The sequence below is a fragment of the Lissotriton helveticus genome, chromosome 1_2 (genome assembly GCF_964261635.1).
Source record: "Lissotriton helveticus chromosome 1_2, aLisHel1.1, whole genome shotgun sequence".
Taxonomy (NCBI): domain Eukaryota; kingdom Metazoa; phylum Chordata; class Amphibia; order Caudata; family Salamandridae; genus Lissotriton; species Lissotriton helveticus.
This window is the reverse complement of record NC_136058.1, coordinates 145,109,755-145,685,650: the sequence shown is the minus strand read 5'-3', so window position 1 is coordinate 145,685,650 and position 575,896 is coordinate 145,109,755. Positions and strand designations below refer to the sequence as shown.

Below are 575,896 nucleotides of genomic sequence, written 5' to 3'. Positions count from 1 at the left end.
TCTAGTTGGTTTTTCAAGTCGGACATACTCTTTTGGTCTTGAGGTGAACCAATTGAGGCTCCAAGCCTCTGCTCAATCTTTCCTAGTTCTTGTTCAAGGTTTTTGATTTTCAATCTGTAGATTTTACCCAGGTGGGAGGATCTATTTGTTATACAACCTCTCAAGTATGCTTTTAAAGCCTCCCAGACCGTACCAAGGGAAGCTGAGCACAAATTTATATCCAAAAACATACTTGTTTCGCTCTTCAAATATGTCACTTCCTCTAGATCTAATAAAATAGTGCGGTCAAATGACCAAGAAGGATGTTTGATTTGGGCTGAAAGTTTTAGAATAAATAAGAGAGCCGAATGATCCGTCAGATGAGAGGGAATATAACTAATACTAGTTATAGAGTTTTGGAGGCAATAGCTAAATAAAGCAAAATCAATTCTTGAGGTGTGTTTGTATTTTAAGTTTCTATAGGATATCCCTTGTTTATTGCCCGCTTTTTCTCTCCATAAATCTGCCAGGCCTATTTGTTCCATTATCCCCTTAACCCCTTCAGCGCGGGTGACAAAGCCAGCTCGTCATGGGCGTTACTTGCGCTGCGCGCATGACGAGCTGGCTTTGTCACAATCAAGCCATTTTTCAAATTTCAGCGCACGGCGGGAATTCGCGGTAGCGCGGAAGCGGTTAAGGGACTGTCTAGATTTAGAAGGGGCATGGCCTCTATGTCCGCTGTGATGGGTGGATTTGTCTAGTTTTGGATTTAGTATAACATTAAAGTCCCCTGTCCATATTATTGGATCCGAAGAGGTCGTTAAGTGGTTCCTTATTGTTTCCAAAAAGGACGAGTCATCTATGTTGGGACCATAATATCCAACTAGGTTACACACCCAACCGTTGATAGACATCTTGACTAAAAGCCATCTTCCACTTTGGTCTTCATTATAATGAAGAATCTGAACCTTTGCTGATTTTTTGCAAATTAGGAAAATTCCTCTTATGTTGGCGTTGTGATCAGTACTGATAAATTTGTCTATCCATCTCTGCTTTTTTAGTATTATGTTGGCCTCACTTTTTAAGAGATGTGATTCTTGGATGACAATGATCTGCGCTGGAGAGTCTCGTAAGTATTGTAAAATACGTTCTCTTCTCCCTCGCACGAGCAGACCATTAACATTCCAAGATAGGAACTGAACAGAGGTCATCCTCCAGCATCCACCCCTGCACTTCCCTGCCTCTCATTATTGTGTTGTTATCCCAAAAATGGCAATTTGGTCTGTTTGATGAAAAAACTTGTATTAAAAGGCCTGACTCCTGAGGATTTTTTTGAATTTTAATGCTTCCCCCCTCCCCCTTGGAGAACCCTCCCATACTTACTCCGACCAGATGTAGGGCCGGATTCGCATCTTACAACGCCTTCTCCTCCCACACCACGAAGTGCTCCCCCTGCCTCAACTGAAAACATAAACCTGTGCAGAAACTTTACATTTCTTTGCCCACTGACCCCCTTTTTTTCCCCTTATTTTATCATCCCCCTTTTATTATACCTTTTCACCTTTTCTTTTTCTTTTTTTTTTTTCTTTTCCTTTTCTTTTCCTTTTCCTATACCATCCTATAGATCTTATAAATCCTTGTGACTCCCCCCCTTTTTTTAAAAACTTGTATCTTCTTATAGTCTTTGAGCTAGCTCAGAATCAACTTCTGACTTACCGTACCTAACATGCTAGAAACTAGCTATAAGTCCCTGAGCCAGAGGTAGAATATGAGGCGTTGCGTAGAATGTTACAGGAAAATATGATTTCATAGACTCGGTTCTCAATATGTATCAATCGGTAAAAGTGAGCGGGGGGTATAAGGACAAGAGCGGTATGGTAGAGGAAGAAGAGCTTAATAGTTCTAATCAGTTAGAGTTTGCCCTGGGAGTGATTACAGATGGATTCCAAAAGTTCATCAGCCTCGAAAGGTGATCTGACATTATGCATTTTATTATTGTACATAATGCGCAGAAATGCAGGGAACCTCATCTGAACTGTTGCACCAGCCGCTCTAAATTTGTCCATCCTCTGGCCCAGTTCCCACCGACTATCCAGCGTGGTTTTGGAGAGATCAGAGCGAATTTCAATGGGGAAATCAGGACCTTTTGTAGATTTTAATTTAAGTGCGAGATTAAGGATTTTTTCTTTCAAGGCATACGTCAGGAAGTTTATCAAGATTTTCCTAGGTTTGGTTCTACCGGGGTTTAATCGGAAGGGATCGCGATGAATTCTCTGTATGTCTTTATCTAGCTCCTCTGCTGACTCCTCGAGGTTTAGGGATTCCTTCAGTAGTTTTATTGTATAGGTCTTAAGGTCTCCGCCTTCCTTTCCCTCCGGTATCTTCAGGAGACGCAAGTTGTTTCAACGTGAATAGTACTCTAAAGATTCCACTCTTTCTTTCATAGCATCCCCTTCCCTCCGTAAACTTTGGATTTTTGACTCGGCTGCCTCCAGATTGGCTTTCATCACTCCGACCGAACACTCCAATACTTCTGTTCTTTCCCCCAGCCCATCCACCTTCCTCTCCAGGACTTCGCAGGACGTCCGGATATCATTTTGATTTGCCTTAGAGATCAAGAAGTCATTTAGAATCTCTTCTCTCATTGAAGCTATTGAGGCTACCAGAGCTTCCAATGCGGACTCAGTATTGGTGGACATCTTTTTGCTAACTCCTTCTTCTTCGTCTCCCCCCGCTGAATTGTGTGTGTTTCCTGTAGAAATTAAATCTTGCACATCGCCTTCACTTTCCAGGGTGTTTACTTCTACATTCAGTGGTGGGGGAGACAGAGGTTCCGCCATATCGATTACTGGGGTAGGGATTTCAGGGACTCTGTTAGTATTGTGAATGCCCAAGTCTATTTTGGGTGACAGGCAAACAGAGGGAGTGCTTGTATTATCACTCTTATCCGGATTGCTAGCTGGTATCAAATCTAATACCTGAGACAAGACTTTAAAGAATGAGCGCAGAGAGGGGGTTATTCTCCCGGAACTGCAAGTCAAGTTTGAAGTCTTAGACCCCCCTTGGAGACCACCTTTGCTATTTTTTTTACTTCTTTTCCCCTTAGTTATAGGCTTCTGATTTAGCCTTCCTTTTGTTGAGTCTGTGGAGGTAGAAGTAGAGGGCTCAATTGTCGCCGCTTTTTCTAAAAAAGGGGATTCTGGGAGTTGTAGTGTCTTCTTGCTCACACTCTGTATCTTTCCCAACTTAACAATCGCGCACTTGATATTTCTGGGATTCGTTTCCCTGAGGGAGGTATCTTTAACCTTGACTATAGGATTAATTAGTTCTGAGGTCTTTAAGACCCCCTTCACTCCTCTTGCTCACAATGCTCTCAGCAGCTTCTACCTGATTCCCATTCTCTGTGGCAGTGTCACAAGCCCCTCCAGACGTGCTCCCCTGTTCAGGTCTGATTTGGTCAATAGAATTGAGTTCAACGACCCGTAGCTGCAGCAGTTGAACCTCCGCTCCCCCAGCACGACCCAGCCTACGTCTCAGCTGGCCCCGCGCCGAGCGTCCTCGACGGAGCTCCACGGCTGCTCTCTGCCACGGACCCTGAAGAGGCGGAGAGCTGCCGGGGGGAAGTAGCAAGGCATCGCAGCGACACATCCACAAGAGTCGCCGACCTCACAGACCCCAAGTGAAAGCAGGAATCCGGGCGATAAGGGGACGCGGTACAGGTCCTACCTCGTAACCCCTATTTTCGTGCTTCGTGCACTTCAAAATCTCAATGCCTGTTACGGCAGAGAACTATGCTCCCGCATTATGCCTCCGAAGAAGCAGAGCCAGAGAGAGCAACTCCGCGGTGCTGGAGATCGGCGTCTGACGCGCGCACCGCACTAGCCTGCGGCCGCCATGTTCTCCCGACCACCGAGGTCAGCCGAGCAATTGCAGGCTTGCTCAGGAAACAAGAGAGAGTAACGAAGAGATGGGAGGCGAGCACAATTTTGAATTTTGAATTTGGAGAAGCAGCGGGCAAGATTTTGGCCTGGAGGGTTAAGGCTGATCAAGCCAAAAACTATATAAGAGAAATCAATGTTGAGGGAGAAAGCGGGGCTAGGACATCTAATCAAGAAATCAGTATAGCCTTTAGGGAATTCTTCGAGGAGATATACAGGGAAGATATTCTCGACGACCAACATACAAGGGACCTATGGGTAAATCAGATATCTCTACCGTCCCTTTCATCCGCACAGCGTGAAGGGATTGAGATGGATATTTCCGAGGCAGAAGTGAGGAAGGTCATTAGGTCACTAAAACATGGTAAGGCTGCAGGCCCTGATGGGCTTCCAGGTGAATTATATCGTGCCTTGATAGATGTAATTGTTCCAACTCTAACAGCCCTCTTCAACGGTATCTTGAGGGGGGGACATGACCCCCCTCGATCTTGGAGTGAGGCCACTATAGTACTGATCCCCAAACCAGGCAAAGACCCAACTTTATGTGGGTCATATCGCCCAATTTCACTACTGAACAGCGATTACAAGATCTTTGCGTCCATTATATCATCTAGATTGGGTTCAGTAGTGGGGGGAATTATACATCAGGACCATAAGGGATTTATCGAAGGTCGCCAGTTATCCGATCTAACGTATGATCTTGTGGGGGCAATAGATATCGCCTCATCTTTTTCCCTTCCGTTGGCAACACTCACCTTAGATGCGGCCAAAGCCTTTGATAGGGTTAATTGGCCCTATCTTAGTGATGTCTTGAAGAAGTTCAACTTCGGTGAGAAGTTTTGTCGCACTGTAGCACTTATGTATAATTCACCATCTGCACGGCTCTTAATAAATGGTACACTGTCTGACTCATTTAAAATCACGAGAGGCACTAGACAAGGCTGCCCGCTTTCCCCCCTCCTCTTTAATTTGTACATTGAACCGTTTGCGGAATTTCTAAGAGGGGATGCACTTATTCCATCTTTTGGATTTGGGGAGTGGGAAAGGCGGGTAGCTCTCTATGCAGACGATATCTTAATTTTTACCTCAGATCCGGAGACTACACTCCCAGAGGTAATTAAGAGAGCCGAAGAGTTTGGTCGCATCTCGGGATATGAGATCAACCCAAGTAAAACCGACATCATGGCATGGAATATCCCCGATCTACAGCTGGATGTAACCAACTCAATGCGATACTTGGGTATCCGAATAGTACAAGATGTCGGCAAAATTGCCCAAGTTAACCTTGAGAGAGTGTTCAACGAGAGTAGGAAACTGTTAAAATCTTGGTCCAATCTTCCACTGACTATCCTCGGCAGAATAAGTCTGATAAAGATGTCTATCCTCCCTAAATTTACTTTTATTTTTAATACCATCCCTCTCGCATTCGACAATGCAATCTTGGAGAAGTGTCAGAGAGAGTTTAATTCCATTGTCTGGAACTATAAATCGGCGAGAGTGGCATGGAAGAAACTGAGGAGGAGGAGGGAAAAGGGAGGACTGTCTCTGCCTGACTTGCAGTATTATGCCTGGGCCTTTCAGCTGTCCCACTCCAGAATGCTTTTAAAAGTTCCATCTAACACATCTAATGGTGTCATGTTCAAAGCCATGTTGATTGGTGCTGATATACCAACTAATGGTTTCATGTTTAAATACAGGGATCAGAAGTACTTTAAAAAAGTGAAGTTAAAAACTCTTATGTCCCAGGCGAAGGCCTGGTCACAAATAAGGAAAAAACTAGGTCTGCCATATTTTTCAAATTTTGCACCCATTTGGGAATCTCCCGGGTTACCGCTTTGTCTGAAAGATAGGCTGGCAATCCCGCTGAGAGATGGAGGATTATTAAAATGGGGTGATTTGCTGGTAGGCGAATCACTGAGGTCCTGGGAGGAGTTACGGGACAACTGGCCTCAGAGTTTTCGAGGTTCAAGTTTATACAACTAGATAGTTGGGTCAAAGCACTGGCTAGGTCAGGGGTAACACTTGGGAGGAGCAGTATTATAGAAGAAAAGTTGGTTGAACGACCAGGAGGGGGTAAAGAAGTTTCGCAGTGGTACTGGAATCTGCTAGAAGAGATCGATGGAGAATTTATCCTTCCGGAACAACTGTGGGGAACAGAACTTGGGGTCCAAAGCATCGAAACCTGGCAGAAATCCCGCACCCTGTTATATAAGTGTGTTAAACCTGCATGGCTAAGGCGTAACCATTTCTTTACGATACACCGAGCCTATTTTACCCCTTTAAAACGGTCTAAATTCATCCCAGGGAAGAAATGCAATAAATGTAACTATATTGCGGCTTCGGACATCCATATGTTTAAAGAATGGCCTAGTATATTACAGTTCTGGAATGAAGTGAAAGTGACTTTGGACTCCATTCTTAATATCTCGGTTTCCATCACACTACCCCTGATTATATTCGGATGGGATAACAGTATAAAGGGTCATGCAAGGACATTCCTGTTCTACGCAATATTACTTGCAAGAAGAGAGATATGCAAGGTTTAGGTAGAAAACTCGGCACCAACACATGCAAATTGGTTGTCATCCCTGTATGAAACATCTAAAACAGACATGCTGAGATCATGCAGCTCACGTAACCTGACTTTTTGGAACTTTTTGGCTCAGTGGAGACAGTAACCGGGTTTTTTTTTTTCAATGATTATGCCATAATACTCCAAGAACTTGGCCCCTCCTCTCGGTTCTATGGCTGGTTCAACAGGTTTCAATACCAAGTTTGGAGTCATCCCCTCTTCCTCTTCGGGTCATCTCCTGCCGATTCTCATTAATCGCGTTTTCTGGTGCAGTGTCAACTTTGCACTTTGATTCAATACGCGCATGGCAGTTGGAGGCTAATTAAGAGGAGGGCTAGGCAAATGAGGATTAAAAAAATATATATATATATTCTCTTTTTATTACCTCATAGAGGCCCATCATGCACTGTAATTGAAAGTTGTTCTAAAAGGCTGGGTCTTTAAGAAAATATGTACATGATGCAATGCTTTAAGGGACACCCACTGTGTCACAGCTGTGCCTAGCAACAAGAGATTGCTCAGGCTGCTCACAAAGGTAATTTACACTTGCAAATAATTCACATGTATAATCTATTCTTACGCTTTGCAGAAACGTTACCATTTTTGGCTACTCACAAAATCTGAGCGTGACGTTTCTCAAAAGTGTAGACTTAAATGTCTCCACCCATTGGAAAAGGGGGTGGAGCCAAATTTTGAGTGTAAATTACCAATGCGTGAAAGAAACAGGAATATGTCCAGCACCCCACATGGTCAACACTGATACTGCAACACCATCCCATAGAAAATAACCTGTGACTGAGGCTTAAAATAAAATAAGATAGGAAATAATTTTAAATTAAATTACATTTTTAAAAATACTTTAAAATATATATAATTTAATGCAAAAAAATATCAAATGCAACATATTTATTATTTAATTCTATTTTAACATGCTTGGATGCCCCCTTTCTCTCCACAGTTGGAGTGCCTCAGGGCTTGGCATAGAGACCCTCCTTATTCGATGTTTAATTCAAATTCACGCCCTTAGCTTTGTTAGTTGAGACCTTGGGTAAGGTAATCTCATATGCTGATGACATCCAACTTCTTTTCACCTGTGGAAAGGGAGTTCAGTTCACTGGAGAGACTATTAAAACTGCCTCTCGGATGTGTTTCACTGGTTGTCCATCAAGCAATTGAAATGTAATCCTGACAAAACAGAGATGGTGTGTTTTGGCCCTACATCGCCAGACTTATGGAGGACCTTCTGGCCGAAGGACTCCCCCTCCCTGGCCCACAACAAGACACAGTAAAGAATTTGGAAATCTAATTTGACAGTGCCCTTTCCTTCCAAATATAAATCCAGGCACTGGCTGATTCCTATTTTGGGCTGCTACGCTCCTTGAAAAAATGTCTTCCTTTGCTGTCTGTTGAAGCTAAGAAAATGGTTATCCAGGCCTTGATAACTTGCAGATTGGATTATGGAAATGTACTATACTTAGGTCTTCCAGATTAGCTTCTTAACAGACTCCAAGTGGTGCAGAATTCGACGGGTCAAATCCTCCTCAATCTTCTCCAAAAACACATATGTCCTTGCATTTGAAGGCATTTCACTAGCTCCATATTAAAAAAGGGATTCTTTTTAATTCCCTGGTCTGTGTTCACAAAGCCCTGCACGATACTGGAGCTGGTTATCTGAGAGAGAGGATTTGTGACTATGTCCCTTCCAGAAACCCATGGTCCTCCTTTGATCCATTGGCTAGAGTTCCAAAAATGTGTCTTCTAGAACCTGTGGCAGGTCCTTTTCCTATCTTGGATCGGTCGCCTGGAATAAACTTTCTATGTAGCTATGTACCACAATTTAGCACTCCATCTTTAAGAAAAAAAATGAAAAACATGGCTTTTTCAACAAGTGTAATGGGACGATCAGTGTTTTGTGGATAGCCTTGAATCCAGGGCCGGGACACTTTTTGGAGTATCTGTGCACTATATAAACCTCATATCATCATCATCACCAATTAATGTAACATTCATTTTTTATTTAAATATAATTAAATTAATTTGAATTAATTATACACATCAGTTCTAATAATTATTAATGTATAAGAAAAAATAATCCTTTTTTCTAGGAATTCATTTTTTAATGTAAACTTCAGAAAAATACTTTAAATTTCATCTAGTGAAATTAATTAAAGATTTATTTCAAAAGTTGTTAACAGTGCTGTAGCATTTTTTCTTATGTGCTACATTTGGTAATTTAAATAAACAAAGCTTTTGAGTAGGTTAAAAATATGTACTTGTACCTCCTGCCTGACAACTTTTTATCTCTGAAAAAAATGTTTTGTTTCAGTTGATGCAAGGCGGCTATTTTTAGGACAGTAGATTAAAGGATGTGAAACCAAACTGGCTTTTGCATCCAGGACCATGAAGGAACTAGAGGTGAACTATAGTACCATCGGAATAGAGGCCTTAGCTTGTGTATGAGCAGTATAGATGTTTAAAAAATAATTATGGAGTACAAATTTTGAGTTTTTTACGGATCACAAACCTTTGTTTCATCTCTTGGGTGGCAATAACTTAGGGCAAGCATCAGCTTACTTGGTGTGATTTTTATTCAAATTTCAAGAGTATAACTTGAGTGTTAAGTATATTCAAGATGGGAAACTATAGGGCTGATTGCCCTTCCAGAATGGCATTAGAATACTTGGATTCAGATGAGGGTGATGATAAGGAATGCGTTGTGGCAACAATTGATGCAGTTCAAAAATGTAATAATGTGTATTCAAAGGCTGAATGGGTCGATGCTTGTAAAGAAGTTTCTTTACTGAAAAAGGTGGTGAAATACCTAAAATAGGTTTGGCCAAAATCTATGTGCCTTTCAGGTGAACTGAAAACCTTTGTGCTTCTGAGCTTTCTGTTATTGAAGAAATTTGCATGAGACTAAACATATTTGTACCACTTTTTGCCTTAAAATGGTTGAATCAGACTAGTACATGAGGATCACCTGGGGTTCCAATTTCTTGTATGAAACTTAGGCAGTACTATTGGTGGCCATCTCTGATTTCCAAGTATGAAATATAATTTATTATTTTCCAGTGTTTGACATCTGCTGAACATTGGAAATCCCAATTGATATTATTTACTGTGCCACTTCCCGTTAATCCTTGGGAAAAAATTGATTTAGATTGTTCAAACCCTTTCCATTTGCTTCCCATGGACAAAATGTCCTTGATGATTATTTTTCTAAGTGGATATACTTCCCGTTTGTGTATTTAGCTAATACAGATAGGTAATCACATTTTTAGACCAAGGAATAGATTTACAAAGGTTTCACACAACGCAGCACAGCAACCAAGAATGGTGGACTGTGTTGTGTGAGAGGGAGAGAGAAGGACAACGGCATGTCTACAAAGCTGACACTCTCCTCCCCTCGTCCTAGCATGGCGCACAATCAGGCAGCCAAACGTCACGCATACACAACTCATACACCTTTAAACCATAGTGCAAGAGTGTGTGCGTGAGTCTAGTATAAGTTTTGTACTGGAAGGATACCCTTTCAGTTAAAAATTCTATGCGTAGCCTAACTTTAAAATGTTTCCTACATTGGATGTGTGCTGTACAGTACAGCAAGCATACAAAGGGGGAAGCATAAGAAGTAATGTACTTATTTCTCCATTTTAACGCCTGCTTCAAAGTGGCATTATTTGTTGGTGCAAAACCCTGTCTAGTAATGTTAGTAGATAGGGTTTTGCATCAAAAAAGCATGCGTGCTTGCATGGGAACACCTATGTACCACCCATGTAACACCCCTTTGAAGCTAAGTAATGCAAAGCAGGACTTTTCACTGCTGTGAGTTTCTTCTAACCAACTTTCTAGCACAAGTATTGTGCTGGAAAGTAAATAACAAAAAAATATTTTGCACTGATACAAACACAGCTCAAAATGTTTGTAAATCTGGGCCCAAGTATTTCATGTGGAGAGTTCACCACAATACATTGTCATAGACAATGGCACTCATTTTACCTCAAATGAGATACAGAAATTCTCGATTATTTCATGACGTAAATGACAATCAGTGAGCTGTGCAGGGGAAGGACAAGGTTGACACTCGTTTTGGAAAACATGGCTTCTAGGCCCAAATTGAGGTCTAGTTGACAAGAGTCAGAAAACTGTGTTTTTATCCAACAAAGGAAATAATACTAAATGAGCATACATATGAATAATTGAGTATGAAACTGAATTTTGCACTTTGTCAATGATGCACAAAAATATAAATGCACAAAATCTTTCACAACTCCCCCCTCCCTGATTATTTTATATTCACTACAAAACATAAGTAATCAAATTAGTCAGAAATTATAACACAGTCTGAATCACTTTTTGCCTCTTTCGAGTTGATTCTTCCATCAACTTAAGCTGATTGTAAATGATATCCTTGGTAAGCTCCATTTAAAATCCTTCTCTTTTTGTCTTTAGTGATCTCCTTTGCCTTTTCACCCACAGTTAGAAACAGGTACTCAGGACAATTGCAAAAATCAATACAATTATTACAGGGGTTAAGATTAACCTAAACATAAACCTTCCCAAACTATCGAACCATTCGACATCCTTGCTAAACCCCTTTCCTATCTCACTAATGCAGGAGGCCACTGCTTCCCAGAAGCCAGTATTAGTTTTGTTTTGAACATATGCATTAATAACCCTACTATTATCAGGTATGAAGGTGCAGCTTTCCCTAACTTTCAATACCCTGCAAACACCGCCTTCCTTCGCATGGAAGTCAAGTCAAGTACTTTGCTAAGTATGGTAATGTCTAGCATGCAATTCATATTATAACCTCTAGGAATCACTAAAACAAGATAGCATGAACGTATCCAAATATATGGCAGATTGAAATAGAAATGCACAGAATCTTTCAAAATGTATTTGTAATATACTGTTTAACTGCTAACCATATCACTTACCTATGTAAGAATTTTATTCTTAGAATGCAGCTGTGGATTCTGAAACATGCTCTTATTCTGATCTCTTCAGTTTCCGAGTTGCTCTTGGACTTGCTGGTCATGTTTCTTGCCATGGGTTAGCTTTTTTGGAATAATGTTGTGGCATATGTGTTCCTCCTATATCACAGGTACTGAAGGGGTGTTAGATACTTCTCAAATTTAGATTTGAGGAGAGTATACCACCAGATAAAGTTATATCAAGACTCAAGGGCTTTGATGGCCTCTTTCACCATGGAATGGGTATTCCAATTCACTTGTCTGCCTTTCAGTCTTGCTTCCGCAGCCAGTGCCTCCCAACGTATGATGTCCAAAATATGTTGTACCCTAGATAAGGTTATATTGCTTCAGGACATTGTAGTTTTCTGGAGGGCCATTGAGGAATACAAATGGCTGTAAAGCAGGTGTTAGATAGATTGGGAAAGGCAGGCATGACTCATACGACAAGCGAAATGTAGATACTTGGTGGAGGAGGTGGAGTATCTAGGATACACTGTCTCAGCTGAGGGAGTAAGGCCACAGTCTAATTTGGGGGGTATCATCATGGAATCCCCCACACCAGCGGATAAAGACCTGTTGTTCAATATCCACCCACAGGCTTATTTACATGCCTGTTGGCCCGCTGGTGTTTTACTTTTTTATGACGCTCCTGCGGCGCAGAGTGCAGACCCATATCTATGAGGCCACACAAAGCCACGTTGGTGGCTTTTCATAGCCTTATAGATATGATGTAAGGTAACGCCGCACAAGTTGCTGAGTTACCTTACACTGCAACAGGGGAGCATTCCATCGTGCTGCAGTGAACTTTCCCATGTAACATCCTTGGGTTTTGATGCATTCCCAGTTTTACAAGGATCTGTAAACCTGAGGTGAAGCGTAACGAGGAGAAATATCTTTATTTCTCCTTGTTTTTTCCTCTTTCTATATGTGCTGCATTCTGCAGCACACATAGAAAGAGGAAAAAACTTCCATGTATTGTTTTTCCGTTTCTGCTAAAAACTATCCTGCCAACAACGAAGACACCCTTGCACCATGGTGTAAGGGTGCCTGCATTGGTGCTAGGCACCAAATTGTGCGCCGGCCCTGGCTAAAAGGACAGAATGCACTGTATCTTGTAAATACGGTGCATTCCTGCCCTTTCAAATTGGCATAGGGCAGCTCAGCAAAAAGACTTGTGGCGCTGCCCTATGCCTATTCATTTTAAATGAGGTCCTACATTTATTGAGAACCTGGCAGACAAGACCAAAGATATGTGCAACACATTAAGAATAAAGAGTATTAAAGGTAAAATGCTTGAGTGAGTGTTCAAGAGAGGACATTAAGGTGTCCATTGCCAATGCTAAAACACTCACATCCTTAATTGATAAGAAATGCCATGGTAGTTGCAATAGATGCTAGTGCCATAGTGTAAACCTGATTCTTCCGCATTACGTGCTAAAGGGAAGATAGTGGCTTTCACTTAGGAATCTTTGACCAAATCCAAAAGCAACTGTTCATTCATCGAATGGGAGGTGTTATGGTCACAATGGCCATAGAATACTTTTGAAAGTAGATTTGAGGTGTGAAAGTGAATTTGTGGACAGATAATACACCCCTATTGAAAGTATTGATGCCAGGAGGAGGAAGGCCGCTGAGAGTGACATGGGTTTGACATGGTTTTAAAGGAGGTAGAAGTATTAGTTAATGGAGGTTGGACAAGAGAGAGTTGTGCATTGGCAAAAGTGAGGCCATTTTTAAGGTTCTGAATGAGGCAATGGTGTGTATTGAGGCAGGACTGGCCGTACCGTGCATCGGGTTGGTTTTGCAGCAGTGGGGGCTGGATTTGTTACTGGGGGCTGGTTTTACAATGGTACTGCAATATCAGTCCCCAGTAACAAAAGCAGCAAACAAGTGTTTCCAGCCTTCCAGGGCCAGGGTGGGTTTGGTTTGAGAAAATTGCCTGGGCTGCTTTGGGTACCCAGTCCGGCCCTGTATTGGAGGCATATTGGAGGCATAATGATGCCAGGTTGTGTCTCTAGAGGAACTGTGAAGCAAGCTCATAGAGCTGATACTTGAATACCCAACCATGAAGAATAAGCATTGGCATAGCCAATAGGTCTCGCCTTTGGAACCTTATAAGTGTTTAGCCATACAACAGTTGATGTTGTTGCACCAAGGATATTGTGCTGCAGAACTAAATACTTATAAGTTCCCAAAGGCGATGCCTATTGGCTATGCCAATGCTTGTTCTGCCACGAGTGATGTTCACTCATGGGAAGTTCTAGAACACTGTGGACTTACAGGCATGACATACAGCGCATGCATGCACAGAGTCTGACAGTAATGCTTTCCTCCGGATGCTTGAGTAAAAATATATCTTAAACAAGTCAAAAACACATCAGTATTATTAAAACAGCCCAAAAACTTTGAATTAGATAGGATACTAGGAACTTGGGGAAAAGAATGTCATAGCCCAACTTACTAAATTAACATAAAAATTTAAATTAAAAAAAATATTCAGTCCATTCTAAAATGATATACAAACTATGTTGCTTTCAACTAAACACTAAAAAATAAAACAGTGGACATTTTTGACAGAATTTTCGGTTATATTTTTCTGTATAAGTCAGAGCGCAAATCATCATATTTGTTGTTGAGTTGGGGGAGAGTGTGTTTGTGATGGCACAGTCTCTGCTTTTTTTTTTATAATTCACCATTTATTTTATCATGTTTCCACTTATTGATTTTTTCAACTGAATAGACAATGCTGATGTGTTTGCTTTAATATTTTTATATTTATTTCAAAGTACAATATTTTTGTGTAAGCTTCTTTTGAGAGGCAATACTTGTAGACCTGCAAGTCTCTCATCTTATAAAAAGAGAAAATGATGCTTGCATATGTTCCTACTTAAAAGCATTTGCTCAAGTCATTACGTTGTCCAACGTTCAATGTGGTAGTCACTTGCTTAAAGAGCATATTACATACATGGGAGCGAAGTTTACAAAGTTATCGGCCAGGGACATGCTAGTTCATATGAGGTACATTGAGGCCAGATGACTCGCTGGAACGCAGGTGTATGTATTCATTTTTCATGGCACCAAAAATCAACTTTACCTTGAACTCGCACAGTAGGAAACAAGCCATCGTCACAGGAAGAGAGGTTACTCACACCTCTTATTTTCCGCTCACAGCGGAGGTACAAACGTCACTAAATATGTATTATTCAGGCATGTGTAATAGTAATGCACGTGTATATATATCTACTATATGCATGAAAGTCAGTTTTCTTGTCTGCCACTACAAACAAACCAGCACTGATATTAGAGGTGAGGTATAGGCTTATTTTAAGGAAATAAGGTATGAATTTATAAATATTCAGCTGGCATATACCTGCCATGCAAAATAACAGTGAGTGAGAAATGCAAAGATTGTTCTAACTAACGTCTGCACTCTTATGCTATAATTCTTTACAGATCGATCTATCCAAATGAATATCGTTCACGAAGCATCAAGTCAAATGCAAATATCAGTGGTACAGTCATGTGTACACACCGCAGGGCATTAGTACAGATTCCACCCGGTAACTCGGATCTTTGTAATCAATGTTCTATTTTCATTAGAGCTCCGAAGATGCCTTTTTATTGTGTGGTACACAAAAACAATTACGTTCAACTTTATCATAAATAGTCATTTGAAAATGTTGTTTGCCAATTATAAAGTTGCATGTATTTTTCACATATTAAAGGTAGTTAAGTTTTGAGGAAACACATAGTGACAAGATTTTAAAACAATGGGCAGAAACTCTTCGTTGGTGCACTGCCTAAAACCAACAAGTGCGGCCATGTGGGCTCAATAGTGGAAGCGCAACAAATGGCACCCTGTGCGCTGCTGCTCCCTCCCGGAAGGTGGATGCCTGGCATGCATGAGTTGTTTTTTTTTAAACATATTTTATTAAGTTTTATCAGCATACAAAGCATCCCAAAATACGTTTCATCCTTATACAACAAAACATGTCTCCACTGTATTTTCTGAATATATAAGAAAGGGACCCCCTGAAACTAGTGGCAAGTTCCTAGGTCAGGGTACAATATTTATAAAGACAGCAAATCCTAGGCAACTGTGGGGTCCTTAATCCCTTCGCTGCTAGGCCTTTTCCCCTCCTGTGCTGAGGCTTTTTTTGGCGTTTTGGAGTAGTGCGCGCTTAGGCCCTTGTAACTTTTTGACCACATAAGGTATCCACGCCAAATTTGCGTCCTTTTCTTCCAACATCATGTGGATTCTAAAGGCGCCCAGGGTTTGTGGATTCCCTTGGAGGGGTCCCATAAATTAACCAAAATATAGTGATTTTTTTGTTTTTTTTCAGAAAAATGGGAAAAACGGGCTGCAAATGAAAGCCTCTGGGTTTTCCCTGAAAATGGTATCACAAAAGGGTTTGTGGGGCTGAAATCTCCATTATCTCGCTTTCAGGGAATGACAGACTTTTGTCAGAGAACCGAAATTTTTCACTCAGTTTTGGCATTTTTCTGGGACATAGCCTATTTTTGCTATTTTTAGAGCTTTCCACCTCCTTCCAGTTAATGGTAGAAATGAGTTTGAAAGCAATAATGGATCCTGGAAATCTTTACATTTTCGAAAAGTAGACAACATTCTGAATTCAGAAAGGGGTCATTTGTCTAAATCCATGAAGGTTTCGTTATAGAAACTAACAGTTAGATATTGGAATATTTGAAATTATGTTGAAAAAAACAGCCTTTTGTCTCAACGTTTTCACCTATAACTTTTTCTAATTTTGACAGCTCTTGGAAAGCAATATACCGTTACATTTGTTAGACCTTCCTGGTTGTGGGGATATATAGGACTTGTAGTTTCACCAAGAACCCGACGAACCCAGATCCAAAAACTGAGCAGCAACTTGCAATGGTATTTTTTCATTTACTAGGTATAGTGCACTTTGTCTTGGAAAATGTATACATGGAATAATCTGTATGAAAGACACCTATGTATTTCTGAATTGGGTACAAATTATAGAGTTCATAAACAGTATATAATTGCACATTTTCAAAGTTGGGAATACTCATACTAGCATGAGAATTATTGGTCATTTGTCATAAAGATTTTTTTTTTACACAATGTCTTTCATTCAAAGGGAGAAATGCATGAAAGCTCAATTGGTAATAACAGTTGATTTACAAATCTGAATTACCCCAAGTGTCCCGATAAAAACGGTACCTCACTTGTGTGGGTCGGCCTTGTGCCTGCGACAGGAAACGGCGCAAAATGCAACGTGGTCACACCTAAATTTAGCAGTTACAAATTGACCCTTTTTTGGCAAAGTGCCTACCTGTAGTTTTTGCACCCTAGCTCTGCCGGCACCTAGGGAAACCTAGCAAACCTATACATTTTTGAAAAGTAGACACCCAGGGGAATTCAGGATAGGGTGACTCGACTGCCTACCCCCAGGTTTTGTTACCCAGAATCCCTTGCAAAGCTAAGATTTTGACAAAATAAACACATTTTCCTCACATTTCTGTGGTGGAAAGTTCTGGAATCTGCGTGGATCAACAAATTTCCACCCACCCAGCGTTCCCCCAGGTCTCCCAATAAAAACAGTACCTCACTTGTGTGGGTCGGCCTTGTGCCTACGACAGGAAACGGCACAAAATGCAACGTGGTCGCACCTCAATTTCCCAGTGAAATTTTATGTTCTTTGGACAAAGAGACTACCTTTTGTTTTTGAGCCGTAGCTCTTCCAGCACCTAGGGAAACCTAGAAAACCTATACATTTTTGAAAACTAGACACCCAGGGCAATTCAGGATGGGGTGACTCGTCTGCCTACCCCCAGGTTTTGTTACCCAGAATCCCTTGCAAACATAAACATTTGACCAAAAAAACACATTTTCCTCACATTTCTGTGGTGGAAAGTTCTGGAATCTGCATGGATCAACAAATTTCCACCCACCCAGCGTGCCCCCAGGTCTCCCGAAAAAAATGGTACCTCACCTGCGTGGGTAGGCATAGTGGCTGCGACATGAAACAGCGCAAAACGCAGCATGGTCGCACCTCAATTTCCCAGTGAAATTTAGCACGATTCGGACAAAAAGACTACCTTTTGTTTTTGCGCCGTAGCTCTGCCAGCACCTAGGGAAACCTAGCAAACCTATACATTTATGAACACTAGACACCCAGGGCAATTCAGGATGGGGTGACTCGTCTGCCTACCCCCAGGTTTTGTTACCCAGAATCCCTTGCAAACATAAACATTTGACCAAACAAACACATTTTCCTCACATTTCTGTGGTGGAAAGTTCTGGAATCTGCGTGGATCAACAAATTTCCACCCACCCAGCGTGCCCCCAGGTCTCCCAAAAACAATGGTACCTCACTTGCGTGGGTAGGCATAGTGGCTGCGACATGAAACAGCGCAAAACGCAGCATGGTCGCACCTCAATTTCCCAGTGAAATTTAGCACGATTCGGACAAAAAGACTACCTTTTGTTTTTGCGCCGTAGCTCTGCCAGCACCTAGGGAAACCTAGCAAACCTATACATTTTTTAAAACTAGACACCCAGGGCAATTCAGGATGGGGTGACTCGTCTGCCTACCCCCAGGTTTTGTTACCCAGAATCCCTTGCAAACATAAACATTTGACCAAAAAAACACATTTTCCTCACATTTCTGTGGTGGAAAGTTCTGGAATCTGCGTGGATCAACAAATTTCCACCCACCCAGCGTGCCCCCAGGTCTCCCAAAAAAAATGGTACCTCACTTGCGTGGGTAGGCATAGTGGCTGCGACATGAAACAGCGCAAAACGCAGCATGGTCGCACCTCAATTTCCCAGTGAAATTTAGCACGATTCGGACAAAAAGACTACCGTTTGTTTTTGCGCCGTAGCTCTGCAAGCACCTAGGGAAACCTAGCAAACCTATACATTTTTGAAAACTAGACACCCAGGGCAATTCAGGATGGGGTGACTCGTCTGCCTACCCCCAGGTTTTGTTACCCAGAATCCCTTGCAAACATAGAATTTTGACCAAAAAAACACATTTTCCTCACATTTCTGTGGTGGAAAGTTCTGGAATCTGCGTGGATCAACAAATTTCCACCCACCCAGCGTGCCCCCAGGTCTCCCGAAAAAAATGGTACCTCACTTGCGTGGGTAGACATAGTGGCTGCAACAGGAAACGGTTCAAATCGTACGGTGGTGAATTTACATTACCTCATTGCAAAACTACCTTGATTTTGGGGGGGGGTACCTGAGTTTTTGGCCCTGGGCTGGGTGGTATTCTTTGGAAAGTAGCAAACCCAAACAGTTCTGAAAACTAGACACCCGGGAGAGTCCAGGGAGGTATGGCATGTGTGGGTCCCCCAATGTTTTCCTACCCAGAACTCTTTGCAAACCTTAAAAATAGGTAAACATTTCCCACTCGGGAAACATTTTGGAGTGGGATCGCCGTGCCGGCAAAAATGTCCTACCACTCTGCGTTCCCCTTGTTCTCCCGAGTAAAAGGATACCTCACTTGTGTGGGTGCCCCAAAGCAGAACACGCCAAAAATGTATTTTGAAAAAAGTAGTTTTTAGTCATATTTAAGTTTTACAAATTAAGCACCCCAGCCTGAGTCACATGCCTTTGGCCCACCCACACAAGTGAGGTATCATTTTACTCGGGAGAACAAGGGAAACGCTGGGTGGTAGGACATTTGTTCCGGCAGCGAGATCCCACCCAAAAAAGTATGGAAAAGTGCGTTTTTGGACCAAAATTTCAGGTTTGCAGGGGTTTCTGTGTAGGAAAACATTGGGGGACCCACGCATGCCATACCTCCCTGGACTCCCCCGGGTGTCTAGTTCTCAGAACTGTTTGGGTTTGGTAGCTTCCAAAGATGCCTGCCAAGCCCCGGGCCAAAAGCTCAGGTGACCCCCTCAAAAAATAAGATTATTTGGCTAAAGGTAATGTTTTGGTCTCCACAGTATGAATTGGGCCTTTTCCTAAAGCAGCCGCTATGCCTACCCACGCAAGTGAGGTACCATTTTTATCGGGAGACCTTGGGGAACGCTGGGTGGGAGGTAATTTGTGTGAGCCCAGTGATGCCACGCTTTCCCACACTAAAACGTGTGAAAAAACTGATTTTTTCCAAGCAAAAAATGAGGTTTGCAAGGGATTCTGGGTAAAGGAACGTTGGAGGATCCACGCAAGCCATACCTCCTTGGAAGCCCCCGGGAGTCTACTTTTCAGAAATGTGTGGGATTGGTAGGTTTCCCTAGATGGCTGTCTCGCACGGGGCCAAAAACCCAGGTAACCCCTCTTGCAAAAGCTGGTGGACTTAACATTTTCACCATTGTTAAATTCACCAGCTTTTGCAAGAGGGGTTACCTGAGTTTTTGGCCCGGGGCTGGGTGGTATTCTTTGGAAAGTAGCAAACCCAAACAGTTCTGAAAACTAGACACCCGGGGGAGTCCAGGGAGGTATGGCATGTGTGGGTCCCCCAATGTTTTCCTACCCAGAACTCTTTGCAAACCTTAAAAATAGGTAAAAATAGCACTTTTCCAAACATTTTGGCGTGGGATCGCCGTGCCGGCAAAAATGTCCTACCACCCTGCGTTCCCCTTGTTCTCCCGAGTAAAAGGATACCACACCTTAACAGAGTTACTCAAAAGTCAAACATTCAAGCACGGCTATCTATTCCTCAAAGACACACACATATAGGTTGGATTTGGCACGAGGGCGAGTGATGGTTCAGTACATAAAATTTTATTAACAAGATATTTCAAAAAAATGAAATGCTCTGTCAATAAATAAATGCATAAAAACTGAACCAGTGACTCGCAACTCGTGAGCTGTAAAGCCATGACAAGGCACCAACAGTTTTACAGGCCATTCACGCACCTTTCATACCTGATACAAACCAGACCATTGACACCATCCGAATGGAAAAGCAACACATAACAACAATCACAATAAGGGGCAAGGTACACCCTACTGCAGAAAGAGAAAAAAAACAATTATTACTGCACACCCATCTAATCCGCAAGCACACACACATACTGGTTGGATTTGGCACGAGGGTGAGTGATGATTCAGTACATACAATTGGATACACAAGTAATTTCATCAAAAATGAAATACACTGCGTATAATTGAACGTATGATAAACTGAACCACTGACTCACAGCTCGTGAGCTGTAAAGCCACGTCAAGGCACCAACCTCTTTACAGGCCATTCATACACCTTTCGTACGCGTGACACATACAAAACATTCACACCGCCAGCCGCGGACCCATCACATTTCAACACTCACACCAACAAACAGCGCCATTCAAGGGCCCATCACTTTCACACGCCCACATTTCTGACACTGCAACTACACAAAATGATGGACTGTGTGGAGTGTCACTCAACTAGCAGTGTGTGTATTGACCAACAGAAAGTAACTACTCACACACCACCTGCCGAGCGCCAGTCCACCCACACCACCATCCAAGCACCAGACCATGCACACTGCCAGCCAAACACCACTCAGCGCACACCGACAGCCAACTACCACTCCACACACACCACCAGCCAAGCATCACTCCACGCACACCACCAGCCAAGCGCCACTCCACAAACACAACACCAGCCAAGCACCACTCCACACACACCGCCAGCCAAGCATCACTCCACGCACACCACCAGCCAAGCGCCACTCCACAAACACAACACCATCCACACACGCCGCCAGCCAAGCACCACTCCACACACACCGCCAGCCAAGCACCACTCCACTCACACCGCCAGCCAAGCACCTAACCATGCACTCCGCCAGCCAAGCAAAAATCCACGCACCCCCCCAGCACAACTCCAATCCATGCACTATGCCAGCCAAGCACCAGACCACGCACACCACCAGCCAAGCGCCATCCACTCACACCACCAGCCAAGCACCTAACCATGCACTCCGCCAGACAAGCAAAAATCCACTCACCCCCCCAGCACAACTCCAATCCATGCACTATGCCAGCCAAGCACCAGACCACGCACACCACCAGCCAAGCGCCAGTCCACGCACACCAACAATCCAAGCACAATCCTGCACACACCACCATCGAAATTAGAATTTTTTAAAGAAATACCACAAATCAAATGTAGAAACCTACAAATTCAAAAACTAAATGCTTTGCACTAATGCAAACCTAAAAGCAAACTAAAAAATATTACAGAAAACAGACCAGACAGTACACTTACAAGCTCAATGAAACTCCCAAAACTTCTTTTGTGTGTGGTACGATTTAAAACAAGCTGGCACACACAATCCAGGATTTGAAGGACAGTCAGGACAGTGCATACGAGACTCCCTCCGCACTTCTCTTCGCCAACAGACTCTACATCTTTTAGTGGGATTGTCTTTTGCAGTTGTGGGAGGAATGTATTCTGGAAAGTGGCGATCTTTCAGTCTAGCCACTTCCTCCACCACTCCAAATCTTGGCACACTTGCCTGTTCCACTAGTACAAGGCTGCCTATTATAGTCTCCTGAAACTTAACAAAAGGCATCTTTGACTCAGGACAAGATTTCTGGAAAACAACAAAAGCATTAAAGGATGCCAAGTGGAAAAGATGGATAGCCAACTTCTTGTACCAAACGTAAGCCTTTCGAAGAGCAGCATAAGGTTCCAACCTCTGATCTACTCTGTCAACACCACCCATGTGCCTATTATAGTCTAAAATGCACACAGGTCTACGCACTTCAGCAGTCTCACCCCGAACTGGCAGAGCTTCAGTGCTTTCGTCATGGATAGTAGTCAGCATGTAAACATCTCTCCTGTCTGAAAACTTCACAGCTAGAAGCTTCCCACATCGCAATGCAGTAGACTGTCCCCGCACAAGCCTTTTGCAAACAAGTTCTATTGGGAAACCTTTCCGGTTACTGCGCATCGTGCCACATGCAACAGTGCCCACTTTGGCCAACTCCTTGAACAAACGCACACTAGTGTAGAAGTTATCTACATATAAATGGTGGCCTTTGTTAAATAATCGTCTACCTAGTTCCCACACAATTTTCTCAGTCACTCCAAAAGTGGACGGACAAGCAGAAGTGTTAATGCTGGAATCCTTACCGGTGTACACCCTGAAATTATAAACATATCCAGTCTCACTGTCACACAGCATATACAGTTTGATCCCATAGCGTGCCCTCTTACTAGGAATGTATTGCCTAAAAACCAAGCGGCCCTTGAACAATACCAAAGACTCGTCCACAGCTATTTCTCTTCCAGGTGCAAAGATCTCAGGAAAACGATCAACAAAGTGATCAAGGACAGGCCGAATCTTAAAAAGACGGTCACAATCAGGGTGATCGCGTGGCAACGCTAAATCATTATCAACAAAATGCATCATGCGAAGAAGAAGCATATATCGATCACGAGTCATAACTGCTGGAAATATAGATGTTGCCATTAAGGGACTAGTGGACCAATAAGAAGACATTGATGGCTTCCTTAGCAAGCCCATCAAAAAATTTAATCCCAAAAACTTCTTCATCTCTTCAACATATGTGGGAGACCAATGGGTAGCTCTAGAATGGGGCTTAAGGCTGGCACTGTGGTCCCTCAAATACTGCTCTGCATACAAATTAGTTTGCTCCACAATCTCCTGCAAAAACTCATCATCAAAAAACAACTGAAAAAATTGAATTGGCAAAAAATTGTCAGTATTCACTCTACACCCTGGAACACCAGTGAAGTCTGACAATTCAGGCTGCACCATTCCAGGGGCAACCCAGACGTCATCACTAACATGAGGAGAAGAAGCCACCCTAGCCTGCAGGCCAGATACCTCTTGCTGCACTACATCAACGGGAACACTAGCATCCCCAGATGCCTCTTGCATCACTACACCAACAGGAATACTAGCATCCCCAGATACATTTTGCATCTCTTCACCAACAGGAGAACTCACATCCCCAGCTGCCTCTTGCATCTCAACATCAACAGAAGAACTCGCATCCCCAGATGCCACTTGCTGCTCAACAACAACAGAAAGACTAGCAGCACCAGATGCCTCATGCTGCTCTACAACAGGAAGACTAGCAGCACCAGATAACCTTTGGCGCACCACAGCAATGTGAAACCTTTTGGGCGCAGCCTTTACCACACTTGCCTGTTCCCGACGAGAAAAAAAGGGAAACCTTGAGGACCCAGGCTGCCGCTCACATGGCTCTTGCCTCTCTACCGGCACATCAATGTCCCTCTCTACCACAGGCACTTCATCAGCACTAGAAGAAGAATCATCATCCGATGATACCATGCGAAGAGAAAACTCACTGCCTGAATCTTCTGCACCTACCTCATGCTCCGAATCGGAGTCAGTGTCTGGACCATGGTCAGAGGAAGACTCAAAAAGCAAACTAACAACCTGCTTAGCAGTAATCCTGCGAGCAGCCATTATCCTTACAAATCAAGAAGACTACACACACAAGTGAACAACAACCTACACTGTGCAAAGTAAGAAGTAAACAAGGTAGAGTCTTCACACAAAAATCAATACACTCAAAAACAATTCAAATCTAACCAAATATAAGAAGACTCACCAGCACCTACTCTGCTGAAACACAGGAAAAAGAAAGGAAATTCCACTGGAAAGAAAAAAAAAGTATAGATTAGACAAAGTACACATCAAGCAGCAATACAAAAAAAAATTAACAATCAAGAAACACAAAGCCACACAAACAGCAATAACTTCACTTTTCATAAAAACACATTTATCTAGGAAAAATAGTACAAAAAACATTTACTTACCAAGCACATGCAACTACACAAGCTGCAAAACCAGCATTAACCGAACCACAACCTACACCAATACAAACAGCAAAAGCCTGGATCAAAAACAAAGAAGAAAAAAAAAATTTAATATATTTCACAAACAACATAACAAATGAATAAACAATACACCAATTTACCCCCAAAATCACATCCACACAGATGGGCCATCAAAAAGGGCAAAACGGACAAAAGTACGGGTTGATTTGCCCACCGGGGGGGGGGGGGGCCAGAAAATCTAAATTTAAAATCCGACCCACCTGAAAGCGACCCTTGCCCAATGGGTCACTTCCTACAATCTAAAATAAAATCCCTGGTGCTAGTGGGGGCATTTCCACCGCACAATCGCAATGCTGTGCGCGACCGTGAGCCAGAAATGCCCTGCAAAGAGACATCAGAAGAGAGGAAATTCACTTACCTCTCCCCTGATGCCTCTTTGCAAACCCCCCCAAATATCTCAAAACCAACCTAACACCTCCAGGCGCAGGAAGCAAATGGCTTCCCGACCGCCTGGGAATCCCTGAAGATGTTGGTGCGTGCTGTGCGCGCTGACGTCATCAGGGATTCTCATGGGGAGGGGGACAACAGAATTACTGTGGTTAACTGTGATGCTGGACAGAGGCACTTGCATCCTTGATTTTCACAAGCGCAATCCAAAAACAGTTCCTATGACCAGGAGCTTCTTTCACCCCATCTGCTGCTCTCATCAGTCTCTGACCATTTATACACATAAGAGGCATGTGAACTCACACAGAAGATCCCCGTTTGGCAACGCCCACCAACTAGCGGAGTGCACCATCTTTCCTAAATTTACCCACTATGATGGACAGCTCACTCAAGGGACCTGTGCACACATTGGTGCGATGGCATAGTAACACACACGGACACTGGAGACAAAGCAAGCGCTCGAGTTGCAGCACAAATTCAGGAAAACATTCATCAGCCCAAAAACATTTGTGACCTTCCCACTATGATGCACAGCTCACACAAGGGACCCCTGCGCACATCTGTGCAATTGCATAGTAACGCACACATGGACACTGGAGACAAAGATGGCGCTCGAGTTGCAGCACAAATTCAGGAAAACAATCATCAGCCCAAAAACATTTGTGAACTTCCCACTATGATGGACAGCTCACTCAAGGGACCCCTGCGCACATCGGTGCAATGGCATAATAACACACACAAAGGTCACTAGAGACAAAGCAGGTGATCGAGTTGCAGCACCAATTCAGTAAAACATTCATCAGCCCAAAAACATTTGTGACCTTTCCACTATGATGGACAGCTCACACAAGGGACCCCTGCGCACATCTGTGCGATTGCATAGTAACGCACACATGGACACTGGAGACAAAGATGGCGCTCGAGTTGCAGCACAAACTCAGGAAAGCAATCATCAGCCCAAAAACATTTGTGACCTTCCCACTATGATGGACAGCTCACACAAGGGACCCCTGCGCACATCTGTGCAATTGCATAGTAACGCACACATGGACACTGGAGACAAAGATGGCGCTCGAGTTGCAGCACAAATTCAGGAAACAATCATCAGCCCAAAAACATTTGTGAGCTTCCCACTATGATGGACAGCTCACTCAAGGGACCCCTTCGCACATGGCATAGTAACACACACATGGTCACTGGAGACAAAGCATGTGTTTGAAAAGCAGCACACAAAAAAAAACATTCATCAGCCCAAAAACACTAGTGAGCTTTGCCTAGGCAGCACAGGTGTGTTTTTCAGCCACTTCAGGTACACAAAAAATAAAAGAGATGAAGGACAGAGGCACTTGCATCCTTCAATAAAATCAGCACTACATTCACATTTTGGAAATGACCCCATCTGTTTTTTTTTTTGCAACAAATCAACATTTTTTCATACCAGAGGCATGAAAACAATTCAAAATTAATGTTACCCCAAAAAGGGGAGCGACCCTTCCCCAAGGGGCCGCTCCCCGAACAACGAAATTGTCCACAAAAGAAAAAAAAAAAAACCCCTACCATTCCAGCTGCACGATCGCACGATCGTGCAGCAGGAATGCTCTAAACTTGCAACGAGTGAAAGGAAAAGCCTTTCCTTTCACTCGATGGCCTTTTCTAAACTTTCTCCCCTGCCCCAGCCGCAAAACTAACCTCTGAATCCTCCGACGCGAAGGAAGCAAATGGCTTCCCTGCGCGTCGGTAAACAACAGGAACCCCCAGTGACGTCAGCGCGCCTCGCGCGCTGACGTCATTGATGACGCGGGCGGGGAGGGCAGGGGGAGGCAGGGGACGGTCTTCCCCTGCCATCTCAGCCGAAAACTAACGATCGGACAGACTCGGTGGGAGCGCTGGCACTTCCCCCGAGGGTGGGGCTCATGACGAGCTGGGCTCGTCATCAGCGTGCGAGCGCCCTACTCCATGACGAGCCCAGCTCGTCATCAGCCCCGAAGGGGTTAAGGATATCAGGTACAATGGCACAACAAAAATTGTGAGCACGACAGATATAAGCTAATGCAGTGTACAGGAAGAATTAACAATGAAAACAATGAGCAATATACAATTCATTTATTATAAAATATACATCACATAAATTAAAAAATGCAGAACTCATAAGTGTTATTGCAATTATTGACAGAGATTTCAACATATACTTTCAACCATGATGTTAAATCAGATATCATACATAAATAATAAAAACAGATACAGTTATAAAAAGCAACCAAGGGGGTTTGTTAATAGTCTCTACGCGCGTTTCGGCGTGACACACGCCTTCTTCGGGAGAACCACTTGAAGATTCTAAAAAGAAATGATATACGTATTACATAATAAAAAAAATATAATCCAGTACACTGCAATGGTTCACATATGCTACATCAAGTGAGATAGAGGCTAAGACAAAATTGTAAAGCTGGGAAGTGCTAAAAAAAGGAAAGGAATCCAATCACCAAGTTTAAGAATGTGACAATATAATGAAACAGGGAGGACAAGAAATGTGCCTCGAATAGAATATAAGATCCTGAAAAGTAAAAGATAAAGTTAAACACATGAAGTCCCAAAGTATTAATGTGATTGCAACTAAAAATAAAGGAACAAGAGTGGAACAAGAGTGGAACAATGACCACAATTGACCAATGGACCCTTACCTAAAAATTCATGGAGAAATATATTGGGTACCAGGAAGTGGATAACGTTATGTATGAAGCATGAACGGAACAATGTCCTTAAAGAAATAAGAAAACACGGATATGTTGTTACTGTGGGAGTGAGCAGATTTAATAATATGCTATGGCAGAAACTTGCACGACCTATGGTGTTACCTATCAGCAAAGCTGCTATTTGAAGAGCCAAGATTGATTCCCGGTCTGGCAGTGCAAGCATAAAGTGGTTGACAAAAGCACAGCAGAATGAATTGGAATTGCTCTCACTCCGCTCCCAAAACAAGATAAAAACTGCGGGGGAGATGGTAAAATTTGAATCGAATGGTCAAAATCGTTCTCATGAGCTTAAACTTAAGGTGTAAAACTAATTTAATAAGAGCCGGGTTTACCTGGTTACGTGTCCAAGGGTGGACTGCAAGAGGGCGATGAATTAAGCAGCTATGGAACTGAAATAGGCTTAATATAATGTAGTAGGAGTTTATAGGCAATGTCCGGGCAACGTTATAGTATCACCTCGGAGGAACCTGTCAAATCAGAGATAAGGGTAACATCAGGGATCTATTTCGATTCCACTTCATAATTAAGTAGGAGGTAGGATATACTGTTACCTTCACAGGATGTAGGTTCTAATATCGCGTAATGGATGTTAAGGGCATGGATGGCCACTTAAAACCAGCGTGGATGGCTGGAAAGAAAATAAAACAAGAAGTTACGCCTAGATGGATTTACTTCAGATGCCTATTGCGTGCTCTCTGTGGTTATTATTGGAACGGGCAACCTGAAAATATAGTATATGGCGTTATTCAGAAAATAAAGGAACCCGTTTGGATATGCTTCTTTAAATAGTTAACGGACCCATTAAGATATGCTTCCTTAGACAGGATGGCATGTACATTCTAATTGCAAAGAATGAACAACTTCGCTCGTGGTTTGTCTAGAATAGAATCGTGGCTTCTGGAATCCGAATGTACTTGCAGCCATTAATTGCACTCCTGAATAGGATGGACTGCCTAGTATACAACTACGCCGATGACACCCAGATAATCATCCGGCTGGATGATGGCCCGGGAGCGTCTACCAGGTTGCAGGACATACTCAAAGCCACGGTTAATTGGATGTCCGAGAACTCCTTATAAATCAACCCGGACAAGACAGAAGTGTTGCCTATTTCCATCTCGGGCAACCCCTGGAGCGAGGAATTCTGGCCTGTGGAGCTGGGTGTGCCACCGGAACCGGCGTCTGCAGTCAAAAGTCTGGGCCTGTACGTGGATGATAAACTTTCCATGAAAAAACAAGTCACCACGGTAGTGGGCACCTGTATAGGCCTGATGCGACAATTGAGGAAGATCTCTGCACTACTCTCATTTTCCACCTTGAGACATGTGGTTTCAGCCACAATCCTGGCTAGGCTGGATTATGGAAACTCCCTGTATATCGGTCTACCCCAGCGGCTGCTGGATAAGCTACAGGGGGTTATGAACGACGCAGCCCGGCTGGTTTACAAGAAACCTAGGACTGCCCACTCTTCCCCTCTGATGCAGGAGCTACATTGGCTCCCGATTCGGCAGAGGGTTGTATTTAAAGGATTGTGTATCGTACATAAGGCGCTGTATGGTAATGCACCAAGATACTTGAAATCCCGCCTGTTCCCTTATACACCGAGCAGGACTTTGCGCTCGTCGGACGCTACCCTCTTGTCCCAATCCCGGTTTAAATTGGCCACGGTGGGGGGACGTGCTTTCTCCAACACACTCCCAGCTCTGTGGAACAAACTGGCCCCAGAATTAAGGAAGGAATGCAATTTGTTATCCTTCAGAAAAAAGTTAAAAACCGTACTGTTCAAGCAAGCATGGAGTAGCCTCTAGGCGTTGGGTTAAGATCAAGTAAATACCGAGCCCCACTACGTAATCTGGACAAACAGCGCTTAGAGACCCCGGTGGTTATAACGCGCTATACAAATTAAATAAATAAATAAATAAATAACAAAGTTATTATGTTCGCTAGCACCTAAGGGGAGAGAGCTGCAAATGATAACAGAAGAACTTACTTGCCGCCTGAAGCACACAAAGCGTCTGGAGGGGTTCCGGTAGAAATGCCGATGGCCCCGCTATGCCGCATTATATAGCCTGTGTGAAATCGCCCTGCTACTACTTACAGCGACCTTGTCTCTGGTGGATGACGTCACACACAAGGGCCAGGGTGTAACGGATAGAAAACAACTAGACCGAAGACGGAAATGGAGGCTCAAGCGTGGACATAGATAATGGACTTCAGATTATTTTATATTGTATCTGATGGCATTCTCCCACGGTATTTCATTATTTAAAAATGTGGGATATGATGCCAAACTGAAAATCCAAAAAACTTCTCATTTTTTGCGCATGTGTTCCATATCGGTGGTATTAGCATGATTACAGTTTTCTATGATAAACCATCGAATATCTGTATGTTTATGCTTATGTTCATAAGCATAAACCTATGTGTGTGACGTCATCCACCAGAGACAAGGTCGCTGTAAGTAGTAGCAGGGCGTTTTCACTCAGGCTATATAATGTGGCATAGCGGGGCCATCGGCATTTCTACCGGAACCCCTCCAGACGCTTTGTGCGCTTCAGGCGGCATTTTTCTTTCCAGCCATCCACGCTGGTTTTAAGTGGCCATCCATGCCCTTAACATCCATTACGCGATATTAGAACCTACATCCTGTGAAGGTAACAGTATATCCTACCTCCTACTTAATTATGAAGTGGAATCGAAATAGATCCCTGATGTTACCCTTATCTCTGATTTGACAGGTTCCTCCGAGGTGATACTATAACGTTGCCCGGACATTGCCTATAAACTCCTACTACATTATATTAAGCCTATTTCAGTTCCATAGCTGCTTAATTCATCGCCCTCTGGCAGTCCACCCTTGGACACGTAACCAGGTAAACCCGGCTCTTATTAAATTAGTTTTGCATCTTAAGTTTAAGCTCATGAGAACGATTTTGACCATTCGATTCGAATTTTACCATCTCCCCCGCATTTTTTATCTTGTTTTGGGAGCGGAGTGAGAGCAATTCCAATTCATTCTGCTGTGCTGTTGTCAACCACTTTATGCTTGCACTGCCAGACCGGGAATCAATCTTGGCTCTTCAAATAGCAGCTTTGCTGATAGGTAACACTATAGGTCGTGCAAGTTTCTGCCATAGCATATTATTAAATCTGCTCACTCCCACAGTAAGAACATATCCGTGTTTTCTTATTTCTTTAAGGACATTGTTCCGTTCATGCTTCATACATAACGTTATCCACTTCCTGGTACCCAATATATTTCTCCATGAATTTTTAGGTAAGGGTCCATTGGTCAATTGTGGACATTGTTCCACTCTTGTTCCACTCTTGTTCCTTTATTTTTAGTTGCAATCACATTAATACTTTGGGACTTCATGTGTTTAACTTTATCTTTTACTTTTCAGGATCTTATATTCTATACGAGGCACATTTCTTGTCCTCCCTGTTTCATTATATTGTCACATTCTTAAACTTGGTGATTGGATTCCTTTCCTTTTTTTAGCTCTTGCCAGCTTTACAATTTTGTCTTAGCCTCTATCTCACTTGATGTAGCATATGTGAACCATTGCAGTGTACTGGATTATATTTTTTTATTATGTAATACGTATATCATTTCTTTTTAAAATCTTCAAGTGGTTCTCCCGAAGAAGGCGTGTGTCACGCCGAAACGCGCGTAGAGACTATTAACTAACCCACTTGGTTGTTTTTATAACTGTATCTGTTTTTATTATTTATGTATGATATCTGATTTAACATCATGGTTGAAAGTATATGTTGAAATCTCTGTCAATAATTGCAATAACACTTATGAGTTCTGCATTTTTAAATTTATGTGATGTATATTTTATAAAAAAAGAATTGTATATTGCTCTTTGTTTTCATTGTTAATTCTTCCTGTACACTGTATTAGCTTATATCTGTCGGGCTCACAATTTTTGTTGTGCCATTGTACCTGATATCCTTAAGGACCCCACAGTTGCCTAGGATTTGCTATCTTTGTAAATAATTATATATATATCCACTGTATTTTCCAACAGAACCCCCGATCCCACCCCCCAAAATAACAGTTGGTGTGGGTACTTTACAATTGGTCAACAATTGACTTGGCGCCAGTTAAATGGACATTGGTCTTAGCAATTGCGCATAGTTATTATCACATGTTCATACCGTGTACATTAATCCACATTCTCCCTTAGCGAATCCATGCCTGGCATGCATGAGCTGCTGAAAAGAGCTGACCGATTCCAAAAGGTCATCTCCTACAGCAGCGCATGTGCGCTGCCTAGGCGAGATCTAAAAATGGGTGAAAGAAAGGTCCTGGTGGCTTGGCCTTCATAGCGAAGTGACAAGAGAAGTGGAATAGAAGATGTGTGGCTTCGTTTCAGAGAGGAAGAGAATGTGGTGAGGTTGGGAGAGAGAGTGAGGGGTGTAGTGGTCCGAAGATGATGGGTGATGAGTGTAGGAGAGTAGGATCTGCTTCCTATGGTTACCCCCACTTTTTGCTGTGTTTCACTGGTTTTTCGACTTTAGTCTGGCTGTGGCCCTGCTAACCAGGACCACTGCCTAGCTGTTCTCACTCTAAATTGATTACATGTAGTTTAGGTATATACTAGATTGGTTACTGGGTCACCCTTATGAGTCCCTAGTATATGGTACCTTAGGTACCAAGGGCATAGGTAACCCAGAGGCCTACCAGGGGCTGAAGCATGTATTATGCCACCCATGGGAAGCCTTCCAAAATGGCACCCCAGGTCTGCACTTGCAGCCTGGGTAAGGGGGTGTAAGCACTCTTTACTGGGCTATAGTATACCTGTAACCACCATTTAAAACAGACACATATTATCCTATAAGTCACTCCTATGGCAGGCCTTGACAATCCTGAAGGCAGAGTGCTTGGTTTTGTGTGAGAGGGTGACATAGAATGAGCTGAGCCCCTCTGCAGCTTTCGGAATACCTTCCTTATAGCTGTTCTGTGATATAGCCATACCATATACTCTTAAGTGCAATATAATTCTCGCGGTTAATGCTAACTTTGGTTCCTGGTTGCCCCAGTGGTTCTACAGGCCATAGGCCTCACTTCTATCACTCACGTGGTTCTTATACCACTTTCTTAGTATATTGTTTGTGAGACCCCTAGGGCAAAACGTATACTGTGCTATTTACTGTGTGCTATTTAAGTTCTTGTATTGTACTTTTGCCTCTAGCCTCATAAAGAGACTAGAGGGGTTGTGTTTAGAATAAATACATATATTTTATATATATACCTGGTGTGGTGCACTTTCATTTGATCATTCAAGAGATTATAGACTGGTAAAATAAGCTGCTTTACATTCCTTCAAGACTTAGCCTGAAGGCTGCTCTCCACAGCTACCACTAGGATAGCTTTCTATAAGGTTGTCTTTAACCTACCATCAAGAAGGGATCGTTTGGACTGGTGCAAGGTGCCCACTAGAATAGTGGACAGCATATGCCAGGCCAACTTCTCACAAAGAGGGAATTAGAATAAAGAGAGAGGGAATGGAAATGAGGAGGTGCAAGTCAAGGGATGGAAATAGTGAAGGTGAAGCCTCACGGATGAGCAGGCGAAGATTGTGGGATTTATTGCTGAGGTGAAGGGAGACCGAGAAGGTCAGGGACTACCTACCCCACGTGTTCTTTCCGATGTGCCAGAATTGGTGTGCGAGAAACGTGCAAGATAATGGAGCGATCCAGCGGAGCTGGATAGGTTTGTATGGTGTTAATGTCTTTACTTTTGCAGCTTTTTCTGCCTTCCATCGGTATCTACGTTTCAGCACATTAGATGCACGTTCTGTTAAGCATGCCCTTGTATATAGGTTTATTTCCTTTAGACTTTAAGATACATTTCATCACTTTAGAGCCATATTTTGTTTTTATTTGCATTATAAATGAGAAAAAATATGTTGTATCTTTAGGGAACAGAGGAACACTGCGGTTCCTTCTTCCACGTCCTATGTTGATGTTCAACTGGGGAGAGCGTTCTGTGGTGGTTCATGTGGGAGCTGGGTGGCTTTTAGATACCACCACTGGCTGTGTCTCTATGAATATTTATTGTTGCAATGTCACTGTACACTTCTGAATTCAATACAGTAGTTGACTATAATGAAGAACCATTGATGCAGAATGTCAGAAGTTTCTTTTCAGTCTGAAGGACTGTCAGAGTTATCACAGATAAACAATTGCATTAACAATTTCATAAATATACACATATTGAGGGGACATATGCCTTCCCCCACGTAGCATTGACCAGGACGAAATACTCACCCCGTAACATGTCCTTACTGTGTATAACTGTGAATAGTGATGGTTTAATCTTGTCACGGCCCATAATAACACTGATCCCTCTGTATGATTTATTGTATGTCGATGAATGTTAATAAAAAGAATTAAAAAAAATCATAAATATAATTTGTACAAACAATATAATATAATTAAAACCTGATAATAGGAAGGGTCAAACGTCTTTGAAAATCGTTCATGATGTGTGTGCACTGCCAGGGAAGGAAAGCCTTAATGAATCTAATAACACAAAATAGATTACCAGCTGCCACATGCATTAACATAAGGAATTGTGATTCCTAAATAGCAATTCCTTATGCATGTTGGATTCGCAAAATAAATTGTGATGCCTAAACATTAGCTAACAGCAATTCGCAAATTGTGAATCGCTATTAGGTAATGTCACTCCATTCATTCCTATGGACCTATATGCCCATGCCTGGTGGTAAGTGGACAGTGGCAGTGTCCCTGCCGCTTTTACGGCGCGATTATCGGCGCTTGGGTGATTCTGGCTGACCTTTGTTTTACGGTGTGAGAGCTCTTTTTGAATCAGTTGGGGCTAGTGCGAGCGAGCGAGAGAGTGAACGCTCCCCCGAGTGCTGTTTTAAATATCTTTTTCTCCTCACATTTGTCTTTGGTTTTGGGGCATTCTGTACTTGCTCTGCTGAGGTCCTTACCTGAAGGCAGGCAGCTACAGCTTCGGCACTGGGAGGCGCTGGACTCGTCCCTCCTTCCCGCCTCATTCTGACGCCGGTGACTAGCACCGTTTGAGCAGAGGGCGTGGAAGGTCCGAGCCAGCTGCTTCCGGTTGCGACGGGCAGCGCTCTAGTTGCTAGGACGCTGGGGGGGATATAAGGCACTGAACCCTGGGCCCCCATGTGGTAAGTGGATAGTGGCAGTGTCCCTGCCGCTTTTACGGCGCGATTATCGGCGCTTGGGTGATTCTGGCTGACCTTTGTTTTACAGTGTGAGAGCTCTTTTTAAATCAGTTGGGGCTAGTGCGAGCGAGCGAGAGAGTGAACGCTCCCCCGAGTGCTGTTTTAAAAATCTTTTTCTCCTCACATTGGTCTTTTGTTTTGGGGCATTCTGTACTTGCTCTGCTGAGGTCCTTACCTGAAGGCAGGCAGCTACAGCTTCGGCACTGGGAGGCGCTGGACTCGTCCCTCCTTCCCGCCTCGTTCTGACGCCGGTGACTAGCACCGTTCGAGCAGAGGGCGTGGAAGGTTCGAGCCAGCTGCTTCCGGTTGCGACGGGCAGCGCTCTAGTTGTTAGGACGCTGGGGGGGATATAAGGCGGATGTGTAATCGGCAGCGCAGCGGACGAGTGCAGTGGGAGCGAAGAAGGCGCGCCGAAGTTGCGCCTAAGTTAAGCCCTTCTGCACCTGTCCGAGGCCGGGCACGGGCCAGGGCCTTGCCCTCTGCCCCCCCCCGAGAGGACACATACGCTGGAGCAGAGCTGACCTGCTGTCCCTCCGCAATAGGTGTGCTAGCAGCTCTTGTCTGCACGGTATGAGCGCGGAAATGAACTCTGGTTGTAGCCACTGCCAGTTTACTTTTGACCTGTCTAAAATGGCTAAAAGGGAGCATTACAAGCTGATCTGTGGCTTGTTGAATGTCCGGTCGCTACACAAGCACAGACTAGATATTTATGATCTCCTCAGGGAAAAACAATGGGATCTAGTTTTTTTCACGGAGACATGGCTGGACTGCGACTCCTCCCCAGAGGCCCTTGAAGCCATTCCGGAGGGTTATACCCTTGTAAGGCAAGATAGATCGAAGGGCAGAGGTGGAGGAATAACCATTGTTGCAAGGCAGGGTCTACGCTGCCTTTTGGAGCAGACTGTGGTCACAGATAGCGAGGCGGCTGCGTTCTCCATTCAAGTTAATGGGGGGTACACTGTGAAGTGCCTCTTAATATATAGGCCACCTGGCCCATCTGCCAGATTTGTAGACAGCCTGGTTGAAAGTGTTACAGAGGCAGCCTTGCGCACGGATAAGTTCCTGGTGTTGGGTGACCTCAACCTACACCTGGACGATCCTGTTGATAAGATGGCTGGGGACCTCTGTAAAGAGCTGAGTGCGCTTCAGCTCGAGCTGATAGGTGAACTTCCTACCCATCTACGGGGCCATTTGCTGGACCCTATTTTTGCCAACTGGGGACAGGTGGAGGCCCTGACCCCCGTACCTATCCCCTGGTCGGACCACCATCTGGTGCCCTTTTCGATCTCTATTCCGGGAGCTAGAGTACCGGAACAGGAAGTACTGCATCGCCCGAGACGGAGATGGGCTAACTTTTCCCTAGCCAGGTTCAATGAGGCACTCATGGTGGGGGATGGACCAGGGGGAGAGGATGTGGAGAAAGCCAATAATAACCTAGACCAGCGCATTTTAGATGCCCTGGACCAGGTTGCCCCGCTCGCCCGGATTAAAACAGAGGGACGTGCCTTGAAAACGGCATCTTGGTTCAATGAAGAGGTGCGCATGGCCAAGATCGCGTGCAAACGTGCAGAAAGGCGTGGAGAGTAGATTTCGCAATCAAGCTAGAATGGATTATGTTGTAAGTAGGCGCAACTACCATAGACTAATTAGAAAGGCTAAAAAGGTGTACTATGACACCAGGATTAGGGAAGCAGAAAACTCCTCGAAGGAATTGTTTTTAATATAGAGTGGATTGGTTTTGAGTGAAATGGTGTTGAGTGCATTGGCGTAGAGTGCAGTGGTTTAAAGTGCCATTGAGCACAGTGGCATAGAGTGGTGCAGAGTAGAGTGGCATAGAGTGGTGCAGCATAGAGTGTAGCGGCATAAAGTGCAGAGGCACAGAGTGCAGTGGTTCAGAGTGTAGTGACATAGAGTAGATTATTCAGAGTAGAGTTATGTGACATAGACTGAAGTGGTAAAGGGTAGAGCAGAGTGGTGTAGAGTAGAGTAGAGTGGCATAGAGTGCAGTGGCATACAGCAGATTGTTTCAGAGTAGAATGAAGTGGCGTAGAGTATAGTGGTGCAGGGTAGAGTGCAGTGACATAGAGCGGTGCTGTAGAGTGCAGTGTTGCAGAGTAGAGTGGCAAAAAGAGGAGTGGCATATAGTGGAGTAGTGCCGAGTAGAGTGCAGTGGTGCAGAGTAGAGTGGCATAGAGCTCAGTGGCAGTGTTGTAGAGTGTCATAGAGAGCAGTGGTGTAGATCATTAGAGTGCAGTGGCACAGAAGGGTGCAAAGTACAGTGGTGCAGAATAGAGTGGTGCAGAGAGCAGTGGTGTAGGGTATAGTGTTGCAGAGTAGAGTGGCATAGAAAGGTGTGATGTAGAGTGGTCTGGTGCAGATTAGAGTGGAGTGACTTGGACAGGACTGGTGTAAATTGCAATGGCAAATAGTGCAGTGGTGTACAGTAGAGAGGCATTGAGTGCAGTGTCATAGATTGCAGTGTTTCACAGTAGATTAGAGTGGCCTAGAGTGTAGTGGTGTAGAGTACATTGGTGTAGAGTGCATTGGTGTGAAGTACAGTAGCGTAGAGTGGTGCAGAGTAGAGGGCAGTGGCGCAGAGCAGAGTGGTGCAGAGTAGAGTGGCATAGAGTTCAGTGGCAGAGATCTCAGTATTTCAGAGTATCGGGTTGTAGAGTGCTGTGGTGTAGAGAAGAGTGTCATAGAGTGCAGGGGCATAGAGAAGGGTGGTGAAGAACAAAGTGCTTCAGAGAGCAGTGGCATAGAGGGCTTAGCAAGCCATGATGGCGGCTGTAGACTACTGAGGCTCCGTAGTCGGGCGGCCTAACAGCCCACTAATCCTCGTCTTTCCGGTCCAAAACCATCATCCCGGATGGCGGAACACCAGCGGCACCCGGAGCACTTCTGATACCGGGGAATCATGCGCTATAAGAACTGTTACTTGCACCTCGTCATTTCCACGGTTTTGCACCCAAGATGGCGGCGGTCTGCTCTGGACTGGGACGGGAGTGACAGCAGCAACCCGCCCGGACCCACACCCACCGCGCCTCACCCGGAGGGCGCGCGAGACCGGATCCGCTCACACGGCGATCCTCCCTGCCCTCGACTGCTGCTGCGACAAGCAACCCTGCCTGGTGCAGGTAGACTGCCGGTGTCGCCCCTCGGAAGCGACGAGGACGCCCAGGTGGCGAGGATCACCTCGGGAGACGGGTGCGGCCCTTGGGTCCCCTCCCCCTCCCTGAACACTCACGGCAGCTTTGGGGAGCGACGGCAGCTCATCTTTCCTTGGGGGCATAGGATATTCGGTGAGGGCTCCCGCGCCGCGACCTGCCTGACTACAAAAGACGCACAGAGACGACTTCGGAGCAGTCGACACCCTTGACGGCCCAGAGAGACGACCTTCGGGGGTGAGTGCTGCACGCCGCTACCTTCCCTGCACCCCCCTCCCCCTTGCGGGATCCCCTCGTCAGCTCAGACACCTTGCTGACAAGCCGGCCGTCACATGGACAATGCCTGACTTTAAGATGGCGGCTATAGCCCATTAATTTGAACTATACCTGGCCTCATCTCCGACCACCACAGAGGGCAGGCTTCTCCGGATCCACACTACTGGGCTAGAACTGACCAGTCCTTGAGGAGCAATCCTCCCCACCCTCTTTGTAGGTGTGAGAACGCGCTGAGAGGACAAGCACAGGGTGGGCTGCGCGGAGTGGGGGCCCCACTCGAAAGGTACGACTGGCGACACGTCGATGCGGCCCCCGTTGGGGCGCTGGAGACCTCAGGGCACACTACGCCCCGTACCAGAAGAAAGCGACGAGTCACGTGGTCCCCGCACGGGGGGTGACATCCCGACCCCACTCCGGTGCCCGAAGAAAACCATCGTGGGCAACACACCCCGGGACATCGCCATGGGGAAACTGACATTCACGCAACAGACGGCGGTTCCTGAAACGGCGCCGGAAAACCAACCCCGCGCGAGCGCTCTTACCAAGACGCCGGCGCCGGCGCCGCAACCAGACCCTACCATTTCCGACAAGCTAGACCAGGTCCTGGCTGCCATAGAACTCCCCAGGGCCTCCATGGAGGAACGCTTGGGCACTCTCACCACGGACATCACCCTAATCCGTGACGACCAACGGAAACTGGCGGATAGGGTCCGAGAGGGAGAGAAGATCTTAGCGTATGTGCAACCCACTTTGAAGACCCAGCGCCAAATGCTTCGGACGGCCATGGACCACTTGACTACAATAGAGGAGCGGGTGGACGGTTTGGAAGGGCGTTCTCGGCGCTGCAACATACGCGTGATAGGACTGCCGGAGGGAGTCGAGGGAGCACACCCCATCGACTATGTGGAGACCTGGGTGAAATCCTTCACTCCAACCAAAGATCGCACAGCTTTCTTCTCCTTCTTCTCCTGACCGGGAAACGGATATCTGGCAATGCCCCTCGCCCTCTGCTTGCGAAATTCCTTCATTTTCAAGACCGAGATGCGGTACTGCGGGCGGCCAGACGCGCAGGCCCCTGCAGGTCGAAAACCAACATGTCATGATCTTCCCGGACTACGCCAAGGCGGTGCAAACACTCAGGGCGTCCTTCCTGGAGGTGAAACGGCGCCTACGGGAGAATGACATTCAGTACTCCTTGTTATTTCCTGCTCGCCTGAAAGTAATCCATGAAGGTTCCACGCACTTCTTCTCCACGGCGGAGGAGGCCTGCGACTGGGCGGATCGCCACTGCAAGCTGGGATTGGCTGCGGCCCCATCACAGAAACGTAGTCAAAAGGCCGCAACAGGAGGCGAGTTCTGCCCCACACACAACAGCAGCAAAGACAACAGAACTGGAGGGACCCGGCTAACCGTCAGGAAGTAGACCCCCCGGACCTGGAACAGATCATGCAGGAACGTCGACAAGCCCTTCAGGCCGTGGCGGACCTCAGAGCTCCCCAATCGGAGGAAGATATCGAGGGGATCCCCCACCTTTTCTCATCTAGCAGTGAAGAGGACAATGCACTGATCTGTCACACAGCTAACTCCGTTACATTGGCCCCGATCACGCCATTGATCGCTGATTCTGCCCAGTAGGAGTATAACCGGTTGGAACCCGACAACATGCTCCGCTAGAGGACTTCTACCGGTGGGTACGCCGGCTGGGGGCCACCTACCATCCACGTCAGAACACGTTGGACACACCACAACCCGAATTGACGACCATTTCTCCTACAAACGCCCCGATCGGAAACTGCCTCGCAGGCTCAGCGTGCCACCCCTACGATTTAACTGTTCGCTCCCCGGTTCTAGGAGCGCAAGTTTGGACGTATCGAGCTTGCCGATGCGTCCCAGGTATTGGGATAACTCCCCCAGTTCGTTGTTCTGTTTACCCTGTTCTTTCATCCCTAACACCCCTCAGAAGACGTAGGAGACATGTACAATAGGACAGCCAGCACACCCGGGTGGGAATGGGCGGGTCCCTCCAGTAGATGCAACGCGGCTCAGCCATACTTAGAGTCCAGACCCTTCACCATCACGGTCACGCCCCCCCGGCACGGAGCCAACCAACCACACTCCTCAATGCAGCGCGCAGATGTTAACCTTCTCACCCTGAATGCCCGGGGCCTTCATACACCACGCAAGAGATATGCCACATACGCTTATATCAAACGCCAACATGCGCAATTTGCATTCATCCAAGAGACGCACCTCACTCAAGCTCCGGTCTCGTTGGCGCAGCACTATCTGTGCCACATCTTACTCAGCGTATGCGTGCGGCGCACTAATTTGGGTTCGCCCAGGCACCCCCTTTCAGGAAACCCGCAGGGTAGTGGACAGGGAGGGATGGTACGCCCTTTTGGAGGGGCTAGGGGACAGGCAACCCATCCTGCTAGGCAGTATATATGACCCAAATACTGAGCAGGATAAGTTCTGGGACTCCCTCTCTGGTGTGCTGGCTCCATTTGTGTCCCTCCCCTGGGTCTTAGGGGGTGACTACAACTGTGAACTCGATGTTGCACTCGACAGATCGCACCCGCCCCCTCCACACTCCCCGGCTCATGCACTGTCAGAGCGCTTCCGCCGCTGGGTTAATCACTGGATGCTGGCGGATGCGTGGAGAGCACATCACCCTCACACAAAGCTATACTCATTTCATTCCATCCCCCATAATATACGAGTCCGGTTAGACAGATTTTTATGCACTTCCTCCCTGATACCACAGGTCCAACACTCTGACTACCTGGGCCGGATAGTCTCCGACCACGACGCACACATATTACGCATTCAATGGAACCCGCCACACCCGCCACATGGCGTCTCCCGCGGGACTGCCTCACCGACCCGACATTCCGACACGACCATGCACAAAGTATTCAGGACTACTTCGCTTGTAACACCTACTAAAAAAATCTGGTGCAGACATTACTGACCTGGCCAACTTCAGGCCTATATCCCTGCTGCCAGCTTGCTCCAAAATACTGGAACGCCATGTCAACATCCAGCTAAACGAGTTTGTTGAAAATACGGGATATCTTCATTCATCCCAATCAGGCTTTCGCGCCAATTATTCCACCGAATCCGCACTCCTAGGGGTGACTGAGCGACTCCGACACGGTATTGATAGTGGTGAGACCTTTGCGCTTATCCTTCTGGATTTAAGCGCGGCTTTCGATACCGTGTCGCATTCCATTCTATTGGAGTCCCTTCACTCCCTTGGTGTTGCTGGATCTGCGCTTGCCTGGGTGACCTCATTTCTTAATGAGCGCACATTTCAGGTATTTTCAAACAAAGCTGAATCGGCGATCTGTTCATCTGCTTACGGCGTCCCTCAGGGGTCTATATTGAGCCCTCTGTTGTTCAATATTTACATCAGACCCCTCGCTACTATCGTAGAGGACGCCGGTCTGTCCATATACTCATATGCAGACGACACGCAGATTGTGTTTTCCTTGTCTGGCAGCAGGGTTCAGGACACCTCTGCCCTTAAAATCGGCCTTTCTCGTGTTGCGGCCTGGATGCAAGTCAATCTGCTAAAGCTCAACGGTGATAAGACTGAGGTTATTATACTTGGCAAACATAAAGATCTGTGGGGCCCTAGACACTGGCCCAGTGATATGGGTCCACTGCCTACCCCCGTGCCAGTTGTTCGTAACCTCGGTTTTCTAATCGACGAGAAACTCTCGATGCGACAACAGGCAACTAAGGTTGCTGCAATCTGCTTTAATACCTTACGCTGGTTGCAGAAGATCCTATGGATGTTGCCTGAGTCTACTCGAAGAACTGTTGTTCAGGCCCTTGTAATGTCCCGTATCGACTACGGCAATGTGCTCTATCTAGGAGCCGATAAAGCCACAATGAATATACTCCAGGTTGTACAGAACTCAGCTGCCCGCCTTTTGTGCAATATTCCACGAAGAATGTCTGCAACGCAAGCCCTGTGTGACCTTCACTGGTTAAAAATCCCTGACCGTGTGGCTTTTAAAACCTTGTGTCTTCTGTTTAAGATCCGTCAGGGTTCTGCCCCACTTACCTGCACAATCTTGTTCAGCCATATCAGCCCAGTCGTCCTCTCAGGTCATCAAATAAAGCCAATCTTGTAATTCCTAGAATCCGATTGGCAAAAATGGGAGGTCGCTCATTCGCCCATTTGGGGCCGAAGATGTGGAATGCTCTTCCGTTAGCGCTAAAAACAGAGACCAATCTTTTTGCTTTCCGCAAGAAGTTGAAAACTTTTCTGTTTTAGTTTGGTCACTGTTTTTGCTCCTTCCCTTCCTCAGCAATTACCTGTTTCTCTTCTCTAGTCTGTCCCTGGCGCCGGGAAACCCATTACGGGTAGCTGAGCGCAATATAAATTCAATAAATAATAATAATAATAACACAGGGTCCGCCTCCTCCAGACTGGTGGAATGGGACGCATATAAAGTGGTGGCCCGAGGGACGTGCATTCAGCAAGTTACAGGGGTCCGCCGCACGTTGGAACGCACACTTGTCGACACTGAATGCAGGCTAGCAACACTCACGAAACAGGAGGATGCGGACGGTGCAACGGCGGCTCAGGTGGCAGAAGCCAAAACACAGTACTCCACAGCTATAGCGGATCTGCGCAAATTTAACTTTCGGGCATACGCCACCCGGGTACATAAAGAACGGGACAAAACTGGTATACTACTGGCATGGTTGGCGAAACAGGATACTGACGCCAAACCCATTACGGAGATCCTGACGCCAGCGGGAGTCCTAGTGCGCTCCCAGCTCGACATTTTAAACGCGTTTCAACAATATTATGCTATGGTATATGACACCCCGAGGAACCTCTGACAGGGTGCGATCAGCCATTTTTTGGACCCCCTTCCGATTTCACACATCACAGACGCCGTTAGCACAGAACAAAGCGCCAGGTCTCGATGGCCTACCCCTCGAGTACTACAGCACTTTCTCTACCCTTCTGGTCCCCCGGCTAACCACTATGTTTCAGGACGCATTCGAGAGGGGAGAACTGCTGGGATCTCTTCGAGAGTCCGTCATAGTAACGTTCCTTAAACCGCATCGCGATTCCCAACAATTGTCCTCCTACCACCCCATCACACTCCTCTCTGCCAATTGCAAGATCCTGGGTAGAATTCTGGCTACCTGGTACGAGCAAATACTACGTCCCTTGATCCATCCGGACCAATGCGGATTCGTTCCCGGCACGAACACGACCCAGAACATCAGACGATTATTCCACGTTCAGGATCAGGTAGGGGACACCCTCCCGCACGCGGCCTCTTATAATCCTTGATCTTGAAAAGGCCTTTGACACCCTAACCTGGCCATACTTACTCGCGGTCCTCCGTCAAGCGGGGATAGGTCCCACCCTTCTGCGATATACCAACCTGTTATACACGAACCTCACGACCCGGGTTCGACTGGGTCAAAACATTTCCTCCCTGCTACCGGTCGGGAGGGGCACGAGGCAAGGTTGCCCCTTGTCCCCTTTAATCTTCGCCATGGCGGTGGAACCCCTGGCGATCCGCCTACGCCGTGAGGGAGCTACCTGGGGTATACCCATAGCGGACACGGTCCACTGCGTTTCCATGTACGCGGATGACCTCCTTCTATATATTAGAGATATCGCAGCGGATCTGACACCCATTTGGACGGCCCTGGCGGAGTTTGCGGAGGCGTCTGTCCTTCAGGTAAACTGGGACAAATCCACGATCTATCCCCTCCATCATTCCCTAACCCCCCGAGAGATACACATCGGTCCGCAAATGCTGCGCTGGAGCACGGGCGCTCCCAGTTATCTCGGAGTCCGCCTTTAACACTCTCCCACTGAGATCTACGAAGGCAACCACCGACGGGTGTTAGCGGGCATTCGGTCATCAGTGGATTTCTGGAGACGCCTTCCGATGGCACCAATCGGCAGGGTGGCCCTGGCCAAGATGATCATAGTTCCGCGTCTCTTATATTACTTTACGAAACTACCAGTCATCCCACCAGGCAGCTTCTTCCATGAGTTAGATGCCCTCCTCCGTGCGCTCATATGGGGGTCAGGCCGACACCGTATTGCACTTACCAAACTACACCTACCCACCACCCAGGGGGGCATAGGCGCCCCCGCCTTTGAATCGTATTTCCTGGCCGCACAGCTTCAGTGACTGTCGTACTGGACGGCGGGTCGGCACACTGGAGAGATCCACACTGTACAGGGCCCCATTCCGGCTCCTGAACTCCGACGGCTATTACTCCCAGGCACCAAACCCCGCCGGTCCTACCCTTTGCTGGTATCGGTGGCTCGCCGCTGTATGCTAAGGATCCACCGCATCGCGGCAGGGACCCCATGCTACTCCCCACGGCTGCCGCTGGTCGGTTGGCCAACCGGAGAGACTTACTTTACGCCCGTAAAGCTCCGAGCATGGACGGCAGGCGAGATCACAGAGGCGGAGGGGCTGTTCGCGGAAGGGCAGCTCCGCCCTTACGAACAGCTCATGGAGGACTATGACCTCCCCCCTGGACAGTTTCTAACCCACCGTCAACTTATCACCGCCTTTCGCCCATATTGTGATTTACGCCTCGGCGAGCCCGCGACACACCCAGGCCTTCACACTATCCTGCACATGGGCATAGGTCGACATCTAGTTACCTGGCTTTATAAGTCAATCAGCGAACTTGCGCACAAGCCCTTGCTCACTCTGAGAGCCACCTGGGAAGACGAATTTGGACGACAACTACATGACGGGGAATGGTCCAGGGCGCTGGAATTCCCTAAAAAGGTATCCAGATATGCGCGATTCAAGAACATTTAGTTCTACATCTTACACAGAGCATATCAGACACTGGCACGACTCCAGCGTTTCTACCCCGATACGCAATACCTCTGTCCTAGATGTCATTCACCCGACGCACACTTCCTACACATGTTTTGGAACTGCCCGACTTTACAGTCGTACTGGTCCACCATACTTGCCTCTATCCGCACACTCACGGGACTCACGGACTTAGACTCCTGGGAAGCAGTGGCCCTGGGAATATTTCGTAGACCGAAAACACACAAAGTACAGGTCCGCTTCGCTGCATTGTCCTTGCTTCTAGCCAAAAGAAACATCACCATGCACTGACGAGCAGCCCCGGGACCCCCTCTGGAAGCATGGGTTGGTGCGGTACAGAAATGGGCGCTTGAGGAAGAGGAACTCCTACGAGAGGAGGAAGCCAAGGGCCTTCGCAAACACCCTATCTCCATGGAGTGGACTATGCTATTACACCAGTTTAAACAAGTGCATGCGCGCCCAACCCCCGACACCCCCCAGTCACCTCCCATGATCCACACAGCACCTACAACACAATAAGATCCCTGGGTGGGGGTTATCGTCCGGGACGTTCCCCCCGATCTCCCTCCCCCTTGTACCTTGACGGGGAGAACACTCTAACCACTGACCGCTACACGCTCTCTACACCCCTCCCCCTCCCTGGCTTGTAACAGCTGCTGTCCTGACATTATACATTATTCAAGATCCTGCATCCCAGATCTGGTCTCCCCTCTTCTTCTTCTTCTTCTCCCTACCCTCCCTGTCCCCCCCACCCGCACCAAGCCCGCAGTTTGTTTCCCCTAGTTTTTTCTTTTCCCCCTTTGTTATTTTCCTTGAACTCACACCTGGACAATGCCAATTGTACTAGATTCCTACTCGTTCCAGGCATACTGACTTGGTCTATTTTGTTTGTCGAGTCCTCATGTGTATTCATCCCACTGGAACGCCACCAATTGTCTCTTGATGTAATGTGAGTACTATGAAAATGTTAATAAAAAATATTTAAAAAAAAAAAAAGAAAGCAGTGGCATAGAGAATTATGGTGCAGAGAAGATTTGAGTGGTGTAGAGTGCAGTGATTTAGAGTGCAATGGTGTTGAGTGGCGAGTGTGGAGTGTTGTAGCATGAAGTGGCATAGAATGCTGTAGCATAGAGTGTTGAAGAGTAGAGTATAGTGGCTTATAATGCAGTGGTGCACAGGTGTTAGCATAGAGTGCAGTGGCATAGAGTGCATTGGTTTTAAGTAAAGAGGTGTTGAATGTATTGGTGTAGAGTGGAATGGTTTAGAGTAGAACGGCGCAGAGTGCAGTGGCATAGAGTAGAGTGGTTCAGAGTAGAGTAGAGTGGCGTAGAGTGGTGCAGCATAGAGTTAAGTGGTGTAGAGGGCAGAGGCGTAGAGTGCAGGGTACAGAGTGCAATGGGGCATGGAGTGCAGTGGTGTAGAGTAGATTGTTTCAGAGTAAAGTGCAGTGGTGTTGAGTTGTGAAGAGTAGGTTGGAGTGGTGCAGGCTAGTGTGCAGTGGAATAGAGTAGTGGTGTAGAGTGTAGTGGCATAGAGTAGAGTAGAGTGGTGTAGAGTGCAGTGGCATACAGTAGATTGTTTCAGAGTAGAGTGAAGTGGCATAAAATGGAATGGTAGGGTTGAGTGCATTGGCTTAGAGTGCAGTGTTGCAGATTAGAGCAGAGTGGAGTGGTGTATAGTGGAGTGGAGTGGTGCAGAGTGGAGTGGCCTAGACTGAAGTGGTGTAGAGTGCAGTGGCAAAGAGTGCAGTTGTGCATAGTAAAGTGGGGTAGAGTGCACTGGCATGGAGTAGAGTAGTGCAGAGTAGAGAGACATAGAGTGCAGTGGCGTAGAGTGCCGTAGAGTGTCAGAGTGTAGTGGTGTACAGTGGCATACAGTGCATTGGCGTAGAGTGCTGTAGAGTGGCATAGAGTAGAGTGGTGCAGAGTAGAGTGCACAGTAGAGTGGTGTAGAGTTGTTCAGTGGCAGAAAGTGCAATGTTGCAGAGTAGAGTGTCATAGAATGCACTGGTGTAGAGTAGAGTGGCGTAGAGCGCATTAGTATAGAGTGCAATGGTATAGAGGAGTGCAGAGTGAATTGACATAATATAAAATGGCATAGAGTGCAGTGGCATGTAGTGCAGTTGTGTAAAGTGTTGCAAAGTATAGTGGCTGTAGTGCAGAGTAGATTGGCCCAGAGAGCAGTGGTGCGGAGTGGTGTAGAGTTCAGTGGCGAAGAGTTCAGTGACAGAGAGTGCAGTGTTGCAGAGAAGAGTGTCATAGAGTGCACTGGTGTGGAGTAGAGTGGCGTAGAGTGCATTGGCATAGAGTGCATTGGTGTAGAATGCATTGGTGTAGAGTGCAGTGGCGTAGAGTGGTTCAGTGTGAAGTGATGTAGAGTGTGATGGTGTAGAATAGAGTGGGGTAGAGAGCAGTGGCATAGAGCGCTGAAGAGTGGACTATAGTGGCATATAGTGCAGTGGCGCTGGGTAGATTGGTGTAGAGTGTAGAGGCATAGTGTGTTGGTTTTGAGCAAAGTGGTGTAGAGTGCAATGGCTTTCAGTGCAGTAGCGCAGGGCCAGCGGCGCAGGGTAGACTGCAGTGGAATAGAGTGCAGTGGCATAGAGTGGAATGGCGGAGAGTGGAACAGAGAAGGATATTGTGCAGTGGTGTAGAGTCGATTTTTTCAGAGTAGAGTGCAGTAGCATAAACTGCAGTGGCATAGAGTGCAGTGTCGTAGACTGCAGTGATGCAGAATAGAGTAGATTAAAGAGGATTTGAGTGGACTGGCTTAGAGTGCGGTGGCATAGAATGGAGCGATGGAGAGTGGCGTAGAGTGTAGTGGCATACAGGGCTTTGGCATAGAGTGATGTAGAGTGAATAGAGTGCAAAGGTGCATAGAAGTGTGGCATACAATTTAGTGGTGGAGATTGTAGTGTTGCAGAGCAGAGTGTCGTAATTGCAGTGGTGTAGAGAAGAGTGTCATAGAGGACAGTAGCGTAGAGTAGAGTGCTGCAGCATAGAGTGGTGTAGAGAGATCAGTGGTGTAGAGTACAGCAGTGCAGAGTAACATGGAGAGGCATAGAGTGCAGTGACATAGAGGGCAATGGTGTTGAGTGGCATAGCATGCAGTGGCGTAGAGTGCAGTGGTACAGAATGTTGAACAGTAGAGTATTATGGCTTATAGTGCAGTGATGCACAGTAGTTGGCGTTGAGTGCTTTTTCATGTTGAGTGAAGAGGTATTGAGTGCATTGGTGTGGAGTGGAGTGGTATAGGGTAGAGTGGTGCAGAGTAGAGTATAGTGGAGCAGTGTAGTGGCATAGAGTGCAGAGGCGTACAGTACGGTGGCAGAGAGGGAAGTAGAAAGGTGGAGAGTGCAGTGCCATAGAGTGCTGTGGCATGGAGTAGATTGTTTCAGAGTAGAGTGAGATGTTGTAGAGTGGAGTGGTGCAGGATAGAGTTTAGTGGCATAGAGCAGTGGCCTAGAGCGCGGGGCTTAGAGTAGAGGGGAGTAGAGTGCTGAGGCATCAAGTAGATTCTTTCAGCAGAGTAAAGTGCTGTGGAGTGGTGCAGGTTGACAAGTGCTGGGTAGAGCACATTGGCGTAAAATGCAGTGGAATGGAGTGCGGTGTTGCAGAGTAGAGTAGCATTGAGTGGAGTGGTGTAGAGTGGAGGGGGAACATCCTTTACAACGCAACTTTTACCACGCAGTGCCTTTACGACGCAACTATTACAACGCATGTTATTACAACGCATAGAGCTGGGGGGCGGTCTACGATAGGGAATAGATTTAATTTACTATCCAACACCTTCCCTACTATCCACGGGGACTGGAGTTCGAATAGTAAATTAAACTATTCACTATCCAGCACCCCTTAACGCTATGCGTTGTAACAGCATGCGTTGTAAAAACTGCGATGTAAAGGCATGCGTGGTAAAACCATGCGTTGTAATGTCATACATCCAGAGTGGAGTGGTGCAGAGTAGAGTGGAGTTGCCTAGACTGGAGTGGTGTAGAGTGCAAAGACAAAGAGTGAACTGGTGCATAGGAAAGTTGGGTAGAGTACATAGGCATGGAGCAGAGTGGTGCAGAGTAAGCTCAGGCGAAGTTTGTGGAGTGCCACTACGTGGAGATCCACAGAGTTGAAAAAAAACTCTGTAGAACTCCGCTCCGCTCCCCTCCACCCTCCCTAATTTAATTGTTTTAAAAAAAGGCACTTACCTGCTGTGACGTCTCTGGACTGTCTCCTCCTCACCGTGGTCTCTCTCTCCTCCTCATCCTCGCTGTCCTTGTCCATACAAACCCCTATGTTGTACGTCTTGCAGGAGGAGGGAGCCCAGAGACGCCATAGCAAGTAAGTGCCTTTTTTTCGTTATAATTAAATTAGGGAGGGTTGAGTGGCCGGCTAACTCTGCTCTGCTACGGAGTCAGACTTTGCCTGAACTCTGCGTTCTCAATGGAGCGCGGAGTAGGCAAAACTCTGGAAACTCCGCTGGCGGAGTGGAGTTCTCCTCCAGGGGTTAGTGCAGAGTAGAGTAGAGTGGCATAGACTGCAGTGTCATAGAGTGTTATGGTGGTGTAGAGTGTAGTGGTGTAGAGGGCATTGGCATAGAGTACACTGGTGTAGAGTGCAGTAAAGTGTCGTAGAGCAGAGTGGTGCAGAGTAGAGTACAATGGTGCAGAGTAGGGTGGTGCAGAGTAGAGTGGCATACAGTTAAGTGGCAGAGAGTGCAGTGCTGCAGAGTAGAATGTTGTAGAGAGCACTAGAGTAGAGTGGCGTAGAGAGCTTTGTTGTAGAGTGCACTGGTGTAGAGTTGTGCAGAGAAAAGTGACGTAGAATACAATGGTGTGGAGTGCAGTGACATAATGCAGTGGCATAAAGAGTTGCAGAGGAGAGTACAGTGGCATAGAGTGCGATGGTGCAGAGTAGATTGGCATAGAGAGCATTGGTTTTGAGCAAAGTGGCATAGAGCGCAGTGATGCAGAGTAGAGTACAATATGCAAAGCAGAGTGGACAGGTGCAGAGCAGAATGGAATGACGCAGTGTTGAGTGGAGTGGCTCTGAGTGCAGTGGCATAGAGTAGATTGTTTCAGAGTAGAGTGGAGTGGAGTGGAGTGGTGCATGGTAGAGTAGAGTGGCGTTGAGTGCAGAGTAAATCAGAGTCGCCTAGGGTGGATTCGCATAGAGTGCAGTGTTGCAGAGTAGAGTGGTGTAGATTGTTGTGTTGCATAGTAGAGTAGTGTGGGGTAGAGTACATTGCCGTAGAGTGGTGCGGAGAAGAGAGACGTAGCGTGAAGTGGCGCAGTGTGGAGTGGTGCAGAGCACAGTGCAGGGATGCAATGTGGAGTGGAATGGCATGGCATGGAGTAGAGTGGAGTAGTGCAGAGTAGACTGCAGTTGTGTGGAGTGGTGCAGAGTAGAGTAGAGTGAGGTAAAGTGAAGTATGCATGGTGTGGTAGTGTACTGCCGTTACAGACAACACATCTTCAATTGAAATGACCATTATTTTTGCACAGAAATACAATTTTACTGTTAATAGTACACAGCGCACAAAGGATAATGCGCGGACATGTCATCACCCAATGTATTGATTTGTTCTGATTGTTTTAAAATATTTGTTTCCAACACACTTCAGAATTACCCAAAAATTGTGCTTCATTTGTGCTTTTCTAATTCTGATATATTCTGAAATATCTGCACCGTTCATTTAGACATTTACCTTTTGTTGTGTGCTAAAAAAAAAAAAAAAACATTGTAGAGCCTTCCTCAAGCACATCCCCAGTAGCCAGCATGATTGTTGCATAAATCCTCTTACTTTGAACTCGGAGAAAGAAAAGTAAACACCAAGCTTGCTTGGAAGACAGAGCCTGAGATTTGACTTTGTCGTTGAATGCATAGCAAATGTGACAATATAGGAATAAGATTTAAAGATCTTTTTACTAGCACTTGTGGATGACTACAGTAAATAAGGTTTGAGCAATGGAAAGGAAGAACTGAAGCTGGACAGCCTAAACAAATAGAGCCAGCAAATAGAAAGTAGGCAAATGAGAGTTTCAAACCACAACCCAATGGTAAGCAATGGGAGGAATACATCCCCAAGGAAGCTCTCCAAACGTCCCTAAAATGTAATTAGCAACCCAGACAGTTGCATAGTAGGCTTTGATTTAAAATGCTAGATGGGGGAGGGAGCAAGGCCACGGGTATGGCATAAGCACTAATTAACTGCAAATAGTTTTGTAATTTTCAACCTCATGCCTCATTGGGCTAAGGGAACTCAAAAGTACCGAACAGGGGTTGGTGTACTTCTGTAAAATGATGTTACCAGGTCTATGAACTTTACATATAAGGGCACCATTTTCTCAAGACAATTAAAAATCTCCTGAATGTTTAATCAGTACTGCCTACTTTTTGCATAAACCAGCTTGCTAGTGTGAAAAAGCTTAGTTCTTCTCAATCCATAGTACTAGCCTGTTAAGGATCATTTTTCAGAATGGTTTTGAGAAGAAAGAATATGGCGACTAGACCTGCAATTTGCCAGCTTATAGTGACCTTTTTTCAAAGGACACTTTCTCTGCATCAATGCAGTACAGGTTCAACCCTTGCTTTGGTATTGACTGTATGAGAAAAGGGCCCTATATTTCTGCAATATTGTTATTAAAGTCCAAGGGAAATGTATCTAAACTTACAACTTTACCCGCTTTGTGGTTCATGAAAGCCTCCTTAACTTCCTCCAGGGTAAAACGTATTGGTTCAGAACATATTGCATTAACTTTAGATCCACTTCTATAAAAGAACCGTATAAAAAAGGTCAATGGATCCTCATAGCTTGGTAAACTTTTGTTAGCCCTTGGACCTCGGGAATATGAATTTTGAATGTTATTGACACAGCTCAAGTGTAGCTGGTTACAGTTTTCTACAAAGACAGTCAGGGGCAGATTTACAAGCCTCATGTGCCAAATTTATGTCGCCGTTGCTTCACTTCTATGATGCAGCGGCGGCGTAAACCATGCGCCATGTTGCGCCTTATTTACAATGTGACGCATCTAGGGAGATGCGTCACGTTGTAAAGCCCTGCGCCACATGAAAGCTGTGTTAGGTTTCATGTGGGCGTTCCAGCGCAGGGTGGGCGTTCCGTAGCAGGAACGTCTCGTAAAAGTGACACAGTGAAATCTACAAGATTTCACTGAGTCACTTTTACGTCCATGCTGCGTCAATACCCTACGCCGGTTTGAAGCAGGCGGAAGGAGTGAGGCAGCATGTTAGGCATAGGGCACCCCTGGTCATTGCTGGACCCGCGTTGCGCATGCGACACGACTCCAGCAATGCGCGCCCTTATGCCACAGGATGCGACACGCATCGTCCTATCCTTGCGCCATAGTGCGCCGCATTGTAAATGCGACGCATTTGCGGAGGCGCAGTGAGAGAATTGCGTATTGTATCTGTTCTGGCGCATCCCTGCTGATTTGCAAAGATGCTCCAGAACTCGTAAATCTGTCCCTCAGTCTTTGTGTCTGACAGTCCTTGTGCCGCGGAGCATTGTAAATCCTGGCATTGTTCCCTCTTTGTCATGATCAGAGACCTTCAGCAATTTCTAATCAGGGCAACCTTGCCCTCAGAGTCAGGCAAATCTTTATGCTTGACTACTAAATAAGAGCTCACCCTCCCACAGTAGACACTCTATGCCATGACTTTGATTGTCATTTGCTCTCAATTGTGGGTACAGTGAATTAGGTTATACAAAAAAAACACCAGTTCACACATTAATAAGGTGAAACTGACCAAGCTTAACTGGCTCAATGTTCTCAACAAAAAATACTTCAAGCATAGATCTCATGCAACTCAGATTGTAGGTTGATTAATTCCCATTTCAGATAAGTGGGTTATTTGAGATCACAATATCAACCAGGTCTGTCATTGATATGGAGGTGGAACGACAGTACAGTCCACTCTAATCCACTCCACTCCACTCCATTCCAATACACTCTAATTCACTCCAATACATTCCACTCTAACCCACCCCAATCAACAACACTCCAATCCACTCTAATACACTCCAGTATCCTCCATTCTAATCCACTCTATTCCACTTGACTCCAATCCTCTCCAATCCACTTCAATCCACTTTAATCCACTCCACTCTAATCCTCTTTACTCTAATACATTCAACTCCACTCTAATACACTCCACTCCAATCCACTCGACTCAACTCTAATCCACCCCACTCTAATCTCCACTGCTCTCCAGTCCTCTCGAATCCACTATAATTCAGTTCACTTCAATCCATTCTTTGCAACTCTTATTCACTCCACTCTAATCCAATCCCACTCCACACTAACCCACTCCACTCCACTTTAATCCACTCCACTCTAATCCACTCCACTGCACTCCATTCCACTTCCCTCCAATCCACTCCACTCCAATCCGCTCTAATCCATTCCAGTCCACTCCACTCTAATCCACTAAATTACAATCCACCATATTCCACTGCCCTCCAATCCACTCCACACCACGCCACTCTAATCCACTAAAATACAATCCACTCTATTCCAATCCACTCTACCCCATTCCAATCCATTCAGCTCCACTCTAATCTGTTCCAGTTCAATTCACCACAATCCCCTCTAATCCATGCTAGTCCAGTCCTCTATAATTCAATTATCTTCACTCTAATCTACCCCAATCCATTGTAACCCACTCTACTGTAACCTAGTCCACCTTAATCCACCCCACTCTAATCCACACTAATCTAATTCACTCCATTCTAAACTACTCCAGTTCACCTAATCTATGCAACTCTAAACCACTCTAATCCAGTTCAATTCAAGCCACTCCAATCCAATCTATTGCACTCCAACCCACTCAATTCCACTGGATTCCAACCCACTGTACCCTACACCACTCTAATCCACTCTACTCCAGTCCATTCTACACTAATCCACTCCACTCTAGTCCACTCCACTCTAAGACACTTTAGTCTACGCCACTCTATGATACTGCACTATGACACAATATGACACTCTACGCCACTCCACTCTATGACACTACTCTGTACTATGCCACTCTACAACACTCCACTCTACAATATTCTCCTCCACTTAAGCTACTCCACTCCACTCTACAACACTCTATGACACTCCACGCCAGTAACGTTTAGCCATTCTGGACCGCAGCCACACTAGTGTACAACATGGCTAAAACACATTGCCAACATCAAACAGGTCTTGCATAGGTGAGACCTAGTGGCTTTGCCAATGCTTGTTTTCTCTCCTGCTCTGCCAGTCAATACCTAAGAGTATACTTCCCCTTCCTACATTTTCCCACAATAAATAGCTGTGCATGTTAGGTGCTGGTGATCTGACCACTCTGTGTGTGTTCTTGGCCGATTGTGTCACGAGTCCACTGTTTCAAGCACTGCCATTCACATCTAAAAACACCTTGTAATAGACATGTTACCTTTAACAGTTTTCCTACCGCAGAATGATCCGAATACAGTGTCACCAGGCATAACAATTCAAGGCGATATTATATAAATCTAAAGAATTTCAAAGCTGATGAAAATCAATTTGGCTAACGGTCACCTTGACCAATGGTCAGATGGACCAATAGTCAATTTATGGTTTAACCAAAAAAGAACATCTGGCTGACATTCTCTCCTACACTCGCTTAGCTCTCTCTTCAGCAAACATACAATGATCCGTAAGGTCACTCTTCTTTTCCTTGATTCCCTCTTTTCTTGCCTGGTCCCGAATTTAACCATTAAACTTGCCTCTGGTTCTCCTTGGCCACTTAAAGCAATAGGGGGAGCTAAACAGTTGTACAATGAATCTACATATACATTTGGTATTACTATCCTCTCCCATCCCCCACTAACATTTGACACTCAAAAATGAAATATATTTGTAGCAGGTGGCTATAGGAGTCCTCTTTGCTTTCTTCTCTAGGGGTGATGAAGGCACATCCCCCCTAAAGCAGACTGTGTTTCTACCATGGAAGTGCGCCTTTCTGGAACCTTTTTACAGGGATCTCCACCCTGAAGTGAGTAAATGGCAGTGAGTGACCTCACCTGTTTGTGAGGAAAGTAGGTGGACATCAAGACCTTAACCAGGCAGGGCACCTGCTTGAAGAGAACACAACACCTGGCCCTTTCACAGCTACACTGACAACAATCAAGGTAAGCACTGTTCCAATAAACAAAATCCGAAACGTTTATCCTAAACAAACACAGGTTTATTCCATATACACGGAGCGACAATGTGAACTATGCTAACAAGATATCTATAAACAGCTTCCACGTCCCAACCCTATCCTAAGCATGTGACCAGTCCAAAAGGCAGTCCTTTGCCACCTCCAGCCAGAAATGGATTCCTCCCCAAGAGCAGGGCTCTATTTCAATGGTTTCAAATGTTCCTTGATGAAGATGTTACCTATGGAGTAAGCATTTCATAATGATGGTACTCAATAGTGTATGAAAGAGATGAGGAATGGGGTTCCTTGTTTTAGGAGCTACAGAACAAAAGCAGCAGTAATAGTTGTTGGATCTGTGCAGGTTGAGTGGGAAGCAGGTAATTTTTCATCTGGAGGCTGAAGACTTTTGTAGTGGCCAGCAGACATTACAAGCCAGAGATATCAATGACTTCATCGATGATGTAATTTAATATGTTATGAGTGATGTAATATGCAAGGTCATAAGCAGTGCACAGCAGAGGTGCAAGTTAGCTCAGCAAACTCTAAATAGTACATTTCAGTGTTTTATTTGTTGTTTAAATGTTAGTTTTTGTATTATTTCAACACCTAACTATAACGTTCAACCTTTGTCTTTCTTCAATGAATTTCTAGGGTTGTTTTAATGTAGGCTAAAATCCTATTGCCTTACCTAACTATACAGTCACTTTAAACTTTATTTTTTTTTTGTGAATGTCTGAGGTTTTTTTTTAACCTAAGATAACATATTTTTACCATAACTAATTATAACGTCACTTTAAACTTCTTTTCAGTGAATTTCTTTTTCAAATCATAATTTCCTAACTCCCTTGCTGAGCACAGCTTTTGGCCATGCCAGTGGTGACTAAGCCAGTGATACTCGGCCAGCCTGTGCATAAAAAAATAGGAATTTCCATTTGAGAAGACAAAGGTGGAAGCACCTTGGACAGATTCCACTTTGCAAATGAGTTACAACTTTCTTTACATCTCCCTATCCATCTAGACCACTCCAATGCTGCTTCAATTTAGGTGAATTTGCAAAGGAGGGGATGCTCTTTCATGCCTTTTTACAATTGCAATTTAGAATGAGTCAAAAGCCACATTCTCCGATTCGGAAAACCGTTTTAGAATGGCACATAGCAAAAGGCAATTTATTTGTTACAAACCCAGTGATTTTGCATATCACACAATTTGTGACCGCAAATGGCTTCATGCAAAGGCCCGTTGATACACAATGGATTAAGCACTACATAAATATATACTGTAATGAAGAATCGGATGGATACCAACCCTTCTATAAATTCTTTCCATTTTAAGAGGTGTTTGGCATCAGCGAAGGTCCAACTACTTTCTAAAGTTACCCTGATGTAGGCACTGTTCTATATTAGCCAAGACCTTTTGCTTTTACTAACAATTCTATATATATATATATATATATATATATTCCAGCTCCAACCGTCCCTGAATCCAAGGAAACGATCACGCACTCACGGGGGTATAGTTCTCAGTTGATTTTATTACCGGCTTTCTCCAACAAACAGACAAACGCGTTTCGGACTGTAAGTCCTTCGTCAGTGTCAATGCATGCAATGTTATCCAGCACATTATAAGCAGACCTCACTTCCTGTCACATGTGAGGGGAAAAACAGACACCATTACGTACTGTGTAAATGGAGCGGCCATTTATAAGTGGGTAATTCTCGTGCATGGTTCTATTAACACCATGCAAATTAGACCCCGGATTTATACTGATTCCTACATTCACTTAAATGGCAGTGAATACAATAATCTTGCCGTGGATCGGCAAATCACGGAATCCAGCAGATCCTATTTACAAAGTATTTACAAATTCCAACATACCAAATCAATTTATGATCACAGTCCCATTGTGCCGTGGGTTGTTTGTGAATCATCATTATTTGCATTTCATACAAAAACAAACCCAAGTCGGTGGTAAATCACAAAAATCTCGCCGTGTATCGGCATGTCACCGACTTTGGCAAAGCCAAAACTTCAGAAAATCTTAAACAAGCCAGATTAGCACTATGTACAATATATACAGTATATACAGTATAACCAAGTTCATCCCTTGTAGTCATCATTACATATTGCAACTTTTTATGCCATTTAAAGGGGAACAAAGGAAATTAGAAAAATATGGGGGAAGAGGGATAAAAACGGTGGGGGGAGAAAAAGAATTAGAATTAATTAATAGATTAAGCAAGTGGGAGAAAAGAAACACAAGAAGAGATTGAGAAATAGTTCATATTCATGTTCGAAGTACACAAAGAAACAATCTGACTAGCGCTGCAGGTGACACATGTCTGATGCATGTGTAAGAAAGACAACATGGAGCAAGTAATCATCAGCAGATGTAACTGCAGGTTCCAAAGTTCACATTTCATCCTAGACCTTCTGCATGTATACACTGGCTATGCTCCATAAGAAGGGGGGGAGGGCCTAGAGTCTAAGACTTAAGGCTATTTACCCAGATGGACACCTAATTCCTCTCCAATGTTTTTAGAGTCCATTTTGATGCTGCAATGCCAGTTTTTCCTTATGTCAAATAACATATTCAATTATCGTGGTTATGTAACCAGCAGTCACCAATGTCTTGTGGCAATTCCGCCCAAGTGGGCTTTCAGTTCCAAACAAAACAAAACAAAACAAATGCAGCGGGATTGCCACAAGACATTGGTGACTGCTGGTTACATAACCACGATAGATGAATTGAATGGACTCTAAAAACCTTTTTTGAATTATGCAATCTGATTACAATATGAATGAATTTAAACTACTACAAAATGGCGTTTCTGCTGGCTTAAGTTTAAGGGCAACCACGTAGTCCTTTGTTTATGTTTTGTTTTTGATTTGTGCACTATATCATGTGATGATCACTAACAACAACTGACCCGTGACCAAGGGACCGGAGGGTTCCGAAACGCGTCGGGGATTGTTTGCCATCGCTTTGTGAATAAAGCATTGCTTCAAGAAAACTGGGGCTCGGCGTTTTTCCTTGAGATTTTAAGGATTATTTGGTGCTGATATATAGATATATATATAGATATATATATACATTCATATGATGCTGCCCTAAAATTGAGGCGCATCACAACAGCGATGTTTCAACCTTTTATTCTCACAGGAGGCAGAAAGACAGCATCTCCCAACGTATTCTATGAACATACAATTTCTCTGTTGAAATAATTGTAACCAACATGCATATTATTTTGGACATGTCTTTCGATGCTTGACATAATCCAGATTGATGTGGGGTTCAAAGCACAAAAGAAAACGCAAAGCAAAAACCATTATTAGTCTGTTTTCCAGGTTTATTAAGCTATGCAACATGTGACGAGGTTCAAAGGGGGCACTGTCACTTTAAATAATGCACGAATGCATCTTGCCATTGTCATGTGATTAAGGCTCAAGCGAGCCAAAACGCGTAATGGCGACGAGTAAGGAACAATAAAGCAACGGTTTTTGCACGAAAACTAGGTCCGTGTCCATCTATGGGGCAAATCCAGAAACGCACAGAGGAGTGTGATATAATTGACCTGATCGTTCCACAAGGTCATACAGGGGCCCCCTTCTCGCATTGGTCAACGCTAACAGTGGAGCAGCACTTCCAGGGTAACCCGGAAGCATCTCAGGATCCAAAGAGGATACACAGCGCCGGACCCCCTGCAGCCCCGGAGAAGCTGCGATTGACCTGCGGAAGAAAGCGGACGTTTAGTAGGAGAACTCGGAGAAAGCGGAGAACCCAGCAGGTAGGAGTTAACCAGGTAATTGCAGGGTGAGGAGGTGTGCAGTTCGTTGTTCAGCCTAACAGTATTGAATGATGTGAGCAACGTAAAAAATTAGACAAACTTTCTTCATGTCGGCCGACGTGGTAAGAGAACGGGAGATGGCGGCAGCGGAGATGTTCTCCGATTCCCTCCCGAGTACAAGTAGAGTTACTGAACAAAATCAAGTGAACCCACAAAAAAATGAAAACAGAACAAAATAAATGGTGGGAGTCAAGGTCATTACAGCGATACATCGATAAGGAAAGGATACCTAGAGGTCTGCGCATCCTAACTGCACCGAGTTACAAGGAGCCGAACCCTGAGTTAATGAAAGAGTGGGCTGCATGTAACTTAGATTAGATTCATCACGCAGATCAACACTTATCCTCATCGAATACGCGGACATTGATAGAGCCAAATTATTAAAAGAGATTGAAGAAATCGAGGAGGAGCTGGAAAAATTTGACCACAAGGAAGATCAAAATAAATTAAGAGGCGATATGACAGTTCGTTTATAGCAGGAGGAGGATAAAATCAAAGCCAGAAAGGCATATAAATTCCAGAGAGACAAAAGTGATTATGACTTCGGGCAGATATTCACCTTTGCCAAACGCTATGACGCCATGAGAAAATCTAAGTTTCAGAGTGGGGGGGGGGGGACTACAAATATACCCGCAAGAACAGCCACCAACACGTCACAATCAGAAATCAGTTCTGGGGGAAGTGAATCAGAATCCGAAATGCTCAACGCAGCGGGGGTGGGCCAAAACGGATACCCTCCCCAACTGAAGAACTGAGGGGCATATTATCAAGGACCGGTGTTAAAATTATCACCGTTTTATCAGCAGGAAACTGCCGATAAAATGGCGATAATGGGCTTGATAATACACCCTTGGTAATTCCCATAGAAGCCCATGTTCTGATGTTAACATGGTCTCCTATGGGAATTAACAAGGACGTATTATCAAGCCCATTATCGCCATTTTATCGGCAGTTTCGTGCCGATAAAACTGCAATAATTTTAACACCGGTCCTTGATAATATGCCTAAGTTTTTTATGCGGAGAGTGGCGCTTAACATTACGACCAAGACTGCCCAGGAATCCGGAAGCCCAAATTTCAAAAGGAGGCAACAGCGTAAGGCAAGCGCAAGGAGAACAACCCAGAAAAAGAGGAAGGGGATATTGGAAAAACAAGCCATAGAATTGGATGACAACCACAACACAATTGTCAATCTTGCAAAAATTTATTTGACAACACAGGAAGAATACATCTTAAAACTGGGCTATCGTATAACAGACTGATGTTGACTATGCTACAACAAGAACAGATCTCTACAAAGAAGTACGTAAACTTAAATTGAAAAAATATTTCATAGTCAACAAAATAACCACTGAAAAAACACCTGACACAACATTGACATCAGGTGGGGCGGTAGCGTTATCACAACCAGATGAACCATGTTTACGAGTAATGCAAGAATTATATGACGAAAATGCAGTTGAGCTCACATCAGGCAATCTAACCCCGATACATGATGAACAGTTTGGAAATGTGACAGAGAAAATATCTAGCCCATTTAGACCTAAATCCTCGTTCAACCCCATTGTGATCCAGGATGCTGTTGATATTTTCCACAAGGCTGTAACTGCACAAATGGAAAATTTGAACAAATCTGTTCAACAAAAAACAAAAAAATGGAATAAAAATAATCAGCAATATAGAAACTTGGTCACCAAATTGCAACAGAACAAGAACATTGTAATTCGCAACAGTGATAAAGGCGGAAACATTGTGATTTGGCCCATTCACTGCAAAAGTATATGTTACCTACTGGCGGTCGCCAGTAGGTATATATAGTTAGGATTTTTTCTCTATGGGATTTTTGAAAATTCTATGTCTAATAACTTTGGCGTTTGTGGACGGAATTGGCTGAAATTTTCAGGAAAATGGCACATTTTGTTTCTGAGCAGCCCTTGAAAATTTGGGGGGGGTTCGTCATGGGGGGGCCGAGAAAAAAGGGGGGTCCCAAAACGTGTTTTTAACATTGAGTTTTCCATAGGGCGGTTGGCCTCACTTTTAGCTCGAAGGGCTGAATGGATTTGCACGAAACTTAGCAAAATTGTAGGGACTGGTAGCCCGATGTGCCTTTTGTAGGTCTCAATATATGTGCTTCAGTGGATTTTGAGAAATTAACGTTCAAAAAAAGATATATATCTGTAACAGCGGACCGGGCAGCGCTCCAGTTCGCGTACTTTTCGCGCAATGGAGCTTTGTGAAGCGAAGCTGATTGGTTCTCCGGCGTCTGTAAACATTCCAAACAGTCCGTAGCGGCCGCCATCTTGTCTCTCGGTAGGATCGAGAGACAAAAGGAGGCCAAAGCGAAGGGGCAAATGACCATAAGGGGGCATAGTAGATCCTCGCTGACCCCCTAGGTTTGATGTGGAGGTTTTAAAAGGGCCCCGCGGGGCAAAAAAAAAAATAATAATAATAATCGAACGGCTGAATGGATTTGCACGAAACTTGGCAAAATATTAGGGACTGGTAGCCCGATGTGCCTTTGCTAGGTCTCAATATATGTGCTCCAGTGGATTTTGAGAAATTAACGTTCAAAAAAAGATATATATCTGTAACAGCGCTCCGCTTCGCGTACTTTTCGCGTTACGGAGCTTTGCGAAGCTGATTGGTTCTCCGGCGTCTGTCAACATTCCAAACAGTCCGTAGCGGCCGCCATCTTGTCTCTCGGTAGGATTGAGAGACAAGAGGAGGCCAAAGCGAAGGGGGAAATGACCATAAGGGGGCATAGTAGATCCTTTCTGACCTCTTAGGTTTGATGTACCATTTTGCCAAGTTTGGTGTAATTCCGTTCAGCCATTCAGGCTGTAGACGTATGTAAATGTCCTATGGAAAATTGCATGGGGAAAACACATTTGAAAGTGTTGAAATTTAGAACCAATTAAAATGTTACTTTGGTTTTGTATTTGTGTGTGATGAAAGTTAATTGGTTATGTATATATGTCAAATGAGAGGAAACCACAGCCATTTTGTGATACTACTGTCTGAGGTACATTTGTGAGGAATTTTTGGTGGTGAATTTCTGGTGTTTGATTTACACAGTACTAACACTTCTCCTACTTTTAAAAAGGTGAGTTGTTAATTTGTAAGGGGAACTATGTTGTACACTTGAAGATAATTTGAAAAAAAATTCTGTTATTTATTTGCAGTCCTTCTGTTATACTAAATACTTGATAAAGTTAGTTTTATATTATGTATTACTAAAAACGATAAATGAAAGTGATTATTTTTTTCTGCAATTTACAGCAAGCAATTTCAAAATAAAATGGCTCACAATGAAGAGACCGTGGCAATTTCTTTTGAGTTGTCCACTACATTGATTGAAATTGAGAGCACCAATAATGAAATATTGTCACAAGGAGGAGATGACTTGTATGATTCCATTAGATTGATTGAAATGGACAGCACCAATAATGAAATATTGTCACAAGGAGATGACTTGAATGATTCCACTACATTGATTGAAATTGAGAGCACCAATAATGAAATATTGTCACAAGGAGGAGATGACTTGTATGATTCCATTAGATTGATTGAAATGGACAGCACCAATAATGAAATATTGTCACAAGGAGGAGATGACTTGAATGATTCCACTACATTGATTGAAATTGAGAGCACCAATAATGAAATATTGTCACGAGGAGATGACTTGAATGATTCCACTACATTGATTGAAATTGACAGCACCAATAATGAAATATTGTCACAAGGAGGAGATGACTTGAATGATTTTTTTGATCAATCTGTTGATGGCGAATTTATTGAATGTTTGGAGACCATAGAGTTACAAGAATCATCATTGCAGACTTTTCATGAGGAAATTGCTGATGAGGACATGTTACTAGTTCTTTCAAATTTAGAAAATTCTGAAGAATAAATTTATATTTAGAAATCAAAAATTGTTTGAGACATTATTCATTTTTATTTTTAATTTATGAGGTTGTAGCGAAGTGATTGTAGTATAAAATGAGACTTATAGTATAGAGTGCAACATTTTTATGTTACATGGTAAGTTTACTCATATTTACTTCCCTTCTGCCACTATATTATCTCCAATGTGTATTTGACATCTCTTCTTCATCTCCGGCCTCCTTTCTCTCACTGTGTGTCTCCGATGCATCTTATCGCTGCTATTTTGTGTAATTACAGAAGAGAGTAAAATAAAATAGTTCGGAACGTGAAAAGGGGGCAAAGTAGAGTACCCCTCACCCCCTAGGCCTTTTCAGGCGGTCCCAAAAGGATCAGTTTCTGCTTTCCTGAGAGATTATGGTATGAGTTCCATATACCACAATAATTTGCATTACAACATGCAAGATATCTATCTCCTATTACCAACTTTTGGAGATATTCGCGCTAAGCGCGAATATCTCCAAAAAGTAACACCTGCCCTGAGCAGTTCTTAGCCATGTTATCCAATGGGAGGTGGATAACATGGCTAAGAGCATTAGCTCGGTAATGCATGAATATCGCTGACTTTTTAGCGATATTCATGCATTGCGGCCGTTTATTATCGCATTTGCGATAAACCTTGATAATAGCAAGGTTTATCTTCGATAATTTCTGACGATGCTTAGCGGTAAAAAATTTGTTGGTAAGCATCGTTAGCGATAAATATCGCTTAACTTTGGTAATATGCACCAACGTCTGTTAACGTTCGATTCGAAGGAAATGAGGAAGTGTTGAAAAACATTGTCTGCGCCATCTTGCCTTTTTTGAAATGCCACACTTTTGTCGTGCACGGCAGCCATTTTAGATGCCTTGACCAGACCCACTCTCTGCACGCTGTCGATTCGTAGCATGGCTCCCCACCCTCGCAAGCATCTTCCCCAGGCACTGGTCACCCCCGCTCTCTGTCTTATGCATCGGCAATAAACCTCCCCCCATCTGCGCTGCTCTTCCCTGAAAATCACACTCTGTGCCCGCCCGACACCTCCCTTTCGCCCTATTCACTACCGCACCCTCTGACACTCCTCTTCCTCTGTGTCCGATTGTCCAGGCTATCACCTAGCCTTGCAGATGTAGTTTATGGCCCCAGCTGTAAAGAATCACCCCTCTTCAAAGGAGTTATAGTAGATCAAGGCCCACACCCGATGAGATCCGTCACACCACACGTGTTCCTACTATCTGAAAACCATCCTGTATTGTGATTGGGGAGGGGACCGAGCCTGAAGCGGAAGATTCCAGGAATGACTCTTTGTACATCAAAGTTTTTACAATTATGTGTCACATTAAAAATATATAGCACTCCAACAAAGTAGTAGGAATATAAAACTTTAATAACATATAAATATATACAACAAAACAAAAACAGTAAAAACATTTAAACAACGAAGAGACCGTGGCAATTTCTTTTGAATTCCTGATGAGGACATGTTACTAGTTCTTTCAAATTATGAAAATTCAGAAGATGTTGCCTGGGGGTGGGTCGTCAGTAGCAGTCTGTTGTGCGAATAGTTCCAAGGCAGCAGAATGCGCTGAAATCTAGATGGCACGAAAGTGATGTCTAGTAAGTTGCCGCCCAGCAAATAACGGCGTGGGGCGCCGCGGGGGTGAGTGAGTCCAGTAGGCACCACAGCTATTCTTACCGGCATTGCAGAATTACTGCTGGGGACAATGCCTGTGCTGTAGCAGGGTCACAGCAGAAACAAAAAGGATTCTGTTGAAGATGTTGTTGGTTTTCAATTTGAAAACAGTTCTGGTGTCAACTGCTATGCTAATGTAGTGGTTAATGTTTTGTTTTCTCTAGAAAATGTAAAAGAGGGGGAGGCAGTCCAAAGTTCCGTTAAAAGGGCAAAGGAAAGGATCGGTGGTTTGAACTATCAGTCAAAAAGGGGAGGGGGTGCAACAATTTTTCCTACCGGGTCACACTGTGCTTTCACCGGAACTGAGGTCTGCAGGATTCTAGTAATTCAAAGTGAGGCTGGCGCCAGCATGGGAGCGCCGACGTCCCGCGGATACAGTTTCGTCACTCCACGGGCGATCATGGCAGTCATTCCCCATCGGGGGTCGGAGACTCCCGCGGCTCCTCTAGAATCTTCAAGGTCGTGGAGGACTACGGTGGTGGAGTCAACCAGTGACCGGGCCATTTCTTTATGCTGGGCCCGCTCTTGCCAGGTCGACCGCCATTTTGAGAGTTCGGTAGCTACTGGCGATCGCGGGGTCAAATGAGCGGACGGGCTCCACCCTGCCGGGCGAGACGTTGCAGCATGGCCACAGTGGAAGAACCCTTTTCCGGGCGCCTGGAGCGCTGAGGGTGCAGCTGGGAAGCCTCCACCTGGGGAGGCGGGAGAGGCCTGTTCGCACCGTCTCTCCCTCCCAGTGCACCCCACGGCGTCTCGCTTGAGATTTGTTATGGCCGGACCAGGCGATGAGGACGAGGGGGGGGGGGGTCGGAGGCATGTGCAAGACATCCCCCCCCCAGGGTTGTCGCAGCCATTATTCAAGAAAGAAGAAGTGTCCCGTCCGTCTTCGGGCCGGGCTTCCGGTGGATGTCGGCCGGACGCCCCTGGCTCTGGCCCCATGAACGGGTTTCTTGGTTTATCGGCTGCAGCCGGATCCCGTCGGCCTCGGCCCCCCGACCGATGGTGGCCGGACCGGAAGAGCATGTGGCGGGACTACCTGCAACTCTCAAGGGCCACCGCGGCCGGACTGGGAGAGAGAGGGGAGGGTCGAGGAGACATTCCCCCCCCTGCAACAGTTCAGCGTTGTAAAGGCAATCCCCTGGCCGGGTCCCGCTGGCCTTGGCCTCTCCTCCGGCTACACCCTACGTTAGGATCTCCTGGCCGAGGCGTGGCAGCAGGACCCGCCTTATATGGGCTGCTCCCGGCTGGGCGTAGCGGCAACCCTGCCCCACCTTGGAAGTTTCCAGAGTGGGGGCGGATGTTCTACTGACTTGCATTTTCCCTAGTCTATCGATTTTTTTGGCGTGGCAGGCGGTGGGACAGCGAGGGGTGATTTGGTTTCTCTTACTGTTTTTCTGGTCTCTCACCACTGGCATATTTTAACGTTTTCTTGTTTCTAGGACATTAATAGGTTTTATCATTACGTTATGTTATCGTTTCTTTGTTCGTTGTTTAATAAAAGTTCATGTTCATCAGTGGCCTACTGATTTTCGTTTTCCTATTCTTTTCTTTCCAGATTGTTTCATGCTAAAGTTTCTGTTAACAGGATACAGTGATCACTTCGTTATTATTGCATATGTCCTTTTCACTAGGGGTGCTCTCTGGTCGGGCCAGATGACGTATCTCTAGTAAATGGTCCGGGTGAAACAGGTGCATCAATCAGTGGGGAGTAGATAGGCATGACAGATTACAACGGGGGAGAAAGGTCCGCATTACGTACCCTTTCACTATTTGCAAAGATTTTCCTACGTATATTTGCAAACAGGGAATACCTCCAAAAAGAACCAATTCCCAAACAGTCAATGTTTGGGGAAACAATCAATCAATGAGGAACGAAATAGGCACGACGTGTTAAAGGTTTGCGTTACCTACCCTTCACTATCTGCAAAGGGAGAGAGAATATTCCTATTCTTCCTCGTTTGCAGGCAGAGAAGATTCTTAAGAGAACCAACTTCGAACAATTCAATGCTCGATTCAAACAATCAACAAGGGGTACTGTGAACACAAATGAACGCCGCTTATGTACATACACATTGGTATTATCAACAGGTTGTTCCTAATGTTTCTATTTTAGGGAGGTCAAAAAGAGATCCCATTAGTGGCCTACTGATTTTGCTCGATTCCTTTTGTTTTTTTACACGATTTTTCGCTATCTGCAAAGACTAAACAGAGTATTGCGACTCTGTGCTTGTTTGTAAATAGAGAATGAACCAAAGAGAACAATCAATCAAATGGAGAGAGAAGCAGGCACGACGGATTACAACGGGGGCAAAGGCCTGCGTTAACTACCCTTCACTATCTGCAAAGAGAGAGTACTCCTAATAGAAATGAGGGGTGGGGGGCAGCATTCAAAGCAGATCAGTGTGCATAAACACGAAAATGTTTTTACTTACCACGTACTTGACATTCGACAGCTTATGATATTTGCTATTAAAAAACCATTGAAATTCACTGAAAAAACCATAGGTTATAGACCATATATAGTTAGGAATTAGCATTTAAAAAACCTTATTTTACTCACACAAAACCATTGAAATTCCATATATAGTTAGTTGCACTAACTATATATCGCGCACCCGCAATCCACTGCTGATCATGTCACATATTACATCATTCATGACATGGTCAGTGACATCACTGATGACATCACTGATGACATCTCAAATGACATCACTGATGACATCACTGATGACATCTCATTTGACATCATTCTTGTGCTAATACGATAAACCTCTTCAGACTCTAATATAACCTTAGATACACTCAGTGTATACAGACACTCACACACTGCCACTCATCCATGGAGTTACTCACACACCCAGCCAGTCATGCAAAGAAACAATCTCACCTCCATTTCTTCAACTATACAGTTAAACACACCTTACTTATTGAAACATATACTAACACATATTTACTCTCTTATACAATCCCTGATACAAGTTCACAATGATCGATACAACCACTCACTCATTCAGTGGCTCTCATGCACAGTTATTTATATATGCCAACTCTCACATGTACTGTGTTTAACATATGTACTTACTATGACATGTGGCATTGAGATATCCATTCACTCATCAATACACTCATGCACACAGTCAACTGCCCATGTAGCTGTTTCCACATGCAGTCTTGAACTCATACACCTAGTGAATAAACTGCTCACACATCTATGCATAGAGTCACACACCTTCCAGCCACCCCCACACAAACTCAATCTCCCATAGAAATACTTGGGCAACCAATTAATAACACATATAGCCTCTCGTATAGCTAATGATCAACACATGCAGCAGTTTACATCACAACAGACATAATGATGCACAAATTAAGACAGTTTAGTCACTAACCCATGCATTCAGTGAGACACATTTAATCACTCACTCATACAGTCAGTCACGCACCTACTAAATCCTTCATCCAGACACTTATACATCCACTCATTCTTCAATATGTAAGACATATTTTAACTTTACAGAAACATACAGTCACTGGATGTTGTCATCAGTGATGTCATCAGTGATGTCATTTGAGATGTCATCAGTGATGTCATCAGTGATGTCACTGACCATGTCATGAATGATGTAATATGTGACATGATCAGCAGTGGATTGCGGGTGCGCGATATATAGTTAGTGCAACTAACTATATATGGAATTTCAATGGTTTTGTGTGAGTAAAATAAGGTTTTTTAAATGCTAATTCCTAACTATATATGGTCTATAACCTATGGTTTTTTCAGTGAATATATATATATATGACGAGAGCACATGAAGAAGGCACACGACGAAACCGGTCTGCTAAGACTCCTGAATAAAATACCTGATTTTAAGTCCCGCAGTGTCCGGAGTGATGTTCTTAAAGATAGAAGAACAATTGATTTCATATTCAGCGCGGTTCCAGTAACGCGCACGAAGGACCCTCTCTTTAAGTGACCGTGGGCAAATTGGAAGAAAACTGATGTTTGCCGAAGGGTCGGAGAAAGGCCACGGTCCGCCCCAGTTTCCTTTGAGGCATTTCCAGCTAATTGAATCATCGAGCGCAGAGGGAGCGGAGAGACGCCGCATCTTGCCTGCGCTGAAAGCTGTGTTAGCTCAGAGGCTGGGGCTGAGAGCATGGGACAGAAAACAGTCACAAAAGTGTTTTAAAAGTGAAGCCTCATCAGCCTACTTCTGCATTGCTAGCCCGCTGCATCCCGGAACTGGTAGTTCCAAATACCGAAGCGAGCAAAAGCAATTGGAAGCAGGTGAGCCCAGCCGCCACTAGGAGGGAGGAGCTTGAATATTTAAAGAGTGAGGTGCATTCACTGACTAAGGACGAGAGCACATGAAGAAGTCACACGCCGAAACCGGTCTGCTAAAACTCCTGAATAAAGTACCTGATTTTAAGTCCCGCAGTGTCCGGAGTGATGTTCTTAAAGATAGAAGAACAATTGATTATATATATATATATATATATATATATATATATATATATATATATATATATAACCAAAAACGCCCAGAAGCTTGAGGCCGCACAGCACTGCAGGTGAGTAACAACTCTATTTAAACCAAGCAGGCAGCTTAACATCCCTTTGAAGTCCATGGCCTGGCGCGTTTCGATGCCACTGTTTGCATCTCCTCAGAGGCCGTGTCAGCGGAGGTGATTTGTGGTGACCGCATCTCCCCTGCGTGTTTCCGTAATAGGGGGCTTCAGTGCTCCTCCTTTGGTGGCAGTTCATTTTTAAATGCACGCTGGGATTTGAGGTCTCATTTTGCCAATTAACACCCTCTAGTGGGTTACCTCTGCTGCAGCTAATTATGGACAATTTTTCTCGGCCCTCCATTGAGCCTTATATATATATATATATATATATATATATATATATATATATATATATATATATATATATCACACAAACTCGACCCCCATGATCCCCCAGCAATCCGCCATGCACCGGAGGAAGGAAAGAGAGCCAGCCCAAGGATTTGCAGGTGAAAGAATATTTTATTCCATTTTGTCGCGACCTGCCAGCATAACGTTTCGGCCTGCCCAGAGGCCTTGATCACATGACGCTATTGAACGAGCAGTCAATTTTTAAAGTGCACAGTGCAATAGGAGCTGTTACATGATTGGTTAACAGATACCCACATCTACAGAAATAAACAACATACTACACAGAGGTTTGAACATAAATGTAACAATCCCATACATTTTAGTGTAGTTGGCTCAGAAAAATGTGTTTTATAAAAGGCGGAAAATAAATATTCACTGTCCTTTTCATTGTTATATAAAACGTAAAAAATATCAAGGAATACATTCATGGCAAAAATAGAGCACCTCAGTATTGATAAGATTAATCAAACAAAAGGGCAAAGCCCAAATGCGATAAAACCCAAGTGGGTAAGGTCTATATCAACCTGTACAATCCATAGATGTTGACATTAATAATCATATAGCCCTGCTATTATAAACAACATGTAACATTTGTGCAAAACAAGTGCAAGAAGAATAATTATAAGAGAACAGACTCTTATAATAAAAAAGATTTAAAACCGCATTTAGTTGTTTTTAAAAAGAACCCCACTGACACAGTGCAACTTAAAGAGGCTAGCACATGTAGACTTCCCCTTGTCAAGATGTACAAATGAAGAGGGAATTAGCTTAAAACTCATTATTGATTCTACAATCTACTAAGGTGCTACCAAGGTGTGGTGAGTTGGAGATTACAAACATGTATAGAAATCCTCACTCGCGTTGAGGCCCAGAGGGGACTTACAATCGAGATCCACAATGTTTCTTGTTTCCAGTGCTCGTAAAATGGCTTCTAGATTCCCGCCCCTTCTCAGGGGGGGAACTGCATCGATAACAAAATACTGCAGCAGCTGACTATTATTGCCATGACAATCCTTAAAATGGCGTGCGACAGGATAAGCGGCGTCACTGGTGTTGATGGCCCTTATGTGCTGGAGTATCCGCTTGTGGACCTGCAACGTGGTACTCCCAACATATTGCAGGCCACACGGACACTCCAGCACATATACCGCAAACTCAGTCCTGCACGTCAGCTGTCTGTGGATCCTACGGGGAGTCTCAGAAAAAGGTGTAACATATTCTGTACGACTCACCCCGTGTTTGCAAGCCTTACATGAGGAGCACTTCCTGAAACCCTTACTGGCCTGCAACCACGTGACGTTGGTAATTACCTCCGGACTAGATTTAACTAGAGCATCGCTCATGGAGCTTGCTTTTCTAAAGGCAATGTCAGGCTTTTTAGACATCAAACTGCCAATGATAGGATCATGGCAGACCAAGTTCCAATTCTTGTTAAGAATTCTACGGAGAGCTTGGTGCTGTCTGTTATACGTCAGAATGAGTCTAACTGGTTGCTTAGTATCTGTGGGTTTCACTGCCCGGGATTTTTTATAGAACAAGGCCTCTTTCCTTGGAATAGAATTTGCTTTCCGAATAGCCCTGTCTATCGCTGTCTTGGTGTAACCTCTGGCTAAGAAGCGCTCTCTACTTGCCTCCTGGGCTTGTTTACAATGGGAATCAGTGCTGCAAATGCGTCTGATACGCAGCATCTCCCCGTAGGGGATACTGCGTATCAGATGCGCCGGATGGTGACTTTTGGCGTGCAGCACCGTGACCCAGCTGTCGGCTCTTGTAAACAACAGTCTCCAAATGATTGTTACTCACCACTACCTCCACATCCAAAAAAGAAAACCTGTCTTGACTGATGTTAGATGTAAATTGTAGATTAAATGCATAGTTGTTGATACTATCAATGAAATCTATAGCCTGCTGTCTGGAACCACGCTAAATAAAGAAAATATCATCAATGTTCAACGAAGATGTCATGGAATGTACCATGGAGGACCTGCTCCTCCCAGTAGCCCATGTGCAAACAGGCATAACTGGGAGAAAAGTAGGCCCCCATGGCAACCCCTCTGATTTGTTGAAAATATTGATTGTTGAACATGAAAAAATTATTGTGTAGGCAAAAAGAAATCATAGTGATCAACGTTTTGTTGTGTTCATGCATTTGAATTTGTCTGATGCCCAAATAAAATGTTATGGCTCTCAACCCGTCAATATGTTGAATGCTGGTATACAAAGCTGAAACATCCAGTGTCACTAACCAGCATCGAGAGTCCCATACTACATTGTCGAATTGTCTTAAAAAGTCACCAGAATCTTGTACATAAGATGGTAAACATTTAACAAAATCCTGAAGAAAAGAGTCAATGTAAATGGTGGTATTTTCCAATAGTCCGCTTCTAGCAGAGATGATGGGCCTGCCAGGGGGGGTTTGAAGGTTCTTGTGAACTTTAGGGATCAAGTAAAAAACTGGCATTACCGGATGATCTCGTTTAAGGAATTTAAATTCATCCAGGCTTAACAAGCCTGCACTCCTCCACCCCATCAGGAGCGTGTAAAATTCCGCATGAACTTTTTTAACAATAGCCACATTACAATGTTTGTAACACAAACCATCATTTAATTGAAGGTATGCCTCTTCTAAATAGAGAGACCGAGCCCAGAGCACGACATTGCCCCCCTTGTCTGATTGACGGACACTGATGGTATTATCCGCCTGCAATTTCTTGACCAAATTGTTATAGCTGTTGTTGTGAGCCCAATATCTCCGTTTCTCTTTTAGTGTTGTGATGTACAATTTCTTGATCCCAGAGATAGTTAGTTCATTGAAAATATTGATATTGTCATGCAACATCAATGGTGTAAAAGTGGATTTGGATTTAAAACAAGTATGACTTGGTGATTCCAGAACCAACTGTTCCTCTGATGACCCCGTGCTCGGGACTTCATTCCGCGATGATGTCAAGTCTTGTAATAGTTCCAAGTCATTCGCTGCCAAACCAGGTGGAATTTGTTACACAAAAAGTATTTCTTCAATTTCAACTTACGCGTGTATTTATACAAATCAACTCGAGTCTTAGCGTAGTTGAGATCACAGGCTGGACTGAATGTTAATCCCAGTTATAGAATGGTTATATCAGCTTGGGTAAGGGCAACCTGCGTGAGATTGATGACAGAAGAGTCGCCCATAGTGAGATGGCTGGAATTGTGAGATGATGCTAATTCTTTTGATTCCATCTCTTTTTGGGATAGTACTTCTTTTTGGGTTTTTCTTGCACGGGCTGCTTGGCGTCGTTGTTGCTGCTTTTTCTTGTTTCTTTTGTTGCGGACTGATTGGGTTTCCTGGGTCGTAGTGTATCTCGCCTGTCTTGTCGCAGACAGTCCACCTCCTGCGCCAGCAAGAACCGGGTAAACCCCAATCGCGGATCGTTTCTAACTGCTTCTGTGTCCGACTCACTGTCGGGCACTGTACTTATATCTGATGCAGAGGACAACACATCCGATGCTGGCCGAGCCCCCAGGCTACCAGAGGCTGAGGTAGAGCTCATGGTCACTTTGGAGGCCTTAATGGCGTCAAATTTCTTTGCGAATGTAAAAATCCAACCTTGCTGGTAGTCGACCTTATCGCGTTGAAATTTGAACGCTTTGCGCTTCTTAATTATGTCCTCTTTCTTTCGTAACCTGGCCACCATGTCATCCCTAAATTTGGCTGATTCAACTTCGACTCCTAATTCCAATCTGCTTATTTCAATGTTCAATTCATCAATTTCTTGCTGCAACAAAATGCGGTCGCTTTCTGTATACTTCACCAATCCCACTCAAAGAATAGGTCCGACACCTGCTCGGTGGCAAAAGTTGAATCTAATTGCAATTCAAGCTGGAGACAAAGTTTTTCTGTCTTCTGAAATGCTGGCCCATCTTCCATGGCTTACGATTGCGCCATACCTGCAACGATCCATGTTGGGATTTTGTGCTTCCCGTTGTAAGTGCCAATACAGTGATCTGTGTACTCATACACCTGATGGTGTCCCAAACGTTGCTGGCCACGGAAAGCACACTTTCTCCAACAGGCCAAAAACAGGAGGCAGATGGTAATCCAACTCAAACCACCTTCACGCAGTGGAAACTGCTTCCTTTCTCCCCATATGGCACCAACATCCAGTGAGTATCATGTACCATCAGACATATATATATTACCTACTGGCGGTCTCCAGTAGGTAGTTATAGTTAGGAACTTGTTTCTATTCAAAAAAGCATTTTTTTTACAATATCTTTGACACTGTTTGACGAATCTGTGCAAAAGTCAAACCTAATGGCCCACTCACTTTAGCTGGTGTGTTGAACATTTCGGGGTGATTCGTCAAGCGGAAGCCGAAAAAAGGGGAGGGTCCCAAAACACATTTTCTCCATGATAATTTCTATAGGAAACTTTGGACACGGCTACAGCCCGAACTGCTGAACGGAATTACATCAAATTTGGCAAAAAGGTAGCTCTTCGTTCAGAAAGCACTCTTTTTGTTAAATAGTGTAAATCCGTTCAGTAGTTCCTGAGGAATTTAAATATTTCTCAGATATCCAAGTGGGGACGTGGAGGATTCGCGATTCCTCCTGATATCGTGTCGGCAATGTGATTGGCTGCCAACACTTCAAACCAGGAAGTGTTGGCAGCCATCTTATAACTCAGTTGAACAGAGTCACAAGAAAAAAGGTAAACGAATGGTAAAAAACAAGTAAAGGGGGCAGGGTAGAAACACCCTGACACCCGAGGCCTGCTCAGGGGGTCCCATAGGGACCCCTAGGGCCAAAAAAAGCATTTTATATTTTTTTGTCTTCGGTGAGATTTGCGTTGGATCCGCAAATCCGGCTGAAAATGTTTTTAAAAATGAAGCGCGGCCTGGTGCGCCTTATTTTCTTCAAGCCCCAGGGTGGGTGAGGTCCCAGGGGCAATCAAAAATAATAATGTGGGGGCCTGCATGGGCCCCGGCAGCCCCGGGACTGCCACCTCCCTGTAACTGCATGTTTGCAGCTCCCTGTGACCAATGAGTTGGCCAAGCCTCGGGGGATGGGGTGCCCGGGGCCTAAAATGGCCCGGGAGGGGGGCTGTGCAGCCCACCCCCCCTTAAAATAAAGTTATATTTTCAAAAAAGAAATGTCCAAGCTCCAGGCGATGGGGTCCTTGGGGCTGAAAAAGGCTAGGGGGAGGGGGCCCCACTCTTTAAAAAAAATTTTTTATTGTCCAGGCCTCGGGGGCTGGGGTCCCTGGGGCTGAAATCGGCATGGGGAGGGGGGGCGTGCAGCCTCCCTCCCTTTTTAATTACATTTTTTTTAAATGGGTCGGGCCCTAGCAGATGGGGTCACCGAAACTCAGAAGGGTGAAAGGGAAGGGGACCACACAGCCCACATTCTGAAAATACAAAAAAAAACAAAGCTGGCAACTCGCTGGAGGCTCCTACACTACTCTGGAAATGTGCCTTCTGGCTCGCTCTTCTTTGGGGGATGAAGTCCCCTTCTATTCTGAGGATCCTTAGGGGCCAACAAGTCCACCTGTTACCTCCAGTAAGCCCAACACAGTGGGATTGCTAAGAGGGGGTCAGAGGCCACATCCCTTTTTACACCACTCTGCGAACGCGCCTCTTAGCACACTGCTGGTGGGGCTATGAGGTCCCCTTGTGTCCTGAGGGCCTCAGGACTAAAGTGGACTTCATCCCCCAAGCAGCAGTGTGCCAGGAGGCGCGTTTGCAGAGTGGTGGAGAAAGAGGGTGTCGCTTCTAACCACCTCTCAGCAATCTAGCTGTGTGGTGCTTACTGGAGATAACAGGAGGGCTTGTTGGCCCCCAGAGACCCTCAAGAGGCAGGAGGATGTCATCGCCCTATCAAGAGTGCGCCAGGAGGCATGTTTGCAGAGTGGTGGGAAAAGGGGGTGTGGCCTGCAACCACCTCTCAGCAATCCCACTGTGTGGGTCTTACTGGAGGCAACAGGTAGGCTAGTTGGCCCTTAAGGACCCCAGCAGCGAAAGGGACTTCATCCCCCAACCAAGAGCACGCCAGGAGGTGCCATGGCAGAGTGGTGGGCAAACGGGGTGTGGCCTGCTATCAGAACACAGCAATCCTGCTGTGTGGGACTTACTGGAGTAATAGGAGGGGTAGTTGGCCCCCATGAATGTGCTTGGAGGCCAACTACCCCTCCTGTTACATCCTGAAAGTCCCACGCAGTGGGATTGCTAAGAGGTCTTCTGAAGCCACGGCCCCCTTTCTCCACCACTCTGCAAACGCACCTTCTGGCGCACTACTGGTTGGGGGGTTTAAGTCCACTTTACTCCTGAGGGACCATAGGGGCCAAGAAGCCCTCTTGGTACCTCCTGTAAGTCCTACGTAACAGACTTCCTGAGTGCTGGTTGGAGGCCCAATCCCCTTTCTCCACCACTCTGCAAACGCAACTGCTAGTTAAAAAAAATATAGAAATTCACTGAAAAAAACACAGGTTTCAGGGATGTTATAGTTAAAAATGATTATAGGAATAACAGGAGAAAACCCATAAACCTTGTTGGGATGGGTATATCGTGTAGGCAAAAACAATTCCCAACAGGTATTATGTAGAGACAATTTCAAATATGTATGCCAAAAGCATTACGGAAGAAACAGAAACAAGGAGTCAATTGATTTCGAAAAAGGTAGTATTATTCACCAAGGAAACAGAAAGGGAAAATTCTTTCATATGCAATTACAGTTTAAACAGCACTGTAAAGACCAGATCTTGTGACAACCCAGTGACACTTGGTACAAAGTGCTATGTACAATTGGTGAGGTGAATGTGCAAGTGCTTTAAAAACAGCATTGGCGACGCATTAAACAAAATATGTACATCAGTTAAAAGCTCCAAAGACAAGTTACAATCACTTGGAAAAACAATTATTTCTACAGGAGCATTTAAGCTTGATATGCGTCATATGATTCAGGCTGTATAGTCGACGGCGTTTCGATCCCCTTTAGTCGGGATCGTCATCAGGACAGAGTTGTCGATAGATACAGTGAGTGCAGCCAAGCAGGGATGCGTGGCTAGCGGGACTCCGAGACAACAATGAATGGTCGGGTGCTGCTCGCATTTACTGCCGGTAGTCGCCACGCCAGATGAGCCCCTGATTGCCTTCTGACGCCCTGATTAACTCAGACGCTGTAAACCCCACGTGCCGTCCCACCTCAAGCCGCGAGCAGCACCCGACCATTCATTGTTGTCTCGGAGTCCCGCTAGCCACGCATCCCTGCTTGGCTGCACTCACTGTATCTATCGACAACTCTGTCCTGATGACGATCCCGACTAAAGGGGATCGAAACGCCGTCGACTATACAGCCTGAATCATATGACGCATATCACGCTTAAATGCTCCTGTAGAAATAATTGTTTTTCCAAGTGATTGTAACTTGTCTTTGGAGCTTTTAACTGATGTACATATTTTGTTTAATGCGTCGCCAATGCTGTTTTTAAAGCACTTGCACATTCACCTCACCAATTGTACATAGCACTTTGCACCAAGTGTCACTGGGTTGTCACAAGATCTGGTCTTTACAGTGCTGTTTAAACTGTAATTGCATATGAAAGAATTTTCCCTTTCTGTTTCCTTGGTGAATAATACTACCTTTTTCGAAATCAATTGACTCCTTGTTTCTGTTTCTTCCGTAATGCTTTTGGCATACATATTTTAAATTGTCTCTACATAATACCTGTTGGGAATTGTTTTTGCCTACATAGTTAAAAATGAGCATATAAAAACCTTTGAAAGTCTCTGAAAAAACACAGATTTCAGGGACATTATAGTTAGAAATTAGCATTTAAAAAAACCTTAAAAATTCACAGAAAAAAAACAAATGTTACAGGGACGTTATAGTTAGGCTGACATTTCACTCGTACAAAACCAGAGAAATTCAGCCGCTATAGTTACCTGACCTAACTAGAACTCATGCCCCTGCAATGCACTGCTTCTGACCACACATATTACATCACTCATGACATGGTCAGTGACATCACTGATGACATCACTGATGACATCATCCACAGCATCTCTGGCGCACCCACTCATACCCCTATAGACTCTTTTATATACCCACTGCCTCTCCCACACAACTATTCACAGAGTCATACTAGTACTTACACACCCACTCACTGATTCATTGATCTATACACATATCATTCATAGACCCACTCACTCACTAATATAGCCATTGGCATATCCACTCATACAGCCATACAGGCATTCACATACTGAGTGAGTCACCCGCAGAACTACTCACACACCTAGACACTCACCTATACAGTCAATCATACAGCCCCTTACTCACCCAAACAGTTGCACACACACCCACTTACTTACTCATACAAATAGTAACACATACTTACACAGCTATACAATCACTGATAGAAGCATGCACTCATCTATATAGCCACTCTCACATTCACTCACTCACGCATACAGTCACTCATATAACCCCATCACTCACGTATACTGCCATTCACATACTAAGTTACTCACCCATACTGACACATGCACTCAATCCCCAACACAGCCATACAGACACCCACTCACCTGTACAACTTCTCACACATGCAATAGTAGCCCATACAGCCACTGACTCACCCACTCACTGATCCATACAGGCAGTCACACACTTCTTCACCCACAAACACAGACACCCAGACAACCGTAGACGTAGTCAGACAACCAATCAATCACCCATATAGCCATTCACGTCCCCACTAAGACACTTATACACCCACTTAGACATCAACTGACAGACATATACACACATTCACACAACCAGTCTCTAACCCATACATTCACTGAGACACCTAATCACTCACTTATAGTCAGTCACGCACCCATAATGTACAGCAGGAAGTACTTCATCCCATACAATATACTTACTTCAATGCTCTTTTAACCTGCCCTTTTCATTCATTGCTAGGTTGTTGTGTCTTTCACATTTTTATTCTGCCCACCAAAGTATACAGCATGGGGCAGTGGATCAGCCCACTTGCGCCAGTGGCCTAACCTAGCCATGAATGACGGAATTCAGCTCTACCACCAGGGGCACATCCACACAAAAACAAGTTCCCTTCTGCCTACATGTGCTTTTGAGAACAAAAAATATTTTTGCGCGTTTCAGTTTTTTTTTTATATCGGTGAAGGCCTGGCAGCTCCCACAACAATAACGTTTTACAAAAACCTTTGCAACACTAGATAAAGCAAAAGGGTGGGAGCTAGTACATAACATGTTGGCGTTGCCAATGCTTGTTCTAAAGGTGGTTTTGGAATGCAAATCACACATTTACACAGTCTTATTGCAAGACAGAAAGTAAGTTCAATTTACATATGAAGGATAAATGGCAAATACCTCAAACTCGAAATAGGGACAGCGTACGTGTCACTTTTGCCTCTAAAGCATTCAGTGTAAACCTGTTTTTGAAAGGAAAAACACGGTCACTTCCAAGAAGTTGTTTTTATATTTATGCACAACACGGCTTGAAGTGGTGGCATCATAGCTCGATTTAAAGCCAGGAACTGTTTCCTAAATACCTGGCATCTGAGGACAGGTGATTGTGTGTGTTTACATTTCATCAGCTGTGTTGTGCCTTGACTGACCTGAAGGACAGAGAGGAGGTGTTCATGGGTTTACACTGCACCTAGTTCAGTGCAGGAAATGGGGAAATGACGTACTCCCCGGCTGCAGCATTGTGGGTAGAAGATTCCTGGACTGTGAGGGCGTGCCCATGCGTTCACTCCACGAATCTGTTTTGACCCCTTTGTCACGGGTTCGAATCCCTGCAGGACCGGCTCAGTATTCCAACCTTCCAAGGTCGATAAACTCGGATAACAACAATCATCTATTACTCAGCACCGCCTTTCAGGGTGTATGGCGCTTTACAAATAAACGTTATACAGCATAGCTCGGTATTGCTGCTGTACTTGCAGAGGAACAGTCCCACCACCTTTCAGCAGGACTGCTGTACTAGTAAAGACAGTACCAGCACACATCTGCAGGGCTGGTGGACATTTAATGGACCTCCACTGCCACTTTTTTGCAAGACTCTCACACTTTTCATGGGGTGGTCACAGCACTTTGCTACAAGGCAGCTGTGCCTTATAACTAATAACTGTTAAGGACAGAAAGAGGGCCTATCTGTAGCTTTTACGTCAACACTCTCATGTGAGAAATTATGATGCAATACTAAATGAATTGTTAGTCTGGAAAGCTTTTCGCAATATATCTTTGGGGATTATTTACAAGGCCATTGCTCCCCGGTGCGTCACTTTTTCTGATGCACCGGCGACACAATGGGCTTGCGCATATATACAAGGCCACCTAAAGTCACCCTGCATCACTTTTCATGGCCTTCTGAATAGGGGCCTCTTTCATGCATTACTCTGCGTCACAGAGGCGTTCCCTGGGTGTTGCTGTGGGTGTTCCCACGAAACAGCATGGAACTTGACCCATTCCCAAATTTACAACATTTTGTAAAACTGGGAATGCGTCAGAATCCTGTGCCTCCCCAGGGGATGTGAAGGAGTTGCACAATCTGCAGAGGAAAATGCCATTAATGATTGTTTTTATGCATAAAGTGTCCATTCGTGCACAAAAAGAATCATCCTGCAAGTCAGGCACCCTTGCACCATGACGCAAGCCTGCCTGCTCTGGCGCACAGCAGGCAATTGTGCGCCAGTGCCACTGGCGTAACGAAAAGTGAGGGGGCCTCCCTGCACGGTACTTAGGGGGGCCCACTCCGGGCTCAATCAGGAGCTCTCCCGGCCAGAGTTCAGTGCTGAGGAGGCCCCTTGGAGCTTCCCCCCACCCCACCCCCCACCCCCGCCGCACCGCAGACAGCGGCGTTGCTAAACTTGTTATTATACCACTGTTTTCTAAAAGTATTTTACTAGATAGCTTCTGGTTATAATGAGAATTTCACAGCAGGATTGGATCTTGGCATGGGGTTTCCCTAAGGCGGTCACAGCCCTTCCCTGAAAGACGCCCATACTTTTAAAAAAGACAATGCATTGCTACAATCAACAATGATTTAGTGGTAATGTGCAAGTCAGTGCACTTTTACCATCAGTGCATCCAGCAGATTGTTGACCCAGATGGCGGAGCTTCGATAGGTGGAGGCCCCTGCTGCTCCTCGTTAGCTCTGCCAAGGTGGGGGGAGCTGTGCTAATGAACCGCTGGGTCACAGGTGGCGGCTCTGGTGAAGTTGCCTCCATGACCACCACAATAAAGGTAGACTTTCATTAAAAACAGTAGGTATATTGGTCCTATCGTGGTGGGTGTATATTTCAGGAGGCCTCAATTAGTGACAGAAATTCAATTCCTGTCACAGGCGTTGTTAGTGCACTTTCCATCGGAGGTCTGCCCTGGAATGCGTGATGTGCATTTTCACCCATGTAGGTACATGAGGGGAGAAGGACAACAGGGAGAAGAGCTGGTGAGTAGGTAGGATGGTGGGAGAAAGTATGAAACTGAGAAAAGGAGATGGATCAGGTGAAAGGAAGAGAGCAAGGCTTTAAGTAGGTCGGGTCTTGCCGGTGCTCAGCACCGGCCTTAAAAAAAAGCAGGTGCAGAGACGGGTCCCTATCGGGATCTCCATTTTTGCATTCACCCTTGGTGGAAAAAAAAAACGTAACTTTACAGCAGTACCACCCTTCACTGCCTTTGATGTAGCTTCAAAGAGACTCGTTATAGTGCTTTCACAGTCTCATCATTTCAGAACTAAAGCATGTTCCATTTTATATTCGACGGAGGCATAGATGCAGCTTTTTTATCTTATGCAACCACCAGCCACTGACAAAGCCAATAGTCCTGGCTTGTTGTAGGTGTAATGCTGCGTGTTGTCTATATATATCTGGATGCAATGACAGAAGCAGCAAAACACACAAGAGAAAGAGAGAGAGAGAGTGTGTGTGTGCCTCTCCCTCTAACTGTGTTTGCTTTCTGTCTCCCCCCCCCAACCTAGTGGTTGCTGATGAGACAACTGAAACCCTATAAGACGTTTCCCCACTCTTTTCTTCATGTTGCAGATGCTGCCCAGTTCTTACTTCCAATCACAGGCCAGTGTAGCATAGGATGTTGCCAGTAGACGTTGAATCCACAAAAGCACAGAATCACAAGAACATATGCGACTCGGTTTTTAAATAGGTCTCAACAAAAAAGGAGAATTACCTAGATAGTGGGGACTCTGATGTCCGTGTTAACTCGGTGTAGCAAGAATCCTGACATATTAAAATAGAATTGTATGGCAAGGCCTCACAAACCAACCTGGGTGTCATTCTTCATCATGGGTCCTCAACAGTTGTCAGAAATGTTTATAGTGACAAATGCGGTCCCTCATTAGCAGGGGGTACTTTTGGGAAAGGCGCGCAGGATCCAGAGTGCAGGGTTAAAAATCTCAGGCTCCTTCTAATGCAATTACCTTTATTGTAGACAGGTCAACAAGATAAATAAAATAAAACGTCGATGTAGAGGAACCATTATTTCTCTGGCATCATGTGTGAATCCACAACATCTACAATGGGGCATGGAGGAGTCCTTTGTGCTCGCCAAACCATGACCCCTGCCTCCTGATATTGCTGAACCTCTCAGCTGCCTTCGACACAGTTGACCATCCCACCCATATTTGTGACCTGGAGTCTAGAATGGGATTCACTGGAAATGTCCTTCACTGGTTGTCCTCCTCCCTTACCAACCAACACCAGTTTGTTCACTTGGGCACTTCCAGGTCTCAAATGGTCCATATCATCTGCACCTTGTCATCTTCATCCTCAATATGGTGTTGCCGGGGACTCTACTCACAGATTAGAGCATTAGTGACATCGTAAGGATTTTTGGGGACCTCGGCAAGGACTATTTTGAGGCCCTACGTTGCGAACAAATGAAATATGACCCAGGTTCCACAAATCCTTAAAATAACACTCGGTAGAGAGACAGTGAGAGGTAAAGGATGTTACAGAGAAAGAGAAAGGCTGAAATAGAGAAATAGAAGTGTGCTAGAGATATAAATCAATTTACCAGGGGGCCCTTTGGAAGGAGGGGGCCGGGATAATTGCCCACTTTGCCTCTGCCTTAAAACATCTCTGACAGCATCAAGATTCACCAGTATGCTAATAATACACATATAATGTTAAAAGACTCCTAAATTTCAAACATCCAGCACCTCAAACTCTGCCTGCATCTGTACTGCATACCTCAAGGTCAATCCAGCCAAGGCAGAATTCCTGTTATTTGCCAAGAACAACAAACAAAAAAACAGTACTAACCTGGCACAATGAAATCAACCTTGAGGGCTTGAAAACGCAACTTTCACTGACTACTAGTACTAAGTCACTTGGCTTCACCCTGGACACTAACTTCACCCTCAAGGAACACTTTCCCATAAAACAAGATGGCCTCGTACCAGCTCTCTCCTGTAAAGAAAGTGAAACAATTCACACGTACGGTCTCCTGCAATGCCAGGTTTAAATTAACACATTTCAACTTCTTACACCGCACCTATATAACATCGGTAGCCCTTAAATGCATTTTGAGTGACAGGGGGTAGATGCCCAAGATGCACTGAGGAGAAGGCAGGCTTTTTACATCTGGCATGGAATTGCCCAATGGTTAGACAGTTCTGGGTGGAGGTGGTGAGCGGGGTTGTCACGGCCAAGGGCATTCGTGTGCAGCTGGAGCCCTTGTACTGCTTATTGGCAGCTGTCCGGAAGCCCAGAAAAAAGAAGCTCCCGTATAAACTCTTACAATTAATGCTAGTGTTCGCTAGGCGCAGGGTAGCTATAACTTGGATGGGCCAGCGAGGCCCGGAAGTGTGCACATGTCTTAAAGATATCCGCGAGTGGTCCTTAGCCGAAGATGCCCATATGAAACTCGCCCGAAGGGATGAGGGGCTGCAGGATGACCTCACAGCCTGGCGCGAACTGTGCACTACTGGGTTGGCAGCGGGGGAGTCCTCTTTGCAGCGTACGGGTTCCAGCAGGGGTGGCGAATCAGATGAGGGTGAGGAACCTCTCCCTCAACAGAGGGGTGAGGACGAATAACGTTAGGATATCTTGTGTGTGTTGGGCACATGTCTCAGGCCCCTTCTTCATTGAATCATGTCTAGAAGAGCATTTGTATCCCGTAATGCGTTTCTTCCCGGATGCTGCTGCCGGTTCTATGTACCACTGTTGATCCGATGGTATGCCTTATACACTGTACCCATGCCAATTTGTTTTTGTTTTTGTTCTTTCATATGCAAGATGAAAAATAAAGTTCTTTAAAAAAAAAAGTGAAACAATTTCTTCTGGAAAGTGACTTTCAAACTGCTTTTTAAGCTTTCATCCGCTCTCATTTTTGGATGATGGTAACATCCTGCTCCATGACCTTTCACAGTCCACATTGGGAGGGCTTCCTATGCGTTGCAGCACATCCAATCCAGGGCCTGAAGTAATATGATCACATCACCTCTGTTCTGATGGAACACCACTGGCTCATCTTGTTGGGCCACACCATCTTCAAAACCAGCTGCATCATTTACAAAGCCAACAAGACCACCCCACTTATATTGCAGATACACTCACCATCTCTGGTTTCTCAGCACACCCACAGCCAGGACACCATCAGACTGCAGACTGAGAAGTGTAAAAAAATAATACAAGGAAGCAGGCCTTTTTCATGCATGTAGCCAGGATCCGGAACAACATCTTCATGTCCATCAGAACCACTCCACCGCATCTCCAATTTAGGAAAGAGTCGAAGATGCCCCTCTTTAAAGAACACTAGATTAAAATGCATTAATAGTTCACAAACCAGCTACCTCTCGAATCACTTGGTGACTTTATGCTTGTCTTTAACCCTGTACAGTGCTCCATAGACTTATGGCTAGGTTTGTGCTATAGAAAAAACATATATTTACATGCATACATACATGCAGACGGATGTATGACGGTACGATGCGGGCTATTACCACGCGTACCGTTACATCGCGTGTTTTACAACGCAAGTCGTTACCACGACTTGCGCTGTAGGGTAGGGACTTAGGAATAGTTTAATTTACTATTCCAACACCAGTCCCCGTGGATAGTAGGGAAGGTGTTGGAATAGTAAATTACCCATTCCTTGTCCTTGAGCGCCCTCCAGCGCAAGTCGTGGTTACGACTTGCGTTGTAAGAGACGCGTCGTAATGGTAGCGCGGGGTAACATCCGCGTCGTAAAGGATGTTCCCCCATGCAGACTGAGTCAATTCTAGCAGGCCATTCTGTGTGCCACAAAATATTTTACTTTACAATGGACAGACATTAGTATGGCCACTTACCCACAGGTGTAACAAAGAAGATGTGCTTTGTGACCATCCTTCACTTCCATTGCCCTGCTCAAGTAGAGCCCTAAGAATACCTCTCATTGACTGGAGCACATCTGAAATGAATCCACTTTTAAGGGATGTCTCATGGTGTCATGAACTCTGAGACATGGCAGTATTAACGGATGATTCCTCACCACGTTATCAGAGGAGCCGGGTGAAGAGTCACATGCTGTGCAAATCAAAATCAGGCGACATGGCACCCTCCACCCCTCCTGCATATATTCATGAAATATATTGCTTATATATTGATCATTTGAACATTGCAAGGTTTGGAGGTCCACTGAAAACAATGGAGTACTAAAAGGCTGGCTGTCATAGTTATGTAGCATAGTATAACGGTTGGTATAGCTCTTTTGTTCCAAAGTCAGGTGTTTGCTTTTTAGGACTCACCTGAGACAGCACATGCTCTGTCATTTGTGAGATAAAGATACTGCCCAGCTGGTAGTAAACACTGTGCACTGTTCAAAGTTGGTGTGCGCTTCCACCCCCTACATCTGTCATTTGTGAGACATTTTGTTTAATTACAGGTGGCTTAGAGTCTGCTCATTGCTTACTACTGGTTAACTTCATGAGCACTCTCATTTCCTTGTTTCTCTTTGGTCAGTGCATGTCGACTTCACTTCCTCTTTGTCTGTTTGTCCTTACCCTGGAGCACGGCCAAAATACTACTCACTTGACTACTGTCCTTCCACTGGTCGTGCTTCCAGAGCTACGTTTTTATTTTAGTTGTAACATTCCAAAAGAGTGTATGTATATGCAAGTTGTCTCCCCTTCCATTCCACTCCAACTTGTTGCTTGTAAACTACCGCATGTTGCTCACCCTAGAAAAGATCTTTAGGTACTTTTAAACCCCCAACTCCCTTGCGAACACACACTCCCACGGCCCACCTCTCCCTCCACCACTTCACACAGTACTGCTGTTACAGGATGCAGGACCTCAATATTCACTCTCAATATTATTATGTAGGGATAAAGGGCCTCATTTATGAGACTCTTTGCGCCTCCAGAACATCACTTTTTGTGACGTTCCGTGGCACAGAAGCCTGGGTGATATATATCAGGCAGCACTAAGCCACTCTTTTTGGCTTAATGCTGCCTGATAAATATCAGTTCCTTTAATGCAGTGTTCTGCGTTAAAGGGGTGTGCAATGGGTGTTGCTGGGGCGTTCCCAGCAACATCCATGGCCTTTTGACACTACCCCAGATTTACGAGAAATCATAAATCTGAGGCAGCACCAAAAGCTTACGCCTCCCAAGGTAGCGTAAGGGAGGCACAACGAGGAGAAATATCTTTATTTCTCCTCAGTTTTCCTTTTTCTATGTGTGCTGCAGCATAGAAAGAGGAAAAAGCCTCTTGTGATTATTTTTGTACAGAAAGGTTTCCCTTCCTGTACAAAAATAATCATCCCCGCAACGCAGGCACCCTTGCACCATGGTGCAAAGGTGCCTGCGGTGGCGCACGGCAGCCCATTGTGCACCGGCACAGGGGAAAAGGACAGGAATGCACCATGTCTTATAGATATGGCGCATTCCTGCCCTGTTTTTTTGCCGTAGGGAAGCGCAGCAGGAAGGCCTGCTGTGCTGCCATGGGGCAAAACCTCAAAAATGAGGCCAATAGTTTCCTGTATAGCGCAGGCATACTTGCATTTAGCTGATTTATAAACACAGCTGAATAAATTGAGGCTAAGGATAATTAATTGATCTGCCCATGGTCTTACATTGTAATCAAGCTGAAAAAACTAAGTTAATCATATATCGCTCCAGTGGTTCACATTTGAAGAATGCAACCTGCCTACATTCACCTACCCGTCATACGTCAATGAACCAAAAACTCATAAGGAGCGCTTTGTGACCCTGTTATGGAAATTAAGGGCTGTCTAAATTTTACAAACATAATAATTCCAGATCTGTAAAGTGTGACTTATCACCCCTAAGGGTATCCAGGTGCTGGAGGCCATCGGGGAGATTACGGTAGCTATTGCCCAGAGTCACATGATGCTGAGCTAAGATCCCGCCGGGGATTTTATCGTCAACCCTGAGCTCCGGAGTCAGCTGCTCTGACCGTTGCACCACACCTCTCCCTATACAAGACAATGATATACAAAACTGGGATTTACACATGCATTTTATTTACGGCATTTCAGTTTTATTTTTCAAATGCTTCAAAGCTGTTCAAGCACTTCAATGGGCTGTATGTATATTTTTAGTATGGTTTAGGATTTTAAAGAATAATATTATTTGCGACATGATTTTGAACAATGGATAAACAGCAAGGGGCCGATTTGCCAATTTTCAACACAATGCAGCTGTTGCGCTGCATGAAAAGGAGACATTAGAAATGCACCATATATACAAAGATATTGTGCATTACTGCTGTCTCCTTGCACTGGTGCAGTGTGTGCTGCCTAGTGCCAATGCAGGCACCTTGCACTATTGACACCCTTGTACCAAGGGTGCCTGTATTATGAGCAGGATTGTTTTTGTGCAAGAAGGGACAGCTTCCTGCACAAAAAACAACACATAAAGGCATTTAAGTTTTGCAATTTGTGATGCATTGTGCATCACACATAGAAAAAAGGAAATAATGAGGAGAAATAAAGAGGCGTACATTTTTGATGCATTTCCAGATTTACAACTCTTTGTAAATCTGGGAATGGGCCAAACTCCATGGGTGAATGAGTAGGAACGGCCACACTCTACACGCATGGAAAGCCTGCCTGCCGCAAGGTAATGCAAGACAGCGAAATACCCTATCTTGCGTAACATTAGATTTACTAAACCACGCAGAACCATTCAAGGTGGCTATATGCGGTGTAGTAAATCACAGCTAAGGGACTGACATGATGCAAGAGCACCTTACATGATGCAAGAGCAATGCCAGCCCTTAGTATATCTGGCCCCAATGTATAAATTGTTGTGTACATTTTATATCACTTTGTAGCTCACAATATAATTTCAGCAGGTACTGTGGCTGAGTACATTATTGCACCTGTGTAGAACATTGTGTATAAACTGTAGGCAAAACAACCAAAATGAGTATCTCCCAAAGTAGCCCTGTCAGTAACATTTAAAACAACGCAACGCACAAGAGATAGTTGAGAAGTAATAATCAGTGGCAGCTCCTCTGCTAAGGTGGAGGAGCATCTCTCAAATGCTTTTCAGCAGTGTAAAAAAAGAAAAAGAAAATTATAATTACACAAGGTATTATCATTTTATTTTTCTCTGCTGAGGCAGTTTAGCGGGGTGGGGCGGGGCTGGGCTGCTCCGCCCACACAGCAGGGGGTTGAGTGTTGGGCACTCTGTGAGTGCGCATGACGGTTTGGCTGGCCGTCTTGGGCCGGCCAAACAGTCATGTAGTCATGCGCACTTAGCATATTCTTCACCCAGGCTGTGCAATACAGCCTGGTGGAGAACATGCACAGGCTCCCAGTCCCGGTCTCAGCGCTGAACCACAGCCCTCAAATCAATCATGGTGCTGTTGATAGCAGTGTAGTGATTGGCTTAGGGGAGATTGTGTGCTCCTGCTTCCGTTTTGGCCAGACTCGTCTGGAAGAGACGTACAGAGATGAGGGAGGAGAGACACGGTGAAGAGGTAAGTACATATCTTTTTTTTCTTCACCCTTCCCCCCACCCTCTGCCCTCCACCCTGATCCGTTCCAGCTACCACTGGTAATAATATACACTTTAACTCTATAATCAAGAGTACTGGACCTTTTAGTGCTCTGCTGGTAGGATGTTTACATTAAGTAGGAAGCCTTATGTCTCCGGTATGTATACTGGATGTACTCAATGCTCTTCAACTATATCAATCACACCACCGTGCTCTGCTTTACTTAGGCATAGTCGTGTTGGTGATTGTTGAACATCCCTCGACAGGCCTTCTCTCACTGACCGAGTCGCGTTTAACGGATCGCTAGCTATCGATTATAGCGTTCATATCTTCTGCTTTAAGTCATCCAAACTCGTGGGCCTCACTATTTGGTATACCAGTGCACAAATATAGCGCCTACCTGGTTCTTTGGTCCCTCTGAGTGGTGCATCAACGTTTCAAATGAAATCAACATTTTCTGTTGTGTATTTTAGCAGACAATTACATTGTTTTACTAGGCAAACCCTTGCATAACAAGCATTTGCAAAGTCAATAGGTCTTGCCAACGCAAGGTATTAGCTTTGTCACTGTTTTTAGCATCCTGTACACGGCTGATTTTTTTTTTAGAAAGGGCTATGACGCAGTGCTGGCCACGTCATACAGCCACCGCGCTGCTGTACAACATAGCTAAAAACATTGTCAAAGCCAGTACCTTGTGGAGGCGAGACCTATTGGTTTTGCCAATGCTTGTTTGCAAGACTGCCCACCTTAAACAGCCCTAGAGGAATTTTATCAATTTACAAATTAGAGACTTCTCTAGAATGAGATGCTTACCACTCATTAAAGAGCTAAGAAAAAACAGTTAAAGTGAACTCGGATTCTTGAAAAGGAACTGTTGCGGGACAACAACGCAGTCTCAAGTTACTTACAACTTAATTTTCAAAAGAACATTGTGCTAAAAAAAAAAAAAAAATAAGATGTAAAACTCCTCCGGGAAACTTAAGGAACGTCCTCTCAGTTTTGAAATATATACCCTTGTGGGAGCCTTCTATTGTTTTCATATTTCTTTTCCCGAATTATAATAATGCTTGCAGGAGCTACACTCCTAAATTAAAACATGTTTGGTAGAGCCCCACAAACAGGATTCAGACCAATTGGAGGTGATGTAGGTAGAACCAAGCAGTGCAGCTGAAGAGCGGCACCTACCGGCCTCGAGAAGGAATGCGCAGTGCTACAAATGCGTAGGTGTGTGGACCGTTCATCCCACCAAAACGTCTTTACAGGTTTAGACTTAGAACTTGGGGGCTAATTTACAAGCCCCCAAATATAGAACTGTGAAATGTTGCTCTACTCGCCTGTTCACGAAGTAAGCACTGTAAGTTAGCCCGACAATACCTGTAGATTTTGGGAATGGTATTGGGTTCAGTGCACAGCCATCCATTCCACGCCGGCTTTGTGAGGCAGCTGAGGAGACCAACGGCCATATTTATAAACACGTATCACGCCAGAGCAGTATCACCAAAGGAGCGAAATGCGCCACAAGGTCTTGATTTGGGATTTACTTTTCAGCGCAAAACTTGTTTTCAATTGCAAAGTAGCAATAAAGTAACACAGAGTAGCGCTAGCACGACTTTGCACTCATTTGCAACAAGGGATCATCCCAGAGTAGTTACATTTGTGTTTTCATGTCACAACCCATGGATTATGACACAAAGCTCTATTTTTTAACATTTAAAACTTTGCATGTGCACTGTACTGTACAATTCAGTTACAAAAGTAGAAACATGTTAAACTTTGTCCAAACACAGTCCAGTACAAAACCTATGCTAGACATCACATGCCCACTCTTGCAAGGATGTGTACATGGTACAAGGCAGCCTAATGTGTTCCAGTATATGGGGAGAAACAACAGTACCATATCTTAGTAGATATGGATTGTTCTGCTGTCTTCCTTTAACACAAGGCAGCCCAAGGTTGTGTCGAAAGGTGGATATGTTACATTTGGAAGCCCACCAATGTTAGTATGAAAAAGATGGTAAAATTCAAGGTGGGTTGTGAGTTGCTTGTTGATGACCATCTCAAGCACTTTGGCTGGATAGGAGCAGGGAGATGGGTCCGAAGTTTCTCAGTTGATTCAAGTCCGAGTTGGGCTTCTTGAGGAGGGCATTGATTTCTGTAAGTTTCCATTCATTCGGGAAAGTAGCGGATGTGATGGAAGTGTTGATGATGTGGGTCAGAGTGGTGTTGATTCGTGATGTTCCCTGGTTGTAGAAGTGGTGGATGTATGGGGCCGTCGAGTAGATGGTCCTTATCATTGCCACGTTACCGTTTTTGGTGAGGGTTGTCCATTTAGTCAAGTGGTCATCATGCTTGGTGATGTGTAGGTTAGTTATGAGTTCCCTGGGGTTGGGTTGGTGTGCCAAGTTGCTTTAGATGTTTGGGTTTTGCTGTGGAAAAAGTTTGATAAGGTGTAGCAGGGTTGTTGGGATGCAGCAATGTTGTTGACAGTGGATAAGGGTGAAGTGAAATCCTTAACAATTGAGAAGATCTCCTTGCAGCTGTTGGAACTTCCTTCAATAAGGTCCACTATTGTTTTTTTCTTGGTGTCTCTTATTTGTGGGTGATAGCGTCTGTGTGCAGCCTTGTAGGTAGTTCTGACGGTGGTGTCGTGGCTGGCACGCCTTTTCTTTTCTAGCTGTTTACAATGTTGTTTAGTATCTCGAAGGTCTTCTGGTCTGCTTGTTTGATTTACTATGCTTGTTGGATTTGAGAGGTGTGAAGGAGTCCACAAAGTTCTTGATCCAATTGTTAAAGTTGTTGAAGTCCATGTCGAGGGCGTCTCTGGAGCTAGATTGATCCATGCTGCAGGCATTGAGCACGTTTGCATCTGTGATTTTGCCCCAGCTGTGGCCTGAAATACTGAACCTGGTAGGGTTGTTGACATGAGGTGTGCTGATTTGTAAGTGGATGACGGAGTGGTCGGTCCGTATGAGTGGTGTGGTGAAGTTTTATTTGATGCTTTCACCTGTGGAGAAGATGGGATCCAGTGTGTGTCTTGGTTCTGAGGAGAGCTGGGTGAGTCAGATGTTGCACAAGCTTTTGAGGACTGCTGTGGAGCAGGGGTCATTTCGTGCTTCCAGGCACAAGTTTAGGTCTCTGAGGAGAATGTAGGCTCTGAAGTTGATGGCGAGTGGAGTGATACAGTCAGTGATGAGGTTGGTAAAGGTGGCTCGTCGTCTGGATGGTCGGTAGGCAAGGGGTCCGTTAAAGGTGAAGTTTTCGGAGATTTTGCACCTTCACGAAGATCATGTGCCAGAGTTAGGAGAAACATGGGTTAATATTACTGCTGCAGATGGTAGACAGGCAGGAGGTGCTAAACCTGAGCCTTTAGTTGCAGAACTACCTGATAGGATTATTAATTTAATGAAAACTATGATGCCTCCTTTGGGTGAATTGGAACAAGTTAGCAGCATGCAAACAAAAGAAAGATGAGAGTGTGTCTGATTTCTTCACTAGGTTTGAAGAAACATTCATTGATCATAGTGGTCAGGACATGAGTACAGAAGGTGGTCAGAGGTTGTTCGTAGATACATTTGTTTTTTATTTACTCCCCGAACTTTGTAATAAGTTAAAGGACTCTGAGAGTTCATGGGCAGTTTCTTCTTCGGCCCAGATATTGGCTACTGCACAATACTATGAGAATAGAGACAAAGATAAGAAGGATAAAGTAGAGAAGAAGACTAAATAATTAAAAACGAAAGTTCTTTTACAACAGGCATATCCGCCTCGCCCTAATCAGCGTCAGTTTCAGCAAACCCCAGAGTTTCAGAAACCATTGCAGACGCCTGAGTCTTTTGTTCCGCGATTTCCGCTAGGCCCTAATCAGTGCGCTTATTGTAAAGGGGAAGGTCATTTCAAGAGTAGTTGTCCGGTCTTGCTACAACGTTTGAATGGTATGTCTGGTCTGACAGGTCGTGGTGGTTACCAACAGGTACCTAGGGGTAGGGGACGTGGTACGTTTCCTCACAATGAACGTTCCTTTCCCCCCAAGAATTCTGCAAATTATTTTGACCGACAGAATGCTACGAACATCCAGTCTGCTCAGTACTACGTTGATGAATATTATGTTGGAAGCGAGAGTGCTGGTTTTAAAGAAAGCTAGGACAGCCATGGACAAAGAGAGGGAGTAGTGTCCGTTCCAGTAGACCAGAGTGGGCCTTATGTTGAAGTGATTATATCAGGTTTGGCAGAACCTTTTCTTTTGGATACTGGTGCAACAAAGAGTTCCATCTAAACTCCCTGGCGCACCTTTGTCTGGCTTGACGAATGTTTCGGTAGGATTTTCTGGCGCCCCAGTTAGCAATCCGGTTTCTAGTCCTTTGCCCCTTTCTATTGGTCCTTGTGAATTGGAGGCTCCCCTTATTCTAACGACTGGTTGTGGTGAGAATTTGTTGGGTTTGGACTTGTTGAAAAGATTGCATGCGACATTATATTGTTCTCCGTTGGGAGTACCTCTTACCTTGGGTAAGAAAGTGATCTCCCCGATGTATTTGTCTAAGGATTGCCTGCCGCTGGAATTGCGTTCTCTCCCTGATACACTTTGGGCTACGGGTCCTAATGATGCTGGTCTTTTGCAGATTCCACCCTACGTTGTTACGCTTAAATCAAATGGTAAATTGCCACGCATTCCTCAGTACAAAATTTCCAGTGATGGTGAAAGAGCTCTTTTAGCGATTATTTATGATTTGGTTGAGAAAGGTGTGGTTGAAGAAACGAGAGGTAATGTGTGTAACAGTCCTGTTCTGCCTATTCTTAAGCGTACTGACTCTTCTCAGCCACCTGTGTATAGATTTGTGATCGACCTTCGAGAGGTCAATAAGATTGTTGTGCCATAGTTTCCTGTTGTTCCGGACATTACTGCTTTATTGACTATGGTCCCTGCCTCAGCTGCTTGGTTTTCTGTGATTGATCTGAAGAATGCTTTCTTCAGTATTCCGATCGCTGAGGAAAGTAGGGATATTTTCGGCTTCTCTTTAGGAGGCCGCAGCTTCCGGTTTAAGCGAGCTACTCAAGGTTATTGTGAGAGTCCCTCCATTTATAGTCAGGCTTTGAAAACTCAACTCGATACTCTTGTGTTGCCTTCTGGTGCTACTCTTATCCAGTACGTTAATGATCTGCTAGTGGCTGCTGATAATGAGGAGATTTGTAAAGAGGTTACTCTTTCTTTGCTAAGACATTTGTCTGACCTTCATCATAAAGTTTCCCCTTCCAAGTTGCAGTATTGTCGACAAGAAGTGACCTACTTAGGTCATCTCTTATCGAAGGAGGCAAGACGATTGACCCCAGAGCATATTCAAGCGATTGCCCAAATTACTGTACCATCCACACAGAGAGAAGTGCGTGCTTTCTTGGGTATCACCTCGTATTGTCGGCAGTGGATCCGAACTTTTCTTTACTAGCGAAACCTTTGTTGGCACTTACTCTCAAAGATACACCACACCCTCTTCCTTGGTCTGATGAATGTCAGAAGAGTTTTTCTGAATTGCGTAATGCATTGTGTTCTGCTCCGATGTTGGGTACCCCTGACTATAGTAAACCTTTTACACTTTATGTGCACGAGAGAGAAGGTTTTGCATTGTCAGTGTTGACACAACAGTTTGGAGACAAGCAGCGCCCATGTACGTATTTTTCGGCTACTTTAGATCCGGTAGCTAGGGCGTTGCCTGGTTGCCTAAGAGCTACAGCAGCAGCAGCTGTTTCTATCCGACAGTCTGATGGTTTGGTATTGGATAATACATTGATTTTGATGGTCCCACATGCAGTGGATACCTTATTAAACAGGACGAAGACTCAGCACCTTACTAGTGCACGTCTGTCAGGTTACGAGTTGACGCTTTTGACTAGTCATGTGCACATTAAGAGGTGCAACACATTGAATCCAGCTACATTGTTGCCGATTTGTGTAGAGACAGATGATCAAGAACAGGATGATTGTGTTCTTAGGACAGAGGAGGAAACAAAGGGTAGAATTGATTTGAAAGATACTCCTCTTTCAAACCCTGATGGTACCCTATGGGTAGATGGTTCATGCTTTAAGCTTCCGAATGGAGAGACGAATGCAGCATATGCTGTCACAACTTTGCACACGATTGTTGAAACAGCGCGTAGTGCACAGAATTCAGCTCAGGCAGCTGAATTGATAGCCTTGACTAGAGCGTGTGTGTTGTCAAAAGGAAAGAGAGTGAATGTTTTTACTGATAGCCAGTATGCGTTTGGCGTTGCTCATAGCTTTGGACGATTGTGGAAAGAAAGAGGATTTCTTACTTCTCATGGTACGAAAATCCAGCATGGCCAATTAGTGAGTGAGCTTCTTGAATCGCTTACTTTGCCAACACAAATCGCCATTGTAAAGTGTAGTGCGCATAAAAAGGTTACAGATGATGTGGGTCGAGGGAATGCGGATGAAGTAGCGAGAGAAACAGCGAGAGATTTGACGAGTCTAATGTATGTTGCAGGTCCTGCAAGATGGGTTGTGGAAAGAGGAATGTGTGAAGATACAATAGAAAGTGTGAAGATGATTCAGGCAGAGGCTACTGAGAAAGAATTGAGTACGTGGAGAGAGAGTACGGGAATGTTGGATTCGACAGGCTGTTGGGTTGAGTTGTCAGAGCATCGGCGATGGTTGTTGCCAGATGCGTATGTGCTTCCAGTGGTTACTATGGCTCATGGGATGGCTCACATCAGCTCAAAAGGGATATGCAAGTTGTTGGCTCCGGTATGGCAGAATAGTGGAATTCCCAAATGTGCTGAGAATTTGGTTAAACACTGCATGATTTGCTTGATGCATAATCCTGGCAAGGGAACCCCAACTCCAGCTGGTCATTTTGCTCATCCAACGTATCCGTTCGAGGTGTTGCAGATGGACTATATTCATATGGAAAGATGTCATAACTTGAAGTATGTCCTTGTGGTTGTTTGTGCCTTTTCCAGATGGATAGAGGCCTACCCCCTGAAGGATAATACTGCCTTGTCTACAGCCAAGGTTTTGCTCAAAGAGTTTTTCCCGAGGTATGGATTGCCGAGGATGGTCTGGAGTGATAACAGAAGTGAATTCATGGGTCAGATTATTCAGAAAGTGTGTGCGGGTTTGGGAATTAGACAGAAATCCACGCAGCGAATCACCCCCAGTCAGCAGGCCTGGTCGAGTGCTATAACGGCACGTTAAAGCTGAAGTTGGCCAAGGTGCAATGCTCTACCATTGGCACTTTTGTCCACAAGAACGACAATACATTCTCGCGTGGGACTTAGCCCATACGAGATTGTTTTTGGACGCCCGGCGAATGTTTGGGGTGTGCCAAGGCCAAGAGAATACAGTGATATTGAGTACCCTATGTTGGTTGACTATTTACATGATTTGACTGCTAAATTGCGTGTTCTTCACCAACAGGTTCATGATACCTTACATTCAGCTTCTGTTGACGCGGGACATGCGATCCAACCCGGCGACTGGATTCTGATCAGGAACTTCCAGAGGTCCAAGAACCTACAGCCGAGGTGGACTGGTCCTTATCAAGTGCTGCTAGCAACGAGGACCGCTGTGAAAGTCTTCGGGAAAAAGAGTTGGGTGCATGCCACCCACACGAAAAGGATACCTCTGCCCTTACCGTATGATCAGTGGGTCTGGGAAGGTGTTGCCGATTCTGAGACTGAAAATGTCCCGAGATTTGTGCCTTTTAGTGATGCTCGTTTGAAATGGACTCAGTCGGAACGTGCGGATGATGAAATTTTGCAAGAAGCTGTGCCGCCGCATTTGAGACTGGACACTACGCATCCGGAGATTCTTTTTCAGGATCAAACTGTGCCGAATAAAGAACATTATAGTTTAAGGCCGAGGTCTAAAAAAGGACAAATAAAGTAATATTTTTTTGTGTATTGTGCTCTCTCAGACAAGAGACTATTTTTCTTTTTGCTTTTTCGAACCACCATCCGGGTTCAGCTGTAGGGTCGTGGTATAAGACTTAAGGGGTGAACCGCGAATTGACGAAAGGTCTGTGGTTCTAGGTTGTCTAGGACGCCTGGACGCACACTTGAGTGAAGAAGGAAAATTGCCGCGAGCAGCACGTTAGAGGATGGAGTCTTTTGTACCTGAGAGAGATGTTGAGAAAATAGACCTTAAAATGAAATTATGTACATTGATACGTAGCAAATGTTTTATAATATCATGTTTTTTAATGTTCTTAAGTATTACGATAGCTTATGTGGGATGGATTGTCTATGCTACACAACAGACGTTTGCACCCACTTCCCAACCTATGCTTTCTTACACTACTGTTTCTTTGCATCAGTTCTATACGTTGCCTGAACATGAACAGACAAGGAGGTCAGAATTTGTCAACAACTCGTTCATACAGTTGTTGCATCAGCATCAGTTAGTAGTGAATACCACTAACTGTTGGGTTTGTGGTCTTATGCCTCATATGACCGATAAGGCTATGCCATATTTGGTTTTGCCTTTTTCTTTTAATGGGTCTGTGTGGGCTTTACAGACTATGTTTATCTATGCAAATGAGATACGCCCTTCACGTTCCCTTAAGGATAGTGCCTTGATAAAGGGAATAGTAGATATGATCCGAGATATCGATGCATATAATGCTATCCCTAAGGATGAGATGCAGGCTAATGTTGGTTGGAATTTGACCGGATATAGTACCAGCTTGACTGAGAAGGAGAGACGAAAAAGGTCTCCCCCGATTTGGATTGTGCCCATCAAGGTTATTTTTGTTTGCAAGGCACTGGTCGAAATCTGAAAGCTCAGCTAGGTAAGAGTGTGTGTGTTCACACCTATGTCTATTCGTCCCAGACTTCTCCACCGTTCGTACCAGCTAAAGGCACATATTTTGTTTGTCACGACAGAGCCTATACATGTTTGTCACCTGATTTTTCAGGTACATGTTATGTGGCGTTTTTGCTTCCCCCTACATATGCTACGGCTCTGGATTATCATAGAACGAGATATGGTAGAAGGGTCTTCGATAAGGAAGATACTGCAGGCCAAGAAGCAGGAGATTTCTTCAAGGGTTTCCTGGCCTTTTGGGGTGCTATGATCAATAGTGGGCATATACAGCTTGTGCGCGTTGTTGAAGCTACTATTAACGAGACAGCAGGTGCTCTTAGTAATGTTACAGCTGAGCTTCAAGCGGACCGCCTTATGGCGTTGCAGAATCGTATGGTTTTAGACGTCATACTTGCAGATCGAGGTGGAGTATGCAAATTGATCGGATCTAGTTGTTGCATTTACGTACCAGATAATGCTCCTACAGTGTACCAAGCCATCTCTAGGTTACATAAGATCTCTGAGTCTATCCATGTAGACAAAGGAGACTGGTCATTGATGGGATGGTTTTGGGAATTGCTGTCTAAATGGGGATGGAAGATTTTGACATTCCTTGGTATGGTTTTGGCCATCCTTTTCTCTTGTTGTCTTTGCATCCAGTGTGGTCCCGCCATTTGTAGTCTTTGTGCTACTATGTGCTTTAGGAGACCTGTCCCGAGAGAAGAAGAGAATAATAGGATGATGCTACAGCAACACTTAGCTGACCTAATGAAGATTGATATGGACCTAGATGCCCTTGTTCCCTCCCTCCCGCGCAGCCGAGTTGGACGCTGCAGCGGTAGCCCTCACACTCGCTTCCCGCCTTCAGCGGGCGCCCTCCCGGCCACGCCCACTTCTTGGCCACGCCCCCTTGGACACTATTTAGCAGCTGAGTGCTAGCTGACTCGCCACAGGATCACTCCCTGCCTTCCGCGGGAGCTTTTAGCAGCCAAACTTTATCAGCCCTGACTATTTTGAGTTCTCAGCGCCTGAGTGCGCTTTTTAAACCCACCCTCTCCTTACCTGTTCAGGGTCCTTGCCCTTGTTCCCTCCCTCCCGCGCAGCCGAGTTGGACGCTGCAGCGGTAGCCCTCACACTCGCTTCCCGCCTTCAGCGGGCGCCCTCCCGGCCACGCCCACTTCTTGGCCACGCCCCCTTGGACACTATTTAGCAGCTGAGTGCTAGCTGACTCGCCACAGGATCACTCCCTGCCTTCCGCGGGAGCTTTTAGCAGCCAAACTTTATCAGCCCTGACTATTTTGAGTTCTCAGCGCCTGAGTGCGCTTTTTAAACCCACCCTCTCCTTACCTGTTCAGGGTCCTTGCCCTTGTTCCCTCCCTCCCGCGCAGCCGAGTTGGACGCTGCAGCGGTAGCCCTCACACTCGCTTCCCGCCTTCAGCGGGCGCCCTCCCGGCCACGCCCACTTCTTGGCCACGCCCCTCGGATCTCACCTTCCACTCTCACTACTTAACATGTGCCTCTACCGTTCGCGCAGCGGACGGGCGCAGCGGGCGCGCCGTTTGCGCGCCGAAGGCGCGCCTAAGGCAAGCCCGTCTGCGCCCGTCCGCGACCGACCGGGACCAGGGGCCACAGATTCTGCTCCTCGTCTGGTGTATTCTTCGGCCCAACTTTCATCTTTCTCTGCCTCAATCCCTCTTTCCCCATCTATAGCTCTTCACTTATCCTCGCATGGCATTTACGCCCCCCCCCTCCCCGGTGTCGCCTTGCCTCCTTTGTCTTCTCCGATCTCCTCTCCGTCCCCCCCTCCTTGTGTTTCCCCTGTCTCCCTTAATGCCTCTGCTATTCTCCTGAACACACGCTCCGCCGTAAAAAATCAAACCGCTCTCTTCAATCTACTGGACACGGACCCCCCGGACTTTCTCTTCCTCACTGAGACTTGGTTTTCCTCTCATTCACTTCCTGACATTCTTGCCATTCTCCCTGCAACTCACTATGTCCTCCGTGACGACCGTCCAGATGGAAGACCTGGGGGCGGCGTGGCGATGATAGTCCGTCGATCCCTGCAATTCCAGCTTCTTTCGCATCCTGGCATTACCAATGTAGATTTTCTGGTGGCCCGCTCTCTCAACCTCCCGGTCCCCCTCACGGTGATTCTTCTGTACCGCCCCCCTCAGTACATGTCCTCTTTTGTGTCCTCTTTGCAGGATCTCCTGGCCACCCTGGCTGTAGACAATTCGTCGCTAATTCTGCTGGGGGATTTTAATTTCTGGCCGGGCGACCCGCAGGAGGACCCCCTTTCGAAAGACTTTTCTGCTACTCTCTGTTGTCTCAACTTTTCATCCCACGTCCTGACCCCTACCCACATCCATGGTCATACTCTTGACCAGATCTGGTCTCTCCGTTGCAATCCCCTGGTGTCTTCTATCTCCCCCTGTGGGTGGTCTGATCATTTTCTGATCTCCTTTTCAATCCCCTTAGGTCAGCCCGAGAAATCTACTTTGCCCAAGAACATCTGGGCTCGGTGCTGGAATAAGGTTGATCTTAATGATCTTTCCTCCTCTCTCTCTCTATCTGCCCCCGCTCTGACTGACCTCTCTGTGGAGAATCAGGCGGATGCCATCCACACTTGGCTTTCCGCTGCTTGTGATCTGGCCGCCCCTCTTAAAAAGATTCGATCGGCCCGTCCTCACGACGCCCATAGGTGGTTTTCCGATGACCTCAGATCTCTGAAGCTTGAGCTCAGACGGTCGGAACGTCGTTGGCGCCGCACTTATTGCCCCACTCTTCGCCTGAAATATAGGGCCCTGCTCAATATTTACAAATCCGCTATTTTAACAGCCAAATCCAAATACTTCTCGGACCGCGTTGCCTTTTCGGCTAACAAAACTCGCGAGATCTTTTCTCTGGTCCGTAGCCTGGCCACTTCTGACCGTGCTGGTCTTTCCCCTGCTCCTTCGCAATCCCTCTGTCACTCCTTGAACACCTATTTCATCAATAAAATAACCATCATTGTTCCTCCCCCTGATATACCGGACCATCCCCCCTTTCTTCCCCCGTTTTTGATCACTTCACACCCATCTCACCTGAGCTTTTTCTTGGCCTCCTTGCTAAGGTCAAGTCCGGATCACCGGTGGATTGCGCACCAGCGCGCATCCTCAGAACCTTATTCACTAGTTGTCCCACCCCCCCCCTAACCTTCCTCAACTCCTGTCTGGCTCTGGGTTCTGTCCCCTCTTTTTTCAAGTCTGCCATCGTGCTTCCCATCCTGAAGAAAGCTGGCCTGGATCCCTCCCTTCCATCGAATTTTAGGCCGATCTCCCTCCTCCCCTATCTAGGGAAGATTTTCGAGAGCCATGTAACATCTTGCCTCTCTTCCTACATCGAGGGGAATAACATCTTGGCCTCCCATCAGGCCGGCTTTCGACCGGGCCACTCCACTGAGGGCGTGGTCCTTGCGGTCCTTGACGAACTGAAGGGCAAGGCCGATGGTAACCTTCCTCAGGCCTTAGTCCTTTTGGATCTGTCCGCTGCGTTTGACACGGTCGATCATACTATTCTTCTTGACCGTGTCAGCGCAGCGGGCATTCAGGGCGTTGCCCTCTCTTGGATCGCGTCCTTTCTGCAGGGACGCTCGCAGGCAGTCCACCTCTCCTCTTTCTCGGCCCCTCCCCTCCCGGTCACGTGTGGGGTACCCCAAGGTTCCTCTCTTTCCCCCCTCCTCTTTAACCTCTATATCCGGCCCCTCATTTCCTCTCTTCTTGAGCTGGGGGTCTCAGTGTATAATTACGCTGATGACCTCCAGCTCGTCTTTGATCTATCCTCTCCCACTCACTCTCTTCCCAAGCTCAGGTCAACTCTTGTCTTTATTTCTCAGTGGATGAGCTTCAATCATTTGAAGCTCAACCCTGACAAGACAGAGCTTGTCCTCACTGGTGGCCCCTCTAACCCCTGGTCCTCGGCCCACTGGCCCCTTTCTTTTGGTCCTCCACCTTCCCCGGTTCCCTCTGTCCGGACTCTGGGCATCAAGGTCAGCAATGACCTCTCGATGCATGCGCACATTAGTTCTGTCGTATCCTCTTGTTTTCTCTCCCTCCGCCTCATCCGTAAGATTTCCCGGTTTTTTTCTGTTGATGCCCTTAAAGTTATCATCACTGCCCTCATCACATCCCGCCTGGATTATGGTAATGGCCTGTATGTAGGCATTCCTGCCTACGAGACCCGTCGTCTCCAGGCCATCCAGAACCAGGCGGCCCGTCTTGTCCTCCGTTTACCTAAGTTCTCTCACATCACTCCCGCCCTAAAAACCCTTCACTGGCTCCCCGTTCAGTTCAGGTCCCAGTTCAAACTTGCCTGTCTGGCCTTTCGGGCGCAGGCCCGGTCCGCTCCTCTCTTCATCAATTCTCTGATCTCCTCCCATGCCCCTCCTCGCTCCCTCCGATCTTCCTCCCTCTCTCTTCTTCACGTTCCCCGCTTCCGTAAGTCCCGCACAGGGGGCACCCGCTTCTCTGTGCGTGCTCCACAAATCTGGAACTCTCTTCCCCTCTCTATCCGCTCCATTCCCATTTTTTCTCATTTTCGGAAAGCCCTCAAAACTTTTTTCTTTCTTCAGGCTTTCCCGGGCTAATCTCTCTCGCACCAGTTAGGCAGATTCCGATGTGTTCCTCAGCGCCAGGAAGCCGCATGGCCACAGAGCGCTTTATAAATTTCTTTTTCATTTCATTTCATAGATTCAGATTAACATGAGTTTAGATTATTGCCTACGTAATGGCAAAAGGAGGGCTGAGGTTCTGTAATTCTCGAGCCTGACTCCATTTTCTGTTGCCCTCACGTAGGCCTGTGAAAGAGGCCCGGCGAACAAGTGGCCTGGCCTTCTGAGTTCATGTATACATTAACTGGGTTTCTTTCGACTCTAAAAGAACTGCAGAGAAACTGACCTCTTCACCTGAAACTGACATGACCGCCCTCAAACACGCGACCCGCAAGCACCACCAGCACATCCGCACCACCAAGAAGAAATCACTCAAGGATCGACTGGACAACAACACCCACGACAGCAAGGAACTCTTCAGCATCGTCAAGGAGTTCTCCAACCCCAGCACCGGCAACAACGACATCACTCCGTCACAAGATCTCTGCGACTCCCTCGCCTCTTTTTTCCACCGCAAGATTGCCGACATCCACAACAGCTTCGGCGCACCTCCCTCGCACCCAACCGTTGAACCAACGCACCCCACCGCCACCCTCTGCAACTGGACCACAGTGACCACCGAAGACACAGCCCGCACGATGAACACCATCCACTCCGGATCTCCGACTGACCCCTGCCCCCACCACGTCTTCAACAAGGCCGACTCCACCATCGCACCCCAACTCTGAGACGTCATCAACACCTCCTTCGACACCGCCACCTTCTCGGAGAACTGGAAGCATGCCAAACTCAGCGCCCTGCTGAAGAAACCCACAGCGGACCCCACCGACCTCAAAAACTTCCGCCCCATCTCGCTCCTCCCTTTTCCTGCCAAAGTCATTGAGAAGATCGCCAACAGACAGCTTGCCGCCTTCCTCGAGACGAATGGATCCCTCGACCCCTCGCAGTCTGGCTTCAGAGCCAACCACAGCACCGAGACCGCCCTCATCGCAGCCACCGACGACATCCGAGCCCTTCTCGACAACGGGGAAACAGCGGCACTCATCCTCCTGGACCTCTCCGCCGCGTTTGACACGGTCTGCCACCGCACCCTAATCCAACGCCTCAGCAACACCGGCATCCAAGAGAAGGCATTCATGTGGATCATCTCGTTCCTCGCCGGAAGAACACAAAGAGTCCGCCTCCCCCCGTTTCGTTCCGAGGCCACCGAAGTCATCTGCGGCATCCCGCAAGGATCATCACTCAGCCCCACCCTCTTCAATGTCTACATGAGACCTCTCGCAGCCATTGCACGCCAACACAACCTCAACATCATCTCCTACGCCGACGACACCCAGCTGATCCTCTCCCTCACCAGAGACCCCGACACCGCCAGAGCCAGCCTCCACGAAGGGATGAAAAACGTCGCAGAGTGGATGAAGAACAGCCGCTTGAAACTGAACTCAGACAAGACGGAAGTCCTCATCCTTGGACCATCACCCTCCGCCTGGGACGACTCCTGGTGGCCCCCAGCCCTGGGCACCGCCCCCAAGCCGACAGACCACGCACGCAACCTGGGCTTCATCCTGGACTCCTCCCTCTCAATGACCAGACAAGTCAACGCCGTCTCCTCCTCATGCTTTCACACCCTCCGCATGCTCCGCAAGATCTTCCGATGGATCCCGATCGAAACCAGGAAGACAGTCACCCAAGCCCTCGTCACCAGCCGGATGGACTATGAAAACACCCTCTACGCCGGTACCACAGCAAAACTACAGAAAAGACTACAACGCATCCAGAACGCCTCCGCCCGACTCATCCTGTACATCCCTCGACGCAGCCACATCTCTGGCCACCTGAGGAACTTGCACTGGCTCCCCGTCAACAAGAGGATCACGTTCAGGCTCCTCACCCACGCACACAAGTCTCTCCACGACCTGGGCCCCAAGTACCTCAACGACCGCCTGACCTTCCACACGCCCACCCGCCAGCTAAGGTCCGCCAGCCTCGCCCTCGCCGCCGTACCACGCATCCGAAGAGCCACCGCCGGAGGCAGATCCTTCTCCTAACTGGCGGCCAAGACATGGAACTCCCTCCCCATCCACCTTCGGATGACCCAGGACCACCTCGCCTTCAGGAGACTACTCAAGACCGGGCTGTTCGAGCAATAGCGGCCCCCTTCCCCCAAGCGCCTTGAGACCCTTCCGGGTGAGTAGCGCGCTATACAAGTGTTATGATTGATTGATTGATTGACCTCGCAAAGCCAATTTCCCTTGGTTTGATCCTTGTCTAAGATTGCCACTTAATGTTCAGGACCTCGTTAACCTTTAGTTTCCTTGCACATGTTTTATCTTGTTCAGCATCTATTACTGTTTCCTTTATGTTCTGGCATTACATGGGTTGTGCTTTTCAATTATAAATTTATCCGGCTTGCAAAGATTGAATTTGGGACATTCCTAATAATTAACTTTTGGGTTGGGTTACTGTAAATTGGGTTTTTGTTAATGTGATACTCAGTTATAAAATGTGCCCTATTGGTTAGAATTTTGCGCAGTGGGTGTACATTTATAATGAGAATATGGTGTATAAAAGGAGATGTCTTGCCTTAGTAATTTGAACAGTCTCCTAGGAATATACATTGTGATGTATTGTTGGGATTTCTGTTACTAGCTGCAGCTAATAATCTTGGTCTCTGACGCCACCCAGAAGTATTCCGTGTCTCTGTATACCAAGACAGGTGGAATCCGAAGATTTCAGGTGTGTCCCTGGCACCGCTGGGTTCTGACCCGGTTCTTCAGTGAGGCAGACTGAACGATTTTACTTCAGCCCCCTGTTATCATACTGTGAAAGGGCTAGGGACCTGATTACATGTGCAGGGCTAAATTCCAAACCCTTTGCAAACATGTGTTTGCACAGGAATTGGAATAGCGAGTTGTGTGATATTTTTAAAGCCCTTGCAGTTTTCCACTGATAAATCCAAGCAGATCAAACATTTTCATTCTAACTGGGAAAAAGGCTCATACAGTAGGCAAAACATGCAGAATTCAGTGTGTTAAATAGTGATTCCACATGGTATGCCTCATTTGCAAGTTAAAAAGTCAAAAGAGTTTATATTTACCACGTGAGGTAAATACCTCACTCTGGAGTAATGGTATTTACCATGTGTGGTAAATGTCTCACATATTCTGCTTGATCTGTAATGAGGAAATATGTGTCTTCCCCTTGCTCTTGCTCAGCCTGGCTACATCTCCTGAGAAGGAGACCTCATTGTCTCACGGACAATGGGAAATGCAGTGCTGGCTGGGGCACATCTATTCTTGAAACTAGGCTCAGCAGGAACACAGAGAATGTACATTCAAAGTGCACAGACAACAAAAGCAGCCATGTTTCATACAAATATTAAGACTGTCACCGGGAGACATTTGTTTAAATCCCAGCATCCCCGGGATTCTAGGCAAAATAATCTATGTCCCTGTACCTCAAGTCGATTAGTTGGCAAAACTTTGGGGAAAATTCCACACAGTTCAGTTTTCATTCTTTGCTGTAAAAGAAAATGTATTCCTTCAGACTGAGTTGATATTAAGATCCCTTGATACAAGGCCATCCACCTCCCTCATTGTGGCCCAATAGCTCCTATATTAGATCTGTGTCAATGTCTACTGTGAGGAAATGCTTCTTTTTGTATGGTCACCCCAGGTTTTCGAATAATGCTGCTGGTTTTTTGTCTCTGAGAGCGAACTGAAGCTTGCTAACCAGACCTCGGTGCCAGTGCCCTGACCCCAAAACGTGTATGTTACATTGTTTATTTCCAGTTGTCATAGGCTACCTGCAAGCCCCTAGCATATGGTACCCAGGGCCTGTAGGTTAGAGAGTTACTGATTGCGCCCCCCTAAGTGTGACAAAAAGTAAAAAGAGTCTCCCAGTCTGTCATTGCAGCCTGGAAGGGCAGTCCAACTTTGTCATTTAAAGACATGGCAAAGTCAAATGTCCCCCTGAGACATGTGTAAGTCACCCCTATGGGAAGCTTACCGAGCCCTAAGGCAGGGTGCAGCATATTCAATGGGTTGAGCATGTATTTACATGTTCCAACAGTAAAAACATGAAACTGAATGTTTACTGTGCAAAGACTTTGTGCCCCATTGGTGATTGCAGGGTTACACGCTGATCCCTTAGTTGTGCTAACTCTTGAACAAAGTTGATAATGCAATGTATCAAACAACTTGTTACATTAAGCCCTACTTGGTTCTCAAATCGAAATTAATCTAGCAGCTTACAGTGTGCAACCTTTACAAAGTTGACACTTTGTTACCTTCCATCTTCTGTGCTCCTAACTGTTGCACATGGAACTTGAACCTGAGACAGGTATCTGCCCTCCTGGGGAGATGTGCTAACGACTCCCAGGAAAGGAGGCAATAAGAGCCTGCACTGGAGAGAGGTGTTATCACCCTCCTGCTGGAAGCGACACAAGTTGAAGCCTCCTTTGAAGAGCACATTGGGAAGCCTTGGAAGAGGGGCAGACCCATTTTTTAGGCAGACTAGTTGGCACCCAGGGAAGTGAGGAGAAACCTGTTGTCAAACCCTTTTTTCAGGGGCATGTAGCCCCCTTGGTAGCCCACACCTGTGGGTTGGCCTACAGAGCTCTGGACGTTGAGAGAGGGGTTCTGCCATATTGGAAGTAGGCAGAATGGTGCAATCTTGGGATAACCAGATGCCACACTTCCCAGGAAGTGGTGATCAGGAAGGAGAGGACCTTGAAGATCATTGGCTACTGATCGCATCTACCCTGAGGGCACTTTTTGAGCATAAATACGGCAACCCTGGCACCCAGAACTCAGACCTAATCTGAACTGAAAGACGGACCAAAGCAAGACTGCCCTGCTGCACCGCGGAACTGCCAAGTGGGGATGCACTGGTGTGGACCGCACCTGCTGAACCTGGTGGCTAGTAAAGAAGATGGACTGTGGCTGCTGTGTCCTGGTCAAGGAGAATTTTTTCCCAGAGCCCAACCAAAGCCAGGAGACTCTAAAGGTCAGTTAGCTTACCTCCTGTTCTCAGCACAGGGCTGAGAAGCCTGCTGGAACAAGTTGGTGGATCAAAATCTTCAGACCATTGCCAACCAACGCTGTGCAACACAAGAAACAAGGACCTGATGCTCAATTTGCACCCGTTTGCTTAGGCCCAGAAAGTAATCAGAGTACACCTTGGTCACCTAGAAGCTGAGTTGTCGCCCAGAAGGATTTGGCTGTGAGCGATACCGGGCGACTGGTAGTCCAGTGTTGACTAGACTTCTACCAGCACCGAGAAGAGTTTGAGGGAAATCAACCCTGTGACTGCCTCACCCCCTTTGTGGACCAAGGAGTAGTCAAAGGAATACCACGTCAACTGCATCTCTTCCACAGCATCCTTGAGACTCTTAAGCCTACTTCAGCCCTTGCACTAGGGCACTTCCATAGGAATCCATTGATACAGGATAAAGTGCGTGGAACTGTCTGGAGACTGTTTCACCTGTAGAGGTAACTGATTTTGAGGACCTAAATGGTCCCCCTGACTTGGTCCCTACTGGAGTTGGTCGACTAAAGTGACTAAGTGGCTGCTGTACAACTAAGCCAACGCTTTAGTGAAAATGTTTCTAAGTTTCAAATTTGTGGAATTTGCCAGTGTTTGTTTGCAGTTAAGTGCAATACTTTGTTTTATACTATGTCTTCTAAATTCTACATCTTCGGAACCCTTCGGTGGATCTTTTTTATTGTGGTGTCTAAAAATACATTAAAAATACAGTCTATTTTTATAAACTGATGTTGGATTTCTGTTGTGTCTTGTCGATTTCTTCTTGAATTGTTTTGGTGCTGTTTAAATGCTTTACACTTGTTCCTTTGTGTAAGCCCTGGTGCTCAGAGTCACAGCTACCGAAGGTTGAGCAGAAGGGTGACAAACGAAACCTACTGGTTCTAAAGGGTTTGGTAAGTATATTACACAGTGAGGTCGCACAACTACACAATATATGAGAGAGAGAGAGAGAGTCTTTCGATCAGCCTTCTTCAGCCATTGATCTGTTTACTATTTCAATGCAAATCCGACGCTAAACCTGTTATGGGATTTAAAAAAACAATTGTTATTAACGTTGATTTGCATGTAAAAGTAACGCAAAGAAGCACAAAAGGCTGCTTTGCATTACTTTGCGTCAAGGGGGTGTTACAAGGGTGGTACATGAGTGTTCCCATGCAACCATCAATGCTTTTTGATGCTAAACCATAGCAAAAGCAGGCATTAAACGGGAAATATTTTAATTTCTTCTTGCTTTTCCGACTTTCAATGTGTGCTGTACTGTACAGCACACCTACAAAGTAGGAACAGCTTTTAAAATTGTCTATCCGTAGTATTTTGTACAGGAAGGATACCCTTTCGGTACAAAATCGATGCTAGACTCAGGCACGCATCCTATCACTATGGTGCTAAGATGTATGCCTGGTGCACAGCAGCTGAAATCAGCGCCATCGCTAGGGAGAGATTAGGAAAGTGCAATATCTGAATATGGTGCTCTCCTGCTCTCTCCCTGTCAGGCAGGGCATCTTTGAGTGCTGCGCTGCGTTGCCTGATACCTTTCAGAATCTGGGTCTGCCTCGCTGATCTGTGAACTACGTCATTTTGCCGTTGCACATATATACGTCTGCCTAAAAAGTAATCCACTTTGCTACAAGGCCTTGTAGGCCAATCTCTGCATTTAAAATGTATTTATTGTAATGATAGGTTCTTTATTACTTACTTTTTCCCAAAATTAATAAACATTTACTTTTTGCTACATTTACAATTTTTATATTTTGCATACGATTACAAAAAAATAATGATTCCCGACTTGTCAAGGTCGGTCCTATTGTGTTTACCACTGCTTGTTTTATTTGGACGGGCAAATATGTGTGACTTGCTCTTCGCTGTTATGAGGATATTTTGACAGCTGGTGGCGCTGTTGCCCTAAGAATGACCTTACCAGTCCGTTGTCACTTTAGGTGAGTTCTGAGAGCACACGTTTAGAATACACAGACACGATGTGTGCATTTCGAGCTACGCCTCCGTGTTCTCGTGTTGTCATGAAATGTACTTTTCTATGACGTTCAAAAAATCAAAATAAGCTCTACTAGAAGCTGCAAGACAACCCCCTTCCTTGGACCTGGGTGGCCGAGGGTGGTGGCCAAGTTTTCCACTTGCTCACGCGTGACATTTGTTTGTCTTGCGTTCACGTTAGGTCCCTATAATGAAGTAATGTATAGTGGTGACCCCCTTGAAGCAGAGTGATGGCCAACAAAGACCCTGTTAAAGGATCCGAACCCTCTAGAACGCATTTAAGGGTATTAACTACTTTTATTTCCATTTTCCAAAATCAGGCTATCATTTTTGAACGAGGTGGAGCAGGATGGGGAATGTTAACAGAAGTGTGTTCTCAGGAGATCAAACTTGGGTTGTGCCCTCTTTGCCGAAAATCCTAATGTAATTTATGCAATACGGTGACAGGAAATTGAGGGGTGCTGAGTTACAGCAGGCAAGGAGAAGTCAGCGTCATCGTTCTCTTAGTCCTTCAGATAGGGTGACCAACTGGCATAGGTACAAATTCAGGACGGTGAGTGTAAAAATTCAGGACAAAAATTCAGGACAAAAGGTCAAAATTCAGGACAAATCCACGGGACAAAAGGTACGTTTTACAGACACGTCAGAGGTGGTCGCGCAATAGTATAATAGTATATAACTAAGTAAATAAACAACCACCTAAGCACAAGTCAAAATAAGTTTATATTAAGTTGAGACAATCATGCACTTCACGATTTTTCAGTATGCCCTTAGCTTGCTGCCTTAGACGATTCAAAATGTGCATCTCGCTCCAGCAGGTATTAGTCACCAGACAATGGTGAACCACACCTGAATATAAGTGAGGCTGCTTTTATTGATGATTGAAAACTACTGGATATACAAGGAACTTTGTAGTGCCAGCCTCCAGTAACAAAACCCCTCCCCCCCTTTCCAGGCTCCCAGGGAAACATCCAATGCCCGGTCCGGCCAGTCCAACCTTGCTACCACCCTCCAATGGCGCCCCTCATCTTCACTTAGACCGTCTCTCAGGTGTATTTAATTTCTTTTATAGTGTTACTCATCCCAAGTATGTAGCGCAGAGTGTAGGAGTGCGTTACATCACACACACATTATATAGAGACAATGACTCATATTAACGTGAAAGTCAATGTATAGGAAATGTTACTTAAGATAATGGGTGCTACAAGGTGTAATCATTCTTTCATCCATCTTTCAGTCTTTCACCATTCATTCTGTCCTTCCATCTGTGCGCCCATCTATATCGAAACATATTCAACCATTTGCAAACCTATCCACCATATATCCTTCCATCCATCATTTCACTCATCCATCCCTCCATCCACCCTTTCACTCATCCATCCATTATTTATCTACCCACCCTTTCACCCCATCCATCCATACAGTCATCCATCCACTCTTCCACCCATCCATCTATTCACTCTCCCATCCAGCCATTTACCCTTTTACCCATCCAACCATCCATTCACTTACTCATTCATCCACCCAGTCACTTATCCTTCCACCCATTCACCCTCTCAGTCATTCATCCACCCTTTCTCTCTCCATCCCCCTTTCACTTATCCATCCATCCACCTACCCATCTACTCAATCATTCATGAATCCATCCATTGATCCTATGACTCATTCATCCTTTCACTCATCCAGCCATCCGTTCTCTCATCCATTCACCCTTTCACTTCACTCAGCTATCCATCCTTTAATCCATCTACCCCCTTTCACTCACTCATCAATCCTTACATCCACCCTTTCACTCATCCATCCATCCTTTCACACACCCATCCGCCCTTGTACCCATCCATCTATCCTTCCACCCATACATCCATCTATTTACCTTTTCTCTCATCCATACTTCCACTCCTTCACTCACTCATCCATCCATCCTTTTTTTATTATCTATCCATTCCCCCTTTCATTCATCCATTCATCCTTTCAGTAATCCATCTAGCCATTCTCACATTCCTTCACGTATTTACTCACCCACCTTTTCACATTATGAGCTGAGCCAGAGTTGCAGACAAAAGAGGCCCATCAAGAACGTCACCCTCGCTGTACTTCCTAAAGCAAGGGGTGGGGTGGGGTCGGGTTCACTATGCCCCTGCACAGAGGCAGACTGAAAACGTAGAAGTCATGAGTCATGCATAATGCACAGTGCCAGGATGTGAGGTGACTGTGACATGATGTTGTTTTCAGGGCTTTAAGTGGTGTAAAAAAACTGGTGGGTCTCTTTAAAGGGGGTGTTTGATGTAAATAAGAGTGTGGTTTAAAACACCTAGGCTAAAAATCTGTGCTTAGCATAGTGTTGCGCCCGACTGGTATAAGGGTATTTCTGTCATTGCCTCCAGATATATAATACAGCAAGTATCATTACACCAACAACAAGCCAGGGTGATTGGCTTTTTCAATGGTTGTTAGTTCCTTAAAATAAAAAAGCAGCAACCATGGCTTTGTTGAATATTATATTGAAAATACTTCAGTTCTAAAATGACGAGACAAGAACGATAACCCGTACTTTTTAACTTGTTTTACAGTCTTCTTTAAATGAACTGTTCTCTAACGTTGCAGCATGGGCATTTTACCTTTTATCGAACAGAATGCCCTGCTATACACTGAGGCAGAAGGGGGCCACCACATGCTTTAACACCCCAGACTGCCCCATGTATGTGGCAATTACCCGGCATACAGAATGACAATGGGCAGGTGGGGCTTGTGCTCCAGGAAGAGTGCGAGATGGCTACATCAGGGGGGGTGAGGCCTCTCACAGGGGAGGAGCGCTGCTCCGTGTGATGGCCAAAATTACGGACAAAAGGCGTCCGTAAAAGGCATCCTCACGGACAACGGACGTGAGGTCCCAATTACGGACGGTCCGTGAAATTTACAGACGGTTGGTCACCCTACCTTCAGACCAGCACAGTCGCCGAGAATGCGCTAATCTTGCCACTCGAACCTTGATTCAGGGTAAACAAGTAGGGGCAAATTTATAATCCCCTTATGCCAGATTTGCCTCGCTGTTGCGTCACTTTTGTGACACAGCGCTGGCGCAAAGCCGGCGCCATGCTGTGGGCTATTTACAACGTTACGCATCAAGGGAGATGTGTCACGTTGTAAAGCCCTGCACCGCATGTGGACGTTCCTGCACGGGGGGGGCGTTCCTGCGCAGGAACGCCTCCGAAAAGTGGCTGAGTCAAATCTACAAGATTTCACTCAGTCACTTTTCCATCCATGCTGCGTCAAAACCCTGCGCCTGCTTGAAGCAGGCGTAAGGATTGACGCAGCATGTTAGGGATTGTGGCAACCTGAGCCTTGCTGGAGCTGCGTCGCGCTTGCGACACAACTCTAGCAATGTGCCGCCTTTCTGAGGGGGTATGCGACACACATCTGCCCATCCGTGCGCCACATTGTAAATGTGGCACATCAGTGGTGGCGCACGGGTGGGCAGATGCGCCGCAACTCTTATGGTGCACCCCACCTGATTAGCAGAGATGCGCCATAAGTAGTAAATCTGCCCCGCAGTCCCTACAGAGTGCGACTTCATGTGGAGATAAGCTCCACACTGCGATGCCCAGCTGCACCCTCATAATGTTATACCGCCAGGAAGAAGGAAATTCATATAGCGCCTTGTTAAACACCACGGGCATATTATCAACGCCAGCGATAATTATTGCTGCCCGTGCTTAGCGATAATTTTATTATCGCAGGCTATCTCTGGAATGTATCGCCCTGGTACCACGTTATTAACAACGCGTTACTCCTGGGCGATAACAATTCCAGAGATAGCAAGGTTATCGCCGTTTTGCAGGGAACATCGCTGGTTTTCCAGCGATATTCCCTGCAAAACGGTGATAACCTTGCTTATACGACCCACATGGTCATATCAGCATAATCTCCCCAATGTTAGGAAATGGTACGTCTGCATTTTAGCAGACATTAGTTTTTGGAGAAAACAGCAGTTTTCTCCAAAAACTAAAGTGTGCTAAAATGCTGGGGCAGCCTTGTAAATATCACAATGTGAACATCAGCGATATTTGCAAGGTTGTCCATCTGGGGTACGCCCAGTGACGCCCACTTTGCATCTCATTAGAGATGCAAGGGGAGGCGTTGGGAAAATGGGTGCCAACATGTGATTATGCATGTTAGCACCCTCTTGTAAATAGGGTGATAGTTTTATCTTCGCTTTTTTGGCTTTTTAAGCCAAAAACGCAGAGTTAAAGCCCTAGTAAATATGCCCCCACCGTTTTTCTGCCTCTGCGTGGACATTTTCACGCAGGGATGTAATAAACATTAACTTCAGACCCCAATGAGGCACATTTGCTAATCAGCACCGGCATTGTATAGTACAGCAGATCTAGTCCCCCCCCCCACACTTTCTCCTCCTCGGACACTCTCACCTTCACTCTCTTTTCCCTCTTAACTCTCTCTCCTCCATTCTCCTTTCCCCTATTCCCCTCTCTGCCTGATTTTCTTCCCCTTTCACTCTCTTCCCTCCATTCTCCTTAAACTTGTCGCCTCCCTGCCACTGTTCTCTTGACCTTCTATGGTCCTTTCTCACAAGGATTCCAATTCTCTGCCTCTCCTCCTTATAAGCTTTCCTTTCTCTGTTTCCTCCTTTTCTCCCCTCCATCATCTCTCTCATTTCTGTCCGTTTTTTTCTGTCCCTCTTTCTTTCCTAATTCTCACCCTCCCTCAATCTGCCTACCTCCTCGCTATACTCTTTCCTTCCTCCCTCCAGTTAAGGCCTTTGCGCTTTCTAATATTGGATGGCCATGGCACATTGGTTCATGCACCCCTGCAGCATAGTAGAGGCACAGGTATAAAAGACACAAGCATTGGCAAAGCCAATAGGTCTTGCCTTTATAAGGCGATCGCCAAGCTCTCTTCTTTGCCAATTTTTGTCTGTAAAATATTGTTTGAAAAAAAGAAAAGAAAAAAACATTTCAAAATACTGTAGGAAAAGCAAACACACATATTATGGTATATTGCAGCTGTACATTGAGGTCAATATCTTCAATCTTTGTAGATGGAATGGTTTGTTATTTCACTCGGGTATCTCTGAAGAGAAATTAAAAAGTTAAAGGAAGATTCAAAACTTAAAGGAAGTGGGGAGGGGTGGAGAGCAACACAGAACATAGGATGGGCATTTGTTTGAGGGCTGGAAGCAGCACACAAGGGAGTGAGCTAGAAAACACATGCAGTTTCATGGAGTGTGGAATGAAAAAGAAAAAAGTAGTTTCCTAAAAGCAAGCAATGGAAGAATGAAAATTAGCCAGTCAAAAAGATCATAAAGAGGCTATGTTCCAGGAGAGGCACAAACACAAGAATAGGAAGGCATGCCATTGATTAGGAAGCAAGCAAATGAGAGTGACAATCAAGCCAAACAGTGGTAGGCAATGTGGGTCTTAGCCCACTGTAAGTTCAGAATAGGTCTTCCACAACATGACTCGGCGAGACCTAAAAAGCACAGCAGGCTACTGATCTTTGACTCAAGTAAAAAGACCCTCAGTTCAGACAAAAATGGAACCTTGTATTGAGATTTTTGATCTCTTCCTAGTCCAATGTAGATCACAAGCAAGCAGGGGCAAAATACACAGTCTGGGATGCATTTATCCGAAACCTGCATAAAGGAAATGGCTAGATTGAGGAAGATCCAAGAACTCACCTTGCAGCACCTCCTGGTGGTACTCCAGGTACTCAAAAAGAAATGATTTTCTTCCTGGAGTTATGGAGCAAACTTAGGGCCTGATTTAGAGTTTGTCGGTTTAGTACTCCGTCACAAACATGTCACCACACCAAGAAGTCAACTCTTCTCTGCTGCAGGCTTCTGTATTGGGTCAAAGACATTGGCAAGATACATGATTGCACAACTTTGAGGTGAGTGGTGGGGAAGTGAAGCACTGGCGCACCAAATCCATGCTCGACTACTCAGGTGGTGCCTCCTTCCACCCATGGCAGACAGTGAAGGCACCCCCCCCCTTGGGAGTAGCATCAGATGATATTCAAAATGATGCAGTGAGGATCTTGGGATAGACAATAAGGCAAGGACAGAGAAGACTACTGCTTGTGATCTGACTCAGGGAGACACTATCAGACAGCTGAGATCACTATGGTGTTCCAGTGCTCTCAGCAGTTTCACCCCAACATCTGTGGTATTAGGCAGAGAGAGGGCATGAAAATTGCTTCGACCAGCCTGGTTTTAAAGTAGGCCTAGTATGTAGCAGTGTAGAGAAATTCAAACACATACTGCAGGGGTGCTGGGTGGGTTGGGTCTTACTTGATGTTTTCTTTTCCTCAGTTCTATGGCCCTTTTGTATCTCTTTATTGGAGTGCCGCGTCTGTCCTTGCCTTCCGTGGTATGATTGGGGTGGGGTCTGTAATGTCGCTGTTCTTCTTTTTGTATTTTTGCTGCTTTCCATTGAGACTCCCATGCCCTTCTCGTTGTTGATATTGTTGCTCTTTTATGTGTTCCTTGCTACGGGGCGCTTGTTTAGGCACGGCAGTCTTCTCTTTCAGTTTGTGTTTTCCTTTCCCTCTCTTCTTTCCTCTTTCCCCCCCCCCTCCCTCCCTTTTTCCTTCTCTCCCGAGGTTAGTATGACAGGTTAGTCTTGGTGTTGTCGCTATTCCGGCCCCTTTGTTCTGTTTCCGATGTGCTACTGGGTGGTGGGGGTGCAAAGTTGTTCTTAATTATATACTGACTTGTGTTCACGGCCCTGTTTTTATACTGATATATACAGTGCTGACATTCCTGCATGGCTGCCCTTTAGCCGTTCTGTTACCGATGGTTTGATTTGGGAATCCGGATTCTTCTATATTGTCGCCGAGCCTGTCATACTCCTTATCGCCCTATTATAAAAAATAACCTTCTTTGCTCCTGTTTGCTGGCCGTTTGGATCCTCTCTCCTCCCCCCCCCCCCTTTTTAAGATTGTATTGCATACGTTTCTCTATGATTGATTCTGTAACTCCATTCTGGACTTCTTGACTGCTTTCACGTATTATGGCCGGCCAGTTTGGTTGTAGGCCCAGATTTGTATATCCTGTCTATACCAATAAAGGTTTACAAAAAAAAAAAGACAGTGACCAGAGACTCCTGCTGGCCCAAAACACTGTGGGAAGGCTGCTATTTTCCCTTCCCAAGTTTTGCTCGGTCTCCAGCTTTATTCACAGGCTGCACTGGCTCTCTGTGGATACATGAATTCATTTCAAGGTCCTGTGCACTGCACACAAAATCCTATCCCCTCAGGGGCCTTCCATTCTGTCCAATTTGCATCACCCTTATCTGCCCTCAGAGCTCCGAGCTCATCCAATCTCAATTTGGTATGTGTTCCTCGCGTCAGAAGAGCAAGTGCATGAGGCCGCACTTTTCGTGCCAAAGCACCTGCTCTCTGGAACGAACTTCCTTTGTCCATCAGGAGCATTCAGAACCACTGGGCTTTCAGGAAGGCCCGGAAGACCTGGTTGTTCTCTGTTTAACCTCACCTGTGATCCCTCTGCTTATCTTTCACAGCGGCCCTTTCTTGAGACTAGTGCTGGGACGCCCCATTGCTGGGGCAGCCATGCGCTTTACAAATATTTTATAACATAACATCTTGATAAATCCACATGTAGGTTATGATTCATGGGTGGATTCTGTTGAATGGAAGGATAGAAGGGAGATATCTTGCATCCATTAGTCTATGCACCAAAACAAGGACAGGAAACCTTTATGCAACACACTTTCCAAAACATCAGGGCAGTGATAGCTAAAACCAGAACCATGGTGGCACAACAATAATCTCGGAGCACGGCCTTAAATGGCTGACAGAGGATGGCCTGGTCAATGTAAGCAGAACACAGCACCATACAAAAGCAGAGAACACACACTTCTTGTTTGTCCCTAAGAAATATGCCAAGATCAACATGTTTCTGGCTGACTACAGGTTAGTGCTGGACGTAGACGCGTGGGTGTTCACCATATTACATCACATGCCAGTCTGATACTCGCTAGGAAAGTGTGTGGCACAGGGCCCGAGAGACCCCAGTTGGAAATTTAACAAGTGACATGCGAGAGACCCAGTGACAAAGGAAGCAGTCCATTCCCAGATAGCGGCGGTGCTCCATTTCAATCCTGAACCAGAATGTGCGATGCCTACAGTCTGGGATGCATTTATCCGAAGCCTGCATAAAGGGAATGTCTAGATTGAGGACGACCCAGGAACTCACCTTGGAGCACCTCCTGGAGGGAACTCCAGGTACTCGACATTCAGTCTAACAAGTCCACCTCATAGCGTGCTTGGGGTAAGAGTGTGCCCATTCAGGCCGAGAAGAAGACCGTAGGGAATTGAACAAGGCTGAGTACTCTCTGGTGAAATTAAACCAACACCTATATGAACAGGACAATAAAGCAGGCAGTGTACCAGCAGCAAAACATAAGGCGGGGAAAGTACAGTCCTTCATAGTAACTCTTAAAGACATACAGTGGGCTAAATATTACCAAGACAAACTTGAGATCTCTCAGCAGTACTATATTGCCAGGTATGAAGATGTGTTGACCCATATTCAGGAGGCGGAATCAGTGACCGTGATGTAGGAGCAAATAGATCGTTTAGAGAGCCCTATAATCACAGAGGAGGTGATTATGGCAGCCAGGGACCTTAAATCTAACAAGGCTTCTGGCCAAGAAAGGTGAGTGTTTGTATTGTCAACGCTCCGTCTATCACCACCTTTGGTTTTTCTTTGTTCGCCCTAAGTTGGCAGGGTATGCTCAGACGCGAGTCCCTTGCTCACTTTGCCACTGAAGTCAAGCAAGCCCGGCTGAAGACGGCTGTAATGCCATCAACCGGTCCTGGGAGGCTTTATTCCGGTCCAGGGAAGACATGGCTTGGCAGTTCGGGCTGGACTGTTCCCATGAGGCACAGGGTCAGACTGATTTGCATATGGCCATGTCTGAACTGGGTGGCGGAGTGAGCTAAAGAACGGTGATGGATTAGACCCAGATCAGTTGACTGGGGGTTAGTATTTGTACTGTCAACCCTCCGTCCATCACCACCTTTGGTTTTTCTTTGTTCGCCCTAAGTTGGCAGGGTATGCTCAGACGCGAGTCCCTTGCTCACTTTGCCACTGGAGTCAAGCAAGCCCGGCTGAAGACGGCTGTAATGCCAGAAACCGCTCCTGGGAAGCTTGATTCCGGTCCAGGGAAGACATGGCTTGGCAGTTCGGGCTGGACTGTTCCCATGAGGCACAGGGTCAGACTGATTTGCATATGGCCATGTCTGAACTGGGGTGGCGGAGTGAGCTAAAGAACGGTGATGGATTAAACCCAGACCAGTTGACTGGGGGTGAGTGTTTGTATTGTCAATGCTCCGTCCATCACCACCTTTGGTTTTCTTTGTTCGCCCTAAGTTGGCAGGGTATGCTCAGACGTGAGTCCCTTGCTCACTTTGCCACTGGAGTCAAGCAAGCCCGGCTGAAGACGGCTGTAATGCCAGAAACCGATCCTGGGAAGCTTGATTCCGGTCCAGGGAAGACATGGCTTGGCAGTTCGGGCTGGACTGTTCCCATGAGGCACAGGGTCAGACTGATTTGCATATGGCCATGTCTGAACTGGGGTGGCGGAGTGAGCTAAAGAACGGTGATGGATTAAACCCATATCAGTTGACTGGGGGTGAGTGTTTGCATTGTCAACGCTCCGTCCATCACCACCTTTGGTTTTTCCAAGAAAGTTTCTGCCCAGTATTCAACAATTTCTTTGGGCCTCCACTGATTGGATTCATGGTCAATTTGTTTACCTGGTTCATTTACTCTGAGGAAATGACTCCTTAGATGAGGGAAGCCAGGATGTTGGTGCTACTAAACAGAAAACAAAAAAAGGAGCCTGATGAAAGTGGCTCGTACAGCCCTATTTCTCTTCTCAATATGGATGCAAAAAGTTCTGAGAGGCATGCAGGGGATATTATCAATAAAACAATGCATTTAATAGATATTGTATACAAATGAGGAAAAGTGCTTTGTCCAATCATTATACGCTGTTAAGGCTTTTGACAGAGTAAACTGAAGCTTTCCGCAAATTGTTTGTCCACTGTTGCCTCAAATGGCATTGGCGGGTTACACTATCTCCTATGGAAAGAGACATGTGAATGGCAGTGATTCCCTGAGGGTCAAGACTGAAAGGAGAACGAGGCAGGGATGTCCCCTATCTATACTGCTATTCACACTCCATCTGAAGCCCTTGGAGAACAGAGTTGCCAGCGCTGCAGATATTAAGGGAATTAGACTAGGTCCTGACGAATTTAAATTGATACCTTATGCAGATGATGTCTTCGTCGGCCTACTAACCTGCTTCTCTCTGGGGCAGGTGATAATAGAATTAGAGCACTTAGGGGCTTTATCAGGGTTTAAAGATAACCATCAAAAATTGGAAGTGCTATGCGTGAAGCTGACTAGGAAGAAAAGGAATTAGCGTATGCTTTGTTTCTCCTTTTCAATCTACAAAATATGGCCTCACCCTCAAGACACTGAATCTTTATTGTTTGTGACAAAAAATAGGGTTTGCAAAAACGTTCACAATACCCTTACATGTATGCAATCCAACCTTTTATTTAAGTCACAGTGTCACTTTTTCATTGAACATGTAAAAAAGTAAAAAATCTCAACTACCATCCAGACACCCCACCTTTCATCCAGTGAAAAAATGTGGGAAGAGAGAGAGAGAGTCCCTCACGGTAGAACCGCCAACGGGGTTGCTGGCTGACAATTGCCAGTGTACCCACTTCTCATCATAGGTAACTCACTCTCTTTTAGTGAAAAGGGAATGAGAAAAAAGGAAAGAAAGAAAAAGACAATACAACATAAAACAGTGCTTTTTCTCCTTCACGGAAACCAAAAATAGTGATTGTGAGAAGTTGGACTGATATATGATGCTCACTAGTTCTAGTGATCACCTTGTATCAGTCCAAACAACCCTTATGGTGATTGGTTGTAAGTCAACCTTATAGACCAGCTATCCTAATGGTAGCATGGACAAAGCAGTCTTAGGCTAAACTCTTTTGGCATGTGAAGCCAGCTGTTTTACCACATATAACCCCTTAAATACCAGATGAAAGGACACCACACAAGTTGTTGTGAAAATAAACAATATATTTATTAAATAACAAACACCTCTGAACTCTTTATGAGGTCAGAGGGCTAAGCACATGACAATCTCCTAGGAAAAATACGATAAGTTGCACAAAATTACAATGGTGCCCTAGGGGCACGGCAAACCATATACTAAGTAAATGGCATAAGGAAATCGATAGAAGGAATGGAGCTGTCCAGAGGCTGTAGGATCGCTGGGACTACACTATCCTAACTTTAGGTAAGTAATAGGAGGCCCACGGGACGCGTGTGCAGAGTGTGAACTCACACGCGGGATGCGTAACAACGTCTATGGACAGTACAGTTCGAGAAAAAGGTGAGTACGGACAATCCTGACTGGTTAGGACTAAAACGACTGTGAATCTGGACACTAGGAGAGTTAATCTACCCTTGAGCACCGAAATGCTCTTGTTACCTCACCCACGGGCTGCGGGTGCATAGGTGCGAAGTCGTGTCGGGTTTCTGCGTTGAAGTCTATGGAGCCTGGAAGAAAAGATGCTGCAGGCGACCAGGAGGAAGATGTCCGGTGTGATCCAAGGGTGGATCAGGGATGCTGAAGACCTGAAAGCAGAGGGGACAATGTTCAAAGTCACTAACCAGTGACTGGAGTGGAACCAGGAAGGAACCAGATGTCGTCGTCGCGATCAGGTAAAGAGTGGACGCTTGTCTCTGCAGCCCCGTGGACCAGGAGGTGTCTTCGATGACAGGATGGAGGCACGAGCTGTCCCACGCAGGATCTCGCTGTCGGCAATGTCGGATCCGGATTTGGAGTCAACAGGCCTTGGCAAAGGCAACCCACGCGGTGAGTGGAAACGGCGTCTAGAGTGGACTAGGACGGTCCGGGGTGCTCCTCTTTTGGAAGGGAGCAAGGGCCAGTCTGGAGCAACCAGACCAGCAGTGAAGATTTCAAGGATCGTCGTCTAGGAGGTCACTAGCCAGCCGGCAAGTGACCAGACAACGCGTCGAGCAGCAAACAGGCAGAAGGGCCCTACGCAGATCTCGTGGATGCTGGAGGGCTGATCTTCGGTGCAGGAGCTGCTCGGGGCTGGGCTTCTCAATCCCCAAAGCACTTTGTCGAGTTTACCTCAGACGTCGTGCTGGAAGCGAAGTGCAGTTTCTCCAAGATGGCCAGTCCCACGTGTCTCGTCGCAACCACGGATCTCAGCTGTGCTGCAGATGTGAGTTGAGGTCGGAGAGGTCTGGGAATCCGGGTCTCGTCGGGCTCTGAAGTCTGGATCCTCGAGGAAAGATGACAAAGTGAAGCCGCTGGACGCTTGATGGTGCCTGCAGTTGCAGGGTGGACACTCCTTGCCCACAAGGGAGATTCTTCAGTCTTCTGTGGAGCAGAACGTCGAAGTCCAGAGTTTCTTCTTGTAAAGTTGTTCAGGATAATCTACTCTGGAATGGGACCAGCTCCTACCTTTATTCTCCTAAAGGGGGCTGTACTACGACTAGGTCCCTCCTATGGGTGGGACCAGGAAGGGGGGTGGTTACACCCCCTATCCTTTGTCTGGTTTCGCGCCAGAGCTGGGGCTGGAGTGCCCCAGCAACTGGTTTGAACCGGTGTATGCACAGGGCACCTTGTGTGCCCCAGGCATGTCTCATTCCTTTCAGGCCTGTCCTATCCAATACACAAAATCCTGACTGGGGTGGTGCTAGCACCTCCCAAGGCAGGAAACCCTTTGTCCAAGCCTCCCTCGCTGGAAGGACTCCCAGCAGCAGGAGGTCAGACTTGTGTCTGTGGTGGCAGCATCCATTTTGTGATGCCAAGGCTCGAGTTAACTTTAACCGGGGTTCACAGTTACATACATGTCGTGTCCCTCTAAAAGGGTGGAATGCTAGGGGGTAGTATTCCAATTCGTATGACACCTTACTCGACATGTTTTGATAGTGCTATACCAACGTTAGCAATAACCGCGAAGATTATAATGCACTTAAGAGTATATGGTATAGCGTTATCATGGAAACAGCTAAAGGACTTGGTTCCGAAAGCTGTAGACAGGCTCAGCTCATGCTAGAGCACCATCTCACATAATTCCAAGCACTCTGCCTTCAGGATTGATAAGGCCTGCCATAGGAGTGACTTATAGGAGTATATGTGTCCATTTTGGGGTTAGATATAGGTATACTATATCTACAGAAAAGGGTGATTACACCACCTTGCCCCAGCTGTCTTAGCAGCCAGTTGTGTCAGTTTGGATGGCCAGCCAAGGGTGGCATAATACATGCTGCAGCCCCTGGTAGGCCCTGGGTACACCTATGCCCTGGGTACCTAAGGTACACTGTACAGGGACTGATAAGGTGACCCAGTATCCAATTAGATATGTAGCTAAGGTACATGGAATCGATTTCAACAGAGAGAGCAGGAAGCCTGGGGTCCTGAATAGCAGGATCCCAGGCCAACTAAGTCAAAAACCAGCAAAACACTAGGCAAAAAGTTGGGGGTAACCCTAGTCAGATATCCACCTTCCTACAGTGATGGTCACTCGTGTAATAGTAAGCCAGGACAGACAACACTTACTATTGTGTATACACATATACCAACAGAACCCCAGTGAGAAATAATAACTGTGATTTTCACCATTAAAATTGCAGAGCTTACTGGCCGCTCACACTTTATTCTGGGCTGCAAGCTCTCCAAATTAAAAATGGTTCAAACTAAACCAATTCTAATATTTTATTGCCGTCGCCAACATGTTTCGTTGCTGTATTTTGCGCAACTTCATCAGGGCTAACAGGGGTTCATCTTCTCATTCTTTCACTTTTATATTTTTACAACACCTAGGGTTTGCGACGTTACAGCGTACCTGCACCCCTTTTCCTTGGGTCGAACGTGTCAATCATTGTGAAAGTTTTTGCAAACCCTAATTTTTGTCACAAACAATAAAGATTCAGTGTCTTGAGGGTGAGGCCATATTTTGTAGATTATGTTCTGAGTGGGGCGGCCTCTTCCCTCTTTCCCCCTTGGCTCCTACTATATTGACGTCTCCTTTTCAATCATCAATATTCTGGTTAGGGCTAATTTCCCACTCCTGCAGTAGAGAGTACAAGAGGTCCTGCAGCACGGGCATAAGCACTCACTCTCAGGGTTCTGCCGGATAACCGCCATTAAGATGGCGGTAATGCCTAAGATCCTCTTTGTGTTTCAGATAGTACCCCTTTGTCTAGACTCAAAACTCATTTCAGATCATACTCTGGCCAGCAAACCACTTTGGGAGGTGTTCTAGTTGTTGGGAGCAACGTCAGGCAAAATGCACTATCACTGGAGACACAAGCTGTTCTCAAGGTGGGGGCATGGCTTGTCAATGGACCAAGATGGGCGATATGTAGTGGAGCTCCGGTCCAAGTACACAACATCCGACCGTATCCTGGTTTCTGTGGGACAAATATCCTCTCTGGGAGCCAAAGGGGGCGAGAGAACATCCCCCCCCCCCCGCCCGACGCCTCCTCCCCCAGATCTGATCTTACTAGGGAGCGCGGAGCCGGAGCCCGCCAGAGGCTTGGGGCAGAGGCTGACGCGGTGCCGATGTGCTGCTACGGCCCTGCGGGCCCTGGAACTGACTGTGGCCTGAGGACTGGCCCTGAGCTTAGCGAGATGTGCTGCAGAAGGAAGCGGTGTGCTTGGCTGGTGGACCGGCTGGCGGCGTTGCCAAACTGATCCGGCGGGCTCGGAGTTGCACCGCACTCCAGCAGGGCGGCCAAGACCGCCATAATAACTGTTAGATACCAATCCCCTGGGGCAAAGTGGAGCCCATAATACAATCCTAGGCCAGGAGTGAGATTGGCCTGGAGATCCAACTGGGTAGCTGGCGGACCAGTGTGATTCACACACGAGCAAGGGCCTGGGCCTAGACGGAGCGTAACAGAGGTGAGCGGAGAGCCGGGCTCGCGGCCGACTGGTGGTAGCGGGGAGACAAGCCGACTCCCTCTGGTGCGGTCGAGCCCACAGGGATCACAGTTGGTATCAATTGTGAGGCCAGCCCACAAACACAGAGGGATGGCCAACGAGATAATGTGGCCCGAGTTCGGACAGTGGAGCTTGGCCTGGATAAAGTTGGTCGTGGGAAAAACCCAGCCGTTGTGAAGAAAGGCCTCTACAGCCTGAACATTTGAGTCATAGCTGCCAGAAATAGTTAGAGGCGCCTCAATGGGCAGTGGATTTAAGGGCCACTGACCCACTGGACCTTTTTCTTCCTTTATAGAGGGACCCTGGATTTGCAGTTCTGTCGTGGAGGTTGGGTGGGCCACTGGCCCAATTTTGCAGGAACCTGGCATCGGCCAGGGGAAAAATGAGGAAACCCAAAAGTGTGGGCCCTACCCAAACTAACAAAATGGATAACTATGCCATACCAAAGCCCCCCAAGCAGCTGGGGAGGAGGGACGGGTCGAGGTGCCCTCACTGACAGTCATAATGGCCGCTAAAGGAGATGTAAAGGGCACCCTAGAACCGAAAATTGACCAGGTGTCAAATGAAATAACTCTGATAATGGCAGACCTTTCCAAGTAGAGCGAAAAGGTTTCTACAGCGGCGATCCAAATTGCCCAGCTCCAATCCAAGACAAAATGCCTGGAAGAACAGGTGCATACACTCCCACAACAGGCCATGCGTATGGTCACAAGGTTGGAGGATCAAGAAGGGAGAGCAGGAAGGAACAACATACGGTTGGTGAGAGTTCCAGAAGGGGCAGAGGGGCCCAGCATTGATCTATTACTAAAAGATTTAACTGTGGATATATTGAAACCCCTTAGGCTATCAAAGTTCTTCTCAATTGAAAGGGTGCATAGGGCTCTGGTGCCACCCCAAAACCAGGGACGCCGCCTCGTACAATTATTGCCAGAATATTCAACCACCAGGACAGAGACATTATCCTTCAAGCAGCCAGAGAGAAAGGAGAAATACACTATGAAAACACTCTATTCAGATTTTTCCTGGATTTCACTTTACAAGTGCTGCGACAAAGGAGGAGTTTTGGACCCGTAAAAAATGGAATTGAGAGCCAGAGACTTGAAGTACATGATGCTCTTCCCAGCATGACTGCGGGTCATAGCAAATGGGAAAACCTGGCACTTCACATCTCCAGAGGAAGCCTGGGAGTGGCCAGAAGGTTGGCACACAGTGGGACGAGACAATGACAAAGATCTGATCAAGTAAAGGCGGTAAGGAGGGTGGAGCCACGCAAAATCGGCAATCCACAGCCTCAAGATACGAAAGTTCACCCATAGCTAAAAGGACACTGAAAACATAAACGGGTGAGCCATCACAGAGGTAAGACGGAGTGGGTTCGAGGGTTGTCCCCAGGAGGGACAATGCTCCAGACACGAACATTGAGACACTGGGGAAACTCTGATTGGGACAGCGGATGTGAAATTTCCCATATGGGGCACACAGAGACTACATCCAACATTGGACTTGGATGGGAGGGAGGGTAATTGTGTTTGTTTATTGACTATCTTGACGGGACGAGCAGCCCCCAATTGCATATATAGAGTTGTTATGCAAGTTTTGGGGCGACAGGCGCTCTGTGGGTTGGAGAGGTGGGGATGTCACAACCTTAAAAGCAGGCTAGCAGGGTGGGGGTGAGGATTGGGGTTAAGTTGTTAGTTAGGTAAGTAAAGTAAAGTAAAGTCCACATTTGTAAAGCGCACAATCACCCGTAAGGGTCTCTAGGCGCTGGGGGGCCGTCGGGAAGATTAAGCGAGCTATTGCCCAGAGTCACATGGTGCTGGGCTAACCTGCCGCCGGAGCCGGGGATCGAACCGTGGTCCCCAGATTCCAGCGTCAGTCGCCCTGGCCGCGGCGCCACACTGAAGGATTGTGCAATAGGAACAACAACAGATTGATGATGAGATTGTTACGATGGGAATATATGTCCAACATATAAGTAAGGAGTACTTGACTCAATACCTTCACACGTATGGGAGACTATAATTGAAGACAACCTCATTGAAAGTCTGGTCTTGGAATGGGAAACTAAAAAGGTCAATGGTCCTGCAATACATTAAAAGGCATGCACCAAATGTGGTACTCTTACAGGAAACACACTTGAAGGATAACTACTGTGAGGCACTGTATATGTAAGGGCATACTTTGCTAGCACATGCTGGGTACACGTCGGGTTCCAAGGGATTGGGAGTTCTCTGTAGGAGGCCCTTCATTCAAGGTAAAATATGGACAGACATGTTAGGGAGATTTGTGGTTGTTAGTGGGACCTGGGAAGGGAAGAGATTTAACTTGTTTTCGGAATATAACCCCCATGGAACTCAGGGCATCGTCACTGGAGGCATTGGGTCCCCTGTTATTGCACTTCCCGGAGGGCCAGCTACTTTTGAGAGGCGACATGAAAGACATCCTATCTGCTGAACTGTATGCGGCAAATGGCAGACCCCTAGAGAGAAACACAGGGAGACATGCAGGCCAGCTAGAGGGCTTTCTCAAGGCCAAGGGTCTGGAAGATATATGGAGGCATCAATACCTAACAATGAGGCAATATACTCACCTGTCAGCAGCTACCGGAAGCCTTTCCAGACTCGCTTACCTCATTACACAGCGCCCCGGGTTGGGGAAATTCGTAGACGCAATACACATTGCACGAGGTGTGTCCGATCATTCCCTAGTAGAGGCAAAGCTGACGGGCCCACCAAAAGACCACACACTACCTCCACGAGTAGACCCATGGTCTTTTAAAGATGAGGAATTCAAGGATGATATGAAAAAAGGGGCAGAGCAATTCTTTAAAGAAAATGTGGGGTCAGTTGACTCGAGGGTGACCCTCTGGGAGGTCTTTAAAACAGTCTTCAGGGGCAGAGCCCAAGCAAAATTAGGGGCCATAAGGAAGGAACAGCTCCTCAGATGCGCCACCCTTGAAAATGAAATAACAAGCATGGAGTCCCAAGTAGTAGGGGCAACTCCCAAACAGACCAAGAACGACAGCGCCTGTGTTTGCACCAGAAGGAACCACAAGACCTATTAGAGAGTGCCAGGGCTCAGGCATTAGCTACACAACATAAGCTCTATGGATGTGGGGGCTAAGGCGAATAAATTAATGCCCTGGTTGGATAAGAGAAAGAATAATGGTGGTTGGGTCCCAGGTCTGATCGACGAGGAGGGAAGTAGATACGAAACAGGGACGGACGTGGTCGGAGAGGTTTGCAACGTTTTAAGGAAATTTGCACCTCACAGTCAGCAAATACAGAGGAGGACTGCAGTGACTTCCTGTGAGATATCACTCTGTCACAACTGACAGAGGAAGATAGAAATAGGCTGAAGGGCGAGCTGTCAATTGAGGAAATTAAGTCAGCATCCCGGGCCTTGCTGTCTGGCAAGGCTGCAGGGCCAAACAGTCTTCCAGTGCAAATGTACAAATCCATGTTGAATATAACAGCTGAGCACTTGTTAGGTATGCTTGAACAAGCGAAACAAGTAGAAATACTACCACCAGATCAAAGTACAGCGGTAATAGTGGTGGTACCAAAAACAGGCAAACCACCAACGGAGTGTGGGTCATATAGACCAGCCTCACAGCTCAATTATGGGGTAAAGGTTTTAGCAAAACTTCTGTCCATGCGTTTGACTGACGAAATTACCTCTCTTATACACCCATATCTATCAGGGTTTATGCCACACAGAGGAAAAAGGCTGTATCTTAGGAGGCTGTTTGGAGTCCTCCATTTCATCGAGGAATTCACTGGAGACCAGTCTGTCCCTGGATGTGAGGATGGCCTTTTATAGTGTGGAATGGAACTATCTTTTTGCGGTCTTAGAGCGGTTTGGTATGGGACCCAAATTCATAGTGGGTTAAACTTCTCTACCAGCAACCATTGGCCAGAGTACTAGTTAATTCCACAGTGTCTCGGGTGCTCGCCTTGCAGAGAAGGACAGGACAGGGCTGCCCACTGTCCCCAATTCTATTTGCCTTGGCCCTGGAGCCATTGGCGGCATGGATTCGTCAAGATCTGGGGGATACCAATTGGGGAGGAGTGGGAAGAACTGATATCACTCTATGCCAATGACATTCTCCTATATGTTAGAAAACCGAGACAGTCGGTAGACAGAATACTACAAATTTTAGGAATATATGAAGAGTACTCAGGTTACCAAATCAATTGGGACAACTTACTGCGCTTCCCCTTGGCGGGGGGAAGACCTGGGCTAACATCCAGGTGTGCAGTGCCAATTGAAGAACAAGGCTTTAATTACCTTGGGATTTACATAACAACGGATGACCAGGAGTTTTATCGGAAGGACCCGGGGCGGCAGCTGGAGAGACTCATAATGGACATCAAACATTGGTGTACATTGTCTTTAACCATGATGGGCCGCGTGGTACTGTTCAAAATGATGGCCCTCCCCCCAACTATTATACGAAATGCAGAACAGAACATACAAGGCACTCCCCTCCTTTTTTTAAAGGGTGAATTCAAAACTACGTGCATTATTGTGGGGTGGGTCTGCGCCCCAGATTGCACTGTGCAAACTCCAGAGAGGGATTTATTAAGGAGGATTAGCAGTCCCCGATATTCATGGTCTAACTAGTTACAGTTAACAAATGGGTGTTTGGAGAGAGGTCGAACCAGCGTATAGAGTGGACAGACTGGCCACAGGTTTAAAGGGACCCAGGGCGATCATATATTCCAGACGAGCCAAGGCGGGTTTGCCAACTCACACCCGGACAGTGATAAAAGCATGGCAAGCAGCAACCAAATATCTTGGTTGGGAGGGGAGACTTATGGGGATGACTCCCCTCTTGGAGTGTGCCCGCCTGAAGGGAGTGTGTGATCGAAGAAGGGGCTTCACCAAGTGGGAAATGTTGGGCCTGGAGAACCTGAAGGACGTGTATAGAGGACAGGCATACATACCAATCAAGGCCCTACAAACTGAATATGAGATGGGAGAAGGGGAATGGCTAAGATCTATCCAACTGGGGCATGCTTTGCGGAAATATATCTGTGAGGGCGAGACTCTGGAGGATGCCTCAGCTCTAGAGGGCAGAATATTGACAGAACAGGTGCAGGAAAAACCATTTCCTTGCTGTACAGAAAGATAATCAACAATGCCTCAGATCCACTGGGCACACTGAGGAATACCCGTGGAATTTTAGTTCGTGTACTGAACATCATCTACGCCATCTTGCAGACTCACGTATGAGCATACACGACAGCCATTTTAGGTACCATGGTCTCCCCGTTCACGATCGCCCGTCAGCACACTTCCCTGAACCTTGCAAGCCTTCCCCGCGCCTCCTGGCTGCCCCCGCGCTCACATGCACAAGTCATGAAACCCCCCCCCCCATGACTCTGTCTCAGGGAATCACACCCCGGGCCTGACCAACACCTCCTTTCCGTCCATGAATACCCCTCCTTTGATGACCCCTTCCTCTGACCCCGACTGCCTGTACGAACCACTGGTCATCCTTTAGCCCGAGGATACAGTTTATTGCCCATTACTGTATGCACTCGCCTTTCCTGAAAGGAGCCACTATTGATCACGACCTCCCCATCCCCTGAGATTCGATCAGGCGCACACATTCCAAAGGAATCGGCAGAACACTCAGCTGCGTGATAGCCCCTCCCAATCATATGAGGGGAAAGGGCCTCTACTGTTGTCATGTGTTGGAATGGGCCGGAACTGGGGGGGTGCCGGTGATGTCGTTCTCATACTTCACAATGTCCCTGTTGTAATAAAGGACGTTCACATGTCTTAAACCAGTGTATAAAAGACCAGGTCTCAGAGCGGTTGAGAGAGCACCTCGAGACGATACCTTGTTGTCTGATCTGATGTGTTCTACTCCGACGGAATAAAACTTGTTTCCTGTCTCCAGCGCCTGCCTCTTCATTGAATAACTTCGTATGGTATTAGAGGCGTTTTACGCCAGGCAAATTTAACTTAGGAAACATCTACTGAGATCGCCTGACCATTTTTGAATTGATCTTTATCAATTGGCGTCCCAAACGCGGGGCCCATCAGCGACACGTGGATCCACTGGGAGAGGTCCCGACGACAGAGTGAACAACTGCAACGATCGGAAGAGCTCCTGTCCGATAGACCCTCGTCTGACAGCCGATCATCTGAACTTCACTGATTCCGAGCAGACCTCTCCCGAGTGATCTACGGTCCTGACTGGGAACCACCAGGAGTGCCGCGATAGCAACAGAGAGTAGAGGACGATCGGGCGCTGGAAGCGGAAGACGAGAAACTGTCCATGCGGTCCGGGTAAGGTCGTGACACACGACAAGTTGCGAAATTGATTGATTGATTGTTTGAAAATACTAGTATTACTTATTGACTGTTTCTGAGGAATTCTCTATTTGCAAACAAGCACAGAATCGCCATACTCTGTTTAATCTTTGCAGATAGTGAAGGGTAGGCAACGCAAGCCTTTAACACGTCGTGCCTACTTCTCTCCTCATTGATTGATTGATTGAATCGAGCATTGGATTGTTCGAAGTTGGTTCTCTTAAGGATCTTCTCTGTCTGCAAACGGGGAAGAATAGGAATATTCTCTCTCCCTTTGCCGATAGTGAAGGGTAGGTAACGCAAACCTTTAACACGTCGTACCTATTTTGTTCCTCATTGATTGATTGTTTGCCCGAACATTGACTGTTTTGGGAATTGGTTCTTTTCGGAGGTATTCTCTATTTGCAAATAGCGTAGAATAGAATATTCTGTCCAGTCTTTGCAAGTAGTGAAAAGATAGGTAGTGCAGGCTTTTGCCCCCCATTGTAATCCGTCATGCCTATCTTCTCCCCATTGGTTCATAGTTGGGTCAACCCGGACCGCTTATTAGAGATGAACCATCCAGCTCCACTGGAAGGCACCCCTAATAAGGACATGTTTACTAAGCAAGGACTAGTCGCTATAGCTTATAGTAAGTTATGGCATAAATATACAAAAAAGGATCCTAAAAATCAATGGCCACTGATAGGTTCATTTGATAAAAATAAAATAAAAACACTAGAAGCAGCTGTAAAAATAAACAAGGCAACACCCACTATGCTTGATAGTATTGGCATGTGGCGCAAAGAAGCAGAACATCGCAGGAAAAGAGAGGAAGCGAAAATAGTAAAAGAGTTACGAAAAACCGCCCATCTGGCCGCAAAAGAACTAGATGAAGAAATAAGAAGAAGAGAGGACGTTAGACAAACGCAAGAATCAGGACTGGCAGGCCAATGCCCTGTCAGGACCACCTCTGCGCTCTACCCGGAGATACCCTCCAAACAGCGAGCAAATGACGAGTTACTGCTCGGTCCTCCAATTATCTACATGCCTCCTCCTTATGCTCCCAGCCAGCCTCTAGCACAACACTCACCAGTTCAAGGTGCAGGTATGGGTGACCCTAGCGCTAGTGCCCCGGCTCTTACGGCCTTCGCACCAGCCGCATTGGTAACAACAGCAGATGAACATGAGACTAGCAGGCACCTAACAGCCAGACCAAATAGGTTGAGCAAAGATGAGCGGGATGGAATCGACAAGATAGCAAAAACATTGGTAGAACGGAAGGAGAGCGAAGAATATACGATGAATATGCACAATTCACATGCCGGTAGTCATAGACGGCATTTCATTTTACGGTTCAGCTACCACACCCTGAACGCGTATGAGGATAGGTACCAGAATAAAGGTCCTGCTAAATTGACGGCTCTATATAGAAGGGTCGATGTTGGAGATGGAACTGAGAGCGACGTGACGGACCTCTTCATGCAAACGCTTGAGGTCTTCCGCCACCTCGCGGAACAGAAACCAGAGGTCAAGATCACAGTCCCTCAGACGATTGAGCCCTCATTAGAAGCAGCCAACACGATGATGCCTATCAGAGAAGCCGCCCCCTATTGGGTTCCCCCAAGAGGTCAGGGAACAAACGATGATATCAACCACGCAGATGCAAAAGGGAGGGTCGTATACAACTGGGTTTACCAACCATGGGATCGGCAAGATATTTTAACTTTTAGGCAAACCCTGCCCGATTTACGAAAAAACCCTACAGCATTTTATACAGAACTAGGCACAGCCTTGGGCTCAACCATAATGACTCTAGTGGACATTGATTTGTTTTTCGGGTTGTGTCTGCCGGCTGATGTGTGGAAGCAAATCCGGAAAGCCGACCACACGGACCTGTTCGGACACACCTGGAAACAACTCGATGACCTAGATAGGCAGCGAGAGCCCGGAAAGAAACCTGTAAAGGACATACTGGAACTCCCCGACAAAATAGTGCAGAAGCTAAAGACGTTGATCCCAGAAAAGAAGGTAGACTGGTCGGTAGTCACGGCTTGTCGCCAGAAACCTCAGGAAGATGTATCAGAATACTTCTCACGATTTGAAACAGTGTTCTCCGACTACAGTGGCCAAGATATGACCACCGCAACCGGACAACACCTATTCGTGCAAAACTACGTAAAAGGGCTATCGCAAGAGGTCTCCCAAAAATTACAGACTAGCGAGAGTAGTTGGGGAGCCTCTAAACCTGCAGCTATCCTTCAGATGGCTCAGTACTACGAACACCAAAAGAACGAGAACGAAAGGGCAACTGAGAAAAAGAAAAAGGACTTAAAGGAACGAGTAATGATTGCTCAATTGCAAGGAGTGACTACAGGAAGGGAACGGTATAGGGGAAACTACCAGTCGAATGCCCCTAGGAATTCGGCCCCTAGAGACCGCAACCCCACACCTGGCGCTCCACGAACTGACCTCGATGAGGACCAGTGTGCATTTTGCAAAGAATTTGGGCATTGGAAGTCTCAATGCCTGGCCCTTTGGGAAATGATTAAAAATAAAGAGACAAGGGACATGACAAATGGCTCCAAAACTGGAGGGCAGGGACGAGGGCAGACCCGCGACACCACCAATGACCGATCTGGCAGACCAAACACATTTGACCGCCTCCGACAGAATCAGTGCCAACAGTCCGACTGCAACAATGCTCACGACTCTGCATAGGACTGCCAGGGGCAAGGGAGGGATCCAGTCGAGCTCTGTGTTGACCAGCAAGGTCCTTACGTCACTGCTAAGGTCCTGGGTACAAAGTCTCCATTTTTGGTAGACACTGGAGCGACACGTAGTGTATTATCAAAACGACTGATTCCAAGGGCACCCTTGTCTGGCTCACACATTACCTCGATAGGTTTTGATGGAACGCCCTCCACTAATCCCCTGTCTGTACCTATCTCCTTTGACCTAGGAAACAATCCCACTGACACAACATTTCTGCTCTCCTCCAACTCCCCTGACGCCATTATGGGTATTGATTTACTGAAACATTTCCGAGCTACTATTAGGTGTTCCCCGGATGGAGTCCGAGTCATCCTGTACGACAACCCGAGCATGTCCAGACCCTACCCCGCACGACATATGTACGCCATAACAGATGCTGACCTATCCTTGCTCGATACCCTACCCCTGTACCTATGGGCCAGAAACGACTCGGATGTAGGACGAATGATGATCGATCCTGTACACATAACTGTTCGACCAGATGCAATACTCCCGAAACTCCCACAGTACCGGATATCGCCCGAAGGCGAGAAGGCATTGGTAGCAATTATTCAGTCCTTGGTAGATGCAGGAGTGGTAGAGGAAGTGGTTAGTAATGTCTGCAATAGCCCTATCCTACCCATTGTCAAGAAACAAGGTGAGGGAGATGAGAAAGCGTACCGCTTCATCATCGACCTGCGAGAAATCAACAAAGTGGTGGTGCCACAGTACCCCGTAGTCTCCGACATCGCCACCATTCTGACTCTCATCCCGTCCACTGCCACCACCTTCACCGTTATTGATCTTAAAAATGCATTCTTCTCTATCCCCATCCATCCAGACAGCCGTTATCTCTTCGGCTTCACTTTAAAAAACCGTTCGTACCGATTTTGTAGAGCTCCCCAGGGCTACACTGAAAGTCCCAGCATTTACAGCCAGGCCCTCAAAAGACAGCTGGACGCCGTCCAGCTACCAGATGGAGTGGTGTTGATCCAATATGTTGATGATATCCTTCCGGCGGCCGACACCACTCCACTTGCAATCACAGCCACTATCCAACTCTTGCACTTTCTTGCGGAGAATGGTCACAAAGTCTCCAAAAAGAAACTGCAGTTCTGCCAGCCCAAAGTAACATACCTAGGCCATCTCCTGTCCAAAGAAGGGAGGAAACTTACGCCCGACCGAATCCAAACCATCCTAGACACCCCCGTTCCAAAAACGCAGAAACAAGTCCGCTCATTAGTGGGCCTTACTTCTTTCTGCCGACAATGGTTACCAAATTTCAGTCTCATTATAAAACCCCTACTTTCCCTGTTGGCCAAAGATGTTCCGTTCCCACTCCCGTGGACTCCCGAATGCCAAGCATCCTTTAAGGAGTTGCGGGATGCCCTTTGCTCGGCACCCGTTCTAGGAACACCAGATTACTCCAAACCCTTCTCCCTCTTCACTCACGAAAGGGAGGGATGCGCATTGTCTGTTCTAACTCAGCCCATCGGCGCCAAACAACGCCCTTGTGCCTACTTCTCTGCCACTCTTGATCCAGTCGCCAGAGCTCTACCTGCCTGCCTTCGAGCAGTAGCCGCTGCTGCTGTCTCTATCCGCCAGAGTGAGGGAATTGTGCTTTCAAACTCCCTCACGGTATTAGTGCCCCATGCAGTTGACACCCTTTTGAACCAGACTAAGACTCAGCACCTGACTAGCGCACGACTAACAGGGTACGAACTGACTCTACTTGCACCCCACATCACCCTGAAGAGATGCACGACATTGAACCCTGCTACACTGTTACCCTTGCCCGAAAATGACCCCGATGTACCCCCTATACACGACTGTGTGACCCTCACGGACGAACAGACAAGGAGTAGAGTTGACCTCCGAGACATTGCTTTTACAGATCCTGATGGAGAACTATGGGTAGATGGCTCTTGTATCAAACTCCCAGACGGCACCACTTCTGCTGCCTATGCGGTGACGACAGCTCGAACAGTAGTTGAAACAGCTCGCATCACACAACGATCCGCACAGGCGGCAGAACTAATTGCCCTCAAACGAGCATGTATCATAGCAGCAGGAACCACGGCAAACATTTACACGGACAGCCAGTACGCCTTCGGGGTGGTTCATCATTTTGGGCTCCTATGGAGGGAAAGGGGATTCCTGACGTCCCACGGTACGCCTATCCTTCACGGAGATTTAGTCTCCGCCCTGATTGAAGCAGTTCTTCTCCCCAGACAATTAGCAGTGATCAAATGCCAGGCACACAAGAAGGTGACAGATTTAGTTGGACAGGGAAACGCACTAGCCGACATCGCTGCCCGAACCACAGCTGAGAATAGGACAACGACACGCATGTATGTGACCAGGTCACAAGCAGAAAAATGGACTGACGCTAGGGAAACGATCAGGGACATCCAATCGGCCAGCACACCACACGAATTGACTGAGTGGGCGCGGGTGGGTCTGAGGGACGATGAAGGCTGCTGGCGGACAAAAGACACGAACAAATGGTTGCTGCCTGATGCATATTTGATCCCCATACTGACAATGGCACACTCCCCTGCACACATAGGCTCTGCCCCCATGATTGAACTCATTTCCAAAGTCTGGCACAACAACAAGATCCCCGACTCGGCCAAGCGCCTAGTCCAGCAGTGCCTTATCTGCTTACAACACAACCCCGGGAAAGGAACTGTGGTACCCCGGGGAGGGTTTGGGATCCCCGACCACCCCTTTGAGGTCCTCCAGATGGATTACATCCAGCTAGAGAGGTGCCAAGGCTTGAAGTACGTTTTAGTCATTGTATGTGCCTTCAGCAAATGGGTGGAAGCCTATCCGACCCGTGATAACACTGCCATGACTACTGCCAAAGTACTACTGAAAGAGTTTTTCCCTCGCTACGGCCTTTGTCGAATTTTATGGAGCGACAATGGCCCCCACTTCATAGCTGAAGTTATCCAACTAATCCTGAAGGGGTTGGGGGTAAAACAAAGGTTCCATGCTGTCTTCCACCCCCAATCCGCTGGCCTGGTTGAACGACACAACGCTACACTGAAACTGAAACTGTCAAAAATAGTGGCCACCACAGGACTTAAGTGGCCAGATGCCCTTCCACTGGCACTACTATCGATGCGCTCCACTCCCACTAAGCACCACTTGACCCCCTACGAAGTCGTGTTTGGGCGGCCTATGAACCTCTGGACTGCCCCCAAACCGACCTCCATTCACGACGTCCCCGACGTCCTGCTGTCAGATTATTTATACAAGTTAACTAAAACATTGTCTGTCATTCATCAACAGGTGCAGCAGGCCATCCCCGATGCTTCCAGGGGTCCCGGTCACGATATCCAACCGGGTGACTACATCCTAATCCGGAACTTTCAACGAACGAAGAGTCTGGAACCCCGGTGGACGGGCCCCTGGCAAGTACTGATCACCACTCGGACGGCTCTTCGAGTGGAGGGGAAAAAGAACTGGCTACATGCGCACCACTGCAAGAAGATTTCCTCGACCCTGGCCACGACAGACAACGTCAGCACCCAAGAAGAGCTCCTGAACAAAGACCGACCATCACTGAACTGCTATCCTGATACTGAGGCACTTGAACTTGCAAAACACTCTGATCCCACTGTGCCATCTCGAGAAGGGTATTTCCTGCGTCGAAAGGAGGGAGCTTCGGCTAAGTAGGCCACTGACTAAGTTAAAAATCTCAGAACGGTGACCCAAAGCAACCAAGGGTTACCCGGAGAGAAGCTAAACAAAGTCTGTGGTTCTGCCCACTACCGAGCACCTTGAAGATGAAGATGATGGAAGCGCCAGATAAGAAGATGATGGAAGCACCAGATAAGAAGACGTCGGAAGCAACAGGAAATACCCACTACAGGAACCCAAAGACTGACAATTTGCACAGATCAAAGACAATCGCTTTCTTCATTGTCTTCCTCTTTTGCCTCCTCCTCATGACTTCCTTCTGGATCTTGGAGGAAAGCACACCCGCTCACCAGATGTTGCCAACCACTGTCCAGCCAACCACGAAAGAGCACCACCTGATCACCCTTTCACCTCAGCTCCGAGAAAGGCGTAGGGAGTTCTGGAACAATTCCTTCGTACAACTGTTGCACCAGCACAACCTTGCTGCAAATGCCACGAACTGCTGGATCTGTGGGTTGCTCCCACATGCTACCGGACACTCCATCCCCTTCATCCCTTCTCCTTTCTCAGTTCACGGCTCCTGCCTCGCCTGGTTGATCCTCATGCAGGAAAGCCACAAAGACAACGCCACTTCTGGTCAGACAGTGTCACACTTCTACTATGGGTTCTGGCTGAACAAGACAGGAAAACCCTTTTGTCCTGCAATTTCAGGTTCAACCTTCCTTACGAACATCCCTGCCAAAGAAAGGGTCGAAATGCAAGTGCTCCACAATCCAGCCAGACCCACCTTCTCCCACCTGCGGAAACGAACGGCTGCTACCCTGACCGTGGCCCTGTCTGTCATCAACGTCACCGGACTCGTATGCCTCGAAGGACAAGGAACGCAGCTGGTGGGTCACAGTTCTTGTCGCATCACCAAAACATTGGTCTCAGCTGACCCCCCCTCCTTTGTTGCTTCCCCGAATATGTACTTTGTTTGTGGCACCAAAGCTTACACTTGGCTCCCAAGAGGCTGGAGGGGTACGTGCTACATCGCCTTCGTTCTTCCTCCCACGTATGTGGCTCCAGCCAACCACCACCGGCAAAAGCGCGCCGGAGATGTTGAACAAGCCGACTCCACCGGAGCACAGTTCCTGGATGCAGCGAAGGGACTTGTTCCTCTGTGGGGACCAATGGCAAATAGCCGCGCTATCCGACACCTGACTCAGGCATTAGAAACAACCATTAACATCACCACTGGCAACCTCGCCAACAACACGGCTGAGCTTCAGGCCGTCCGCCTGGTGGCTCTTCAAAACCGTCTGGTTCTAGATGTGGTTCTGGCCGACCGCGGAGGTGCATGCCGCATCATCGGCTCCAGCTGTTGCACCTACGTGCCAGATAACTCACCTTCAGTCTACAAAGCAATCGAACACCTCCACAGACTGTCCTCAGAGGTTCACCAGGAGCAGGAAGGATGGTCGCTTGGAGGCTGGTTCTGGGACACTTTGAAGAGCTGGGGATGGAGATTGTTCACGTTTTTATTGATACCAATCATGATACTATGTGGGTGTTGCTTAGGTATTCAATGTTTACCTCCTTTATGTGCACTCATTTCTAACTGTATGTGCCCAAAGACTTTGAACTTTAAACCTGAGCACATGAGTCCCCTATACGAGATAGAGGTGCGTGGTCTCATGGGGATTGATCCGAACTGACAAGCTGGCGAGACATGTTAAAGGGAGGACTATGGAATTTTAGTTTGTGTACTGAACATCATCTACGCCATCTTGCAGACTCACGTATGAGCATACACGACAGCCATTTTAGGTACCATGGTCTCCCCGTTCACGATCGCCCGTCAGCACACTTCCCTGAACCTTGCAAGCCTTCCCCGCGCCTCCTGGCTGCCCCCGCACTCACATGCACAAGTCATGAAACCCCCCCCCCCCCAAAGACTCTGTCTCAGGGAATCACACCCCGCGCCTGACCAACACCTCCTTTCCGTCCATGAATACCCCTCCTTTGATGACCCCTTCCTCTGAGCCCGACTGCCTGTACGAACCACTGGTCATCCTTTAGCCCGAGGATACAGTTTATTGCCCATTACTGTATGCACTCGCCTTTCCTGAAAGGAGCCACTATTGATCACGACCTCCCCATCCCCTGAGATTCGATCAGGCGCACACATTCCAAAGGAATCGGCAGAACACTCAGCTGCGTGATAGCCCCTCCCAATCATATGAGGGGAAAGGGCCTCTACTGTTGTCATGTGTTGGAATGGGCCGGAACTGGGGGGGTGCCGGTGATGTCGTTCTCATACTTCACAATGTCCCTGTTGTAATAAAGGACGTTCACATGTCTTAAACCAGTGTATAAAAGACCAGGTCTCAGAGAGGTTGAGAGAGCACCTCGAGACGATACCTTGTTGTCTGAACTGATGTGTTCTACTCCGACGGAATAAAACTTGTTTCCTGTCTTCCTGTCTCCAGCGCCTGCCTCTTCATTGAATAACTTCGTATGGTATTAGAGGCGTTTTACGCCGGGCAAATTTAACTTAGGAAACATCTACTGAGATCGCCTGACCATTTTTGAATTGATCTTTATCATACCTGGAAACAAGATGTTGGGCCAATCGAGTAGGAGGAATGGACAGAGGTGCTACAGGGCCCGAAAGAGGTGGTAATACATGCTAAATTCCGTTTGACACTATTGAAACATTTACATAGAGTGTACTACCCTAGGTCAGTGCTGCATCGAATGGGACATAGCGAGAGTACACATTGTCTTAGGGGGTGTGGGTCAGAGGGGACTTTTTATCACTTAGTATGGGAATGCCCAATCCTTCAGATATATTGGTGTAAAGTTGCTGAGTTGATGGCAGCGGTTGTGGGCATAGGTGTACCCTTAGAGCCAAAATGAGAATACTGGCTGAAATACGTACAGCAATGGTTGACATTAGCTCCTGTGGTTGCAAAACGGAATTTTGCAAAGAAATGGGGGGCAATTGCTATTCCGACAGTGGAAGAATTGAAAGATGACTTGGATTGGTGCTGGCAGGCAGAACGCACAGTATACAAGAGTAGGGGGTGCCCAAGGAAATGGGAAAATATATGAGGGCCTGGCAGACATAAAGAGTGCTATAGGGAGCTCACATTAAGTTACAATGGTCATTATCACGTATTAGCGTTGTAATGTATAATACTGTACAGACGATACCTTTTACATGTATAATCAAAAAAATTGACAGCACAATATAACTATTCCTCAGATTTACTGTTTATTGTTTACACACCAATAAAAAAGAGTTATACAAAAAAAAGCTTGGCTCTAGGCGTGGGACAGAGCCAATGGGAGGTACTGCTTCAGAATAAATACTATGGAACTTTAACTCTACACTTACCTGTTGAATTACAATGGATTAATCCCCTCCTGGGAACTTGGCTGTGCAACCGGGGGACGTTACCCGGTGGGTTAACGCATCTTTAGCTGAACCCAGAGTTTCACCTCAGGCTGAAAAGGGAAGCTTTTGGGCAATAAGTTACAGCCAGATGCATGAATATTTGGGTGGGGTGGGGGGAGTGCATAAAGGGGCCTGTGAATCCTACGGCCAAATGAGGCATGGATTAAGGGCTTGGAGAGGAAGAGAGGTTTAGATATGCCCCAGTCGGGCACTAGACGATGTACCCTGCAATGAAGGCCTCAGATAGTTGACACCCGCGCTATTCTTGAAGCTGCTCTAAAGAGTCTATAAGGATCTTATCGCTAGGATTTATCAAATATTGCTGGAGGGGCGATGATTTTGCTGGAGGGGCGCGGATGGCAACAGGAAGATTTCAACTCATGTAAGAAGAACTGGGCATGTACTTTTCAGACAAGCAATAGCAATGGGACATAATCTTTGCAGCTAATGGTAGAGGTATTTTGCATGCCCAAAGGAGTAAATCAGCAGAGAAGATATTCTTGTGGTGGCAATGGTCAAAGCAACGATTACACAAAAGAGACAGCAGGACGCCAGTCCACTGTTAGAGAGGGTGCGGATTGGGAGGCAACATTTCACATATATTGTTGGGCTACTCAGAGATACATTGATTTTGGTTGGGGATACTGGCAACAATAATGTCAATGTTAGGTATACAGCTTCTTCAGGCTCAGTGTGTATATTCATCTGGTGGATGCCGTGAATGTTGTGAGGGAGTTGGAGGCAAACCCGATCTCTGGTCGATGTGCAAGGTTTGTTGCAGTTGTCTAAATGGGGCACCACAATTGTCCCACAGGTTCATGATTAGTATAACAAACTGGTATATACTGTTAATTGAAAGAGATGAGACACACTCCAAGACATGGGAGCCACATTTGGGCTATTTTGCCACAGACCATGGGGATGTGATCAGCCCGATGTCCCTCAAGCCCCCCAGGTACTCCCATAGTAATGGATGAAGACATGTGAACCACTATATGTATATATAGCCCCACCCTGTGATATCTCAAGCTGGACTTATAATTGATGGACATTTCATTGTGCTGTAGACTGACCAGGAACGGGGGCAGGTGGATGAGTGCTCATGTTTTGATGTTCTCAAGCCTAAATCTCTTTAATAAAAATCTGTTAAGCACGAAACATATGGTAGACAGAGCTCAGTTTCCGCAGCATTTGCTGAGGAATGGCAATCATCTGATCCTGCTTTCTGACCTATGCTCAGTGGTTCAGGTCCAAAACATTCCCAGACTGGATTGTGGAGCAGTCGCGGCCGGTACAGGTAAGAGCGGTGGGGGAGGAGGAGGAGTGGGGGGAGGAGTGGTGCGGGTTGGGGGAAGTTGACAGACAAAAGGATAAGTTAAATTAAATTAAGAAAATAATAAAACCACTTACCTTGCGCTCGCCGCAGCGTCAAGTCGGCGATTCAGCGAGCGCAAGAAAAGTTGCTTTATTTTATTTTAATGTAATTTAACTTATCCTGACTTATCCTGTTGCATGTCAACTTCCCCGACCCACAACCCATTCCACCACGCCCGCACAACCCCTATTACCTGTGCCTGCCGCCACTGTTGTGGAGTACAATGCTTATTGCGGTAGCCTGTTAAATTCCATGCACCCAGCCCTTTGTTGACATTACGCCGGTCAATGTCTCTTCTCAATGGCTCCCAACAAGGCCATCCATCTGTATTTGCTGAAGTACATGTCTACTTCCTATCAACCTTGCTGTCTTGGAAGGCTGAATCGATTTTGTTGCCTAACTTTAAGAAACAATTGTTCGTGAGTCAATGATTCTCTGGAAGTGCCCCAAAGATCTGAGACTGCCCCCGAACGGAGATAACCCTCCTATATTGTCATCTTCTGAGCAGAGAGGAAGACATGTCCTAGTCAAGAAACATGTTCACTCTGCAATTGTTTTATTGTAAGAACTGACACTTAGTAAATTACCCACTGCCCTCCGAGGATAATTGAAGGTAAGTAAACAATTGAATTAATAAAATGAATTTCATAGCGCACCCTGCATCGCAAAATGTGATGCAGGGTGCGCTACGAAATTCGTTTTATTTATTAAATTGTTTACTTACCTTCAATTATCCATACTCTGGTTTTTAGCACCCCCCACCTTGCCCCTCCCGTGCCCCGCCTCTCCGCCCCACCGAAACTCCCTCCACGGGCCGTGGCTGGTAAATTAAGGTATCAGGTCAGACAGGCTCTAGGGATACCTTATTACAGCCGCTCTGCACCAATATAAAAATTCTTCTGGGACCCCTGTATGCCTTCTAGACAAGCTGGCAACACCTCTAATTGAAGCTGGAGTACACAAATGGGGTCAAATTATGGAGGAAAATGTACTGATCTCCTGGGTGGCTTTATTGAAAATCACGGAGGGCAACCTGTCTAAATTCAAGTATTATCAATTGGAAAACTGGGCACGGGGATTAGGGAAAGAAAGGAAAGGTAATCAAGACTAGGACGACAAACTACAAAGAAGATCATCGCAGGGAAAGGAAGTAGCCAATTGGTACTGGATGTTAGTGGACGCAGGATGGGAAGCCTTCACCTTGATGGGGGAGATCTGGAGGAGGGACCAGCCGATGCTGGATGTGGAAACCCTTTGGCAAGTATTGATTACTTATCTTTGGTCGACAACGAAATCCGCTCCTTTCAGGAAAAATCATTTGTTCATAGTGCATTGGCATTACTGAACGCTGAAGACGTTGTTGAATCTGGGAGGACGGGAGGTGAAGAAGTGCCCCAAGTGCGGTGAGGAAAAGGCAGATGATGTCCACAAGCTCTGGCTGTGCTCTCTGATACAGATCTTCTGACAAGATGTGGGTAAGTTGGTCACAGAGGTAGGAGGTCAAGAAGTTAAGGTAAGTATGGCACTGGTGATGTTTAGGGTTATAAACGCATGTTGCCAACCTTTGAAATTACTTAAGATACATTTGTACTGATATTGTTGACACAAAGGGAATCATGCTTGAGGTGGGTGCTTTTCACTCCCCAAGCTGTGTGGGAATGGTTAATATCAGTCCAGAGGGGGAATACCCTATATTGCAGTGGCCCCAAAACCAAGAAAACTAAATATTGGGATATATGGGAATCCTATCAAAATAGGAAGTGAGGTAAACACCTGGAGGTGTGGAAAGGAAATGGTCCAATGATTAAAACATCAATGCAATATTTTTGAATGGGAGTCAATAATGAAGGCCCATACAAGGAAGTCCAAAATTTCAAACAAGATTGCTAATGAGGCATACAAGCTTGTCCGAGGAGAAACATCGCTGGGGCTTCCCTTCTCCTTTTATTGTGAGAGGTGGAAGGCAAGTTTTTGCTGTTTCCTTATACCAAGTATCTTCTGCCTTCTTGATGGAAAGTTAGGAAAAATAAAAACAATTAAAAAAAGGACAGGATCAGATAGTGGAATTAAACAAAATAAATTATATATATGTGTCTATATTTTAGCCCTCAATAATATTTAGAAACACAGCCTGGCTTATCTAGTGTGCAAATCGTGGTGAATTACGCCGTCTCGCAGACACAAGCTTCGCTTCTAACTGTGGCTTTGACGACCTGCTCTCTCATTGCATCAGGATCACTGCCCAATGAAGGAACTTCAAAACACGTTATGCCGTGTACCCAGGACCAAAAGGAAGGCACCCCCAACTCCTTCACTGAGTGGTCTGGTATGCTTATAATATCTGGAGCCATCAGGGTTGACCTGTTTAACATCAAGTGCCTGTTTGCCTTCTGCTGATTCAGCTCTATTGTATTGTTCACCAGTGTATGAGTCTACAGGAAGGACACTCTATGGTGGACATGGACTCCACAACCCACTGTGGCTTCAACAACCTACTCTCTCCTCAGGCCATGATTGCTGCCTGTTGGAGAGACTTCAACTCCCTACACCATATCGCCTGAGGCTGGAAAGAAGCACACATTGCCCTCACCACATACTCCAGTGTACTTATAACATTCAGCAGGGTATAGGGTGCTCTGCCATAGATTATGTACCTAACTTTGCGTGGAGCTCATTAATTCCATTTGCTTACCAGTGCCCGAGTCAGGCAGGAAGGACAATCTCCTGAATTCCAAAGCTCACTACTGGTTCAACAACATGCTCTACACTTGCAGCAGGACCACTGTCCTATGAAAACTTCAACTCCCAGGATGCCGGTGGTTGGACATCAGGCACCCTATACCCTTGCTGCTTGCTTCAACATACTTCAGCATGCTTAGAACAACCGGCAGTATCAGAGGTGGGGCTCTTCTTTCCTTCCCTTAAATTGTTTTCCTTTTCCTCGTTGCCCACCACCGACCATGAAACAAATTCATGATAGTTCAAGTAAGGGGATTGTGACCCTATCTGTCTTTTGCTATAGGTTGCTGCTTGCCCTCTCCACTTTAATAAAGTGCATTGAGAACAGCATGTGCTGATGTACAAAGACTGTTTTAGTTGTAAGTCTGTATATCTTATTCTGCCTTCTGCTAATATTCTTGCATTTTAGGAGGATAATATCCGAGATAAAAACTAGTACAGCCAGCATTCCTGAAATTACAAGTATTGTCATAGTAGTAGCCGGCCCAGACACATCAATCATTGCTCTCTGGTGTACAAAACAAGTCAGTGGATCAGTGTCCCACAAACAAACACAAACATTTTCAGGAAACATCAAGCCAACCCACCCCAAATCACCTATACTCCCATCACCAGAGACAGAATACACCTACTTACCTCAAAACCCAGAAACAATTTTGCATCAATAGCCTTGGATAACCTTGAGAATAAAGTCATATTTCTTCAGTTCCCCCAACCTAAAGAGCTACAGATGAAACTCAAGGACTACCGGTCAATACTACACATTGTATATTTAGCTACAAAGAGGAATATTACTTCCTCTTAATTCCAGGTTTCTGGCAATATGTGAAGGGTGGTTGTAACATCGCAATGAAAACTGAAGTATAAGAAGCTAGGAGTTAGTCAGATGGGTGTCCTGCAAGTGCCAGAGGTAGAACACTTCTAGATCATCACAAATATTATTTCTTATCCTTCTTTCTAGGAAGCCCACTTCAGCAATATTGAAAAATAGTCCAATTAAATTACTACTAATAGTACTTATTCCCATAACAAACTGCAGTTGAAATTGTGGCCCTAGTAAGCAAACATCTCACCCTGCTTTTCTGTTTCATCATCAGCCAGTATTGCAGCCCTCCCTCTTCAACATGATGGAAAGAGTAAACCAGTGCCAATACAAAAGGGGTTGTAGTGTATTTATTCCAAAATATTTAACTGCCGTACAAAATGTGATGTATACAAAACTCAGAATAAATAGCTTCAAGATAAAAAAAGTAAAACAAAATCAGACTTTAAAAAAAGAAAATAAAAAATGTTCACACGCAACATGTTGCATAAGCTTTGGGTTCCAAACTTATGCTTCACACACACTCCAATTGATCACGAACGTTGTTAGCCATTTTTTCCAGCACATAATACATTTTTGTGAGGATAACAATATATTGTGCAATGGCATAACAAAGGCTTATGGTCCCCAGAAACAAGTTACCGGAAAATGAGCGAAGATGTAATTTCATTCATTCATCTACTTTATCTACCATTCAGTGTTTTACTGGTCGAATAGCTTTCCGAGCCCAAAAAGACAAATCACCACCAAAGGCATAATAAGCAGATCATGGCAATTAAGACATTCTAATAAAAACTACAAACAAAATGGCAAAGAAGTCATTACAACCTGCCTATTGAAAGCAGTACAGAGGTTTTTCCTGCACATTCAGTTCAAATGTACCATAGTGGCGCCAAGACAATAAAGCATTCATTTGTGCCTTAAAATAATGGTTAACAACAGCAAAAATCAATGTTGTTCAACTGTCTGCTCCAGTCCCACATACAGTAGAGTAGTGACTCAAAACTGTTGAATTTCCGGGCAGTGGTCTTGAGGGAGACTGTATATGGATCCTGGCAGTCGGACATTGTGTGATGCTTATGCAGCATTTAGGGGCCTGATGTACATAAAACGTTTGCAGTTGCATAGTCCACAATTCACAAAATCACAGGCGTTGCGATCACAAATAGCACTCACAATATACTAAACACGAGGAAGGCTTTTTTTTTTAACTCAAACATCTTTTGTGACACATTCTGTATCAAAAATAGTATGGGCATTATATATCAATGGATTGAGAATGCCACTGCGGTTAAAAATATTGATCAGTTATTGACACTCAACCTGGGGTAGTAATTAATTTACAGAGGGGAACTGGGGTATCTCCACCATTTGAGCGGAGGAGCGTTGCCCCACAAGCCGGAGAGCTGAAGAATAAAATGGTAATAAAGTTTATTTATTACCATTTTATTTTTCAGCAACCCGTCCCCACAGTGGCATAGCAAGAGGTAGCAGGGGGCGGTCCTCCCGTGCGGTACGACTTTTGGGGGCGGCACCCCACTCCCATACAAATTAAGGTAAGTCAATGTATTTATTCATTTATTTATTTTTGCCCCACCATCCTGGGTACAAACCAGCCACCAATTGAGGGGAAGTGCTCCCCATGGGATAGCTTCTGTTCTTGAAATAGTGACGGGTGCCTTGAGGGGAGAATGCCCTCAATGTTATTCCTCCCAAGTGAATATTTTTATTTAAAAGCATCCATGGTCTCTTGAAGGGATACTGGCTGCTTTAAAAAACTGTTCATGGAGAATAGAGGCCTTCGGTCTTCCTTAGGCTTTCATCCCTCAGTTCGTAGGGGATAGAAAAATGTCTCCTGCCTCATTAATATTCACAAGGCAGGAGGGTTTGTAATCTCCTGGAAATGTATTTTAGATTGGTCTGTACATTAGTCACATCACAAAATGAAGTCCTGTTCACAGGCAACTTGGGGGCACATTAGGATCGCGGTTTTCCCGCATCCACCGGGCCGGCGGAAGCCACCGCCGGCCCGGAGGATGCGGGAAAACCGCCGAGGAGGCACAAAAGACCCACCGCCAAATTAGGATGGCGGTGGGTCTCAAATTCGGTCCGCAGCTTTTCCGCCGCAGTCGCCTTCCGACCGGGGCGGAAAAGCTCTAACGTGGCTGGCGGTGTCTATCAGACACCGCCAGCCATATTAGGATGGCGGAAAACAGATGCCTTTTCACGGCGGAGAAAGGCATACAGTGATTTATTTGGGGGCCCGTTGCGGGCCCCCAGGGAGATTGGGGGGGTGGGGGTGCACATGGGGGGTACCTATGGTACCCCCCCGCATTTGCGTGCACGAAGCGGCAGGCACCGCTTTGTGCCTGCCGCTTTGTGCATGCAAATGCTAAGCATGCATATTTAACCTTGCGGCGGGTGCTGCTTCAAGCAGCACCGCCGCAATGTTAAATATTGAGGATGTGACCGCCAAGCTGGCGGTCACATCCTAATTGCACTGGAGGGACCGCCGTGGCCCCTGCGGACGGTCCCTCCTCCTCTAGGGTGGCGGACGGACGCAAGTCCGTCCGCCATCCTAATGAGCCCCTTAGTGCGCAATCAGCACAGTCAGGTTGTGCGAACCAGGTATAGTACATCAGGAACTTCGTTTCTAATTGGACAAGGACTACATTAAAAAGAGAGAGTCATTACAATTTTAGACAAACCTGCCAAATACGTTCCTTTAGACACGGGAGTGTAAGTGGTGAACCGTGTATGTACTAATATCATCACGAGAGGATGGCTTGATGGTAACAACAGCTGCCACATCAAAGGATCCTTCTCTTTAGAGGCGAGGAAACAAAAACAGTGCAGTTTCTTTACAAGCTTCATCTGCCCCCTCCAGCTGTCACATCTGTATTGTGCTTGGCTCTTGCATATTGGCTGCACTTGGGTTTTAGATATTTTCGTTGCAATTCTTCGGTGACAGAACCAGCAATAGGAAATGTACTGGTTACTAAACTATGCAATTCATTATCTATTACATTCGCTTTTGCCTGTGTCTGCAGAAAAGAAATATTATTTTTTAATACACTAGAATAGAAATTATGTTTGTAACCATTTCATGAGCCAGCATTTTCTAGGAGGTGGCTTATGGATGGAATGAGTGTTCCCAGTGCATATATGAAACTGGAAAGGTAAAGATGTTGTGGTTTTTTTGGACTGCAAAGATAAAACCTGGAGGAGGCTTGTTTGAATATTGTATACATGCATTATCAAGAGTTATGATGTCTGCCCACTCTCTATTTTACCGACGAGGAATCAGGCAATTCCACCAGTGTTGTTTCATGCCTTGGAGGCGGCTCTTTGGTAGGGAATGTTTCACAGGTGTAGTTGATCTGGAAATCTGCCACTTCTCGGCTCCATATAACTCAATTCAACTCTACTTTGAGTGCTTCTTTAAAACATTGATATAGTGGTAAAGTCCTACTTAAAAAGCAGAAAGACTACACAATGTTGCTTTGGCGAAAAGCTCTAGCACTGATGGGAGAGTAATCGTTCCATACTAATGAGCAATGTTCCTATACAAAAATAGACATTTAGCCAAAAGCGCCAGTCTGTCAGTAGAAAGGAGGATTAAGATTTCTGGATGGACTAAGGGCAGAATATAAATCATATATAGTTGTTTCTTTTGCATACTTGTGAAAGGGGTGAGTTTTGAGAATGTCATTTAAGTTTCAGTGCAAGAGGGTGAAGTTTCAGGGCATCCGATGATCATTTGTAGTTGGTATTGTGCTTGTCATTGTCCAGGTGCTTGCTTCTGCAACAGACTGCAATCGCTGCGGCTCCCTTGCCTCCTTTTGCATTTACCACGAAACACGTGTTGTCAACAGCGTAAGCTCCTAGAGTCCCAGAACCTCGTGCATAAGCGCTGCAGCCAGTCAGGGTCCAGCCACCATCGCAAGAGACGCTCACCTAGAATCAGAACGATGAAACTTGTTTAGTTATGCACACCTTAGAAAGTTCTTTCCCATTTGCAAATGAAGACTTACTTATAAAGTCCAGGCCATTGTACATAATGAGAGCGGGATTTAGCAAGCAGTTTACCACTGCCATACTCAGTGCTTTAAATGAAAATATAGAAGTGCAGGTACTCACTATTCAGAGTAACTGTTTGCTCCCAAGAAGTGCTGGTATGTGTATTGCGGCTGTGCTGAGAAGTGCAGGTACCTTTTCTTACAACGTAAAAAGTACAGGTACTCAGTAACGGACAGTGCCTGCCCATTTAAAGCACTGGTCTTAGTGTTTACGTTGTTAACAATACCCTGTGATGTGAGTAAACACAGGACACTACCATCATTGAAAATGTGAAATTAGACTATAAACATGAATACAAATCCTAGATCAACTATTTTATTGTACTAATCAAAAGGCATATGCACATGTGCTGTAGTGTGTAAGCCTGCAGAGGTCCAGACGATGAACTTTATCACATGACATTGACCATTTACCATCATGGGACTTCGAAAGCCTATGCATCTTAACATCTTAGTTTACAATTTTAGGTTACAATTGGACAAGACATCCAAACAGTGCACTGGATTGCTGTGTAAGATTTGAAGCGTGATAGACTATAAATGTAGAAGGCAGAACAAATTAAGCTTCTCTCCTAAGTGAAGTGGCATATCTGAAGATGATGACTTTTATCCATATGATCTGTGGATGACTGCCTGGATGCCTAAAAAGTGGAAACAAAATAAACAAGACCTCGCATGGAATTTCTGAATTCTTTTTTGCACTAGGTCAATCAAAGTAACACTCAGTTGATTGAACAGTTTAGACATTCATTACAATGTTCTTGGGTCAAGTCAAATACATTTTGCATAAATACCTTATTATACACACAGAGCAATATGAGATTGAATGCTTTCTATTGTGCACGTGACCCTGTCACGTGTGACTCAATCTGTGCAATCTAAAAACATCTGGATTCACATTCATATGTGCCAGTTCCACAATTATTCATGTAAAAAAAGGAAAGGAAAGGAAAGGACGCGGGAGTGAGAGAGAAAGTTTTCCAACAAGGTCTCTGAGAAATATTCGTGTGTATTTAGGGAAACTGTCAAAATTTCTGATACATATCCCAAGGGAAGGCTATTGGCTGCATGATTCAGGAAAAGAAAAAAAAAATTCTATGTTTAAATTGGCCTGATTTTCAGAACCCAAGATGGAAATCCCATTATTTGCCTTGGGGTAAATGTTGACACGTTTTGACCCTAGCTCAGTGGAGGGTCTCATCAGGACTTGGAAGTGGGTTCCTTCACTTTAGTTAATGGAATGCATTGGCTGAAAGAAGCTGAAATCATGAGCAAACTTGGACGCTGCGAGTATGACTCAAGGGACACAGGACGCTCTTTCACAATGTTTTTGCCTCTGCCGGAAGATGTTCTCGAGGTAATGCCCATTTCTTAACTCTCTTTTTCTGCTGGATTTACAGTCCTCACATTGATGCAGTGACTGATCAAAGAGTGTCTTGTCAGGCTGCTGGCTGGCAGGATTCCAATGTAAAAATAGCTAATTTATAACCTTTATATATATTACAAATGAGGCACACTTAAGTCTTTTAATTGTGCAATGTAGTGGCAGGCATGTATTGCCATAAGGTGAGAAAAGAAACCACTGCACATTTATTTTCCCTCGTGTGCATGCATGGCTAAAGTCAATCTAATTATTTAATGCTCTCTTTTAAATAAATATATTATTTTTTTCATAAAATTGACATAATTTAGCCACATAAATAAGAAAATTGTATTGTTATGCATCTTGGAACCACATTGTTTTCCATTACCTTTCCGAAGTCAGTCTGGAGATGCTGCAACACCTACCTTGTGGGTCACGTCCGCACTATATAAAACTCTATAAATAAATCCATAGTTCCAGCACCCCTCTTCACTTTCTCATAGTCACTCTAAGATATAGATAGTGAACGCCATGACAATAGCCTACAATAAAATTGACAGAGTTGACTGATGGCTAGTGTTGCACATTACAATAGGTTGTGTTTGGGCAAGCGTCTTGTGAAGCTGTTGGATGTGAGTAAAGCCATCATCTTCACATGACACTGTTTCGGCGCTACTGTTAAATGCCTGAGGAGATTGCAGGTAGTGCAGAACGCCGCTGCGAGACTGGTACTGGCACAGCCTAGGAGGGCTGCCTCTAAAAAAGCCCTTGATACTCTGCACTGGCTTCCAGTTAGGCAGCGAGTGCTGTTCAAGGTACTGTGTACTTGCCATCGCATCACTAAGGGCATTGGCCCCTCGTATCTGCGGGACCTTGTTACCAGCTATGTGCCTGGAAGATCCCTGAGATCCAGTGGGACAGGCCTATTGCGGGTGTCCAAAGTGAAGAAGGCCAGAATGGGAGGTAGATCCTTCCGGGTCGTGGCAGCTCAGAACTGGAATAAACTGCCTATAAATCTCTGGATGGAGACCTCTGAAGTCAGGTTTAGGAAGGCACTTAAGACCCACCTGTTCTCTAGTTAAACCTGGCTGAGCGCCATGGAGCTGGGTCTTTGCCACGTTATCTCACCTCAGCGCGGGGACACGCCGAGATGGCGTAACGATGCGCTTTACAAATTTCTTTATTATTATTATTATTATTATTTGATCAGCGACTGCGTTAGTGTGAGGATTGTAAAATAGACAGGAAAAGAGAGTTAAGAAACGGGCACCACATCAAAGTGAAGTTCTTCTAGCAGGTACAAAAACACACATTGGGTAGAGTAGAGCCTGTGTCCCTGGATTCATATCGGCAGTTTCCAAGTTTGCACATGATTTCAGTTTCGTTCAGCCTGTGCATTCCATTCACCAAAGTGAAGGTACGCGGTCCTAAGTCCTGAGGAGACCCTCCACAGAGTTAGGGTTGAAACGAGTCAACATTTACCCCAAGGCGAATAATGGGTTTTCCAACTTTGGAGCAGGAAGAAGTCCGATTCAAACATAGGAAATTATTTTTTGTTGCTCTTTTTGAATCGTGCACACAATAGTCCCCCCTTGGTATGATTGTCAGAAATATGGACGGTTTCCCTAAATATAAAAGACCATTTCTTAGAAACCTATCTGGAAACCTTTCTCGTTCTACCATCTTTCCCTTAATTTTTTCACAAGAATAATTGTGAAACTGGATAAGAATGTCAGTACATAGGTTTTTTAAATTGCACAGACTGATTCACGGGCAAAAGGTCACATGCATAATAAAAAGCATTGAATCATAGGTTTCTCTGGGTATGTAGATAACAAGGTATACATGTGAAATATATTTGAATTGACTCAAGAACGTAGTAATAAATGTTTATATTGATCAATCAAGTGAGTGTTCTTTTGATAGCACTTGTCTAAAAAAAGAATTAAAAAATTCCATGCAAGGTCTTCTTTGTTTCGTTTTCTCATTGGGGTCCAACCCCCTGTGTGTCAAGGACCCTACCCCTCACGAAAGAGTGCTTTATTCTGGATGTGGGAAAAAAATACCCCCGGAAGATTCCACAAGACACTTAGATCAAAGACGTGTAAAGATTTTATCTCGTGGAATGATTGGGTGTAACAACAACATGAACTGTGTACATTGATTAAAAGCTCAATAAGATGAATACGAAACATAAGCATATACTGTTAAATAATGTTGACATTTGAATAAAAGGAACAAAGGATTTTGAAGAACTCGGTGCTACTTTATAATGCATCTACCGACATATACATTTACAAATGATATGCTTTTGTACGAAGTAGCAATGGGGTGAAGTTCTTGCACCAGAGAGGAGTTTGCTGTGTATGTAGTTTGGGCCATCATGAACATGATTTCCTCACAGTGAATTCTACCACATCCTAACACTGTTCTTCTGGTCAGATCCCATAGGCAACATCCCAGCTACCCTTCGTGGTAGAACACTGACTGGGTTCAGTAAAGAACAGCAGGGTGTGCTGAGTAAGATAATCTGCCTTAAGTACTGTAGCAAGTGGCCTTGTATGGAAGGACCTTCTAAAACAAATAACGTAATGGAACACACATAAAATGTGATGAAATGCACATTTAATACTATCTTTGTAATGTGTTTGCTAAGTACTATGCAAGTAATGGCAGTGTGCGAATAGAGAATATATACACAGTAAAAAAGGATTTAGAATATTCACTACTCGCTTTACCTTTTCTGTGAATCCTACTGGAGTATGCTCCTTGACATGGCATTCAATACTGGGAGCATGGCAGCAGGATGCATGTGAGGTCACATCACTTTTCCCCACACATAAGTCTCTCTCATCTTGTTTGCTTACGATAGGCCGTACATTGTCACTGAAAGGGGCCGTAAGCGAATGGGAACTGCAACCTGTATCAAATGGAAGCAGACTAAAGTTATTAAATAGCAATCACAAAAGAAACCAACATACTCTGCCACTCAGTGGAGTATAATAGCATCACAAAACAGCAAGCATAAAAGAAAGACTTCGGCTACAAACATACAAAAAAAAGACATTGTTTAAAAATCTAAATCTAGGGTGGGGGGGCATGGTCTCGCTCTGGACCAAGATGGCGGCTACAAGCTGAGCTCCGCTACATCGCGGAGCTCGCTAATTGTTTAAAAGCCATAAATTCCACTGCCGAGCGAAGCGGTTGTGCTTTAGATGTTCCTGAACCAAGGAGGCATCGTTTGAAGCCGTCCTTCACTCTCTCCAGCTCCTGCCTGAGCATAGCTTCCATTGACTTTCCATTGAAATCAATGGAAAGTCCATGACGAGTTACCCTTGTCATTAGCGCTGAAGTGGTTAAGAAGACGGTAACCTCCTTGTCTCTTCCATACGAGCGACCGCCATTTTGAGCATGACGCTCGATTTCTTTGAATGCCTTCTAAGGTAAAACCAGAGCGTTAATATGTAGCACTTGGCAATGTTTTTTTTTTTTTTTTTTTTTTCTTTTACTACAATTTTTGCTCTCATCTCTTCACAAACTCTATCCTGCTAAAATAATTACCTTTTGCTGCAAACTGGACTATTTTTACCTGCTTTTTTGGAGATACTCATCTCCTGCTGTTCCTTCATAATTGAGCATGTATAATTCTGCTTAGATGACGTCATCAGTTTGACTTCTATTGATGTTTGGTCGTCTTGAGAGCATTTTTTGAGGGGTCAACTACTATCTTCCTCTGAGTGTTTTAAAACCAGCGCGTTAATATGTAGCGCTTGGCAATGTTTTTTCTTTTTCGTTTACTACAATTTTTGCTCTCTTCTCTTCTCAAACACTATCCTGCTAATATACTGACCTTTTGCTGCAAACTGGACTATTTTTACATGCTTCTTGGGAGCTACTCATCTCGTGCTGTTCCCTCATAATTGTGCATGAATAATTTTGCTCAGATGACGTCCACAGTTTGACTTTTATTGATGTTTGGTCGTTCTTGACAGCCTTTTTTGAGAGGTCAACTACTATTTTCCTCCGAGTGTTTTATTTAAATATTTTAAAAAACCAACTCCTGTCTGCTTTTAATTTCCATCGGAGAAGGTCAATTTATTCTTTTCCTATATATGGGCAAATTGAGGTCTCCATTGAAAGTGAATTTTCATCCTTCTAGACGATCAATGATGGCCAGTGACAATTCACCTCACGTCAAAGCCTCTTCGTCTAGTACAAAAACCTAAGAGGGCTAAGAATGACCCTCCCTCACCTATTTTGTCATCGCATGATCCTGTCCTTGACTCAATTCTCGATGAGGTGAGGGGGCTGAACACTTTCATGTCCATTACTAAGGACAAATTACAACAAATTGAAGATAGGTGGATTACAATAGAAGTAAAGGTATTTGACATGGAACAACGTATTAGTGATCTACACAATGTTTCTAACAAAATTCCTATTCTGGAACAGGCAATTAAGCTTCTCAAACTCCACACTGAGGACCTTGAAAATCTCAATCGATGCAATAATCATTGCCTTTATGGCTTACCAGAACATTTATAAGGTCCTGATATTCTCCTTTTTCTTAAAAAACTTTTGTCAGAGCTCCTTGATCTTCCTCTAGAACCTTCCATAAATATCCAACGTGTCCATCATTTGGGTCGTCTTCAGCAGAACTCTGTTCGATCTAGAGGAATTATTATGCTATTTTCGAAATTCACAGACCTTATGCGTGTCCTACAGGTGGCTAAGGTGAAACGTCATCCTGTTTGGGCTGGTCACACCATTTTTCTCTCTCAGGATATCTCCAATACTACTAATGCCAGAAGGAAGGAATTTCTTGCTCTTCGTCCTCAGATGAGACAGTTAAACATTCGTTATGGCATTTTGCATCCCTGCTAATGTAAAATTACTCATAATGGCTCCTCTCGCTCGTTTGATGATCCTGCTAAATTGAAGTCTTTCTTGCTCACTCTCACTTCTAGCTCTATGCATAGTTCTACTCAACGTCTTTAACTTCTCTCCTTTATTTCTTTCTTTTTTTTTTTTTAAGTTCAAAAAATCTTTATTTGGTCTTACACAAGGTACACAGCTGTACGCCTACAACCCTGGGGCCGGCAGCATGTATCAGAAAGAGTGTATAATAGAATGACACAGCCGTGTGGCCGACAACCCGGAGGTCCGGCGGCGAGTCAGAGATATATATAGCAATAGGCAATGAACTCGTGAAGAATAGAAATGACAAAGCATTTTTTTAACTGATTTTTAGTTTGAACAAGAATAAAAAAATAAAAAAACAACAAAGAAATAAACAGTGATCACTGCACCACTGCATCCTCCCTCCCGTCACCATACAATTATATTTTAGCCTTTATCATTGTGGCATACCTGACATCTCCAGTTCACTCAGGAAATTCCAGGGGTCGTGCTTTCAGATAATCAATTAAATAACACCAATAATCTTTAGGTCTAGAACTCGCAGGGAGTTCCTCCTCATAGGTCGTCAGTGTATCTTTGCAGTAAGTGAGGTCTTCCAACCAGTGCCGCAACGATGGATACCTCAAACCATTCCAGTGTAGGGAGATCCTACGTTTTGCCATTAACAGCGCTATAACACAAAACTTGCGTTTCCTCGCTCTTACTTGGGGGACAAGGCCCAGTAAACATACTCGTATCGAAAATTCAATGGGAACCTCTAGCATAACACTCAGAGCCTCCGTCACCCGAACCCAGTAGTCTGCAATTTTCGGGCACTGCCAAGCCAGGTGTATGAAGTCTGCATCTTCCATTTTACATCTTTTACATCTGAAATCTGCACACAAGCCGTATTTATAAAGTCTATGCGGTGTATAATGCATTTGGTGTAGATATTTATAGTGAATTATTCTTAAATTCCCATTTGGCGTCAGCATGTTAGCATGCATGTTGCGGACCAGTCTTCTATGGATAGTGGTTCTGTCATGATATTGCTCCATTTGTTTCTCGTTTTTCCGGTGTTACCTGCAATATCCTCTTGCAGTCTAGTGTACAGTCTAGAGACTATGTTACCTGGAGTAGGTGCCGTTAATATAAACTGCAGTGAGAACATTTGCTGGGGTTCTTCCGGATAAGCTTTATAGAGGTCTTTCATGTAGTATGTGAAATTAAACAGTAGTGATGGATTGCTGATATAGCTCTGTCCCTCCAACGGCTTAAATTGACCCTTCTCATATAGATCGCCCATTTTGTCTATCCCGGCTTGTTGTAGCAGTCTCATGCCAACAGCTTCTTGAGTGACCGTGAGCTCCGGGTGATGTGCCAACGGTAGGGCTGGCGCATACAGTGGAAGTTTACCCGCCTTTTTGCCCATCAGGTGCCAGGCTGTGTTGGTAGTGTTGATAGTGTTTATATCCCGAGTATGTAATGGTGGTCGTTTGTGCGGCAATATGGCCGATAAAGGGATAGGGTAAGCATCTCCTGTCTCAACCGCTATATGCGACATAAACGGTATTTCATGATACCAATAGTGCGCAAATTGCGCTTGTGCACAAAGGTAGTAAAGAAAGAAATCTGGTATTTTAAATCCTCCCTGTGCGTAGGGCAATGTTAACGTATGTAATTCAAGTCTGGCTTGTTTGCCTGCCCAGATGAGATTGAGGACTAATTTTTAGGGCTCGGCATCAAGCCCTATTGCAGTTGAGTTCGCTCTCAAGGGAGGACAGAGCGGTGCACGAGCCTACCAGGGTCTGTGGACGCGCACACACACAGGCAGGCAGGTACGCCCCAGACACACATAGACAGACAGACAGACACACGCACGCACACACACACACACACACACACACCCTCCCTCTCTGCCCACTCCCTCTCTGCCGCCCCCCACTCACCGGGCTCTTTCCCTCCAGCGGGTCAGTCACGGCAGCAGGCAGACTCGGTGACTTCTCCGGCGATCTTCAGCTGATGTGCACGCCCACGCTGCGTCACGTGCGCGCCCACCACGCTGTTTTCACGCCCGTTGATCCTCAGCTTGTTATATACTTTGGCTATGGACAATTAGACCACCGTTTTGCTCCGTCAATCATGTTTTCTTGGGCTGCGGTGTCTACAAGGCAAGGGGGCAGTGCACTGCACATGGATTTATCCTCGTCAAGCCAATCGGTATTGTTTAATTTTATTTCTTTCGATCAGCATGTTTTTTTGTAATCTCTGGGAGAGCCGACGCTGGGACTTGAACCCCATTCCACAGTGTCAAAGTCCGGACACGGAGTGAAAGAACGTGGCTGTGCAAGCTACCACTGGACCCACTATACTCAGTTACCATGAGGTGGCGATATCTGCCACTCACTTTCCTCACTGCACCTTTGTGTTAGCCACGATGATCATAATCATTTCTATCCACTTCCATAATAGGCTTGTATTTTCAAAGATATCCTCTAATACTGAAAAGAAATTAGGGCAATAAATATCTATACAGCAGCGTACATAAACACAAAATGTCATGACATTTTGCACACTGTTGCAGGTCCGCTGTAGTCAAGGAGATTGTCTTCTGAGAAGTGTTTACATCCTCAAAATGACTTTCCAGTGTAGAGGACCATTGGTGCACCTGCTTATCTGGCAATATGCATAAGGATTACTACCTATCTTACTAATATTTTATCTTCGTAAATAGTTTGTTCACAGTACATTGTAAATTGTTTTCACATCATGGGAGCTCTAAAAATTGAATTCTGTTCATCGCTTCTAAATGAGGCGCTTTTTTTGCATTCTTCGACAATGCTTTCAAACTAATTTCTGCTACTGCGGTAGATGGATGGCACTCCGGTGAATATTGTGTTGATCGGTATAGCTCTATAAGCCGTGCGCGCCCCTGGTGACCCTCACGCCCGACCCCAGGTCTGCCCAGTAGAACGGCGCTCACTTCATCCCTCTGTGAGGCAGAAGGTGAGTATGAGTTCAGAGTGCGCAGTGTGAAGTAGTGAGTGCAGAGTGAGTGTGCAGAGTGCAGAGTAGTGAGTGCAGAGTAGTGAGTGCAGAGTAGTGAGTGCAGAGTACTGAGTGCAGAGTAGTGAGTGTGCAGAGTAGTGAGTGTGCAGAGTAGTGAGTGCAGAGTAGTGAGTGCAGAGTAGTGAGTGTGCAGAGTAGTGAGTGTGCAGAGTAGTGAGTGCAGTGTAGTGAGTGTGCAGAGTAGTGAGTGTGCAGACTAGTGAGTGTGCAGACTAGTGAGTGCAGAGTTGTGAGTGTGTAGAGTAGTGAGTGCAGAGTAGTGAGTGCAGAGTAGTGAGTGTGTAGAGTAGTGAGTGCAGGGTAGTGAGTGCAGAGTAGTGAGTGCAGAGTAGTGAGTGCAGAGTAGTGAGTGCAGAGAGTAGTGAGTGCAGAGAGTAGTGAGTGCAGAGAGTAGTGAGTGCAGAGTAGTGAGTGCAGAGAGTAGTGAGTGCAGAGTGCAGAGTAGTGAGTGCAGAGTAGTGAGTGCAGAGTGCAGAGTAGTGAGTGCAGAGAGTGCAGAGTAGTGAGTGCAGAGTGCAGAGTAGTGAGTGCAGAGTGCAGAGTAGTGAGTGCAGAGTAGTGAGTGCAGAGTAATGAGTGCAGAGTAGTGAGTGTGTAGAGTAGTGAGTGCAGGGTAGTGAGTGCAGAGTAGTGAGTGCAGAGTTGTGAGTGCAGAGTTGTGAGTGCAGAGTACAGAGTAGTGAGTGCAGAGTACAGAGTTGTGAGTGCAGAGTACAGAGTTGTGAGTGCAGAGTAGTGAGTGCAGAGTGCAGAGTTGTGAGTGCAGAGTTGTGAGTGCAGAGTTGTGAGTGCAGAGTAGTGAGTGCAGAGTGCAGAGTAGTGAGTGCAGAGTGCAGAGTAGTGAGTGCAGAGTGCAGAGTAGTGAGTGCAGAGTGCAGATTAGTGAGTGCAGAGTGCAGAGTAGTGAGTGCAGGGTAGTAAGTGCAGAGTAGTGAGTGCAGAGTAGTGAGTGCTGAGTGCAGAGTGCAGAGTGCAGAGTAGTGAGTGCAGAGTAGTGAGTGCAGAGTGCAGAGTAGTGAGTAGTGAGTGCAGAGTAGTGAGTGCAGAGTAGTGAGTAGTGAGTGCAGAGTAGTGAGTGCAGAGTAGTGAGTGCAGAGTAGTGAGTGCAGAGTAGTGAGTGCAGAGTGCAGAGTAGTGAGTGCAGAGTAGTGAGTGCAGAGTGCAGAGTAGTGAGTGCAGAGTAGTGAGTGCAGAGTGCAGAGTAGTGAGTGCAGAATGCTGAGTAGTGAGTGCAGAGTGCAGAGTAGTGAGTGCAGAGTAGTGAGTGCAGGGTGCAGAGTAGTGAGTGCAGAGTGCAGAGTAGTGAGTGCAGAGTGCAGAGTAGTGAGTGCAGAGTGCAGAGTAGTGAGGAGTGCAGAGTAGTGAGGAGTGCAGAGTAGTGAGTGCAGAGTGCAGAGTAGTGAGTGCAGAGTGCAGAGTAGTGAGTGCAGAGTAGTGAGTGCAGGGTAGTGAGTGCAGGGTAGTGAGTGCAGAGTGCAGAGTAGTGAGTGCAGAGTGCAGAGTAGTGAGTGCAGAGTGCAGAGTAGTGAGTGCAGAGTAGTGAGTGCAGAGTGCAGAGTAGTGAGTGCAGAGTGCAGAGTAGTGAGTGCAGAGGGGTGAGTGCAGAGTAGTGAGTGCAGAGTGCAGAGTAGTGAGTGCAGAGTGCAGAGTAGTGAGTGCAGAGTGCAGAGTAGTGAGTGCAGGGTAGTGAGTGCAGGGTAGTGAGTGCAGGGTAGTGAGTGCAGGGTAGTGAGTGCAGGGTAGTGAGTGCAGAGTAGTGAGTGCAGGGTAGTGAGTGCAGAGTAGTGAGTGCAGAGAGTGCAGAGTGCAGAGTAGTGAGTGCAGAGTGCTGAGTAGTGAGTGCAGAGTGCTGAGTAGTGAGTGCAGAGTGCAGAGTAGTGAGTGCAGCGTGCAGAGTAGTGAGTGCAGAGTGCAGAGTAGTGAGTGCAGAGTGCAGAGTAGTGAGTGCAGAGTAGTGAGTGCAGAGTGCAGACTAGTGAGTGCACAGTGCAGAGTAGTGAGTGCAGAGTAGTGAGTGCAGGGTAGTGAGTGCAGGGTAGTGAGTGCAGAGTAGTGAGTGCAGAGTAGTGAGTGCTGAGTGCAGAGTGCAGAGTAGTGAGTGCAGAGTGCAGAGTAGTGAGTGCAGAGTGCAGAGTAGTGAGTGCAGAGTAGTGAGTGCAGGGTAGTGAGTGCAGGGTAGTAAGTGCAGAGTAGTGAGTGCAGAGTGCAGAGTAGTGAGTGCAGAGTAGTGAGTGCAGGGTAGTGAGTGCAGAGTAGTGAGTGCAGAGTAGTGAGTGCAGAGTAGTGAGTGCAGAGTAGTGAGTGCAGAGTGCAGAGTAGTGAGTGCAGGGTAGTGAGTGCAGGGTAGTGAGTGCAGGGTAGTGAGTGCAGAGTAGTGAGTGCAGGGTAGTGAGTGCAGGGTAGTGAGTGCAGGGTACTGAGTGCAGAGTAGTGAGTGCAGAGTAGTGAGTGCAGAGTAGTGAGTGCAGAGTGCAGAGTAGTGAGTGCAGAGTCCAGAGTAGTGAGTGCAGAGTGCAGAGTAGTGAGTGCAGAGTGCTGAGTGCAGAGTGCAGCGTAGTGAGTGCAGAGTGCAGAGTAGTGAGTGCAGAGTAGTGAGTGCAGAGTGCAGAGTAGTGAGTGCAGAGTAGTGAGTGCAGAGTGCAGAGTAGTGAGGAGTGCAGAGTAGTGAGGAGTGCAGAGTAGTGAGGAGTGCAGAGTAGTGAGTGCAGTGTAGTGAGTGCAGAGTAGTGAGTGCAGAGTGCAGAGTAGTGAGTGCAGAGTGCAGAATAGTGAGTGCAGAGTGCAGAGTAGTGAGTGCAGAGTAGTGAGTGCAGAATGCAGAGTAGTGAGTGCAGAGTGCAGAGTAGTGAGTGCAGAGTGCAGAGTAGTGAGTGCAGAGTGCAGAGTAGTGAGTGCAGAGTAGTGAGTGCAGAGTGCAGAGTAGTGAGTGCAGAGTGCAGAGTAGTGAGTGCAGAGTGCAGAGTAGTGAGTGCAGGGTAGTGAGTGCAGGGTAGTGAGTGCAGGGTAGTGAGTGCAGGGTAGTGAGTGCAGAGTAGTGAGTGCCGAGTGCAGAGTAGTGAGTGCAGAGTGCAGAGTAGTGAGTGCAGAGTGCAGAGTAGTGAGTGCAGAGTAGTGAGTGCAGAGTGCAGAGTAGTGAGTGCAGAGTGCAGAGTAGTGAGTGCAGAGTGCAGAGTAGTGAGTGCAGAGTGCAGAGTAGTGAGTGCAGAGTAGTGAGTGCAGAGTGCAGAGTAGTGAGTGCAGAGTAGTGAGTGCAGAGTGCAGAGTAGTGAGTGCAGAGTGCAGAGTAGTGAGTGCAGAGTAGTGAGTGCAGAGTAGTGAGTGCAGAGTAGTGAGTGCAGAGAGGAGTGAGTGCAGAGAGTAGTGAGTGCAGAGAGTAGTGAGTGCAGAGTAGTGAGTGCAGAGAGTAGAGAGTGCAGAGTGCAGAGTAGTGAGTGCAGAGTGCAGAGTAGTGAGTGCAGAGTGCAGAGTAGTGAGTGCAGAGAGTGCAGAGTGCAGAGTAGTGAGTGCAGAGTGCAGAGTAGTGAGTGCAGAGTGCAGAGTAGTGAGTGCAGAGTAGTGAGTGCAGAGTAGTGAGTGCAGAGTAGTGAGTGCAGAGTAGTGAGTGTGTAGAGTAGTGAGTGCAGGGTAGTGAGTGCAGAGCAGTGAGTGCAGAGTTGTGAGTGCAGAGTTGTGAGTGCAGAGTACAGAGTAGTGAGTGCAGAGTACAGAGTTGTGAGTGCAGAGTACAGAGTTGTGAGTGCAGAGTACAGAGTTGTGAGTGCAGAGTAGTGAGTGCAGAGTGCAGAGTTGTGAATGCAGAGTTGTGAGTGCAGAGTTGTGAGTGCAGAGTTGTGAGTGCAGAGTTGTGAGTGCAGAGTAGTGAGTGCAGAGTGCAGAGTAGTGAGTGCAGAGTAGTGAGTGCAGAGTGCAGAGTAGTGAGTGCAGAGTGCAGATTAGTGAGTGCAGAGTGCAGAGTAGTGAGTGCAGGGTAGTGAGTGCAGAGTAGTGAGTGCAGAGTAGTGAGTGCTGAGTGCAGAGTGCAGAGTAGTGAGTGCAGAGTAGTGAGTGCAGAGTGCAGAGTAGTGAGTAGTGAGTAGTGAGTGCAGAGTAGTGAGTGCAGAGTAGTGAGTAGTGAGTGCAGAGTAGTGAGTGCAGAGTAGTGAGTGCAGAGTAGTGAGTGCAGAGTGCAGAGTAGTGAGTGCAGAGTAGTGAGTGCAGAGTAGTGAGTGCAGAGTGCAGAGTAGTGAGTGCAGAGTAGTGAGTGCAGAGTAGTGAGTGCAGAATGCTGAGTAGTGAGTGCAGAGTGCAGAGTAGTGAGTGCAGAGTGCAGAGTAGTGAGTGCAGGGTGCAGAGTATTGAGTGCAGAGTAGTGAGTGCAGAGTGCAGAGTAGTGAGGAGTGCAGAGTAGTGAGGAGTGCAGAGTAGTGAGTGCAGAGTGCAGAGTAGTGAGTGCAGAGTGCAGAGTAGTGAGTGCAGAGTGCAGAGTAGTGAGTGCAGAGTAGTGAGTGCAGAGTGCAGAGTAGTGAGTGCAGAGTAGTGAGTGCAGAGTAGTGAGTGCAGAGTGCAGAGTAGTGAGTGCAGAGTGCAGAGTAGTGAGTGCAGAGTGCAGAGTAGTGAGTGCAGAGTAGTGAGTGCAGAGTGCAGAGTAGTGAGTGCAGAGTGCAGAGTAGTGAGTGCAGGGTAGTGAGTGCAGGGTAGTGAGTGCAGGGTAGTGAGTGCAGAGTGCAGAGTAGTGAGTGCAGAGTGCAGAGTAGTGAGTGCAGAGTGCAGAGTAGTGAGTGCAGGGTAGTGAGTGCAGGGTAGTGAGTGCAGGGTAGTGAGTGCAGGGTAGTGAGTGCAGGGTAGTGAGTGCAGGGTAGTGAGTGCAGGGTAGTGAGTGCAGAGTAGTGAGTGCAGGGTAGTGAGTGCAGGGTAGTGAGTGCAGAGTAGTGAGTGCAGAGAGTGCAGAGTGCAGAGTAGTGAGTGCAGAGTGCTGAGTAGTGAGTGCAGAGTGCTGAGTAGTGAGTGCAGAGTGCAGAGTAGTGAGTGCAGCGTGCAGAGTAGTGAGTACAGAGTGCAGAGTAGTGAGTGCAGAGTGCAGAGTAGTGAGTGCAGAGTGCAGAGTAGTGAGTGCAGAGTGCAGACTAGTGAGTGCAGAGTGCAGAGTAGTGAGTGCAGGGTAGTGAGTGCAGGGTAGTGAGTGCAGAGTAGTGAGTGCAGAGTAGTGAGTGCAGAGTGCAGAGTAGTGAGTGCAGAGTGCAGAGTAGTGAGTGCAGAGTGCAGAGTAGTGAGTGCAGAGTGCAGAGTAGTGAGTGCAGAGTAGTGAGTGCAGGGTAGTGAGTGCAGGGTAGTGAGTGCAGAGTAGTGAGTGCAGAGTGCAGAGTAGTGAGTGCAGAGTAGTGAGTGCAGGGTAGTGAGTGCAGAGTAGTGAGTGCAGAGTGCAGAGTAGTGAGTGCAGAGTAGTGAGTGCAGAGTGCAGAGTAGTGAGTGCAGGGTAGTGAGTGCAGGGTAGTGAGTGCAGAGTAGTGAGTGCAGGGTAGTGAGTGCAGGGTAGTGAGTGCAGGGTACTGAGTGCAGAGTAGTAAGTGCAGAGTAGTGAGTGCAGAGTAGTGAGTGCAGAGTAGTGAGTGCAGAGTGCAGAGTAGTGAGTGCAGAGTGCAGAGTAGTGAGTGCAGAGTGCTGAGTAGTGAGTGCAGAGTGCAGCTTAGTGAGTGCAGAGTGCAGAGTAGTGAGTGCAGAGTGCAGAGTAGTGAGTGCAGAGTGCAGAGTAGTGAGTGCAGAGTAGTGAGTGCAGAGTAGTGAGTGCAGAGTGCAGAGTAGTGAGTGCAGAGTAGTGAGTGCAGAGTGCAGAGTAGTGAGTAGTGAGTGCAGAGTAGTGAGTGCAGAGTAGTGAGTAGTGAGTGCAGAGTAGTGAGTGCAGAGTAGTGAGTGCAGAGTAGTGAGTGCAGAGTAGTGAGTGCAGAGTGCAGAGTAGTGAGTGCAGAGTAGTGAGTGCAGAGTAGTGAGTGCAGAGTAGTGAGTGCAGAGTGCAGAGTAGTAAATGCAGAATGCTGAGTAGTGAGTGCAGAGTGCAGAGTAGTGAGTGCAGAGTGCAGAGTAGTGAGTGCAGGGTGCAGAGTAGTGAGTGCAGAGTGCAGAGTAGTGAGTGCAGAGTGCAGAGTAGTGAGTGCAGAGTGCAGAGTAGTGAGGAGTGCAGAGTAGTGAGTGCAGAGTGCAGAGTAGTGAGTGCAGAGTGCAGAGTAGTGAGTGCAGAGTGCAGAGTAGTGAGTGCAGAGTAGTGAGTGCAGAGTGCAGAGTAGTGAGTGCAGAGTAGTGAGTGCAGAGTAGTGAGTGCAGAGTAGTGAGTGCAGAGTGCAGAGTAGTGAGTGCAGAGTGCAGAGTAGTGAGTGCAGAGTAGTGAGTGCAGAGTGCAGAGTAGTGAGTGCAGAGTAGTGAGTGCAGGGTAGTGAGTGCAGGGTAGTGAGTGCAGAGTGCAGAGTAGTGAGTGCAGAGTGCAGAGTAGTGAGTGCAGAGTGCAGAGTAGTGAGTGCAGAGTAGTGAGTGCAGAGTGCAGAGTAGTGAGTGCAGAGTGCAGAGTAGTGAGTGCAGAGTGCAGAGTAGTGAGTGCAGAGTGCAGAGTAGTGAGTGCAGAGTAGTGAGTGCAGAGTGCAGAGTAGTGAGTGCAGAGTGCAGAGTAGTGAGTGCAGAGTGCAGAGTAGTGAGTGCAGGGTAGTGAGTGCAGGGTAGTGAGTGCAGGGTAGTGAGTGCAGGGTAGTGAGTGCAGGGTAGTGAGTGCAGAGTAGTGAGTGCAGGGTAGTGAGTGCAGAGTAGTGAGTGCAGAGAGTGCAGAGTGCAGAGTGGTGAGTGCAGAGTGCTGAGTAGTGAGTGCAGAGTGCTGAGTAGTGAGTGCAGAGTGCAGAGTAGTGAGTGCAGCGTGCAGAGTAGTGAGTGCAGAGTGCAGAGTAGTGAGTGCAGAGTGCAGAGTAGTGAGTGCAGAGTGCAGAGTAGTGAGTGCAGAGTGCAGACTAGTGAGTGCACAGTGCAGAGTAGTGAGTGCAGAGTAGTGAGTGCAGGGTAGTGAGTGCAGAGTAGTGAGTGCAGAGTAGTGAGTGCAGAGTAGTGAGTGCTGAGTGCAGAGTGCAGAGTAGTGAGTGCAGAGTGCAGAGTAGTGAGTGCAGAGTGCAGAGTAGTGAGTGCAGAGTAGTGAGTGCAGGGTAGTGAGTGCAGGGTAGTGAGTGCAGAGTAGTGAGTGCAGAGTGCAGAGTAGTGAGTGCAGAGTAGTGAGTGCAGGGTAGTGAGTGCAGAGTAGTGAGTGCAGAGTGCAGAGTAGTGAGTGCAGAGTAGTGAGTGCAGAGTGCAGAGTAGTGAGTGCAGGGTAGTGAGTGCAGGGTAGTGAGTGCAGGGTAGTGAGTGCAGAGTAGTGAGTGCAGGGTAGTGAGTGCAGGGTAGTGAGTGCAGGGTACTGAGTGCAGAGTAGTGAGTGCAGAGTAGTGAGTGCAGAGTAGTGAGTGCAGAGTAGTGAGTGCAGAGTGCAGAGTAGTGAGTGTAGAGTGCAGAGTAGTGAGTGCAGAGTGCAGAGTAGTGAGTGCAGAGTGCTGAGTGCAGAGTGCAGCGTAGTGAGTGCAGAGTAGTGAGTGCAGAGTGCAGAGTAGTGAGTGCAGAGTGCAGAGTAGTGAGTGCAGAGTAGTGAGTGCAGAGTAGTGAGGAGTGCAGAGTAGTGAGGAGTGCAGAGTAGTGAGGAGTGCAGAGTAGTGAGGAGTGCAGAGTAGTGAGTGCAGAGTGCAGAGTAGTGAGTGCAGAGTGCAGAGTAGTGAGTGCAGAGTGCAGAATAGTGAGTGCAGAGTGCAGAGTAGTGAGTGCAGAGTAGTGAGTGCAGAGTGCAGAGTAGTGAGTGCAGAGTGCAGAGTAGTGAGTGCAGAGTGCAGAGTGCAGAGTAGTGAGTGCAGAGTGCAGAGTAGTGAGTGCAGAGTAGTGAGTGCAGAGTGCAGAGTAGTGAGTGCAGAGTAGTGAGTGCAGAGTAGTGAGTGCAGGGTAGTGAGTGCAGGGTAGTGAGTGCAGGGTAGTGAGTGCAGGGTAGTGAGTGCAGGGTAGTGAGTGCAGGGTAGTGAGTGCAGAGTAGTTAGTGCAGAGTGCAGAGTAGTGAGTGCAGAGTGCAGAGTAGTGAGTGCAGAGTAGTGAGTGCAGAGTGCAGAGTAGTGAGTGCAGAGTGCAGAGTAGTGAGTGCAGAGTGCAGAGTAGTGAGTGCAGAGTGCAGAGTAGTGAGTGCAGAGTAGTGAGTGCAGAGTGCAGAGTAGTGAGTGCAGGGTAGTGAGTGCAGGGTAGTGAGTGCAGGGTAGTGAGTGCAGGGTAGTGAGTGCAGGGTAGTGAGTGCAGAGTAGTGAGTGCAGGGTAGTGAGTGCAGAGAGTGCAGAGTGCAGAGTAGTGAGTGCAGAGTGCAGAGTAGTGAGTGCAGAGTAGTGAGTGCAGAGTGCAGAGTAGTGAGTGCAGGGTAGTGAGTGCAGGGTAGTGAGTGCAGAGTAGTGAGTGCAGAGTAGTGAGTGCAGAGTAGTGAGTGCAGAGTAGTGAGTGCAGAGTAGTGAGTGCAGAGAGTAGTGAGTGCAGAGAGTAGTGAGTGCAGAGAGTAGTGAGTGCAGAGTAGTGAGTGCAGAGAGTAGAGAGTGCAGAGTGCAGAGTAGTGAGTGCAGAGTGCAGAGTAGTGAGTGCAGAGTGCAGAGTAGTGAGTGCAGAGAGTGCAGAGTGCAGAGTAGTGAGTGCAGAGTGCAGAGTAGTGAGTGCAGAGTGCAGAGTAGTGAGTGCAGAGTAGTGAGTGCAGAGTAGTGAGTGCAGAGTAGTGAGTGTGTAGAGTAGTGAGTGCAGGGTAGTGAGTGCAGAGTAGTGAGTGCAGAGTTGTGAGTGCAGAGTTGTGAGTGCAGAGTACAGAGTAGTGAGTGCAGAGTACAGAGTTGTGAGTGCAGAGTACAGAGTTGTGAGTGCAGAGTGCAGAGTAGTGAGTGCAGAGTGCAGAGTTGTGAATGCAGAGTTGTGAGTGCAGAGTTGTGAGTGCAGAGTTGTGAGTGCAGAGTTGTGAGTGCAGAGTTGTGAGTGCAGAGTAGTGAGTGCAGAGTGCAGAGTAGTGAGTGCAGAGTGCAGAGTAGTGAGTGCAGAGTGCAGAGTAGTGAGTGCAGAGTGCAGAGTAGTGAGTGCAGAGTGCAGATTAGTGAGTGCAGAGTGCAGAGTAGTGAGTGCAGGGTAGTGAGTGCAGAGTAGTGAGTGCAGAGTAGTGAGTGCTGAGTGCAGAGTGCAGAGTAGTGAGTGCAGAGTAGTGAGTGCAGAGTGCAGAGTAGTGAGTAGTGAGTGCAGAGTAGTGAGTGCAGAGTAGTGAGTGCAGAGTAGTGAGTGCAGAGTGCAGAGTAGTGAGTGCAGAGTAGTGAGTGCAGAGTAGTGAGTGCAGAGTAGTGAGTGCAGAGTGCAGAGTAGTGAGTGCAGAGTAGTGAGTGCAGAGTGCAGAGTAGTGAGTGCAGAATGCTGAGTAGTGAGTGCAGAGTGCAGAGTAGTGAGTGCAGAGTGCAGAGTAGTGAGTGCAGGGTGCAGAGTATTGAGTGCAGAGTGCAGAGTAGTGAGTGCAGAGTGCAGAGTAGTGAGTGCAGAGTAGTGAGGAGTGCAGAGTAGTGAGGAGTGCAGAGTAGTGAGTGCAGAGTGCAGAGTAGTGAGTGCAGAGTGCAGAGTAGTGAGTGCAGAGTAGTGAGTGCAGAGTGCAGAGTAGTGAGTGCAGAGTAGTGAGTGCAGAGTGCAGAGTAGTGAGTGCAGAGTGCAGAGTAGTGAGTGCAGGGTAGTGAGTGCAGGGTAGTGAGTGCAGGGTAGTGAGTGCAGAGTGCAGAGTAGTGAGTGCAGAGTGCAGAGTAGTGAGTGCAGAGTGCAGAGTAGTGAGTGCAGAGTAGTGAGTGCAGAGTGCAGAGTAGTGAGTGCAGAGTGCAGAGTAGTGAGTGCAGAGTGCAGAGTAGTGAGTGCAGAGTGCAGAGTAGTGAGTGCAGAGTAGTGAGTGCAGAGTGCAGAGTAGTGAGTGCAGAGTGCAGAGTAGTGAGTGCAGGGTAGTGAGTGCAGGGTAGTGAGTGCAGGGTAGTGAGTGCAGGGTAGTGAGTGCAGAGTAGTGAGTGCAGGGTAGTGAGTGCAGGGTAGTGAGTGCAGAGTAGTGAGTGCAGAGTGCAGAGTAGTGAGTGCAGAGTGCAGATTAGTGAGTGCAGAGTGCAGAGTAGTGAGTGCAGGGTAGTAAGTGCAGAGTAGTGAGTGCAGAGTAGTGAGTGCTGAGTGCAGAGTGCAGAGTAGTGAGTGCAGAGTAGTGAGTGCAGAGTGCAGAGTAGTGAGTAGTGAGTGCAGAGTAGTGAGTGCAGAGTAGTGAGTAGTGAGTGCAGAGTAGTGAGTGCAGAGTAGTGAGTGCAGAGTAGTGAGTGCAGAGTAGTGAGTGCAGAGTGCAGAGTAGTGAGTGCAGAGTAGTGAGTGCAGAGTGCAGAGTAGTGAGTGCAGAGTAGTGAGTGCAGAGTGCAGAGTAGTGAGTGCAGAATGCTGAGTAGTGAGTGCAGAGTGCAGAGTAGTGAGTGCAGAGTAGTGAGTGCAGGGTGCAGAGTAGTGAGTGCAGAGTGCAGAGTAGTGAGTGCAGAGTGCAGAGTAGTGAGTGCAGAGTGCAGAGTAGTGAGGAGTGCAGAGTAGTGAGGAGTGCAGAGTAGTGAGTGCAGAGTGCAGAGTAGTGAGTGCAGAGTGCAGAGTAGTGAGTGCAGAGTAGTGAGTGCAGAGTAGTGAGTGCAGAGTAGTGAGTGCAGAGTGCAGAGTAGTGAGTGCAGAGTGCAGAGTAGTGAGTGCAGAGGGGTGAGTGCAGAGTAGTGAGTGCAGAGTGCAGAGTAGTGAGTGCAGAGTGCAGAGTAGTGAGTGCAGAGTGCAGAGTAGTGAGTGCAGGGTAGTGAGTGCAGGGTAGTGAGTGCAGGGTAGTGAGTGCAGGGTAGTGAGTGCAGGGTAGTGAGTGCAGAGTAGTGAGTGCAGGGTAGTGAGTGCAGAGTAGTGAGTGCAGAGAGTGCAGAGTGCAGAGTAGTGAGTGCAGAGTGCTGAGTAGTGAGTGCAGAGTGCTGAGTAGTGAGTGCAGAGTGCAGAGTAGTGAGTGCAGCGTGCAGAGTAGTGAGTGCAGAGTGCAGAGTAGTGAGTGCAGAGTGCAGAGTAGTGAGTGCAGAGTAGTGAGTGCAGAGTGCAGACTAGTGAGTGCACAGTGCAGAGTAGTGAGTGCAGAGTAGTGAGTGCAGGGTAGTGAGTGCAGGGTAGTGAGTGCAGAGTAGTGAGTGCAGAGTAGTGAGTGCTGAGTGCAGAGTGCAGAGTAGTGAGTGCAGAGTGCAGAGTAGTGAGTGCAGAGTGCAGAGTAGTGAGTGCAGAGTAGTGAGTGCAGGGTAGTGAGTGCAGGGTAGTAAGTGCAGAGTAGTGAGTGCAGAGTGCAGAGTAGTGAGTGCAGAGTAGTGAGTGCAGGGTAGTGAGTGCAGAGTAGTGAGTGCAGAGTAGTGAGTGCAGAGTAGTGAGTGCAGAGTAGTGAGTGCAGAGTGCAGAGTAGTGAGTGCAGGGTAGTGAGTGCAGGGTAGTGAGTGCAGGGTAGTGAGTGCAGAGTAGTGAGTGCAGGGTAGTGAGTGCAGGGTAGTGAGTGCAGGGTACTGAGTGCAGAGTAGTGAGTGCAGAGTAGTGAGTGCAGAGTAGTGAGTGCAGAGTGCAGAGTAGTGAGTGCAGAGTCCAGAGTAGTGAGTGCAGAGTGCAGAGTAGTGAGTGCAGAGTGCTGAGTGCAGAGTGCAGCGTAGTGAGTGCAGAGTGCAGAGTAGTGAGTGCAGAGTAGTGAGTGCAGAGTGCAGAGTAGTGAGTGCAGAGTAGTGAGTGCAGAGTGCAGAGTAGTGAGGAGTGCAGAGTAGTGAGGAGTGCAGAGTAGTGAGGAGTGCAGAGTAGTGAGTGCAGTGTAGTGAGTGCAGAGTGTAGAGTAGTGAGTGCAGAGTGCAGAGTAGTGAGTGCAGAGTGCAGAATAGTGAGTGCAGAGTGCAGAGTAGTGAGTGCAGAGTAGTGAGTGCAGAATGCAGAGTAGTGAGTGCAGAGTGCAGAGTAGTGAGTGCAGAGTGCAGAGTGCAGAGTAGTGAGTGCAGAGTGCAGAGTAGTGAGTGCAGAGTAGTGAGTGCAGAGTGCAGAGTAGTGAGTGCAGAGTGCAGAGTAGTGAGTGCAGAGTGCAGAGTAGTGAGTGCAGGGTAGTGAGTGCAGGGTAGTGAGTGCAGGGTAGTGAGTGCAGGGTAGTGAGTGCAGAGTAGTGAGTGCCGAGTGCAGAGTAGTGAGTGCAGAGTGCAGAGTAGTGAGTGCAGAGTGCAGAGTAGTGAGTGCAGAGTAGTGAGTGCAGAGTGCAGAGTAGTGAGTGCAGAGTGCAGAGTAGTGAGTGCAGAGTGCAGAGTAGTGAGTGCAGAGTGCAGAGTAGTGAGTGCAGAGTAGTGAGTGCAGAGTGCAGAGTAGTGAGTGCAGAGTAGTGAGTGCAGAGTGCAGAGTAGTGAGTGCAGAGTGCAGAGTAGTGAGTGCAGGGTAGTGAGTGCAGGGTAGTGAGTGCAGGGTAGTGAGTGCAGAGTAGTGAGTGCAGGGTAGTGAGTGCAGAGTAGTGAGTGCAGAGAGTGCAGAGTGCAGAGTAGTGAGTGCAGAGTGCAGAGTAGTGAGTGCAGAGTGCAGAGTAGTGAGTGCAGAGTGCAGAGTAGTGAGTGCAGGGTAGTGAGTGCAGGGTAGTGAGTGCAGAGTAGTGAGTGCAGAGTAGTGAGTGCTGAGTGCAGAGTGCAGAGTAGTGAGTGCAGAGTGCAGAGTAGTGAGTGCAGAGTAGTGAGTGCAGAGTAGTGAGTGCAGAGTAGTGAGTGCAGAGAGGAGTGAGTGCAGAGAGTAGTGAGTGCAGAGAGTAGTGAGTGCAGAGTAGTGAGTGCAGAGAGTAGAGAGTGCAGAGTGCAGAGTAGTGAGTGCAGAGTGCAGAGTAGTGAGTGCAGAGTGCAGAGTAGTGAGTGCAGAGAGTGCAGAGTGCAGAGTAGTGAGTGCAGAGTGCAGAGTAGTGAGTGCAGAGTAGTGAGTGCAGAGTAGTGAGTGCAGAGTAGTGAGTGCAGAGTAGTGAGTGTGTAGAGTAGTGAGTGCAGGGTAGTGAGTGCAGAGCAGTGAGTGCAGAGTTGTGAGTGCAGAGTTGTGAGTGCAGAGTACAGAGTAGTGAGTGCAGAGTACAGAGTTGTGAGTGCAGAGTACAGAGTTGTGAGTGCAGAGTACAGAGTTGTGAGTGCAGAGTGCAGAGTAGTGAGTGCAGAGTGCAGAGTTGTGAATGCAGAGTTGTGAGTGCAGAGTTGTGAGTGCAGAGTTGTGAGTGCAGAGTTGTGAGTGCAGAGTAGTGAGTGCAGAGTGCAGAGTAGTGAGTGCAGAGTAGTGAGTGCAGAGTGCAGAGTAGTGAGTGCAGAGTGCAGATTAGTGAGTGCAGAGTGCAGAGTAGTGAGTGCAGGGTAGTGAGTGCAGAGTAGTGAGTGCAGAGTAGTGAGTGCTGAGTGCAGAGTGCAGAGTAGTGAGTGCAGAGTAGTGAGTGCAGAGTGCAGAGTAGTGAGTAGTGAGTAGTGAGTGCAGAGTAGTGAGTGCAGAGTAGTGAGTAGTGAGTGCAGAGTAGTGAGTGCAGAGTAGTGAGTGCAGAGTAGTGAGTGCAGAGTGCAGAGTAGTGAGTGCAGAGTAGTGAGTGCAGAGTAGTGAGTGCAGAGTAGTGAGTGCAGAGTGCAGAGTAGTGAGTGCAGAGTAGTGAGTGCAGAGTAGTGAGTGCAGAATGCTGAGTAGTGAGTGCAGAGTGCAGAGTAGTGAGTGCAGAGTGCAGAGTAGTGAGTGCAGGGTGCAGAGTATTGAGTGCAGAGTAGTGAGTGCAGAGTGCAGAGTAGTGAGGAGTGCAGAGTAGTGAGGAGTGCAGAGTAGTGAGTGCAGAGTGCAGAGTAGTGAGTGCAGAGTGCAGAGTAGTGAGTGCAGAGTGCAGAGTAGTGAGTGCAGAGTAGTGAGTGCAGAGTGCAGAGTAGTGAGTGCAGAGTAGTGAGTGCAGAGTAGTGAGTGCAGAGTGCAGAGTAGTGAGTGCAGAGTGCAGAGTAGTGAGTGCAGAGTGCAGAGTAGTGAGTGCAGAGTAGTGAGTGCAGAGTGCAGAGTAGTGAGTGCAGAGTGCAGAGTAGTGAGTGCAGAGTGCAGAGTAGTGAGTGCAGGGTAGTGAGTGCAGGGTAGTGAGTGCAGGGTAGTGAGTGCAGAGTGCAGAGTAGTGAGTGCAGAGTGCAGAGTAGTGAGTGCAGAGTGCAGAGTAGTGAGTGCAGGGTAGTGAGTGCAGGGTAGTGAGTGCAGGGTAGTGAGTGCAGGGTAGTGAGTGCAGGGTAGTGAGTGCAGAGTAGTGAGTGCAGGGTAGTGAGTGCAGGGTAGTGAGTGCAGAGTAGTGAGTGCAGAGAGTGCAGAGTGCAGAGTAGTGAGTGCAGAGTGCTGAGTAGTGAGTGCAGAGTGCTGAGTAGTGAGTGCAGAGTGCAGAGTAGTGAGTGCAGCGTGCAGAGTAGTGAGTACAGAGTGCAGAGTAGTGAGTGCAGAGTGCAGAGTAGTGAGTGCAGAGTGCAGAGTAGTGAGTGCAGAGTGCAGACTAGTGAGTGCAGAGTGCAGAGTAGTGAGTGCAGGGTAGTGAGTGCAGGGTAGTGAGTGCAGAGTAGTGAGTGCAGAGTAGTGAGTGCAGAGTGCAGAGTAGTGAGTGCAGAGTGCAGAGTAGTGAGTGCAGAGTGCAGAGTAGTGAGTGCAGAGTGCAGAGTAGTGAGTGCAGAGTAGTGAGTGCAGGGTAGTGAGTGCAGGGTAGTGAGTGCAGAGTAGTGAGTGCAGAGTGCAGAGTAGTGAGTGCAGAGTAGTGAGTGCAGGGTAGTGAGTGCAGAGTAGTGAGTGCAGAGTGCAGAGTAGTGAGTGCAGAGTAGTGAGTGCAGAGTGCAGAGTAGTGAGTGCAGGGTAGTGAGTGCAGGGTAGTGAGTGCAGAGTAGTGAGTGCAGGGTAGTGAGTGCAGGGTAGTGAGTGCAGGGTACTGAGTGCAGAGTAGTAAGTGCAGAGTAGTGAGTGCAGAGTAGTGAGTGCAGAGTAGTGAGTGCAGAGTGCAGAGTAGTGAGTGCAGAGTGCAGAGTAGTGAGTGCAGAGTGCTGAGTAGTGAGTGCAGAGTGCAGCTTAGTGAGTGCAGAGTGCAGAGTAGTGAGTGCAGAGTGCAGAGTAGTGAGTGCAGAGTGCAGAGTAGTGAGTGCAGAGTAGTGAGTGCAGAGTAGTGAGTGCAGAGTGCAGAGTAGTGAGTGCAGAGTAGTGAGTGCAGAGTGCAGAGTAGTGAGTAGTGAGTGCAGAGTAGTGAGTGCAGAGTAGTGAGTAGTGAGTGCAGAGTAGTGAGTGCAGAGTAGTGAGTGCAGAGTAGTGAGTGCAGAGTAGTGAGTGCAGAGTGCAGAGTAGTGAGTGCAGAGTAGTGAGTGCAGAGTAGTGAGTGCAGAGTAGTGAGTGCAGAGTAGTGAGTGCAGAGTGCAGAGTAGTGAGTGCAGGGTAGTGAGTGCAGGGTAGTGAGTGCAGAGTAGTGAGTGCAGGGTAGTGAGTGCAGGGTAGTGAGTGCAGGGTACTGAGTGCAGAGTAGTAAGTGCAGAGTAGTGAGTGCAGAGTAGTGAGTGCAGAGTAGTGAGTGCAGAGTGCAGAGTAGTGAGTGCAGAGTGCAGAGTAGTGAGTGCAGAGTGCTGAGTAGTGAGTGCAGAGTGCTGAGTAGTGAGTGCAGAGTGCAGCTTAGTGAGTGCAGAGTGCAGAGTAGTGAGTGCAGAGTGCAGAGTAGTGAGTGCAGAGTGCAGAGTAGTGAGTGCAGAGTAGTGAGTGCAGAGTAGTGAGTGCAGAGTGCAGAGTAGTGAGTGCAGAGTAGTGAGTGCAGAGTGCAGAGTAGTGAGTAGTGAGTGCAGAGTAGTGAGTGCAGAGTAGTGAGTAGTGAGTGCAGAGTAGTGAGTGCAGAGTAGTGAGTGCAGAGTAGTGAGTGCAGAGTAGTGAGTGCAGAGTGCAGAGTAGTGAGTGCAGAGTAGTGAGTGCAGAGTAGTGAGTGCAGAGTAGTGAGTGCAGAGTAGTGAGTGCAGAGTGCAGAGTAGTAAATGCAGAATGCTGAGTAGTGAGTGCAGAGTGCAGAGTAGTGAGTGCAGAGTGCAGAGTAGTGAGTGCAGGGTGCAGAGTAGTGAGTGCAGAGTGCAGAGTAGTGAGTGCAGAGTGCAGAGTAGTGAGTGCAGAGTGCAGAGTAGTGAGGAGTGCAGAGTAGTGAGTGCAGAGTGCAGAGTAGTGAGTGCAGAGTGCAGAGTAGTGAGTGCAGAGTGCAGAGTAGTGAGTGCAGAGTAGTGAGTGCAGAGTGCAGAGTAGTGAGTGCAGAGTAGTGAGTGCAGAGTAGTGAGTGCAGAGTAGTGAGTGCAGAGTGCAGAGTAGTGAGTGCAGAGTGCAGAGTAGTGAGTGCAGAGTAGTGAGTGCAGAGTGCAGAGTAGTGAGTGCAGAGTGCAGAGTAGTGAGTGCAGAGTAGTGAGTGCAGGGTAGTGAGTGCAGGGTAGTGAGTGCAGAGTGCAGAGTAGTGAGTGCAGAGTGCAGAGTAGTGAGTGCAGAGTGCAGAGTAGTGAGTGCAGAGTAGTGAGTGCAGAGTGCAGAGTAGTGAGTGCAGAGTGCAGAGTAGTGAGTGCAGAGTGCAGAGTAGTGAGTGCAGAGTGCAGAGTAGTGAGTGCAGAGTAGTGAGTGCAGAGTGCAGAGTAGTGAGTGCAGAGTGCAGAGTAGTGAGTGCAGAGTGCAGAGTAGTGAGTGCAGGGTAGTGAGTGCAGGGTAGTGAGTGCAGGGTAGTGAGTGCAGGGTAGTGAGTGCAGGGTAGTGAGTGCAGAGTAGTGAGTGCAGGGTAGTGAGTGCAGAGTAGTGAGTGCAGAGAGTGCAGAGTGCAGAGTGGTGAGTGCAGAGTGCTGAGTAGTGAGTGCAGAGTGCTGAGTAGTGAGTGCAGAGTGCAGAGTAGTGAGTGCAGCGTGCAGAGTAGTGAGTGCAGAGTGCAGAGTACTGAGTGCAGAGTGCAGAGTAGTGAGTGCAGAGTGCAGAGTAGTGAGTGCAGAGTGCAGACTAGTGAGTGCACAGTGCAGAGTAGTGAGTGCAGAGTAGTGAGTGCAGGGTAGTGAGTGCAGAGTAGTGAGTGCAGAGTAGTGAGTGCAGAGTAGTGAGTGCTGAGTGCAGAGTGCAGAGTAGTGAGTGCAGAGTGCAGAGTAGTGAGTGCAGAGTGCAGAGTAGTGAGTGCAGAGTAGTGAGTGCAGGGTAGTGAGTGCAGGGTAGTGAGTGCAGAGTAGTGAGTGCAGAGTGCAGAGTAGTGAGTGCAGAGTAGTGAGTGCAGGGTAGTGAGTGCAGAGTAGTGAGTGCAGAGTGCAGAGTAGTGAGTGCAGAGTAGTGAGTGCAGAGTGCAGAGTAGTGAGTGCAGGGTAGTGAGTGCAGGGTAGTGAGTGCAGGGTAGTGAGTGCAGAGTAGTGAGTGCAGGGTAGTGAGTGCAGGGTAGTGAGTGCAGGGTACTGAGTGCAGAGTAGTGAGTGCAGAGTAGTGAGTGCAGAGTAGTGAGTGCAGAGTAGTGAGTGCAGAGTGCAGAGTAGTGAGTGTAGAGTGCAGAGTAGTGAGTGCAGAGTGCAGAGTAGTGAGTGCAGAGTGCTGAGTGCAGAGTGCAGCGTAGTGAGTGCAGAGTAGTGAGTGCAGAGTGCAGAGTAGTGAGTGCAGAGTGCAGAGTAGTGAGTGCAGAGTAGTGAGTGCAGAGTAGTGAGGAGTGCAGAGTAGTGAGGAGTGCAGAGTAGTGAGGAGTGCAGAGTAGTGAGGAGTGCAGAGTAGTGAGTGCAGAGTGCAGAGTAGTGAGTGCAGAGTGCAGAGTAGTGAGTGCAGAGTGCAGAATAGTGAGTGCAGAGTGCAGAGTAGTGAGTGCAGAGTAGTGAGTGCAGAGTGCAGAGTAGTGAGTGCAGAGTGCAGAGTAGTGAGTGCAGAGTGCAGAGTGCAGAGTAGTGAGTGCAGAGTGCAGAGTAGTGAGTGCAGAGTAGTGAGTGCAGAGTGCAGAGTAGTGAGTGCAGAGTAGTGAGTGCAGAGTAGTGAGTGCAGGGTAGTGAGTGCAGGGTAGTGAGTGCAGGGTAGTGAGTGCAGGGTAGTGAGTGCAGGGTAGTGAGTGCAGGGTAGTGAGTGCAGAGTAGTTAGTGCAGAGTGCAGAGTAGTGAGTGCAGAGTGCAGAGTAGTGAGTGCAGAGTAGTGAGTGCAGAGTGCAGAGTAGTGAGTGCAGAGTGCAGAGTAGTGAGTGCAGAGTGCAGAGTAGTGAGTGCAGAGTGCAGAGTAGTGAGTGCAGAGTGCAGAGTAGTGAGTGCAGAGTAGTGAGTGCAGAGTGCAGAGTAGTGAGTGCAGGGTAGTGAGTGCAGGGTAGTGAGTGCAGGGTAGTGAGTGCAGGGTAGTGAGTGCAGGGTAGTGAGTGCAGAGTAGTGAGTGCAGGGTAGTGAGTGCAGAGTAGTGAGTGCAGAGAGTGCAGAGTGCAGAGTAGTGAGTGCAGAGTGCAGAGTAGTGAGTGCAGAGTAGTGAGTGCAGAGTGCAGAGTAGTGAGTGCAGGGTAGTGAGTGCAGGGTAGTGAGTGCAGAGTAGTGAGTGCAGAGTAGTGAGTGCTGAGTGCAGAGTGCAGAGTAGTGAGTGCAGAGTAGTGAGTGCAGAGTAGTGAGTGCAGAGTAGTGAGTGCAGAGTAGTGAGTGCAGAGAGTAGTGAGTGCAGAGAGTAGTGAGTGCAGAGAGTAGTGAGTGCAGAGTAGTGAGTGCAGAGAGTAGAGAGTGCAGAGTGCAGAGTAGTGAGTGCAGAGTGCAGAGTAGTGAGTGCAGAGTGCAGAGTAGTGAGTGCAGAGAGTGCAGAGTGCAGAGTAGTGAGTGCAGAGTGCAGAGTAGTGAGTGCAGAGTGCAGAGTAGTGAGTGCAGAGTAGTGAGTGCAGAGTAGTGAGTGCAGAGTAGTGAGTGTGTACAGTAGTGAGTGCAGGGTAGTGAGTGCAGAGTAGTGAGTGCAGAGTTGTGAGTGCAGAGTTGTGAGTGCAGAGTACAGAGTAGTGAGTGCAGAGTACAGAGTTGTGAGTGCAGAGTACAGAGTTGTGAGTGCAGAGTGCAGAGTAGTGAGTGCAGAGTGCAGAGTTGTGAATGCAGAGTTGTGAGTGCAGAGTTGTGAGTGCAGAGTTGTGAGTGCAGAGTTGTGAGTGCAGAGTTGTGAGTGCAGAGTAGTGAGTGCAGAGTGCAGAGTAGTGAGTGCAGAGTGCAGAGTAGTGAGTGCAGAGTGCAGAGTAGTGAGTGCAGAGTGCAGAGTAGTGAGTGCAGAGTGCAGATTAGTGAGTGCAGAGTGCAGAGTAGTGAGTGCAGGGTAGTGAGTGCAGAGTAGTGAGTGCAGAGTAGTGAGTGCTGAGTGCAGAGAGCAGAGTAGTGAGTGCAGAGTAGTGAGTGCAGAGTGCAGAGTAGTGAGTAGTGAGTGCAGAGTAGTGAGTGCAGAGTAGTGAGTGCAGAGTAGTGAGTGCAGAGTGCAGAGTAGTGAGTGCAGAGTAGTGAGTGCAGAGTAGTGAGTGCAGAGTAGTGAGTGCAGAGTGCAGAGTAGTGAGTGCAGAGTAGTGAGTGCAGAGTGCAGAGTAGTGAGTGCAGAATGCTGAGTAGTGAGTGCAGAGTGCAGAGTAGTGAGTGCAGAGTGCAGAGTAGTGAGTGCAGGGTGCAGAGTATTGAGTGCAGAGTGCAGAGTAGTGAGTGCAGAGTGCAGGGTAGTGAGTGCAGAGTGCAGAGTAGTGAGTGCAGAGTGCAGAGTAGTGAGTGCAGAGTGCAGAGTAGTGAGTGCAGAGTAGTGAGTGCAGAGTGCAGAGTAGTGAGTGCAGAGTGCAGAGTAGTGAGTGCAGAGTGCAGAGTAGTGAGTGCAGAGTGCAGAGTAGTGAGTGCAGAGTAGTGAGTGCAGAGTGCAGAGTAGTGAGTGCAGAGTGCAGAGTAGTGAGTGCAGGGTAGTGAGTGCAGGGTAGTGAGTGCAGGGTAGTGAGTGCAGGGTAGTGAGTGCAGAGTAGTGAGTGCAGGGTAGTGAGTGCAGGGTAGTGAGTGCAGAGTAGTGAGTGCAGAGAGTGCAGAGTGCAGAGTAGTGAGTGCAGAGTGCTGAGTAGTGAGTGCAGAGTGCTGAGTAGTGAGTGCAGAGTGCAGAGTAGTGAGTGCAGCGTGCAGAGTAGTGAGTGCAGAGTGCAGAGTAGTGAGTGCAGAGTGCAGAGTAGTGAGTGCAGAGTGCAGAGTAGTGAGTGCAGAGTGCAGACTAGTGAGTGCAGAGTGCAGAGTAGTGAGTGCAGAGTAGTGAGTGCAGGGTAGTGAGTGCAGGGTAGTGAGTGCAGAGTAGTGAGTGCAGAGTAGTGAGTGCAGAGTGCAGAGTAGTGAGTGCAGAGTGCAGAGTAGTGAGTGCAGAGTAGTGAGTGCAGGGTAGTGAGTGCAGAGTAGTGAGTGCAGAGTAGTGAGTGCAGAGTAGTGAGTGCAGGGTAGTGAGTGCAGAGTAGTGAGTGCAGAGTGCAGAGTAGTGAGTGCAGAGTAGTGAGTGCAGAGTAGTGAGTGCAGAGTGCAGAGTAGTGAGTGCAGGGTAGTGAGTGCAGGGTAGTGAGTGCAGGGTAGTGAGTGCAGGGTAGTGAGTGCAGAGTAGTGAGTGCAGGGTAGTGAGTGCAGGGTAGTGAGTGCAGGGTACTGAGTGCAGAGTAGTAAGTGCAGAGTAGTGAGTGCAGAGTAGTGAGTGCAGAGTAGTGAGTGCAGAGTGCAGAGTAGTGAGTGCAGAGTGCAGAGTAGTGAGTGCAGAGTGCTGAGTAGTGAGTGCAGAGTGCAGCGTAGTGAGTGCAGAGTGCAGAGTAGTGAGTGCAGAGTGCAGAGTAGTGAGTGCAGAGTGCAGAGTAGTGAGTGCAGAGTAGTGAGTGCAGAGTGCAGAGTAGTGCAGAGTGCAGAGTAGTGAGGAGTGCAGAGTAGTGAGGAGTGCAGAGTAGTGAGGAGTGCAGAGTAGTGAGTGCAGAGTAGTGAGTGCAGAGTGCAGAGTAGTGAGTGCAGAGTGCAGAGTAGTGAGTGCAGAGTGCAGAATAGTGAGTGCAGAGTGCAGAGTAGTGAGTGCAGAGTAGTGAGTGCAGAGTGCAGAGTAGTGAGTGCAGAGTGCAGAGTAGTGAGTGCAGAGTGCAGAGTAGTGAGTGCAGAGTGCAGAGTAGTGAGTGCAGAGTGCAGAGTAGTGAGTGCAGAGTGCAGAGTAGTGAGTGCAGGGTAGTGAGTGCAGGGTAGTGAGTGCAGGGTAGTGAGTGCAGGGTAGTGAGTGCAGGGTAGTGAGTGCAGGGTAGTGAGTGCAGAGTAGTGAGTGCAGAGTGCAGAGTAGTGAGTGCAGAGTGCAGAGTAGTGAGTGCAGAGTGCAGAGTAGTGAGTGCAGAGTAGTGAGTGCAGAGTGCAGAGTGCAGAGTAGTGAGTGCAGAGTGTAGAGTGCAGAGTAGTGAGGAGTGCAGAGTAGTGAGGAGTGCAGAGTAGTGAGTGCAGAGTGCAGAGTAGTGAGTGCAGAGTGCAGAGTAGTGAGTGCAGAGTGCAGAGTAGTGAGTGCAGAGTGCAGAGTAGTGAGTGCAGAGTAGTGAGTGCAGAGTAGTGAGTGCAGAGTGCAGAGTAGTGAGTGCAGAGTAGTGAGTGCAGAGTGCAGAGTAGTGAGTGCAGAGTGCAGAGTAGTGAGTGCAGGGTAGTGAGTGCAGGGTAGTGAGTGCAGGGTAGTGAGTGCAGAGTGCAGAGTAGTGAGTGCAGAGTGCAGAGTAGTGAGTGCAGAGTGCAGAGTAGTGAGTGCAGAGTAGTGAGTGCAGAGTGCAGAGTAGTGAGTGCAGAGTGCAGAGTAGTGAGTGCAGAGTGCAGAGTAGTGAGTGCAGAGTAGTGAGTGCAGAGTGCAGAGTAGTGAGTGCAGAGTGCAGAGTAGTGAGTGCAGGGTAGTGAGTGCAGGGTAGTGAGTGCAGGGTAGTGAGTGCAGGGTAGTGAGTGCAGGGTAGTGAGTGCAGAGTAGTGAGTGCAGAGAGTGCAGAGTGCAGAGTAGTGAGTGCAGAGTGCTGAGTAGTGAGTGCAGAGTGCTGAGTAGTGAGTGCAGAGTGCAGAGTAGTGAGTGCAGCGTGCAGAGTAGTGAGTGCAGAGTGCAGAGTAGTGAGTGCAGAGTGCAGAGTAGTGAGTGCAGAGTGCAGAGTAGTGAGTGCAGAGTGCAGACTAGTGAGTGCAGAGTGCAGAGTAGTGAGTGCAGAGTAGTGAGTGCAGGGTAGTGAGTGCAGGGTAGTGAGTGCAGAGTAGTGAGTGCAGAGTAGTGAGTGCAGAGTGCAGAGTAGTGAGTGCAGAGTGCAGAGTAGTGAGTGCAGAGTGCAGAGTAGTGAGTGCAGAGTAGTGAGTGCAGGGTAGTGAGTGCAGAGTAGTGAGTGCAGAGTGCAGAGTAGTGAGTGCAGAGTAGTGAGTGCAGGGTAGTGAGTGCAGAGTAGTGAGTGCAGAGTGCAGAGTAGTGAGTGCAGAGTAGTGAGTGCAGAGTAGTGAGTGCAGAGTGCAGAGTAGTGAGTGCAGGGTAGTGAGTGCAGGGTAGTGAGTGCAGGGTAGTGAGTGCAGGGTAGTGAGTGCAGAGTAGTGAGTGCAGGGTAGTGAGTGCAGGGTAGTGAGTGCAGGGTACTGAGTGCAGAGTAGTAAGTGCAGAGTAGTGAGTGCAGAGTAGTGAGTGCAGAGTAGTGAGTGCAGAGTGCAGAGTAGTGAGTGCAGAGTGCAGAGTAGTGAGTGCAGAGTGCTGAGTAGTGAGTGCAGAGTGCAGCGTAGTGAGTGCAGAGTGCAGAGTAGTGAGTGCAGAGTAGTGAGTGCAGAGTGCAGAGTAGTGAGTGCAGAGTAGTGAGTGCAGAGTGCAGAGTAGTGCAGAGTGCAGAGTAGTGAGGAGTGCAGAGTAGTGAGGAGTGCAGAGTAGTGAGGAGTGCAGAGTAGTGAGTGCAGAGTAGTGAGTGCAGAGTGCAGAGTAGTGAGTGCAGAGTGCAGAGTAGTGAGTGCAGAGTGCAGAATAGTGAGTGCAGAGTGCAGAGTAGTGAGTGCAGAGTAGTGAGTGCAGAGTGCAGAGTAGTGAGTGCAGAGTGCAGAGTAGTGAGTGCAGAGTGCAGAGTGCAGAGTAGTGAGTGCAGAGTGCAGAGTAGTGAGTGCAGAGTGCAGAGTAGTGAGTGCAGAGTGCAGAGTAGTGAGTGCAGGGTAGTGAGTGCAGGGTAGTGAGTGCAGGGTAGTGAGTGCAGGGTAGTGAGTGCAGGGTAGTGAGTGCAGAGTAGTGAGTGCAGAGTAGTGAGTGCAGAGTGCAGAGTAGTGAGTGCAGAGTGCAGAGTAGTGAGTGCAGAGTGCAGAGTAGTGAGTGCAGAGTAGTGAGTGCAGAGTGCAGAGTAGTGAGTGCAGGGTAGTGAGTGCAGGGTAGTGAGTGCAGGGTAGTGAGTGCAGGGTAGTGAGTGCAGAGTAGTGAGTGCAGGGTAGTGAGTGCAGAGTAGTGAGTGCAGAGAGTGCAGAGTGCAGAGTAGTGAGTGCAGAGTAGTGAGTGCAGAGTGCAGAGTAGTGAGTGCAGAGTGCAGAGTAGTGATTGCAGGGTAGTGAGTGCAGGGTAGTGAGTGCAGAGTAGTGAGTGCAGAGTAGTGAGTGCTGAGTGCAGAGTAGTGAGTGCAGAGTGCAGAGTAGTGAGTGCAGAGTAGTGAGTGCAGGGTAGTGAGTGCAGGGTAGTGAGTGCAGAGTAGTGAGTGCAGAGTAGTGAGTGCAGAGTAGTGAGTGCAGGGTAGTGAGTGCAGAGTAGTGAGTGCAGAGTAGTGAGTGCAGAGTGCAGAGTAGTGAGTGCAGAGTAGTGAGTGCAGAGTGCAGAGTAGTGAGTGCAGAGTGCAGAGTAGTGAGTGCAGGGTAGTGAGTGCAGGGTAGTGAGTGCAGAGTAGTGAGTGCAGAGAGTGCAGAGTGCAGAGTAGTGAGTGCAGAGTGCAGAGTAGTGAGTGCAGAGTGCAGAGTAGTGAGTGCAGAGTGCAGAGTAGTGAGTGCAGAGTGCAGAGTAGTGAGTGCAGAGTAGTGAGTGCAGAGTGCAGAGTAGTGAGTGCAGGGTAGTGAGTGCAGGGTACTGAGTGCAGAGTAGTGAGTGCAGAGAGTGCAGAGTGCAGAGTAGTGAGTGCAGAGTGCAGAGTAGTGAGTGCAGAGTGCAGAGTAGTGAGTGCAGAGTGCAGAGTAGTGAGTGCAGAGTAGTGAGTGCAGAGTAGTGAGTGCAGAGTAGTGAGTGCAGGGTAGTGAGTGCAGAGTAGTGAGTGCAGGGTAGTGAGTGCAGAGAGTGCAGAGTAGTGAATGCAGAGTGCAGAGTAGTGAGTGCAGAGTGCAGAGTAGTGAGTGCAGAGTGCAGAGAAGTGAGTGCAGAGTGCAGAGTAGTGAGTGCAGAGTGCAGAGTAGTGAGTGCAGAGTGCAGAGTAGTGAGTGCAGAGTGCAGAGTAGTGAGTGCAGAGTAGTGAGTGCAGAGTAGTGAGTGCAGAGTAGTGAGTGCAGGGTAGTGAGTGCAGAGTAGTGAGTGCAGGGTAGTGAGTGCAGAGAGTGCAGAGTGCAGAGTAGTGAATGCAGAGTGCAGAGTAGTGAGTGCAGAGTGCAGAGAAGTGAGTGCAGAGTGCAGAGAAGTGAGTGCAGAGTGCAGAGTAGTGAGTGCAGAGTAGTGAGTGCAGAGTGCAGAGTAGTGAGTGCAGAGTGCAGAGTAGTGAGTGCAGAGTGCAGAGTAGTGAGTGCAGAGTAGTGAGTGCAGGGTAGTGAGTGCAGGGTAGTGAGTGCAGAGTAGTGAGTGCAGGGTAGTGAGTGCAGGGTAGTGAGTGCAGAGTAGTGAGTGCAGAGAGTGCAGAGTGCAGAGTAGTGAGTGCAGAGTGCAGAGTAGTGAGTGCAGAGTGCAGAGTAGTGAGTGCAGAGTGCAGATTAGTGAGTGCAGAGTGCAGATTAGTGAGTGCAGAGTGCAGAGTGCAGAGTAGTGAGTGCAGAGTAGTGAGTGCAGAGTGCAGAGTAGTGAGTGCAGAGTGCAGAGTAGTGAGTGCAGAGTAGTGAGTGCAGAGTAGTGAGTGCAGGGTAGTGAATGCAGGGTAGTGAGTGCAGGGTAGTGAGTGCAGGGTAGTGAGTGCAGAGTAGTGAGTGCAGAGTAGTGAGTGCAGGGTAGTGAGTGCAGGGTAGTGAGTGCAGGGTAGTGAGTGCAGAGTAGTGAGTGCAGAGAGTGCAGAGTGCAGAGTAGTGAGTGCAGAGTGCAGAGTAGTGAGTGCAGAGTGGTGAGTGCAGAGTAGTGAGTGCAGAGTGCAGAGTAGTGAGTGCAGAGTAGTGAGTGAAGAGTGCAGAGTAGTGAGTGCAGAGTGCAGAGTAGTGAGTGCAGAGTGCAGAGAAGTGAGTGCAGAGAAGTGAGTGCAGAGTAGTGAGTGCAGGGTAGTGAGTGCCGGGTAGTGAGTGCCGGGTAGTGAGTGCCGGGTAGTGAGTGCCGGGTAGTGAGCACCGGGTAGTGAGTGCAGGGTAGTGAGTGCAGGGTAGTGAGTGCAGGGTAGTGAGTGCAGGGTAGTGAGTGCAGGGTAGTGAGCGCAGGGTAGTGAGCGCAGAGTAGTGAGTGCAGAGTTGTGAGTGCAGAGTTGTGAGTGCAGAGTTGTGAGTGCAGAGTTGTGAGTGCAGAGTAGTGAGTGCAGAATGCAGAGTTGTGAGTGCAGAGTAGTGAGTGCAGAATGCAGAGTTGTGAGTGCAGAGTAGTGAGTGCAGAATGCAGAGTGAGTGTGCAGAGTAGTGAGTGCAGAATGCAGAGTGAGTGTGCAGAGCAGTAAGTGCAGGTGCAGAGCGGTGTGTGCTGTTGAGTGCAGAGTGCTATGTGCTGTTGAGTGCAGAGTGCTGTGTGCTGTTGAGTGCAGAGTGCTGTGTGCTGTTGAGTGCAGAGTGCTGTGTATTGGCAATGTAAATGACAATGTCATTTGTTTATGATTTAAAGAAAAAAAAAGAAATGTCATGAGCAATGCCAATAGCTCTTCCTTTAATGATGCCGAGACCATTGCATTGTAAATGCTTGTTTAATATTGCGAAAGACTTCCGCTGGCGGCTTAATGGGAATGTTATTAAACAATAGAGGAATTTAGGTAGAAGTACCATCTTCACTATGGCAGCCCTATCCGCCAGCGAAAGTGGCAACTTGTTCCAGGGAGCAATCTTTTCCTCTAAGTTGGAAATGACCCTCCCATAATTCGTTCGGATGACTAGCTCGGGGTCTCTATGGTACCAAATGCCTAGATATCTCGTGGGATCCTCCCTCCACTCAAGCGGGTAATCCAATGCAAATGGGGCAGTGCTATCTGATAACGCTAGTATTTGGGACTTGGACCAGTTGATTTGCAGGCCTGAATGCTGGCCGAATTTTATATATTCGCGTAATAAGGGGTTGAGGTTTTGGGCCGTATCTTTAACATAAAGCACCATATCATCCGCATACAAGGATATATGTAGGGGTCGCGTTGGGAATTGGAGTGCCGAGTAATGATGGTGTTGCCTAATCTTGCATGCAAGTGGTTCCAGTACCAACGCGAATAGCATTGGGGACAATGGGCATCCCTGCCTTGTTCCTCTGCCTATTATGATCGGGTCCGAGATGTAGCCATTCACTTTTATGCGGGCTTAGAGGTCAGTATATAGCATTGATATCCATTGCGTGAACGTGATCGGAAAGCCCATGCGCTGCAATACTGCATGTAAATATGCCCATTCAATCGTGTCAAACGCCTTGGCGGCGTCTAACAGGACCGCCGCAGCTTTGGTTTCAGGGGTCAGATAATGAGATAGTGCAAATAATGTACGTGTGTTATGTGTCGTGGACCTCTCTGGTATGAAGCCAGACTGATCCGGTCTAACCAGCAACGGCATCAAGGGCTTAAGTCGTGAAGCAATTACACTCGCAATGATCTTAGTATCTACGTTTATGAGTGACAATGGCCTGTACGAATCACAATGTTCTTGATCTTTACCCGGCTTCAATAGTGCCACAATCATTGCTTCACGGAGGGATGCTAGGAGAGTTTGTTTTTTGTGAGCATCTCCATACAGTCTTACCAGATGTGGAGCTAGCAAATCCGCAAATGCCTTATAAAACTCTCCTGTAAATCCATCCGGTCCTGGCGCTTTGCCGTTGGGAGGGCTTTTATGATATCAGTTACCTCCTCAACCCTTACTGGTCGGGATAAGTATGCTATATGTGCATCTGACAGCCATGCAATTTCTACATCTGCCATATATTCTAGTATGTCGGCCTTCAACACCGTGAGACGTGACTCATACAATTGACCATAAGTGGCTCGAAATTCATCTAGTATGCCCTACATGTCATATTTGACAGTGCCCGCGTGGTCTTTCACCTTGTGTATGTATTGTGGGGAATGTCCAGTGCAGATTTTTTGCGCTAGGGCTCTCCCAGGTCTGCCTCCCTCCCCGTATGCCCTCGCCTTCCAGCGTTTTGAGACATAGTTAAGTTCATCAATGGCATACTCCTGGTGTTCTGCCAGAACCACCTTTATTTCACCCAGTATGGAGGAGTCTCTGGAGTGTTCATATCGTCTTTCTAACTCACGCAGTTTGGATTCCCTAATAAGCAGTTGCCGTCTTATATCTTTTAGGATTCCCGCAGTAGTGCTAATACATTTTCCCCTAATTGTCGCTTTAAATGCTTCCCATAACAGCCCCAGTTCCTCAGTTGTTGGAGCCTTGAGTTCGAAATATTCCACTATAGCTTTGTGAATAGTGTCTGTGTATACTGAGTCTAGGAGTGCCGCGGCATTAAACCGCCAGGTAAATGGAGGGGGGGTGTAGTATGGCATTTGTAAGGAGAGTAGCACCGGGCTGTAGTCAGATAGTGTGCGCGGTAAGTGCTTAATGGAGGTTGTCCATAGGGATACCTCGCCCGACCCCAACCAGTAGTCAATTCTCGACCAGCAATTGTGCGCTGCAGTTATATGTGTGGCTTCTAAATGGTCTGGGTACCGTGTCCTCCAAATGTCAGTTAGCCGTAAATCTACCATAGCATCTTGTAGTGCCTCCAACGCCCTTTTATGTGGTTCTGCAGTATTTGGTGAGCGGTCTAGTCCATCCTTCAGGGCAATATTGAAATCACCCCCCCACACTAAGTGTGCTACATGTAAGTCAGAAATGGTGTGCCATAATTTAGTGTAGAACCCTGGGTCATCTATGTTCGGACCATATGTGTTTATTAACGCTACATTATGATTACAAATAATGCCAATCACTATGACATATCTACCTTCCGTGTCCTTTAGCACACTCGAGACCCTGAAGTTAACTCCCTTTCTTATGAGAATAATGACACCTCGTGAATAGGAGGAATAATTCGAGCTGTGTACCGCCTCAGCCAATCTATTACCTAGTGTTATTGACGCATTCGCTGCAATGTGCGTTTCCTGAAGAAATACAATATCCACCTGGAGTCTGTTGAAATAAGCAAATATTTGGTGGATTTTTGTAGGGTTATTCAGACCCCGCACATTCCAGGTGATTAGATTCAGTTGCGCCGGTTTCACTTCATTATCGAATACTATATTTGCAACACATTAACATGGTGACCCATTTCCGAAGTGTCTTATGACTTTGCAAAACATCAATTACTAGGTAGCCCATAACAACGTTCATTCTGTGTGATCTGGAGTTTGCAATGCGTCTCAGGTATAGTGATCTGTAAGTAACAGTCCCAAACGCCCACCCCCCTCCCCCCTCCCACTTCAGCATCCCAACCCTGCCAAAGCCATATCCCTGAATTAGTTAACCTGTAGAAACAACTTGTGTTGGGGAACACCCACATAGGGGGTCCACCGGGTGCGCACATCTCCATCCACATTGTGTATGTGGACGGGTGTACTGTCTTAATTAGCAAATGTGATCATAGTGCTGTACATCCTTGAATATCCCGTACGGTGACATTTCTGCAATGAGGTGTAACATCATACAACATTTCAACATTTGTCCATATCTGGCCCTATTGTCTGAGTGTAATCATCTCCCCCCAGTACAAGGTGATGTAGATCCATTGTCCAGACTCAGCTTGTCTGTCATATAAACAAAGTTAACACGAATAGTAGTAAGGCATCTTATGTGATTATAACTATAGTTGGGTGCCTGTGAGTTTGCACATAGTGATCTGCTCAGTTTTTGAAGCACCCTACCGTCTGGCAGTACAAAAAGACAGGTGTCAGCGACATTCCAGTGCAGGCCCACTGCGAATATTGTCATTAATACCGTTCACCCGAACTTCAACGACTTTCAGAGCATATAACAACTGTGAAACATAGGAATAACCTCATAAAGATGCAATATCCCTAAATACGTGTGCATTGGTGCCAGTTTTGTAACTAACGTGGCGTATGCTCTGATATGGGGTCCCATACAGAATAAAAATGTCAGAGTCCGCGGTCCCATTGATTCAGTGATTAAACATTAGTACCTGAATGGATTAGCTCAGACCTCGTCACTCTGCTGTTCCTCCTGTCCAGTCGCCTTCCGCCGTCGGCTTAGTTTTTTTATATACTCATGGGCTCATTGCGGCGTGGGGAGTATCGTAGAGCGGCCAGCGTGGGTTACTTTGAGTTTTGCTGGGTAGAGCATAGAGTATTCGACGCCCAGGTCTCGTAGCTTTTTCTTAGCTGGGTGGTATTCTTTGAGGGCCAGTTAGACTGCCATGGTGTGATCCGGGTCGATTTGGTCGAGGCGCAAGAAAGCGATTTGCACGTTCCACAAGGAATACTGATTCAGAAAAGGGGGTGGTGATGAACAGAGTGTCTGAATTAAGCAGACCACTCTTACCCAGTCCAAAGATCAGGGCTTGATCCATCACCGTTATTTAGCTCACTGCCCCATCCCAGCTCAGAACCTGGCTATATGCAAATTAGTCTGTCCCTGGCCCAGTGCATCATGGGAACAGGGCAGACCAAACTACCAAGCCAATTCTTCACCAGAAAGGAGACAAGCTACCGGGGACCGGTTTCTGGCATTTCAGCCTCGTCGGCCCGGCTTGCTTGAATCCTGATGGAGCAGTGAGCAAGGGACTCATGTCTGAGTATACCCTGCCACACCTATAGTGGCCAAAAATGATTCAGAAAAGGGGGTGGTGATGAACAGAGTGTCTGAATTAAGCAGACCACTCTTACCCAGTCCAAAGATCAGGGCTTGATCCATCACCGTTATTTAGCTCACTGCCCCATCCCAGCTCAGAACCTGGCTATATGCAAATTAGTCTGTCCCTGGCCCAGTGCATCATGGGAACAGGGCAGACCAAACTACCAAGCCAATTCTTCACCAGAAAGGAGACAAGCTACCGGGGACCGGTTTCTGGCATTTCAGCCTCGTCGGCCTGGCTTGCTTGAATCCTGATGGAGCAGTGAGCAAGGGACTCATGTCTGAGTATACCCTGCCACACCTATAGTGGCCAAAAATGATTCAGAAAAGGGGGTGGTGATGAACAGAGTGTCTGAATTAAGCAGACCACTCTTACCCAGTCCAAAGATCAGGGCTTGATCCATCACCGTTATTTAGCTCACTGCCCCATCCCAGCTCAGAACCTGGCTATATGCAAATTAGTCTGTCCCTGGCCCAGTGCATCATGGGAACAGGGCAGACCAAACTACCAAGCCAATTCTTCACCAGAAAGGAGACAAGCTACCGGGGACCGGTTTCTGGCATTTCAGCCTCGTCGGCCCGGCTTGCTTGAATCCTGATGGAGCAGTGAGCAAGGTACTCATGTCTGAGTATACCCTGCCACACCTATAGTGGCCAAAAATGATTCAGAAAAGGGGGTGGTGATGAACAGAGTGTCTGAATTAAGCAGACCACTCTTACCCAGTCCAAAGATCAGGGCTTGATCCATCACCGTTATTTAGCTCACTGCCCCATCCCAGCTCAGAACCTGGCTATATGCAAATTAGTCTGTCCCTGGCCCAGTGCATCATGGGAACAGGGCAGACCAAACTACCAAGCCAATTCTTCACCAGAAAGGAGACAAGCTACCGGGGACCGGTTTCTGGCATTTCAGCCTCGTCGGCCCGGCTTGCTTGAATCCTGATGGAGCAGTGAGCAAGGGACTCATGTCTGAGTATACCCTGCCACACCTATAGTGGCCAAAAATGATTCAGAAAAGGGGGTGGTGCCCGGAAGCTTGTTTCCTTTCCAGTAAAGAATTGGCTTGGTAGTTTGGTCTGCCCTGTTCCCATGATGCACTGGGCCAGGGACAGACTAATTTGCATGTAGCCAGGTTCTGAACTGGGATGGTGCAGTGAGTTAAAAAACGGTGATGGATCAAGCCCTGATCTTTTGACTGGGTAGGAGTGTTCTGCTTAATTCAGATACTCTGTCCATCACCACCCCCCTTTTTGAATCGTTTTGGCCACCACAAGTGTGGAAGGGTATGCTCAGATGTGAGTCCCTTGCTCACTGCACCATCAGGATTCAAGCAAGCCGGGCCGAAGACGGCTGGAATGCCAGAAACCGGTCCCCGGAAGCTTGTTTCCTTTCCAGTAAAGAATTGGCTTGGTAGTTTGGTCTGCCCTGTTCCCATGATGCACTGGGCCAGGGACAGACTAATTTGCATGTAGCCAGGTTCTGAACTGGGATGGTGCAGTGAGCTAAAAAACGGTGATGGATCAAGCCCTGATCTTTTGACTGGGTAGGAGTGTTCTGCTTAATTCAGATACTCTGTCCATCACCACCCCCCTTTTTGATCCACAAGGAATACTGGCGACAACTCCCCGTCTCCGAAGAGGTCTTTAATGAGATCTTCTACATAGTGTTCCATTTTCCCAGTGTTTGTCGACTCCGGAAGGCCCGCTATACGAACATTATTGCGGCGGGACCGCGCTTCCAGATCCTCCGTCTTGGGACGCAGTGCTTCCAACGTTTTCTCCATGTTGGCACAGGACTTAGTGGTGTTACTGGATTCATTCTCTACTGCCAACAGCCTTGTTTCCGCCTCCACTAGTCTCTCTCCGTGTTTGTCCAACTTGGTGGCCATGTTGTCCACTATTTGCGTCAGATTATCCAGTTTCCCATTAATTTCTTGTAGACTGCGCTGTATGGCTCGGAGCACTCCCTCCATACCGTTTCCGTCTTCTACATCATTGTCCCCTTCCGTCTCTGATAGTGCTGTGGCCCCTTTGCTTTGTTTTTTCGCCACAAACTGTAGCTTCGATTGTTGTTTCTCCAGCTTTCCCATCTTGCTTGCGTGGCGCGGTAGGCCCCAGCTTCTATTCGGAACAACGCTAATGGCGGACTGCACTCTAGTTTCTGACGTCACATGGATTAACCTTGTTCATTGGAGTCGTGACGTAATTGCAATGAAACAAAAGGCTGGCGGCAATGTCCAAGTCAACAGTTTTGCTAGCGGCTTACTGATAGTCGTTTATACACATGAGGCCGTATCGTCATTGCAGCCGGTGGCCTCGTGTTCCACTTCGCTCTAGGATTTGTGCTCCTGGTTGACCCAGGCGATGAACTACGCCGAGCTTCCCTTTAGTGGCGACGGGTCCATGGGCTGCGTGCCAGTGTTGTGTAGCGCTCCATTGAGAAGGCGGTCGCAGTTAGAGCACGATTTTGGTCAAGGGGGTCTCCGTTCTCGGTATCAAGTTCAGTAATGCAGGCAGGCATTGCATCTGGCACCGGATGAGGTCTTGTGTCTCTGCCACCTTCTAACCTACCCTCGTTAGTATCGAATACTTATAGCCTATGCCACAGATTTCTATAGGCTATAATCGTACTTGATGTGTCAGCTGCATTAGGATCTCCGAGCCGGCATTAGTGTGGTGCGCTGTGTATGAATTCGCCTTGGAGGCCCGATATCAGTGTCAGGTCGCATGTTGAATTTTATCCCACAGGGCTTGCCACTGTGTTAGTAGCGCTGCACTAAGCCTCAGCAGTTGCTCACATTAGTGGGACATGGGTGTAGAGCGTTTTGTATCAGGCGGCTTTAGTGCACAGCGGACATAGTCCATAAAATAGTTTCCACGCGCCTCTCATCTCCTTATCCCGGCCTCCGTCCCTTTGCGTTTCACCGTAGCCGCCATTTTGCCCACTACCAATGCCTCACGTAACGCATCCTTCTGGGTACTCACGGTTAGCGTGTTGTGTGCTAAGGTGACGGTCGCTATCTCCTTCAGCCCTGCTAAGTCCCAGGGAGTCCTCAGGGATCTCGTTAGGGCAGCCCTCATGCGCCGTGAAAGCTCTTCATGGCTCCGATTTCATATCGCGGGCGCCGCCATCTTGAAGCCTAGGTCGCGGTGTTCACTCTTTTGCCTCACGAGCAGCGCTTCAGGCGATTTTACCTCCCGCTGGTCATTGTCCAGGTGTTCCAACGTCGATATCTTTCAAAAATGCTTATATCTCTGCCAGCAGCACAGCGTTAATTGCAGTAACAGTCACCCGTCCGGCGGAGCTACCTCAGGAGCCAGCCATTCCGCAGTGCACCCTCTAGCGCCCCCCCCCCCCTCTCCTTTATTTCTTTCTAATAGATTTCCTAGGGCTGTTCCTATGTTCATTCCTTCAATTGCTCCTTTGCTGCTTCATCTGTTCTCGGCGCAGTTACGCTCCATGCTCATTTTGTTTACTCTGTTTCTTAGATCTGGATATCTTTCCTTGATCTATCTTTTTTTCTTCGTATTCTTTTTTCTTTCTTCATTCTTTCCTGTTTATTCTTTCTCTTTAACAATATGTTGCTTGATGCATGTGCCTATTATTTGTTGTGCTACATTTTGTTTTCAGGATTTATTTAATAAGTGGTGTCTTTCTGCTTTCAGCTGTTCTCCTGAAGTGTATCATCTCCATTCATGTATTACCCTCCCCTCCCTCCATATTGTGTAATGTTGTCACGTGGAATGTTTGTGGTCTTGGAAACCCAGTCAAAAGACAAAAGGTACTCTCTCATTAGTCTAAATTGAATTATCATGTTTTGTTTATTCAGGAAACGCATTCTAATGATATAGAGTCACTTAAATTGAAGAGACAATGGGTGGGTCAAATTGATTATTCTCCAGCCTCTAATCGAAAAGGTGGTGTTGCTATATCATTTCATAAATCGTTTCACGTACATATTTTATCTACGCAATGTGATAGTGATGGACGCTGGGTAATGGCTAAGGTTGTTATACAAAATAAAGAACTTGTCTTATTGAATATCTACGGCCCTGTTAAGTCAGATCCTGACTTTTGGAATTAAGATTTTACTCTCCTCTATTGATGGCCCACATATTATTGTTGCTGGGGATTTTAACCAATGGTTGGATCCTTTCTCTGATAGACAATCCAAATGTAAATTCAGTCCAGATAAAACCCATAAATCTTTTCAATCTGCCACTACCTCTCGTTCATTACATGATGTTTGGTGGACATGTATCCCTGGTACCCTGGAGTTTACTTTTTATTCTAATGTTCATACTCGTTCTAGAATTGATTATATTTTGGTTAGTAAACCCTTACTCCCATCTATTCAATCCTCTGAGATTTTTGCTCTTGATCTTTCCCTGAGTTCTCCAAAAGTTGGCTGTTGGAAGCTTAATAATTGTTTGCTATCTGACAATGCTTTTGTAACTGCAGCTACTACTTTTATTAATCAATTTATTAATAATCCTTTGGACACCTCCGTTACTAATACTTGGGATGACTATAAGGCATCCTTCTGTGGCTTTACTATTTCATACTCAGCAAAAAAGAAGAGAATTGCTAAGGCCAAGTATGCAATTTTACTAAAACAACTCAAAATGCTGGAACATAATTACTTTACTTCTAGAACTTCCTCTGTCCTCCATGAACTAATTAAGGCCAAATCTGCTCTTAACAAACTTGCCACAATTGATGCATGCAATGTCCTTCTTAAAAATCAAGTCTAAGTATCACGGAGGGCAAAATAAAGCTGGTAAGATGCTGGCCAACTACTTAAAAATTAAATCTGAACGTAAAAATATTGGCCCTATTCTTAATGATTCTACTAATATCCTAGTATCCTCTGATGAAGATATTGCTAATGCATTCCATGATTATTATCAGTCATTGCACACTGATGACACAAATTCCGCCACTCCTTTTTTTTGGGCCTCCCTAAACCCCCTTTGCTTCCTGATCAATTTGAATTACTAGAAAGAAAGGTCACCCCTCAGGAGATAATGGAAGCCATCAAATCCTTAAAAAAATCGAAAGCACCAAGTCAGGATGGTCTCTCTGTTGAATTGTTTTCCATTTTTTCATCTATTTTTGTTCCCAAACTCCTGACCCTTTTTAACTAATTTATTGCTGATTCGAAAGCTTCTGGTTCCTTCATGGAAGCCTTGATTGTTCTGATTGCCAAACCCGATAAAGGTCATTCCCTCTGTAAAAACTATAGCCCCATTTCATTAATCAATTAGGACTGTAAGATTTTTGCTAAAATCCTTGCCTCCCGAATTGAGAATATTATCCCACTATTGGTTAAGCTGGAATTGTTAAGGGCAGATTGGCTTCCGATAATGCTCGCATGTTTGCTAATGTTATCTCTTTTGGGAAGAAGTATAAATCTCCACTTGCAGCATTGTCCTTAGATGCTGAAAAAGCTTTTGACCGTATAAACTGGGAATTCATGTTCAATACACTCCAATGGTTTGGGTTTGGTCCAACTTTTATTTCTTAAGTAAAATTGCTTTATTCTTTTCCTCGTGCTAGTATTTTTGTGAATAACCATTTTTCTAAATCTTTCCATTATATAGAGGTACATGCCAAGGTTGTCCCCTTTCACCCTTGTTATTTGTTTTATGTCTTGAAACTTTCCTTGAACGTATTTGATTTAATTCTCGTATTTCTGGCTTTACACATAAAGCTATTGAAACTAAGTTGTCAGCATATGCTGATGATATATTAGTGTATATGTCTGATCCCGTTTCTTCCTTCCCTCCTTTTGTGGATGAGGCTCAGTTGTATTCCAGTATTTCTGGATATAAGTTGAACTTTTCTAAGACAGAAGTCTTACCCTTGAACTCTATTGGCTACCAATGTATGTTTAATAACACTAATTTTACCTGGTGTTCCACAAAAATCAAATATCTTTGAATTTAGTTCTCCAGTTTATCTGCCACCATTAGGTATACGTTTAATAGCCTAACAACCAAAATACAGTCACTCCTTCTTTTCTGGTCCCCTCTCCATTTGTCATGGTGGGGTAGATTGGACACTATTAAAATGATGATTGTGCTGCATGTCCTCTATACATTATCCATGTTACCTGTTCGGATTCCTGGAATAACAAACACCCCCGTATAGCTCTTATGAAACTCAAACGTCCCAAAATAGAAGGTGGTGTGCGCTTTCCAGATTTTAAATCCTATCATTCTGCCTTTTTTATTTGTCAATTTTTTACCTTAACTTATGTCTTTGCGGATATCCCTATCCCTTGTTGGATTATTTTCGAGCGTTCCCTATTAAAAGATTTTTCTTTTAAAAATATAACATATATGTCTAATTGTACCTTCATATTAGATAATCCCATGTTAAAATAAACTTGTCACTTATTATATAATATTTTTTCCAATGGTTTAGATTCATATCAATGTTTTTTGTCTTCCACTATTAGGTATAATAAATGTATCAAATATAAACGGAAATCATTTTATTACAAACACTGAAAGGAGAAGAGAATTATTTTTACTCATCAATTAATCCAGAATAATATCCGCTTCCATGAGCTACAATTACATTATAATTTACCTGATTCATTGTTTAATGAATATCTTTCAATATCCACAGCTTTGCAGTCTTATTTATCTTCCAAAAATTCCCCCTTAGCTTCTCCCTCGATAATTCCACCCTCATCGTTATATAGTATTTCCCATGACCATAGACCTAAGGATGCTTTTATTTATAAGATGTAGTTATCACCTATTACTGAACGACCTAAATCCCATATTGAATTACTTTGGGAAGCAGATTTATCTTTATGACTTCCTATTTCTTCTTGGGATAAATTATGGCTCAAGTTATTTAAAACTTCTATTGCCGCTCGTATTACTCAATCCCTATACTTTATTTATAATAGAGCTGTTAATACCCCTGTTTGTATATCCATTTTTTCCACTACTTCCTCGTCCCTATGTTGGTCCTGTTCTAAATCCACTGGGACTTTAATTCATCAACTTTACAATTGTTCTAATGTATTGAAGTTTTGGCAATCTGTTTGTGCTAAATGTATGAAGATATTTCATTGTAGTATTCCATTAGCCATACAAATGTTTTCCCGGTTCCCCGTCACCTGATTTTGATGTTTCTAATCATATTTCTTTGCTGTTTGACTTATTTATCGCTCTAGCATTTAAAGGAATTCTGTCATGTTGGAAAGATAACTCTAAAGTATCATTACTAACTTGGTGGAATTATATTTGTGATGAACATAGAATTGCTACTGTTTCTTCTATTACTCTTTCTCAGAAAATAAAATCTTACTTTGGCTACCTTTTACTTTTTATCTTTCTACACATGCACCTGCATCTTAAATTCTTACTTTCTTCTAATCTCTAATTTCTTTCTCTTCTTTCTTATATTTTCCTTTCTTCTCTATCTTTTCCTATCCTCTTATTTTCTTTTTCTCTTTCTTCACCTCTTTTTATCTGTTCCTCTTTTGAATTATTTACTCATGTTTTTCTCATATATATTAATTGATATATTTCATTCATAATGTGTTCATTGGATGAATAATGTTTCTATTTTTCTGAAATCTTAATAAAAAATTATTTAACAAAAAAAATCTAAAGCTTATATTTCCCCCTTATCACTACATACTTCAAACAGAAAATATAAGAATACAGTACTTTAAAACGTGCTCTAGAACTGCCTTAGAGATCCCTGACTGAGAAATAAAGGAAACTAAAACAGGAAGTTCTATTTAAGTATCATGTCCGGTCCTTTGCAGAGTCTTAAAACAAGAACAAAAATGTCGGTATTATTCTTTTGGAAAAGTGGAAATCGTATCCCTTGCTCCCTGACTTAAAGTAGCTTCAGTCAAGAATCGGGACAGTTTAGGAAATGGCAAAGGTCCCTGTCCTGTGAAATAAGTAAGAGAGGTGACCCACAGGCAACAACTAGCACAAATTAAGTACTGCTATTAATTAACTATCAGGTCCTTTTGCAGATACATTGTTATATGACAAAAGTTACTAAAAGCTGTCACAAAACAAATACAATTTACAGTAATGACAAGCCATTAGAATAGACTCTCAAACACTGATATCAAAGCTATTAATGTAAAGCTAACATCTTACCTGTCAAAATGTGTTCATCTTTTGAGCAGCTCGCAGTCACCCCAGTACCATCTTCGGATGGAGAACTGGAAGCAATATGACACTCAGCTTTTGGCCAAACACAACATCTCGCAATGGCATAGACTCCATCACCACCAAAAGCATTGTGAGCCACACACTGCTTCTTGCCTTCATGAACCTATAATTTTAGAAAAATTATGATAATAAAATAATGTCCACATAATATCCACACAATAATGTAAGAGTGTTTGGAGTGAACCAGGTGGCAGCTTTACAAATACCTACTATAGGTATATTCCCTAGAAAGGGCATAGTAGCCCCCTGTTCATTGGTGCAGTCTGGCTTGGGGCAGTAAGGTAGGGTTCTATATATGTTTGTGTAACACATTTGATGCATTTGACAATCCACCTGGCAATCCCTGCTTTAGAAATGTATTGACCTTTATAAGACTGTGCACATGCCACAAACAGTTGTTGTGTTTTGTGAAAAGATTTGGTTCTATCAATGTAGTAAAAAGCATGCTTCAGACCAAGTGTGTGAAGTGCCCTTTCAACTACTGAGTCTGGATGTGGAAAGAAAACTGGGAGCTGGATGGTCTGGTTAAGATGGAATGAAGAGACCACCTTAGGTAAAAATATGTGATTGGTTCCAAGAACAACCCTGTCCTGATGTACTTGGAAGAAAGATTCCTGCAATGTGAGGGCCTGTTGTTTACTAATACGTCTCAGAGACGTTATAGCTACCAGGAAAACAACCTTCCAAGAGAAAAAGTAAAAATAGCATGAACGTAGTGGCTGAAAAGTGGGTCCCATAAGTCTGGTGAGGACAACATTAAGATTCCAGTCTGGTGCTAGGAGTACACTTGGTGGAATGACATGCTTGAGGCCTCCATAAAAGCTTTAATTATATATGTTTTGCACAGATGCAGCAATGGTAGCTAAATGTAGCCAGATTGATGTTTAGGCTAACCCTGACTTTTGTAAGTGCAAGAGGTAGCACATAATGCCTTGCACCATAGGCATAAGAGGGTTTATATGCTTTGGAGTTCATCAGTAGACAAAACGATTCCACTTAACAGCATAGCAGGTGTGTGTAGCGGGCCTATGGGCTTTCCTAAGTATGTCCATGCCCTCTCGAAGTGTTTGATATGGCGTTCCCTTTCATGAGATGGCCACAGACCCTGGACTGTCATGTCGTTGATGTGTGCTCCCCAGCCGTCTAGAGATGCATCCATGGTGATGGTCGCTTGTGAAACTGGGTCTGCAAAGGACCTGTCCTGCAGCAGATTGTTGCTGTTCCACCACTGCAGAGAGGAATGGGTGCTGGCCCTTACCAACACTAAATCTTTCAACTGACCATACGCTTATGTCTTGAGAGGCATTCCTGAAGCAGGTGCATATGTAGTCTGGAATGGGGTACTTTAGCAAAGCATGAAGCCATCATTCCCAGAAGGCCCATTACCGTGTGAACTGGAAGTGAACAGAGAGGCTGAAAAAGAGAGAGAGAAGCTGCTGGAATGCTCGCACCCTTTGGGGGCTAGGGAAGGCTTTGCTCACTACAGAGTTGCGTACAGACCCTGAGAAGGGTTTAATTCTATAAGCGGCTCCGAGTGTGACTTGGTGGTGCTCACTGTGAACACCAGGCTGAGTGTGGATTAGGCATTCCTGTCTGCTTGAGCTCTTGATCACCCAATCATTGAGTAAGGGGAAGACGTGGGTCTCTCCTCTCTTGAGGTGAGCAGCTACCACCGCTAAACGCTTGGTAAAGACCATTAGGGTCATGGTGACGCCAAAGGATACTGATCATGAGATCCTGAAGGTGCACTGCATCTCCTCCCAATGGGCTCTGTCGTAGCAAGAAAGGAGGCCTACAGAATTGTCAATGTGTCAGTGTGTGACCGCACTTACTGTTGCTCTTTTCCCCACAGCATTGATCCACTTGCTCTCCTTGTCAGGAGGCGGAGCATCCCTAGTTGCCTGGGGTGCTACAATCTGCCCAGAAATCATAACCACTGAGGAGTCCAGTGGGACACGTCCCAAATATACAGCGGGTCAGAGGGCGCCAGCTTATATTTCCTTTTGTATCACCATACAAGCTTTCACTTACTCCTGTTCTCAGGGTTGGATTTGATAATCCTTTGAGCATTCGGAGGTTCTGGACAGAGAGTGCTGTCTTTGAAAGCGTTTCTACTATGACACCTCTGGGTGGCATATATATTTCTACTTTATGGTAGGCAGCTGCACACTGAATGACATTGTGATACTCCAAGGTGTCATCTAGTGGGGAGGAGGCCCTGACTGGGATATGTTCTAGGTCAGGGTCTGTCTGAGGGCCTAGATCCTAATTCTCAAACAAATCCTCGGATGTACCCAGATAAAGTTCTCAGCCGGGCAATAAGGGCTAAAACTGCTAGTAACGGAGTATAACTCTGGGGTCCCCTGTGGCGAAGGCATAGGAGGTGAGGGAGGTGGTGGTGGTGGAGGTGGCAGTGGGTAAGGAGGAGGAGGAGGAAGAGCAGAGGCTTCATCTTTGAGCCTTTTGGCAGGCAAGAGGGGCACAGTGATCAAGGGACTTCAGCAGTACAGGCTGAGTGATCGAAGGAGTGCAGTGGTATTGCCTGGGTGATTGCATGAGAACAAGGGTAGATGGCAGGGCCTCATCGAAGGCCCTCATCGAAAAGACCCTGCCTAATAAACAGTCTAGCAATGGAGTCAGTGCCTATGCACATTCACTACCAGAGGAGGAATCACCAAGACCATGTGTCTCGATAAGGCTTTTTCGAAGAAAAACAAGATGGAATCGTCCGAGCCCAACAGCAGATGTCAGGAGCATGTAGAGTACATGTGTATGTACAGCCACACATGCTACAAACAATATATAACTCTGCTAATTTAAAAAATATGGAAGCAAGTAACAGTTCAACAGTACCATCAAAACATCTATAATTAGTGGCAAGCTTGGTTGGGGTAAGGATTATAAAACCGGAATCAAATAAATGTGAAGTCATACACCTACAGCATAATAATATAAAAAATCAATGTTGAGATGCTAGAATATGGTGCCACATATTCTGATTATTGGATATGTTGTATTCACAGTTTCTCTGTCTCTCTGTAAACACACCTAAATACCAGTGATCTAAAAATGGAAAATAGATTTTTTAATACGATATTCATGTACCTTCTAGCCTCATGCTAAAGAGGATGGGATCCACCTGCCTATGCATCACAGGTGTGATATGAACAAAAAGAAATGTTGGTCTGTGTTTAACTTCCAGTCAGTCCTGCCCAAGATGTTATCGTAGACCATTTATTAATTAAAATGTATGCCCATCCAAATGGAGTATTCTTCTCTGAATGTGCTGTGGATGATTAAGACTACGTTCAGAGCTCTGTAGGGTTACACCATGTCCTGCACCAAGACAAAATACTCTCTCAGATGCATTTTGTGCTTTACTGCATAACACCTCACTCAAGCTTTAGCATGGACTCCTATACAGTGATGTATGTCAGAATACTATGTAAAGAACAGGAATTGCTAAAGCCAATAAGCCTTACCTTTGGGACCTATTGGCTTAGTCAATAGTTTTAGCCATGTTTTACAGCATCCCCAATGCTATGCAGCATGGTTAAAAGAAAAAAGCCTACGATGCAATTGCCTACATCATTTTGCTGGCGCGTGCACCATGCATGCACTTCCCTTCAAAATGACACAATCACTTTTTTTCTTTTTGGTTAATGATCCGGGTTATATCTGTAAATATAAAGGGAAAAAAGTACCACTGGTGTGGGAGCAATAAGGGGGCAGAAGCAACACGGATGGAGGGTGGTGTGGAATCAGTGAGTGAGGGGTGGGGAAAGCAACAGAGGAGCTAGGAAAGTCACACAAGAGTGCCGCAAATGGGGACAGTTTAATGTGAAGAGGGGGAGAAAGTCAAACAGGCACGAGAGAGACAGAAATGTGGAGGTGGAGGGAGACGACCACAACCATGAAAGCCATGCATAGTGGGAGAAGCCCAGAAGAGTGAATGCATCATGGAGAAGGGTGATGGAGAAACATATATGTAAGAGAGCAACATGAGCACAGCAGAGGGGCCGGAGAAGTATATGAGTAAACTTGGAGAGGTAGATGAGAGATACAGCTGGAAAACACATGCACTCTTATGGAGCACTTAAACAAAAAGAAAAAAGTAGCACCTGAAAAATTAGCAGTGGAAGGACACAAAGCGATGTGTCAGTGCTCCACTGGCAAGGACAAACACAATAAGAGGAAGTTAAGTCCACACCATGCTAATAGCTACTAGCTACTGACAAATTGTGTTATCTGGTAGGTGAGACCTAACAAGAAAGGTCAATGATGAAAGTCAAACATTGAAATCTAGTTTGATGAAAGATTGACTTAAGTTGATGCTGCATACCTCCATGTGCTCTCCTCTCCGCTTTCCGTTCTTGGAGAAACTGGAGCAGCTCAGCATTTCCTCATTTCCACTGCAGTGAGCAACAGCTATCGCTGCACGAGATAGACCAGACTGCTTTGACCAAACCGAACGGCAAAAGAGCTCCTCCTCTGGAAACAAAGAAACATTCCAAAACAGACTTTATTTCAAGGACAGACTTTATTTCAAGGACAGCAATTGGTATTCTGTTATTCATGGGTTTATAATTGTACAAGGGAAAGCAATGTTATATGATTTACATATTGATGTTAAGAATACAATCATAACCCAGTCACATACAATTGAAAACTAACGTCATATATTTGGTTCATACACAATGAATATACAGAGGGTTACTCAGCAACCCATGCTGGTCAAATGCTCACAGATCTTAAGACTCAAGGCTCCAATAAGACCTTTAGAGACCTTCCATCCCGATAGTCAAGTGCAAGTTAAAGATAGCCCTTGCATCAATTAAAAGAACTAGCACTTCTCAAGTTTACTTTAAAGTACCTTTTCACAATTTTAGAGGTCAACTCAAACTACAACATAATACAGCTGAAGAGCAGTTTAAGCCAATAAGATTTGTTTAAAAAAAGGATGAGTATCAAATGCCACTTTAAAGTAAGGGAATGTTAACATGCTTTAAAGTGCCTATGGCTAATTGTCTAATGATAATTGTGTATGATTAGAATATTGTAGCTTTATTGTGATCTGATGTCACAAACACACCGATTAATATGCTAATACAAGTACCAAAGAAACATTCAGTGACATTATTTAGAGCTCTTGCTTGGAATTACTGTAGCAAAAACGTGAATGAGCATGAGCGAAAGTCTGCATACTCCCAGCTACTAACTGTGCATTTATCATGGCTATAAAACCATTTATCAAGTTGGATGTATGCAGCTCGCTTTGAATAAATGTGGGGAATACAATTCTACTGTACCACTACAAAGGTTGGGTTTGACTGGCTTGTTTTAATGGGCGTAATTTTACAAATGGTTAATAATATCCCCTTTGACATCTCCAGGGAACAGAGAAATCAGAAAGCAACGAAAGTAAACAAGCATTGGCATAGCCAATAGGTCTTCCCTTTGCTCTTATAAGAGAATAATTACAATGCAAGAGTTAAGCTATTGGCCAACACATCTCTCTCAGTGAATGAGCACTTTTTGCTTTCTGTGCAGTGATATGGGATTGGCAGAGGTGAAGCGAATACTCCAATCCTAGGTTCCTTTACACAATTATGAGTCCCTCCCACTTCCAGTTGAGCCCAAAAATATATTCAACCATAAGATTGGCTGTCAGGCGATGCATACATGCTGCTATTACGAACAACGGTTCTGGTGGTGGTAACTTCTTTGAACAAATGTTTTTATCTTTCTTTACTTGTTCTTTTTTGGTGGGGCAGAGACTGCTGTTGTAGTTGGGTAGATCTGTCGAAATCAGTTCACAATACAGAGGGATAAAAGCATGCTTCCCTCCGCTATGAATGCTGAAAGTATCATTCACATTTTGGATCAGTCCACATTAGAGCAATTTAAAGATGAAACTATCGGCAAAGGAATCTATCTCTAGGATTTCAGATGAATGGGGTGGACAGAGCATAACAAAACATTCTAGATGTGGGGCAAACCCCAGAGAAGGGGAATTAAACATTTTCCATATATTTCAACAAATCTCACTCCACCACTCATCACTAACCTCGCTGTGTGAACACACACACATATATATATACATATAAAGAAGTTCCGGCCTGTTGGGGAGCTTCTCGCGTGGAACTACTGAAAGGCCCAGCAGTGTTCTATACCAGCGCTGACAAACCCAACTGGGAGCTACCAGGATCATGGTTAGAGAGGTCTTCCAGAAATGGAATACGGAGGAGAGGTGGAAAAACAAAGGCAAATATCCCTGACCAACTCATCCATAGTGCTTTGCCCTAGGACAGTGGGTGTGGGTACCTGGAGGTGAAGTTTGGGCACTTTGTATTTTCGGCTGTGGCAACATGGTCTATTGGAGTGAACCCCCACTTTAAAAGTAGGAAAGGTGGACTTGGGGGTGGACTTTCCACTCGTGGGTCTGTGGCTGCATCCGCTGAGCAGGTCTGCAAAATCACTGTTGACTCCCGGAAGCTATTCTGCCAAGAAATGAATGTGGTGGTGAAGTGCCCAGTTCCCTATGGTCTGAGACAGTTGTGACAGTTGAGACCATGCCCCCGCCCCCCTGCTTTTTGTAAGAAATACATGGCTAACATATCATCCGTCCGGACTAGGAGAACCTTGTGAGATAGTTGAGGAAGGAAAGCTTTCAGGACTAGGAAAATCGCCTAAAGCTCTAAGTAGTTGATGTGTAGGGATTGATGCTTGGCATCCGATAGACCTTGTACTGTGAGGTCTTGTAGATGAGCACCCCAACCTGTCTCTGATGCATCTCTGGTAAGAGTGAGGTGAGGGACAGGGTCCAGGAAAGACCGCTCTGGTCGCAGGTTGCTGGTGTTCCACAATTGCAGAGACCAGTGAGTGTGGTGCCCTATCAACACTAGATCTTCGAGGTGACCCTGTGATTGAGACCACTGGCCAGTTAGACATTGCTGTAGGGGACGCATATGCAATCTCACGTGGGGAGCTAAGGCAATACAAGAGGCCATCATCCCTAACAGACACATCACAGTCCGAACCATGAGAGATGAGTTGGTTTGGAAATGTGGGAGAGTTATTTGAAAGATCTGAACTCAAGCTGAATTGGGATTCGCCATCCTGACTGTGTGTTGAGGATTGCTCCCAGGTATGGTTTAATTTGGAGAGGTTAAAGGTGAGACATGGGAACCTTTATTGTAAACTTCAAGCTGTGTAGTAGATCCACAGTCAACTGAGTGTACTGTTGGCACTGAAGGTAGGTACTGGATTTGAAGAGCCAAATTTCCAGGTAGGGAATTATGTGAATGTTTTGCCTTCTGAGATGTGCTGCTACTACTGCCAAACATTTTGTGAATACCTGGGGTGTGTGTTACTCTGAAAGGTAGAACTTTGAATTGGTAGTCTTTTCCTGCTACAACAAACCTGAGGTATTTGAGGTATTTGCGGTGAGCCAGATGTATGGGTATGTGGAATAGGCATCCTTTAGGTCTCATGTTGCCATAAAGTCGCACAATTGAAGAAGTGGAATGGCTTCCTGTAGAGTAACCATAGGAAAGTGTTCTAATAGGATGTAGTAGTTCAGAGGTCTGAAGTCTAAGATTTGTCTTAGTGACCTATCTTTTTTTGGAATCAGAAAGTTTAGAGAATATACCCCTTTGTCTTGTTGTTGATGAGGGCCTAATTCTATGGCTCTTTGAAAAGAAGGGCTTCGACCTCTTGTTTGAGAAGTGTTAAATGATCCTGTAATAATCTGTGAGTGTGAGGTGGGATATTTGGTGGCGTAGTAATGAGCTCCAGACAGTAGCCATGTGGGATAATGGCTAATACCCAGTGGTCTGTGGTGATGGAATCCCAGACTGGGTGTAAAAAATTGTAGTCTTCTCCTGACAGGTGTTGTGTGGTCGGGGGGAAAAGGACTGGGTAGTCACTGTTTTGCAGTGGATGCTGCCCCGCGTGCGGAGGCACTCTTGCTTCTTCCGTTTATTATTACCACCTCTGAGGGAGCCCCTGAAATAGCCTTTACTGTAGGCAGATTGGTCCTGTTTTTGCTGACAGTGGAGGCATCTGTGGTTGTGGATTTATAGCCTCCCTTGAAACTTGAGCTACGAAAAGAGCCTTTAGGTGTAGTAGCCAGTAAGGCCCCAATAGCTTTAGCAGTATCTGTATCTTTTTTCATTTTATCTAAAAATGAAACAAATAAGTACACTTGAAACAAGAGATTACTTTGATTTTATCTCCTAAGGAGCACGCTGGTATTGATACCTCTAGTGACTGTATATGAGGCATCTAAGGAAGACCTGATAGAATTATTGGTGATGGCTTGACCTTCTGCAACAATTTGTTGCCCTCTTTTATGATGATCCTCAGGGAGATACTGTAGTAGCTCCTCCATCTCATCTCAATGGGCCCTATCATAAAATGCTAGAAGGGCATGGGAACTGGCAATGAGCCAGTGGTTAGCTGCCTGCGCTGCTACTCCCCACTGCATCAACACATTTACTCTCCTATTCAGGAAGTGGCATAGGCCCAGTTGCCTGGCTATTAGTGCTTTTACGAGCAGTAGTGAGAACTATTGAGTCTGGTGGTCCCTGACTGCGCATAAAGAAGGGGTCTGATGGAGCTGCTTTATATTTCTTAACTACCCGTGGGGTAATACCTCAGACACGTACTGGCTCTTTGAAGATGTTGTCAGTGTGTCATAGCATATTAGGAAACATAGGCAAGAACTGTGTATCTTTGTGAGTGGATGAGGGGGTATCAAAGAGAAAGTCTTGTTCCAAAGGCTCCTTGTGTAGCTCAACCCCATGGTAGTTAGTTGCTCTAGCAATGACCTGTTGGTATGCACTAGTATCTTCAGGAGGGGTGGGCTGGATAAAGATCTGGATCATCAGGTGTTATAGGATCTGTATCGTATGAGTCCCAGGGGTCTGGATTCCCTAATGGCTCTATCATACCCCCAGTGTTTGATCTTGGTGATCCTGGAGGTGTAACATCAAGAGGGTCATTATGCGGAGATGTAGAAGAAGAACGAGGGGATGGTAGAGGTGATGAGAAAGGTGGGGGAGGTGGTGGGGGAGCAGGATGAGGTGGTGGGGGAGCAGGATGATGAGTAGGCCTGGCAGTCTTGTCCTTTGACCTGTTTTTGAGATGAACAGGAACATCCAATGCATCCTCAAAATGTAATTGCCTCTTTGGGGAAGGAGAGGCTATTATTTGCCTAGTGCCTTCTTGAATCTGAATTTTCCGTAGTCTAATGTCAATTGTTTCAAGGATAGGCTTCACCGGAGACATGGAAACCAAGGAACGCTTCGAGATTTTGGTCTCAGACGATTTCGGGATCAAGGCTTTCAGAACTGAGGAGTGTTTTTTGATCGACACCGAGGTAGCTGTGGTTGGTGCCTGAGTTGGTCCTGAAGGTTGGGTGGAGACCAAAGCATGCAGTTGATCCGAGGAGGTCAACACTGAGAAATTAACCTTAGTGGAAATGTTCGGTGCCTGGCCCGGGGGCAGGGCATCTGAAGTGTCTTTTCGGATCCGACCATGGGGCAGTGGCGGTCCGACAACCTCTAGTATTGGAAAGTGTGAATGATTTAAAGTCTGCTAGGGTTTTCGAGCAGGGTCTGGGGCAATAGTACTCACGCGCTCTAATTCCTTCTCTGCGTCAGAACTGGAGATTTCTTCGACGGAGAAAGCCCCTTGTTCTTCCTCAGCAGCATACTCTTCTTGGTTATGCTAGCCGGCCCCCTACCCCCAAATATTGAAAGTGTTGTCTTTACTTTGACGAGACATTTCCAACCGATGCGTCCTTTAATCCCAGAGAGTCTTTTTTTAACGGAAAGACTTACAGGAGTCTCAGTCGGACTCACGGAGATCGGGTGAGAGGCAAATGTTCTACACCAAGCGTTGATGAGTGTGCGGATATTTGGAATGGCACTGCAGGTAAAATTGAAAAGGTGTTCGTTCCACCAGGAACACATCTTCAGCACAACTGTGCATGTGCGGATATTTGGAATGGCACTGCAGGCAAAATTGAAAAGGTTTTCATTCCATCAGGAACACATCTTCAGCACGCCTGTGCATGCGAGAGGTAAGGCCCGAGATGGGCGGCACTCTGAAGGCCGATCGATCGGTGCCCGAACAAACACAGTTTTTCAGCGGCGCTGTGATGGAAAAGCGCAATTGAGACAAACTCTACAGTCGAAAACAGAATAGGACCAAAGACTTGCACCGAACGAAGTTCAACACAGAGGCTAGGCACACAAGTCTCAACCAGACTGCGGAGAGAAAACAATCTAACAAAAGAGTCGATGCCCATGAGCAGTACCACAGAGAAGGAGTCACTTGATCATGTGATTTGAAAAATAACTTGCACAACTCTGAATTCAACACTAAATAGCAGGAGTATGCAGAGGATGTGCATCTACAGACACACATGTCATCGAACTACGGACACTGAAGCTGAACATACACCCACGGTGTAACACAAGCAGGGAAGAAATTTAAAAATAGTGCCCCAAATAACAGATAAGCAACCAAAATGTAAAGATTGAGTACTTGGTCCCTGCTCCGTGGGAGGAAATGAAAGACAAAACGGAGGGACACAGAGGCCGGACTGACCACTAGCAAGCAAGGATTTTTAAAGGACATCAAAACAAACAAATGAAAAGCAGTGGGTGGGCTGTAAGCCCAAATAGTGAATACAGCATGTCTCAAAAATACAGCACATGCGCTGCCTAGGCTCAACCTAAATAGCATGGTCACTCTAGTGGCATCTGTGGTAGAGATGTGGAATGGCACAGTTGGTGGCCAAAGCTGCAGCAGCGTTCGTGGGTAAGTGACTGATGAAAGTGACTTGAAGAATAGTGTCTGCATTCAAAATCATATGGTACAATTATTGTTGATTCCAGGATCAGCTTCTATGGATATACATTCACTCAGGCACATGATCTAGCACTATCCTTACCACAAGATTAATTTTAAACCAGAGACACTCAACAAAGAGCAGTGCATTCCTTGGAAAGTTTGGTGCAATTTTGTAAGAACCAAAGAATTCCTGTGCTACTCTGAAGTGTAGCCTCAATGAAACATTTTAAACAAAGCAGGTGCCAGCAGAAATATCTGGAGGGGTCAACTTAGGGCACGTGCTGATCTGAGGCTGGTTAGTAAACATCTGTACTCCCACAGTGTCACCTCCCTCCTTCCTATTGGCTGTACATCACCTGCAGGCGACCCTTCTGAACAACAATCTACCTTCGTTTGCAGAAGACAATATAATGGATTTCTGCTAGGAATAATTTAACAAAGATTTTCTGATAAGTGCCTTAGGACAAGCCCGATGTTTTCCACCCCAGTTACTCCACAAGACTATTTTATGCAGACTTTGCACCTGACACCTATTGGCTTACAACATGGTTTACATATGTTTGGGGTATGTAACCATTTAAAGATTAACATAGGTACTAAAGTAATGGTGTCCTGATAGTGGCAAAGTATAATTTTCCTGAACACTAGCTGAATACCCATTTGAAATAGCTACACAATACTGGTATTTAGGCAAGCTTTCTCTATTAACTTGCTTAAAAATTACTTTGATTCCATCATTGCATGTGCAAGGGTGGTTGCTGGGGCTTTGGGGAAACTACCTGCTAGAAGACAATACAAGTTCTAAATTAAAATGAAGAGTTACAAATACTGAATTGTTACTCTACAAGTGTGGAATTCTACAATGGAAGCATCTATTCAAATTTCAATTAACTGAAATGCACATTTGGAAGTGTTGGCTAAGACTGGCACAAGATACCCCTGGGTACTACTTTTAAATACCATGCAAGAACAGTGATATACTAGAACGAATCTAGTAAGTCAAACAAAAGGTCCCAGGCACGTAAATTTAAGGTCAATCTGAGGCTTTGAAGTTCAGTTTGCAAGAGGGCCACAATGCTGTGGGCAATATATCTTGGAAGAAAATAATGAATATGCTACTTACCAGTATGCATCTGTTCTTGGCATGTAGGGCTGCTAACATTCATATCTTAGCATTAGATCGCCGCCTAGTGTTGGGCTCGGATGATTGCACATTGTTGTCCTGGAAGAGTCTTCGAAGTATCCTGAGATAGGTGGCTCCTCCCCTGGACTACAGTGCGCATGGGCATCGGCTCCATCCCCAGATTGTTTTTCGCCATTGTGGCAGAAGATGGAGTGAAAGTGTAAAGGATGTCCATGCTAATGAATAAATACAATAGTATATCTGCAGCTGCGACAGGCACCGGGGAGGAGGGCGGGCGATATGAATGTTAGCAGCCCTACATGCCAAGAACAGATGCATACTGGTAAGTAGCATATTCAGTTCGAGGCATGTGGGCTGCTAAATTCATATCTTAGCATAGAATACATAGCAGTCCCTCCATCAGCGGCGGTTGCCCGTGCCAGCTGCAGAAACCTGAAAAAGTGTCTTGAGAACAGCCTGTCCTACAGCTGCTTGCTGCTTGGAGTGCACATCAACACAGTAGTGTTTTGTGAAGGTATGTGGTGTGACCCACGTGGCTGCTCTGCAAATATCCTCTAAAGGAATGTTCCCTAGGAAAGCCATGGATGCCCCCAGTTTGCGTGTGGAGTGCGCTCTGGGGGGTATTGTTAAAGTGCGCTTGGCTTTTTGATAACATATCTGGATGCACTTAACAATCCACCTGGCTATCCCTGCTTTGGAAATTGGGTTGCCTTTGTGTTGTGGTGCGAAGGCAACAAAGAGTTGTTTTGTCTTTCTAAAGGGTTGTGTTCTGTCTATGTAGTACATCAACGCCCTCCGTACATCTAAGGTATGGAGCATTCTTTCCGCCACCGTTTGCGGGTTTTGAAAGAATGCTGGTAAGTCAATAGTTTGGTTAAGATGAAACTGTGACACCACCTTAGGAAGGAATTTAGGGTTAGTGCGTAGCACTACCCTATTTGGGTGAATTTGAATGAACGGCTCTTGTATGGTGAGCGCTTGCAGCTCACTGACACGCCTCAGAGACGTAATAGCTATCAGAAAGGCCACTTTCCACGTAAGGAATTGGAGCTCACACGAGTGCAGTGGCTCAAATGGTGGCCCCATCAGTCTGGTGAGAACGACGTTGAGGTTCCACACCGGAGCTGGTGGTGTTCTTGGGGGAATGACTCTCTTCAGACCTTCAAGGAAGGCTTTAATGGCGGGCACTCTGAAGACAGAGAGGTGCTGCCTGTTCTGAAGATAAGCCGCTATGGCTGAGAGATGTATCCTAATGGAAGTGTACGCCAGATTGCACTTGTAGAGATGTAACAGATAGCAGATGATGTTGGGAATAGATGCATCTAGTGGGTTGATGTCATTGGACGTACAGTAGATGACAAAACGCTTCCACTTAGCAGCATAGCATGCTCTAGTAGTTGGTTTCCTCGCCTCCTTGATGATACTCATGCATTCTGGAGGTAGGTTAAGGTATCAAAACTCTAGGACTTCAGGAGCCAGATCGCCAGGTTGAGCTGTCGTGGATCTGGATGCTGAATGTCTCCATGGTTCTGCGTCAAAAGACTGGGCGTGAGGCGCAGTCTTTGATGCGGCACCACTGAGAGTTCGAGGAACGTGGTGTACCATGCTTGTCGTGCCCACGTTGGAGCAACCAGGACGAGAGTCATGGAGTGCTGCCTTAGCTTTCTTGCGACCAGCGGTATTAGAGGGGCTGGCGGAAAAGCGTATGCAAATTTGCCTGACCAGTTCATCCATATCGCATTCCCCTGCGACTGTGGGTGAGGGAACCTGGCGGCAAAGAGTCGGCATTTTGCGTTCTCCTTTGTTGCGAACAGGTCTATCTCCGGATGACCCCACTGCTGGAAGAACGGGTGGAGAACAGAAGGGTGTATCTCCCACTCGTGCATCTGATGGCTGTATCTGCTGAGCAGATCCGCCATCTGATTGTCCTTGCCCGGGAGGTGTTCTGCCATGAGGAAAATGTTCCTCTGAATGGCCCACTTCCACATGCTCTGAGCCAGATGAGACAGCTGTGGCGAGTGGGTGCCCCCCTGTTTCTGAATGTAGTACATCGCGGTCATGTTGTCCGTCCGGACTAGCACGACCTTGTTGCTCAGATGTACAATGAAGGACTTGAGCGCCATGAAGATTGCCATCAGTTCCAGATAGTTGATGTGCATCTTCTGTTGCTGCGTCGTCCATAGTCCCTGCACTGTGTAAGTGAGCACATGTGCTCCCCAGCCCTGGAGAGATGCGTCCGTCGTCAGGACAATCTGCGGCACGGGCTCGTGGAACAGTCGGCCCTTGCAAAGGTTGTGTGGAGTCCACCAATGCAGAGAGTCGTATGCCCGACTGGTAACCAACACTAGGTCTGTCAATTGCCCACGAGCCTGTGTCCACTGATTCGCTAAGCACTCCTGGAGCGGGCGCATATGTAACCGTGCGTGAGGGACTATGAAGATGCAGGAGGCCATCATGCCTATCAACTGCATGAACACTCTCGCTGGCAGGGAGTGTCGTGGTCTGAATCGTTGGATCAGCGACTGAATGCTGTCGATTCTGACTTGGTTTGGCTGAGCCATGGCTGTCAGGGTGTTGATCGTAGCACCCAGGAACTGCCGGACATGTGCCGGCTGAAGATGCGATTTTGGGTAATTTAGGGAGAAACCCAGATCGTGAAGAAGGTGAATTGTAGTCGACATGTCTGCGGCGCACTGTTGCTCTGACTTGGCTTGTACGAGCCAGTCGTCTAGGTAGGGGTAGACATGGATATTCTGCCTCCTGAGGTGCGCCGCCACTGTCGCTAGACACTTGGTGAACACCCTCGGGGCCGTAGTGACTCCGAAGGGTAGGACTTTGAACTGGTAGTGCCTGCCTTGAATAGTGAACCTGAGGTATTTCCTGTGTGACGGGTGTAGTGGAATGTGGAAATAAGCATCCTTGAGATCTAAGGTCGCTAAGAAGTCTCCCTGGTTTAGCAGGGGAAGAATCTGTTGTAGTGTAAGCATATGGAAATGCTCTGACAGTATGTACCGGTTGAGGGGACGTAGATCGAGAATGGGCCTGAGAGAACCGTCCTTCTTTGGAATAAGGAAGTACAGGGAATATACCCCTGTGCCTTCCTCCCCCACCGGCACGAGCTCGATTGCGCCTTTTTGCAGCATCGCCACCACTTCCTGCTGCAATAAGTGCAAGTGCTCTGCGGACATAGGCCTTTGCCTCGGTGGGATGTTGGGTGGAGTGGATGTCAGCTCTAGGCAATAACCATACTGGATTAGTTGTCGCACCCACCTGTCTGTGGTGATGTTTCTCCAGACGGGCAGGAACTGCTGCAGTCTCCCCCCGACAGGTGTTATGTGGTCGGGGGGCAGTGACAGAAAGTCACTGTTTGCTCGGAGTAGAGGTGCGGGAGCTGTTGTTTCCTCTGCCGCGACCTCTGTTGCTGTTATTCCTATAGCCTCCCTTGTTCTGTTTAGTGAACGAGGATTGCGCCCCACCTTTGGAGAACTGGGATTGTTGACCCATCTGTCCTCTGGTGACTCCACGTGCACCTGAGCGACGAAAATTGCTGCCACGAAACTGTTGGGACTGCAGGGCCCCCATAGACTTAGCAGTTTCCGTGTCCTTCTTTATTTTCTCTAGGGTGGTGTCAACATCCGGACCAAACAGACTATCAGGATTGACTGGCTGATTCAGAATTGTTGTTTGAATATCCTGCTTAAATCCTGAGATGCGTAGCCAGGCTTGCCTTCTCAGCATAACGCTAGTGTTGATAGCCCTAGCAGCTGTGTCCGCAGCGTCAAGTGCACACTTGATGGCTGCGTTTGATATTAGCTTTCCTTCCTCAATAAGCATTTTGGTGCCTTCTTGGAACTGTGGGGGCAGGTGTTGTATAACCTGTTCTAGGGTGTCGTAGTGCGCCCTATCATAACGCGCCAGGAGCGCCTGTGTATTTGCGATGCGCCAAAAGTTTGCCGCCTGTGCAGCCACCCTTTTGCCTCCTGCCTCAAGCACTTTGGACTCCTTATCCGGGGGAGGAGCTTCACCCGTTGTCTGGGAGTTGGCACGTTTCCTGGCATTGGCAACCACAAGAGAGTCCAGTGGCAATTGTCCCCGGATGTAGACGGGGTCCGCAGGTGCAGGCCTGTACTTCTTTTCAATGCGAGGGTTGACCACTCTCGCCCTCGTAGGCTCCTTAAAAATGTCCCCAGCATGTTTGAGAACACCTTTCAGCATAGGAAGTGTCTTTACTGTCCTTTCAGATATGGCAAAGGTGTCAAAAAGGAAGTCTTCCTCAACCGGGTCGGCATGCATGTCCACATCATGATTGGCTGCCGCCCGTTCAATTAGTGCATGAAATCCTGCTGAGTCCTCAGTCGGGGATGCACGTGCATTAAAGGTCTGCGGGTCTTGGCCCACACCTTGGGTGTTCTGGTCACCAGTGTCGTCGTAAGAATCTGGTTGTACATCAGGTTCATCGATAGGGAAATTGTACTGTTCATCCTCATCATATTCCTCACCCACAGAGTGTTCTGGGGAGGGAGTAGGGCTCCGTCTTGGAGGAGGCTGAATCGGTTCCGTGAGGCCTGAGGCCTCAAGGGGCACCCTCTTCTTTTTCAACGGGATGACGTAGGGGTCCACCGGCTCCGAAGTGATCTTCCGTTTATAGAGTGTCAGCTTGCCGGTGGCAGCATCGATGAAATGCTCTGAATCGTCTTCCGATTCGAGTACACGACGTGGAAGAGGGTCAGGCAGCGAGGAACCCTGTTTCGGAGCCGATTTCGTCGAAAACGCTTTCGGCGCCTCCTTAGGTGGCAAGAGAAAAAGGAGTTTCCCAGAAGGCTTAGCCGGAGCGTTCATTTGCGGCTGCGGTGATGGCATCGGAGCCGATGGAGCAAAGGCTTTCTCCCTGATTCTCTGCAGTGACTCCGCAATGGGGGACGGTACACTGCCAGTGGGTTTCGTCGCCGACAAGGATGCTTTGAGCGGTCCCTCGGATCCGACGTCCTCGCGGGCCTTGTGCGGTTTGGGCGCGGAAACCGTCTTCGGCACCTCCGAATCTTGAGGCCTGGGCGCAGACTTCTTGGGCGTAGCCTCTTTGGAGCCGACCTTGGCGGGCTTGGACGGCGCCGGAGCCGCTGATCCGTGCCGACCATCTTTCTTGGGGGCCCCTTCCTCGGGCGTCGGTTTCGATTTCGGAGCATCGGAATCGACAGACTTCCTCGGCTTCTGCGGACCGGAGGTCGACGGAGCCGACGGGGTGACGGGCACCGACTTCTTCACAGGCACGGCAGCCATCTTAGGGACACTCGAGTCCTTAGGTTTCAGTTTCGATTTCGGGTCGGCCATTTTAGGTGTTGACGACCCCGACGGTTTCAGTTTCGGTTTCGAAACAGCGTGCCCAGCAAGTGAGTCCGTAGCCGGGCCCGAAGGCGGGGCTGTGGCTTGCGGCAACGGGTCCTGGGTAAGGCCGACAGGCGATCCCGTGTCCCGGTCGGTATCCTCGTAACCTTCGGGGCAGAGCTCGTCTGCAGAGCTATCCGCCGCGGCCCCATATATCTCATCGTCGTCTCCTACCTCTTCGACGTATTCGAGGACCTGACCCGCGACTCCGTCGTCGTCTCCCGGATCCGCCTCGACCTCCGTCTGTGATGGGGAGATTTGTAGAAGGTGACCCTGGACCTCTTCTTCCGGGTCGCCGAAGATGTTCTCCGGATCTGGGGCCGCTTGCCTAGCCTCCAAGCGCACCGCGCGCCGAAGCTTGAGAGTTTTCTTGGAGCGGAACTGTGCACAGGCCTTGCACTTGCCGTCGTCGTGGTCCGGTGAAAGGCACTTGTTACACACGGGGTGTAGATCGATGTGTGGGTACTTGGACCCACAGAGCGGGCAGTATTTAAACGGGCTCCGCTCCATGTCCGTAAAGGCTTGCTGTCGTGTCGCGATGAGAAGGCCTCAAAGTTTAGAAAGCGAAGAAAACTCCGCTTATTCCGGCTTCAAGAGACGGAAGACTCGAGACCGAGCGCAGACAATACCGACGCAAGAAAATCGAGGCCTTTTGGCCGGTAAAAGATAGTATTACTTGGTTCCGACAGTAAGACGTCGAGACCACATCCGAACCCAATGGCGGAAAAAAACAATCTGGGGATGGAGCCGATGCCCATGCGCACTGTAGTCCAGGGGAGGAGCCACCTATCTCAGGATACTTCGAAGACTCTTCCAGGACAACAATGTGCAATCATCCGAGCCCAACACTAGGCGGCGATCTAATGCTAAGATATGAATTTAGCAGCCCACATGCCTCGAACTTAGGAATTTATGAAAATAACAAAGTTATGAATTAGACCAGCCATCTTGAAAAATAAATTATATTTGCAATTAAGAACTGCTGTACCATATTACAGCATGGATATTCAGTCTCATGTAACTGGAAGGTGAATGTTGTAGCTAAGGATATGTCCACCACCAAATCTGGAAGTAGTTGTGCCTTGGATGACTACCTTTGATCAAGATCTAAAGTGTCCTTTATGTCAAAAGGCCACTCAAACCCTGATTCAATGTTTTGTAATTCTGAGATAAGTTGATTGATTATCATAGACCGGTGTTACTACCAACTTTTTCAAAATGGCACGTGTAGTGTACAGGAACTTGAATATAATGAAATTTGGGTATATCCAGTTATGCTTTAAGTCAGAAAAGCTTTTTACAATATTTCACGGATTGATTAAAGGGAGTTTTTTCTACATTGTATTTTATTGTATATTTGTAGGTTTTTTTAAATGTTTACATTGCCTACATTGACAAAAACTGAACAAATAAGTACACTTGAAAAAAGAGATTATTATGATTTTATGACTTTTATATGAACTCTATCGATGCTCATCTTGGCAAGGAAATGAACTTGATAACAACATTAAGGCTTGTCAATGAAATAGAAACAGGTAGACTAGTTTACCTCACTAATTTTATCAACTGCACATTTCTCTGGTTTTTCCCCATGCCTTCTCTCTCAACCCTAATTTAATTAATTCTGTATTCCATCCTCCCCTTCCGAAAGGGCTTGGTTTTACTTTGATCAAATTCATCTGGACATTGCTTCTTTTAATTATGATTTCCTTAAACTGCAATAAATATACTACTGCTCTCAATATGTCTGAAGACAAGACAGGTGCTCAGTACTGAGGGAAGCATAATGTTTTGATCATTTTAAGAAGGCTCTTTGCTCCGGCAGTGCCAGCTTAACTTTGTCAGAGGCCTGTATTTGGTGTACTTGACTTAAGTACTTATAGGGTTTAGTGCTCTTGGAGGACGACCAAAACCTTAAAATGTAATTACTGGATTTACTGGAAAGTATAGTTAAGCTACAGGGTTGTAAAGCTTGCTAAATTGCAGAAAGACCTGCAATTTAACATGTATTTAAATACATTACAGCTTGACAGACACGTGTAACAGTATTCAGAGCCTATCTACACAAGGAATGAAGTTGTGGAGCTTCTTATGACATATGAACGGACCTGGATGAGATTTATTTGCTTTAGTTTAAAGGGAACCAGCTCTTTTACTTAATTGTTTTCACTGAATGAGGTCTAATAGCTAGTGCTGAAACATTTCTGTGTTGAACGTGGAGTACTTGATAAAAGGAAACTGCGATTAATTCCAGGTGTATTTCTCAGTTAAATTAGTAGGCCGGGTTTGCTTCATGATGCTTGCTGGATTGCACAAATTAAAGTTGTACATTTATGGACAGGTTGTCATTTTAGCTACTGTCCAGTCCCATCAGAAGAGGGGCAATTGTACCTCTAACAGGATAATGTGGGTGTCTCCATTCAAGGGATCTTAAGATTCCATTGTCAGTCAGTTCTTAAAAGAGGTTAAACAGACAAAACTGATTTTTTTAAATACAGATTAGTAATAACTATTTATACATCTGTCCAATCCCTAAGGACTATCAGTTTTAAACACACTCTGGCCGATTGTCCACCTGTCTACCAAGGGGGCTGAGGCCACTGTGGGATATCTCATTATTGCATTTGTTATATATTTTATGTATTGGTCTATTCAATGTATAGTTTATTTCCCCCTCTTAGAATTTGGTATATCCTGTTAGCGTGTTCCAGATTAGAATGTAATAATTCAAAGAAACAATGACAGTTGCGTTGGTGGAACTGTAGCTTGACTGTGGCTGGAGTTTCTTCTTTGATTGAAATACATTTCTATTTGGAACATACATCTATACTCAGTGGTGCTTATTTGAGAATAATTTCACATACAGGCTTCACAATCCTGGAAAACATCCATCTTCCAGTTTTAGCATTTTGAGAGATCTCCGCCTGCTCACGGGGTTGTCTGTGATATGAAGAAAGGTCCCGCACCTCCTTCCAGCTCTCAAGTTTTGCTGAGCAGGTTCCATATTTGAAGCTCTCACTCTGCAAACAAGGGAGTCTTCAATAGGTCAATGCGAGAGTCACTATGACCCAGTAGTCCTTAAGTGGCCAAACAGTAGTGTCAGGGGTTACAATTGACTGAGCCAGCCGAGACTCTAGCTACAGTAACCCAGCAGTTCCCCCGCCTCTAAATGGAGTGGAAGAACCACAAGGTTAGTATGGCGGAAGAACTGCTGTCTCACTGCATTCCTCCAGCTCTGCCAAACCCTAAATAGGCCCTGAGTCTGCTATTGATGCACTGATCCAGCTGGGAGGCTGCCTTTTACTCTTGAAACAGAACCGTTGAGCTTAAAGAATCTAAAATTCTGCAAAACCTGAATCATATACATGTATTTCCTAGAAACTTCAGGAGAATAGGTAGTTCTGAAAAAGCGGGATCGGAGATGGCATCTGCATTCTTCAGATGTCAACATCACTGATTATTCTGAGAAAAATGTATGAAGGAAGGCCAAAGAGCTTATTATTACATTGACCCAAGTATAACTACAATTCAATTTGAGGTCATTAATCATTCAATCGATTCCCAAAAGAACACTGCCATATAAAATTAAATTGAGAAAAGCACGAACATAAGTCCCTACATGATTGTCAAAATCTGTAGCACTCATAATGCCATAAGTGGTAAATGTATTTGGAATACGAGAACTGATTACTGTGCTTATCTTGCTGCTCTAAAACCTACTCCGTATGCAGAAGATGTTTTTCCAAGTGAATTTTACAAAGGCTCTTAAACCTTAGGTGTAGGTTAGGTACCTCAGGTTCATGAGTTTGTTGCCCACTTACTTGGTTGTTGTGCACTCAGTTGGCCAATGTGTAGGCCCAATATTCCATAATGATCTTAAAATAAGACAGTCTATGTGTGATGATGAATTAAGGATCTGGTCCAGGAATCAGGTCACATTGCATTGATACAAGAAGATGGAGCAGCATACTTAGCCCAATTTACCTGTTGAGAGTTTTGGAGGAAGTCCTGCAATTCTGTTTGGTGTGATTAACCTCTGATCCTCGGGAAACCAAGCTTCATTTATCACATTTTTTGTGGAGAAATGGATTAATCTTTGCCTTAACTCTGACACAGTAAGGCTAGTCTCTCCATTCAAAATCATGGCTGCAATACCTAGGAGAAAATAAATTTTGTTTAAATACAGTTATGCAACAGTTTTACCTTTGGCTACAAATAGAATTCTAGTTATAATGGGGCATAGGAGTGGTGTGCAAACAAATATAGTAATGACCATGCATTTTGAAAGCAAACTTGCTTTTTAATACAAGGTTGATCTTGGGAAAGAGTCAGACTTGGAAGGGGCTAGAATCCGCTCATAAAACCAATACAAATGTATTTATTTCTGGCATTTCAATTTAGTGTCTGCTCCTCAGTGATGGTTCTACTTTTTTCCTTTTTAAAGTAGAGACATTGGCTTCCTGCCCATCATCCCATCTTGGTTTGAAGGATGATTGCCTTAAACTACTTCTTGTATCTCGGTGCTGTGTTTTTCACAAACAGTTTAGGCCATACACAGGTCATGAACTGCCCCCTGTTTTGATGCCTCCGCTTCTCAATGCACAGGTCCTTTTGCTTCCTCCATACACTCCCCAGTATGTTCTACATGTGATGTCCACAGGAAATAACTACTTCTCCTGCTAAAGTCCATCCTAATCTGGCTCCTGCTATTCATCACCAAGAATCAAAGGCTAATGGTGAGAGTCCAATGAGTCTATTTTTGCGCAATACACCTTACCCTAAGACCCTGTAGAAGCCTTTATCTGTATCACTGAGGAAGCCCCAAACTTCGCTCAAATACCATTTCATGTCAAGGATGTAGTTTTGGCTCAACAATGAAGCAAAAAACCAATTGTGGTTCCCTGCAGCAGGGCTTATGTTTTCAAATTACCCGAACTACAAAAAATGCAAAAAAAGCTTCCAAGGGATGGCAAGCTGCTGAGAGGTATTGATGACAGGGCCGGACTGGCTACCGGGCAGTTTGGAACAGGGCCGGACTGACTACCGGGCAGTTTAGAATGCCGCCGAGCTGATGGCTGATTTCACTGTGGTGGGGGCTGATTTCGTTCATGGAGACCTGCGTTTGCTTCGAAATAATTAAAGCTAAACGAATTTTGTTTAGCACACGCAGGTCTCCATGAACGAAATCAGCCCCCAGCTCAGCAGCATTCCAAACTGCTTGGTAGCCAGTCCGGCCCTGTTTTGGAATGCTGCTGAGCTGGGGGCTGATTTCGTTCATGGAGACCTGCATGTGCTAAACAAAATTCGTTTAGCTTTAATTATTTCGAAGCACACGCAGGTCTCCATGAACGAAATCAGCCCCCACCACAGTGAAATCAGCCCCCAGCTCGGCAGCATTCCATACTGCTTGGTAGTCAGTCCGGTCCTGATTGATGACTAGGCTTTATTTACTGAGTGTGACCATTACCCTTATCAGGAGAACGTCAACCTTTTTAAAATACCCAAAGTCCCTACCTCCTCACACTCGCTGTAGCCGATCTGTGTTGAGCTCTGTGACATTTAAAGAACCCCTTGAAATTGCCTTGGGCTGTGTGTTGCACATTTACATGACGCGCCCTATGAAATTCTGGGGCCACTGACCACTAGTAGGCTCAGTGTCAATGAAAGCAGGTTGGCAAGGGCGACTTTCAGAGTTTTTTCTAATCCAAATTGGTGTTAAAAGCAAAACAAGTAACAGAAAACCTGCTGAGGTGGTTGGTAGACAGTTTGCTTATTAAAAAAAGAAAGAATAATGGTACCTTTGTTTTTCTTCTATGAATTCGAGCAATGCATTAGACAAAGAATATGTCAGACTTATATGGGGTGTTACTTCTTGCTACTTTGTCAAAAGCTACCTCAGTAGCGGTTAGGTGCTAGGGCAGCTGGAAAGCTGAACTGAAGATTGATTAGTCAACCAATGAGATATGAGGACAGAGACTATATGCTCAGGGAAATGGTAATGAGGATCAGAAGATGTCAACTTTAAATTTGAGAATTTTTTAGCTCCTGCTGTTGTAGCACTTCTCAGTCACTCTTTACAAATTATGTGTTCTGTCTTTTTCTTATATTCTATTCACGTAGCGGTAGCGTTCTCAGGCAACAGCCTTACTTCGCGTTGTGGAAACACTGGACCTCAGTCCGTGTGACACAGATAATGACCCCAGTTCTCATTAAATCTGTCCAGATCTCTGTACTGGGGTGAATGTATGACATTGTTCTGCATTCTGTCCATCAATTGTTGTTTTTGCATTTGTCACCCCGAGTGGGACGGGTATGCTCAGACGTGAGTCTTGTGCTCTCCACACCACTGGAGTCAAGCTATCCTGGCTGAAGACGGCTGAAAGCCAGAAACCGGTCCTAGGATGCTTGATTCCGGTCCAAGGAAGACATGGCTTGGCAGTTCGGGCTGGACTGTTCCCATGAGGCACAGGGTCAAGGCTGATTTGTATACGGCCATGTCTGAATTGGGGTGGTGTGGTGAGCAAAAAAACGATGGATTTAGGCCCAGATCTCTGTACTGGGTTGAATGTATGACATTGTTCTGCATTCTGTCCATCAACTGTTGTTTTTGCATTTGTCACCCCGAGTGGGACGGGTATGATCAGACGTGAGTCCCGTGCTCTCCACACCACTGGAGTCAAGCTATCCTGGCTGAAGACGGCTGATAGCCAGAAACCGGTCCTAGGATGCTTGATTCCGGTCCAAGGAAGACATGGCTTGGCAGTTCGGGCTGGACTGTTCCCATGAGGCACAGGGTCAAGGCTGATTTGCATATGGCCATGTCTGAATTGGGGTGGTGTGGTGAGCAAAAAAATAATGGATTTAGGCCCAGATCTCTGTACTGGGGTGAATGTATGACATTGTTCTGCATTCTGTCCATCAACTGTTGTTTTTGCATTTGTCACCTCGAGTGGGACGGGTACGCTCAGACGTGAGTCCCGTGCTCTCCACACCACTGGAGTCAAGCTATCCTGGCTGAAGACGGCTGATAGCCAGAAACCGGTCCTAGGATGCTTGACTCCGGTCCAAGGAAGACATGGCTTGGCAGTTCGGGCTGGACTGTTCCCATGAGGCACAGGGTCAAGGCTGATTTGCATATGGCAATGTCTGAATTGGGGTGGTGTGGTGAGCAAAAAAACGATGGATTTAGGCCCAGATCTCTGTACTGGGGTGAATGTATGACATTGTTCTGCATTCTGTCCATCAACTGTTGTTTTTGCATTTGTCACCCCGAGTGGGACGGGTATGCTCAGACGTGAGTCCCGTGCTCTCCACACCACTGGAGTCAAGCTATCCTGGCTGAAGACGGCTGATAGCCAGAAACCGGTCCTAGGATGCTTGATTCCGGTCCAAGGAAGACATGGCTTGGCAGTTCGGGCTGGACTGTTCCCATGAGGCACAGGGTCAAGACTGATTTGCATATGGCCATGTCTGAATTGGGGTGGTGTGGTGAGCAAAAAAACGATGGATTTAGGCCCAGATCTCTGTACTGGGGTGAATGTATGACATTGTTCTGCATTCTGTCCATCAACTGTTATTTTTGCATTTGTCACCCCGAGTGGGACGGGTATGCTCAGACGTGAGTCCCGGGCTCTTCACACCACTGGAGTCAAGCTATCCTGGCTGAAGACGGCTGATAGCCAGAAACCGGTCCTAGGATGCTTGATTCCGGTCCAAGGAAGACATGGCTTAGCAGTTCGGGCTGGACTGTTCCCATGAGGCACAGGGTCAAGGCTGATTTGCATACGGTCATGTCTGAATTGGGGTGGTGTGGTGAGCAAAAAAAAGATGGATTTAGGCCCAGATCTCTGTACTGGGGTGAATGTATGACATTGTTCTGCATTCTGTCCATCAACTGTTGTTTTTGCATTTGTCACCCCGAGTGGGACGGGTATGCTCAGACGGGAGTCTCGTGCTCTCCACACCACTGGAGTCAAGCTATCCTGGCTGAAGACAGCTGATAGCTAGAAACCGGTCCTAGGATCCTTGATTCCGGTCCAAGGAAGACATGGCTTGGCAGTTCAGGCTGGACTGTTCCCATGAGGCACAGGGTCAAGGCTGATTTGCATATGGCCATGTCTGAATTGGGGTGGTGTGGTGAGCAAAAAAAACGAGGGATTTAGGCCCAGATCTCTGTACTGGGGTGAATGTATGACATTGTTCTGCATTCTGTCCATCAACTGTTGTTTTTGCATTTGTCACCCCGAGTGGGACGGGTATGCTCAGATGTGAGTCCCGTGCTCTCCACACCACTGGAGTCAAGCTATCCTGGCTGAAGACGGCTGATAGCCAGAAACCGGTCCAAGGATGCTTGATTCCGGTCCAAGGAAGACATGGCTTGGCAGTTCGGGATGGACTGTTCCCATGAGGCACAGGGTCAAGGCTGATTTGCATATGGCCATGTCTGAATTGGGGTGGTGTGGTGAGCAAATAAAAGATGGATTTAGGCCCAGATCTCTGTACTGGGGTGAATGTATGACATTGTTCTGCATTCTGTCCATCAACTGTTGTTTTTGCATTCATCACTCTATTTACTGCTATAAAACATCCCCAACTGAAGCCTTCATTTATTACTAAGCCCTTAATTTAGTGGTAATCCAGTGCTTTTTGAAGAGATGGGGAATTACTTATCTGTAGAAGGGATACGACAGATTTATTTTGCATGTCCTGTCTTTTTACTAACACGAGTTTTCTGGTAGCAATCTGTGACAGTAATACCTTGCAGTACCCTGGTAATACCTTTCCTGCTTATAAATTGTGACAATGGTAAAAAATGATTGTTAATGCAAATTTACCACTTTCCTCTAAATGCATTGCAGAACTAGTTTCTATTCATTTAGCTCCTGTGCTCTACCAATACCCCGTGGCTATCCATAGACTAAATTCCAACTGGCTGACGACCAGGGATTAGGCAAAGGGCAGTCCATATCCATTGACAGTAGGCTGGGCTACTCTCTGGTGGCACGGAATGCCAATTCATTTAATTTGAGTCCCACCATTTAACGTACTAAAACAATATATCTTAAGTGGACTCAATAGAAACCTTTTGGAACCTGTAAACTGGAATTTCCTGTAGTTGTCATTTTCTTTCTTAAATTGCGCTAAATGTGTTTAGTTTGTGCAAAGAACTTCACCTTACTTTGTTTTGTTCACTCAGACAAAACGAAGCAAAAAAAATAATAATCAAATAAGCAAGCAATAAAAAGTAAATAATTCTCTGTAAATTATGGACATGCCTTCTAAATGTATTTTCTGAGACAGCATATATGAAATAATTACCAGCGACATGTGCTGCAGCTTGCGAGGTCCCGCTCTTTGATGTAAAACAAGTGCTGCAGTCACTGGATGCGCCTATGATGTCATCACCTGGTGCAAAGATATCGACGCAGCGACCATAGTTTGTCCCAAGTGGTCCCATATTGACCGGCTGATCCTGGAAGTTCGTTGCTCCAACTGTGATGACCTAAGTATTGTAAACGTCACAGTAGCAGTATTAGCACAGCAGCAGTGCCCAAGAGCAAACACTAATGTGTTAATAAATCTAGGCCTAATTCACAGAGTCTGGAAGACAGAGCAAGTGCTTTCTGCCCCACCCACCAAAGTGCTTATGCTAGATATGACCTACAACACTCAAAATACACTACCGGTGCCCCAAGGAGTTAGCTGTGCATTATACCACTCTGGATCTATTCCATTCGAGAACCTGAACAAGAACTACATTTTTTTTCTCAACAGCCATTCTTTCAGAAACCTAATGCCTCTGTGTTGTTAGTAACATAATCCCAAGCGCAGCCTGAACAATTCAATGCACAGCGACATCATCAGGGGGTTTGATGTCAACACTGGGGGTCTGACTCTCAAAGCCATTTTGGACTGTAAATAACAATTTACAGTTAAAAATGCCTTCATTTCCACCTGTCAGGAATTCACAGAAGAATTCCCACCACTGTAAAAGTTTCACTATAACAGATTTCTCCGGCATGTGTGCAGAAAATTCTGCAGTAGATGATCCCAAGTAAAGAGTGGGGGTTGGGTGGACAAAGGCATGGTATGCCTTGCAAGCTTGTGAATGCCAACCAGCTAAGAAGTTTGTTGACATTCATAAACGTCATTCCAACCTTTCCCACCATAGAAATGGTTGGGGTTTTATTTCTCAAAAGGCTTGAGTCCCCCCGCCCCCTTCCAGACTGGGAAGGAAAATGGATCACCTCCAAATATGGACAGGATGTAGAGGAAGGGGTTTCTCCACTGGGAAATGCTTGCCTTGTGGACAAACATACAATAGTATTGTTCAGTATCATATTGTTTATACGAGAGCTTGTGTAACATGTCATATGACATTCCCAGTAATAGGACTGGAGACTAATGTCAAAGGTATTACATCTGCATCTGTTCGTAAGGGTACTGAGAGAGGTGCAGATGTGTGCTATTTGTTGTGAATCGAGTCTTGAGAAATCGCCACTTCGAAATTAAACAATGAAAAAGTTTCAGTTCCTAAAAAAAAACACTTTGAAAATTCTGAACTAAAAAGGAAGAATTACAAAACTATGCTAAGTAAAAAGGGAACAAGGAAGTATGGGGGGTACCAGTTGTAAGTTAAAACATGTGAAAAAAGGAAAAGGAAAGTAAAAAATAATAAGATTTAAAATGGGATGAACATGATACAATAAAAAGGAGTGAAGAGGAATAACACAAGTTGTGGTTGTGGGACTGGTGTGACTCCTGTGAGGAAAAAAGACATAAGAAAGAAAACACAAAGGAAAACACCATATTAAAAATAAAAAGAAGACTCAACCTAAAGAAAAACATGAAATAAAGAAACAGAAGTAAAAATATGAGTAAAAAATGAATTTATGTGGAACATTCCATCAGGATATCATTCAGTAAGGATAAAGTGTAACTACCTCTGGTTCAGATGCAGGTGAATACAGGCAAGCGTCATCCTTGTAATTTCCCGCTGCAGCAATCATAACCACTCCGTTCCGCACCATGAGCCGACAAGCAGCGTTCATTGTGCGGCTGTAACCACCAACAAAAGGAAGCAGAACCACCAATGGGCTGTATGGCTGTTCAAGAAGGGTTTTCCTGATAAATTCTAGGCCTGTTGGGACGGTACAGAAAATCAGTTTTGAGAAGTTTACCTTATAATAATATTCTACTTGAATTGATTCTTATACATTAAATATTGATTCATAAAGAACGTGAATGTTCTACAGTACACCAGTATACATTTACAGATGGTCAACATATGGTAATACATTAAACATGTTTCTAGAAATATTGGTTTGAAGCAATCGAAGATTAATGGAAAGGGATTTATGGAAAACTTGGTACAAAAAACTGGTCTATTCTAAGTGCATCATAATAGACACACTAGTGACCTAGTTGCAATCCTTTTCTTCTCCCTAATGTCAGTGCAACACCTCAGCCCTCACTGAATGTAGCGATGATCACCCTCTAAAGTAGTGACCTATTAGAAGAGTCATCTGAAAGGTCAGAGGATTCACAGTAAAGTGTCATATGTGGAGCCTCTAACTTCTGTAGGAGCAGAAATACAGACATGTCTGGGCTTCAACCTTTCCCACAGATGAACAAGGAACTGATTTAAGGCACTGCATTCCACAGTGTCTGGTGTTTAACAGTTACGTGTGACTACCAATTACATACAACTCAGTGGTCCACTTTTAGCGGTAGGGGGTCACCTTCCAGCAAGTAGGGATGGCAATGCTGATCCCCTGGACCTAGCCCCGCAATAGTAACAAAAAAGTCATCCTTGTGGATGCAGACAGAACCATCTAGTATCCTATGTCAATTGTCTTGTGTTCAATTAGCACCCACAAATTTGCTGAGACTCTTTTGCAGTATTTGTTAGAATAGCCTTTCCTGAAGAAGCCATTTCTGACCCTGGATCCCAGTTCATGAGTGGTGGACATCGTTTGGCAGAGGGTTGTACCACCATTTAAGAACTATTTGACATCCTAAGGCAAACAGACTTTGCTATAGGTTTAATGGGACCCTCTAAAGAATACTGAGCACATTTGGCGAGAAGTATGGGGATCAGTGGAAGAAGTATATATACTACCACATGTTTGCCTAAAGGTAGGTGCCAAAGGAGTCCACTTCAATCATTTCCCCATAACAATTATACAGTACCCGACAATTCAACCAAGATGGGTTGGGAAGTAAACATTGATAACAACCTGTGGCTATTAATCACTTTATCCTAATTTTGAGGAAGCTCTAGTAGGAGTCGATGTCCTTGGCTTGCCTGATGGATGCCGATCAGAAGGTTGGTAAAATGGAATTTCCTAGTCTGGTGCTTTACAGAGAGGCAGGAGATCTTAATGATAGTTCTGGTAAGGAAGCACAAGATGGCAGCTGCCAGGGCAGTGTTATGTCCAAATGGAAAAGGACTCCACACACCTGGTGTGTAAGTTATGCCTGTTGTATTGTAGGTGGTTGGTGCTAATAGGTAAATCCTCCTGAGTGAGAGGACGAATAGAATATTTGGTTTGCGTTGCTTCCTGGACGGGAGGACGTCTCCAATTGCAGTCTTTTGAATTTTTAATAATGTAATCACTCTTCAAAGGTTTTGATTTCACATAAATGTTTTATTCATCCTTGGTCATCTGTGTTATAAAACTTTCCTCAGTGATATAACATTGTATTCCATTGATTCACATTTTAATTTCTCATGCCCAATGCATTTCGGGTCCTGCCCTTCATCAGGGGCTTATTATCTGCAAACATAAAGGACATTTCTGGTATGATACTCTGTACATCCATTTTATAAAAAAATGCATCGTGCAATATCCTGACTTTTATAGTGATTATATAGTGTATGTTCTTGACATGCTTTGTGGTGATTGTGAAAAGCAATAAAATTACCAAGTGATATATTGCGGTGGTGTTTAGTAAATCAACACCAACTTGTTATGATAACAAGAGATGTACAAGTGATGTAACTGCTGAAAGAAAAGCGGGAATCGGTTAGTGAGCTGCTAGAACAGGACACAAAAACATGGTCAAGAAGATCATTGATGCTAGTAAAATAGCATCACGAGAGAACAAGCAAGGTGCACACAGTACTGATGTGAACATGATGAAGCCTTACTAGTGTCGTACTGAAGTAGTCCTGCTGGTCTGTTAAAACAAGGGCTTGAAGAGGAAGGCATCATAACCCTTAATTTTTGACAATTGTAGCAAGGACTGTAACTTTGTTCCCTTACATTTCTTTTTAAGCTCTCTGAGATTCTCATGGCAATGTTGCTGCGTGTGAGATCTACTTTTAAGGATTTGTTTCCTAGCCATACTGGTGTAGCTTAAAGGTAAGGACCAGGATATGAGCGCTGGTGATGCAGGAATATCTCACTCTCATCCTTACCGGACCTTCCCACAGAGCGCTGATGAACATAAAGAGGGAGGGTCATATGATTTTCCAGATGGGACTCATCACCAAGTGACAAAACAAAAGATCCCCATTTCAGCTCCACCATGGAGTTTTGTAGGCATTACTAGAACATGAAGCTAAATGAAAGTGTTTAAGACTGTCTTCACTTGCTGCATGGGTCTCTTTAAGTATCAGATTGTTCTTTGGCTTGAAGAATGTTGAAAGGCCAGCTACTGCCTCTAGATCACCCTCAGTCTAGATCAGAAATCAAGCATTGAGTCTATTGCAATGTTGTTGATGAGGATAATACAAGAAGAGAAGTAACTAGAAACACAGAAACCTGCTAGTTTCCTTTGATGGGAGCACTGAGGCTCTAATTACCAATGACCAGTAACTGCCAACAGTAACTGGGCACAGTAGTTCCCACAGCGGGGGTACTGGTAATACCAGGGCAAGGGTCAGTCACAAGTTGATCCTCAGTAGGCACATGTGGGCATGGGGAATTTCATGAGAAATCTTATTATCACTGATTTCAACAATTCCAACCATATATTCCACGTCTTAAGCAGGTGGCTTTGCTCATGGAAATCCATGATTTATTACCACACCCAAGAATGCCAGGTGCAGTAATACTACACAACAGGTAACACTGATTTAGGTGAAAAGTGAAGTTTTCAGCTGAGTAGGAATGAAAATCGATACATAACGGGGGCTCTTTAAGGACGTACGGTAGGTCCAGACCAGGTCATGGCTACTGCAGCATGGCCTATACCTTAGACTATGAAACCTAACAGTGTGGTTAGCAAAAGAGCTCCCTGTCAAGCACTGTAATGAGACTAATGCCAAGTCAGGGAAGACCTTCATCACATGTGCTTCCGATATTGGCAAGGGAGGCTTGTCATTAGTCAGAGCTCAAGGGATGGGAATTACAAATCAATCTTGCACTTGTCCCGCAAGCTTTTACCTACAATGCACAAGAGGACAATTGCTGATAAAGAATATTTCCCAACGGTTTGGGGTCTAAGAAGACTGAAGCTATACACCAAAGCCACGGCATTTCTTGTCCAGACCATCCACGTCACTCTTCAATGTTCTGAATGGTGTTATGGGGTCTCTAGAAACCAATGCCAAAGCTGATACAGATCTTGAGGGGGCATCCCAACTACAGACCTGGTCTGCTGAAGTCAGAATTCGGCTCAGTCACTTTTAATCTGGGAATGACATGTCAGCAGGTTGGGAATTTTTGTTTGAAATCTTTTGCTGAATGGTTAGCAGTTTGGCTGCCTTAGTGGCAGGTCTATATGAAAACTATACACTTAGAGTGTGGTCTCTCATTTTACTTAAGGAGTATCTAATAATGGGAAAGAATGCTGTAGTGCTCTTAGGCTGGAGACATGAAGGGATTCCCTCACCTGAATGACTGAAATGTAATGGTACCAGTTGATTGTGCATCCCTTGGAATGTGTAAGTTCTTGTGCTGAGAGTTACACTCCCTTATGCCAATTTATAAGTTCATGCCAGAATGATCCACAACATGTTCCCTAGAAGCCAGAACTCATTGGTTAATTAGATTAATTTATTATACTACCTACAGTGAGGATGAACTTCGAACCTCTTAGAGTACAAAGTCCCCATTATTAGCGGTAGGCGCTATTTTGCCAAAAAGTTCTTCTGATTATTCTGTATTTCGATCAATAGGTACATTTTTATTGTCTTTGCAATTACATTAAAGATGTTAGCCCTATAGGTGAATCTCACTGATTCTGGGCCACTAGAGCCAATAATCGAAAGTCACTCTACAATCCACCAACCTATTTGAACACAAGGGGAGAATCTCACCAATTTAGTATTTTGTCCTCGCCTATTTTCCATTTAGAGCTTTTGAGAGCCTGCAAAGGTTACTGAGAAATGCAGTGATGCGAGCCACAGTGCACATCCACCATTCAAACCAGTGATCACACCTCGCTGGTGTGATAATCCTACTTGTGAACTTTTTGTAGTTCATGTTAAGATTTCTTAGGAAGTCCGGTGTAGATGCTCTTGCAATAACCCCGGTGGGACATGTCCACTGCAAGCACTAGTGAGAGTTTCTGAAAGAGTTGGAGGCCAGGCAAGATTCTTTTGAGAAGCCACAGGTGCCGACGGTCTGATTTAACTAGCGTATATGTGGCGTAGAAAAGTGAGATCACTGTCAAACCACAATGCCAAATTTTGGGCTTGTTCTATAGACAGAGGTATGCATTGAGTGATTTGGGCAAGGTTAATGGAAGGAGAAAGAGGATTACTAGTCAAAAAAGCAAGATCTTACTCTTGTCCCAAATCAAGCATAGTGAGTTTTTCTACACCCAGAGCTGGCGCTGAGATACAGGGGATCACATGTGGAGAACAGCTCTGCAATGGTCTTTGAGCTGGATGAATGTGTGCCTCATTGGCATGTAATAGCTGTTATGGAAGCTGAAAATTTTCACAACCCGTGTCCTGTAGACACTCAATAGCACTAATAAAAGTGCTCATCCCTGGATTACTTCATGTTTGATATATACCTTTCTAGGAGAAGAAAATCTCATTGTAACGTGAGCCAGGCTTCTTCTATGCCACCCTTTGTCTATTCATACCACCTATTCACTCATTTGTGTACCCACCTGTCTGTATCTATGTCCCTGTGCAGTGCCACCTCTAAGATGTATACCCCAGGTCCTCGTGTGAACCCTTTTCACTTGAATATTATCGTTGGCCCTCACCTCCCTTCTACAAAGCAGAAGTCTGAAGAAATGATTGTGCCATATTCACTGCCATTTGTGTAGGGTTGGATCTGCAGCTCAAGGAAAAGCATTTGACAAATGTCCATGATAAAATATGTGGGCACCAGCCAGAATTCTGGCAAGGAATGTGGAACCTCTTTTGCATGTGCCACCATAGTATCGCCATTTTGTAAAGCACACATTCACAGCCAACAGTTGTTGGCCACTGATAACAGTTGTTTACTGTTACAAGGCTGATTGGTGCTCATTTTCTGAACCTCAAAGGGATGAAAGGCTAAAAAGCCCTACTGGTATTAGAACTTGCAGCCACACAGTTAAACATAGACTCCTGTAATATATGTATTATTCTACCAGACAGGCATCGCAAATAAAAACCAAAGCACACATCACCTCAGCTCTCGACTCGTACTTTCAGATCTGAAAGGTGATGTTCCCTCTTTAGCTGTGTGAAAGTATGTGCTCTCTGATGCAATAAAGAGGTGTGCATTTAGGCACATAAATGTGAGGTTACCCTAATATAAAAACGTTTTGGGGACTGATCTAGAGCGGCTGGGCTAAAATGGGAAACCCACGTTAGGGACGAATATAGCCATGCAGTGAACCCCAACAGAGTTTATGGGGAACAGGGGGAAGCTGTGTGATTATCATAAAGAAAGAACAAGAGAGATTTTAGGTGCTGGAATTTTGGTTGCACAACACCTCTGAAGATGGTCTCAAAATTGCAGGTCGAAACCGTAAGTCAGCATTTAGGAACACCCACACATAAATGATTGGCTGACAGACGAAAAGGTGAAAGCGCAGGACTAGCACTTGGTTACTCTGGCCTTCTCACCAAAATGTTACCCTCTTGGAGTTTCCTCCTCACGTGGAACCTGACTTTTCAGCCCTCAAAAGCAGCACCTGCAGAAGTCAGGCAGCCATGTGGGTCCATAAAGACAAGGGTGCTTAGTAGAGCTATTGGCCCTTCACATTAACTGAATAAATAAGCAAACCAGGAAATAAAACTGGCAGCCAAGCACACACACATGCAAATTCCACTTCTGTCATCAGACATTCGAAACTTGATAGGCTGGAAGCCAATCACACCATAAACATTAGCCAATCACTGTCATTCACAAACCTCGCCCTACATTATCCCTGCAGGCTGTTTGAGAATTGTAGTGAATATGCGCGCCAACAAGATCATCCAAACTGTCAGACAGTCTAATAATCCCCCTATTGAGCAGTGCATAAAATTCTGGCTTTAAAAAGAAAGACAGGAATGAACATGTGCACCTCTGACTTTGACAAACATTCATCTGATTCAAAATCACATGTGGGTAACGACATCTGGGTGAGGCTTAAATGAGACTTTTGGCTTAGGTAAGTCTTGGGGACCCTTTCTGTAGAACCATAGGCATGCATAGGCATACTTTGCATATTTGCAAGTTCAAGTTTCAACTTGAACCTTGAGTATATTTGCAAAATAGACATTCAACAGTTTAGGTAGAGATGCACAGACAACCAATTGGAACATGAATATATTTTAAACACTATTGTTTCTTTGTTCACATAGTGTGCCAGGCAAAAAAAGATCTTTTCACAAACATTTGTTACACTTAACTGAAATGGAGTCCACAGGGAAGCATATTCATTTCTAACAAAAACAAGAAAGTGTGCAGCTTTCTAGACGCCGCAGCAATATTATTTGATATTAGACCCCTTTGATAGTACCACTCACCTGTAAGGGTTCCACTGACAGTTCCCTTGCCTTGGCAGTTCAGCACTCGCAGACTACGGACATTCGCTCCTTTGGCAACCCCAGCATCCCGACCACTAACAACTCCGGCCATGTGGGTCCCATGGCTATCACATTTACCGGCCTGCAATAAGGTACATGCAGTCAGATCACAGGAGTAAAAGTGGAGAATGTAAATGAATATCATATCATGCGTATTGTTTTCTCACGCTGGCCGAGAAGTGTATTCCCAGTCTGCACTTGTGTCAAGAAGAGCTTGTTTATGGACACTGGAATTGTATTACTGAGCCCCTTCCTCCCTTTAGGAGGCAGAAGATGTTACAGGAAACCCTGTTAAGCAGCAAAGCAATATCAATGCCCACCACTCCTAGGGTGGGAGCTTTGGAAATAGGACAGGTAGGAAGAGTAGGAGTCCGCTTAATTAAGTTCAATGTTAAGTTAACCAAGCATTACTACTTTGTCCTCTCTTCTTCGTCCCAGTTTTCAGATATGAGGATACTGTAGTAATGTTAGCTTGACTATGCAATGGTACCATGAGTATGTCATCACAGTGCTCCAGACTTGCTGATCTTAGAATAGCCTGAGTCAGTAGCTGGTGTGGTGTGTCTGTCCTTTGGGAGTCACAGAGTTGCTGCTGAATAAACTGTATCTTCTATCAAGATTTTACTGACTCATCGTTTTTGTCACACAGAATACAAAAGCAATTTAAAAAGGTGTTGGTATAAAACAAAATGACAAATTCTCTAGTCTGCACATGTGCATATTTATTATCAAATAAAGGAAATAATAAACCAGAACTGAAAAAAACCTAAAAAACAGCAGCACAAATGACAGCCCATCATTTTGAGCTTGTAGTGCTGAATAAAGGTGCATGTGGCAGCCCAAGTAGCAACTCTGCGCATAACAACAATAGAAAAACCATCGGCAACCATCCCACAGCAGTCATTCTTCTAATAGAATGACCCAGCACAAGAACTGGAATTGTAATTTCACCCATAACGATTGGAAGGCATACCCAATGGCTAACAATCAATGGTTTATGACCCTGGTTTGAAAAAAAAAACCTTGGCTAAAGAAAGCTAGATATGTATTCTAAGTGAATTTGCAACTCTCCCATCATCTAACCAATGCAAAGAAGGTTCCTCATCAGCAGACGGGTATAGATAAGGCATGACAAACTCCTAAGTAAGAGGGTAATCAGAAATCAGCAAAGATCTAAAGAAGAAAGTTAGGATAAAGAAGCAAGACTGAGCCATCAGGTAGAAAATGAAGAATATGTGCAGATGATAGGAAAGTCGCCATCTCACCCTGTCTACAAGCAGCAGTAATAATTACCTTAGCTAAAAAAGACACTTAAGGGAGCCATCCCTCAAGAGCTCAAAGGGTAGGCTGAATAACTTTTAGAACCAATGTAAGATCCCAAGGGAGATTGGGGAATAATATCAGGCTGTGCCAAAGCAAGGCATCTTAAAGTAGGTGAGGCTAGTTCAGGTAACAAGCTCAGATTCCCCCAGGAGGAACACAAAGGCTTAAAGTTCAACCAACTGAAAATGCAGGGTAGGGAATGCTAAACCTAAAAGAAAACTGTGATGTTCAAACGTAACAATGCAATGTTATGTCTGAACATGGAATGCAGAAATGATGGAATGTTGGGTGCCTTTGAACTGCAGTGAGTTGGTGAGTGCAGTAAGAAGGTCACGATGTGTATGATGGCTCCAGCAAAATAAAAACGTTATTCCTTCTTATTTGGAAGTATCCAGCTCCTTCTCTGCCACAGCTTTGTTGGCTACGAGCAGGATACAGCAGAACTCACGCATCTGTAACCGCAAGAGTTTGCCCTGTTTAAGCCTGCCTGCTTTTCATGTCTGATGATTAGCGGGGGGGCCTTGTATTTTTTTGGGTCTTGTTGGAGGCAAATTTCAGCAAGAGTAGCCTTTTGTCACCACGACCACTAAACTGATGCGCATGCCCGGGTAGTGTTTTCAGTTACATCATTTTGGACTATGGTGTGCTTCGCATAGTAGACATGCATTCCAAAGAGGTTCATTTAGGCAGACATTTTAGTTAATGAAGTGAAGCACTGTGAAAGACTGGCCCACTGTGTTTTGGAGGTCTATTGATCACAGGCATTTTCACGGGTAAACAACCTTTACAACAAAACTTTTACAACGCACTACCATTACAACGCGGTCATTACAACGCAAACCATTACAACGCATTGCGCTAGGGGGCGCTCTAGGATAGGGAATAAGTTTAATTTACTATCCAACACCTTCCCTAGTGTCCACGGGGACTGGAGTTGGAATAGTAAATTAAACTATTCACTATCCAACACCCAAAAGCACTATGCGTTGTAATGGATTGCGATGTAAAAACCGCGTTGTAAAGGCAGGCGTTGTAATAGCCTGCGTTGTAACGTCATACATCCATTTTCACGTAGTCTTCAATGGCAGCCATATTACATTGGATATTTATTGTGGCATACTCAAGTAAACTGATTTATATTCAGGGTCATATTCAAGTTAGTTATGTAGCCAAGATGACTATCACCTTATGTCCCATTCAGCCATTTTAACCAAAATAACATTGGGAAAGTAAACAAGCATTTGCAATGCAATAGGTCTCGCATTTGCTAGAGTTTAAGCTATTGGATTGTTAATGACAATGCCTTTTATTGATCTGTTTTGAAAACCAACACATTAATAAAAGGCATTGCCATTTACAATGCCAATAGCTCAAACTCTCGCAAATGCGCGACCTATTGCATTGCAAATGCTTGTTAGTTGATGTTGTCAGTGGGCTTTAGAGAGCGCCAGGATGCATAGGGCTTTCTTTTGGGAATCAGGTTTTGTTTGGAGGTATTGGCTTAAAGTCCTTTTTATATGATTTTACTCTGAATATCGAGAAGAGTGTTGAAGACAACGACACAATGGGACTCCGTTACTGATGAGATCTGGGCAGATTTGGGTTTGCCAGAGTGGGGCACGTTGGGGGAAAATAGGAATGGTGAGATGGGCTTTCTCCACATTCAGAAGTACTTATGCTCTGGGAGCATCCATTTTCTCACCTGTACAAGATGTATTATAGAAAAAAAAGTCCACCAAACAAGCAAATTTTCTGTACTTGAACGTGGACTTCACAATCTGAAGCCTCAGCAAAGCCTGACGTGAATCCAGAAATGAGATTTGGAACTATAAACGTTCACGTTTCGGGGAAGTGACTGCAAATGTTTTGTGAATCAACCCCCAATTAGAATCTTTAGGAAAGAATCAATACTCCCATTACAGCTACCTAATGTAATCAACAAAATCTGGAGAAGTACAATAAATACAGATAAACCCACCAATAAGCAACTCCAGATACAGGCATCTTTCAAAACACAAGCAAACTAGGATGGCATATAGGAGGTTCCTTGAGGAAAAGATTTCAAAGGCTTCCTTCCAATTTCAAACACATAACCACTGCGGAAAAGCGCAAAGTACATACACGGTAATAAAAGCACCTCAGAGGACAGTTGTCCACTAAAACACCGACCACACCGGGACACCACATGATTGCTAGGCAAGAGGCCCCACATATAACACAGCAGGCAGACCTCCATGGTAACATAGCCCGAAGTTGGAAAGTACAAGATGTGGGTTGATGGTCGAAGTCACACAAAATATATTATATGGGACCTACAGAGAAACTCCAACCAACTACACCAAAACTGCAAGAGTTTTCACTCTCTCTCCCTTTCATCTTCCCTTCATCCCTCTTAAGCACTCCAAGTCAGGATAAGAGCACTTCTGTGATCACACATGCCAACAATACGATTGACACACAAGATCTGATTGGATGTAAAACATTGTTCACACCATGCACTCCCATACAATGTAGCATACAACTCATCTGATAATGCCCTTCGGCACGCTGGAAGCAGCATACAGCACTATACAAATGTATGTTCAGTTACAAGTGAAGCACAGAAGGTAGGACTGATGAAGGAAGACCTCCCCACTAAAACAGACAACAAAGTATAGGGATAAAAGGCATGAAATGAATAATCAAGAAGGCAGACTCAAAATTATTTCTGCTTAACTGAAATCACATGAAATGTAAGGGGTCTTGGTAGGCAAACCCCACACCAAAGCAGTCCTCCCAGGAAACCGAGCAGAGGGGAAACCGCACGAGACAAAGAGGTCCATTGGAAGACAAACGAGCACAAAAAGGAGGCACGGCGAAGGTGAGAGCTACTAATGGCACACAGCTATTGGGAAGCCAAGATGTAGCGAGGACGCGGGTTTAAGTAGATAGGCAGACTGTTCATCCTGACTAGAACAGCATGTCATGTAAAAAAGCTCTGGGGATTGCAGTTAATTCCCTCCAGTTTGATGAGTGAACTGCTTTCCTCCAGCACCTCAGACCCTGGTGGGAAGAAGGGCTCAGAGTTTCTCCCCCAACACTTGAGACTGGCATCTATGGTTAGGAAAAATGGTGCAGGGCGCACATGATCTATTACCTTGGAGAGGTTGCTAGGAAGGAGCTAAGGCTCAGAAGATGACAGGTGCACATGCACAAATAGATCTAACAAAATCAGACACTTCACCTGTCTGTAGAAACGGGTCCCATCCTCCTCTGGGACATCTTCAAAGTCCGTCACAAAAACCTTCCCTTCAATTTCCCGGTGGTTGCTCTGGATACTGGTGTCCAACAGATACACCTCCACCAAGTCGCCTTTGTCTATGCAAAAAACATCACATATAAGACATTGCTCTGGCTTCATAGGCACATTAGTAGTCCTTTTAGCTTACATATACATATGCATGGTTGCTAATCAGCACCTTATTTTAACCCATAAAAGCCTATATTCAGTAAGCTATTGCAGGTGCACATAGCCTGCACATCCATAAATGTATGCTGCACACATCTGCATAAACATAAAGACGTCACGTGTACTTGTGCATCCACAGATGTACATAGGCAATTCATTTAATGGGCTCTGCACCCTTTTGATATTTATCACTTTTACACAACCTATTGCAAAGAAACTAAGCACTTCTAAGTACTGCATGCCATTGTGGGTAACTGAGAGGACCTTCCAGTGCACGTGTACAGCACGCAAAATGCCCAATCTTAATAAATAGGTGATATTAGCAGTACTAAAGGATTGCCTGTAAAGGCAACCCACTGTCTTCTTTGGGCGTCCGGTATTTTCTTTCTATCATTAGACTGAGCTAACAGCAGACTTCTTGCACTAATTTATTTATTTTTATAACTTATGTACTGCGTGCAAATGAAAATGGTGTTCAAGTAGCTAGTGATTTTGTAGCATTACAAAGAATTATGTATTGCCTTTCAGCCACTTCCCTAACAACTTTTCAAGTCAAACATGATGGTGGCTTCCCAATCTAACTTTCACAGCTTTAAAAATAGCAAAAACGATTCCCTATGATTTCAACAAAGGAAAGGCAGGTGTATAGGGTTGCCGTACAACTGCTTCATTCACAGTGTTTTATTCTACATTAGCACTTTATCTTTGTACCTCAAAGGAGGTGAAGTTAGAAAGAAGGGGGCTGAATCACTGTGCTAGCTACACTTTGATTGGATTGGAATGACTTGATAGAGACAACGGAGGAGCGCAAAGTAGATTGCCAGCCAGTAGTCCAAGGGCTGATTTTCTTTTCATGACGGGATCACCACCATGAAAACTGTGGTGGTGAGGATATTCGTAATATGCTTGGCGGTGCCGCAGTAGCACCTGCAGCAAATTGCAAGGCTCAGACTGCTGCAGGACCACAAGGGTTCGCAGATCCCTTTGGGGAGCAGTGGTCCCATGGCAGTTCAACTGATCAACTCGGAAAACGGCAGAAGCCGCACCACCACCAAATAACTAGGCAAAGAATGCCATACAAATTGACCGATTAATACATTATTTTATTCCAGGGCACCATGATGCCCAATATTGCCACTCTCAGAGAGGCCTTGGGATCAGTATTGAAAATGAATTAAAGGTCAACTCAGTTCAAAGATTGAATGCATTTTTGCTAGTTGTGAAGCTTCATCATTACAAAATCCCAAATCTATAGCTTCTTTTGTATCAGTAAATATATATTAACACTAGGCGCTCAACAAAAAATACTGTCTACCAAAAGTTTTGAAGGCAGTTTGTAAAGTGAAGAAAAGTTTCAAGGAATATTGTTTAGCAGAGTTTTTAATGTGAACTTAACTGAATTACCTGCTAATGTTTTGAGACAGTGAATAGGACGATAACTTTTAGAGACTTCGTAAGGTGTCAGATCAAGTGTAAACGTCAGAAAGATTGGGAGAAGCATTTGAGGGAACTACTTATTTATCAATTAAGGTGTCAGATCAAGTGTAAACGTCAGAAAGATTGGGAGAAGCATTTGAAAGAACTACTTATTTATCAATTAGATTTCAAAATTAAGGTCATTGGTGGACCATCCAATATCATTATTCTTAAGTCAAAACTCAATCCTCGATTTTTTTTTTTTATTAGTTTATTTTGCAAGTTTCATAACAAGATCAGATTGCGACCCCAAAACTGAATTCGAATTCCCCCCTCCCCCCGCAGTTCAAGGCAAAGAAATTTCCGCTTAACCTTAATCAGTCTTCCTACTACATTAGAATGAATACACAGCCGTTTAGCCAACAACCCAGTAAGCAGGGCAGGCGGCGATCCAAACACATATCGCATCATTTTCGAGGACCAAAATAGGGAAGAGTAACAGGCAATGATGTGTTATTTAGCAGCCAACGGGGGGGGGGGGGAGGGGTGGGGGGGTAAAGGGGGGGGGGGGTAATATAACAGTGCAGGGCCAGCGCGGGGTGCCACCTCTAATGCGCATCGCCAGTTGCCGCCTCTTCCCCTCGGCGCGCCAGGTACGTTTGGTAGAGTCCCCAGTAATTTTTAGGCCTACTCGTGGGGGGGAGCAATTCACAGTAGTTTTCAGATTGTGTACAGCAGTACACCATTTCACGTGCCCATCTTGTAGGGGTGGGAGCAGGGCCTCTCATCCAGGAACACGCAACTACTTTACGCGCGATCAGCAATCCCATGCCCACCAGCCGTCTCACTGACACAGCCAAAGGCTTCGTGTATCCCAACAGGGCCATCTCCGGGACAGGAGGTATGTCAACATCTACCGCAGCGCTAATTTCAGCAAAAATCTTGTGCCAGAATGCGCTTACTGCAGGGCATAGCCAAGCTAGATGGAGGAACCCTGCATCGGAGGCGTGGCATCTGTCGCAGTCCGCTGTAGCTCTCAAGCGTCTTCAAGCCATACCGATGCAGCCTGGCAGGGGTGTAGTAGATTCTGTTTATGTATTTGAAATGTATGAGCCGGTGCCGGCCATTCAGTGAGAGTGTTTTGGTAGCAGTACAACAGTATTTCCACATGTCATCCCCGATTGCCATGGAGAGGTCCGACTGCCATGCTAGCCTCGCTTTGGTGTATGTGTGCTCCCTGTGTGTTTGTGCTATTGTATACAGGTTGGACTGTAGTTTCTGGGGAGAGGAGGCCTTAAGTACGTATGTGAGCTCCCGTACCTCCGGTGGTTCAGCCATTTCTCCCCCTAGTAGCTCAGAGAGCGCATGTCTGACTCTGTAGAACTGGAATTTCAGCAGCAATGTAGGAGATGGCAGGTCTACGGTCACCTGGCCCCAGGTTTTCACTGTTCCCTCCACAAAGAGATCACCTGCTGTCTTAATGTTAAGGTCCAGCATGGCGGCCACCACCCCCTTTTCACAGAGTGGGGGCAACCAACGCACCCAGTCAATAGGCATAATGGGGGAGTACAATAGCGCTCCCGCCTGGGCGAGCAGGAGTCTGGACCATGCATGGTTAGTAGCAGTCAAAGAGTCAAGTATGCCAGTCCTGCGGTCAGTGGCTTCAAAAATTGTGTGGGGAAGTGTGAGGGGTTTGGCAAATAGTGTTTCGAGTGTAACATGTGGGATGTCACGAGCTCCATGTATCCAGGTGTGCAAGTGGGTGGCCTGCGCCACCCTGTAGTACAGTTCAAGGTCAGGAGCCCCAAGGCCCCCCATGGAGTATGGTAGAGTGAGTAGTGACCAGGCGGCTCGGGGCTGCCTCCCCGCCCAAGCCAGTCTCGTTAGTAATTGTTGCAGTCTCTGGAAGAATACTCTCGGGAGAACCATGGGGATAGTAGAAAATAAAAAGAGGAATCTAGGGAGTACTACCATCTTCATTATGGCAATTCGTCCCAGCAAGGAAAGGGGGAGTTTACACCATGCGGCTACATCGTCCTCCAGTCTGCTAAATGCAGTGCCATAATTTGCTCTAAACATAGTTTCTGGATCTATGTGCAGCTGTCGTGTATTTCTATAGGTTCTGATTCGATCCCCCTATTCCTGACCCTATTCTGGTTAAACTTACTAGCTAGTTAACTAACAGTCAGCCCATGAGGCAAGAAATCCCCCATGATGCAGATACCGTTATCTGACGCAGTCACACTACGGCACAGGAACGTGTTATCTGATTAGGTCATAACGCTTGAGATCTAATTAGACAAGCGATATTCCTCCAGCCCCTGATAAGGCATACGACGTTCTCATAACAAATCAAACCTATGACAACCTGGATAATCCGTGCGGCCATTGTTTTGATTTCACAGAGAACTTTAGTAAAGAATGTGCTAACGAGCAAGTCGTATGACATCTTTATTGACGTACCTATGTCCATCCTTACGTCAATCTCGGCACCTTTAAGGTATAAATATTGCCGACCTTGCCCTATGCAAACACACGCGTGGTGACAAGACGGAGCAGCCATACTTGCCGAAGCCGAGAGCAGAAGCAGACCCCGCAGCCAGCAGCCCCGCCTTCCTGACGCGCTGAGAGACGCGCTGCTATCTCAAGCCGAGAGACCCAGCACCGGCGCTTCTGGGCAGCCCTCGCAGGCAGCCTGGAATATCGAGAGCACCCCTAGATATCTGATCGTGTCAGTCGTCCATTGGAGCGGGTATTCCATGGTGGCCAATTGAGTACACGGGGTCAAGGGAAAGGCTAGTGATTTAGACCAGTTTACTTTTAGGCCTGCGAGGGCTCCGTATCGGACAACCTCCCGGAGGACAGGCGACAGGTTATTGTCAGGGTCTCGGATATAAAGCAGGGTATCGTCGGCATACATAGACACCACTATCTGATAGGTGGGAAAGTTCACGCCCCTGGCTCCATGGTATTCCCGCAGGGCACAGGCCAGCGGTTCAGCCACAAGTGCAAATAAGAGCGGCGAGAGTGGGCATCCCTGCCTAGTTCCTCTCGTAATGGGGAATGAGGAAGTGACGACGTCGTTTAGCCGTAGCCTAGCACGAGGGCGGGAATACAGGGCTCCTATCATTTGCAGGAATGGTTGTCCCAGGCCCATCTTTGTCAGAACTTTGCTCATGAAGGACCATTCGACAGAGTCGAAGGCCTTTTCCATGTCCAGGAATACCGCTAATGCCTTTCTGTCCTGCCGTACGTGTTGGAGCACCCCCCAGTACAGTGCGACTATTGTATGTCAGGTTTCTACTAGGAATAAACCCAGCCTGATCAGGGGCGACCAAGGAGGGCGCAAGCAATGCCAGTCTGGTGGCTAAAATCTTGGCAAAGAGCTTAGTGTCTACGTTCAGCAAAGACAGGGGCCGGTACGAACTGCAATGCTCCTTGGGCTTGCCCGGCTTCAGTATGGCTATCAGCAGTGCTTCCCTCATAGATTCCGGCATAGAGCCCTCCACACAGATGTCATCAAAAAGGGCCGAGAGGTGAGGAAGGAGCTGGTCCTGGAAAGCCTTATAGAAGGCGGCCGTTAGGCCGTCCGCACCGGGGCGCTGCCCGACCTCATGGCGGATAGGGCGTCCGTAATCTCGTCTTTTTCTATAGGCTGCATGAGGAATTCCCTTTCGGAATTCGATAACATTTGGATGTTTATATGGCCAAGATAATCATCTATTTCATCCTCGAGGAGTCCGCCCTGAGACGTGTAGAGGTCGGAATAGTAGTCCCTGAAGGCGCCCGCAACCTCATTGGGGTCAGAGATGAGGTCGCCATCAGTCGATTGAAGTTCTATAAATGTGTGCCGTTTCCTAGGCCCTCCAATGATCCTGGCTAGCAAAGCACCTGGGCGGTCCCGCTCCCCATAGTTCCTGGCCGTGGCGTATTTCCCCATGTGTTTTATTTCTCTGTCTGCTTCCTCGTGATACTCGGTGAGTAATCTATTGATGTCATCCATCACCGGTCCCTCCTCCTGTGTTATCTGGCTGCGCTCTAACTCACCCAACTGTACTTCTAGGTCGGCTAATCTCTTTCTAATGGATCTGAGTATACCAGAGTGTTTTGACATGGCCACCCCCCGTATATACACTTTGAACGCTTCCCAAATAGTTTGAAAACTAGCCACTGAGCCTATGTTAGCCTCGAAGTAAGTGTCAATGGCCTCTGCCAGTTCCCCTCGAAACACCGGGTCCAGCAGCGAGTATGGCGGGAATCGCCACGTGAAGGGAGGGATGGTTTTGCTAGGTGCCAGCAAGTCCATGAGTATAGGGGAGTGATCAGACAATGTCCTTGGTAACACCCTACAATCTTGAACCGTACTCAATCTGCTCGAGGGCAACAGCATGTAATCTATCCTGGTGTGGATGTCGTGATAAGCTGAGTAGTGGGTGTATCCTCCCTGGTGTGGAAATCGGGATCTCCAGACATCTTCGAGGCCCAGGCAAGTCATAGCACTCTGCAATGCCGTCGCGGCCGCAGACGGTTTGCGGTGAGGCCCCGATGATCTGTCCAGTTCAGGGTTAAGTGTGAGATTCATATCTCCCCCCCAGAGCAGTAAATTCGGGTCGTGTTGGCGCGCTCTGGCCTCCACGGCACGATAAAACTCCGGAGAGTCAAAATTGGGGCCGTATGTGTTAATGACAACGAAAGACATTCCAAGGCCTGTGCATCTAGACATAACGAATCTCCCCTCGGGGTCAGATTCCAGGGTCTGTTGTGTTAGTGTGGATTTTGGGTTAAGCCATGTCATCACCCCTCTAGCATGAGTAGTGAAGCCCGCAGTTGCAGAGTTTCCGCCTAGGCCTCTGTACTTTAGCATCCCACTGTTGTTCGGGAGGTGAGTCTCCTGGAGCAGCGCAATATCTACATAGTGGCGCTGTAGGTAGCTCAGTACCTTCCTGATCTTTCTGTGGTCGTTAAGCCCCCGTACATTCCACGTTAAAATCCTGAGCTTGGGTGGCGGCGTGTGAGCTGTGCTATTCGGCTGTTCCGTCACGAGGACAGATTCCAGAAATTATCAACTCATGTGTAGCATGTGCATACTGTGCGTGTACTATGTAGATCAGAGTTAATCGTCTTGTACCTTGAGTAGCTGAACAGGCCCATCCCCAACTTCCCCTTCCCCCCTCCCACAGTAGACCAACCCCAACTTGGCCTAACATGACAATCCCAAAACTAGCGTAACAGTCCCGTGTGTGACACGGGAAGCTCCCAAGGGAGCTGTGGGTGCTAACAGCGCCGGGGCAGAGGTCGCCTGTGTAGGAGTCAGTAACCCAACAAGGTCACGCAGTTAGGACAGGCCCCAACTCCATCGCCCGGTGCAGTGATCGAAACGAACCTCAGTACTACAAATATCAAACTTTTGAAATGGCAGGGTCGCCCCCGCATACAGGTTATATCACACACTGATCAGGCAGCGATCCCCAACTTCAACAACAGGCGTGTTAGCATCGCAGATAGTTCAAAACAGCATTAAGTCAGAATTTGATACTCATACAGTTTGGAATAGTCTCACCAGAAGGTCGTGACCAGAAGTGTTCGGAGCCGGGAAAGTGAGATCCCCGTCTGGGTCGTCTCTGGGATCCCCGGGATCCTTACGTTGGATCGGCGTGAACGGGCCTCCAAGTCCTCCGATTTATCCCATATCACCTGAAGTATCTTCCCGATTTGCTGACGATCTTTGTCCAACTCCATTTGTGCCTCCTCCACTTCAGTTAAGCGCCTCTCAGCAATGTCTAGGCGCTCCGAGTGTTTGTCGACGCGTTCCGCCATGCGGTCCATCCGGTATGTGAGCGGGTCAATCTTGGCGCCAATAGATGTGATGCTGTCCTGGAGGCCCTTTTCCATAGTAATCAGCAAGTCTTTAATATCAGAATAAATTGTGCTGTCCTTGTCTCTGGGCATGGCCGCACCGCCGGAGTCCGAGTTGTCCGTTGATTTTGTGCGGCGGCTCTCAAAGGGGAGCTTGGTCTGTGATTTATCGCCTTTGCCCATGGCAGCGCAGACAACTGTAGCTGTGTGTCGATGGATCCCCGCGTTCAATGTGGCGCGCCTGGGAGAAAGTTCGGACTGCAGATCTGTCCGACGCGCCTCTCAGCAGTTCCGATTGAGAGCCAACCCTGGTTTCAGTGAGTCCCCAGGCCTCCGCAGTGAAGGGTGCCAAGATGGCCTCTAAGATGGCCGCCCCTCGTGGTCTAGCACTCACCAAGTGGAGCGGCAAAGCCAAAGGATCTGGCAGGGCCGTCGGGGAAAGACAAGCAGAGAGGCGCGAACACCCAGGCTCTCCTCTCACGACAACTCCACCGGGTAATCTCTGCTCCCCAGCGGAAGTCCGCACTGGTCAGAGCACCAGCGGGACGGTGCAGGTGGGCAAGCACGAGTGTCTGGCGTCCAGGGGGGGAGGGGAATGGCAGGATCGAAGGTTGCTCCCGGTGAAAGCTGGGCTGGGGGCCTGACTCACCGCCATAGCAATCGCCAGAGCGCCGGCGCTCCAGGTGTCCCAAGTGCTGGCGGGTCGTAGAGGCAAGTCTCCGTCTCCCTTCGCACGTTCTGCAGTGGGCGCCGGGGTTGTCTCCGGAGGTCGGGAAATTCGCCGGGCTCGATCCTCGCCAAAGAGCCGCACGTCGTGTGACGCAAGTCGGGCTGCGTGCACCCCAGAGCCGCGGCTTCAGGGCCTAGTGGGCACCACTCTATCCCGAGGGTTTCTTGGGCAGCCGCAGGGTAACCGGGGGGAATTTTCGTGGCAGCCGGCAACCAGAGGGTTTCAGAGCAGCGGGGGCGTGATTTCGACCCCTGAGGTCCGTGGAGATTTAGGATTATTACAGGATAAGTCGGGCGATGGCGCGGAGCTCTAGAGTTATGCGTCCGCCATCAACGCCGGCAAGCTCTGCCCCCCCAAAACTCAATCCTCGATTATATGTTTATGTCATCTTCTCTAGATTCTTGAACACCAGTCTTACCCTTACACTTAATAATAGAGAAGAGTATTATGTATAAAGTTAATACTTACCTTGCCTAACAGCATTTTCTATAATAGCAAACGTATTTTTCCCTACTGTTGTTTTATTTTGCACATAAGAAATTGTATTTAGCACAATAATAATCACTTTTCCTGTATGGACAAGCCTAATGCCCATCTTGACTAAGAGCGTACGGTGTATTTTGTATTACAGTCGCCTTATTTTGAAACAAAAGAAATTGCTCTTTGCACATTGTGAATTGTTTAACCAATGTCTATCTCGCTTAATTGAGCATGGGATAAAAATAACTGTACCTGTAACACTCCCGTTTAACTTTACACATAAGTGAATTGCATTTTGCACATTGATAATGCTTACTTATTCTGTTTCAAAATATGATCGATTAAGTGTATTTTGTTGCAATAATGGGTCTAAGGCAAGGTGTCCCTCTGCTGACGTGAAGCAGGAGTGTTTTTAACATTTTAAATATCGATCAGATAGTGGGTAAAATTAGTACTTGCTGATTTTGAACATCTTTTATGGGGGTGGGTTAAGTTCAGTAATCTTTTTTTATTGTAAACTAGCAGCCCGTCCCGACGTTGTCCGGGTATGAAATAGAATGTGTGTAATGTGTGTATTTGGCATGGGCAATTTATTTTAAAATCACGCGGTAGACAACATTTTTTGTTTCATTAGAATAGGGACGGAGAAGGCCCAGCTGCAGCCCTGGCTGATGTTAGCAGGCGCGTGTAATGTCGTTGAATGAGAGAGTTATCAGCCGTGGGTCAATCTGTTTAATGACAGAGTTGAGTGACAGCGAGTAGGAGAGGCTGCAGTAATTGTCCCCGCAGACACGCTCATTTGCGTGTTCCCCCGCTTGAGGCCCAGCTGCAGCCCTGGTTGATGTTATCAGGCGCGTGTAATTAGTGTACTGATTCGCAGCCTGAGCCCGGCTAGAGCCCTGGTTGATGGTAGCAAGCGCGTGTAATTTCGTTGAATGAGAGAGTTCAGTAACAGCGCACAGGAGAGGCTGCAGTAACATTACTTACCAGGCCTCCAGGTGAACGCAATTGTCACGCCCCCAGCACACGGCCACAGCAGACGATCTTCTGATTAATGTACGACCCACATGGCATGAAGGGCGGAACGTAGCACACGCCCCCAGCGTTTCTAACACCCCAAGCGTGCCCCTTGATGCGGCGCAATTGCGTTCACATGGCATGAAGGCCAAACACACGCCCCCCAATGTTTCTCACGCCCCCAGCGTGTCACTCCCCCAGCGTGCCCCTTGATGCTGCGTAGCAACGTAATTGGCACTTGTATGTACGACTCACATGGCATGAGGGCGGACAAACGCCCCCAGCATTTGACACGCCCACAGCCCACACCCACAGCACAACACAGACACGCCTACAAGGGACTACTTTGCTAGCACGGTTCTTTTACCTTTTAAATGTATAGAGGAGTTGGCCTCACGGCTAAGGCGCTTGACCTCGGACCTGGGGATCTGGGTTTGAGTCTTGGTAACAACGCCAAACATCCTGTGATTCTGGGCAAATCACTTAATCTCCCCGTGCCTAACAAAAATGAATGTGTGTCCTCATGTAACGTAACAGGTGCTATGTAAAGTGCTCTGATACCCGATTCAGTTAGGTTCAAGTTTGCGCTATATAAAACTCTGCAAAAAAAATATATATATATGATGGCCGTCTGCATAGCCTATGTCCTTCTGCTGCAACTGCCCTTTACAACACTGTATTGGGTGTTGTGATTGGTGCTGTGGTTACTGAGATTACCTGCCTCAAAGGTTTGGGCTCTCTCTTTATAATATTAGTATGGATGTATAGGTTTTGAGATGACTGGAGTTTCTTTGGTATAAGTTTGTATATGAACTGTTTGTATTGCCTAGTTTGGTATGATAACAAACTGTAATAAAGCTCAAATTCAATTGTTTCAAGAATTGAGAGCAGCCACTACCCACAGGTCATATCATTTAATTTTCATACACAGAGGAATAGGACAATAGGATGAGATAGGTGAAGAAATAAGTGTAAGTCTTTGTTTTTTTAATGTTTATTTTATTTCAATGCCCCTTCTTTCACTGTCCATACCCACCGACCTCTGCCACACGCGGCCACCCTACAGCTTTAGGTAGGCAGTGGACGCCACTGCCAAAGTGATTTTAAGATCATCCTCGAACCAGAACTTTACTGCATTTGTACCATGTCCCAACCCTCTCAAAAAAGAAAGAACCCCATGTGCAGAGATTTTATTCCTCTGACTACTCACGTTCTCCTTCCTCTCCTCAAACCAAAAATTCGCAAACTTGATCTATTTCTGATAACCCTCTTGTAAGTAAAACCACTCTGTGGCCAATAAATTATAATTTGAATATTAGTTCATTAAAATGCAATTTCATTCACTGTTTGATTTTTGTCTTTAGTTTTTTGTCTGCCTGAGTCACTAGCCTTTGTTTTTCCAAAGCCAATTCAGTGCACCTGAATAATATTATCCTTTTGGCTTTGCTGCTTGCTTAGGTACATAATGCCTTTTACTTTATAGCTTTAATTAACTTACTTATAATATTTTTTTAAGTATCTGCAATGGCAATGACCCCTGTATTCTCCTATCAGTGTTTTGCAGACACCTGGGGGCAGATTTACAATAACTGGTGCATCCCCAGGGATGCGCCAGTTATTGTGCGCTGCAGCTCCGCCACCCATGGTGCGCCGCATTTACAATGCGGCGCACCATGGGGCAAAAATGCCACAGATGCGTCACGCATCTGTGCTGTAAAAGTGGCGCATTGCTGGAGTTGCGTCGCAAGCGCGACGCAGCTCCAGCAATGCTCTGGGGGCCCTATCTGTTCAATGCTGTGTCAAGCCTTACGCCTGCTTCAAGCAGGCGCAGGGTTTTGACGCAGCATTGATCTAAAAGTGCCTGCGTGAAATCTTGGCGAGGCGCACCTGCGCCGGAACGCCCACCCTGCGCCGGAACGCCCACAGGTGGCGCACGGCTTCACAACGTGACGCATCTGCCTAGATGCGTCACGTTGTAAATGGGTCGCAGGGATGCGCCACGTTTACGCCGCTGTTGCGTGATGCAATGACGGCGTAAACGTGGCGCAAGTCCGACATAAATCTGCCCCCTGATACTTCCTCTGTAACATATTGGTGTGATCCTGTAGAAACCTCCCCACATTTCGTCAGATCTTGGAGCGTTATGCTGGAGCCATCTATGCATGGTATTCATATATAAATCAGTACAAGGCTGGTCAAATTCTGTGTGGTGACAGTCAACCTCTGCCAACACTGCAAAGCCAAGAGAGCACACTGATGGCTGAGGACCTCATTTACATGAAGCGCCCTCCCACTTCCTTTGCCAATGAGGGCCAGCATGGGTTGAATCTTTGGGGTGCGCTGCATCAGCAGGAAACAATTGTATAGAAAACACCAAAATAATACTTCCCAATAAATATTGAGGGCTGCCATCTTTATGAAGGTCTCCTAACGTCAAGGACCTTTTCCTTTGTACGTGCTGCCTCTACCACTGTTTATCACTTTGTGGCCTCAATGTGTAACACAGTGGTGGGTCACTATTTCCATTGCTATATCTCGCATCCATGACCTACACATTGCAAGATTGAGGGCCACATGCATCAAGCAATTTTGTGTTTGCAAACAGGCCGATTCGCAGAATTGCAAATGCAAAAGAGGCTTTTCCTATGTATCAAACCCTATTTTGTGATTAAATTACGAACTTAATAATTAATATTAATGTGGTAGGTAGATGTGCGACCCCCTAGGAATCGCTAAACAAAACTCTTGGAGTTTCATACATTAAGAATAGTATTACCTAATTGCGATTCGCAGAAAATCGCAATTAGGTAATCAAAATTCATGATATTGATACATTTGGACCTAAGTATTTAATTACTATTCTTAATTAGGCTTTCACTTGTTTTCTAAGGTAAATACAGGTAGAGTTAAGGGAAAAAAATCAAATACTTACGTTGCAATGTAGTATTAAGATGATGTTGAGGATGATATTGTTAACCTCGATATAGTGACTTACACCAGTTTAGTAGAATCCTTAGGTGTGATAGCTAAGTTGATACTTGGCTTATTGCAAGCAGGCCTTGCTACTAGTTGTCATATGTACCTCTTTTCCAAGGATCTTAGGACATCCCACTCAGCTCTCTGTTGAGAAGCTGCTAAGTTGTCCTTGTCAACATACAGCAAATGGAAAGCTCCTTAATATCACTAGTGTCCATTTAATAAAGATAACAATGCAGCTATCAATAAAAATGTATACGACCTTGTTGGCTTACAAAGTAATCTGATATCCCTGATTTGCAGACAAATCAGTCCTATTTCTAATGCCCCTGGCTTTGACAGTGTTTGTTTAAATATGGGCCAGAAGGAAGCTGATAAGATGCGCACAATAATCCACAGATTGTAAACTCCACTGTATACTTGTGCCAAGTAGCATCTGTTTCTTTCCTGCTCCCTGCTATTCTCTCTTGTTGTCTTAAAAAGATTTCAAAAAGAACTGAGCAATGGAACATCTAAAGCTGGCCTGTGAAGACCCTGCAACTATGTTGGTATCGTGGCTCGATACTATGATAACATCCTTTTCCCAGAAAAGCTGGAACGTCTTCAAAAACAAATGCACTTTGTTAATAATTTCTTAAAAATCAAAAAATCAATACTGCTGTGGGGTTTGCAATCTGATGAAACAGTAAATATCTCCCTCGCCAGCAAGAGGCAACCAAATGTATGAATGTGGCCACCTTCTTTGATTTTGTAAGGAGAGATAACCTCCTTTCAGTGGATGGAGGACAGATCAATTCAAGTGTAAACATGCCACCAACATTCAACTAGAAATGCAGACTCCTAGCAGAGCCGTGCAAACAATCCCACGTATACACTATGGATCCCTGGTCTCCACCTGATCTTTAGCTGATCTCAAATACAGGAATAAAAGGCTGTTCCTACTTGGAGGGTCATACTGGTTGGCGGCGTGCTGCGGGGGGATAATTCTGTCCAGGTTCCATGGAACACTCTGCGCAAAAATGAAAGAGTCTTCTTCTATGTAGTCCACATGTGGCAACTTCAGGGCCTACAATAACAAGAAAAATCAAAATGTTTATTGTCATTTACTGAGGAAACTGCCTAGGAAGAGCATTTATCACTTAGTTAAATTCTTTCAACTTTAAATTAGAGTCTACCATTAAAACACACATTTTAAATTTGTTAATAGGTTTGTTGAGTAAGATGTTTAATATTGGAGAGTGCAGGGCAGATTGAAGCTATGCAAATTAGTTAAAATGTTTTTGCTGATGGACTGAAAAGCAGAAGTCCCTTATGCAAAAGTGCACACAGGAACCGTCCAGCACAGGCATACATAACCAACCACAAAGGTGGCAGTTGAGCTTAAGAAGTCCAGAATAAAAGGAAATGTTTATGACTAACTGTTCAGCATGGGTAAAATTAATTTAGATGCACATACACACACATATAGGAGGTAGCAAGCAACTGGAGGAAAAGTGACTGCTTTATTAAAATATTTAGGTCACCCTAGCGACGTTTTAGCTTGCGCTTTTACTTTGTGTACATTGCTTTATTATTTACCCATTTACAATATTGGTGACGTTTTTATTATTTTATAACAAGAACTGCAATCCTGCGAATTTTTCTTCAAACAATGGAAAACCACTTCCCCTACGAACCAAAAATCCCCTTTATGGTAGTGGTATAACATTTCCCCTCCCGCCAACTTTTATGTGGCTGTAGTGAAAAAACAATTAATCCCTGCCCCCCCTCCCCCGAACATTCTTTGGGTGCATATTGGACCCCTTACCTCCTATCATTTGTATTGCTAGTACAGTTTAGCAATACAAACTAACTTTTTCATTTTTTTTCACGCTCAACAGTTACTTTCTGCACAGAAAAAACAAAATGTGGCTATATGTGTAAAACGAATTTCATTGCGTGCACTGCATCACCAAATATGATGCAGTGCGCGCAACAAAATTCGTTTTATTTATTTATATGTTTACTTACCTGTTAAATTCCATAATCCATACATTACTACCCCCCACCCTGCCCCTCCCCCTCCCCACATCACCGCCCTGCAGGAACTCCTACTGCCGACCGCGGCTGTGAGGGAGGTAGAGTGGTAGAGTGAGGGTGGTAGAGTGAGGGTGGTAGAGTGGTAGAGTGAGGGCAGTAGAGTGGTAGAGTGAGGGTGGTAGAGTGGTAGAGTGAGGGCGGTAAAGTGAGGGCGTGAGGGCGGTGGAGTGGTAGAGTGGGGTTGGTAGAGTGGGGGCGGTAGAGTGAGGGCAGAAGAGTGGTAGAGTGAGGGCATGAGGGCGGTAGAGTGGTAGAGTGAGGGCAGTAGAGTGAGGGCATGAGAACGGTAGAGTGGTAGAGTGAGGGCGGTAAAGTGAGGGCATGAGGGTGGTAGAGTGGTAGAGTGAGGGTGGTAGAGTGAGGGCGTGAGGGCGGTAGAGTGGTAGAGTGAGGGAGGTAGAGTGAGGGTGTGAGGGCGGTGAAGTGAGGGCGGTAAAGTGGTAGAGTGAGGGCGGTAGAGTGAGGGCGGTAGAGTGGTAGAGTGAGGGCAGTAGAGTGAGGGCGTGAGGGCAGTAGAGGGGTAGAGTGAGTGCGGTGGAGTGAGGGTGGTAGAGTGGTAGAGTGAGGGCGGTAGAGTGAGGGCATGAGGGCGGTAGAGTGGTAGAGTGAGGGCAGTAGAGTGCGGGCGTGAGGGCGGTAGAGTGGTAGAGTGAGGGCAGTTGAGTGGTAGAGTGAGGGCGGTAGAGTGAGGGCGGTAGAGTGAGGGCAGTAGAGTGGTAGAGTGAGGGCGGTAGAGTGGGGGCGGTAGAGTGAGAGCGGTTGAGTGGTAGAGTGATGGCGGTAGAGTGGTAGAGTGAGGGTGGTAGAGTGAGGGCGGTAGAGTGAGGGCGGCAGAGTGAGGGCGGTAGAGTGGTAGAGTGAAGGCGGTAGAGTGAGGGCAGTAGAGTGGTAGAGTGAGGGCGGTAGAGTGGAGGCGGTAGAGTGAGGGCGGTAGAGTGGTAGAGTGAGGGCGGTAGAGTGGTAGAGTGAGGGCAGTTGAGTGGTAGAGTGGTAGAGTGAGGGCGTGAGGGCGGTAGAGTGGTAGAGTGAGGGCGGTAGAGTGGGGGCGGTAGGCTGAGAGCGGTAGAGTGGTAGAGTGAGGGCGGTAGAGTGGTAGAGTGAAGGTGGTAGAGTGAGGGCGGTAGAGTGGTAGAGTGAGGGCGGCAGAGTGAGGGCGGTAGAGTGGTAGAGTGAAGGTGGTAGAGTGGTAGAGTGAGGGCAGAAGAGTGGTAGAGTGAGGGCATGAGGGTGGTAGAGTGGTAGAGTGAGGGCGGTAGAGTGGTAGAGTGAGGGCAGTAGAGTGGTAGAGTGAGGGCGGTAGAGTGGTAGAGTGAGGGCAGTAGAGTGGTAGAGTGAGGGTGGTAGAGTGGAGGCGGTAGAGTGAGGGCGGTAGAGTGGTAGACTGCGGGTGGTAGAGTGAGGGCGGTAAAGTGGTAGAGTGAGGGCGGCAGAGTGAGGGTGGTAGAGTGGTAGAGTGAGGGCATTAGAGTGGTAGAGTGAGGGTGGTAGAGGGAGGGCGGTAGAGTGGTAGAGTGAGGGCGGTAGAGTGAGGGCGGTAGAGCGGTAGAGTGAGGGTGGTAGAGTGAGGGCGGTAGATTGGTAGAGTGAGGGCGGTAGAGTGATAGAGTGAGGGCGGTAGAGTGAGGGCGGTAGAGCAGTAGAGTGAGGGTGTTATAGTGAGGGCAGTAGAGTGGTAGATTGAGGGCGGTAGAGTGAGGGCGGTAGTGTGAGGGCGGTAGAGTGGTAGAGTGAGGGCGGTAGAGTGAGGGCGGTAGAGTGATAGAGTGAGGGCGGTAGAGTGAGGGCGGTAGAGTGGTAGAGTGAGGGCGGTAGAGTGGTAGAGTGAGAGTGGTAGAGTGAGGGCGGTAGAGTGAGGGCGGTAGAGTGAGGGCGGTAGAGTGATAGAGTGAGGGCGGCAGAGTGAGGGCGGTAGAATGGTAGAGTAAATGTAAATGTAATATACTTGTAAAGCGCACAGCTGCCCCAGCAACGGGGCGTCCCGGCGCTGTATAACTCTGGGGAACCCGTCCTGGCTTTCCCTGTGGGATGGTCCCTTGCTGGGAGTCCCCAAGGTGGAGCCAGGCATCCCCGGAATTGGTGGGGCCGTTGTGGAGATTAGGCAAGCTAATGCCCAGAGTTGCAGAGTGGAACCCCTGATTATAGTAAGCACTGAAGCGAGAATTATCGAGTCCGCTGACCAAGGTCCACGACCCTGCCGCGTCGGGAATTGAACCCTGGTCCCGGGCTGACTTCTGCTCTCAGGCCTGCTGCCTCTAACCAGTGAGCCACACTACTCCACTGAGAGCAGTAGAGTGGTAGAGTGAGGGCGGTAGAGTGAGGGTGATTGAGTGAGGGCAGTAGAGCGGTAGAGTGGGGGTGGTAGAGTGAGGGTGGTAGAGTGAGGGCGGCAGAGTGAGGGCGGTGGAGTGGTAGAGTGAGGGCGGTAGTGTGGTAGAGTGAGGGCGGTAGAGTGGTAGAGTGAGGGTGGTAGAGTGAGGGCGGTAGAGTGAGGGCGGTAGAGTGAGGGCGGAAGAGTGGTAGAGTGAGGGCGGTAGAGTGGTAGAGTGAGGGCGGTAGAGTGAGGGCGGTAGAGTGAGGGCGGTAGAATGGTAGAGTGAGGGCGGTAGAGTGGTAGAGTGAGGGCGGTAGAGTGGTAGAGTGAGGGTGGTAGAGTGAGGGCGGTAGAGTGGTAGAGTGAGAGTGGTAGAGTGAGGGCAGTAGAGTGAGGGCGGTAGAGTGAAGGCGGTAGAATGGTAGAGTGAGGGTGGTAGAGTGGTAGAGTGAGGGCGGTAGAGTGGTAGAGTGAGGGTGGTAGAGTGAGGGCGGTAGAGTGGTAGAGTGAGAGTGGTAGAGTGAGGGCAGTAGAGTGGTAGAGTGATGGCGGTAGAGTGGTAGAGTGAGGGCGGTAGAGTGAGGGCAGTAGAGCAGTAGAGTGAGGGCAGTAGAGTGAGGGCGGTAGAGTGTTAGAGTGAGGGCGGTAGAGTGAGGGCGGTAGAGTTGTAGTGTAGTTCCTATATTTCCAACAGGCTCTGCGGATTGGAATAATATAAACTATAGATTTGACGTAGGATTGAGGTCGACTAGGTCTCTATCGAATATATTAGACTTAATTGTGAGTGCCAGCTAGCTCAGAGGTCACTAGAAACGTTCTTGAATAAACAAGAAGGGATTTGTTTCTGACAACCGCATAAACATGACAACTTTGTTTCCCAAGAATAAGAAATGTATCTCTAGAGTCGCGCAAACAATAGATAGTTATTTCACTCAGGCAATCGTGCATGCTTCGTCTCACCAGAGGTGCAGAGAAATAGAGAGACGGGCGTTTTCAATAAAAAGGTATTTATTGAACAGTCTTCTTTCTGATGCAGAAGAAATGAACTGCTACAATCGTAATACTGGTTGCAAAGTATAATGCGTACAGTACGAAGAGTATTATAAAATGATACTGTAAAAGCATGATATGGTTTCTAAGCGATAAAATACATAGAATACATACATTAATAAATAAAGACTAAAAGTACTCAACTGGTGCTTCTAAAATACGCCTACCCCAGTGTACCTAACCGAGGTCTAGTACAAGGGAAGAAGTAAGTGAGGTGTAGCTTAGTTTCAGTATTCTTTGCCAAGAATCTATCCAAGATTTCTCTAAGGGTCTAATGAGCTCCGTACCTTGAATTTGGAATGAAGGAGGTCTGGTATCTCTCTCTCAGGACTCGATTTCCCAACAACCCGCAAGGGTAGCTTGGAAACACTGGAGCTGGATTTTCACGGCAAGAGAAAAGACAGCGTCTCTCCCAGTGGATCTGCTGGAGGGTCGGCTTACTTCGGCACTTGCTTCGGCAAGCTGTGTCGTGTAGGTAGATAGTTGAACTGCTCCAAACCACCGTGTGTTTAGCCTGGGCAAGTGTGGGCATATTTATACCTTGAAGGTGCCGAGTTTGATGTAAGGTTGGACATAATAACGTCATCAAAGACTCAGTTCTTTGAAAACTCAATGAGTTCTTGGACAAATCAATATTCAAGCAAGGGGAAGTCCCTGACTGCTGAAGGCGGGTTTTTCCAAGAAATCATTGTGGATTTTCGGAACTAGTGGAAGTAGCCATGCCGTATTTGGACTGCATAGGCTAAGTCTAAATATGGTTATGATTTCTCTGCCTATATAAGGATAGGGTGATTTATACCTATATATGGGCATGAATCGGGAAAATTACACTAGGGTCCTGAATTCATATACAACAGAGTGAGGGCGGTAGAGTGGTAGAGTGAGGGCGGTAGAGTGGTATAATGAGGGCGGTAGAGTTGTAGAGTGTGGGTGGTAGAGTGAGGGCGGTAGAGTGAGGGCAGTAGAGTGGTAGAGTTAGGGCGGTAGAGTGGTAGAGTGAGGGCGGTAGAGTGGTAGAGTGAGGGCGGAAGAGTGAGGGCGGTAGAGCGGTAGAATGAGGATGGTAGAGCGGTAGAGTGAGGGTAGTAGAGTGAGAGTGGTAGAGTGAGGGCGGTAGAGTGGTAGAGTGAGGGCGGTAGAGTGGTAGAGTGAGGGCGGTAGAGTGGTAGAGTGAGAGTGGTAGAGTGAGGGCGGTAGAGTGAGGGCGGTAGAGTGATAGAGTGAGGGCGGCAGAGTGAGGGCGGTAGAATGGTAGAGTGAGGGCAGTAGAGTGGTAGAGTGAGGGCGGTAGAGTGAGGGCGGTAGAGTGAGGGTGGTAGAGTGAGGGTGATTGAGTGAGGGCAGTAGAGCGGTAGAGTGGGGGTGGTAGAGTGAGGGCGGTAGAGTGAAGGCGGCAGAGTGAGGGCGGTAGAGTGGTAGAGTGAGGGCGGTAGTGTGGTAGAGTGAGGGCGGTATAGTGGTAGAGTGAGGGTGGTAGAGTGAGGGTGGTAGAGTGAGGGCGGTAGAGTGAGGGCGGAAGAGTGGTAGAGTGAGGGCGGTAGAGTGAGGGCGGTAGAGTGGTAGAGTGAGGGCGGTAGAATGGTAGAGTGAGGGTGGTAGAGTGGTAGAGTGAGGGCGGTAGAGTGGTAGAGTGAGGGTGGTAGAGTGAGGGCGGTAGAGTGGTAGAGTGAGAGTGGTAGAGTGAGGGCAGTAGAGTGGTAGAGTGATGGCGGTAGAGTGGTAGAGTGAGGGCGGTAGAGTGAGGGCAGTAGAGCAGTAGAGTGAGGGCAGTAGAGTGAGGGCGGTAGAGTGTTAGAGTGGGCGGTAGAGTGAGGGCGGTCGAGTTGTAGTGTAGTTCCTATATTTCCAACAGGCTCTGCGGATTGGAATAATATAAACTATAGATTTGACGTAGGATTGAGGTCGACTAGGTCTCTATCGAATATATTAGACTTAATTGTGAGTGCCAGCTAGCTCAGAGGTCACTAGAAACGTTCTCGAATAAACAAGAAGGGATTTGTTTCTGACAACCGCATAAACATGACAACTTTGTTTCCCAAGAATAAGAAATGTATCTCTAGAGTCGCGCAAACAATAGATAGTTTTTTCACTCAGGCAATCGTGCATGCTTCGTCTCACCAGAGGTGCAGAGAAATAGAGAGACGGGCGTTTTCAATAAAAAGGTATTTATTGAACAGTCTTCTTTCTCATGCAGAAGAAATGAACTGCTACAATCGTAATACTGGTTGCAAAGTATAATGCGTACAGTACGAAGAGTATTATAAAATGATACTGTAAAAGCATGATATGGTTTCTAAGCCATAAAATACATAGAATAGATACATTAATAAATAAAGACTAAAAGTACTCAACTGGTGCTTCTAAAATACGCCTACCCCAGTGTACCTAACCGAGGTCTAGTACAAGGGAAGAAGTAAGTGAGGTGTAGCTTAGTTTGAATTGAATTGAATTGAATTGATGATTTGTAAAGCGCGTTGGCTACCCAGGGGCGTCCCAGCGCTATAGAAAAGAGTGAGTTGGGCTGGAGAGGCTGGAGTAAGAGAAGCTGAGTGAAAAGTTAGATTGGAATTTTGCTGAAGAGCCAAGTTTTTAATAGTTTACGGAAGGTGAGAAGGTTAGGTTCCGATCTGATAGGGAGGGGAAGGGAGTTCCAGATCCTAGCCAGGTTGTAAGAAAGCGAGCGGCCTCCACATCTAGCCTTCCTAATGCGTGGTACTGAGGCGAGGTGGGAGGTCGTAGATCTGAGTGGGCGGGAGGGTAGATAGGCTTTCACCAGGGGGGAGTTAATAGAGGGGCCTGTACCCCAGTAGGATCGATGTGCGATGCACATGCTCTTAAATTCAATTCTGGATCTCACCGGGAGCCAGTGAAGATCCTTCAGTCTGGCTCTGACTGAAGTTCGGCGGGGGATATCCAGGAGGATTCTTGCCGCACAGTTTTGAATGACCTGGAGTCTGTTAAGTGTAGATTGTGGGGCCCCCAGATATAGGGCGTTTCCACAATCGAGACGGGAGAGGATCAGGCCTTGAACCATAATCCGTCTTGAATGGAATGGAAGGAGGGGGAGAATTTTGCGGAGAAGTCTCATCAGCCCGAAGCAGGTGGCAGCAAGCTTGGTGGCTTGGTAGTTGAAGGTTAGAGTGTGGTCGAGCCAGATGCCTAAGCTCTTGATTTGCTCCTTGGGTTGCGGGGGGCTTCCTAAGCAGAGAGGCCAGATGGGATTGATGGATTTCGAGATGTTATTTCCAAGGAGCATTATCTCTGTTTTGTCCCCGTTAAGTTTGAGACAAGAGCTAGACATCCAAGTATTTCAGTATTCAGTTTCAGTATTCTTTGCCAAGAATCTATCCAAGATTTCTCTAAGGGTCTAATCAGCTCCGTACCTTGGATTTGGAATGAAGGAGGTCTGGTATCTCTCTCTCAGGACTCGATTTCCCAACAACCCGCAAGGGTAGCTTGGAAACACTGGAGCTGGATTTTCACGGCAAGAGAAAAGACAGCGTCTCTCCCAGTGCATCTGCTGGAGGGTCGGCTTACTTCGGCACTTGCTTCGGCAAGCTGTGTCGTGTAGGTAGAAAGTCGAACTGCTCCAAACCACCGTGTGTTTAGCCTGGGCAAGTGTGGGCATATTTATACCTTGAAGGTGCCGAGTTTGATGTAAGGTTGGACATAATAACGTCATTAAAGACTCAGTTCTTTGAAAACTCAATGAGTTCTTGGACAAATCAATATTCAAGCAAGGGGAAGTCCCTGACTGCTCAAGGCGGGTTTTTCCAAGAAATCATTGTGGATTTTCGGAACTAGTGGAAGTAGCGATGCCGTATTTGGACTGCATAGGCTAAGTCTAAATATGGTTTTGATTTCTATGCCTATATAAGGATAGGGTGATTTATACCTATATATGGGCATGAATCGGGAAAATTACACTAGGGTCCTGAATTCATATACAACAGAGTGAGGGCGGTAGAGTGGTAGAGTGAGGGTGGTAGAATGAGGGCGGTAGAGTTGTAGAGTGTGGGTGGTAGAGTGAGGGCGGTAGAGTGAGGGCAGTAGAGTGGTAGAGTGAGGGCGGTAGAGTGGTAGAGTGAGGGCAGTAGAGTGAGGGCGGTAGAGTGGTAGAGTGAGGGCGGAAGAGTGAGGGCGGTAGAGCGGTAGAATGAGGGTGGTAGAGCGGTAGAGTGAGGGTAGTAGAGTGAGAGTGGTAGAGTGAGGGCGGAAGAGTGAGGGCAGTAGAGTGGGGGCGGTAGAGTGGTAGAGTGAGGGCGGTAGAGTGAGGGTGGTAGAGTGGTAGAGTGAGGGCAGTATAGTGGTAGAGTGAGGGCAGTAGAGTGAGGGCGGTAGTGTGGTAGAGTGAGGGTGGTAGAGTGAGAGCGGTAGAGTGGTAGAGTGAGGGCGGTAGAGTGGGGGCGGTAGAGTGGTAGAGTGAGGGCGGTAGAGTGAGGGCGGTAGAGCAGTAGAGTGAGGGCGGTAGAGTGAGGGCGTGAGGGCGGTAGAGTGGTAGAGTGAGGGCGGGAGAGTGGTAGAGTGAGAGCAGTAGAGTGTAGAGTGAAGGGGCAGAGTGAGGGCGGTAGAGTGAGGGTGGTAGAGCGGTAGATTGGTAGAGGGAGGGCGGTAGAGTGAGGGCAGTAGAGTGGTAGAGTGAGGGCGGTAGAGTGGTGAGTGAGAGTGGTAGAGTGAGGGCGGTAGAGTGAGGGCGGTAGAGTGATAGAGTGAGGGTGGCAGAGTGAGGGCGGTAGAGTGGTAGAGTGAGGGCAGTAGAGTGGTAGAGTGAGGGCGGTAGAGTGAGGGTGGTAGAGTGAGGGCGGTTGCGTGAGGGCAGTAGAGCGGTAGAGTGGGGGTGGTAGAGTGAGGGCGGTAGAGTGAGGGCGGCAGAGTGAGGGCGGTAGAGTGGTAGAGTGAGGGCGGTAGTGTGGTAGAGTGAGGGCAGTAGAGTGGTAGAGTGAGGGTGGTAGAGTGAGGGCGGTAGAGTGAGGGCGGTAGAGTGAGAGCGGTAGAGTGGTAGAGTGAGGGCGGTAGAGTGAGGGCCGTAGAGTGGTAGAGTGAGGGCGGTAGAGTGAGGGCGGTAGAGTGAGGGCGGTAGAATGGTAGAGTGAGGGCGGTAGAGTGGTAGAGTGAGGGTGGTAGAGTGAGGGCGGTAGAGTTGTAGAGTGAGAGTGGTAGAGTGAGGGCAGTAGAGTGGTAGAGTGATGGCGGTAGAGTGGTAGAGTGAGGGCGGTAAAGTGAGGGCGGTAGAGTGGTAGAGTGAGGGCGGTAGAGTGAGGGCGGTAGAGTTGTAGTGTAGTTCCTATATTTCCAACAGGCTCTGCGGATTGGAATAATATAAACTATAGATTTGACGTAGGATTGAGGTCGACTAGGTCTCTATCGAATATATTAGACTTAATTGTGAGTGCCAGCTAGCTCAGAGGTCACTAGAAACGTTCTCGAATAAACAAGAAGGGATTTGTTTCTGACAACCGCATAAACATGACAACTTTGTTTCCCAAGAATAAGAAATGTATCTCTAGAGTTGCGCAAACAATAGATAGTTATTTCACTCAGGCAATCGTGCATGCTTCGTCTCACCAGAGGTGCAGAGAAATAGAGGGACGGGCGTTTTCAATAAAAAGGTATTTATTGAACAGTCTTCTTTCTCATGCAGAAGAAATGAACTGCTACAATCGTAATACTGGTTGCAAAGTATAATGCGTACAGTACGAAGAGTATTATAAAATGATACTGTAAAAGCATGATATGGTTTCTAAGCCATAAAATACATAGAATAGATACATTAATAAATAAAGACTAAAAGTACTCAACTGGTGCTTCTAAAATACGCCTACCCCAGTGTACCTAACCGAGGTCTAGTACAAGGGAAGAAGTAAGTGAGGTGTAGCTTGGTTTCAGTATTCTTTGCCAAGAATCGATCCAAGATTTCTCCAAGGGTCTAATCAGCTCCGTACCTTGGATTTGGAATGAAGGAGGTCTGGTATCTCTCTCTCAGGACTTGATTTCCCAACAACCGGCAAGGGTAGCTTGGAAACACTGGAGCTGGATTTTCTTGGCAAGAGAAAAGACAGCGTCTCTCCCAGTGCATCTGCTGGAGGGTCGGCTTACTTCGGCGAGCTGTGTCGTGTAGGTAGATAGTCGAACTGCTCCAAACCACTGTGTGTTTAGCCTGGGCAAGTGTGGGCATATTTATACCTTGAAGGTGCCGAGTTTGATGTAAGGTTGGACATAATAACGTCATCAAAGACTCAGTTCTTTGAAAACTCAATGAGTTCTTGGACAAATCAATATTCAAGCAAGGGGAAGTCCCTGACTGCTGAAGGCGGGTTTTTCCAAGAAATCATTGTGGATTTTCGGAACTACGTATTTGGACTGCATAGGCTACGTCTAAATATGGTTATGATTTCTATACCTATATAAGGATAGGGTGATTTATACCTATATATGGGCATGAATCGGGAAAATTACACTAGGGTCCTAAATTCATATACAACAGAGTGAGGGCGGTAGAGTGGTAGAGTGAGTGCGGTAGAGTGGTAGAATGAGGGCGGTAGAGTTGTAGAGTGTGGGTGGTAGAGTGAGGGCGGTAGAGTGAGGGCAGTAGAGTGGTAGAGTGAGGGCGGTAGAGTGAGGGCAGTAGAGTGAGGGCGGTAGAGTGGTAGAGTGAGGGCGGTAGAGCGGTAGAATGAGGGTGGTAGAGTGAGAGTGGTAGAGTGAGGGCGGAAGAGTTAGGGCAGTAGAGTGAGGGCGGTAGAGTGGTAGAGTGAGAGCGGTAGAGTGAGGGCGGTAGAGTGAGGGCGGTAGAGTGAGGGCAGTAGAGTGGTAGAGTGAGGGCGGTAGAGTGAGGGTGGTAGAGTGGTAGAGTGAGGGCAGTATAGTGGTAGAGTGAGGGCAGTAGAGTGAGGGCGGTAGTGTGGTAGAGTGAGGGCGGTAGAGTGAGGGCGGTAGAGTGGTAGAGTGGGGGCGGTAGAGTGGTAGAGTGAGGGCGGTAGAGCAGTAGAGTGAGGGCGGTAGAGTGAGGGCGTGAGGGCGGTAGAGTGAGGGCGGTAGAGTGGTAGAGTGAGGGCGGTAGAGTGAGGGCGTGAGGGCGGGAGAGTGGTAGAGTGAGAGCAGTAGAGTGTAGAGTGAAGGGGGCAGAGTGAGGGCGGTAGAGTGAGGGTGGTAGAGCGGTAGAGGGAGGGCGGTAGAGTGAGGGCGTGAGGGCGGTAGAGTGGTAGAGTGAGGGCGGTAGAGTGGTAGAGTGGTAGAGTGAGGGCAAGACACCTTCCCCATATAGTATGAAGACTCCAACAGAGCATATGGTCTTCACGGCGGAAGGCCTATAGTAGAAGACACCGACAACCATGCAACGAAAGACAGCAACACAAACGCGGTGGCATCAATCACTGTACAGTTACTGCCACATCATTTACCAAACCAATTGTGCATTCAGCGTTGTCAAGGCAGATCCTGTAACGCATTAGTGCAGCACGTGCGATATCGTGACGAAAATAGCTCTCAGGCAGGGCACCTCGCTTGTATGAAGAGGGACTTTTACTAATTAATCATTCTGCAGTTATTACTTTATACACATGTCTAAACCACTCTAGGAGTGCAAGACTCTTAACCTCTCACATTGCAGGCACGTTAAACTATGAGTTTGCAGCGGCTCTTACTTTTTATTAAGCATTGCTATGTTTTAAATTTGAATGTTCTGATTTTCAAGAAGTTCAGTGACCCACTGCACAGGCTGATTTAACGTCTCCCAATTATTTTCTGAGTTATGGCCATAAATGCATTTGTCTGGTAAATGCCGAATCTAATCAGCCTCTTAAAATACCTAAATTCAAATATGTGGGAGGAATGGTTTCAAATATTTCTGACACGTAGCTTGCCAAGTACTGAATACAAAAGTGTGCAGCAAATAAAGAAGGAATGGGCAAGTACGAATGGTTTCCTGATCGGTCACCTTCTAACACTGTAAAGAAGACACTGTTTTCCAGCAAGTGAACATAGCCAGTTAGAAGCAAGCCACAAGACCATGCTCTTCATTCAGTTAAGAATGCGTAACCCATGAAAATACACTGCGGCGGGTTCTCACCCATGGTGAAGTGCAAAGTTTTTCTCGAGCCCGTAGAAGAGTGGTTTTATGCCTTAAACCATGCAATAAATTACCCCAGTAACACGATGTGCAGAGGGCACTGATTAAAAAAAAAAAAATAGAGGGGGAGCGCATTCCTTTGAAGTCTGATGGGGCGGGGGGCGGGGGGCGGACACCAAAAGGGTTTCAATTCACATGGCACGCTTTCAGTTCAGGGGCACGCTTTCAGTTCAGAAGTGACAGTGTTCATCTGGGAGGTCAAAACAGAGATTTGCAAGCTTTTAAGGCATAACTTCACTATGTATAGGAGCATAGCAAAATAGCAGAGCATAGAGAGCGAGGCTGCTCATACCCAGTGGATTTAGGAATCCGTTACATAAAAAAAAAAACAAGTGTGAGAGAGCTGAAAGGAGTGGGGCTAAGCTGCAGCCTCAACAAGCTCTCTGCATTGCTGTGGCGGGGGCGGGGGAGTGCATTCCTTTGAAGTCTGATGGGGGGCAGGGGAGCGGTTTGGGAGCTGCTTCCTTTGAAGTCTGATGCCGAGGCTCAGACAAATGGTGTATGGTGTGCGATATGCGATGTAGCTGGTGATGTGCACGCGCCTGGCTCACATGAACTGTACCTAATCCGCAGTTTGGGTAGACTTTTGAAAGTCTCTTACTATAATCTCGCCGAACAATGCTTACGCATTGGTTCAGCGAGACCTAAAAACAAATAGTATGCCTGCTAAATTGTAAGTATTATAATGGTTTTAAACACACACAAAACAAGTTTAATCTTTTTGTTATTTGAAAAACTGCACAATCTTAAAGCAAAGATTGTTATATAAAATGTATGCAATAAATCATTGTCCGCCTCAAGAGATGATGTCAATATTTCTAGACGTAAGGAGCACGGACCCCTGATCTAAAGCATATGTGCTCTTCCTAAGCACAGCAAGCAATCAAAAGCAGGAAACAGGAACATGCTATTCTAGGGGAAGTGAGTACACTTCTAAAGGGAACACTGCAAATGCTAATGAACTCTGCTAGGCCCAATCAAACACTATTTACTGTACAAAAGCCAAGGCAGATACAAAAGCATGACGATTCAAGAGCCTCATTTAATTGTTTTACATTTTAATATGCCTACCAGGCATAGCTAACTTGATTTAATGTTATAATCTGTTAATTTTAAGAGATTAACTAAATAGAACTGAGAATATGCAAGAGTATTATTAAAGAGTATCATACCATATCTAGCTAATCACTGCTCATCTGGACCATAACGTTAAAGAGCATTCTTACAATAGCCAGCAAATCACTGCTCATCTTGACCAGAACGTTAAAGATTATCTTACCATAGCCAGCAAATCACTGCTCATCTTGACCATAACGTTAAAGAGTATCTTACCATAGCCAGCAAATCACTGCTCATCTTGACCATACCATGGCCGGCAAATCACTGCTCATCTTGACCATAATGTTAAAGAGTATCTTACCATAGCCAGCAAATCACTGCTCATCTTGACCATAACGTTAAAGAGTATCTTACCATAGCCAGCAAATCACTGCTCATCTTGACCATGACGTTAAAGAGTATCTTACCATGTCTAGCAAATCACTGCTCATCTTGACCATACCATAGCCGGCAAATCACTGCTCATCTTGACCATACCATAGCCGGCAAATCACTGCTCATCTGGACTATAATGTTAAAGAGTATCTTACCATAGCCAGCAAATCACTGCTCATCTTGACCATGACGTTAAAGAGTATCTTACCATGTCTAGCAAATCACTGCTCATCTTGACCATACCATAGCCGGCAAATCACTGCTCATCTGGACTATAATGTTAAAGAGTATCTTACCATTGCCGGCAAATCACTGCTCATCTTGACCATAAGGTTAAAGAGTATCTTACCATATCTAGCAAATCACTGCTCATCTTGACCACAAAGCCTGGAAATAGCACATGAAATACATGGATAATTTTTGTCAGGTAGCCGTGCTTCGCGGCGCGTGCTTGCAGTCTTCGAATGGTCCTCTCCGTCTGGGATTTGTGAGTGTCCTCCTTAAGTACAACAATGTACTGTCCAGAAAATCGCCACTCATCCTGTATTGAAAGAAAAGTAAGCATGTTTAGGTTGATGTTTACATGAACACACTCTGCATTTACTTATGTTCATTTAAATTGTAACATCAAGATTAAAACTCAAACAAATTGCTTTCCCTCCTTTTTTCTCTTCTCTTGTCTGTCTCGCCCAGATTTCCATGGCTTATGACGGGAACTTGGTGTTGCTGTCAGGATAGTAAGGGGTGTAAGAGACCTAATGCATGGCCAGACTATCACAGAAGATGACTTGGCGAGTAGAATGAAAAGAGAATCATTAACAAAAGGGAGTTGTGGTTGGAAGTACCGGGACTTCCACCTTGAAGACCCACCAAGAGGTGTGAATCATAGGAAAATCTGCATCTTTTTTTTCTGAAGAGTTGTATATTTTTGTGGCGGAACAACACACTGCTGAATGTATATTTATTTGAGCTTCCAAGAAGAGTGGACTGCAGCAAATATTTTTTTGGTGCAACTTTTAAGAGCAGAGGAGAGCAGAGCACCAAGGGTTCAAAGGTGAGCTTGGAACACGAAAACTGCATCTTGGGAGGAAGCACAAAGGGTGAATATTGAAACCAAGCAACTTTGGGTTGCTGCCTTCAGCTCTACACCATCCAAGGGAATGTTTGTGTATAGACATCTCCACACACATACATTTCCATCTATGGATTGGAGGTTAATATATAGGTATTCACCAATTCTGGGTGGAGATATGCACCCGATAAAATGAATTACAAATCTCCACCCCGTACATGAGTTTTTGGAAACTAACAACAACAATTATTACATTATTACTGCTAACAATAATTTATTTGTGATCAGATTTCATGACTATGTCTACAGGGAGAGACCTCTGCAGCGAAAGCAGAGATTTATGCCTCTGCTATAGAAAACTGAGAAAGGAAAAGTATAGGGAAATCATCATTCACCTGACCTCAGTCATACATGCCTGGCTTACAATAACCCTGCCAGCACATAAATCTAGCCCACAAGCTAGGCCCTTACAGTGCTTGAGTTTCCTACCTGGGTGAGACCTACAGCTCAGCATCAGTTACCAGGAAGTAGCTACACTCATTCAAGAGGAAAATGAACTCCACTAAAGAGGAGGCAGGCCTTGTAATGACCTTTGTTTTAGAATACAACAGGCGAATACATGGTCCGCCTCTTATAATCTTAATGGAGTGAAGCTAGAGGCGTGTGGAAGGAGGTGACAGATTAAGTCCATGCATTTTTTGGTTGAGCGACACCATGGGGGACTTAAAGTAAAAATGGAAGGTAAGAGAAGGTAAATGAAGCAGATGTTATTCAGGATCCAAGTGACAAAGGATCCTGGAGGCAGACCAGTGCCTGCCACTCAATGAACTTATCCTTTCCACCATGCACCCTGACCTGCTATGTGGCATGCCATTTCACAGAAATTCCCATGTTACACCAGGTAAGAAACTAAACCCTTGTGTTTCACAGGTCCATTTATACAGCACAATCATGTCATACTGTCTCACCTCACAGTTAGTAAGACATCTCATATTTCAAACCCACACAACTTAACCATTCCTTCTCGTTGGAGTTTATAATGCTTCAAGTTATGTTAATGCACTCTTTTCTATACAGTACCCATTTGCAGGTTAGCAACAGCAGAAGCTGGGTTACTGTCTACTGTAGCAGGGCAACATCCAGGTCATACTGCTTCCACCTGCATCCCAAACACACACAGGTATATCACATTGATATCTATGATTTTACCACACTCTGGATTTTCGCAAGTCTTGTCTTACTGTAACTCAACACTGATATTAATGTACCTTTTTTATACATGTTAAGGTAAAATGTACTCCACATATACTTATATTGTAACTCCATAGGCATCTGATGTGCTCATCCATGTTATGTTATATTATACTTTGAAGGTCCTGTGTTGCCTGCCCACCTGCCAACTATAACCACTGCCTCCTGTGGTCCCACCAGTGCCCTGACATATCTTCAGACCAAGAACAACCCCTGAAGGCAGTAACAGGTAAGTCTTCAGCAGAATAATTTGCAATGTGTATAACCATGTTTCTTTTCTGCGTAAGTGTCTGGATATTTAACATATTGCATGAATTCTAAATCCATTATTTTTGCATTTACCAATTAAAAAATGTAATGAGTGAATTTATATGTCTGATGTCACCACTTGTTTCACTAAATACATTTTTCAATTCTTCTGAGTTTTGGGAATATATATGTGTCCCTTATCACTCTCACCTCTAGCCAATCATGTCCTTATTGCATACAGTTGGTGAATATGTTTTAGTTCATGCTTCCTTGCAGTCTTTTTCGTCATGTCATATGATAACATTCAGACTTAAGATGTGAACCAGTATGTTTATCAACTATCTCAAAGTAGAGGTAAATGAACCATAAATGTGGTGCTGAAGGAGTACAAAGACAACATTTTACCCAAGTGTTTATTTGAAGCTAGTGAAAAAAGTGAAACATGTTTAACATGATTATCTATGAGAGCAAAGCCCTATTTGGAGTCTTTAATAGGTAACTGTATACATAATATATAGCATACGTGAGTTGCGTAGGTGCAGAATTGGTACTAGTGGATAATCTAAGAAAAGTCCATTTGCCCTAACACTTACTGGAATGTTCAAGCCGAGGTTGGTGCACTCTCAAAGTGCCTCTTCATTCTTCATCAGTGTTCCTCTCGGCTTCCATCTGCTTTTCCCTTACAGTATCCTGTCATTGTAAACCAAAACTGCCCTCACATTACCCTAGAGCATCTCCACAGTGCACTATCACAGCGTCCCCTTACTTTGCCTCAGCACATCCTTCCCAGTCTCAGACTACCCCAATTATTGGTCCTCAGTGTAAGAGCATAGGAGACACTAAGGGGCACAAGCATTAAACGGTACATGCATCAAAGGATTTAGGAATCACAAACGGTGCGATTCGCAAAAATCGTCCGTTTGCGAATCCTAAATCGCTTTTTGGGATGCATCATCTATTCCAATAGAAATCGCTATTTATTGCGACTTCTTAAAATGCGATTGCATTTAAGGAATCGCATTTTTGCGATTCCTTTAATGCAATGCATGAATGTGTAAGGAATTACGTTTACTTAATTAGAGGGAGCAAATTAACACGAGGTAGGACCTCGTGTTAATTTGCGAAAAAATCCAAAAATGCACAAAAATGCATTTTTTTAACTTTCATGTTACACACACACATGTCCTTGCGACATGTGTGTGTGAAACTTGTACTTACAAATAGATTTCAGGGGTGCAGGGGGGGGTTCTTTGGACCCCCCCCCAGCACCCTTGAAATGCATTAACAGATAGCGATTCGCAAAAAGAAAATCGCAATTTGTAAATGCCTTCCCATTGATTCCTATGGGCCGTTTGGCCCATAGGAATCAATGGAAAGGTTTTCCTTAATTGCGATTAGCAATTTGTGAATCGCAATTAAGGAAAAATACCGATTCGCTAATAATCATGCAATTTTTTAATGCATTGGCATTTGCGATTCCTTAATTGCGATTCCTTAAAAATCGCTATTAAGGAATCGCAAATGCCGAGAATGATGCATGTGGCTGTAAGCTTTTTACCGGTCGCAAATGGGCCGAATCTGAGAATCGGCACGTTTGCAACCGGTAAAAAGCCATTTCCGATGCATCAACCCAAAATGCATTCACAAAATAGATCATCGCAATTTTTGCGATTACCTATTTTGAGAATGCATTTAGGGAATTGCAATTTGCGATTTCCTAAATGCAATGCAAGAAGCATTTTCAAAATGCGACTTTGCATTAAGGAATCGCAAATTAGCATCACGTTGATGTTAATTTGCAAATCCTTAAAAAAAATGCACAAAATTGCATTTTTATAAGTGCCATGTGGTGCACCACATGTGCACACCTACCTGTTTTGGGGGTGCATCAGGGGGGCCTTAGGCCCCTAGCACCCTTGCAATTGCATTCACAATTTGCGATACCTATTTAGTTATCGCAAATAGCAAATGATTCCCCATTCATTCCTATGGGCCTCTAGGCCCAATGGAATGAATGGGAAAACATTCCCTAATAGCAAATTGCAATTTGTGCTTCGTTATTAGGGAATGTGTAGGAATCGCTATTATTTTTGCGAAACCTACATGCATAAGGGATTGCGACTCCAAAATAGTGATTCCTTAAAAATCGCTATTAAGGACTCGCAATTCCTTTTCTTGATGCATGTGCCCCTAAATGTCTGTGGCAGACATGGTCAGAGCTGAGCCAAGACATCAAAGATTTAAACGGGGAAACCCGGAGAGCGCAGTGTGGTTTTTCCATAGAGTGGTCATGAGCAATGGTGTCCGGCGCTCTCATTTTATTGCCTATGGTTTTGATGATTTCTGTGAGGGGACAGATACATATGTCATGCTTCTTTGTCTGGTACAGTATTGTTGAGTTGTATATATGGATATCATGCTGAGAGCAATGTTCTTGTTTATTCAAAAACGTAATACAAAGGTTTTTTTTTTAAATTTAAACAGTCAACAAACATCACGATAAAGATTCTTTAAAATGAAAAAAAATCTCAATTAAGAACATACAATGATATCACTGAAATGAGTTGCATCTATTAAAAAGTCTTTTTTTTACATGAAACATTCAAGAATACCCATATACCCTGATGACGTTGCCACGAGTTACCCAAAATGTATTAGATTATTATGTTCTCTGTTGATGTGGCCTATCTTGTTATTAAATGTGAGGCAAGTTTATTTTATAATAAACATACACACGTGAGGTGTTCGTATTTTGGGGATCTTGAACTTAACAACTTCAATGTGCACTCAAAATGGCCAGTCAAGGAAAATGATGCATAGTGAAGTAAAGCAATGTGCTATGAATCACAATTTGGTAAAGTAAAGAAGCTGAGATTTGAGCCCAGGTTTCCTGATTGTAAACTGTGCAATTAAGCGGCTGTTGGATTACATCCTTTTACATTCCATTTAGCACCAAAGGTCAAGTATTTCTGTTCAAACTATTTTATGAATAAGCATTGGTACATGGAGTTCAATAAACACACTTATCACACCTTACATCAAACTGGAACTATACACAAGTATGTGTGTGTGTGTGTGTATAGTCATATGTTAAGGTACAGGGAGGCAGGAGATGCAACTTTTAGTATAATGTCAACCGACAGAAGGATTTTAGAAATGGCTTTATACCTCGATTACTGTAATTAAATAATTAAGAAAACAACGAGGTCATAAAGCCCCCACAGAACTTGCTCCACAGGTTACAACTTCAAGGTGATGTGCATCATGGCTTCAAGGAGATGGGTTCTGCCACTATGTAATCTCCAGTTTGCACTCCACTCCAAAATATGGGCTTATAAATCCCCTCCTTCACCCCCGTTCTGAACCCATGTCAACTGTGCCATGCAGTGTGCCGTGGTGACCCCTGACTGTGGTATAATATTGTTTGAAATTCCTGTAACACCTGTCCTCAGTGTACATATGTGCCCCCTGACAGCAAATCCTCCATGCCAACTCAATGAATCCTACTGCCCACTCTCCAGTTCACTTTGCTTCTCTAAATGTTTCCCAGTGCCCCATCCGCACTTGACTGTGGCCTCATTAATGTACCTTCAGTACAAAGCTTCCTGTCTCGCTGTGTGCCAATTCCACCTTTCCAACCTCACTGTATGCCTCCACTGTGCCCCTGTACCCAATCCCGCCTTACCATAAACTACTTGTTGTGCTCCAGTGAACCTCCAAATCTGTGCCTTCATCGTCTGCAACATGAGGCTGAGTAGGAGGTACACCCAAGGAGTGGTGACAGACTCAAACTTAGCCACTGTTCTTTCGGGATGAGTGGAATTGGCGGAAGCATGTCTCTCTGTCAAACAGTAGCACCAAGAGGGCCAGAGCATTGTGCAGACAGCTAGTAGCAACCACCCAAGCCTGACTGATGGTGTGAACCAGACTAGCAGCAATGTTTCATCTCAGAAGGAAACCCTGGTCTAGGGAGTTCTCCTGCCATATGCTTAGGCTCCATCCATCACTCTGCAGATCATGGGCAAGAGGTGCCGAAGAGAGGAATGGAACTCTGAAAATGAGGAGAACTGGATCAGCTCTCTTGCATTTAGCCTACATGTCCACTGGATTTGAAGAGGTAAGCAAGAGACTCACGCTGCAGAGATTGGAGTGCAAGGGAAAGGGTGACTCCTGAGGATCGGGACTCTAGGCAGCTGCCAGATATGCACCAAACTAAGGCTGATCTAATATTGGTACTGAAGGGCACTTTACAAGTTTGCTGAGAAATAACTGTGAATGAAACGATTCAAGCTTCAAAGAAAGCCACAGCTGTACTGCATCAGGCTTTCATTGATCAACCATGTATGAAAACGTTCAGTATCAGGCCATTTAAGGCCTTCTCCTTTATGTAGAAAAACAAAACCTTTTGGTCGGCGGACAGGCTTTATCGTGTTCAATTTGTGCTGATGTAGCGTGCTCCGGTGGTATCACTCTCTCCCCCTTAGAGTGTTGCACATAAAGGATTGAAGCGTCCTCTGTGTAGAGGACGACCCACTGGGCACAACTTATTTTCGCTTACGTGCGTGCAAAGTTTGTGAAAATATTTGATCTATGGATTATAAAATCATGTGAAAATCGTCAATATGAATTTAACTTGGAAGTTAATGACAACAATTATCTTCAAATAAACACCCTACTTATGAAAGTTTCACCTTGACTGGATCAAATATTTTCACAAATTTTGCACCCACGTAAGCGAAAATAAGTTGTGCCCAGTGGGTCGTCCTCTACACAGAGGATGCTTCAATCCTTCTCCTTTATGTGCCATGGATGACCCAGAGACTTCAGCCCAGTAATAGACTGTCACTACATGCTTCCAGTTTTTTACCCCTTACAACTACGTGTTAGCTAAGCATTCTTGCATCCGGAGGTGGAAATGAGTGCCAACCTCCTAAATACTGTAAGTAACCCTTCTCCACATTTCGCAGCTCCCCATTGTTCCTTGCTTGGTTCAACCTTTATTAATACATATATATGTATTACACATGGACATAAGACCAAAATGCCGTTCACTCTCACACCACTGAATTCTGTTCATATTGACTAGAGTTGCATCTTGAGAAAGCTGAACACGTTGTATAAGTACCAAAATCTGCCCTCAGAAATTTTTGTCTGACTATTGGTAGCATTTTGGATCTTCTATAAAATTTATATATTCCCTCTGCTTTAGCTATACTAGGATTTAGCCATAGGCATGATTAGGGATCTACTGAGCACAGGCAAGTCTCCTTTAGTATAAATGTCCCATGTGTATGAAGAGTGCCCATATTGGACCGTTCTTGTTTAATGTACTTTTAGAGCATTCAAAGGCACATTATTCGTTTTTTTTACAGAGTTTGATATAGCGCAAACTTGACCCAATTCGGGTATCAGAGCGCTTTACATAGCACCCGTTGAATTACATGAGGACACATTCATTTTGTGTGTTTCTTTTTTTTTGGGCACGGGGAGACTAAGTGATTGGCCAGAATCACAGGATGCTCAGCCTCATTGCCTAGACTAGAACCCAGTTCCCCAGGTTCGAGGTGGACCACCCTAGCTGCTAGGCCAACTCCTCTCTCCTCTAGCCTCTTTACTACACAGATGTACCTTTAGTATAATCTGTGGCATTTTGTCTCTTGCTGGGGGAATTTTTCTATGTTGTATTCGTGTAAAAATTACTCAAGCTCTTGGAAGAAGAATCAATTAGCTGTCCGAACAAGCCTTGGCAAACCAACATGTGGTGGTTCCTGTGAGATCTATGGGCTTTGGCAATCATTTTCAGCCATGCTGGACAGCAGCGCGACTGCTGAGCAAGCATGGCTGCTGAAAATAATGTTTTAAAAAAAGTGCTATTATGTGGCTGTGCAAACAAGAATGCACTCACCTGCAAAATGAGACGAGCATTTTTCCCTTTGTATTTACCAACCTGAAATGTATTCGTAAAAGTTGCATGACATTTATTTGTTTTATATAGCACTGATGCACTTAAAAAACAAAAAAACAACGGTGTGTTGTGGGTGGACAGTGGGCAGAGGATGAGCCAGCACAGAGAAAGGGAGTTCGGGAGAGAATGCTAGGGAAGCACATGGACAATGCACCGTGGGTGGGAGTTATTAAAACATGCGGACAAGTGTGGTCAGGCGGGCAGGACATGGGGAATCATACGCACAATGGAAGATCGGCACTGGCGGGGATGGTGAAGCACACACAGGGAAGTTGGGCAGTCGGTGATAGGAAAGCATAATTTGAACAGAGGGTGGAGAAGCAGGGACTGGGAAGCAAACCATTGATGAAGGGAGGACGGAATGGGGAAGCAATTGGAACGGGTCAGGGAAACAAGAACGACAACAGAAGGTGGGCAGATGGGGAGGAAGCAAGAACAGCAACTAAGGAAAGGAGGACGAGGGGAAAAACAAATGGGTAAGAAAGAGGAATGCAAAGTACACTTTGGGAGACTGCTGAAACAAATACACTCTCATAGAGTGCTTAACCCAAAAGAAAAAGTAACGCATGAAAACGGAGCATTGGTAGGACACAAGCAATGGGGCCGTTATCCAAGGAGGAACAAACAAAAGAAAAAGAAGGAAAGCCCACAGAAACTGACGAATAGGAAGCAAGCAAATGAGAGCCAATCAATGGTAAGCAATGGACAGGTTTGAAGCCCACTGTAAGTTAACATTATGTCTCACAACAAGCATCATATGTGCTGCCTCAGGCGAGACCTAAAAAGACGCTCATTCGGTGTTTTGGTTTCTCACCTATAGCTCAACGCCATTGTTTTTTGCACCCAATTGCCAAACATTATTAAGCCCAAGGCAGAAAACATTAGCACTGCAGTGGTTCGAGGCTGCCTTCTTTTAGGTGTGAATGACATGTATGCCGACGTTGGAGTTTCCAACAATCTTCCTTGGCTCTACTGTTTCTTTCTCTCAAAAGGTGGTATAGTCATGATTTCTTCAAGTATGAGCCCATTCTCCTCTTCCAGAGCACCGTCATGTGTGTGCATACAACCTAACCTCGCAAACAAACAGAGATATTTGTATATTGTTGTTGTTTACTCACTTACATCATCCTTCCTTACACTAAATGAAATGGTAAGTGCCACTATATAAAACCGCAAAAGGTGATCAGAATGAAAAATAATGAAGCAAATCTGTTTTAATAGCATAAACTTAAATACCTTATATGATATTCACGGTCTGCCGCCTAACAATTTACGTGCTGTTTCACTGTCATCAATTACTACTTTACTTTACTTTTCAAGAGCTCCAACGAGCAGCTAATGTGAAGAACTGAAAACTACCATCAAACTACTATGGAAATATGTGAAGTTCTTAATCCCTACTGAGATTAATTAAAACCATATCTATAACAAAATGATATAACAACCAACAGCTAGATTAAAACCAGTAAAACAATTAAATAGAAAAATCATAATTTACAACTCCAGAACCAGGTCTTTAATACATAAGATAAAAATAATAGGAATTATACTACCTACACCACTGAACAGTATCTGTAACATATTCTTAACACCAGTCTTCTGAAAGTGTATGGCTGGAAGTGAACAAAGCAAGGTGACACAAGGGAAGCGCAGGCCCTTAAGTGAAATTTACTCTGCCACGCAGAGTCACTTTGCTTGGGCAAGACAGGAATGCGCCATATCTAATAAGTAATTGTGCATTTCTGCCATTCAATGCAGTGCAGCGCTGAAAGTTGCCCTGCTGCGCTACGTTGTGCCAAATACGAGTAAATCCACCCCCAAGTATTCTTTACAAAACTATTGTGCTTATATGCTTCTGCCATGCCTAAATCTTTGCTATCGGAAATTTCCTAGATTCATTTCTTCAGGATTGTTCTTAACATCTCATTTGAGTTGCATGGATCCCATGTACCTTTTTTCTAAATGTAATTGGAAAATTGCCTCGTGATAAAACCTGGCCATGGGTCACCTTGTGACTGGGTGCTAATATGTATCTAGTGCCCATGATGTGTCACAAGTGACCCCTCTTTGGCCCTTCTTGCTTTAACCCAGAAGCGCAGAAAGGTCTCCAGGTACCCTTAAAGTCTATTTCTGTAAACTGAAGTCTACTCTGATCTGTGGCTGAGAAGTGCTCTGGGGAAGATTGGATAATAGTTCCTAATAGCTTGTAGTGAGCATGTGCCAATCAAATGCCATATTTATCAGAAAAGGCCTCTCTCTAATCAGTGATGATGATTCTGGGATGTCATCAATATATATTCTGAGATGTACTTAGCCCACAGAACTTCCAAAAGTGGCTTAAGTGAAACGCCAGAAAAATATCCTGTCACTTTTTTCAGTGCACAGCAAAAAAAGAAGTACTTCTAGTGGTTAGCACTATTCAGTGTGCTGTATGCGAGCCTTAATCCCAAAAATCTACTTCTAAGAATGCACAGGTTCTATAGGAGCTCACAGCTATAATTACATCATTTTGAATCAGCGGTTAAAGATGTATCACCTTTGTCTTTCCGTGACTGATAGTAAAAAGTACATTGTGTCGTCTACATATTGCAGTATCAAAAGGGGCCGCCCATTCAGCTTTGACGGGCAAGCTTCATTTGTTGTATCATGCCAGCCATATTTAGGTTGAAAGGCAGTGGTACTTCAGTCCTTTGTTAGTGCAGACTTGATTAGTCAATGAGGCATTGCCCCCTAGTAACCAATAGTTAATCATTAAGACATAATTGCTGATTGGTCAGAATTGTTGGGCCAACCCCGATTAGGGAGATGAGCCCATGAACGGCTTCTATATATATACTGTCTAGGGCTCTCTTGAGATCTATAAATTATGCATGAAGACCTATTGGCCCTCGATGAACATATTTGTGAACTTGCAAGGAGAGCTGAAAAAGGTTCTCTGCAGTGCCGCTGTTTTGCCTGAATCTTGATTAGAACCTTGGCTGTATGTAATGATACATACCATTTTCCTCCACATCGAGAAGGGCAAGGAGTGGATAATGAAACACCTATAATTATCAGCAGTTACATGCCCATCCATGGTGTAATGGTTGGTGGTCTAGTCGTTTGTGCACCCATGCACCCATGACATCCGCAGGCCAGGCGTGGCCTGCGGGGAGTTAATAAATGGGTGACGGCCGGGGCGTGGCTTGCGCACCACTGCAGGATGGCGTGTCGCGCTTGAGCTCCAGGGCGTTTAAGGTCCGTTGGAGATTATTACCAGTTTCTGACTGCCCTTCTTCAACGGGACAGCTCTCCTATACGGCGGAATATGCAGGGAGACGTTTAACTGCATTTTCGGCGGATTCCGACGGCAGCTGAGTGATTTCCTGTCAAGTTGATGTGACGCTCGTTTTCTTGACGGGCGGCCGCCATTTTACCCGCTTGTGACGGAGACCGGCATTTCTCTTCAGAATCGTCGCAATGGCTACATTCTTGCCGGCTCGGCAGGATATCTGGGACAATTGACCTCCAGTGTCTACATATGGTAACTTTTTACTTTTTTCTTCTTTTTGTGCTGCTTGGCTGGTTATTTTGTTGCCCACGCTCTGCTTACCTCAGTGCAGAAATCTGACGTTGGCGCTGCATTGTTCTTACGTTGACTTTGCTTTGGCCTTTGATTTATATGAGGCTCTTCTATACCTTCTTGCGCTCATCTTCCATATAAGTCCGCCTCTGTCACTAATTTGGCGTTCTCTGCGCTCAGAGTGCCCTATTCCTTTATTTTTGGTGTGGATTACGCAGTTTCTGTCCTTTCTTCTTCCTCACGTGGCTGTGTATTTTCCTTGGTGACTGTCACTTCATGGCTGCAACTATGGGCCGTTCCTCATCTAATAAAGACTCAAAGGATGCTGGCACCTCTCTTAAAAGACTTAAGCCATTGTCTCCTCTGCCTGAATCCTCTCAGTCAGACACCAACTCTACTCTTGACACAATATTAACGCGCCTTAACGAAGTGCATGACATTGCGCAGTCAACAAAGACTAACACAGATTTATTGCAAGTGGAGGTGTCCGCTATTAGGAATGACCTCAAGGCCCTCTCTATTCGTGTTTCGGCCACAGAGACACGTACTAGTGGTGCAGAGGATAATTTACAGAAACAATCCAGGTCCCTCACCCACTTAGAGCGCTCAATGGCGGCATTGCGAAAGGATCTCACTGAGCAGGAGGACCGTAATCGTAGATCTAATCTGCGCATTTTTGGTCTGCCGGAGGATGCAGAGAAATCATCTTCTTCTATGATTGATTTTTTATATCAATGGATTCCTTCTACTCTACAAATCTCATTACAAAGGGATTTTGAAATAGAAAGGGCACATCGTGTCCCCTCTTTTCGTTCTAAATCTGCAACCCAGCCAAGAGCCATCATTTTTAAGCCACTGCGTCATCAACATACAGAGCAAATTCTTGCTCACATGCAGAAGGTTAAATCTGTCTCCTGGGAGGGCCATCGAATTTCAATCTCTCAAGACTTTGCCAGAGATACAGTCATAAGAAGGAAGGGCTTCCTCAATCTTCGGAAACGTCTTTCTGAGATGAACATTCCCTTTTCCTTTTCTGGTCCATCGAAATTCCGCATTACTTTCAAGGGTCGTTCCAGAATTTTCGATGAGCCGGCTGATTTAGCTTCCTTCCTGGACAATCAGATGGAGATACAGATGGAGAATCAAAGGGCGACCTCGCAGGATCCTGGTGCTTCGGGCACTTGAAATGTATACTTATGTCTCCTCTGTGATGGTCTTATGTATACCTATATTTTCTCTTTTCTCTCTCCTCTTTTTTCAGGTCTATTGATTTAATTGTCTCTTATGATCTGTTTCCTTTGCTGTTCGTTTATTGATCTTGTCTGTTTGTAACTCCGCTACTGGAGTTTTCTGTTCTGCTTCATGTCTGCACTGAGCTATCTCTGTTCCACTTCTATTCAGTTTATCTTTTTAGATTTACGTAGTGCTTTTATTTCTTACTATTGTTGGTATTTCTTTTTCAATTTTATATCTCTGTGTTGCATTTTATTATTTTCCTTGGTATATCTTCTTTCTGTATTCTCTCACTCTTCTGTGGTCATGTTGTTTAATCTATTGTGTCTATACCATTTTTGGTACTTGTATTCTTTGTTACTTTGAATATATTGATTGATTCATTGCTGCTTATTACTTACATTTCATTATCTAGTGTTCAGTTCTAATTATTGTATAATTTCTTTATATATCTATCTCAGGACAGTTTCGTTGTTTGGCTGCTTACTTATGCATATCAATTGCCTTTCTCTAATTCGTTTCAACTGTTCTCTTTCTTTTGCGTTTTATAATATCATCTCCTCTTCCTTTCTATTATTCTATTTTTGACATGTTCATGTATTTTCAAATCAAATTATATGTAGTCAGTTCTATACAGTTAAGGATTGTTAATTAAATGGGGGGCGTGCCCAACAGCATGGCTGAGTAGACGTGCCTTGCCGGAGCTCCGGCCGAGCGGCACTTTTATCCGACTTTTCATATCCCCCACGATCCCAAAGAGGCACTGTGTGGACGACAATACACCCTGGTACCTGGTTGGAGTACATGCGGAGTGGTGTGCAGCCGCCTTTGCTGACAACCAGACTGTGCGGTGTCCCCGGCGGCTCTCCGGCGGCCATGAGGGCGCCTGCGGCGCTTGGCGGAGCGCGGCGCTCCTAGTGCCCCACATGCGGTCTTGTCGCACACTGCCCAGCTGACGGTGGCTCCGCGACCCGCCTGATCGCCAAGAGTGACCGACGTCTCGCCGGCAGAGGAGGGGAGGTGAGCCGAGACAGCCGCGAACCACCGGCTGCCTGCACCAAGATGGCGGCCGGCGGTGTGTGACGGCGAAATCCCCCACCGGCTGCACTCCCCGGGTCGCGGTTTGCCCGAGAGTGCTCGTCGAGGCGGAGCGGAGGTAAGCCCAGAACAGAGGAATCAAGGGCCGTCCTCCTGGCAAGCTGAGAGCAGAGACCGGCTCGAGAGCGGCTCCCGCCTTTACCAACATGGCGGCGGAGCTGCGGAGGCGCCCGACCTGAAGGGCACTGGAGGGAGAAAAGTGGCTGAGAGCCTGAGACCTGACTACCCAAGCCCCACCATTGGAGACTTAGTCTGCAGGACGACAGACACGCGAACCCCTGCCATCGGACCTCACTGCGACACTTGGGGGACCTCAGGACTGCGACGGGAGGTGAGCCGGGGAGACCGCTGACGCGGTACTGCGGACAGTGACATCCGGAGAATCTAGCGTCATTGGAGCTACGCGACTGGGCCCCTCCGCGCCTCTGAGACAGGACGCCTGCATAGGGAGCCTCCGGCCTGCAGACTTCATCATCATGGGGAAGGGTGACCCGGCGAACAGGTCTGCGAGGCGGGGACCCATGGACGACTTCACGGCAACGCGTTCTGGGGCGGCGCAACACACTCTGCAGCCTGACACGCGCAATGACACGGCCATGTTAATGGAGGCCATCCAAGCGTCCAGGACCGACATACAAGCGTCCCGGACGGCCCTAGAGACGAAAATTGGAGAGGTAGGGTCCGAGGTGACGCTACTGCGGCAGGACTTCCGAAACCTGACGGAACGGGTAACGGCAACCGAATCTAGGTTGACTGACAATGAAGACTCGATTTCTACTCTCAAGAAGGACATGGCGGAACTACAGGCCTCTCACCGTCAACTGCTGTGGAAGGTGGACGACGCGGAAAATAGGTCGAGGCGCAATAACCTTCGCTTTGTAGGCTTTAGAGAAGGGATTGAGGGAAAGAACATGTCCGCCTTCCTCCTCACATGGCTGAAAGATACCTTCCCAACAGCGCAATTCTCCCAGTGCTTCATCATCGAAAGGGCCCACAGGGCGCTTCTAGCCAAACCTCCGGAGGGTGCGCGACCGAGACCAGTGATAGCGCGCTTCTTGAACTATGCAGACAGAGACCTGATCTTACGGGAGGCCAGGAAAATGGGGGAGATCCGTTTGGAGAATACCACCATAATGATCTTTCCGGACTATAGTCAGGAGGTCTCGAAGCAACGCCGCTCGTTTGACTCGGTGAAGGCAAAGCTGAGATCTTTGAACATTACTTACATGCTCCTTTTCCCCGCCAAACTCAAGGTGATCTATAAAGACAAATCCATCTTTTTTGCTCACCCGGAGGATGTGTGGCAATGGCTCGAAGAGCGACCTATTCTAAACAGTAGAGAGGCGGCAGGTCGAGCGGCGCTGGACAAATCGGTCCGGGAGAGGACGCCCTGGGAGATGCCGAAACCACAGCGACGGGGAGTACGGAGGACGCAGAAGAAAGCACCGGCGACACCCTACAGGCCACGAGACAAGGAGGGTGGGAGAGGCAGCAGATCCACATCCCCGGGCACGGACTCCGTGGCGGGCTCGAGATTCCACTGCCTGCGGAATGGAACCCGTTCAGAGGGTGAAGACGTGGAGGACTTGGAGGACCGCATATCTGGAAGAGAAGACGAGGAAGCAGTGAACGACTCAGTACACCCGCTGGTCACAGTAATCCAGCATTTGGAACAAGACTCCTCGGGTCAAGGGATGAATATGGACACTCAGGACTCACATTCGTGATCGTTGCTGTATAGGGATCGGGGAAGATAGCGGCTCGGCGCAGCGGAGCACGCAAGTTGACACACCCCCCTACTGTTCCTTAAGTTTTCAGTACTGGTTACTGTTTAGTGTGGGGAGGGATGTAACTGTGGTATACTGGGAATGGGAAAATGATGGCGGCTCGGCAACGCGGAGCAAGCAAGTTGGCACACCCCCACTACTGTTTTTTGTGCTTAACACTGGTTGCTGTTGATTGAGGGTGGGATGTGTGGGAGGGCGACAGGCCTTCTCCCGCGGATAGTTGAGACCCGGATTGGGATGCAACTGGAAGGGGAGGGAGGTGGGGAGGGGGGTGCGGGAAGGGGTTTGGTTACAGTTTACCCCATGTTGGGGTGTTGGGATGTTGGGAAGGGAGGGAGACAGGTGTGCATGCAGCAGCAACTTCGGGAAAGTTTACCCTTGCTACCATCCCGGCCCTGGGGCCCGGTACTGGACAGTCCTCAGGTGATACAAAGGCGAGTACACTAGCTACACCACACGGTGGAGGCGCCGGGGTTAAGGCGCTAACCTGGAACGTGAACGGTCTGGGGTCCAAAATTAAGAGGAGCCTGGTTACTGCATATATTAAGCGTGTAGCACCTGACATCGTTTTCCTGCAGGAAACACATTTGAGGGGGAACCGCTGTGCTTTCTTGGCGCGCGGGCAGTACATAGTTCTGGCACACGCGGGGTACACCATGGACTCACGGGGCACGGCAATACTAGTTAGGAAAACAGCACCTTTCACAGTCACACGTACATGGTTGGACCCACAGGGCTCGTTTGCCGGGGTGCAGGGGACATGGAGGAGGCGCAGGTACACTCTGTTGTCGGTTTATGCTCCACCCAAATTACAAACACGAACAATGCAGGAGATCACGACCATTCTGCTAGACACGGCGGACACGATACAGATTGTGGGGGGGGATTTCAACGACGTGATGTGCACAATGCGCGATCGTTCTGGGAACCCCCACACAGTGGCTGCAGAGACGGCTTTGGCGCGTAGAATGGACACGATCGGTCTCACCGACGTTTGGCGGTGGCTTCATCCTACCCACGCAGCTTACTCATTCTACTCTGGGGCCCACAAGGTCTTCTCTAGGCTAGATTACATTTTCACATCGAGACAGGAACTTTCGGCGGGGGACGAGGCAGACTACAGGGCGAGGGGTATCTCGGACCATTCCCCGCTGTTCGTACACATAGGTCGGGGAAGGGGGAGAGGTCAGGCACAGTGGCATATGTCGCCATGGGATTTACAGACTCCTGAAATTCTTGGGGGCATAAGAGCGGATATCAGAGTTTTTTTGGCGGAAAACGAGGGATCGGTACAGTCCGGGGTGACACTATGGGAAGCCATGAAAACGGTGTTGAGGGACCGCTTCCAATCCAGGGTGGGGGAGGCCAGAAGGAAACGCACGGAAGCCATAGCGAAGGAGGAGGCAAACATCTTGACCCGAGAGGCTGAATATCACAGAACGAAGGAGGAGGTAGATCTCAGAATACTGCTAGACACTCAAAGGCTGTATAGAGAGCTAAGCACGGACGAGGCGCGTACACAGGCGCTGGCCACCCTACATCGCTTGTACGATGTCGGAGACAAATCTGGTAAACTCATGGCATGGCTGAGCAGGCGCGAGCAAGCTGCCAGGTGGGTGGATTGGGTTGAGCTCCCCAGTAAGGCGCGGGCGTCCACAGACGGCACTATAGCAGAGGCCTTTGCGACCTATTTCGAAGACTTCTACAGGGCGAGGGACCTAGGGGACTGCGAGGTGGTGCAGTCGTTCCTGGGTAGCGTGGAAGTTCCGCAGTTGACCCCCGAAGATAGTGAGGCGTTGGAAGCCGACCTGTCCCTAGATGAAATCGCAGAGGCGATGGCTGCCCTGAAACCGGGGAAGGCTCCGGGACCAAATGGTTTCCCGGCGGAGTTCTTCAAACGGACGGGGGACCTCCTTTCGCGTCACTTGAAGTCGCTATATGCGGACGCTTTCGCCTCGGGAGGCCTACCGCCGGACCTGGCCCTAGCTACCATAATCCCGATTCACAAAGAAGGCAAGCCCCGTGGTGACTGTTCCTCCTATCGCCCAATCTCGCTGCTAAATATTGAGACTAAAATCCTGGCCACTATTCTGGCACGACGCTTACGACAGGTAATAACGGGCCTGGTCCACCCAGACCAGTCCGGGTTCCTGCCGGACAGGGCCACCAAACTCAACCTGCGGCGCACCCACAACTGGCTCCACGAAGTCGGTGACAGGAGTGAGCCACATTGGTTCCTCTCCTTGGACGCAGAGAAAGCGTTCGATGCGGTCCACTGGCCTTTCCTAATGGGGACCCTTGAACAGTTTGGGTTTGGGCCCACCTTCCAGCGCTGGGTGAAACTTCTATACTCGAAACCTAGGGCTAGAGTGCGAATAAATGGGCGAATGTCGAGAGAGTTCGCGATAGAGCGGGGGACGCGACAGGGGTGTCCGCTGTCCCCACTCCTTTTTACCCTCACGATCGAGATCCTTGCGATCCGTATCCGGCTTAACCGAGAGGTGACTGGCTTCCACTGGGGGGAATCGGCCACTGAACAGGAGAAGATCTCCCTATACGCCGATGATGTACTGTTATACGTGACCGACCCGGCTACGACGTTACCGGCCATATTCAGGGAACTAGACGACTTTGGGGCGGTAGCCGGACATGCTATAAACTGGCATAAGTCGGTCCTCTACGACCCACAAGGTGCCCCGCGAGGGGAGGAGCTGCCTGAGCTGCTCATCCACACCACGGAAGGCTTCCGGTACTTAGGGGTCTTTATCACCCGAGATAAGCGGCGCTCCTACACGGACAATGTCGACCGAGTTTTGGTGGCAGCAAAGGCGGAGATGGATAGATGGAGGCCGCTCCCGCTCACCATGTTGGCAGGGCTGCTCTATATAAAATGATCCTACTCCCGAAGTTTTTATACGCCCTGCAAAATGAGTATTATCCCCTTCCGGCTCTGACACTGCGGAAAATCCATACCGATCTCCGCTCTTTCTTGTGGCTGGGGAAGCAGTCCCGGGTGGCACTCATGACTATGCAGCGTCACCAATATAGTGGAGGTCTCTCATTGCCTAATCTGGAGGCCTATTACTGGGCGGAACACCTCACCCCGATCAACGATTGGATACACGCCCCGGCTGACCACCCAACCTATGCACTAGAGAGATCTAAGTGGGGCAATAAGACGGTGCTCCACTTTTTATATGGGGGGAGGGGGGGGCGCCAGCTTCTCCCTGCGACTAAGATTACCCTGTCGGCGTGGCGCAGAGCGTCGGTTAGAATGGGCTGGCATGAAAGGCCCACCCGCCAAACACCCTTATGGTCATGTAGGTGGCTGACTGAACTAAACAAGCTGCGTGGGTTTCAAAGGTGGGATGACATTGGCATCTCCACAGTTGGTGATGTCATAGCAAAGGGAGAACTTAAAACCTTTCAGGCACTGCAGCAGGAATTTGGACTCCAGGGAACCCAATACTACAAATACATACAGCTGCGACATGCATGGGGAGCCCAAAACATATCTCTCACTGACATTCCCCAGTTTGCACCACTTGAGGGCCGTCTACTGCAAGAACAGATACAAAGGGGGGCGGTATCCATGACTTACAAAACACTGACAAATAACATGTTGGGTGATCTACAGGCCCTCAGGGAGAGGTGGGAGGCAGACGTGGGTACGCTGGAGGACCTGGACTGGGAACTCATACTCATGCACCCCCGAGAAGTGGCCATAAAATCGAGGCTTCGCCTCATCCAGTTTAAGGTCCTTCATCGGGCATACTTTGACAGAGTGAGGCTTTTCCGGATGGGGAGGGTTACCAACACCGCCTGTCTACGATGCCAGCACCTAACAGGCGACTTCTTCCACATCATTTGGGGATGCACAGTGATACAGGAATATTGGGACGAGGTTTTCAATGAATTGAGTGCGGTACTGGAGGTAGAGATACCTAAGGACCCCAAACTGGCGCTCTTGGGAATGTCCACGGAGGTGGATATCACGCGATACTTACTCATCTTTCTGCTGCTGGACCTGGTGGTCGCAAAAAGAGACATTGCAAGATTGTGGGGGGCGCCTGGGAAACCAGATCTCGAGGAATGGAGAAGAGGTCTAGATATGTATATGGCAGCTGAACGAGTTACATATAAAGCTAGAGGGTGCCCCCGCAAATTTAGAAAAATATGGGCCAAGTGGAGGCACTACCATGGGTTGGAGTAGTAGGGTGGGACCGGTGGGGGAAGTGGGCGGGTGGTAGGATGAATCACAGAGATGGTGCATATGTCGCTGACTCCAGCATTTTGTACCCTTGAAGATTTCGGGACGGGGGGTTTGCCTATGCTCAATGTCACACAACTTAGAGGACCGAGAGAGCCGCGAGGGTCGGGGGGGGGAGTGGTTGAGGAGGGTGTTATGCTGCTTGGGGGGGGGAGGACGAGAAGGGGGGCTTCGAGGAGAGGTCTCTCAGTTACTGCCTTTACTTATAGTTGATGGGGGGGGGGGGGGAGTTCGGGGTGAAAATAAAAAATAAGTTCGTCAGGGTGAATGCAATGTAACTGCCTATTTCAAAAGTTGCGTACAGGCGGGTAGAGCGGAATGTTGATGCTCCCCCGCGCTGTCTTGTTCCTAGTACTTATGATTCGCCTGCTGCAACAATAAAAAGAATTTAAAAAAAAAAAAAAGGATTGTTAATTAATTGAGTACTTTTAGTTTTTACATATCTATCTTCATGAGATAGTGGTTTCTTCTTTACTCTAACATACTGCTTTTTTGATTATCCGATTGACTAGTTTTAGTACCTATAGTTTCTATGACACTTGATATTATTTTCATACCTAAGTGTGACTTTGCAGATTTGCATGATGGATTGTTTTTTTCTTATATAATACTCTATTGATATTAGTTCATAGTTTAAATGTTCCTATTTCTTACTTCAATGCAATCAGCTAGGTAATATATTGGGGCTGTTGATATCAATAATTTTTTCCTCCTTGTACGGTTCCCTTTCTCGCCTTTCCACGTTCTCCCTAGTATGAATTTGGTCTTTTTCAGACCTCCCCTGCTGCCTCTTCTCTCTCTTCTCTTTTCTTCTCTTCTGTCTTTTTTCTTCTTTCGGATTTCCCTCATGGATTCTCCCTCTTCGTTGTTTATGATTGATGTTTGGTTGCTTGTGTCTGGGTTGTTGGCTGTCTATTTTTCATCTATGGTGTCTTTTTTTATGTATTTCCATGCCGGGTTTGAACGTATTATCCCTTAATGTTAAGGGTTTAAATCATCCGGTGAAGAGGTCAAAAATCTTAGATTATTGCAAGTCTCTCTCTTCAGACCTGATCCTTTTTCAGGAAACAAAGGTCTCTACCAGAGAAGCGCTGTTCCTGAGGAAAGAATGGGTTTCTGATGTTTGCTGTTCTGATGCTTCTGGAAAACGAAATGGGGTCATTACATTAATTTCAAAGAATTCAGGTTTATCTATACTTTCTTCTGATCACGATTCTGAAGGTCGTTGGTTATTAACTAAGCTGTCTGATGGAAATAACGATCTTTATGTGATGAATATTTATGCCCCTAACAACGATGATCCGGCCTTTTGGAAATCGATTACCAAAACATTAAATGATACCCCACACTCTGGGAATCTTATTGTTGGCGGTCATTTTAATTTACCAATGGATCCCATTTTAGATAGGAATTCAGCTTTTCAATTTTGTCCTCCAAAATTCCATAGACAAATGATTGACATGTGTTCCCTCACTCATCTTCAAGATGTATGGCGTCTTCACAACCCCACTGGTAGTGACTTCTCCTTTTTTTCTTCACCTCATTCTTCCTTCTCTCGTATTGACTACCTACTTGTTCATTCTTCTCTTGTTTCGTCCTCCTCCTCTCCGCTTATTCATCCTATTCTGATTTCCGATCATGCTGCGGTTACTTTTACATTGTTGTCCTTTGCTCCTACATCACGTGCTCGCTCCTGGAGATTAAATACAGAAGTTTTGCATGATATTGCTCAGGTTGATGAATTCTCTAGTGCAATAGAAACCTTTTTCCTTGAAAATGAAGGCTCCGTTTCTTCCCCAATTGTCCTCTGGGATTCGTTTAAATGCACTTTCCGTGGCCAGGTTATTAAATGTATGTCCAAAAGGAATGCTGCTATTAAAAAGGAGCTTACAGATTTACCAGCTGAAATTAAACTTCTGGAATCTACCTTTAGACATTCTAAGGATAAATCTTGTCTACAGTCAATAAAGCAATTAAAATAAAAATATAATACTATAGTTACCAAAAGAGCCCATATTGGTGTTCAAGCGCAGAAATCCAAGAGGTTATTGTTAAAGAATCGAGCTGGGAAGATTCTTGCAGCTACATTAAAATTTCAAGATTGCTCCTTTAAGTCCTCTCAAATCTCTTCTATTACGGATCACTCTGGCTCTAAAAAATTTCAGACTGGGGAAATTCTCGAAGTCTTTCGTGATTTCTACAATAACTTATATACCCCTTCTACTCAAACTTCTTTTGAGCAGTGTCAGGACTTCTTAAAATCTGTTCCGTTACAGACGGTATCCGTGGATGATTGTACTCTTTTAAATGGCGCGATTTCTCCTGAGGAAATCACTACCGCAATTAAAGCTACTCGTTCTGGGAAAGCCCCGGGGCCTGATGGTTACCCTATTTTGTTTTATAAAACTTTTCTCTCTGCGATTGTTCCCAAACTTCAATCTGTCTTTGATACTTTTATTAAGGATGGGTCTGTTTCTGGTACTGCGGCTGATGCTACTATTGTAGTGATTCCAAAAGAGGGAAAAGATCATTCAGACCCCAAAAACTTCCGTCCTATTTCCCTTCTCAACATGGAGGCTAAGATTTTTGCCAAAATCCTGGCCAAGAGATTAGAATCCTTTATTCCTAAACTAGTCCATCCCTCTCAAACCGGTTTTGTCAAGGGTCGTCTTGCGCGCGATAATATACGCACTTTTTGCCATATTCTTGGATCAGCTAAACGTTCTCAACTCCCTGCCGCGGCCTTGGCCCCTGATGCTGAAAAGGCCTTTGACAAGGTCTCTTGGCCTTTTCTTCGTGCTGTCTTGTGTGCACATAATCTTGGTGATTCCTTCATTAATATGGTAATGTCCCTATATTCTCAACCTAGAGCTAATATAAGAGTTAACGGTGCTACGTCGTCCTTTTTTAATCTTCGCCAGGGCACCAGACAGGGCTGTCCTCTATCTCCACTTTTGTTTTTATTATCCATTGATCCTCTCCTTAGATTGATTGAGATTCACCCAGACATTAAAGGTTTTTCTTTTGGGCCTCATTGTGTTAAAACTGCTGCGTACGCGGATGATGTTCTTATTTTCTCGGATGATATTGCCTTGGCAATTCCTGCTATTTCGGATACCATTTCCCTTTTTTCAAAGGTTTCAGGTTACACCTTAAATAAGGATAAGACTGAAATGTTCCCCTTGAATGCCTATTGTTTCCCTACGCATATGGGCTCTGCTGGTTTTAAATGGCAGTCTACGCATTTAAAATACTTGGGTATCTATTTTTGTTCTACCTTATATGCCACTACTGCCTATAATGAATCCCAGACTATTCTCAAAGTGCGGCGTCTTTTGGACACGTGGTCTCCGAAACATATTTCCTGGTGGGGTCGCCTTCAGACTCTTAAAATGATGATAACACCCATTATTAATTTTGTATCCTCCATGCTTCCGGTTAAGTTATCGGATTCCTTCTTTCGTGAACTTGATGTTCTGACCTCTAAATTTTTATGGAATGACAAAAGGGCTAGAATTGCTTATAAATTCTTACGGAAACCTTATGAAATGGGAGGTTGCAATCTTCCTGATTGGGAAAAATACCAAACTGCCTTTTTGGCGTCTCAAGGTGCTCTATGGTTCTCTTCTCCCCCTATTCATGTTCCCTCTTGGTTGTTAAAAGAGCAGGAATTAGCTTCTCCATTACCGACTGCCTCCTTTTGCACTGCATCTACCTTGCACATCCCGTTCTCTCGTTCTATAATTCTTGATACTCTTGCTGCGGTCCGGAAAGTCAACAAGAAAGTGGCGGTTCCACTTCATAAATCTAGGTGGTCGTCTATTTGGCGGAATCCTAAAATTAAAATTAATATTACTCCCACTCTCATGTCTTATTGGGCAGCTAAAGGGATCTCGCTTGTTAAACATCTTTATGGTGCTACTAATGAGCCACTACCTTTTTCCACCTTGGCTCAATAACATTCTTTAACTAATTTAGATTTTTATACTTTTCTTAAAATCAAAGTGGCACTTGCTAAGGTGCGTCTTCATCCTACTTCTCCTACCATTTCTCTCTTTCATATATGGACTAAATCTGGTCACGTAGCCTCTAAAATGTATACATTTTTATCATCTGTTTCATTACCCATGCAGACGGTTGCTCAACAAAAATGGTTACACCATGTTGATCATGGAGTCACGGATCATATTTCTTCAGACACCTGGCAGCTGATTGGTAAACTTTCTCTTCACAATAAAATCGCCCCATCATTAATGCAGTCTAAATTTTTCTCCGTCAACCTTCTTCTTTGGACACCTGTTCGTTTACATTCACTTAATCTCAAGGATGATAACTTATGCTGGAGCTGTGGTTTATTGAAGGGCGATTTTCCGCATATGTTTTTTGAATGCTCCCTCCTCCAGCCTTTTTGGGACCTCATTCATAAACATCTCACTCTCATCTTTGGTATTGAGTTTCAACTCTCTTTTCCATTAATTCTATTAGGTCCATTAGCTGCCCCTGTTCCTCTCCCCTTAGATCCCATGGAATTACAGTTGTTGGATCTCCTTTTGACTATTGCAGTGAAAGTCATCCTTATGGAATGGAAATCCTTTTCCTCTGTCTCTTATCATACGTGGTGGGCTTGGGTTTCCTTTTTGCGTAGTGCTCACACTTCGGTTGATCATGCTCACCTTTCTCCATCTATTTCTAGTTGGGTTTGGAAGGCATTGGATAACTATATGGATTTGTCCTCAAAAGGGTTGGTTGCCCAATATCCTTTTGATTTGTCTGGTTGAATGGTGTCTTGTTTGTTGGATTAGTCCGTTGGAAATCCTTCTTTCTCTTCTTCTTCTTTTCCTTTCCTGTCTTCCCTCCCTTTTCATCTTTTCTCTCTTTCTCTCTTTCTTTCTTCTTTCTTTTTTCTTTCCCTCCCTTTCCCTGATTATACCAGCTGATAGTGATACTCTTGATTATTGATTCTGGCTAAGACACTCATTTTCCCTTACCTAATTCATTTTTCTGGTTATGGCAGGCTACTTTTATTTAGAAATACATTTGATGTGCTTATTTTTAAAGTTTAGCCTCTGATTGCTTTTTATCTGGTGTCAATTGTATCACATTTATTGGTATTATGTATCTCCTTTTGTTTTTGCTTCTTTATAAAATAAAATTCTTTGAAATTAAAAAATAAATGGGTGACGGCCGCTCGTCACTTCCGAGCGTACTAGTGGTGTGGCCTCATTGTATATGCAAAGCGCTCCTGCCACCGCGCTAGGCCCTGCACCCCGCCGGGACCACGAGCCGTCCCGAGGTCGCGACATCACACATGGCCCAACATGATCTCCATCTTTACTTCATCTTGTTTAAGAGTATTACTTTTCTACTGTGTCTGATCATATTTTTAAATCTACTTCCTTAGGTTGTCTCCTCTCTTCATGTCTGACCGAGGAGTTTCATGCAAAACAAAATATCCCTTCAGTGTAAAAGTATTTTCTCAGTTGCTCCCGCCATTGAGTCTCATAACCACAAGCTCTGGTTCTAGGCAGGAAGAATACAGTGAAGAATCATCTTCTGACAACAAAGGTCTACACAGTACCCTGAACAAACAGCCTCTTCTTGGCCTGCTCTTGTTAACTAAACCTCAAGGGTCCAATCAATCAATCAATCAATCAGGAGTTTGTTAAAGCGCGACTACTCACCCGTAAGGGTCTCAAGGCGCTAGGGGTGAGTGGGGTTTGGGGGGGTGCAGGTTCCATTCCATCAAGGAGGGGGTCTGTCGAAGAGCCAGGTTTTGAGGTTTCTTGCGAAGATGGGGAGCGATGTTGTCTGTCTGAGGTGGAGCGGAAGGGCGTTCCATGCTTTGGCCGCGAGGAAGGAGAAGGAGCGGCCTCCCGATCTGGTCTTTCTGGTGCGGGGGATCACAGCGTAGGAAAGCTGGGCTGATCGTAGGGTCCTTTGGGGTGCGTGGAATTTGAGTCGGCTGTTCAGGTATGCTGGTCCGGTGCCGTGGAGGGCCTTGTGTGCGTGGGTGAGCATCTTAAAGGTGATTCTCGCCTCGACGGGGAGCCAGTGGAGTGTGCGCAGGTGCTGGGAGATGTGGCAGTGTTTTGGCAGGTTGAGGACCAGTCTTGCGGCGGCGTTCTGGATGTTCTGTAGCTTGCGGATTAGGTTTTTGTTTATTCCGGCGTAGAGTGCGTTGCCGTAGTCGAGTCTGCTGGTGACCAGGGCGTGAGTGACTGTCTTTCGGTGTTCGAGGGGGATCCATTTGAAGGTCTTACGAAGGAGGCGGAGGGTGTGGAAGCAGGAAGATGAGACAGAGTTGATCTGGCGGTCCATTTTGAGCTCGGAGTCCAGGATGATTCCCAGGTTGCGTGCGTGGTCTGTGGGGGTTGGCGGGTTTCCGAGGGCGGTGGGCCACCAGGTGTCACTCCAGGCGTCGGGGTTTGGGCCCATGATGAGTACTTCTGTTTTGTTGGTGTTTAGTTGTAGGCAGCTGTTTTTCATCCATTTGGCGACGGCTTCCATGCCTTCTCGAAAGTTGCGTCTGGCGGTGTTGGGCTCGTTGGATAGGGAGAGGATGAGCTGGGTGTCGTCTGCATATGACACGATGTTGAGTCCGTAGGTTCTGACGATGGGGGCAAGTGGAGCCATGTAGACGTTGAAGAGCGTCGGGCTGAGGGAGGAGCCCTGGGGGACTCCGCAGGTGATAGGTGTGGGGTCCGAGAGGAAAGGGGGGAGTCTGACCCGCTGCGTCCTGCTGGAGAGGAAGGAGCAGATCCAGTCGAGGGCCTTGTCCTGGATTCCTGCATCGTAGAGTCTGCGTATTAGGGTGCAGTGGGAGACTGTGTCGAACGCCGCTGATAGGTCGAGGAGGATGAGGGCTACTGTTTCTCCTTTGTCCAGTAAGGTGCGGATGTCGTCTGTTGCGGCAAGGAGGGCGGTTTCCGTACTGTGGTTTTTTCTGAAGCCGGATTGGGAGGAGTCGAGGATGTTGTGTTCTTCAATGAATGTGGCGAGTTGGCTGTTGATGGCTTTCTCGATGACTTTCGCTGGGAACGGGAGCAGGGAGATGGGTCTGTAGTTTTTGAGGTCGGTGGGGTCCGCTATGGGTTTCTTTAGGAGGGGGTTGACCTCGGCGTGTTTCCAGTCGTCGGGGAATGAGGCGGTCGCCAGGGAGCGGTTGATGGTTTGGCGGAGCATGGGTGCGATGGTGTTGGCGGCTCTGTTGAAGATGTGGTGGGGGCAGGGGTCCGTGGGGGCCCCTGAGTGGATTGACTTCATTGTCTTCAGTGTGTCTTCGGTGGTGAGGGCTGTCCAGTCATCAATCGCTGGTTTCCGGGTGTCGGGGGTGGTTGGTGAGGGTTCAGCGTGTTGGTTGTCTTCGTCGAAGTTGTCGTAGATGCTCTTGATTTTGTGGTGGAAAAAGATGCTGAGTTTGTCGCAGAGGTCTTGTGAGGGAGGGATGTCGGTAGACTCGCTGGTGGGTTGGGCGAACTCCTTGATGATGCTGAAGAGTTCCTTGCTGTTGTGTGCGTGGATGGAGATTCTGTCTTCAATCGCTTTTTTCCTCGTTTCTCTGATGAGTTGATGGTGCGCGTTGGTGGCGGCTCTGAAGTTGTTGTGGGCTTCTGTGGATTTGGTGTTTCTCCAGGCCTTTTCGAGGCGGCGGCATGTGCGCCTGGACTCTCGAAGTTCGGTGGTAAAACATCTGGCTTTCTTGGCACGGGTATTGTTGTTTTTCTTGGGGGGGACTATGGTGTTGGTGCTGTCCGAGATCCATCTATGCAGGGTTCGGGCTGCGGTGTTGGGGTCGTCGTTTTCCGCGATGGTTGGGATGGAGTTGGTGAGTGAGGAGGTGAGCTGGTCATCGGTGATTTTGGTCCAGTTTCTTTGTGGAAGCAGGTGCTGGTGTCTGTGGATGGTGGGTGTTCTGAAGGTGAAGTGGACGCAACGATGGTCGGTCCATGGGAGTTCGGTGGTGTGGCTGAAGGTGATGGAGTTTCCTGTAGTGAAGAGGGGGTCGAGGGTGTGTCCTGCTGAGTGCGTGGGCTCGGTCACGATCTGGCGGAGTCCAATGTTGTGGAGGTTGTCCAGGAGGGATGTGGTGTTGGGGTCCAGTTGATTGTCGAGGTGGAAGTTGAGGTCTCCCAGCAGGGTGTAGTTGGTGGATGCGATGGCCTGCGGGGAGATAATGTCCGTGATGGAGTTGGCGAAGGGTCCGCGGGGTCCAGGGGGTCGGTAGATGAGGGTTCCTCGGAGGGCAGCGGTGGGGCTGGCCAGTATCTTGAAGTGAAGGTGTTCCATCAGTTCTGTGGACTCGTCAGGGAGTGTGCTCAGGCGGAGGCTGGATTTGTGGACGATGGCGATTCCTCCTCCTGGGTGGATGGGGCGGTCCTTCCTGGAGATCTTGTATCCTTGGGGGATGGCAATGGCGATGTCCGGTCCCGAGGTGGTGTTGGTCCAGGTTTCGGTGAAGAATGCTACGTCTGGGGTTGTGCTGTCGAGGAGGTCCCAAATTTCTGTGGCGTGTTTGTGGAGGGATCGGACGTTGAGGAGGATGCATTGCAGGGTCTTCGGTTCGGTTGTGTTCTTGGGGGCGGGTTGTGCTGGATCCGTGTTCTTGCCGGTGCTGCAGGTGTGCCGGCAGCGGTGACAGCTGAAGGGTCCATGGGTGTCGGCTGGTGATGCTAGCTTGCAGTTGTTGTTGCAGCCTGGGTTGAGTGCGTGGAGTGCTGCTGGGTCGTAGCGTTGGCGAGGCGGAGGTCCAGGGTTCCTGGTACTGGTCGCGGACGGGTCGCAGAAGGGCGCAGACGAGCTTGCCTTTGACGCGCCTTCGGTGCACCAGCGGCGCACCAGCGGCGCGCCCGCGGCCACTGCGCGGCCGCGCAGTGGCAGCCATTAAGTAGGGGTCGGGGAGGGCTGGACAGCTGGGAGGCGGGAGCGGGGAGGGGAGCTGGATTGGGCCGGTCGTGCTGGGGGGGGGGATGGGCCACGGGGGTAGCAGCGGCGGGGGAAAGGTAAAGGGAGGAAAGAAGGGATAAAGAAAAAAGGGAAAATAAGCAGAAATAAGGCACAAAAGAGCAGAGATGCAGAAAAGAGCAGAAAGGTGAAAGATAGAAAGGGTAAAAAAACGAGTGAAAACGAGTGAAGGAGCAGAGGGAGAGAAAGGGAAAATGGGCAGAAATAAGGCACAAAAGAGCAGAGGTGCAGAAAGGTGAAAGATAGAAAGGGGAAAAAAACGAGTGAAAACGAATGAAGGAGCAGAGGGAGAGAAAGGGAAATGGGCAGGAATAAGGCGCAAAAGAGTAGAGGTGCAGAAAGGTGAAAGATAGAAAGAGGAGAAAAACGAGTGAAGGAGCAGAAAGAAAGAAAGGAGACAGAGGTCCACTGGACCACCAGGGATGAGGCGCAGGGAAACCTGCGGGTGGAGGAGGGCCTCGATCACCAACACTCAAGAGTGCAGGGGCAGGGGCACCTCACTTAATGGTGGAGCTGCGAGGGTGGGAGAGCAATTTCACTGACAATGAGTCAGTGGTCTTGCTCGCCTGTCCCCGCAGTGGCCGCCATTAAGTAGGGGTCGGGGAGGGCTGGACAGCTGGGAGGCGGGAGCGGGGAGGGGAGCTGGATTGGGCCGGTCGTGCTGGGGGGGGGGGAGGGGCCGTGGGGGCAGCAGCGTCGGGGAAAGGTAAAGGGAGGAAAGAAGGGATAAAGAAAAAAGGGAAAATAAGCAGAAATAAGGCACAAAAGAGCAGAGATGCAGAAAAGAGCAGAAAGGTGAAAGATAGAAAGGGTAAAAAAAACGAGTGAAAACGAGTGAAGGAGCAGAGGGAGAGAAAGGGAAAATGGGCAGAAATAAGGCACAAAAGAGCAGAGGTGCAGAAAGGTGAAAGATAGAAAGGGGAAAAAACGAGTGAAAACGAATGTAGGAGCAGAGGGAGAGAAAGGGAAATGGGCAGGAATAAGGCGCAAAAGAGCAGAGGTGCAGAAAGGTGAAAGATAGAAAGGGGAGAAAAACGAGTGAAGGAGCAGAAAGAAAGAAAGGAGACAGAGGCCCACTGGACCACCAGGGATGAGGCGCAGGGAAACCTGCGGGTGGAGGAGGGCCTCGATCACTAACACTCAAGAGTGCAGGGGCACCTCACTTAATGGTGGAGCTGCGAGGGTGGGAGAGCAATTTCACTGACAATGAGTCAGTGGTCTTGCTCGCCTGTCCCCGCAGTGGCCGCCATTAAGTAGGGGTCGGGGAGGGCTGGACAGCTGGGAGGCGGGAGCGGGGAGGGGAGCTGGATTGGGCCGGTCTTGCTGGGGGGGGGAGGGGCCGTGGGGGCAGCAGCGGCGGGGAAAGGTAAAGGGAGGAAAGAAGGGATAAAGAAAAAAGGGAAAATAAGCAGAAATAAGGCACAAAAGAGCAGAGATGCAGAAAAGAGCAGAAAGGTGAAAGATAGAAAGGGTAAAAAAAACGAGTGAAAACGAGTGAAGGAGCAGAGGGAGAGAAAGGGAAAATGGGCAGAAATAAGGCACAAAAGGGCAGAGGTGCAGAAAGGTGAAAGATAGAAAGGGGAAAAAACGAGTGAAAACGAATGAAGGAGCAGAGGGAGAGAAAGGGAAATGGGCAGGAATAAGGCGCAAAAGAGTAGAGGTGCAGAAAGGTGAAAGATAGAAAGGGGAGAAAAACGAGTGAAGGAGCAGAAAGAAAGAAAGGAGACAGAGGTCCACTGGACCACCAGGGATGAGGCGCAGGGAAACCTGCGGGTGGAGGAGGGCCTCGATCACCAACACTCAAGAGTGCAGGGGCAGGGGCACCTCACTTAATGGTGGAGCTGCGAGGGTGGGAGAGCAATTTCACTGACAATGAGTCAGTGGTCTTGCTCGCCTGTCCCCGCAGTGGCCGCCATTAAGTAGGGGTCGGGGAGGGCTGGACAGCTGGGAGGCGGGAGCGGGGAGGGGAGCTGGATTCGGCCGGTCGTGCTGGGGGGGAGGGGCCGTGGGGGCAGCAGCGGCGGGGAAAGGTAAAGGGAGGAAAGAAGAGATAAAGAAACAAGCACTGAAAATGCAATAGGTCTCGCAATAGAAGAGTTTAACATTTTCCGTTTTGCAAATGGATGAGTGGCGTTGCATGGATGAGTGGCGTTGCGTGGATGAGTGGCGTTGCGTGGGTGAGTGGCGTTGCGTGGGCGAGTGGCGTTGCGTGGGCGAGTGGCGTTGCGTGGGCGAGTGGCGTTGCGTGTGCGAGTGGCGTTGCGTGTGCGAGTGGCGTTGCGTGTGCGAGTGGCGTTGCGTGTGCGAGTAAATGAAGGGAAGCGAAAGAGAGAGAGAGAGTTAAGGGAGGGAGGGAGAGAGAGAGAGAGAGAGAGAGAAAGAGAGAGAAGGGAGAGAGAGAGAGAGAGAGAGTTATGGGAGGGAGAGAGAGAGAGAGAAAGAAAGAGAAGGGGGAGAGAGAGAGAGAAAGAGAAAGAGAGAGAAGGGAGAGAGAGAGAGAGAGAGTTATGGGAGAGAGAGAGAGAGAGAGAGAGTTATGGGAGGGAGAGAGAGAGAGAGAGAGAGAGAACAAGTGATACCAAAAAAAGTAAGCCATGCACGAGTGATTAACGAATGCTGATATTTTTAAGCCCACAGCAAATGTTACTTTGCCCAGTGGGAGAATATAAAAAATTGTTTGTAAAAAATTGACAGAGTGCGCAAACCACAGAGTTAATGGCCAATAAAAATAAATCCAAGAGCGACCATGTGAGTTTTAGGCAAAGGAGACGCTGAAGAGCCCCCGCTGCCTTGGTTTAAAACAAGCATTGAGAGCCTGGTGGGTGTTATTTATTATATTGCACACATTCTAAACGTAGTGTCCACAAGAGGTCTCGGATTCGACTCTCGAGTAAACCGATGCACGGTGAAGCAAAGTCATTTGACAACGATCACACATTTTGTCAAGCTGGGAACCTACGATGATTTGAGTGCAGTTTTCTTGATTAAATGTTGTTTTGTTGAGTCACTGGATAAATGTTGAGTCGGACACGCTGAAGAGCCCCCGCTGCCTTGGTTTAAAACAAGCATTGAGAGCCTGGTAGGGGGGGGGGGGGAGCCAGCGAGTGGGAGGGAAGGAGCATATGGGGATGGGGTGTGAGACGATGGTCGTCCCTGGAAGGAGGGGGGGAGGAGGGGAGGAAGGGCTGGTGGCGCCAAGCAGAAAGCGGGAGAGTGTCAGCGTCTCAGCAGCAGCTGGCCTGCAGAAGTTACAGGGACTGCTCATGCAGTACATGGAAGCGGCCCAAAGTAATGGTTTTTAAACATTAACTTGACCCCACCTGCAATGTCCTGACAACATCGGCATGAGTGCGCCAAGGAAAGTCAGTGTGTCATGTTCACTGTATGTACAAGCAATATTGTGTATCTGGAGCAACTGTCTAGTCAGTCACTCACAATTGTTATTTATTATATTGCACACATTCTAAACGTAGTGTCCACAAGAGGTCGCGAAAAGCACAGGCTGGGTATTTATTTATTGATTGTTATGAAATGCTGTATTGATGGGGTGACCAGACGTCCCAGATTTCCCCAGACAGTTCCGGTCTCGGGAAAAGACGGGAAATTGAGTGTGAATGAGTGAAGAAGGGGTGAAATGGCGGGAGTGTCGTGGAGATGGGAGGTGAAAGATGAAAAGATAAGCAGAAGCGTGTAAAAGAGAGATAAGAAGAAAAGAAGGGGTGAAGAAAGAAGGTGAGGCTGCCAGCGACGAGGAGAGACTCTGGGGGCAGCGTGTAAGACATGGGCAGGAAAACCGAGTGCGTGTGAAGAAAAGTTTGTAGGGCTAACGTGAGCGAGAAGGAAGGGTGAAGAAAGAAGGTGAGGCTGCCAGCGACGAGAAGAGACTCTGGGGGAGCGTGTAAGACATGGGCAGGAAAACCGAGTGCGAAGGAAGAAAAGTTTGTAGGGGCAACGTGAGCAAGAAGATGGAGAAGAGTAGGGCTGGAGATGGGTAAATATAGATAGGACGAAGTGTGAGGAAAAAAAGAAATGAGAGGAAAGGGGAAAAGACGGGAAATTGAGTGTGAATGAGTAAAGAAGGGGTGAAATGGCGGGAGTGTCGTAGTGAAGGGTAGAATTGTTTGAGGTGAGAGCACATAGAGGCTATAATAAGACGGGAAAAGAAGGCAGGAGATCGGGTGTGAGTCAGAGGGGCAAAAAAAATTGAAAAAGCTGAAGTAAAATGGAAAGAGTGGGCGAGGAAAGAAGGAAAAAATATAAAAAGCAGATTGCGAGTGGAAGAAGCAGAAGAGAAAGAGCGAAGCGTGTGTTTAATAAATAAAGAACAAGCGGGATCCTTGCGCTGAAAGTTAAAATAAAAAAAACAAGACGGAGGGCATTGCTGTGGGGAGGGGGTGGAGGAGAAATGCACACGGCGGGCAGGGGAGGGGGCGGAGCGGGGAGAGCGGCATGTGGGTGTGAAGAAGCCGGGGCCTTTGAAGTGAAGCTAAGCTTCACTTCAAAAGGTGTCGGAGGAATGCGGCTGAGGGAACAGACGGCGATTGCGGCTGAGGGAACTGATGTGCACGCGCTTTTAAGCTCAATGCACATGCGCATTGAGCTTAAAAGTCACGGGCACTGCAAGGAATCGCCACGATTCCTTGCTTGTTAGTTAAAGCGTGGTTAAGCCGCAATAGGCTCGCAAGCTCGATGCGCATGCGCATCGACAGGCGAGACCTAAAAAGGGAAAATAAGCAGAAATAAGGCACAAAAGAGCAGAGATGCAGAAAAGAGCAGAAAGGTGAAAGATAGAAAGGGTAAAAAAACGAGTGAAGGAGCAGAGGGAGAGAAAGGGAAAATGGGCAGAAATAAGGCACAAAAGAGCAGAGGTGCAGAAAGGTGAAAGATAGAAAGGGGAAAAAAACGAGTGAAAACGAATGAAGGAGCAGAGGGAGAGAAAGGGAAATGGGCAGGAATAAGGCGCAAAAGAGCAGAGGTGCAGAAAGGTGAAAGATAGAAAGGGGAGAAAAACGAGTGAAGGAGCAGAAAGAAAGAAAGGAGACAGAGGTCCACTGGACCACCAGGGATGAGGCGCAGGGAAACCTGCGGGTGGAGGAGGGCCTCGATCACCAACACTCAAGAGTGCAGGGGCAGGGGCACCTCACTTAATGGTGGAGCTGCGAGTGTGGGAGAGCAATTTCACTGACAATGAGTCAGTGGTCTTGCTCGCCTGTCCCCGCAGTGGCCGCCATTAAGTAGGGGTCGGGGAGGGCTGGACAGCTGGGAGGCGGGAGCGGGGAGGGGAGCTGGATTGGGCCGGTCGTGCTGGGGGGGGGGAGGGGCCGTGGGGGCAGCAGCGTCGGGGAAAGGTAAAGGGAGGAAAGAAGGGATAAAGAAAAAAGGGAAAATAAGCAGAAATAAGACACAAAAGAGCAGAGATGCAGAAAAGAGCAGAAAGGTGAAAGATAGAAAGGGTAAAAAAAACGAGCTCCACATTCGTACAACTGGCATTGAAAATGTTCCGAAGTCTGTTAATAGGACCATGTAAATGAGGCAAAAAGATGGGCGTATATGTTCACACTGTGAAATCATACTATCTGGCTTAAGGTGCCACCCCTGACAAGGTGTGACTTTGCACTCACAGTTTTGTAAATTTGTCGGATTCTTGTTTGTGCACCACCATTGTTCCCCACTTTATGCATCACATACAGCATTGACATAACAAGGGTTGAGTGCACTGAACACAACGCTACCATTTATTTAGGGCCTATTCAGATCATTTACATAAGAGAATGCAAGATAAATACACTATATTTTGGCTTTCCTCCAACAAATGCTAAAATAATCTGTATTGGGTGAGAATTTACAGAGCTTTCAGAAAAACTCATCCAACCCACACCTCAGTCATTGAACTATCTAGTAAGCGCGTGCAATGAACGAATCTTTGTAAATTAGAAAATTGCTACTTGGCTAAACATGTAAAAAATAACACTAGTCTTGCTCGTCATGATTTAAATCTGGCCAGTGCAGGGTAAGGTTAGTGCTTGCTCTTATCTTAGAACTGAAAGTACATAGAATTACCCTGGGCTGCTGCCTACTCTCTTCACTCCCCTTTAACACTTCATTAAACTCAATTACAGGTATTAGCAAACGTTCCCACAATACCAGATCTTCACTGAGACAAAGTAAAGAGCACACCTTGGCTGCAAAAACCTATCACACAGAGCTTACATGGCACTGCAGGCTTTTTCGCTTTTGGCCACTGACCCCGGTTGCGATGGGCTGAACGCATGCTCAATAGACTGTCCAAGGGCTTGGTGAAAGATGTAATGCAAGAGATTTTCTTCACAATGTCCGATCACACAACAGACTCATTAAACAATAACTAGCATAAGATCTCCTAACAAGCACGTTCACCCCTGCAATAGAGTATTCACCATAAACCCAGACTGGACCCACCTCCCGCCCCCTGGGGTGCATTAAAAAATGTAACAACAAAATCAAACAAAAAAACAACATTTAGGCGCAGTCATGGAGACTACTCAGGGCTGGCTACAGACGATGAGAGGACAGTTTTGAAATTATGTAAGGGTCCCTCCGTGTCTTTTAGTGGGATCAATCACTGACTGCCCATACACCACCATACACCAATGACATGGTTACATAGAACACTTTCACCTTTAAATGTTATAGTAACAAAGAAAAGGGGGAATACTTGTATACTCCAAGGTTAGGTTGCGCTTATTTATCAGTCGTGCCCACCTCCAAGTGTTCTTTTCGCAAAGTTTTAATTTTGTCAGCAACCACACATGATCACATCAATTAAAGAAAAAGAAAAAGGTGTGGGAAGTCAGAAAGGACCTCAAGTAAGCACCACCCACAGAACTACTGGTTGGTACTCACCAGTTTGCTCACATTGCCATCATCGGTAACTTTCATGACAAGAAAAGACGAAAGTGAACATTTTTGCCCAAGTCTTAAAATTGTGTGAAAAAAGGTGAAGAAGAATAAGATGTAGATGATCATATCATCCATCAGCCCTCTGGGCCCCGTAAAGTGCAAAAAAGAAAAACTTTTCTAAGATAAAATGAGTTGTGGCTCACTTTTTGGCATACATACTTTAATTTCCACAGTGTCCCCTCTCAGATTAAAAAAAACAGCATGTCAGACCATCAAATTAAGATGGGTAATGTTTTCTTCTCCTTTTTTACATAATCAGCAAGGGCACCACCAGAAAATAAACTGTCAATTGCCCTCTTCTGATGCAATTTAAAAAATGTACAAATAAATTAAAACAGCCTTGAAAAATAAAACTAATTTACGACCGTAAACATGGCCGTCGTTTTTGTTTTTATCGAACATATGGCAGTCTTTTCACTTTTACATTGACCAATACTGTTACCATAGAATAAGTGTAGAGGTTACTGTAGTTGTTGCAGAAAAAAACAGCAGCGAGCAATGTACCCATTGCATTTGCAACTGTACATACATTTCCTTTATACTGTATCACATGATGGATAATCTTTTGCCCAAAAAGCCTGCTATACTTGCCTTGTCCCTCTCTTCTTTTTTTCCCTTGCCTCTCCGCGCATCCCAAACTCTGCCTTTTTCCCAGAGTTTCTTTCTCTTTGCCTCCTTCCCCTGCCACTCACGCTTTCCCATTCTACAAGTTACTTTCCCAGGCTTTGACTCTCCCCACTCACTTGCTATCTGCCTTTCGTCTCCCAATCTCACAAGGTTCCCTCTCTACAGTTCTTTCTCTTCCATGACTCACCCCTTCCAAGGCCAACTTTCCTCTCTCATTAGTGTTTGTCACCTTTCTTACATGTCTCAACAATGCAGAGCCCATATTCCTCTCCCTTGTCTCTTTCCTCCAGGCCTCTGCCCTCCCATGTGTCTGGCGATCAGCGGAGCAACAGAAGACTGCACGCCAACAGGGCACCGCAAACTGACCTCTACTTTTGCTGTGTATGAACCATCACAGCCCTGTGCTTTGCACTGCAGGCGTTTACAGTTCACCAGGACCTTTGCATTGCACGGAAAGGCATGACTGGCTGTAGGGAAGCAAAGCAAGCTAAGGCTCAGTGAACCGAGTGCCACCGGCAAATTTTTGCCACTGGGCCCTAGATTACATTGTATGCATTTCGTTTTACTGCTGACTGGGAGGAGCAGGTGACCCTAGAAAGAGGACAGCTAAACCCGCACCCCCAGACAAGGGGCACAGCAGCATCAGGGCGCGAGAGCGCGACTAGGAAAAGGTCAGCGTGTGACCAAGCGTTTGGGTTCAAAGGGACCAATCAAGAAAGAGGGGCGTGGTCACAAGCATGGCCCAAAATGTGACTGAGGCAGTCCTCAGCTTTGTCGCTGCAGTAAAATGACCCCACGCACACCAGAAAATGGGGGCATCGCAGCTGCAGTGGGACGAAGGGGTGGGAAGGCATGGGGTTTGCAATAAATATCTTCACATAAAGGGCATTGGCCCGAACAAGGTCCTTGAGAAGCCTTACTGCAGGGATATTTGGGGGCAGACAAAAAGGTTAAGAAATGGTCAGCGCTGGGTGGACACGATACTTGCAGCCCAGGCATGGCCACAGGGCCACGAATGCTAGACATTCAGTAGTAAGCTTCGAAGCAGCGGCCCGCTATCCCACATAAGTGACATAAGTAGAGCTGTCACAGCAGTGTGACTGTGTTTATGAGAACCATGAAGAGACATCATGACTGTAAGGATAATGCAAAGTAGGATATGGTTATTAATATGCATTAAAGTATAGGATATACACTGTTTGACCTGTTGTGAAAATGCCTTATGCTGTAGTCCAAGATAAGCCGGAAATGAGCATTCTGATGATTAATGCCATCATGACAAGTGTGTACCAACTTATGATGTGAATAAGCTGTGGCCGTTCTAACATCACAAAAGGTCTTGGTGTACATAACTGATGGGATAGAATGATGGGCGGGAGAGCCAGTGAGCTGCTTGCACAGCTGGGTGGGTTTGGAATGCACTAATGGCATTTCCATCACATTAGAACTTTCAACAGTTGGGCGCACTCCTATTCTGTAGTGATGTCCATGTTGTTAGGAAAGGTAGGCAGTGCAGTAGGGTGAATCCTCCTGAGTATGTGGATAATATTCAAATCACAAGCAAGCGCTGGCCTCTTAAACAGAGGTGCTTCTCCCATGTGCACTCAAAGAAATAATATAAAATTTTAGTTCCTCTCTCTTGGATCATTTGAAATAACTTTATAAAACTTGATGTTCGTTGTTACATTTTTGTTTTTATTTTTACTATCCGATCATTGGCGGCGGTTTTTATAACTTCATAACAATGGTTTGCAAGAAACAAAAGTTCTTTAATGCCCAATGCATTTTGGGTGGATTGCCCTTCTTCAGGGGCTGTACAACTGAAATATAGAGGAGACTCATGGTCAGTACAAGGGTGGCCGATAGGCAATAATCATCCATAAAAGACAGTGAGAAGGTGGAAGGTGCTCAAGCATGTATTGAACTATTATTAAGGAAAGTGTATTATATTTTAAACATACACCGTAATCTCAATGTGGTGAAGGTGTAATGAGATCAGTGATGTTAATATCGTCAGAGCGATGAGCCGGGATAGAACCTGTTGACCAGCGATTGTTTCAATGTTAGGTCAGATTAACCACTTGTACGGAAAGCGGAAAAGGTTTGTGCATTGTAAACCGCGTTAGTAGGATCGGTGACCGAGTGAACCGGTAAAGTGTTAACTGTGAGTCAAGAAGTCAACAAATGTGCCAATAGCTGGTAAAATTTCCATCCAATGTGGTAGAAAGAGAGCTTTTAGAAAAAGGATAGCCCCAGTGAAACAAATTAAAAGATTGCAGTGACGCGGTGAATCAAGGATTACAGGTAGCGTGTGTGAAACTTAAATGGAGAACTTCGTTCAGTTATCCATAGGAGAACGCCGTAATACTAGACTGCAAACAATCATACAGGGGGAATTACTAATGTGTAATCAAAACTGTGGAAATAAGGAGCATTTTATCGACTGGTAAAGAAAAGTGATCGATAATGAACTTGCCTGTGTTCAAACGATGCTCAACATGTGTGGTCATTCCTACGGGGTGTAGAGGCGAGTGACTGATTAAGCATGTGATGTTAGTATGTGCGTAAAACCGGAAGTGTGAGAGTGACCAAGACTACTGTGATGATAGAAGTGAACAACAGACTCGTAGTCCATTCGCAAAATCAGAATGCACAGTGCAATAGTGAATTTCTTTCAAGAATGTGGACAATGATTGTGTTATGGAAAAACGATCTCATCATGGTTTAAAACTGGACATTCAAACTTGAAGTTCTGACATAATTAGCAGGTGCGACTGCATGTTACATCATTGACTACTTTGATGATAAAAGTGAACAACAGAGTTGTAGTCTATTTACAAAATCAGTGAATTTCGTTTAAAAAATGTGGTCAGTAGTTGTGTAATGAAAAAACGATCTCATCTTGTTTTTGAAACGGAACATTCAAACTTGAAATTCTAACATAATTAGCAGGTGCGACCACTGTTGAACATATGATACTAAAAACGGTCCCATCGTTAACAGAGACTAACATGTCGTTCTGACGACATAATTAAATACACATGTGTGGAGCATAGTTTGCCTAAACCTTCCATGATGTGTTAAGTACACATGATAGGAATAATGAAAAATTAACCAAGACTCATCTATACAACCCTTCTACAGACAAACAGCGTGAAGAAAAATGTAATAAACTGTATCAAGGTACACTAGCTGTCCCTGGTGTATCATCCACTTAAATGTGGTTGTTAATGGATAAATGCGGTTTAGAGAAAGCAACTGAAGTCGAACCTTTCATTTAACCCCTTGTTGTTAACAGTGTCCATGAGGTTAATCCAATGGATTTCTCTCTGTAATAGAAATTGTGCGCTATTGCGTCCGTGTTGGATAGGAACTTGTTCCAAGATCAGAAAGCGGAGTTGACTAATGTTATGGTGCATGGTATTGAAGTGAGAAGCAACCGTAGATTTTAGGTTGCATGTGGGGATATTGCTTTTATGTTCATTCAGCCTTATTCAGATCTTTTGCTCGGTCTTCCCGATGTAATCTTAGCCACAGGGACATTTCCGCATGTAAATAACGTTTTGGCTGTTATAAGTGGCGGTTACCCTGAGTTTGATGGAAGTTCCTTTGTTGGGGGTTCTGATGGTGTTGCCTTTGCTTATAGAATTACAATTGCCGTAGTTCAAACAAGGGATAGTTCCTTTGTAGCTTTGTTTTTTCGGAACTGTGGGTTTGTTGAATATTTGCTTCAGATTCCTTGATTTACAGTAGGCAAACTTTGGTGGTGCATCGAATATTCCTTTGAAGTCAGCTTCTGTGCTAAGAATAGGCCAATATTTAAGAATAGGTTTTTTGATCTGGTAGCTCAGAGTGGAAAACTTAGATACGAATATATATCGATTTTCATCCTAGGTCCAACCTGTGCTTTACAATAAGTCTTCCCGTGTTCTGGTATCTGCTTTGAGGACGATACAAAAGGGGATGATGGACGGAGCGCTTGAACAAATCAAACACTCACCCCCAGTCAACTGATCTGGGTTTAATCCATCACCATTCTTTAGTTCACTCAGCCACCCCAGTTCAGACATGGCTATATGCAAATCAGTCTGACCCTGTGCCTTATGGGAACAGTCCAGCCCGAACTGCCAAGCCATGTCTTCCCTGGACCGGAAACAAGCATCCTGGGACCGGTTTCGGATTCATAATCCTCATCAGCCAGGCTATCTTGAATCCAGTGGCCAAGTGAACAAGGGACTCACGTCTGAGTATACCCTGCCACACTTAGGGCGAACAAAGCGATACAAAAGGGGATGATGGACGGAGCGCTTGAACAAATCAAACACTCACCCCCAGTCAACTGATCTGGGTTTAATCCATCACCATTCTTTAGTTCACTCAGCCACCCCAGTTCAGACATGGCTATATGCAAATCAGTCTGACCCTGTGCCTTATGGGAACAGTCCAGCCCGAACTGCCAAGCCATGTCTTCCCTGGACCGGAAACAAGCATCCTGGGACCGGTTTCGGATTCATAATCCTCATCAGCCAGGCTATCTTGAATCCAGTGGCCAAGTGAACAAGGGACTCACGTCTGAGTATACCCTGCCACACTTAGGGCGAACAAAGCGATACAAAAGGGGATGATGGACGGAGCGCTTGAACAAATCAAACACTCACCCCCAGTCAACTGATCTGGGTTTAATCCATCACCATTCTTTAGTTCACTCAGCCACCCCAGTTCAGACATGGCTATATGCAAATCAGTCTGACCCTGTGCCTTATGGGAACAGTCCAGCCCGAACTGCCAAGCCATGTCTTCCCTGGACCGGAAACAAGCATCCTGGGACCGGTTTCGGATTCATAATCCTCATCGGCCAGGCTATCTTGAATCCAGTGGCCAAGTGAACAAGGGACTCACGTCTGAGTATACCCTGCCACACTTAGGGCGAACAAAGCGATACTGCTGTTTCTAGGATGTCACCTGGGTAACCTCGATATTTGAATTTCTTGATGCGTGTTTTCATACAACTCTTCATTTGATGATTTTTTTTTATTCGGAGTAACTTCGAATATGGCAAATGTTTCTTTAAGGATAGCTGATGAAAGCTATGAAAATGTAACAGAATGTTCCTATCGGTAAGTTTGGTGTATAGTTTAGTTACTAATTGTCCATTATTGTTAAAAACGCAGGTATCTAAGAAGGTAATTTGTTCAGAACTGATGGTTGAGGTAAACTTGATGCGCTCATTTACCTTGTTTAAGGTGTCAATGGCCTCCGTTTGTTCTTTTTGAGAACCTTGCCATAAAATGAATATGTCATCAATATATCTTTTGGATAAGATAAGATGTTTTAGCCATGTTTCCTGGTTTAAGATGTGATCTAACTCGAAGCGGTGCATACACAAATTCGCATATGTTGGGGTGGCACAACTGCCCATAGATGTTCCGGAACATTGGATATAGAAGTTGTCAAACCATCTTAAATAACTGCGAAATGTATCAGTTCCATAAGGAAACATTTTTGTGCTTCATTTTTTTCCCTATTGATGAGGAACGATTCCACTACGTGGATCCCTTTGTCATGTGGAATGGAAGCATAGAGAACTTTAACATCGATGGTACACAAGATGGTATCCGGTGTGATTTGTGTTTTGATGGTCTCTAGTATGTTCAAAAAGTCAGTGGTGCCCCTTATGTAGGTGGTCATTCCTTGTACCAATGGTTGGAGATGCTTATCCAGGTATTTACCTATTGGTTCATGTATGGATTTAATGATGGAGACAATTGGTCTGAATGGCGGTGTTGTTGCATGTTTATGAATTTTTGGGATCATATAGATGTATGGTATGATGGATTGGTTTTAATAAGGTACTTTTTATCGTCGTTGGTAATGGTACCATTACTCACAGCATCATCAATGATTGAGGAGAGAACCTTCATGAACTCTGTGGTCGGGTCGAAAGTCAATGGCATATAGGTATTTGTATCTTGGACATGTTCGTTAACGTTCTTCTCGTAGAACTCGGTGTCCATGATAACCACGGCACATTCTTTGTCAGCATTGATGGATGGTGACCTCTGGTTTAGATGCAAGTTGTGCACAAGCTTGATTTTCTTTTGGTGTAATGTTTGATCCTTGCATTGGGCATAAATCAACTTTTGTTTCTTGCAAACCATTGTTATGAACAACTGCCACCAAGAATGAATGGATGATAAAAATAAAAACAAAAATGTAACTGCGAACGTCAAATTTAATAAAGTTATTTTAAATGATCCAAGAGAGAGGAACTAACATTGTACATTATTTCTTTGAGTGCCCATGGGAGACGCACCTCTGTTTAAGAGGCCAGCACTAGCTTGTAATTTCCATCACATTCTCTGCTGCAGTGGGGGAGAGAGAATGGGGAAGGTTTCGGTGAGAGCAGGTAGAAGGCATAGAAAGGTTTGGCTCAAGGGTCAAATAGAACTTTGGGCACACCCAGAGTAAGGCATGTGGCTCGAGCCTTCAAAGGCTCGCCCACCTCTATTTGTACCATGTGGTTAGTGAATTCTTCTGTTGGTGGCAATGTCCATTTTAAACTTTCAAAATTCCGCAGCCTTTGAACCATTAAGATCCAGTGAGCAGTGAGCAGTGACCTAGTTTCGACCTCTTCTGCGGGTGTTCCGGTCCCATGTGCCGAAGGGAACTGAAATCGCTCCATAGATGAAAGCAGGGAATGCAATAATCAAAGTTTACATTTGTGGATAATTGTAGTAATTCACACATTTTCTCAGTATTAATAATAACAGACATATTATGTCATTGAATGTATGACTGACTCTTTGTAATCTGTCTCTCACAGATTGGTAGGGCTGGGAGCAGTCAGTCACACATCTGCTAAGTCACATCTCAAGTGTGAGGCCTGCAGTCAATTGTGACTTATTAACCAACACCACTTGGCATGCTGAAACTGTAGAGACCAAAGGAAATATACAAATCCCAGAAGACAGAATGCTTCTGGCTAAAAAGCCAGTACTTGCTGAAGATGTCATACATCACGTGGAGTAACTTGCCAGCACTGCAATCATAGGGGAGAGGATGTGGCCTTATGGCTAGAGCGGTTCACCTTGAAGCAGGGGAACCGGGTTCAAGACTTGGCAACGACGCTCAACATCTTGTGATTCTTGGCAAATCACTTAATCTCCCTGTGCCTAACAAAAAAATAATGAATGTGTCCATCTGTAACGAAACTGGTGCTCATGTAAGGTCATGTTCAGGTCAAGTTTGCGCTATATAAAACTCATCGCTCATGATCATCTCTGAAAGATGGGCAAACAGGGAGCCAGGTCCATCTCTGGAGGCACGGGATGGAATGATTGGCCAGGTCTCTGTGACCTGGCCTGCAGGCGCCTGTCTAGATGATTAGCTGTTAATAATCTTTTGACTCATTACTGAAACCCGGAGACCCCACTGAGTTATTATAGGAAGCTGGCAAGCCTCAGCAATTTCCATGATTTGGACTTCAAAACAGTACAGAAAAATACACAAACAAGTACACAACAAACAAATGCTCAAATATTGAAATATTTTGTCTAATTCACAATCAAAATGTTGCTTCTTTATTTGAATATAATTGATTACTTTGATGTATTTCTTAATTACGCTACATGGTTGCGGTCCCCCAGGAGTCCACGGATCAAGGGTTAAGGACCATTGGTCTAGATCCCTGAAAGATGGGCAACAGGGAGCCAGTTCCATCACAAGTGGCAGAGGGACAGGGTGTTCAGCCAGGGCGTTTTGCCTTGGGCCACAAGCTCCTGTCACAACATGTATTTAGAAAATAAAAACCAACCCCGGTGTGGTCAACATGCAAAGGCAGCTTATTGCTGACACACCACTATGTGGTGCCAATTTCTGTAGCATCCTCGTAAAGTTAAATTATTTAACAAGAAGACATTTTTAGGTCAACACTAGGCAGCACATGTCCTGCTCTGTGAGGCATGCTGTATCTAGACTGTGTGCTTGAAGCACCTCCCAACTTTTCCATTTGTTCCTGTTCATGCACTTCATAAATGCCTGCTTTTGTTTGGACAGTATACTTAATTAGTACCGCCTTTTGGTGATTTGGACCCTCCCAGAAGACTGCCCCTGTTACATGTGGTCTTACTGATTTTTTTTTATATAGGTTCCTTTGTGCACACTATTTTTCTCCTGGTTTGCCTCAGCTCGTATATTAGCATAGCGCCGGCTTCACAGACGTAGCGTTTCACGTTTCAGACGGCATTTGCATTGCGGGTTTAATTATCGTTTTACTTTTAAGGCTGCAGGCTTTTTAACCTTTTTTACTATTGGGGGTTGTTACCTGCTCTTGGCAGCCTGCTCTCCCTGTGCCGTCTCTCTCCCCTCCTCTCGCCCCTCCTACAACACTGCTTGCATGCCCCCACCACCCCTTCAAGATCGCGACTTGTTTAATTTAAATTAAATTAGTAAATTTATATAGTGCGGAAATGGGGAGATTGCGTATTTTGCCCAGAATCACAGGCTGTTAAGTCGCCGAGGCTTTTACATGGATTCCTGGCTCCCGGGTCACCAGATCTGACCACAGCGCCACCTCCTCTCCCTTTAAGGATCCATGTTTGAGTCTCCCTTTGTTTACACAGCAGTGCCAGCAAAGACATGGTAGCGGGTGCAAGGAAACAATGTGGTTAGATTCCATCAAAAGAATTTATCTGAAAAGACAAACATGCAAATATATTCTTTGATAAAATCTACCCACGATGTTCCTTGCACCCACTACCATGTCTTTGCTGCCACTGCTATATTGGTATTTAAAAAATGTGGGCGACTTTCTGGGCAATAATATTCTATTTTTTTCTATTTCTTTCTTAGCATTTTTCATATTTAACTTATTAATGAGAGGCAAGTTTATAAAATGTAGTTAACTTCAATAATTGAATTCCCTTCACTGTACTTATTAGGGAATGCTAATATAAAGTAAAACTAAGATTTCTGTGTTTCCAGAGGCTTTGTTGATAAACATGGAAGCTCATACAATGATAACACAGGACTGCACCGCTTTATATATACTTTATCGTCACATCATGTGGAAATAATATTGCTCTTCGTGCTAGAGCTTGTGGCATTGGCACGGTTGGACGACCTGCCCCTGCGGAGTAGACAGTTTACAGCAGTACTGGTGTAAAAAAAACAAAAATCAGGGGATAATTACAGGCCCATTCAACCAAATGAATTTCCACTCAGTTAAACATGCCAGGATGCATTACATTTTCTTTCAGCAAAATACATTTGAATTTTGAAAAAATTCTCAGTATTTCAATGGGTCCTGCTCTATTTCAACTTTACTTCCTCATTTATATTGACTGCCTTTGGTTTTTACCGACATGCTGCTTAGACAGCGCATGTTTTTTAAATGTTGCTAGTTGGAGTCATTTATAAGCTCAAATGCTGTTCAAGTCACATTGCTAAATGCTAAGATCTTGTTTTTTGTTGTTTAGTGTGACCCTTACACAGTCACTAAGGTGGCTGCACCAGAGTTTGGCTTCTCTCCTCAAAGGTGCTGATCTGATGTCCGGGGATTGAAACCTGGTTCTGATGTCAGCAACCTGAAATCACCCTGTAGACGTTACCCTCATTGGCACATGTGCAGTGCTCACCGGCAGTGGTGCGCATTTTCTATATTTGCACCACCACACCATATTTAGTGAATGCCCCCTTATTTTGCTTCCTTTGTAATGGTTCATATAAATTGCCACTTGAATGCTGCCAATTCCATCTATGAAACTGTTCCCATTATTTCCCTGCCTGCAGACTAGCGGTGAATCCGTCACTGCTGCGTTAATTGACTTGTGATGAAGTCACGCAGCGAAGGCAGTTGGGGAATTAACAGCATTATGCAACTGAGCCTATTTGTATGTGGTAAAACTAACTGAGTAGTAGTTGATGTGACGAATGCAATAATCCACAGGATATGTCTACAATTGTGCATTTGGTAAAAGTGTGAAATTGGCAGGGGTTCTAATCTTTATAGCTAAATTGTAATTTTGATTGTTATGTGCACTGGCCTCAGGCACTATGGTATACGGAGAGGAGTTCTATTCATCAATCTCTGGGAGTGAAGGGGGAAGAAAGGACAGTAGGCAGCCCCCCGGTCAATATACTGTCAACAAAAGAGCCCTACCTACTCCTGAAACATCAATATACTGACACTGTGGCTAAGGGTCCAATATGATTGTTGGTACCCTCGGTGTATCGCTCACCACTGGTCCACAGGTCAAGATGTTACATTCACACAAAGCAACATGTATGCACAGGTCACCCCACACAGTGTACAGAAAAAGTGTGAGAGAGCAGAGAGAGTGCCTCACGGACGTAACACCCGAAGGAGTTCCCGGCTAGTAATTGCCGGTATACCCTCTTCTCATCATTGGTCACTCTCTCTGTGTGAAAAAACATACACAACCAAATGTAGCTGTAGAAAGAAATAGACAAAACAGTAGGACCCAAAAATATTGGGTTCAGAGACCTAGCTTGTGTAATGGCCTCTGATCTAAATTAATCAGTACTGACCAAAAAAGAAAGAAAAATTTCTTTCTAGTGTCCTCTCACTCACCGGGGTTTCCCCACGGTGACATGCTTCATCATTGGGGCCATCCCAGTTCTCTACGAAAAGGGGCGTGCTGCGACTCACGGACTACGCAGGAGCACTTGATAGTGAAGGACTATGTGTGGTGCAAGTGAGAATGGTGGAGTGGGTGTGAGTGATTAAAAATACCGTGCTAGTGGGCCTCAACAACTTTATTTAATGCTCCTAGGTAGGTATATTAAAAGGGGTGACACTGTATTTTAACCTGTAATGAAGGTTAAATCAGTGTTTGGTCGACATGTTTCAAGCTCCCCAAGCTTTTCTTCAGGACCATACAGGGACCAGCCCTGTATATGCCACTCCTATCAGTTCTTAAATTAAGGGTGAAAATATTGCATATATTATTAATACTTAACGCTGTTTATACTAAAACATGCGTATCATACATACGTTTTGTACTGTTTTGTTGTCTATTTTGTAAGGCTTATTTGCACTTCATGATCACTGGAGGGGGGCAGGGTCACCTAATGGAATCATTGTTCCTGCGCGGTGAGACCGCACAGAATTACCTATGGGTTCCCCTCCGGACCGCACCGGCAAGCATCCAGGACTCCGTGTCACGTGATCACGTGTCCGTCACTGACTCTACCAATTTCGAGCCACTGCAGCCGCGTCCCTCCGGCGCCTCCGAGTCCTGGATGCTTGCCGGTACGTGAAGACTGGGCAAGCACAAGGTCCTTGATCGTTGAAGTGAAGACTGAGAATAGAGACCCCATTTTTCACCCTGATGAAATTGCTGACACAGGAGCAATGAAACATGTCGGTCCATTCTAAGCAGATAATGATGGTATACAGTTAACCATTTTTTATGGGAAGTTTTGCAGCACCGGAATAAAATACAGACACCCAGCAAAACTTCACCGGTTTTACCTCTCTTTTCCTTTTTCTTTTATTGGGGTCCCAGGTTTATTTTTACACACCTCGGGTTACAGTAGTATTTATATCTGTACACTGTCTGTCTATTTCTTTCTATTCTCACTTGTGCACAGCTACATTTGGTTGTGTATGTTTTTTCACACAGAGAGAGTGACCAATGATGAGAAGAGAGTATACCGGCAATTACTAGCCGGGAACCCCCTCGGGTGTTCCGTCCGTTAGGCACTCTCTCTGCTCTCTCACACTTTTTCTGTACACTGTGTGGGGTGACCTGTGCATACATGCTGCTTTGTGTGAATGTAACATCTTGACCTGTGGAACAGCGGTGAGCGATACACCGAGGGTACCAACAATCATATTGGACCCTTAGCCACAGTGTCAGTATATTGATGATTGCTAAAAAATGTCTGTAACTCAAAGCAAGAAATACATATAATGTAAAAGATCAGATGAGAGCACCAGGAATAAAAGATTTCAGTAAAGAGACAGCATAAAAGAATAAGAACTCTAAAAGATGAGTTTATAGTTAAAAGAACCAGGGAAAACTATTCAGAAAGTTTATATTTTGAAGCTAAAATGAAAGACAGGATTTCATAAAAGACAAATATTCATGATAGGAAGTTCTGGAAATCAGGTGCAGATATTGAAAAAGTCTTCCTGGAATAGGCTCCTCATAGAAATTTCGGAAACTCAGGATAGAATACGCCTGCTGCTATAACGCCTGGGCTCGTTGTAGACTACCAGCTAGTTGTCTAAATGAAACGACTCACCCAGGGTAAGCGCCTTGAAGGTGTTGCAACAGATCTTTAATTCAGAAGTAAAAGTGTAACCGTGGGCCCTTGCTAAGAATAGTAAAAACGTGCTCATGTGTGTAAAATCTCAGGGGAAGAGACGGCAGACTGATATCACCTACAGTGCCACCGTCCAGCTTAGAAAACAATCCGATCCCTGCCATGGCTCTAAAATGAGAAGTATGTAAAGTTATGAATGAAATTGCTGCATAGTATTTCGTAGCATATAAAAAAACACAACTTGTCCGAGTGTAGTTTGTAGCAGAGTTAATTGATTCCTTTGTTCCTTCAGTATTAGATTTGAAATTTAGAGCAGGAAGGGGAAAACAAGCACGCGAGTGGTGTGCCCGCGCCACAGAGAGCCATCTGTTTTGAATTATCGCTCACGCGTCTGGGCACGATATTTCAACACAGATGGTGCCTGTGCAGGTAACCGCAAGCAATGGGCCGTGGGCGGAGCAAAGGCGGGACATGCACCCGCCTTTGCCCAATTGCATGCTCTCTTTCCTAGAAAGACGCACGCAAAGGCCAACAGCCTCTGACCAAAAACAAACCATATGCACAAGCGTGTGGTCCGATTTTGAAGCCCCCTTACAAAAAGTCTCACAGCGCATGTGCGCTGGCTCAGGCAAGACCTAAAAAGCATCTTACATGTATATTTTACACCTAGTTTGAGAAAACATAAGTTGGGTTTAAGACATGTTGATCTAGTTACTTTATTAAGGTACTCCACCTATAGCTTTAATGAGACTTTCTGCTTCCAGCCTTGATACTAGCATGGCGTTATAAGATATAAAAACTTGTAAACCTAAGTTATCAGATGTTCTGACATACATTATTATGCACCAAGACACAAAGTGCATTCAGTTTACATAGGAGACTCCAAGAACCTGTTGCAAATAATTATAACACATAAATATGATTCATTCTTTTTCAATGCCCCCCTTCCTTCCTCTCATTTCCTCCTAGAGTTGACCATGCACAATGCTTAGCTGAGTTCATGGGGTATTCATTAATTGCGGGATCACCTGGCCAAAGTAGAAACTGATCTAAATCCTTCGGCTAAGCTTCTTGTCGTCAGGAAACTCTCCTTCAGATGGGCATCATTTTAAGGGTCATCAGAGGTTTTAGTGTCTGATAATTTCTGCTCCTCATTGCATAGGCATCCCATTGTTGATGGCCTCCGTGTAATGTAAAGCCAAGCACTTTTCTCATGACTTATCAGCATGTTCATGGTGTTTAATCTAATCCATTTGCACCTGAGAAAATGTTGACCTCTCAAAGTCCTGGACTGACCTGTCCCTGTCATATAATGTTGCGTAAAAAGGAGGGCAAATGTGGCAGCTATCTTTTTCCTTTGTAAATTGTGGTGACAATGCTCTTCTAGTAAAAAATACTGGCATTGAGAAAAATAGCAAAATGATCCAGCAAATTGAAACTGTTTAGAGATGAGAGAATCTTCAGGCACCCTGAGAATAACTCATCTGTGTTTGCGCAATGGATCTAGCCTTGAAGAAGCAAACTAATAAGATCTACAATTCACAGCATTTCACAGCAGCTATGTGACACCCTTGCAGGGAGCGATCAAGTATGAAAACATACTGCACCCACTACACTGCTTTTTAATGAGAAACCGTGGTGAGCTGGAGACCTCTGGTTAAGTTATGGCATGCCATTGGATTCCAAAGCTCAGAGGTCTAACCAACTTATGACATTATTATCTAAATATCTGAATGCAAAGGGTAGAGGGAAGGAATGGAGAGAGAAAAAGATGGAGGTAAAGTGTGTGTGTGCACACAATCTCTGGAGGTTGATACACAGACCAAGTAAGGCACAAGAGCACAAATTGCTGAAGAAACAGAATACGTCTTACAATTTCTCAACTGTGGGACAATGAAGCGTTTAGAATTGTGTGGTCTCACAGTGAAGGACGAAAACCCAAGTTCACTCGCAACAAAAACATCAAGGCAGCCTTAACTACCCTTATTGATTATGGTGAAACATTTCTACCACGCAGGGAAGGGACAAAGGTCTGGTCCGCCATAGATAAACAAAAAGATCCAAAATGTCATGGTGACTTTGGTTGAAAAAATGTGGCCAATGTTTGAACAGAAAATGTGGTTGTTCATAGAACTGTGTCGAGGGCACAATCATAACTCGTTGTGAATATTTTTCTTTTCCATTATGTTATAAATTGAATATTAGGAGCAGCAGCACGCTGTTTGGGTTTGATGTGCTTTACAGGAAGCCACTGCTGCAAAATAGAGCATTCCACATTCAAAATATGGGTTGGTGTAAAGATACCTCACCGACCCAGGCTTTTCACCATCCCCTCTTCTGGCACTGGCTGGACACCTCAAATAAAGACACCCTAGCCCCCAAAATGAGATATTTGGGGGTAATATTTGACTTTGGCAAGTCACATGTTCCACCAATCACTTATAGTTATGAGTTGCTTATTCCAACGTAGATATTGAAAATGTCCTCACATTTCAGGCACAGAAGGATAAAGCAACAACATATGTATTGTGATTACAGGTGGTGTGACACGGAGAACCATTTCCCGAAGTGGTCTACGGGATGGAGCACTAAGGATACTACAGGTTTAACCAATCATTTTCTGGAGAGTTTGCTCCACCTATGACAAGTTACACCAGTGTTTTCTTGAAGGTGGAACAAGCTTTCAAGGTAGTATAATTAACAGATGCTGTAAAAAAGCACTCCTACTTTTAGTCTCTGCTTACTCCACCTTTGCTAAGCTCTTTAGTGATCCCCACAAGATGAGCACACTCTGTCTCCTTCAAACAAGCATACATGATGCTTGTGCAAAGAATCCCCGTTAAAGATTCTAAATCTAAACTTCAATTCTATTTTGGATGTCGCACAACTACTACTTCACCAAGAACAAATGTTGGGAAGAAAAAAATGCAAGTGTAAAAGGCAAGATACTCATCCTGTGATCATTTACTACCTCCAGGCCACAAGTATATGAGGCGTTGTGGTTTACTTAGGGAAAAGGCTGTCTCCCCTAGCATTAAGGAAGCTACATATTTATTTTAGGCTGTGAAAAGTTACCTAAAATGACTCGATGGTCAGGCGGCGATGCTGGTGCGCCATGTTACAAATGTGATGCTATAACACACACAGAACACTGTTTTTGCTTTTTCTCTTTCTGCTACTCGTAAACAATTCCTCAGAGATATTGGACAGAAGCGGTTTCCTTCAATGAAAGACTAAAATCTGTGAAACACTGTTTTCACAAACATTTCACACTAGGAACAAGTAACAACAAATCAAACACGTAAAAGCCGAAGAACTTAAGAGATGCTTCCTTTCTAAAAATGTTTGATGTATTCCGAAACAATAGACAGAATGAACTGTTGTATGGACAGCATATGAGTCTGAATCTTCTACATTGTCTTTATATATGATGTTGACGGAGTGTATTAGTGTCAAAATGTAAACTGTAATCTATACTACTATTATAAAGAGAGAACAGAAACCTTTCGGCAAAGGTAAACTCGGGAACCACAGCGCCAATCCACACACCCAATACGTTGTTGGAATCCTCAGGGTGTGTAGATGGACATAGGCTGCATAAAATTTTTAAAAAACGTACATTAAAAAATTAAACTTTAAAAACAAAGTAGTCCCCTAAAAGTAGCGCCGGCCGCGACCTAGCGATGTCCGCAACGTGCGTGATGACGACAGGCGGGGAGGAGCGGTGACGAGCAGCGAGGAGTGGCGGTGAAGTCCGGAGCGCGGGGAAGAGCGGCGGCTCAGGTAAGGCAAAGGCAAGGCCGGAGGCGGGAGGCGGTCTGGGCAATGTCGTGGCTGGCGGGGGCCGGGGCGGGAGTGCACCCAAGCCTGAAATGTTGCCCCCAGCCCCCTTCTGCCCCGGGCAACGCTGCCGCAATCCGGAAATGCTGCCCCCAGACCCCTTCTGCCCCAGGCAACGCTGGGGCAGGCTGCTAGTAAAATATTAAATAAAGAGATTTAAACAAAAAATAGAAAGAATGAACTGTTTCTCTTATAAAAGGAATTTACACTTGTATTTTCAGTCGTTATTACATGTGTTTTTATTCTAAAATATGAAAAAATATAAACACCTTCCTTTTTAATGCACTTTTATTATATGTGACTGTGAAGAATTGTACTTTCTTTAAATATTGTAAATATATACTAACCACAACCTGTTAATTGCATTTGCCGAAGCATGCTGTAAGTCTTCAGTCGTAATTGTGGCATTTCTCTGCTAGGAGCCACTAGGGGTGATTAGCTGCATTTAAGTCCCATTAAGGTGCCACTCTCAGCAACATTTGCACCTTTGCACTCATTCTCACATGCTCCTATGTGTTGTCGCAAACATCCCAATTAGTGGCTCGGCCCTTATATTCTGCATAGCATAAAGAGGGACTAAATAACCAAAGACAGTTGTGTGGGCCTCTAACTATTGTGTAGGTAGGCAGCCTGAGTGCTGTAGTCTGCCGGGCTCTGCTATAATGTGTCCCTCCCTCAAATAGATCAATATTGGTGCCTCCACTCTCCCATTTGGTCTTTGTGTATTACCAGGATGCAAAGAAGCCCAACACATCATGTGCTTGATTGCTTCTGGGCCTCGCCGCCATTACTCATGCACAGCTTTGGGTCATAGGAAAATGAACACAGCCCCAGCAGTCCCAATCAATGCACATTAATTAATATTGTGAAAAAACTCAACATAACTCTACAGTATTTTCTCTATCAAAAAAATACCAAATCATGCATGGTGGTGAAATTAACGTCCCTTGCTACAAAAAACACAAACAATTTGATATATTTTCAACATCAACTGTGACATTTGTCCACTACACCGAAGAACCTGAACAGAAAACTACCCAAGAGAAAAAGGAAAAAAGAGAAATGCATTTGTTTAAATATGAATGTGACACCAAAATGGAAACATACTTAATTTCTGTACACCGTGATTTTGTGTACAATACGCACAGCTGTAGCATTGTAATAGGACATTACCATCTGTCATGAGGGCTTAGCATACACAACCTCTCCCTCTGCCAGGAAACCTCTTTACACAACCTTGTGTTTTTTGGCTGCGGTGTAAACCCACTGACTTCTAGGTATTGCTATTAATGGCATACTCTTCATTTCTACCACTACCTGCCAGACCCAATATTGCAACTCAAATGAATTCACATCAGCAGACTCGGAAACCCTTTACAAAAAACAACTCGCTTTGGGGCCTCGTAAGCTGCATGAAGCGCTATATATCACAATACTGCATAATATGTAAGTACTCGCTCTCATTCATTGCTCTATGAAACTGCCACCGTGCTTCGGTTAGCTACACTAAGCTCAACTTGAAGCTCGTGATCCACTCTAGTTGAATTCCTGCCAAAATCTCCTTCACCACTGACTTCATCCCTTTGAAGAATGTAACTCTCCATCACCCACCAAGCTCCGCATCACAATTAATTATGAAACAGTAAAACGTCTGTCAAGGGGGTTTGTAATAACAAAGCATTGACGCTCTTGTTAGCAATTCCAGTTAGTCCTACCTGGTAACGTCGACAATTTCGACCATAGATTCTGCGAATAAAACGAATCCCGGCGCTCCCACTGAACACTTGTATTCTGCAGTCTGCCTTTGGCCCACTGTCCAGCTTCTTAAGGGAGAGGGTACACTCTTCTTGTAAAGGTAATGTCTGGGACTCCCTTCCCCTGTAACAGGATGGGCCTCACCTAAAAGACGATCTGCTGGGTTAGCCCAGAAAATAATGATATTATCTGTTGTTACCCAACTGCTAACAGAACATCCTGTCGGCTCTCATGTAGCAGGTCTGACTGACCCGACACAACCAAGTTTCCAACTGTAACGCCTTGAACTTTCGATTTTGACAACAGGGCCAATCAGAACACACATACACTAGATCCTAGGCAAGTGTCCAACATAGTTTACAACATACTTGTAAAACTTTCACTGAGTAACCATTAGACAACATCCTATAATGTGGACTACTCAAAATGATGAAGTTCCTCTAAGCTGAAAAAGCTCCCATTCAGTTGGGAGAAAGTCAAAATGATGTGTAGCACCTGCGTCAAAATGGAAGTTCACGCCGCAGAAAAGAATATTGGTAAAGAGCATGTCCGTTCACTTACCGATAATGTTAATTACTCTCAGTCATTCCTAATGGCAGAAGTTCAACGACCGGATAGGCCCAAGCAAGTATCAAATAAAAATAAGACTGCTTATGTTACCTTGTGCCCCTTTAATGCTTGCCTACTCTACGCAATCCCACCTGAAGAGCTTCCTGTCTTTCACGTGTCCTCTTGACGGCGCAGTCTGGCTGGTGTGCAAAAGTAAGGACGAGGTGTAATATGTATGTTATTTTAATACACTTGTCCTCTTTAAGGAATGTTAAATATGTATTCTACTTTGAAGGTTCTCAGAATGTGTAATGTCCTATGTCATGACCATTACAAGGCGGTTACTCATCCTTGCTGGTCGTGGGTTTTACTTACTAAGGATTAAACCTATATTGAAGATCACATCTTGGATTTTCTTCATTTCATTTATCTAACAAGCATACTACATTTATTGGCGACGATTTGGAGCTTCTAGATAACAAACCCACCGACATGAGCAAATCGGAAAAACTCTTATTTGCAGATTCAAAACCAGAGCCGATTGACAGCGTTTGTTCCCTTTGAAGTGAGCCCAATTGAACATTTTCTGCTACCGCTTCAACTTCTGGAACAATTACAACAAAAACTGTGAGTTTTTTTTTAAAGTATTGATATTTTACCTCGTCATAGACATCGCTCTGCTTCAACGTTAATTCAAACGCGAGCAGAATTCCATTCTCGCGAACAAAGCCGACTTGCAGCGTGCACACGCGCTTCCTGGAATAGCGCAGCACGTCACACGCGCTGCCTGTACTCGCGCAGCACGTTGTTTAATAGCACGTCACAACTGAACGCGCTCCAAGGCAACGCGCATTGTTTTTATGATCGCGCTCGCTGTGTCACAACGTGATTCACTCATTAACATAAGGAAACGAGTGATTTCATCGGATTTACACGAACTTGCTCAATTAAAATTACAAAACAACATACAAAACAGAATTCGGTATTGGTGAACACCATTTTCAAACAAGTAAGAAAAAAATATAAATTTTTAATATTGTTATTGTAATTTTACTTTCATAATGGCAACTTCTAATAATAACAACACTGGAATTGTGGCACCTCCATCATTTTTAATAGTGCCTGGAAAACCTCCAACACCATGGCACAAGTGGTTAAGAGTATTCACAAATTATTTGGAAGCTATAGACGCTTTGGAGTATTCTGCCTCAAGAAAAAGAGCTATTTTATTCAATCACCTTGGAGATGCAGGTCAACAATTATTTGATAATTTGTCAGTTGTTCAAGCTCCGCCTGAAGATGACACTTGGAATGTATATACTGAGGCATTAACTCGCCTCGGCAAACAATTTAAAGATGATCCATCAGTTATGGTAGAAAGACATATGTTTTTCAAAAGAAAACAATTACAGGAAGAGTCCATTGAAGACTACTTAGCAACTTTACGTGTTCTTGCATCAAAATGCGAGTTCGGTACTTATTTAGAAACTGCTCTACGTGATCAGTTGGTCTTTAATTGTTTCAACAAAAAGATCCAGGAGCGAATTTTGACATGTAAAAATCCAACACTGGATGAAGTTGTTGTAATTGCGAAAAGCATCGAATGTTCTGTAGTATCCTCAAAGATTTTAGCTGAACATGCTTCTTCTTCTTCTTCTTCTTCTTCAAACAATTGTAATATTTCACAGATATCTAGTGATGATACTAGTGTTAATGCTATTTCTAGTCGCAATACTGGCAAAAAAGTTTATGAACAAAAATCTAATGTATTTTGTTACAGGTGCGGTTCGAAATTTCATGTAGGAAACAATCCTAAATGTCCAGCACAAGGTAAAAGATGTTCAAATTGTAAACGTATAGGTCATTTTGCTGCCTCATGTCGTTTACCCAAAGATAAACCTAAGGTCAATATGGTTTATTCTGAAGAAGAAATTTGTGATGCTTTAAATGTTTCTTCTATATCTTTTGTTCAAATTAATGCTTTATGTGACTTCAGCATCAAGGGTCCTATTTGTAAAATTTCTATTGGTATACAAACTATACAAGTTATGGCAGATTCAGGATCTCCCATTACCATTTTAGATGAAAGTACTTTTCAGTGTTCTTGGAATGACAAAAAATTACTTGCAACAGATGTTAATCCCAAAGCCTTTGGGGGATTTGATATAACCATGCGTGGTTATTTTCCTGATAACATAGATTTTAAAGGGCGAGTAATATATACCAAAATCTATGTTGCACTGAATGGCAGGGATATTTTGGGTTGGCAAGATCAGGCTAGGTTAGGTATTATTTTAAAGCCTGGTCATCCTGAACCCGTTGCCTTGGGAGATCTACCCATTCTGTCAGTTTGTAATTATTGTAATGATCCTATTCTCTGCAATGTTTTAGAGAAATACAAAGCTGTATTTGAAGACAGAATTGGTTTAGTTAAAAATTTCGAACACAAAATTAAATTAAAAGACAAGGCTTGTCCTGTTGTCCAGAAGGTACGACCAGTGCCTCTATCAGTTAGACAAGATTTAAGGAAGCACATTGAATCTCTTGTTGCTCAAGACATTATTTGTCCAATCGAATCTTCAGAATGGGTTTCTGCTGCCGTCGTAGCACGAAAACCTTCTGGGGAAATTCGTTTATGTGCAGACCTTCGGGTACTTAATCGCAACATTGTTATTGACGTGCATCCCCTACCAAAAATCCATGATATGCTAGCCAATATTGGTAGTAGCAAATATTTTTCTACTATTGATTTGCGCTCAGCGTATCATCAAATTCCATTATCAATAGAATCTCAGCCTCTTACAACGTTTGTAACACCTTTTGGAGTGTATATGTATAAAAGATTACCTTTCGGACTTGCTTCAGCGGCAAGCATATTTCAAAGGTTAATGGATACAATTTTTAATAATTGTCCTGGAATTCAAGCTTTCCAAGATGACATTTTGGTACATTCTGAATCTTTAGATCAACATTATATACTAATGGAATATGTTTTGAAATCATTACAAAGTAATGGTCTTACCATCAATAAGAAGAAATGCAAATTCCTAACAGATGAAGTAGATTATTTGGGCCACAACCTCTCAAAAGAAGGTATTAAACCCAAATCATCTTTATTAGAAGCTATTAAAAATGCGCCCTCTCCTCTAGATAAAGACTCATTAAGGGCATTCTTGGGTTTAAGTGAATATTACGCCCGTTTTGTAAGGAACTATGCAATAGTGGTCCAACCACTTAGAAATCTTTTAAAAAAGCATGCCAAATATATATGGTCTATGGAATCGCAAACTGCTTTTGACTCAGTCAAGAATATGATTCTCACTGCTCCTGCTATCAAGCCTTATTCCCATGGTGTCCAGAGCATCATAACGGTGGATGCTAGTTCTCGCGGTCTGGGTGCTGTCCTTAGTCAAATAATTAAAGGGGAAGAATGCACCATTGCATTTGCTTCACGTTCTTTGACTTCGGCTGAAGTCAATTATAGTACTATAGAGCGAGAAGCTTTAGCGTGTTCATGGTCCGTGGAAAAATTCAGAATGTATATCTGGGGAACTAGGTTTCTTTTGTACACGGACCATAAACCATTGATTTACATGCTAGGCGAAAGTTCTTCCAATAGAGCTTCTTCTCGTTTAGTTAGATTATTAGCTCGACTCCAAGAGTTTAATTTTGAGATAAAATACTTACCGGGAGGTAAAAACATCCGTGCGGATTGTTTATCACGCATACCTTTATCCACACATGAGTCTATTAATTCAGATCTAGAGTGTGTTTTCGCAGTAGATGATGCCCTTCAGGGTAGTAAGATCACCAAACAAGATTGGTTAAGTAGTATGGATAATGATTCTTGCCTACAGAATGTTAAGAAATTTTTGATAAAAGGTTGGCCTAGAGATAGAAGCATGTCCATGGAGGAGAAACATTATGCACAAGTTGCATCTGAATTGTCTGTGTCTGGTGACATTTTATTTAGACAAGACAAATTTGTCCCACCAGTTGGCATTAGACAATCAATTATTTCGGTGGCCCATGAGACACATCCTGGGATTACTGGTACCACAAATAAAATTAAAACCACTTATTGGTGGCCTGGAGTTGACAACCAGGTTAGATTATTTGTCAACCAATGTCCACAATGTTTATGCTCCGATAAACATTGGAAGTTGTCCAATTCACCACTGGTTCCGGTACAATGGCCCGAGGCCCCTTGGCAGAAAATTGCTCTGGACTTTTCGGGTCCATTTTCTGTTTTCAATGATGAATATAAATTTTTGATTGTGGCCATTGATTACTTTTCAAAATGGATTTATTTTTCTTTTGTTAAGAATCCGAATTCTAGAACTGTAATTTCTTTTCTAAAGCGAATATTTGTCATTGATGGTACTCCACATGAAATTGTTACCGATAATGGTTCACACTTTGTTTCACAGGAAGTGAATATGTTTTTAAACAATTTAGATGTCAAGCATACTTTAGTTCCTCTTTACAGTCCTGCATCAAATGGTCTGGTGGAGAGAGCAAACCGTTTGTTAAAGGAAGCTGTTCAAACAGCTTGTGCAAATAATCTTGATATTTCAGAATTTCTTCATGAGAAAATATGGAACTATAATTGTACCCCGCACAGTACCACAGGAGAATCTCCTTTTGTTTTACTTCGTGGTAGGATTCCTACATCTAAATTGAATCCTTCTTGGTTAATGAAAAGTTCTCTAGTAAATGTTGATTTGGCCAAGATTCGTGAACGTGTTAAAATGAAACAGGAGAGTTATAAAGGTAATTATGACAAACGCATGAAAGTTACAGAAAAACCTCTTGTGTCAGGTGATTGGGTCATTATTAAGAAACCTGTGAAAATCACTAAGGGCCAATCCAAATTTTCTGCACCTGTGAAAGTATTAAAAGTTTCTAGAACTGCAGCTCTTTTATTTGAGAGAGGTTGGTGGAACAAGAATGCTCTCATTAAGATTTCTGATCAACAAGCAAAAATTATTGCTTCCAATAAGCAGATTTCAGATTCTTCTGATGGTTCCACTGCTGATTGGTTTGGTGTTGGTGAATCTTCAATGAGTGCATCTCTTCCTGTCAGTCGTTCTGCTAATAACGTTCTTGAATCTTCAATGTTAGCTCAGGGTGATTCTAATAATCTTACAGCTCTCCCTGCTTTACAACCGGTTTCGAATACCATTGGTGAGGGGGATGGAAGGGGGATAGGCCGCAGAATCAGATCTGTCCCTGTGAGACTTCATGATTATGTTTTGAATTAGTTTTTTTTTAGACTTATTTTGGTGAAATTTATATTTGGTTTTAATTTATTTATTAGGGGAAGGATGTGTAATATGTATGTTATTTTAATACACTTGTCCTCTTTAAGGAATGTTAAATATGTATTCTACTTTGAAGGTTCTCAGAATGTGTAATGTCCTATGTCATGACCATTACAAGGCGGTTACTCATCCTTGCTGGTCGTGGGTTTTACTTACTAAGGATTAAACCTATATTGAAGATCACATCTTGGATTTTCTTCATTTCATTTATCTAACAAGCATACTACACGAGGGTCTCTAAATCTGCTTTCACCTTGTCGAAACTGTAGGTGTTGTTTGGATGATGCTCAACTTCCGCTTCCGGTTTGCGGGACCTCTGGCAGTTGGCACGCCTTAGGCGATTGGCCTCTGGCTGCAGCGCGTGCTTTGTTCGAGGCCTTGTTGTGAGGGCGCGAGATCGTATTGCCGCACCTCGACGTTTCTCCTGCCTTTGGCTTCCCCCTGTGGGGCGTGATGGGCAGTGATCGACATTCATGTTCGCATGGGCCAGAAGGACTTCCTCCCGTTCAGCGGCTTTCCAGCTATGAGGAGGTAAATTAGCAACTCCGTTTAATATGGGGCAATGAAGACCCCTGGTTGGCTCTGTAGGTTGCAATAGCTTCGGAAGACAACTGAGGGGCCCAGTTTCACTCAGAAAGGTTTAAAATCAACGAAGGGCAATCACTGACTAAATGTATTCAGACAAAGCAGCAATGTGGGTGGGTTGTTCAACAATGTCAAATAAAGTGTAAAAGTACATAAATACTATTAGGGCTTTCCCGCCTATACCAACAGTCTGAAAGGGGTCATCCCAGAATGCATAGAGCTCCACCCCTGCCCCAATATGGCAGGATGCAAGACTGGGTACTAGCCAGGCATTTAGAATCACCACGGGTCTGTGGTCACCACACCATATTTATCCATTACAGAGAAAAGGAGGAGAAATGTAGTAATTGGTCCATAATACCCTAGGCTTCTGGCACTAAATAAGTGTTTAAACAAGGTTAATAGCAACACTTTTTTGTCTAAAGTCAGTAGCTTTCCAAGAGCAGAAATCATCTCCAGTTTCTGCAGGGTCTGTCAAATCCCTCTGAATGGACATCTTCCAGGTAGGAAGGGCAACTACAGAGGGACCAGGAGCAGACCAAAATAGGATGGGTAAGGATGAGTATTCCAACATGCTGCTTACTTAAAGAACACACAGGCACACAATGGTGCACAAAGGCGCATGTGTGCGCGCACACACACAGCTATCCGTTGCACTAGCAGAGTAATGTACAATGCTCAACCCATTTTTAATTGAACCCTGTAAATGAGCTGCAGCGTCTTGTGTTACCACATCCCATAAAACACTGTCCAATGACTAAAGAAATCAAAGGAAGGCAAATATGGACATTGCCCCGGTGTGGACAGAAAATAAGTGATATCACTCGGGTAAAGTGTGGGTGCAGGCAGGTCATTTCAACTGCTCATAATGTACAGGAGCCTTAAGCAATACATTTAGGTATTCTGTATATGACTGCTTCTTCATTCCTATTAATGGATGCTGATCTGTAATTTGCTGTTGGTGAGGGAAGCACCCATGTGCTGGTGGAGACCATGGGCAAGGTGACCCAATGGCTTAATGTCACTAGAAGCACCATTTTCAGAGTCCTGGGAATCATATAAACAAATGCATGGATGCAGTTGTAATCTACGTTCATTTATTTTTAACAATATATACTCAAATATCAGAATAAAAGAATTTGTAAGGAAAGAGGAGGCCTGAAACAGTATCCAAAACATGGTGCCACATGACTAACATATGTCATACGGAACATCTGGGGAAGGCATTTACTCTCTAACTTGTGCACCTATGTTCACTCAGTTTGTTTTGAGTATTGTGAGGTAGACAAGTAGGACACCTACTAGATGTTGACACATACATGTATGTGTATACGTTTGCCTCTGATCACTGCAACTAGCAGCTCGAGACTGCACATGTTCAGGCCTGTTGTGCAATGATAATGGGAAGCAAGAAAACATGTTTCGTTCCATTTGCTCTTGGAACTTCATCAGGGCTTAAGATAATATCAGGCAATTGTTTGCTTTAGAGTGTTTGCACTGAGCGTCCATCCCAATTTTTAAGGTCTGAAGGTCTTTTTCGGCACTTCACTGATCGGATTTGATAACCTCCGGTATTTACCGAAGAGGTTAATAAACAACTCTTTTTGATACCCTGATAAGTATATTCTATGTCCACGAAAATAAAGAAAAGCGACTTTCAGACCTTAAAAATGTGGATGGATGCCCATTAAATGTATTGCAGCAGTGCCGAGAAGTGCAGGCACTCTCCCATTAAATGTATTGCAGCTGTACTGAAAAGGGCAGATACTCTCCCTTTTAAATTAAAGAAGTGCAGGTACTCTCACATTAAATGTATAGCAGCAGTGATTAGCAATGCGGGTACTCTCCCATTAAATGCATTGTAGCAGTGCTGAGAAGTGCCTATACTCTCCCATTAAATGTATTGCAGCTGTACTGAGAAGGGCAGATACTCTCCCTTTTAAATTAAAGAAGTGCAGGTACTCTCACATTAAATGTATAGCAGCAGTGATTAGCAATGCGGGTACTCTCCCATTAAATGCATTGTAGCAATGCTGAGAAGTGCCTATACTCTCCCATTAAATGTATTGCAGCTGTACTGAGAAGGGCAGATACTCTCTCTTTCAAATTAAAGAAGTGCAGGTAGTCTCCCAATAAATGTATTGTAGCAGTGCTGAGAAGTGCAGGTGCTCTTCCATTAAATACATTGCAGAAGTGCAGATACTCTCCTATTAAATGTATTGCAGCTGTGCTGAGACGTGCAGGTATTCTATTCAATGTATTGCGGCAGTGCTGAAAAGGGCAGATACTCTCCCTTTCAAATGAAAGAAGTGCCGGCACTCTCCCATAAAATGTATTGTAGCAGTGCTTAGAAGTGAAGGTACTCTCCCATTAAATACATTGCAGGAGTGCTGAGAAGTGCAACTACTCTCCCATTAAATGTGTTTCGACAGTGCTGAGAAGTGCATGTACTCTCCCATTAAATGCATTGCAGCCGTGCTGAGAAGTGCAGGTACACTCCCATTAAATGCATTGCAGCCGTGCTGAGAAGAGCATGTACTCTCCCATTAAATGCATTGCAGCCGTGCTGAGAAGTGCAGGTACACTCCCATTAAATGCATTGCAGCCGTGCTGAGAAGTGCAGGTACACTCCCATTAAATGCATTGCAGCCGTGCTGAGAAGAGCATGTACTCTCCCATTAAATGCATTGCAGCCGTGCTGAGAAGAGCATGTACTCTCCCATTAAATGCATTGCAGCCGTGCTGAGAAGAGCATGTACTCTCCCATTAAATGTACTGCAGCAGTACTGAAAAGGGAAGGTACTCTACCATTTCAAATGAAAGAAGGGCAGGTACTCTCCCATTAAATGTATAGGCAGCAGTGCTGAGAAGTGCAGGTACTCTCCCATTACATGGATTGCAGCAGTGCTGAGACATGCAGGTACTCTCCCATTAATTGTATTGTAGCAGTGCTGAGAAGTGCAGGTACCCTCCCATTAATTGTATTGTAGCAGTGCTGAGACGTGCAGGTACTCTCCCATTACATGGATCGTAGCAGTGCTGAGACATGCAGGTACTCTCCCATTAATTGTATTGTAGCAGTGCTTAGAAGTGCAGGTACTCTCCCATTACATGCATCGTAGCAGTGCTGAGAAGTGCAGGTACTCTCCCATTACATGCATCGTAGCAGTGCTGAGAAGTGCAGGTACTCTCCCATTACATGTATCGTAGCAGTGCTGAGAAGTGCAGGTACTCTCCCATTAAATGCACTGCAGCAGTACTGAGAAGGGATGGTACTCTCCCCTTTCAAATTAAAAAGTGCAGGTACTCCGTTCCGCACGGTGCCTGCCCATATAAAGCATGGGTGGTTTGACGATTTCAGTGGCCGTATAAGCAGGTGTCTTTGGTGAAGTGGTAGTTGGTACCTATAAAGACGGCTTGGGTCCATAAGGTACCTCATAAGAAGCCTCCCTGGAGTTCGGGGAGATTCGGGCTACCTGACCCTAGCGAGAGTACAGAAAGGATGGGGTGTTTGTTACTCGCCTTGTTTGTCCAGAAGAAGCCGGCGGGCTCGGCCTCCTTGCCCCCCTCAGCCTGGCTTTCGTCGTCCATGGTGAAGGACAGGACCATCTCGTACTGCTCCTCTTCGTCCTCCGTGGCCCCCTCCTGTGCCCGGCCGGGGTACGGGGCGAGCAGCAGGGCACACAGGGCTAGCACGAGCGGCCGCAGGGAGGCCATGGTCACTGAGCCCAGGCGGCGGCGAGGAGACTGACCGGCCGTGTCAAGGGGGGCACTCGGTGCGTGGTCGGTCGGGGTGAGGTTGGACCAGCAGAGGCACTCGCCGAGAGCCACACAGACTGAGAAGGGGCCAGTTATTGGGCGACGTGAAGCGGGGCAGTGGCTCTACGGGCTCCAAGAATGGGTAAGCGAGGGGAAGAGGACGAGAGCAGGTTTACAACTTGTGTCACATTCACGTGTTTTAATAAACATTGGGGCGTGGGCGGGTCACGCCTGCCGAGGATCACGCCACTCTAGAGCCATCGGACGATGCGAGCTCGTTAAGGCTTAACCGGGGCTTTCCTGGTACCAGCAGCTCAGGTTTCTACCCCCACTTTCACTCCGGCGTCAGGTTACTCCGGCAGCAGACACACCCCTCCCCAGCGCTGTGCACAAGGACGACGAGGCAGTCGAGGAAGGTTTTGTGAGGGCAAGTGGTCGCTTGTCGGCAGCCTTTCTGCACACACGTTATTTGTAATCACCTTTCTTTTTCGTCACTCAAATAACACAACTTTGAACTTTCCATTTTTCTTCAGGATGGGAAAACCCAGGAAAACGCTCTTAAGGAAGGGTCGGCTTTTACTTTATCTTTTAAGTTTATAAATATTTTTGCTTAAATTTCTGAATTATTTGAATGTATCATGGATTTGTAATGGATTTTAATGAATTTCTTTAAGACGTGCAATCCCTTGGTAACTCGTCAGTCCAACCCTTGACCTTTGCTTGCGGTCCACCCTTCAGGAAGCAGGAGTACGAATTCGAGGAGTTCAGCCCGAGCAAACAGAATGCACTAATTAGTACTATTGTTACTCCTTAGACTGTGAGTAGATGTATGCCATGACCCTTAATTATCCTAGTCCTTAAATTACAGTGTAAATCCATGTCCAGATCACATGATCCCTTTATGTACTAAAGCTCTGTGTGTATTCATTGAAAAAAACTTTGTTGAGGGTAACTTTTGAGTTTTTCTGCCCCAGAAGCGTTAGATAATAAAAAAAAATTCTGAGGAAACAAACCCAGAGGTAATGTTCAGTTATGGTTAGGAAACCAATGCTACCTCTCTGAAATTGGCCAGTGCTAGTTAGCCATTCAAATCAGACACCCGTGACCTGCTCCAAACCTCACACAACACCACTGATGACATCTCACCATTGATACCACCAGTGACATCTCTAATGACATCTTTGATAAGATCATATTGTATTGGCACTGCTGGCCAGTTCGGAAACTATTACCAGTTACTGACAAGATGCAGTCCCTCCATTGGGCAACCAGGCCAACTCAGTGACCATAGATACTGCGCCCCACGAAGGCCAACCAAGCACAACTCAAAATATAGCTTCCTAGTGGTGCAACACGGGCACTCCCTATCAAAAAGATCCATGAAAAGGATGAAAAAAGGGCCAAAACAAAGCCAAAAAAGAACAACAACTAGTAACACAAAGGCTGCCCCAAGCACAGGCACAACCCACAACCGAAATCCAGGCCAATGTGTACTCTATCTTCCAGGGAATCCCACTCCCAAGGATGATACAGAGTTGAGGAAATACAAATCAACTAGAAGAACCACGCATGCCTGCCGGCGTGGCATCAGAGGACACTGGAAACAGGCCAATACTAATACACACCCAAGATACTTCTTCCCAGTTTCTCGATCAGCCAAGGCTCAATCAAATAGCAATAGATGCCTGGCAAAAGCCAATGCTAACCTCACAAAGATCCCCCAATTCCCCTTAAAACCCCACACCTGGACAATATGACTATTTCACAAACTTGTGTAAATCAGTACGGGGAAGGGGATCCAGGAGATATGATGTGCGAGTAACAACAGCTGCACCAACGAACACAGATCTGAACAATCACCGGCAAAAATTGATCCTCACACCCCTCTATCACTCCGAGGACCAACACAATATCTTAAACTGATCCATTCTGCTGAGATTATTCCAAACCATCCCGCAACTTGCAAGAATATCCACAGACGATCTCTTGGCAGTCAAATTTAGAACTATGACAAACAGCCCAAATAGCCGAATCAACAAATGTCTTAATTAAATCCTCTGCACTGGTTGCAGAGATCCTGTCCTGCAAGACTTCATTTGACGAGTGGGGGATAGAGATTAATGGAACCTTTGACCCAAAAATGCTCTCACCCTCTGAAGGAACAAGGAGTTCATTCAAGGCCTCAGACCTAGCCACGTATCCTCAGTGGGGCCAGAAACTATGACCTATAACAACCTGAGGATGTCATGTGCCCATGACAACCAAGACGGCCACTAAGGAGAACTGTGTTAGAGGAAACTGGAAATCAGAATAAAAAAAACGACTGGAGTTGGTTATCCACAACGCTTCTGAACTACACAAGGAATTACTCCTAGCCCTGGCAGCTACTCTCCCCAGTTTGAATCCAAAAGCAACCCTTGTATAAGCTCAAGGTATGGAACGTGGCAGGCCTAGCAAAGTTACTAAAGTGCACAGCCACAATGAACCTTGTTCGGTCCCCTGACTTGCTCTTTTTCCAGGAAACGTGGGCAACCAGCTCTATCATAATCCCAGGCAACTGATCCAGTGGTGTTTACCAGCTTGGGTTGCTCATAAGCTACTATACTCACCTGGGCCCAAAACATTCCTACATAAGCCAGTGTTTACGGCTGGAGTCAAATTTTGTTGTTCCTTTGCGATGAATTTTACCTTTACCAATTCTTACCAACCCTTTCGCCTTGGGTCTTACTTTCCTCTGGTCAATAGATCAGGTTGTTAGTAGAATAGGTAGAAATGTCATTTAAACCTTTTCTTCAATTACCACAAACTCAAGAGTGTTTTAAAAGTTTTATGTAATCAATAATTTTGTGAGTCAAATACCAATACTGGTCATACACCGATATCTTTAGTAATAAATCAAGAATAGGATACATTTACTTGGTTAAATCTTCATGATGACAGTACCTGAAGAGGGTAGAAACAGAAAGCAGTACATGGACATACTACACAGAATTATATTTACCTAGAATGGTGTGAGGACCAACCCCTGGCCACAGAGATGGCTAGGGACCCCTGGGTCAGACTGGAACCCAAGGATCAGGAGAGGTTGAGGACAGGATAGGTGACCTCTTCTTGATGCAACGCCAGCATCTCACCCCCTCTCTGGCACTATTCTCTTCGATGCTTCCCCATCCTTGGATGTGCCTCCTCGATTGTTCTTCCGCGTTCCCCTTCTAGATGATCGGATTCTTCTTTGGCAGAATCTCTGTTTCTTTTCTTTTTTTTTTCTCTCTCTCTTTCTCTCTCTCCTCAGACAGCATCTCTGACCTCTGTGGCATTTGCCGTCATCTGCGTCGGTGATGGGTCATGACGTCTGCATCGGATCTGTGTAGTCAGTGACATCTAATTTACTATGCCTACCTTAGTTATACTATTCTACGTATTTGTACCACCCCTCAATGTTTCAATATCGCGAAAACCCCTACTTCTGATTGGGCAAGGAGATGGCGAGAGGTCATCACACCATACTAATGCAATACATTTCTTTAGTTCATTGTTCAATATTCCCGCCCCTTAATTTGCTTTCCCAAGCTTTATTCCCACCCGCATTTCACATTAGAACTAATACAATGTACACGAAATTTGACTTCTTTCTTCCCCTCTTCGGGTTGAGAGGTGATATTCCCAAGTGCTTCTTGCTAAAGCGACCTTGGCTGAGTATCAACTGATTCATCATAGTTCCGGACGGGTTGATATGCGCAGGTGTGCCCAAGTCAGGTGGGATAAGGATTTAAGTCACCCTCCAGGCCCAAATACGAACTAATAATAAAGTCAGAAAAAGACATGATAGAATAAGAAAATAAATGAATGTACTGTATACCACTTATTCCTACTCTAACCCCATTAATTAATTTAATCTTTTCGCATTTACAATTTAAAAAAACATGCAAAGTTTAGTTTAAGCATAGCATGTGCATTAACATGTGAGTTTCAAGCGGACATTTTATTAGCTACTGTGCAGCTGCAAAGTTTTCCCACCAATGCAAAGGACGTCATACTCCGTAGATGCAGTAGATGCATGCGCAGAAAATTCCCACGTTTTCGGCAGCCATTTTAAGTCACTCTGGTTACTTATTAGTAATACACATAGGCAAGCTTCCCTAGATTCAGTCTAAAGAGTGTAATGCAATATTAATATTTACGAACATGTTGGTTACAGTTTTACGCATTAATTGAGAGGATTGCATCCAAGCAAGTCTCTTTCATACACAATCTTGCTCCATCACTACTGTGAACACTTCCAGCCAGCTGTAAAAACTAACGTATTTGGGAGACCTTCTAGCGGACTTTCAATTTACATGAGACTTGCCTTAGATCTGAAAGTATGTGCCTTAAAACCCCATGATGAAATGTCCCTAATGGCATCCCTGGAAGGCCTGCAAATAAATGGCCAGAAGGTGAAGCTCTTGCTTGTCAATCTATACTGTAACTGCTTTGGCACATGATGCCTGACAAGGCTAACCAAGTTCCATGACTCACTCAAATCCATTCTGTATGAACATACAATGCATGAAGTCATCATTTGCAGCGATTTTAACCCACAATCCCTGGACACTGACCTAACAAACCTGGCATTGGGACATGAAACGGACAAGTAAATATAGCCTGAGCTCCATCCAGCATATAACTGAAAACAACTCGCCATCGCTCAAATACCAAAAATCCTTCAAGGTAATAAGCACCTTGGATTATGTGATTACCACAAGTAGGATATTGGATGCTGTAGCTAGATTCAACATCTTGTCACGTTCAGACAGTGACCATCTTCCCCTTGTCACTATCTTCAATGACAGTTCTAGCACGTTCAAAAAACTTAAGATGATTGCTGAATCTATGGGTGAGGAAAGACACAATCTAATCCGAAGGATTAAATTGGGCCCAGTGAATTTCCAAAAACTCAAAGTCTGGGAATCGATAAGAGGCGTGCATCTCAAGACACTAAGTGGTGTAACTCTCTTGGCTAACTGGCACTTAAGGGTCAGAGAACTACACAGTGTGCTTGGTGGCTACTCTCACCCTCAATGCGGCCAAATCCTCATGGAAAGTAATCAATCTCCACATTGCTGCAAGCACAGTGAGGCAACGCAGGCTCCAAAAAATCTGTCAACAGGAAAGTAGAGTCACAACCAAAGCAGATCTGCTAAAAAGACTGCAAGCCTTCAAAATAGCACAAATGGTTGGTTTGGGCATTTAAGTGCGAACAGACAGAGGCAGAATGGCTGCATGTGTTTTCGCTGATGGGCAAACCAGGACAGGCTTATCTGTGGAGTTATCTAAAGAAGAAAACAAGCCCGTAACAACAGGAGTGAACGCTATTTCCGAATTCAAGTGGATCGCTCCCCTCCAAAACGTATATGCCACAAATGCACCAGATGAGGAGTTGGCACCTCAAATGAACTGCCCTGGAATCAAGCACCAGGAGTCGTCGCTTTCGGGACCTGACATTTCCAGAACTCTGCAAAAGATCAGAGCCACAGAGGCACCCGGCCCAAATGGAATACCTGCAGAGATCTTTAAAGGGGATTTCAAGGTGTGGACTGCTATACTGCTTCCCTTTTACCTAACGAGCCAACTGACGTGCAGGTTCCAGACAACTGGAGGGAAGCTATCCTGAATCCCATTTACAAGAAGGGTGACATGGCTGTTCTGTCAAACTACTGCCTCATCGCCCTTCTGGATATTGAAGCTAAGGCCTACGTGTCCATCTACTTAAAGAATTTAAGGCTGGGCAGAAGCCAACAACAACATCTCATTCACGCAATCAGCTTTTTGGGCAAACACCTCAATGCTGGACAACATTGTGGCCCTCTTCTACCTGTCTCACATGGCAAAGAGTAAGAAGCAACTCCCACTATTTGCCTGTTTTGTGGACTACTCTACATTCTTCGATCGGGTAGACAGGAACATTTCATTAAAAAAGTTCAAAGAAAGGGGCATCCGGAATACCATACTCCTAGCAATTAAATCACTGTATACCTCCACCTGGTTAGAGTCAAGATAACGTCTACGCCCGTCTCGAGGAAGATTGCAACTGACAACAGCCTCAAGCAGGGCTCTGTGTCTGTGCCCCTCTTATTCAATCTTTACATGGCCGAGATTGGCGAAACGCTGAAACACGCCAACCTCATCCATCCGTAGATCGGGAGAACCAAGATTTCTATAATGTAATATACTGACAATATCGTCCTTCTCGACCACTCTGGAATTGACTTACAGAGAGCTCTGAATACATTGTACAAATACAACATGGCTAACAAAATGGTAGCAAATGGTTCTAAGACCAACATTCTTGCCTTTGGTCACCCACCCAAAAAATTCATCTCACAGGTGGAGCCTGGGTGCACTACAAATTGAAAATGCTGACTCCTATACCTATCATGGTGCATGGTTCACCACTAACGGTGAACATAAAAAGCAACTGAGACATGCAGTCACAAAAGCAGAGCCAATCATCATCAGTGTGAGGAACCTGAATAAGCCTCTGGAAAGCCCGTCCACTGGCCCCATAAGATGGGTCCTGGCAGCCACTTTGTTGCCAACGATTACTTATGGTCATAAGGCTTACCCGGGTGAGTTAGTACGTACCCTGGACACATTCCAGGTAAAGGCTTACAAAAGGGTCTTCAGTCTTCCTCCATATCAACGGAAATGCCTAATAAGGCTGCAATTTGGTGTGGTGGCTCAAACGTGGGCAAGAATGGCGACCTTTGTAGGTTACTACCAGAGAATAATCAAGGCACCAGCTAATACAATGAAATACAAAAGGGGATAAAGAACGGTGATGGATTAAACCCAGATCTGTTGACTGGGTTTGAGTGTTTGATTGGTTCAGATGCTCCGTCCATTACCACCCCCTTTTGTACAGCTAATACAATGAAAGCAGCCCTCCAGCCCATTTTCAGCCAAAGTGGGAATCCTTGGTCCCAACACCTACAACTCTCCTTTGACACCCTTCAAATTGACCAAGAGGTAATAAACAGCCCACAGCTCTTGTGTGCCACTTTCAATCATGCCTTGAAAAAGCAATCTAGAAGGCTTTCCAAGGAAAGCGACATGAACAAGCTTAAATACTCGAGAGTTCAGCAAGCAGTGGGGCGGTCGCATTCCAGAGCACAATCGGATTTCCTCATACTGTTGAAATGTACCCAAAAGTGAGCACACTGGTGCAGGGTCACCCTCTCGTACACGGGATCCAAAGACTAACAAAAAGAGATCGGCACTGGAGTTGAAATAAAATAACAAGTTTATTTATCACTCATGAGTGGGACCACGTCCACACAACGCTCTCACGTGTTGCAGGAGGAAGTACCCTGAACTCACAGACCATCGTCTTTATATACTCTTTTTCTACAATGTAAGCATGTGGACAGAAATGGAAAGAACAAGTTTACAAATAGCTATCAGCAAATAAGTGCAGATGTATAACCACTTGGTCAGCAAATAGGGAGGGGGAGCAGGAATGGTTATGGCAGCAGTAAAGAGTCAACAGATAACATCTAATACAGGTGCACTGGCAGCCACAAACCCCCAGCACGTACATTGCTCAGCCATGTGAGAAGGTCAACTAAAATAGATGGGACAAGCAGAGTGAAAAGGCAAACAGAAGAGTACGAAAGATTTTACGAAGGAAACTAAATGGACACCACAGTCAAAAATGGCTTTAGCTTATACTAAGTAAAATATTACACATTCCCACAATACAGTTCTGTTCCTATTGTGAAGCGCTCTGACACCTTCGGGTAAAGTCCGCGCTACATAAAAATGCACAAATAAATAAATAAATACTGCAGCCCTATCTGTCAAGTACACTCTCAAAGGAAGTCTAAAACAAATCTTTTTTGCCAGGTTAATGGGCCTACAAATCAAGAAACTTAACTCAAGATGGCTATCTCTCAGGGCAATTGAAATCTTCTGACTCTGCCACTATACAAATTAATCTTTTAATTACCTGCTTTGTTGTTGCCCCACACTTCTTACATTGTGCCTCAGTCTGTTGATGCAGCGGTAGCATTGGGGAATTTTTGTCATCTCACTTATCCACACCAACCCTTATATACTAATCGGAAACGTAACTGTAACGATGGGCCCATAAGTCATTATCACTCAGTTAGCAATATCAAAGGTCCTCCGATGAATCTTTGGTAGAGCTAAAAGGGACTAAATAATGAAAGACGGAAGGCTGTTTCTCTAGAGGACCTATAATGAAGAAATAAGCGAAACATATGTCCTTTTAAACATGTCCAAATAACTCTGAAACTCAGTAATAAAGACAAACACTTTTCTTTTCTATTAGTTTTCCTCGTTATTACATAATAATGAATGGTCAGTCACAGTTACAAATTAGAATGTCATTACTTTGGTTCTCAAAGATACAGCTCCGATTCACAATAATCATAACAGCACATTTATAAAGACGTCAGATCATCAGATATAGAGGAGTGAGAGGGAGAGAAAACATCAGCAAAACACAGTTTACTAACGTAACAGAAATACTAATGCACAGCGTGCAATTAGCCAGATAAGCTAACCCTACGGCCGTTAGGGAATAGCAAAAGCAGCACCACCAGCCGATGATGTGCAAAGTCTCTAGTAGAATCAGAATCAGAAAGTACTTTATTCGGCTAAAATCATTAACCATGAAAGTAACAACAACATAAACAGCATACTACATAAAGAAACTGAATTAAAAATAAACATACTAGTTATATTTCATTTACACTAATACTTTTCCTTAATTTCAATACATGTTTAAAATAGTTTAAAAGAACCACAACAGTAAAAACAGTGTCCATTCTCTGACATTCTAAGAATGCTAAACTACATCTTTTTAAATTCATATCTTTGAGAAAAGGGATTAAAAATTTTCGACGGGGAATAGAGTAAAATTTACAAAAAAATAAGATGTGAATATCGGATTGGGACGAGGAATCATCACAAGGGCAAGTAGATAAAGTCTGTGACCATAAATTCATCTTTGGGAAGGACAGAAGTCTAAAAACGAGATTCAATCTAAAATGGGTTAAAAGAAATCGATCATGATTTGACATCAACAGGGTCAAATAGGGCTGTACTTTTACTCCAGTCAGTATCTGGTTATGCCAAGCAACTGTCTTTTTGTTTGCTTCTGCTCTTCTTCTTTTATCCACGAGGTATTCCAAACACTGTTTTTTCAAAGAACTTCTGGGTATGGTTCCCATAGATAACGGATCCTCGTAGTATTCGCAGTGACCAATATCAAACATAAATTGCTTAATATATGCTAACCATTCGACCCTGACCGAATTTTCACTGTTCAAAATGTCCTGTATCACAGCCCGGTTAACTACACATTCATTGGTAGTCCACACCCTGTGCCACACGAGAATGGGCTGTATTCGAATTAAATCTGACAAATAAGGTTGACCCAGCTCCACATGACAAATGTAAGTAGAAACACTCTGTGGTACAGATAAAATATCCCGTAAGAAAATGTTTTCAGCAATTTGTAGTGGGTCAATATTCGAAAAGCCCCAGAGTCCCGCACCGTAAAGGGCTACGGATATACATGTGGCATTATATATGGTCAAGATTTCTTTTATAGGTTTTTTCCCCAGCTTTTTCATGAAAATCCTAACGGCCATTAAAGTTTTTTGGAACAAAAGAGTTCTGGACTTTATGGCACTCAGCCAACCTCCCCGTTCATGAAACAAAATACCCAAATAGGGAAAACACGAGATATTTTCCAAGGGAACCTTATTTAAAAACATAGTTTTCGACTTTTTACCAGATTTTGTGCCGCAGTTCATGGAGTATGTTTTACCACAGTTAATTTTCAGATCTAAACTCAACATGAACTTTTCAAAGGATACTAACAATTTCTGCAAGGCCAAGGGGGTTCGAGCCATTAGAACAGCATCGTCCGCATACAGGAGCGCAGGGATCGACCTCCTCCCCACTCTAGGCAAATCCCTGCACTCCTGCAGAAGACGATGTTCAAGTCCGTTAGTATAAAGAAGAAATAGAAACGGGGCGAGAACGCAGCCCTGACGTACTCCGCGACCCACACCAAATCTTCTAGTGCATTCTCCCCCACGGCCGTAGCGGACTGATGCCGTGGCACCTGAGTATAAATCTCTCAAGAAACAAATTATGGCATCATCAATGCCCAGCCCTTGCAGGATATCCCATAATTTAGTATGCGAAACACAATCAAATGCCGAAGACAAATCAACAAATGTAAAATATAACCGTTCCCCTTTAACCCTAATATATTTTTGTTGGATAATCATTAAATTTAAACATTGTTCCACGGTTCCCAAACCTTTCCGGAAACCGTACTGTAGGTCACTCAAAATTTCATTATCTTCAGCCCAGTTCTGAAGTCTTGCCAAAATTATTCTCCCAAGAATTTTTACAGATGAATCAAGAAGGGAAATTGGCCTATAACAAGCACAGTTTTGTCTCTCGCCCTTCTTGAAAATTGGCACGATTATTGAGGTGAACCAGGATGAATGCATGCCGTTGGCTAGGGCGGCATTAAAAAGCTGTGCCAACATGGGACCCCAAATCTCCACATTTGCTTTATATAAATCTGCGGGGATCCCATCTGGACCAGCAGCCTTACCACCCTTAGTGGCATTTAATCCGGTTAAGACTTCCTCCAGGGATATCACCAACTTTTCCACACCCATTGCACTATTCACAGATGTAAAAACATTAGTGGAACATGGGGCATCCTGCAATCTATATAAAGTTGAGAAGTGTTCCACCCATTCCTCTTCGGTAATCACCGTCTCAATACGGGCCTTGTGACTGTCGAAGAGAAAAGGTGCGTTAACTGCCCTCCAAAATGCCGAAGCATCTTTAGACTGTGCAGCCTCGCAGAGTTCTTCAAGGGCCTCCTTTTTTTATAACATTTTTCTTATTTTTCAGGGCCTTATTGTAGGAATTCCTTAACCCTCTTATTACTAAGTGATCCCGGGGTGATTTATGGATGGCATTTTTCAAGTCACTTAGTGCCCTGGTACAAGCGGTATCAAACCAGCTTTTGGTACGCCTAGTCTTATTTGTTAGCTCCACCCACAGACTTTTCTTAATTTCAAGGGCTATTTTATCAAAATGCTCTAAAATCTGAATGGAGCAGGCTGATCCCCCTAGGCATATAGAAAAACTATCTGAACAGGTATTTAACAATTTTGCCAGAAACTTTTCAGGCATAACCTTGCCCCATTTTAGAGTATACCCATTTTGCCTACCTAAAGTCAAATCAGGGGCTATATCTCGGGAAGGGGTATATTCAGAGGGTTCACAAAAAAGATTCATGACCTCTAATAATAAGGGCAGATGATCACTTAGGGGCAACTCCAAAATCGATAGACTATTGATTCTATTACCACAACTATTTGATGCGAGAACAAAATCAATAGTGGACATTGCACCTCTGCCAACAAATGTCGGTTGGAATGGAGTGGGATTCTAAGCTATTTCATTCACGAAACCCAAATCATACATAAATACTAGTTCATTGATTAGGTCCCCAATCAAGGAATGTTCAAAGTGTGTTAGGTGTGTGTCTTGTTCTAGCATTAGGCCACAAAGCCCCTTTTTACCCCTTGTACAGAGTGGACAGTTAAAATCACCCCCCCATAAAATTACTGTTTCCTTGTTTGATTTTTCTGTTTCATGTTGTATTTTTTCCTCTAAGTGTTCTTAAGGTAATCAGTATTTGAGCTTTCGGGATATTATTGTAAAAATTAATCAAGATTACAGTAAGTCCCTTAGTACTTATGGTTATAAGTTGAAAATAATTTGAATTAGGTTTAAAAGTTACTTTCTCATATTTAAGCTTGTTCGAAAGGAAAGTTGTTAAACCTCCCTTCGCACGGCCATGTAGACCGGCCTCAGCTGGGGTAAAGAAAGTTCTGTACCCACTTAAATGCACGGGTTCTGTGGACCATGTTTCTTGAAGGACCACAACATCCCGGTCATTTACAATTAGGTTCAGTGATGGATTATCTATCTTATTTTTTAAACCTGCTACATTCCAAGATAGGAATGTACAGGAACCCTGTTTTTTATTTCTTCCTACCTCTTGCACCGAGGAGATATCACGGTCTATCTCCTTACATTGAGAGCTCACTTCCCCACTGTTATTCCCAGTCTCGTCCTTCTGAGCTATAATAATGCTAGAAGGAGAAGGTTCCTCACCCGTACCAGAATTTATATTAATGGTCAGTTCCGGGAGAAAGATTATTCGACATCCCTCCCCTAAGGAGGGAATTATAGGGTTACTTTTAGGAGTGTCAGCCTCTACCAGACTCCGAGAGGTTGTGTGATCGGCACCCTTTTCATGTCAATCCACATAATCAAGGCCCGAAAACACATCGAATCTGTTATAGGTTGGTAAATTGTAAGCTGGGCACAAAAAGTCCCTATTCTCTCTGAAATGGTTGTTATTCCTATAATCCATTCCAGTGGTGATTGGGAAAAATTGCCTCTGGGCAATACCAAAGTGTGCCCCAAGTTGAGGTAAAGCATTCGAGCCGTATCCACAATGGTTTGACGAAGACCAATCTACAGGTCGTCTTACTCTATCCCTACCTCCAGGCTTTTGGCCTGGGCAGTATAGATAGAAATAACTAAGATAGTGAGTAGAGATAGAGTCACTGCCATTTGACTCATACCAATCTCCTATATGACGAACTGCTCTATGGTCTTTGAAATTTATAATGATAACATCCCCTTTCTTATCTTTGGGTCTGGAGCCCACCCAGACTGATCGCCTCACTGTCAGGATTTCTCCATTAATGTGCGCTGGCAGGGGTCTGTTATTATATAACCAATGTGTTACTTTATTTCTTAGAGCACGATGATCTTCCCTAGCATCCATAGATAACTCGGGGACGCCTGCCATAACTATAGTGTAGGGAGCTGCTTCAGGCGGTAGGTCAACCATTCTCCTTTGGTACCGTTTTCCATTATGTGGATTTACGGTGCCATTCTCCTTACTGGTCTTAGGTTGGAGTATCTGTGGCCTTTCTACTACCAACATTTTATCCTCGCCTTGGCCACCTACACTACTCACAGGTTTAATGACAGGTTTATTTTGAAAACGAAGTTACAGATGGAACACTTTTAGGTATAGAGCCAGTTGGTTTTATCCCATTATGACCTGATTTTACGGGGAGAACTGGACGAGGTGATGCTAATTTGGGGACAATGACAGTGGCCGGTGGCACAGGTAAACCATTAGGTTTCATTAAATTCACCCCCTGTATCAGATCAGCTAGTAATTGCGTATTTGTCCCATCTTTTCCATCTACCTGTTCAAGTCTAGTATTACACAAAGTCATTCTATCCAACAATGGCTGAATTAGATCTTTTAACAGACTTTCTAGCCTCACAAATAAAACTGTCTCACCAGGGGTACAAAAATCAGTTATCGGTTGAGGCAAAATTGGAAAAGAAGGTAAGGTCGCCGCCTCGGTCACAACAGGAGTCGAACTCCTCTTCTGTACTTTAGCATCCCTAGTAGGCATAGGACAGCCCCCTCTTTTTTTAATATTATAAGTAGTAGTTTTCAAAGGTGACAACTGGGTGGAATTAGTAGACAAAGCAGGCGAAAATCTTGGGGAGTCCGAAAGCCCTTCATCCTCATAAGTACTACTTCGACTCATGTGTGGAGATTTCAAACTAACCGGAGTTATTGGTACTGAAAGTTCTTTTATCGAAAAATTAGATATACCAGTTTCATCCTCCCTTTTACCCAAATTGGGAGGCCTGATTTCTTCCACACTGTTATGTGCATGTAATCCCAATGGGGCTGACCCTATATTGCCTACACTAATTTTTTCACTTATCATGTTAACTACTTGTGAGCTTTTTCTAGATGCATGTAATTGTACTTTGTGGATTTGCTTCCCCCTTCTCTTTCGTGTTTTCGCCTTTTTAAATATTCTTGCAGGTGGGGTATAATTTTGTTTATCCACAGTATCTGAGTAGTCAGAGGGTTTTTTAACATGAACTTGTGCGGTCACGGTCACTACCCTACCAGAGGGAATAGGAGGTTTTTTGGGCGAGGATATATCAATTAAGAGTGCCTCATCCTGCGGCGTGGGAGAGTTCCCCTGCCCAAGAGAGGCACGTCTATTAGAATTAATCTGAGTAATTTTTTGGATTAAATAATTATCCATAGGCCCTTTATCTGATTTTTCCTTATTCATTTTACAAGCTTAAAGTTAAAGAGATTCTGAAATGTTTTTACAAGTAATTAAAATAAATAATAGAATTATAAACTAAACAAGAGCAGGACGACTGCAACAATCAAAGTCAGCGCCTAGTCCTACGTAAATATGACAAATATTATCAATAACAGTACCTAGCTCTCAGGAATCCCAAGACCCAGGCGCACCAGCATCTAGTGCCCAGTCCAGTCTCTGCAGGCCTCGGAGGGCCTCAGAGGGCCCGCCCTTTGCCCGGGCTTAGCTCCGCGCTTTGCGCCGCGCGCGTCCCGCTAGCGCGTCTAGGACTCTCTCTAAATAGCGGGAGGGGGCGGGAAGAGGACCAGCTGCGGCGAGTTAGGTGAAGCAGCGCCCGCTGGTCCTCGCAGTCCCTGAAGCTGGTAATGTCCCTCGGCGGTCACCTCGTGGATCAGGCAATCCGGCAAATAAATGCCTCGAGCGGCTCCCGCGGAGCGGGGGCCGCGAGGCGTGGAGTTTAAGGCAGCAAAGGAGCAAAGAGTCCGAGTGGTGATGCACAGTTTCTCCGTGTGCTAGTTCGACACGCAGCACTCCCAGCCCTTCTCTCTTCAAGGCCAGGCGGGAGGGGGCGGGAAGAGGACCAGCTGCGGCGAGTTAGGTGAAGCAGTGCCCGCTGGTCCTCGCAGTCCCTGAAGCTGGTAATGTCCCTCGGCGGTCACCTCGTGGATCAGGCAATCCGGCAAATAAATGCCTCGAGCGGCTCCCGCGGAGCGGGGGCCGCGAGGCGTGGAGTTTAAGGCAGCAAAGGAGCAAAGAGTCCGAGTGGTGATGCACAGTTTCTCCGTGTGCTAGTTCGACACGCAGCACTCCCAGCCCTTCTCTCTTCAAGGCCAGGCGGGAGGGGGCGGGAAGAGGACCAGCTGCGGCGAGTTAGGTGAAGCAGTGCCCGCTGGTCCTCGCAGTCCCTGAAGCTGGTAATGTCCCTCGGCGGTCACCTCGTGGATCAGGCAATCCGGCAAATAAATGCCTCGAGCGGCTCCCGCGGAGCGGGGGCCGCGAGGCGTGGAGTTTAAGGCAGCAAAGGAGCAAAGAGTCCGAGTGGTGATGCACAGTTTCTCCGTGTGCTAGTTCGACACACAGCACTCCCAGCCCTTCTCTCTTCAAGGCCAGGCGGGAGGGGGCGGGAAGAGGACCAGCTGCGGCGAGTTAGGTGAAGCAGCGCCCGCTGGTCCTCGCAGTCCCTGAAGCTGGTAATGTCCCTCGGCGGTCACCTCGTGGATCAGGCAATCCGGCAAATAAATGCCTCGAGCGGCTCCCGCGGAGCGGGGGCCGCGAGGCGTGGAGTTTAAGGCAGCAAAGGAGCAAAGAGTCCGAGTGGTGATGCACAGTTTCTCCGTGTGCTAGTTGGACACGCAGCACTCCCAGCCCTTCTCTCTTCAAGGCCAGGCGGGAGGGGGCGGGAAGAGGACCAGCTGCGGCGAGTTAGGTGAAGCAGCGCCCGCTGGTCCTCGCAGTCCCTGAAGCTGGTAATGTCCCTCGGCGGTCACCTCGTGGATCAGGCAATCTGGCAAATAAATGCCTCGAGCGGCACCCGCGGAGCGGGGGCCGCGAGGCGTGGAGTTTAAGGCAGCAAAGGAGCAAAGAGTCCGAGTGGTGATGCACAGTTTCTCCGTGTGCTAGTCTCTAGTAAAGTCTTTAGGATTTGCAGGATATGCCAGCCAGAGAATCAGGAATCTGCACGGCATTCAGCATAACACGAACGCAGGGACAGGTCACCAATTGTGTCGAGGAACACTTTCCCACAGAAATCTTTACAGTACGCTACTTCCTTTCTTCTCTTAATACGTTGCATTCTCTCTTCTCCTCAAGACTCTCTATTGGTTAATTACAATGGTGTGACAATCTACTGACAGTGACTTTACTACTGTTTTCTAAACACTCTTTGTCTAAATATTAATAATAGTGTTATTTAAAAAGGGTCTACCATGGACCACCACACAAGTAGAGATTGATAAAGAAGGGAGGTATGTAATAATAGCGGGGAGACTACATCAGAGGCCACTTATATTAGTGGCAGTATACGGTCCCAACCAGGATGACTCTAGTTTTTAGGTCTCGCCTGTCGATGCGCATGCGCATCGAGCAAGCGAGACTATAGGGGCTCATCCAGACTTTATCTAACTTGCAAGGAATCGTGGCGATTCCTTGCAGTGCCCGTGACTTTTAAGCTCAATGCGCATGTGCATTGAGCTTAAAAGCGCGTGCACATGCACCCAGCCGCCTACTCTCTCTCTCAGCCTTCCCACAACTCCGCCCCCTCACTACTTGATTGCACGGCCGCTAGGCCGTGCCTCCCCTACTCTCCTCCCCCCTCCTCCTCTCCTCCCCTGCCTGCCTGCCGCTAGGCCGTGCCTCCCCTACTCTCCTCCCCCCTCCTCCTCCTACTGCCGTGTCGCACCTCTCCCCTCTCCGCCCCCTCCCCTGCCAGCCGTGTTACGGTGAAAGGCTTGTTTATTTTACCCGCCGTGTCTCTGCTGCTTCCCCCTGTCCTGTCTCTCCTCCTCCCCCTCTCTATACCCTCCCCCTCCCCCCCACCACTCCCATCAAGTCCCTCTGGCCCTTCCCTCCTCCCCGGACCCCTCCTCCCCTGCCCCCTCCTCCCCTGCCCCCTCCACCCTTTCTTGTTACCACTTGTAAAGAGAAAGCGGGCCCATTCACAGTATGGCGTGCAGGCACAGGCTGCACTTTGGGGTCGACCAGATCCACCCAATCTGTTTAATCCTGGCGGCAAGCGGTTGGTGTGTCGCAGGGGTCTCCACAGGTCTCACCAGGTAGGGTTTACCACTGACCGCAGTTCCAGACCGCACATTCACGTGCTTCGCCTCGTGTTTTGTTGTTATGGATCGCCACATGTCGCTAGAGGGCAGACCCCGAGGCCATATTAGCAAAAGCCCAACGTAAATAAGACAGTTTACTACCATTGCTCAAGCACATGCTTAGAAAAAAAAGCCTGTCATGGCCCTCGAAAATAAAAATCGATTAGCTGCCACACTCTCGAATGCACCTCACAAATCTTAAATACGTTAACATATACATGTATAAAACACCGTATTTTGGCACCAAGAGATGATTTTGACAGTGCATATGTTTAGTGGAGTTTATTCACATTAAATAGGACATACCAGAGCATTAGGATTTCGGAGGCAATCCCGCTTTTTTTCCCAAAATATTACTGTTCCTTATTTTTTACTGTATTCCTTCTGAAATACCGACCACTTCAAAATTAGGCAATATTTATCTGCACCTCTTGGGTGTGTAACCCCGTCCCCAAGTGACTGCGCGTCACTAGTACTCTTTTAATCCACTTTTTTTTTAGACAACATGATTTTGTGTTCTAGGACTTGGTAGTTCTAATGTTTACTATTGTATATATAAATACTGAAAACTCACAGCATGAAACGTACTTTTTTGTCCTTTGTCAAGTGTCTAGAGCCTGGCAGTAAAAGGTTAAGAAATCTCCGGACGGAACCTTTACAATTGTTTGAGATGGGGGGTGCACTGTCAAAATCTCAAACTGCTGTTGACAGAAACCTAAACAGCTCTTCCTATTTTCCCCCCAAAAATCTGACATTCAGCTGGGAGCTGCCACGTTATGCAAAGTAGGCTGCGAGGGGGAGGGGTGGGCCATTTAAACTTTAAAAATCAACATCGGCGTCCGTTGCACGCCCCTCCACATGGCTGCAGCTGCGCGATGCTCTCACGGCTCTGTAACGTGGCTCAGCTGCTGCTGGTTTCCCCCTCACACTTCCTGTAGCCCGGGGGTAGCTTGGGTGGCTCATATCCGGTGCACTTAAACCCCTCTGAGTCACTGGCTGGCTGAGCACACAACAAGCCAACCGTCTGAAGGCAGACAGGGAGGGCTCTCACACCCTCTCAAAGAATGGAATGTTTCTCTCGCGCGCTCACAGGCACAGCCCGCCCTCCTGCGTAGAGCGCCCTGCACGAGCACATGGCGGGAAGCGCACTCTTGAAAACCGCTCCATTGCCTAAATAAATCAAAATATCGGGTAAACAATAACACAGCCAACAGCGCGATACTACTTAGTGTAATTTTTGGAGGAAGTGGAGCAGGGTGCGCTGACGCGTTGTATGTTAGGTGGGATTTCCACGCACGTCAGACTTTGAAGCTGGGTGAATCGGGTTCGAGTCTGGCGGGAGGCTTATGCATCCTGTGATTCTGGGGCCCGGGCAAATCACTCTGTGACTAAAAATGAATGTGTTGGTCTGTAACGCAACAGGTGTTTATACAAGGCGCTCTAATATCTTCCGGTTGAGTTTGCGCTAATTAAAACTGCAAAAAAAAATAATAATAAATAAAGACCACGTAGTATTGCCTTTTTTTCCAACTTTATAATCGTCAAATGTTTTTTTTTAAAGTGAATTCAAGAGGGTTGGGGGGTCTAGATAATAAAGTACTAAACGCACAATGATGATTTTAGTTTATATCTCCCACCCAAATATAGCTCAGCTGTACAAACTTGTTGTTTGATACGTTTTTCTGTTTTCTATTAAACATTGTCGTGTCTCTGCGCCCCTCAATCAAACCACATTTTAAACGCTGAGACTCACGCGCATCTGTCCCTCATGTGAATCACCCTTTACAGGAAATCAGTTGTATTGTCAATGGATGAGTGTCAAAAAACCTGAGACTGTTTTACTCTGCATTTGCATCGTGTCTCGGTGACTCACTTCAGCTGCAGCAGCTTTGTGTGAAGTTTGCTTGGCTCGGCCAGCCCCCAGCAAGGAGGAGGAGGGCGGGTGGAGGCTTTTGTTCGTCGTCACGTCGGTGGCCTTTCATGTCGGGCTGTAAAAGCTTCTCGTTGAACTGTATGGCAAAGCATTCCCCCACACAGAAGACAGCAACCGCCACTGCCAGGGAGACAAAGAATCCAGCTCTCACTGAGCCGCCCTCTTAAAAGTTATACCCTGACATTTAGAGCAAGCGTGTATTTTATTATTAAACAGTTGCGGCCAGCATGGCTTTTACAAACAAAACCATGAAAACATTCCAACTGCTAGGCAGTGAATGCCAGGACTTGTAGTTTCCTGCCTACTAGGGTTTTATAGTTTTTACGATTAAATGTTTAAAATTACTTCCAGGCATTTTTAAGTAAAAACGTTTTATTTCTAGAAATTCAAGTGAAACACGTCCCCAGTTCCACATATGGGCCTGATTAGGAGTTTTTGTAGTTTAGGTTGGACTGGGATGCAAAGTAGCACCCATACCAACCCCAGAGATCTTCTTGCCATTCCAGCTTCGCGCGGGTTCTCTGTCCTGCCACTGTCCCAGTGCGTTTCTACCCTGGGAATGCCCCACCGTGCGCCGGTCACAATATCTCACACAGTTCGCACCTTGCTGTCTCGCTGTGGTGCTCTCTCTGCCCTGCAAATCTCTGGCCGTTTTCCCGCTCTATCAACTCCCAGTGGTATTTATGCTATAGCCCCCTCCTGTGGTATTTCTGCACCCCATAGCTTTGCGGTCCCTCACTCACCCTCAACCCCTCACCCTCACTCACCCTCACTCACCCTCAACCCCTCACTCACCCTCAACCCCTCACTCACCCTCAACCCCTCACTCACCCTCAACCCCTCACTCACCCTCACCCTCACTCACTCACCCTCACTCACCCTCACTCACCCTCACCCTCACTCACCCTCAACCCATCACCCTCACTCACCCTCACCCTCACTCACCCTCAACCCCTCACCCTCAACCCCTCACCCTCACCCTCACTCACCCTCAACCCCTCACTCACCCTCACTCACCCTCAACCCCTCACCCTCACTCACCCTCACCCTCACTCACCCTCAACCCCTCACTCACCCTCAACCCCTCACCCTCAACATCAACCCCTCACCCTCACTCACCCTCACCCTCACTCACCCTCACTCACCCTCACTCACACTCACCCTCACTCACCCTCACCCTCACCCACCCTCACTCACCCTCACCCTCACTCTCACTCACCCTCAACCCCTCACCCTCACTCACCCTCACCCACCCTCACTCACCCTCACTCACCCTCAACCCCTCACCCTCACACAGTGGAATAGGTCTCGGAGCATTTGAGTTAGAGCTTTTAGAAATGTTTTTTTTTTTTTTTAATTCTTTAGCATTGGCTACAGGAAACAAAAATGCTAAAGATTTACAAAAAAACCCATAAACAATTCTAAAAGCACTAACTCTAATGCTGCGAGACCTATTGCATTTCCAATGCTTGTTTCCCCTTGATATGGAGGTTGGTGGCGGGCATCCACCCTGGGTCTGTGCTGTGGGGCGGGGATATCAACGTTTTGATAAATGACCAGTTTGACTACTCTGGGGCTAGACAACACCACCCGCAGGCAGCAGGCGCTATTAACACTATAATAGAAGATAATTCATTGGTAGACATATGGAGATTCTTGCTTATTGGACAGCGGACTGGCACCTGTAGTTCCACGCACCATGGATCCTGGTCGCAAAAAAATTATTGGCTCCTGACTTGAGACGCTGCACTTGGGTTACGGCGGCTGATCACCTACCTAGGACACTTTTTGATCATTCCACTGTGCGCCTGATACTAAAAGTCCAGCAGCCAGCGCGCATTTACCTGCCTTCTCCCCTCCCACGCGCTGCGTGATGCTGTGTTCCGTGCGGAGATTCGCACAGCCATAACTGATATTTTGCTCATAATGAGGGCTCGGTGGACCCACCCTCCACGCTTTGGGAGGCGTCTAAGGTGGTGGTTCATGGTGAATGTATTGCGAAGCAAGCTGGGGTGCTGAGGGCGATCCTAGGTACACTGAGCAGAATAGAGGCTGAAATTGCGCAACTAGAAAGGGAGCAGGAAGCTGAACCCAACCCGACCACCCTGTCGGATATTCATAGAAAACTGTCGGAATACATGGAGGAAGCTGAGAGGGAGGTGAAGTCCTGGGGAAGGAGGCAACAGCGTGACTATACGGGGAGGGCGATTGACATGGAAAGACTTTGGCAGAGATGCTGCACAAACCTCATTCCGCTTCCTATGTCACTGAATTACAAGACAGAGATGGTCACTTGGTTACATCCCCGGAGGCCCTGCCGGAAGTGATGTCTTCCTTTTACAAAACTGTATACACATCCGGAGGCGCTGCGGGTGAGGCTGAACTGCTGGCCTACCTCAACACTATCGAGCTTCTGTGGCTTGGCGTGAGCCATCGGGAGTGGGAAACATCATTTACCACGAAGGCATTACCACTACTAACATTTACCACGTGACACTTACCACGCAGGGTGCCTTCCACGCAGGGTGCCTTCCACGACGTCTTTACCACGGGCTGGGGGGGAGATGTGGTATTCCTTCGAGTCGTTCTGCGTGGGCTTGGGGGGCAGAGGGGGGCTGGGGGGGGTCTCCCCCCCCAAAAATAACAAGCGGGGGCAGAGGGGGGCTGGGGGGGTCTCCCCCCCAAAAAATAACAAGCAGTTTACTTTAAAAAAAAAAACGAACATAATTTTAAAAGAAAAAGGAAAGAGCCTCCCCCAAAGACGTGCCGTGTACGTCAAAAAAACAGTCCTTTTTTTATTTTGGTATACGTGTTTTGACGCTTGTTTCAATGGAGGATGGAAGTAAGGGCTCGTAGAGAAAGACGTGCAGGTAAGACGTTTCTAGGCGTAGTAAAATCCTACGTTGTAAATACCAGCGTGGTAAAGCCACTTGCGATGTAAAATTCGCGTGGTAAAGCCATGCGTGGTAATTGAAATCGTGGTATAATCATATATTCATCGGGAGTACCTAGATGATCCGATCACACCTGAGGAGGTCACATGTGTTAGCTCTGTTTTCTCCCCGGGAAGGCGCCGGGCCTTAACAGGCCCGGCCACTCATGCCAATGATAGCTCGCCCGGACCAGTCGAGCTTCATACCGGTGCGTGGGACATCACCTACTTTACGCACCATATTCTCGGTATTGCACTCAGCCCTGATGTGAGGGCGGTGGCGGAGCTACCTGTCGCTACAATGGCGTTTGACATGCTGGAGTGGCGATACATGTTCACGCTACTAGATAGACTTGGGTTTATCCCTGGTTTTATAAAAAAAAGATACGTCTGCTTTACACCCTCCCGGTGGCTCAGGTGGCTCTCAATGTGCGGATCTCAGAGAGTTTTGCAATAACCAGGGGGATCAGGCAGGGCTGCCCTTTCTCCCTGCTCCTGTTTGCCACGGCCATGGAGCCTCTGGCTGCCAGGCTGCGGAAACACCATGCAGAGCCTGGGATCAGATTTACCACTAGGGGCCTAGTGGTATCGCTCTATGCGGATGACATCACGATGTACATCAGAGACCCTAGCCCTAACATATCCCCAATGATGCAGGAGGTTATACAATTTGGAGGGGACTCTGGAGTGCAGATTAATTAGAGCAAGTCGGTTTGTTTCCCGCTGACTGACTCTACCACCCCCTGCCCCACAGACTATCCCTACAGATGTGCCAGCGAACCTAATAAATACTTAATAATTTGGCTAAACCGAGACGTGGACGAGGTTTAGAGGCCAAATTTTGGTTGCGCCGACGAATGGTTTGAGTCGCGAGTGCATGGTTTGAGTCGCGAGTGCAGGTATGGAGGGGACTGCCGCTGTCTCTGGCAGGCCGTGTTGCAATAGTAAAGATGATTGTTTTGACTACATTTTTATATATATTTTTTTTTTAATGTCCCGATTTCCCTCACAGCGCAATTCTTCAAACGACGTTCTGGGCTGATGGCGCTGGTTTGGGCGGGCCGCCAACCTAGGGTTAAATTATATGAGACACTAACTCACCCATTGGCGAAGGGCGGAATGGGAGCCCATGACCTACAGGTGTATGCCCTATGCGCGCAGGCCTGCTATCTCCACCATTGGTTGTACCCCACTCCATTCCAACCGCATGTGGCAGTGGAGAGAGATAGAGTGGTGCCGCTACCGCTTTCGACTGTGGTATTTGACAAATATAGAGCGCCTTGTGGAGAAATAGACCCGGTTGAATGCGTGCAGTGGGCTTGGGAGGGACTCCGACGTCGCGTTGGCATTGCAACACTGCACGCCCCGTTGGCTGTGAAGCCAATGTTTCCTCCAGTACAAGATAAGGGAATGGCCAACAGAGCCTCGGAATTGGGTCTGACGACTGTGGCGGATCTGTTTCAGATGGGGAGATTCATGGCTTTGGTGCCTAGTCCGACGATGCGCCTCGGCCCTTGATACTTTACTTTATTACCAGCTGTGTGCATCCTGCAGAGCGCTATACGCTACTTTCCCGGAACAGCCCCCAACATTCAAGGCGCTAGAACACATATATACCACGGCATCCTCCAAAAAGCTTGTCACCAGATTCTACTCCATGGCAATAAGATGGGACTATGTGAGACTTCGAATTGTGCTCGCTGCACGGCGCCGGATGCGTCGTTCCTGCACCTGGCCTGGAGCTGCCCGAAAGTGTTTACATTTTGGACCGAGGGGTGTGAGACAATTGGTGCTATAGTGGGGGCTCCTATTGAGCCAGACTCAGTGACTTGTCTGTTGGGATATGTTGAAAAGATAATAGTGGCGCAGCGCAGGCTGGTCAGTGGCGATATTGTTGGTGCTGGCTAAGCGCAGAGTATCGGTCTGAGCGCGCTGCATGGCTGTGGGACGCTGCCAGGAGCAACTCAGTAGGTATTGGGTGCTTATGCCTGAGCGCGTTCGACCTAGAGACATCTGGGAACCCTTTGCTGTATACCTCAGGGAGGTGACGGCTGAGACAGAGATGGAGCAGGCATCTCAGGTATAGCCGGACCGGGGCCGCACTGAGGGCAAATGGCTAACGTGAGAGAGGATAACGGTTCTGATGATGGCCCTGTGCATGACCTTTGAGTCTGGTGGGGGCCAGGGGGTGGGGTTTACTACTCGCACAACCAAAAATGTATCAAAAGATTGGACCACATGCAAAAACGTATTGAATGTATTTGCTTTACACTATGATAACGCCTTCTTGTTACATGTTCTTCTCTTTGACAAAAGCTAATAAAAAAATTAAAGATTGGGTCCCATCGCTTCATCTGAGATACTCGATCAGTTCTTAATGAACTGCTTTACATTGTCCTAAACTTCGCAGATCCAAACCGTCATGCTGCTTTTTCCTTCTCTGTGTCATTGTTTTGTACTAATTTATTGGTTCTAAATTTAGATGCAGCTAGTACACATTTGATCTTAGCTCCTCACTTAGTACTCAACACAGTTAGACAGTTTATTTTAACGCCCTTTATGGGGTTTTATGAATTTTGACCCCTAAATGTTTGTTAACTTATATTGTAAAGATTTTTATTAATAATGCTATAAAGATTACATGCACATTGTACAGGTGATTGTAGAGCTTGTTTTAATGTTGCAGGTATTTGGTATCGGACCCCATTTGAGGCCCACAGGGCAGACATCGGCTTCTGGCCCTCAGCCACAATGACCGAGGTAGTTTGTTCTTAGAATCCAACCATGACTCTGAAACTCGGCCAAGTGCCCCCGTTCTGCATTTGTCTCAGAGTAGCAAGAGTGAAACGTCACAGGCTTCTCAAGGAGGTAGTGTGAGGTCAGGGGGTCAAGCTTGGAACTCAACAGACACAATAACATACAGTCCAGCCCAACGCTTGTCTTAGCAAAAGAGAATTGCTTTAATAGCTCAACAGAACGAACTACCACTCACTGCGTAGCTTAACTGGGGTTCAGCTACAGTGTCCAGCAACTCTACTAGCTAAAACCAGCACCCTCTCTTTATTCACTGGTGGTTTGTTGAATGCCCGCCACAGCAGTTTAGCACGTGGGCTGCAGCTCCCAACCTTTTTTGACGTTTGACCTAGTATTGCAGGAAAAGCTGGGCAAGAATTAGGTGAGAGTTCACTATCTTGTGTATGCGAGTAATCAGTAAATGCAGACAAGTAAGTTAGCTCGTTTTGCATCTTGCAATAGCGTTCCTATCAGCAGTTGTTATTCCTTTCAACGTGCAGTTCTAGCAGAAGACACAGTCTCTCAAAATGGCTTCACGTGGGTGATGTATTTGAAGGAAAACAACAAGGCAGGGTGTGCTTCAGCAATTGTCTGCCTTCAGTAGTTGCAGCCTCCAGACAGTGGTGTAATGAAACTTGAGGGGGTCCCCCTGCAAAGTACATGGGTGGCAGTCCCCTCTCTCCCACCCACCAACTACCACTTTTGCTGAGGGGGCCCATTAGAGCTTGGGGCCCATTGGAGCTCGGTGGCCTCCCTGGGCTTATGCTACGCCACAGCTTCCAGACCGTGGAGGGGCCTAATTCAGAGGTCTTACTCTTAATCCACAGCTCATTGACAGCAATGAAACAACAGGTCCCTTGAGTCATGGCTTAGATTCTAAACTGCACACTGGTACTTGGAATTGTTGGTACAATGTGGTTTGCCGCATGCACTCTGCAGGGAGACAGGTTGATCCCTCTCCGTTCAGGTGTCACTGTGCACTGGTAAATAAAAATCAGCTTCTTCTAGGCGTTCCACACACTGGGAACACAACTGGGCTTCTCCTGTTGCAGGCAATCAGAGAAAGCAGAAGAAAGTCCGCTATGTTAATAAGGAAAAGGCTTACTAGTACTATTGAATATTTAAGAACAAACTTTATTGATATTTTCTTTGTCCACATGATAATCACTTACAATGATATAATTATACAATACTAGCAGGCCGTCCCGACCTTGTCCGGGAGCAATCAGGCTTCCCCGACCCCCGCCCGCCCCGACATTGTCCAGCAGCCCGGGATCCCGCCCGCCCCGACCCCCGGCCGCCCAGACATTGTCCAGCAGCCTGGGCCCCCGCCCGCCCCGTCCCCCGCCTGCCCCGACCCCCACCTGCCCCGACATTGTCCGTGGGTCCCCTGGAGCCTTACCTGAGCCGCCGCTCCTCCCCCGCGCTCCTCAGTTCACCGCTCTGCCGCTCCTCGCCACCGCTCCTCCCGCCTGTCCACCGGTCCTCACCGCCTGTCCGCCGCTCGTCACCGCTCCTCCCCCGTGCCATGTCCGCCGCTCCTGGACGCCGCTCCTCCCCGCGCTCCTGACGTCAGCACGCAGGTCGCGGCCGGCGTTATTCCGAAGGGACTACTTTTTTTTTTTTAAGGTACATTTTTTTAAATAACGCATATTTTTAAAGTTTATATAGCCTATGTCCATCTGCACCCCCTGACGATTAAAATGATATATCGGGTGTGTGGATTGGCGCTGTGGTTCCCGAGTTTACCCGCCTCAAAGGTTCAAAGTTCTTGCTTTATAATAGTAGTATAGATATGGAATGATATTGACCATCATGAGCTACGTTAAGTGTGTTATAATAAAGGAGAAAACAATTATAATACAAAAAACAGAACACAATTGTATAAAATAAAAAAACTGCAGCATTACGAAACCTTAAGGAATTGTCTGTGTTATATGTCCAGGATACAAATAATAAATTATCTGGTCTATTTTCGACTGACACAGAATAGCAGTATGTTAACATAGGTTTAGATTGTGGGTCATGATCTCTTACAGTGGGGATATGGGTGACGATGACGATGTCAAAATGATTCCTCTGTAATCTGCCCAGCGTTGCCATGTACGTATATGTTTATGTGGGCACCCATGGGCTTTAAAAACCGCCTATTCCAACCCCATGCAGAAATCCTATCCCCGCTTCCATGCAGTCAATGGAGGTGGGGTGGATGCTTTCCAGGGTCGGGCTATGTCTCATTTGGTGATAGTGAGGCCAAGAAACAACAGATGTTGTTTATATCTGTTGACCCCGATATCTTCTGCTATGTGTAGGAGCGCTAAGCGTGGTGTATTTGGTATAGACCATCCCAATACTTCAGCCAAACAACTACGTATATCCTTCCAAAATGTATCTAGAATCTGGCATGAGCATACTGTATGAATACAAGTAGCTTCCTCCATTCCGCAACGAAGACACTGCAGGGAGGCAATGAGGCCTGCTCTATAAAGCTGTGATCGGGTGAAGCATATTCTGTGTAGATATTTCAGCTGTATAAATCGCAATCTCAAAGAGATGGCAGCCCCTCGAAGGCACTCCAGAGCCTCCCGCCAATCATCATTGTCCAGGAGACCATGGTCTGTTTGCCAGTCTTCCCTGAGGAACTTCAATGTTGACGCACAGTGGGTGACCAATGTTTGATATACTTGAGAGATTTGTTGACCCCGATATCTTCTGCTATGTGTAGGAGCGCTAAGCCTGGTGTATTTGGTATAGACCATCCCAATACTTCAGCCAAACAACTACGTATACCCTTCCAAAATGTATCTAGAATCTGGCATGACCACACTGTATGAATAAAAGTAGCTTCCTCCATTCCGCAACGAAGACACTGCAGGGAGGCAATGAGGCCTGCTCTATAAAGCTGTGATCGGGTGAAGTATATTCTGTGTAGATATTTCAGCTGTATAAATCACAATCTCAAAGAGATGGCAGCGCCTCAAGGGCACTCCAGAGCCTCCCTCCAATCATCATTGTCCAGGGGACTAAGGTCTGGTTGCTAGGCTTCCCTGAGGGACTCCAATGTTGACGCACAGTGGGTGACCAATGTTTGATATACTTGAGAGATTTTATGGTCTATCTGGTCACCCATGAGGAGCTTTCCCTCTAATGGTTTGAATTCAGGAAGGATGGAAATCTCCTTAAGATGGGGAGTGATGGCATGACGGAACTGGAGATACCTGTAAAACTGGGAGTGTTGGACAGAATATTAGCTTTAAGATCAGAAAAGGATTTGAGGGTTATGCCCTGCAGAACATCAGCCAAAGAAGAGATGCCACTTCAGTCCCATACCCAGAACCCCTGCAGTCGCTGCACTTGGGGAAGAAGATGATTACACCAGAGCGGAACCGCACCGGTCAGACGGTTCAGCCAGCTAATGCGACGGAGCAACTGGTGCCATAATACTATGAACACCTTTGTGGCTGGGGGAAGATCCTGAATGCAAGTCCGGTTATATAAATATTTAGAAAGTGATGGGTCACCCAGAAGCAGTCGCTTTAGCGCGTACACCGGCTCGCACTGGGGGGGAATAATACCAGTCGTTGAGTACCTGTAAATGGGAAGCAGCATAGTACGACTGTATATCGGCCATAGGTAGAGAGAAAACAAGTATGAAGCGCTATTCTAATCGAGCCGCCGCCCCAAAGGAACTCATTAAGCATAGCATTCAGCTGCCTGAACCAGAGCTGTTGCCGTTGGACATGACTTGATTTTAGAGCTCATTAAGATGAATTGCTGTATACTGTGTAAAAGATAGAGGTGCCCCATTCACATTAAGCAATATGTTGTCATCTTCCCAGAATGACTGAAGATTAAAACTACATGAATATCAAAGAGATTTCCTTTCCAAAAGACATTACCTGAAGATTTAGATTTCACTGCCCTGAGAATCGAAGATATCAGGTAAATTAAATATCACCCAGTAATAGTAGACACTATAAAAAAGTAACACACAAGTATGGTAGACTAATACACTCATTTGGTTTTAGAATACAATCAGGAAAACCAGTGATTGTCCTTGAACTCTATGCAACACTGCAAAGGTCTGAACGATTGACCAGTCTCTGGAAGTAAGAAATTTGGTTTAACCTATTTATGTTTAAAATGTGATGTATCTCTCTTTACGTAATACAAAGAAATTTGATTGAGCAATCTTTGTTATTGAGCAATCTTTGTTAATAAGCAATCTAGATCAAGCTCATCTTTGTTTAAAATGTGAGGTATCTCTTTTTCTAAGACAAAAAAATCTCTGATTGACCAGTCTCGGGAAGTAAGCAATGTGGATTAGATTATTTATGCTCCCAAATGTGATGTGTCTTTTTTATCCGGAGATAAAGAAGTCTGAGATGTGAATTAAGTAAATAATGGATTGGTAGAATTGTACTCAACCATAATGAAAAGTTTTCGCTATATACTTTACACGGGTTATCTTGAATTATTGCATTTACATATGAAGTGTTGACACAAAGGTAATGATATGCATTGTGTTCTCTTAGGGGTCTTTGCTAAATGCAGATTGTGTTGTCCTGAAGATGGTCTAAAGGATTTGCACGATGGAAGACCGAAACGTTGACTGTACTATCCAACTCCTCATGTTTTAATATACATTAAGTGACTGTGTTATTTTGTGACTCACTAGTATGTTTCGTCATAGAGTGGGAACACCTGGTGAGTGTGTTCATAAAGCCCTCACCCACCAACCTAGTTGGTGGCATTCTTCATCATCGGGCCCACCCAGTAGCACCTAGCGTGCCCCGGGTGTGCTTCAACGCCTGATTACAGCAGAGCTGGTATTTTGCTGAGTGTGCAGTGAAGATAGTTAAGAAAGTGATGTTAAAACGGCTTGGCGGGGGTCCCAGTACCCGAGGGTAGAATTAGATTTTAATACCTGGGCCTCCGTCAGCGGTTAAAAAATAAGGCTGGAGGATGTAAGAGGCGAGTTACGACCTCTCACATCCAATGGGTCAACATGTTTCAGCCAGTGCCTTATGTCTATGCTGGCTTTCTTCAGGACCTAAAATAAAAGGGGGTGAGTGTAAGTAAGCTAATGGGAGTGTGGTTTAGACTATGTGTCTACACGCCCTAAAGTGGGCATACCGGTATGCGAAGGAGGCACTACAGGTCAAGAGCAGGCTCTGCCCGGAAAAGCTGGTCAAGCCCTTGCCACCTCCCAAACTTGAGGTCAGACTGAGCAAAAACTAGCGTGGTCTTGAGAAGGGAATCTCCCCTCTCACACATAGATACACTTTAGGGCGTGTAGACACATAGTCTAAACCACACTCCCATTAGCTTACTTACACTCACCCCCTTTTATTTTAGGTCCTGAAGAAAGCCAGCATAGACATAAGGCACTGGCTGAAACATGTTGACCCATTGGATGTGAGAGGTCGTAACTCGCCTCTTACATCCTCCAGCCTTATTTTTTAACCGCTGACGGAGGCCCAGGTATTAAAGTCTAATTCTACCCTCGGGTACTGGGACCCCCGCCAAGCCGTTTTCACATCACTTTCTTAACTATCTTCACTGCGCACTCAGCAAAATACCAGCTCCGCTGTAATCAGGCGTTGAAGCACACCCGGGGCACGCTAGGTGCTACTGGGTGGGCCCGATGATGAAGCATGCCACCAACTAGGTTGGTGGGTGAGGGCTTTATGAACACACTCACCAGGTGTTCCCACTCTATGACGAAACATACTAGAGTCTTTTCTTGTTTTTTGTAACCCAAAATAAATATGAGCTAGTCTCCTTTTGATTAAATTACATATTACCCCGGGGATAAGGACTAGCTTTCTGGTCCTCTCTCTCTCTCTTGATTTCACATTTTGTGACTCACCCCATACTCCCACTAGGTGGTCAATAAAGCCCTGACCGTGGAGGGGCATATATACTACCAAGCACAATTTCCACTCAGGTGACCAACCCATATATAAAGATATATCGACCACATGTATCGGACCATTTCTTTATCAACATGAAAGGCACTTTTAGATGAATTAAAATAGCAACTCTGCTGGAACCCCTAGTGCTGGTCAGACCATGGAGTGGTTTTATTTACTATTCAATGCCCCCTGATTAAGAAGACTCTGAGGGTAGGGCATTCAACTAAGATGTGCAGGGCATGGAAAAATGTGGATGGTACAATCCTGGAGGAGGTGTTATCACTCTCTAGGCCTGTTATGGACTCAGATGTGAATGAAGCCACTTCTGAGTACACGGAATGGCTCGAGACGGCCTGTCATAGGTTAGCTCCACCGAAGCTCTGCCGGCCCACTAGGAACGCTCCTTCAGCCCCTTGGTACTCAGTTGAGCTTAGAATAGCTAAAGCATTATGTAAAAGGTTAGAAAGGGCCTGGCGAATTAACTATCATGAATCAGACAAAGAAATACTAAAAATCAGCCTAAAGGCATATAAAGAAAGTATTAGAAAGGCCAAGACTGCCTATTATACAGACCGCATTGAGAAGGCCAAAAACTCAGCCAAAGAATTATTCGACACAGTGGTGAGTTTATCATCCCCTAAACCGATGAAAGAGCAGGCCAATCTCGAATTATGTGAATCTTTGGCTGACTTTTTTCTGACCAAGGTTCAAGCAATATTTAACTCGCTTGAACATCAGGTGGCCCTTAGTCTAACGGAAGGGTCCCCTGGGACACCTGCTGTCGAACTCAGGGAGGATACATTTCTGACCTTCAAGCCAGTAAATTCAGGAGATGTTTTAAAGCTTTTAATGGCAGCCAAATCTGGGTCCCCTCAAGATCCCTGCCCCACGTCAATTGCTAAACTGGCTGCTGGCCCTATTTCGGACCATTTGGCCAGTATTTTCAACTTGATGTTTGAGAAAGGGGAGTTCCCAAGAACGTGGAAACAGGCCTCTATCCGTCCATTACTTAAGAAACCATCGCTCGACATTACAGACCCTAACAACTATAGGCCAATCGCTAGACTACCTCTGCCGGCAAAACTAATTGAAAAAATCATGAACCATCAGCTCTGTGCCTTTCTGCGGAACTCGAAGGGTCTAGATCCGGCCCAACACGGGTTCAGGGACGGACACAGCACCGAGACCGCCTTGATTAAGTCCACTGAGGAGGTCCGGAAGGTGCTCGATGAGGGAGGCCAAGCAGTGCTGATCCTATTGGATCTGTCTGCGGCCTTCGATACGGTACACCATGCCTTGCTGGTGAACCGATTAGAGGCCTGCGGGATTCAGGGGCAAGCACTTAACATCTTGAAGGCCTTCCTGAAAGATCGGATACAAGTGGTGGCTATGGGAGATTTCGAATCAAGACCTTTCGAACTCCCTGGGGGGGTCCCTCAGGGATCCTCCCTTAGCCCCACGTTGTTTAATATCTATGTATCCTCCCATGCCCCAGTGATTCGTGCCTTCGGATTTGAGTTAACCTCCTACGCGGACGATACTCAGATCGTGGTCTCAGTGATGCCGGGAAAAGAGCTAGGGGTAGCAGCGAGATTCCAGGAGTGTATGTCCGCCGTAAGTTTATGGATGGCAAAAAGCTGTTTAAAATTAAACTCCTCTAAGACTGAGGTGCTCACCTTTGGCTCTAACATGAATCTTTGGAGTTCTAATTGATGGCCTACAGATATGGGCCCGCCACCATCCCCAGTTCAAAAGGTGAAGAATCTTGGAGTTATTATAGATAACCAACTGACTTTTAAACCCCAGGTAAAGGCGCTGACTTTCTCAATATACTGGACACTGAAAACCATTAGGAAGGTCCTTCCTTTTCTGCCAGAGGGAAGTAGGAGAACAGTGGTGACGGCGCTAGTTCTCTCGCGCCTCGACTACTGTAACAGCCTCTATTTAGAGGCTCAACAGGGGGTGCTTAATAAACTTCAGGTCCTACAAAATTCAGCTGCCCGCCTGATCAGGGGCCTGTCCAAGTTCTCATCAGTCACCAAGGAACTGGAGAGGCTGCACTGGCTCCCGGTGAGGAAGAGGATTTTATTTAAGACCCTCTGTATCGTTTTTAAGGCACTGCATGGTGTGGGACCGGCGTTTCTCCAGGAGCTTTTCCAGTGGTACAGACCAGGGAGACAACTGAGGTCTGCCACAATGGGTCTGATCAAAACATCACGGATCAGGAAAGTACGCTGGGGAGGCAGGAGCTTTGTGGGAGGAGCAGTAAAAGCATGGAACTCCCTCCCCCTGCTCCTTAAATCAAACACCAATCTGTTGACCTTCAGAAAAAATCTTAAAACTTGGCTTTTTTCCCTCTAAAACATTAATGTCTGAACCTTGGGGAGTTCCACTTTAGCGCCAGGACACCGACTGGTATTTGTGCGCTCTATAAGTGTTATAATAATAATAATAATAATAATAATAATAATAAAAGGAGGCCATCTAGGATCCATGAAGTTAGCCAATTTGTAAGAAACTTCCCTGTGTCGCTGTCTTCACAGCTTTCTGGAAAGCCCACAAAACAAAACTTGTTTCTGCATGCGCGTCCTTTAGCGTCTTCTATGCACAAGGCATGGCCCTTGGTCAGTTGCTCTAGTGACTTAACTTTATGTTGTAGTGTAGTTACTGCATCCTATACACCAGAGACCCTAGTCTCAGCTTCGGTTATACGGTACACTGCATTGCGCAGGTCCTGGCGCAGAAGTGTGACCTCTGTGTCCACCACTCCGATCTGTGTTGCAAGGATCTGTCTGGATTGGGTAATGGCCTCAAGTAGGGTGGCACTGTCCGGTAAAATCAAGGCTACACCCGCGCTCTCAACCCCTGCGCCTTCGTGGCCGCAAAACAGTAAAGTGTATTTTGTCGCGGGCCGGTGCTCAAAGTTTTCTATTTGGACATGGTGAGCCGGAGATATTTGGAAAATTCAACCTGTCACTGTACGCCGTACGACCAGCTCACAAACTGTCTTAGCATCCTGTTTTCTCCATTTCAAATGCACCCCAGGTGTTATATATGAACCTAGTAGATGTTTCACGCAGGATCTGACACTGTAGTGTTGGAAGGATGCCCACAGCCCCCATCCTGTATAATCTGTGTTCAGAGGAGCCATCTCTGTCCATTCAGGCCAGCCTTTTGTTTGCTTCTGGGGGACATTTCACACCCTTTTCTCACCTATTAAAATATTCTCACTAGCTAGGGGAAGTTGGAGAGCCTATGCACATTAACCTCCATGAACTTCAGGCAGGGAGAAGTTAACTTTCTAAAATGGTATTTTTCCTTAATATTTATTAAAAGACGAACTTCACCTTTGAATTAAATTTGTAATAATTATTTAAAAAAGTTGTTTAATTATTTTTATAGCTAGTCCCATTCCTGAGATTCAGTATTGTAATCTGTACTCTGGTTTTCTACGTAGGACAGATAGTCCTGTCACAGTAAAAAATAGATGTTTAGGATTTTTCACCGCAGGGACATAATAATATTAATTTTCTACATGCCCCAATTTTAAATAACATGCATCCTACCTTGTGGCACAAAATTATTACCTAGGGATGTCATATTAGTATTTAATTGACAGGTCATGTTTAAGGTTTAAAACTGCAACAGTTAGACTAGAATGGTAGGTCTGAAGCCATGATTGCACTGCCACTGTAGTGGATGTTGCAATAGGTGCTACAGTCCACTAGTGTTATTTAGCTTCCAGGCCCTGGGTAGGCTTTGTACCTTATTTTAGGGAATTAGAGGTATATTTTATATCCCAATTAGGAATATGACAATTTAACCATGTTTAAAGGGGGAGCACAGGCACTTTACTACTGGTTAGCATGGGTAAAATGCACAGATGTCTAAAGCCAGCAAAAATATAGGTATAGCAAAAGACAAAAATAATCCTGGGTGACCATGCATAAAAAACGATTTTCCTACAATTAGCCAATTGTACTGGGAAATAAAGTGTTCTAGAGTTCTATTACATGTCTAGCTTAGTAACATTGCCCGCATTTCTTCTTCTGCTTTCTCCGATTTAAGTATTTGCTAACTATAGAAGAATGAAATTAGCATGTACATCTTCCCCTTATGTCCATTGTGACACTCCTCGAGCAGAGACAAACACTCTCCTTTCTTCTTTAACCTCTTCGAGGCTCATGACGAGCTGAGTTCATCATGAGCCATGGCGCTCCGGTGCTCATGATGAGCACAGCTCGTCATGAGCAGTGGAACGCTCAGGTGCGGGGAGAATTCTCCTCCTGTGCTGAGCGTTCCACGGCAGGTAATGCACCTGTGACGAGCTGAGCTCGTCATGAGCACAGGAGCGCCGTGCCTCATGACGAGCTCAGCTCGTCATGAGCATGCGGGCGCTGTGCGCGCTCCCCTCCCCCCCCAGCACAGCGGGGAAATAACCCCGCAGCGAAGGGGTTAAGAAGACAGGCTTCTAAGCACCAGGCAGACACACAGCTTCTTCTGCAAGTTGTGCAGACTTCAGATGATGTCCCTCGCACCTTGAAAACTGTCTGTCATGCATACACCCACCCTAGATCATAGCAGCATTGTGACTATGGTGTGGAACACATCCTTCCTTTGTCAAGGAAAACTTGGCAATGGAACAAAGTGGGATGGTTTGGATCCTACTTTTATATTAATTTTCCAGGCAGGGGTTGTTGGTCCACAATTTAAAGTCCTAGAACTGGCTTGAGGTTGTTCCCTTCCAAATGTCATTTTCTGGCTGCAGTGGAAACATAACCTTAATGGACGATGATGGTTCTCACAGTAGGTAGTGCTCTAAGCAGGTGTTGCCCAAAATATGGGCACAGTGGATGCTGTAGACAGCACCTGGCTGTCATCCACCTTCCTGAAGTAGCAACCAGAGAAAGACAAAATTACAGACTTTGTGTAGAAAGTTCTTTAATCTTATGAATGGAATCTGCTGACTCACCTGCTCTCTCTTCACACCCACCATATGGCAGTGCTCTGGAAAGAATGATCAGCAAACCCCCTGCTGAAAGATCATCACAGAATTTCTAAGGTTAGCCCAGTCTCCATTTCCCTCACTTCATTATCTGGGTCTCATCTGTTCAGCTCCAGGAATGTAGGTGGTACACTATTACTGTCTATAGCAGCTGTATCCCACCCTGGTACACTGGTCTCAGAAATCAGACCCTTACTGCAGCATGTCTTGCTACCATCAAACCCATACATACACATACTCAATTTGCATATGGTATGGGGGTGCTCAATTTGCATATGGTATGTCAGTGCAAGGGTCTGTGTCTTACATTTAAGCTGAAGTTTACATGAGTAGGGCCCGTAGGCCTCACTCCCCTTGACACAAAGAAATGTTTACTTTATGCGCAACCCATAAAACTAGCGTTATGCTGCCACCAACTATTCATGTCAACAACTCAGGACGTGAACTGTAGTCCCATGTCATTATAGAGGGCCTACCTGGTGCACCACTCCAGATCACAGAACAGGTTCTGGATATTTGAATCACTCTGGCATGCTTAGGTCTCTGCATACACACTAGGCCACCAAAACACAGGATATTAGTTTCACATGCAATGGGGTCACTCAGAGCAGGGGTACATGCCTGCTTACCATGCAAGGGGCATTCCTGTCACAACAGTCCTACATTTTGCAGCATTGTTATAGGTTGTGTACCAATTATTTACCTGTAGTGTCTAGTCTAGAGGAAAGTTGGGTGTTATTTATTGTTATTGATGCAAATGTTTTAGCTAAGCAACAACTTGCCGTCCTAATTGTACCTCTGTGGTTAAAGGGAATGGAAAGCATGCCATATAGAATGCCTACTATTCTATTGATTGGTTGGTTGTGGAGAGATGTGGCTCACTGGTTAGAGGCGGCAGACCTGTAAGCAGAGAACGGCCCGGGACCAGGGTTCAATTCCTGACGCGGCAGGTTCTTGGACCAGGGTCAACGGACTCGATAATTCTCACCTCAGTGCCTACTCTAACCAGGGAACACACTCGGTAACTCTGGGCATTAAGCTTGCCTCATCTCTACAACGGCCCCCCACAGACGCCGGGGATGCCTGGTTTCACCCTGGAGATACCCAGAAAGGGACCATCTCACAGGGAAAACCAGGACGGGTTCCCCAGCGGTCTGCAGCGCCAGGACACTCGGGTAGAGTAACAGTGCGCTTTACAAGTATCCCACATTTACAATGTGTTATTCGATGGCAGTAGTGTTATGTGAGAATACAGTCATATTGATTTTGGGTTCCGCTTATACAGTATGGGTTAGTGAGTCTAGTGGGAAGAGCTCAGTAGGATTTAGTTGAGAGGGTCAAGCAGCATAGGACAGAAGGGCACAAGGACTGACATGAATTTAGTTAGTAGGGCTATGAAATACGGCTAGGACTTAATATTTGCTGGTGGGCCCAACTGATGCTTAATTTAGAGCACAGACTAAGTAGCACAATATTTAAAAAATAAAATAAAGCCAGAAGCACCAACTAAAGAGGAGAGTTTGCAGAGACAGTTCGTCTGCTGACAGTTGTTTTTAGATTCCAGTGACCATTGCTAGCCCTCAGTGCCTATTTCAGCCAGTGCTGTTCCTGGAACCAAACCTTAGTGGGAGTGGTGTGTGATCATTAGTGGGGGATATGTGAGTTAATGAAGATGGTCAGTTGCATTAATAAATTCACTACAGCCGTACAAGGGTAATACTTACAAAGGAGTCAATATGATCTTTGAAAGGAGGTGTTGGCAATTTGCAGAAATGCAATAGTAGAGATTAAAGCAAACCCATATGATACAGTAGACTGTGTTCAGAGAAAGGTGTGCAGGGATGGAAAGTAGGAAAGGAAAAAAGGAGAAATGACAATCAGAAATTTTAAGTGAAGGTCAATATTTATGAAAGGTTTTAAGAATACAGAGGATACATTTAGAGATAGCATGCAAAGTAAGGATGCAACACCGTAAAAGAAAGAGCATTATTTGCATGTGTTATTGTGCTCCATTAGATACGTTCAACAGGCTCTAGATTCAGATGAACAGTATGTCAAATACCACCAGACCACTGATTCAGTAAGGACAGCTGAACAGCTCAGGGGTTGTAACTGTAAACTAATAACTGGATGCATATATTTGGAAATATCAAGAGATTTAGGTAATGCTTGAAAAAACAGTAACCTCTTGATCATAACAACGTGAACAAATAAAGGAGTAAGTATTACAGACATTGAAAGGAGATTCTGCACATGCAGAAGCAGATGGATTTTGTTGTTCACCCTTAAAGGTTGGCTCACAGTATTAAAATGGATAGCTTTGGAATTTGACATTTTTCAGTAAGTGGCTGCAGATTAGTTCTTCCTGAGAGCACCATCCTTCGGGATAAGATAGGAGAGAGGGTAGAGATGTAGTTTCAGGTTTTCAGTGTGAGGACGTTTCTTGGCCCTGCCTGTACTTTTGTCTGTTCCTAACTGCTGTGTCTTGAAGGTTGGGGAGGAACAATTTCACACCTCTTTGTGCCACTGAAATAAATGGAGCTAGTGTGCAAAGTTCCCCTGGGGTGGACTATAGAAACATGAATCAGTCAAGCCTTGATTTGTATAACCGCAAAGAATTCATTACATTCATGTTTTGTTTTTTGAGGATTTTATATAAACTTCTCTAAAGCTGTGCACGAACAGCAACAATGCACTCTTTCCTTACACAAAGAACAGGTACATCGCTGCAATAGCAGTGCAAGATTTCCTAAGACTCAGATTGAGGGGTGTAGAGATCCTTAATGCAGGAAGTTCTGTTGCACTGATATGGGACCTGTTTTCCTATTTTAACCTATTTCTTTCAAAATAATCTTGAGGAAAACCTTCAAAATCCTTCTTGAGCGAAGGGGACTTGCTCACAAGTCAAGTTTGAGAGGCACTAGTGGTGGGAATTGGTAGCACCAATGGTAGATGTGGAAGACGCCAGTGATAAAGGTGGGTGGCAGCCTCTTAAAATTTTGGGCACCTGCGCTTTTTCCTCCTTACAAATTAAGTACTGAATACACCTGTTATGTAAGGCATGCACATTTTGGTGATGGCTCATCTGCTGTGTTAGTACAAGTAGAAAAATATGTTTTCATTGTGGTTTTAACATTTTTAATTACAGGGTTGTAATCTTCAGATTATGTGATAAGTGAAAATTGTTGTAATTTAATTGGTCCATGGATGTGCGTGATAGAAGCTGGATTTCATCTTCCTTTCCGATGTAACCTTGTATTCCATCTTTGTGGATGAGTTCGATATGTTGTTCTGGAACCTTTATTTTTAGGTCATGATCAGAAGTCTGTGATCCTTCTAGTTTCTCTTTGCTACATTAAGTGCTTATTTCTTGGAGATAGTGAAATCCCTACTCTATTTTATTCTCTGAGGTTCAAGTGAGGAATGGCCACATTTTCAGAATTCTTCTAAACTTTGGGTAAATTACGGTAGTCAGTATCTTTTCTGTTAGTGTGAACAGAGAAGGATGTACTACAGTACGGAAAAACAATAAGTTATGGGGCCAATTGAAGCACAGATTTCTTTGTTGGGAATACGTCTTGAGTTTCATCTGTAAAAATATTGTTATTTTACAGTTTATTGCCTTGTAGGGTGCAGAGACGTCTGAGCCTGTGAAAAGTGGTAGTGAATCAAAAGGTTCAGAAGTTGCCTTACCTCTGTGTTTTTAGGTTTCCCATCTACACCCCCCCCCGCTGTCCATTGTTGCTCCCTGCATTTCTCCTCTAGTTCGTTTTTCATCCCCGGATCCCCATTCTCGCTGCTCTCCCTTGTCCCCTTCCCATCCCTATTGCGTCTTGTTAAAGATATTCCCTTTTTTTTAATGCCCTTCCCCCATTCCACCACAGAAAAAAACATCAAGAAAGCCAATTAGCTCTTGAAGAGCTATTTGGCCGTGTTAATGTTTTTAAAAGATGTTGCACATTAGTGCAGCTGCTGTGCAACATGACTTAAAGTAAACAAAAAAGCACTATGACGCGGTCAATTCTCGCAGCACCATAGCACTTTGTTTTTATGCAAAATGTTAGGGCTGCACCACCTCAGATGGCCATCTCCCATAACCAATAGCACCCTTCCAATTCGCAGACAGGGACAAAGGGGGGCCTATAGACTCATTCCGGATCTGTTTTACTGTAGCCGTACTATGCCCGTTTACTCCCCTGTTGTTGCCTGCTCTAAGAGCTCAGGGACAAATGAAGAAGTCACCCCTGCAGCAGCAGGCAAGGCAGCCTGTTTTCGTTTGGAGACATGCATGGTGCACTCTTTTGTGACCTAACGATGCGTGTTCTTGGATTGATGAGCTCTCTTTGACTCTTGGCTCAGGCCCGGTTCCAGAAATTTATTTATATCGGGATTGGCCAAGAGTGCATTCGGGCGGGCCAACGTGTGCCCAATTTTCGACAATTGTGGAGTTAGCCTACAAGCGCAAGATTTATGTTATATTTTCTTCCAAACAGTCATATGGAGCATGTGGAGCGTTATTTGATATTGAAAGCTGATGTCTATGCACGTCAGTCCCAACCCTCAGGCTCCAAAAAGGGCACCTCGATACTAAGCAGATTGTAATAGTAGTCTAAGATTAAGGAGAACCCTGTAACCACACCCATGCCTTTGTATCTTTGCACTAGTAAAACTGGCTATTTACTCCTTGCAATTTGCCCAACACCTATTATTTTACACACTGTGATCTTTCTAACTATTTATTATCATGTCATTCTTTTGCTTTCCTTGATAAAAAAAGTTTTAAAAACAACAACACTCTGGAACAAATGAAATCTGTCTTCTTGATACAGGAGAGCAGTTTTCATACCGGGCAGTTGTATAACTGGTAATTGCAGTTAAAGAGGTAACCTTCTGGGGAGAATCAATCAAAGAGCCCCAGGGGCATCAGCCCTCTTTGTGGGCTCCAGGGCATTATGATATTACAGAAGAGGGCTCCTTGGGCAACCCCTACTGTAATACTGGTAGCGCTGGAGCATATGTAGAGCCAGCTCTATCTACAGAGCACATCCCCATGCAAACGAAGGAATAACTTTGCTTCTACACACGCTCCATATCATGGATGCGAACGCAGGTGCAAAAAGACCCTTAGGATGCGGACCAGCCGACTGGACTACGGGAACGCCCTATACGCAGGAACCACAGCCAAACTTCAGAAACGACTTCAGCGCATACAGAACGCCTCCGCACGACTCATCCTCGACATCCCTCACCACAGCCACATATCTGCCCACCTGAGAAAACTGCACTGGCTCCCCGTCAGCAAAAGGATCACGTTGAGGCTCCTCACCCACGCACACAAAGCGCTCCATGACATGGGCCCCGAATACCTCAACAACTGCCTCACCTTCTACACTTCGACCCGCCAGCTCCGCTCCGCCAGCCTCGCCCTCGCCACCGTTCCACGGATTCGCAGAACCACCACCAGAGGAAGATCGTGCTCCTACCTGGCCACCAAGACATGGAACTCCCTCCCCGCCCACCTACGAATGACCCAGGACCACCTCACCTTCAGGAAACACCTCAAGACCTGGCTATTCGAGCAGTAGCAGCAACCCCCCCACCCCCTAAAGCACCGTTAGACCCTCACGGGTGAGTAGCGCGCTCTATAAATGCATTGATTGATTGATTGACTGACAGTATGCCACAAAAAGGTGGTGCACAGTCGGTGTGCTTCCTTATGCCAGCCTTCTGGAAGGTGCCAAGGGACTACCATGGACCCCCAGACATTGCCCTTTAGGCAGGTGCAGTCACATACTGCACCTGCCTGCAAGGGGATCTCTCTACCCTCTATCAATTACAGGCAGCATTTCGACTGCATTTGGAAACATGATTTCTATACTTTTAAACAGCTGTTTCGTATTTCAATGAAAGCTCTGCTCCAGGGCAGGTGCAAGTTCCCGGCTGTCCTGAGGGCAGAGTATTTATTGTACCAGGGTGCACAATCCCTGCTTAAACCCAGCACACCTTTTTGAGGTGGGCGGACAAAAGATAGTGTTGAAAAGGAGTTCTCACAAGCTGCAGTTGCAATCCGCATAACAACTGCAGATAAATACATTTCATGAAGGACTGGAAAAGCTTCAGCATAATCATGCACCAGTGCACAAATGGTGACATCTGCACCAGAGTAGCTCCTTGCGGTGAGGTGAGATATGTGTCGTCAGGGTGTGGATACATGAGGTGGTGGCAGCACTGACTTTGGCTGTCATGTCAAAGTTGCAGTCAGTGGCGATCCCGAGGTTGTTGACATGGTCGATGGGGGTGGGAGTTGGTCCTAGCTCTATTGGCAACGTGTAGTTGCACATAGAAGAACTCTCCCCAAAGATCACAACTGCAGCCTTCTCAGTGTTTAATTTCAGGACTTCATTCATCATTCATAGTTCATTGTGATATAAATTCTAGGCAGGTTCTGTTAAGGGGAGAGAACCGCTGAGGGCCTGCAGTTTTTGAGGCTCTATTTACAAATAGTGAAAGTTTGTGCTTGTGTATCTTGAGTATATGGGATCTACATATGAACATGTGCAGTTTGAGTGAGTATTGTATGTGTGAGCATGCCTATCGTGTTTTTGCGCATGTATATGGCATGGCCATTCTGGTGTAGGTGTGTCTGTGTTCAGTGTTTGTGTTAGCCTGGTGTGAGTGTGCTTATATGTTGTGGGTTTGGTTATAAACATGGTGTTTATGCATGTGGTGAATGCTTGTATATGTTGTGTTTTTTGCGTTCATTCAACACTGGATGAGTGTGCAAAATGATATTGATAAAACTACACAATAACTTATTTGAGGAAAGCAGATAGCATGTATTGGAATGCGATGCAGGTTTGGGTTCTGAAGGTCTGAAGTACCACACACTCTGCAGCTTCTGTGCATGAATGTTAGGAATTGCATAGCAGGTATGGCCAGAACTCATTAATCATGGTGTATTTACCAAGAGTTTATGTATTCTCCTAGCGTTTTTAAATAAATGCCATCATAATTTGTAAAACGTTTAATAATATGGAACAATCATAATTGGCTCAATGTATATGAAACAATGTCATGTAAAAAGACTATGGCCTTACAGATATATCTTTTAAAGTCAAGAGTTGTTCCTTGTGAAGGCAGCAGAACATTGGGCTGCTTTGCACGGAATATGACTCGTTATTTCGCATACCTTTACTTCGCAGCTTTTTACTTTGATGTTTTTACTTAGCAAATAACGTTACAATGCATGTTTTTAGTTCGCGTACCTTTACATTGCAAGTGTTAATGTATGCGAACTAAAAACGTGCCTAGTAATAAAAACAGACATTTACTCGGCTTATTTTTCCTAACCCCTTTTTTGAATGCAAAAAAACAACACTACACTAAATACTAAATACAAATACACTACCCTACACATCACAAACTCTTTAAAACACTACCCAAACCCTCAAACACTACACTACCCTACAATACTTAAACACCACTACACTACCCTAAACCTTAAATCACTACCCCCAGGACGAGCCTCCCCCTTCCCCCAGCCCGCTCCCTACACTTAAACACTACCCTGCACTCACCAGACACTACCCTAAACCCTAAAAAACTACCCTACACTACACAAACACCACAACACTGCCATAAATCACTACCCCAGCACGACACTGCCCTTACCCCCATTCCTGACCCTACTCCCAAACACTACCCTGCATGCACCCCGACACTAACCTAAACCCTAAAACAGTACCCTACACTACAGAAAAACCACAACACTACCCTAAACCATAAAACACTACCCTCAGCACGACCCAGCCCCTACCCCCAAGACTGTCCCTACACTTAAACACTACCCTGCCATAAATCACTACCCCAGCACGACACTGCCCTTACCCCCATTCCTGACCCTACTCCCAAACACTACCCTGCACAACCCCCCGACACTACCCTAAACCCTAAAACACTACCCTACACTACACTGACACCACAACACTACCCTAAACCCTAAAACACTGCCCTACATTAACACCACAACACTACCCTAAACTCTAAAACACTACCCCCATCACGGCCCTGCTCCTACCACCAAGACGGTCCCTACACTGAAACACTACCCTGCACGACCCCCGACACTACCCTAAACCCTAAAACACTACCCTACACTAACACCATAACACTACCCTAAACCCTAGAACACTACCCCCAGCATGACACTTCCCATACCCCAATTCCTGTCCCTACCCCCAAACACTACCCTTCAAGACCGCAGACACTACCCTAAACCCAAATACACTTCTCCACTACACAAACACAACTACACTACCCTTAAACCAAAAAGACTACCCCCTGCACGACCCTCCCCCTATCCTAAACCCTTAAATACTACACAGCCCCTCTTACCTCTCTTTCCTCGGATCCTGTCTTCTCCGGCTTCCTGCGCCTTCAGGGTTTCATGTCGTTGTGATGAAACGGAAGCGCATCCGTTTCCATACAACGATGTGGATAGCCTTTGCTTCACAAGCGTTACAACGCATGCGATGTATCAACTTGCGTAGTAAAGACTACGCGTTGTAACATCGCATGCGTTGTAACTCTTGCAAAGTAATGGTACGTGGTGTAAAAACCGCGTACTAATGGATGTTTACCCATTGCACGTGTCGGCCATGTGTCTTTAACTTTATTCATTGACAGTTGAAATATGTGCAGCACGCGTTAGACTCAGCACGCGCTAGGCTCACGTTATCACTCCACCCATTGTGAGCCTAAAAAAGAAGATGCCGCTCTACGAGACGCGCTTGCTCTCGTCATTTCATGTTTGAACTCACCTGATTTCCATCGTCGGAGCTTCCGCCCTTTGGATTCCTCCTTCCCAGACACGCCTCCTGTGTTCCTGTTTGCTTCCGTTGTCAGGACAACACGACAACTTCCTCTACATCAAAGAACAAGCATTTACAATGCAACGGTTTCGCCTTTGGAAAAGTTAGAGCTATTGGCAATGTAAATGACAATGCCATTTATTTATCGGTTTTCAAAACCAACACATAAATACAAATTTTGTCATTTACAATGCCAATAGCTCAAACTTTTCCAAAGGCGAAACCGTTGCATTGTAAATGCTTGTTAGCAAATGGTGTCGACAGAACGCTTTTTTTGTCTTATCGTTGACGTCATAGAGCAGTTTGAGTCAGGTCGGATAAAAGAAGTCACATTTAGACACGAAGAGTGAAGCTTTTCAAGTGAAAATATGTTTAAAGGAAGGGGTCGAGCCCGGCGCATGCAGATGAATTCAGCAAGGTAGCCAGCGTTGAAACATGCCAGCAAGTTTAAAATAACAGCTTGGTGAATGTCATAAGAGACATGCATAACAGTCACAGATGCTGTGTGCCCTGTAGTGCGGGGGACGCCCATCCCACACGATGGGAGCAGGCGGTTTTGGCAGGAGATACGCCAGGTCGTGGTCAAACATCTTGGCACGAGAGATGCACACTCCTAGCTCGGGTACAATTGTGAGTTTCTTATTTTTCCGATTTAACAAAAGAAGCTCTCAGATGACTGATTGCAATTGTGATTTGAGTGATGTTATTGAATCCGTATGCTCAATATAAAAGATTGCTTTTTGTATGACAGTGTTCCGTGACTGGTAGATATTTATTAACCTCCCTAAAGCATTCATAGCATGCTACTTGCCGACAAGTGTTTCAGCGCCTCGACAGGGGTAGTGAGCGCTATATAAATACAATTACAATAACGTTTTAGCCCTTGGATACAGGCAGCTTTATTTGTCTGTTGACAGAGCTGTTGTTTCCAATAGAGAATATATGCCGAGTAAGCTTTAAGTCTGGCCCTTGTCAAATCCAATTGAACTCCCTTTGGTAGCCGCGCCGGCCGCTCTCAGCCACGTGTGGACATCCGGCTCGTTGTGGACATCCGGCTCGTCGGAGTCTGTGAGGCACAGAAGCGCCAAGCACCCCCAGCGAGCGCCGGGAAGCTGGTGCGCTTCTCTGCACTTGGGACGGCAGGCCAGGGGTGCGCAACTCACTTGGAGATCCCTCGGCGGGGTCGGGTCATCGATGACTCAGTCTCCTCTCCCCGCAATCTTCTTTGGACGAGGCTCCGGCAGCTTCTGAGAAACGACCCGGGTGACGAGGACCAATCAGGTCGCGGCTCTCTCGGCGAGCCCCCAGTGACGTCAGCGGGGTCTTCCCGACGGCAGCCAACCACAGCGCGTCCTCGCTATGACGCGTCGCCGGGAGAACCAATCACAGCGCACTGAGTGGTTCAACTAAAAACCCATGGCGGTTTCACGAAAAAACGTTACAGCGGGAAATCAAGTGAATTTTTTTTATATAATTGAAAAGAAGCAATGATCAGCAAGCGTTCGTAGGAAAGTGCAGCACCTCTTTGGACACGGACGGCGGGAGGGGGGCGGGAGAGGACACGGACGGCGGGAGGGGGGCGGGAGAGGACACGGACGGCGGGAGGGGGGCGGGAGAGGACACGGACGGCGGGAGGGGGGCGGGAGAGGACACGGACGGCGGAAGAGGACACGGACGGCGGGAGGGAGGCGGGAAACGTGCACAGGACAGCGAGGGGGGGCGGGGAGGCACACGGAGGGGGGCGGGAATGGACAGCGCATCTGAAATCACTTTCAGTGAAAGGGGAGGGAACGGGAAAAAACGAAACTCCGCCCAGGGAAAAAATCTCGGGAACGCCCCCGAATCTGGTCCGGCCTTGACGGACAGATCCGGCATCCAATGGCTAGCCTCCATTTATGGAGCTAGCCAATGAGAGCCGGGGGACGTTCCCGAAGTCCTTATTGTAAACAAAGGATTTCACCTGCGCCGAAAAGCTGCGCAGAGTGCAGCCTTCGGCAGGCGAAACCCAAAAAGGCGATTAAAAGGTATTTCCCGACACCCTTGGGTGCCGAAAACAGCGCGCACAATCATCCTTCAGGTACTTTGTTATTTTTACATTATATGAACAGTAAAACTTGTGCGAAGCGCACGAAGGTACATTTCTTTCATTTAGCACTTTTTTAGCATGATAAAGACTTATAAAGAGAATAAGACTCATCTTTAATCTGTTATTGGAAATATTGTGATTCAGAGACTTTGGACTCCTTTCTTGCGATGACATTGGCTTTATGATAAAGAAATAAGCAGCATTTTCTTTAGTAAGTTTATTACATAATTTTGAGAGATCGTATTCATGAATATATGATTATATGCAGTAAAGGTGACACATATTATTTGTTTTAATACAGAAAAGCTATATTTGCAGACACTGTTCATGTTTTTTCCAGAGGATGGACAGTGCCCATATCTCATCTTGTGGATTGTGCAAAATACAGAAAAGAAGGTATAATTTGACGAACAGTAATTAGTAATTCAATATTGAAAACTGTGAGCATTATTGAAAACTGTGCACACAAGTGGGTGTTATTCACTATTCTTTAATTATATTTAAATACCAGAAAGTCAAGGGTTAATAAATCCTGCAGTATAGCTGTATAGAGTGCAGTCAGCACCACGGATGCATCTTGACCCACAGGACGCATTATATATTTGTGTTTCTTTTTTATTTTATCCCATTTTCCCCCTTCCCCTGGAAGTCTATTCTTGTCAGGCTGTGATTTGAGTACAGCCGGACAGGCATAGCTTTTTGGGGGCAAAGAGAAGAATCGTCTCATCTCTCAAATTGAACATCCTGGATTCAAGGTGTGTGAAAGACTTGACAATGAATGATCAGCTATGTGACCTCTCACTGTATCTGCAAACCTTATCAACCCTAGTGCTATGCAGTGAAATGTAAAAAGTAACCAAATACTATTTAGGAAATGTGACCAAATAGAGCGGATGAAATTTTGTCTTAAAAATTGTACATATTTGGTTTTAACATAGCTGTATAAAGTACATGCTGCGATGTACGCAGAGACTATCTATCCATTTATCTGAAAATCATACTTTGTTTGTGGCAAAAGTTGAGCAATTTACATTTTTAAATATACCAGCAGAATTAATTATTTAATTCTGAGGCAATTTCAGATAATTAGCCTTAATGCCACCATATGTATGTCATGCCACATTGCATAACTATTGGTAACTCTTTATTGAACTGATTTTTGATCAGTGCAGTTGTTAGTATAGATAAAGAGTAAGATCTCTATAAACAGAAAAACTGAAATTATGCAGTGGGGAGGAGCAAATTATGCGGCAGGGTTGACTAAAATATGCAGAAAGGAATGTGGCATAATGATTCACATTTTGTGATAATATTACTTCATTAGGTATACATTTGGCGGTCAGCAATGGGCAAACTGGCGCTCTAAGGACTATCACAAGTACACATCAGTTATGGCATGTAAACTGGCACGGTGCATAAGGTAGGGAAAAACCACCAAATCCCCATGTGTGAGGCCAGCAGACCACTCCACTATATATACAAATCCTCTGCACACATTTAAAAGTAAATACATAAAGTTTCATAAAATATCACAATGATGTTTGCCTTTGTATTTTCAGATGTCTTTAATTCAAGAGCCTCTTAGCCAACACGTATTTTGTCGCTGTTACGGGGATTACCCCACGACTTCTTCAGGGCTAAGGGAATATATAAACAAGTACTTGTTCGTGTATGCAATGGTAGTATCCTATATCACTCACAACTTCCCAAATTGACTGGATTTGCACCAATCTTTCATTACTCTCCCTAATAAATTCATGTTCCTCCTCACTCAGACTACAAACCCATTTTCAATCCTATTTGTTTTCAAGTTAGGATGCTCAAATGCTAAGAAAAGGTTACACAGCGCCCAGAGTCTTTAGATGCAGGCAGAGTTTCCACCTAAGCATTAAAGTCTAAAAGATACTGCGACAGACATTCTCTACTGTAAAATATACTAACAAAAACATTACAAGCGCGACCATAGGAAAGAGGTAATTGTGGCAATTTCTGACTTTCATCATTTCTACATTTTCTACTAATAAATTCAACTATGGATTTTCCTAGAGACATATCCCTATCTGTTAACTTCATGTGAATTAAAAAATCCTCAACTTGAGGAGGTGAAATGTATCCAACTGAAGATATTAGGCACAACAGGCCAACTTATATTGTTAATATCATTATCAACCAGAATATACTAACACATTTGCAGCATCTTTGTCTGCAGTCAGTAGCCATCATCGAATAAGTAAAAACAAAAATGAGACAGGAAATCCCGAACTCTAAAAAGGTACAAAATCAGAAACTGTATTTATTACGAAGTATTTCAGTCCAAGAATCAGACCATACAATTCAAGATACCCTACTATTTTTTGTCTGGATTCAGCATTAGTTTTCACTCTTTGTGTGAGCTGCACAGATCCACTGTGCGATTCCAGCACACTTCACTGCAGTGTTAGTCACAGGTGTCTGTAGGGTTGGTGGAAGTTCACACGTTGGTTGATGTACGTTGGTCCTTGATCGTGGAAGGCTTTGTAGGCGTGGATCATTATCTTGAATTGGAATCTCTGTTGGATGAGGAGCCAGAGAAATACCCAGGGACTCCATCCCAGGGTCCTAAAGTAAACAAAAAAATATTATATAAGAGGAAAAGTATGGAAACCTTGACTCTCTAAGACTTCGGAGGGGGATTGAGAGGGACATCTCCAAAGCATTAAAACATGTTTTCCCACGACAGGACCCAGCGTGGCCCTCTCATGAAGGTAATGTGGTGCACCTGTGTGGGCTGCTGAATAATCTTTACCCCTATGGTACCAGGCCAGTTTCATTGGTTGAAGCTTGAGCAGCAGTGCAGTGGGAGTAACACAAAAAAAGATTATATATACATACATACATACATATATATATATATATATATATATATATATATATATATATATATATCTACTAGCAGCCCGCCCCTCCCTTGTTCGGGAGCAATCAGGCTTCCCCGACCCCCGCCCCGACATTGTCCAGCAGCCCGGGACCCCGCCCGCCCCGACATTGTCCAGCAGCCCGGGACCCCGCCCGCCCCGACATTGTCCAGCAGCCCGGGCCCCCGCCCGCCCCGTCCCCCGCCTGCCCCGACCCTCGCCTGCCCCGACATTGTCCGTGGGTCCCCCGGAGCCTTACCTCAGCCGCCGCTCCTCCCCCGCGCTCCTCATTTCACCGCTCCTCGCCGCTCGTCACCGCCGGTCCTCACCGCCTGTCTGCCGCACGTCACCGCTCCTCCCCCACGCCATGTCCGCCGCTCCTGGACGCCGCTCCTCCCCGTGCTCCTGACGTCAGCACGCAGGTCGCGGCCGGCGCTACTTCGAAGGGACTACTTTTTTTTTAAGGTACATTTTTTAAATAACGCATATTTTTATAGTTTATATAGCCTATGTCCATCTGCACACCCTGATGATTACAATGATGTATCGGGTGTGTGGATTGGCGCTGTGGTTCCCGAGTTTACCCGCCTCAAAGGTTCAAAGTTCTTGCTTTATAATAGTAGTATAGATATGTGTGTGTGTGTATATATATATATGTGTGTGTGTGTGTATATATATGTGTGTGTGTATATATACATATATGTGTGTGTGTGTATATAAATATATATATTGGGGTTGGGGTATGTGGGGGAAAGAGGCACCAGCAGGGAGTTGTGTCAGGGCCTAGCCAGCTGCCTCAGGTGAGTTGGGTGTCCATGGGGAGTTTCGTGCAGGCTCTGAACCGAATCCCCTCGGTGCTGCGCACCACCATGGGCAGTTCAGTATTGGGCGCAGAGAGTACTGTAGTACCGCAATAAAAAAAATAGTATTTACAATGGGGGGGGGGGTCAGCGGGGTGAGTTGGCTGAATATAATCAAACAACCTCAGCAGGCTTCTACTTACAATACATTATTCACTTGTGGATTTCTGTGCACATACTGACATAAAAAAGTTATTAATTAGTGTTATCAACAAATTATATATACTGGAAATGTATAAAGTACAAAAAAAGTTACTAACCTTCGAGACTCTAACTTCAGATTCCTCAATTTGTGACTATTCCCCCAGGTGTCAGACTGGATTCAGAAACTTTAAAACAGTACTCCTGCGTGCCGGTAGGGGGCAGCGCGGGGCTCCGTGCTGACATTGTTGCACTCCATAAGTGTCATGCAGAGATGCAAATACACACCACCCACGCGTGCTGACGTTTTTTGCTTTGTAGGCTATCCACACACCCAAGAGCAGAACCCTTGGGCAGATTTGCATAACCAGTATACAGATTTATAGATTGAGATCTTCTTAGATGGCATAGAGGCTAGTTCACAGAATGGGGAGGGGTCCAACAGAAAGATAGTTACTGAATGTAAGTAACTTGTTCTTCTGAGGTGTAATTCTAACTGCAGATTACTCACGTTGTGCATAGATAGCACAATGAGCAGGTAAAATTCCCCTGTCAATAGGCCTGTTTGGCAGCCGTAGCGGCTGAAGCCTGAAGCCGAAGCCTGCCAGGGATGCCAGAGACGCTGTATGCTATGTGCTGGGCTCCGGGAGGGTAGCGTGAGCCGAGCTGCTATTACAGAGGGGGCGAGAGGCGCTGAAAGAGAGGCACTGAAGGAGAGCTGGGTTGGGAGGCCTCACCAGTGCCTTGTCAGCGCTCTAACATCAGTGTCTTCCAACGCCTTCAAGTTCCAGTGCTTTCCCGGCGCCCTGCCATCTTCCCGCTTTCTGGTTACCAGCGGCCGTAGCAGCCCACAACAACACGATTGTAGTGTCCCGAGGCGCAGGGTAGCGTTCCAGTCTACCCGCGCCGTCAGGGGTACGTCAGCATTGACGCGTGACGTAACGCGTCTGGTATAAATAAAGGTGGGCGTGGCCAACGGAGTTAGTCGGGACCACGCGGAGTCTAAGTGCGGTGTCCTAGTCATTATTTATGCGGCAGCGCCGCGTGTACAAACGCGAGCGCATTTAGGCCCACCACACTGGCAACGAGGGTCAAAGTACCCATGCTGTATCCATAATCCCTCTCTCACCTCAACATGCACCCCCAGAGTGCCAGCCCTCGGGAGACCCGCGATTTTCGCAGTGGGCCAGAGAAGGGAGTGTCTCCAGTCGATGGTGCCAGACAGGGGTGATCCCCAGGGCCTCTGCCAATGCCCTAGAAGAAGGTGAAGACGGAGCAAGCCCCACCACGCAGAGGACAGAGCCAGTGTCCCTGCGCCAAGTGACCCTACGTCAAAACCCAGGTCAGAGTGGCCGGACTGTCGTCCAGAGGAAAGAAGGGTGAGCTGACCCACGCCCCAGAACCACGTGAGCCTGCAGCAGCGCACAGGTCGGTGCAGCCAGATGGGAGGCAAGTGGGGAAAGAGCAGGAAAGAAGGGCGGCCACAGGGGGTACCCCAACATCACCGTTGGCGCCCAGAACAGCCTAGAACCGGACATTAAAGAGGTGACGGTGCACGTGCTGTGAGGAAGGTCTACGCACGTGTCAAAATGGCGTCAATCCCCGCCATTGTACCATTTGTAGTAGACGAGGCCCTGTCATCCCTAGCTTCAAGATGGAAAGACTGGACAGATCGCCTCCAAATCTACTTTGAGGGGGCAGACGCAGAGCTCTACTCCTCCATCTCGGAGGTAAAGACATCCACAGAATATACAAAACGCTAGTGGAAGCCACGCTAAAGACATACTACACCCTCCTCAATGCTTTGAACGTGCACTTTGAGCCTATGGCGAGCAAAGACTATGAAAGGTTTATCTTCCGTCAAGCCAAGCAGGAAGCTGAGGAGTCGCTGGACGCATTCCACTGGAGATTGAAGGAGTTAGCCAGTACGTGTGGATTCCGCGATGAACAGGAAGAAATCCGAGGACAGATAATTCAAGGGTGTTACTCTTCCAAACTTAGAGTCGCCATCCTCCAGGAAGATGGCAAACCACTGGCAGACATCCTCAAGCTAGGGTGCTCCAAAGAACTGTCGCTGGCCAGAGCCTCCCACAAGGAAGCAGCCCTTCATCCGGCCCATCAAAGTGGAGCAGGTCAACATGGCGAAGCAAGCGAACGTCGTGAAGCCAAAAGCACGCCAATATGGAGGCAGAAAACAGCAAGACAAGCACAAAGAATGCGGCTACTGTGGAGGCCAACCCCACTGCATGCAGGACTGCCCGGCGAAAGGAAAGAAGTTCAGCGCATGTGGGTGGATGAACCACTTTGCAGCGGTATGCAGATCGACAAAGACCAAGAGAGAAGCAGCACATGCTGTGGTGGAGGAACGAGACAGCGAAGATATGGACGTCGACATGAGCGACTACCCGGTCCATTATGTATTCGCTATCGACCAGCCACAAAGGAAGAAGCGACGCCTCCCGAAGTGCCGTATCAAGATCCATCAGCAAGACGTGAGAGCCACCATCGACACAGGAGCATCCATTGAGCTGATGGCGGCAGTGGCGTCACTAGGGTTGGTGTCACCCAGTGCGGTAACTCATGGTGTCACCCCCTCACGACTTACTCCATGATGGACCGCCTCCGAGTCCGCCAGTGACTGGCGGACTCGGAGGAGGTCCTTCATGCGGTAAGTCGCGGCCAAAGCTTGCTGACTGCCCTCCTTACATTCATTTATTGAATGTTTAAATGTTTAATCACTAATTGTAGAAATATAAAAGAAAACTGTTTATAAACATTTGTAAGTAAGGTGGGCTCAACAGCAAAGGCGCGGCATATGAATGTTTTTTCGCCACTGTGTTCTTAACCACTCTGCCCCTCCCCCCCCCGACCCTCCCGTACGCTTTGAAATTGACTCTCAAAGAGACTCATCTTTAGATCTACCCATCTGAATGCTCACTGAGAACTGGCGCTCTGAGAGGTGTGAACGGGATTATTTCCTTTAGAGTATTGTAGGTGAAAATCAAAACAATTTATTAAGATTGGCTAAACTCTTCTAAACTTACACTTGAATGGATGCGAACGCATTTTAGCTTTTACCAAAAAAATACCAGTATACTCATGGCACTACAACTAACAGTTTTACCCCCGTTGACCTTCTGTACTTTACTTGCCAACCTAGGTACGCTGATGCAGATTACATATACGGATTTCCTGACCCGTTATATATGGTGCCCCGGTGTTTTTAGGCTTTCTTACATTAATGAGTCCAGCAGATTAGATTTGCATTACATGCTACATAAACTCGGATAACTCAAAACTTATTATGCACAGTAAACATTACCAGTTTCTTTCCACTTGATCACATGGCAATTCGAAGTTATGATTAATCTATGCAATCAGTTGTTGCCCATATGTTCTTGAATGAGACAGGGGACTTGCACCCCTCCCTCCACCCCTCTTTCCCCCCCCCCCTCCTCGACTGTCCCCATACACTGCATGTAGCCTCGTTGGACCCCACCTTACACTAGATGCCCCGCACCGGAACCTGCAACGATCTCCCCCCTATTTCCCCCCTCCCCTGCCTCTCACACTCTCCCAACCCCCAGTTTTCCCAGCCACTATATGGGCGTAGGGAACAGTTTGTTTACTGGTCGAGTCCTCGGACTAGACCCTATTTCCTTGTTTTAAGTGAAGACACAAGAGAAGACACGTTACAAACAAGAGACAATCCCTCGAGACCTCATGCCGCCTGCGCATTGCGGAGACGGGACTCTATTCACATACCACAGGAGGTCCATATGGACATATGGCCACAAACGTGTTACACGTGGATAATACACACTGCTTATTGGACGCTGTCATGTCCCTAGCGTCCTCCCAGTGCTGTAACTGGGAGAACTCACTGACACTCTACCGCTCAGTACTCTGCACCCTACCCAACATGGTTGCGGACTAACCCTGCTGACTACATCTGCGCACTCCTATGCCTCAGTGAGCTATACTAATGCACACATCACCAGTAAAAGAGCAGCCGCACTGCCTCAGCGTTGGGAACGCATACATAATTGATTCCCCTCCCCCCTTTTTCGATTATCCACAGCTGACTGGTACACGACCTTTGGGACTTGGGGGGGATACATTCATGAGGGAAATGCTGGGTGACCACTGCGACACGAATCTTGAGGATAAAATGTAAAACCATGAGATCTGCCATTAACGTCATTAGTCAACAGATGGTTATACTAACTGGCACATGGAACTCGCCGCCGGACCACCGGGTTGTCGGCTGAATGGCTGTGTCATCCTGCTCAGAACCTAGCAGACTATTATCTGCTTACACAGTCTTTGTAGAGATGTGGATTGTGAATTGTATGATAACCGCATACTGCATAATAAAGATCTTCTTAATAAATTTTTTTTAAAAATGATTAATCTATGCAATAGTGTTCCTTCCTGTGAAAAGACAGAAGTAGAGAAACCTGCCACAGATCTTGACAAGGTTTCTCTTTGTGTGCCCCTTTTCTGCAAGAGGAAGGACTAACGTGTCAGGTTAATGATCTGTTCTCGAAAGACTCTTATGGTGCACACAAGGGTTGAAATCTAAGATGGGCTGCACCGGAATTTCTCTCTTTGTATTTAATGTTACCCACGGGCAATCACGCAAGGCCAACACAGGGAACCTGCATATAATAGAAAGAAGTGCACACTTTTGGAGCAAAAACACACCGACTCGAAATGTGCCACTGCCACTGCCAGGCAGTCGTACTTTGAATCTTACTAGAGACCCAGTTACTAGCTGCATGGAGAAAGCAGCAGTGTAAACAGACGGCTTGAGTGGTGCCGACTGTTCCTGCCATAGTATTCTTTCTGAGGAGTGAACTTAACAGTTGCCCTCTGAGGCTCTGTCCAGAAGTCGACATACAGAAGCACGTTACCTTTCTGCGCGCAGAGTATTCAACTAGCAAATCTCCTCTTTCAAAGCACAGGGCGATCTCCGGGCATCTTCTTATGTAAAGGGAAATCAAACGCGCTCCTTTCGACAACACCCTTCACGTGAGTTGAAAACGGCGGGTCAGGGAGCCACGTCATGTGAGTGACGATGGGACGCCAACGACGTATAGCTGAGCTTATTGGACAAATAATTTTGCAGTAGGCCGGGTAATGAGATTGCACGGAAACCCCTATAAATCTGTGCCCGTCGCAGATTAGGCTTCTGTCAGAAAGATAATGATGTCCTAGAGACTTTAACCCGCGCAATAGACTTTTATCAATTTTGAACACTGACTTTTTTTCAACAAAATAATAAACCCTTTATTTCAAATATATACTATATTATTGCATTCTTTCTATAGTTTCTGGTCATGCACTTCATTTAGCACGCCCTAAAACCAGGGGGCGAGTACACAGAATGCACTGCTGCATTGCCTGAACATTTTTGCATTACATTGCAGATTAGCAAATGCAATACCACGTGTGCGCCACCTGACCAATGCCAATTCGGTATTTTATACTAGCTTTTAGGTACAAACATCGGCGGAAAACTGCACAGGCACCAACGCAATATATATTCGGGTCACGGGTGCATTGCCGGGGAGCTCAGAGGTGTGGGTATGGTGGCTTATTACGGATGTTTGAAGCCGTGCACGGTAAACTCGAATATTTCACACCGTTATTCTCTGTGACACCTGCACTATTACGGCTGTTTTCAGTGTAGGAGTAACAATAACAAAAAACGTCATTGTGAATAAACACCAGTCCACCTCCCAACCTGATTGATTATGCCATGGAAACGATCGGGACCACCCTCTATGAAAAGAGCACCTCAATAAGCAAGGCGCGAGACCACTGACAAACAAGGGTTCCTCATCACCTGGGGTGACACCGTGAGTGAGCCTCTGCTTTAAATCGCTACATAAATCAGGACTCTTGTTTTATGTAGCGATTTAAAGCAGAGGCTCACTCACGGTGTCACCCCATATGATGGTGTCACCCGGTGCGGTCGGCACCCCCCGCACCCCTCTAGTGACGCCACTGGATGGCGGCCAATGTATATAACCAACTAAGCGCCCGGCCCCCATTACGCGAAGCCAAACTCAGAGTGTTCGCGTACGGACAGAAGACGCCTATTCCCCTAATAGGGTGTTTCAGGACGGAGCTGCAGCACCAAGACCTGAAAGTACCCACCACCGTATATGTCACCAAAGAGGGCAGCGGCATGCTAGTCAGTGGGCAATCAGCAGAAGAATTAAAGCTTATATCATTCGCCATGGCCGTACTGGAGGAAGAGGTAGACACCATCATGGAAGAGTTTGATGAAGTCTTCAAAGGCATTGGGTGCCTAAAAGGGAAGGAAGTCTCCCTCCACATTGACCCATCGGTCCAACCCGTAGCGCTGAGGCATAGGCGCATTGCGTTCCACCTGAGGAAAAAAGTCGAAGAGGAGCTGGAGATTTTGGAAAAGCAAGGTATCATTGAAAAGGTCAGTGGACCCACTCCGTGGGTGTCCCCGATCGTGGTAGCCCGCAAGCCGAAGCAACCAGGGCAATTCCGCATCTGTGTGGACATGCGCCTCCCGAATGCAGCTGTGAAGAGGGAACGACACCTAACCCCCACCATAGACGACATCCTGGGAGAGTTGAACGGTGCAAGATGGTTCTCGAAGATGGACCTTCGCTCTGGGTATCATCAACTACCACTCCATCCAGACTCTCGCTACATAACTACTTTTTCCACGCACGTGGGCCTCAGACGGTACCGGCGCCCAAATTTCGGAATTTCTAGTGCCGCGGAGGTATTTCAAAATACCATTCGAGAAGTCCTCAGTGGACTACCAGGAGTCCTAAATGTGAGCGACGACCTATTAATCTATGCATCGTCCATAGAAGAGCACCATCAGAGGTTGAGGGGAGTCCTTCAAAGGATCAAGGAATCTGGCCTGACCCTACACCGCGTGAAGTGCCAATTCTTACAAAACAAAATCAGTTTCTTTGGCTACACTTTCTCAGATCAAGGCATAGCACCAGACCCAGGTAAAGTGAGGGATGTTCAAGAAGCCCCAGCCCCATCCAACATCTCGGAGATGAGAAGCTTCCTGGGCATGGTAAACTTCTGTGGGCGTTTCGTACCCGACCTGTCCAACCTCACAAAGCCTCTTCGGGAACTGACGAAGTCCACTCCAACATGGCAATGGGGCCAAGAGCAGGAACTCGCTTTCAAAGCCACTAAGGCCGCCCTGTCAGCAGATACGACACTATCCTATTTTGACCCATCCAAGTCCACCAACGTGGCCGTTGACGCCAGCCCTTACGGATTAGGGGGAGTGCTAACTCAGCTTCAGAGCAATGGCGAGTGGGCCCCCATCGCCTACGCCAGCCACTCCCTAACAGCCACGGAGCAGAGATACTCGCAAATAGAGCGGGAGGCGATTCATTGGGCCTGCCGGCATTTCCATGTCTACGTCTATGGCCATCCTTTTACGGTGGCAACAGATCACAAGCCTCTCATACCCCTGTTTCATGGTTCAGCATCGAAGCCGCCACCAAGGATCGAGAAGTGGATACTCCAACTGCAAGGGTATGATTACAGGGTAGAGTACAAACCCGGATCGACGAATCCAGCAGACTACCTTTCAAGGCACCCCCGTATGGCCACCAAGGCAGAGAGAGAAGAGGCGGAGGACACCGAAGAATATGTTCGGATGGTGACAGAAAGAGTCTAGAGACGATCGTGGAAGCCACCCAGAGTGACGAGTGCCTGCAACTAGCAGCGGCAGCTGTCCGATCTAATGACTGGCGCCCCATTCAAGCCACCTTGAGCAAGAGGACACCACAAGCCAGGGCAACGCTGGAGTCCATCATGAGGGTAAAAGGAGAGCTGTCCCTCGACAACCAAGGATGCCTACTACGAGGGCCGAGGCTAGTCATGCCCGCCAGCCTAACACAGCAGGTGGTAGAGTTGGCACACAGAGGACACCAAGGCATGGTGAAGACCAAAAGCCGATTAAGAGCTAAGGTGGGATTTCCCGGCATGGACACGATGGTGGAGCAGGCCGTCAAAACGTGTACCTGGTGCCAAGCAGCGGGGCAACCAAATCGCCCTCACCCAATCATCACGGAAGACAACCCGCAGAGACCTTGGGAGTGCGTAAGTGCGGCTTTCGGGCACCTTCCTGATGGACGCTACGCACTAGTAATTATTGACGACTTCACAAAGTATCCTGAGGTAGAAATCATCGAAAGCCAGACAGCCACAGAGGTCATCACCAAATTTGAGAAGACCATAGCCACGCACGGAATCTTCGAAGTAGTCAAGATGGACAACGGTCCCCCCTTTCAGGGGCAGGAATTTGCAGACTACCTAAAGAGCTGGGGGATCCATCACCGAAAAGTAACTCCACGCTGGCCCCAAGCCAATGGGGAAGTGGAAAGATTTATGCGCACGCTCAACAAGGCAATACGCATTGCATATGCAGATGGATCACCGTTGGAGAGAGCCATCTATAGTTTTCTGCGGGAGTACCGTTTGACCCCACACCTCACGACTGAGGCGGCACCGGGCACAGTGTCCATGGGCCGAGTGGTCAGAGACACCATCCCACATCACCCGACATGGACCCCAGCCCAAGTCGACGCGGCAAGGACCCTAGCCAACCGAACCCACTCCAACGACCAGGCCAGTCAGCGGAAAGGAGCCAAAGAATCTGACATTCAGCCAAGAGACCAAGTCTATGTTAAGGATCGATATCCTGGAAGTAAGTTCCGACTCCCATTTGAACACCGGCTGTGGACTGTACTCCGCCGAACCAGCACCATGGGGACAGCTCAGAGGGGAACTGAAACCGTCACCCGCAACATCTGTTTCTTTCTTCAAGAAGGTGCACCCAGGCACGCCCGCTCATCAGGAGTGCGACCCATGAGGAGCGAACCAGGGTCAACACGGAGACAATAGTGAGTCGGAACCGGTGGAGCAGGACAGCCCGGAAGAAGAGGACCTGATGGACTCAGGAAATCAACAACTACCAGCAACCCCGGGAACAAGCCTGCCAAGCTCTCCAGATACCAGCCGGGGGAGTGGCACACCCACTAGGGCATCCCCACCGGTGCCCCTTTCCCCCACGGAGGATAATCTAGATATGGGCTGCGAAACAATCCGGTGCCCTCCTCCCAACTGGCGGACTTTCTGGTGTGATGATCCAAGGACAATGAACCAGAGACTGGTAACAGATCTACCTTTTTCCTTTGTGTATTGATATGGGTTTTTTCTGTTTAATAAAGGTTAGAAGGAATGTAGTGTCCCGAGGTGCAGGGTAGCGTTCCAGTCTACCCGCGCCGTCAGCGGTACGTCAGCATTGACGCGTGACGTAACGCGTCTGGTATAAATAAAGGTGGGCGTGGCCGACGGAGTTAGTCGGGACCACGCGGAGTCTACGTGCGGTGTCCGAGTCAATATTTATGCGGCGGCGCCACGTGTACAAACGCGAGTGCATTTAGGCCCACCACAGGGATGGCAGAGGCTGAGGCAGGGGCGTCAGCTTTGAGGAATCCACCCTACTCAGCTCAAGACACTCCAAGATACTGCATCACTAGGAGGTAGGAACAGAGAGCAGTAAGAAACAGAGCTGGGCAGGGAAGCAAGAGTGAGCGAGAGTGCAGCTAGTGGCGGTTGCAGAGTGTAGAGCCCAGGGAGCCTGCTGAGGCGGCCCAACTAGGTTGGGTGCGGCTTGCGGAGCTCCTAGTGTGTCCTGCTCTCTGGCTACCCCTTGCCCTAGCCTCTGTCCCTTTTGTTAAACTGCCCCTCTTCATGCTAACTTTACGTTGACTTTGGCTGCTCCCTGCTGTCTTCCCCTTGCCCTGCTCTCCCCAGGAGGTGGCATCAGGCATCAAGTTTAGGCACCAGGACAAAAAAAGGACAGGACAAAAAAAAGGGTCTAAAGGGGTCATAAGGGCTTAAAGGGACAAAGGGTACAAAGACATTTGCCTTCAATCGCCCATCTGCCCATCAATCCATCAACCCATTTATGAGACTCATTGCCTCCGAGCTTAACAGTGGGGCAGTGTGTGCAGAGAGAAAACTTAGTCTTAAGAAGATTCTCATCAATAATATCTCGGCAATACTGCTCAACAACACAAAGGTATGAAGCATGAAGAAGAACAAAGAATGAGGTCAGGGAGAGAAAGACGGTCAGTCACCACTGTCCTCACGAACAGGAAAAAAAAGAGTAAAATATTGGGTGAGTCTGGCAAAGGACTAACCACTGCAGGACTTTATACCCACTTGGCAAACAACACTCTAGTGGCAATCGAAGGTGTTTCACCAGGAAAGACATCTAAAATCGGCTTCCAACCTAAAATATATATGAAAGTATCCATTTAAAAAGATGCTGGGGGCTTATTGAACTTCAACAACCCCGAATCAAGAGGGCTTCTTTCTCCATTGCATCCAGAGGTCTTACCTCTGACAGATATAGCAGCACTATCAACTACACTACAAACTACACTGCCAGAAAAGGCTCAAAAACTGAACCAAGACAAGGCAAGAACAGCACAAGACGCAGAGAGTTCTAATGCTATTGAATATCAAGAACAACATGAAAATGGCAAATGGAGGAAAGAAAGGAGAGGGACAAGCAGGAGCCTTTCGCAGGCGCAGGAGCTGGAGGCATGAAAGCACGGAGCCCACGGGCAAGCATGCCATTGCTTACTACTGATCAGCAAGGAGACCATCAACAAATTTAAAACTTGAATGATTCGGGCAAGTGGAAGATTCCATTGGAGCCAAACATTTTGATTGTTCCCAACTCGAACTTGAACCCATACCGGTCAGAGGATTTACAGGATCAACAGGACAGCAAAAATGGCGATCTCTATTCACCCACCCGATCTACGCAAAAGTTTTCCCAAATATCCAAACAAATCATAGAGCATCAGCTAGAGAACGCACTGGAAGCGGAGGCAGAAAAAATCCTAATTCAGTGGGCCATTTGAAATAGACGCACAGTCATTGAATATGCGAGAGGAAATGGTTAACAGCCTGGAGAACAATACACAACGAGGAACCCCCAAGGATGATGAAAATTAAGCGCCATACCTCACTACTGAGGAATGGGCAAAGTTGGTAACCTCTTATCTACCTGATGTACCTCAGGCCGAAGGGATCAAAACACAGTTAGACGTGCCAACTGAGGAACCCTCAATGGGCTCAAAGTATTTAAGGGGATCACTCCTTAATACTATGCAGCTCTCGCTTAAGGCAATGCAATATCACCCAGATAAAATGGACATACAATTATCTCTCCTCAACTTTCTGGCGGTCCACGTCTCGAATATCGACAATACACTGACATAGATGAGCAAACTCATCAAGAGTGTACAAGATGACACCCAAATTGTCCATTCAAGTTGCTCTTGCTTCACATAGATAAACTCTCAACCTTACCGACACTCATGGGGGAGCTCCTCATCGATTTAAAAGAGACAAAAAAAGCTGCAGAACCAACAAACACCACAACTCAAGTCAAAACTATGGAGAAATACGATCTAGAAACAACACCACAGCAACACCCAGTGCGAGGAGCCTTCAGTTCCCCTGACAAAACCCAAGGGTCCCAGAGTCAAATCAACTTGATGGAGAAAAAGCCCGATATTCAAGAAGAACAAGGGGCTGAATATCTCCCCGTAAAAGGGGCTCAATTCGCTCAAGATGTGGATCCTGGACCGGAGCATGCCCATAAGGAACTCATTAACTTTCAACAACAAGAAAAAAAGCTGGTACAAGAAGGGATCACAGACCATGATACACCAGGACAAGTCCGGGGTATTGGGGTGATAGATAAAATAAGTTCTGGGCAGAAAAACCGCCAGACACAGAAGAGAAAGCGGAGAAATAAGTTAATTACCAACAAGAATGCTCCCATTAAGTCATATTTCCTGCCACCTGCCACAACCCAAATATGAGATCAATCTGCGCCAAGCGCAAACAGAGCATTGACATCCCCACAGCCCTCACAAAGCTCAGAGACACTCTCCAATCGAACCGACAGCCCCACACTGAAGATTTCTTCTGCCCAAGGAAGTGGCACGAACAAGGAGCACACATTGAAACCAAGCATGCAGTAAACACCATTACCCCTGTCAATGACCACCACAGCTACTCAGACAAATCATATGAGCAATGATAACCCAAGGAGCTTCAATTCAAACATCAGGATGGACAATCACCCTACTGCTACTAGAGGAATCTCTGCATTAAAACATATAGCAAAAACGTCAGCTAGGCCACGGGCCAATGAATTAACAGTAATGGCTCCGACAAACTCTGGAATTAATGAGGAGCTGCAAGCCGGCTGTTGACATGAGGGGTCCGCTACAGCGGCTGTTGACATGAGGAATCAAAGATAATTCTGTTCATCCCGGAATATAAATCAAAAGGGAGAGGGGACATCTTGAATAGAGGCAATATTCTGCTAACTAGCATCAGTACCCAAACAGAAATTGTCTCACGTGTCCTGGAGTCCGTAGAATTTGAATGCCAAAAACATCTGGCATACCAAGAAATATCAAAAACAACCTGGGCAACACAGGATATAGCAGAGAAAATAATGAGCGAAGAACAAAAACTGAAAACCTGGGGGATAATATTAAAACACCAGAAAGAAACAGGTTACCTAAAAGCTGTATTATACAAGGTGCAGACATTTGATGGTCATAAACCAGGGCATATGGGTGATACAAGGCAAACCTATTCGGTCCTCAAAGAAGCTCGCAACGCAGAATCCAACACCTGGAATCCCAGGCTAGTCGATTAGAATAAGATGTCAAACAACTGGTCCTGGATATCCTGAACTATCAGGGCAGAAAATCAGTAAATAAAGCCCATCAATTAAAGCTTTGTTCATGGAATATCAATGGACTAGTGTCCAAAGCCATGGATAAAGAACTTTTGCTCTATTTCCAAGATTTTGACCTCATTCTATTGCAAGAGAACTGGCTGGTTGAGCCACTGCAAATGCAAGGATATAAGTCCTATCACCTTCTGGCTTGCAAGGAAGCCAAGATCGGTGATCCAAACGGTGGTCTCTCAATCTTCACGTCCACAATAACCAGAGCCAAGGAACTATTTAACACGGCAACAACAACTAATGGTATACAAGCAATTAAGTTGGAGTTAACAGGTCTTGCTAATAAATCGCAGTTAACACTTGTTAACATTTACCTCCACCCACGGGATGAAAAGGCCGGTGCCAAATTGTTGGTTTCTGATTTGTCAGGACTTCTTGAAGAAGAGGCCTCCCCGAATCTTTTAGTATCGGGAGACTTTAACATGCTTCTAACAGGGCCTTACGAAAGAGATGAAATAGTTGAAGAACTGTTCCGGGTCTGGGTGGATTCCACATCAGGAAGCAAGTAAGAGGGGCAAGCAAACCAGCTCAGCAAGGCAGCTCTTGAGGGATCTGGAAAATTTGAGTTTGGTCACGCTGAACGGGCGCTTCTTGGGAGATTGCCCACCGGCAGCCACGTTTCATAGCGCACTTGCAAACACAATAATTGACCACACTTTCACGTCATACTACCTGTTTAATAAAATAGTTGACTTCAGGATAGGCAGCTCAGACTACAGTGACCATCCACCACAAGAGATTATTCAGGATGCTTATGGCACTACATCTACCAAACAACCAGTCCGCTTAGACTCGGTGTTCACAACCAACCCATGAAGAATTAAATGCCAAATTCCTAACTTGGATAAATTCCTGCTTGAGGCAAAAAACCTGTGGGAGGAAAAAAAAGAACGAGAACTAGGAAGTGCTAGTAAGCTGGGCTAAATTCACCGAAAATCTTGGCACACTCCACTCAAGAGAAGAAGGGAGGGAGGTATCCAGAGTAGTTATGGCCCGACAAAGGTCTTACTCCACACCACTGAGCACGCAAGTCTACCATCTAAGAGGAGCGAAATTAAAACAATTAAAGCAATTAAAGCAAGGAATAAACAGAGCAATACAAAAACTCAGCCGGGTAGGGCCAGATGTTAACCTCCAAGCCGAGCTAAGACTACTAAAAACTAGCAAGAAAAAACGTATCTGGGAAGCACGCCGCGAAGCCACAGAAACTGCATGGGCCAAAATTCTCCACGATGCGAAAGCCAAAAACAGCGCCACGCTCTAGCACACAGTGAAGAGAATACAGAATCCAAGGGCTCTTGGAATAAACTCTCACATCACCGAAGAGGAATGGTTTAAGTACCTATGGGATCATTTTAATAGTGGGTAAACAAACAATACACAGAAAGCTCTGGAGTACTGCAGAGCCGTCTCTGGCCAATCAAAACAAGACGATGAGGCTAATCACGGATTCACGACAAAACAGATTATGAGTAGAATCTCCAAGGGCAGAGCTGAGGGCGCACCAGGTCCCATTGGTATACCACTGATTCTATACAAGCGAGACTCAGACTGTTGGGCAGCTGAACCCCTGCCACTCTTCTTGCACATTATGGAGACAGAAAAAATACCAGACTCTTGGAAGGGCTCCATTATCTCTCCGATATATAAGAAAGGTAGCAAAAACAACACAGAAAACTATACAATGGTTGCATTAATAGATAATGAAGCCAAATACTATACAGGATTTCTGTTGGAAGAACTCACAGAATGAGCATCCAAATGGCATCAATTCCAATTAATCAATCAGGCTTTCAGAAAAGCATGGTCACATCGACAAACATACTGGCACTATAACTTTTAATAGATGCTACTAAACATATCATAAAACCGCTATATGACCGCTTCATAGATTATACAGCTGCATTCAATAGCATCGATAGGAATAAACTCTGGCAAAAGCTCTCCAAAATGAAAATTAATACTGTACTTTTGAACCAGCTGATCTTACTTCACCGTGAAACGTGGATACAAATAAAGCTAGGTGCTGGAGAAAGCATATCACGGAGAATCCCGACAACCAAGGGGCTGAAGCAGGGGTGCGTGCTGGTGCCAATCTTGTTCAACCTGTTTATGGCAGACCTCTCGCCAGGATTGGACAAGTGCAATCATCACGCCCAAACCAGAGATTTTCTTCTCTCGAACTTACTCTATGCAGATGATTTGGTTCTGATTAGCCGCACCCCAATCTATATATATAAAAACGAATGTATGTCTGTCTGTCTGTCTGTTTGTCTTTTATGCATTACTACACCATTCATCCGATCGCCATGAAACTTTGGGAAGTTGTTGAGTACACTCCTGCGAAGGTTTCTGGCATAATTTATTTTTAAATATCGTCCCCCCAGGGCCCTCATAATCTTTCGAATACCGCGCGGAATTACAAAAATCATCAGTGGCTCAGTGCACGTGCTAAATTGGCAGCTACGAACAATGATGTAAATGCCATCAATTTCAGCATTCAAAATGGAATACAAGGCGAAGCGACAACGTATAAGTCCATCGCTACTGTGATGAATCAAGACTAAGTTGTCAATTACCCAACGGAATACTTGAATTCACTGGATTTGCCTGGTATGCCACCGCACATTTTGACATTGAAAATTGGCGTGCCTATCATTCTTCTCTGAAACATCAATCCACCACGACTTTGCAATGGTACAAGACTTTCGGTGAAAAAGATGATTAACAATGTCATCGAAGCTACACTTTTGAATGGGAAATTCAAGGGGGAAGATGTACTGTTGCCACGTATTCCAATGATCGCTCAGCCCTCCACAGGGCTTGGTCGCCCCACTCACTGCTGCCGCTCCTGCCTGCCTTTGCCGCCTCCTGCCTGCAGATTCCTTCGCTCGCTGCCCGCTGCTCCTGGGAATTTCCCGCTGCTCCTGGGAATTTCCCGCCGCTGCCTCCCTGCTGCCCCACCCCCCTGTGATTCCATTCGCCGCCCCGCTCCCGCCACCCAGCTGCTCCTCCCTCCCGGCTCCTTACTTAAGGGGACCGTAGGGGACCACAGAGTGTGACCGCTCAGCCCTCCACAGGGCTTGGTCGCCCCACTCACTGCTGCCGCTCCTGCCTGCCTTTGCCGCCTCCTGCCTGCAGATTCCTTCGCTCGCTGCCTGCTGCTCCTGGGAATTTCCCGCTGCTCCTGGGAATTTCCCGCTGCCCGCTGCTTCTTGGAATTTCCCGCCGCTGCCTCCCTGCGGCCCCGCCCCCCTGTGATTCCATTCACCGCCCCGCTCCCGCAACCCAGCTGCTCCTCCCTCCCGGCTCCTTACTTATGACGCCCCCAGAGCGACCGCGCAGCGGACGCGCCCAGCGGACGCGCCGATTGAGCGCCGAAGGTGCGCCAAAGGTAAGCCCATCTGCACCCGTCCGCGCCTGGCCCGCGCCCAGCGCCAGGACCCCTGGCCCTCCCCGCCGAGGCAAGACGACCCGACTGACCTACGACGCCGCCACTCTCAACGCACTCAATGCCGGCCGGACCCACGCCTGCTGCCGAGCCACCCCGAGACGCACCCACGGACCCTTCACATGCTGCACCTGCAAGTTCACCTGCCTCCGAACCTGCCCTGCACCCGCCAAGACAAACACCAGCAGCAACCACCTCAAGTGCATCCTGATCAACACCCGCTCCGTCCACAGACACGCCGTGGAACTCTGGAACCTCCTCGACGCTACATCACCGGACGTCGCCTTCCTCACGGAAACCTGGATGAACGCCTCCTCTGCACCCGACATCGCCATCGCCATCGCCATCCCGGACGGGTACAAGATCATCAGGAGGGACCGCATCAACCAGACCGGAGGTGGCATCGCCATCGTCCACAGGAACACCATCCGCATCACGACCGACGCCAACGACTCCTTCGCCGCAGCCGAACATCTCCACTTCCAGATTCACACTGACCCTAAGACGACCCTTAGAGGCACCCTCGTCTACAGACCCCCGGGACCACGCACACAATTCAGCGAAGACATCACAGACTTCATCAGCCCGCACGCCCTCCCCTCCACTGACTACATCCTCCTCGGGGACCTCAACTTCCACCTGGAGAACAACAAGGACCGCAACACCACCGCCCTGCTGGAAAACCTCGCCAACCTCGGACTCAAGCAACTGGTCAACACCCCCACCCACTACGCCGGCCACACGCTTGATCCCGTCTTCTCTTCCAGCAAGTACATCACCTTCAGCCACGCCACCGGACTCCACTGGACCGACCACAGCTGCGTCCACTTCAGCTTCAAAAGATCCACGACCCACCACCACCCGCAACAGGTACCTCACAGGAATTGGAGCAAGATCACCGCAGACCAGCTCACCACCTTCCTCAGCCAGAGCCCACCCGCCAACACAACGGACCCCAACGAAGCAGCCCGCAACTTCACACAGTGGCTGACCGCCTGCGCCGACGACCTCGCGCCACTGAAGAACCCTCCCAGCAGACCCAGAAGCAAGAAGTCATCCTGGTTCACCGACGACCTCAAGGACTCCAAGAAGACCTGCCGCACCCTCGAGAAAGCCTGACTCCTCGACCGGACCACCGACAACATGACCGCCCTCAAACACGCTACCCGCAAGCACCACCAGCTCATCCGCACCACCAAGAAGAAATCCCTGAAGGAACGACTGGACAACAACGTCCACGACAGCAAAGAGCTCTTCACTATCGTCAAGGAGTTCTCCAACCCCAGCACCGGCACCAACGACATCACTCCGTCACAAGACCTCTGCGACTCCCTCGCCTCGTTCTTCCACCGCAAGATCGCCGACATCCACAACAGCTTCGGCACCCCACCCACGCACCCAACCGTCGAACCAACGCCCCCCCACCGCCACCCTTCGCACCTGGACCACGGTGACCACCGAAGACACAGCCCGCACGATGAACACCATCCACTTCGGATCACCAACCGACCCCTGCCCACACCACGTCTTCAACAAGGCCGACCACCATCGCACCCCAACTCCGGAACATCATCAACGCCTCCTTCAACACCGCCACCTTCCCGGAGAGGTGGAAGCACGCCGAGATCAGCGCCCTCCTGAAGAAACCTACAGCGGACCCCACCGATCTCAAAAACTTCCGCCCCATCTCGCTCCTCCCTTTTCCTGCTAAAGTCATCGAGAAGATCGTCAACAGACAGCTGACCGCCTTCCTTGAGACGAACGGATCCCTCGACCCCTCGCAGTCCGGCTTCAGAGCCAACCACAGCACCGAGACCGCCCTCATCGCAGCCACCGACGACATCCGGACCCTGCTCGACAAAGGGGAAACAGTGGCCCTCATCCTCCTGGACCTCTCCGCTGCGTTCGACACGGTCTGCCACCGCACCCTAGTCCAGCGCCTCAGCAACATCGGTATCCAAGAGAAGGCACTGGAGTGGATCATCTCGTTCCTCGCCGGAAGAACACAAAGAGTCCGCCTCCCCCCGTTTCGCTCCGAGGCCACCGAAGTCATCTGCGGCGTCCCGCAAGGATCTTCACTCAGCCCCACCCTCTTCAACATCTACATGAAACCTCTCGCAGCCATCGCACGCCAGCACAACCTCAACATCATCTCTTACGCCGACGACACCCAGCTGATCCTCTCCCTCACCAGAGACCCCGACACCGCCAGAACCTGCCTACACAAAGGGATGAAAGACGTCGCCGAGTGGATGAAGGACAGCCGCCTGAAACTGAACTTGGACAAGACGGAAGTCCTCATCCTGGGATCTTCGCCCTCCGCCTGGGACGACTCCTGGTGGCCCCCAGCCCTGGGCACCACCCCCTACCCTCCACTTCTGCGCCCAACAAGTATACCACTCGCCCCTCAAACCTCTTCACTCATCACTCCCCGCGCTGGCCCTCTATCCCCGACCGCAGCCACCGGCCGCCCCCGTCGCACCCTACACCCCCTCTCTGACCGAGACTTGCACACTCTACTCCGCTCATATGGCCCAGGTCCCACAAAACTCCCACCCACCACACACCTTCCCATACCCACGATTCTCACAAATCCCCTCAGGCCCCCCACGCGGAGCAATAGAAGCTCCGTCCCCTGTAATCTCAGAAAAGTCCCCCTCTCCCTAGAACACTCTCCCACTCTCCTCACCCCCAGACTAAAGTGTATCCTGCTCAACTGCAGATCGGCCCCGAGACACTCCTCCGGCATCGCGGATCTCATCTTATCAATGGACCTCGATCTAGCATTCTGACTGAAACGTGGCTAACTGAAGCCTCCACACCTATAATGGACATACTAGTCCCCCCCAACTATCACATTATTAGACTCGACAGAAATGGCAAGACGGGCGGGAGAATCGCATGCATCTACAGGAGCAACCTAGTTGTCACTGTAGGTCCCTCCCCCTCCCTCTCCTCCTGCGAACTCATCTGCCTCGATATTACTAGCGAGGACAAACCTGTGTGCTCCCTTCATGTTATCTACCACCCACCCAGAGACAACCTCACCTTCTCCCAACAACTCATGGACACGATATCCACCAACGCCGGTCGACAGATCAATCAAATCTACTTGGGAGACTTCAACCTCCACTGGAACGACCAGAAAGACGCTGTGGTGAATAGCCTTAAGACGTTCCTCAACGCGCTTGACCTCACCCAAATCTGCAACCGTCCAACACATGAAAAAGGCTCTATCCTTGACCTTATCATCGCCAAAGAAGACTCTACCCAGCTGGAGGCAATCGAACCCTGTGACTGGTCAGACCACCACATCATCACCTTCTTCATCAACGAAAAGGTCAAACTTAATCCGGCTCAACCTGCCAAAACCAAGATCTGGAAGAGGGACTTGAGGAATCTTAACCCAAACTCCTTGCCTGCCCACACAGGCAGTCTCCTTCTTCCCCCGACGGGCGTCTCTGATGTGCATTCACTGACCGACCTCTACCTAGACACTATGTCTGCAATAATCAATGAAGCCGCACCCCTGCAAATGAAGAGAGTCGCCACCAAGAACTCGAACCCATGGTATGATGGTAGACTCAATGAAGACAGACGTGCTATGCGCATGGCAGAGCGCACGTGGAGATCTGACCCCTCAGCACTGCACCTTCGAGCGCTTAAGAGTATGAGAAACGCTTACTTCAGAAAAATCAAACGCTCGAAATCAGTCTTCTTTAGCCAACAGCTGGACCAAGCAAAAAACCGACCAAGAAAACTGTTCGAGTTAGTAAAAACCCAAACCAAGACGCAACCTCTACAACCTAACAGCTCAACAAAGGATATTCCAAGTTGCGAAGACTTTTCTGCTTTCTTCAAGCAAAAGACCGACAATATAAGAAGTGATCTCCTCAAGGATGTAAGTCGATACTCCTGCTCCATATGCATAACTAACACTCAACCTAAAAACAACGCTTCATGGACGTCCTTCGACACCTATACTGAAGAATCAATTCACAAGCTGCTCGGCACCTTAAAACCCGCCAATCACCTCACAGACCCCCTACCTGCCAACGCTGTTAAAGCCCTCACCCCCCTGCTCCTCCCACTCTGGACTAAAATCATCAACTGTTCCTTGCAACAAGGACTCATCCCAGACTCCCTCAAGATAGGGCAAGTCACGCCTATACTCAAGAAACCCACAGCTGACCCGGCCGACCTAAACAATTACCGACCTATCACCAATATCCCCACTCTGGCCAAATTGCTAGAAAAATGCGTACAACTCCAACTGACAAAACACATTGAGCAGTTTGACCTCCTCAACCCTCACCAATCAGGATTCAGAGCAAAACATAGCACGGAAACGGCTATGACTCACATAATTGATGACGCCCTCCAAATCCTTGATCACAATGAGTCCTGCCTCCTCATCCTCCTCGACCTCTCCTCAGCATTTGATGCGGTCAAACACGAGAATCTATTGGAGCTGTTAAACACCAGAATGGGCATATCCGGGACTGTTCTCAAATGGTTCACTTCCTTTCTGCACAACAGGTCTCAGAAGTTCAAGATCAACAACGCATTGTCCTCGCCTGTACCCGTAACACTAGGAGTCCCGCAAGGCTCCTCCCTATCCCCCACATTGTTCAACCTCATCATGGAACCACTCACCACCTTGCTTCAAGCATCAAATGTACACTTCCATATGTACGCTGATGACACTCAGCTCTACCTCAAGCTTCAATCCCCTGAAGACATCAAACTTTTGAATGCCACACTAAGAAACACCCAGGCATGGCTGGCCGACAATCACCTTAAACTAAATGCTCTGAAAACTGAGTTCCTTCTGATCTCACCTCCTGCGAAAAAGGCCATCACCCAAACCTGGCTCAATCATCTAACCGCTCTAAATGTCCAGCCCACCATCGTGGACTCGGCGAAATCCCTTGGCATCACACTTGACTCCAATCTCGACATGCAGCAGCATATTAGCAAAGCAACTAAGGGAGCCAACTTCCAAATCAACACGCTGAGAAAACTCAAACCCTTCCTACCACCCAAGGACTTCCGAATTGTTGTACAAGCCCTAGTCATTCCTCGCATAGACTACGGAATTGTGGCTCTCAGCGGGCTCCCCCTAACAACAACGGCGCCCCTACGAGCCTCCTTGAACGCGGCCGCGAGACTCATCACTGGTTCAAGAAAACACTCACATATATCCCCTGACTTAAAAGCCCTCAACTGGCTGCCTTTTGAAGCCAGAGTTCAGCTGAAAATTGCCTGTATGACACATTCGGCCTTACACCACAAGTCACCCAACTACCTCACTCACAAGCTGACTATATCAGGAGGCTCAAGATCCAACAGAAGCACAAAGAATCTCCTCCTGAAACCTCGTAGATTCCGGAAGGAAAAAACATACAAACGCTCCTTCTCAGGGATGGCACCTAGGATCTGGAATGCACTCCCGCCAGAAACTAGGCTTATCCCCTCCTCTGTACTCTTCAAGAAAGAGGTAAAAGCCATCCTTATGGCTAAGTTCACCTGAACCCTATTGCTACTGGAACAATGACAGTACATGGCTCCTATATTATCGGCTACCTGAATGCTTATCTATGTTAGACTCTTTTATGGCTGCTACTGGACCAAAATCACTGCACGGATGCTATATTATTGGTTTCCTGATTGTTTATTAAGGCTGTACACTATGACTTGAGTGCTTTACTAACTTGCAATCCACTCACTACTGCCTACTATTCTGTTTTCAACAGTGTGTTTACTCACCCTCTGGGGTGCTATAATCTTATTCGAGTCGACATTGCACGGCTTCTATATTATTGCTTATTGATTGTTATTAGTGTGCATACTCTTGTGCGATTGCTACCCTAATTAGCAAATCACTCCCTACCGAATTCTATACTGTTTTCAACAGTTTGTCTATCCTACCTACTGTTTCTGTAAAGCGCTCTGATATCTGCAAAGATCTTGTTCGCGCTATATAAAACTTTAAAAATAAAAATAAATAAATAAATAAGCCAACCGACCACGCACGCAAACTGGGCTTCATCCTGGACCCCTCCCTCTCGATGACCAGACAAGTCAACGCAGTCTCCTCATCGTGCTTCAACACCCTGCGTATGCTTCGCAAGATCTTCACCTGGATCCCGACCGAGACCAGGAAGACTGTCACCCAGGCACTCGTCACCAGCCGACTGGACTACGGAAACGCCCTCTACGCCGGAACCACAGCCAAGTAACAGAAAAGACTCCAGCGCATCCAGAACGCCTCCGCCCGACTCATCCTGGATATCCCCCGACGCAGCCACATCTCCAGCCACCTGAGGAACCTGCACTGGCTCCCCGTCGACAAGAGGATCACGTTCCGGCTCCTCACCCACGCACACAAGTCTCTCCACGACCTGGGCCCCAAGTACCTCAACGACCGCCTGACCTTCTACACGCCCACCCGCCAGCTACGGTCCACCAGCCTCGCCCTCGCAGCCGTACCACGCATCCGAAGAGCCACCGCCGGAGGAAGATCCTTCTCTTACCTAGCTGCCAAGACTTGGAACTCCCTCCCCATTCACCTTCGGCTGACCCAGGACCATCTCGCCTTCAGGAAACAACTCAAGACCTGGCTGTTCGAGCAATAGCATACCCCTCCCCCCAAGCGCCTTGAGACCCTCCCGGGTGAGTAGTGCGCTATACAAATGGCATGATTGATTGATTGATTGATTGATCCCAACAGGTATGCCATTTGAATTCAAACGTTTACAGTTTCCGGTGCGACTCGCTTTTGCAATGACCATCAACAAAGCACAAGGACAATTGCTGCAAGTGTGTGGACTCTATTTGGAGAATCCGTGCTTCTCACATGGACAACTGTATGTGCCAGCTCACGCGTCGGAAAATCTTCTGATTTATTAGTGTACGCACCAGACAGAAAAACAAAAAATATTGTGTATCCACAAGCACTCGAATAAATAAATAGAATTAAAACGACACTTTGAAATGTTTTCCATATTAAAATGAATACGTTTCAATAAAAATTACACAATGTAAATTGAATGTTATCATAACAAGTTTCCTTGAATTTCCTTTCTTCTGAGATCCCAGCAACGCGCGACGGGTAAGCTAGTATGTTTATAACGTCTGCTAAACACCACAAGTAATTTTTCCAGCAATAACGGACTATGCATAGACTTGGGCAAAACCAAGCTAATGGTCATCAACCAAAAAAACGAATCACACTACTTTCAATGGGAGCTGGAAGGAATGAAGCTCAATATCATAGTTGAATTTAAATACTTGGGTGTAATTTTAGACAAAGGCACGTTCTTTTTGCAAAAAGCATCTATAAAAGGCAAAGGAACTTTTATTAGCAGTCGCATTAAAAAATATTAAACAAAAAATAAGCGACCCGAGTTTCACCCCCTTACTGCAGGTAATCCGAGCAAAACTCCTCCCAACCGTGACTTATGGAAGTGAGTGCCTTCGAGGGAGAGACCCCGAAACCCTGGACAGGACGGTAACAAAGGCAATGAGAAGCATTTTTAACCTCCCACGGTATACATCACCAGCCCAAATCAGACTAGAGTTTGGCCTACCGAAACAACAGATAGCACGGAGGCATACTTGAAATGCTGGCACAAAATAAAAGGAGCAGAGTCAGGGTCATTAAACACATTTTTATGGAATGAACTTAACTGGAAAAAAGAAAGTGCAGCTTTGACTTACCTGAAAGATTCCATTGACAGCTTGGCCTTGGAAGCCCACTGGGGCACGATTGGGGCCCACAAAATCTTTAAGGAGTTTGTTAAGAAAACAGTAAAAATATTGTCCGTTCTCGAGGATAAAGCCTCCCTTTCAGAAATGGCACATGGATGGTTCCTCATCCAGAGCTATAACAGCAGCTCTACACAACCCTATCTGGGCACCGGGTTTACTAGGGCCAAAAAGGAAACATTTTTGCACCTGAGGATGGGCATTCTACCAACACTGTCGCATTTAACCCCTTGGAAACGGACACAATCTATAACAGTGTGCAGACTGTGTGCCGAGTTAAAGAAGATATTCTACACATTCTGTGTACATACAAAGGTTTAGACAGGGAAAGAAGATCCACGCTAAGGCCTGACCTGAAAAGATTACGGATAAGAACATGCAGTCAGGCAGTGACGGCCTGTTTTGAGGGAGAGGATATCCGGCTGGCCTGCTGTCTGGTTCGTTTCTTGGACATGGGCGGAATAAATTAAGGACGGCGGAGAAGGGTCAACAGCTAACGACTGCCGTCTACCTGCTCTTTTCCCTGACAAGCAACACCTTTTTCCGGCTTATAATAGCACTTTAACCCCTTCGATGCGGATGACAAAGCCAGCTCGTCATGGGCGTTACCTGCGCTACGCGGATGACGAGCTGGCTTTGTCACAAACCAGCCGTTTTTAAAAAATCAGCGCACAGCGGGAAAACGCGGTAGCGCGGTAGCGGTTAAAAGACGGCAATCTGTAACCTTTTGAGCATCTCTGAAGACCACAGTCATCTCATTAATAATGTGTTTTCCTTTTTAAAAACAAAAAAACTTAGATCAAGGATTTTTAGACTTAAAGAGCGTCTTAACTGGAAAAGTATTATCTGATTTTAAGAATTTTAAACCAATGGCTACAAGTGCTTAATCTTTTTACCCACAATAACTTAATTAAAAACGAATTATGCTCAAGGGAAGAACAATGGTAATTGAGACTGTGCTCATAGGTATACAGAATTGCTAAATGTGACTTTACCTAATACGACTTGAGAGACGATCATGTATAGATGGCCTCAGCATCTTACGTGAATGAGTAAATAACGTGATAATCATGTGCGTTTTAACCAGATATATATATATTTTTTTCTTTTCTGAACGAGCAATTTTTATGCAATGTTTTATTAATTAACTAAGCATATAATAAAATAATACTTACTTACTGTCAACAGACCTGACTGTTGTGGCACTAGTGGATTGTGAATGTGTCCACCAACGCCATGTAGTCGCCCAAAGAAATGTCCAGGACAGTTACTTTGCATGCCAGTGTAGTGGTAGCAGTTTTGGCCCTTGTGGAATGAGCGTGCAAGCCTTTTGGTGGATGCTTCTTCACCAGTGTGTCAAGACCATAATGCACAGTACGATCTATCGAGAGCAGTTTTTGCAGTATCCTGCCCTAACCACAAGAGCTGCTCGTCCACTTGATATTCTTTGGTGCAATCGATATAAAAACTTAGTGCCCTTTTAGGTTCCAAACAATGGTGTTTCTCTTTCCCCTTAGAGGGATATAGTGGACCAAAGAATGCAGAAAGGGTTGAGCTTGCCCAACATAAAATCGAGTCACCACCTTCCGTAGAAAATAAGCTTGGATCTTCAACACTAACTTATCTGGAAAACCCGTCGTATAAGCTGGGGTGAGAGAAAGAGCCTGAAGCCTGATCACACATCTAGCCTGTTATGGCAAAGAAAAAAGACCACCTTCAGGGTCAGAATGACACTTTACAGTGGCTCAAAAGGGGTGCACATGAACAAAGTGAGGACTAAGTTGAAGTCCCACTGGGGAATCACAAAAGGTTTTGGCGGAAGCAAATGTTGCAAACCTTTCAGAAATTAACGAAGGCTCATCAGACAACCGCAGAAAAGGCAATAAATAGCGCATAATACTACCCAGAGTAAGTCCATGTTGGACTAGGGACAGAACAAACAACAAAACTTACAACAAGTTTTCATGTATTGGGTCAGTTTGTCAGGTGTCGCATCAAGCCACAAATATGTCCCAATGATTGGCCTACACTGATTTTGTGGAAGGACAATGTGTTTCAAGATGACACCAATGACCTTAAGGAAAGATCGAAGGAGATCAACTGCCGCAACTCAATCTCCCAGCATGAAAGTTAAAAAGGTGCAGGCCTTGTTCAGTACCCTGCCTTGTTGATGTTGTTGAAAATTAGTACGGTTTGGTGAACACTATCTGCGCCATCTTGCCTCTTCCCCTGATGCCACACTTTTGTCGTGCGCACTCGCCATTTTAAGATGCCCTGATCAGAGCGAACCCTTTTGCATGCCGCTGGCCCCTGATATAGCCCTTCGCCCTCACTAAGCCTGCCCGCTGACCAACCCCCTGCTTGCACCTGCCTTGAATCATAAACCCCTCTTCGGCGCTGCTCTGCCCCAGGCCCTCATCCTGTTCCCAGCGCGACACCTCCCTTCTTCCCTTTCATGATCCCCGGCCCTTAGATGCAAACCCCCTTTTTCCCCGTGTGCCCGTTTGTCTTCCCCGTTCCCAGGCCGACACCCAGCTCTGCCGATACCATTCCTTGCCCCTCCCCGTACAATAGAAAGCTTCCCCCATCAAAGGATCCCCGGGTTGATCAAAGCCCCCACTCCATGAGATCCGATCAAACCCCCCACATTCCGTGAATCGGCGGAATATCCAGCTGCGCGATACTCATCACCTGTTGTGACTAGGGTGGGGACTTCAACTGTAAATGTGTGTGGGAACGGGCCCAAAGGGGAGTTCCGGGAATGTCTTTTCCATACATCAAAGCTTTAACATGAATATGTAATCTGCAATAAAGTCATAAAACAGTGTATAAGAGGCCAGGCCTCAGAAATGTAGCTAGAGCACCTCAGAACGATACCTTCTGCCCGTTTTGTTGTGTTCTCCTCCGGAGAGAATAAAAACCCTGTTTCCTGCCTTCCAGTCTCCAGCGCCTGCCTCTTCATTGATTAAATAACTAGAGGGCCACAGAGGCAATACCGCCGGGCAAATACCGATTGTCCCCGACCCGACTCAGGTTTAACAATTGGCGTCCCAAGCGTGGGGCCCATCAGCGACTCGTGGATCCAGTGGGAGAGGTCCCGACGACAGAGTGAACGACTGCAACGATCGGGAGAGCTCTTGCCCAATAGACCCTCGTCTGGCAGCCGATCATCCGAACTTCACTAGTTCCGAACAGACCTCTCTCGAGTGATCTACGGTCCTGACTGGGAACCATTAGGAGTGCCGTGAGAAATACGAGAAAAAGAGGACGAACGGGCGCTGGATTCGGAAGACAAGAAACTGTCCACATGGTCCGGGTAAGGTCGTGTAATCACGACAAGTTGCGAAATGATTGCTTGATTGTTTGATTGCTTGATTATTTATAAAATACTAGTATTACTCTTTGTTTGACCTATTTGGAGATTCACTGTCTGCACACGGAGAAACAGTAGGCTCCTTCTCTTTTGCAAACGGTGAAGGATAGGTAACGTAACCGTCGCGCCTATCTTTCTCCCCCACTGACTCTATTATTTCTTAACGGTTTTTGGGAGACTCCCCTCTCCCTCACTGATTAACTGGGTTCTTTAACCCCGAACTACTGTTCACAGATTGTCTTCTGGAGATTCTCTGTCTGCAAACCGGAAACAACAGCTTCCTCTTTGCGGTTAGTGAAAGGGTAGAGGACGCAGACTTTTGCGCCCTACTTACCCTCCCCATTGTCCTTTTTTCTATCCTATTTATTTATTTATTAATTGCTTGATTGTTCCGCGTTCTTGGTTACTCTTTTTTATTTTTGTTCGTGAGGTATTCACTGCCTGCAAACAACGTAGAATAGGAATATTCTGTCTAGTCTTTGCACCTAGTGATAAGATAGGCACTGCTGACTTATTAGTCCCTCGTTACGAGCCGTCATGTCTGTCTTCTCCCCATTGATTGATAATTGGTTCAGCCCGGACCGTGTATTAGAGGTGGACCATATAGCTCCACTAGAAGGCACCCCTAATAAGGACATGTTCATAAACTATGGATTAGTTACCATAGCCTATAATAAATTGTGGCACAGGTATACCAAAGAAAGTCAAGACAAACAGTGGCCACTGGCAGGATCCTTTGACCTTGATAAAATAGAAACGTTAGAAATAGCCCTTCGAAATAATAAGACAACGCCTATTATGCTCGACAGTCTCGGTATGTGGCGCAGAGAGGCTATGCAACGACAGAGAAAAGACGAGGACAAACCAAGTAGAGAAATATACCGACAGGACAACCCCAGGACACCGCTACCCACAAGTTATCCCCCGACACTACGCAAAAGACGACCAGACTTAGGGCCAGACCAATGCGCTTTTTGTAGATATGTCGGACACTGGAAAGCCCAATGCCCGACTCTACTGAGCGTGAGTAAAGGCAAAGGGCCGACAGGAACGACAGATCGGCAGTATGAGAAAAAGCGCGAGACAAAGAAGAACCCGACTTACATAGACAGACCAGATAGAACCACCACGTTTGATTATGCCCGATGGCACAGATTTCGCCAGGACAATTTCAGCGGCATGCTCAAGTTCTCCTAGGTCGGGCAACGTCAAGACGGGAACCCAGCCTCGCTTTAAAATTCACAGACGGAAAGAGATAATTATGACCAATAACTGTTTTATATTCGTCTGGGGTCTTTGTATGTCGTACTTGTACTGTCCCCCCGTCTGAGTTTGTGTGTATGTAATGTACGAATCTGCGTCATCCCTCTACACATGTTTCCGTGTTACTCAACCTCTGTTAAGCAGAAACTTAGCATAAAAGCAACCTGGAAAGAAAGAAATGGTACAACAAAATCCGTAGACCATTGATGAACTTGAACTTTTAATTTAACACAGCAAACAAGAAATAATAACGGTAAACTGTAGAAAATGAAAGTCAAACAGAACATTCGCCCCCCCCCCCCATTCTGGAACCTTCCAAAGTAGGGCAGGGTTACGGCTACGCCCAACCAGCGGCAACCCATATAAGGCGGGCCCCGCTGCCAACTCTTGGTCAGGAAATCTTAACATATGGGGAAGCCGGAGGAGAGGCAGGGGCCAGCGGAGTCCAGCCGCAACGGCCCTAGGTAGTTGCCGGTAGTCCCGCCACATGCCTCCTCGACCCAGCCGCAACGGGCCTGGATAGACTTAAGTAGTCCCGCCACATGTCTAGAGAAGAGCGAGGCACCTCTTCCTTTTCTCCTCCGCGACAGCCGCAGCAGCTCTGGGCGGCGGATGCCCTGTCCATACCCCTGCAGGAATGCGTCCAGGTCGGGCTGGGAGGGAGAGGCGACGCGGACGAGCCTCTCCCACCTCCACCGATAGGAGGTCTCCCAGCCCCCGGCCCAACGCCGAACACCCCCAGTCAGGCGATGGTGCCAATACTTGCACAGCACCGAACACACCATGGTGGCACCCCAGTATTTGCGCAGCACCGAACGTGCAATGGTGGCCATATTTTCGGAACACCGAACCTGCAATGACTGCACTGATACTTGTGCCGCGCCGAATGCGCGCCACAGGTGGCCATACTCCCACAGCACTGAGCACAAGACTTGGGGAACACCGGATGTGGAGAGACCCTCATGCGGGGCGATGAAAAAGAGCAGCATGGAGTGCACCGGGAGAAGGAGACAGCGCGAACGAGTCTCCCTCGCCCCCCCAGGTGGGGGCATCACAGCTGCACCCCAGCCGAACGTCCCGCCTTCACCCAACAGAGACCTCTTCCTTTCACTCCGAAGGATCTCTTCCACTCTTGCAAACTCGACGAGAGTGGCCCCTGTAGGGCCTCAAAATGGCGTCTGGGTCCGCTGGAAGGCGGGCCCCGGCCACTAGAGTAACTTTGACCAGCAATATAACTCGGACATCTGCCCACTGGGGCACGAGCCCCCATCTCCGACAGCATCTCCGCAGCCTTGAAGATCCTACAAATGTCCCCGGCGGAACCTTCGGCCTCTGCAGGTTTCCGGTAAGGGACGGCTGCCTTGACCGCCAACGAAATAAACATGACATTGCCACTCCTTCTGTTAGCATGAATTCTAGAACTGCCGAAAAGGACTCTGGTCCAACTGCCAGTAATGGGAAACATTTCCCCCTGATGCTACTTCCGGACTGAGCCGGCCCCGCCCAAAATGGCGCCGGTATCAAGAGGGACTTGCGAACACCTCGTGGTGTTCCTTCGCACTAATATAAACTTGATGTTCTGAGACTTTATATGATCCTTTGTACACTTGGCTAGAAAAGACAAGGAGAGCTCACTCGACGAACAGTGTGAAAGGATCCCGTTAAAAATGTTGATTGCAAATGTACGGTATTATATTTTTATAGCTGATGTATAACCTCATTTACGACGCACACATACGGTATGCATATAGGAAATCTGATTGCAACTATTATGATTATGCTTCTAAATTATGAAAATAAATGCCCCCGAACCCCCAGCCAATTAATAGACGTTTTAGTTTCTTACAAATGAATGAATAAAACTTCCCAATGTATTTATTGCCGCAAGACGACACTCCCACTGTACGCGCTTTAGCCATTGCCATGTCCGACCAAATACGACTGCACCCTCATCATCCACGTACTGAAATGATTCTGAGAAATAAAGGTTTTCGAAACTATGGACGGGTATTGCATGCTTTATTTTAAAAATATGGGATCGGTGGGAAAGTTCTTTTCTGTGCACCCTACTCTGCTCTCTCTTTAAGGTTGAAAGAAGATGGTTGCCCAGCCCTGGAGGACGGATCGGATCGACAACACGACACTCTGCCTTCAAAGTACGCGACTGACTCATGAACTCTCGCGTGGAGGAAGACCTTGACTTCCAAGGATGGGTAAAACGAACGGTGTAAATGAGGGAATGTAAAAGGAGGGTGAAATGAAATGATGTAAATGTTATAAAGTACAACGTTCCAAGGTATCAGGGAACGGAGCTGACCCAAGAACCGAAGAACCTTAGAACGCCACCGCGTTGAAGGAGGTTTAAGGATCCCAATAGTGAGATACATCCTTTGACTAGATACCTCGCACTAGGCACCTCTGGTTTCCTTTTCACGTTTCCCCGCACACGATCTATATGGACACACTACCCCCCCGACTCCAGAAACCATATCCCCGGGGACCCTGCCCCGAGGAGGGAAGACGAGTAAGAGGTGAGTAAAGGACTCTTGAATACATGTATTTAAATATGCGCGAATGCTGTTCCCCCCCCCCCTTTTTTTCCTCCCTCTGCAGGTTACATCAGAGATTACAGCCGAGGTGTGGTGAAGATCTGAAGCCTTGCCATGTCTAATACACGAAGCAGACTAGCGCCGCAAGGTGGTGCCTAAGCACGCCTGCAAACTACTCACGTATCGACCAAACCCGAAAAATTAGCACGACCTGATAAAAAGTGATCACCCTTAAACCAGACCGGACGAATGAACCCATGTCACGTATGATGCGAAACTATGAGAGAATGTGTGTGTGTGACCGAGGCGCTGACCCAACTGGTCGAAGGACCGAGAATGCGAGAAAGTGCGACAAAATGGTACCTCCTCTCTTCTTTCCTTTTCTCAAGGCACGTCCCCTCTACCCTGTCCAATGCTCAAACTGCATGATTACAAGATTCTAACGCAGACCCGTGAATGTCCTTTACTGTGTAATGCACTAAATAGCCTTTTCTTGAATACACTGCCACCCTCTCTGTTGCACGTGTACTATTTAGCCTGTCGCTGCACTCTCTCTCTCTCTCTCTCTCTCTCTCTCTCTCTCTCTCTCTCTCTCTCTCTCTCCCTCTATTTTTGCACTCCCACTCTTCCGAGCGATTAGCCCCGAAATTGGCAGACTGCCACCCCTAGCGCACCACCTAATTGGCTTCAAATACCGTCAGTATTTGCACAAAAACTTGTCTTTAATACAATCACCCTGAGACCGTGTCATTACCTCTCCTTTTCCGCTAGAAGTCAATGAACCGAGGTTGGGCCATAAGGGAAAGGACAGGTAAGACGACAGAGGTTCCCTAATCTGGCCCGTAATAAGGGAACTATATGTCAACGGCTCCTATGGTATAAAACAAGGACCTCAGAATACGCGACCCTCCCCGCCCCGAATGGTCGCAATACCCAAACAGGAAAAATGATCACCCCTGTTACATCCCCTGTATCAGCCGCTCCAAACTGGAGTTATGAAACTACCCCTCATTCCCGGTTGTGAGGAATGGGTCGATTTGCGCCCTTACCACAAGTTTCGATGTCCCTAGTTGTTTCCCATAAAACCCCTGTCTTTTCTGATTAAGTACTCAGGCCGTAGGAAGCTACGTAGGAACCAGAATGATGTTTTACAAGGTTAAAAGACTAGACCAAAGTGAAGAAATCGTTGAAATGAACCCTGCCGAAAGTGAAAAATGTTTAGTTGAAAAACAGGACGCATTGATAAAAAGAACTGTTTAGCCTATGTTCGTCCCTCAGCAAAATATCTGTTTAGTACCATGTCGATAGCACACAGTACCCTTGGTAAATATAAAGCCCTAGAGAACGGCATATCTTTGTCAAGCCCGTCTTACGAAGGTGGGTCTCCATCAGATAAACTGTCGAAACTGTAATAAATAATTATGAAGGAAAGCCATAGTACCTCCAACAGGCCCGTCATCGGTCATTTATATGTTAGTTGTGAACCCTAAAATAACGGACGTTTTCATTTCTATCTGAAGCTGGGAGAGAAATAGACTTTTGTGATTACCTTCCTCTGCAAATTCTCTAAAGACTGTCTTTTCAAACTCGTTTAAGGGTACGACTGTCAGGAGAGAGAAGGACCGGATGTGGGAGCACGAGGCCTGACTGCAGACTATGGAACACCTACGACATGGGCCAAGGCGAGACCGCGACAGAACAGAGCTACAGGACGAGGCACTACCTCCAGCAAAGTGAGAAGAAAGGGCTAACCTGATGCCCCCGCTCTATGTTCGAATGTGTGCCGAAAGGTCCCCGCTCTCTAGACTCGGTCATGAGCCCGCCCATCTGAAGTCTCTCGTTCCCCTAGTTTGTTCCTAATTTGGCCTTGCTCCATCCCCCTTTTTCTCCGACCTACCCTATGGACTGTTTTGTACGCTCTTCTTCCATCTGAACTCTCTGACAATCACCTCAAAGGACACAGGGCGAAAAGGACCTTTCCGACCAGAAACGCGAGGAAAGGGTCGTGCCCTGCAACGCAGAACTTAGAATAGAGCTAGACTTGTAGCTCCACCGCCGGTGCTCCACAGCGCCAACGAAAGGACAACAAAGAATAATGAGAACTCGTTACCTTCGAACATTTGACATCCTCAATCGCCGTTTCTGCTATGCCTCATTTCTCTCCCAGCCGCCATTGTATTGATCATGCTCCAATCCGAATCTGATATATGTAATAACCTACCAGTCCACGTTATGAAATGTACTTGCTGCCCTCGCTACAGAATCGTTTTTGTATTGCATTTCTATGACTTTCCTGCTAAACAAATTGATCAAAGTTTATCAAATAGGTCCACCTCCTAAAACTAGAAATGTTAAAATGTATTATTTACAACTCTTTTCATCTAGGGTTCCTACCGTTTTCTTTCTCATGCCCACCACAATAGAACCGAGTAGAAAATGAACCAGCAAGATGTCTTGAATATGTTAAAGGGAGGACTGTTGAAAATTAGTACGGTTTGGTGAACACTATCTGCGCCATCTTGCCTCTTCCCCTGATGCCACACTTTTGTCGTGCGCACTCGCCATTTTAAGATGCCCTGATCAGAGCGAACCCTTTTGCATGCCGCTGGCCCCTGATATAGCCCTTCGCCCTCACTAAGCCTGCCCGCTGACCAACCCCCTGCTTGCACCTGCCTTGAATCATAAACCCCTCTTCGGCGCTGCTCTGCCCCAGGCCCTCATCCTGTTCCCAGCGCGACACCTCCCTTCTTCCCTTTCATGATCCCCGGCCCTTAGATGCAAACCCCCTTTTTCCCCGTGTGCCCGTTTGTCTTCCCCGTTCCCAGGCCGACACCCAGCTCTGCCGATACCATTCCTTGCCCCTCCCCGTACAATAGAAAGCTTCCCCCATCAAAGGATCCCCGGGTTGATCAAAGCCCCCACTCCATGAGATCCGATCAAACCCCCCACATTCCGTGAATCGGCGGAATATCCAGCTGCGCGATACTCATCACCTGTTGTGACTAGGGTGGGGACTTCAACTGTAAATGTGTGTGGGAACGGGCCCAAAGGGGAGTTCCGGGAATGTCTTTTCCATACATCAAAGCTTTAACATGAATATGTAATCTGCAATAAAGTCATAAAACAGTGTATAAGAGGCCAGGCCTCAGAAATGTAGCTAGAGCACCTCAGAACGATACCTTCTGCCCGTTTTGTTGTGTTCTCCTCCGGAGAGAATAAAAACCCTGTTTCCTGCCTTCCAGTCTCCAGCGCCTGCCTCTTCATTGATTAAATAACTAGAGGGCCACAGAGGCAATACCGCCGGGCAAATACCGATTGTCCCCGACCCGACTCAGGTTTAACAATGTGACAAAAAATCCTCATGAAGCGACTGCTTCATCGGGGGACAGATTCTCATGTCTAGTAGTTCCAGATACCACACTCTTCTCGCCCAATCCAGTGCCATCAAAGCCAGGTAGGCCTTTTATTCCACTGAGCATTTTCCCGGAGGAGGGGGAAGGGGCGAATGGGGGCCTTGGCGGCTAGTTTTGAAAGGTCAGGGCCATTGCTGATATCTCTCTCACTTTCCCCATCTCTCGGAGGTTAATTGCAGAAGGCACAGGGAGGCTTCAAGAGAGAGAGAAAGAGAGAGGGGATGGAGGAAAGTAGAGAGAACGCATTAAGAGAGGGAGGAGGGAAGGAAAAAGAGAGAATGGTTGGATGGAAAGAGATTGCCCAAAAAGTCAAGGAGAGAGGGCAGGTTTGAGCACGCTTGTCAGTACTTCTTTTGGTTCCCCAGTCTGGCCCTGAGCATGACTTGGCCCAGTGGTTGCTGATCTTCTTCAGAACTTAGGGTAGGAGAGGCAGAGGCGGGAAGGCATACAGCAGTGCGAAGCTCCATTCTAGATTGAAGGTGTTTCCAAGAGACAGCTGATTTGGAAACTTCAACGCTCAAAAGTGCTGACATTGCACATTCTCAGCAGTGGATGAAGATCAAGCCAGAGTTCTGCCCCCTAGAGAGATTGTTTCAAGTTTAGGACCTCCCACGTGGTAAGGGCAAGGTATCAGTATATGTAGGATTGCCTGGTGGCTGTGTGCCGATCAGAGCCAGGAGCGTTCTCATTCAAAGTTGTGTTGGATTCCTCTTGGAGCCAGGTAGCACGATAGACTGCAGGGAATATCGCTGGGATCAAAGTTGCCATGGGACTCTGTGCTGGACCCAATACAGATTCAAGGGGCACAGACTGTGCCAAGGCAGATCTGCCAGCAGAAGTCTGAATGGAGGCCCTTGTGGAACCCTGGGGCCCAAAAGTGCACCGGAGGGATCAGGTAAACTGCGAAAATGTGCAGCATGGTCTCTCTGAAGGTTTCTATTTGCGGAGGCATCACTGATGAACCTCAGTACTTGGGGTGTGCCAGGAGCAGACTCTGAGTCTGCTCTAATAGAGATTGGAAAAGAGACTGGGAGCAATATTGACACCCTCGCACCCTCTCTGGAGTCTGAGAGAGGCTGAAATTTGATGTCTTATGCTTTTTCTTGAACTTACCCAAAGGCTTCGCCCACAGTCCTGATTTGATACAGGATCGAGATCGGTAGTAGGAATGGGACCCATTAATACAGCAAAGTCGTGGATGGTAGTTAAACAATCTAAAGCCACAGTAGTATCCCTGGAGTGGTAAAATGCTATTGTCATTTTTCAGCTCACAGTAGATGGTTCTTGATAATCCAAAGCTTAAGCACTTTTTTTTTTTATTAATGGCAAAAGGGCTTGTCACTTTCTAGCTGGGTGTGAATGGCACTGTGCTAATCCTATGCTTAAAAACTTTGCTAGAAGAAGACATTCGAGGTGAGCATATTTGAAGTGTGGGTGGTGTTGTAGAGAGTTCCATTACCTGGGATCCCTCAGGCCACGCCCACTATGGTTAGGCCACGCCCCCTCCGCCGAAGGCACTTAAGACGCGCTGAGACAGCAATCTCCTGAGGCGGAAGCCGGGAGAACGATCGCTTGTATTTTTAAATATTTGAGTGTGATTTGTGTTTTTACCTTCCTGATCCTCTCCCCCTGGGCACTTATTATTACTTGTTTTCCACTCACTGGGCATCCCCGCGCAGCGGATTTTAACATTTCAAAAAGGGGGTGGTGATGAACAGAGTATCTGAGTTAATCAGAACACTCCTACCCAGTCAACAGATCAGGGTTTGATCCATCACCGTTTTTTAGCTCACTGCACCATCCCAGTTCAGAACCTGGCTATATGCAAATTAGTCTGTCCCTGGCCCAGTGCATCATGGGAACAGGGCATACCAAACTACCAAGCCAATTCTTCACTGGAAAGGAAACAAGCTTCCGGGGACCGGTTTCTGGCATTACAGCCGTCTTCGGCCCGGCTTGCTTGAATCCTGATGGTGCAATGAGCAAGGGACTCATGTCTGAGCATACCCTTCCACACTCATGGTGGCCAAAATAATTTTAAAAAGGGGGTGGTGATGGACAGAGTATCTGAGTTAATCAGAACACTCCTACCCAGTCAACAGATCAGGGTTTGATCCATCACAGTTTTTTAGCTCACTGCACCATCCCAGTTCAGAACCTGGCTATATGCAAATTAGTCTGTCCCTGGCCCAGTGCATCATGGGAACAGGGCAGACCAAACTACCAAGCCAATTCTTCATTGGAAAGGAAACAAGCTTCCGGGGACCGGTTTCTGGCATTACAGCCGTCTTCGGCCCGGCTTGCTTGAATCCTGATGGTGCAATGAGCAAGGGACTCATGTCTGAGCATACCCTTCCACACTCATGGTGGCCAAAATGATTTCAAAAAGGGGGTGGTGATGGACAGAGTATCTGAGTTAATCAGAACACTCCTACCCAGTCAACAGATCAGGGTTTGATCCATCACCGTTTTTTAGCTCACTGCACCATCCCAGTTCAGAACCTGGCTATATGCAAATTAGTCTGTCCCTGGCCCAGTGCATCATGGGAACAGGGCAGACCAAACTACCAAGCCAATTCTTCACTGGAAAGGAAACAAGCTTCCGGGGACCGGTTTCTGGCATTACAGCCGTCTTCGGCCCGGCTTGCTTGAATCCTGATGGTGCAATGAGCAAGGGACTCATGTCTGAGCATAGCCTTCCACACTCATGGTGGCCAAAATAATTTCAAAAAGGGGGTGGTGATGGACAGAGTATCTGAGTTAATCAGAACACTCCTACCCAGTCAACAGATCAGGGTTTGATCCATCACCGTTTTTTAGCTCACTGCACCATCCCAGTTCAGAACCTGGCTATATGCAAATTAGTCTGTCCCTGGCCCAGTGCATCATGGGAACAGGGCAGACCAAACTACCAAGCCAATTCTTCACTGGAAAGGAAACAAGCTTCCGGGGACCGGTTTCTGGTATTACAGCCGTCTTCGGCCCGGCTTGCTTGAATCCTGATGGTGCAATGAGCAAGGGACTCATGTCTGAGCATACCCTTCCACACTCATGGTGGCCAAAATAATTTCAAAAAGGGGGTGGTGATGGACAGAGTATCTGAGTTAATCAGAACACTCCTACCCAGTCAACAGATCAGGGTTTGATCCATCACCGTTTTTTAGCTCACTGCACCATCCCAGTTCAGAACCTGGCTATATTTTATTTTATTTATTTTATGTAGTTTGTAGAGCGCACAGCTACCCCCGAAGGGGTGTCCCGGCGCTAGAACCTGAACCTCCGGAGGAGAGGAGAGGAGCAAGAAGGGGAAGTAGCGTAGTAAATCAGAGTCCAGAGAAGAGCCAAGTTTTGAGTCTGGCCCGGAAAATGGGTTCGGAGGGACAGAATCTAAGATCGACTGGCAGCGCGTTCCATAGTTTTGCCGCAATGACGCTGAACCCTCTGCCACCCATTCTGGATAGTCTGAAACGGGGAGAGATCAGAAGGCATAGGTCATTGGATCTCAGAGATCTGATGGAACGGGATATTGAAACACGTTTTTTCAAGTAGTTAGGACCGCGATCGTTGATGGCTCGGTGAGTCAGAGTGAGAATCTTAAACTGGATACGGCTGGCCACAGGTAGCCAGTGCAGTTCCTTACGATATGCGGCAACTGATTGACGATAGGGAATATTGCCAATCAGTCTGGCCGCCGCATTCTGCACAATCTGCAGCCGGTCAATCAGGTATTGGGGAGCACCAGCATAGAGGCTATTAGCATAATCCAGGTGGGACGTGATGAGGGCATGGGTAACTGTACGGCGGGAGTCCAGAGGAAGATAGGGGAGTATTTTTCTAATCATGCGCAACTTCAGGAAGCAGGCAGAGGTCACTTTATTAATCTGAGTCTTGCATGAAAGGGAGTCGTCAAACTGGAAGCCCAGGTTGCGGGCCGAGTGGACGGGAGAGGGGGCGGGATCAAGTGCCGCGGGCCACCACCAGGAGGAGGGGATGGAGTTTTTCTGGTTAAAAAACAGCACCTCTGTTTTGTCTGCATTGAGTCTTAGATGGTTTTCAGACATCCAACCACTGATGTTGTTGAGGCACAGGCGGAAGTTGGAGAACGCGGAGTCAGAGTGGTCTCTGAAGGAAAACACTAGCTGGGTATCATCAGCATAGGAGACCACCCTGACTCCGCAGGACTCCACCACGCCGGCCAGTGGGGCAAGATAGATGTTAAAAAACAGAGGGCTGAGGGCAGAGCCCTGTGGCACACCGCAAGACAGGGGTTTTTCCTCCGATTTAAAAGGCCGCAGCAATACCCTCTGACTTCTTCCTGAGAGGAAGGACTCGATCCAGCTAAAGGCAGTGCCGCCAATGCCAGTCTGTTTTAGTCGGTCAAGGAGGATGGGGTGAGAGACCGTATCGAATGCAGCGGACAGGTCGAGGAGGACTAGCATGGCCTCCTCGCCCCTGTCCACGCATTCCCGGATTGTCTCCGATACTTCCAACAGGGCCGTCTCTGTGCTGTATCCCGCCCGAAATCCAGATTGTGAGTCGTGCAGTAGTGAGTTGCTTTCCAAGTACTCCGTGAGTTGCAACTGCACGGCTTTTTCCAAGACCTTTGCAGGTTTGGGGAGAAGGGAAATGGGGCGGTAGTTGGAGAAAACAGTGGGATCAGCATCTGCCTTTTTTAGAATGGGGATCACCAAGGCTTCCTTCCAAGTGGTAGGGAAAGAGCCATGGTGCAGGGAGGCATTCCAGATGGAGAGGAAAGAGTCGGCTAACGAGGGGGCCAATTCACCCATGAGTTTGGCAGGGACAGGGTCAGAGGGTGCACCAGACTTGCAATGGATGAGTAGTCTGATGGCATCCTCCTGGGTGAGTTTATTAAAGGCAAGAAGGGACGGTGAGGCCGGGGGACTTGTGGACAGAGGCCGGGATATTGGCCCTATAGGGAAGGAGATGCATAGCTTGTTGATTTTTTCGAGGAAGAAGTCCGAAAGTCCTTCGCACAGGGTCTGACTAGCTAAGTTCTGAGTGGTCCTGGCCGGAGGATTGATGAAATCTTTAACGATGGAGAAGAGGGTTTTTGAAGAGTTTTTGGCCTTGGTAATTTGAAGCGAGAAATGATCTTTCATGGTGATTTTTTTAAGTTTGCGAAATTTTTTCAGGGCAGCTTTGTAGGCAAGCTTAGCTTCAGGGTCGTAATTTAGTCTCCACTTCCGTTCGAGTACTTTGCATCTGCTTTTTTCCTCACGGAGAGGGGTGGAGAACCAAGGAGCGGAGGGGCGAGATCTAGTGGAGGCAATGATTTTCTGGGGGGCAATGAGGTCAATAGCATTGATGAGGGCGGTATTAAGCTTGGCGATATTAGCGTCAATATCAGAGGATAGATGAACCGTCTGGAAGTGGAATACCGGGTCCAAGGTGGCGCATGTTACTTTGTGCCACTTCCTTCCCAGCTCTTTCCTGGACGCAGGAGGGACAGATTTCCGGTCTAAGGCCAAAGAAAAGGGGATGAGATAGTGGTCGGACCACGTAAGGGGAAGGGAAGGGGAGACAGTGATAGTGGAGAAATTGGCGAAAATAAGATCTAAGGTGTGACCAGCCACATGAGTAGGACCGGTGACAAGTTGAGTGAAATTAAGACTATCCATGATTTCTAGCAAATTATTCGCTTTCGCGCAGAGAGGGTTGTCAACGTGAAGGTTAAAATCACCTAAAACTAGAAAGCATTGATGTTTAAGGGATAGATCAGCCAACTGGTGGGTGAGAGCAGTAAGAGAAGGGGAAGCAGCCGTGGGGGGGTTATAGATTAGTGAACCAGCCAGTATAACTGCCGCAGAATCGGATACAGAGAAGTATAGGGCTTCAATTATACCAATGTTGGTAAGTTTGGTGGTGGTCAGCTGAAGATGAGATTTGAAGATGACTGCTAGTCCGCCTCCCGATTTACCCCCAGCCCGGTTAATACATTTTATGTCATAGCCTGATGGGATGGCCAGATAGATGTCCGGAGAGGAGGAATCAGTTATCCAGGACTCAGTGAGAAATAAAATATCCCACTCGTTGGAGGAAATCGACATCCAGATGTCGTTGGCATGACGGGGGAGAGACCGGCAGTTAACCAAGCCTGCTTTCAGCATCCGGTGGTTAGATGCTGGGAGCTGCGGCGAGGGATGAGAGAGCAAATGAAAAGGGTAGGCCGGGAGAGTAAAGTTGCATTGAGGGCAATGAAAAGGAACGGATTCTAAATGGTTAGGGTTGCAGGGGATTGTGGCCGCACAGAGGGAGGGATTGAGTGAATGCAGTTGGGAATTGGTCCAGCACGTGCGAGCGGAATCAGCGGAACAGACAGGGGGACTGGCCCTGGGCCCGGTCCAGGCCCGGACGGGCCCAGACGGGCTTGCCTTTGGCGCGCCTTCGGCGTGCAAACGGCGCGCCCGCTGCGCCCGTCCGCTGCGCGTACGGAAATGACACATGATTTATGAAGGAGTGGGGTGGGCGTGGCCACCAAGGGGGCGTGGTTAAGACGCACGCCGGCAATGGCGCCGAGTTTACCTTCCCTGGAATCGGCTGTCAGCGCTGAGGCGGCGCTGAGCCCACAGAGCAGTCGGAATGGCAGTCACAGCGTAATAACACAGGTAAAAGTGCTCATAAAATCGGCATTTTAGCAATAATGTGACACAAATAGATTAAAATAGAATAGCAAGCGGCTCCCGGCTTTTCGCCTCAGGAGTATCAAGGGTTCTGACAGGCAGCTAGTAGATCAGCTATAAATACACTGTGGGGTGGGCGTGGCCACCAAGGGGGCGTGGTTAAGACGCACGCCGGCAATGGCGCCGAGTTTACCTTCCCTGGAATCGGCTGTCAGCGCTGAGGCGGCGCTGAGCCCACAGAGCAGTCGGAATGGCAGTCACAGCGTAATAACACAGGTAAAAGTGCTCATAAAATCGGCATTTTAGCAATTATGTGACACAAATAGATTAAAATAGAATAGCAAGCGGCTCCCGGCTTTTCGCCTCAGGAGTATGCAAATTAGTCTGTCCCTGGCCCAGTGCATCATGGGAACAGGGCAGACCAAACTACCAAGCCAATTCTTCACTGCTTAATTCAGACACTCTGTTCATCATCACCCCCTTTTCTGAATCATTTTGTCCACAATAAGCGTGGAAGGGTATACTCAGATGTGAGTCCCTTGCTCATTGCACCATCAGGATTCAAGCAAGCCGGGCCGACGACGGCTGAAATGCCAGAAACCGGTCCCCGGAAGCTTGTTTCCTTCCCAGTATAAGAATTGGCTTGGTAGTTTGGTTTGCCCTGTTCCCATCATGCACTGGGACAGGAACAGACTAATTTGCATGTAGCCAGGTTCTGAGCTGGGATGGTGCAGTGAGCTAAAAAACGGTGATGGATCAAGCCCTGATCTTTGGACTGGGTAAGAGTGGTCTGCTTAATTCAGACACTCTGTTCATCACCACCCCCTTTTCTGAATCGATTTTAACGCTGCAGCGGGCTACAAAATAGTTTTGCCGCCATTACCTGGGATCCCTCAGGCCACGCCCACTATCGTTAGGCCACGCCCCCCCACCGAAGGCACTTAAGACGTGCTGAATTTAAGCACGAGCCAGAGACAGCAATCTCCTGAGGCGGAAGCCGGGAGAACGATCGCTTGTATTTTTAAATATTTGAGTGTGATATTGTGTTTTTACCTTCCTGATCCTCTCCCACTGGGCACTTATTACTTGTTTACCACTCACTGGGCATCCCCGCGCAGCGGATTTTAACGCTGCCGCGGGCTACAAAATAATTTTGCCGCCATTACCTGGGATCCCTCAGGCCACGCCCACTATCGTTAGGCCACGCCCCCCATCCCCCCTCGCCTATAAACCATGTGTATCTACCGGACGCGCAGCGGACGAGTGCAGCGGGCGCGCCGCCTGCGCGCCAAAGGCGCGCCTAAGGCAAGCCCGTCTGCGCCCGTCATGCGCCTGCTCCGGGCCTAGGGCCAGCCATGCTGCCGGTTCCCATCTCGTACAGAGGCAGGCATGGTCTAGATCACAGCTTTTGGATTTAAGAGTGAAAATTTGCACTCCATCGGCACGGTGCAATCTTCCACTGACTAGCCCCCCTATTTTAAATGTAACAGCTGTCCTTTCTCCCTCATTCCTCACATAAAATGTTCCCATTTATCGTCAAAAATCTTTCCCACACCTATACGTACCTTTTCTATGGGATTATTGAATTGTCGCTCTTTGCCATGTCACTCTAGTGACATTTGGCTGCTGCTTTCATCAACGTCCTGGGACCTACTCTTTCTTACTGAGACATGGATCAAGGACTCTTCCAACCCAGACAATTCTCTTGCTTTGCCCCCGGGATACCGCCTCACAGGAGTAAGCCGTGGAGGCTCTAATCCCAGAGGCGGAATCGCGGTTATCTTACAGTCCCACTTGACGATCACGTCCAGGAAAATCCCGAATTTAGGGCCCATAGAGGCACTATACTTTTCCATCTCGGATACCATCACGGCCATCTTTTCGGGGGTCCTGGTATATAGTCCTTCTAATACCCTACAGCCTGCCATTTCTGCACTATTAGCAGTTATTGCAGATCTGTCTCTTAAACACCCGCATTTCACGGTACTGGGAGACTTCAACCATCATGTGGATGTACCTGACTGTACTCGAGCCATTCATCTTTTAGATTCCATGCAAAGTTTGAACCTGACTCAGTGGGTTAGTGGCCCCACACACTCTGCAGGACACCCCCTTGATCTGATTTTCTCTAACTGGACGGAGCTTAAGATCCTCCCTCCACACCTCTGACCTGGTCTGATCACTTTTTGATCCCGTTCGAAGTATCCATATCCCAGCCTCCTAAGAGGGAATCTGCCATTAGAGAACAAGGCAGAAAATGGCATAAGGTCTCATTTAATGCCCTGGAGCAAACGTATAAGAGTAATTCATACTCACTCCCTGACGACCTCAACGAAGCGGTATCCATATTCAATAAAGACCTCACGACCGCCATTGAGCGAGTCGCGCCCCTGCAGACCCTCACCTCCCGCAGATCTAAACCGTCAGCTCCCTGGTTCACTCAGGAATTAAGGGAAAACCGAAGCAGGTGCAAAAAACTGGAGCGCCTATGGCGCCGAACCTATGACCCGGCAGCCAAATCCCTCTATAGACGGGTTCTTAAAGAGTTTCATAAACTCAAACACAATACTATGAGTCAACACTTAGCAGAAAAAATCATTGGCGCGAAAAACTCCACTAAGACCCTCTTCAACATTGTTAAAGAGTTTACTAATCCTGCTGCTCTGTCCGTTCCTGTCACCCCCAGCCAACTGCTCAGTGAAGGCCTATCAGATTTCATTTCTGAAAAAATGGCCAATATTACGGCAACAATTCTTCAGAACCGCACAGAAGTTACTTTGGATCCTGACTCCTCCTGTGCTAAAGCATTTACTTCTTTTAAACCGCTGACTAAAGAGCATGCCCTGACTCTATTTCTAAAATGTAAATCAGGCTCACCCCTTGATCCAGCCCCGGCACTGATCCTGAATGACATTGCCCCATTAGTCATTAATCCCCTGCTTGAAATCTGGAATACTTCCCTGCAATCGGGTGTTGTCCCTTCTTTATGGAAACACGCGCTGCTGATTCCTATTAAAAAAAAGCTGATGTCGATCCAATGTGTTTTAGCAACTACCGACCAATTTCTCTTCTCCCCAAACCAGCCAAAGTACTCGAGAAAGCGGTACAAGAACAACTGTCCGACTATCTTGAATCAAACCTGCTGTTCCATGACTCTCAGTCAGGATTCAGGCCGGACTTCAGTACTGAATCAGCCTTACTAGAAGTGTCTGAGTCTATTCGGGAGTGCGCGGATAGGGGAGAGGAGGCCATGCTGGTCCTCCTCGACCTATCCGCAGCATTCGATACCATCTCCCATGAAACACTGATAACTCGTCTTCAGGAGGTGGGAGTTGGTGGGACCCCGCTGGCCTGGGTCAAGTCTTTCCTGATGGATCGATTTCAACAAGTGATGTTAGGCTCCTTCTTTTCCACCAAGAAACCGTTGACATGGGGGGTTCCGCAGGGTTCTGCTCTCAGCCCTCTCCTGTTTAACGTATACCTGAAGCCTTTGGCAAAAGTGGTAGAATCATGGGGCGTCAGAGTGATCTTTTATGCTGACGACACTCAGCTTGTGTTTTCCTTTAAAGATCACTCTGAAAGCTCTCTGTTAAATTTTCGCCACTGCTTGGTGAATATCGCCTCTTGGATGTCCTCAAATAACTTAAAACTAAACACGGATAAGACGGAAGTCTTATTTTTTAATCAGAAATCCCCCATCTCCACTGGCCTCTGGTGGCCAGCTGAACTGGATCCTCCCCCTGTACCAGTCCAATCTGCCCGCAACCTGGGTTTCCAATTTGACTCAGCTCTCTCCTGCAAAACTCAAATTAATAAAGTCTCGGCGTCTTGTTTCGGAAAGCTCCACATGATCAAAAAAATTATCCCCTTCCTACCACTCGATTCTCGTAAAATAGTAATCCATGCCCTCATAACATCCCATCTGGACTACGCCAATAGTCTGTATGTGGGAGCCCCGGCGTATCTCATTAATCGACTACAGACAGTACAGAACTCAGCGGCCAGGTTGATCTGCAACATCCACTACCGCCACTCCATCTCTCCCCATCTTATCAAACTGCACTGGCTCCCAGTGAGACTACGTATCCAATTCAAATCTCTGACCATTGCTTTCAGAGCTCTCAATGGGCGAGGCCCTGCTTACCTGAGACACAGATTGAAGCTCTCACAAGCAACGCGTAATCTCAGATCTAACCATCTTCGCCTAATGTTTTGCCCCCGATTTCGTCTTGCGCGTACGGGAGGGAGGGCCTTCTCAGTGGCCACCTCCAGACTTTGGAATCATTTGCCACTGGAACTTAGATTTCTGACATCAGAGCAACTGTTTCGAAAGAAACTTAAGACCTGGATCTTCTCCCTGATCTAGTCCACTTTATCTCCCTGGACTTTACCGAACCTCACTAGCTGCTGTCTCTAGCGCCGGGACACCCCCGTTGGGGGTAGCTGTGCGCTCTACAAGCCTCAAAAAATAAAAATAAATAAATAAAGGAGTTTCTATCCACCTAAAACTTGGGAACTACCCACGGTTCTCTGCTCTTATTTGCATAATTTAGTCAGCACTCTAAGTACCTCCCCTGATTAAAGTAAAAAGAAACAATTAAAAAAAAAGGTGGTTGGTGGGTTTACTACAAAACAGAAGAATATGATTATCACGTTAAATCAATAGGATTTTTTTTAAACAAAAAATGTAAGATTGGGGCTGATCCTCCAAAACAGCAAAAATCAAAGACACATACGCATATATGTATGGATCCATATCTTACTATATATAAAAAAAATGACTGTATAAATATATAAGTAATGTCAAATTAAATTAGGAAAAGTATATTCATTTCAAGTAATAAATTTTTAAAATAAGGAAATGTGATAATAAATATGAATAAAACAGTTTATTAAAATATCATTTGAATTAAAAATATAACAAATGCTACATACATTTAAAGAAAAGCATATATATATATATATATATATATATATATATATATATATATCATATATATATTATATATTACCTACTGGCGGTCGCCAGTAGGTATATATAGTTAGGATTTTTTCTCTATGGGATTTTTGAAAATTCTATGTCTAATAACTTTGGCGTTTGTGGACGGAATTGGCTGAAATTTTCAGGAAAATGGAACATTTTGTTTCTGAGCAGCCCCTGAAAATTTGGGGGGGGGGGTTCGTCAAGGGGGGGCCGAGAAAAAAGGGGGGTCCCAAAACGTGTTTTTAACATTGAGTTTTCCATAGGGCGGTTGGCCTCACTTTTAGCCCGAACGGCTGAATGGATTTGCACGAAATTTGGCAAAATTGTAGGGACTGGTAGCCCGATGTGCCTTTGCTAGGTCTCAATATATGTGCTCCAGTGGATTTTGAGAAATTAACGTTCAAAAAAAGATATATATCTGTAACAGCGGACCAGGCAGCGCTCCGGTTCGCGGACTTTACGCGTTACGGAGCTTTGTGAAGCGAAGCTGATTGGTTCTCCGGCATCTGTAAACATTCCAAACAGTCCGTAGCGGCCGCCATCTTGTCTCTCGGTAGGATCGAGAGACAAGAGGAGGCCAAAGCGAAGGGGCAAATGACCATAAGGGGGCATAGTAGATCCTCCCTGACCCTCTAGGTTTGATGTGGAGGTTTTAAAAGGGCCCCGCGGGGCAAAAAAAAAAATAATAATAATAATCGAACGGCTGAATGGATTTGCACGAAACTTGGCAAAATTGTAGGGACTGGTAGCCCGATGTGCCTTTGCTAGGTCTCAATATATGTGCTACAGTGGATTTTGAGAAATTAACGTTCAAAAAAAGATATATATCTGTAACAGCGCTCCGCTTCGCGTACTTTTCGCGTTACGGAGCTTTGCGAAGCTGATTGGTTCTCCGGCGTCTGTAAACATTCCAAACAGTCCGTAGCGGCCGCCATCTTGTCTCTCGGTAGGATCGAGAGACAAGAGGAGGCCAAAGCGAAGGGGCAAATGACCATAAGGGGGCATAGTAGATCCTCCCTGACCTCTTAGGTTTGATGTACCATTTTGCCAAGTTTGGTGTAATTCCGTTCAGCCATTCAGGCTGTAGACGTATCTAAATGTCCTATGGAAAATTGCATGGGGAAAACACATTTGAAAGTGTTGAAATTTAGAACCAATTAAAATGTTACTTTGGTTTTGTATTTGTGTGTGATGAAAGTTAATTGGTTATGTATATATCTAAAATGAGAGGAAACCTCAGCCATTTTGTGATACTACTGTCTGAGGTACATTTGTGAGGAATTTTTGGTGGTCAATTGCTGGTGTTTGATTTACACAGTACTAACACTTCTCCTACTTTTAAAAAGGTGAGTTGTTAATTTGTAAGGGGAACTATGTTGTACACTTGAAGATAATTTGAAAAATGTTTTCTGTTATTTATTTACAGTCCTTCTGTTATACTAAATACTTGATAAAGTTAGTTTTATATTATGTATTACTAAAAACGATAAATGAAAGTGATTATTTTTTTCTGCAATTTACAGCAAGCAATTTCAAAATAAAATGGCTCACAATGAAGAGACCGTGGCAATTTCTTTTGAATTATCCACTACATTTATTGAAATTGAGAGCACCAATAATGAAATATTGTCACAAGGAGGAGATGACTTGAATGATTTTTTTGATCAATCTGTTGATGGCGAATTTATCGAATGTTTGGAGACCATAGAGTTACAAGAATCATCATTGCAGACTTTTCATGAGGAGATTCCAGATGAGATGATTGAAGAGGAAATTCCTGATGAGGACATGTTACTAGGTCTTTCAAATTTTGAAAATTCAGAAGAATAAATTTATATTTAGAAATCAAAAATTGTTTGAGACATTATTCATTTTTATTTTTAATTTATGAGGTTGTAGAGAAGTGATTGTAGTATAAAATGAGACTTATAATATAGAGTGCAACATTTTTATGTTACATGGTAAGTTTACTCATATTTACTTCCCTTCTCCCACTATATTATCTCCAATGTGTATTTGACATCTCTTCTTCATCTCCGGCCTCCTTTCTCTCACTGTCTGTCTCTGATGCATCTTATCGCTGCCATTTTGTGTAATTACAGAAGAGAGTAAAAAAAAATAGTTCGGAACGTGAAAAGGGGGCAAAGTAGAGTACCCCTCACCTCCTAGGCCTTCTCAGGCGGTCCCAAAAGGATCAGTTTCTGCTTTCCTGAGAGATTATGGTATGAGTTCCATATACCACAATAAGTTGCATTACAACATGCAAGATATCTATCTCCTATTACCAACTTTTAGAGATATTCGCGCTAAGCGCGAATATCTCCAAAAACTAACACCTGCCCTGAGCAGTTCTTAGCCATGTTATCCAATGGGAGGTGGATAACATGGCTAAGAGCATTAGCTCGGTAATGCATGAATATCGCTGACTTTTTAGCGATATTCATGCATTGCGGCCGTTCTTTATCGCATTTGCGATAAACCTTGATAATAGCAAGGTTTATCTTCGATAATTTCTGACGATGCTTAGCGGTAAAAAATTTGTTGCTAAGCATCGTTAGCGATAAATATCGCTTAACTTTGGTAATATGCACCAACGTCTGTTAACGTTCGATTCGAAGGAAATGAGGAAGTGTTGAAAAACATTGTCTGCGCCATCTTGCCTTTTTTGAAATGCCACACTTTTGTCGTGCACGGCAGCCATTTTAGATGCCTTGACCAGACCCACTCTCTGCACGCTGTCGATTCGTAGCATGGCTCCCCACCCTCGCAAGCATCTTCCCCAGGCACTGGTCACCCCCGCTCTCTGTCTTATGCATGGGCAATAAACCTCCCCCCATCTGCGCTGCTCTTCCCTGAGAATCACACTCTGTGCCCGCCCGACACCTCCCTTTCGCCCTATTCACTACCGCACCCTCTGACACTCCTCTTCCTCTGTGTACGATTGTCCAGGCTATCAGCTAGCCCTGCAGATATAGTTTATGGCCCCAGCTGTAAAGAATCACCCCTCTTCAAAGGAGTTATAGTAGATCAAGGCCCACACCCGATGAGATCCGTCACACCACACGTGTTCCTACTATCTGAAAACCATCCTGTATTGTGATTGGGGAGGGGACCGAGCCTGAAGCGGAAGATTCCAGGGATGACTCTTTGTACATCAAAGTTTTTACAATTATGTGTCATATTAAAAATATATAGCACTCCAACAAAGTAATAGGATTATAAAACTTTAATAACTTATAAATATATACAACAAAACAAAAACAGTAAAAACATTTAAACAACGAAGAGACCGTGGCAATTTCTTTTGAATTATCCAATACATTTATTGAAATTGACAGCACCAATAATGAAATATTCTCACAAGGAGGAGATGACTTGAATGATTTTTTTGATCAATCTCTTGATGGCGAATTTATCGAATGTTTGGAGACCATAGAGTTACAAGAATCATCATTGCAGACTTTTCATGAGGAAATTCCTGATGAGGACATGTTACTAGTTCTTTCAAATTATGAAAATTCAGAAGATGTTGCCTGGGTGCCGCACTGATTTGGGTATCCGGCGTGGGGCGTCCCGGGGGGTGGATTGTCAGTAGCGGTCTGTTGTGCGAATAGTTCCAAGGCAGCAGAAAGCGCTGAAATCTGGATGTCACGAAGGTGATGTCTAGTAAGTTGCCGCCCAGCAAATAACGGCGTGGGGCGCCGCGGAGGTGAGTGAGTCCAGTAGGCACCACAGCTATACTTACCGGCATTGCAGAATTACTGCTGGGGACAATGCCTGTGCTGTAGCAGGGTCACAGCAGAAACAAAAAGGATTCTGTTGAAGATGTTGTTGGTTTTCAATTTGAAAACAGTTCTGGTGTCAACTGCTATGCTAATGTAGTGGTTAATGTTTTGTTTTCTCTAGAAAATGTAAAAGAGGGGAGGCAGTCCAAAGTTCCGGTAAAAGGGCAAAGGAAAGGATCAGTGGTTTGAACTATCAGTCAAAAAGGGGAGGGGGTGCAACAATTTTTCCTACCGGGTCACACTGTGCTTTCACCGGAACTGAGGTCTGCAGGATTCTAGTCATTCAAACTGAGGCTGGCGGCAGCATGGGAGCGCCGACGTCCCGCGGATACAGTTTCGTCACTCCACGGGCGATCATGGCAGTCATTCCCCATCGGGGGTGTCTGCGGGGGTCGGAGACTCCCGCGGCTCCTCTAGAATCTTCAAGGTCGTGGAGGACTACGGTGGTGGAGTCAACCAGTGACCGGGCCATTTCTTTATGCTGGGCCCGCTCTTGCCAGGTCGACCGCCATTTTGAGAGTTCGGTAGCTACTGGCGATCGCGGGGTCAAATGAGCGGACGGGCTCCACCCTGCCGGGCGAGACGTTGCAGCATTGCCACAGTGGAAGAACCCTTTTCCGGGCGCCTGGAGCGCTGAGGGTGCAGCTGGGAAGCCTCCACCTGGGGAGGCGGGAGAGGCCTGTTCGCAGCGTCTCTCCCTCCCAGTGCACCCCACGGCGTCTCGCTTGACATTTGTTATGGCCGGACCAGGCGATGAGGATGAGGGGGGGGGGGGGTCGGAGGCATGTGCAAGACATCCCCCCCCAGTGTTGTCGCAGCCATTATAAAAGAAAGAAGAAATGTCCCGTCCGTCTTTGGGCCGCACCTCCGGTGGATGGCGGCCGGACGCCCTTTGCTCTGGCCCCATGAACGGGTTCCTTGGCTCATCGGCTGCAGCCGGATCCTTTTCCGGGCGCCTGGAGCGCTGAGGGTGCTGCTGGGAAGCCTCCACCTGGGGAGGCGGGAGAGGCCTGTTCGCACCGTCTCTCCCTCCCAGTGCACCCCACGGCGTCTCGCTTGACATTTGTTATGGTCGGACCAGGCGATGAGGACGAGGGGGGGGGGGCGGGGTCGGAGGCATGTGCAAGACATCCCCCCCCCAGGGTTGTTGCAGCAATTATAGAAGAAAGAAGAAATGTCCAGTCCGTCTTCGGGCCGGACCTCCGGTGGATGGCGGCCGGACGCCCTGTGCTCTGGCCTCATGAACGGGTTCCTTGGCTCATCGGCTGCAGCCGGATCCCGTCGGCCCCAGCCCCCGGCCGTTGGTGGCCGGACCGGGAGAGAGTGTGGAGGGACAACCTGCAACTCTCAAGGGCCACCGCAGCCGGACTGGGAGAGAGAGGGGAGGGTCGAGGACACGGACATTCCCCCCCCTGAAACTCTCCAGTGTTGTCAATCCCCCTGGCCGGGTCCCGCTGGCCTCGGCCTCTCCTCCGGCTACACCCTACGTGATGATCTCCTGGCCGAGGCGTGGCAGCAGGACCCGCCTTATATGTGTTGCTTCCGGCTGGGCGTAGCCGAAAACCTGTTGCCATTTGGAAGTTTCTAGAATGGGGCGGATGTCTGCTGACTTCTATCTTTCCCAGTTTGCCGTTATTTGGCCGTGGCAGGCGGTGGGACAGACACGTTTTGGGGCAGTGAGGGGCGATGTTTTCAGGTTTCTTATTACGGGCTTACTTCTAACGTTTCTTGTTTCTAGGACAATAATAGGTTTTATCATTACGTATTGTTATCGTTTCTTTGTTTGTTATTTAATAAAAAGTTCATCAGTGGCCTACTGATTTTCGTTTTCCTATTCTTTTCTTTCCAGGTTGTTTCATGCTAAAGTTTCTGTTAACAGGATACAGTGATCACTTCGTTATTATTGCATATGTCCTTTTCACTAGGGGTGCTCTCTGGTCGGGCCAGATGACCTATCTCTAGTAAATGGTCCGGGTGAAACAGGTGCATCAATCAGTGGGGAGTAGATAGGCATGACAGATTACAACGGGGGAGAAAGGTCCGCATTACGTACCCTTTCACTACTTGCAAAGATTTTCCTACGTTTATTTGCAAACAGGGAATACCTCCAAAAAGAACTAATTCCCAAACAGTCAATGTTCGGACAATCAATCAATCAATGAGGAATGAAATAGGTACGACGTGTTAAAGGCTTGCGTTACCTACCCTTCACTATCTGCAAAGGGAGAGAGAATATTCCTATTCTTCCTCGTTTGCAGGCAGAGAAGATCCTTAAGAGAACCAACTTCGAACAATTCAATGCTCGATTCAAACAATCAACAAGGGGTACTGTGAACACAAATGAACGCCGCTTATGTACATACACATTGCTATTTTCAACAGGTTGTTCCTAATGTTTCTATTTTAGCGAGGTCAAAAAGAGATCCCATTAGTGGCCTACTGATTTTGCTCGATTCCTTTTGTTTTTTTACACGATTTTTCGCTATCTGCAAAGACTAAACAGAGTATTGCGACTCTGTGCTTGTTTGTAAATAGAGAATGAACCAAAGAGAACAATCAATCAAATGGAGAGAGAAGCAGGCACGACGGATTACAACGGGGGCAAAGGCCTGCGTTAACTACCCTTCACTATCTGCAAAGAGAGAGTACTCCTAATAGAAATGAGGGGTGGGGGGCAGCATTCAAAGCAGATCAGTGTGCATAAACACGAAAATGTTTTTACTTACCACGTACTTGACATTCGACAGTTTATGATATTTGCTATTAAAAAACCATTGAAATTCACTGAAAAAACCATAGGTTATAGACCATATATAGTTAGGAATTAGCATTTACAAAACCTTGAAAATTCACTGAAAAAACCATAGGTTATAGACCATATATAGTTAGGAATTAGCATTTAAAAAACCTTATTTTACTCACACAAAACCATTGAAATTCCATATATAGTTAGTTGCACTAACTATATATCGCGCACCCGCAATCCACTGCTGATCATGTCACATATTACATCATTCATGACATGGTCAGTGACATCACTGATGACATCACTGATGACATCTCAAATGACATCACTGATGACATCAATGATGACATCTCATTTGACATCATTCTTGTGCTAATACGATAAACCTCTTCAGACTCTAATATAACCTTAGATACACTCAGTGTATACAGACACTCACACACTGTCACTCATCCATGGAGTTACTCACACACCTAGTCAGTCATGCAAAGAAACAATCTCACCTCCATTTCTTCAACTATACAGTTATACACACCTTACTTATTCAAACATATACTAACACATATTTACTCTCTTATACAATCCCTGATACAAGTTCACAATGATCCATACAACCACTCACACATTCAGTGGCTCTCATGCACAGTTATTTATATATGCCAACTCTCACATGTACTGTGTTTTACATATGTACTTACTATGACATGTAGCATTGAGATATCCATTCACTCATCAATACACTCATGCACACAGTCAACTGCCCATGTAGCTGTTTCCACATGCACTCTTGAACTCATACACCTAGTGAATCAACTGCTCACACATCTATGCACAGAGTCACACACCTCCCAGCCACCCCTACACAAACTCAATCTCCCATACAAATACTTGGGCAACCAATCAATAACACATATAGCCTCTCGTATAGCTAATGATGAACACATGCAGCAGTTTACATCACAACAGACATAATGATGCACAAATTAAGACAGTTTAGTCACTAACCCATGCATTCAGTGAGACACATTTAATCACTCACTCATACACTCAGTCACGCACCTACTAAATCCTTCATCCAGACACTTATACATCCACTCATTCTTCAATATGTAAGACATATTTTAACTTTACAGAAACATACAGTCACTGGATGTTGTCATCAGTGATGTCATCAGTGATGTCATTTGAGATGTCATCAGTGATGTCATCAGTGATGTCACTGACCATGTCATGAATGATGTAATATGTGACATGATCAGTAGTGGATTGCGGGTGCGCGATATATAGTTAGTGCAACTAACTATATATGGAATTTCAATGGTTTTGTGTGAGTAAAATAAGGTTTTTTAAATGCTAATTCCTAACTATATATGGTCTATAACCTATGGTTTTTTCAGTGAATATCTAATATATATATAAAAAATATTTGTTGATTAACAACAAAAACTTACCTTCAGTGATGTAACTCGCCTTCACTCCGAATGAAAAATCACTCCTGAAACAAAGACTCGAGATGTGATGTATTCTTATGTAATGGTATGTGATTTAACAGCTGGCATTTGCTGGGGAACGATAACAACAAAGAATCCTCCACACTTGTCACATGACACACTCAGATGACAGGTTGCCCAATCACTAAACAGCACAATGCTGCCATCTGCGAACAATGCAGTGCTGATCCCAAAAGTTTCAATGCAACCAGTAGATATCTTTGTGAAAGCATCTTAAAAACGAACGCATAAAAGTTTATGTTTTGGCTGCCGAAAAAATCATTTTTAAACAACAAATTTGAACCTTGCACAAATAAATAAAGTAAAGTAAAAAAAGTAACCTCAAAACTTTACACTGGAAGGAACAGCATTCCTGCTTCAAAAATAAAAGACCATTACGGAACCCAGGGTCTCAGGTACCAAACATATGCGGAGAATGCACAGATTCTGGTGGAAGTTCAAGCTTAATCTTTTAATGCTTCAGCGGCTTTCTATTTTCTAACAGAGATTAGACAGTGGGTGAACCTGAGGCAATTATGTCTTAATGCTAGCAAGAAGATATTTTATCGGGCACCAAGCAAATAAGCATTGAACTTTGGCCTTCTCAGTTTGGTAGTGTATCACTCCCTTCTAATATGGTCGGATGCTGGGCAGATTACTTGATAAACCCCTTGTCTTTTGTTCATCAATCTCTCCTGTCACAAAGATAACACTTTACTTCTATTTAATTTGTAGAAAGTGACCACAGTGGTGTGAGATTCTCTGTTAATTTTGAAAATTCATGCTGTGGTCTTTTCAGTTTGATGTATTGTTAAGCTGTTTATTTTATCACCATGAAATGTTCCCACAATAAACTGTAAATTGAGCAATTCAAATAATATATGGGATCTAGAAATCAGATAATCTACCTTAACTCGCACGTAAAATTCTGTTTTATATCTGGAAACTAGTTCAAATGCTTGACAAGCTGTTTCCAGAACACACAAGGAAATTCCCTCCAGCAGTTGACCCTAACTGGCCTTGAAAAGATGTAAATGTAAGAAATGTAGCTGTAATATTTTGAGTGCTGCTGGAGGTCCACTTTCGCCTCTGCAACATTTCTCTGTTTTACCCCTTCAAGGACAAGGTTAAAGAATATCTGTGGAGCCTAGGGTCTTGTTGTTTTGATTCTTTTGCGTTTTAACTTTGTTTTATAATGTCTGTCAATGTTTAACATTGTCTATGTTCGCTGTAAGAGCTTTGAAGCAGTCTTTCCGGCATATGTATGCTTTACAAATTAAGCAAATGCACAACACAAACATGCTTATTTACGCAGATGGCGATTTCAGCAGATGTTTCACATCAACAGGATGAATCCATCAGCTTGGTTGGACGCAAAAGAGCAAACACACAGCAAAGAAGGGCCATCTTAGAACAATGCAGTTACATACCAGAAAGATCCGACCACACGGACCGGGTTTCATTAAACCACAAGGGCCATCTTTGTGGAAAACACTTACAAATATAGCACCAGACAGGATATAATTTAGCGTCATAATATTTGTTAAACACAAACCTAATCTTTATACACGAAGAAAGATATCAACTAAAACAAAAAAAAGATTTTCCTACAACAAACTGCAATGGAGGCAGAAAACAGACTTCAAGCTGAATACCACATGACTTCCAAAGGGTCACAAGGAATGAAACCAACAAGCAGTTGTGTAAAGTGGTGCAACTAGTAGTGCATATGCGCGTGCCTTCTTTTAAAACTTAATTCTTCTTCTAGGGGTTTGACTGTAGCTCGGGACATCTTTCAGTATGTAGGAAAGAGGAACTGGACATTCTGGTGTGTTCGATACCCAGAAGAACAAGTTACTTATCTTCGGAAACAATATATTCAGTGGATACTGTACATGCAGATCCCTCACCTTCTGAATATCCCGGGGCACTGGACTGGATCTGAAAATTTCACAAAGCGCTAGTTCACAGGTAGGTGATGCTGCTCAATTTCAGAACAGGTACTCAGGTACTGCCTTGACATGATGTCCATGGAGCCATATAGCAAGGCCCCTCAGCATCTGGGCATCAATGCACCAAAGGGTGATGTTGACCACCCCCAGCAGCAAATAAAAAGAACTCAGTTGCACCCGCTCAATCGCCAGGCATGAAGGTTGAGGCTCTGGTAGTTGGAATGTAGTATCTTCCCCCTACAATTGCAGGAGGAGATCCGTGATTTGGGAGTGGAGGTGAGGGCATACACGCCAAGGGTCAGAAGGCCTGCACACCACACCCTTCTTGGCTAATCCAGGGTAACCAGTATGTCTTGTGCACAGTCTTGGCACAGAGCTTAGAACTCAAGGAATCAAGGTTATGAGGGAATGCATAGTTTAGTGGAAGATTACACCTCCACAAAAACACATGCCCCAAGTCTCTCTACAACAGAAAGTGGAAGTTATAGATCATCAGACATTGTGCATTTTTGTGCTTGGCTTTGGGATCCACTGGAGAAGTGCCCAGTGGGGCAAAAATGGTCTGTACCATGTCCAGATAGCGATGCCACTTGTGGTCAGCAAGATTATGCGGACTCAGGCTAATGGTATTCATATTCATGGAGACTGCCAGATGGTTGGAGACCAGACAGGTACAATACATCTGAACCCAGGCCCACAGTCTCAGTGCTTCTTTGCAGAGATGATGAGGCCCCACGCCACGGCTTTCCAAACTTTTCATGTTGGTGACACACTTTTTGGAGATACATCATTTTGGGACACAGTAAGGCAGGGTAGCAAGCGAGCGTAGCGAGCGAGCCCAAACCACCTAAGGTGGGTCCGGGGGGTTCTCACTCACTCTGTCTGTCTCCCTCTCTCTCTCTCTAACTGTCCCCCTCCCTCTCTCTCCCTGTCTCCCTCACTCTCTCTCCCTCCGTCTCTCTCCGTCTGTCTCCCTCTGTCTGTCTACCTCTGTCTGTCTACCTCCCTCTGTCTCTCTCTGTCTGTCTCGCTCCCTCTGTCTCCCTCCCTCTGTCACCGCCCTCCCTCTGTCTGTCTCCTTCTGTCTGTCTCCCTCCCTCTGTCTGTCGCCCTCTGTCTGTCTCCCTCTGTCTGTAACCCTCTGTCTATCACCCTCTGTCTCCCGCTCTCTGACTCCCGCTCTCTGTCTCCCGCTCTATGTCTCCCTCTGTTTCCATTCCTCTGTCTCCCTCCCTCTCCTATCTCTCTCTCCCTCTGCCTCCCTCCCTCTGTCTCCCTCTCTGACTGTCTCCCTCTCTCTCTGTCTCCCTCCCTCTGTCTCCTTCGCTCTCTCCCTCTCTGCCTCTCTGTCTGTCTCAGTCTCTGCCTCTGTCTGTCCCTGCCTCTATCTGTCTTTCTGTCCCTGTCTCCGTCTCTGTCTGTGCCTGTCTCTGCCTCGGTCTGTGTACCCTTATCTCTGCCTCTATTTGTCTTTGTCTGTCCCTGTCTTTGTCTCTCTCTCTCTCTCTCTCTCTCTCTTTGTCTCTCTCTGTCTCCCTCCCTTTCTCTATCTATCTCCCTCTCTCTCCCCCTCTCTCCCTCTCTGTCTCCCTCTGTCTCCCTCACTATGTCTGTCTCCCTCTCTACCTCTCTCTGTATCCCTCCCTCCCGTCCTCTCTCTCTCTCTCTCTCTCTCTCTCTGTCTCTCTCCCTGTCTCTCTCCCTGTCTCTCTCCCTCTGTCTCTCTCCCTCTGTCTCTCTCCCTCTGTCTCCCTCTTGTCTGTCTCCCTCTTGTCTGCCTCCCTCTTGTCCGTTTCCCTCCATCTGTCTCGCTCTGACGCTCTCCTCCCTCTGTCGCCCTCCTCCCTCTGTCGTCCTCCACCCTCTGTCGCCCTCCTCCTTCTGTCTGTCTCCCTCCCTTTCTGTCTCCCTCTGTCTGTCTCCCTCTCTCTGTCTCCCTCCCTCTCTCTCTCCCACCGTCTCCCTCCCACCGTCTCCCTCCCTCTGTCTCCCTCCCTCCGCCTCCCTCCGTCTCCCTCCCTCTGTCTCCCTCCCTCTGTCTCCCTGTCTCCCTCTGTCTGTTTGTCTCCCTCTGTCTGTCTGTCTCCCTCTGTCTGTCTGTCTCCCTCTGTCTGTCTATCTCCCTCTGTCTCCCTCTCCCTCCCTCTGTCTACCCCGGTCTCCCTCCCTCCGTCTCCCTCTATCTTCCTCCCTCTGTCTCCCTCCCTCCATCTCCCTCTGTCTCCCTCCCTCCGTCTCCCTCTGTCTTTGTCTCCCTCCCTCTGACTCCCTCCCTCCGTCTTCCTCTGTCTCCCTTTCTCTCTGTCTCCCACGGTTTCCCTCTCTCTCCCTCTCTCTGTCTCCCTCTTTCTGTCTCCCTCTCTCTCGGTCTTCCTCCCTCTATCTCCCTCTGTCTCCCTCACTCCGTCTCCCTCTGTCTCTGTCTCCCTCCCTCTGACTCCCTCCCTCCTTCTTCCTCTGTCTCCCTTTCTCTCTGTCTCCGACGGTTTCCCTCTCTCTCCCTCTCTCTGTCTCCCTCTTTCTGTCTCCCTCTCTCTCGGTCTTCCTCCCTCTCTCTGTCACCCTCTGTCACCTCACCCCAACTTCCCGGGCACACACAGCCGCACCCTAGTACTTCGCAGGTCTTTAAAAGACCATTTACTTGTTAATGAGGCTTTGTTGTGAATCTCACCCGGCCCCCATAGAGCAGAGTGTCTCGGAGTCCGCGGTGCTGCGGCGGACTCCGAGACACTCTTTCAAAGGAATGCCTCTTAATTAGCAGCAGTTATGCGCTAAGTGCCCTTAATACTGGTGTCATCCTGCGACACACCCACCATGTGCAGGCGACACAGTACTGTGACACACAGTTTGGAAAGCTCTGCCCTACGCAATCCTCCTTGTTCACACATCACATTGCGGTTGTGCAGTCTGTCAGGATCTGGACAGATCAACCCAGAAGGAAGGGCAGAAAGGCCTTCAATGCCAGGCAAAGTCAATGTGTTTTCCTTGCTCCTTCGCAGACCAGAGGTCTTGGATCTCCAGCTCCTCTCGATGGGCAACCCACTTTAACGTGGAGGGACCCATCACCACTGTGGTCACTTTTTAGTTGGGCAAAACAACTTTGTGGATGACAAATTCTCCTCTACTGACCACCACTGAAGATCTATCGCAGTGCCTTAGGGAATCCTGACGTTCATTGGAATGACCCCATATTTAAACCATTGCAAATAGAGGCAGCACTGGAGAGTCCCCAAATTTCATGAGTGAGTGTGTGACCAGCAGGACGTCACCAGACCCAACAGGCAGAGGACCTTCAGAAGTGGAATCTGAAGCCCTCCTGAAGCATAGGAATCCTATCTAGATTGTCCTGAGTCCTCTGGGGAGGAGACAAGGCTGTGAGTGATATTGTGTCTAGTACTGCCAATATGCAAAGGAGAAGTTGCAAGAGCTACTGGTAGCAAAGGATACAGGCAGTAGTGCTTTGTGAACATGTGGTGGGACAACTACCTTGCTGCTGGGCAGATGTCTAGAACTCATCAGTTCAGTGGTAGCAGGCTTTGCTATTGTAGAGTGTATAAGCCTAATGGGGACAGTTGTTTTGCTAATCGATAGCAGATCTTAATGCATAAGATGCGAGTATAGCTAACAAGTCATCCTTGGGCAATAATGTCACCGCGTCTAAAACTAATCCCCCTAAAGACTCTAGTAGTACTCCTAAACAGGGAGGTACGAAAGCAAAGACCCCTGTTCCCAATTTACAGGTGAATACATCCAATGCTAATCAAACCTCCAAAGCCACTAAAGAAATCCCTCAAGCTACTAAACAAACTACCCAAGTTACATCAAGTGTTTCCACTTCAGTAACCCCAAATCCTGATCAGGCCCCGCGAACTAAGGCTGCGATTCGCAGAAACATTCATCTTCCACCAGACGCTTGTCCCTTTGTAGTGATTCTTACTGGAGTCACTGAAATTCCCCCATCGGAAGTAGAATCTCATCAGGCACTTAAAAATAAGGTGTGTCATTGGCTCACTAAAAACCATCCCCTCCCGCCTAACATTCCTAGTAAAATTTTAATGGTAGAAAGAACTCCATGGGTGGGCGGGAATAGAAAAAATCTGCAAGGGGATTGTGTTGTGGTGACTTTCGAGAACACTCAGGTTGTAGAACACATATGTAGTAGAGCACCCAGACACCTAGCTAGCACTGTTATGGCTAGGCCACTTTCGTATTTCTATCTACCAGGGAATCACACAGACAAAAGATGGAGCTGGCTAAGAGGTCCACACGATCCAAAACCTAGACAGAGGTTTACCAACCCATGGGAGGAACAATCATACGGATGGGAGGAGGAGGGCGATGTGGGCTGGAATTTAGTGAGGAGAAGGAGAGGCAGACCACTCCAAGGGGGTTATGCGGTAGGGCCCCAAAATAGTTACTCACAACAGTATTTTCAGGCTGCAAATGGGCAAGATAGCTATTTTGATTTCCCAACTGTTAACCGTTATGAGTGCTTGTCAACCACGGACTGGGTTGACTGACATACACAGGGATCACTAAGTGGTCAGCGGCGCCATAACTCCCAGACTCCTATGTTGAGAGAAGATAGCCTTGTGGATCTGCAGAAGATTAATTCAACTCTCTCTCCTGATGATGGCTTGGAAGCTACTGAGGCTAGAGGAGTGCATAACAAGCATAAATCCAATAAGCCACTTTGTAAATTCCTCACATGGAACATAGCGGGTATTACTGCTAAGGCCTTAGATTCTAGTTGGCAAGGGTTTGTTAAACAATATGAGATAGTGGCACTTCAAGAAACGTGGGACACGTCAACCTGTTTTTCATTGGATGGTTTTCACAGTTTTTCAATCCCAGCCGTACCAGGCGTGAGAGGGAGACCCAAGGGTGGGCTTCTAACATTATTCTCACTGAATCTGGCTGGGTCTTTTAAAAAAATAGAACCTGCTCCCAGGAATACGTTGATAATTGAGTGGGCTATTTCGGACCATCAACCCTTTTTAATTATTAATTTTTATAATTCCAGGGATGGTTCTTTTGTAAACGAGCATTTGTCTGCTCTGTTAGATTTTTTGTCAGTCTATAGACACGATTGCACTTCCGTCCCAGAGATTGTTATCCTGGGTGATTTTAATATTCACCCCTGTGAGGGGGACTGTTACAATGACAGGTACGGAGGATCATTGGTTGAAGGGATCCCCCATTTTGAACACACTAAGGAGGGGGAGGGGCTTGAGAGCTTTCTGGCCACTTTAAATCTATTTGAATTGGGTTTTGGTACAAATGAAACCAGACCACCTACATTCATTGGGAGAGATGCTAATACCATCATTGATTATATTTTTGTATCACCAGGGGTGTTAGCTAGGGCTTGCGAATACTGTGTAGTGCCTGCGGTCTTTAGCGACCACAACCCTGTTTTGCTGACCTTGGACCTGGATTGTTCCATGACCGAGAGGGAAACAGGGGTGGTAGCCCCAAGGGATCTCACCTCTAAAGAGCAGGGGAGGAGGATTAAGTGGGAGAAGATTGTCCCTGAGAATTTCTTCCAAATACTAGCCCAGGAAACAGAGGCAAAGATGGCAGTTTGCCTTGATCCTACTTCCTTGGGGTCTGAGGTAGTGGCCGCTTACACTGAGATATGTTCAAGCATCTCTAAGAATTTGGAGTCCAGGAATGGCCCGCAAGGTAACAAGCATATACATAGATGGTTCGATAGGGAATGTTCAAAAAAACATAACGCCCTATTGAAAGCACTCCAACAGAGACCCAGAGACAGGACTCTAGTGGCAAGTCTTCGGCAGGGTTATAAAACTGCACTCGCCAATCGTAAGACTCAGATTAAGGAGGAGGCCTGGGAGAGTTTACTGTCCGTAAATATACTGAGAGACAGTAGGAAATTCTGGGCCATTATTAACCAGCCCTTCTTTACTGAGGATGGGAAATCAGACATGGATTGCGTGATCGAAGATGAAAGATGGCTTAATCATTTCAAACAAATCTATGAAAGTGAAGTTTCATTCCCGTCAGATAGTGTCCCTTCGTGGAATATTATGACCATGGATTTTAACATCTGTGAGGTTGAAAAGGCCATTAAAGACACAAGTAAACATAAGGCACCGGGACCTGATGGGGTACCTGCTGATCTCTACATGCAGTATCCCCAATTCTGGTCCAAAATATTGACCAATGTTTTTAATGCGATACCTTCGGCAGGCTTTCCCTCTTCTTGGTCCACCTCTATAATTGTTCCGATCTTTAAGAAGGGGAACAGGGGGGACCCGGCTTGCTACAGGCCAATCTCCTTGCTTGACTCTGCTGTTAAAATCTTAGGCAGAGTCATTCTACAAAGACTCGGGGATTGGCTTGAAGGGAGTGGGGTCCTCTCTGACCTTCAGTATGGTTTTAGGGCTCACAGGGGGACCATGAACCAATGCTTAAACCTCCACCTCATAATTAGTAAATACACCGTGGTGAAGGAGGGGCATTTATATCTAGGGTTTATGGACTTATCCTCCGCTTTTGATTTGGTTAATCGCTCTAAACTTTGGCTTATTTTGCGGGATTTGGGTTTGGACACTACTTTGGTGAATTTTTTACATGACCTCCACCAGAATTTGTTTGCCTCCGTTAGGGTTACAAGGGAAGGTAGATGTACTGAAAAATTTAGATCAGGGAGAGGGGTCAGACAGGGTTGCATCCTGGCCCCTCTCCTATTCACACTCTACATTAACTCCCTGGGTAAATCACTCAATCTAGCCACCATGGACGTCCCGCGTATGGGAGGATCCCCTATCCCGGTCCTCCTGTACGCGGATGACGCCGTCCTAATAGCCCGTACAGGCATTGGTCTGCAAAAATTGTTAGACCATTTCGGATCATTCATGGAATCCTTAGATTTAAAGATCAATACACTAAAATCCCATGTCATGGTCACGGGCACACGTAGGAAAAGCCTGAAGATTAAAACTTTTAGTTGCAACGGATTACAAATCTCTAGGGTACCTTTTTTTTGTTATCTAGGCGTCACTTTTGACGAAAAAGGATCCTGGGGACCTCAACTAAAATTGAAGGCCAACGTAGTTGCAAGATCTACTACAGGTCTCATGAGCTTTTCTAAAAAATTAGGTTCTAGGCCCATGGAGGCCATGATCCGTATCTACAAATCAAAGTGCCTGGCTATTGCATCCTATGGGGCTGACATCTGGGGCTATGCTCCCTCTCAAGGCATTCAAATTGTAGAAAATAATTTTATTCGAACTTTGTTGTCACTCCCAAAGTCATCGCCTACATATTCCATCCATAGTGAAGTCGGCCTGGGCCACATTACTGACCTTCTAAAAATGGCCCCCCTGCTATGCTGGGTGAAAACCTGGACAAACGAGGAGATCACGTTGAACCATCTCATACTCAAAGACTGCTTGGCCCTGGACAAGGCGGGCAGTATTCCCTGGCTAGCGTATGTTAGAGCGGCATGCGTGAAGCTAGGGCGCCCGGATATGTACTCTTCTCCACAGGGTCTCAAGAAAGAAGATGTAGGGTGGGTTAAGTTGCATCTCCGGAATTTGCTGGAGTTAGATAGGGAACAGGTTGAACTCAACAAACCCATGGTGAGAACCATATATCGAATTTCTACCTCCTCTGCCATGGAACCTTATCTAACATTTGTGACAAAACCATACCATCGTTTTCTTTTATTGAGATTTAGGTTCAATCTTATCCATCTAGTGCTGGGTTCCAACATAAAGTGGGGGACCCTTGAAATTACCCCACCTTGCACTTGTGATAGCTTCTCAAATCAGGACACAGTCCACTTTGTGATGTTTTGCGAACACTATCTGGAGCCCCGGAAAAAGTTTTTATATCCCATTTTGAAGGAACTTAATTTTGTCCAAGTAAGGCCTGCACTTTTACACCTGCAAATGTTGAACACTGTGCAGGTCACATATGGTGTAGCCAGTTTCTTGGTGGCGGCTGCCCGATTGAATAAGGCAAGACTTACCCAGACAAATATACATCCTGGTTGACATTTTATCAACTTTATTCTGGGACACCGGATAAGGATCATTGGGACATGGAGGCGCTTGTCTTTTTCTGGTCCTTTTCTTATAGTGAACCTGTTTTGTATTCATATTTTTTAATAACAAAAAAACTTCTTTTAAAAAAAAACCTCTTTTAATGAATCATTTTAGGAACTGCATCATGTGTATAGTTTGTTTAATTGCTAATTTTAATCTATTTGTATAGTTCTTATTTTTAAAAAATGAATTGTGTATTGCTTTTATGGTTTTAATTAACCGAATAAAGATATTTGACTGACTGCATAAAACAATCCATCAGGAGATGATTCTTTTTTGCACTGCTTTCCCCTTTGTTGCTCCAGAGAAACCCACAAAATGTTGAACGATGATATCTGGCCTGATCAATGTAAATACAGAGGGCTCTTTTAGAATCAAGGCGATGGAGCCATTCCTCTTCCTTAAAGGGGTCAAGAGGAGCAGCAAGGTGATGCATTACCCTATGTGGAAGGACATGACTACCTTCAGCAGTAATGCAGTATTGTTCGGAAAGAAGGTTGTATATGGTTGTTGCAGATCAAAAACCCTCAACAGTTGCTGTTCAATCTTGGAGGTGTAGTTAGTGCAGGATCAGGTCAAAGACTTGCTATTGCGACAGGAGGGCATCAGAATGAAACAGTCAAATTGGATAAAATATGTCCAGAAGCCACACTCTCCTTGCCCAGTCTCAGGGCCCTAGAATGACCTGGGCTTGCTCTTTCTTGATCTTTTTCAGAAGTCTTGGCCGGAAAGGTAATTACAGAAATGCATACAGGATTCTGAACCCCAAGTCAGGCAGAAAGTTTCTCCAAAGAAGAACTGCCTTCAGAACTCCAACACACAAAAGCTTGGACAATGCGTGTTTTCTGGAGATTGTGATTAGATTGATCAAGGGTTTTCTCAATTGCAGGAAGACACCCTCTACCACCTCAGAGTGTAACAGCCATTCTTGATCCTTTAAGCCGCTGCAGCTGAGTTCTTCCACCCAGGTGTTTAAAGATCTCACCAGGTGTTTGGTGACCTCTCCTAGATGACCTCCTCAACCCAACAAAGATGCATCTGTCATGATCAACCACTCTGGGTGGGGTAGGAAGAGTGGTCGGCCGCCTGTCAAATTGCAGTCGAGCAGCCACCACTGCAGAACGTTTGCGGTCTCCTCTGACACTTGACTGGAATCAGACAGGTTCCTTTGGTGCTGAGATAACGGAGTCTTTAGGTCCCACTGCAGAGCTTGCATGTACCACCTGGCATAGTCCACTAGCTAAATGCAGGAGACAAAGAGGCCCAGACACCTCTAAGTTGCGCTCAATGAAATCCAGGCCAAAGATTGAAACATTGGGATCAAAGCCCAAAGATCCTCGACTCATTGAGGCGGAGGGGAGGCACAGGAGCACACTATATCCTGCATGGCTTTGATTAAAGGGAGCGGTTGCAAAGGAGTTAGGTGTAACTTTGGTACATTAAGGGAAAAACTCAAAGCTGGCAACAGATCGACCATTGTCTGGAGGTGCCTTGCGACTGTTTGAGGCAAGCCCACTTTCAGCAGCCAGTTGTCGAGGAATGGGTAGACTGGTATTCTCAACCTCTGAGGATGGGCTGCAAAGACCACGAACACCTTTGTGAAACTCAAGGTACAATGTTAAGGCTAAAGGGGAGCACCAAAAACTGAAAGTTCCCTTGGCCTACCTGAAATGGTTGCTAAAGTTTGATGGATGGATTACATGGCAGTAATGTGTAAATAGGCACCCTGCAAATTCATCGACACCATCCAGTCTCCTACATCCAGGGCAGGCATAACTTGGGCCAGGGTGAGCATTCTGAACTTGTGCTTCTGGAGAAGTATTTCAAAGGGTTCAGATAGGGGATGGGACCACCATAATTTTTCAGCACCAGAAAATAACAGAAGTCACAGCCAGACCTGATCTATGCTGGGAGTACCCTCTCTGCTGCTCCTTTGGCTAAGAATGCTGGAGCATGGATAGTGGTCCTCTGGGAGGTATTGTGGGGTAAGTGGCATTTTCGTTGTGTGTGACAAGAAAGGCAGAGCGTAACCGTGTTGCACAATCTGTACCATCGATTGTTCGGATGTAATGCTCCTCCATATGGTGAGGAGCAAGGTGATGGGACCTCTGTAAGGAACCAGGCTATTTGTTGGTTCACCCTCACTCTGTGCCTCCATTTTGACTAGTAGGCACTTGTGTAATGACATTAATAGCCTGAGCCCTGCTAATCAGTACTCAGGACATGTGCTCTGACCCTTAAAGGTAAGTGGTTAATTGGCTTATCCCCAATTGGCATAACATGAATTACTTGTAAGTCCTTAGTATATGTTACCAGGAGTATCTAGGGTGTAAGTTAAAAGGTCTCTTGTGGACTACAGTACTAGTTGTGCCATCACGAGGGTGACACAACAAAAACATGACTCCCAGCCTGCCACTGGAGGCTGGCAGACCAGTTTTAAATTGCTAACTCAACTTTGATCTTTCAAACCATGAAACAGATCAATGTTTAATGTTTGTAAGTCACCCCTCAAGCAGACCTACTGAGCCGTAAAAGGGTGGGTTTGTAATACAAAAATGTTGGACCTATAGGAGCCATTTTTAAATCACACCCACACATTCCCACATCTACTCACTTCACATAGGTTCGCCCTAACATAATATCATCTAGTTTCACGACGGCAAAACTGAGAGGACCTCCGGCAAAGAGCCCCCCTCGCGGGGACCATTGGGCATTGCAGCCCCGGCCCAACAAGGAGCTGCCCTATGATGAAGCATAAATAACAAAACACAACGATTGCCAATACTGAGCAATAATCCTAGATTTGTTAATATAGATCCACACTTTCTACTGTGCCATCATTTATTTTATTTGGCAAATGTCCTTAAACTCACTTTATCAAAAGTGCTTTTTATATACATGTGCATTAACAACAACTCGAAAACACAAACTATATATACACAAGACTATATTGACCGAGGTTACCCCTGAATTGGCACCATCCTTTAGGGAAGATATATACAAGACCCCCCTTTGAATATTCACAACGTTGTTGTCTTTAAGCAACAGTTTTGGCCTGTTTTTTGAGAAAGAAATGCCATGGTCCTGATGAGAACCCTTCAAATAGTCGGGTTCGAAACGCGATGACCCTTTTTTTGTTTTGTCAAACAAACCATGTTATATTGTGTATCCACTGATGTAATTAAATAGTTATTGGATATAGGAATTTGTGGTTTATTTGAATCATCTTCTACACTTCAGTGAGAGTCTATATAATTGATCTGGTTGTTTGACCTTGGTTTCGTAAGTGTGGCCCACCAGGTCTGGGGACACTTGAAAGTTAGTGTATAGTGTGGTCAGACCTGCCCTGGTGTGGTGGTTGTGTGGTATGTGTGTGTGTGGTGCAAGTGCTTGGCGAATTTGTGAGGTGTGTTTGAATGTGTGCATTGAATGTGTGATGGTGTTTTGGAGATTGTTTGATTTCAATGAAAATATAGTCTTGTGTATAATAGTTTGTGTTTTGGAGTTATTGTTAATGCACATGTATATAAAAAGCACTTTTGATAAAGTAAATTTAAGGACATTTGCCAAATAAAATAAATGATGGCACAGTAGAAAGTGTGGACCTATATGTTTTATTCTTAGGTTGTGGCTATTAAACAAATCTAGGAGTATTGCTCAGTATTGGCAATCGTTGTGTTTTGTTATTATAGTGACTCAGCCTTACTGAGTAGAGTCAAGGCCCTTTAATGTTTCTTGACTATGATGAAGCATGACACCCCTTGGGGTGTGTGAGGGCCCTTGCTCTTAATTGGAGCTATCCCTGGACTAGCATTTACTCTCTTGCTCTCTCTAGCACCGTCCGCCATCTCTGACGTGTCTTTACTCTTCCAGTTTTTCCCCGCCGTTAGCCCCCTAGGAACAGCAAACCCTTTGTCTTTAACTCCTGGTCAGGGCCCGTATACTGGACCGATCAAGCCCCCTGTCCCTACCTGTGAGATTTTATATATAAGAAAGTTGCCTTACTGCTATATTAGTGAACTAATTTATGCTATACAGTACATCTCAATCTACACATCCTTTTTCATTGTTTATTTGATATCACATTGGCTTTTTAACATCAGGTGACGGGTACAAACACAACTGCTTTTATGATAACAACATAAGGAATTGCAGGACCTAAACAACGTTAAAACATTTAAATATTCTGCCACATATTCTTTTGGTGTACATACACATGCATGAAAATTGTGATTGTACAAACTTTGTAACCCCAAACACAGTGCTTAATGGACAAGTTACTTACCTTTGGTAACGCCTAATCTGGTAGAGACATGATCCAGCTGCAGATTCCTTACCTTTGAATTTCTCAGGCATCAGACTGGACGGGAAGATTTTTCTTCGAGCAATACTCCTGCGCTGCGGTAGGTGTCTTCTAACAAAGACAGCTAGCCACAGATTACTTACCTTTTAATAGATACCCAAGCAATACCATTGCTGGGGGAGGGACTGAAGACAAGTTTAGACCAGGAAATCCTGCAGGACATAGCGGCCAAAAAGGACGTCCCTGCGGACTTGAATGTCTAGGCAGTAGTCCTTGGTAAACATATATAGGGATGCCCACATTGCTGTCTGACAAATGTCGAGGACTGTAACTCCACGTTGCAATGCCGTGGTAGGAGCCTTAGTTCTGGTGGAATGAGCCCTTAAGCATTCAGCAGGCTGCTTTTAGGCCAGAGCATAGCCAATTTGGACCCATCCCAAGATAGTCATCTTCTGCACCTGCAAAGTTGGTCATCCACAAAGAACTTTCTAGTGTGGTCACAGTAGAACGACAATGCTCTTTTTGTGTCCAGACGGTGGAGTCGCTCCTCTTCTTTAGAGGGGTGCGGGGGAGCGTAGAAAGTGGGCAAAGTGACCGATTGCCCCACATGAAATGATGTTACTACTTTCAAAAGGAAAGAGGCCCTATTTCGAAGCACCAGTTTGTCAGCAAATATTGTCAAGTAAGGAAGCCTAGGTGACGGAAAATGTACTTACCTTCGGTAACGCCTTATCTGGTAGAGACTTGTTCTAACGTAGATTCCTTACCTTTGAATTTCCCAGGTGTCAGACTGAATCCGGAAGATTTTCATCAAGCAATACCCTGGCATGCCTTTAGGTGGCATTGGCCGGCTCCATGTGACATTGTCATCTCTGCCTGTGTGAAGTCCATGTCTCCTATATAGGCATCACCTCGGCACACTGACGTCACTTACTTTTCACGCCTTTCCATGCAAGGAGTGCGAAGCCATGAAATGCACTGACATAGGTGTATTTTGAACAACTAGGGCCCTGAAAGGGAACATACCTGACCCTGAAACCAGTTTGCAGTGTGGGTAGGATGGGTGGGTTTGTAAGGAATTTGCAGCTAGATCACGTCTCTACCAAATAAGGTGTCACCGAAGGTAAGTAACTTGTCCATTTGATAGAGACATCTAGCCATAAACTCCTTACCTTTGAATAGATACTCAAGCAATACCATCCCCGGAGGAGGGACTGTGGACACGTTAAGACAAGGAATCCTGCAGGACAGAGCATCCATAAAGGCCGTCCCAGCGGACTTGACTGTCCAGGCAGCAGTGTTTGGTGAACGTGTGAAGTGATGCCCACGTCGAGCATGAAAATTGTTGAGGACCGGAACTCCACATTGCAATGCCATGGTAGCAGCCTTAGCTCTGGTAGAATGAGCCCTTAAACCTTTAGGAGGCTGCTTCTTGGACAGAATGTAGCAAATTTTGATGCAAAGGACAACCCATCGAGAGATTGTCCTTTTATGCACTGAACAGCCCTTCTTTGCGCCCATATACCCCATGAAGAGTTGGTAATTTATCCGGAACTCTTTTGTACAATCAAGGTAGAACGACACTGCTCTTTTTGGTTCTAGACAGTGGAGTCGCTCCTCTTCTTTAAAAGAGTGTGGTGGAGGGTAGAAAGTGGACAAGGTGCCAGATTTCCCCACGTGGAATGGTGTTACCACTTTCGGTAAGAAAGAAGCTCTAGTGCAAAGCACCAACTTATTTGGGAAGATGGTCAGATAAGGAGGCTTTGATGACAGGGCCTGCAATTCGCTCATTCTCCTTGCAGAAGGTATTGCCACTAAAAATACTGTTTTGATGGTAAGCAGCTGGAGGGGGCTGTTGTGCAGAGGTTTGAAAAGAGCACGCATCAGGTGGGTGAGAACCAAATGAAGGTCCCACGGAGGCATGATGAAAGGGACAGGTGGGAACCGATGTACAAGCCCCTTGAGATATCTATGTACAATAGGTGATTTGAAAGAAAGTGCCTCTTTTGGACATGGTTAGCCCCCACTTTTGCCTAGAAAATGATGTAATTTCGACTGGACGTACACAGGGTACCTGCCAACCAGGTCCCCTGAGCCAGAAGCTTTTTCTCTAAACTGTACCTTTTGTTTCCCAATTGACACATCTTCAGTACCCCTTGTAAATCCCTAGCAAACAGTACCCCTGGTACCTAAGGCATTGGCACTGAAGAGGGACCCCAAGGGTAGCAACACAAAATTGTGCCACCCTAGGGTCACCTCACCAAGGCCCTGCACACTGCCATTACAGACTGGGTGCTTTGGTCCAGACAAAACCTAAGAGTCGACATGGCACATGGCACACATCTATAGGTTTATAATAAAAATTCGTGTAATCCACTCTAGATTCAAAACAATAACATAAGAAACTGTTATGAAAACACTTAAAATATCTTGAAACAAACCTTGTGTGCACACCGTGGAAAGGGCTCCACCCTGGGCCAATGTTGAATGAATTGAAAAATAACCTAGAATGAATGTCCTAGACACTGTGTGCACTACTGTGCCCTGAGGCTGCTATGTGATCCAGTGAAATACAATTGTTTTAACAGTGCTCTAAAATCAGACCAGGTAAAATTGTGACAAAGAAACAATTCAATTCTTTAATCCAGTTGAATATAGATGGAAAATTATTTTCACAAATGTTGTTTTCACGTTCGTGTTGTTCAACATGGAAAATTAATTTGTTCTCTTGTTACTGGCTGTTCAAACAAATCCAATGCATTTTGGGTATAGAGGACCCTTCATCAGGAGTCCCTACAATCCAAAAATATATAATTCATGAATACTCATTAGAAGTTCGGCATACAACAAATTATATGGGTATGCCCTAGTGGTAGAATAAGTAGTGAGCAATGTAAAGACAGATCCTATGGAAAGGAATACTATATGAATTGGTGAAATATTAATAGGATGAAAAAGCTGCTAATCCCATCATACGAATGTAACTACAACTTTAACCATTGTTTATGAAAGAACTTTATTTCCCAGCATGCTGCTTGAACCCGCTTTGTGAAGACTGTGCCAGAAACGAGAAAAAAATGAAAAGACTGACAAAATTGTGGTCTGGAGGTGGGAGATGACAGCCTGGGGCGAGCCCGCCTTCAACAGCCAGTCGCCGAGATATTGAAAGAGTGGCACGCCTGATCTGTGCAGATGAGCTACGACCACCGCCATCACCTTGGTAAACACCCAAGGGGTGCTGGTAAGGCCAAAAGGGGGCACCGTGACATGAACTGAAAGTGCTCATGGCCTACCGTGAACCGCAGGTAACGTCAATTAGCAGGCAGGATGGGAATGTGAAAATAGGCATCCAGAAAGACCTGAACCAGGGTGAGCGTAATGAACGTTTCCTTTTTGAGGAAGTAGTTGAGGGCTCGCAGATCTAAGATGGACAAAGGCCCTTCTCCTTCGGGACCAGAAAGTAGCGGGAATAACAACCACAGCCTACTTCTGGTACAGGAACCTTCTTTATGGCTCCCTTGGCCAAGAGAGTCCTGACTTCCTCCTGCAGCAGTTTCAGGTGGTCCTTCCTCAGCCACTTTACCTTCACTCCCCCTTTTCCCGTTGTGAATGTGGGCACCTATGCTAATTGACATTGTGTCTCAGTTGCAATGAACCGTCTAATATGAATAATATCTAATGTACAGAATAATACAGAACTGATTAAACCGTTTTGTATGAAGTAACGGCTGTTCAAATTCTTTGTGAATGATTTGTTGAATTTTTTTGTGTTCTTTGTCTTGGACCATTTGTCTTATATTCCTATAGCTACCCAGGTCCTGTTGACATTTTGGGTTTAACCCTGTTATCCATAATCAGTAGTGAGGGAGGGGCAGCCTTTAAAGGAAGGGAGCAGACCCTTTGGACTTTCTGAAGAACCCATCTGTCAGACGTGATGTTTTGCCAATGGCTGAACCTGCCACCAACTGGCTGCTGATGATCGTGAGGGGCTGGACAAGGAAGGTTTAGAGGCTGCAGGTAGGGTGGAGTGGACTGTCCTGACCTCTGTCCGCCCGACCCATAGGGTCAAAAGCAGCCACACCCACGGCCACGCAGAGGTTGCTGAACTTGCGCTGTCTTGTGAATGTAATATGGCTGGCGCATCTAAAAGCACCATCAGTGGCCACAAAAGGGCTGGAAGGCAGGCAGTGCACTTGGCCATAGCCCATGAGTCCTTAAAGTGCTCCAGAACCATGTCTGCCTTGTCTCCAATAACCTACTGGGATAGGAGTTGAATAATACTTTTCTATGAGGAGCAATTTGTTAAAAGTTTGCTTGCCCCCATAGATCTAAAAATTAGTACCCAGTAGGCTACAGCCTTTACAATCCCATTTCCAAAGAAGCAAAAACAACTTGTTAGTAAGGCTGTCATGTTTGATATTGGCTGGTTGTTATTCGAATGCTAATTTGTCTGCCTTATTTTTTGCACCGAATATTTGTTTAATTTTATGTAACTTGTCTGTTTCATTTTCTGTTTCATTTTCTACTCATAATGTTGGTTTAACTTTTTGTTGAGCACTATGGTTATAAATCAGATGTGGTAGGTAGCATGTCTTTTTGAGAAAATGCTTTAACAATGTTTAATTACAAAAAAAGACTAAATAGAAGTAAATAAAATACTTCAGACCAATTGAATGTACAAATGGTCTAAGTCTGTTTAATTATTTAACAACCGTATTAAGTAAACGATCAGGTATTATCTTTGATATAAAGTCCTCTAGGACCTGTGGCAGCGCTTGTGAAACTGTTTCCCACAAGAAGTGGGAGTAACGACCCAATAGGCATGCAGTGTTCACTGACTGCAATGCAAGTCTGGCAGAAAAAATTTTTTCTTGCCCCAACTATACAGCCTCTTGGACTCCCTATCCGGGGGTGTGGATGGGAACGCACCTTGTAAGGTAGAGGCTTGGATCACCAAGCTCTCAGGGGTAGGGTGATTGGTGAGGGATTTTGGGTCACCCAGGGCAGGGCAATGATGTCGGGCAATTGTACTATTCACAGGAGCCCCTGTGCTGGGTTTGGACCAGGTCCTGAGTAAGACATCAGTCGAGGCCTCAATAAAATGGCGGAGGGGTTCTGAGGAGGAGACACCTGGATGCAGGACCTCCGTCAAGATATTTGTCTTGACATTCACAAAAGGGAGCTGAAGGTCCAGGACCTCAGCTGCCCTTTGCACCACCATAACATAGGACGCTCCCTCCTCTGTAGTCATGGTAGGGGGAGAAAGCAGGCTAGAATCTGGAGAGGTGTCCAATCCACTGGCCTCACCCAATTCCTCATACCAATGCATTTCTTGCTGTGGCTGGTCTTTTAAAGGGTCATCTCCCTCTCTATTCTTAGCCCTTCAGAATAAGGCTGAGGAAACTACCTAGGACCCAAGTGTGCTGTTGGCTCTGGAATCGGCATCAGTAGGCACCTATCCGGCTGCTGGTCATCAGGAATGAGAATGGGGCAGGTGCCGGTTGTGTCAGGAGCCCCAAAATGAGGTGCAGTGCCAGGGATGGTTGCAGTGGCACCATCAGCGCTGGTGCAGATCCATTGGTGGGTCATCGGCTGGAGCTGCTGGCGGAGAACCTGAATGAGCCCCCTCTGAGCTTGCGGGGCCCAAAGGCACGCCGGGAGGGTCTGGTCGCCCAAAAATGAGGCACATGGCGTCTTAAATTGTTTTACGCTGGGCGAGGGTCTCCTCAGCTCCTGGAAAGGCAGAGAAGCGTGGAGCCGACCCAGGCGCAGGTTTTGCAGAATGAGGCGTGGGGCACCAAGACTCCTCCATCTTATTCCTCTTACCTGACCGATCAGACTACTTCAAGTGGAAGGATGAGGACTTAGGACAGTTGAAGTCGCCTGCAGCCCTTGCACAGAGACCCCCCAACCATGACCTGCTTTGGTAAGCTGTTTCCGATGCCAAAAGACAGCCCTGCACTCATCTGCCGTTTGCCTTGGTGAAGAAAACCAAAGGTGCCTCTCTGTCCCTGAGCATTGCAACTTACCCCTGCAGCTGCTGGATTCCTTTGACCGACCTCCTGGCCTGAGCCTGCAGCACGTTATTGATTGTTTTTCATTGGGCCCCCCATGCTGTGTTGGCACCCTGCACCCAGCTGCCCCTGTGCCGCTGGTGGTGTAGTGTTGGTGCAGCTTTGGGCCCCATCCAGTGCCGCCTTCAACCCTTGAAGACTGACCCCCCCCCAAGCCGCTGCTACTTTCCAGGCTGTTCCCATGGCGAACAGGGTCAAGACTGATTTGCATATGACTGGGTCTAAACTGGAATGGCGTGCCGTGCAAAAGAGCAATAGATTTACCCAGATCTGTGACTGGGGTGAATGTTTTATTAATTCAGCATTCCGTCCATCTTCTGTTCTTTTTGTATTGGTCTCGGATTTATTCATTGAGGGTGTGTCTCATTTATTGCCACTGTGTGTACAACAAATGCTTAACACTACCCACACTACCACAAAAGAGATCATTAGTATTATCTACTTTAGCCTCTGTAAAGCCATTGTGGATCCACTGGACTCCCTGAACACTATACCTCTTTTTGGTATATTATATTGAGAGATAGCTTCCTACAATGAGGAAAAACATACACACCAAAAAATGGTTGACAAAACGTCAAAAAAGCCTGTCAAAAAATGACAGAGGGTAGCTCTCTACATGGATGTGCACTGGCTGGCGCAGAAAGAAAATAACTGACATGAGCGCACCAAGGTGGCGCCTATATAGGTGACGCAGACATCACAACGGCACGGTCGCTGACGTGACACGGAGCAGATGGACACTAAATCCCAGCGCTCAGGGGTATTGCTCAAAGAAAAATCTTCCTGATCCAGTCTGACGCCTGGGAAATTCAAAGGTAAGGAATCTGAAGTTCGATGTCTATCAGATAAAAACAATCCTGCACCAGTGCATCTAATATATTGTGCAAAGAATACACAAGGTTCTTACCAGTCCTTGGTTTTTACACACAAGTGGATACCGAAGAAAGTACAAATTGTTAGGACCCACATACTATTGAAGAAGCCTGGTCAAGAAAAAAGGATGGAAGAGGATATTGTTAATTTAAAATGGATTAACCCCTTCTATGGTTGTCCTAATGGAAATTTATTTGAAGTAGACTTCCTTGGCCATGCGGGTGTCGAGGCATTTAGACCTCATATGATTCCGAGGTCTCCTCTAGAGAAGGACTGGTGGTGTATCTAAATGTGGGAAGGGATAGAGGAATGGTGTGGGAGGGAATATACAAGGTTTGTTCTTATTAATTATATTTGGAAAATCACGCAGTTATTAAGTGATCAGGTGTATGGGGCACACAGTTACTTACAGAGCCTTTGTGGAGAGGGCCTCTCCATGAAAAAAAGTTGAAATTGTCAGACAGACATAAACTCTTTTTGCTCTATTCGAGCTGGAATGAAGAAGTTAGAAATTGCTTGGGTTAAAATATGGAAAACCTAATTTGTTACAGGAAGGATCAAGGTGGGACACATGAAGTACCTTAAATAGTGATCCAAGAGTCTTAGTTATTTCCCTACGGTCATGTTCCACTGTCAGGGTGCACTTAAAACATAACCCTCGACAACTGTTGGCCCATGCTTGCTGTCTACAATTATGTCTCATTACTCTAGCAATCTTCTTAAGTACACCCTGCACTGGTAGCTTATTGGGAACTATTTTTCAAGCACACTCTGCTTTTTCTCAACAGACGACTAAAGATTTCACTTCCTACTGGGTAAGATCATTTTGAAATTGGATGTTTAAAACAGTATACACCAGCATTGCACTTACTTCTAAATGGCTTTTAAATATGGCTTCTAAAGGCTCTGTGTTTTAAACTCCACAGTATTGGATATTGAGAGTGGAATGTACCTTAGGAAAGTAATTTAGACTATTGGATCAGCTCTACGATGATGGCGTGGTGGGATTAGGAGAGGATAAACCAATGTCTAGAGAGGGATCTAGTCCACAGACATCCTGAAGGTTACCAATATATTTTCGTCATCATATGGGGTGTCATGATCATCATCATCGTGTTAGTGTGCTTAAGGGTCCGAATGAGAGAAGAGCCGAGTTACCCGTGGCCTGGGGGGTGGTAGGCGTGTTACGGAATTCCATAAAACGACCTGCTCTGTTTCTGGCTTCGGTGATGGCATTGAGACACAGACTGGCGGAGTTGACAGTGGCTCCAGATGCTGCACCGGGGCTGGAGCTGAGCTCACAGTCGTGTCTGGAACAAATCTGCCGGCAGTGACAAGACTGGAGGTCGCATCTCATCCCTGGAGCCAGAAGGCGTGCCAGGGGCATGCACTGGATTATTAGAAATTCTGGCATGGATCATTCCGAGCTCTCTGCAAGTTCACTATTGGCCTGGGAAGTCGGAGCACAATGGAACCATCATTGTAATCTGTTTTGGGGGACAATTCAGCAGCCTAGAGGTACTTTGGGCTCTGTGTAACTTGGACTGGTGGGAGTGACGGGACAATGAAAAGCCTTGCTCGGACCTCTTATGATTCGTGGAATTTTGACTTACTTGAGCTTTGCGACTCTGGCCATGAGAGCTTAGGAGACCAGCCCTGGGAGCGTGCCCTTCACTGAGGCTCGGCTAGAGTTTTGTGAAGGCAAACTTTGTTTCATGGTCACCGATGCCCTTGCGGTTCATTTTTGCACAGCGTACACATGACACTGAGTTGTGCTTTGAGGGAAGATAGACATTGTGGGTGTTTGTCACTGATATCTGGTGATGGCAGTCCATATGCGGTTTAAGCCTGTAGTTTTTGGGAAGGGGTCTGCCACTAACCCAATTGTGGTCCGTCAGCCACCACAGCAGGTCTTTTGCAGTTCCCTCCGAGATCTGGACCATGTCGTTGAGATTCCTCTAAAGCTCTGCCCACTGGGACTTTAGGTCCCACTGCAGAGCCCGCATATGCCAACGGGCATGTGTTACCAGCAGGATGCTGGAGGCCCAACAACCTCAGGGTTCATCTCTCTGAAATCCAGGTTAAGTTCAAGTTCAAGTTCAAGTTTGGCATTTATATAGCGCACTACTCACCCATAGGGTCTCAAGGCGCTTGGAAAGGTGGGAAATTACTTATCAAAAATCCAGGTTTTGAGTTGTTTTCTGAAAGAGAGGTGGTTTTGAGTAAGGCGGAGGTGGGCGGGGAGGGAGTTCCAGGTTTTGGCCGCTAGGTAATAGAAGGGTCTTCCACCCATGGTGGACCTGTGGATGCGTGGTATTGCGGCGAGGGCTTGATTGGATGATCGAAGTTTGCGGGTGGGGGTGTAAAACGAAAGACGCGTGTTGAGGCATTCGGGTCCTAGATTGTATAGGGCTTTGTGTGCGTGGGTGATGAGACGGAACGTTATTCTCTTGTTGACGGGAAGCCAGTGGAGGTCTTTCAGGTGATTAGAGATGTGAGCTCTGTGGGGGACATCTAGAATGAGTCTGGCTGAGGCGTTTTGGATACGTTGGAGTTTTTTCTGTAGTTTGGCTGTGGTTCCGGCATACAGGGTGTTTCCGTAATCTAGTCGGCTTGTGACCAGTGCGTGGGTAACCGTCTTTCTAGTTTCGGTGGGGATCCAACGGAAGACTTTTCTGAGCATACGTAGGATGTTGAAGCATGAGGAAGAGACGGCGTTGACTTGTTTGGTCATTGAAAGGGAGGAGTCTAGGATGAAGCCCAGATTACGTGCGTGGTCCGTAGGTGTGGGGGCGCTTCCTAGGGCCGGAGGCCACCATGAGTTATCCCAGGCTGAGGGGGATGATCCTAATATGAGGACTTCTGCTTTGTCCGAGTTGAGTTTTAGGTGGCTGTTCCACATCCATTCGGCCACTTCTTTCATCCCTTCGTGTAGGTTGGTTTTGGCGGTGTTTGGGTCTTTGGTGAGGGAGAGGATCAGCTGGGTGTCGGCTGCGTAGGAGATGATGTTGAGGTTGTGTTGTCGAGCGATGGATGCGAGGGGACTCATGTAGACGTTGAAGAGTGTGGGACTAAGTGAAGAACCTTGTGGTACGCCGCAGATGACTTCGGTGGCCTCTGATCTGAAAGGGGGGAGGCGGACTCCTTGCGTTCTTCCGGCGAGGAACGAGATGATCCAGTCCAGTGCTTTTCCTTGTATTCCAATGTTGCTGAGACGATGTATAAGGATGTTGTGACAGACTGTGTCGAAAGCCGCGGAGAGGTCAAGGAGGATGAGGGCAACTGTTTCTCCATTGTCCAGTAGTTTTCGGATGTCGTCTGTAGCTGCGATGAGGGCGGTCTCGGTGCTGTGTTTGGCTCGGAATCCGGATTGGGATGGGTCGAGTGATTTGTTGGATTCGAGGAAGGCGGCTAGTTGACTGTTGACAGCTTTCTCAATGACTTTGGCAGGGAAAGGGAGGAGGGAGATAGGGCGGTAGTTTTTAAGTTCGGTGGGGTCTGCTGTGGGTTTCTTCAAGAGGGCGCTGAGTTCGGCGTGTTTCCAGCTTTCTGGGAAGGTTGCGGAGTTGAAGGAGCAGTTGATGACGTCTCGAAGGTGGGGAGCGATGATGGAGTCTGCTTTGTTGAAAATGTGGTGGGGACAAGGGTCGGTTGGCGATCCTGATTGGATGGAGTTCATCAGGCGGGTGGTGTCCTCCGTGGTGACTGGGTTCCAGTTGCAGAGGATGTTAGGAGGGGTATTTAGTTCGGAGGTGAGTGGGGTGGGCTGGTCACCGGACTGGTTTACGAAGCTGTTGTGTATGTCGGCGATTTTGTTGTGGAAGAAAGAGGCGATGGATTCGCAGAGGTCTTGGGAAGGGGTGATATCGTTGGTGCCGGCTGAGGGGTTGGTGAATTCTTTAACGATGTTGAACAGGTCCTTGCTGCTGTGGGCGTTGTTGTCGAGTCGGTCCTTGAATGCTGATTTTTTTGTGGAACGGATTAGTTGATGGTGTTTGCGGGTGGCGTTTTTGAACGTGTCTAGGTTTTCGGTTGTTGGGTTTCTTTTCCAGGTTTTCTCGAGGGATCGGCATTTCTTCTTGGATTTCTTAAGTTCATCATTGAACCAGGGGGCTTTTTTGTGATTTTGTTTGGTCGGGTTGTTTTTCAGGGGTGCCAATTCATCAGCACTGTGGGTGATCCATTGTGTGAGATTGGTGGCTGCTTGGTTTGGGTCTGATGAATGGGCAGGGGGGTGTTGGTGGAGCGATGTGAAGAGTTAGTCGGTGGTGATTTTGTTCCAGTTTCTGCGGGGAATTGGTTGTGGGTGGTTGTGGTTCGTAGTCTTTTTGTAGTTGAAGTGAACGCAGTAGTGGTCCGTCCAGTGGAGAGTATTGGTGTAATTGAAGGAGATGTATTTGCTGGATGTGAAGATTGGGTCGAGTGTGTGTCCAGCCCAGTGTGTGGGGGTGTCCACAAGTTGTTTGAGTCCGAGATTGGCGAGGTTGTCCAGAAGGGTGGTAGTGTTGTTGTCACTGTTCTTTTGCAGGTGGAAGTTGAGGTCGCCTAGTAGAATTTAGTCCTCAGAGGGGAGGGCGTGTGGGCTGATGAAGTCAGTGATGTCTTCCCTAAATTGTGTGCGGGGTCCTGGTGGTCTGTAGATGAGGGTGCCTCTGAGTGTGGACTTGGGGTCGATGTGAATCTGAAAGTGGAGGTGTTCAGCGGTTGCGAGGTTGTCGTCTGAGCTGGTAGTGATGCGGATGGTGTTCTTATGGACGATGGCGATGCCTCCTCCTATTTGGTCGGTGCGGTCCTTACGGATAATCTTGTAGCCCTCAGGGATGGCTATGGCGATGTCAGGCGTGGATGAGGCGTTTATCCATGATTCAGTAAGAAAGGCGACGTCTGGTGATGTGGTGTCGAGTAGATTCCAAAGTTGAATGGCGTGACTGTGGACTGAGCGGGTGTTCAGGAGGATGCATTTCAGGTGGTTGTTGTCGGGGTTCTGTTTGGTGTTTGTGGGTTTGGTGAGGGTCTTGATGCAGTCAAACTTGCAGGAGTTACAGGTGAATGGTCCATGGATGTGTCCTGGGGCGGCTTGGAAGCAGGTAAGGGGTCGTCCGGGGTTAGGTGCAGAGAGGGTAGCGGCGTCGTATGTAATGCGGGAGGGGTGTGTTTTGCGGGGGACAGGGGGTCTGGCGCTGGGCGCGGGCCAGGCGTGGACGGGCGTAGACGGGCTTACCTTTGGCGCACCTTCGGCGCGACCGCTGCGCGTGGACGCTGCGCGTAGGTCCATCTGTCTTAAATGTAGAGTGGAGGGGGGCGGAGCGTGGGCGGGTCAGCTGGGAGGCGGGAGCGGGGAGGAGACAAGGGCCACGAGACAACAAACAACCAAATGGCAGGAAGCGAAACTGGGGCACAAAGACAAAAATGCTTTTCAAATCGATGAAATTACACAGCAGTGCAGCGTAATTAATTTAAATACTAATACAGGCAACTTGGCTAAAATGCGAAGGCAGATAACGATACCAGGCGCTATGTCCGCGTTGCAGCGCTCTGAGATTGCAGGCGATGTCGCCGAGGCAGGCAATCAAATTTAGCTGGAGGAGGGGTGCAGGCAGAGAAGGGGCTGAGGCAGGGAGCGTGTGGGAGCGACCGCAACGGAGCGAGTCCAGCAGGTCACAAATTGGTAGTAGGAGGAGAGAGCTTCCTCTACCAGTGGGTGGGCGGGTCAGCTGGGAGGCGGGAGCGGGGAGGAGACAAGGGCCACGAGACAACAAACAACCAAATGGCAGGAAGCGAAACTGGGGCACAAAGACAAAAATGCTTTTCAAATCGATGAAATTACACAGCAGTGCAGCGCCATTAATTTAAATACTAATACAGGCAACTTGGCTAAAATGTGAAGGCAGATAACGATACCAGGCGCTATGTCCGCGTTGCAGCGCTCTGAGATTGCAGGTGATGTCGCCGAGGCAGGCAATCCAATTTAGCTGGAGGAGGGGTGCAGGCAGAGAAGGGGCTGAGGCAGGGAGCGTGTGGGAGCGACCGCAACGAAGCAAGTCCAGCAGGTCACACATTGGTAGTAGGAGGAGAGAGCTTCCTCTACCAGTGGGTGGGTGGGTCAGCTGGGAGGTGGGAGCGGGGAGGAGACAAGGGCCACGAGACAACAAACAACCAAATGGCAGGAAGCGAAACTGGGGCACAAAGACAAAAATGCTTTTCAAATCGATGAAATTACACAGCAGTGCAGCGCAATTAATTTAAATACTAATACAGGCAACTTGGCTAAAATGCGAAGGCAGATAACGATACCAGGCGCTATGTCCGCGTTGCAGCGCTCTGAGATTGCAGGCGATGTCGCCGAGGCAGGCAATCCAATTTAGCTGGAGGAGGGGTGCAGGCAGAGAAGGGGCTGAGGCAGGGAGCGTGTGGGAGCGACCGCAACGGAGCGAGTCCAGCAGGTCCAGCAGATGTTACAGACTGAAACATCAGTATCATAGCCTGAATATCCTGGACTCCGCAATTGGGAGAACAGGCCTGAAGCTGCACTTTGTCTAGAACAGCTCAAATGAAAGGAAGCCTCTGAGTGGGAGTCAAATGTGACTTTGGCACATAGATAGTGATCCCCAGAGTGTGCAGAAGGTTTGCTGTAGTCTGGAGATTGGAGACTACTGCCTGTGGTCAGCCCGCCATAGACAGCCAATAATCAAGGTAGGGGAAGACTGGAACCCCGACCTCCGAAGGTGCCCTGTAACCTCCTCCATCCCCTTAGTGAACACCCAAGGAGCGCTAGTAAGGCCGAAGGGGCACACGACAAACTGAAAGTGTTCTTGGCCCACTGTGAACTGCAGTTAACATCTGTATGGAGGAAGGACGGGAATGTGGAAGTATGTGTCTTGCAAGTCCAACACTCCCATCTAGTCTCAAGGGTCTACGGCACACAGGACTTGATCATGCATCTTGAATTTCTCTTTTTTCAGGAAGAGGATGAGAGGGCTCAGGTATAGAATAGGGTGAAAGTAGCAGATTTAGCAACCACAACCTTTTTCTGATGCCTGCACCCTCTCTATAGCACCCTTGGCCAAGAGACCCAACACTTCCTGATGAAGCAAAGAGAGATGCCCCTCCATCAGCCTTTGTTTGGTAAGTGATGGCTTGGGTGGTCACAAAGGGGAAAGGGTAGCCCCAACGGTCAGAAAGGTAATTGACCTCCAGTGGTGCTGGTGATGGTGTACCCTGCCTCCCATTCGAAGCCCATGATGGTCAGAGGGCAAACTAAAGGGGTTTGGAGACTGCGGTTCCCCAAGGGGGGGAGGGGGGAAATGCCTGACATCTGGCTACCTGTCCCACAATGTCTGTGGTAACTGCGTCCTCGGACGTGGAAAGAGCGTTAACTTTTCTGGCCGAGGTGGCTGAGAGTGAAAAGACGCAGTTGAAAGTCCCTTCTGTGGCCACAAAAGGGGCAGTAGGCAGACTGGGGTTGGTGAGAGGCCATGGAAAGGCCCAGGGGCCTGGCCATAACCCTGCTGTCCTTAAGCGCTTCAGCTCTCAGTCCGCCTTTTCTCCGAACAGACGGGAGCCATCAAAGAGCATGCCTATGAGCAAAGACTGAACCTCCCCCGAAACACCGGTGGTTCTCAACCAGAAGGGGTGCCAAATGGCCACCGATGATGAAATCGCTCTGCCCAGCAAATTGCTCGTGTCCAGCCCACATCTTCTGGCAACCTTGGCTGCATCCCTCCCATCAGTAATTGCTTGAGAGTATGGCTCAGGCCTCCTTGGAAACCATGGGCAGCACTATTGCAGATGAATCCCAGATCATATGGGAGTATTTTCACCAACCGCAGTGGCAGGCTGTAAGAAGAGAACTTCTTCCTAAAGGTATCCGGCCTTTTGGATTCCCTATCTGGTGGAAGTTGATTTTGGAGGTGGAGGTCTGGACCAAGAAGCTTTCAAGGGTGAGGTGCTGAGTGAGGACACTGTGGTCCCCCGGGGAGGGGGGACAGTGGAGGGCAATTGTCCAGTGCAGATCTTGGCCAGACCCAGAGTAGGATGTCGGTAAGGGTTTCAATAAAAAGAAGTAAAGGTTAAGTGGGGACAACTCCAGTTGAAACACCTCTGTCAAGATGTTTGTCTTGACTGCCACTGAGGGTAGCCTAAGGTCCAGGACCTCAGCCACCCTCCGCACCACCACTTGAAATGTGGAACCCTCCTACATAGCCACAGTAGAGAGACCAGGCCAGTGTCTGGGGAGATTCCAGCCCACTGGCATCCGCCAGATCCTCATACTAGATGTTCTCTGGATCTTCTCATGGTTAATATCTATAAGTGTCTGCAGACCCCTCCCAAACATCGCCCGGTCCTGGCCTATCATAGGAATAGTAAAATCAAACACTGTTCCCCTTGGGGCAAGTATAAGCCTCAACTTCCTTGACAAATTACATATTATAATTTATATAGAGTTTAGGGTCACAATTATTTACTGTACAGTTGTCTCATGAGTACACAAACACATTGTATCATGAAACAAATATGCTTCAAGAAAATAAACATTGCAGTGCAAGTGAGATCAGTGAGCTTAAAGTACACAGGTGATATATGCAAAGTTTACATAAATACTATGGCTGCTATAAAAATGGACTCAGCAATAAAGCTCTTCAGAGTATGGTATATATAAAATCATAATTCTAAACAGACCTCTGGTATAATTGTCGACGTTTCTACCCTAATACAATTGAAAGGAGTTCCTTTGCCTCCTGCTTGGTGCTGTCTTTGCTGCTCACCTCACCATCACCTCACGATCATCCCGCTAAGCACCCTTGGTGGGACAAGGGTCCCAGGGGCAATGCCATTACCGCCGCTGTTGCATCTACGCCGGTACACACACTCTGGGGCGGACTACAACCCCCAGAGTGCACCACTGTTCCTGCCGTTCCCCGCAGCTGCCGTGAGTGAGGGGGAGGCGGGGCCAACGCGCTCATAGGCAGCCTCTCCCCTCACGGCACGGGAGTTCCTTTGCCTGCTGCTTGGTGCACACTCAGAGCTCTTGGGACTCGGCACGCAGGAGCATAGTCACTTACCTACAAAACCCCACAGTCCTCAATCCAGCCTGACACCAGACAACCTAGACGGACACAGCCAGAGAGATGTCAAGATAATTACCAGGAACATAGCAGGCTTATCTGGCAAATTCAAAAATGAAGATTGGCTAATTTATATTCAGAATTTTCAAGTCATGTGTCTACAAGAAGCGTGGGAGGTAGAAAGTAGCACGTTCCACCTGGAGGGCTACAAAATGTATTTTGTACCAGCACGCAAGGTCACATCAGGGAGAGCAAAGGGAGGACTGATCGTATATGTTGATCTCAAGTTACAGGGCAGATGGACTGATCTGGGTTGGAATTCAGATTTCATGCAGGGGATTAGGATTTATAACAAGGGCCACAAGTTAAATGTTATTAATTTTTATAATGCGATTTTACCGGGTCAGAGTACTGTAAGAGTGGATGAGTTGGAGAGCAGGCTCGCGCGTATACAGGAGCAAGGGGCGCTGATGCCTCAGTTGGTTTTAGTTGGCGATTTCAATTGCCACATGTGCCCATACCTGAAAGTAAATGGGGGGGGACAGGTCATCGTGCACTTTGGAAGAGGGCCGGCACATGGAACACACAGAGGAGGAAAAGGTGTTAGGCAAGTTATTAAACACACATGCCCTCACACACACCATGGATTTGGCTGAAGTTGGGAAGAATAAAATGGCACATCCCACATTTAAAGGCAGAGGAAGTGTTTCTTTCATTGATTTCATCTTTGTTTCCAATACACTCAAAAAAATGGGTCACATGCTTTAAAATATGTCTAAGCATTTTCGGTGACCATAACCCTCTAGTCATGTCCCTCTTGGAGTTAAATCTCTGCAAGAACCCACCTAGAGTGGGGAGGGTGGTATGTGCCACAGACCAAGGGAGGAGGCTCAGATGCTTACAGATTAATGGTGAAGCTCTTTATAGAGCACTAGCGAAAGACGGCGAAAAGCTCATTGCGGACTGCCTTAACCCAAACGTGGAGGGGGCTGAATTGGACATGGCATTTGAGGGTGTTGCCCATCTAACTGATGGTCTGCTCAGGACTAAAACACACAAAGCGAGAACGAATGACCCAAGGTGGTACGACCAACAGTGCTCCCACGCCCTGAGAGAGCTGAAATTAGCATTAAAATCCTCCCCAAGAGACAAGAGCAGGGTGACCCTATGTAGGGCAAATTATAAATCGGCAGTAAAACGCTGTAAAATCAGCTTGCGACAGCAGGCCTGGGAGGACTTAAGGGAAGCAATAGAGTTAAAGAACACAACTGCCTTCTGGAAAGTTATAAATGACCCTTGCTTCCAAGAGGCAAATAAACCAAGGGTAGCCAATCACATCCTGCCGGAGTCATGGCACGAGCATTTCCATGGGCTTTATAATCACTGCCTGACTGAGGCCCAGCCGAATGCTGAAGGGGGGGAGCAGTTCATCAACCAGACAATTTTTACCCTGGGGGAGATTAAGGCAGGAATTGAAGGCCTGACTCGAAACAAGGCCCCGGGTCCTGACGGGATCCCACCCGATATTTTCTTGAGCCAGGTAGATCTTTAGGCACCAATCCTGACCAGAGTCATAAATGCAGCAGTAGACATAGGCATGCCACCATCCTGGTCCACAGCTACAATTGTTCCTATTTTTTTTAAAAAGGGTAACAAGAAGAGCCCACTTTGTTATCAGCCTATTTCCATAATCGATGAGTCAGCGAACGTTCTAGGAAGGGCTATCCTCAGCCGGTTAATGAACTGGGCTGAGGATCAACATATCATCACCGATACCCAATATGGCTTTAGGCCAGGAAAGTCAACCACCGATCAATGTCTCAATCTATATTTATTGGTAGCCAAGTACATCATTGCCAGCCACAAAACTGTGTACTTAGCTTTCATGGACTTGACGGAGGATTTTGACCGAATCAATCGTAGGAAATTATGGGCAATTATGGATGGCCTTGGCGTGGACCCTGGACTTATCAACATTCTAAAAGTCCTGCACCAGAATACCACCGCCACAGTTAGATACAACCAGGGGGGAAGTACCACCGACCCTTTCCCATGTTCATGTGGGGTAAGACAGGGTTGTTTCCTGGCCCCATTTTTGTTTACTCTGTATATAAATGGCCTGGATCAGGCACTTGGTACTGATCCAGGTACCTCGTCCTGCTTTACGCGGATGACGCGGTTCTCCTCGCGTGTACGCCCAAAGGGCTACAGAGTTTGATAGACGGCTTTGTTTCCTTTATGGAGAACCTAGACCTGTCCCGATACCTATCTAAGTAGTACATCATGGAAGTGGGGGAAAAACTGAGCAAAAAATATGTTTACTCGATTGGTTCCCATCACCTGGGAAAGGTGCACTCTTTCTCAGACTTGGGCATTTAATTTTTATAGACGTCTTCATTTTAAAGCTCTATTACAAGAGAAATGCTGCACATTAGTGAGTTGCTCTGGGTTGATTATGAACTTTGCAAGAAGGCCGGAGCCGTTGGTCCCAGAGCAAATCCTGAGACTATACAGTTCTATGTGTTGTGCCAAAATTCTCTACGGAAGCGAGGTATGGGGTTTCATTGACACGCAGCATTTACAAACTGAGGAAAACAAGTACCTTCGGCGACTACTCAAAGTGCCGCAGAGTACACCGCCTCATTTAGTAAGCAGATTATAATACACTGCCTTGCCCGTGACCGGGGGCTGAACATCCCATGGCGCAAGTATGTAAAGGAGACTCTAGAAGGCATAGGATGCCAGACCTTTTTAATAACCCCACAAAAATGTTAATGCAGGATAGGGCCTTGGTTAGGGACTGGTTCCAGAAGCATTTTATATCACTCAGGGAAGACAGGGAGCTGGTCAGGCCGTCAGTTAGAGAACATCTCCTGACTAAATCATGTCTTGGTATTGAGCCTTACCTATCTCACTTCCATAATGCCCACGACAGATTTATAATGACACGTTTTAGGTTTAATCTTTTGCACCACATACTAGCTGACCCGGTAGGATACACTTTGTCTATAGAGCTGAAGGGCCCGTGTGGCTGCGACCATCGGTCTCCACAGGATACCCTTCACTTTGTTTTATTATGTCACTTTTACTCACAACCCAGGAGTTTGTTTTTAAAAAGTATTTTAACGCCTTAACTGCGCCCGTGATTTTGCGGAAGTGCGGCACTTCCGCAAAACGGGCGGGGCCGCGTTGGCCATTGGCCGACGGCAGCACTGGGGAGGTAGTGCTGCCGTCAGCCAATGGCCGACGGCAGCACAGAACGGGTTAAAGAATGCTAGATTCAAACATGCAAAGGTGGCCCTGCTGTTTTTTTTAAATTGTCCACAGACGCATTAACCCTGTTCTGCACCGTAAACTTTTTAAGGGCAGCTGTCAGACTCAGAAATACAAGAGGTATTAGGTGAACAAATGTGGTTCGTAATGTCATCCTGTAAAAGGCCACACAAATGAATTTGATGAGGGGAGGGTCCTCTTAATTGTGGAGGGGCTGAATATGTATTTATTTTAAACTGTCGAAATGTTATGCATTTTTTCCATATCATGATGTATCCACCTGTACTCCTGTGGTCTGTGATGTCAGTCTCTTACTGGCCCTAAATATGAATTTTATGTGAGAAGGGGTTCTCAATTACGGATGGATCGAATGGGTATCATTTTAAGACGTTGTTTGTTCTGTCTTTTTTATATCACGATGTATTTTATTTGTACTTTTATGGTATCTTTTTATACCGAATAAAGTATTATGAATGAATGAATTAATTGAAAGGATTATCATCAGGACCAAAACCTAGGTACCAACAAATAAAAAGAGAACAACCGTAACTAATAAGCACTTCTCTTGATAGAATGTGTCAAAATCATTTTGCTGATAAATTAAGGGAGTGTAACATACCTTTAGCAAACGATAGTTGCGGGTTGTAGCTTACTCACATGCTGGCCTTTTAAACAGACTCATCACTTAATGAATGTAAGGCTCGTAAATTAATATATTGTGTGATATATTAATTGATGTTTTGATGGATCAAAAAGGAGTTATTTAGAAGGCACTGGCCAATCTTAGGTAGGGGGAAAGGCCCATAAACTCATGAGGCGGACAACCTTGAAAAGTATCTCAAAACATAACAAACTATTGTGAGGAAAAATCTCTACAATAAGGGTAAATATCCTGCTGCAACAACATGACTACGAAATGAGTGAGGAAAAAATAGAAACAACTCAAATGGAGACCCAATAACGAATGAAAACTCACCAGAAAGAACAAAGCTTACTGTTCCTAGCGTATGATGTAAGGCACCGTAGAAAGATAAGTGACTGGACACTCCCAAACATCTAAAGCAAAAAGTGTGCACACTGTTAGTGTGTGTAGGAAACCCACTTCCCTAAATAGTGCACCACAATGGGATACACTCTGCAGAGAGGTTGGGAGACCGTTAATGGTTTACAGAGGCCAAAGTCGATAATACTGACGCTCTATATTGTGGTAGTGTGGGCAAGCAGTTGGGCTTATCAGAGGGTAGAGGGTAGTGTTAAGCATTTCTTGTACTCAGAGGCACGGGGGCCACCTATAAAAGCAAAGAAAAGGGGACATGCAGGCAAGTCCAACGGCACTCAAGGAAGATCAGAGGGCGCAAGGACTCTGAGGCCATAGGAGCACAGCTGGTTAAAAGATGCCCCGTCCAGGCAGGCTGGGTGCAGTAAAGATGTGCAGCTGGGCAATGGCATGCAAAGAGACGCCTCACTGTGAGGGGCTGGAACCTTGGAATGATGATTATGGAGTTGCTTGGCCACTGCTCAGTTGGACCTCTGGACTCCTGTTATCCCTTGCCGGGTGCTGGCTCGCTGAAAAGCTGGAGTCGCTGTGAGAAGTTGGCCTAATATGCAGTGCTCACTATTCTAGTGATCACTATGTATGAGTCCAAACAACCCTTATTGATGATTGGTTGTAAGTCAACCTTATAGACCAGCTATCCTAGTAGCATGGATACGAGCAGTCTAAGGCTAAGACTCTAGAGGGCGTGTTAAGCCAGCTGTTTTACCATCACATATACCCCTTGAACACCAAGTGAAAGGACACCACACAAGTTGTTATGAAAATAAATGTATATTTATTTCTAACAAGACTACCCTGGCTCTTTATGAGACAGGGAGCTAAGCACACAACAAAACTCTTATAAAAATACTTAAAGTCGCACAATTTACACAAATGCCCGAGGGGCACGAAAAACCATATACACAAGAAGTGGAATGCGAAATTACTAGCAGGTAAGTACTATTCTCATAGACTTTAGAAACGCTAGGCCTACAATGCTAAATCCATAGATTAGAAGCAGGAGGCCTGTGGACGTCGTGTGCAGAGTGGGAACTCTCACGCGTAAGGCGGGAAAAAGTCTATGGAGGCTAGCAAAGATAAAGTTACTGTTCTCGGGCGAACCCGACTAGGTGGGTCGAAAACAAGAGTGGATCCGAACACTTAGAGTGTTGGACTATGCTGGAGCACCGGAGTACTCGGTTTACCTAGCCCAGGGGATGCGGCTGCATAGGGTTCAAGTTGCGTCGGAAACCCTCGTTGAAGAACCAGGAGCCTGAAGAAAGAAGTTGCTGGCAGGCGGCCAGTGAAGAAGTTCGTGGTGATCCAAGCCTGGATCAGGGAAGAAGAAGACCTGTAAGCAGAGGGGACCAAGTTCTGAATCACTAGCCAGTGATTTAGGTGGGCACCAGGATGGCACCGGACGAAGTCACCTCGACCAGGTGAGTGGGCGCTGCTGGGCTCTGCAGTCTCTCGGACCAGGAGGCGTTGTCGGCGACCAGGATGGAGGTGCGAGCTGTCCCACGAAGGTGTCTGCTGTCGACGTCGCTGGACCCAGGATTGGGGCAACAAGTCTTGGCAAATGCAAGCCCACGCGGTGGACTTAAAATGGCGTCTGGAGTTGACCAGGAGGGTCCGGGGTGCTCCTCTGTTGGAGGGGAGCAAGGGCCAGTCTGGAGCAACCAGACCAGCGGTGTTTGTCGTCGAAGTTCGTCGGCAGAGGGCCACTAGCCAACGGGCAAGTGACCGGGACAACGCGGTGAGCAGCAAAGAGCAGAAGGGCCCCACGCAGATCTCGTGGATGCAGGGGGACTGAACTTCGGTGCTGGAGCTGCTCAGGGTCGGGGCTTCTCTTACCCCAAAGCACTCAGTCGAGGGTCACTCGGTGGTCGTGCTGGACAAGCGTCGTGCAGTCTTGATGATGGCCGGTCCCTCGAGGTCTCGTCGCACTCACGGGTCTCAGCTGGGCTGAAGATGTAGGTTGAGGTCAGAGGTGCCAGGGAAGCCGGTTCTCGTCGAGCTGGGCAGTCTTGATCCGGAGGAGAGACTTACAGCAGACCGCGATGCTTGGATGGTGCCTGCTGCTGCAGGGTGACTACTCCTTAGTCACAAGGGAGAAATCTTGAGAAGAAGTCGAGAGTGCCTTTCGTAGAAAGTAGTTTCAGGATTCAAAGATGATCTAATTTGGAAGGGGGCCTGCTCCTACCTTTATCCTGCAAAAGGGGGCTGGCACGCGACTAAGTCCTGCCCTATGGGTGGGACTAGGAGGGGGGTGGTTACACCCCTCTCCTTTGGCGGGCTTTTCCCCAGCTCAGGGGCTGGTGTGCCCCTGGAACTGGTTCAAGCCGGCCTATGCACAGTGAGCACCGGGGTGCCACTTGCAGTCACCTTCCTCTAAAGCCCTGCCTACCTAGGATACACAAAATCCTGTCTGGGACGGTGCTGGCACCGCCCCTGACAGGAAACCCTTTGTCCTTGCCTCCTGCGCTGGGAGGACTCCCAGCAACAGGAGGGCAGACTTGTGTCTCGGTGGCAGCATCCATCTTGTGGAGCTGAGGCTATGTCTGACTTTAACCGGGGTAACAGGTTACCAACATGTCGTGTCCCGCTAGAAGGGTGGAATGCTAACCCCGTCGCCAGAATTGGCGAGGGGTTAGTATTCCAATTCGTATGACACCTTACTCGACATGTTTTGATAAAGCGATACCAGAGTTGGCATATAACCGCGAGGATTATAATGCACTTAAGAGTATATGGTACGCGTTATCATGGAACAGCTATTAGGACTTGGTTCCGCAAGCTGCAAATGGGCTCAGCTCATGCCAGAGCACCATCTCACATTATTCCAAGCACTCTGCCTTCAGGATTGTTAATAGTATATAGAAAAGGGTCCCAGTTGATGCAATATCAAAGACACAAATTCATAATTCATAAACTGAATCACTAATAAAAACCTCATGAGAGTTGACTTGGAGGAATGCTATTTAATACACATCTCCTCATTTGAAAATTAATTACCATTTCTTCACAACAAAACATTTCAAAGCATTTAGTAATATGCCCAGGACAGGGAGACGTGAAAGGAAAAGAAGGGTGAAAAGGGGAAATTTGTGCAAAATAGTGTAACAGATCAAATTAATCATAGAAGAATTACAGAGTATGCGGTCTCATACATATTCAACATTGAGTTCCACATTGGACATGTGTACATTGTCATATACTTATTTATGTCCTAAAAAATCCTATCCCATTTACAGCTTGCACAGTCACAAATAATCCGTTGCTACCAGGTAGGAATAGACAAGGGTGTGTCGACGTTTCGACCCCAGTAAGGTAGGCGACGCTATTGCCCTACAGCGGGGTCTTCCTCAGGACAGGCAGTGGTGGGGTGTAGGGGTAGTGTAGAAGGGCACAAGAAGCACGGTGATTCACGTGGCTCCGTCTGATAACGATGTTGGGCCGAGGGCTCCTGATACCAAGAGAGCGTAAACCTATTCACGCTGATGATTCTTTTAGGGTCTTTTCAAAAACATTTGCTGCCTTTCAAAGACTTTTGTCCTCGGTGTTCGTTGCCTCGCGCTGAGACGCCCGCCGAGTGCAGAGACGTGCTGCTTAGTTCCGCCAGCGAGGATTCATTCCGCTTGTCTAAGCTTCACTGCGGGATCCACGTGGAAGTAAACCCTGTGCAGTAATGGAAGCGGTCATCGCTCTTTGAAAGGCAGCAAATGTTTTTGAAAAGACCCTAAAAGAATCATCAGCGTGAATAGGTTTACGCTCTCTTGGTATCAGGAGCCCTCGGCCCAACATCGTTATCAGACGGAGCCACGTGAATCACCGTGCTTCTTGTGCCCTTCTACACTACCCCTACACCCCACCACTGCCTGTCCTGAGGAAGACCCCGCTGTAGGGCAATAGCGTCGCCTACCTTACTGGGGTCGAAACGTCGACACACCCTTGTCTATTCCTACCTGGTAGCAACGGATTATTTGTGACTGTGCAAGCTGTAAATGGGATAGGATTTTTTAGGACATAAATAAGTATATGACAATGTACACATGTCCAATGTGGAACTCAATGTTGAATATATTTGAGACCGCATACTCTGTAATTCTTCTATGATTAATTTGATCTGTTACACTATTTTGCACAAATTTCCCCTTTTCACCCTTCTTTTCCTTTCACGTCTCCCTGTCCTGGGCATATTACTAAATGCTTTGAAATGTTTTGTTGTGAAGAAATGGTAATTAATTTTCAAATGAGGAGATGTGTATTAAATAGCATTCCTCCAAGTCAACTCTCATGAGTTTTTTATTAGTGATTCAGTTTATGAATTATGAATTTGTGTCTTTGATATTGCATCAACTGGGACCCTTTTCTATATACTATTGACTACCCAGGTCCCAGTACCATTGGGTTGACCCATATATTATAACACTTCAGGATTGTTAAGGCCTGCCATAGGAGTGACTGATAGGAATATATGTGTCCATTTTAGGGTTAGATATAGGTATACTATATCTAAAGCAAAGGGTGATTACACCACCTTGCCCCAGCTGTCAAGCAGCCAGTTGTGTCAGTTTTGGATGGCCAGCCAGGGGTGGCATAATACATGCTTCAGCCCCTGGTAGGCCCTGGGTACACCTATGCCCTGGATACCTAAGGTATACTGTACAAGGACTGATAAGGTGACTCAGTATCCAATCAGGTATGTACCTAGGGTACATGGAATCCGTTTTAACAGAGAGAGCAGTGGGCCTGGGGTCCTGAATAGCAGGGCCCCAGGTCAACTAAGTCAGAAAACCAGCAAAACACCAGGCAAAAAGTTGGGGGCAACCATAGTCAGGGATCTACCTTCCTACATAACCCCCCCCAACGAAAGGAGATAAGGCTATCCTTGACCAGGTAAGCCTATATTGCCTTAGTGGCCATATAAGGAAGTACCAGCACTGGCATGGTTACCCCCTATCTCATGGTCCACTAAGCAATCCCTCACCCTAAGGGTATCTGAGGGTCTCCACCATAGGGAATCTCTACCTGTGGTGTGTTTTGGCAAAGTAAAAGACTGGTGCTGGGATGGAGTACTGAAGTGAGACTCCACTAATGTTGGGCTCAACTTCCTCCAATCACCATCTACCATGTGTGCCTTTCTTTCCAGGACTGAGTTGCTATGAGCTCTCAGGGTCAGCCTCTCACTACCTAAAGCTGGAGGCTGGGTCCCTCTGTTTGGCTTACTGGAGGGACAGGTCAGGTCTGGGGCCCTCAGGTCCCAAGTTTGGCTGTGCCCAACAGTGTCCATCTGTGGGAGGTCCCTAACTAATTTTAAGGGGGATCCCTCAGGAGTTTGTTTTATTTTCACTTGGCTAGGACTACTAGCTTCAGTGCCCTTAATCTGCTGATTGGGGAATTATTTTGGACAGGGGGCCCCTTGGGGTCCAACACTGGCCTCCCTGACCTCTACAGCACTGGGCTGACTGAGGCAGGGTAGAGAGGGGCAGGTTACCTGCTCCAGACTGGGTCCCACCTTGGAAGGGTCCACTGACATCAGGGGTTCTGCCAGGCTAGGCCTGACTACCTCTGTGGCAGTTTCTTCACAAGGGGTCAGATCAGTTCCCTGAGGAGGCTGATCCTTTCCTAAAGTCTGGTGGGAGGGAGATTTCTCTTCCTCCTCAATGCTCTCTGTCTGAGTGGAGTGATCCATAGTTTCAGGCTTCACAACACTATTATCTGTCTGAGTTTGAGCTGTGGCCATCACAACTCTACCAACCTTTTCAGGAGGGGACTCAGTTTGGGTATGGGCTGTGACCATCACAGCCCTGCTAACCTTTTCTGGGAAGGAAGCTGTCTGAGATTGGGCTGTGACTGGCACAGCCCTCCTGACCTGTTCAGCGAGGACATCTTGGACTGGGGCTGTGGCTATCACTGCCCTACTAACCTTACCATGGAGGTTCACCATTTTCAAATGGGTTTCTTGCTCTACCTCAGCCCAGGCTGAGGTCTCTAAATCATTCCCCAGTAGGCAATCTACAGGCAAGTTGGATGACACTGCCACTCTCTTGGGGCCAGTGACACTTCCCCAGCTGAGATTTACCACTGCCATGGGATGAGTTTTCTTCACTCCATCAATGTTTGTCACCTGGTATGTGGCACCAGGTAAAAGTTGCCTTGAGGGGACTAGACTCTCAGTCACCATGGTGATGCTAGCCCCTGTGTCTCTGTAGGCCTCAACTTTCATTCCATTGATGAGGGGCTCTTGTCTGTATTTGCCCAAAGTGTTGGGACAAGTGGTGAAGTTGGCAAACCCCATGCCATTTTCACAGACAAGAGTATCTAAGTCAGGGGACCTGGTTAGGCCAGAGTCCCCAGGAACTCCCAAAGTAAATGCACCCAAATTCTTGGGGGCACTCCCACCACCTGGGGGATTACTACTAGTAGTAACAGGAGGTTTGGGAATGTTACTTGGGGGTATGTTCTCCTTATTGTGGTTCTTTGGGCAACTGCTGTCAGTTTTCAAATGACCCACCTGTTTGCAGGGATAACAATAAGGTTTCTTCTGGTTATTGGAAGGATTCTGGGACCCACCCCCCTCAGAGGATTTTTGGGGCCCTGATGTGGTTTGATCTGGAGATTTATTCCCACCCTTCTCTTGAGGCTTGGTTGATTCCTTCTTCTGGTCACCACCTTGGTTCTTGGGCCTAATCCTGGTTCTGACCCATTTGTCTGCCCTCTTACCCAATTCCTGTGGAGAGGTCAGATCAGAGTCTACCAGGTGCTGGTGTAATAACTGGTTCTGACAATTATTTAAGACTTGCTCTCTCATAATTAGATTATACAATCCTTTGAAATCAGTAACCTTACTACCCAGTAGCCAGCCTTCCAAAGCCTTAGTGACACAATCCACGAAGTCAGACCAATCCTGAGACTGAGTTTTCTGGGTATCCCTGAACAGTAACCTGTACTGCTCAGTGGTTAAGCCAAACCCATCAACCAGTGTATTTTTCAGGACTTGGTAATTGTTAGCATCCTCAACTCTAGTAGTGAGGAGCTTATCTCTACCTTTGCCATCAAAGGAGAGCCACAGTATAGCTGCCCACTGACTCTGGGGAATGCACTGCACAGTGCAGGCCCTCTCCAAAGCAGCCATCCATTTCTGGATGTCATCCCCTTGTTTAAAGGGGGGCACTATCTTTGTCAGGTGTTTAGTATCTAAACCCTTCTCTTTATCTCTTGGGAGATTGCTGCCACCAGTGGGAACTATCCCACTCCTCTGCTGCTCTCTAGCAAAGGCAAGCTTTTCTTTGGCCAGGGCAAGTTCTTCCCTTTCAATCCTCAGAGTAGCCTGTCTCATTCTGGCTTCATGCTCTATTCTCTGAGGGGAAGTCCATCTCCTCTGGGGAGAGTTCCTTCTCCTCTGAGAAGAGGCATTAGAGTGCAGAGATCTATTGGAGTCCCTAGAAGGAGATCTATCTCTCCTAACTCCAATGTTAGGCCTGATTAGGGTCAGTACTGGGGGGCCCCCAGCTCCTTTCCCAAGCAGGTCTAAGTTGGCCCTAGTAAGTCTGCTGACTGGCTCAGGACCCTTGTCTGCCTCATCCCCAGAGGTCTCCTCTTCTTCCTCCTCCTCAACTACATTTTCAGTGTCAAGGAGGTCTGGATCACCAAGGTGTCCCTCTAAGGCTGGCATATTCCCATCTCCCTGAGATGCTTTCCTAGCATCATATGTCTCTAAGAGACCTATCAGAAAGGGAATGGTGGGGTTAGACCCCTGTTTCAGTTTCCTGGAGGTACACACTTGTCTCATCTCCTGGAAACTGAGAGCTGCATATCTTGATTTGACCTGTGGAGGGTCAATAACCACAAGGGGAGTCTCAGTAGACTCTCCATGGGTAGACATGCTTTTCTAGTGAGGTGTAAGTGGTGCACTTACCTACACTATATGTTTACCTACTGATCCCTTGCTAGAGTTGTAGTTTAGGGTGTGCTAGGCCCTAGGAGCTACAACAGCTGGTTCAGTAGAACTCAGAGTATTCTAAGCTAAGTTATATGTACCTCAGTACTTATGTGATCTTTCAAATGATATTCTTAGGATACGTGTGGTAAAACAACAGCAAGCTCAAATCCCAACCGCTGCTCACCAATGTGAGAAGTTGGCCTGATATGCAGTGCTCACTATTCTAGTGATCACTATGTATCAGTCCAAACAACCCTTATTGATGATTGGTTGTAAGTCAACCTTATAGACCAGCTATCCTAGTAGCATGGATACGAGCAGTCTAAAGCTAAGACTCTAGAGGGCGTGTTAAGCCAGCTGTTTTACCATCACATATACCCCTTGAACACCAAGTGAAAGGACACCACACAAGTTGTTATGAAAATAAATGTATATTTATTTCTAACAAGACTACCCTGGCTCTTTATGAGACAGGGAGCTAAGCACACAACAAAACTCTTATAAAAATACTTAAAGTCGCACAATTTACACAAATGCCCGAGGGGCACGAAAAACCATATACACAAGAAGTGGAATGCGAAATTACTAGCAGGTAAGTACTATTCTTATAGACTTTAGAAACGCTAGGCCTACAATGCTAAACCCTTAGATTAGAAGCAGGAGGCCTGTGGACGTCGTGTGCAGAGTGGGAACTCTCACGCGTAAGGCGGGAAAAAGTCTATGGAGGCTAGCAAAGATAAAGTTACTGTTCTCGGGCGAACCCGACTAGGTGGGTCGAAAACAAGAGTGGATCCGAACACTTAGAGTGTTGGACTATGCTGGAGCACCGGAGTACTCGGTTTACCTAGCCCAGGGGCTGCGGCTGCATAGGGTTCAAGTTGCGTCGGAAACCCTCGTTGAAGAACCAGGAGCCTGAAGAAAGAAGTTGCTGGCAGGCGGCCAGTGAAGAAGTTCGTGGTGATCCAAGCCTGGATCAGGGAAGAAGAAGACCTGTAAGCAGAGGGGACCAAGTTCTGAATCACTAGCCAGTGATTTAGGTGGGCACCAGGATGGCACCGGACGAAGTCACCTCGACCAGGTGAGTGGGCGCTGCTGGGCTCTACAGTCTCTCGGACCAGGAGGCGTTGTCGGTGACCAGGATGGAGGTGCGAGCTGTCCCACGAAGGTGTCTGCTGTCGACGTCGCTGGACCCAGGATTGGGGCAACAAGTCTTGGCAAATGCAAGCCCACGCGGTGGACTTAAAATGGCGTCTGGAGTGGACCAGGAGGGTCCGGGGTGCTCCTCTGTTGGAGGGGAGCAAGGACCAGTCTGGAGCAACCAGACCAGCGGTGTTTGTCATCGAAGTTCGTCGTCAGAGGGCCACTAGCCAACGGGCAAGTGACCGGGACAACGCGGTGAGCAGCAAAGAGCAGAAGGGCCCCACGCAGATCTCGTGGATGCAGGGGGACTGAACTTCGGTGCTGGAGCTGCTCAGGGTCGGGGCTTCTCTTACCCCAAAGCACTCAGTCGAGGGTCACTCGGTGGTCGTGCTGGACAAGCGTCGTGCAGTCTTGATGATGGCCGGTCCCTCGAGGTCTCGTCGCACCCATGGGTCTCAGCTGGGCTGAAGATGTAGGTTGAGGTCAGAGGTGCCAGGGAAGCCGGTTCTCGTCGAGCTGGGCAGTCTTGATCCGGAGGAGAGACTTACAGCAGACCGCGATGCTTGGATGGTGCCTGCTGCTGCAGGGTGACTACTCCTTAGTCACAAGGGAGAAATCTTGAGAAGTCGTCGAGAGTTCCTTTAGTAGAAAGTAGTTTCAGGATTCAAAGATGATCTAATTTGGAAGGGGGCCTGCTCCTACCTTTATCCTGCAAAAGGGGGCTGGCACGCGACTAAGTCCTGCCCTATGGGTGGGACTAGGAGGGGGGTGGTTACACCCCTCTCCTTTGGCGGGCTTTTCCCCAGCTCAGGGGCTGGTGTGCCCCTGGAACTGGTTCAAGCCGGCCTATGCACAGTGAGCACCGGGGTGCCACTTGCAGTCACCTTCCTCTAAAGCCCTGCCTACCTAGGATACACAAAATCCTGTCTGGGACGGTGCTGGCACCGCCCCTGACAGGAAACCCTTTGTCCTTGCCTCCTGTGCTGGGAGGACTCCCAGCAACAGGAGGGCAGACTTGTGTCTCGGTGGCAGCATCCATCTTGTGGAGCTGAGGCTATGTCTGACTTTAACCGGGGTTACAGGTTACCAACATGTCGTGTCCCTCTAGAAGGGTGAAATGCTAACCCCGTCGCCAGAATTGGCGAGGGGTTAGTATTCCAATTCGTATGACACCTTACTCGACATGTTTTGATAAAGCGATACCAGAGTTGGCATATAACCGCGAGGATTATAATGCACTTAAGAGTATATGGTACGCGTTATCATGGAACAGCTATTAGGACTTGGTTCCGCAAGCTGCAAACGGGCTCAGCTCATGCCAGAGCACCATCTCACATTATTCCAAGCACTCTGCCTTCAGGATTGTTAAGGCCTGCCATAGGAGTGACTGATAGGAATATATGTGTCCATTTTAGGGTTAGATATAGGTATACTATATCTAAAGCAAAGGGTGATTACACCACCTTGCCCCAGCTGTCAAGCAGCCTGTTGTGTCAGTTTTGGATGGCCAGCCAGGGGTGGCATAATACATGCTTCAGCCCCTGGTAGGCCCTGGGTACACCTATGCCCTGGATACCTAAGGTATACTGTACAAGGACTGATAAGGTGACTCAGTATCCAATCAGGTATGTACCTAGGGTACATGGAATCCGTTTTAACAGAGAGAGCAGTGGGCCTGGGGTCCTGAATAGCAGGGCCCCAGGTCAACTAAGTCAGAAAACCAGCAAAACACCAGGCAAAAAGTTGGGGGCAACCATAGTCAGGGATCTACCTTCCTACAGTCGCCTGCACTCTGTTTCGTAGGTTTTTGCAGCTGGAGGTCTGGTAATTGAGGTATTCATGCTGTTAAGCTCCAGTGGGTCCCGGGGACTCAAGACGTGGTGCAAAGGCCAAGCTGACCCTCCAAGCTAGTGTACCTAAGGCTGGTACTCGAAGATGTCAGTCGGGCTGGGGAGCTTTATGATGCTGGTCCGGACTTTGTGGTTTCGGAGGCCTGCGGCTGCAGGGAGATAATACCTCTATTTCAAAGAAGTTTCTCTGGCCACATAGTGACAAGACAAGCTGGAGGATGGCGAGTGGTGAGTTCTGTGGCAGGGAACAGGGATTGTTCTCAACCTCTGAGCACGCAGGCACTCATCCCATGAAGTCGGAACTCTGTCTGGTGGCAACAGGCTGGCTTAGTCCAGTCGGTGACCACAGTAAGGGTTGGTAGGTTTCAGGGGACCCCTGTAAGGGTCCTCTGTGTTTATTATTAATAAATCTGACACTGTGATCAGTGCAGGTGTATTAAGACAAGATGTTCGGTACCAGACATCAAACAATCCAGTGAAGCTATCTTGGAGCTGGGGAACTCGTATTGACGAGTGTTCACCCATGTACGATCTATAGCTTCCCTGTTCATTTACAGTACCCATAAATTGACATGGATATTGCAGGGGTATATCTGCTCATGCAGATATGTCCTTACTGGAGATATAGTGCACCCTGCCATAGAACTATAAGGCATGCTTTAGGGGTGTCTTACCTATATCCTATGCAGTGTTTGTGGGCATGGCACATAGGGATGTGTATATGGAACAGAGAGGAACCCCTTAAAACCAAAGGAATAGGGTTTAATACAAATGTATCACAAATAAAGTTTCCTTTGGACCAATTTGAATAGTCTATATTGAAAAACACTGTGTTTGTTCACCTGTGCACTTCAATCCTATACATTCGAACACCATTCATATGTCAAGCAGCCAAGGGAAGTGTAATTATATTCACAAGGTCAACAATACACAACAATACTGTTTGATACAGTTCTAATGTATTAAAAAACTATTTTTCTTCTTTCTTCATCTTCATTATTTTCATTGGGAACGGGACCAGTGAGGAACTGGAGGATTTAATTTCCTGGATTAACTTGGGGGGTCCAAACCTTAGATTTCCGGCAGTATGGAGCGACATGAAGATCAACCTCTTAGACATTTGTGTTAAGAACAGTGACAATTAATTGGCAGTCGAGTTATATCCGAAGCTGACGGATAAAAATACACTCCTCCATTATGGGAGTAATCATCCCAAATCACAAAAAAACAACATTCCCTTTGGGGAGTTCCTATGGTTGCGCAGGAATTGTACAACCATTGAGGATTTCTACATTCATGCAGAGACCCTTAAGAAGAAATTAGGGGACAGAGGTTATCCCAGGAAGCTCATTAAGAATTCTTTCACGAGAGCTAGATTTTATAATCGGGACTCTATGTTAGAGATGAATAAAGTTAAAACGAAGAAGAAAAATACAGACAAGATAGTATTTGTTAGTCATTTCTCTCAGATTGGCAATCAAATCAAAAATGTTATAAACAGAAACTGGAAAGTTTTGAAAGAGGAGAGAGAGAACAGAAACTAGATAAACCTTTATTCGCCTTTCAGCGAAACAAGAATATATGCAACTCCCTAGTGCATACTTAATATAAGGAAGACTGCACATAGTTCAGTATGAATTTCAGCAAAGCAGTAGGGAACCACAAATGTGGGACCGGCTCACTGTGTGAACAATGTATAGTCACCAGAACCTTTGTTTTCAATGGTATGACGTTCACCCCAGACTCTTTAAATAACTGTCGGAGTAAGAACGTAAAGCATCTCTTGGTGTGCGCATGTGGCTTAGGCTACGTGGGAGAGACAGGTCGTGAACTACGACAAAGACTCCTAGAACATAAGTCCGCCATACATACAAAGAAGGAAAATGCCCCACTTACAAACCATTACTCTGAGTTCAATTACAAATGTGGTTAGTTCAAATGGTACAAATTGTGCAAAAAAACTGAACGGGACTGGAGGAAAGATTATGACACGCTAATAAAAGCTCACTATATGGCAGCACTCAAAAACTACCATAGAGCCATTTGCAGGACACGGGCAGCCTATTATGCCAATGAGATTAGGCTTAGCACGAATCCTTCTAAAAGCATTTAAAAATGTTTAAAAGACTTTAGTGCCCGGAGATCCTCAACACCTGTAGCCATCTCGAAATTATACTGTAAAGAATTGGCTTCCTTTTTCGTGGAGAAAGTACGGGCAATCTATAGGTCCTACCCATCCATGTCAGCACCCTGTAAGTCTATCCCTTCTAGTCCTGAGCCGAACACCAGACTCATGGCGATCCCTGAAATCTCCCATGAAGAGTTCAACAGACTGTGTGGAAAAATTAAATCTGGCTCTCCTGCCGACCACCCAAAACCCGCCCAATTTAGGGAGGCGTCCACGCTCTTGTTGACTCCCCTCCGGCAGATAATTAATTCTTACTTTCTGTCGGCTGTGATACCAGCGAAGTGGAAACAGGCGTGGGTATCCCCTATTATCAAACAGCCAACGCTGGACCCCACTAAACCGGAGCATCTCAGGGCAATTTCCCTTCTCCCCTGGGTGGCTAAGGTAGCGGAGAGACGCTCTCCCCCGCCGCCGCACTGCCTAGCCGCCGCCGAGAGGGGGGAGCGCTCACCGGCTCAGTACTCCAGGCTTCACAGGTGGCCTACAATCCCCAGCGTCCCCTGCGGGGCCCCGGCGACGCCGCCAGCAGCGTCACTTGCCAGCGCCCAGAGGCGCATAAAGAAGATCAGACCATCCCGCGTCGCGGGACGCGCGAGGGCGACGCCGGGCGGAGCCCGGGCAGAGGGCGGGCCGTCTGTGGCAGTCCGGGGACGACCAGGGACGGGACGGGCCACCCTCCTTGGCACGGACATTTGTGACAGGTACTGTTGACTTTGGATCTGGACTGGTCGCCCGGGCCTCATAGATCAACTTGCGCTATCCAGCTGCTGGACTAGGAAGAGGGGGAGCAGGGGATATAAACCATATATAGTAAACATAGTATAGAGATATTTAGCCACCCATTAGAAGGAAGCTTGGACTGCTCTATAGGGTAGATCAAGAGCTAGTCTAAAATTACACTTACTATGTCTAATCACCCTAAAACCCGCTCGACTACGAGCAAAGCACCCCTAGGCGAAACCCCTGACCAAACCCTACCCGAAAAAAACAATCTTGCCCCCAATAAAGTAAAAAAAAACACCGCAATTGATTTAATGTTGAAGAAGGTATCTGGGGAGATAGAAAGCATGGAAAGGAGCCTTTCTGCTTCACCCAATCCTATAGCAGCTTCCCCAACACAAGCTAGGGATCACACACTAGCGGACAGCCCCAATATGACTGGAAATTTAGTGTCACCAAGTACCCGGTATGAAGCTGTTCCTTGTGCTCAACCCTCACCTATCCCTGGGGAAAAAATCTCAGGGCACAGTGACTCAACCCCCCATAGTAAACCAAAACGGCGGGGGAGGATCAAGGGACAACAGAGGAAAACTATATAACTTATAGGAGATGGTAGGTCTAAAAATAGGCAAGATGTCACCCTGGTAAAAGACAAGGTCCCAACAAACACAAACCCACCAGGTTGGATTGAGGATGTTATAGGTGATCTTAAGAAACATCTCGAAACTTTCATTATTGCCCAGTTGAAACCTATCATAAGTAAGGTGGACAAAATAGCAAGTGATTTGACCAAACACGGCAAGATACTAGACCTGATAACTAAGATTTCCCCCTCAGGTCCTAATCAACCTCTACGTGTGGCCGCTAATACCCCTAATAATAATACAATGGTAAACAATAATTGTGTCAGTAATATCCAACATACAGTTGCCCAAATACATGATGCTCCGACAGTTCCTCGAGATCAGAGAGGGGGGCCAAATCAAAAGATGAGCTCTAAAAACACTGATAAAGCCCCCCTACAACCACTATTACAAAGAGGCCAGGAAGATCATCATGTTAGAAATGGCCCTTATAGCTCACCCTACACAGACTCTGATCCTTTCTTCAGTCCACTTAGCCCTCCCCCACATATAAACCTACCTCCGGAAGCCAGTCCCTATGTTATTGTATTTGCGGGGGTACCGAAAATCAGGGCCTCTGACAAAGAATCGCACTCTCAATTACATGCTAAAATCTCCAAGTGGTTGGATATACATAGACCATTAAATGCTGGGGAAAGGGGGGAGATAGTGCATATAAGAAGAGTTAACTGGTTAGGGGGTAGGAAAAAGGACATAAGGGGGGATTGCATTGTGGCTAATTTCAGAGTTGCTAGACTGGTGGTCTACATACTGAAGAATTCCAACAGAAATCACACCAGCACAATCTGTGCGCTCCCCCTTGGGTACTTCTACCCAAGGAGATGGAGCAGTAATAATGTTGACCACTCAATGTCTAACTTGGGAAGGCCACAACATATCCAAAGGGCTAGAGCCACAAACCACCCCGACCAGTTCCTCCCACCCCGGGATTACTCCCAGTGGAGAAATAGATTTGCCCCTTTGCAGTCGCTCGATGAGAATGATTGACTACCCCCCATAGATAAAGTGCTTGTAACTCTTACTGCTATAGGGGGGCCACCTTGCCCTACAAAGGAGGAGGGAATTGTTAACAGCAGGAACGGGCTAAAAATTAGGATAGAAGATCCCCCAAAACAGAGGGAAGAGAATGACAAAGCCCCAGAGACCCATGAAATAGGAAACCGTAGAAGAAACGAACACAGCCCGGAAGGAAGGAATGCAAACAGGGCAGGATTAGCCTTTCTGTCCTGGAATGTAGCAGGCCTGGGGGGCAAACTTGACAATACAGAGTGGAGAGAGTACATAAGGGGCTTTCACATTATAGCCTTACAAGAAACATGGGCGCGAGACCTTGACTCCTGCCAACTGGAGGGCTATAAATGTTTCTTCAGGCCAGCCCAAGAAGCGAGATCTGGGAGGGCGAAAGGAGGGTTAGTGATATATGTCGACTTAGACCTAAAAGGCACTTGGTCACAACCAGTCTGGGTGTCTGACACCATACAAGCAGTGAAATTCCAGGGACACGGGCAGAGATTTTTAATCTTAAATTTTTACAACTCGGGCCCAATCGAGGGAAACTTCCCCACACTAATAGAGCTAGAGAGTAGGTTAAATGAGGAAACAGACTTAAGGCAGGGGGGGCCCGAACCAATCGTACTGCTGATGGGGGATTTTAATTGTCATCTGTGCCCAAAGTTATTACCTATTTCCCCTGATTGGTCTTCCTGCTCTTTTGAAAGTGGACCACACTTTGAACATAGCAGAGAGGGCACACTGATTATGAAGCTACTTGATAGCTTTGCCCTTACTCACACAATGGACCTGTTGCCACTGAAAGCAGGAGACACCCTCACTCCTACATTTAAAGGAAGAGGTTGTGCTTCCATAATAGACTTTGTAGTAATCTCTGCCTTTGCTAAAGCCCAGATTATTAAGGTAAGAACGGAGTGGAGCCCTTTCAGCGACCACAACCCCCTAACTCCTGAAATAGAATATAACAATCTACCAGTAAAACATCAGGGGGGGATATGGCAATCCGACCAACGGACCAAGGAAGGCGCATTAGATGGACAATGATTAATCCACAAGACTTCTATAGCAGCCTAGTGGATAGAGGAAAAGAACAGATAGAGATCTGCCTAGACTTTGCTAAAGAGGGTAGAGAAGTGTTCCTGGCATTTGAATCCTTAACTAGGATAGTTGAAGGATTATTAAAAACTAAGAGGCCTACTAAGGACCTGACTACTCCAAGATGGTTTGATTCAAATTGCTCACGGGCACTCAGAGAATTAAAACAGAGCCTAAAGAAGTCCCCGAGAGACAAGAATGAAATCGCCCTCTGTAGACGCAATTATAAAACACAGCTGAAGCAAAGAAAGAGTGCACTTCAAAAGGAAGTCTGGGCAGACCTTAGAGAAGCAGGAGAAAATAGAGATTATGCCCAATTCTGGAGAATCATAAATAGACCCTGTTACCAAGACTCCAGCTCCCTTGTAATCAGCACCAATATACTCCCCGAGCAATGGACGAACCATTTTAAAAGTTTGTATAATCACCAGGAGATAGAAAACGGGGATGGAGTATGGGAGGGTCCCAGAGCAGTTGAGCTAGAATTCTCCTTACCGGAAGTCTTAAAGGCAGTGCTAGGGCTGACGCGTAATAAGGCGCCAGGCCCGGATGGCACACCACCAGACCTCCTTTTAAGTAATACTGATCTTTGGGCACCGATTATGACCAGAGTACTTAATGCAGCTATTAAAACGGGTCTCCCGAGATCTTGGTCAACTGCAGTGATTGTTCCTATATATAAGAAAGGCTGTAGGGATAATCCGCAGTGCTACAGACCAATCTCGCTGATTGATGTCTAAGCGAAACTCCAAGGTAGGGTAATACTAAACCGCCTCACAGAGTGGACTGAAGTACATAACATCATGGTAGAGACTCAGTATGGGTTTAGAATGGGCAAGTCAACTAGTGACCAATGTCTTAACTTGTACCTTTTGGCTGCTAAATACATTAAATCAGACACAGGAACCCTATATATGGGGTTCATGGACCTTGCAGCAGCATTTGATAATGTAAACAGAGCAAAACTCTGGGCGCTTATGTTTAGATTGGGAATTGATCCAGATCTGATAAACATACTTATGGAACTGCACTGGAACACCACTGCCAAGGTCCGCTATAGCTCGGGAGGGGTGAGTACTGATCCCTTCCCGTGCACTAGCGGGGTGAGGCAGGGGTGTATCCTGGCTCCATTTCTATTTTCCCTCTACATAAATGACCTGGAGAGTGCTCTGTTGACACTGGGGACGGACTGCCCACGAGTAGGATCGCATCACATACCGGTACTTTTGTATGCGGATGACGCGGTCCTGCTCGCACGAACAGCGGTGAGTCTGCAGCGGCTAATTAGTGGCTTTGCAGGGTTCATGGAGAATTTAGATCTCTCTGTAAATCATTTCCGTTCAAAATAGGAACCCATGTTTTGGACACCGTGAATACTTTTTCATACTTGGGTCTCTTGATTGATGAAAATATTAGGTTTGCCCCATTGCTGGAGGAAAGGTGCAGGAAACTTGTTTCAGCGAATGGTGCCATTTTAAACTTTGCGCGAAGGATGGGTCGTTGGTCCCCTGAACAAGTAATGACACTGTACAGAGCGGTCAGTATTCCTAAAGCTACGTACTGGGCAGAGGTGTGGGGCTTTAGGGATGCACGTCAGATACAAACTGAGGAAGATAAATTCTTAAAGAAACTGTTAAAGCTTCCACAGAGCATCCCAGCAGCAGTCACACACAAGGAGCTTGGTACCCCGTACATTTCTGACCTGATTAGAATAAGACCAATTTTGACCTGGCATCGAATTTGGCTAAATCCAAACTCTGAATTAACTAGACAAATTATCGAAGATTGTCTTCGGAGAGACAGATGGTTGCAAATCCCTTGGCTTAAATACATTAAAGAAACCTTAGAGTCTATTGACTACCAAATGTTATTTTCTGATCCCTCAAAAATTGATAGCTCTAGCTAATTTCGTATTCAAAAGCAGTTATTGGATAATTACGATCAAAGCAGGAATCGACTTGACTCTAATAAATCATCTGCAGTAGTGCACTCTCTTGTGAGTAATGAAATGGGCATGGAACCGTATCTTTTTTTAATGCATAGTCAACAAGAGAGATTTTTAATGTGTCGTTTTAGGCTCAATTTGTTACCACACATTTTAGCTTATCCGTCTGGTTTTACTCTAACAATTGAGCAGAAGGGTGCCTGCGGCTGCGACAATAGGTCTCCGCAGGACACCCTTCATTTTGTATTATTATGTTCTTTTTATAAAATCCCACGCAGAAGATTTCTTGTGGATATTTTAAAGGAGTCAAAAATCTTTCATGCTAAAACTGCTTTATTATTTTTGCAAAGAGCAACTGACATGCGTACTCTGTGTTCTATAATGAGTTTTTTAAAAATTGCTGTCAAATTAAGACGTACTAGGGGTTGATGTAGGGTGAAATGAATTCTGCCCTCCAGAGGATTTGAAAAGGTACTCATGCAGAGATACAGCGATGCTTGGTTTTCTCAAAAAGCTGTCATACTGCGCATGTGCCAGCATTCTATAAATTGAAGAGTCGGCACAGTACATGTACACCGCAGGTTAAAAGACATTTTTTTAAAAATGCCCTTAATTTAGACAATGGGCAGAGAAGCTATTTACAAAAAAAGGAAGTGAAAAAAATACTTTTTTACAATTTAAAAATAGACTGAAGTAATGAAAAAATTATAAAAAATAGTAGTCTTTGCTGTCTTTCAGAAGAAACTGTTTGAGTCAACAAAAAAGTATTTAGGATATGACCCATACGATAAAAGATCTCCCAACATAAAAAGCAATATCAAGTGTATGTGTGATATGAGATTAATAACCCTCCATGTAAATAACAGAACCTGCGAGGAAATGGCGTGTATTGCATTATGTGGTTGTACGACCTTATCGTGTAATACGCTTACCAACCTCTTTAGGTCAAGTAGGTTTCATCACCTCATCCCTGGTTCGCACAGGCACTGAGCAGCAAGGCTTACACAGAGAAACACGTGTTAGGCATTCAAACAGCACCAAAACAATTGAAGAATTGTACATGACACTCAAGAAATCCAACATCAATTTATAAAAACAGACTGTATTTTTACAAAAATGTAGACACTAGAACAAAAAGGATCCACCAGAGAGTTCAGGAGAAATAGATTTTACAAGCAATAATAAATCAAAGAAACTTCACTCAACCGAGAACAAGCCTTGGCAAAGTCAATGAATTGTAAACTTTAAATAGTTTTCAAGGAAAATTTAGGTGTGTGTCAATGCGATCAGTTAGAAGTACTTAGGGCAACCAACTTCGGCAGGGAGCTAGTCATGGGAACCAGTAAGGTCCTCCAGAATAGTTACCTTCATAGAAAAAGTATTCCTTCAATAATTTCAGGTACTTTTTTTTTTTATATTTATTTATCATTTTCAAAAGAGAACATACATTCCAAACTCCAGAGTGCAGCCGGGATGTGTGTGTCACAGTCAATACAGAAATAATACAAGAAGCAGACATTGCATCACAGGTACACAAAAGGATAACGGACATCTCCAGTAATTCAAGGCATCTATCGTAGTCAAGTCCATATCAGTATGCCTTCCCATGAAACAGAGCAGTTAAAACAAATACAAAGTGCAGCATCATCTGCGGCATCAGCAAAGGCGGTGCAAAGGAATCGGTGTAAATAAACGTCAGTGCGACTCAGTCATCTGCCAATTTTGCCAACATATAATCAGTATAAGGGCCCCAAATGTCACGTGGCCTCGCAGCCGAGGGCAGCTCCTCATTACAGTACAATATTACTAATTTGCGCACCCCTGCTGGGATGCCTGACACAATCCCTAATAAACACACCCTTGGATAGAAACAGCCGTCATGTCTGACAACTCCTCAGTCACTCCCATCCAAAACGCAGAGACACGAGTGCAAGCCCAAGCCACATGCACAAAATCGGCACTAGCCATCCCACACCGCACACAGCACGCAGAGTCACACGTCCATATTTATGCAGTTGTGCGGAGGTGTAGTACCATTGATGAAGGAACTTATAGTGTATACGTTTAAAATTACCATTAATAGCGAAACCTCCAGTCATGTCGCAGCATTCAGCACATTCATCATCTTTCAAGGGCGGCATGAGACATTCATCCCATTTACGTCTAGCAGTCACACTCGCATCCCCTTCATCTATCTGCGAAGGTTGATATAACCGGGACACCAGTTTCACATGTGTGTTCGTCGTGTACAGCAATTGCAGTGCCCCCAAGGCAACCGGCTCCGCCGGAAATGACGGATACAGACTGCGCACCGCAGCTTGCAATCTGGCGTAAGTAAACGTGGCCATAGTGACATTCCCCAGGGATTCTAGAAAGGCCTGCAACGTAAGGAAATTGCCCGCAGGAAATACATCCCCCATAACCTGCAGCCCGGTATGTGCAACAGCTGACGCGCCCCCAATTCACTCGAAACCGCGATATTTGCATGATGCAGCAGCGGCATGGCAGGTGCATACAATGGCAGCCGTCTCGCACGTCGTCCCAGTTCATTCCAAGCCTTAGCAGTACATTGCACTGTATCTAATTCATCTCTCTCGAACACCGAGTGTGGGTTCACGATCATGGCCGTAAGAAGCAACGGATGGACCACACCAGCCTCAACCGCCACATGCGGCGTGTAGGGCGGCGCCGAGATCCAATAAGAGGCAAAGAGCGCCTGGGCACACAAATAGTAGAGACGCATGTCTGGGACCGAGAACCCGTCCAGGGCATAAGGTTTGGTCAACGTGTCCCACTCCACCCGTGGTTTCTTACCCCCCCCCCCAGGCCAGAGTGATCAGCATAGATGTAAGTGAAGTGAAAAAAGGGGCCGATAGTGCTAACGGAATGTTAACAAATAAATATAAAAACTTGGGCAACATCACCATTTTAATTAGAGCAACCCGGTCAGCGAACGATAAGGGCATCCGTATCCAGCGGGCCACCTGGTCCTCCAGTTTAGACACTGTCACCCCGTAATTAGCGCAAATGACTTCTTGAGAGTCCCTATGGACCCATACCCCCAAATACCGAACAGGATCTGCAGCCCAGGCCAACGGGAACTACAGCGCAAAAGAGTTAGTGCTATCCGTCAGTGGCAGGATAATAGATTTGTCCCAATTAATAGCGAGGCCTGAAAACCATTACAAACTGACATATTCTTGGATCACCCCCTCTAGGTATCTCTCCGGTTCCTGGATGTACAAAACCATATCATCAGCGTACATCGACACTGCTAATGGTCTGTGTCGAAATCGAAGCGCCAAATCCGCATGCCGCTGCCTTAGTACGCACGCCAACGGTTCCAAGATGAGGGCAAAGAGCAAGGGCGATAGCGGGCATCCCTGGCAGGTGCCCCTTTGGATGGGAAAGGCAGCAGAGACCCGCCCATTAACCCCCACCCGGGCCACCGGGGCCATATAAAGCAATTTTATCCAAGCCGTAAATAGAAGAGGCACACCCATTCGATGAAGCACCTCAAACACGTAACTCCACGCTATAGAATCAAACGCTTTGGCAGCGTCTAATAGAACCGCTGCTGCCGCTAAATTGGGTTTGAGCAAATGTAGCACCGCAAACAGTGCCCGCAAATTGTGAGCCGTGGAACCCGTCGGAACAAACCCCGATTGGTCCGGCAAGACCATTACTGGGAGCAGCAAGCGCAAGCGTGTCGCCAAGACCTTTGCAAGTATTTTTACGTCAGTGTTCATTAGTGACAACGGTCGATACGACTCACATTTATCCAGCGGCTTTCCCGGTTTCGGCAATGCCACAATGAGTGCCTCACGCAACGTTGCCGGCAGCTGCCCCTGATCCAGCGCCTCAGCGTACATTGTTGTGAGGTGAGGCAAGATCAAATCCACATATTCTTTATAAAATTCAGATGGGAGTCCATCCGAGCCCGCCGCCTTCCCGTTCGGTAGAGCAGCGATTGCATCCCTAAGTTCCCCCTCAGTTATATGGTGCATTAAACAATCTTGCTGTCCCTTCGACAACCAGACCAAGGCCACATCGTCTAGATAACTTGCTATATCATCTTCTCGAGCAGTCTCTCGGTGAGCATACATTTGTTTAAAGAATTGAACGAAATGCTCCAAAACGCCATCAGCATCAGTCACAACGCTATCACCATCGTGAATTTCCTGCACCCCGCAGTATTTAGCCCAGGGTTCTCTAATCCTATCTGCCAAACCACGTCCCGGCCTGCCCCCCTCACCATAATAGCGGGCCCTGGCTCGCTTAGCTAAATGCTTCACCTCTTGTTCCGCTAATTCATTATATTCATTCACCTTTAACCGTATATTTGCCAGAATAGGTGCCGCCGGCTCACTCTCGTAATGAGGTTCCAGCTCCACTAATTCTCGCTCTAATCTATCCATGGAGTCCCTCAAAGATTTAAGCGCACCTGCCTGCAGTCCTATACACTCCCCACGTACTGTCACTTTGAACGCCTCCCAAACCGTGCCCATATCGTCTACTGAGCCAACATTCACTTCAAAATAACTCTCTATCGCTGCGCGCAGGTCCTCGCGAAACACCTGATCTAGGAGCGCCGCAGGGTGCAGTTTCCAGGAGAATGGTGTAGGCGCATGCGTTGGCAATACCAATTCAAGCAATACAGGCGCATGATCAGACAACGTGCGAGGCAAGGGCACCACCCTCGACACCCATCCACTCACATCTTTCGTGGAAAGCCAATAGTCCAGGCGGGACCAGGTATCACGTGCAGAGGTGTAAGATGTCCCTTCCCTCACACCCAGGTGTCTCAAACGCCATATATCCACTAAGCCAAGCTCAAGCATACCATCCCGTACCGCCTTCACTGCCTTCTTGTCCGAAACTAAAGGACCATCCTTGCGATCCATGTCACGCTCCAGAGTCACGTTTAAATCCCCACCACATATAATAGCATACGGTGGCAGTGCATAAACCTTGTTCCACAAAGTGATATAAAACTCAGGGTCGTCCACATTAGGCCCATACACATTGACCATAGTAATCAAAGTGCCACACAATTTACCTTGTAAAATAATGTACCTACCCCCCTTGTCAATTTCCTCATACACGCTCACAAAGGGAACATTCTTCTTAATCAACAACATAACACCCCGGGCATAGGACAAATATGTAGAAGCAAGTCGAACCCCCGCCCACTGTTTAGCCACAGCATTAATTTCAGGTACTTTAACCGCATTGCAATAGATTCTTATGGAGTGGTCCCAATTCAAGGGATAAAGGGATTCCTTGGTCCACGAACATGGTGAGCGAGTCATGGTTGCAGGGTCCACGTCCCATAAGGTCCTCTCTGGTCTGGCCAAAGTTCAGGTACCACTGGACCACCAGTTGCCTGGTGTGGTGGTCACAGGCCAAATTTTCCTGGGTGAATAACTTTCCTTCTGAGGGTCCTAGCAAGTCTCCGACAGCACTTCCAAGTTTAGCAAACTTGGATGCAACTCTGTGCATCGGGTCTTGGTCCTCAGTGCTGCATGTCGATTATAGTAGTGGCTTGAAGACTTTGGGCCACCAACTTGCCACAGCAGGCTTCTTCAGCTGTTGTGTTCCTGTGCTGCGAACAGAAGGCCATTCAGCTGGCACTTGGAGTTCCCTTGGCTTCACTGGTCTCTGGAGACAGCTTCTCTCTGAGCAGAACACAATAGGCACAGTCCCTCTCTTTGCTAGCCACCTGCTGCAGTCCACGTCATTGCAGCCTCTCTTTGCTGATCCCTTGGTGCAGCATGGTAGTCCTTCTTCCAAGTCGGATCAAGAGCTGATGTCTGGGTGCCAGGTGTGCCCTCTTTATACTCTGAAAGTGCCCTCAGGCCAGGATACATTTGGTAGGCAATGAGCTACCAGGTTCCCTTCCACCTGGTGACTACTTATTGTGAAGTGTGGCATTTGGCTATCCCAGTATGCACCATTCTGCCCACTTCCAAGATGGTGAGACTCCTCCCAGGTGTAGAGGCCTTAGGACTCTCAGCACTTTACCACTGCTACCCGGTGCTAAAGTGCATGTGCTTCTCCCCTAAACATGATGTAATTGGTGTATATAGGATTGCCACATTTAAAGTACTGGTACGTCCCCTGTAAAGGGGACATATTTTATGAACTGGTATGTCCCCTGTAAAGTGGTATACTATATACCCAGAGCCTGTCCCTAAAATTCTACTAGTGGTCTACAGCACTGATTGTGACATGCACAGAAGCAGCCTTTCAAACCTGTTGCAGCCCTGCCACAGCAGTCCCTGTGTGTGTGCAGTTTACTGCCACTTTGAGTCTGCATTTAAACCTACTTAACAGGCCTTAAACTCCCCTTTTATTACATACAAGTCACCCCTACAGTAAGCCCTAAATAACCCTAAGGGCAGGGTGCCATGTAAGTAAAACGTAGGGTATGTACTTTGATGTTTTACATGTCCTGCTAATGACAAGCATCCTAATTCATTTTTCACTACTGTAGGCCTACCCCTCTCATGGGTTAGCATTAGGAATTCCTTAATACACTTTTAAGCTGAAATTTCAGACCAGAGAGGAGTAACTTTTCCATGTTTCATATCTTTGGAATGGTAATGATAAATCCTCCTTACTCATGAAGTTGGATTTAACATTATTATTTTAGAAATGCCTCTTTTAGAAAGTGGATATTTCTCTGCACTTACTGTGTTTTGTGCCTTACCTGTCTCTAATACACACCGAGTTTGGTTACAGATACAGTTTTTGCATTCCCTCTAGACAACCACAAACAGAGGAAGGTGAGACTCATCTGCATTCTGAGCACACAGCTGTATTCTGGTGGCTCTTTCCGGGCAGGAAGGAATAGAAGGGGCTGACTATACTTCAATAGGTAGTGTCCTGTCTATACACAGAGCACTGATTTACCCCCCTCCCCCCACAGATAGCTTGATATAAGTACTGAGTCTCTGAACCCTAAAATCAGACACTTTTGGATCTTGAACTGAGCCTCTGTTCTGACAGAGGCTCAGTTCAAGATTCAAAAGTGTCTGACTGCTGTACTGTTTAAAGGACTCAACTGGACTGCTTTTCTGGAAGGACTGTTTTCTGCTTGTTACTCTGCTGCCTGCTGCTCCCTGACTCTGCTGAAGGAAGGATTGCTGGTCTAGGCCTTTCCTCCAAGTGATCTGCAAGGGCTTGCTGGCTTGTCTCCTGTTATCTGAAGTCTCTGGGACACAGAATACTTATTGCACTTCTATTGGTGCTGCTGGATTCTGCCATCTGCAAGTTCTATCTTTGCCTGTGGTGCCCTCTCCAATTATGGGCTCAGAAGTAGGTCCTGCAGCTGTTTTACTACAAAACTGATGCAGTGCGGTCCCGGAGACAGCCCTGCGTGACTCGACGATGATGATGGACCTGACTGCGAGGTTCGACGATGACGGCCACCCGATCTGAGGTCCCGAATATGACGATCAAGGATGACACATTGCCAATTCAAGGTCCCAACCAGGAGTCTCGACTGCATCGAATTGACTGTGTGAATCTGAACCGACGTACTGACTTCACTGCGTGGATAACATAGACGCATTTAATTGCTTGCGACCATGAAAGGTACTTTATTCACTGGGGCCTGCGTGGGTCCTGTAGCCGGCCTTAGCTTCCACAAGGTCAGCCTGAACTTTGATTTTGACCCGGTCCAGGGAACCTAAATTAACCTTTTTAGTGTTACTTGCTTCAAAGCATTTTACTGCACTTATTCCTTTAAAATTCAATATCTCAAATTGTATACATTGGATTTTTGTCGTTTTGGTCTTGTTTTACTCAGATAAATATTCTCTGTTTTTCTAAACCTGTGAGGAGTCTTTTTTGTGGTGTATTCATTGTGTTACTGTGTGTGTGTGTGTTGCACAATTACTTTACACATTGATCTTAAGATAAGCCTGACTGCTCTGTAGCAAGCTACCGGAGGGTGAGCACAGGTTATCTTTTAGTGTGTATCTAGGTTACCCTGAATGGAGTGGTGGTTCCTGCCTGGCCTGAGTGCTTACCTCAGCCTACTAGGAATCACATTTTTAACATTGGTGATCAGCGGTGAGGATAGGACTTTTGCAATACTTATAGTAACTCAATGTTTGCTACAACTCTGTACTGAGACCAATTCAAGCCTTTTTCAATTCTCCCTGTTCTGATATCTTTTGATTTTTCCAAAGTCCTTTTGCTCAACTTCCAATTTCTATGCAAGTTCTGTGGTAATATGGAATTTGAGCAATCTAATCTGGAGACATACAAAGTGGCCCAGCTCAAGTGGTTCTGCCAGGAGAGAGGGGTCCAGAAGGCAGAGGGTAGGTAGCTGGCTATGTATATACTGCACCAAAGTAAGATATAGTGGTCACAGAGTCCAGTGGATCCCCAGAGCCTTTACATAGGCTAAATTAGATAATACTAAATGCTCTCTTTTGTGGTAGAGCAGTTAGAGCTTATCAGAGGGCTATGTTAAGCAATTGTTGTACACAGTCAGGCAAGAAATGATTACACACACTCAATGACTTAATTAGAGACCAATTGTTTCTAAAAATATTATTTTTTGTATATTTATTACTTAGGACCAATGATAGTTTATTGCAGTAAAATACATTTTGTGAAACCAGAGTTTTTAAGTATAAATAGTGGACAAAATGCATTTTTCGAACAGCTCAATTTTAATTAATGGAAATCCCCATAAATGACTCCAAACTAAGGGCTTCCTGGAAGGCAGATCTGTGGCACCCTATTTTGGACGACCAGTGGGCAGTGTGTTGCAGCCAGACCAAGGAGGTCTCCCTGTACAGTCTTCACAAGCTGATACACTTTAAATTCTTGCGTAGAACCTACATTACCGCCGTGATGGCATATAGGCTTGACCTGGAAAGATCCCACTGTTGTCCAAAGTGTAAATCCCCACACGCTGGTTTTGCCCATCTCTCCTGGAACTGTGGCAGATTAAAGCCTTCTGGGCCACAATTTTCCAAGCACTAAGGGAAATGGACAGATTTAGACATTGAACCCACTCCAGCGGTCGCTCTGCTGGGCTATGTGAAAAACATTCCGAAGACTGTCCGGAAATTCACCGCTATAGGGTTACTTCTGGCCAAGAGTTAAATACAACTCAAATGGGGGCGCAAAACTGTTCCGACACTAAAGGACTGGCTAAGGAGTCTTGCATATTGCAACACCAACTATGATTTATACTCCTCTACGCATCCTAGAACGTCCCCCCCAGGGACATTTGGGGCCAGTTGAAACACTATACATCAGCTGCACAATCACAACCTGCCATGCAACATGAGCACGGGCTGGTACCTACTGGGGTAGGCTAAGCGGGGGGAATACTGACCACTGGGAATGACAGCGTAATTATTAATCATGTTTCAATGTTTTTCATTCTTGCAAACTCATGCAGGTTGGACGTACTGTTCACAAGATGGAGTTGATCGCGAGATTGCTGACTTAATTGTTCACTCTGAGTTGAATACTGATATATTTGTGGTTTTTGAGTGGAGCCGGCAAGTTACTCAGATTGTCTGCTGAATAGGCACTGTCACATATGACTGTACAAGGCAATAAATATGTGATGTTATAATTTCTAAAACTGGTAAATAAAGTTTTTAAAAAAGAAATGTTAACTAATGGAAGGAAAACAATTCTGCAATGTTACAGCTAAGTACACAACTTACAAATCAAGTCTTCAGGTTTAGGATCAGCACTGACCAAGGGTCAGGTAAGCGTAGAGACTGCACCACCAGTGGCACTGGGGCAGCCAGGTGCAGAGGTCAAATTTGGTCTCTGGGCCCAATGTTTGTCAATGGAGACTGGGAGCATGCAAAGAGGTGCTGGTTGTATGTAGGTAAGTCGAAGCTGAGGGACAATCTCCAGGGAGTTCGGACCAGCACTGGGGGACCATGAGGCAGCACCAAACACACACCCTTACAAGCACAGAGGCAGCCGGGTGTAGAGTGCCAACACAGTGTCAGGCGCCCAATGCAAAGTAATGGAGACTGAAGATCTTGATCAAAGGCTGCAGGGTCGGATCAGGAGGCTGGATGAAGGCAACAGGTAGGTGTGGAGGCATGTTGGGATGTTGAACAGCACCATCAGTCAGGCTCCCCAAGGCGGGAGGGCTGTGCGTGCAGGGGATTTTCTTTGCGTTGGAAGATCCCTTACCGGAGCCAGTCGCAGTTAGGGGACAATTCGTGTTGAGGTTGCAGGAGTCACTACAGAGTCATGGAGAGGTCTCTATGAGATGTACTAGAAATCAGGACTTCAGAGGAACCTTCTTAGCACCGGTGGGCCTCTTGGACTCGTGCAGGTGGCATCGGGTGCAGTGGTGGATCGGGGGGCTGGTTGGGTGGTTTAGCAGGGCGCTGGAGCGCTTCTTGTGGGTTTCTTTGTGGACAGGGCTGCTGTCTTCTGGAGTTCTTGGTCTTTAAGGAAGCCAGGTAGACCTCCCAGGGTTGTGGAGGTCACTGGGCCTGCAGGTTCCTTCGAGAGCTGCAGAAAGGCTGGTAGCCCTGGGGCCAAGTCAGTTGTCGTCTGGAGTCTTCACTGCTGCACGGCTCTTCTGTCCTTTTTCTTCTTGAGGTCGCTAGGAATCTGAGGATTAAGGTTCAGTGGTGCCCCTAAATACTTAATTTAAGGGCTTTACAGGTACTGGCAGGTAGTAGCCAATGGGCTACTTACGTTTAGGGTGAATATACCCTTGTATGCCCACTCCCTTTGGGGAGAGGGCATACCCCTAATCTTATTAGCTAAAATACTCAAAACCTGTTAAATTAGAATTGTTTATGTTTATGTAGTGCTCTATGTAAGTTAGTATTCCCTGCAGCATTTTCTTTGCAGGCACTATTTTAGGCTGTTCGAAACTGATGTAGTTCAATTCCGAGAAATGCTATATTATAAGTTTAGTTTCTGTCAGGATAGACCTGTTCCCGTAATGAGTACACTGTTCCTATTAGCACATATGTTTCTCACTAGATAGAGGCCCTCTCCCACTTGTCTAGTGGGGGGCCCAAATAGAACGAATTTTAAATTGAGATACTTTGTAAATGATCGAAACGCTGAAATCGTTTCTGTATTTCACGGTTTAGCTGCACCTGCCTGGAAAATTCCACTGGGGGGGTGTTCTAGCCCAGTTACGAGATGTACATAATGTATCTTTATGCTTGTCAATTTCAGTCCTCTCTGCGGCACTCCTAGCGACTGGGCAGACCAGGCTCCGCTGTGAGTGTATATTAATAAACAGTTATTGGTCTGTATTCTCTACTGTCTGATCGTCTCTTCATTTGGTATGAAGGCTGAGAGGTAGTCATTAGTGACCCAGGTGGCCCTAAACAGGTCATTTCCTTCAGTTGGCGCCCAAACAGGGACTACTTCGGGTGGTTGATCCATCCCCTTACCGCAGATGGGAAGGGGAGGCCCAGGACATCGTCGTCTCAGACTGACAGATCAGGGATCCCTGCACAAAGAGTGTTATTTTCTCGCAGCTGCCCCTTCTGTCCTGCCGGACGGTGCCTCGCTCAGTGGTCATCCCGACTGGGGTCATGAACAGCAAAACCCTTGGATCTGACAGTTTGGTCTGAAGTCGGCAGTAGAGAATTGGTTTGTTTGTGCTACTGGTATTAGATGAGTTTGTTTTGGTTCTTTGTTGATATGGTACCATTGTGCTTTGAGTTTAGTACGGTCTGAGGACTGTTTTGCTAAAAAATACTTGCAACTACTTTGCCAGGTAAAAATGACAAATTTGTTTTCCTTTTGAAATGCCTGGCTTCAGCAAAATTTGGAATTTGTGTTGTTGTCGTTCTTCTGCAGATGCTCAATTGGAATCTGCTCAGTCAGCGCCTGCTGGAGGCAGCCATAATTTTGTATGTGAAACATGTTCTTGGCCCTATTATGTTTAGTATATTATGGCCCAAATATACAAGGACAATGCTGAGTTGCAGTGGCTGTTTACGGGCACTTTTGATGATCAAAAGATTGGATTTTTAAAGGACCAGTTGTTTAAGAGACGAAGTAGGCAGTCGATGTTGGATTCCTTTCGAACATCGCAGAAGGAGACCAGACAGAGACGGTTAAAAATGGAAAGAGATGCACGGAAACGGAAAATGCAAACATTTACACAGAAAGCTGTAGCATATGATAGAGAAAAACAGGAGGTAGGAGTTGAATGTGCAGATAGAAGATTTCAGCTGCACATTGATAAATCTTATTTGGCCAAGAGGAAAATGATACTCTTGTGGCGGAGCTGTTCGATACTCAACCCCCACCTCCTTATGCCCCACAGAGGATATACCCCACCTTTCCCTTACAGACACAGTAGCCTGTTTTGCCTGCTTCAGCTGTTCCCGTATCAATGGCTGTTGTTCAATGGCTTTGACTACGGCACCTTCTGTCCCTTCTGTGTCCTCGCCATCTTTGACATTGTGACCCTCAAATACATCTACTGTTCCAACACCTGTATCCTCCGTTCTTTCTCCTCCGGTGCAAGCGTTAACAACGATTGTACCTGCTACCTCTATTGCATCTCCTTCTATGGTTATTCATCCCCCGATACTCTTTACCGCTGAGACACCAGTACGTGGGTTTGAGGATACAGATTGGGTGAAATTTATGGAGCGAATGGGCCCGTTGGTACATTCTGATGTAGGAGCAGATGAGAAGGATGTATTAGCAAAACAGGCTAGGCAGTGGGTTACTAATCAGGTCTATAGCACTGAGGATATTTGGCAAGTTAAGCATGACTTTGAGCCTTTTCTACAATAGCGTGTTCTTCAACATATGTCCACTGCACTAATCAATCTTTGGTGCACACACATTCAAATGGAGGCCCGACAAGTATTATTTGGTATCCAGGATTGTGTCTATACAGCTGATTTGGCCCCATGGTAGGTGTTTGGAAATATTGCTACTATTGTTTCTTATAGATTTCGATTGTTTGATAAGAGTCCCACTAAAATTATTCAGTCTCAGTTTCCAATGCGTGAGGTCCATCTCATATATAATCCAGAAATATTGGAGTTAACAGATCAGCACGGTAATGTCACAAGAGCAGCTGTAGCCGCACGTTTCAGGAGCAATGGGTCTATACTCAGAGGAAAAGGAGCGAGGCTTTACCCCTTAAGGTTGCATTGCCCGACCCTAGGAAAAATCCCACAGCTTATTATAAGGAATTAACAGAGGCTGATTCTTCTACTGTAATGACTTCTGCTGATATTGAAATGTTTTTTAGCCTTCTTGTTCCGGTTGATATTTGGCGGTAGGTGCATATTCAAGATCATATTGCAGTATTGGGTGGTACATGGGATGTGATTAAAGGATAGGATCAGGAAAGGAAGCCAGGAGATAAGCCCTGTGCAGAAATACTTGGTTTGCCTGGTCGTATTATTATTTAAATGCATATTCTTATTCCACCTAAGAAGGTTTGTTGGGATAGATTGATGGCTTGTCGACAGAAGAAGGATGAGAGTGTGTCTGATTTCTTTACTCGGTTCGAAGATACATTTTTGGTTTATAGTGGGCAGGATATGTCCACGGAGGGAGGAGTTCACTTGTTTGTGGATAGGTTTGTTCTTCCTGAAATAATAACTTGTTTACAGGCGTCTGAGAGTACTTGGTCTACATCTTCCCCCTCCGTTATTTTGAATATGGCTCAATACTATGAACATTGTGATCAGGAGGAAAAAAATAAGACAGATAAAAAACAAAGATTGAAGACGAAGGTGTTGTTGCAGCAAGCGTTTAGGGGAAACAGTAGGGGAAGAGGTAGTTCTTCTAGACAACTTCCAAGTACCAGCAGGTAGCCTTCAAAGACACCATTAAGGCCGAATCAGTGTGCGTACTGTAAGGAGGAAGGTCATTGGCGTAGCCAGTGCCCTGTACTTTTACAGAAGGTTGCGGCTCCTAGAGGGCGAGGTTCCGGTGGAACAGGTTGTGGGACCGATAGAGCTCAAAGTGCTGCGGTTCCACAGGGTCGTTCTGATGATAATTATTTTGATGACCCCTGGGAAAGATAGTATTATCATGATGATTATGACATGGATGATGTGACAGGTATGTGTTATAGTTAGGACAGCCAGGGACAGGGTGAGGGACTAGTTCAGATACCTGTAGATTAGCGTGGTACTTATGTCACAGCAGATTTGCAAGGCTCAATTAAGGAATGTTTGGTGGACACAGGTGCAACAAAGAGTTCTGTTTCTCGACATATGGTTTTTGGGGGGGGGGGGGTCTGACTAGCCATAATAATGTTTCGGTAGGTTTTTCAGGTGTACCGGTTGTTAGCCCAATTTCACGCCCCCTTGCATTGACTGTTGGTCCATTCACTGTGGAGTCTCCATTTTATTTGACATCTAACTGTGGTGAACATTTGATGGGTTTGGATTTGTTGAAGAAATTGCATGTTACTATCTATTGTTTCCTTGCAGGTATCAATATTACGATGGGTCGGATATGAGTACTAAACAGTGTTTGTATCAGGATGCACCCCTCCCAGCTGAATTTGCCGAAGTCCCACCCTCTCTATGGGCAACAGGTGACACGGATGTAAGGTTGTTGCATATACAACCAGTTTCGATACAGGTTAAAGATCACGCTGTTTTGCCTCGCATTCCTCAGTATAAAATATCTCAGGCGGTAGAACAGGCCCTTCTCCAGATTATTCAGGATTTGATACGAAAGGGAGTAGTTGAAGAGCTTCTACTTATAACTGTAATAGTCCTATTCTTCCGATTCTTAAAAGGACACCATCAGACTCCTCTAATGATCATGAGGTTGTTTACTGTTTTGTGATTGATTTGCGTGAGGTTAATAAAATTGTAGTTCACCAGTTTCCGGTAGTTCCTGATATCACTATGCTTTTGACGATGATTCCTTTAACTACTAAATTCTTTTCTTTACTTGATTTGAAAAATGCATTCTTTAGTATTCCTATTCATCCAGACATTAGATATCTGTTTGGGTTCACACTGGTCGGTAGAAGCTTTAGATTTTGCGTGTTCCTCAAGGCTAGTCCTAGTATTTATAGTCAAGCATTAAAAAGTCAGTTGGGGGGAGGAGCCAAGATGGCGACGGAGACGGACGAGTAGTCGCCCGGCTCCCCGAGCCTGTGTTCCCTGCTACACTATCCTGACCCTGATCCTGCTACAACGCGGCAGTGGACGGAAGTAGAAAGCGCGCTGATGCCGGGGGTGTTTGTCCGGGGTCCCTACCTGCCCGCTCGCTGGTCCTGTTGGCGTGTTGACCCGACGGCCATTGCCGACCCTGGGACTGGTCCCCGTATCGCCGCGCACCGCTGGAGACGGCTGGAGCTCCTGAGGGCCGACCTATGAGCGATGTGACTGCCTTTCCCCTGCCAATCTGTGGGCTGTGACGGCGCCTGTACTGACCCCACCAGTGGACTGTGTGTTTCGACCGACAGTGGGTCTTCTTTGCTGCTCCTTTTTGTGCGACGCTGAGGGGTACCGCGCCGTTCCTTTCTTTGTTGCCGCGGACCTGGTTGCGTGGGCTCGCCCGGGTGCTTCTTCCGGCTTTATCCTGCACGACGGCGGCTTGGATGCCTGTCGCACGATAGTGGCGAGCCCGGCTTTTGCCCTGTGGTTGTACTCCCGTGGCCCACTGTCTGATTCACCTACGCGGTCAGTGTTCCCACTGTTGCTTCAACATGGCGGCCGCCCCCTCCGCGGTCATGGTGGATTACATCTTGTCTCCCGACGGGGTCACCCTGCCTGGCACCGGGAAGTGTGTGGACTGTCGTGGCGCACCTCGGCTTACGGACACCTTGTATCGCCCGCCTGTCTTCACCCGTGCCTCCGTGATTGCCGCGATTGCCGACTTGAGGGCGGAATGGCGTGAGTGTTTTCGCGCACTCTGTGCAAAAATGGACGGTGTCGCTCTTAGATCGGAGAGTGCTTTGCCTTCTGGCTCCCCTTGCTGCATCGATCGATCCCCTCCCTACATCGCTAGAGGTACAGTGTTGCCCCGTGAATGTGCGATGGAGCAACTTTTTGTCAGTGATGGCTTTAGCGGACTGCTGCCAGATCGTTCTATCGATGCTACATTGTATCCTATCCTGCCACAATTCCCTGATACTGGTTCTTTATTTTTGTTCATGGCTCCGCTGGCGCTGCAGCTACTTTGTTTGACTGTATCTGCCATGTACACTGGGACAGCAATTTCTTGTTCGATACGACGACGGATGGAACTGTGGATGGACTTCTTCTGGATCGCTTTCATTGCAAGTGTTTGTGGGTGTCCATTTTGTGTTTGGGGACTTTCTCTTCGTCGAAGGCGGCCATCTTATCCCTTTGTTCTAGTTGGGGCGAGTCCTTTTCCGTATGCGTGTTCAGGGAGACGCTTGAGATCTGGCCAGGGTTGAGAGGCCCTAATCTATGTACTGTAATTGAGGGGCGGGTGGGGACCCGGGATGGGACGCTTCCTTGATGCGTGCTGCCGTGCCATGTGATGTCTCCCCCTGTTTTATTGAGTCTATGAAGGTCCTGATTTGGTCATTAAGTGTGGGGTGGAGATTTTATGGCCGGGGAGCTCCGGGGACTTGAAAGTGGCCCTCCTCGGGTGTTATAAATTTCTTTTTCTTTTCCTCCTTTTCTAGATCTATATTTCGGGTTCTTTAGTGGGCGACAGACACATTGCCAGGGGGGGGTAGGCCGTAGCCTCTGCATGATGTAGGGTGGGGGGAGGGATTTGTTTTTTGCTTTTATTTTCTATGGGCCTTATTTTTCTCTATTTCTTTGCACTTTTCTTAACCTATTTCTGTTCTGGGTCCGCTATTGGGGTTAGTGGGGAGTGGGTGGCGCTGTGCATGGTGCGTAACTGCTGGCTACTGGACTTATCGTTTTATTTTGTACCGCCATGCTGTTTGGAGTTTTACCTTCCACTGTGGTTTCATGCGATGATGTTACCTGCTCCTGTTAGTGCGGCTGTTGTACGGACTCGGTTCTCCTTGATTTCTATTCTTCACTTTTATTTTAGGGTAAAATTTAAAATGTAACCTTCAATGCTCCTGTTACTGGCGGCACGATTCTGCTCAGTGTAATGTTACTTGATTGGGGATGTCTCCTGGTGCCGCCTGGAAACTGTATTGCTTTCTATTGTGCTCCGAAACTTTTTGTGGCCGGCCTGGAGGTTGTAGGCCAGTATTTGTTCTCTGTTTGTGCACAATAAAGGTTTTAAAAAAAAAAAAAAAAAAAAAAAAGTCAGTTGGATTCCCTCTCGCTTCTCCTAGGTAATGTATTAGTGCATTATGTCGATTACTTACTTATTGCTTCTGATACAGAACAAGGTTGCAGGTATAGTACTGTAAAATTGCTGTTGCATTTGGCCTGTCATGGACATAAAGTTTCTCTTTCTAAATTTCAGTATTGTCGACAGGAGGTCACCTATTTAGGCCACCTACTGTCGAAGGAGGCTGACCCCTGAGCGTATTGACCCCATTTTTAAAATGCCCATTGCACAAACTCAAAAAGATGTGCGCGCTTTTATGGGTATCTCATCCTACTGTTGCCAGTGGTTACCTAACTATTCACTACTAATCAAACCTTTGCTTCAATTAACAATGAAAGAAGTGCATGAGCCTTTGCTTGGGATGTCTGAATGTCGGTGGTCTTTTGAGCAATTGAAAATTGCGCTTTGCTCGGCTCCATTGCTCGGCACACCTAATTACAGCAAACCATTTGTGCTCTATGTTCATGAGATGGCTGGTTGGGCGCTCTCTGTCCTAAAACAGCAATTTGAGGATAAATAGATGCATTGTGCTTATTTTTTGGCAATCCTTGACCCTGTTGTAGGAGCCCTCCCGAGCTGTTTGAGAGCGGTTGCGGCAGTGGCCATTTCAATCAGACAATAGGCTGGACTCGTACTTGAAACTGATTTCACAGTCATGGTACCCCATGCTGTGGACACGCTTTTGAATAAGACAAAGACACACCTCACCAGTGCACGTCTTACTGGCTATGAATTGACAGTTTGCTAAACATATTACGATCAAAAGATGTGACACTCTGAAGAATGATGCACTTGACAAACACGATTGTATCTTCCGAACGGAAGGAGAGACGAAAGGACGGGTAGACCTGACTGATATTCCCTTATCTGACCCACAAAGGGAACTATATGTTGATGGCTCTTGTTTTAAATTGCCAGATGGCACCATGACTGCAGCTTATTATATCACTACGTTGCACACGGTAGTGGAGACATCACAGGTCCCTTATCAGTCGGCTCAAGCTGCTTAGCTCATTGCCCTTATTCGAGCATGCGAATTGAGTGGACTGATTGTCAACATTTATACTGACAGCCATGCATTCTGGGTCGCGCATCATTTTGGACGACTCTGGGCTGAGAGAGGGTTCCTTACTTCTTGTGGCACCAAGATTCAGCATGGACACCTCATATTGAGGCTTTCGTCCACTTTAACGCTCCCTAAGAAATTGGCCAAAGTTAAGTGTAGTGCCCACAGGAAGGTTACTGATGATGTGGGTAGAAGAAATGCTTTTGCTGATCAGACAGCTAAGGAAACGGCCCGAACAAAGATTAAAAGAATGTTTGTAGCATGTCCAGCTAGGTGGGTTTCTGAAGTTGTTATGTTTGAGAATACCCTTGCGAGTGTAAAGGAGAAATGCAAAGTGAAGCCACAATAGAAGAATTAGTGGGATGGCAGGAAAGTACAGCACAGCTGAATGAGGAAGGATGTTGGATTGATAAATTAGGGAAGCAGAGATGGATGTTGCCCGATGCATATGTTCTTCCTGTGGTTACTATGGCACATGGTCCAGCTCATATTAGTGCAAAGAGCATTTGTAAATTGTTAGCCCCTGTATGGCAGAAGGACAATATCTCTAGGATAGCTAAGCATTTAGTAAAGTATTACATGGTCTGCATGATGTATAATCCAGGGAAGGGTATCCAGACACCACCTGGTAATTTTGCGCTACCCACTTTTCCTTTTGAAGTCCTTCAAATGGACATATTGAACCAGAGAGCTGCAACAATCTTAAGTACATTTTGGTGGTTGTATGTACATTCAGTAAATGGGTTGAGGCTTACCCTACTAAAGATAACACTGCCATTACAACTACAAAGGTACTCCTGAAAGCGTCCTTTCCTCGTTTCGGCTTGCCCCGAGTTATCTGGAGTGACAACTGTGAGAAAGTGCCATCTTTCTTGCCTTGGTATGCCCCCACTTTTTTCTGAACTGTTGATATACTTTGACTGAGTGTGCCCTGGGTCCGTGCCAACCAGGTACCCAGGGGCCTGTGTTCCTTCCCTACAAAGAAATGCTATGCTGAAACAAAACACCCAATTGGCATCTCTGGCCACCTGTAAGCCCCTAGTAAATGGTACCCTAGGTACCCAGGGCATGGTGACCAGAGAAGACCTCTGAGGGCTGCAGCACGTATTGTGCCACCCTCTGGGACCCTGTACCCTGGCACCCACACACTGCCTTTGCAGGCTGAGTGCCTAAGTACAGAACTAAAGCAAGAATCGACATGGCACACATCCCTGTGTGGCATGCCCACAGAACCCACTGCCCTGGCATACTTCAGTCAACCCTCTAGCTGGGTGCCCTATGCCAGAGGTGAGGGCACAGGGGCATGAGCCATGTGCCCCTACAGTACCCAGGGCCATTCATGGGCACTGTAAGTGCAGTGATGCCATTTAAGAGCATATTGTGCCGGGAGGTCATCATTACGAACTCCACAGCACCCTAATGGCTACACTGAAGACTGACAAGTTTGGTACCAAACCTCTCAGCACATTAAACCCGCACTGATGCCAGTGTGGGATTTAATGTAAAGTGCATGAGAGGGCATCTCAGAGATGCCCTCCAAAACCCGAACCTACAATCCACGTCTGGGCTGAGTGGCTGCAGAAGCTGCCACACAGCAGACATGTTGCTGGACCCCTTGGTGGAGAGCCCCCCCCGCTCTCCTGGGCCTGCACAATGCACATCCTGGGCGAGGTGATATGTCTCCTCCCCCAGGATGGACAGGGGGAAGCTTCAAAGGCATACCGCCTCTGAGAGCTTCTCCATACCATTTGCTGTACCCAGCAACCAGCCCCCCACCAGGCCTACCCCCACCCTGGCGGGAAGACTGGCGGGAAAAACTAGGTCAGGAAGGGGTGTGGGGCCAACCTGTGCCAACTCCACCCCTCAGGTGGAGGAGGCGATGTGAAGCACGACCCCGGACCCCGGCCATCCTGTAGATGGGGAGTCCTGCCCAATCCCAGATAGGCTCCTGCCCCCCTCCCACAGGAGAGGAGCAGGCTAGGGGGTGTACTCACCCCAGGACAGAGACCCATTGGTCCCTGCCCTTGCCCTACCTGTAACACCCCTAAATTCAGTATTTAGGGGCTCCCTGAACCTTCCTTCCTAAGATCCCGATACCAACAAGAAGAAAGAAGATCAAGAAGAAAGAAGATCAAGAGGAAGAAGACCCACCGCGCAGCTGCTAACAACAGCACAACAACAACTGACTTGGCCCCAGCCCTACCGGCCTGTGGATCCTGGAACCTGCTCCTGCCTAATCCCGGCGACATCCGCGGACAGCAACCTTGGGACACCCAGAGGACCTGCCTGCCTTGACCTTCTCGAAGATTGGGACTCCCATCAGCAGAGGCTCTGCTGCAACAACCCACCTGGTGCCCACCAGGAAGCTCCGGACCAGCCCACTCTGCACCAGCCGAGCCAGGGCCGGGCCAACCTGAACCAAGACCACCAGGACGTCCCCCCGGCAACTGGGACCCGAAGTCCAGTGCCCAAAGACCCTCCTTGACGAACCAGCCGACGCCTGCAGACTCAGAACCAGGGGCCACCCCAACCGCGACCAGCCGAGTGTAAGCTTTTCCGACACCCAAAGACACCCCTGCACCCGGCGCCCTGCAGCCCCCTGTGCCTCCCTTTGGGGTACCTACCTGTGCTCCAACATCCCAACTTACCTCTCGAAGTGCTGGTCGCCCCGGAGAGTCACCGTCCCCGAGCCTGCAGCCTTTGTTATTCATTGGATAACATTGAGCGCCCGACGGCTCAAAAGCACTCTGCACCCAGCTGCCCGAGTGCAGCTGGCTGTGACCTCTCTGTCCTAATCTACTCCCCCCCCTTGCCCTGAGCAAGTGACCAGGAGCCTAGCTCCCACAGCCGCGTGGCCTGCTAGCCAGCCGCCACCAACCGAAGGCCCCCTGCCTCTCATTGACTAACATTGGGCCTAACTACCTCTGCACCCGGCCGCGCCTGTGCCGCTGAGGGTGTACTAACTGTACCTACCTGATCCTGGGGGACCCCTGAGTCTGTGCCCAGAACCTTACCTTCAACAACCAAGTACTCACCTGGAGGCCGGTAATTCACTTACCTGCCATTGGATAACATTGACCCATTTTGACTCAAAAATTTTCTAAGTGTGAAGTTTTGAAAACTGAAAATATTCCTATAAAATCAGCCAAAGTCCGAATTCGAAAATACTCACCTGTGATTAGGAGAGAAGTCAGTCTGCTTTTCTTTATGAAATTTCTTCTGTCTACTTTTGAAAACTGCAAATATTCTTCAAAAATCGTACGAAATACTGAAACGCAATTACCTACCTGTTTTAAGTTAAGCTCCCAGTGCAGGCCCTAGGAGACTAGTGCTGGGTTACAAAAGTAACACGATCGTACTTTATCTGTAACTTGAATTTCCTTCCATTGGATAACATTGTCAGGATCATCTTGAGAAGTTTCTAAGTGTGAACTTTTAAAACAGCTTTATATTCAGGAAAATCCAACACGATAACTAAAACGCTTTTGCTAATCTGGTTTCCGTTTAGACCCCAGGACTGAATCTACGACCTAGTCCTGGAACTAAGTAATCCATAAAGTAACCAACTGTACTCTCCTATGAAAAACCCATTGAGCTCAATGCTAGAGTGTGTTTCAGAACTGTATTGCTTATTAGCTATCCTGTAATTATTGTGTGTACAAACTTATTGCTCCTCTGCAAAGTATTTACCTGAGAGTACTCGTATCTCGAAAAGTATATTTTTATAACTGTTGGTTCTAAAAATAAAACAACTATATCTAAGGATATAATAACAATTGGACTGGAATTCAGTTCTTGAGTGTGTGAAAACCTTTGCTGACTGAGTGTGTACAACAAATGCTTTACACTGTCCTCTGGTACTGCCTTACTGCTCGACCAAGCTACCACTTTGGAGAGTAAGGTCAGTTCTGACTTTAGCCTCTGTTAAACCTTTGGGGTTTGTGGACTCTTTACACACTGGACTGCCTTATTGTCTAGTATATATAGAGCCACCTTCTCACAACAACTGAAGTCATTTTAATGCAAAAGTGATGGAATTGATTTGTGAAGGTCTCCAGGTGAAACAAAAATGTCATGCTGCCAATCATCCACAGTCACCTGGTTTGGTTGAGAAGTACAATGTTACTCTCAAATTGAAATTGGCAAAAAATCAGGAGACAACAGGGTTAAAGTGGCCAGATGCTTTACCGTTAGCTCTTTTGTCACCAAGATCAACAGCACATACTAGGACAGGATTGTGTCCTTACGAGTTCGTGTTCGGGCGCCAGGCAAATGTCTGGGGCATCCTGCGTCCTCGTAAGTTCTCTGATATTGAGCACCCTGTGTTACTTGATTACCTTGGCCAGTTTACGTTCTATTCACAAACAGGTGCAGGAATCCCTACCTTCCACGCCAGAGGGACCCGGCCATGACATCCAGGCTGGTGATTATGTATTGCTTCGTAATTTCCAGAGGAAACAAAGTTTGGAACCACGCTGGAAAGGTCCTGAGCAGGTTTTGTTGGTGACAGGCACAGCTGTGAAGGTTGCTGGCCGTAAGTACTTGGTCCACGTGACCCACTGTCGGAGGATTCCCTTGCCATTACGCTATGACCAGTGGATCAAGGACAAAATTGGGGACACGGAGTGCGAACAGGTGCCCAGGTTTGTTCCTTTAAGTGATGCCCAGCTAACGTGGACGCAGACGGATAAAGAGAATGAGGATGCTTTAAATGGGGCTGTTCCCCCAGAAATACGAGCTGTCCAGGAGCCTTTGTTCACTGATCATACGGTGCCTGGGGCTATCAGTACAAATTATGTCCTCGGCTGAGGGAAACGGAGTATAAGGAGAAAAAAAGATTAGGATGGACTGTGTAAGGTAGCGAGTACTGGGTTACAGTACCAATGGCATTAATAAAAACCAGTGGAGAATAACAAGTTACTTACCTTCGGTAACGCTTTTTCTGGTGGATACAGTATCTGCCTGTGGATTCCCCACCTTATGAGTATCCCCTGCGCCAGCATTGCGCGGAAACTTTTTCCTAGCTCTCCACGCCGACGAGGATGTCACAATGCTACGGCTCCGCTCGCTACTCCGCATGTTGTCACCCCGAGGCAAAGAGGTGGACAAACAACAGATTCAAAGGATACACAGTACACAATATTCAAACAAATACACATAGTGTAAAATCAAAGGGAAAGTCAAAGAATAAAAGCATTTCCTATAAATCACACAAATGCAGATACAAAAGACAATGCAAAAAAAAACATGTTAAACAATGCCACCTTTAAGGTATACAAGGGTGGACATCGGGGAGGAGGGTGGGTCAGTGAGAAATCCACAGGCAGATACTTTATGCACCAGAAAAAGCATTACGGAAGGTAAGTAACTTGTTCTTCTGATGGATACATCTGCCTGTGGATTCCTTACCTTATGAATAGAATCCCACAGCAGTCCAACCCTTTTATACCAAAAAGTCCTGCAGGACAGAGCCCTCAAAATGGCCCTCCCTCCTCATCTTGGAATAATGCTTTGCGAAAGTATGGAGGGAGGCCCAAGTCGCAGCCTTACAAATGTCCACTACAGGAACACCTCTGGCCAAAGAAGAAGTGGATGACTTGACCCTTGTAGAATGAGCTCTAATACCTTCAGGTGGTTCCTTACCAGCCAGGGCGTAGCAGATCTTGATGCACAAGATGATCCATCTGGAAAGAGTGCGCTTGTGCACAGCTTTGCCCTTCATGCGGTCAACATAGCCCACAAAGAGCTGATCGTCCAATCGCAAGTCTTTAGTCCTATCCAAATAAAAGCTCACCGCTCTTTTTGGATCCAGGCGGTGAAGTCTCTCCTTAGAAGGGTGAGGGGGAGGATAAAAGACAGGTAGAGTAATGGACTGTCCTAGATGGAAGGGAGTAATTTACCCTCCCTGTTATTCCTGGACACTTCTACCTGGACCAGAAGTAGCCTCGGGTGAGGCAGGCATACCACACGCTTCTTGACTACCCTATGAATATGCCATGACACCTGACGGGGCGGATAAAAGATACACCGCATCGATTGAATCAGGCTGCCTATGAGGGTTGTCAAGTTTGAACCAATGGTTCAGTAGACACTAGTGTCCATTCCTTTTTGATTAACTCCAGAAGGGAGTAATCACCTTAGGCAGAAAAGCAGCCCTGGTCCTGAGGACCATCCTATCAGCATGTATGGACAAAAACGGGGGTTTTGAACTGAGAGCCTGAAGCTCACTCACCCTCCTTGCTGAGGTGATAGCCACAAGAAAGACCGTTTTAAAGACAGGAGTCTCAAAGGACAACTATGTAAGGGTTCAAACAGGGAACCCATCAAGAAAGTCAAAACAAAATTTAAATCCCATTGAGGCAAAACAAGATTTAAATCCCATTGAGGCATAACAAAGGGAGTAAGCGGAAACCTATTGGTAAGGCCCTTAATACATCTCAAACAAAGGGAGATTTAAATAAAGACGATTGATCCGGCAAACAAAGAAACGCTGATAAAGCAGACAAATAGCCCTTAACAGTGGCCACAGCACTACCCTGCGGGGCCAAAAACAGCGACAACTGAAGAATATCTGATAAGTGGGCCTTTAAAGGATCAATGGATCTCTCTGCACACCATTTAATAAATCTAGACCATCTGGAAGAGTGATTAGACTTAGTGGAGTGTCGCCTGGACAATAAAAGAACATCCACCACATCCGGCGGGAGAGAGAAGGAACTCAGGTTGCCCCGTTTAATCTCCAGGCATGAAGGTGCAGGCTCTGGAGGTGGGGGTGTAGAACCTGTCCCTGCGGCGGCGAGAGGCGGTCTGCCCTGAGAGGGAGACGGAGCGGAGGGTGAGATTTCATGTGAAGTAGATCTTTGTACCACACCCTTCTTGGCCAATCCGGAGCAAGCAATATAACTTGGGCCCGGTCTTGGCGAATCTTCCTCAGAACCCGAGGAATCAAGGGTATGGGGGGAAACGCGTAAAGGAGCGGTGAACTCCAATCCAGCTAAAACGAGCCCCCCAGCACCCCCTGCATGGGAAACTGGGGACTGCAGAAAAACTGCCAGTGCGCATTCTTGTGACTGGCAAATAGGTTTAACTGAGGGGGATCCCCACATCTCGAAGATCTAAGCCAGCCTGTCACCACCAGACAGAGTTCTGACCTCATGGGGTGAGCTGAGCGCCAGTGCACTCAGAGGTCGAGAACAAAGCCTGTCCTGGGCGGAGATGTGCACACCTTCCCCCAGTCAAGAAACCCATCTGTCGCGGGAAGCATCAAAGGACTTGCTGCTTTTGTATTGCGGCCACAGCCTCTCCTTGTAGAAGGAGCAGCCCCCACCCCCTCCTGTCCTCACCCCTTTTGGTGGGAAGACAGGTGGGAAAACTTAGTAAGAATAGGAGGCTGAAAGTGCTCGTGGCCTACCATGGACCGCAGGTAATGCCGGTGGGCCGGCAGGACGAGGACATGAAAATAAGCGTCTTGCAAGTCCAACACCACCATCCAGTCTTGTGGATCTAGAGCAGACAAGACCTGAGCAACTGGGAGCATCTTAAACTTCTCCTTCCGGAGGAAGCGATTGACGTTCCGAAGGTCTAAGATAGGATGCAGGCACTTGTCCTTTTTCTGGACCAAGAAGTAGTGGGATTAACAACCACAACCTACTTCTGGCGTCGGAACGCGCTCGATGGCCCACTTGGCCTAAAGGGCCACAACTTCCTGCTGGAGACGTGACAAGTGATCCCTGGACATGCGGTGGTTCTGAGGTGGCATGGCTGGAGGGGTGGTCTCAAAGGGGGGGAGGGATTAGCCCCTTCGGACAATCTGTAAAAGTGATGGTGCGCCAGTTGGGGAGGTGATGGTGAATCCTGCCGCCCACTGGCGTTAGGTGGGGCTGAAGTACGAGTTACTTACCTTCAGTAAGGATGTATCTGGTAGAGACGATTCTAGCCGCAGATTCCTTAACGTAGAATTATCCCCAGGCGTGAGACTGGATCCGAACATTTTTTGCCAGCATCCCTGCGCGCCGGGGAATGGCATCACGCGGCTCCACCCAGGCGTCATCCGCGTACGTGACGTCAGCGAGGTCACATAAGTCCCACCCTGGCACCCCTACAACAGTTTTCTTTAGAGACCTTTTTCGCGCCACAACGCGGAGCCATTAGACAAACCTGTGGGATTATGGGAACAGTGCGCGAAAGAGCAGAGAAATGGAAAAAGGATGGTGACGAACAACACCATTTTTATTTTTTAAAACAACTTTTTATTAGTTTTTGTCACAAAGCATACATCAGTTGTAACAGTTCCCACCTCCCCTCAATTGTACACAATCGGGTAAGCCCAATGGAGTACTAGGTAGTGGTCCCAAGCATGAACTTGGTCAACTGGACACTAGCCCGTGAAGGCTGATCCTATCTATGTGTTCGTAATGCTCAAAAGGAATACAAAATTTAAACTAAACCCCCCCCCCTCCCGGTCCCCGCCATCGGTGCATTGTAACAGGACAGTCGTTGTGGGTCTGAAGCATAGGCATTGTCAGTTGAAAAGTCATGCAATGTACTTGTCGTGTCATAGGGGTACAGTCCATTTATAGTGTTAGTCCTCTTGGTCATGTCGTGCATCATAGTCGCGTAATGTTTGCACCAGGGCCTCCCACACCTGCGCAGTCTCTAAAGCCTTGTCGTTCTGCAGTCGCCGTGCCAATTGAAACCTCAATGTGCTCTCACCACCCGCCCATTTAAGGCACTCATTGCGCCATTTAGCATCCGCTGGGCCCGTCTGTGCCTTCCAGTGTCGTGTGATCTCCCGCTTCACCAGGATAAGTCCCATATCTAGGAATTTGCTCGTAACCTTGTTTTTAGGGGTATGCAGAAACCAATGGAGGATCCCAACAGCCAAGTCAAACTGTAGTTCGCGCTCTGTCACCGCGTTGAGCGTATCGCCCACTTTTTTCCAATAAAGGCCTAAACTAGGGCATGACCATAGCATGTGGTCAAGCTCCACTCCAACCGCCCTACATCTGGGGCAAGCCGCTGAATCTACCGCAAAGTATTTTTTGATCTTTCCCGGGGTCAAGTACGCCTGGTGAAGGATATAAAAATGAACTAGTTGAAATCGCACATTGCGCGTGCTCTTCCAGGCCCGACGCATCAACTGCACCCAAAATGTCCCGGGAATTTCCTTCCCTATATCCGCTTCCCATTTACTCTTAAGAGTCTCTAGTGGAGGCAATCACTCATTAAGCATTCTGGTATATAGGCACGTAACTGCCTTAACCGTGCCAGCCGCCATCATGGTATATTGGCAGGCCATTGTCGTTTGTGGTTCAGCAAGCCCTCCCTTCCAGTGTGTCTGTATTGCCCTCGTGAGCGCCGAGTGCAGCAGGAAGTCTCCTCTAGGTAGGTCATATCGGTACAAGAGCGCCGGAAACGACAGTAGCACCCCGTCTTCATGCAGATCACCCAAGACTTGTATCCCCGCCTCCTCCCATCCCTGCAATTGCGACCAATCCCTGCCATGTGGCAATGCTGTCAACATCCCCAGTGGAATTTCCGGGGCATATGGGTGTCTCACTCCCGCTCTAAGTTGTGTTCGGTTCCAGCATAGTCTAAGTGTGCGTTCTTCTTGCGTGAGATCATCAAGGGCTAGTCTCTGCTGCATAGCTATATAGGAGAGCACATGTCTAGGTATTCCAAGGCCCCGTTTATCCTCTGGTCCTCGAAACTCGCGTGCTATCTCCTGGGCATACATCTGTAATTGAGCCGCTAAGTAATACACTTCAAAGTCGGGAACAGCCAGTCCCCCTTCTGATTTGAGGTACAAAAGGGGGGGGGTGATGGATGGGTTTGTCTGAACTGGGGTGGCAGAGTGGGCTAAAGAACGGTGATGGATCAAACCTAGATCTTTTGACTGGGTGTGAGTGTTTGATTGGTTCTGATGCTCCGTCCATCACCACCCCCTTTTGTACCCCTTCTGATTTGGGTCTCATTAGTGTTGCGAGGGCCACTCTAAGTCGGCCCATACCCCAGAGAAAAGACACTACCAATGACTTCAAGAGCCGGAAGACAGCAGGAGGGATCCAAATGGGGAGCGTCCTAAAATAATACAGCAGTCGTGGGAGTGCCACCATTTTCAGCAGCGCTATTCGACCCGCCACCGATAGTGGGAGGGTGGCCCAGAAGGACATATTACCCTTCAGCGCTCTGATACTACGAGAGATGTTGCCCTCCAAGATATCGGTTGGGGTGTGGTAGACATAGACCCCAAGATATTTCAGACAGCTAGGTTCCCATCTAATTGCCCTTGTCGTGGTGGGCTGGGTTTCCCCTTTCCGTACAGGGAATAAGCATGTCTTGGACCAGTTTACTCTGAGGCCAGAGATTTCACAGAAGGTGGTCAATAGATTATCTGCTCCCTTCAGAGCTCCGTCGGCATCTTCAAGAAAGAGCAAAAGGGCGTCAGCGTACAGGGAAATGAACTGTTGCCCCGTCGAGCCCCGCAAACCCTTGTAGTGAGCACCCGTGCGGATCGACATTGCGAGGGGCTCCACCGCCAGTGCAAAGAGCAACCGGGATAGCGAACACCCCTGCCTCGTGCCTCTTTCCACCGAGTATTGTGGGGATATCAGCACGCCTGATTTTACTCTGGCCTTTGCCGAAGCATATAGCACAGATGTCCACTGCAGGTATTCTTCACCCACCCTGTAGCGCCTGAGCACCTTACATAGGTATTCCCATTCAAGGCTGTCGAATGCCTTTTCCAGGTCGACCGACAATATCATGGGGTGGGGGGCTTCCGCATGGTCCCCCTCCAGTAGACGTATCAGGCGGCGTATGTTCATAGTGGTGTTGCGTTTAGGTATGAAGCCCGCTTGGTCCTCATGAACCAGTGTGGTCATGTGTGCTAACAGTCGGGATGCTAAAATGCTACTCAAGATTTTGTAATCTGTCGTGAGCATCGATAAAGGTCTATAGGATGCCGTATCGTTGCTCTCTTTATCGGGCTTAAGGAGAGGGTTTACTAACGCTTCACGCATAGTATGCGGTAGGCGACCCAGTTCTTTCGCCTCTCTGTAGACTGTCAACAGTTGTGGAGCTAAGAGATCAGCGTGTACGTAGCGTAGAATTCAATGGGCAAACCGTCCAACCCCGGAGTTTTATTGCGTGCCATCTGTTTTATGGCGCAGCGGATTTCCCCTAGGTCAATATCTTTGCCCAGGCTCTTCGCCTGCTCAGGGTTTAACACCGTAAAGGGGAGGTCCTCCAAAAAATCGTCCATGGCCGAAGAACCAGCCATTAGTTGACTCTGATATAGTGTCTCATATTGGCTTGAGAAACTACGCAAGATTTCAGGTTGGGTATATACTTCAACACCCTCAGCCGTGCGCATGGACACGACAGGGGAGCCGCGCCGCACGGGGTTGGCAAGCCAGGCCAACAAGGCACCAGACTTGTCACCCTCTGCGTGGGATCTGGTTATGTATTACTTGTGGTCAAAGCTACGTAGCCTTTCTACCTCAACTGCTACTGCTTCTTTCGCTTCTACGCTTTGTTGTTGTAGCTCAGGGTGCCCAGGCCGTGAGAGCTCCAATTCTCTGAGTTTTTTGTCTGCCTTATCGAGGTCATCTAATAGCACCTTACGTATTCCCACCTTCTTAGCTATACAAAACCCTCTTACAACTATCTTGAAGGCGTCCCATTCCGTGGCTCTCTCCCCAGTCGTGCCCCCATTCTCTTCGAAGTACTGTGTTATCCTTTCCTCCAAATCTTTTTGGAAAGGCGGGTCCTCTAGCATCTCGGGGCGCAGCCTTCAGGTAGGAACACAGGAGGTGCCCGGAAACCACCGCACATCAATCAGTAAAAGGTTGTGATCAGAGATCGTCCTAGTCAGATATTCAGTTTTTGCAATTGCTGGTATCAGCGTCGAGGAGCACAACAGTGCATCCAGCCTCACATGTAGCTCGTGCATTCCCGAGAAAAAGGAGTAATCTCGGGTATGCGGATGCTGGGCGCGCCAAATGTCAGTTAGGCCCCACCTTGATTGCCACTCCAGTCTACCTTTAGCTATGCGATGCGTTGGGGAGTCTGCCAGTGGGGGGTGTGATCTATCGAGGTCAACATCTAGCACTGAGTTGAAGTCGCCTCCTAACAGCAGGGGTCCTACCAAGAAGTGGGCCAGGGAGCCTGACAGTGCCGCAAAAAAGGCTAGCTGGTCCACGCTGGGTGCGTAAATGCTGCAGATGGTAACGTCTTTGCCTCCCAGTTTCCCCGCTATAGCCACAAACCGCCCCTCCGGGTCCACCACATGTCTGGCAACTTGAAAAGGGACTCCAGCCCTGATCCAAATCAGCGCGCCCCTCGCATAAGCTGAGTATGTAGTATTGTATAGTTGGCCTCTCCATCTGCGCTGCAATGCTATCCCCTCAGCCTTCGTTAAATGTGTTTCCTGCAATAACGCCATCTGGACCCCTCTATGTTTCAAATAAGCATGCACTTTGTGTCGTCTCGTCATGGTATGTAGTCCCCGTACATTCCAAGTAATGCATTTCAAGTTAGACATTTCATCCATTGTCCCACAATGTTCCACGCCCGCTTCTCCTCCCCTTTTCCACGTATTTCAAATGTGAAAAATCCCCAGCACCGATGGCGTGTCCACCCTCCAACAATATAACATTTCCCAATCCCTCCTCCCCCCCAGAACAGGACTCAAAGATCGCAATCTAGTTCCCATCCAAACACTCCCAAAAGAAACAGTCACCGTAGGTATGCCTTATGGGCAATAGGGGGGTCGAGTACCAACGGGAAGCCACCTTCTACTCGAGCTTCCTGTGAGCGATCGAGCCCTAAAGAAGTTCGTACAGCGCAAAGCTTCACCCTTCACCCATCCATAAACCAGTTACCAACTCCCCCTACCAGTGCGTAGTAATCAGTTCACCACAGTTCGTTCCCCATCCATAACAGCTCACCAATAGTTCTCATTGTTCATCTAATATTCCTTCAGCCGTCTCCGGGGTGACCGAGGGCAGCGGCACACTGTCAGTTTCCGAATACTCAGTTTCTGAACGGTCATCGCCCTTGCCGGACTCCGTGCCCTCCGTCATGGGAGAATCTTGCGACCCCGATATACTGGATACCACTTCCAGAACACCCCGTCGCTCCGCCGCTGTCTCCAGCAGCAAAAGTCGCCCAAGCCCTCTGCGCCTATTGCGGATCCGCCTGGACTTCCGTCGCAGCTGTTCCTCAGGTACCGTTGCAAGGTGTGAGCCAGGATTAGCTGTAATTTTCAAGGAGGGGTGGCACTTCTCCACTGAGCAGTCCGATGTAGTGGCTGATGGAGAAGTTCTCCACTTCTCCCTTATTATCACTCCTCACTTCACCTTGGGAGGATCATTGATCTACAGGCCTCCTGGCCATGCTCGCCACTTCATTGATACTCTGGAGGAGTGCATAGTGCCACGGGCTCTGAGCTTTCCGAAATTTCTTCTGGTTGGAGACCTCAATATCCATGTAGATGTCTCTGACTCTACTGAGGCCCGCCGATTGGAGGAAGTTCTCGATTTAGCTCAGCTTAAACAGTGGGTGGTTTCTCCGACTCATGTTGGAGGTCACCTCCTGGACCTAGTCTGTTCTAACTTCCCCATCAAGGCTCTAAGCTCAGAGAAAGTGACGTGGTCTGACCACGATCTCATTAGGTTTTCATGGGAGGGGGAGGGTGCAGGTAGATCAGTTCCTGCTCTACCCATTAGCCATCCCCAGAAGATCAACCTGTCTGCGTTCGGCCAGGCTCTATCTACAGCTCGCCCGACGCTTCTCCCTGAGATAGGCGAAGCGGTCAACGGGTTCAATGGGTGGGTAATGCAGGCGGCCAATGTCTCTACGAAACATACTACCATGTCCAGGGTCCGTCGCACCCCTTCTCAACCCTGGTTTTCCCCCGAGCTGAGGGAGCTGAAACTGGGATGTAAAAAGCTGGAGCGGCATGGAGACTCAAGTATAGTTCGGAGACAAAGTCCGCCCTACGCACAGCCCAAAAGGACTACTATACCGCTATCAAGACAGCCAAAGGAAACTACTACGCAGGGAGAATCGCTAAAGCGGACAATAACAGTAGAGAGATTTTCTCTATTGTCAAAAGCTTTTTATCCCCTGTTGCCGACTCAACCACACTCCCTTCTTCCATGCAATGGTGTGAGGAATTGTCTGATTTCTTTATTAATAAAATAGCCAAGATTCAGAAGGACCTGCTTTCTGCGCTGCCTACGGCCAGTTCAGTGGCTGGCTCCCCTATATGCCATGTCACTGCGACATCCATCAGTTCACTGACTTTTCGCTAGCTGCGGAATGTGACATACTGCCTCTTCTCCAATCCCTTAAATCGGGCTCACCCTCAGACCCTTGCCCTGCCCGGGTACTTGCAGAAGTGGCTAGTATTGTCTGCAGTGAGGTCACCCAGATAGTGAATCGCTCCCTATCCTCAGCAGAGGTTCCTATAGGTTGGAAGCAGGCAAAGCTTTTGCCGCTTTTAAAAAAACCAGGGCTGGATGCTGCTGTTCCTGGGAACTACCGTCCCATATCCCTCCTGCCAGCATTGGCCAAAATCTGTGAGAAAGTGGTTTTTCGTCAACTCGAGAGCTTTGTTGAGACCTCTAATGCTCTGCATCCAGCTCAATCAGGTTTTAGGGCGGCCTACAGCACGGAGACAGCTCTGGTTGAAATGGCGGAGTCAATCCGGGAGTGCTTGGACGGTGGCGGCAGAGCGGTCCTGATCTTGCTGGACCTCTCTGCCGCGTTTGACACCGTTCCGTACGAACTCCTCCCCGCCAGGCTGTCTGCTATTGGCATCGGTGGGTGCGCCCTGGCCTGGTTGTCCTCTTTCCTATCTGATAGGACACAACAGGTCTGGATGCCGCCTTATGCCTCAGAGCCCAAACCACTCCTCACCGGGGTCCCTCAGGGATCCACTCTTAGACCCCTACTGTTCAATATCTACATCACTCCCCTGGTATACCTGGCGGAACAGTACGGGGCTAAGATTATCGGATATGCTGACGATACACAGTTGCTGTTTACCTGGCCAGATGACCATCTGGACACTACAACAGTCCAGCTCTGTTTGTCCTCAGTCTTTCGCTGGCTAACTACGGCCCAGTTGAAGTGCAATGAGGACAAATCTGAGGTCCTCTTCTACGGTTCTTTCCCTCCCAGCTTCAAAAACTCGCTGTGGCCACCTAACATCCCCAGTCCCAAGGTGATGGGAGGTCTCGCAAAAAATCTTGGCATATGGTTTGGGGAGGACTTAAGATTCGAGGACCATATAAAGAAACTATCTGGGACATGTTTTGCTACTCTGAGAATGCTACGAAGATTTTTTCCATTGCTTCGCAGAGAAGCAAAAGAGACTGTTGCTCGAGCTCTTATCCTAGCAAGGCTGGACTACGCGAACGCTCTGTTTAGCGGTATCCCTGCTTATCTGGTTAATCGCCTGCAGGTTATCCAGAACGCCGCTGTCCGCCTCCTGTGTAACGTCCCGAGATGGAAGAGCGTTCGCTCTCACATGTGCAGCCTTCATTGGCTGCCAGTGTCACTACGCATTCTGTTCAAATCCCTAGTGCTCTTGTTTAGAGCAACCCACGACCAAGGGCCTGCCTATTTGAAGAAACGGTTCATCCTCTATGCCCCCACACGAGCTCTTAGATCGGCCTCCCTGTTCAAGATGACTCTCCCTCGCTTTAAGCAAACTAGACTAGGGGGGTCAGTCCATATCCGTGGTTGCTGCCCGGGCCTGGAATGCCCTTCCCTTTCATCTGCGCTCCATTCAGTGAGTAGCCCAGTTTAAGAAAAATCTGAAAACTCATCTATTCACTAGTGTGACTTAAGCTGGTATCTGCCCTGTCTTCTTCTGCTTTTCCCTTCCGCGCCAGGACACTCCCAAGTGACAGAGCGCGTTATAAAATGGTTTATACATACATACATACATACAGGACCGTCTTTGCCAGCTCTGTACATTTCTAGCCAGGTACATGCTTCATCTGGTGTATCTAAGAATTTGGTGGTATTATCAACTATTATTCGCAGTCTGGCCGGGAATAATAAGGAGTACTGAATGCCCTCGCTTCTCAGTTCTCGTTTGATCGCCAGGAAAGAGGTCCGTTTATGCTGTGTGTCATATGTGTAGTCCGGGAAGATGTTGACTTTGCTGTTTTCCAACTGGAAGGGGCCGTTCAGCCGGGCATTTTGAAGCAGCTTGTCTCTGTCCCCGTAGTGCAGCAGCCGCGCAACCACCGGGCGCGGGGGGCGGCCCCGCTGTAGCGGCCGGGATGGGACCCTATGCGCCCGTTCCAGCGTGTAAAAGGGGGATAACCCTTCCGGCGCCACCACTGTCCTGAGCCAGTCTTCAAGAAAATGAACCATATCTCCCCCTTCAATTATTTCTGGTAGTCCTACGATACGGACATTGTTCCGGCGGTTACGCCCTTCAGCGTCCTCTGCCCTCTTCTCCAGCTCGTCTATGCGGTCCAACACATCAGTCATCGTGGCTGAGAGGGCCTTTTGCGCCGGCTCCAGGGTGCGAACTGTACCTTCCATCTCTTTGACCCTATCAGAAAGCTTGCCGTGATCTGCTCTGAGCAATCCGAGCCCCGTTGCCACTTGTGCTATGTCCTGCTGGAGGGCCGCACGCGTATCTGTTATCGCCGTCAAGATCTTGTCCAATTGGTGTTGTAGGCGTGGATCCCGTGTCGCCTCCAGGTCAGGTTGATCACCCTTGTCCGACATCTCTGTGTCCGACGTGGATTGCATGGCGCCCTTGGCTCCTTTCGGTTTCCCCATGGCAGTAACGGTGTCCAACCTCGGCCGCCACGAGCGGAGGGCGAACCGCCCAGCGACAGATGAAGCTCGCCAAGGCCCACCCTAGCCAGCAGGCCTCCGGCTGCCGGGAGGAATCACGCCTGGGTGCGCGCCGCTCAAGCTCTCAAGAACAGTCAGAGAGGGCCAATCGACAGTTAATCCATAGGTTACAACAGGCACCTCAGTCCAGGGCAGCACCAACCAGGGTCCCGCCGATCTCCCGTCCACGAAGGCCTCAGCTGGCGGCAAGTTGAATCAACAGGGATCTCCGCGGAGCACCTCAGTCTGCTCAGCTGCAGCTCCAGGTGCAGGTTCAGCAGTGGCCTGCCAGTCTCAGAGAAGGGCCATTCTCAGTCGCCTGAAGGTCAGTCGCAGGTGGGGGTCCGCTCGGTACACCCGGCGAAGCCAGATGTGCCCAGTCAGTAGTAGTTCTCCAGATTCGCTGCTACAGTGCCACTTCACAGGGGGCAGAATAATGGACGCCTCATCAGCGGTGATAGCCGGCACGGGGCCCACGGTCAAGGCGGCAGCGCCCGGCGTTTCTCCGGGGAGCAGCTGTCCGGCGCGGCCCCGATCCTCCACCAACCTCCCGTCGGCCAGTGGGTGCCGCCACGAAGGGCCACCCGCGGCCGGTCCGTGCCTCAGTCGCGTCCCTGCGCACTGTAATAAAAGCCCTCTGTGGGTGCAACCACGGTGTCCGGTCCGCCTAGGCCTCAAGTATCTGGGGGGCAGACGGGCCCGCAGGCAGGCCGCTCATGCGGGACTCGAGTGCTCGCGGCCTCACTCCCGCCCCCCGACTCAATGAGCGTTGCTCTTTCTAGTTCAATGGCCCCAGCAGGAACCCCCACAGGCCTCGGCAGTCCAGGAAATGGCGGGGCAGGGAGGAGGACACCGCGTCCTCCGGCGAAATCAAGTAATCCTCTAGCCTTATGTCCCCAGATGAGCCTCCGTGGTAACGGCCTCCACCCCTTCGGGCCTCGCCAGAGCAAAGAGTACCTGTCGCCTGCTTTCCACACCCCGACCAACCTTCAACCAGCAGATCGGGTCTCCGGAGCGGGCTCGCCCCGCCCGCACTCCTCTCCTCCGGCACGATCCCCTCAGGCCGTATGCACTCCGCCGGGTCCCGCTACAGGTCGGAGTCAGCCGCCAGCAGTCTATAGGCGGGAAGCGCCGCTCTCCGTCCTCGGCACCACAGGTGTCAGGCTAGTCTCATGGCCGTCAAGTTAGGCGCCTCCCAAGTACTAACAGGCTGGGCAACCGGGTGTCCGCATCCCCCAGCAGTCCAGGAGGCAGGTCCGATCTGCCCGATCCCGATTCAGGGGGCACTGTACTCCTCAAGGGCCCGCCGGGCCGGGGGCCAGGTCCACGAGCCCTCACCGGCCCGCGAACACCCCCCTCACTAGGCCCCGGTCGGGTGTTCAGCCGCCAGTACAGGCCGCGCGGCAGGCGGGTGTAGGAGCCGCCGCGCGGAGGTCGCCGAGTGCCACCAGCGGTCCGAGCAGCCGCCGCACCCCCCACCAGCGGGCGGGAGGGTCCAGTTTGGGTCACAGGCTCCGTGGGTTCGCCGGCCGCTCGGGAGGGTTTAGTTCCGCCCGGCCGCCATTTTAGGGCGCAGCTCCGTCCGGGACAGCCGAGCCGCGATCAGCTCGCGCTGGCATCAGCAGGCTCCACAAGGACGGTCCGCCACAGGCCCACTAGCCGAGAGGCCCTTCCCCTACGATCTCACATGGGTTGGGGATCGGCAGTCGCTAGGAGATCAGGATTAATGGTGGCTCGATCGCGGAGCCGAGCGCTCAGGCGACCTCCACCATCGGCGCTCAAGCCACGCCCCGTGACGAACAACAATAAGGAACAGTGTCAACACTGCAGCAGCCAAAGGTAGTGAAAAGAAAAAAAAAGTAAGAGCACAGCCCTGAGCAGCCACTCTGCCAGGATGTAGATAGCTCCCCACTGGAGACAAGGAACCCCTGCAAAAATTTGACGACAACATACAGCAGGACTACAACTCCAACCAGGAACAATGAAGGGTAACTGGTGGCAAGACAAACTCTCCAGGGGAACCCCAGCACAGAGTGCGACAACCCCCCCCACCCCCCAAGGGGCAAGGGCACGGAGAGATTACCCCAAGCCAGAGAGTTACAGAGGGACCAGAACCCTTAGCAACCAAGGGGAGAGGGAGGGGAGGGAGGAAAGAGAAGGCAAGCCATAACCTGGATTAGAGCAGAGGGGCACAGGAGAACATATAACTCTATCCTCCCAGGGTCAAAGAGGAGGAAGGAACAAGGAACAGAACAAATTGTCCCTTAAAAGGCGATAGAAAGCACAGAAGATACAGCCACCCACCGGGAAGCGAGTGCAGAAGACCAAGCCAAAGGCCCTCGCAGAATGGGAAGGAAGGGCGGGCCGTGAAGCAATCTGTGGCTAGAATCTTGTCCACCAGATACATCGTTACCAAAGGTAAGTAACTCGTACATCTGATAGAGACTACTAGCCACAGATTCCTTAACGTAGAATAGATACCCTAGCCATACCCATGGGGAAGGAGGGTCTGCCAAAGGGCCCCCGGGCCTGGACATAACAGAGGGCCCCACAGGGGACCAGTCCAACATACAAGGCGAGAAGACTCGTCCCCGCAGGCAAGGGGAACCCCCACAGCAGAACTCCACCGTTCCCACGGGGGACAGGGGGAGAAGAAAAGGAGAAAGAGGACGCCCCTTCAAACTCAATAGAGGAAACAAGGCAAGGCCGAAGCACCCCACGTCCTTTCAGGGCTACAGAACCTCCATCCAAGGCGAGGAAGAGGAAGAAGTAAGAGCAGTTCGGGGTACCCAGGAAGATCGGCAGGCTGCGCCCGAAAAAGGGAGGAACACAAGAACCCTCCCAACCCCCAGGACAGCGACCATGAGGGCAAAGAAGGCCCTAACACACCACAGAGAGGGGTATGCACACATGACCCAAAGGAAGCAGAACCAGAGTCATGATGCCAGACCACAGACAGCAGGCCAGACCTGACGAACAGCGCAGCAACCTCGGAGAAAGACACCTCGGGGTGCCACCCAGGCATTCTCATTCAGCAACAAGGAAATTGCACCTGCAAGTACATAAGCGCCACAGAGAGCAGAGACCCGAAGGCGACCACAACTCCCCAGCACATAACGAGCTATATAACTGCTACTAGTACCCCACATAGGGTATGTTAGTCCCTACATGGGAGCCCACTTAGGAAGAAACTTCCGCAGCAGAGGATAACAGAAGAGCTACGGGGAAAAAAAACCCTGCAGAAGGCTTGTCAAGCAGCCAAGAGAAGAATAGGAGGCCTAGTCTCACTGCCAACCTAGTTGTGAACAACCGTCAACAAAACACTCACACAAGAAGGGCCGGCCAGCAGCGCCACAGTCCCAACAAAGAGGACTCTCAGGCATATGAAGCACACAGATCACACAACGGGGGCGACTCGCCCCAACGAAAGAACAGCCCACAAAATCCAAACCAACCCACAGGTCACTGAGGGGGAAAAGAAGGAGGAGGAGGCGGGACCTCTGCCAAGAACCTCCAGACGGACGAGTCTACCGGGGCATGGAACAAGAGGGTGCCATCAAAGGAAAGATCTGTCAGGCTCCGTCTCCTATACTCCTCGGGGCTGCGTCGAAAGTCCTATACACTCTCCCACACAACGACCCTGAAGTCTGATTATTAAACACAGACCACAGAATAGTCCCGTGAGCGCGGGAAGGGAACAGCGGGGAAGGAGATCTGAAACGACAAAGACAGTTGTTTAGAAAAACACCCCCCCCCCTTAGTCCCTACAGAGATAGATCTTAGCACTATTCCCTTATACTAGAATGTGTGTACTTCTAGACCCCTACCTGAAAAGGAAAATAATAAGGTCTTTAAATACAGGAGCACAGGCACAGGGTAATACCAGGGGCTGCAACCAGCTAGAAGAAAACAAGGAACAACACACTGTAATCCTATGCTTCTTTTTAAGAGTGATGTATGCACCAATAAACATAGATTACATACCACAATATTACTGTGTGCAAATCTTGGTCACATACTCCCTCTGATCAAGTATCCCCTGTTGATTCTCTCCTGAACTGAAGGAAATAATGAAATAACGTTGTGGAATAAATCAAGTAAGAATACGTGAGGTTAAGTCACCATACCACAGCTCCTTCCATAACAAACAAAGGAAAAGTTCACATACTTAAACGTGTTTCAGTCATTGTACTTCTTTTTGCAACCTGCGAGAAACTCGCCTAACGATTTGAGCCCAAACCGCTATTAATATCCATAAGCAAAAATGAGTGTGATTTACAATGAGAGGACTAATCAATAGTCTATATCCAGATGATTGTTTGGCCTGGTAATACCGTTCCCCCCTGCAATGAGAAAGCAAGTCTTTCTCTTCCAACAGGGAAAAACAACGAACGTTGGCTCTTTAGAGCAGGGAACTTGGGCAGACAGGAATAATACACGCAGCCTCATGTACTCCAAACGAGGAAAGTTTGACACACACTCTATCCAGATCCGAGTGCAAGTGTCAACTCAAAAGCAGGAATTTACTCACGATTTTACTGGCTAAGACTCCGTCTTACCGACCACACCAACAAACACAGCAAGAATTATCGGCACCGTCCTTCCGATGCCGCCGGTACTTAGTTCCCGGATTTGCGTAGCGTACGTCGCTACGCTGCGTTACTGCTAGGGTTCCTGGAAAACGTAGTCTTGGGGTCAGGAGTCGCCATATGCCACGCATCACGCGGACAGTGGAACTTCATTGCGCCAATCCTGACAGTACATCCTCCCTCACAAGGGGCGCTGTCCAGCAGCCGGCTTGGACGGGAACCTAGCATGGAACTGTGACACGAGCCTAGGTGCGTGCACCGAACCCTCCGGCTCCCATGAGTTCTCCTCCGAACCAAACCCTTTCCAAGCAATCAGGTACTGCAGACGCCCCCTCACCCACCTGGAATCAAGAACCCTACGCACCTCATATTCCTGATCATGCTGCACCCAAATAGGCAGTGGAGCTCGGCGTATAGGAGCAAGAGAGGGCTTCAGCAAATATACGTGAAAAACAGGGTGCATCTTGAAATGAGCAGGCAAACGCAACCTCACAGACACAGGATTCACTCTACCCACCACCCGGTAGGGACCAATGAACCGTGGGTTAAACACACTATGTCTCCTAAACCTGATGTGTTTTGTAGACAACCATACAAGGTCGCCCTTCTTATACTCAGGGCACGGCCTACAATGTTTGTCAGCTTGCGCTTTGTACCTCACCTTAGCCTGAGCCAGATTTCGCCGCGTCGCCAGAAGTATTCGGCGAATGCGCGATAATCTTGCCCTGACGTCTGGCAGCCTGACCGTATCGTTCGGGAGCACCAAGGGATTAACCCTAGGATGGTGACCGTACGAACTAAAGAAAGGAGAATGCTGTGTGGAAGAGTGTTGAGTGCTGTTGTAAGCCATTTCCGCCACCCAAAGCCAATCCACCCAGGAGTCCGTATCGGCCTGCACATAGCAACGGAGATATTGTTTTAATGATTGATTTAACCTCTCCGTTTGGCCATCCGTTTGAGGGTGAAAGCTAGTGGACAAGGAAGAGGTTATATGTAAGGCAGAACACCAGACTTTCCAAAAGTGAGCGGTGAATTGAACCCCTCTATCTGAAACTATCACCCTCGGGAGTCCGTGTAACCGCACCACATGCACCAACAGCAGCTGGGCTAGGCGACCTGCCGTAGGGACCTGATCACAAGCGATAAAGTGCCCCATTTTCGTGAGATAGTCCACTACTACCAGGATGGTTGTCATGCCGTGGTCTTTAGGAAGACCAACGATGAAATCCACTGAAAAGCATTCCCAAGGCTCTCCCGGTGTGGGCAAAGGTCTTAAATATCCCTGAGGCTGTTGACGGTCGGACTTCATTTGGGCACATTGCGTACAGTTTTTTCCCCATTGACACAAATCGATTCGTATAGAGGGCCACCAGAATTGTCTCAAAGCCTTCTCAAGTGTCTTCACGTATCCCATGTGACCCGCACTAGGCGTCTCGTGGCACCAAGAAAACACAGTCCTTTGCAGGGATTTTGTGGGTACCAGAACTTGAGCTCCTTTCATGGCCACCCCGTGTTTCATTTTCCACTCTGGATGGAGACGAAGCCAGGTTCTCCAAACACAAGATTGAATTCCAGTCCATACGGCTTGCAGAAAGTCTTTAGTTTGAGCAACACACACCACTTTTGAGGGATCGATGATGGATCGGTTCTGTGTCATGGTATGTAGAGCTGGATTTTCTTGCCTAGTCAGTGCATCAGCCTTTTGATTGTTGATTCCGGGTCTGTAAGTAACCACGAACCTGTATTCCTCAAAAACCAACATCCAGCGTAACTGTCTGGGAGTAAGATGGCGGGCTGCTCGCATAAACTGCAGATTGCGATGGTCTGTATAGACAGTGACTAGATGTATAGCTCCCAATAACCAATGTCTCCACTCTACGAATGCGTCCCGTATAGCCAGCAGCTCTTTCTCCGCTATGGTATAATTTGTCTCGGCGGGACTAAGTTTCCGGGACATGAATGCAATAGGGTGCAGGTTTCCAGTGGTTACATGCCTTTGTGATAAAACAGCTCCTAACGCAACTTCGGAGGCATCTGCTTCCACCAAGAAGGGTAAGTCTGGATTGGCATGAGTCAGGACAGGAGCACTAGTAAACGCATTCTTTAATCCATCAAACGCACCTTGTGCTTCCGCTCCCCAGAGAAATGGAACGTTCTTTTTTGTAAGACTAGTTAGAGGAGTTACCAAGGCAGAAAACCCACGTATAAAACGCCTATAAAAGTTGGCGAATCCTAGTAGGCACTGTATGTCCTTGACATTACAGGGACGGGGCCAATTCTTTATAGCTTTCACTTTTCTTTCCGCCATCACCTGACCAGACGGTGTAAGCATCACCCCAAGAAATTCAACGGTGGTCACGTGGAACTCACATTTCGTGATCTTGCAATAAAGATGATGATGAAGTAAGGCCTGTAACACATGGCTCACGTGTGATGGATGTTCCTCCGTTGAGTCCGAGTACACCAAGATGTCATCGATGTACACGACTACAAAACGATCCCAAAAGTCTCTCAGCACTTCATTAAAAAAAAATTGAAAGGTGGCTGGGGCGTTACAAAGCCTGAAGGGCCTCACCAGGTATTTAAATAGCCCATACCTCGTCTTGAATGCCGTCTTCCATTCGTCCCCAGATCTTATACGGACGAGATGGTATGCGCCTCTCAGGTCAAGCTTTGTATATACCTTGGCGGATCTTACTTGCTCTAACAAGACATGGATCAATGGTAACGGGTACTGGTTCTTGATCATGATGGAATTCAGAGCTCGATAGTCGATGCAGCATCTCTTGTCTCCGTTTGCTTTAGGTATAAAGAACAAAGGTGAAGACGCAGGTGATCTTGAAGGTCGTATGTACCCGATTGCCAGATATTTATCCAGATAAGCACGTAAGTACTCGTTCTCGGGCACCGTGAGAGCATAGAGTCTTCCATTTGTAACAACCGATCCTGGAGTGAGGTCAATTCGGCAATCGTAGGATCTATGCGGTGGAAGAGCTTCGGCTTGTGTATCACTGAACACCTTTTCGAATGCCCTGTAACAGGAAGGAAATACCACTTCTTTCTCCTCAGCAGTGGCGATACTATGTAACGAGGCCAAAGCCCGGCCTTCAGACACCAACAGACACTGTTCTCTACAAAAGTCAGACACAAAACTGATCGTTTTAGATGTCCAATGTATATGCGGTTCATGTTTTTGAAGCCATGGAAGCCCCAAAATGATACCATATTGTGGGGCCTGAATAACGTTGAAAGATAACATCTCTTGGTGTAAACCCTTGTATGTGAGCTGGTATTCCGGCGTGTGGTATTTAATAGGCCCTGCTAACAATTCGCTACCATCCACTGCGTACACCATTTCTGGTTTATTCTTGGTGATGAGTGGGATTCCCAGCCTTTCGGTTTCCGCATAGTCCATGAAGCATCCAGTCGCCCCAGAGTCCACCATCGTGTTGACTTCTTTTTCTACTGTTTCCACGAACAGAGACATAACCAAAAACACGTGGCTCCTCTCCTGATCACCGCCCGGTGCAATTGAAGGGATTATTATCCTACTTGAGGGGTCCCCTTCGTTCATTCTCAAGCATGGGAGTTTTCCGACGTCTTGTCTGAAGCTCCCGCTGCAACTTGTCCGGTTTTATATCTTCCAGCTTTGGGCTTCACTGGACAATCCCTCAAATAGTGGCCTTTTTTGCCACAATATAGACAAAGACCATGTTTTCTGCGATATTCTTTTTCACTAAAGGTGAAGGAAGCCCTCACCGCTCCAATCTCCATGGCATCTTGAGCAGAGGCTGGTTTTTCTCCCCCTCGATCATAAGCCATCACCGGTGTCTCTTTTTTCTTATGTTCACCCCTCCGTTCCTTTATTCGGTGATCCAGGCGCAAAGCAAGTTCAATCAGAGCGGAGCAGGTACGTGGCTGCGGATCGATGTGTGCCAAGACATCCTTCATCTCATCATTCAAGCCTTGATAGAACAACGCGGATTGTTTGGCTTCTGGCCAATCTGTTTCTGCCACCAGGCGGCGAAAACTGTTCAGGTATGTCACCAGTTCAGTGTTGCCCTGTTTCAAGACTAATAGTTCTCTGTCGGCTGAAAAAGTTTCTGCCCTGCGATCGAAGGTTTTTTCAAATTCCACTCTAAATTCGTCCCAATCATAGAGCAGGGGATCGTCCCTTCTAACTACAGGAACCGCCCATTGTGCTGCATCCTCCCCTAGATAGGATATTAGGAAAGCCACCCGAGCCTGGTTGGTTGCAAACATCTTTGGTTTGCACATAAAGTGCAACAGTACTTGGGTCATGAACACCTGGACCTTCTTATTGTCCACATAAAACCTTTCTGGAGGAGCAAGTGGTATTTGTGTTGGCATTTCTACTACCAGAGAGGTGGGAGGTGTCTGACTAGTTCCTGCACTAAAAGGATTCCCTTGTAAACCATCCATCCTCGCCCTCAATTGTGCGGTTTCAGTTCTAGAAGCCGCCACCTCTCTATTGGAGGCTGCTAACTCAGTTTGTACTAAGGCCAGGGCTGCCAATACATCATCTAATGACGCCATTCCTAATTCAAAACAGCCAAGAGGAGAACAGTATTCTTGGGCCGATAATTCTGTCAGGCTCCATCTCCTATACTCCTCGGGCCTGCGTCGAAAGTCCTATACCCTCTCCCACACAACGACCCTGAAGTCTGATTATTAAACACAGACCACAGAATAGTCCCGTGAGCACGGGAAAGGAAGGGAACAGCGGGGAAGGAGATTTGAAACGACAAAGACAGTTGTTTAGAAAAACACCCCCCCCTTAGTCCCTACAGAGATAGATCTTAGCACTATTCCCTTTTACTAGAATGTGTGTACTTCTAGACCCCTACCTGAAAAGGAAAATAATAAGGTCTTTAAATACAGGAGCACAGGCACAGGGTAATACCAGGGGCTGCAACCAGCTAGAAGAAAACAAGGAACAACACACTGTAATCCTAAGCTTCTTTTTAAGAGTGATGTATGCACCAACAAACATAGATTACATACCACAATATTACTGTGTGCAAATCTTGGTCACATACTCCCTCTGATCAAGTACCCCCTGTTGATTCTCTCCTGAACTGAAGGAAATAATGAAATAACGTTGTGGAATAAATCAAGTAAGAATACGTGAGGTTAAGTCACCATACCACAGCTCCTTCCATAACAAACAAAGGAAAAGTTCACATACTTAAACGTGTTTCAGTCATTGTACTTCTTTTTGCAACCTGCGAGAAACTCACCTAACGATTTGAGCCCAAACCGCTATTAATATCCATAAGCAAAAAGGAGTATGATTTACAATGAGAGGACTAATCAATAGTCCATATCCAGATGATTGTTTGGCCTGGTAATACCGTTCCCCCCTGCAATGAGAAAGCGAGTTTTTCTCTTCCAACAGGGAAAAACAACGAACGTTGGCTCTTTAGAGCAGGGAACTTGGGCAGACAGGAATAATACACGCAGCCGCATGTACTCCAAACGAGGAAAGTTTGACACACACTCTATCCAGATCCGAGTGCAAGTGTCAACTCAAAAGCAGGAATTTACTCACGATTTTACCGGCTAAGACTCCGTCTTACCGACCACACCAACAAACACAGCAAGAATTATCGGCACCGTCCTTCCAATGCCGCCGGTACTTAGTTCCTGGATTTGCGTAGCGTACGTCGCTACGCTGCGTTACTGCTAGGGTTCCTGGGAAGCGTAGTCTTGGGGTCAGGAGTCGCCATATGCCACGCATCACGCGGACAGCGGCACTTCATTGCGTCAATCCTGACAAGATCCAAGCCGCTCCCGCACATTCTTCGGGAACACACTGTCCCGAAGCCAAGCATGGCGGCGAAGGGCAACTGAAGAAGCCATGGCACGACCAAGCACCTCCGAGATGTCCAAAGCGGAGCGAAGAATAAATGCTGCCAGCTCTCGGCCATCTAATGCATGGTGTTGCAAGTCCCGAGAAGCTGCAGAGCCAAGGGACTCCGAGTTCCACAAGCAAGATGCGGCTCTAGCCAGCACACAAAGTGTTAAGGGCCCGCAGATTCGCATTGGTCGAGGCAAACATATTGCGGCCCCAGTAGCCCAGCCAGCTGGCCTCCCAGAGGGGTGGAGCCAACAGCGACGGCACGGAAGGAAAGGCGGTCCGCAAGAGGGGGTCACTGGCAGAGGGGTAAAGGGAAAGACTTGCCGGGTCACGCAGTGCTGGAAGGTGCCAGCGCAGAAGGTGTTGGGACACCAGATTCCCATGGCGGGGTGCGCCCAAGTCCCCGTCAGCGAAGAATAGAGAGAACCTTCAAAGGGGAGCAGCAGCTCCCTCCCTCCAGAGCCCTGGTGAAGAACCTCCAAAAGATGTTCCGTGGGGAAATGGGCAGCTGGATCTCCCATGCGCAAAATTCCCACAGCCGTGGAAACAGCACGAGCGAAGGCCGCACCCGCCTCCGTAGGGCCTTGCGGCGGAAAAAGCAACTCCTCCGTGGGGGACGGCTGCAAACTAAGACGGCCATCCCCTAAACTAAGCGGAGCGGGAAAGGGCCAGGCCCGAAAAGGAGAAAGAGGCGCCGAAGAGTGGGGGACCTGTGGTTCCTCTGGCGAAAACCGTGGCGATGGCAAGGAGCCGTCTTTTAATGACGTTGGGGAGAAAGCCACGACGAGGCGGCCTGTCTCCGGCGAGGACGACACCAGCAGGCGCCCAACCCCTGGGGAACAGGGGATGTCTGAGGGTGAATCCACGACCTCACGCCTGTCTGGTGCTGTAGAGTCCGCAATCTGGAGCAGGGCGTCATCGTCATCCAACACCACAGGAGACGGCGACCGGCCTCCATCCTGTCACACGGCGCCGGGGACCGGCTGGAGACGAGGTGGTCAAGGGTGGTGCCGGAATGGCGCCGACTCGACCTCTACCGAGGCAGCCGCGTGCGTGGAGGAACGAGAAGCACCTGGAGAGCGACAAGGAGTCTCCCACCAGCCTCAACCCATGGGGGGACGAGAAAGGTCCACCGACCCCCACGGCAGCGCCACGGCCGACTCGACCTCGGGCGAGGCAGCCGCCTGCCCGGAGGGACAATAGGGACCCGGGGACTGACAAGGAACCCCCCGCCAGCCTCGACCGACAAGGGGATGAGAGGGGCCCGCTGACCCCTGTGGTGCCGCCGAGGCTGACCCGACCTCCGACGAGGCAGTCGCCTGTGTGGAGGGATGAGAAGGGCCTGGGGAGGGAAGAGGAGTACCCCTCCAACCTCGACCCAAGAAGGGACGAGAAGGGTCCACCGACTCTTGTGGCGCTGCCAGGGCCAGCAGCTGCCATCGCCGTAGGGGTATCACCCCGGCCTCAGACAGAATCGCCACCTGTCTAAAGGGCCGAGGGGGGCTCGGGGATGCAACCCGAGCCCCTGCTACCTTCCGTGACACCACAGGGACTCCAGCAGGAGTGTGCGGTGAGGCAGAGGCGCCGTGGTCCGAAGGAGGGACCCCCGAAGGGCCGCACCCCAACGGCACCACATCCTTCAAGCCTGGAGCCGAACCAGTCAGCGCCGGGGCCGAAGCCAGCGGCGCCGCTGCAGAGGGAAACACATGGCGTAAGGGGTCCGCCGACGTCCCAGGAGGCAAAGGAGGAGAAGCCAGCGAGGCCTGCAAACCCAACGCATATGTCTCCATCTGGGCTCTCGAAAACACCCTCACCGGGGAACAGTGGATAGGTGGACGATACATGGGGGAGCCCACGCCCCCAACAGGCCGGAAACCAGCCCTCGGGAACAAACTGCGACACTTACTCACAGGGGAGCAACGCTCTTGCAGCACAGGAGATGGATGAGGACGATGGCGATGACGGCTGCTCCAAAAAACCTTCCGCAGAAGCTGAGCGAGGTGACGAGGCCGATCTGGACATGCGAGCCGAGAGAAGTTTCATGCGGCGTCCCCGCCGCGACTTTGGCTTCAACCGTTAACACACCTTGCAGTCAGTGGAGCTGTGATCCTCAAGCACCACATGAAAATGAGGTGCGCGTCCGTCGCCGAATCAAGCGTCATCAAGACAAACACGTCTTGAAGCCCAAAGGCTTCGGCGCACTGTTCCCACAACACACGAAAGATCGAAGGGAAAGGCCTAAACAGGCTCAGAGCATGAACCGGATCCGCGTTGCATGCGGAAAAGGAAAAAAACGGACGTAAGTGCGCCGGGGTGGGACTTTTGTGATCTCGCGTACGACGCCTGGGAGGAGCTGCGTGATGCCGTCCCCCCGGCACGCAGGGATGCTGGGCAAAAAAATTCCGGATCGAGTCTCACGCCGGGGGATAATTCTATGTTAAGGAATCAGCGGCTAGTAGTTTCTATCAGATACACCGGACCAGGAAGGTTTGGAGGCAGTGGTGGCAGGGGAGTTGGTGGACTGACCCACCCGCTGGCCCCGTGACCCACCTCGGCGGGTCCCACGTCCGCGGCAGCGCTGAGACTGTTGCTGCGCAGGACTGTGGCTTTGAAACAAACGTGTTTGGGCGCCCCTTCCTTGGCCACGAAAGGAGCGACAAGCAGAAGCCGAATAAGTGCGCGTGGCCGAAAGGCCCAAGGACTTGGCCAGAGCCCGGGAGTCCTTAAAGCGCTCCAAAGCACTATCTGCCATGTCGCCAAAAAGGTGAGTGCCATCAAAAGGCATGTCCATCAGAGTGTTCTGGACATCCCCTGAAAAGCCAGTGGTTCTCAGCCAGGTGCAGCGAGTCAGCAGTGTCAAGGCCACAACGAATCGTGAACTTGGCTGCATCTCTCCCCTCAGCAATAGCTTGGGATTCCCTGTCCGGAGGTGCGGAAGGGAATGCGCTTGGGGACGCAGAGGCTTGGACAACCAAGCTCTCCGGGGTAGGATATTTGGAGAGGAAAATGGGAACGCCCGGGGCCGGGTGATGGCGTCGGGCCACGTTCTTATCCACAGCAGCCCCTGTGTTAGGCCTGGACCAGGTGCCCAAAAGGACGTCTGAAAATGCATAATTGAAGGGCAGCAGCTGCTCCGCAGAGGAAGCCGCCGGCCGAAGCACTTCTGTCAGGAGGTTAGTCCTGACGGCCACTGTAGGGAGCTCGAGGTGGAGAGCCTCAGCTGCCCTACGTAACACCACTGAATAAGTACCACCCTCCTCCGTAGCCACGGTAGAAGCCACGGCAGAAGGAGACTGTGCGCCAAGTTCTGGTGAGAAATCCCGATCACCGGCGTCCCCCAAATCCTCCCCCAGTGCGAGTCTAATTGGCATTGGGCTGCGAGAGGGTCTTCAGACCCCTCCCAGTCCTCCCCATCCTCCATAACCTGCTGGGCAGGTGGGAAAGATGGAGGAGGATGGAGGAACAGATAAAAATTCCACGTCGGAATCAGCGTCGATCAACGCCGGTCGGGCGCTGTCTCCATGTCAGGGTGGAAACCGGGGACGACATCGACCGGGGGGCCAGACGACGCCGGTAGCATTGCCGTTGACTGGACCCCAGCTGCAAAAACCTACTAAACCAAGTTTGGACGGACTCTAACTTTACAGTGAGCCAGCACCTCACAGGGGGAACTTAAGGACTCAGGGGTCCCGCCTCTACAGTGGCCCAGCAGCTCCAGAATCTTCGCTCCAAGGTGCCAGCCCTGATCGTTAGGTCCAACTTTGCACCCTTTGCCCAGCTGCACATATTCTCTGCACCCAGCCTGCCTGATCGGGGCATCTTCAAACCAGTTGTCCTCCCGAGGCCTTAGAGCCCTTGCAACCTCTACTCTCCCTTGAGGGCACTCGGACTTGCTTGCAAGTAACCCTTTGCTTTGCCTTTACAGGTGGTCCGTTGGCTTCATAGCACGCCTGCTTCCAAGTTCCCTTATTCCTTGCTTACAGAGAAGAACAAGTTACTTACCTTTGGTAATGATGTATCTGGTAGAGACACAGTCTAGTCGCAGAGTCCTTAACTTAAATATATCCTCCAGGTGCCAGTCTGGATCCAGAGATTTTTCAGCAGTACCTCTGCACGCCGGTGGACGGCATCGCATGGCTTCGCCCTTGCGTCGTCCAGAGATATTACATCAGTGGAGCCATATAAGTCCCTCCCAGCGCTCTGATGTCAGTTTTCTACTTTGAAACTTTTCTGCACCAAAACGCAGAGCCAATACTGAAACTGAATGTGGGAACATTGTGTCAAAAATGGTGAAACATCTTTTGAGACAACAATGATAATAAAATGAAAGTAAAATAATGATGAGAAACAGCGCAATGCATTGTAGAGAAGAACACTACATAATGGAATAGCCTGAAGGGCGAGAGCAGAGTACAAGACCCACAGAAACAGTCTAGCAGAAGCGAAGAATGAGACCCTCCAAAGAGGCAAAACAGCAAATTAATGTTACGGTAAATGACAAGCAGTCTGCTACCACATGAATGCCAAGGTAAACGACAATGAGATCTTGACAGCACGAAGGGAAAACAAGTGATAACATTTCTGCAACAGAGAATGTGCAACCAAGCCCTCTAAATATGATCAATTGACTGCAATAGGGTTAAATAGACCCCAAACTAATGGACAAAAGCATCGCAGGAGGGAAAAGGCCATGAGCAACCACCACACTGGAAGAGAACTAGGTGCAAGAGCGTGTATGGCTGTAGGAGCTCACCACCCATGTGTGAGAATGAGCGGAGAAGCCGCAGGTAAAACAGATTACTGGTAGAAAGAACCAGAGAGTAAGAACCCAACCTGAAAAAGCCCTCGCGGGGAGGATGGGTGGGCGTTAAAGAATCTGCGGCTAGACTGTCTCTCTACCAGATACATCGTTACAGAAGGTAAGTAACTTGTTCGTCTCATAGAGACATCTAGCTGCAGATTCCTTAACTTAGAATGGATACCAAAGCCATACTCCATAGCAGGAGGTTCTGCAACTCAACACCATCAGTTTCCGTAAGAGAACCAGTCCATCAAGAAGATGGACTAAAACAGGTGGAGACCACAGTGCAAGCGTGGTTGACACTAGACCATTAAGTTCCAGAAAAGCAGTATCAACAAAGATAATGGCAGAGGACAGTTTGAGACCTACACTCCCGAGGTAAGTCAGAGACTCGAATGGCCAGTGCACAATGGAAAAAATCCATAAGTTTGTGCAATAAGATAAGAAGCAGAACTATGCACAGGATCCATGGATCTGCAAGAAAACCCATAAAAATGTCCCAGAGAAAGGACAAAACAGTACGACAATGTCAGACTGTAAAAAATAAACATGCACAACAGTGGATACCAAGACGGACGTGTACAGAGACAGATGACACTCATGCCGAGATATAAAAAACCATAGCCACTACTAGATACATGTATGTGGATAAGAGGGACAAGCTTATGCAGACTGTGTGGACCATAGACGCCACACCACACATATGCAAAAGCCCATTAAACAGAGCATTGACCGCACACATGCGTCAGCAGAAAAATACAGAATGTACCACCAGGGGGTCATACTGACCAACCATACACAGAAGTACAGCGGTGAAAGGATACCGGAAGAAGCGAGAGACACACACAATGATCGCTGTAATAAGAAGAGAGAGGCATAGCAAGTATTCCTCCTCGTAGTGTGTATATCTCATTACATATAAATATATATATACATACACACTTGTACACATATCGTGAAGTGAGGCCCACCGCAGAAGAGCGGTTTCCACCAGATGCGAAAGTATTTGGAAGAGGACCGAGGACCGGGCTGGCGTACTTGCAGGAAACGCCCGCTCATTCTCATTGTCAGCCACAGAGCGGGGCACAGAATCGCAGCAATTCTCATCTACCCACATGGGAAAGACATTGACATTGGTTATTTTGAACTGTTTTGCACACCCACACGGGTAAGAAATGGACGGCGCACTACAAGAGCCAGGATGCTTTGCATTTTGCCACGCCCATGGGCAGGTACACAAATGAAGGTGTGCACGTCTGATTGTGCTTACTGTTTCTGCCATTTGAACGCCGCAGAAGAAGGGAGAAGTTCCCGAAACGCGTCCGGCGTAGGGATTTGGATGACAGCTGCTGATGTATTCTCTGTTTGCAGGCTGATAATAAATACATGAGAATATTTCTTCCCCGAGTGGCTTCCTTCAAAAAGTGCAAACCTGCTTTCGGTGGACTTGTACACATATATACATATAATATATATACCGATTATATAAAAAGTTTTTTTTTTGTAAATGAAAGGCAAGGGATGGATACTTGAAGAGCATGCCGAAGACAAGTACATCAGCCTGCACGACAGGTACCAGCTGCACCAGCGTAAACCATAGTAGGATAGAACATCCAGTAATCACAGAAACATATATATATATATATATATACACACACACACACACAGGCACACACATTACCTACTGGCGGTCGCCAGTAGGTAGTTATAGTTAGGACCTAGCTACCATAGGAAATCCGCAACTTTCTATTGGGAATAACTCTGGCGCCGGTTGAGGTATTTGCGTGTAATTTTCCAAAATGTTGGCCAGCTCCGCTCCGCTCCTTCCCTGTAAATTTCGGGGGGATTCGTGAAGTGGGGGCTGAGAAAAAAGGGGGGTCCCAAAACGTGTTTTCCCCATGTTAATTTCCATAGGACGGTCTGACAAGTCTACAGCCCGAACGGCTGAACGGAATTACGAGAAATTTGGCAAAATTGTAGGGACTGGTATGCAGCTGTGCCTTTGCTATATTTGGTGAAAATTGCTCCAGTGGTTTTTATGAAAATTAACTTAAAAAACACATATATATCTATAGGCGCGCTACGAGCGCTCACCGGTGCGCGTACCGGGGAGCGCACCCGGCGCGCTACGGGAGTGCGCGAGCAGAAAGCTGATTGGTTGTCGGGTGTCTGTCAATATTCTAAACAGTCCAGAGAGTCCGCCATCTTGTGTCTCGGTAGAATCGAGACACAAGAGGTGAAAAAGAAATGGGGAAATAATTAAAAGGGGGCAGAGTAGACACCCCCTGACCCCCTAGGTTTACTGAGGGGGGCCTAGAAGGACTCTGAAGGGCAAAAAACTTTTTTTTGTTGTTGAAATTTTCGCGAGGTAAGCGCTGGGTGCGTTCCCAGGTGCGCTCTCCGGTACGCGCACCCTAAGCGCACCAAGGGGAAAAACAGTGTAAAAAAATAGAGTAAAAAAATAATTTTGAGTGCTTAAAGGTAGGGTAGCTCTAAAAAGAGCTGTTGTGTTATGTGAGTGATTTAAGTACCTACAAGTAGGTACCGATGCAGAGTCTAAAATTCACTTCAATACAATCACTTCGCTACTACTTCATAAATTAGAATTAAAAATGAATAATATGTCAACTAATTTTGAATTTGTAAATATTATTTTATTGTTCAGAATTTTCATAATTTAATAGAACTTGTAGCATGTCTCATCTGGAATTTCCTCATTAATCATATGATCAGGAATGTCCTCATTAAAAGTGTGCCATGATGATTCTATTTTATCCAAACATTCGATTAATTCTTCGTCAAGAGATTCATCCCAAAAATTATCCGTGTCATCTTGAATTTCAATAAATATCGTAGAAATTTCAAATGAAATTTTCTTGGTCTCCTCATTTGGATTCATTTTAATTTCAAATTTCTTGCTGTAAATTGCAGAAAAAAGTAATCACTTTCAATTATCGTTTTTAGTAATACATAACATAAAAGTAGCTTAATCAATTATTTAGTTCTTTAAAATTAATTGGGCAGTGTATAGTATCAGACAGGAACTAGAAATATAAAGCACTGCATGTGATGAAGCCAATCTTAAACAATAATTATAACTGAAGGACTGTAAATAACTAATGGAAAACATTTTCCAAATTATCTTAAAGTGTACAACATAGTTCCCCTTACAAATTAACAACTCACCTTTTTGAAAGTAGAAGAGTTAGTACTGTGTTATTCTAAGTCCAGCAATTGAGCACCCAAATTTTCTCTCAAAAGTACCTCAGACTGGGGTATCACAAAATGGCCGTGTTTTCCTTCATTTAAGATATATACATAACCAATCAAACTTCATCACATACAAATTCCAAACTAAAGTAATATTTTGATTGGTTCTAAATTTCAATACTTTCAAATGTGTTTTCCCCATGCAATTTTCCATAGGACATTTAGACACGGCTGAAGCCTGAACGGATGAATGGAATTACACCAAAATTGGCAAAATGATAGGTACTGGTATGTAGTAGGGCCTTTTCTATATTTCTTTGAAATTGCTCCTGTGGTTTTTATGAAAGGCAACTTCAAAAAAACATATATATCACTAGGCGCGCCCCGAGCGCTCACTGGTAGGCGTACCCGGGAGCGCACCCAGCGCGCTACGGGAGTGCGCGAGCGGAAAGCTGATTGGCTGTATGATGTCTGTCAACATTCTTAACAGTCTGGACAGTCCGCCATCGTGTGTCTCGGGAAAATCGAGACACCCGAGGTAAAAAAAAAAGGGGGAAATGATTAAAAGGGGGCAGGGTAGACACCCCCTGACCCCTAGGTTTTTTGAGGGAGGCTTAGAAGGACCCTGAAGGGCCCAAAAACTATTTTTTTTAAAATTTTCGCGGGGTAAGCGCTGGGTGCGTTCCCGGGTACGCTCTCCGGTACGTGCACCCTGAGCACACCACAGGGAAAAACAGTGTAAAAAAATAGAGTAAAAAAGAATGTAGAGTGTTTAGAGGTAAGTTAGCTCTGAAAAGAGCTGTTGTGTTATGTGGGTGTTTTTTGTACCTACAAGTAGATACCAATGCAGAGTCTCAAATTCAAGAGGAAGACTCTATTCCCCTCATCTGTAAAATGAACACCATCTCTCCTATAGATGCCTTGCATGTTGTAACACAAGTTGTTGTGGTAAATGGAACCCATACCATAGTCTCTGAGGAAAGCAGAAACAGATTTATTTACATGTTTCCTTGCTTTCTCAATCTGTGGACAAAATTGGTTGGACCAGTGCCATTTTTGCCTTTGGCATATATTAGAAAATACCAAGGCAGTTTTTGGAAAAAGTGACATCAATTGCCCAAAGATGTCCTTTAAAAGCATTTCCAGACCTACCCCAGTCAAAGTGCCCAAGTCATTTCCACCACAGTGCACAATTATGAGGTCAGGCTGTGATAAATGCATAAAGGATTTTACCAATGGTATCAATTGGTGACTTCTTAATCTTCTCTGTCCAATCCACACAATGTCCACATTTGGTAAATCAAGGTTGTAAATCCCTCTGTCGCTTGGAACTTTTTCACTCCAGAAGACATAGCTATGACCCACAAACCAGACTTTTGGCATCTTGAAGGTAGATGTGCTTCTAGTTAGAGGAGTTCTGGAAATGAAATGGCAGTTTGAAAGTAGTAATTATGAAAAAAAGTGGTTGAGATTCAGTGCAGTTGAAAAACAAGATATGATTGGTGCTTTCTTAAAATTCACCACTGAAAATTAGGGTGCATGCTTTTTTTTTTTTACAGAAGTCATTTCAATGGTTGAGAAAAAGTAATTTAAAGAAACATTGCACTTGATTAGCTAGTACATTGAGAGGTCAAACACCCTTGCTGTATTGTTTTGCAACATAGTATGATGAACTTGTGAACTGTGTGCTGGGATAGGAGGGAGTTACTATGGTTACAGGGTGAATGAGCACTGGGGGGATGGGTGAATGTTATGTGAGTTTCATAGTCTTGAAATGTACAACCAATTAAAATGTGCAGTTTGGTTTTGAATTTGTGTGGGAACAATTTTGATTGGTTATGTACAAGAATATGGGTCTGAAATGAGTAAGAATGTGCCATTATTCTCAGGCTCCAGTGAAAGAAGCATTATTCAGAGATTCTGCTTAAAAAAATCTATTGAGTGTGACTGACACTGTTTTACATCTTTCAAAGCATTTTTAAAGGTGAGTAATGATTCTTTTAATAAAGATAGAGTGCTGTATGCACTATGGGGAAGATTAAGAAGCATATTGTGCTTCTTTATTCTTGCATTTTGTGTCATTTTTTTTGTAATGTTGTTTAAAAATAAAATGGTGCATATTGGCAATGTATTTTGAAAATGAGCTAGGTTTCTGCTTTGTTTCTGTAGTGGTCATTTAAATGAGCTGTGCTTTGTGTCAAAAACGTTTAGTATGCAAAATCTTTTCTGGAAAAAGGTCTGCTTTTTAAATTTTGGAGAAGCATTACACTGACTTTCTGTTTGAAAGAAGAGAAAACATTTTCACATTTTTCAATAATGTCACCTGTGCCTTATAACAGTTTGCCTCAATTAGCTTAAAGAGTATTCTTTGCTTGTGTCTCACTTTACTTTGTGCCTGTGTGTAATCTGATATATGATTTATTTAATGAAGATACACTGCTATTAAAAATATGGTAGTATATGTTATTTGAAGATATGGTAGATTACATTTTACATGCTGGTCATCTGCCTAAGATCACACTGTGCGTCAAGCTTGATTTTAAATGGATGTGGGTGAATAATGTGATTAGTTGATGTCTTTAAAAATATGGAAGTACATGTTTTTTAAAGATATGGTAGATTACATTTTACATGCTGGTCATGTGCCTAAGATCACACTGATGGGTGAATCAAGCTTCACTTAAAGTGTGATCTTAGGCACATGCCCAGGATGTTACATGTAATGATTAATTAATGTTATGTCTTGCTTATATATAGGTGGCCTGTGTTTGGCCTGTAGAGACAGGGAAATAACATGACCAGAGACACATATACTGCTTGCAGAGACAGACATGGTAGATTACATGTAACATGCTGGTCATGTGCCTAAGATCACACTGTGAGTCAAGCTTGATTTTAAATGGATGTGGGTGAATAATGTGCTTAGTTGTTGTCTTTAAAAATATGGAAGTACATGTTTTTTAAAGATATGGTAGATTACATTTTACATGCTGGTCATGTGCCTAAGATCACACTGATGGGTGAATCAAGCTTCACCCACAGTGTGATCTTAGGCACATGCCCAGGATGTTACATGTAACAGTATGTGTGTCTCTGCCTAAGATCACACTGATGGGTGAATCAAGCTTCACTCACAGTGTGATCTTAGGCACATGATCAGAATGTTACATATAATGTACTATGTCTGTGTCTGCCAACAGTATGTGTGTCTCTGCCTAAGATCACACGGATGGGTGAATCAAGCTTCACTCACAGTGTGATCTTAGGCACATGATCAGAATCTTACATATAATGTACTATGTCTGTGTCTGCCAACAGTATGTGTGTCTCTGCCTAAGATCACACTGATGGGTGAATCAAGCTTCACTCACAGTGTGATCTTAGGCACATGATTAGAATGTTACATATAATGTACCATGTCTGTCTCTGCCAACAGTATGTGTGTCTCTGCCTAAGATCACACTGATGGGTGAATCAAGCTTCACTCACAGTGTGATCTTAGGCACATGATCAGAATGTTACATATAATGTACCATGTCTGTCTCTGCCAACAGTATGTGTGTCTCTGTCTAAGATCACACTGATGGGTGAATCAAGCTTCACTCACAGTGTGATCTTAGGCACATTATCAGAATATTACATATAATGAACCATGTCTGTCTCTGCAAACAGTATGTGTGTCTCTGCCTAATATCACAATGATGGGTGAATCAAGCTTCACTCACAGTGTGATCTTAGGCATATGATCAGAATGTTACATATAATGAACCATGTCTGTCTCTGCAAACAGTATGTGTGTCTCTGCCTAAGATCACACTGATGGGTGAATCAAGCTTCACTCACAGTGTGATCTTAGGCACATGATCAGAACGTTACATATAATGAACCATGTCTGTCTCTGCAAATAGTATGTGTGTCTCTGCCTAAGATCACACTGATGGGTGAATCAAGCTTCACTCACAGTGTGATCTTAGGCACATGATCAGAATGTTAGATATAATGTACCATGTCTGTCTCTGTCAACAGTATGTGTCTCTCTGCTCATATTATTTCACTGTATCTATAGGCCAAAAACAGGCCACCTATATATAAGCAAGACATAACATTAATTAGTAAATCGTTTTTGACACAAAGCAAAGCACATGTAATGTAAATCAGCCTTTTATGTATACTAGTGTTTATATTGTTTACTTATTGTAATTGCTATGTAATATGTTTGTAGTGGTCTATAATATGTTATTTTTTGTTTACCACAGATTATAATCATCTATACAAAGATAAGAATGCCTTCGAAAGAAAGACGTGAAAAAGTTTATAAAAGAAAATTAAGGTCTAAGGAAAAAGAAAATCAAGAACCAACCAAAATAAAATCTTCAGAGAAAAAAAAATGCTCCTGGTAAGCAAACTAAAAATTCTCAGGAACTTATTGAAATGTCAAGAAAAAAAACGTTTTTTTGCAAACAAGAATGAAACACCTGTAATTAGAAAGAATACAGGATGTCCTTCTAAAAATGTTAGACCTGTACAAGGAGATGATATTTTCTATAACAAAAGAAGGAGAAATCAATTTATTGAAATTCGTAGACGAATGTTTTATAACAGAATAGTATCAAATTTATTAAAAAATGTAAAGAGATATCAAAAAAAGACCGCTTTTTACAAGAAAAAAAAAACATACTTAAGATTGTGGATGAAGCATTTAAAGTGATAAATAAATTGTTTAGTTTAGTAATGAATAGAATTCGTACACTCGATAAGGTAATCAACGTGTTCAAATCAAAATGTAAGTGGAGGAGAGTAATTTCTGTGATGTTTTTTCTGGAGAATGGAAGCATAGTTCAAGTTGTGAGCCATTTTTTTTTTTTAAAGACCTTTATTAATTGGATATATATAAGTGGTAGATGCTGCATTCCAGGGCCTACAACCCATCGGGCCGGCCGCTACAAGTAGAGCCATGATGCTTATTATTCCAGAATACACAGCCGTGCATCCGACAACCCGGAGGTCCGGTGGCGCATGGTCTGCCATGTCTCCCACAACCACCTCCATCATAATTATAGCGACGTATAGGTCTAACAGTTTTTTTCTTTTTGTCGTTATTGTCCTTCTTTTCTTATTTCGAACATAAAACATTTCTCAACCAGAACCATAACAGTGTTCAAGATAGATACCCACAAGTAGCTGTCATTATCTCGTCATTTACTGTGCACTGATTTGTAATTTCGCAGTCTTTCATTAAATCATGTGTCAATTTGCAATCCCAGCGCCGCACCCAATGTCACCTCTAAGCTGTATTACCCACCCCTATCCCCTAAACATCTTCCTCATCTTCGTCTGAGCTTATGTCATCATCTTCTGGTAAGGGATCACATAAGTCACCTCTGTACACATTCCAGTTTGTCCATACCTTGTTCCATTTACGGGGACAGGCCCTAAGTACATACACCGCCCTTTCTGTAAACATTAACAAGTCCATATTTCTACTCCACATGGATGCTGTTGGCAGCTCCGAGGCTCCCCATTTTTGTGCGATGTCTCTTTTCGCTACCATTATTGCCAGTGTAGCCCATATTAATCCATACTTCGTCAAATCGTTCGGTTCCCAGATGTTTAATAGGCATTTGCGTGGTTCGGGGACAAGAGAGACCTTAAGTGTCTGTGAAACAGTACGCATGACTTGCCGCCAAAATTCTACCACTAGAGGACAATCCCACAGCGTGTGGAACAGTGAACCCTCCTCCCCACAACCGCGGAGACAGAAGGGGCTCGGAGCTCTATGTATCTTATGCAGCATGTATCGTGTGTAATAAATGCGATGTAGAATTTTAAGTTGCACTAATCTAAATTTCGCCGATATGCCCACTTCTTTGGGTGACGCCAGTGCCTCATTCCACTCTGAATCATCGATACTTCCGACATCCTCCACCCATTTCCCCCGCAATGCCAATGTGGGGTCTTTCATATTATTGATCAATTTTTGGTACGTGAGTGCGGTGGCTCCCTGTTGCATGAAATCTGTGAGTAACCTGTCCTCTAGTGGGGATGAGTCTGGTACTTCACCGTCACGTGGTATCGCCTGCAGCAACGTGTGTTTGATTTGAGTGTATCTATATAGTTCGTTCGGGCCCAGCCCGTAGTGTTGTTGGAGTTTCTCGAATGTGATTACAGTGTCCGTCTCCCACATGTCCCCAACCGTGGAGATCCCAATAATGTCCCACTGTGCAAATCCCTTACTCTTCCGAGGTTGCCCTAGAGCCTTAGTGTCCCAGAGGGGGGTCAGTTTAGTAAATCCTCCCCTTCCATCCCAGCTTCGCCTGCGCTGCGTGCCATATCAGTGCCGTGTGTTTAGTGGGTCCCTTTAAACGCATGACCTGCCGCTTGTTATACAGTGGTGCTAGCATACCTTCTGTCCCCAGCTGTGCCCAGTCGGACCTGTAAGCAGGGTCGTCTCTCGGAGCATGGATCCACCGATTCACTAACTTGAGCTGTGCCGCCCAGTAGTATAGGTGTATATCCGGCAGGGCAATCCCTCCCTCGTACCAGCTCTTAGTTAACTTGTCATGTGCAATGCGTACTGAACCATTATTCCACAGTAAGGCGGACACCAGAGCCCGTATCTGTTTAAAATAACGCGGTGGGACAATGTAAGGTGTGTTTTCCAGGGCATACAAAAACCTTGGCAGCGCCATCATTTCGTACAATGCAGCGCGCCCTAGGAGGGTCAACGGCAGACTCGCCCAGTGTTTAACATCGGTGCGGAGGCGCTCCAAAGGGGGCTTCAGATTTCACTCAAAGAATTCTGGGGCGTTATCCGTGATCTGGATGCCCAAGTATTTAAAGGAGCTTGTGGTCAGTGAGAGTTGGCAGTTCAACGGTAGCGTCGGCCTCGGTTCCCTTAGCACGTAAATTACGGATTTGGCCCAGTTCAATGTGTATCCCGACGTTTTCCCATGCGCGTCGCATAGTGATAAGAGCGCTGGAATGCCCCTATCGGGATCTGTTAAATAAATCAGCATGTCATCGGCGTACAGGGATATACGATCTTCCCAACCCTCTTTCCAGTCTATCCCTCTCAGCAGTGGCGTTGTTCTAATCAGTATCGCTAGTGGTTCCAATACCAAGGCAAAGAGCAAGGGTGATAGGGGGCAGCCCTGCCGCGTCCCTCGTGCCAGCGGGAATGTCTGTGAGATGTGACCGTTTGTGGTGACCTGGGCCACAGGCTTGGCATAGAGGAGTCTGATCTGCGGAATTAGGCAGTTTCCCCTGTCCTGTGGCTTCAGTGCGTAACCTGGGCATATTACAGGACTCAGACCTTTCATACAAGTCTCATGTGAGTAAAGTAACAGCTAGGTGCTTCAGCGTACTGAAAGTTCTTCGGAAGGTCTTGGACCTCCTTCCCATGGATTCCAGGAAGACCACCGTCCACGCTTTAGTGACCCCCCATCTGGATTATGGGAATGCCCTGCTTCTAGGTTTGAGCAAAAAAGGACTTCACCAACTCCAGTGTGCTCAGAACGCCGCTCCGCGCCTTGTGCTCAAACTCCCTCGCAGAGCCTCAGGGAAATCCGCTTTGTCCAAACTTCACTGGCTCCCTATCAAGGAGCGTATTACATTTAAATCCCTCTGCTTCGCCCATCGAATTGCCCATGGCACTGGCCCGGGCTATTTACAAAGCCTTCTCACAATACATCGCCCCACTAGGAACCTGAGATCCTCTGGAATGATGATGTTCAAACTCCCTAAAATCACCAGAGCCAGGATGGGTGGTTGTTCGTTCAGATACCTGGCTGCCAAGTGTTGGAACGAGCTCCCGCTCGAGCTCCGGGTGGAGCCCTCCGAAATCAGATTTCGGGGAAAACTGAAAACCTTTCTCTTTCCACGTACCTAACCCTCTCTTCTTCTTATTTCCTTGTCTGGCTCACCCTTGCTCTTTCCTTTGAGTTACTTTGCAGTAGTTAGCGCGGGGACACACTGTTTTTGGGTAACCAGGCGCTTTATAAATGGTTTATTATTATTATTATTATTATTTGATCCAGGAAATAAATTTGGGGCCAAAGCCCATGCGGGCCAAGACAGCAAAGAGGTAGTCCCACTCCACTAGGTCAAACGCCATTTTGCCGTCCAGAGAGAGGATCACTGCTGCCTCTGAGAGGGTGTGCGCTCGTGCCACCACCCCGTGAACTCGCCGAAGATTGAGGGCCGTACTTCTGTGGGGCATGAAGCCAGATTGATCCGGGTGGATCAGCAATTGTAGATGGGTCATCATTCTGGCCGCCAGTAGTTTAGCTAGAATTTTCGCCTCCGCGTTAATAAGCGAAATGGGCCGATACGTAGAGCATTCCGCCGGTGGCTTTCCGGGTTTTGGTATAGCTACTATCGTGGCGGTGCGTTGGTCTAACGGAAGTTCCATTTTTCCCAGACTGTCGACATACATCGCTAACAGGGGTTTACTAAGGGTTCCTGACATAATTTTATACCATTCAATGGGTATCCCATTAGGGCTCATCGCTTTTCCGGAGTGGATCTCCTGTATTGCTCATTGTATTTCCTCTCCTGTCAGTTCTGCCTCTAGTTCCTGCGCCGCCTCCGGTGGAAGTGTGGGAATGTCTATGTTTTCAAGGGACACCCCTGCTGCCTGTGCTGTGACTTCTTGGTCTGGAGTGTAGACTGTCTGAAAATGTTCCGCCAAGGTGTGCACTATGGCCTCTGGGTGTGTCTGTAACTCCCGCCCTCGGTTGTATAGGTGTTGTATACCTCTAGTACTCCCTCCACGTTTGTCAAGCCATGCCAGCAATTTCCCTGCCTTGTCCCCGATATCATAAACCCTGTTCGCCGTGTTGGTTATACTGTCCCTGACCTGTGATTTAAGGTGATCGCTGTATTGTTGCTGACACAGTTTCAACGTGTGTGCAGTGTCTGTCGTAGGGTCCACCATATGTGCCGTATCTGCCGTTTGGAGTGCCAGTTCCAGGTCGGTGAGTGTTTGCCTGTACGTACGTTTGTGTCCCGAGACCGATGCAATCGCTCGGCCGCTCAGGACCGCCTTATATGCTTCCCACAAAATCGATGGGGAAGAGACCGACAATGTATTCTCTGCAAAGTAGTGCTTGGTCGCAGATACAAGGTCCTTTTTGATCTGGGGGACCAGGAGATAATTGGGGTACAGAGGGTAAATTCTTGCACGTTTTTTCTCTTTAATGGAAAGGGTGAGCAGCACAGGAGAGTGGTCGGAAATACCCCATGGCTGTATATCTACAGTGTCGATACCTCCCATCCCATCGCCCAGGAGCAAAAAATAGTCCAGTCTGGACAGGCTACGATGTACCGGAGAGTGATATGTGTATTGCTTCGCCGTTGGGTGAGTATGGCGCCAGGCGTCTATTAGTCCCAAAGCCTCCATAAACCCCGGTAAGGCAGAGGAACCCAATGTACGTGGTCTGATGGGAAATGTGTCTAGTGTAGGATCCACAATAGCGTTAAGGTCTCCCCCTATAATTGTGTCAGCCGTTGGTAGGTGTAGCAAAAACTCTCCCAGTGCCGGCAATGCCACAGAGTGAAGTGCTGGGGGGATGTATACGGACACCACATTCAGGAGTCTGCCCTCCCATTGCCCATGTATAGCCGCGAAGCGGCCCTGATCATCCACCTTGTGCTGTAGAACTATGAAGGGGGAGTTACTCTTCACCATGATACCCGTTCCCCTAGATCCCGTTGTAAACTCTGCGTGTGTAACCATTTTGTACCCTCGTCTATCGAGTGCACGGCAAGCCTTCCCGGTGAGATGCGTCTCTTGTAGCAACACTAGTGTGGGTCCCTGACGTTTAATTGCTTGCAGAACTAACCCCCTCTTAATCTTGTCCCCTAAACCTCTAACATTCCATGTCAGTATGCATAGGGGGGGGCACCGCTGCCAACCGCGGAGGTGCCTCAGTGGTTTCAGTGGTTTCTGTGTGTGACTGGGAAGTCATCATGTGGTCTCATGAGTGCGACTAGTCTTCGCAGTCGCAGCGGCGTCCACAGTGTGGTGCAGCACGTGGTGTCACACACGTGAGGTGGGACACGGTGCAGTACAGTGTGTGTATCTAAGTCTCGAACTAACAAAACCAAAACTAAAACTCCCCCCTCATCCCCCCTCCCTGCTTCCCTGCTCCACGGACATAACACCGCCCGCTTCCCCAACTGTGCAGAGTGCTTAACCCCACCCCACAACACCTTACTTGCTCGTCCCCGAGCATCAGCAGCTCAGTCCATCGTGTTCGCCTTCACCCAGCCATGTGTCCAAAGGGCATAGTGCCCGATCGCTTAGTCGCCTCACAGTTATTCGTTGTTGTCGTGGAGAGATAAGTGGCCCGGTGAGTGTCCTCTCTTCTCCGATCCTGTCTCAGACGTCTGTTCTAGAGGCGGCGGTCCTTCCCGATGCTGCTCATCTCGTGTCTCTGCCTGCTGATTACGACGGCCTTTGTTTGATTTGCGGGGCCCCTCTACTAATCTCCATCCGTCGAGCCAGTCCTGCGCAATCTCCGGTGTGTCAAAAATCCATGTTTTCCCGTCTGCCACAATTCGTAACTTCGCTGGGAACAGCATGGAGTACGGCAGCTCCTGCGCTCGAAGCGCTTTTTTCACCTCAGAGAAGGTTTTACGGCGTCTGGCCACCTCTGCCGTGTAATCCGGAAAGAAGGCCACTGTGGAGTTCTGAAGTTTGATCGGTGGCAATACCCTTGCAGCCTGCAATATCGCATCTCTGTCCCGGAAGTTGAATAGCCGGGCTAAGACCGGTCGTGGTGCGGCGCCTGGTTTCGGCGTCCCCCAGGCACTCTGTGTGCTCGCTCCACCGAGAAGAAATGGGAGAGTCCTTTGGGCTGTAGTTTGTTTTGTATGAGGTCCTCCACATAGAGATCCATCGCTCTCTTGCCCTCCGTTTCCGGAATACCAAGGATCCAAACGTTATTTCTTCGCGAACGTCCTTCCTGGTCGTCCAGCTTCGCCTGTAGTTGTTTGGTGACCGCCTCCATGCGTTCCATTGCGACCTGTAGTTCCGAAGTGTCCTCCACCAGTGATTTTGTCACAACCTCCACCTGCGCCACCCGTTCAGACATTCTGCGGAAGTCGGCGCGCAGCAGGTTGACATCAGTTGATATAGTCCCAACCGTTGTCTGGACATTAGAGAGGGTTTTCATAATGTCTTCCAATGTTACGGATTTAGTCCCCTCCGCATCTTGTCCTTTGCCACAGAAGTGCGACCACCGGCTGCCGCGTGATTGTCCCTTTTGTCATATGCATATTTGTCGAGTTTCGCCTGCGTAGACATGTTCCTGGGTCCCCTTCCCGCCATGACGGTCGGCTAGATCTGGTCGCAGGAGTAGATGTGTGGCACTGGCGTTGGATGTCGCGGCACTTTGTCCCCGGCTGTACCACCGTTGTATAGTCACTGAGCGTGGCAGTCTGGTGGTCTTCTGGCGCTGCGGTCGCCAATGATATGCTGGATGGCGGCACCCAGTTCCCTCTTATGGCGCGTTTCTGTGTTCGATCATCGCAATGCCCTCTGCCTGGTACCTTCCGCCTCACAGGGCCTTCTGTCCCTATCCCAGTCTGTGGCGGGGTATCACAGTGGGCCCACCGCCCCTAGTACCGCAGATGGGTCAGGATGTCGCCTCACCATGGTGCCACTGTGCGCACCACGCTTCTTTATGGCGTCGACTCACCAGAAGATCGGTATGTAGTCAGGCCTTACAGGCACCCGCCTCTCAGGATTCCCAGGTGGTGCCCCGGCAATCCTGGCTGACATTCACCCCACCAGTTTCTCGATGGCTTGCAGAGTCAAAGGCGGCGTACTGTTGTTTCTGCTCCTCACGCTTCAGGTGCGACAGACCCTCCGCTCCTCCTCTCAGGGCTCCGCCGATAGCGAGGGCTAAGTATGTGGCTCGCTACCAAGCCTGCAAGCCCCAGTGCCCTTATCTGATCCTGGGCGCCACCGTTGATATCCCCCGCCTCCGCACCTGACTGTTTTCGACTCACCGCAGCCCCGGTGGGTCAGGTTGGGCGGCGAGGGGTTCCGATTGTGTTCTCCCTTCTGCCGGTGTCCAGATTGCGGGTCGTCCCTCGATTTCCGCGGCGGACCGGGCAATCCTCGAGTCTGGCCGCCGACCAGCCCTCACTTCCGCCCGGGTTCACCACCAATTGAGACCGGTGCTGCGACGGCAGCCGCAGGCCACTCCTCGTCACTCCGTGTCCGGAGCAGTTCCCGGCGTCGGATTTCGCTCACGAGTCGCTCGCTCGTTGCCGTTTGGACCCAGGTCTTGAGTTCTGCCCCCTCGGGTGGCGATATGTCGGATTAATGGTCCGGATTTATGGGACGAGCCTCAGTGCTCCGGGAGCTCTTTCTTTAAGCAGCCGCCATACTTGGCCGCTAGCCACGCCCCTCCCGTGAGCCATTTTTTGATGAAGAAAGTTACTTTCAGGATAATGATTTGGTGCATGCAGTTGACACTAGTGGTCGAGCATATGAGGTGAAGGACTGTTGTCCGGTTGAAAAAGAAGAGATTGTGCCTAGAAATACAGAAGAGGTTTTAGCTGATGAAGTTTTAGGGAGATGTCCTAAGGCTCCAGTGTGTACATGGAATTGTAGTAGTATTTGTAGTGTGCGACAGGATTCAATTGATTTGTTTCGCACTTTCTTACGGACATATACTAAGAAAAGTGTGAAACAAAGAGTTAGATCCTTGTAGAGTGAGAGAAAAAACAGGTTTGCAAGGGCATTCACTGGCTTGTCTTTCAGGAAAAGTATGTCAGAGTGTTTTTCACCATTTTAGGATGTTAGCAGTGCATCACAATAAAGTGAGGAAATTAGTGAGAAGGTTGTATTATGCAAAAAGTCCAGCACTTAAACTAAAACAGTTAAACAGTGCTCTTTTGCATGGAACTGAATTAGATGTCAAAAACATTTGTGATGAAATTGAGTTTTGTTACTTTGGTGAAAAAGAGGTCAGTGCAGAAATTGATACAGTAATAGAAGGTAATGTAGAAGAGAATGTAGAGATTTTAAGTACAGAAAATTTGAAAATGAAATTACAAAGTTTAAGGTCAATTCAAGTGAAAGGCCTAATTTTTCTTGTGTGTGTTGTCAACGAACTCATTATAAGCATCAGACTAGATTAGTTGATTTATATGTAAAAAGCGAAAAGATAAATAATAATGAGTGGAAGGATTTTGCAACTTATTTGTTGGTTGAAAATTGTTTTGATTTGGGCTCTGATCAACGTATTTGTAAATATTGCTATAATAAATTAAATGAAAACAGAATGCTTGCTAGAGCTGTTCATAATAATCTGGAGTTGGTAGACATTCCTTCTGAATTGATGGATTTAAATAACTATGAGTCTATTCTGATTCAATGTGTGCATCCTTTTCAGGCTATTGTTCGCATGGAGCCTAAGACTGAGAAATTGCCTCCTTCAGATTTACAGAGAGGATTAAATGGAAGAGTTGTTTATTTGCCTCTAGATTTTAAGAAAAATATTGATACAATTGGTGTCGAAAAAGTAGAAGAGGAACCTCTGGTTATTCTAGTTAATGGTGTTCCGACAAAAAGTAAGAAAATCTGGCAAGAATTAGTGGATGTTAGGAAAGTCAAAAAGGCAATGTTGTATTTGGTAAAAAATAATCAGTACTATAAAAATGTGTATGTGGGAGAAGAGGAAACAACTGTACAAGACGACACTGATGTCTCTGCTGGGCAAATAGAAAAAGTTGATGTCTCTAGAAGTGAAGAAATTTATGAACATTATAGTGTTCATCCATTGCATTCCAAAGAATTAATGGGGAATGCTATTGACTTGTTTCAGATGAAAAAAGCCGAAGGAAGTCCCATTAGTGTATGGGAAGAAAGTTTGGAAGCTCGTTTTTTTCCACAGTTATTTCCAACAGGTGAAGGTGGTCGATATGACGACCGACCTGTTCAAATTCCTGCATCTGAATACCGGACTTCAAGATTATATGCAGAAGATCCAAGGTTTCGTCAATGCATTCCATATTTGTTCCATCTACTGTTTGAGAGTGACTTGTCTGGACTTTCCTATGCAGTAAACCATATACTGAAAAGTGGAACACATCTACAAAATGTTTCGGCAAGGGATTTTATGGATAAAGTGAAACTGCACGACAGTGTTTTGGAATCTCAGCTAATTAATCTCATGGCATGTCAGCGTGGTACTAACGAGTATTGGTACCGTCGTCATGGGGAATTAAAATGTATGCTAAGAAACTTAGGAACTCCTACATGGTTCCTCACTCTTAGCTGTGCTGAGTATGCTTGGGAAGACTTACTTGAATTTCTACGAGAGGCAAATAAAAACATTGAAAATATTGAATAATGGATCCAGTTAATGTATGCAGGTTTTTCAATCATAGGTTTGAAGCTATGATGTCTTTTATTACAAACAAAAAAAATCCTCCGCTTGGAGAGGTTTTGGATTTCTTTTGGAGAAAGGAGTATCAAGCGAGAGGTGCTCCTCACATACATATGTTGTTGTGGATTAAAGATGCACCCAAATTTGGAACAGATTCGGATGAGACAGTGATGAAGCTTCATTGAAGAGTATTCAACATCTGCTGTTCCGAAAACTACCGAAGAAAACAGTTTAAGGCAACAAGTTTTACGCTTTCAATCCCATCGTTGTGGAAAGTACTGTCGTCAAAAATTCAGAAACAAGGACAAGTTCTACACAAAATGTCGTTTCGGGTTTCCACGACCAGTGATTTCTAAAGGAAGAGTAAATAATTTGATGTCTTCTCTGCGACATACTGTGATGAGGAAATCACCAAAAAATACATACAATTTAAAAAGAAACGAGCGAGCGCTGTTGGGGAAGCAGCAAACAGGGAGCAGAAACGCCCTGGGGAGGACCTGCCACAAAACCCTTTCGCCGTGAGGGGAACGGCCGTAGACACACTGACTCCAGCGCCAGCACCCTGACCGCCGCGAGGGCAAGGGACTACATCCCCCAGGTGCCCCGGCGGTCGGGTGACGTCAGCGGAGCGCCCGGAGGCGCGGGGTAAAGACAGGAGAACCTCTCGCACCGCGAGTCGCGCGCCGGGCGAAGCCCGGGCAAAGGGAGGGCCCTCTACGGCCCTCATCGGACATAGGAGGACGGGGATGGGCCACCCCCCTTGCTTGTTTTGAGGTAAACTATTGACCTGTATGTCTGTGGTCATGCCTAAGCCCAAATCAGGGGATATGCCTAATAACATCCCGGATGACATATTTGCACATTCTCCATCTAGTTTTTCATGGCTGGATGATCTTAACAGTCTGTGCAAGGTTAAGTATGTTCCAGCAGTACTCTCCCCCACGCCAAAATGCCGCAGCTCATTACCATATCCAAGGGAGCTGAAATCTCTTCCTGATACAAAACTCCTACCTCCTAGGGATACGCTTGCCAAAAAGAAGATTGGTGGGAACAAAGACAAGGGGAGTGCCACGATATCCCAAACACCTCATAAATCTTCTCCAAGTCTAATTCCACCTTTAACCAATTCTCCTTATACTATGCCAACTGGTGTCAATCCGTAGGAAATATCACCATCTTCCCATCAAGTCCTTCTGTCTATGGTCGAGCATTTGCTTAAATCTTTAATACACCCCTTGATGGACAAAATCACTACGCTGGGGAAAAAGCTCACGGCGTTGGAGAACTCCATTGAATCTCTCCTGAAACCCTCAGCCCACGCCGTAACAACTCATTGCTCGCCGACAACCGCCCATTCAAACTTACCTAACTTGACTACTTCTTATGAAGCGGCGCCAATTCAATTGCCAACCTCCACCTCCTCATTGCCTATCAACCCCAAAGTCCCCCTGAAATTGACAACCCCACGTCACGTTCCATCTAAATATGTACGTACCACCCACATACATTTACCTCCTGAAGCAGCGCCTTTTGTCATTGTTCTTTCAGGAGTCCCTGAACTAACAGAAGGCAAAGCTGAGAGACATCACAAACTTATGAACAAGGTCAAGTTCTGGTTATCAAAAAACAGACCTCTACCCTGTCACCTGGATGGCCGAATAATAAGTGTCCGGAGGGTGGGATGGCTTGGACCTCTTAAAAAAGACATCTTGGGGGATTTGATCCTGATACGCTTCAGGAGCAGACTCATTGTGCCATACATGCAGACGTGGCTACCCCAAAATGGAAATGGACTTATTTCTACCTGGAATCTACATGATTTTTACCCTTATATGTCCCACATGCTTTCCCCTAGTTCCCGGGGCATTGATAACATTCCGGGGGGTACAGGAACCCACTTAAGTAATTGTAGTAGCTTTCCAGTGGCTTTTAATTGTCCCAAACCATTGTACAATAGTTTTTTTGTGTCATAATTACTAAATCTTGTAAATTACTGTGCCCTACAACGTCGCCTAAAGGTTGTGTAAAGTATGTTTAATCCATTAACTGTGCAACCTAAAGCTATTAGGAGATTTATTTAAATATGTTTTAAATGTATTTTAGTATCTGTATGTATGCTTTTATGATTTTAAACTTAAAATCGAATAAAGCTTCTGAAACTGAAACTAAAAAAGAAACGAAGAGTCCAAGTACATCAACGACTACAACCCAGTGATTTTGTCCATGTGGAATGCTAACATGGATATTCAGTTCGTTGCTGACAACTCTATTGCTGTGGCTCGATATGTGACGTCTTACATCACAAAAAAAGAAAAGACAGAACTGAAGGAAATGTGGGAGGAAATTTCACATGAAAAGAGTATAAGTAAAAAATTATACAGTTTCAGTCTGAAGATGTTGTCGCATCGAGAAATTTGACAATATAAATGTTCTGATCAGTTGTCATCAGCAAGTCTATATGCCAAATCTAGATCCATCATTTGGGTGAGTCTAGGTCTTGCTGCAACACGAAACCGAGTTTTGAAATCTGTACAAGAAATAGAGTATTTGGCGGAGAAAGAACCAGACAGTACAGATATTTTGAAGACAAACATGTTGGATACATACTATCCAAATAGAAGTACTCACCTTGAGAATGTTTGTCTCTATGAAGTTCTGCAAACCTATATTTTTAAAAAGAACGTCACAGAAGACATCAATAAAGGTGTATATGCTGTAATTGGTTGTGAAGGCTGAAACAAAGAAAAGGCCATTTGATTAATCATCGAAAATTTAGTTGTGATTCTCCAGACAAAAGGGAATTTTATTACTTAGCTCTTTTGCAACTCTTTAAGCCTTGGCGTACAGAAGAGGAACTACTTGGAGATTTTCTTACTTATGAAGATTCGTTCAATGCAACCAAGGATACGATAGAATGTCCTGTTTTTTCAAATTATCTGCAAATGTTGAACGAGGAAATACAGCAAGAAGCTACAATTGCAGCAGAGATTGCTAGAGACAGTTCTCAAGATAGTCAGAGTTCTGCTTCATTGAGTCAGGATCCACTAGGAGGACCAATTATACAAAATGAAGCTGCTACTGCCATGGATGAAGTTGAAAGAGCCATGGAACAAGCTCAGGAGGATGGAGTTGACTTAGAAGATTTGGAAAAAGAACTAAACGTTGAGCAGAGACAAATATATTACGACGTCACAGAACACATTGAGCATGGTTTATCTCATAAGAAAAAAGAGTGCTCATGTACATCATTTGTACCTGTCCGACTATATGTGAGTGGAGAAGCAGGAACTGGGAAAAGTTTCCTGATTAAAGCGATTGCAACATATTTGCAGAAAACAACGGAGTCATCGCTCTCTTGTGCTGTTACTGCTCCAACTGGGTTGGCAGCACACAACATTAAAGGGATTACTTTACATCGCTTATTGATGCTGCCAGTGGAGCATGATAACAAATTACAATACCACAAGCTATCTGGAGAAGCTTGTTGTGAAGTTTCAAGAGTCCTAAAGAAAATGAAACTTCTTATCATTGATGAAGTAAGCATGGTATCAAATGTAATGCTTGCTTTTGTGCATTTAAGAATGCAAGAAATTCTTAAAACAGACTATGATGTGTTATTTGGAGGCAAACACATCATTGTTTTTGGAGATCTACTGCAACTAACTCCAGTGAAAGGACAGCCAGTGTTTAAAATGCTTACGCATGAAGATACCAGGAAGTGCTTAGGAAGCATTGGAAATGTTACCATATGGTTAAATTTCAAATATGCAGAACTGCTTCAAAATATGCGACAGGCAAAGGATGAAGATTATAAAAATATTCTACAAGATGTAAGAATTGGAAAACTAACTGAGCATCGCAAAGAAGCTTTACATGGACGATTAATTTCAGATTTGTTTCCAAATGAAAATATTCTCCCAGAGAAGACAATTCCTGAAAACAAATCTGTCATATGCTTGATGCCAACTCTGCAAGAATGTTCAATCTTCAATAACAAAATGTTAAAGTTGGAAAATCAAGAGATTGTAAAACTGGAAGCTATTGATAAAATTGAACATGAAGGAGCAACTATTATTTTGTCAGAAAAGTTGAAATCAAAATTGGATTCTTTAGAGAAGACAATATCTAAAACTGCTGGTATGGAAAAGACTCTGTATGCATCTTTAAATTGTCGTATAATTTTACGACGTAATTTACATGTGGAAAGAGGTTTAGTAAATGGAGCAATGGGTCATGTTGTGGATTTTGTGAATTACCGAAATAGAGATGGAATTGAACTTATACAAATTAATTTTGATGGTATTGAAGAAGTACAACAAATCAGTCGTTGTTCTGCCCGATTTTTGCTAGTGAAAGATTTATATGTCCGTAGAAAACAGTTTCCTGTTTCTTTGGCATATGCAGTGACTATTCATAAATCTCAAGGTTTAAGTGTTGATAGTGCTTTGGTTAATATTGGAAATTCTGTGTTCAAGGAGGGTATGGCATATGTTGCTTTATCTCGAGTCAAAACTTTATCAGGATTGTACTTGCTTGATTTTGATGAGACAAAGATTAATCCAGATCTAAATTGTGTAAAGGAATATAATAGGTTAAGAAGAGAGTATGCTCCAAATTAACCTCAATATCCTCTATTTGAAAAGCGTGTGGGAGGCCGAAAAAGAAGAAATGAGAAAAATTGTAGTGAAGTTGTAGCAAAAAGAAAAAAGCTAAATAAACCAGTAATTGTAAGCAGAAACGAAATGGATTCAGATAAAGATGTTGTTGGATTTCAGTTTGAAAACAGTTCTGGTGTCAACTGCTATGCTAATGTAGTGGTTAACGTTGTTTTTTTTCTCCAACAGATTGCTGAAAATCGTGATCAAACATTTTGCTGTTTATTAAATTCTGTGTTTGACAAATGTAGCAGTGATAGAACAAAAATACAAAGTGTTTCTGAAATTCGAAATGTTTTAGACATATGTTCTGGTCAAACACAATTTTCACAGAATATTCAGCAAGATTGTCAGGAATTTCTAATTTATATGCTGGTTGTTTTACAAGATGAAGGTGTAGATGTAGAAAATCTTTTTGGCCTTTCTTATAAATGGCAGCATGACTGCGACAATTGCTCCTTTTCAAGTAGTACTACAATAAACACTGAAAGATTTATATATTTGACTTTACCAGACTGCAAATCAGTGCCATTTAATAATCTAGTTAGACAAGCAAATCAAAGCATGGTCTGTACTCAATGTAAATCTGCAATGCTATCAACATTATTCATACAAAGATATGGACAGTATGTAATTTTAATGTTCCAACGATGTAGACCTGATGGAACTAAATTGACAACTTTAATAAAAAAATGTGTGGCTTCCCAGTTATCAATTTCAGGAAGAACCTTTACAACTGCAGCAATTATTTACCATGATGGTCCTTCAACAACATCTGGACATTACACAGCTTATTTAAAATGTCAAAAAGGCTTGAATCACTGTAATAATACTCAATTGACTTTCAAACAACGTTTGCCTTCTGACTTAAAAAATTCTTACCTAGTGTTCTTACAACCGAAATTTTAGGGAAGGGTAATTGGCCTATGAAGATTGCAGCAGTTAATATAACTTAGTTTGTTGTTCAAAATTACTTTCTGAATGAGAGTGATGAAGATAATAAAAAACATGTTCTGAATGAGAGTGATGAAGATAATAAAAAACATGTAGTTCTCATAGAGATAGTATATGTATATCATATAGTGTGTGCTGTGAGTATTATACAAAATATTTATAAAAAGTAAGCTACAGGTGGACAAAAAAACCTTGTTTCATAATGTAAAAGATGTTGGAGCTTTTCTTTCAGAAAGTCGGGTAAATGAGAAATTAAGAATACTCTGGACTAATTTCCATAGAAAAGGATTTTCCATATACTATTTGGCCTCGTGGAAAAGTGGATGGATCAAAAGTGAGTTTAGATATGTTTTTTCAAAATTTTACATTATTTAAGAAAAGATTTTATGGGTTTTTTAAACACAATCATTTTGATTGTGTTTTTTTTTTGCCCGCTGTTATATGATGAGTACTATTGAAGTCACTGTTTTAAGTGAAATTCAATATATTCTGAGAACAGCAAAAATAAACCATGTAACATGTTGTTGAAATTATTTTGTATTTTCTATTATTAAATATATATTATTTTCCCATTCTCTATTGCTCACTTACCTATTTCCACCTTCTATCACTCCTCTTAACTCACCCTCACTGTCCTTTTTTCACTCTCCCTCACCTCCCTTCCCTTATTCCACTTTCCTTACTTATTCTCATTAACCACTCCTTCACGGCCCTTTCCCTCTCTCCCATACACTACTTCCCAGCTGTCAGTCACTCTACTTCACTCCCCTTTCCCTTGTTTCCTTTCTTTGTTCCCTCAATAATTCCCCTTCTCTCACTCACCTTATTACACTTCACTCACTCCTTCTCTCACTTCCTCTGTCCTCTCACATCCTCATTCCCTTTCCCTCACTCCCCGTCTCTTATCTTCAGTCTCTCGATCCTCTCACTCTCTCACTCCTCTTCCGTCATGCTTACTCCCTAAAACTCACCCACACTCCCTTACTTACCTTTGTTTGCTCTTTTACTCAGTTCCTTTCTGCCACTCTTTCCTACACTACCTCTATGTTCTCACTCCTTCACTTCCTTTGTCTCAAGCTCACTTGCTTTTCTCCTCTCTCTAGCTTCCCTTTTTCCTCAACCTCACTGCCCTTCACTCACCCTCCCTCACCCTTGTTCCCTTACTCCGGTTCCCTCAGTTATCCTCATTCATCATCCTTAACTCCCCTTCCTCTTTCTCTCCTCACGCACTCACCTTTTCCCAGTCCCTTTGCTTTACTTCTCTTCCCTTTCTTTTCTTCCTTTGCTCTCTCAGTCATTCTCCTTCCCTTACTCACCTTACTGCCCTTTACTCACTCTTTCTCTCACTCCCTCTGTTCTCTCATATTCTCACTTGTCTTCCCTCACTCCCTCTCTGTTACCTTCACTCCCATTGTCTCCTCACTGTCTTACGACCCTACATTCACCCTCACTCACCTTCCATGCCTCTTTGTCATTAATCCACCGTTATTCACTCCTGCTTCTCTGTCACTCACTCCCCTTTTTTTACTCCCCTTTCTTCCTTTAGTTTTCCTAATGCACATTCCTTTAGTATCTTACTCACCTTCACTTCATTTCTCTCTTCTGCTCTTCTTCTCTGTCACTGAATGTATTCATGTCATTATCCTTTTAGTAAATTGTTCTTCCTCTATTTCTTTTTAACTCTCTCTGACCTTCACCATTCCTTTGTTTTCCTTTCTGAGTCCTTCACTCCTACTTCATCTCTTACTAACCCTTTATGACTTTTAATCTCCTACGTTGTCTCTTGTATTGTGAAATATATATTATAAATATTATAACTTACTTTTTTTTTCTCTTTCACAGATATTAAATTTACTGAAAATATGTAATTAAGTTCACATTACTTATAAGGTAAGTTTGATGTACAAAATTTACTTTCTCAACACTCTTTTCCTTAATCTCACTACTCTTCTCTCATGCTCCCACACCTCTGTTCCCTTATTGCGGTTGCCTCACTTATTCTGAATCCCCACGTTTACTCCCCTTTTCCTCACTCCTCTCTCACACTCACCTTCTTTCAGACCTTCTCCTTTACTTTCTTTCCTCTCTCTTCCCTTCTTTCGCTCCTTCACTCTTTTCCCTTCCTTTACTCTTCTTACTCCACTTCAATAACTCCTTCTGTTTCTTCCTCTGTCCTCTTTCTTCTACAGTCCCCTTCCCTCAATCTCTGTTAGCCTCATTCTCTCCGTCCCCTTAGTCTCTCACTCCTCTTTTGTCACGCTCACTGCCTATAACTCAGCCATACTCCTACACTCACCTTCTTTCAGACCTTCTCCTTTACTTTCCTTCCTGTCTCTTCCCTTCTTTCGCTCCTTCACACTTTTCCCTTCCCTTACTCTCCTAACTCCATTTCACTAACTCCTTCTCTTACTCCCTCTGTGCTCTTACTTCTACACTCCCCTTCCTTCATTCTTTCTCTGTTTTTTTTTTTTTTAAACTTTATTTTTATTTCTTGGTGGCGAGTAAAATAAAGAGGCACAAATCATACAGGCAACAAGGCAGCGAACACAAACGGACCAGGAAGGTCAGATCCAAAAGGAGGTACACAGCCAGATACGGCCCACATCCCGGAGGCAGGGCGGCAACTCACGACACCTGTGAAACAATGAAAGGGATTTGCTCTCGTGCTCCCAGAATCCCCTGGTCAATATCAACTTCTTCGCCAATTCTCTTAGATGACGCTCCACCAGTCCAAACAAAAACAGAACAAGAACAAGAACCCCATGAACGGCATTCGTGGCATTGATGCAATCACATAAGGAGATATAGGCAAGGGCCCACTACAGAGCGAACCTCATAATAGAACGTGGTCGATGGTAATCACAGTGATAAACAAGTGTACGCAACAAGGAAGATCGGCATGACTCAGGGTACTACTACATCACCTCAAGACACTACACCCCAGAACCCTCCCCACCAACATCAGACTCCGAGGAAGCGGAGGAAAACAGCTCCGCGCTGGTAGCGTCAGAGTCAACCTCCTCCATCCCCTCGATACACATAGCCCTCCAAGCGAGTAAGTCATCCTGGAGCTTCTCATCCCTTCGCGTGCTCTGCATATGTGACTCCTCCGCTAAGGCCCATTCCCTAGCGTCCCGTAACCAACTGGAGAGTTCAGGCGCCCTCTGCCCCATCCAAGTAATGGCCACCCGCCTTCTCGCTAGAACCAACAGGAGTTGCAGTAGTTTGTAGGCCAGACCCCTCTTCCTGGGTTTTGGCACTAGCGCCAGCAAACAGTGAATCGGTTCCAGTTGGATCACAAGGTGCGTAATCCGGGTAATGTGCGCCACCACCTCGACCCAAAAGTCATGTACTAAGGGGCATTCCCAGGCCAGGTGAAGGAAACCCGCCCGTTCAGCATTACACCTCGGGCAAGTATGGCTCCTGTCCGAGGAGATACGGTGGAGGGAGGCAGGTGTCATATATGTGCGATGGAGAAAGTTAAAATGTATCAATTTAAAACGCGCATTACAAGAGACCTTACGAGTCAACATCCCTATCCGCTTCCTCTGGGCCGGATCCAACTCAATCCCCAGGTCCGCCTCCCAAGCCCTCCAAGCAGGCAACAACGGGGGAGTCGAGTCCCTGCGCATCGCTGAGTAAAGAAGGGAAACCAGTCTCCTACCTCTGCCACAGGACAAGATGATGTCCAAGGTATTAGTGAGCTCGGGCGCCTCCGGAAATTGGGGCCACGTCGTCCTAGCTACATCCCGGAGACAACCATAATGCAGGTATTGGCCCTCACGCAAACCAAATGAGTCCGCTGCTCTCTCAAATGACACAAACGAGTCGTCCGGATAGAGATCCGCAAGTGTCTCGCAACCGCCCACGCGCCACTCCCGGAAAGACATATTCGCCTCCATCTCGAGTATTGGGGCCAGGATCCAAAGGGAGAGATCCCTATGGAACGGCGCACGGCGCAAAACGCGTTCAACGAAGCGCTGCCATATGCGGGCCGTATGCCTGACGACATAGGGCAGCGCGTCGTCGGCGCCCCGACCCTGCATGAGAGCTTGCTGTAGCACCCTGTCCGAAGCCACTCCCGTCAACAAGGCCAACTCCCAGTTCTCAGTGTCAGCAAACCATCTGGCTGCCGGGAGAAGTTGTGCAGCATAATAGTATAAGTCAAATCTCGGGGCCTCAAGGCCTCCCGCATCCCAACACTGCGTCACCGTGCGCAACGCAACTCTGCTGCGACCACCCGCCCAGAGAAGAGAGGTAAGGAGCGAATTTAGTGTGCGAAACACCCGGGGGGGCAACGGGCAGAGGGTATTCTGCAGCACATACAGAACTCTAGGGAGCATCACCATCTTAGCAACCGCTAGACGGCCCATAAGGGAGAGAGGGAGCGTGTTCCAGAATACAACGGACTTGCGGAGGGCCACAAGAATCCTATCCATGTTATGGGTCAAGAGAGCCTCATCAGAGGCGGCCACCTGTATACCCAGGTACCGGAACGCCAAACGTTCACACCGGAGGCCCGCACAGTGAGAATCCGTCAGCGGGACGAGAACATCAGGAGTCAGTGGGAACACTAGGGACTTAGTAACATTTATGCGCAGGCCCGAGGCCGCACCAAAGCGGTCCAAGAGGCGCAACAGAGCGGGGAGGGCCTCCACCGGAGAGGTCAGGTAGAAAAGCGCATCATCGGCGTAAAGGGAGATGACATTAGTAGTACCTCCCACCACAATACCCCAGTCATGTAACTCCTTACGGGCTGATATGGCCAGGGGCTCAATTGCGAGGGCAAATAGAAGGGGGGACAACGGGCAGCCCTGTCGGGTACCCCTCCCCAACGTCCACTCATCAGAGCGGGCTGAACCCAGACGCACCTTGGCCCGGGGCGTGCTATATAAGATCCGTATCCATTTTCGAAAGCCGGGACCAAATCCCATCTTGAGAAGGACATGCATGAGGTAACCCCAATGCACTGTATCAAAGGCCTTAGCCAGGTCAACGGAGACCAGCACATGGGGAGAGTCTCGCCCCCGGACTTCGTGCAATACGTGGTTCAGGCGGCGTAGGTTCATTGCCGTATTACGACCAGGGACAAAGCCACATTGGTCTGGATGGACGAGCCGAGCTACGTGCGGGGCAAGGCGACTGGCCAACAGCTTGGTCAGTATCTTCGCGTCCGAGTTAATCAAAGTGATAGGACGATACGAAGCGGGGTCTGTGCTGTCACCCCCCGGCTTCAGTATCATGCAAACTTCACCCTGATTCAAGGTGGGCGGGAGGTCACCCGTGCGGAAGGCTTCGTTGTACACCTGCAAAAGGAGGGGGGATAGGATGGGGCCGAACGTATGATAAAATTCTGCAGGGAATCCATCACCGCCAGGGGTCTTGGCTCGTGGGAGGGCGGCAATCGCCGCAGAAATTTCACCGAGCGTCAGTTTGACATCAAGGTCTTTTGCCGCCGCCTCTGGGAGGGTCGGCAATCCAATGTCCTCGAGGTAGGGGTGGTAGACCTCCTCAGATATAGTTCGGTCGGGCTCATAGACAGCCCGCAGGTGGTCCCGCAGAACTGTGAGTATAGCCGCTTCCGATTGGATCATATCACCATTGGGCGCCCGCAGGGCTACTATACGCTCAGCTGTGAACTCCCGGCGTAGTATCCAGGCCAACAAGCGGCCAGATTTATCCCCCTCTCGATGCAGTCTCTGTCTATATTGGCCCAGCGTAAAGCGATCGAGCCTCGTGAGGATATCATGGATCGACTCAAGGGCCAGGCCCTCCACGCGTTGACCCGAGACGTCCGGGTCAGGGCGGGCCTGGACGCGCAAGAGCTCAGCCTCCGCAGCCTGTAAGTCCAAGAGTAGTTGTTTCCTGACCCCGTATGTCAGGCCCATGCACGCACCGCGGACGACCGCCTTCAGTGCCTCCCACTTAGTGGAGCAAGACAAGTCACTCCCCGCCCAGTTAAGTTCCAGGTAATCGGAGAGGGTCGCAGCCACATGATCCCTGGCCCCGTGATCCTGGACCAGATCAGTAGGCAGTCTCCACGAGCGGGGACGTTCCATCCGGTCAGGCCATAGCGCCACGCACGTGACCGGAGCATGATCCGAGAGGTATCGGGCCTGGTGTGTGACCGTCAACGTGAGAGAGGGGGGGAGATTGGCCGCCAACACTCTATCCAGCCTACTATGAGTGCCATGGGTTGGGGAATAACAAGTGTAAAGTTTCTGCGTGGGGTGACACGCACGCCAAACATCGATCGCCCCTATATTATGCATCACGTCCCGCAGACCCGCCGTCATACGAGGCTTAGTCCCCGCCCGAGGTGGATCCCGGTCCAGTTCATGATGTAGCACACAGTTAAAGTCCCCGCACCAAAGAAGGGGTGTGTCCAGACCAGGAGCCACTAGGTCCTGCATCCGGGAGAAAAATGCCGGGTCATCAACGTTCGGCGCGTACGTATTAAAGACCAGAAGGACCTTATCGTCCAACCTAAGTTTCGCCAATATGTACCTGCCTTCCACATCCGCATCAATATATTGGACAGCGCATGGAACCCCAGGGGCCACCCAGATTAGGACTCCCCTAGCGTACGTAGAGTAGGAGGAGTGGAATAGCTGGCCTCTCCATTTTTTGGCCAGTCGCTGCGCCCCATCATCATCCAAGTGGGTCTCCTGTAAACAAGCAACCGAAATCCCATGGCGTTTGAGGAAGGTGAGGACCCTGTGTCTCTTAGTGCACGTACCCAGGCCACGCACATTCCACGTTAAGAATTTAAACCCCATGACCACAATTCATGCCCAGCCGGGCAGCAGTATACACACAGCCTAGGCTGTCGCCAGCAGGCCCATGCTACAAATAAGTTCAAAAATGCATCACACAACGCAAGCGCCCCGCCAATCAGAAGCAACATGCGCCAAATGCCAGTGTCATCATTAGCACCCCGCCCCCCAACAACCCCAAAACATGAAACTTTTGCAAGAACACCCTCCTCCCCACCACCCACGAGCAATAGGATAGCAACAACCAAAAACGCCACCCCGCCCTTCCCCCGCCAGTGCCAGGACGTGCACAGCCACCCCACACCACACATCCCACACTCACTCACACAAAGCAATGCAACCCCACCCACCCAACCACCCAGCTCCCCGAAAGACCAAGGTATCTAAGAAGAACACCCTGGCATCACCCCAGCCGCAACAGTAAGGTAAACATGACAATAGTGAAGTCTACTTCAGACCCCCCACAGCACACATGACCCAAAATAAATCACAAGGTACCGACCAGGGATCGGAAGGTCCCGATGACAGTGACGGACCGCTACAGGCCATAGGTTCACAGGTGAGAGGAGCCCCGCTCACCCGAGTAAACACAGAAAAGCACCACAGTTAGTTGAAACAAGGATCATTCCGACTCCCGCGCCGATGCAGCAGTCTCGGGGACCACCGTGGCCGTAGAGTCCGTGTCCCGCAGTATGTCCTGCAAAGTGTCCGGCACCAGGACGTCGTCAGGAGCAGCCGCCCCTGACGGGCTCGAGCCAGCCCTCGTCGGCGAGGTATTCATGAGGATGGCTCCATCTGGACCCACCGTGGGCCGGGCCTCAGGGGAGCTCCGGGACCTGGAGCGACGATTTCTCCTACCACGACGTCGTCTCTGCGGCCTGGTACCCCAAGTGTCACGTGAGCCCCCTCGTTCTCCCGGGGGCAGGTCATCCCCTCTGATCTCCAGCCACTCCCAGACCTCCGCAGGCGTCTCAAAGAAATGTGCCCGGCCCTGGGCAATCACCTTCAGCTTGGCAGGATATAGGAGCATGTACTGAAGCTGCATATCGCGGAGTTTTTGTTTAACCCCCAAGTAGGATTTCCTCTGCTCCTGTACTTGTTGGGTATAATCTGGGTATATGGAGATGCGACAGTTCTCTATCATGTGGGGCCCCGTCTCCCTCGCCGCCTTGAGGATACAGTCGCGGTCCTTGTAATTCAGAATTTTCGCAATGATGGCTCTAGGAGCCTCTCCCGGCCTCGGAGGAGGCACCAAGGCTCTGTGCGCCCGTTCCACAATGAAGACGTTGGACAATCCAGTCGGACACAAGCGCTCACGGATCCAGGTCTCTAGGAAGCGCTCAGGGTTCCCCGCCTCCAGTCGCTCCGGTACTCCCAGTACTCGTATGTTGCTCCGACGCGCCCGTCCCTCTGCATCCTCAGCGCGCCGTTCTAGTGCCCGGGTAGTAGAGGAGAGCTGGGCAAGTGACTGTCGTAGGGAAGCGACCTCCCCCTGCAGCTGAGTGATGTTGCCCTCCGCATCCGAGACCTTGTCCGCGACGTTGCGAAGGTCCGTTCTCAGGAGGTTGACATCGATTGAGACCGTCTCAATCTGGTGTTCCAAGGCCGCATGGGAACCCTGAATAGCCTTTAGGAGTTCAGCTCTGGTCGGTTCCGGCGGCTCCTCACCCTTGTCGTCAGGGCCCATCTGCCGCGTGATCCTCTGTGGCAGATGGCGGGGGTGGTGTATTGGACAATCGTATTGGGTTGGGAGGTCTTTGAACTCCGACCCGTGCGGCCCGCCATGGTGAGCAGCTCAAGTCCGTGTGACCCAAGTGCGCACTCCCAGTCCAGCCGAGCAAGGAGGGCCCCCCCCCCCGGGCCGGGCTAAGTCAGGGATGGCAGACGCCCCCCGCGGCACACAGGCAACACGATACCAGGGGGTCAAGGGAGCCGGGAGGCCAAACAACGCAGGGGCAGCACTCGGCCACCACCCCTCAACGGAGGTCAGGATATGGGATGCCACCCAGGGAGCAATGGGCAAGACCAGTAGGAACACGGGCTACAGCGTCGCCTCACCCCCAGTACTCACAGCTGGTAGTCCACCAGGGGATCTCCCAGGCCCCGCAGAACTGGGCCGAGAGGAACAGGGGTGTTCTTCGCCTCCAATCGCTCCAGAGGCAACGCGGCACAGGCCCCAAGATGGCGGGCGTGTGGGGGGGGAGGGGCCCCGTCCAACAATGGGCCCAGCGTCGCCGCCCGAGAGTCCCCCTCCGGAGGTAGCAGGGCCGCGAGGAGCCAAGGATCAGACAGGTCGGGGCTTGGCAGGGGGATAGAAGCAGGCCCCCAGTCTGTGCAGGGTCCGCAACGACGTCAGATCCAGCCAGGGACACAGCCGCCCAGGGGCTCCGGCGGTCACCAAGCGCCGCGATTCACGGCAAATGCAGGCGGAGCTCGCAGCCTCCCCCCACCAGGTGTGCCGCCACCTCAGGTCCGGATCGCGGCACCCGGCAACGGTAGGAGAGAAAGGGGGGAGGGGGTCCAGAGCTCCGACCCAGGGCCGATATCCAAGATGGACGGCGCCCCCGTCCAGGCTTCCTCTGCCCCACGCAGCAGCAGGGACGCAGCGCTGCCGTCCACTCACCACGCGGGAGTCACAGGCAGGGTCTCGGCGGGCACCAGGGGGCTCGTCCCGGTCAGAAGCCCCGGTCAGCGCACTCGTCTTCCGGCCTCACCACGCAGGCCCAGACCCCGGTGTAGCGTGATCCACCACGCCGACTCCGCCCTCAGGAGCACTCTTGTCGGCGTTTACAGCGTGGCGCCGGTCGTGGGTCCCTGCTTGCAGGCTCAAGTGACCCAGCGGGGCCTCAGCGCCACTCGACAAGCCTGTCCAGCGACCAGGGAAGCCAGGGCAGGATCAGTGACAGGATTCTGCTGGTCTTCGGGACGGAGCTGGAGGAGCTCACGTCCTGTCGGCCATGCTGCTTGGCCACGCCCCCCATTCTTTCTCTGTTAGCCTCATTCTCTCCGTCCCCTTAGTCTCTCACTCCTCTTCGGTCACACTCACTCCCAATAACTCAGCCATACTCCCACACTCACCTTCTTTCAGACCTTATCCTTTACTTTCCTTCCTCTCTCTTCGCTTACTTCATTCCTTTACTCTTTTCCCTTCCCTTACTCTCGTTACTCCACTTCACTAACACCTTCTCTTACTCCCTCTGTCCTCTTACTTCTACACTCCCCTTCCCTCATTCTCTGACTGTTACCCTCATTCTCTCCGTCACTTTAGTCTCTCACTCCTCTTCTATCATGCTCACTCCCTTTAACACAGCAATACTCCCACATTCACCTTCTTACAGACCTTCTCCTTTACTTTCCTTCCTCTCTTTTCCCTTGTTTCGTTCTTTCACTCTTTTCCCTTTCCTTACTCTCCTTACTCCACTTTACTAACTCCTTCTCTTACTCCCTCTGTCCTTTTAGTTCTACCCGCCTCTTCCCTCATTCTCTCTCTGTTAGCCTCATTCTCTCCATTCTCTTAGTCTCTCTCACCTCTTCTATCACACTCACTCCCTATAACTCAGGTACAATCCAACACTCACCTTCTTTCAAACTTTTTCCTTTAGTTTCCTTCCTGTCTCTTCCCTTCTTTCACTCCTTCACACTTTTCCCTTCCTCTCTTTACTCCACTTCACTAACTCCTTCTCTTACTCCCTCTGTCCTGTTAGTTCTACACTTTCCTTCCCTCATTCTCTCTCTGTTAGCCTCATTCTCTCCGTCCCTTTAGTCTCTCACTCCTCTTCTGTCATGCTCACTCCCATACTCCCACACTCATCTTCTTTAAAACCTTCTCCTTTATTTTCCTTCCTGTCTCTTCCCTTCTTTTGCTCCTTCACACTTTTCCCTTCCTCTCCTAACTCCATTTCACTAACTCCTTCTCTTACTCCCTCTCTGCTCTTACTTCTACACTCCCCTTCTCCTCATTTTCTCTCTGTTAGCCTCATTCTCTCCGTCCCCTTAGTCTGACACTCCTCTTCTATCACGCTCACTCCCTATAACTCAGCAACACTCAAAGACTCACCTGCTTACAGACCTTCTCGTTTACTTTCCTTCCTGTCCCTTCCCTTCTTTAGCTCCATCACTCTTTTCCCTTCCCTTACTTTCCTTACTCCACTTCACTAACTCCTTCTCTTACTCCATCTGTCCTCTTAGTTCTACACTCCCCTTCTCCTCATTTTCTCTCTGTTAGCCTCATTCTCTCCATTCCCTTAATCTCTCACTCCTCTTCTATCACACTCACTCCGTTTAACTCAGCCATACTCCCACACTCACCTTCTTTCTAACCTTCTTCTTTACTTTCCTTCCTCTCTTCCCTTACTTCATTCCTTTACTCTTTTCATTTACCTTACTCTCCTTAGTCCACTTCACTAACTCCTTCTTTAACTACCTCTGTTCTCTTCCTTCTACACTCCTCTTCCCTCATTCTCTCTCTGTTAGCCTCATTCTCTCCATTCCCTTAGTCTCTCACTCCTCTTCTATCACGCTCACTCCTTATAACTCAGCCATACTCCCACACTTACCTTCTTTCAAACCTTCTCCTTTACTTTTCTAGTACTCTCTTCCCTTCTTTCACTCCTTAACTCTTTTCTCTTCCCCTACTCTGCTTATTCCACTTCAATAACTCCTTCTCTTACTCCGTCTGTCCTCTTAGTTCTACACTCTCCTTCCCTCATTCTCTCTGTTAACCTTATTGTCTCCGTCCCCTTAGTCTCTCACACCTCTTCTGTCACGCTCACTCCCTACAACTCAGCCACACTCACCTTCTTTCAGACTTTCTCCTTTAGTTTCCTTCCTCTCTCTTCACTTACTTCATTCCTTTACTCTTTTCCCTTTACTTACTCTCCTTACTCCACTTCACTAACTCCTTCCCTCTCTCCTCTTACTTCTACACTCCCCTTCCCTCGTTCTCTCTGTTAGCCTCATTCTCTCCGTCCCCTTAGTCTCTCACACCTCTTCTGTCACGCTCACTCCCTATAACTCAGCCATACTCCCACACTCACCTTCTTTCAGACCTTAACCTTTACTTTCCTTCCTGTCTCTTTCCTTCTTTTGCTCCTTCACTCTTTTCTCTTCCCTTACTCCACTTCACTAACTCCTTTCTCTTACTCCCTCTGTCCTCTTACTTCTACACTCCCCTTCCCTCATTCTCTCTCTGTTAGCCTCATTCTCTCCGACCCCTTAGTCTGTCACTCCTCTTCTATCACGCTCACTCCCTATAACACAGCCACACTTCCTCACTTATGTTTCTTTCCTCCCTCACTCAGTCCTCTAATCTCACTTTTTCTTTCACTTTCTCTGTCTCTTCACTCCCTTACTCCCCTTGTCTCACAATCACTTGCCTTTATGTGGATATTCGTGTCTCCTGAGGCGGAAGCCGGGAGCTTGTTTTGCCGCATTTTACTATTTTAGTGTCACTATTATCTGTGTATAGTTTTAAAAAGCAAAGACTTCTCCTACCCACACTCACGCGCCTCTCATCACCCGCGCAGCGGATCTTAGCGCTGCCGCGGGAACAAAAATAACAAACCTCATTCCTGCCATTACCGGCGCGAACCAAGGCCACGCCCCCTTCGGAGGCCACGCCCATCACTAGCCTGCTACTTAAGTGACGCTGAATACGAGCGACACTTAGGATATTCGTGTCTCCTGAGGCGGAAGCCGGGAGCTTGTTTTGCCGCATTTTACTATTTGAGTGTCACTATTATCTGTGTATAGTTTTAAAAAGCAAAGACTTCTCCTACCCACACTCACGCGCCTCTCATCACCCGCGCAGCGGATCTTAGCGCTGCCGCGGGAACGAAAATAACAAACCTCATTCCCGCCATTACCGGCGCGAACCAAGGCCACGCCCCCTTCGGAGGCCACGCCCATCACTAGCCTGCTACTTAAGTGACGCTGAATACGAGCGACACTTAGGATATTCGTGTCTCCTGAGGCGGAAGCCGGGAGCTTGTTTTGCCACATTTTACTATTTAAGTGGCACTATTATCTGTGTATAGTTTTAAAAAGCAAAGACTTCTCTTACCCACACTCACGCGCCTCTCATCACCCGCGCAGCGGATCTTAGCGCTGCCGCGGGAACGAAAATAACAAACCTCATTCCCGCCATTACCGGTGCGAAACAAGGCCACGCCCCCTTCGGAGGCCACGCCCATCACTAGCCTGCTACTTAAGTGACGCTGAATACGAGCGACACTTAGGATATTCGTGTCTCCTGAGGCGGAAGCCGGGAGCTTGTTTTGCCGCATTTTACTATTTGAGTGTCACTATTATCTGTGTATAGTTTTAAAAAGCGAAGACTTCTCCTACCCACACTCACGCGCCTCTCACCACCCACGCAGCGGATCTTAGCGCTGCCGCGGGAACGAAAATAACAAACCTCATTCCCGCCATTACCGGCGCGAACCGAGGCCACGCCCTCTTTAGGCATTACCCTACCCCCATAAATATGTGCCACTTTCGGACGCGCAGCAGGCGAGCGCAGCGGGCGCGCCTAAGGCAAGCCCGTCTGTTCCCGTCGTGCCGCGGCCGGGACTAGGGCTAGCCACGCTGTCCAAACCTCGTCCACTGTAGCGAAAATATTGACTTTCACCAGGGAAGAGATTCTCTCCTTAAATTACCAGACTAAATATTGCCACAAATTCATAAATGTTGATAGCTGGCTAGGACCAATCTGCTGCTGCAAGTGTAGAACTTATCTTACCCCTGAACTATGGCCACCTAACAAGGGAAAACACATCCTCCTTCAGGGAGGACTGATCAATGCCAGATCTAAATTGTAAAAATGGGGCGCATATTCATGACTTAATCACGGAGTCTGATATTGACATGCTTTTCGTGACAGAAACATGGCTCAAAGCCTGGTGTAACCCGGTAATCGCCCTAACAGTTCCTCAAGGCTATCTTGTTCAGAGGGTGGACAGACAGGAACAGAGAGGGGGTGGTCTCGCCATCATTTACCGGGATTCTATTAAATGCACCATGTTCGTACTTTCGGACATTAAGGGGGCAGAAAGCATGGGCTTTTGCATCCAGATAAATGAGGAGACTACCTTTTCAGGAGCTTTAATTTATCGTCCACCAGGATCACAGAATGACTTCCTGGAAAGTCTTGGAGAAGCACTTAGCAACCTCACTCTCAAATTTGCTAATTTCACATTACTAGGCGACCTAAATCTCCATCTTGATGAGGCTGAGGACCCTAATGCAGTATGGTTGAAAGATTTAACTAGTGTCCTGGGACTCACAATACTGACTAAAGAACCCACTCACAAAGCGGGGCACATCTTAGACTGCATATGCACCAATATTGAATTTATGAAAGTTGATTCCCCCCGTATCCAGACCTGGACTGACCATTTGCTGGTCCCCTTTAAATTGACTGTAGAAAGGAAAGGGATCAAAACGGACCATATGAAAATCGAAGTCCACACTAAGAAAGACTGGAGAAAGATTAGAGATACCCCCAATTTGTACCTAATCGCTGAGGATAGTAAACCCCCTTTGACTGGAAACACGGAGACAGACTATAATAGCTTCTGTAAATGGGTCACAGGATTCTGTGGGCCAGTGGATTCCAGTAAAATGAGCAAAAAACGGAATAAAAGGTCCGCTCCCTGGTTCTCCCTCCCCCTAAAGGAAAGACAAATAGAGGTCAGAATCCTGGAAAGGAAATGGCGTCGTGCATATGGAAAGGAAGAACTC

General features: G+C 46.7%; 1 protein-coding gene and 1 long non-coding RNA gene across 2 annotated transcripts; one reads left to right on the top strand and one right to left on the bottom strand.

The window, feature by feature from the left end:
- Positions 1-145,453: 145,453 nt before the first annotated feature.
- PCSK9 (proprotein convertase subtilisin/kexin type 9) lies at positions 145,454-329,820 on the bottom strand. The gene is made up of 12 exons (XM_078670175.1): positions 329,400-329,820; positions 264,869-265,060; positions 250,400-250,523; positions 236,758-236,891; positions 232,152-232,293; positions 225,184-225,380; positions 223,559-223,742; positions 218,225-218,395; positions 201,194-201,342; positions 196,777-196,954; positions 153,302-153,483; positions 145,454-149,078 (listed from the first exon to the last, which is right to left on the bottom strand). Exons 1-12 carry the CDS (start codon positions 329,592-329,594, stop codon positions 148,878-148,880), a joined length of 2,049 nt encoding a protein of 682 aa, XP_078526301.1. The 5' UTR covers positions 329,595-329,820; the 3' UTR covers positions 145,454-148,877.
- On the top strand, positions 325,755-452,375 carry LOC144799024 (uncharacterized). Its single transcript, XR_013603731.1, has 3 exons — positions 325,755-325,823; positions 376,606-376,661; positions 451,845-452,375. It is a non-coding gene; the product is annotated as an uncharacterized LOC144799024 (long non-coding RNA).
- The last annotated feature ends 123,521 nt before the right edge of the window (positions 452,376-575,896 follow it).

Bases quoted from the DNA above. Each gene is read 5' to 3' on its own strand.
- PCSK9 (XM_078670175.1), bottom strand. From the start codon at position 329,594: ATGGCCTCCCTGCGGCCGCTCGTGCTAGCCCTGTGTGCCCTGCTGCTC. The intron at 223,743-225,183 runs GTAGTTACACTT...TACAATACTTAG, and splicing joins CACCTGCATCTGAACCAGAG to GTCATCACAGTTGGAGCAAC. The intron at 153,484-196,776 runs GTAAGATGTTAG...CATTTGATACAG, and splicing joins AGATGAACACATTTTGACAG to GTTGCAGTTCCCATTCGCTT.